The 551,633-nt window shown below is 46.2% G+C and overlaps 161 protein-coding genes across 176 annotated transcripts in view; 86 read left to right on the top strand and 75 right to left on the bottom strand.

The window, feature by feature from the left end:
* Positions 1-528, bottom strand: part of GL218_05687 (uncharacterized protein) — a gene marked incomplete at both ends in the record, with an annotated part of 718 nt that extends 190 nt beyond the window's left edge. Inside the window, 2 exons of the mRNA XM_033582367.1 lie at positions 1-281; positions 355-528. The exon at positions 1-281 is cut by the window's left edge and continues 190 nt beyond it. Coding sequence (XP_033434412.1) covers positions 1-281; positions 355-528 — 455 coding nt within the window. The remainder of the gene's footprint in view (positions 282-354) is intronic.
* Positions 529-7,785: 7,257 nt separating this feature from the next.
* GL218_05686 (uncharacterized protein) lies at positions 7,786-9,166 on the bottom strand (the record flags this gene model as incomplete). The annotated part of the gene is made up of 2 exons (XM_033582366.1): positions 7,786-8,580; positions 8,642-9,166. 2 exons carry the CDS (start codon positions 9,164-9,166, stop codon positions 7,786-7,788), a joined length of 1,320 nt encoding a protein of 439 aa, XP_033434414.1.
* A 2,566-nt stretch (positions 9,167-11,732) lies between these two features.
* On the bottom strand, positions 11,733-12,826 carry GL218_05685 (putative CDP-alcohol phosphatidyltransferase class-I family protein C22A12.08c; the record flags this gene model as incomplete). The annotated part of the gene is made up of 2 exons (XM_033582365.1): positions 11,733-12,298; positions 12,373-12,826. 2 exons carry the CDS (start codon positions 12,824-12,826, stop codon positions 11,733-11,735), a joined length of 1,020 nt encoding a protein of 339 aa, XP_033434410.1.
* Positions 12,827-14,835: 2,009 nt separating this feature from the next.
* Positions 14,836-16,230, bottom strand: GL218_05684 (orp1 like protein; the record flags this gene model as incomplete). The annotated part of the gene is made up of 1 exon (XM_033582364.1): positions 14,836-16,230. One exon carries the CDS (start codon positions 16,228-16,230, stop codon positions 14,836-14,838), a length of 1,395 nt encoding a protein of 464 aa, XP_033434411.1.
* Positions 16,231-23,274: 7,044 nt separating this feature from the next.
* Positions 23,275-26,022, top strand: GL218_05683 (uncharacterized protein; the record flags this gene model as incomplete). The annotated part of the gene is made up of 6 exons (XM_033582363.1): positions 23,275-23,365; positions 23,430-24,240; positions 24,444-24,450; positions 24,507-24,861; positions 24,985-25,125; positions 25,214-26,022. The coding sequence occupies 6 exons, from the start codon at positions 23,275-23,277 to the stop codon at positions 26,020-26,022; spliced, it is 2,214 nt and encodes a 737-aa protein (XP_033434408.1).
* A 185-nt stretch (positions 26,023-26,207) lies between these two features.
* Positions 26,208-29,108, bottom strand: GL218_05682 (Cellobiose dehydrogenase; the record flags this gene model as incomplete). Its single annotated transcript, XM_033582362.1, has 10 exons — positions 26,208-26,464; positions 26,517-26,792; positions 26,846-26,936; positions 26,996-27,045; positions 27,098-27,191; positions 27,247-27,371; positions 27,424-27,919; positions 27,970-28,788; positions 28,847-29,001; positions 29,060-29,108. The coding sequence occupies 10 exons, from the start codon at positions 29,106-29,108 to the stop codon at positions 26,208-26,210; spliced, it is 2,412 nt and encodes an 803-aa protein (XP_033434409.1).
* Positions 29,109-32,343: 3,235 nt separating this feature from the next.
* On the top strand, positions 32,344-33,189 carry GL218_05681 (putative endo-beta-1,4-glucanase D; the record flags this gene model as incomplete). Its single annotated transcript, XM_033582361.1, has 4 exons — positions 32,344-32,459; positions 32,555-32,805; positions 32,859-33,059; positions 33,122-33,189. The coding sequence occupies 4 exons, from the start codon at positions 32,344-32,346 to the stop codon at positions 33,187-33,189; spliced, it is 636 nt and encodes a 211-aa protein (XP_033434406.1).
* A 482-nt stretch (positions 33,190-33,671) lies between these two features.
* Positions 33,672-34,725, bottom strand: GL218_05680 (uncharacterized protein; the record flags this gene model as incomplete). The annotated part of the gene is made up of 2 exons (XM_033582360.1): positions 33,672-34,168; positions 34,221-34,725. 2 exons carry the CDS (start codon positions 34,723-34,725, stop codon positions 33,672-33,674), a joined length of 1,002 nt encoding a protein of 333 aa, XP_033434407.1.
* A 704-nt stretch (positions 34,726-35,429) lies between these two features.
* GL218_05679 (60S ribosomal protein L18-B) lies at positions 35,430-36,313 on the bottom strand (the record flags this gene model as incomplete). The annotated part of the gene is made up of 4 exons (XM_033582359.1): positions 35,430-35,507; positions 35,563-35,930; positions 36,028-36,132; positions 36,310-36,313. The coding sequence occupies 4 exons, from the start codon at positions 36,311-36,313 to the stop codon at positions 35,430-35,432; spliced, it is 555 nt and encodes a 184-aa protein (XP_033434236.1).
* Positions 36,314-37,130: 817 nt separating this feature from the next.
* GL218_05678 (uncharacterized protein) lies at positions 37,131-38,419 on the bottom strand (the record flags this gene model as incomplete). Its single annotated transcript, XM_033582358.1, has 5 exons — positions 37,131-37,365; positions 37,416-37,552; positions 37,623-37,901; positions 37,999-38,331; positions 38,411-38,419. The coding sequence occupies 5 exons, from the start codon at positions 38,417-38,419 to the stop codon at positions 37,131-37,133; spliced, it is 993 nt and encodes a 330-aa protein (XP_033434235.1).
* Positions 38,420-40,514: 2,095 nt separating this feature from the next.
* Positions 40,515-41,680, bottom strand: GL218_05677 (Pre-mRNA-splicing factor srp1; the record flags this gene model as incomplete). The annotated part of the gene is made up of 5 exons (XM_033582357.1): positions 40,515-40,564; positions 40,615-40,978; positions 41,041-41,140; positions 41,194-41,250; positions 41,598-41,680. The coding sequence occupies 5 exons, from the start codon at positions 41,678-41,680 to the stop codon at positions 40,515-40,517; spliced, it is 654 nt and encodes a 217-aa protein (XP_033434322.1).
* Positions 41,681-43,003: 1,323 nt separating this feature from the next.
* GL218_05676 (Sterol O-acyltransferase 2) lies at positions 43,004-45,473 on the bottom strand (the record flags this gene model as incomplete). The annotated part of the gene is made up of 8 exons (XM_033582356.1): positions 43,004-43,341; positions 43,409-43,505; positions 43,573-44,184; positions 44,262-44,362; positions 44,421-44,487; positions 44,544-44,665; positions 44,733-44,979; positions 45,042-45,473. 8 exons carry the CDS (start codon positions 45,471-45,473, stop codon positions 43,004-43,006), a joined length of 2,016 nt encoding a protein of 671 aa, XP_033434321.1.
* Positions 45,474-46,564: 1,091 nt separating this feature from the next.
* Positions 46,565-48,699, bottom strand: GL218_05675 (Fimbrin; the record flags this gene model as incomplete). The annotated part of the gene is made up of 4 exons (XM_033582355.1): positions 46,565-46,599; positions 46,662-48,345; positions 48,408-48,618; positions 48,677-48,699. 4 exons carry the CDS (start codon positions 48,697-48,699, stop codon positions 46,565-46,567), a joined length of 1,953 nt encoding a protein of 650 aa, XP_033434319.1.
* A 1,206-nt stretch (positions 48,700-49,905) lies between these two features.
* GL218_05674 (uncharacterized protein) lies at positions 49,906-50,448 on the bottom strand (the record flags this gene model as incomplete). The annotated part of the gene is made up of 2 exons (XM_033582354.1): positions 49,906-50,249; positions 50,307-50,448. The coding sequence occupies 2 exons, from the start codon at positions 50,446-50,448 to the stop codon at positions 49,906-49,908; spliced, it is 486 nt and encodes a 161-aa protein (XP_033434370.1).
* A 2,210-nt stretch (positions 50,449-52,658) lies between these two features.
* Positions 52,659-53,233, bottom strand: GL218_05673 (uncharacterized protein; the record flags this gene model as incomplete). Its single annotated transcript, XM_033582353.1, has 3 exons — positions 52,659-52,726; positions 52,780-52,872; positions 52,936-53,233. 3 exons carry the CDS (start codon positions 53,231-53,233, stop codon positions 52,659-52,661), a joined length of 459 nt encoding a protein of 152 aa, XP_033434326.1.
* Positions 53,234-55,102: 1,869 nt separating this feature from the next.
* GL218_05672 (Conidiation-specific protein 6) lies at positions 55,103-55,501 on the top strand (the record flags this gene model as incomplete). The annotated part of the gene is made up of 3 exons (XM_033582352.1): positions 55,103-55,223; positions 55,282-55,351; positions 55,402-55,501. 3 exons carry the CDS (start codon positions 55,103-55,105, stop codon positions 55,499-55,501), a joined length of 291 nt encoding a protein of 96 aa, XP_033434325.1.
* Positions 55,502-60,692: 5,191 nt separating this feature from the next.
* GL218_05671 (U3 small nucleolar RNA-associated protein 15) lies at positions 60,693-62,302 on the bottom strand (the record flags this gene model as incomplete). The annotated part of the gene is made up of 2 exons (XM_033582351.1): positions 60,693-61,201; positions 61,261-62,302. 2 exons carry the CDS (start codon positions 62,300-62,302, stop codon positions 60,693-60,695), a joined length of 1,551 nt encoding a protein of 516 aa, XP_033434372.1.
* Positions 62,303-62,505: 203 nt separating this feature from the next.
* Positions 62,506-63,745, top strand: GL218_05670 (Delta(3,5)-Delta(2,4)-dienoyl-CoA isomerase, mitochondrial; the record flags this gene model as incomplete). Its single annotated transcript, XM_033582350.1, has 4 exons — positions 62,506-62,535; positions 62,814-63,141; positions 63,203-63,586; positions 63,636-63,745. 4 exons carry the CDS (start codon positions 62,506-62,508, stop codon positions 63,743-63,745), a joined length of 852 nt encoding a protein of 283 aa, XP_033434371.1.
* Positions 63,746-63,935: 190 nt separating this feature from the next.
* GL218_05669 (RNA polymerase II transcription factor B subunit 5) lies at positions 63,936-64,279 on the bottom strand (the record flags this gene model as incomplete). Its single annotated transcript, XM_033582349.1, has 3 exons — positions 63,936-63,998; positions 64,053-64,201; positions 64,261-64,279. The coding sequence occupies 3 exons, from the start codon at positions 64,277-64,279 to the stop codon at positions 63,936-63,938; spliced, it is 231 nt and encodes a 76-aa protein (XP_033434780.1).
* Positions 64,280-65,605: 1,326 nt separating this feature from the next.
* On the top strand, positions 65,606-66,130 carry GL218_05668 (uncharacterized protein; the record flags this gene model as incomplete). Its single annotated transcript, XM_033582348.1, has 1 exon — positions 65,606-66,130. One exon carries the CDS (start codon positions 65,606-65,608, stop codon positions 66,128-66,130), a length of 525 nt encoding a protein of 174 aa, XP_033434999.1.
* A 461-nt stretch (positions 66,131-66,591) lies between these two features.
* On the bottom strand, positions 66,592-67,810 carry GL218_05667 (putative voltage-gated potassium channel subunit beta; the record flags this gene model as incomplete). The annotated part of the gene is made up of 4 exons (XM_033582347.1): positions 66,592-67,359; positions 67,418-67,497; positions 67,563-67,637; positions 67,693-67,810. The coding sequence occupies 4 exons, from the start codon at positions 67,808-67,810 to the stop codon at positions 66,592-66,594; spliced, it is 1,041 nt and encodes a 346-aa protein (XP_033435017.1).
* Positions 67,811-72,253: 4,443 nt separating this feature from the next.
* On the bottom strand, positions 72,254-73,782 carry GL218_05666 (Anhydrotetracycline monooxygenase; the record flags this gene model as incomplete). The annotated part of the gene is made up of 2 exons (XM_033582346.1): positions 72,254-72,368; positions 72,419-73,782. The coding sequence occupies 2 exons, from the start codon at positions 73,780-73,782 to the stop codon at positions 72,254-72,256; spliced, it is 1,479 nt and encodes a 492-aa protein (XP_033435018.1).
* Positions 73,783-75,098: 1,316 nt separating this feature from the next.
* Positions 75,099-76,782, top strand: GL218_05665 (Demethylsterigmatocystin 6-O-methyltransferase; the record flags this gene model as incomplete). Its single annotated transcript, XM_033582345.1, has 5 exons — positions 75,099-75,480; positions 75,556-75,682; positions 75,747-76,117; positions 76,210-76,396; positions 76,452-76,782. 5 exons carry the CDS (start codon positions 75,099-75,101, stop codon positions 76,780-76,782), a joined length of 1,398 nt encoding a protein of 465 aa, XP_033434784.1.
* Positions 76,783-77,900: 1,118 nt separating this feature from the next.
* Positions 77,901-78,293, top strand: GL218_05664 (putative 5-hydroxyisourate hydrolase; the record flags this gene model as incomplete). Its single annotated transcript, XM_033582344.1, has 1 exon — positions 77,901-78,293. One exon carries the CDS (start codon positions 77,901-77,903, stop codon positions 78,291-78,293), a length of 393 nt encoding a protein of 130 aa, XP_033434785.1.
* Positions 78,294-79,022: 729 nt separating this feature from the next.
* GL218_05663 (Acyltransferase LovD) lies at positions 79,023-84,444 on the bottom strand (the record flags this gene model as incomplete). Its single annotated transcript, XM_033582343.1, has 6 exons — positions 79,023-79,453; positions 79,535-79,684; positions 79,902-80,393; positions 81,325-81,662; positions 81,732-81,994; positions 82,045-84,444. The coding sequence occupies 6 exons, from the start codon at positions 84,442-84,444 to the stop codon at positions 79,023-79,025; spliced, it is 4,074 nt and encodes a 1,357-aa protein (XP_033435013.1).
* A 1,353-nt stretch (positions 84,445-85,797) lies between these two features.
* GL218_05662 (Alcohol dehydrogenase class-3) lies at positions 85,798-86,375 on the top strand (the record flags this gene model as incomplete). Its single annotated transcript, XM_033582342.1, has 3 exons — positions 85,798-85,818; positions 86,047-86,176; positions 86,239-86,375. The coding sequence occupies 3 exons, from the start codon at positions 85,798-85,800 to the stop codon at positions 86,373-86,375; spliced, it is 288 nt and encodes a 95-aa protein (XP_033435014.1).
* A 201-nt stretch (positions 86,376-86,576) lies between these two features.
* On the top strand, positions 86,577-87,356 carry GL218_05661 (S-(hydroxymethyl)glutathione dehydrogenase; the record flags this gene model as incomplete). Its single annotated transcript, XM_033582341.1, has 2 exons — positions 86,577-87,072; positions 87,139-87,356. 2 exons carry the CDS (start codon positions 86,577-86,579, stop codon positions 87,354-87,356), a joined length of 714 nt encoding a protein of 237 aa, XP_033435015.1.
* Positions 87,357-90,739: 3,383 nt separating this feature from the next.
* GL218_05660 (AN1-type zinc finger protein TMC1) lies at positions 90,740-91,273 on the top strand (the record flags this gene model as incomplete). The annotated part of the gene is made up of 1 exon (XM_033582340.1): positions 90,740-91,273. One exon carries the CDS (start codon positions 90,740-90,742, stop codon positions 91,271-91,273), a length of 534 nt encoding a protein of 177 aa, XP_033435016.1.
* A 556-nt stretch (positions 91,274-91,829) lies between these two features.
* On the bottom strand, positions 91,830-92,960 carry GL218_05659 (Endonuclease III like protein; the record flags this gene model as incomplete). Its single annotated transcript, XM_033582339.1, has 1 exon — positions 91,830-92,960. The coding sequence occupies one exon, from the start codon at positions 92,958-92,960 to the stop codon at positions 91,830-91,832; it is 1,131 nt and encodes a 376-aa protein (XP_033434997.1).
* A 519-nt stretch (positions 92,961-93,479) lies between these two features.
* GL218_05658 (Mitochondrial peroxiredoxin PRX1) lies at positions 93,480-94,283 on the top strand (the record flags this gene model as incomplete). Its single annotated transcript, XM_033582338.1, has 1 exon — positions 93,480-94,283. The coding sequence occupies one exon, from the start codon at positions 93,480-93,482 to the stop codon at positions 94,281-94,283; it is 804 nt and encodes a 267-aa protein (XP_033434996.1).
* Positions 94,284-94,711: 428 nt separating this feature from the next.
* GL218_05657 (uncharacterized protein) lies at positions 94,712-96,213 on the bottom strand (the record flags this gene model as incomplete). Its single annotated transcript, XM_033582337.1, has 3 exons — positions 94,712-95,674; positions 95,734-96,033; positions 96,157-96,213. 3 exons carry the CDS (start codon positions 96,211-96,213, stop codon positions 94,712-94,714), a joined length of 1,320 nt encoding a protein of 439 aa, XP_033434989.1.
* Positions 96,214-99,666: 3,453 nt separating this feature from the next.
* GL218_05656 (Prohibitin-1) lies at positions 99,667-100,619 on the bottom strand (the record flags this gene model as incomplete). Its single annotated transcript, XM_033582336.1, has 2 exons — positions 99,667-100,185; positions 100,299-100,619. 2 exons carry the CDS (start codon positions 100,617-100,619, stop codon positions 99,667-99,669), a joined length of 840 nt encoding a protein of 279 aa, XP_033434988.1.
* Positions 100,620-101,024: 405 nt separating this feature from the next.
* GL218_05655 (Cytochrome b-c1 complex subunit 8) lies at positions 101,025-101,721 on the top strand (the record flags this gene model as incomplete). Its single annotated transcript, XM_033582335.1, has 4 exons — positions 101,025-101,083; positions 101,215-101,240; positions 101,426-101,603; positions 101,670-101,721. The coding sequence occupies 4 exons, from the start codon at positions 101,025-101,027 to the stop codon at positions 101,719-101,721; spliced, it is 315 nt and encodes a 104-aa protein (XP_033434991.1).
* Positions 101,722-102,291: 570 nt separating this feature from the next.
* GL218_05654 (NADH-ubiquinone oxidoreductase 21.3 kDa subunit) lies at positions 102,292-103,031 on the top strand (the record flags this gene model as incomplete). Its single annotated transcript, XM_033582334.1, has 3 exons — positions 102,292-102,318; positions 102,430-102,935; positions 103,007-103,031. The coding sequence occupies 3 exons, from the start codon at positions 102,292-102,294 to the stop codon at positions 103,029-103,031; spliced, it is 558 nt and encodes a 185-aa protein (XP_033434990.1).
* Positions 103,032-103,285: 254 nt separating this feature from the next.
* GL218_05653 (uncharacterized protein) lies at positions 103,286-103,882 on the bottom strand (the record flags this gene model as incomplete). Its single annotated transcript, XM_033582333.1, has 1 exon — positions 103,286-103,882. One exon carries the CDS (start codon positions 103,880-103,882, stop codon positions 103,286-103,288), a length of 597 nt encoding a protein of 198 aa, XP_033434993.1.
* A 479-nt stretch (positions 103,883-104,361) lies between these two features.
* Positions 104,362-105,202, top strand: GL218_05652 (N-terminal acetyltransferase A complex catalytic subunit ard1; the record flags this gene model as incomplete). The annotated part of the gene is made up of 2 exons (XM_033582332.1): positions 104,362-104,675; positions 104,836-105,202. 2 exons carry the CDS (start codon positions 104,362-104,364, stop codon positions 105,200-105,202), a joined length of 681 nt encoding a protein of 226 aa, XP_033434992.1.
* A 560-nt stretch (positions 105,203-105,762) lies between these two features.
* Positions 105,763-108,097, bottom strand: GL218_05651 (uncharacterized protein; the record flags this gene model as incomplete). The annotated part of the gene is made up of 3 exons (XM_033582331.1): positions 105,763-106,458; positions 106,585-107,136; positions 107,267-108,097. 3 exons carry the CDS (start codon positions 108,095-108,097, stop codon positions 105,763-105,765), a joined length of 2,079 nt encoding a protein of 692 aa, XP_033434995.1.
* A 742-nt stretch (positions 108,098-108,839) lies between these two features.
* GL218_05650 (putative translation initiation factor eIF-2B subunit beta) lies at positions 108,840-110,245 on the bottom strand (the record flags this gene model as incomplete). Its single annotated transcript, XM_033582330.1, has 3 exons — positions 108,840-108,936; positions 109,000-109,827; positions 110,148-110,245. The coding sequence occupies 3 exons, from the start codon at positions 110,243-110,245 to the stop codon at positions 108,840-108,842; spliced, it is 1,023 nt and encodes a 340-aa protein (XP_033434994.1).
* A 1,294-nt stretch (positions 110,246-111,539) lies between these two features.
* On the top strand, positions 111,540-113,242 carry GL218_05649 (Nuclear envelope morphology protein 1; the record flags this gene model as incomplete). The annotated part of the gene is made up of 3 exons (XM_033582329.1): positions 111,540-112,724; positions 112,783-113,011; positions 113,088-113,242. The coding sequence occupies 3 exons, from the start codon at positions 111,540-111,542 to the stop codon at positions 113,240-113,242; spliced, it is 1,569 nt and encodes a 522-aa protein (XP_033434622.1).
* A 1,401-nt stretch (positions 113,243-114,643) lies between these two features.
* On the top strand, positions 114,644-115,302 carry GL218_05648 (UPF0591 membrane protein C15E1.02c; the record flags this gene model as incomplete). Its single annotated transcript, XM_033582328.1, has 3 exons — positions 114,644-114,656; positions 114,809-115,113; positions 115,168-115,302. The coding sequence occupies 3 exons, from the start codon at positions 114,644-114,646 to the stop codon at positions 115,300-115,302; spliced, it is 453 nt and encodes a 150-aa protein (XP_033434623.1).
* A 525-nt stretch (positions 115,303-115,827) lies between these two features.
* Positions 115,828-116,647, bottom strand: GL218_05647 (H/ACA ribonucleoprotein complex subunit 2; the record flags this gene model as incomplete). Its single annotated transcript, XM_033582327.1, has 2 exons — positions 115,828-116,219; positions 116,335-116,647. 2 exons carry the CDS (start codon positions 116,645-116,647, stop codon positions 115,828-115,830), a joined length of 705 nt encoding a protein of 234 aa, XP_033434616.1.
* A 1,152-nt stretch (positions 116,648-117,799) lies between these two features.
* GL218_05646 (uncharacterized protein) lies at positions 117,800-120,327 on the top strand (the record flags this gene model as incomplete). The annotated part of the gene is made up of 3 exons (XM_033582326.1): positions 117,800-117,941; positions 117,999-118,031; positions 118,097-120,327. 3 exons carry the CDS (start codon positions 117,800-117,802, stop codon positions 120,325-120,327), a joined length of 2,406 nt encoding a protein of 801 aa, XP_033434617.1.
* Positions 120,328-128,185: 7,858 nt separating this feature from the next.
* GL218_05645 (uncharacterized protein) lies at positions 128,186-128,674 on the top strand (the record flags this gene model as incomplete). The annotated part of the gene is made up of 1 exon (XM_033582325.1): positions 128,186-128,674. One exon carries the CDS (start codon positions 128,186-128,188, stop codon positions 128,672-128,674), a length of 489 nt encoding a protein of 162 aa, XP_033434614.1.
* A 515-nt stretch (positions 128,675-129,189) lies between these two features.
* GL218_05644 (uncharacterized protein) lies at positions 129,190-130,065 on the top strand (the record flags this gene model as incomplete). The annotated part of the gene is made up of 1 exon (XM_033582324.1): positions 129,190-130,065. The coding sequence occupies one exon, from the start codon at positions 129,190-129,192 to the stop codon at positions 130,063-130,065; it is 876 nt and encodes a 291-aa protein (XP_033434615.1).
* Positions 130,066-130,546: 481 nt separating this feature from the next.
* On the bottom strand, positions 130,547-131,043 carry GL218_05643 (uncharacterized protein; the record flags this gene model as incomplete). The annotated part of the gene is made up of 2 exons (XM_033582323.1): positions 130,547-130,774; positions 130,909-131,043. The coding sequence occupies 2 exons, from the start codon at positions 131,041-131,043 to the stop codon at positions 130,547-130,549; spliced, it is 363 nt and encodes a 120-aa protein (XP_033434620.1).
* Positions 131,044-131,918: 875 nt separating this feature from the next.
* GL218_05642 (putative isochorismatase hydrolase protein) lies at positions 131,919-132,560 on the top strand (the record flags this gene model as incomplete). Its single annotated transcript, XM_033582322.1, has 1 exon — positions 131,919-132,560. One exon carries the CDS (start codon positions 131,919-131,921, stop codon positions 132,558-132,560), a length of 642 nt encoding a protein of 213 aa, XP_033434621.1.
* Positions 132,561-133,048: 488 nt separating this feature from the next.
* Positions 133,049-134,835, bottom strand: GL218_05641 (putative transporter C3H1.06c; the record flags this gene model as incomplete). The annotated part of the gene is made up of 2 exons (XM_033582321.1): positions 133,049-134,485; positions 134,539-134,835. The coding sequence occupies 2 exons, from the start codon at positions 134,833-134,835 to the stop codon at positions 133,049-133,051; spliced, it is 1,734 nt and encodes a 577-aa protein (XP_033434618.1).
* A 7,745-nt stretch (positions 134,836-142,580) lies between these two features.
* GL218_05640 (Translin-1) lies at positions 142,581-143,488 on the top strand (the record flags this gene model as incomplete). The annotated part of the gene is made up of 4 exons (XM_033582320.1): positions 142,581-142,761; positions 142,825-142,924; positions 142,977-143,122; positions 143,178-143,488. The coding sequence occupies 4 exons, from the start codon at positions 142,581-142,583 to the stop codon at positions 143,486-143,488; spliced, it is 738 nt and encodes a 245-aa protein (XP_033434619.1).
* Positions 143,489-143,971: 483 nt separating this feature from the next.
* GL218_05639 (Glycosylphosphatidylinositol anchor biosynthesis protein 11) lies at positions 143,972-144,790 on the top strand (the record flags this gene model as incomplete). Its single annotated transcript, XM_033582319.1, has 2 exons — positions 143,972-144,347; positions 144,396-144,790. The coding sequence occupies 2 exons, from the start codon at positions 143,972-143,974 to the stop codon at positions 144,788-144,790; spliced, it is 771 nt and encodes a 256-aa protein (XP_033434975.1).
* Positions 144,791-145,451: 661 nt separating this feature from the next.
* On the top strand, positions 145,452-146,131 carry GL218_05638 (uncharacterized protein; the record flags this gene model as incomplete). Its single annotated transcript, XM_033582318.1, has 2 exons — positions 145,452-145,621; positions 145,741-146,131. 2 exons carry the CDS (start codon positions 145,452-145,454, stop codon positions 146,129-146,131), a joined length of 561 nt encoding a protein of 186 aa, XP_033434974.1.
* A 957-nt stretch (positions 146,132-147,088) lies between these two features.
* GL218_05637 (Phosphatidylglycerol phospholipase C) lies at positions 147,089-148,421 on the bottom strand (the record flags this gene model as incomplete). Its single annotated transcript, XM_033582317.1, has 4 exons — positions 147,089-147,583; positions 147,661-147,765; positions 147,845-147,964; positions 148,041-148,421. The coding sequence occupies 4 exons, from the start codon at positions 148,419-148,421 to the stop codon at positions 147,089-147,091; spliced, it is 1,101 nt and encodes a 366-aa protein (XP_033434973.1).
* A 1,320-nt stretch (positions 148,422-149,741) lies between these two features.
* On the bottom strand, positions 149,742-152,653 carry GL218_05636 (Transcriptional activator protein acu-15; the record flags this gene model as incomplete). Its single annotated transcript, XM_033582316.1, has 5 exons — positions 149,742-150,992; positions 151,046-151,403; positions 151,450-152,050; positions 152,108-152,514; positions 152,577-152,653. The coding sequence occupies 5 exons, from the start codon at positions 152,651-152,653 to the stop codon at positions 149,742-149,744; spliced, it is 2,694 nt and encodes an 897-aa protein (XP_033434972.1).
* Positions 152,654-156,056: 3,403 nt separating this feature from the next.
* GL218_05635 (SET domain-containing protein 8) lies at positions 156,057-157,916 on the bottom strand (the record flags this gene model as incomplete). Of its 2 annotated transcripts, XM_033582314.1 has the most annotated exons (5): positions 156,057-156,167; positions 156,317-156,636; positions 156,782-157,334; positions 157,410-157,595; positions 157,650-157,916. In XM_033582314.1, 5 exons carry the CDS (start codon positions 157,914-157,916, stop codon positions 156,057-156,059), a joined length of 1,437 nt encoding a protein of 478 aa, XP_033434970.1. The 2 variants fall into 2 exon arrangements, with proteins under 2 accessions (XP_033434970.1, XP_033434971.1); XM_033582315.1 differs by lacking the exon at positions 157,410-157,595.
* Positions 157,917-158,333: 417 nt separating this feature from the next.
* GL218_05634 (uncharacterized protein) lies at positions 158,334-159,835 on the top strand (the record flags this gene model as incomplete). The annotated part of the gene is made up of 5 exons (XM_033582313.1): positions 158,334-158,427; positions 158,516-158,525; positions 158,640-159,004; positions 159,060-159,754; positions 159,806-159,835. The coding sequence occupies 5 exons, from the start codon at positions 158,334-158,336 to the stop codon at positions 159,833-159,835; spliced, it is 1,194 nt and encodes a 397-aa protein (XP_033434969.1).
* Positions 159,836-164,278: 4,443 nt separating this feature from the next.
* On the bottom strand, positions 164,279-165,497 carry GL218_05633 (37S ribosomal protein S24, mitochondrial; the record flags this gene model as incomplete). Of its 2 annotated transcripts, XM_033582312.1 has the most annotated exons (4): positions 164,279-164,584; positions 164,646-164,932; positions 164,991-165,427; positions 165,481-165,497. In XM_033582312.1, 4 exons carry the CDS (start codon positions 165,495-165,497, stop codon positions 164,279-164,281), a joined length of 1,047 nt encoding a protein of 348 aa, XP_033434967.1. The 2 variants fall into 2 exon arrangements, with proteins under 2 accessions (XP_033434967.1, XP_033434968.1); XM_033582311.1 differs by lacking the exon at positions 165,481-165,497 and having other exon boundaries at positions 164,991-165,288.
* Positions 165,498-166,624: 1,127 nt separating this feature from the next.
* Positions 166,625-166,984, top strand: GL218_05632 (uncharacterized protein; the record flags this gene model as incomplete). Its single annotated transcript, XM_033582310.1, has 1 exon — positions 166,625-166,984. One exon carries the CDS (start codon positions 166,625-166,627, stop codon positions 166,982-166,984), a length of 360 nt encoding a protein of 119 aa, XP_033434966.1.
* A 603-nt stretch (positions 166,985-167,587) lies between these two features.
* On the top strand, positions 167,588-168,349 carry GL218_05631 (UDP-N-acetylglucosamine transferase subunit alg13; the record flags this gene model as incomplete). The annotated part of the gene is made up of 3 exons (XM_033582309.1): positions 167,588-167,918; positions 167,985-168,123; positions 168,217-168,349. The coding sequence occupies 3 exons, from the start codon at positions 167,588-167,590 to the stop codon at positions 168,347-168,349; spliced, it is 603 nt and encodes a 200-aa protein (XP_033434965.1).
* A 436-nt stretch (positions 168,350-168,785) lies between these two features.
* Positions 168,786-170,730, bottom strand: GL218_05630 (putative WD repeat-containing protein C9G1.05; the record flags this gene model as incomplete). The annotated part of the gene is made up of 3 exons (XM_033582308.1): positions 168,786-170,317; positions 170,386-170,563; positions 170,626-170,730. The coding sequence occupies 3 exons, from the start codon at positions 170,728-170,730 to the stop codon at positions 168,786-168,788; spliced, it is 1,815 nt and encodes a 604-aa protein (XP_033434964.1).
* Positions 170,731-171,409: 679 nt separating this feature from the next.
* On the bottom strand, positions 171,410-173,160 carry GL218_05629 (Zinc finger protein GIS2; the record flags this gene model as incomplete). The annotated part of the gene is made up of 9 exons (XM_033582307.1): positions 171,410-171,618; positions 171,698-171,871; positions 171,931-171,984; positions 172,035-172,060; positions 172,127-172,169; positions 172,219-172,236; positions 172,319-172,765; positions 172,824-173,023; positions 173,072-173,160. The coding sequence occupies 9 exons, from the start codon at positions 173,158-173,160 to the stop codon at positions 171,410-171,412; spliced, it is 1,260 nt and encodes a 419-aa protein (XP_033434588.1).
* A 6,230-nt stretch (positions 173,161-179,390) lies between these two features.
* Positions 179,391-179,717, top strand: GL218_05628 (uncharacterized protein; the record flags this gene model as incomplete). Its single annotated transcript, XM_033582306.1, has 2 exons — positions 179,391-179,492; positions 179,559-179,717. The coding sequence occupies 2 exons, from the start codon at positions 179,391-179,393 to the stop codon at positions 179,715-179,717; spliced, it is 261 nt and encodes an 86-aa protein (XP_033434589.1).
* A 596-nt stretch (positions 179,718-180,313) lies between these two features.
* Positions 180,314-181,383, top strand: GL218_05627 (ATPase get3; the record flags this gene model as incomplete). The annotated part of the gene is made up of 3 exons (XM_033582305.1): positions 180,314-180,416; positions 180,466-180,692; positions 180,751-181,383. 3 exons carry the CDS (start codon positions 180,314-180,316, stop codon positions 181,381-181,383), a joined length of 963 nt encoding a protein of 320 aa, XP_033434590.1.
* A 934-nt stretch (positions 181,384-182,317) lies between these two features.
* On the top strand, positions 182,318-183,185 carry GL218_05626 (Protein URE2; the record flags this gene model as incomplete). Its single annotated transcript, XM_033582304.1, has 2 exons — positions 182,318-182,672; positions 182,755-183,185. The coding sequence occupies 2 exons, from the start codon at positions 182,318-182,320 to the stop codon at positions 183,183-183,185; spliced, it is 786 nt and encodes a 261-aa protein (XP_033434591.1).
* Positions 183,186-183,924: 739 nt separating this feature from the next.
* On the top strand, positions 183,925-185,027 carry GL218_05625 (L-rhamnono-gamma-lactonase; the record flags this gene model as incomplete). Its single annotated transcript, XM_033582303.1, has 2 exons — positions 183,925-184,552; positions 184,627-185,027. The coding sequence occupies 2 exons, from the start codon at positions 183,925-183,927 to the stop codon at positions 185,025-185,027; spliced, it is 1,029 nt and encodes a 342-aa protein (XP_033434592.1).
* A 1,255-nt stretch (positions 185,028-186,282) lies between these two features.
* GL218_05624 (putative tat pathway signal sequence protein) lies at positions 186,283-186,966 on the bottom strand (the record flags this gene model as incomplete). The annotated part of the gene is made up of 1 exon (XM_033582302.1): positions 186,283-186,966. The coding sequence occupies one exon, from the start codon at positions 186,964-186,966 to the stop codon at positions 186,283-186,285; it is 684 nt and encodes a 227-aa protein (XP_033434593.1).
* A 1,297-nt stretch (positions 186,967-188,263) lies between these two features.
* Positions 188,264-189,412, top strand: GL218_05623 (SUR7 family protein pun1; the record flags this gene model as incomplete). The annotated part of the gene is made up of 4 exons (XM_033582301.1): positions 188,264-188,275; positions 188,396-188,557; positions 188,616-188,806; positions 188,857-189,412. 4 exons carry the CDS (start codon positions 188,264-188,266, stop codon positions 189,410-189,412), a joined length of 921 nt encoding a protein of 306 aa, XP_033434594.1.
* A 1,410-nt stretch (positions 189,413-190,822) lies between these two features.
* Positions 190,823-192,782, top strand: GL218_05622 (putative RING finger protein P8B7.15c; the record flags this gene model as incomplete). The annotated part of the gene is made up of 5 exons (XM_033582300.1): positions 190,823-190,994; positions 191,044-191,326; positions 191,379-191,786; positions 192,384-192,589; positions 192,649-192,782. The coding sequence occupies 5 exons, from the start codon at positions 190,823-190,825 to the stop codon at positions 192,780-192,782; spliced, it is 1,203 nt and encodes a 400-aa protein (XP_033434595.1).
* A 1,765-nt stretch (positions 192,783-194,547) lies between these two features.
* Positions 194,548-195,933, bottom strand: GL218_05621 (putative gtp-binding protein; the record flags this gene model as incomplete). Its single annotated transcript, XM_033582299.1, has 2 exons — positions 194,548-195,432; positions 195,808-195,933. 2 exons carry the CDS (start codon positions 195,931-195,933, stop codon positions 194,548-194,550), a joined length of 1,011 nt encoding a protein of 336 aa, XP_033434596.1.
* A 1,847-nt stretch (positions 195,934-197,780) lies between these two features.
* GL218_05620 (uncharacterized protein) lies at positions 197,781-198,440 on the top strand (the record flags this gene model as incomplete). The annotated part of the gene is made up of 1 exon (XM_033582298.1): positions 197,781-198,440. The coding sequence occupies one exon, from the start codon at positions 197,781-197,783 to the stop codon at positions 198,438-198,440; it is 660 nt and encodes a 219-aa protein (XP_033434597.1).
* Positions 198,441-198,641: 201 nt separating this feature from the next.
* Positions 198,642-201,102, bottom strand: GL218_05619 (uncharacterized protein; the record flags this gene model as incomplete). The annotated part of the gene is made up of 9 exons (XM_033582297.1): positions 198,642-198,835; positions 198,884-198,974; positions 199,030-199,115; positions 199,355-199,438; positions 199,496-199,570; positions 199,631-199,638; positions 199,687-199,762; positions 199,816-199,829; positions 201,089-201,102. 9 exons carry the CDS (start codon positions 201,100-201,102, stop codon positions 198,642-198,644), a joined length of 642 nt encoding a protein of 213 aa, XP_033434929.1.
* A 427-nt stretch (positions 201,103-201,529) lies between these two features.
* On the top strand, positions 201,530-202,762 carry GL218_05618 (uncharacterized protein; the record flags this gene model as incomplete). Its single annotated transcript, XM_033582296.1, has 7 exons — positions 201,530-201,691; positions 201,790-201,808; positions 201,868-201,935; positions 201,998-202,088; positions 202,149-202,245; positions 202,310-202,573; positions 202,675-202,762. 7 exons carry the CDS (start codon positions 201,530-201,532, stop codon positions 202,760-202,762), a joined length of 789 nt encoding a protein of 262 aa, XP_033434928.1.
* Positions 202,763-204,028: 1,266 nt separating this feature from the next.
* On the top strand, positions 204,029-205,495 carry GL218_05617 (uncharacterized protein; the record flags this gene model as incomplete). The annotated part of the gene is made up of 1 exon (XM_033582295.1): positions 204,029-205,495. One exon carries the CDS (start codon positions 204,029-204,031, stop codon positions 205,493-205,495), a length of 1,467 nt encoding a protein of 488 aa, XP_033434935.1.
* Positions 205,496-205,859: 364 nt separating this feature from the next.
* GL218_05616 (putative cell division control protein 14 protein) lies at positions 205,860-206,828 on the bottom strand (the record flags this gene model as incomplete). Its single annotated transcript, XM_033582294.1, has 2 exons — positions 205,860-206,278; positions 206,414-206,828. 2 exons carry the CDS (start codon positions 206,826-206,828, stop codon positions 205,860-205,862), a joined length of 834 nt encoding a protein of 277 aa, XP_033434934.1.
* A 1,572-nt stretch (positions 206,829-208,400) lies between these two features.
* On the top strand, positions 208,401-209,566 carry GL218_05615 (Geranylgeranyl pyrophosphate synthase; the record flags this gene model as incomplete). The annotated part of the gene is made up of 3 exons (XM_033582293.1): positions 208,401-208,554; positions 208,612-209,009; positions 209,099-209,566. The coding sequence occupies 3 exons, from the start codon at positions 208,401-208,403 to the stop codon at positions 209,564-209,566; spliced, it is 1,020 nt and encodes a 339-aa protein (XP_033434937.1).
* Positions 209,567-210,523: 957 nt separating this feature from the next.
* On the top strand, positions 210,524-211,186 carry GL218_05614 (uncharacterized protein; the record flags this gene model as incomplete). Its single annotated transcript, XM_033582292.1, has 1 exon — positions 210,524-211,186. One exon carries the CDS (start codon positions 210,524-210,526, stop codon positions 211,184-211,186), a length of 663 nt encoding a protein of 220 aa, XP_033434936.1.
* A 380-nt stretch (positions 211,187-211,566) lies between these two features.
* On the bottom strand, positions 211,567-213,043 carry GL218_05613 (the record flags this gene model as incomplete). Of its 2 annotated transcripts, XM_033582291.1 has the most annotated exons (2): positions 211,567-212,046; positions 212,663-213,043. In XM_033582291.1, 2 exons carry the CDS (start codon positions 213,041-213,043, stop codon positions 211,567-211,569), a joined length of 861 nt encoding a protein of 286 aa, XP_033434932.1. The 2 variants fall into 2 exon arrangements, with proteins under 2 accessions (XP_033434932.1, XP_033434931.1); XM_033582290.1 differs by having other exon boundaries at positions 211,925-213,043.
* A 532-nt stretch (positions 213,044-213,575) lies between these two features.
* GL218_05612 (Exosome complex component rrp4) lies at positions 213,576-214,739 on the top strand (the record flags this gene model as incomplete). The annotated part of the gene is made up of 2 exons (XM_033582289.1): positions 213,576-213,781; positions 213,944-214,739. The coding sequence occupies 2 exons, from the start codon at positions 213,576-213,578 to the stop codon at positions 214,737-214,739; spliced, it is 1,002 nt and encodes a 333-aa protein (XP_033434930.1).
* A 751-nt stretch (positions 214,740-215,490) lies between these two features.
* On the bottom strand, positions 215,491-217,077 carry GL218_05611 (Beta-apo-4'-carotenal oxygenase; the record flags this gene model as incomplete). Its single annotated transcript, XM_033582288.1, has 2 exons — positions 215,491-215,843; positions 215,898-217,077. 2 exons carry the CDS (start codon positions 217,075-217,077, stop codon positions 215,491-215,493), a joined length of 1,533 nt encoding a protein of 510 aa, XP_033434933.1.
* Positions 217,078-217,701: 624 nt separating this feature from the next.
* Positions 217,702-218,312, top strand: GL218_05610 (60S ribosomal protein L22; the record flags this gene model as incomplete). Its single annotated transcript, XM_033582287.1, has 4 exons — positions 217,702-217,716; positions 217,820-217,855; positions 217,920-218,116; positions 218,186-218,312. The coding sequence occupies 4 exons, from the start codon at positions 217,702-217,704 to the stop codon at positions 218,310-218,312; spliced, it is 375 nt and encodes a 124-aa protein (XP_033434624.1).
* A 215-nt stretch (positions 218,313-218,527) lies between these two features.
* On the bottom strand, positions 218,528-219,592 carry GL218_05609 (Mitochondrial substrate carrier family protein L; the record flags this gene model as incomplete). The annotated part of the gene is made up of 2 exons (XM_033582286.1): positions 218,528-219,423; positions 219,499-219,592. 2 exons carry the CDS (start codon positions 219,590-219,592, stop codon positions 218,528-218,530), a joined length of 990 nt encoding a protein of 329 aa, XP_033434547.1.
* A 1,557-nt stretch (positions 219,593-221,149) lies between these two features.
* GL218_05608 (Lovastatin diketide synthase LovF) lies at positions 221,150-229,450 on the bottom strand (the record flags this gene model as incomplete). 3 transcript variants are annotated; one of them, XM_033582283.1, is made up of 11 exons in its annotated part: positions 221,150-221,352; positions 221,422-222,073; positions 222,135-222,500; positions 222,553-224,243; positions 224,301-224,392; positions 224,447-225,008; positions 225,057-227,315; positions 227,385-228,575; positions 228,629-228,679; positions 228,803-229,075; positions 229,132-229,450. In XM_033582283.1, 11 exons carry the CDS (start codon positions 229,448-229,450, stop codon positions 221,150-221,152), a joined length of 7,659 nt encoding a protein of 2,552 aa, XP_033434548.1. The 3 variants fall into 3 exon arrangements, with proteins under 3 accessions (XP_033434548.1, XP_033434550.1, XP_033434549.1); XM_033582284.1 differs by adding an exon at positions 228,689-228,756 and having other exon boundaries at positions 224,447-227,315; positions 228,629-228,636; positions 228,807-229,075; XM_033582285.1 differs by having other exon boundaries at positions 224,447-227,315; positions 228,893-229,075.
* Positions 229,451-231,156: 1,706 nt separating this feature from the next.
* On the top strand, positions 231,157-231,858 carry GL218_05607 (putative uncharacterized protein YbcY; the record flags this gene model as incomplete). Its single annotated transcript, XM_033582282.1, has 1 exon — positions 231,157-231,858. The coding sequence occupies one exon, from the start codon at positions 231,157-231,159 to the stop codon at positions 231,856-231,858; it is 702 nt and encodes a 233-aa protein (XP_033434558.1).
* Positions 231,859-234,765: 2,907 nt separating this feature from the next.
* On the top strand, positions 234,766-235,924 carry GL218_05606 (41 kDa peptidyl-prolyl cis-trans isomerase; the record flags this gene model as incomplete). Its single annotated transcript, XM_033582281.1, has 3 exons — positions 234,766-235,090; positions 235,167-235,398; positions 235,477-235,924. 3 exons carry the CDS (start codon positions 234,766-234,768, stop codon positions 235,922-235,924), a joined length of 1,005 nt encoding a protein of 334 aa, XP_033434559.1.
* A 1,322-nt stretch (positions 235,925-237,246) lies between these two features.
* On the bottom strand, positions 237,247-241,029 carry GL218_05605 (Inhibitory regulator protein BUD2/CLA2; the record flags this gene model as incomplete). Its single annotated transcript, XM_033582280.1, has 1 exon — positions 237,247-241,029. The coding sequence occupies one exon, from the start codon at positions 241,027-241,029 to the stop codon at positions 237,247-237,249; it is 3,783 nt and encodes a 1,260-aa protein (XP_033434556.1).
* Positions 241,030-245,860: 4,831 nt separating this feature from the next.
* Positions 245,861-246,965, bottom strand: GL218_05604 (uncharacterized protein; the record flags this gene model as incomplete). Its single annotated transcript, XM_033582279.1, has 2 exons — positions 245,861-246,895; positions 246,948-246,965. 2 exons carry the CDS (start codon positions 246,963-246,965, stop codon positions 245,861-245,863), a joined length of 1,053 nt encoding a protein of 350 aa, XP_033434557.1.
* A 2,308-nt stretch (positions 246,966-249,273) lies between these two features.
* Positions 249,274-250,407, top strand: GL218_05603 (putative ribosomal protein; the record flags this gene model as incomplete). The annotated part of the gene is made up of 2 exons (XM_033582278.1): positions 249,274-249,301; positions 249,794-250,407. The coding sequence occupies 2 exons, from the start codon at positions 249,274-249,276 to the stop codon at positions 250,405-250,407; spliced, it is 642 nt and encodes a 213-aa protein (XP_033434553.1).
* Positions 250,408-251,190: 783 nt separating this feature from the next.
* Positions 251,191-252,681, bottom strand: GL218_05602 (the record flags this gene model as incomplete). 2 transcript variants are annotated; one of them, XM_033582277.1, is made up of 4 exons in its annotated part: positions 251,191-251,710; positions 251,781-252,013; positions 252,074-252,437; positions 252,479-252,681. In XM_033582277.1, 4 exons carry the CDS (start codon positions 252,679-252,681, stop codon positions 251,191-251,193), a joined length of 1,320 nt encoding a protein of 439 aa, XP_033434554.1. The 2 variants fall into 2 exon arrangements, with proteins under 2 accessions (XP_033434554.1, XP_033434555.1); XM_033582276.1 differs by having other exon boundaries at positions 252,074-252,371.
* Positions 252,682-254,288: 1,607 nt separating this feature from the next.
* On the bottom strand, positions 254,289-256,919 carry GL218_05601 (uncharacterized protein; the record flags this gene model as incomplete). Its single annotated transcript, XM_033582275.1, has 5 exons — positions 254,289-254,647; positions 254,714-254,857; positions 255,148-255,359; positions 255,414-256,696; positions 256,749-256,919. 5 exons carry the CDS (start codon positions 256,917-256,919, stop codon positions 254,289-254,291), a joined length of 2,169 nt encoding a protein of 722 aa, XP_033434551.1.
* A 4,301-nt stretch (positions 256,920-261,220) lies between these two features.
* Positions 261,221-263,706, top strand: GL218_05600 (Neutral trehalase; the record flags this gene model as incomplete). The annotated part of the gene is made up of 5 exons (XM_033582274.1): positions 261,221-261,385; positions 261,455-261,518; positions 261,574-261,698; positions 261,756-263,494; positions 263,559-263,706. The coding sequence occupies 5 exons, from the start codon at positions 261,221-261,223 to the stop codon at positions 263,704-263,706; spliced, it is 2,241 nt and encodes a 746-aa protein (XP_033434552.1).
* Positions 263,707-265,534: 1,828 nt separating this feature from the next.
* On the top strand, positions 265,535-267,355 carry GL218_05599 (Isocitrate lyase; the record flags this gene model as incomplete). Its single annotated transcript, XM_033582273.1, has 3 exons — positions 265,535-265,921; positions 265,987-266,885; positions 266,998-267,355. The coding sequence occupies 3 exons, from the start codon at positions 265,535-265,537 to the stop codon at positions 267,353-267,355; spliced, it is 1,644 nt and encodes a 547-aa protein (XP_033434575.1).
* A 3,558-nt stretch (positions 267,356-270,913) lies between these two features.
* GL218_05598 (putative dipeptidyl-peptidase 5) lies at positions 270,914-273,251 on the top strand (the record flags this gene model as incomplete). The annotated part of the gene is made up of 5 exons (XM_033582272.1): positions 270,914-271,033; positions 271,089-271,410; positions 271,472-271,515; positions 271,581-272,758; positions 272,825-273,251. 5 exons carry the CDS (start codon positions 270,914-270,916, stop codon positions 273,249-273,251), a joined length of 2,091 nt encoding a protein of 696 aa, XP_033434576.1.
* Positions 273,252-274,811: 1,560 nt separating this feature from the next.
* On the top strand, positions 274,812-276,389 carry GL218_05597 (uncharacterized protein; the record flags this gene model as incomplete). Its single annotated transcript, XM_033582271.1, has 1 exon — positions 274,812-276,389. The coding sequence occupies one exon, from the start codon at positions 274,812-274,814 to the stop codon at positions 276,387-276,389; it is 1,578 nt and encodes a 525-aa protein (XP_033434585.1).
* Positions 276,390-277,871: 1,482 nt separating this feature from the next.
* Positions 277,872-278,660, bottom strand: GL218_05596 (uncharacterized protein; the record flags this gene model as incomplete). The annotated part of the gene is made up of 1 exon (XM_033582270.1): positions 277,872-278,660. The coding sequence occupies one exon, from the start codon at positions 278,658-278,660 to the stop codon at positions 277,872-277,874; it is 789 nt and encodes a 262-aa protein (XP_033434586.1).
* A 1,577-nt stretch (positions 278,661-280,237) lies between these two features.
* On the top strand, positions 280,238-283,835 carry GL218_05595 (ISWI chromatin-remodeling complex ATPase ISW2; the record flags this gene model as incomplete). The annotated part of the gene is made up of 4 exons (XM_033582269.1): positions 280,238-280,330; positions 280,429-280,596; positions 280,670-283,633; positions 283,701-283,835. 4 exons carry the CDS (start codon positions 280,238-280,240, stop codon positions 283,833-283,835), a joined length of 3,360 nt encoding a protein of 1,119 aa, XP_033434583.1.
* A 935-nt stretch (positions 283,836-284,770) lies between these two features.
* Positions 284,771-286,060, bottom strand: GL218_05594 (Eukaryotic translation initiation factor 3 subunit I; the record flags this gene model as incomplete). Its single annotated transcript, XM_033582268.1, has 5 exons — positions 284,771-284,908; positions 284,969-285,310; positions 285,381-285,861; positions 285,953-285,975; positions 286,034-286,060. The coding sequence occupies 5 exons, from the start codon at positions 286,058-286,060 to the stop codon at positions 284,771-284,773; spliced, it is 1,011 nt and encodes a 336-aa protein (XP_033434584.1).
* Positions 286,061-287,337: 1,277 nt separating this feature from the next.
* Positions 287,338-290,444, top strand: GL218_05593 (C-1-tetrahydrofolate synthase, cytoplasmic; the record flags this gene model as incomplete). 2 transcript variants are annotated; one of them, XM_033582266.1, is made up of 8 exons in its annotated part: positions 287,338-287,461; positions 287,551-287,571; positions 287,643-287,680; positions 287,753-288,100; positions 288,169-289,636; positions 289,674-289,965; positions 290,004-290,282; positions 290,336-290,444. In XM_033582266.1, the coding sequence occupies 8 exons, from the start codon at positions 287,338-287,340 to the stop codon at positions 290,442-290,444; spliced, it is 2,679 nt and encodes an 892-aa protein (XP_033434581.1). The 2 variants fall into 2 exon arrangements, with proteins under 2 accessions (XP_033434581.1, XP_033434580.1); XM_033582267.1 differs by lacking the exon at positions 287,551-287,571.
* Positions 290,445-291,845: 1,401 nt separating this feature from the next.
* On the bottom strand, positions 291,846-295,880 carry GL218_05592 (putative forkhead domain-containing protein; the record flags this gene model as incomplete). Its single annotated transcript, XM_033582265.1, has 1 exon — positions 291,846-295,880. The coding sequence occupies one exon, from the start codon at positions 295,878-295,880 to the stop codon at positions 291,846-291,848; it is 4,035 nt and encodes a 1,344-aa protein (XP_033434582.1).
* Positions 295,881-297,323: 1,443 nt separating this feature from the next.
* On the bottom strand, positions 297,324-298,436 carry GL218_05591 (Molybdate transporter 1; the record flags this gene model as incomplete). Of its 2 annotated transcripts, none has more annotated exons than XM_033582263.1 (1): positions 297,324-298,436. In XM_033582263.1, one exon carries the CDS (start codon positions 298,434-298,436, stop codon positions 297,324-297,326), a length of 1,113 nt encoding a protein of 370 aa, XP_033434577.1. The 2 variants fall into 2 exon arrangements, with proteins under 2 accessions (XP_033434577.1, XP_033434578.1); XM_033582264.1 differs by having other exon boundaries at positions 297,324-298,319.
* A 1,425-nt stretch (positions 298,437-299,861) lies between these two features.
* Positions 299,862-300,179, top strand: GL218_05590 (putative cytochrome p450 protein; the record flags this gene model as incomplete). Its single annotated transcript, XM_033582262.1, has 2 exons — positions 299,862-299,985; positions 300,079-300,179. The coding sequence occupies 2 exons, from the start codon at positions 299,862-299,864 to the stop codon at positions 300,177-300,179; spliced, it is 225 nt and encodes a 74-aa protein (XP_033434579.1).
* A 446-nt stretch (positions 300,180-300,625) lies between these two features.
* Positions 300,626-301,933, top strand: GL218_05589 (Cytochrome P450 3A5; the record flags this gene model as incomplete). The annotated part of the gene is made up of 1 exon (XM_033582261.1): positions 300,626-301,933. One exon carries the CDS (start codon positions 300,626-300,628, stop codon positions 301,931-301,933), a length of 1,308 nt encoding a protein of 435 aa, XP_033434953.1.
* A 948-nt stretch (positions 301,934-302,881) lies between these two features.
* On the top strand, positions 302,882-304,258 carry GL218_05588 (uncharacterized protein; the record flags this gene model as incomplete). Its single annotated transcript, XM_033582260.1, has 3 exons — positions 302,882-302,961; positions 303,236-303,460; positions 303,541-304,258. 3 exons carry the CDS (start codon positions 302,882-302,884, stop codon positions 304,256-304,258), a joined length of 1,023 nt encoding a protein of 340 aa, XP_033434952.1.
* Positions 304,259-306,404: 2,146 nt separating this feature from the next.
* On the bottom strand, positions 306,405-308,503 carry GL218_05587 (uncharacterized protein; the record flags this gene model as incomplete). The annotated part of the gene is made up of 3 exons (XM_033582259.1): positions 306,405-307,112; positions 307,162-308,293; positions 308,358-308,503. 3 exons carry the CDS (start codon positions 308,501-308,503, stop codon positions 306,405-306,407), a joined length of 1,986 nt encoding a protein of 661 aa, XP_033434959.1.
* A 4,422-nt stretch (positions 308,504-312,925) lies between these two features.
* On the bottom strand, positions 312,926-314,792 carry GL218_05586 (Dityrosine transporter 1; the record flags this gene model as incomplete). Its single annotated transcript, XM_033582258.1, has 3 exons — positions 312,926-314,009; positions 314,079-314,221; positions 314,316-314,792. The coding sequence occupies 3 exons, from the start codon at positions 314,790-314,792 to the stop codon at positions 312,926-312,928; spliced, it is 1,704 nt and encodes a 567-aa protein (XP_033434958.1).
* A 1,677-nt stretch (positions 314,793-316,469) lies between these two features.
* GL218_05585 (60S ribosomal protein L44) lies at positions 316,470-317,254 on the top strand (the record flags this gene model as incomplete). Its single annotated transcript, XM_033582257.1, has 4 exons — positions 316,470-316,472; positions 316,792-316,884; positions 316,977-317,161; positions 317,215-317,254. 4 exons carry the CDS (start codon positions 316,470-316,472, stop codon positions 317,252-317,254), a joined length of 321 nt encoding a protein of 106 aa, XP_033434963.1.
* Positions 317,255-318,023: 769 nt separating this feature from the next.
* Positions 318,024-319,556, bottom strand: GL218_05584 (the record flags this gene model as incomplete). Of its 3 annotated transcripts, none has more annotated exons than XM_033582256.1 (4): positions 318,024-318,631; positions 318,775-318,870; positions 319,091-319,235; positions 319,437-319,556. In XM_033582256.1, 4 exons carry the CDS (start codon positions 319,554-319,556, stop codon positions 318,024-318,026), a joined length of 969 nt encoding a protein of 322 aa, XP_033434961.1. The 3 variants fall into 3 exon arrangements, with proteins under 3 accessions (XP_033434961.1, XP_033434962.1, XP_033434960.1); XM_033582254.1 differs by having other exon boundaries at positions 319,500-319,556; XM_033582255.1 differs by lacking the exons at positions 319,091-319,235; positions 319,437-319,556 and having other exon boundaries at positions 318,775-318,856.
* A 3,057-nt stretch (positions 319,557-322,613) lies between these two features.
* GL218_05583 (putative dna repair protein rad8 protein) lies at positions 322,614-325,011 on the top strand (the record flags this gene model as incomplete). Its single annotated transcript, XM_033582253.1, has 2 exons — positions 322,614-323,215; positions 323,271-325,011. The coding sequence occupies 2 exons, from the start codon at positions 322,614-322,616 to the stop codon at positions 325,009-325,011; spliced, it is 2,343 nt and encodes a 780-aa protein (XP_033434955.1).
* Positions 325,012-325,259: 248 nt separating this feature from the next.
* GL218_05582 (putative dna repair protein rad8 protein) lies at positions 325,260-329,903 on the top strand (the record flags this gene model as incomplete). The annotated part of the gene is made up of 1 exon (XM_033582252.1): positions 325,260-329,903. The coding sequence occupies one exon, from the start codon at positions 325,260-325,262 to the stop codon at positions 329,901-329,903; it is 4,644 nt and encodes a 1,547-aa protein (XP_033434954.1).
* An 883-nt stretch (positions 329,904-330,786) lies between these two features.
* On the bottom strand, positions 330,787-331,605 carry GL218_05581 (Ureidoglycolate lyase; the record flags this gene model as incomplete). The annotated part of the gene is made up of 1 exon (XM_033582251.1): positions 330,787-331,605. The coding sequence occupies one exon, from the start codon at positions 331,603-331,605 to the stop codon at positions 330,787-330,789; it is 819 nt and encodes a 272-aa protein (XP_033434957.1).
* Positions 331,606-333,492: 1,887 nt separating this feature from the next.
* Positions 333,493-334,531, top strand: GL218_05580 (uncharacterized protein; the record flags this gene model as incomplete). Its single annotated transcript, XM_033582250.1, has 2 exons — positions 333,493-333,973; positions 334,140-334,531. 2 exons carry the CDS (start codon positions 333,493-333,495, stop codon positions 334,529-334,531), a joined length of 873 nt encoding a protein of 290 aa, XP_033434956.1.
* Positions 334,532-335,841: 1,310 nt separating this feature from the next.
* On the bottom strand, positions 335,842-337,202 carry GL218_05579 (uncharacterized protein; the record flags this gene model as incomplete). The annotated part of the gene is made up of 2 exons (XM_033582249.1): positions 335,842-336,841; positions 336,889-337,202. The coding sequence occupies 2 exons, from the start codon at positions 337,200-337,202 to the stop codon at positions 335,842-335,844; spliced, it is 1,314 nt and encodes a 437-aa protein (XP_033434251.1).
* A 1,793-nt stretch (positions 337,203-338,995) lies between these two features.
* On the top strand, positions 338,996-342,851 carry GL218_05578 (uncharacterized protein; the record flags this gene model as incomplete). The annotated part of the gene is made up of 2 exons (XM_033582248.1): positions 338,996-339,671; positions 341,842-342,851. 2 exons carry the CDS (start codon positions 338,996-338,998, stop codon positions 342,849-342,851), a joined length of 1,686 nt encoding a protein of 561 aa, XP_033434252.1.
* Positions 342,852-343,219: 368 nt separating this feature from the next.
* GL218_05577 (uncharacterized protein) lies at positions 343,220-344,699 on the bottom strand (the record flags this gene model as incomplete). Its single annotated transcript, XM_033582247.1, has 2 exons — positions 343,220-343,572; positions 343,640-344,699. 2 exons carry the CDS (start codon positions 344,697-344,699, stop codon positions 343,220-343,222), a joined length of 1,413 nt encoding a protein of 470 aa, XP_033434255.1.
* A 2,151-nt stretch (positions 344,700-346,850) lies between these two features.
* GL218_05576 (uncharacterized protein) lies at positions 346,851-348,892 on the bottom strand (the record flags this gene model as incomplete). 2 transcript variants are annotated; one of them, XM_033582245.1, is made up of 4 exons in its annotated part: positions 346,851-347,098; positions 347,161-348,125; positions 348,177-348,744; positions 348,823-348,892. In XM_033582245.1, 4 exons carry the CDS (start codon positions 348,890-348,892, stop codon positions 346,851-346,853), a joined length of 1,851 nt encoding a protein of 616 aa, XP_033434257.1. The 2 variants fall into 2 exon arrangements, with proteins under 2 accessions (XP_033434257.1, XP_033434256.1); XM_033582246.1 differs by lacking the exon at positions 346,851-347,098 and having other exon boundaries at positions 347,150-348,125; positions 348,177-348,570.
* A 5,012-nt stretch (positions 348,893-353,904) lies between these two features.
* Positions 353,905-355,528, top strand: GL218_05575 (High-affinity glucose transporter; the record flags this gene model as incomplete). The annotated part of the gene is made up of 5 exons (XM_033582244.1): positions 353,905-353,955; positions 354,010-354,173; positions 354,235-354,870; positions 354,921-355,278; positions 355,343-355,528. The coding sequence occupies 5 exons, from the start codon at positions 353,905-353,907 to the stop codon at positions 355,526-355,528; spliced, it is 1,395 nt and encodes a 464-aa protein (XP_033434239.1).
* A 1,083-nt stretch (positions 355,529-356,611) lies between these two features.
* GL218_05574 (uncharacterized protein) lies at positions 356,612-358,642 on the top strand (the record flags this gene model as incomplete). The annotated part of the gene is made up of 4 exons (XM_033582243.1): positions 356,612-356,704; positions 356,755-357,148; positions 357,980-358,560; positions 358,628-358,642. The coding sequence occupies 4 exons, from the start codon at positions 356,612-356,614 to the stop codon at positions 358,640-358,642; spliced, it is 1,083 nt and encodes a 360-aa protein (XP_033434258.1).
* A 2,351-nt stretch (positions 358,643-360,993) lies between these two features.
* Positions 360,994-363,874, top strand: GL218_05573 (putative alpha/beta-glucosidase agdC; the record flags this gene model as incomplete). Its single annotated transcript, XM_033582242.1, has 3 exons — positions 360,994-361,225; positions 361,285-362,021; positions 362,075-363,874. The coding sequence occupies 3 exons, from the start codon at positions 360,994-360,996 to the stop codon at positions 363,872-363,874; spliced, it is 2,769 nt and encodes a 922-aa protein (XP_033434237.1).
* Positions 363,875-365,459: 1,585 nt separating this feature from the next.
* GL218_05572 (uncharacterized protein) lies at positions 365,460-366,773 on the top strand (the record flags this gene model as incomplete). The annotated part of the gene is made up of 2 exons (XM_033582241.1): positions 365,460-365,631; positions 365,722-366,773. The coding sequence occupies 2 exons, from the start codon at positions 365,460-365,462 to the stop codon at positions 366,771-366,773; spliced, it is 1,224 nt and encodes a 407-aa protein (XP_033434238.1).
* Positions 366,774-367,209: 436 nt separating this feature from the next.
* GL218_05571 (uncharacterized protein) lies at positions 367,210-368,395 on the top strand (the record flags this gene model as incomplete). The annotated part of the gene is made up of 2 exons (XM_033582240.1): positions 367,210-367,416; positions 367,493-368,395. The coding sequence occupies 2 exons, from the start codon at positions 367,210-367,212 to the stop codon at positions 368,393-368,395; spliced, it is 1,110 nt and encodes a 369-aa protein (XP_033434253.1).
* A 3,965-nt stretch (positions 368,396-372,360) lies between these two features.
* GL218_05570 (Oligopeptide transporter 8) lies at positions 372,361-375,105 on the top strand (the record flags this gene model as incomplete). The annotated part of the gene is made up of 2 exons (XM_033582239.1): positions 372,361-373,282; positions 374,693-375,105. The coding sequence occupies 2 exons, from the start codon at positions 372,361-372,363 to the stop codon at positions 375,103-375,105; spliced, it is 1,335 nt and encodes a 444-aa protein (XP_033434254.1).
* Positions 375,106-381,896: 6,791 nt separating this feature from the next.
* GL218_05569 (Mitosis inhibitor protein kinase wee1) lies at positions 381,897-385,024 on the top strand (the record flags this gene model as incomplete). Its single annotated transcript, XM_033582238.1, has 3 exons — positions 381,897-383,027; positions 383,126-384,235; positions 384,284-385,024. The coding sequence occupies 3 exons, from the start codon at positions 381,897-381,899 to the stop codon at positions 385,022-385,024; spliced, it is 2,982 nt and encodes a 993-aa protein (XP_033434405.1).
* Positions 385,025-386,690: 1,666 nt separating this feature from the next.
* On the bottom strand, positions 386,691-389,566 carry GL218_05568 (Spindle pole body component alp6; the record flags this gene model as incomplete). The annotated part of the gene is made up of 2 exons (XM_033582237.1): positions 386,691-389,355; positions 389,412-389,566. The coding sequence occupies 2 exons, from the start codon at positions 389,564-389,566 to the stop codon at positions 386,691-386,693; spliced, it is 2,820 nt and encodes a 939-aa protein (XP_033434404.1).
* Positions 389,567-390,472: 906 nt separating this feature from the next.
* On the top strand, positions 390,473-391,983 carry GL218_05567 (Transcriptional coactivator HFI1/ADA1; the record flags this gene model as incomplete). Its single annotated transcript, XM_033582236.1, has 4 exons — positions 390,473-390,698; positions 390,752-391,035; positions 391,095-391,206; positions 391,265-391,983. 4 exons carry the CDS (start codon positions 390,473-390,475, stop codon positions 391,981-391,983), a joined length of 1,341 nt encoding a protein of 446 aa, XP_033434649.1.
* Positions 391,984-392,847: 864 nt separating this feature from the next.
* GL218_05566 (Mediator of replication checkpoint protein 1) lies at positions 392,848-397,017 on the top strand (the record flags this gene model as incomplete). Its single annotated transcript, XM_033582235.1, has 5 exons — positions 392,848-393,267; positions 393,323-394,117; positions 394,382-394,801; positions 394,873-395,891; positions 395,943-397,017. 5 exons carry the CDS (start codon positions 392,848-392,850, stop codon positions 397,015-397,017), a joined length of 3,729 nt encoding a protein of 1,242 aa, XP_033434354.1.
* Positions 397,018-397,680: 663 nt separating this feature from the next.
* Positions 397,681-398,954, top strand: GL218_05565 (uncharacterized protein; the record flags this gene model as incomplete). Its single annotated transcript, XM_033582234.1, has 2 exons — positions 397,681-397,698; positions 397,752-398,954. 2 exons carry the CDS (start codon positions 397,681-397,683, stop codon positions 398,952-398,954), a joined length of 1,221 nt encoding a protein of 406 aa, XP_033434353.1.
* A 795-nt stretch (positions 398,955-399,749) lies between these two features.
* On the top strand, positions 399,750-400,667 carry GL218_05564 (uncharacterized protein; the record flags this gene model as incomplete). Its single annotated transcript, XM_033582233.1, has 1 exon — positions 399,750-400,667. The coding sequence occupies one exon, from the start codon at positions 399,750-399,752 to the stop codon at positions 400,665-400,667; it is 918 nt and encodes a 305-aa protein (XP_033434352.1).
* Positions 400,668-406,157: 5,490 nt separating this feature from the next.
* On the bottom strand, positions 406,158-408,670 carry GL218_05563 (Autophagy-related protein 2; the record flags this gene model as incomplete). Its single annotated transcript, XM_033582232.1, has 3 exons — positions 406,158-406,172; positions 406,230-407,476; positions 407,599-408,670. The coding sequence occupies 3 exons, from the start codon at positions 408,668-408,670 to the stop codon at positions 406,158-406,160; spliced, it is 2,334 nt and encodes a 777-aa protein (XP_033434359.1).
* A 173-nt stretch (positions 408,671-408,843) lies between these two features.
* On the bottom strand, positions 408,844-412,487 carry GL218_05562 (Autophagy-related protein 2; the record flags this gene model as incomplete). The annotated part of the gene is made up of 3 exons (XM_033582231.1): positions 408,844-410,146; positions 411,248-412,190; positions 412,274-412,487. The coding sequence occupies 3 exons, from the start codon at positions 412,485-412,487 to the stop codon at positions 408,844-408,846; spliced, it is 2,460 nt and encodes an 819-aa protein (XP_033434358.1).
* Positions 412,488-413,865: 1,378 nt separating this feature from the next.
* GL218_05561 (Dolichyl-diphosphooligosaccharide-protein glycosyltransferase subunit 3) lies at positions 413,866-415,018 on the bottom strand (the record flags this gene model as incomplete). Its single annotated transcript, XM_033582230.1, has 5 exons — positions 413,866-414,050; positions 414,108-414,341; positions 414,397-414,461; positions 414,511-414,608; positions 414,668-415,018. The coding sequence occupies 5 exons, from the start codon at positions 415,016-415,018 to the stop codon at positions 413,866-413,868; spliced, it is 933 nt and encodes a 310-aa protein (XP_033434357.1).
* A 670-nt stretch (positions 415,019-415,688) lies between these two features.
* Positions 415,689-417,804, top strand: GL218_05560 (putative rossmann-fold nad (+)-binding protein; the record flags this gene model as incomplete). Of its 2 annotated transcripts, XM_033582229.1 has the most annotated exons (3): positions 415,689-415,703; positions 415,803-416,087; positions 416,146-417,804. In XM_033582229.1, 3 exons carry the CDS (start codon positions 415,689-415,691, stop codon positions 417,802-417,804), a joined length of 1,959 nt encoding a protein of 652 aa, XP_033434356.1. The 2 variants fall into 2 exon arrangements, with proteins under 2 accessions (XP_033434356.1, XP_033434355.1); XM_033582228.1 differs by lacking the exons at positions 415,689-415,703; positions 415,803-416,087 and having other exon boundaries at positions 416,161-417,804.
* Positions 417,805-418,298: 494 nt separating this feature from the next.
* On the bottom strand, positions 418,299-419,405 carry GL218_05559 (uncharacterized protein; the record flags this gene model as incomplete). Its single annotated transcript, XM_033582227.1, has 2 exons — positions 418,299-418,886; positions 419,070-419,405. 2 exons carry the CDS (start codon positions 419,403-419,405, stop codon positions 418,299-418,301), a joined length of 924 nt encoding a protein of 307 aa, XP_033434753.1.
* Positions 419,406-420,143: 738 nt separating this feature from the next.
* Positions 420,144-425,129, top strand: GL218_05558 (rRNA methyltransferase 2, mitochondrial; the record flags this gene model as incomplete). 3 transcript variants are annotated; one of them, XM_033582226.1, is made up of 11 exons in its annotated part: positions 420,144-420,368; positions 420,428-420,478; positions 420,534-420,560; positions 420,612-420,911; positions 420,988-421,113; positions 421,185-421,346; positions 421,401-421,458; positions 422,808-423,060; positions 423,115-423,850; positions 423,916-424,248; positions 424,308-425,129. In XM_033582226.1, 11 exons carry the CDS (start codon positions 420,144-420,146, stop codon positions 425,127-425,129), a joined length of 3,093 nt encoding a protein of 1,030 aa, XP_033434756.1. The 3 variants fall into 3 exon arrangements, with proteins under 3 accessions (XP_033434756.1, XP_033434754.1, XP_033434755.1); XM_033582225.1 differs by lacking the exons at positions 420,428-420,478; positions 420,534-420,560; XM_033582224.1 differs by lacking the exons at positions 423,916-424,248; positions 424,308-425,129 and having other exon boundaries at positions 423,115-423,874.
* A 580-nt stretch (positions 425,130-425,709) lies between these two features.
* Positions 425,710-427,363, bottom strand: GL218_05557 (Very long-chain specific acyl-CoA dehydrogenase, mitochondrial; the record flags this gene model as incomplete). The annotated part of the gene is made up of 4 exons (XM_033582223.1): positions 425,710-426,011; positions 426,074-426,217; positions 426,279-427,041; positions 427,118-427,363. 4 exons carry the CDS (start codon positions 427,361-427,363, stop codon positions 425,710-425,712), a joined length of 1,455 nt encoding a protein of 484 aa, XP_033434759.1.
* Positions 427,364-428,587: 1,224 nt separating this feature from the next.
* On the top strand, positions 428,588-430,237 carry GL218_05556 (Aldehyde dehydrogenase; the record flags this gene model as incomplete). Its single annotated transcript, XM_033582222.1, has 4 exons — positions 428,588-429,146; positions 429,266-429,754; positions 429,823-429,959; positions 430,031-430,237. The coding sequence occupies 4 exons, from the start codon at positions 428,588-428,590 to the stop codon at positions 430,235-430,237; spliced, it is 1,392 nt and encodes a 463-aa protein (XP_033434760.1).
* A 1,391-nt stretch (positions 430,238-431,628) lies between these two features.
* GL218_05555 (Protein FLOWERING LOCUS D) lies at positions 431,629-433,542 on the top strand (the record flags this gene model as incomplete). Its single annotated transcript, XM_033582221.1, has 4 exons — positions 431,629-431,778; positions 431,944-432,529; positions 432,591-432,883; positions 432,937-433,542. 4 exons carry the CDS (start codon positions 431,629-431,631, stop codon positions 433,540-433,542), a joined length of 1,635 nt encoding a protein of 544 aa, XP_033434757.1.
* Positions 433,543-436,562: 3,020 nt separating this feature from the next.
* On the top strand, positions 436,563-437,866 carry GL218_05554 (Glucanase; the record flags this gene model as incomplete). Its single annotated transcript, XM_033582220.1, has 4 exons — positions 436,563-436,697; positions 436,745-436,833; positions 436,889-437,061; positions 437,118-437,866. The coding sequence occupies 4 exons, from the start codon at positions 436,563-436,565 to the stop codon at positions 437,864-437,866; spliced, it is 1,146 nt and encodes a 381-aa protein (XP_033434758.1).
* Positions 437,867-438,845: 979 nt separating this feature from the next.
* Positions 438,846-440,274, top strand: GL218_05553 (Malic acid transport protein; the record flags this gene model as incomplete). The annotated part of the gene is made up of 2 exons (XM_033582219.1): positions 438,846-439,519; positions 439,689-440,274. The coding sequence occupies 2 exons, from the start codon at positions 438,846-438,848 to the stop codon at positions 440,272-440,274; spliced, it is 1,260 nt and encodes a 419-aa protein (XP_033434763.1).
* A 988-nt stretch (positions 440,275-441,262) lies between these two features.
* GL218_05552 (uncharacterized protein) lies at positions 441,263-441,718 on the top strand (the record flags this gene model as incomplete). Its single annotated transcript, XM_033582218.1, has 1 exon — positions 441,263-441,718. The coding sequence occupies one exon, from the start codon at positions 441,263-441,265 to the stop codon at positions 441,716-441,718; it is 456 nt and encodes a 151-aa protein (XP_033434764.1).
* A 723-nt stretch (positions 441,719-442,441) lies between these two features.
* On the top strand, positions 442,442-442,891 carry GL218_05551 (uncharacterized protein; the record flags this gene model as incomplete). Its single annotated transcript, XM_033582217.1, has 1 exon — positions 442,442-442,891. The coding sequence occupies one exon, from the start codon at positions 442,442-442,444 to the stop codon at positions 442,889-442,891; it is 450 nt and encodes a 149-aa protein (XP_033434761.1).
* Positions 442,892-443,647: 756 nt separating this feature from the next.
* GL218_05550 (putative kinesin-ii 85 kda subunit protein) lies at positions 443,648-444,811 on the bottom strand (the record flags this gene model as incomplete). The annotated part of the gene is made up of 1 exon (XM_033582216.1): positions 443,648-444,811. The coding sequence occupies one exon, from the start codon at positions 444,809-444,811 to the stop codon at positions 443,648-443,650; it is 1,164 nt and encodes a 387-aa protein (XP_033434762.1).
* Positions 444,812-445,151: 340 nt separating this feature from the next.
* GL218_05549 (uncharacterized protein) lies at positions 445,152-448,937 on the bottom strand (the record flags this gene model as incomplete). The annotated part of the gene is made up of 4 exons (XM_033582215.1): positions 445,152-445,667; positions 445,998-447,560; positions 447,620-448,782; positions 448,874-448,937. The coding sequence occupies 4 exons, from the start codon at positions 448,935-448,937 to the stop codon at positions 445,152-445,154; spliced, it is 3,306 nt and encodes a 1,101-aa protein (XP_033434949.1).
* A 1,048-nt stretch (positions 448,938-449,985) lies between these two features.
* On the bottom strand, positions 449,986-452,160 carry GL218_05548 (Leukotriene A-4 hydrolase like protein; the record flags this gene model as incomplete). The annotated part of the gene is made up of 5 exons (XM_033582214.1): positions 449,986-450,369; positions 450,439-450,833; positions 450,886-450,992; positions 451,046-451,181; positions 451,245-452,160. The coding sequence occupies 5 exons, from the start codon at positions 452,158-452,160 to the stop codon at positions 449,986-449,988; spliced, it is 1,938 nt and encodes a 645-aa protein (XP_033434948.1).
* A 6,692-nt stretch (positions 452,161-458,852) lies between these two features.
* On the top strand, positions 458,853-461,131 carry GL218_05547 (uncharacterized protein; the record flags this gene model as incomplete). Its single annotated transcript, XM_033582213.1, has 5 exons — positions 458,853-458,884; positions 458,970-459,250; positions 459,301-459,851; positions 459,900-460,202; positions 460,253-461,131. The coding sequence occupies 5 exons, from the start codon at positions 458,853-458,855 to the stop codon at positions 461,129-461,131; spliced, it is 2,046 nt and encodes a 681-aa protein (XP_033434951.1).
* Positions 461,132-464,462: 3,331 nt separating this feature from the next.
* On the bottom strand, positions 464,463-465,245 carry GL218_05546 (putative ring finger-like protein; the record flags this gene model as incomplete). Its single annotated transcript, XM_033582212.1, has 1 exon — positions 464,463-465,245. One exon carries the CDS (start codon positions 465,243-465,245, stop codon positions 464,463-464,465), a length of 783 nt encoding a protein of 260 aa, XP_033434950.1.
* A 1,895-nt stretch (positions 465,246-467,140) lies between these two features.
* On the bottom strand, positions 467,141-470,972 carry GL218_05545 (Proteasome subunit alpha type-6; the record flags this gene model as incomplete). The annotated part of the gene is made up of 8 exons (XM_033582211.1): positions 467,141-467,278; positions 467,394-467,559; positions 467,642-467,879; positions 469,908-470,226; positions 470,287-470,499; positions 470,575-470,669; positions 470,820-470,882; positions 470,963-470,972. The coding sequence occupies 8 exons, from the start codon at positions 470,970-470,972 to the stop codon at positions 467,141-467,143; spliced, it is 1,242 nt and encodes a 413-aa protein (XP_033434374.1).
* Positions 470,973-471,822: 850 nt separating this feature from the next.
* Positions 471,823-473,088, top strand: GL218_05544 (putative proteasome subunit alpha type 6 protein; the record flags this gene model as incomplete). The annotated part of the gene is made up of 1 exon (XM_033582210.1): positions 471,823-473,088. The coding sequence occupies one exon, from the start codon at positions 471,823-471,825 to the stop codon at positions 473,086-473,088; it is 1,266 nt and encodes a 421-aa protein (XP_033434373.1).
* A 477-nt stretch (positions 473,089-473,565) lies between these two features.
* Positions 473,566-474,496, bottom strand: GL218_05543 (putative lysine-sensitive aspartokinase 3 protein; the record flags this gene model as incomplete). Its single annotated transcript, XM_033582209.1, has 3 exons — positions 473,566-473,748; positions 473,823-474,184; positions 474,448-474,496. 3 exons carry the CDS (start codon positions 474,494-474,496, stop codon positions 473,566-473,568), a joined length of 594 nt encoding a protein of 197 aa, XP_033434376.1.
* Positions 474,497-476,828: 2,332 nt separating this feature from the next.
* On the top strand, positions 476,829-478,142 carry GL218_05542 (Arabinose 5-phosphate isomerase KdsD; the record flags this gene model as incomplete). Its single annotated transcript, XM_033582208.1, has 1 exon — positions 476,829-478,142. One exon carries the CDS (start codon positions 476,829-476,831, stop codon positions 478,140-478,142), a length of 1,314 nt encoding a protein of 437 aa, XP_033434375.1.
* A 10,067-nt stretch (positions 478,143-488,209) lies between these two features.
* On the bottom strand, positions 488,210-490,350 carry GL218_05541 (uncharacterized protein; the record flags this gene model as incomplete). The annotated part of the gene is made up of 2 exons (XM_033582207.1): positions 488,210-489,336; positions 489,477-490,350. The coding sequence occupies 2 exons, from the start codon at positions 490,348-490,350 to the stop codon at positions 488,210-488,212; spliced, it is 2,001 nt and encodes a 666-aa protein (XP_033434378.1).
* Positions 490,351-491,766: 1,416 nt separating this feature from the next.
* GL218_05540 (uncharacterized protein) lies at positions 491,767-492,414 on the top strand (the record flags this gene model as incomplete). The annotated part of the gene is made up of 2 exons (XM_033582206.1): positions 491,767-491,952; positions 492,001-492,414. The coding sequence occupies 2 exons, from the start codon at positions 491,767-491,769 to the stop codon at positions 492,412-492,414; spliced, it is 600 nt and encodes a 199-aa protein (XP_033434377.1).
* A 2,945-nt stretch (positions 492,415-495,359) lies between these two features.
* On the top strand, positions 495,360-497,654 carry GL218_05539 (Flavin carrier protein 2; the record flags this gene model as incomplete). The annotated part of the gene is made up of 3 exons (XM_033582205.1): positions 495,360-497,231; positions 497,278-497,570; positions 497,621-497,654. The coding sequence occupies 3 exons, from the start codon at positions 495,360-495,362 to the stop codon at positions 497,652-497,654; spliced, it is 2,199 nt and encodes a 732-aa protein (XP_033434350.1).
* Positions 497,655-508,193: 10,539 nt separating this feature from the next.
* GL218_05538 (putative oxidoreductase YusZ) lies at positions 508,194-509,191 on the top strand (the record flags this gene model as incomplete). The annotated part of the gene is made up of 2 exons (XM_033582204.1): positions 508,194-508,597; positions 508,747-509,191. The coding sequence occupies 2 exons, from the start codon at positions 508,194-508,196 to the stop codon at positions 509,189-509,191; spliced, it is 849 nt and encodes a 282-aa protein (XP_033434351.1).
* Positions 509,192-509,649: 458 nt separating this feature from the next.
* Positions 509,650-512,095, top strand: GL218_05537 (putative vacuolar fusion protein ccz1 protein; the record flags this gene model as incomplete). Its single annotated transcript, XM_033582203.1, has 2 exons — positions 509,650-510,000; positions 510,050-512,095. 2 exons carry the CDS (start codon positions 509,650-509,652, stop codon positions 512,093-512,095), a joined length of 2,397 nt encoding a protein of 798 aa, XP_033434732.1.
* A 2,921-nt stretch (positions 512,096-515,016) lies between these two features.
* Positions 515,017-515,862, bottom strand: GL218_05536 (putative allergen asp f7 protein; the record flags this gene model as incomplete). Its single annotated transcript, XM_033582202.1, has 1 exon — positions 515,017-515,862. The coding sequence occupies one exon, from the start codon at positions 515,860-515,862 to the stop codon at positions 515,017-515,019; it is 846 nt and encodes a 281-aa protein (XP_033434733.1).
* A 3,024-nt stretch (positions 515,863-518,886) lies between these two features.
* On the bottom strand, positions 518,887-519,810 carry GL218_05535 (putative protein N-methyltransferase YNL024C; the record flags this gene model as incomplete). The annotated part of the gene is made up of 3 exons (XM_033582201.1): positions 518,887-519,175; positions 519,296-519,463; positions 519,563-519,810. The coding sequence occupies 3 exons, from the start codon at positions 519,808-519,810 to the stop codon at positions 518,887-518,889; spliced, it is 705 nt and encodes a 234-aa protein (XP_033434734.1).
* A 7,305-nt stretch (positions 519,811-527,115) lies between these two features.
* Positions 527,116-529,040, top strand: GL218_05534 (Protein phosphatase 2C like protein 2; the record flags this gene model as incomplete). Its single annotated transcript, XM_033582200.1, has 7 exons — positions 527,116-527,151; positions 527,378-527,690; positions 527,743-527,816; positions 527,871-527,955; positions 528,019-528,225; positions 528,286-528,546; positions 528,607-529,040. The coding sequence occupies 7 exons, from the start codon at positions 527,116-527,118 to the stop codon at positions 529,038-529,040; spliced, it is 1,410 nt and encodes a 469-aa protein (XP_033434735.1).
* A 3,975-nt stretch (positions 529,041-533,015) lies between these two features.
* GL218_05533 (Cys-Gly metallodipeptidase dug1) lies at positions 533,016-534,561 on the top strand (the record flags this gene model as incomplete). The annotated part of the gene is made up of 2 exons (XM_033582199.1): positions 533,016-534,265; positions 534,381-534,561. 2 exons carry the CDS (start codon positions 533,016-533,018, stop codon positions 534,559-534,561), a joined length of 1,431 nt encoding a protein of 476 aa, XP_033434736.1.
* Positions 534,562-537,072: 2,511 nt separating this feature from the next.
* On the bottom strand, positions 537,073-538,449 carry GL218_05531 (Meiotically up-regulated gene 65 protein; the record flags this gene model as incomplete). The annotated part of the gene is made up of 1 exon (XM_033582198.1): positions 537,073-538,449. The coding sequence occupies one exon, from the start codon at positions 538,447-538,449 to the stop codon at positions 537,073-537,075; it is 1,377 nt and encodes a 458-aa protein (XP_033434737.1).
* Positions 538,450-539,547: 1,098 nt separating this feature from the next.
* GL218_05530 (uncharacterized protein) lies at positions 539,548-540,111 on the top strand (the record flags this gene model as incomplete). Its single annotated transcript, XM_033582197.1, has 3 exons — positions 539,548-539,659; positions 539,764-539,879; positions 539,944-540,111. The coding sequence occupies 3 exons, from the start codon at positions 539,548-539,550 to the stop codon at positions 540,109-540,111; spliced, it is 396 nt and encodes a 131-aa protein (XP_033434337.1).
* Positions 540,112-540,393: 282 nt separating this feature from the next.
* Positions 540,394-541,681, bottom strand: GL218_05529 (Dimethyladenosine transferase; the record flags this gene model as incomplete). Its single annotated transcript, XM_033582196.1, has 3 exons — positions 540,394-540,995; positions 541,046-541,352; positions 541,430-541,681. 3 exons carry the CDS (start codon positions 541,679-541,681, stop codon positions 540,394-540,396), a joined length of 1,161 nt encoding a protein of 386 aa, XP_033434339.1.
* A 786-nt stretch (positions 541,682-542,467) lies between these two features.
* Positions 542,468-545,031, top strand: GL218_05528 (Pre-mRNA-splicing factor prp1; the record flags this gene model as incomplete). The annotated part of the gene is made up of 3 exons (XM_033582195.1): positions 542,468-542,493; positions 542,596-544,373; positions 544,463-545,031. The coding sequence occupies 3 exons, from the start codon at positions 542,468-542,470 to the stop codon at positions 545,029-545,031; spliced, it is 2,373 nt and encodes a 790-aa protein (XP_033434338.1).
* A 339-nt stretch (positions 545,032-545,370) lies between these two features.
* On the bottom strand, positions 545,371-547,032 carry GL218_05527 (uncharacterized protein; the record flags this gene model as incomplete). 2 transcript variants are annotated; one of them, XM_033582193.1, is made up of 2 exons in its annotated part: positions 545,371-546,284; positions 546,387-547,032. In XM_033582193.1, 2 exons carry the CDS (start codon positions 547,030-547,032, stop codon positions 545,371-545,373), a joined length of 1,560 nt encoding a protein of 519 aa, XP_033434348.1. The 2 variants fall into 2 exon arrangements, with proteins under 2 accessions (XP_033434348.1, XP_033434347.1); XM_033582194.1 differs by lacking the exon at positions 545,371-546,284 and having other exon boundaries at positions 546,560-546,588; positions 546,657-547,032.
* A 1,526-nt stretch (positions 547,033-548,558) lies between these two features.
* Positions 548,559-551,330, bottom strand: GL218_05526 (Vacuolar segregation protein 7; the record flags this gene model as incomplete). The annotated part of the gene is made up of 2 exons (XM_033582192.1): positions 548,559-549,991; positions 550,184-551,330. The coding sequence occupies 2 exons, from the start codon at positions 551,328-551,330 to the stop codon at positions 548,559-548,561; spliced, it is 2,580 nt and encodes an 859-aa protein (XP_033434346.1).
* Between the last annotated feature and the right edge of the window lie 303 nt (positions 551,331-551,633).

The raw sequence follows: 551,633 nt of genomic DNA, 5'->3' as shown, positions 1-551,633 counted from the left end.
GCAACGATGCTGATTTGGGCGGGAGCAATAGGACCGTCTGTTGCCTCAGGGGTGTGGTGAGTGACGAAGTTGTCGGGGAGTAAAGGGACACGGAGGTGGGCGAATGGGTCGTTAGACGATCCCTGGAGGGCAGCTGAGCCCGGGAAGAAGATATGGTCCATCGTGGTGGCATCGGCCTGAGTAGCCTGAGGAGCACTCGAGGTGAAGCTTTGCATTAAGCGCATTGTGCGAGGTGGAGGGTGAGGACGGTTTGACGATCGTGTGTATAGGTGACGGGAATGCTGATTGGTTGTTAGTCACTTACAAGCTCTTCTCTCTTAAGCTAGCAAACAAGGTGCATAGTTCTATACTTACATCCGGATCTATATTCCTCTCCTTAAGAAGGTCTGCATATTTCCTCGATAGAGGAGCTGCATTTTTGGAGCCCGTAAGTAATGTGTTGGACTTGGGCACAGAGGCCGTAGCTGTGGTGCTGATTGAGCGGATGAGCTTTGAAGCCGGAGCTGTAAGGCGAGGACCAGCAGTCATGATGGTTGGAGCTCTAATGTGCACGGACCAGTGGTTGTCAAAGATGTTAAGTTTAGAGAAACTGGGACGAGGATTTGAATTGTGGGAAAGTTCAATGGGTTGATACAAAAGGTAGAAAAGAGAACAAAGGAGGTAAGGAAGGGGGGGAGTATGGGATGATTATGAGTAAATAGGTACGATAGAGATACGATAGAGGTACGATGAGTGGCCCTTATTGTTGAGAGGATCGGAGGTCCGGGGTAGATAGGGTGAATAGGGTGAATAGGCGGTAGGCCCGTAGGGGTGAGCTGACAAGGACCTGGTTGTCAGGTTGTCTGATGTTGTAGTGTACTATGGTTATATGGGTAAGTTTAAGAAGTGGGCTAGGTATTGTGGCCTGTGCTGCACCCATTACAGTATAGCGCCGCTCTATATAAATATAATGGTATAAAATTAGTCTTTAGCTTATTTAATTTAATCTAATAGAATATTTAAATTTTAAACTATTAGAAGATAATTTTAATATTTTTTATTATTAAAAAAGCTGTTGTTTTGGTTGAAAAAATGGTAATATTTAATGTAAGTATTTTGATGTACCTGCTTGTCCTGTCTTTGTCCGCCACAGCCACAAATACTAAGCCCACTCGTTAAACTTTGGCCTATAACCATAGTACCATACCATGTTTGGTGGATCGAATAAACCGTTATTTTACCGTTATTTTACCATTTATATATTTAAACGTTTAAAAATTAAGATTTAAGTAAACGATAAATAAAATTTTATATTTATTAAAATTATTTTTAACGTTTAAAAATGATTAAAATATTTATATATAGTTATTTATATTTTTAAACGTTTTATTTATTTTTAAACGTTATAACGTTTATAAAAAAGCTATAAAATTTACGGGAAGGTTATAGGAAAACTACGAAAGCCGGAAGTTACGGGAAGGTTAAATTAAGTACGTATATTATAAATATAAGGGTAGGTAGGTAAGTAAGTAAGTAAATAAATAAACAATTAATAAATTATAATAATTATAAATATAAAATTAGTTAAAAGATTGGTTATATATATAATTATTTAAAAAACTATTTAAAAAACTATTTAAAAAATTATGTAAAAAACTAATTAAAAAATTAACTAAGAAATTAGTTACTTATATATAATTAACTAAAATATTAAAAAGCTAAAAGATTAACTAATTAATTAATTGGTTGACTAGTTGGTTAATTGGTTAAAAAGTTGAAAATTTAAAAAAAAAAAAAGATAAATAAAAAAAAAAAAAGGGTTTTTTATATAAACCTATATATTTATATTACTTTAAATTTACTTATATAACTTTAATTTAAATTAAATTTTATTTTATATAGCTTTAATAAAAGTATAAAGTTATAATAAAAGTTTTTAAACCGATAAAAATAATAAAAATAATAAAAATAAATATAAATGTTTAAATATTTAAAAAAATATTAAATATTTAAAAAGTTAAATATTTAAAAAATTAAACGTTAAAAAAAATTTAAACATTTAAATATTATTTAATATTAAAATAATAATAAACGTTAAAAACGGCTAACGTTTTTAATCTTAAATATTAAAATAAAAATGAATAAAATAGTATAAATAGGTAAAAAAAATAAACAGTTATTAAACTATTTATTCAATCCACCAAAACCTGGTATGGTATATAGGAGGTGTACATTATGGGTTACCTATGGCATGGCTTGTTATATCTATGCACGAACGGCGGGGGACGGGATGATCGTGTTACCTATTCGACAGTCTTGATTCGTTCGAGGTGATAGTACCTATAGTACCTATAACACCTCGACTAAACGAATTAGTCGGATATAAAGAGCCAAGGGCGGCAGATGGAGCTTTGCCTTGCTTCTAACTTAGAAAGCTTGCATGGTCCTAGTGTATTGTATGTATTAACCATGCTGCTTTTGATACTAGAAGCAGTGAAGCTGATGGTCAGGCGGCCTCATTACCACTAATTCTCTTCTTAATACCTACGCTAGAAGCTACTAATATTAGACCCGCGGATCATCTGCCAAGATCTATAGTGATAAAACCTATTAATTGTTCTAATATTTAAAACGGCCAAGATATAATTCCCAGTTGACTATGTATGTACTAGTTAATTGTAAGTTGTAACATGTTTAACATCAGAATAGCGGTGGCATGATGGTGTTGTAACTGATATTCAAACTCGCCTATGAGCGTATGCTTGAACATCTTGCAAATCCTGCACATCTCTGAAAAAAAAAAAAAAAAAAAAAAAAAAAGAAAGATAAGTGTACATAATAGAAATGCCAAGGCTATGACCAGCATTTAGAAGATCTCTAATGGGGTCGTATTCTTCGTCGGAGGAACCGATGGGAGGCCAATAGGGATTCATAAAATAGGAGCTTCACTGGAGCTTTACTGGAAACTTCACTGGAAACTTCACTGACAGCTCTCCCCTTGTTCTCCCACCCGTTGAGAAGCGGAGCTTTCTTTTCAAGGAACACTACCGAACCAAATTACCCCGGATAGGTACCTAGTGATCCGTATCATCCCCGGAGACCCTATAACCCTAATAAGTTTAGCGTCATAGTCAACAAAACTCCAAGTCGAATCATTTTTTTTAGTCTCGTCTCCCATTTCAAGTAAAGTTTACATGGCTATTTTCTTGGCGTCTGTTCTAGAAGAAGCTTGCTAATATTTCCCCCTGAACAGAAAAAGGAGGTTTATCGTTATCTACAAATTCCCAAAAACGAAAACGGAATTATGACATGCTAATTAATATAAATGCGATAAGGCCAGTTTGTAAAGAGCTCTTGATGGTATCTTGACTTTAAAAAAAGAAAAAAAGAAAAGAAGATTACGGTCTTAAGTGTCGGCGATAAGGCATCTATGAGATACTCCGGCTACCGACATAAATGGTGTATATCGTCTAGATGCCAATCGGAGTCCAATTGAATTCCCCAAGGCCTTATCTAAAACATTAGTAGTTTGAGTTGGTATTTAAGTAAAGTCAATTGGTTTAGTTCAAGTCGCCAACAAAATAAACCATAATATATATAGATGGCGAGGGGACCAAAGTACGGATGAACCCTATTTTAAACCGCGTGGGTGTCCGTCTAATTTAGAAGACTGCATCAAGCGTGTCTAGATGTATACTCTAAACACACGACCAGCAGAGCTGCAGCAGAAGATGATAAAAATATACTTTAAATCCTTCGGTTGCCGTAGTACGTCAGCGCAACCACCACATCAGTCTACTAATGAACGCCATTCAAGCCATGAACAAGGGCTAGATCATTCTACGACGCCCCAAACCTTTGTACGAAATTTAATGGTCTCATTGTAAATTCCCACCTGATAAGATCAGGTTGAAGGTTTACTCACCGGTTCCCTTCCTCAAGCTTTATTAATTGATAGGGAAGCAAAACTCTTAGTTCGAGGGCTATTTAAGAGTAGAATAGACTAGTAGATGTCAGCGGATTTAAAACCCAGGTTGAACAGATATCTATTATAAGTAAAGTCCAGCAGCAGTAGTAGTAGGTAAGCCGAAATCCTATCCACAACATATATTCCGCGACCTAAAATCCGTAGTCGAGGCACTACCTAGTATCCAGTATCTGTAAGCCTCATTACGTCGACAGAGATTACGTCCGTAGGTTGCCAAAATCTTACCCGAGAGCTCCAAAGATGACGCCGTTCGGATGTAGCCTACTGGGAGCGTTTTCTGTCGCGGCATTTCTCTACGTATCTAAAACGATGTTATCTCCACTAGCATAGTTACGATATAACCAGGCAGCTCGGTGGTAACTCGAAGCGAGTCATGCAAGAGTTCTGTGATTCTTAGGATTCTTAGCCTATTCGCTATACGATTCGAGCCTTAGACTTCCCAACACATCTTATCCAACTACAGATATGAAACAACTTTTCCTTATTATACTACCATACTTAATGCATATAGACTTGGTTGGCTTCTGACCCTTGGTTCAGTTGGTTGAGTTGATAGCAACGCAATCACGCGCGAGTCTGGCAAAAGATTATGAAATATAGTATACTCACATGTATAACCAGCCCAACCTTTCTAGCAGAGTCAAAGAGATAATGCTATGCTATCTATCACTATTCCCATAGTTATCGTAACTCATAAGTTTCCACATAATGCTTCCTATCCAGAGACCCATCAAAGTATCCAAATCGGCCCTTCACCCACCTATGTATATACCTTTCCCAGAAGTCTAACCGGATATCATAACATAGCAATAAAATTTTCCTAACCCAAACTTCTACTCCTCAAGCTACTTTACTTCTTGGCGCTTAAGATTCGGATTTCTAAGCTTCTCTTTTGCCTCCTTCGTCCGATCATAAACGCCTTGCAAGTTGTTCGTCCAATTCTTATCAACTATCAGGTAAACCAGTAGACTGACGGGGATTGCGACGCAGAAGTAGACCCAGATCGTCCCGGTGAGTTCCGAAACGTTGGTCGACATGCTGAAAAAACTGGAGACGAAACTGAGAGGCGCGAATATCACGGCGAGATAGGTTAACCGACCCAATGTTTTATTTGCTCAACGGCGCGCCGGCTCTCTTCGATTGCCGCTACAGCCGTGGCGACTGCAGCGATACGCTCCGCGCGAGACAAAAGGTCTTGTATATAGTCGGCGACGATGGTAAAGTCCTTATTTAGGTCGTCAATGCAGTCTTGGTAGCCGGAGCCAGTCTGGGAGTCTGGGAAAAGCTTTGTACGTGTATCGGCAACCATGGCTCTATATATCGGAAGTCGCCGTCGCCACGTATGAAGTTTTTAAGCGACATGTTGAAGTTCATGGACTCGCGTTGGAGTTCTTGTCTGTATATCGAACCATTTAGGGCTCTCGATTTCCCATTCAATCTGACCCAGCCGCGCAGTAAGTAATAACGGCTCAAGGTCAGCCACTTACAGTATCTGAAGTTAGCAAGTCTTTTTTACTAAATAGTTTACCACATCGTAGTCTTGGGTGGTTTTATATAAGCACGAAGTTCCTGTGGCATAGGAAGTGCGTAGGAAACCCGCGATTACGGAAATTAAATTATTTTATAGGGTACACTCACCTCAGCACATATGATCTCCAGAATGCGGAAAGCCATCGCCCTTGGGTTATTTTCGATAGCATCGATATCCTGCTGAGATGTCTGTCGAATCCAGAAAATTAAGTCTTCGAAGAGATTGGGGGGGCACCTCGTAACGCGTCTGATTTTTGGGCGTTGGTGAATTCTTGAAAGGCCGATACCCTCTCCAGAGAGGAAATCCTTCTGTTATCGAAGGATCGATAAGTAGAACCCCTATACGTACTTGGGTATAAGCCAAGCATACGCAATACTCATATCAACTACAATAGGTATTATAACTCACCAACGGCTTGTTGGCCAGCTTTAGCCGGCCTAATCCATAGAGACGCCTTACTCCTAACAAGGGCAACTATGGCCGACTTCTCATCAAATTGAGATTCATGCTCGTCATCAGCATCAAGCCGTCGAAGCACATTGAACATCCCGGCCTGCTCTTGTGCTTTATTGAAGCTTTCTGGTGTTCTGAAGTACCGTGGTTGATTATAGGTTAAGCGGAAGTATGGCCGATCCCGCGAAACTATATCAAGGTCGGGAAGCTCAACCCACGGATCACGAGTATTATACCATGTGAAATCATTGATGTGTTCTCGAAAGAAGAGAGGATCGATATCAAGCTTGAAACCGAGATATTCAATGACATCTCGTGAAAGGTCTTCCACAATATATAATCGGCTAGCACCCGGCACGGCCTGCTGGTCTAGACATTGGGCTAGATTTTCAGGAGTATTGATATAATTGATAATCGGAGCTGGTTGTCCCGAAATGAAGTCAATCGTCGCAATATTAGTCCGCCTAGCCCTCTCTCTCCGAAGGCTACTCAGCTGGGCGGGCGGTAAGTTTTTGATAAGCTGCCATTTATTAGGCGATGTCGTCACTTCCATCCATCCAGGTGCGCAGGTACAGATGAGGCCAGGCTGTGGACAATGACTTGACGTGCTGGAGATATGGCAATGTAGCGCTTATATTTTTATTAGCCTTTAGTCCGTTCAGCCCGCGTATACTTGGGACTTGGTGGAGGGGGACAAACGTATCAATCTCCCAATCCTGCTCATAACGAAAAGGTGGTCCATCGTATACATCTCCATTGAAATATTCTTCGAATTTTCTTTGCCAAGCCTTCCATCCGGAATGAGATAATTAGGATCCGGCTCGTCCTCGTCGTAATTATTAGGCATATGCGCACTCCCGTTACCTACCGCTCTACCCCTTGTTCGATGCTGCATAACTTGAGTCTTAGAAAATAATACAAACAAAAATTTTATAAACCCAAGTCTCCTATGTGTACATAACCGAGACAAATATATAGAAAAAATTCAAACAAAGACAGAAGGGAAGCCCCCCTCAAATTAGAAAAAGATGAGAAATGACTTAAACATCTCGGTAGCGAACTTGCTGTTTTATGTTTGTCAAGCGGGTCTTAATCTGCAAGACCGACAGCCAGCCTGCGCCACACCTGAGACGAGGCTCTCCATGTTACATCGCATCTAATAAGCCCATTCTGCAAATCATCGAGGCTGAGTTCTTATATGCAGCAGTACTTATGTAAAGAGAGCTGTAGGCTTTGAGGCGTATTAGTTGGAGGAACCAATTCCACGAGGTATATTTAATGATCATGATGGAAGAACAGCAGAGTCGTCGAATGGAATTCGTACACGATGTGATGTATCTTGAGAGAATTATTCTCGCCATAAGACATGTCATACCACTTATACCACTTATACCACTCATACCATTCATACCACCACACCTCTTTTAAAATGTTTGCTTCCTGTGATAAGTCGTTTATCTTTACTCCATAAAGGTAGGGAAGTACCTGGAATGGATTAAAACTCCCCGCAGATGCAAAATGTGCCCGGTTTACGAATTAGGTCCAAGTGCTGTTTCGTTGCAACAAATAAAACATGGTCGAATTCAATGGAATGGTATACTGTCCCTAATGCCCCCAACGCCAAGTGCTGTGAACCTACATTTCCCAAGCCGACGACCTGCCCTGCCCAATGCTTGCTGCCAAATATCGATCGCAACCATGATCGACTAAGGTTAAAACACATATGCCACTTTCCTGCTAATGACGTTTCTGCGACCTGTCTTTCGGATCTGCTTCATACCACAGGCCAAAATATTTCAACCTTACTAACTTCGGAATTAATAGACAACCTTGTCTAGTCCGTCTTCCAATGGTTAACTAGACCGCTGTCCGAATCATCACTACCTAGATATAACTCGATAGCATAGAGACTCATTGTAGCGGCAACATTAACCCAACGCCAATTATTGCCTCCCGAATCCCCATGTCGGAGTGTCCAGCCTTCTTCACCACCGCTGGCAGAAAAATGTTGAAGTAGTAGACTTGTATAGACGGAGATAAGGATAGAAGGCGAGAACCACGAGAGGAAGCCTAAAATGCGATTCGCCTCATCTGAATCATCCAAAGAAGGCTCCTGTAGAAGGGCACGTGCGCCTGATTCTCGTACTGCTGGAATAATACGAGTCGCACAGTAAAATACGATTAGTCGGTAAATCAGGGAGATCATGACCGAAGGTGCAATGGTTTGAAATGCGGCGTGGAGGAAGCTTAGGGAGGAGTATACAGCTTCAGGTAACAAATTAAAGAGATGACGACGAGTCGAGTAGCTTGCCATAATGATAGGTGGCAGGGGTGGAAACTCTGGTTGATTTGCAGCTTGCTCTGCAGCGGCAGCCTGGGCTTCCGGTGACTGAACATAATCGGTGAATATCTGATAGACGCATAGAACAATGTAGGCGAATAGTAAAGACGACTCAACGGGATTACCGCGGCCGGAAAGAATTCCTATCGCACATAGGAAAACTGCAGAGGTAACAGTTACGCCGATGAGGGTCGCATCGATATTGCTAATAGATGGGAATAAAGCGACCCGCCATAGGAAGTAGACAGCACTGGCAATGATAGAAGCCGATAGGATCAGGAGAATAAGCTAATATAAGTTAGCAGCCAGAGCTAGGGAAAGAGTAAATATAAGAAAAGAGACTACTCACAACCCAAGTATCACTTCTTCCACGATTGACAAGCCATCTTGAAATTTGACCTGCAGCTTGGATAACCAGCAGCGTACAGAAGCCTTCGGCAAGTTGGAATACAGGACTTGAATAACACAACGTCTTATCCCAAGTACCAAGAGTGACCGATTCTACAAACCCGCCGTTGCCGAAGATCCAATCGGTCCAGGTTGCAGAGGGTTTTTGACCACCAAATCCACCGATTGTTCTCGATACCCAGTCGGTGCTGTTAGCATCAACAGCAAAATTGTGCAGAGACCATATCAAGAGGGTCGGAATGACAATCCACTGAGAAGATTGAAGAAACCTAGAAACAACCCAACCTATGCGCGAGTTTTCGGGGGTGGCGAGCTTAACAGCGCTGTATACCAGGTAGAAACCGAAAAGCGACAGGCTATAGGCCAAGCCGCTATCACGTCCACCTACATCGAAGGAGATAGGTATAGATAATACGATGGTCAACAGGAAGACGGAGCTGGAGACGATGCGAAAAAACCACCACATGGGCGCGATGGTAGTGGCTGCTGCCGCGCCGAGGTAGCGAGGCTTTCAGCCAGGGTTGTTGTAATGTGTTCGGTTCGTCTTTTCGGAGGATGCCGTGAACGTCCGTGAAGGAGGATGTTGATTGAATCTATCGCCCAAGCGCGTCAATATCGAAATGTTTAGATTTTGGAGGTCATTGGCGATATGATTATGTATGGCTAATAGAGAGTCGTCGCGTCTAGAAGAGGGGCTCAGCTTGTCTTGTTCTTCCCTAGGCCGGGCAAGTTTCCAAACCAAGGTTTTTTTTTTCTTTTGAATTTTGATCAAGGTGGCCCTAATCGAGCTAGGTACCAAACCGTTCTTACCCCCGAAGTTTTTGCACTTGACAAAACTATACCTGCCAGCTGGTTTATCGTTTATCGCTTATCTGCACGTGGCTGAATCGTTCGCAAATACTAACCCTGCATGTAACTTTGTTTCACCCCGACTGTTTCTTCTTACACGTTGCGAAGAAAAAGAAAAAATACCTAGGTTTAGAGACAGTTCATCTGAAGAAACCAAGACTAAAATGTTTAAATATAAATCGTTAAAAGCCCATATTGTCCCATCTTGGTTAAAAATTCATCAAAATTTTACTGAGTGCGTTGGACAGATGATGACCCTATAATCTCATTTTCTTAATCGGTCTTCTTAATCGGACAGTAAACGGCATGTGCTATGTACTAAAAAAGGTCGCGTGTACATCATGCATGTACATCCCATCACTCATCGATTCGGGCAATGGCGCAAGGCACAGTTGGGTTAAGTTCAGTAAAATCCCCCATAATTATCTGCAAGCTTAATCATTCACCGCCCTTGTCACATCAGCCTAGCCTAGTCCACCCCCTGTCAAGCCCCTTTGCCCCTCTTTGAGCTTCAACGCACATATCGTCATATCCTTAACTTATGTACGTCCTCTTCCGTCACATGGTTTGATTACCTATCTTATCAATCTATAACTAGTATATACATATCACTACATATGAACTAGATATAACTACTGACGTGATATCCATTCATGATGGTACATTGTGTAGTAGTTCTATAACAATGATAACTATAACTACCTAAATGTTCAACTTACCTCTTTGGCTTAAGAAATAACTTAATTGTAAGGGTTAACTTGCTTGAATCATTATCTTTATTAGTCCGAGGATTTTTTGGGTCGAAATAATTAGGTAATTATCATGAAAGGTTTCGTAGTTAACAACTTAATCATATCGTGCAGTAAAGCTAATAATTATTGAAAGAGTATGATACCACATGGGTAACTTCAAGATACAACTTACAATTACTATGTTTTCCAGAATTATTATTTAGAGTCCACCTCGTGATACTTTAAAAACACATAAGCCGTCCCAGTTTATACCATGAGCTCTCGGATCGGCAATTTGACCGCTTTTTCAATTGCTACTTACATTATGTGGCCACCTACACGTCGTACGAAAATATCTAGGAAGTTGAGTTAGAAATATTTATCAGTATTATTGTCTCCCAGCAAGTCATTGGTACAGCATACTTACATTTATGGCACATTTGGGGATATATCATGCCTGGTAATTTTCGTTTAAGGGGCTGCTACGGTATCTACCTGTACATTCCTTTAACCATAGCCCAGAGCAATTCTCTACAAAGTTGTTAAGAATGTATATGGGTGTCCAATAACGTCTACCAAGGGGCTTACCTCGATACCACCCCAGGACATCTTGTACAAAGGAAAAACACGTAGATAGGTCCGTGGCGTTGGGTGGTTAGGCTTGCAGTTTTTCACGTTGATATATTGTTAGGTATCATTGTGACACCGAACTTCTATTTTCGAACCTCTCCCAGGTCCCCCCGGCTTATACATACATAACATCGTACCATCAAGCATACATGTTCACGGCACTAGCCGACGACTTGTAGTTCTATTTCGATTACACATGGATATCGAAATGTGGATCCTGTTGAAAAATGCCACACATTCATGAACCATCGTACTTGATTCTCCCGTGGGGTTTCCATAGCTTGAAGTCGCTAGAGATTGCTATCCAAAGTAAATGAAGCCCCTATTTATCCACTAGAGATACTGATAATGGCTCTTTGTTAATAGTTAAGCTCTTCCCTTATACCTATTAACTTTCAAGCTCCAGTCAACACCAAGATATTCATAGCAATATGATCTAGATCCAAAGACCGACTGCACTCTCGTATACATGAGAACAAGACAAAAAATCAATTCTCAAAAAAAAAAAAAACTATCTCATTACATTGTGTACAAAAATCGCTAGTATCGAAGACCGCGAAGTGCAAGTTCGCGTCTTTCGCCTATGCAACAAACAGAAAAAATGGGATCTAGTCTAGATAGTATCGCCTACTCTACTCCTATCAGAGTCCCAAACGAAAGCATTCACACACGGGAGAAACATCAAGTAGCCCCCCCTTTTGTCCTGCCCTCTCATATGCCTAGGGTAAATGCCGCTCGGTTCTGAAAAGAAGCCGCAAATGCTAGGACCATAACTCCGGCAATAACTCCAGACCACCGCCCCGAAATGCCATGCCAATATCCCTACTCAGCTCCATTAGCAAGCTTCTCCTTCCGCAGTACCCACTGCACCGCTTCCTTGACATCCTTTGCCGTGTGATCGGGCTGATACGCGGGCACCGAGCCAGGGACATAGATGCCCGTCTCAACAAGCACGCTCTTCCACTTATACCCGCACCGGGACTCGAAGTCGTTCGCGCCGGCGATATCGCTCCGCGGGTTATCGCCGATCATGTACACGGTGCCGATCTCGAGGGAGGGATGCAACTTCTTGCCGTACTCCTGCAGCACCTTCTCCGCATAGACGTATGTGGGCTCCGTCGGCTTGCCGATGATCGAGTACAGCAGGTCGCCTTTCCCGCCCGTTATCTCGTCCCAGAGGCCCTTGAGCGCCGCCAGCGCGGCGCCTTGCGCGAGCCGCGGGTCGGGGTACTCGGTGCTCCATTGGAAATCCGGATTGCAGAAGAAGAGCTTGGGCTGGTCGTCCTGCTGGTACCCGTTGTTAGGGAGAGAAGTATCACCGTTTTTAGGCGATTTCGTGCCGATGAAGCCGCCGCGCGATAGCAGAAGATCGGTGATGATCTGTAAGTCTAGGATTAAGTCACGCGACGAAGACCAGAACATGATGGCTGATATCGGCGTGGTGTCCAGTATGTGTTGTTACGCCCGTACTTTTCGTGATGATCTTTAGTCATCTCCGGGAACGGGTGGATGAGTGGACGTTCGGCCATGATATCAGATGACGTGAGGACCTTTTTGAAGCCGTATTTGTGGGCTAGATCCCGAATCTGATCGCCCTGGGCTCCAAGGACCAGAACTGTCTTGTCGCCATACTCAGGCACGAGATCGTAGTAAGGAGTATGCGACTGTACGAACTGTTCCACATCGAGAGTGAGGCCCAGCCGTTGGCCCAATTTCTCAACTCGGCTTTGTTCCGTATGTCCGCCGCCATTCGTTAGGAAGATGAAAGGATCTTTGCGTCTCTGCAGTAACCGAATAGTTTCGCGAGCTCCTGGGATCAACTTCTCGCCCCTTATAAACACACCGTCGATATCGAATACAAACGCGGGTAGTGAGTCTGTGGGTTCAGCCCCGTTTGCTATATGCAATCCGGGCATGTCTTCGACACAAAGCAACTGGGTTTTTCCTATGTTGTTGCTATGTCCCAAAATTTGAGTTGCTCAAACGGTGTAGAAGTAGCACTGATGCGATGTCGAGTTTTTAAGTAACCCGCCGAACCTGTGGCCGTGCGATAAACACTAGAGACTGATCTGAAACCTGCGTCAAGCCGTTAAACGAGACAATGCACCCGAGGTAAGGACAAATGCTTATCAATTTTGTGAATTACCAGCGGAGAAGATATTTGTAGAGCTATTATGTAGGCACCCACCTCAAAGTGTTTGTTGGTCAATTCCCAGTTGTGCTTATACAGTTCCTGAGAGAAAGAACACAGTCGTGTTTACCTATGTTCGTGACATGTATGGAAATATTCCATTCGTTCCTTCATTTTTATGTGAAATTGGCTGTGCACGTAGTCATAGTTTGACTTCGTTGGCCTGGATACAGCAACTTAGCCTCGTCCCTTAGCAACTATGGATGGAAACGGGGATATATAATCCTTTAAAGAATAACAGTAGGTCATAATTTTAACGTAGCCTGGAACTCAAGAATCTTTACGGTTTCAACGATAGAATTAGTTCAGACGTTCAACGTTTATCATCTGCCACTCAGACAAATCCAAACGCGTTGCAGCCCTCCTCTTTATAAAGGGGGGGAGGGGGGGAGGAGCGAGAGAATGAAATCCCTTTATTCTTTCGCATCATTCTGCTACTAAAGGACTGGTAACGTGGGGGATCATGATATATTGTAGATATATGAATACGTTTCCATACATAGGTACTTTACTGAAGCAAACGTGTTGATGTGGGCGATTAATATCAGGCTCCGAATATAATTAATTTATATTTTCATATAACTTTATATATAATATTAATGTTTTCTGGATAGGTTTTTTTGTGTGATTGCATGTTGCGACCATATAATTTTTTGAGGCTTTCCTGATTGGAGAAGATTTTGCAAAAATGGACCAATCAGAGGAGCCATAGGTTCGCAGCATCAAACAGGTACCTAGCACAAGTAACATACATTCCCAAAAGAGCTCCGGTTTAAACTATCATTTGTTATTTTTCAACTGGCTTATTGAAGCACACCGATGCTTTAATGGTGACAAGATGCTTTTTACGAATGGGCAACGGAATATCCATTTCTTATTTCTACTACTACTGTCGAATACGACGTCTTAAGAAATTCATCGCATTCATAAACGAAGGCTCAACTATCTAAGCACACCTTCAGTGTCTGCCCGTCTATGGGTACGAAGACAACTTCATCGCTGTTAGCTGCTGATTATAGGGACAAACGGCATAGCTAAACAGGGACACCCAGCCTGAGACGCCTGGGCATAATATTTTACCGAGCCGATCCCGAGTAGTTCCTATGATACGCTACTACCTATGGTTCAACACCATAAATAGAGATTTATTTTGTCTCCCGCAATACAATTGTGCTTTTCAGAAGCAAACCTGAGGAAACGATATCGCTGTAATTCATAGGCTTTATACGCCTTGAGGGGGGAGGGGGGCACCTAGCCCACTTCGTGTTGTTTGGTTCCATGCCTCCAGTCGTAATCTGTGAAATGATCGAAAGAGGGGGTATCCAGTCTAATATTCCAGGCCGCTTCTTCTATAACGTAGATGTTTTTGGTTCCTTTTGGTCGAGTAAATGGATATCATCCGCAAGGGCAAAGTGAAAACGCAAGGCGCGGAAAATGCAGTGAAAGACGCTGACCCGGGACTGGGCTTTTGGGTATTATTAGTACATGATAAAAGTGTAAAGCATTGGCTAGCGACTCTCGTCGAGTTTTTCTCTATCCCGGTCAGATTCTTGGACTACAGGGCGAGGAGGATTCTGGTGAGGTTGCGCGTAGGAAGGTTGGCGGTGATGATGTGGAGGTAATTGATCGTGTGGGGCTTGCGGACGGATACTAGTGGAATGCTCGTATCCACCAGTAGGCCCCTGGGGAGTGTTGGTAGAGCTAACTGATGGTGTGCTCTGGTGACGTATATGTCTATAGCCGAGGTCGAGGGGAGGACGACCCGGCCCCGAAGTTGGCGGAGGGGGTGGGTGTAGAGACCAGGGCCTCGCTGATTCGGTACTGGCCGACCATCATAATAGTTAGGGTTGGTAGAGGTTGGTTAGGTTGATATTGTGGTTGATATTGTGATTGATATTGAGGTGGGTATTGAGGTTGATATTGAGGTTGATATTGAGGTGGGTATTGAGGTGGGTATTGAGGCGGATATTGAGGCGGATATTGCGCCGGAGGTATTGTGCCTCTACCATAAGATGACGGATCTGATGGATAGCTAGCCGACATTGGAGCATTACCAAAAGGAGGCGGGAAAGGAATGTTAGGATGAACGTTGCCGGCTTCGGAAAAAGACCGCTGGTGGCCGCTAATTCCTGGTGCTGCACCCATTGGTTGAACTTGATTCCGCTGAGGACCTAAATTAGGCCAACGATTGAAGCCGTATTCTGGGGCTCTGGAGGGATCGTGATGGTAATATAGCTCTTCAGCACGGCTCTCTGGGATATTGCCAAAGCCTTGGCGATGAGGAAGAGGATGGATGGGTCGTGACGAGGCAAGGGTAGGATGCTCGGGTGGCCTCGAATTCATGAATGTATGAGAAGCACCGTACGGGAGCGTGCCGGATATACGCTGACGCTTCTCACCAGGATGTAGGTGCACATCTTCGTGTCGGACATACGCGGGTTGGCTTACGCGACGCATCATCGGGCGTGGCTCGGGCCGAAGAGCGACGCCAACTGACTGAGAGCGTTTGTGGATTTGACTACTAGGGCTACTTTTCTGCCTAGTCATCGTCTTGGGTTTCGTGTCATCCGGGATTTCCATGGAGATGTTTGGGAGAATCTCTATGTCAGGAATCTGAGTGCTCTGCGCCTCTTTTATCTCATTTCGCATGCGAGTTACAATTTCCTCGATTTCGGCCGTGGTATAACCACTACCACACCTGGTACGTAGCCAATCAGGCACGGCAGTGCCGTTCAAGACAGCACTGTCAGGTAAATCGTCTTCTTCGTCATCACTATCTTCGCGATGAGAACGCTTTTTGGCGGACTTTTCCTGGATACGAGTCTTCTCCCTCTTCCTCATAGACAATGACCAGTCCTTTATTATTCCCGGTTGTCCAGTTCGCCTATTTTCGTCACTCCATTCCTGGACACGACGGATCTGCCTCTGTACCAACTCACACTGGGTGTCGGCCCATTCCGGTCCATTACGATATCGACTTCGTTGATAATGCTTGCGACAGTAGTGAACCCAAACCTTTGGAGGTATGTTTCTAGTGCATGTCTTGTTCCGCCCGAAGATATGCGAAATGGCCTTGCGGAGTGAAGATCCCGTGTCGCAATCCTGCTGATACATACAGGCCACGTCCATCCTGGGAAAGATGATTAGCGAATGCTGGTGGAGGAGGGGAAACCGGCTCCATAGCGCGGGCCGATTGATTGCAAGGGCGAAGGTCAATACGATGCGGAGGCGATAGAGGACGCTGGATCGCCACAGAGATTGGAGGAAAGGATCGATCAATCCCTTCTGTGATATTGAAATCAGGCGCCGAGATAGCCCTTTTATGTGCTTTGGCAGAATCAGAAGGGTCGAGATGATCAAGATCAGGCTTAGTATCTTTGGTGCTAAGGTAGTGTTAGCAGATAGAAAATACTATAAGTGACCGAAGCTGGACAATAAGCCCTTGGCTTATATATAAATTTGAAGGAGATGTGATCAACAAGACCTTAGGAAAAGAGAACATGTGGTATCTCGACAGATGTTCAAACAGCATCATGTTGAGATTAAATGATAGTATGAACAAAGGTAGTTTTAAGTTGAGAAACTTAGTACTTGAGATGAACTGAAGGACATAATAGGTCTAACTGGGCATGATAATGAGGATTTTGAAGGTAGATAAGCCTGTATGTGTAGGACTAAGTGCAGGTCCAGCAAATCGTTGCACAAACTAAAAGTGACTGTTGATTGACCCCCTAAATTCGACCCATGACACTTAACTCGGGTATCGGTTTGACGATTTCCGTCTGATCAATAGACCAATAAAGAGTAACTTAAACTTAAAGTAACTTGTCTTGAATGGCTATTGAATTATAAAAAAAAAAAAAGAAAAAAAAAAAAAACCAAGAATGTCTACTCACATGGTTGCGTCTTGTTTATGAGTCCGATTTACGGTCACCCAGCCTCTCGACATTAACATGGTATCGGATGGTGAGCTAGATCGTATTGGAGCTAAGACTGGTGCTTCTGTACGAATTGAAGGCGGGGAAATGATTTCTTCATTTGCTGGTTTCTGGTTCGTACCTGGAGACCATATCTTGGGAATCGTAAGCTCGGCGCGGTCGGATTGAGTGTGTTGGACTCCACCAACCGTAGACATAGATGAAATTCTCGAGTGGGATGATTGAGTCGACGAAGAGGAGAGGCTACTACTACTCTCGGAAAACTTGTGTCGTGGCGATCTGGGGCTACCGGATCCTGCAGGCGACGTAGTATTTGATGTTGAATGTACTGTCGGCCGAGTCGATTTAGTGTCTAGTGTCAGTGGGAGTGCGTATCCATCGGCGTTCCATGGTGTCCTGCTTCGACATGGTAATCTCGTTCCGTGTATAGGGGCCTTCTCCTGGGATGAAGTGCGCGGAGAGGATGGATGGACTGCCGTCTTCTCTGTCGCCTCCGTCGTTTCTGGCACTGAGCTGGCGCCATGGTCCACGGTGTCCTGCACATCCTCCTTTGCGGCTGTTTCTCCTTTACCGATGAGGATGAAGACGAGGATGAGGATGAGTTTAGCAATGAGGTAACATCCATACTGCAAGCAGCCAGGAATGCCAGCTCAAAATATATCCTTCTCTGATGTTCTGGCTCCAGTCCACGAGGTTGAGCTGTATATAACGTTATACTGAGAAGTTATAGAGGGACTTGTTGCCAGCCCTGCTGGTAATTATAGAGTGAACCACAAGAACCTTGACAACAATTCCCAGTCCGTTTGGATAATCGTCCAGCAATTTTAATTAACACGAGGCCAGCTCTTGGTTGAAGCCGTGCGTATGTTAATTGAGTTTCGGCTCAAAACCACATATGAAATATATTGTTCGTGTAGTTGGAATTCGTAACTTGTCGTCATCCGCCATTCCCACGAAAATATTGTATACCCAATAAGGGATTTTAGTGTCCAGGAATCGAATACCCCATTTACAAGGTGATGAATAACTTTCCTCACGCCCTATAAGTTGCTAAAATAGCAGCCTAACCTATGTGCAAGCTTGGTAGGAAGGTGCCTGATATGCCTGATATGCCTGACTGTGTTGGTCCCGTACAACAACACGGTAGTGATTTCCTTTCCTCTAGCGTAAAGAGGAGATGATGTCACGAAAATGTTATTAGCAGGTTGCTCCTTCTTCCGATATAATTGTAGGAAGGTAAGAGCAAGTGACCTGGTCAAATTTAGATAAACTGTGTACGATGTGTGTACGATATGTACGATGTGGGGGATCCTAAGCTTTTGTTGTCCGGGGAAGGTGTAACCAGGGTTCAGTAGGAGTAATAGAGTTATCGACACAGATCGACGCTAAAAGAAACTGATGAGCTGTAATTGATTGAAACGATGGATGTAACTTTGCGTTCGAAGAAATAAGAAAGGGTGGTGTGCTTTGCTTGCGTGGCCACTAAGACGAAGATTTTCCTAGTAAAGGGATTCCAGTCGGATTATGGGGGAACCGAAGGAAAAAAAAAAAAGAAAAAAAAAAAAAAAGCGACAAGAGTACTATTAGGCCCCCTGTTATCTGATGGAGCTTGCCTGAAACGTCAAACTAGTTGCAGGCCCGATTTACTCTCAGTAATATTTATTCTCGGTACTTGAGAGTCAGTAATAGATATCAGTAATAGATAAGTTGAGAGCCTCTTTTCTCGGCCGGTCTAGAAACTCTCAAGGTCAAATATGGATAAGAAGTGTGGTCACTTTGGAGGTGTCAGAAACGAGACAGGAACAGGTGCTGCCGCTGAGGGGGGGACGCAGGGGAGTCGGATAGAGATACCAGAGCAAAGATAGGACGATATACACGGGTGGTATGTCCACGGGTGATATGGCCGTTCTAGTAAGAGAGGAGCAAGGCTGTGCCACTGCTGTGTGGGACATAGGGGAGTAGCTGAATATGACAACCTCTTGGGGGTGGTGTAACTTGGGGTATCCGAAAAAGAAACAGATGCTTGTCTCCGAGTTTGGGCTCAAATCGTTAGGAGGCTAGAACGAAAGCTTGTACTGAGTCCGAGGCGGAGGCCGATCAGAAGCTGTTGATATGTTAATGGACGAATAAGCTAGACAAGAAGATGCCTGTCACAGTTAACATGGCTAACAGACGATCACTATAGGATGAAAGGGTATTATTTTAGAGCAAAGTTACTAACTCTATGAGCTTACGTGGATATCTTGATATATGCAATGCGCCGTCAGTTGGTGAAGTTGTTCCGCATACCCTATAGTAAAATCACGAATTAGTTCTCGAAATCTCTATGGTCGTCAAGGGTCTCGTCTGCATCTCTTTTTTTTTTTCGAAAGCCGTATAGTAATGTGGGGCTTACAGGACGGGATAAGCCAGATGGTAGTTCTCTAGGGTTTAGGAACGACGTGTAAATCGTTTTGGAGGCCACTCATGTGTCAGATCGACGTGTTGTAGATCATGGCGTCAAACGTTCCATTTGAAATCGCTTCTCCGTGATCTTCACAGGGTCTAGCCTGACTGGGGTACCCTTGAATGAAATGCTGAAGATAATCAAGTTCGCTGAAGATTAACCATATAGTGGTGTAGAATAAATGAAGACGATATTATATGCGAGATGAATAGACGAAACGATGTAATATTGTCAAATATATATATACCTATATATAGATGAAAGAAAATCCGAGCGAAATCTAGCAAAGCATAAACTACCTAGATAACCATTTCCAGAATATCTAGAACGATCCTCCGTCTAAGTTGCTCTATCAGTCAACTTTGTTTACAGCTTTGATGAGTCTACGTAGGAATATATTTTAGAAATGCAGTTTTCTTTCAGTGCGTCCGTTACAAGGGGTTGCTACATTCACCCCGTATTCTTATTTAAGGCCTCTAAGCCACAACCAAGGTGAAGCTATAAACGTATAAAACCTGTGATTATCATGAAGTCGTCGAGGCGGGGCTTTCCTAGAATGGCCTTTGTGTGGATGCGCTAATACTTTTAACAAATAGATCTGATCGAGCTGACAAACGAATCTGTGCGGTGTGTGTGCGTGTGCGTATGTATATTATTGTACATAGAAGTCGGAATATAAATGAGAATATAGATATATTATAGGCTTATTGTGAGTAAAAATATAAAAAGTTGATATGATCAGTACCCAAATTAGTATTGCGATATGATCGACGAACTGAGACTCTCCCTAATGGGCCTGAAACCATTATGCGGTGTTTGACGCTGGAAGGTTGCTGGCCGCTAAGATCTTCGAGCCGCATTCCAAGACCGGATTATGGCTTGGCCGACAACAGGGTATTATATATGTAGGTATGTATGCACTCAGCCCTCGACCCCGTCGGTATGTACCGAGCATCATAAGGCGAAACCGCTGCTCACCGATAGCGTTTGAGGGTTTTATGTTATTCACCGATGAGGCTTTGGTTATTACTTTAGAATAGAACATAACACGATGGTCTTCCTAAGCGGGGTGAAAAAAATCTAAGCCACTTACCCAGGTAGTTACTTGATATAAAACGTGGATGAGCGTATGCTACATATCCATACCTATTCTATTGATTGTACGGACTAAGGTGTTTATAAGTCAAGCACTGCAAAAAGGTACCTACCTAGGTACCTAGCATGTAGATATGTAGGGGTTGTTAGTGCTCCATTAGTTCATCTGATACGAACGACATGGACAAGCGCTGAGATCGTTGCGGTGGGAACTAACTGAACTAAAAGTACTACTATTAAAAATATACGTCATCGGACTGTCAAAAAAATCATATTTCTTTAAACTCAGGTAGTTTGATTGATCGAAACTCGAATTTGAGACTACATGTTTGGGGGACTTTTGAGTTTTTAATTGAGTTTAAAGGACTGTGTCATATTAAGAATTACTGAGACGCTTAGTGGAGAGACCTTTTGGTTGTTTCAGTGCAAGTTCAGCGGTTCTAACAGGGTCCAGCAGCTAGGTACCTAAACCTCCTAGGATCTAGCATGTGATATAAGATAACAGCCGTATTAAAAGAAAATGTGAGCTTTCGTCTTATCTGGTATCTTATTAATACCCTTTGTAAATCCATCAAACTTACATCCACCACTTACACCTAAGACCCAAGTCTTTTTTTTTCTATTTATTAACTACATAATGCAAATGCTGGCCTCGTGATCCGGTTAACCAAAACCCCTTGTGCGGATCTGAAGCCTTCTCCACTACTGCAAATACCCGCTGCTTGCGAAGCGAACAGCCGAATCGAGATGCTATCAGTTTCATATGGGACCATGGGCTGCTGTTGCATCTACGTTTTGAATTCGTCTTCGCTACCAGCTTTTTTCAGTTGTGACTAAACTCTACCGTTTAGTTGCTTGCGTAAGAAAGCATCAATCAGATGCTCAGAGATAAATCCGAAGTCCGTATTTAAAGAGCAGCCTCATGTCATATGCAGACCGGGGGAGTCAACGTTGAATGAATGAGCTTACATAGTATGCTCGAAAACAAGTTTTCTTGGCGGTTTCGGTCATTTACCATCAACCATCAAAATATACATAGTACGGGTGTTGACATCGAACTTGAGTTCCGGCTAAACAAATGTTCTAGTCTCAAGTGAAGGGTGTCAGACTCCGTCTACGAATCAATAATGCCAATTCTCGTAGCAGAAGATAGGAAAAAGAAATCGGCACGAGATCGACATAGAATATTAAAATCATTGCGGTAGGTAGCCTCGTCTACGAACTAAGGAGTCCCCTAAACACCCGTCAAATGCGGCTGTCCTGGTACCTAACACAAGGGAATTTCTCCGAAGCATGTGCGATTGGACGGACCGTCTGACAACAACCGATTCTATAACTCTGTGTGACCCGGGAGACGACCAAAGCCCCAGCCACGTCATCTGATGTTCGATCCCGCCGAGCTAAAGCACATTCAATGCTCATCGCCGGAGGGCTAGAATTCGTTTTGTCGCACATGCTGAGTTTCCATTGACCAAACTGGACCTGCTATTTTCAATCATCATCCTCGGCATCAATATTTTGTATATTCGTATACGCTGATAGATATGACGGTTAGATGCTTTCATGTGCTATGTTGCGTGCCTAGTTGCAGCAACTTGGGACGGATCGGGCGGCGGGGACGTGTTATGTCACGAGTGAAGACTTATCGAATAGACCTCTCTTATAAGTCATACCGAGGAAGAGAGTGTTTAAAGGCTTGGAATCGTGCCTTGCTCTGCAACTACCCTCAACGGAGATTTCGTGGTCCATAAACCGGTAGCTTACAGGAGGACCTTTTGGCCGGTTGTCAAGCCGGGTGCCACCAACGCTTGGCCGCTATAGTTTCACGCAAACAATCATATCAGGCTTCGGTCAATAGATAGTATGTAGGTCGAAGTGCCTGATTTCGGAGAGATCTGGTCATAGAAGCAAGTATCCGACAGATGACAGATCAAAAATTGGTCTCGTCTCTTGCGGTCGAGAGACAACTTGCATCACTAAGGTACAGATGCTGCTTCCCGTATTCACAAGTAACATTCCTCATTCCTCATTCCTCATTCCTCTCCGGACTTAGTTTTCTACCATGGTGTGATTTCTCATAGTCTTGTCTATTCAGCGCAATATGCTGCGCTGTGCTGCGTTCCGTAAATGTACTTAAACTTGTGTAAGGAGAAGTAGAGAGATATACTAACAAAGTGGTGAGAAAAAGGCAAGATAACGTTAGGTAAGTATTTTATCTACTCAAAAGAGTAATTAATTCACGTGCTATACCCATTTGTGCCATGTCTATTCCTATCTTGGAACTGCGCCTCCTCCTAGAGCCACTCGTCGTAAATAACTTAGCAATCAATTACATCTATATGACTAGCTGACAAATTTGTCCGTAGATTCGGATTCGGCCGAATCCTCTTGGCATCAAGTTCAGGGTCAGGTAGACGTCTCTTCCTATCGAGCAAAAGGAAGAATACATGTCTTTCAAGAATTAAACTAGTATTTTCTCTATAGTATGCTACTCTAAGTGTATGCGTGTAAACCAACTTTTCCCTTTACTTGATTGCAATCCTTGTGGGGTTGTTACGGAACTTCTCGGGCATAGATACCTTAGGTGTCTGGGTAGAGTGCTATATCCACGACTCGAATTCACGAGGAACAAAAAAATACTACAAAAAAAGCGGCTAATCTTAGGCCTTCATCTACTCTCAAAATCAAATACAAATGGTTCATCCTGCGACGCGAAGCTCGGGTGGGGGCGAATCCAGTGCGAAAAGAAGAAAGATTCGGAAGGGAACGCATAGTTGTTGGGAATGTAAGTTTCTCTCCCTGGGTACACAAAGTTACCAGATGATGCTAAACATACTCCCACCGGAAAGGTAGAAGAAGGAAGACTCGTTGCCAATATTCGTCGGCTACAGCTGCTATATGCACTGGTTGTGAGGTCCGAGGGACGGCCTGCTTAAGCCAGGAGTTTCCGGACGAGCAGCCCCCAGCTTCAGATAAGGGGCTATCACAGCGACTAAGTAGGGTAGAGGGTTTATTAGAGAGACTCGTGGAGCATACTGCGTCTCATTCTTATACTCCTAGCCAAGCGGGCGAACCCTTTACCTCCTCCGTCTCGGTCGAAGATGAACCAGATTCGTCACCCGTTATGCTTCGTCCGTCTGCGGCCGAGCATCCCCCCGTAATAGGTATCTTCGACGCTCTGCGAGAAGACAATAGATCCAGCGCTTCCATCCAGACGTCTTTTGTGCCGGCCCCAACATCGACGCAGGTCGAACTAGTATCCACCCTCCCTGCCAAATATGCCCATATATCGGAGACCCTCTATGCGACGTTCCCATGCCAGCACGACATCGATGCTATACTAGCGGTAGGCCCCGGTGCGGCATTCGTCGTAGCATATTTCAACGGCTACCAGGGTCTATATGAGCCTCCATCTATCGTCTCGGAAGTACCGCCTGTGTCGAGCCACCCGGCCTTGTTGGCGAAGCGCTTGATGCAGCTTACCCTCTGCGTACAGAGAATATCTACCCACAACTTTCCGAAAAATCTCATCTCGAGAGAGCCGATCCGGGCTCAGATAGGCAGATACGTCAACGCAGTTTCGGACCTTGTTGCTTCTAATGATGACCTTGTCGGCTCTGTTGAAGGTCTCGAGATTCTCGCTCTGATTTCATTATATCAGTAAGTTACCTACTACATATGCCATGTTTTCTCTCCCTGTGGGTTATCTGGTGCGCCAAAACTTCGTCTACCAAGTCCAGCTGTAAGTTCTCCCTCTTCCTCTTGGGAGCACTTATTAATCTTTCAGTAGATTCCCCGACATGTCTTGTTATCTTATAGGATGAGAATAAGCCCCTGATTATTAACAATGCTAATCTTTGTAGTGCCAACGTGGGTAATTTACGTAAATCCTGGCTATCCCTCCGGCGCCCATCGCTGTCGCCCAGCTCATGGGTGCGGCTAGATGGCCAGATGATAAGCCACTGAAGTCGATCGACCCGCGATCGAACCCAGCAACTCGCTCCCGAGGTAGTGCGTTATGGCATCGCATGAACTTCTCTGATCGCTACTTGTCTCTACTCCTCGGCCTTCCCGCCGCCAGCGAAGACGATTCCTTTGCTATTCCTGGGCGAATAGATGACGACCTTCCATCAGATAAGCTTAGCAAACTGCACTGCGTCATCAGCGGCGCCATCATTAAGCGGAATGCGAGCTATAATGGAAAAGGGGCTGCAGCTACGGAGGCTAGCTTTCGCACAACACAAGCTATCGACCGCAGCCTTGAGGCTGCTGCTAATTCCAGTATGGAGTTTTTACCCTTGATCTCCCACCTCCCCAACCCCCTTTTCCCTTTTTATTATTCTTGAGATATCCATGAGCCCCCTACCTCCCCTAAAGGAATAATAGCTAACTCCTTGTTACTAGTCAGCGCAGACTGGTGGTTGCCGGTACAACCTCCCGATACAGCCACCGCATCATCAAAAGATCTGGTAAATGCCCACATGCATGTAATGATGCAGATGAATCATCACCACCACCTGCTCACTCTACTTCACTACCGTACTTGTACGTAACTATAAGAATTTCTTTCCCTTACTATTCTACGCCAGGAGTTGTTATTGCTTCATTGGACCGACTGGATCCCTTACTAGAGTAATCATTAACTCATTAAACAGCATCCGCGATCCCAAAGAACGCCGCTGGGACTACAGCAAGAAAACATGCCTCCATGCCTCGCGCAAGGTTCTTGAAGCCTACCTCGTATTCCGCCATCTCACCGACGCATCCGGAGCCTGTCGACACACAGACTACGGCGCGTTAACGGCCTCCATGACGCTACTCCTAGGCTACCTGGATCCGAAGCTGCGATCACGCGACCCCGAAACAAGCTACCAACGCAATGCCGACCGCAAACTAGTCCTCGCGGTCCGAGATGTCTTGCAGGAGGTAGCAGAGCGAGATGACGACAAGCTATCGCGCGAGACCTCCGACATAATCACACGCTTATTACCCCTAACGAATGTCGATGTGATAGCCGATAGCTCTAGTAGCCTCGACGCTCCTGTGCGCCTTGAAATCCCGTATCTGGGAACCATTAATATCAACCCAGTCAGTAGGCGGATACAACAGGAACGGCCTCAGTTCCAGCAGAATGGTCCCGATACCACACCAGCACCAATCGGCTACAGTAACAAGGGATATATAGAACGGAATCGTCTTCGGGACTCAACCATATCCGGAAATATATATGCGAATAACAACCTTAATAACACCCTAATAGACCCCAGTTTACAGCAACTCCCGGAAGCCTCTCCGAGCTTTTTGGCCTCTCTCGGAGAAGATGCTAATTTCTCCTTGATGCAATTTGAGCCTCCAGATCAATTACCTGGCCTTACGGCAGACATGGATGAATGGACATTCCAGGGCTTTGACGCTAACTTCTTCGAGAGCCTGTTTTCATAATAACATTATATAATTCAGGTTCACTTTATACACGTCAAGGCCAAGGGCTTTCTATAGGGAATTCGCACGTATATGTATGTATATATAATTTTAGGATTGCCTCGGAGACATTCCGGGAAGTAGAAATATATGTACAAGAATTTTGTCCTAGCGTATATAGCTGTCAATCCTAAGATTACTTAAGTCTATGGCAGGGTAATGATCTGTCCTCCGGTGTTCTGGGGCGCTTTTGTAGGGCCCTTCGGCGACAGAGCCGAGATCTTCTCGGCGGCGAATTCTGCCGCGGTCACGATCATAGCTGAAGGGTTTCCGGTCACCATACCGGGGAAGATTGATCCATCAACGACGAAGAGGTTGTCGGTACCGTAGACCTTGGTGTTAAGATCAACGACAGACGTGCCACTCGCCTCGCGGCCATCGTCCGGTCCTAACTTAGCAGTACCTATTAAATATTAGCAGGAATGTCAATATGGAAACAGCTTGGCGATACTAACCCATCCAATGGTTTGAGCGACGCTTAGCGGACGTCACCTCAATGGCGTCAACATAGGACGTTGTGGTTTGGTTTGTGGCCGGGAGTCGGAATTCGAGATCCTTCACGGTGCTTAGAGCGTTTCGTAGGTTCTCAATACCCTTGATAACAGCTGCCTTGTCATTCGGGTCTCGGAGATAGGGCGGGGTTGAGACAACCGTGCTCAGGCCGGCGTTGATTGTCATGCGACCGCGAGAAGTCTGACCTCTTCCGAGATATTGACTCATAATCATCGTGTCTGTGCAACATTAGTGACGTTTTCTTACGGGTTTCCATTGCGTGGAGACATACTGGTGGTGTTCGTCAGCTCGGAACCTTCGACACGAGCCGTCCATTGGAGTTGACGGACTACGCCATCCTCGCCTTCGATTTCGTCCCAAAACTAGCGGTTCAATTAGAAACACTGCTAAAAAATAGAGTTATTAACCTAGGTATACATACCACAGGCCCGATGTTAGGAGCAGCTTGTGCTAGAATACCGGTACGGTTGGCTATAAAAGGTAAATAGATGTCCAAGGCCATATCATAGACTATCATGCTTACCGAGATACTTCTGCTTGTCCGCGGGAATCGGTGTGTCCCATGCCTCGTAGAAGTCATAGAATACGACATCTGGGTGGGTGAAGTAGGTATCGGTCTGTTTTTGACTGAATTAGAGAGAAGCTCATCCATTCCTTCCGATGCTCACTTACGTTGACATGGTCCATTAGGTTATGACCGACTGGCAGATCAATCCAATCCTCTTTTCCAATGAACGATTTACCATCTGAAGCTGAAGCAGCAACGATATCAAGTTGATCGGCCGGACCAATACCACCTAACAAGATTAGCACGTTATTCTAAGTATGAATAAATGCCATATCACTTACTCCTAAGAAGGAACTTAGCCGAGCCGAACGTCCCAGCCGAAACGATAACGCGCCCAGTATTCGCGGTAACGTTGACGGTACCGTACCCGCCTCCTTCTACAGTGCAGTCTAGCTCAACTCCGGTAATATGGCCGCCTGTCCTAAGAGCTCTCCTAACAGGAGTGTTCATCCAAAGCGCGAAGTTATCACGCTTGGCGGCGGTAACCAGGTAAGTAGCCATGGGGCCACCTCTCTCACCGTTAGAGAACATATATGTTGTAGCACCAAAAGTATGGTTCTTCTGAGTCGGGGCGTCGTTAGGGACGGGCACATTCTTCCATCCCGCCTTCTCTAACCCGCTAGAGATAACGTCGACTCCCTGGTGCATATATAGTTCACCATCCTGAGAGGGCCTTGTGGTTCCAGGAATGCGCTGGAATGCTCGGTCTGTGGCAGCCTTGAGATCCGAGTTATGCCACCCAGCAGGGAAGTTCTCGTCCCAATCCTTCGGGTTTGCCTAAAGAGTGTCAGCATATAGGCTTCAAAGCCACGACCAAAGTAACTTACCCTCCACCATAAGCCAGCGTTAACAGCTGTGCCTCCACCGAGGACACATCCAGCCATTTGATCGGTATCTAAGCAAGCGACACCATCTGAATCAACCCAAATTTGGTTGCAAAGACCCGGAACGTCGAATCGCGTAAGATCCGTCTTCTCGAGCCAGAGAGGCTTCATATTTCCGCCCCATCTTCCTGCGGACGGCGGCCCCTTCTCAACCAACAGAACACTGTAACCCTTCTCGCTTAATCGGTCGGCTATGGGGATACCGCCGGCTCCAGCACCGACCACGATGTAGTCGAACGATTGACCGGCCATCTCCTTAGCACAGACACGACCCGTCGGTGGTGGGCTGCCGGGATCACTAGGAGCGCATTCGCCGGGGACGTCCTTCGTTGCCAATGCAGCCCATTCGGGGTACTTCGCATTCGCAATACCATCCAAGGGAGCACCAAACTGTCCGAAGGCTTCATGTTGCACAAATTTGATGTTGGCAGGGCACTCGGGGTTAGTAGGAACAGTCTTTGCCGAGGCTCGTCCTACGACGAGTAGTCCACCACTGGTTTCAACGTGACCGCTGGAACCTTCCTGATCCCAAGCGAAGCAGTTCTGGCATCGATAAATAACCTCGAAGCCAGTTTCGGTCACCTTCGATGAGATCTGAGTCAGGGTTGCGTTTCCGGTATAAACTCCTGGGAGGTTGTACCCAGTTGCGAATCGGAAAGATGTGAGGACTTGGTCTTTATACGGCCAAGCAATGAGCAGCAAGGCCTGCGTCATCTGTCCCGACTCTCCATGGGAGATACCACACCAACCCGTAGAGCATTGCTAAAGAAAATGAAAGGTTAGTATAGTGTTGCCAAGGTACCTAGTTATATCTACATACCAGTATACCAATGTACTCATCGGCGTTCTTGGTTAATGCATCCTCGGGTAGTGCAAGACCAAACGTCTGGTCACCCTGAGCCCATGTGCCAAACTCGATCCCCGTGTCTGGGTCTGTGTATTTAACTAGGTCTTGAGCAAGAGTAGTCCCGAAAGCTGGGAATATTTAGCATATATTCTCACATGTCGAGGGAGGTAGATGGCTTGGACTTACTGACAGCGGCTGCTAGAACAGCAGTCGCAATACGTGAGAAGGATGGCATATTGAGGTCGCTGGCCAAGCATCCAAGACCTGGGGAGACGTGGCTAGTGAACTATAGAAAAGAGGATTTGAGGCGACTAATAAATGGCATCACGTCGTGGGATCTGTGAAGCCAAGACACAAATCGCTCGCCCGGTTTTCCGGGAAGAAGACGTGATAGGACATGATCTGCAAGACAAAACATACTGTAACTGCTGGTAAAGTCGAAAGACCTGGCTAAAGCACCGACAGGATTACGGAGGACGGTGCCGGAGAGGGTTCGTATAGAAAAGGGTATAGCACAGATTATGCCAGCGGCCTATAATGAAGGCTCATATATTATTTCAAAGCCGGGAAGAGGAGTGAAACGCAAGCCGACTGGTTAGAATAGGCGATAAACGCCTAGGGTTGCAAGCCAGAAGCGCCCAGGAATAATCCTGGCGATATTGAATTCACGGAGGTAAAGTGAAAAAGAAATGAAAAAGAAGATACGCGACTTGACAACTCATTGAGCCTGAGATTGGGATACTTGGTATACGTACTACTTGGTATATTTGGTACACACGTAGGTAGGTAGGTAGAGAAGGATATGAAAAACACAATCTCGAGTAAACAAGGTACCCAAGCTAGCTCGGCCAAGAAAAGTGAAATAAAGCAAGTTCAACAAATATCAAGTAGGCCAAGTCGGATGTGTAACGGGATGAGAGATCGACGGCAGCTAAACAAGACCGGGATAAGCTTCTGTCAGGGACAGATGAACAATCTGAATAAACATCTGGAACGTGTAGCCGTGGTCCAATAACATGACGGGGAATTGTCATGGAATGGGTCAAGCATTAGAGTGGGCGCACCAGTGAAGTTGGAGATAAAAAAGGAAGGTTATTAGGTAGTTTTATTAGTTTTACGGTTACAACGTTATTATCCTTCCCTCCCCCAATTTGAGCAGATTTTTACATAGTTGATGATTTAGGTGCTATGTACATTGTAGAACCCCCCCGTCTTGGCGGCGCTACGGAGTAATTCGATGCGAAAAGGGCTGATGGTTCCCCCACATTTGGAGGTAACTGCTCTGCTGCTTAGGCCCGTGATTCCAGCGTAGCCCCATTGATTTTAGAGGATATTAGAGGATTATTAGGCCCGCTTAGCCCGTTAAGGTTATTCCCCCACAGTCCACAGTGTTCACCTTTAAAACCCCGCTCCCTTCTCCGCCTCCCGAATTTCGAGCTTGGACATCTAAGGTTCTTGTAAGTGCTGTAGGTACAGTACCTAGGTACATTATATACCTCTAATACAGGTACTAGGTTAGTACGTACCTACACCAAATAATGTTCCAAACTTCTTCACTTCTTCACGGCTCTTCTGTCTTTAGCGCCACGAGTCTACAGGGGTTCGGTTAGTGACCCGTCCCTAGCCAAGTATAAGGTTAATTGGATATTGATTTGGATAAATATACGTAGACGAGATACTTTCCCGGTTTGTCATCGGCGATTTTATTGTTTACTACTTGCCCCTTCTCAGCCTATATTCCGCCTCTGATTCCAAAAATCCTTCTCATAATCTCGTAAGCATCGAACCCAGCATGTCCCATCGCTTTTCCGCCCCGAAATCACCCAGATTCGGCCAACTCTCCCGGAACTAACTAACCTACATGAGTTTCACTCCGGTTGTAAGGGCCGATTGAGGCTACCGTCACGAGACTGCACTTCATCTAAGAATGTGTTGACTTTGTTGGTATATTCCTGGCTCATTCTTGCTGCTGCATGTTTACATACAGATGACCAGGCCGAGAAAAGGGGGCCACATGGGCTCAAGACATCCCGAGCATGCTCCTAGCGGCCTAGTCCTCCCTTTGGACAAGATAGGCTCGGCGTTTGAGCCCCGTCTCTACAAATTTCCATTCTGGGAAACTTTCTAGAAAGAAGCGTTAGGAATACCCTCAACACCATTGGTAAAGACACTTCTTGAGTAACGTCCCAATACAATTAGTTAGTCTTATCTGTGTAATCTTGGTGGTATTCGGCAATAGGGAGCCAAGTATACCAATATATTTTCTAAGGCCTGCATAGGAATATAAGTATACGCTGCCTTCCTCATATACATACGTGCCATCAAAACCTTGCCACATCTTCTGCGGTGTCTGTATTAGTTATCATATCTTCGATATTACGAGAACGGAGTTTCACGATCCTTTGGTCATGATGACTGATACCACCCACGCTTTCGTCAAACACCTTGAGCATTGCGACAATTCCCAGCTGACTGTGGATGTATTATATCGCTCACAGAGCAGAGTCAGAAAAGAATGTGATCCATACCTTCCGCCCGCCAGGAGCGTGAGAGCGGTTTAAAGATATCTGTCTCTGAAAGTGATTGGATTGGAGATATCTGGACGTATAATAGAGCCTCCCAGGGGTGTAGTCTTGGTATTTGGAATGCTAAACGCCGAGGACGATCAATGAACCATCACGCAGGTGAAGTTCCTACTCATCTAGATATAGAACCAGATTATGTCCTATCCTTAGAGATAGATTAATATTGACCTATGGAATCCCTAATGCCAATCTCAACTTCCCTTACTTATTACCTATAAGGCAAGTATATAAGGCAAGTAAGTCACCACTTAGAGTGTGAGCAAATAGGGGCAAAATCAAGAACCCCCTCCCCCCTTTTTCCCTTCTTCCACAGTCGTAGGTTCAGATCACAAGACTCAATCCAAAAATTAAGCATCGACTACAACCCCTGCTAGCCAGATCTCGCATCCGCTTCTCCGGGGGTCCCAGTGCCGAACCATACTGCTTTCCGTGACCACATCGTGCATATAAACAACCTATTTAGGGCGTAAATTGCTCGGCGCCGGAATAAGCCACGACGACCAACCATGGAAGCTCTCGCGCCAGGTCGTTTAATCTATCTTATTAACGACTTGCTCCTATGACGCCCCCCTAGCTTGCAGCCCAGACACGGGCCCATCGCCCTGGCCAGGCCTCGCTGAGGTGCTTAGCCATTATCCCGTGCCGACCACTGGAGCCGCGGCCCGCTTCATATCGAAGAATCTGGGGTTGGCCCTAGACGGAGGGCGAGCGAACTGCCGAAGGGGGGGAGATCGTGTGGATTTTTCGTTTTTAAGGACGGCCTAGGGCGCCTACGCAGCAGGCTCCGCCAGCTGCTCTGTTCTGCTCTACTTACACCCCCGGACGCTTTCAGCCTCGAGAAAAGAAAAAAAAAAAAGATAGTCGGATCAGCTCTCCTAAACCATAATGAAGAACGTTGTCGCTCTTATCGCCACCGCCGCTCTGGCTGCTCAGGGCGCGTCGGCCCACTACATTTTCCACCAGACATTGGCGAAGGGAACTGCCAAGGGTGTCCCGTACGAGTACGTTCGGCGAAACACTAACTACAACTCTCCCGTTACCGGTTAGTAACTCCCATCAAATTCAGCAGTAACTTTGTGCTGAGATATAACAATAGACCTGTCTTCCCCGACCTCCGATGCAACGTCGGCGGTGCCACCGGCGGTAACACTAGCACTCTCGAGTTGAACGCCGGTGACCCGTTCACCTTCACGCTTGACACGGCTGTTTACCACCAGGGTCCCATCTCCCTATACTTATCGAAGGCCCCAGGCACTGCCGCGGAATACGATGGCAGCGGAGACTGGTTCAAGATCAACGATTGGGCACCTGTCTTTAATGGTGGTCAGGCCAGCTGGACCATGAAGGGTACGAACAGGTTTAGCTTGTTGCTCAGGATGACTCGGCTAATCTTAGAACAGACACCTACTCTTACACGGTTCCTAAGTGTATCGCGAACGGAGAGTATCTCCTCCGAATCCAGTCCCTCGCTATCCACAACCCCGGCTCCACCCCGCAATGGTACGTCGGTTGTGGCCAGATCAAGGTCAGCGGCGGCGGAAGCGGCTCGCCCAGCCCTACCGTCAAGATCCCCGGTGCATTCAAGGCTACCGACCCTGGATGTAAGTTGTCCCTATGCTTCAAATAATATATGTCTTGGTGGCTGACATTATTTCGTATGTAGACACTGCCAATATCTACAACAACTTCCACTCATATACCGTACCCGGCCCCTCCGTATTTACCTGCTAAATGTATTTGGATATGACCCTCTCTGGGGCTGTGGTGGTGTCGTAAGAGATTTTACGCAGATGAAGCAGAAAGTATGGATGTCGTTTCGCACGATGTACCTCTAAGGATAGGTCGTAGCGAGGTACGCTCGTTTTGTCATCATTGTACACCGTACGGTTGATGTACCCCTTATCTAGTAATTGAAATTGAAATTCTTGCACATATAGATACATACCAAGGCACTGACGGCCGGTATATCGTCAATGTAGGGCATGTTTGATGCACTGAGACGTATATCACAAGCCAGTTTATGACGCTAATACATAGACCACCACTAGCCAGTCTCGAATATCTTAAGCTGCTTTATCAAGAGCTATTCGCAAAGAATTTCGTAATCTTTTGCGTACCAGGTTGTTTCGCCTTACTCGGGCTCTTGGTTCCATTACTGGTGGCGCTAATCTTTTGTTTCGCCCCCTTTCGTGGCGATGGTGTCTTATTTGGTGTTAGGACGACATAGTCATAGCCACTTTCTTCGGAGGCTCCCTGCCAGCTGATTCATCTTCAGCTTCTCTTTTGAAGCCAGTCGTAGGCCGGTTTTCCTCTTTTATTTTAGTTGAGTTTTCGGTGACGAACCCCTCTTCCTTCTTAACTGTGACCTGTGGCTGCTGTTTCGCTGCATTCTTCTTTGCGGCACCCTTGGCGAAGAAGTTCGCGATATTAGACTTATTCTCCTTGCTGTCGATAGGTATGACAAAGTTAGGTGAGTTGTTACTAACTTTACCCACGTCCTTGCTAACGGGATAGACTTCTAACTCTCCTTCGAAAGGTTTCAACAGAGCCTGCAGCTCTTTCGACCACTCGGACCGCTTAGGATCTAACCAGGTTCGGATATCTTGAGACCCATTATCTAGAATAACCGGCATGCGGTCATGAAGGAAGTTGAGTTGCTTGTTTGAATCTGTAGTGATGATTGTATAGGTGTAAAGCTTCTGCTCGTTATCTAAATACCAGTTAGCGCCATTTATTCTATTATTACAAACTTGAACACTCACTTTCGTATTGCACCACATCCCATAACCCAGCGAAACACATTAGCTTACCGTCCTTCCGCTTAACAAAATGCGGAATCTTGTCTTTACTACCATCCTTCTTCAGCCATTCGTAGAAGCCTTCCGCAACAACTATACATCGCTTTCGAGCTTTCATTGTGCTCCACATACCACCGCTTTGTGCGAGAGAATCGTCTCGGCAGTTGATTGTCTTCATCATGGAACCATAATCCGGATTGCGCTTGGTCCAGAAAGGGATCAATCCCCATTTCATGCTTTGTAACTTATAGCTAATAGTCTTGGGGCTTGAAACAATGTCATTATCCCCAACTTCGGTATGCTGCTCTCTTACGGCCTCATCAGAGGCATTGGCATGCTGCCTTCGAGAACCGGCACCCCAATCTGGTACATCGGCGCGGTAAACGACGCCATGGTAGCCGGGGGCAAAATTGTAACTTTGCCTTGGCGCTGCATCATCTTCATCATCTGGCGCATCATCCACGGGCATACCATCATGTTGAAATAGCTCGCGAATCTGTGCTGGCCTCTACGTTGTTGGTTGCAATTAGTGTCTAGTATTAAAACAAGTATAAAATGAGGTTATTGCCATACCAATACCAGTGAATAGCGCCCACACATTTCATACACCTGAAGCGCTTCAAAAGGAAGATCAAGGAACTAATATTAGCCGACACTTTAATTAAGATAAATAAAGATGATGAAGTATTAGATTGATATTAACTTTTAATGTGTATAGTAAGAAGTAGGTTGGAATTGACTATGACGAAACACAGTATGAAGATATCGAATTATTAGCATCACGCCTCGAACACGCGGTCAGGTGATGCCTGTCTTTCACAATTCCCCATGATTGTTTTTTTAAGCATTCTGTGAACATAATGAGAATATAATGCTCTGGAATCTACGCAGTTACTCGATATTTAATAATATTCTCCGCAGTAGCAATGTTTTAGTCTCATTAAAATATCATGGATTCGTCAGTCACAATAATTGGTTAGAAAAAGCGTACGATTGTTATCAGAAAAGTGGCAAAGCATCTCAATTCTGTATGAATTGATTCTGAAATCCCGTATCACGCCGAGCCATGCATAAACCACTCTTGAAGTAGCGTAACCCTCTTCCAGTTGAGAACTGTATTCATGGTATATCGGAAGAGACGCAACACAAGACCTAACCCACACCAATTTTTTCTTAGACCTTGAAACCCCTTGACCGTCTGCGACCACGGGCCTTCTCGAACTTGCGGCCCTTGGACTCGAGGTACGGCTTCTGTAAAATTTGTGAGCATGCTAAAAATGATTATGATTAAATCTAGGCCACCTACCTTGTGCTTGTGGGGGCCGAAGCCGAAATGCTTAACTGCCTCACGGGCGTTCTTGGGGCCGCGGAGCAGCAGGGTGTTGCTGCCGGTAGGGGCACGGAGAGCCAGCTGGTCGAGGGTCAATGCCTCACCACCGGCGGCAAGAATGCGGGCACGGGCAGTGGCGGTAAATCGCAGAGCGGCGATGGAAACCTTGGGGACCGTGAGGAGACGGTTGTCGTCGGTGACGGTGCCAACAACAACGACGATCTTGCCCTCATCTTCCTTAGGGATCTGGCTCTTGACGCGAGAAAGGGAGACGGGGGGTCGGTTGATGCGGGACATGAAAAGGCGGCGAAGGACGACCTTGTTGAAGTCCGAGTCCGTTCGGCCTATATGATCGAATAATGTCAGTCTCGTAATTGCAGAAATTAAGATGCATTGGTAGTTCATTGCAAAAGTTATTAAGAATTGGAAGAGATAACTTACGGGCTAGGAAGCGGTACAGCTTCACCAAGAGCTTAAGGTAGACATTGTCGCTCTTGGGCGCCTTTCGGTGGGTGCTGCGCACGTGGTGGCGGTCGAGATCAATACCTATTTAGAGAAAAAAAAGCCATCGTCAGCTTTTGGGTTCAAATATGCTCTATTGGGTGCATCCCAGAGGATGATTTCCCGTTTGTTCGCAGAAAGTATGAGAGAAGGGCACAATGCTGTAACCAATCTCTCACACTCCCACTCGCATAGAGATCTCCAAATAAATATTTAACGTACCCATCTTGACGGTGACTCTTTTGTAATTGAAAAGAGAGTCGATGGGGAAGAAAAAAGCTGTGGTGCTGTGGGTTAGTAGTGACTGAAGAAGGGAAATAATTTCAGGTGGGCCGCAGAAAAGTTCGAAATCGCAAAGATGGAGTGGATTGTGTGGGTGGGCGGTAACGAGCGGCAGTTAGGGTTGGTAGGGGAGTATGGATACGAGCCAAAGAGGTACGTACCTAGCTAATAGCCAGCATTATGTAGTTAAACAGTGTTATCATGAAATATTTATTTTATGAAGGTTCTTGATAAGAAATACAAATCTTATCAGCTCAGATGCACTGAGATCCTTACCTAAGATACCTCAAGAGGTAACTATTGTATTCTTCATACCTACATGTAGGTATTCCACGACAGTGAGATCATAACACAAGACCAGTTTCTAATTAATTCCAGAATTTTATTTCTTCTATGAAACTATCACCCTAAAGCTATGTCTTCAAAAGAGGCTCATCTCGCTTTCCTCCTATAGGTAATTATTTTTTTAATACATATACAACATGAGGCTGCTCGGGGTCTATCCTGTCAGAGTTCATAGCCTTCTCTACTAACTAAACGGGGTCTTTGTGCTCTCTATATCTGTTTATCTACCTTTCCCTGTTTAACGCGTCCGGTCCACTGACCTGCATGCTGCAGCTCTTCTTTACCGTGGTGCATCAATGGCATCCCACTAGAAATCCCGCACGCATAAATGGTGCACATCTGGAAGTAGTCAAGTACAACCTGGATATAATCCAGTACGGGTGAAAGGAATCGGCTACTGCCATGCGTCTTCTCGGTTATAGATCCGCTGGTTCTGGCTTTAAGCCGACCAAAAAGTCTCGAGTGACTTCAAAGCTAAGCCAGTTGGCGGCCATACTAGGGGCGACCTTGAGTAAGTTTGGAATGAGACCCTTATATAGGCCCTTTGGTCCTTCCTGGGATATTATTACCCTAACAGCGTCTCCTATCGACTTGTATTTGTAGCCCATTCCAGACATGGTGTTGATTTGAAATCTTCGCCGCAAGACATCACTATGCACATGTTAGACAACCAGAACTCGAAAGATGGAAGACATACTCACAATGGATAAGTGCATGTTTGAGCAACGGCGCCTGATACGGCGCCGGCCAGCAGCTTCCGTGCTGCGCTGGGGTTTTCATCACCCTCGGGTGTTAGATACTTGCGGACGAATTCATATGTCATGAAATTCAGCCCTACCTAAGAAACCATTAGTCTTATCGTGCCATATTGAACAGATCACACCTGTAAGACGCATATTAAAACTTACATATGGCGCTACTCCTGCGACTGTAGGTATTATACCGCGGTATAAAGCAGCCACGCCGCCTTCTTGCTTATACATCACAGCCATTGTAGACCACATACCCGGGAGCTTGTCTTTTGGGGTATTGCTGAGCGCGGCAAACGACGCCGATTGGATTGATAATCGAGTCCGTACGATATCGAGCGGATATGTAAAGAAAACTGAGGTGATGCCCGCTATGCCGCCACACACAAGCCTCTCGAGAGGAGCTAAAGGAGCGTTTGGGTACTTCTCGAAGAAGTGCTATAGCAAGTGTTAGCCAGACTATCCTACAATTGTTTTGATGTATGAAGCCTCGACTGGGTTGTAATAAACCAATTTGCTCTGGTAGCTAACGTACCCTTTTGTAAAGGTTATAGCTGCCGAATTGCACTGCGGAATAAGGGACGATGCGAACGCAATTGGTTCCGTTACCAGCCATAAAACCTCTCCAGCCCTCTTCCTTCCACATCTTAGCAAGCGCCTTGCCTACCGATAGCTTGTATTCATTGTGGCCGGCGCTTTGCACCTGAAAGAGGATCTTCAGGCGCTCGAGAGGAGATACGACGGTTCGCGATACGGCACCAGCAACACCACCGGCGCAGAAAGCAGCGGTCACCGGTTGAGAGAAGAAGTCCTTAAATTGGGAGTTTCTGTTCTCTCTGGCATCATTGGCCTTGATATCTTCCGAGCTCTAGAGGATTTGAGTCAGCTACCGGATGAGACTCATCCCAGCGCAAAGGTGGGTCGTTGTAAAAGTAAGATAGACGTACAGCGACCATGTTGGAACTTCGACCAAACGAACGCGGGAGAAGTCGAGCGACGTAATAACGAGAGACAGGCGGCGGAGGGTTCGCACGGGGCTGAGGTAGGAGGCCGAAAAGTTTGCGCGCAGCTGATGCTTGGGCATGTATACCGGGAACTAAAGATACCTAGGTAGTCTTTGAACACGACTACACCAACAACAATGCAAGTTTTATCGAAAGGCTCTTGACGATTCGGGCGACATAGTCGAGCTTGTAGGACGGGCTATCGCGGGCATAGGTAACGTTGGTAACTGCGCGGAATTTCGAAGTACCCTTCGCTTTGCGCAAGGATATCGCTGTACGTATCGTCGGGTCAGATCATCGAATTGACCAAAGTACATAGAGTACTCATGATCGTTTGCCTCCTAGATATATGCTCAAGTTTGATATTACTTTATAAAGGGGAGTGGGCTAAATATGAGTATGCAACGTGTTACTTGAAGAGTGAGGTTTAAAAGAGGACCAAAAGAGAGGAGAAGTGAAAAATAAGAATAGAGCTAGAAAATTTAGCTATGAGGGATGAATGGTAGAACGTAGCTACTACCTAGGTAGGTAGGTAGAGTACGTAGATGCATAAGTTTTAAGGTAAGATGGGACCTTATAATAGGTTCGATAGGTTCAAAAGTAATAAAATCGGCTAGTCGGAGCTTTGAGAAAATTAGTTTTAGGGGGGGAGCCGGTCACCCGCCGGGCTCACCTGAGATTACCTAACTACTAAGCTTCAAGTGACCTATGAGTTAAGTGACCTATAAGTTGTCATTTGTTACCTATAGATATTTCGATATTTATCATTTATTCGAATCTAGGTACATGTTTAAAAATAGTAGGTATCTCACTTGAGTAAAAATGTGCTAGGTACGTAAAAATATTCTCAAGACTTAGAGCATAATAAGGCTGTCTGATCTACATACGTGCTAAGATGTACCTAATAGGTATTTATTATAGAGGAGCGGTAAAGAAAAAGAGGAGTATTCAGAAAGGAGCAGTAGGTACAGAATACAAATTGATTTTTTTTTTTTTTTTTTTTTTTTCAAAAAGGGTACTGGCATTAACTTGGATGCTTCGTGCATTAGTTCTGTATATTACAGACATACTAAAGTGAGCCCCCTTTCTTCCCGTTCCCTTCCTTTGTTTGTACCTCGAGAGGGCTTCCCCACAAAGCCTAGATAAAGCCGAAGACAATCCAATACATACCTACGTATCAATCAAGTCCATGCCAGCTTTGGAGATTTTCTGCGCGGGATACTACACTGTATCATATATGACGTGACTCGGCATAACCAAGATGCAGCCCGTAGCCATTCCATGTCGAAGAACTAAAATCCATAGGATCTTCATCTAAATACTCATCACTTGGTTGGCTATTGTTCCCCGACATCTACCTATAACACGAAGCAACGTTCAAATTAATGAACTCCTTAAATAGCGTGCATTAGGTAAATATCACAGGTACGAATATTGAAAGCTTCTTTCTGATTGATGAAACTCAACTCTACCACAGCTATCCCGTATACATTAGGTGGACAAAATTAAAAGCAATCATTTTTTATTATAATCATTTGTCGTGATAGAAGCATGTTCTCTCAAAGTATCTAATTCTTCTAGCATCAAACACGGCCAATTGACCTGCAAAACTGCTGGAACAAAGTCTGATGACCTTCCAACATACGTAGATTACCATTAACAACACAAATCTGTAAAAATTAACGAAACTCATTTTTCACTAATGATGCACAGGAAATAAGTGAATTTGCTCTAAACTAATTGATTAGGAACACGTCCCTCTAGGCGCATCCTTTGCTACCTAACAACTGCCTTGACCATACGATTATCGCTCCTCTCGAGGGAACCTAAATCTTCTCGGTAGTATCAAATGCATCATCTCGGAATTCAGCCTCTCCGCCAGTTGTACACAGGATCATGGGCCAGTCGATTGAATCGGAACTAGAATATGAGCGAAAGCCAGTGTAAAAACGCAAAGCCAAACACCCGTGCAACAAAGGAGAGTTTTTATTTCACACGTTGCAGATGCAACCCACTGCTGAAGAGGTAAGATGACCAGGTATACTTATCACTCCGCAACGTCCAAGTCGTCGTGTTGAGGAGGAGGACTGTCGACAGCTAGATTCAATGTTAGCTATAAGTTTCTTACAGGTGCGGTCATGAAATACCTTTACGATCATCACCGTTTGTGCCGTTATCACGGCGGTCGCGGTCGTCTCGGTCATCACGATCGCGGTCACTAGGTAAGGGTGTAAGCTCCGACTTCGCAGGGACCTTAGGTGAGCTAGACGGGGATTTGTACCGAGGATCCGGGGAACGAGAACGGTCGCGGGTATCACGGCGTTCACGATCATAGTCGCGATCACGGTCTCGGTCACGGCGGTCGTCCTTCCTGGGAGAATAGTCGCGTGTGCTGCGGCGAGGGGAAGGCGAACGGCCGCGACGAGGAGATCGGCCTCCACGGTCACGTCTGCTGTCGCGGTCACGACCACTGTCGAAACGCCAAGATGCGGACGGAGGAGTGCGGGCCCACTATATACTCGTTAGCTGACCGCGTCTAAAGGAATTGGGCCATAGCCGTAAGGATAGCTTACCTCAATCTTTAGAAGATCATCACGGCCGATACGCTTATTATGCATCTCGTGATACGCATCATCAGCGTCACGACGATCCTCATACTCCACAAAGGCGAACCTGTTATTCCGGATTAGGTCATGCGACAATTACCAATTAGGAGCTCAACTTACAATCTGCTGCTAGCAGATCTAGGGGCTGGAATGTCACAACGGACAAGACGGCCATAGCTAGATAGATTTGATGTCAGCAATCCCCGCAACAAAGTGAAGACTTTCCCAAAATGATTAATGATTTGCATCGATTGCATGAAGCTTCGAAATCCCATCGCGATGGTCAAGAGACGTGGAACGATGCATCTCAAGATGATGCTATACGACCGCTCGATCGAGGGAGATGGGAGGCTGAGATGGACACGGAGGGTAGAAGCGTAGGTTAAGAAGACGAATCGAGGACTCGAACGAAGCCGAGAACGACGAAGCGAGGTCGGGGTGAGGACGAGGAGAAGGCAGGTGACATCGGACACCGCATCCGTAGGACGGTCGATCGATTCACCGACGAGGATAATGGGACATACCGTTCGAATTCGTAGGCGAGGTCGCGAGCACGCGTGCCATGGCTAAAGCCAGTCACGTAGAGAGTAGTACCTCCTCGAGACATTATAAAGGCTTGATGAAGAGTAAATAATTAACGAGAAAGAAAACTGAGAGAAGCTCTGGAGAGGATTAGATGTGTAGAGATAAAAAATCAACCTTGATGGTAGAAGGTAGAAATTTGATTTGAAGAAATATCGCGTGTTGGGGGGTGTTGAAGTAGCTCCCCAGCAACCCTGTGATGAATGGAGTTCGTCAGATAGTTGAGGTTGTTAGTGGTTGGCCGACAAATAAAATTTGTTTTTCAAAGGAGACGGATCATTCTCGGAAGAACAGCTTGTTAGGTATGCTTTGACCACAGTGTGGAGAAAATGGAGAAATGCATACTGTACATACCTACCCTAGTGTACATACCTAGTGATACAATGACGTAATTTGCTACCTGTCAATGAAATTGTACGGTAAGTACTTCCGTGAACGTTCTTACTGTTTAAGTTCGTATCACATTGAAAGAACACCACCCAACTCGCAGTTACCTCCAGATGGGTATTTACATGCATCTCATCTTCTAATCCCAACTTTTGTTTCTATTTGCTGCGAAACATTAGGTATATTTACAGGTTCGATTGGCTACGAATTATCCAAACCACCAAGCCGGTTTAAAGCAAGCACCCAGATTGAGGAACACTACTGCGTCTACCACTGCATCTACATTGCATGGTGTTGCTCATCATACGTAGATTCGGTTTACTCTTACGTAGCCCACGTTGACCACGCTGTTCTTCCAACAAACTTGTAACACAATGAACACATTGCTTACCATCTGGTCAGGAATGATCTGTGGCGTATTCTTACCACCAAAATTGCAAAACTTGCCGTGTGTTGCATAAGAGCTGCATGGGACTATAGAATATAAGACCACAAATGGTCGTATGCATGCAGACATGAAAGCTGGGGTCTCTCGATATCTCTCCTATAGGTCAAACTTAGTGTTCGCCCTGCAATACCTCCCATCATTAAACCCAAGTGACTAGGTTAGCTACTTTTTGGAGAGCTTCCGGTTGGTCCACCATAAATGTCATTTGCAAGTTGGGACTAGTGAATGATCTACTAGTTAATCATTGAATAATACAAGCAGTACAAGGCAAATATTGAAATATCAGTTACAATAGAACTCTAGTAATTTACAAGATAACCAATGTTTTACACACTATTTATCACCTACTTTACCATAATCGTGACCTCGATCCAACACGCTGTCTTTGGTATGTAACGCTCTAAACTCCAAAAGCCCTAAAATTCCTCTTCAGAACAGCTCACCCTCCCATTCGCTTGTTTGCCTCTCTCCTCTACCCATATCCCCCAAAGCGCCAAGCACCCAATCATTCATTCAAAGAATCAGATACAAACTACATAGCAAACTCGGTCCTGTAAAAATACCAACCCAGAATATGATATTTCCAACTGTTGGCTGGCCGCGAAGCCACTTTGTCCGGCTGAGCCGCACAAGCGGGAGCTGGGACATCTGGAGGATGAGCAGGTACCCGCGTAGTTTCTTGAAGATACACCACATGACGAGCTCGTGAACGCAAGCCGAGAGGAAGAAGGTAATGAGCGTCGCAGTGTGTTTATTTACACGCATAGATGATATCGAGCTGTGATACACGTGTCGCAAGAGAAAGTTGTGGACCGGTCGGTTCCAGTCGCGAGCATACTGATCCCATGAGACTATTTCCATGTTAGTATTACAGATATATACTAATTATAACCGAATGAAGAATAAATGGCAACATACCACTGTTCCACCATGTATCGTAGAAGCTTCGGTCCGCAAAAAACGTGAGTTCTGCAAGGATGTTAAGAACCGTCTCCCAGATGAGATACCAAGCTAACTAATAGCAAAGAGTCAGCGGAAGCACAACAAGGTAATATAAAGTCAACCATAGCCATAGGACTTACCATATACTCCATCATGAAGGGAAAGGCAAGGTCGCTCAGTATCCATGGAAATTCGCGGAATCTTTGCGTAGTTGTCAAGCCAATTTCCTTCATATGGATCGTTCTCATTACAACAGGATAAATAAACGCTTGAGAAATCATGATCATGACGAATATGACACCGAAAAGAGCACAAGTTTTTTCAGCCACGTAATACCAGTTGATCCTCTCGGACCTGGGGTACTGCAATTCGTAAACGACAGTGGGTAATACGATATATTCGTAGTGGTTTAAGAAGGTAAGGTTATTTGGATAATAATGTGTAGGATGCTTCGCTTTGCCCCTGAGTTCGTCTGCGAGAGCGTCAACTTCCCACTTAATGAGTCTTTCGAACACATGAATCTGCTCTATGTCGAGCGGCTCTGCCGCTTCAATAGCGCAGGAGATGCTCTCCATATTATTCTGGTCAGTAGATCCAGTCTTTGATAACGAAACCCGCCTCTCACGGTACTCATCCGCCGATGGTGGATGAGCGAGATGCGATGTAGAGAGAGCTGAAACTCTTGGCCTCGTTTGCGAAGGCGATGTCACGGGTGATATATTCTCCAGCTGTTTCAATTTAAGGAGTAGACTCTAAATAAATCGAGGAGTTAGTAGCTTGGTCATTCTTGCTGGATCACTTAGACGAATATTAGATTATAAGCACCAACCTGTCGTTTCTTGTAAAGGGATGAAAGGTGACCATTATAGAACGCATATGAATGTTGTTTCATCAACATGACAAGACCATGAAGAACAAAGAATACGGTATCTTTAGTAATAAAAATAATTAGTATATGCGCTCCATCCTGAGTAGGAAGCTTACTTACGTGTCCAAGGCCAATCTCTCACAAGAGTCAGGCCAACCGCACTCGCGATAAACAGGGTTTGCCAGATCTAGAGGACTATGGGTTAGAGGAAGTTCATTTGTAAAAGCCGCAACAAGAACTTACGTTTTGCAATATCCAACCAGACCTTTTCCAATCAATATAGTCGAGGAAGACTAGGCGTTGGATTACCCAGCTCACTCCCGTCAGAGCACACATGATGCCGTCGGAGAATAAAAGTACGATAACTATATTGGTTAGTTAGGTATTCAATCGTTTTATATTCCGAAGTATCAAGGATCAAAGCTAACTCACCATCTCTTTTAAACATGGCCTTCATAATCTCATTGGTACCGAGGGGGTTCCCGGTCTTCCTCCAGTTATCAGCAGCCATCTTCACTATCAAGAAAAATACTGAAATCCAGAAGAGAACATAAAAGCCATGAAACGGGCTGTTTGCTGCATCCTGATTTTGCCTGTCGAAGGCCGAGAATTGCCTCGTGAAGACCATATCTCGTAGCTTTTCGCGTCGTCCCGGCAATTCCTTTTCTTTCTCCTGTAACTATCCAATGTTAGTGCTGTTCATAAGCAAAGTGTATTAGTACTGGAAATGTGTCGACTTGCTCTTTCTAAACCCCGTCTTAATATCTCACGAAGTTCCGCATCGTCGCTGGCTACCACGTAGGCTTTCTTCCCCTTGCTTGTAGAAGTATATTTAGGTAAGCCATGAAGAAGCTGTTCAGAACTCGACTTGTCCTTTAGTCCTGGGCTCTCTAAGTGTAAGATTTCAGGAGTTTCCGAGGCTGAATTATCATAGGAATCAGATTCTGGTTTGCGTCGTAATAACACTGATTGTGGATGTGTGTCCGTAGCTTCAATGCCCGAATCGCTGTTACTATCTGATGGGGTATCTGGGATGCGATGTACAGCTTTTAGTGCCTCGGCTAAGGCAACTGGATGCTGTGTCTCGCGCCTTGAATGTACGCTATGGATATCTGTATCCGTTGCAAGATGATCCCGGCTCTGTGAAGTCGCATGTAGCTCTTCAGTGGACATATTTGAAAGAAGGCAATGGGATTGAACCACAATATCTAGCCTCCTTTTTTTAATGACGAAATGGAGTTGACTAATATCAATCGACCATAAGCCTTAATAACCCAACACAGCCAATAGGAGGAGTACGCTGATAGGTGGGAGGCTGAAAGAAATTGACAGATTTTATATTAGGTATCAATTGAAGCTCGGAGTGAGATGATTTATTTATAAGGTTAGATAGGTTAGATTCCCATTATCTCGTACGCTCGGATCAATCGTATCGAGAATCGCCACCTAGCTTAAAGCACGGCCGGTACAACCGGACGAATCCACTAAGATTTGAGCAACGAAAGATTCCGTCGAACCCGGTTGGAGTCTGATGACATTGAAATTGGTACGGTCGCTGCCGTTCGGTGTCGATCTCACTCTTCCAGATTGATCCTTTAATACGCCGAGGTATAATATTTTCTACAAGATGCGGTTCCATATAAGATAATGGAGAAGGCTCAGTTGTCAACAATTATTGCGGGAATTCGACATAAAAATGGAGTCTTTATCTTCATTCCTCCATTCTTAAAGGGAAAGGGAGAACAAGGCTGAAAGAGCATCGGATAATAGGAATCGTGAACATTCGACGTAATGAGATTGTAAATCTTCCCATACCGATGAGTTCTTATGGACAAAATGGCGGGGTGTTGTTGCACCGTTACAATGTTACAATGTTACACTACATACCTTAGGTACATCTTGCGCTACATCATTACCTGCCTCCTGGAAAAGGTGTAACAACTATAAATTAATCTAACGTAAGAATGTGCATGTGCCCTCCTCCTCCTTCAAAGTCCTACGAACTAGTGACTTATTATAGGTACCTTCTTCTCAAGCTTACCAATTCCGAATCCCGAAAGAAATCACTCATAATGCGATATATTCATTTTTCTGGTTGATACGAGATAATTGGGTGAAAACTGTATTCGGAATTTAGGCAAGGCTAACAAGCCATTCAATAAGCTAACTAACACATATCGTCGTCAAATCCTCCAACTTTTTGTATCCGAAGTAACCTAGGCCCCTTGCACACTTCTTTCGCAGGAGAATTAAAAAGCCTCAATCTACTGCATCTTCTCGTGAGTCGCCATAAGTGAGCCTGTAATTATTAGTTAGTCACTGCTACTACACTTAAAAGGTTTATAAACTGGGTAGTCTTACCAATGAAAGTAGTAACCAATCTGCTCCGGACCTGGCAGATGTCTTCGGGGACTAGCCAGATTGTTGCTCCCATCTTTCTGGCAATGCTAATGCTAAGCTTAGCATTTAAGTATGCTTCTTCATCGGTTCGTCCGGGTGTGACAAGATCGTAGTCAACATAACTGCTCTTCATACCGTTTAGAACGTCTAAGAAGAAGATACCACTGCCAATAGCGGGGTCTTTGAATGACCGAACTGCTGAATTCCGGCCGCCTTTTCGGGACATGTCATTCGCCCATCTTACCATCTCTGCATCGGTCATCTCCCGTTTCCCAAGACGTTGCGCTAGAGCCGAAAGTGTAAGAGTAATATCCTTTCGCATGAGTTGCCAGACAAGGCCCAGTGTGAGCATTTTATTTCCATCTGTGATGTCCGCTCCTTGAATACCAACTAGCGAGAAGCCATTCTGCTTGCCGAGTTCAACGGCGTAATTAGTGTTCTCGACGGCTTTGAACCTCATCAACTCGGCGCCGCTTGCCGCCCTCTTGTTCACATGTCTCCAATTCACCGAGCCCTTGATAACCTTGTCGTAGGCCTGAAGTAGAACGGTGCCGTCACAAAGGTCATCGAAGAAGGAGACCACAGCGGGTTGCACATCTAGACTGTTCAACCACAATGTGAATACTCTGGCTTCTCGTTCACCTTCGGCATCAAAGTCTTCCACCTGCTGCTTTTCTTCCTCGGTAATCGGGTCTAGGGCGGGATGAGTGTTGAACAAATTGGCAACAAAAGCTAGGTTGAGCTTAGGGTTTCCTGCTACGAGGGAGCTCGGTGTCAAGAACTTTCTGCATCTCAGCTTGTCGGCGTCGACTAGTACCTCCTCTGCTCGTTGTAATAGATCACGCGTTTGAAGAGGAGCTCTGCTACAACCGCAATCTTTTCCAATTTGCGCCAGAAGAACTGCATAGTTCTCTCCATCCTTTACGTCGCTCGAGAAATTGTTAACTCGGCGATGCCAGCCAGCTGCGTTAAGATGATAGTTGAACCATCGTAGGAGGATTTGCTCGGGAGGTAAGCGTAGAAACTGCTCCAGCGTCTCGTCTTCTTCAAGCAGTCTATAGAGCTCAGGGTGAAGTTTAATATCAATCTTGCCTAAGAGACCTCTCCGGATAACCTGCCAGATTAGACCTAGAATGAGATGTTCTCGAACTTCGATGATATCACCGCTACCAATATTGACGACTGAGCAGCCGATACCTTTCGCAGACTCTATGACAATATTGTTGTTCTCTGTCATATGGAACGTGTTCAACTTTTTGACCTTCCTACCAGGGACATTTAGTACACGCTCGTCGATGGTGTCGGGAACGCTGTCATTGATAAGCTTGGCCAGCACCAAACCGTCTTTGCACTCGTCGAACATCTCAAAAGTGTCGGTCGGGAAGGGCAATCGACTCCCTATGTCAGGGTCGCCGGCTAAGACAGCATTGATGTGGCGGGTAAATTCGGTTCGTTCATCTTCGTTGATGGTATGAGTGACATTAGCACTGGAGCCTTGAACGTGAATCTTGCCGATGCTTCCTTTGGAGGAATGCCCTTGTCCGCCTGTTCTTTGAGATACAATGCCAGCAGGAGCAACCGGCGCAGCACCCCCAGTGTTCATACGCCGTTGCGCAGGGGAGGATTCGCGTAGTTTAGCGATTAACTAGATATATACATATTAGAACTGGAGGCTTAGAATCGTCCGTGTAACCGAGTGTGACTTACGCCGACATAGTCTTCGAGTTCAACTCTTCGGGAAGCGTCGAGCTCAACTTCTCTTAAAGCCTGTCTAACGACATCGTAAGGCTGTCGTTCGCTTTGCTGGGTGGCCTTGATAGCGGTAGCCTCGTCAATATAGCCCTTATCGTCGACGTCTAGCCTGCGGAAGGCATCGGTAAGGCCGAATATGTCGCCTTGTTCAAATTGAGGAAATTTCCTAGCCACCGTCAGTTTCGCAAGCTCTAAAGTAGGGATTATTGTGTGTGATGGTTTACCTCTGAAGCTTAAGAACGTTCATGACTAATAGAACTGATCTTCAAAGGCTAGCGAAAATTGCTGTTGATTGGACTAGAAGATTTATCGACAGAACACGATGGTGAAGCGTTGACTTTAAGGGGGTTCTAATATATGAATATGTAATTTCGAATAAGTCGGTTAGGAGCTCTTAGTTCGAAGGTTGGTAAGGTTGGTAAGGTAGGCAGCTATAGATAATAACCGAGGACCTCCCAGAGGCTCAAATTATGTTTCTGAAGTTAGGCTACCTCTTAGATGTAAATTGTTAGGATGGGAGTTGAGTGGAAAGCTTGGAAACGCGGGCTAAAGCTGCGTATAGATGGAAGTTCGGTGGGGGAGGGGAAAAACGCCGACTGGTACACACTGATGTAATTTCATGTTCCTTAGACTTGGCATCCTTGGCAAAGCCACCGCCACAGTCACTTGCGTAACGTTTAACGTAAGTAAGATTACGTAAAGGCGATTGTCCATGGGTCACATTTAAGGCAGCATTCAATTTTTAAGGCTTTGTGAATTTTTATCAGGCTGCCTAACTGAGGTATCATCATTGCAATGTTATATGCCCAACGAAACAATTACATTCAATCTAGGACTCGGTATGTCCGGAAATTACAAAGACAGACCATTGCACAAATGCCTTTACGTAAAACTGGCTAGTTATTTGAAGAACATAAGGTTTTATAATTATTAATGATTAGTATTATAAGTTGATATGTCTAGTCAATCAAGTTATCATGACATAGGCAATCAACATACGTCTTGTCTAACCTATGTATAAGAATAACTATAGTCTAGGAGTATGACCTCACTCTCGCGAGACATACAAGCCGAAAGGGCTAAGTATAGATCACCAATTGATGGTCCCTCCCCAATCTCATCTTGTGATCGACGTTCAAGATGATCCTTTTAGTAAGGCATATGTGGGTTTGATCCAACGTTCAGGTTCGGGTAGTTGAGTTCTATTAAGGGCGTATTTCTTGACTCATTTTAGCATAGGAAACTGAATAAACCGGACCACTATGCGAGGGTGATTCGCGACCGACCATCGAGATCATCTCGGTCAATAGGTTATCCGCCGTTATCGCCAATGAATCGTTCACGTTCGCGACACAAGTGTTTGCTTCCTGGACCACGTCGATGACCCGATATCAAGTATGCCAAGATGTCGTACCTGACACATCACCATGCACTACCCTAAAACTCCCCGCTGTTACGCTACACCGTAAATGGTATCGGGAGTGATCGTGAAGTTCATAAGCGGCGCTACGAATTGGTTGTACGACGCCACGGCCTTTCCAGTGTAGTTCCACCACGTCGATGAGACATCCAGGTCGGTGAACTTTACGCTCACTTGGATCTGAGGCTTGTGCGATGTTCCGTTGGCAGTACCGTTACTCGGGAGAAGTTTCGCAAGGACAAGGTAGTCGGTCTCAGTTTCCTCGAGTGCTGTGCAGGCCCTATAGTTGGCACCCTCGCCTTCTCCGCTACAGTACGCCTTAAACGAAGGTCTTGCTGGCCTCGACGAAGAACTTGCGGTGCCGGTCACGTTGAAGTCTAAACAAACGAGTAAGTAAGGAATATAAGGTTATCGAGGGCAACAGGGGTCTTTACCATAATGACATTCTCTCGCGCAACCAGCACTCCATCCTGTTACAGTCCATCTCCAGGGTGCGGCGGTGGCAGCAATTTGCATCACAGCCGCGGACGCAGAAGTAGCGCCGGCTACCGTTGTTAAGAGGGAAGAAATACGCATTCTAACGACTATAAGGTAAATAGACTAGGTAAAGTTGAGTCTATAAGGTAATTAAGTTATTAATTAAGTCGAGTTAACGTAGATGGGAAGAAGTTGATTTTACGAAGTCTTCTTAACGTGGGAAAGGTACCTTCTAAAATTGAATACCTAAGAGGAGGTCCCTGAGTTTTTAAAGAATAAATATCCTAAATTGACTTAAACTAACGTGATAACCAGGCTTTGTCGAAACGTGATAAGACATTCTTAGTTCCCCTATGGGATTGTTCTTTACAAGGACCATTATGAACCACTATTGAACCATTATGGACCTGACTAACTCGTGCAAGGTTGCAAGTAATATGGAGAATGTCTGTCAACATCCCTGTGGTTTCTAGTCGATCAAAGAGATTTTAACGTGCGTCATTGGAGAAGGACAAAAAGCCAAGCGCGATCGCGCTAGGTTATTATTATCCCCTTACTGCCGATCTGTTCGTATGTGTTCGTATGGTAGGATTGGCCCCGAAAAGGCGAGATAAAAGGGGAAGATTTTGAACTCCTTCAAGAGATAGGAGGTACTTTTGAAATACAAAAGGGGTAAGTTGCACAAGGGTATTTCTTCTCGCTAGAGTCAACTACCGCTGGCCCCCGGAGTTACAAATTAAATACTTCTGCCGTGTACATTTCCTAAATCGTTCGGCCTCGGGACAGCGCAGGTTAATTCCGTTTATTGCTCTTGAATTCATGCAGCCATCGAGCATTAATGGTTCCTATTATTACATACCTGCATATGTTGTGGCTTCGATATGTCTCGTGCCTCGATATTTATATGCACGATCCGAGATGGTTCAACATTAATCTTCCTAAAGGAAACATACATACTATTCTTACTGCCTAGAAGTATGATGGACATGTGAGAAGTCAGATTGCTTATATCTCACTTCTTTTGCGCCAGACTAGGCATTGCTAACATTCTGTTAAAGGCCGGTCGCTCTACATTGATGTGTTAAGCCTTGCTTAATGTTACCCTGCCATCATGAATACAAGCGCCAGCTGAGCTTATTGTCACAGTTTCACTGCTTCTAATATATTATATTCACTTTACTTGCATCATCGCCTTGGGTCTGACGTAGTCAATGATACGACTCAAGCACGGTGACTTAAACCTCATTCAAGAAAGCTAAACTTCCATAGGTGGTTTATATTGACCAATTGTCTATACTGTCTTAATCACATAGGTAGGTTCTAGGATCATACATATGGATTTTTGTTTCTTATTCCTATAAATTACCATCAATTCGACTTGAAGACTTGAGAATGTGGGTACTATGGGGGTTGACTCGAGTAAAAGCGGGCGGTTGCACGACTGTCCTTTAGTAAAGATATTTCTTTATCACTTAGGTCTTCATAGTGATTATAGCTCGCGTGAAGCTCCTGAAAGGTTGAAAGGAACTCTGTCATTCTCCCCCTCTACATTATAGCGAAACAGGCCGGAAGAAATGAAGACCTAACACGTACATCCTGACTTGAAGGTCTATTTAATCTCATATTGCACTTAAGTAGCCTTGAGTTTATATGCTGAAAGAGGTCAGTATGTTAATAGAATATTTCCGGCTTGTATAGAGATTTTTGCACGATTTGACATACTGTGGTGCTTGACTTATGAGTCTTTGGTATGTGGATAGCTTTAAATTTATTGACTGAGGTAGTTACGGTATTTCCTTCGCACCACTCTCTTCATTTAGGCTTATTTATAGCAAGAGATGACTTAGGACCCTATACGCCTTATCTGTGAGTATGCTCTACATGAGACGCCATGCTGAAAACCATTGCGACCTTTCGACTAGTGATCGTTTCACCAGAATCAATATTGATAACGTGCGATGCGCTCTTCCCGTAGCACAACATACGCATCTAAGGCTTGCATGAAACATGTATGAGCGCGAGCTGACTCATTGCAGAAGAAAGCCGGCGTTTATTCTTGGCATAGAGTTGAGGGTCATCATGAGTTCGTTTGTATGATAGTGACACCTGTACCCATACCAAGGTTCGTAGACGTACAATACGTTCGAACCCCCACGATAGGTCATATCAATAATCTGTATTTCGATCTGATTTCATCTTGTTATTTTAAGTCCGATTCTTACTAGAACCCGAAAACTTTTCTGATGCTCCGATATCATCGTTTTTAGGGAGCTATCAATAGCGTCTGATCTAAATGTGAGCAAAAACTATCAGCTAGTTTTACTCCGGACGCATAACGCAATGCCACATAAAGACAAGATCATTCCGATCCACGTATCTAATGTATAGTCAGTAAATAAGTCTCTCAATGTTATGATAATAATGACCTACCTCTGCTTATAACCTTCCTGTCAACCCACCAATCGCCAAGTACTGTGAATAAGAAGGCCAATGTGTTTACGATTGGGACCGTCAAACTCAATTCTGAGGCGAGATGTTAGTATATCAAAACGCCAGCAGCGTTAAGATGGAATCAGTCGAACTTACCTGCTTGGCCGATGAGGAGGAAGAACCAAACACTCCCGGTCAAGTTGATCAATAGTGGAACAGCATATCTCGGGTTCTTTAGTAGGTCAAGGACGGCAAAAAAAGCCCCGTAAAGTTTACTCTTGACCCGGCTTGCTTTTACGTCGTCCCTTGCTAATGTCGGATGAGCCGGTGGGTTATGATCTTTGGCCGCACGGCGAATGAAGGGCGTCGTAAATCCCCAAGCAAGCCCGACGAGTAGGAAACCAGCCACGTAGTTAATAGTCGGTGGCTGAGATAAAGGTTGGTTAGATGACATCTTGGGATATCGGTATGGAGTATCGATAATGGCGAACTAATTACTGGGTTTAGTAAATGGTCAGTTATGTAGTTGGTTGTATGTAGTGTATGAATGGATGCTTAGAAGTTACCTGGTAGGTAGATGCATTGCCAATCAGATGAGCGATTCTCCAAAGCTAAAAGCGGGACATGTCCCGCATTAAGTAATCGTATCCTATCAAGCCACACCGTAACTCCTAGAACTTAAGGTAGGTTGTACATTTCGAAGGCTTGAGTGTAACGACTAGAGATTATGTTCAACAAGAGTCTTACAAACATATCCGCGCCACCGTTATACCATACACCGTCAATTAATATCTACAAGATGGATAAAGCCTATAAATTTAAAGGATAGTACTGGAACGAAGAATCACAATACTCTATCTTAATATCTATGGATCACTGTGATCCTTACATTTATTGATTCCCCGTCAACGTTGACCATTCAATAATGCTTTACGAGTCGGTATATGCATATTGGTCTAGACCGCCGTCTCGACAACTGGGTCGTTACGGCAGCCGGCAGCCGGCAGCATAACCGGTCTGGAGTTCATGCATACCTCTCTCAGGGTTGATATCGGGTCGCCCCAGTTGATTTTACATTTTGTCCACTCAATAGCATATACTGCATAGTAACTCGGAACCCCTATCTTGGTCCAATCGTAAATCGCAGTTGACGAGTGTACTTTCGCAAAAAAAGGGGGCACGGTTTAACGACATGGAACTAGCCGTAACAACGATTGGGTATTAATCGACTGCGTTCACGGTACATTGCGTTAGGTGCCTGTAATCTTGATGGTTTGCAGTCCACATCTTCTCAGGGGTCGTTTGGCATCGTATCTAGATAGTGGGGTCTGAATTGACCTTAAGGGGATCTGTGGTTGTTTGGGCTCTTCAAGGCTTCACAAAATCTGGTGTATGTCGACACCGCTGAAATATTGTCGATGCTTAACAAGGTATTTTTTCGAGCAATTATATTGTTCATATTAAGCAGGGGGTATCCCCTACATAATCCTTGAAGATGTGAGAGTCTAGAGATGGTTCCAAAGATAATTACCTGGTGTCGTCAATAACTACTCTTTCCTCCTGTGACCTAGCATCGATGTAGCGCCTCATATGGTATTGGGTAGTAGTTAATATAATCGTCAGGCGACGGATAGCGTTATCGTTACTAGCATTTGAGGCTGAATCGTGATTTAAGCTGCACTGTGGAGGTTCATGTGGATCTAACCTGGGATTTAACGGTAGATAGTAAGGCTTGCTCACGACAATTCATAGTCCAATCGTTTAGTTTTTGAACCCGTGACGGAGCAGACTTTCCGCGGTCCCTGACGATCACCTCTTGGGGTACATAGATAAATCTTATGTCGTGATTGACTTCAATAATACTGACCGATACTTGACGTTTCTGATCGATGTCACAAATCCCGGGGTTTTCGATTTATACTGTTATGTACCTAACGTATGCCAGACCCTAGATTCAGCTCTGTAAATCTTCTGACCGATCATGTTTGAGTGCGGATTAGGATAATCTTTCCGACCTAGGCCTAAGTAACCTAAAGTGGCTTGACTGGTGATTATACGACTCTAAACTACACGTTGTCATTGTCGTCATGACTCAACCGTCTACGCTGTATAAGTGGTAATTAACTAGAGTATAAGCGTCAGCGGCTTGATATGTCATAAAGGATAGTTAACTATAGGAAGTAAGTCTAAGTAAGAGTTGAAGAAATGTGTATAAAGAGGAGTTGGATTCCTTTCTAAAAGAGTAGCAACACACACAACTTATTAGCTAGCAAGCATTGACTGTATTAGCATATAACGCGTCACCCATCTACAATTATCCATCATGCCTACTGAAGCGCAAATCGCCGGCGGTCACAAGGCCAACTTGAACAACCCTAACACCAGCCAGGATGCTAAGGAACATTCCAAGCAAGTTCTCGAAAATGAGTTTAATGGTGGGCACGGTATGGTTCCAGTCCGATATGCATCCTAGTTTGGGCCACTTTCTGATTATTCCTATAGTACCGAAGGCTGAGAATGGCGGTGATGACGGTAATAAGAACCCTGGGAATGTCGCCGGTGGTTTAAAGGCGTAAGTGGGTTTGTCTAAGATGGCGAGCCAACTACTAACTATCGTTGTAGAGCAATCAACAATCCAAAGGTCTCCGAAGAGGCTAAGCAAAACGCAAAGGACCGCCTCATATGTAAGGGATATAGGGGTATAATGTGGTTGTTCGTATAAGCGAGGAATATATAAGTGTGTATTGGTTTTAGCAGCTCGAATTAAAATATTGGGGTGAATTGGAATTATGTCGACATATCATTACAGTAAACATTTAAATAACACGTACCATGATATTCGAATGCATTAGCTCATGCATTAAAATTTGCAACTTCGAAGTTTGCATGTGGTGTAAGTTATGTCTTTGAAGATTCACTTTTCATTGCTGTTACTCTTCGAGTCTGATTGGTTTAACACAGCCCACAGCATTCCACATATACACAACATGTACTATTTGATATGCGCTTTAGTTTTTAACTAGCATTTTGACCATTACGCATTCTGACGTAGTCCCGATAGTTAGTTCGGAAGATAGTACCACTTGGCTGGGTTAAAGACATTAACTGAAAGCGTAGCAACATGTGAAGAATGATTATATTTCATGGGTAGGTACATACCTAAGTATAAATAAAACACTTCAATTAACTTGGCTAATCGATATGTATAATTCTCTCACCACATATATAACTTAATGAAATAGATTTGGGGTTTATGGTTATGTCTGTCGTATATGTGTAAGGCGTGTACGAAACGATCATTAAGATCAGCTCATATGATTCTCGACCGTCGATGCGGGATTGAATCTGAGCCGTCGGAAAATATTTATGGTCGCGTCATTTAGGCGCCTCGGCACAGTGCAGAGCCTCGTGGATTGCGCGTCTAGGCTGTGCAGGGTAGGCATCAATATTTCCTAAAAACGGAGAAACCCCCAACGTCGTACTCTGAGAAACAATTTAAAAAAAAGTCCTGTTTAAGAACCATAAGACATCTTTTATTTTCTTCAATAACTCGAAAAATAAGAAAGAGTCGACGAATAAGAGATAAGGCGATCGAACCAAGGAAATACTTCCCTGACACACACCTTACCCTAATCTAGCGTCTCTATTGGCTCCAGTTCCACTAAACAAGGCCCCTGTCATCTTGTACGCCCTGAAGTCTTTAAAGTCTTAAGTCTTAACCCAGGGTACAGGGGTATATCTTTTTAGGGAGGCGGGGTTTTTTTCTCAGCTGTGGAGTTCCCCGGCAGCACGAAAACTGCTAGAACTGCTACAGCAGGAACGGGTCAGACATTTTTGACCAACCAAAAGCCCCAACCTCATTATTTTCGTCACCAGCCACTCCAATTGCAGGCTGCAGGCCACTTGCCCACCCTCGACAAGGTATGGGTATCTTCTAGCCCGGCTGCAAACCTGCAAGTCATTATCCTCTTCTGCATTCTCCTGCTTCCGTTGTCATTGTCTAATTGGGTCTCTACTTCATAGTATTGAATGCTTATTTGGTTCTCTCGTTCATTGGTCTCAAAATTAATTTTTTTTACTCTTCTTCCGGTCGTTCAACACCGACTCTCGTTTTGATTTTGTTATTATCAGTTGAACGTACGGATTATACGAGGTCTACCTACTCGGAAGAATCAACAAAGGCACCCGCCGGGTAACCGAGACAACCGTAACTCGCAACCTTTTAAATCTAACCTTCGGTACTGTCGATTGTGTCAATTGGATCGGGATCGGGATTTTTAATTCGACTTCAGTCTTCCAATGAGAGTTGCTTAATAACTTCAACCTCTTGAAAGATGGCTACTAAACCGAAAATGCCTAACCCATTAAATGGCATGCATACAGCCGGTATCTTCTCCGACATGAGCGTCGATGGGCCTGAGATTGGAACTCTTGTACTCATTGTTGATCGTGCAAAGAATCTTCCAAACAGGAAGACCATTGGGAAACAAGATCCCTACTGCGCCGCGCGGCTGGCGAAAGAAGCTAAGAAGACAACCACAGATATTCGAGGTGGCCAGACTCCCAAATGGTGCGTATTTAACATGCTACTAATTACCTAAATTATACGTCCTGACTAACATCTTGGATTCGTTGTAGGGACCAGGAGCTTCGATTCGTAGTTCACGACTCGCCCGATTACTATCAGTTAAAGCTATCCGTATTCAACGACGATAGGAAGACGGAGTTAATAGGCGAAACGTGGATTGACCTACGCGATATAATTGTACGGGGAGGTGGACAGAGTGACCAGTGGCATAGCTTGAATTGTAGAGGCAAATATGCGGGTGAGGTCAGAATCGAGACCACTTTCTACGATAGCCGTCCAAAAGCTGAAAAGGCAATGGTAAAACCAAACGGCGTAACCCCGAATCTCGACGCAGAATCTGCCGGCGGATCCCAGAAGACGGTAGTGAAACGACGTCCGTTGCCCTCGGATCCTGTCACGGGTCAAGCACCTTCACCATCAGTGGTAGACCAAGTGCATACTCCATCCCGACCACAGCCAACCCCCCCATCTTTTATTCCAAGCCATGCGCCATTACAGGCTATCGAATATGGTACATCACCCTCAAGCAGACCCAGCACTCAGCCCGATCAGTACGCTTTAACACATCTCAGCAAGAGTCAGTACTCAATGCCACCCCACCGACCGCTGGATAAGAACTACAAGCTCCCTCCGCAAGATAATGAACAACCACGTTACTCGGACTCTGCTTATGGTCGGTCATATGAAGTAGAGACTAGGTCGTCTTTCGCCCATGGTCAGCAGACTTACGAGTCTTCGCCGCAAGTCCACCACCCTCGGCAATCGATTGAGCTCGATGATTGTCCTCCGCCCCCACCGGCCCACCGAGTTAGGAACTCAAGTGTAGGTTCACAAGAACTAGTTACCCGTGGCAGCTTCGACATGTTACAGCATAAAGCCGTCCCACATATGAGACACGATGTCCTACGGAATGAAGCTCACCGATATTCAGTGCCTTCAGCGGCGCCGTCGTCTTATCCTGGCCGACCTACGTACCGCCCGTACGAGTCGGCTCCGGATATGCAAAGCATGGTACCATACCGTGAGGCCGATGCCAACCGCCAGTCGCGCCATTACTCTTACGACCCAGCATACGAAGCTCACTACCGATCAATGCAACCGACGGTAGAGGATGTTCCGGAATCCTGGACACCACCAAGCGCAAGATCCCGAGGTGGCGGATCTAGAACGCACCAGTACGATGAGCAGGAGTACCACCAAGCTTCTAGTCCTGCGCCGTTGACGTTAAACGGGCGTGATAGTGCACCTTCTGGACATTATAGCCCTTCCCCTATCTCATCTCAAGAGCAATACGACCCTAGTAGCTACAACCAATCACCATCGCCCATACCTGCTGAGGATTATTCCCAAGCACTCGCTTTGGTGCCAAGGTATTCGAGGCAGATGGATCATACTCTGAATTATCCAAGTGAACTAGAAAATAGTCAAGTGCATGCGCCAAACGATTATGATATCCCCTCTGTACCTCCAACGCTAGTTCCGGGGGTTGATCCAGCTATGGCGCGCGAGATCTCGGATCGTGCCCAGCAAGAAAGAAAGCAAGCGCGTCGATATACCCAACCACCCCCTATGGCTACTCCAACCCGAGGTAGACAGCAGAGCGAACCTCCCTCGAATTACGCTATTCAGCATTCCTCTAATGCCCACCACCCAAGCAGCTCGAGGGTCTATGATAGAAGCCTAGTGAATTATGCTGGCGGACCTACCGCACCTTCGGGACCAACCTCAGGTTCGAGGTTCGAGGGGTCTCGAGTCTCTCCCCCCTGCTAACCACACGATCAAACGCAAGTCAGTTAGTCCGGCGCCTCCCCCATCTGATGGTCGCCGACTGTCAGGGGTTCCTTTCGGCCCAGACTCTTATGACGCCCTCAACCCTACCGTGGCGTCGACAAAAGACGGAGAATACACCAATGCAGATGGAAAGATAGTGACACCGGATGGACGGGAAGTTGATCCCTCAGATCACTTGCCTATGGACACTTGGGCGCCGGAACCAGAGCCAAAGAAACCTGTTGAGCCTGCGGAGGCACGTTCACGTCCAGTGCCTGCTGGCGCGCAGCCGATGCCACCCTCTGGTCGCCGGCCACCCCGTACTAGTACACGACCTCAGTCGGCAATAGCTGCGCCGCCGACATATATCCCTTCTGATCCTAGCCCTTCTCCTCCTGTGAGCACGGGGCGAAATCGCTTACAAAAGAAAGCGCAACGGGCATCAGCCTTACCGGCACCAATTTCCTCAGGGCCTAATCCACTTGGCCCTTCAACGCCTCACCAGCGGAACAGTACGCCTCCTCGAGCGCTTGTTCGTGCTAGCACTTTCGATTATGAGAACCATGGTTCAGGCGCCGCTCGCTCGGGATTCGGCACCGGCCCGCCAATTCCAGCCAAGGTACCGATGATGAGTGGCGGCTTGGGGCCAACTCCGGGGCGCGGGGGCAACGAAGAATGGGCACTCATGGAAGAAATGAGTAGGATTGATATCGGCACGGGCCGAGCACGACGGCATGGAAGATATTGATGATACGAAGATTTACGAATTCGAAAGAAGGCGTTGTATAATATGTATAATGTGTTTGAAGCAAAGGAGGCGGGTGCTGGTTACTTGCTTTTGCCGTTTTTACATTTCCCTTTCTAGTCTCTGTCCGGTATCTTGGGGGGTGTCTAATGTATTGGAGGGAGGATAATCGCGTTTGGTTGTGATCACATAGACAAGATGGACGTGCGGAAAGGGAGGGCTTCGGCGTGTGGAAAATATTGTGGAGGGCCGAATGGAAAATGGTCTAAATCTCATTTTAGACTCATACGCAACCTAGTTGACGTAGTTAGAAGCTAGGTTAGGAAGTTCAGAGGCAGCTTTACTTGGTAGGACCGATTTTGATAGGTACCACTGGAATATACGAATGATTCAAAAGATTTTTTACATCTTCTATGCGTTGCTTTGAGTTGCCGTGATATGACCAATTGTTCAGGCGGATCAGCTGGAATTCGACGATACGCAATTTGTTTTCAACTCGTGTTACTGGAACTCGCAATTCAATCGGTCTTAACCGTAGTATAAAATCCCCAATACAAAGCTATATTTCTTTTTGTTTATACTACCAACGCGAGTTTTACAACGCCCGACGGGCGAGCTTCCTTCGTTCGTACCAGATATCAAGTCCGATCCTGAAATGGCCTCAATCGAAAAATACCCTTAGTTTTCGGCCTGAAACGCCATCGCCATGCAAAAAAGAACCACCGTCTCGAGACTGTTTCTTTTCCTTTTCCCCAATACCGCTTTCTCACCCACCGATCCGTTTCTTTCTCTTCGATAGAACCGAGTGCATTAATCCAAGCTGCTCACCAGCAAGGTCCCCAGCATCCCGCTCGTCTGAGTCGCCACCTGCGCCCTCTCGACTTCAAGCCGCACCCTGCGGTGTAGCGTCTTGAAGCTGGCCTGGAGCTCGGCGCTGCCGCCGACGAATTCGGAGTACAAATCGAGTAGATGCATAGCGACGTCGGTACACATGCTGACGTAGCGTGGGTCGATGATGTGCGTTTGCACCCATTTTAGGACGGGCTGGACGGTGGCCTCGTCGCGGCCCTCAAGGGCTTCGCGTAGGGCGCTGCGATGGCGAAGCGCGATCAACAGCGTGAGCACCATTAGCGGGCTGTGGTCCTTAGCGCTTGGGTCGAGCACACGGTCTAGGGCCGCAGCGAACCGGCCGTGTCGTAGGTCTTTCTGCCAGGGCGTCTCGCGCTTGGGCCGCGAGAGATCATTGGCGATGACGACGTCGGCGCCCTCTCCGATCATGTCAAGATGCTTAGCTGGCCGTGGCGGCGCTTCCGCTTGTTCTTGACTTTGTCATGCGAGTCGATATTCCCGGAGAGCAGCGCAGCCATCTCCTTCTCACGCTCGCGCTCGCGGGTCGCTTCGGGTCCTGTGAGCCGTGTGCGCAGTGATAGAACACCGGACTGCATGCCGACTGCTAGATGTCGGTCATCGTCGTTGGCGCCGGAAGTAATGACCCTGACAGCCAAAATTGGAGAGGGGTACTTGGCGCCCGCGACGACGTTCCAGCCCGTTGTCTCGAAGATCTTGACATGGCCATCTAGACCTCCGGACACTAAACGACGGCCGTTTGAGGCAAGGGATAGAGAAGTAACGGTCTTCTGGTGATTGGATATTATGTGTTGCGGTTTCGCAGCCACGAGGTCGAGAACGGAGATCTGGTTCTCGGACGATGCGAGAACAGTAGTTCCCGAGGGAAGAGGTAACACGTCTTCTATAGGTGCAGCATGTTTAAATGTCATGACGGCTGTGCCCGGTGTTCGTGGATCCCATAGCTTCACTGTAGAATCGTAACTACCGGATACAAGCATGTTTGACATAGTCCCGGGCATGAAACTGCCGCTGCGCACGTAGTCGGCATGACCTACGAACGTTGATGTACTTTCTTGGCTAGGAAGATCCCATAATCTCACTGTTTTATCGTCGCTCGTACTCATGAGAGTTGTGAGATCGGCCGGGGAGAATTTCGTTGTCCATACTGGCTGTTTATGTTGAGCCCACGTCTTGAGAATAGCCCGCGACCCGACGTCAAAGACTTGAATCTTGCCCGTATCGTCTCCGGCCACCAATATACGACCATCCCGTCGTACATCTCCGCTTCGCGCAATGTCTCCAAAACGAGTAATCGTCTTAACCAGCTTCCTCGTTCTTATCGAGTAAATCTGGACGCGGGTTCCCGTTGTAACAGCGAAATAATCATTACTGGAAGTACCAATCGCAGCTGGATTAATCGCGGGAACGGTGATGTGGGTGATGGGGTATTGTGTCGGCGATGGAATCACAAGTTGGTTCTTAAATGATTTCCAATATCGCTGTTCTGCAGTAATTTGAGAAGGTCCCGAAGGAAGCTTCAGCTGCTGAAGTGGCGCGACCTCTGCCGCCATCGTCAACAAATGTGTCGTGTGCTTCTGTTAAGGAAGAAAAAACGTATAACTGAGTTGAGAAACCAATTAACTTTTTTTTTTTCCTTAGGAATCGGTCAATTAGACAATTTCCCACCGACAATCTAAACTAAGTTGTACCTTAGCTTGATGTGATAAGATGTGATAAGGATATATCGATAAGACTGAAATACAAACAAGGATCAATGAAATGTGGCTGGAAGACTTCGCGACAGGTGCATACTAACATGTAACGGTACATATGCAATTCAAAACAGGGTCCATAAGAGGTGCCTCGGCAAGTCGGGGCTGTAAGACAAGTAGGACAAGTCATAAAGCTGGGACGATTTACATAAGAGATATGTAGGTAGAAAAGAATCAGTTTCAACTCCTCACATTTCCAAAGATACCTATTTTATATCGCCCAAGCGTTTACTTATATCGACTCCCATTTCATAAACCCCAAGTTTTAAATCATGGCTCAATCAGAAAGGGAAAGTTATTCGGATTTTAGACCTTTATTATCTCGTCGCCATCCGAATATGTGGCTCACGTTAAGATCAATCGCCCATCCAAGCTAAATGCATTCACACCAGATATGTGGGTGGAGCTTGGAAGGATATTCGCAAAGTTATCTCGTGATCCAGGTGTACGCGCTATAATACTTTCTGCAGTCGGCGACCGAGCATTTACTGCTGGTCTAGATGTGCAAGCCGTGGATCAGGGAGGCCTCCTAGGGAATCGCGATCAACAACCAGATGCTGCTAGGCAGGCAACGAAACTTCGACGCCAGATTTCTGAGTTCCAAGACTGCATAAACCAGATAGAGAAATGCGAGAAGCGTATGTAAACATCATTTTTCGCCCACAAAATTAAGATCATCGCCAACTAACAATGTAATAGCTGTTATCTGTGTAATGAACGGTGTATCTATCGGCTTGGCTATCGATATAGCCTGCTGCGCAGACGTTAGAATCTGTTCGAGAGATACTAGATTTTCTGTCAAGGAAGTAGACATCGGTATGGCTGCAGACATAGGTACTCTCGCAAGGCTACCCAAGATCGTCTCAAGCTTCTCGTGGGTTAAGGATGTTTGCTTGACGGCTCGGGGTTTTGGTGCTGAAGAGGCTCTTGCTGTTGGATTCGTGAGTCAGGTGCTGGAAACTAAAGCAAAGGCTATCGAGGCAGCTAGCATGCTCGCATCATTCATAGCATCGAAGAGTCCGGTTGCTGTCCAGGGCACGAAAGAGCTGTTGAACCACGCAAGGGACAACACAGTTGCAGATAGTAAGTCCGCCTTCAATATATATAGTAGTGTGATAACTAACTGGAATAGACTTGAGATACACAAGCCTGTGGAACCAGGCGATGCTTCAGTCTAACGACTTCAAAACCGCGTTGCTGTCTGGACTAAGGAGGACTAGGCCGAGGTTTGAGAAGCTATAGATTGATATTGACAGGTGCTTCGGATGGTTTCAAAGCGCACCGAGTATAGACCCAATTACAACTGGCAGAAAGAGACTTGGCGTCTTTTAAATTGATAGACTGCTGTGTACGAAGCGAATTATATAAGATTTTACTTTTGTCGATGTTTTATAGGGGTGTCTACCTAAGTATGTAGCTATTGAATTCCCTTTTATTGAACATCCCGGTCCGAATCGGAGTCATCCTCTACATCGGGGACGTTCTCCTTCAATCGCTAAGATGTGTGTTAGTAGCCTAAGCTAAGAGTTTGAAGAAAATCTAACTATACCTTTTCGAGTTCCATCTTCAACTGAGCCACCATATTATCTTTGATTACAAGGTGAGATTCGTCAAGATCCTCGATTATGTACTCATTGTTCTTGCTATCGATACTGACAATGATAGATTTAATTGAGGGCTCGCACTCGACCAAAGTCCCTAAATACCTATATATTAGCAAGTAAAGAATATAATAAAATTAAAGGAAGGGAAAAGACCTTTAATAGCGCGGACCATCGTGTGTGTGCTTAGTCTTCCAAGTTCTCTTGTTCGTTGCGGTATAGTAAGAGTCGCGCTCCTCGGCCGAGATTCTTCTACTTTATTTTTATCGCAGCTTGAGAGCACTAGGCTAGGTTGCCAACTTGGTGTCTAGGTGATAATATAATTGCTTTATCACGTAATAATCAAGATTGATAGATTCCGAAAAGTGTTGTTTCTCGTGCTTACGGACACTAAAAGTCTAACCTAGATGGAATGGATGAAACTTCCGGCTGCGAATATAGACCCACACTAGACTTTAGAGCTGACATGAGTTCCTTAAATAAATAAAGTTTAGGGCGGTTCTGGGCAAGCATGTACGTCCTTACATAGCATTTAAGTACGTACGCTAATCAATCGTCAACTCAACCATTGATGTCAACGTTTAGATTGTTCTAATGTCTTTAACCGAACAGAATAAGTCTAACAAATCAAAGAACAGTTTGATCCCCTACCACGAAAATGACAATGACATACTTTTAATAATTAGAAAAATCCAAGTATAGTATGGATCTTAAGTATGCATACGGAGTATATGTTGGTACATAGGTACGACATAGGTGACATTAGGTACCTCATGTAGTAAGCTAGAGCTGCATGAGAGTAAAGGATTAGCGCAGGTTTTAGCTTGACGTTAACGTAGGGACAAAGCCTCCAAATCTTAGAAACATGGAAGCGCCGGTTGTCAGATCAATGATCCGAACTTACCGGATCACCTATCGGCGTATTTACGTCTTTACGTCTTTGAACATTCATTCCCTCGCAGTTTACACCTTGCGCCAACCTACATAACTTAGAATAATTGTAACCTCTTCGGAAGAAATTTGGTTGCATTAGGTATCTAAGGGGTTAACTGTTAACTAGCCGAAGAGGATTCATCCCTTCGTCACTCAAGCCGCCCGTCTCTTTATCGCACCCCGATTTACATCGTACTCACTAAACTATCAGATGAATTCGAGTCACCACCAACGGTACGAGGTACACTTTTGCGGATCTTCTCTCTCTCGTGTGATGTATTCTTAAGCATAGCGTTGCGAGGTCGACACTGTACGAAGCCAATCAATCCGATGGATCTTAGATGAAATCACCACCTTCCATCACCCCTCGGTGCTACAAAGAAACTCCGCTCTCTGCGCGTCGCACTTGGCATACGAATATTTCGTCAACAACATCTGATCATTTAAACATCGCTTTTAAATCTTCCCCCTACGTTACTACGCCTAATCCAACGTATAATTAATTCGAGCCACGAGCTAAAGTAGCTTCTGATCTAAGTCGCGCGATACACTCGAATAGGTCCCGAAAATGGATCAAGACGACAGCGGCTCAGGCAATATATTCGCAACATACCCGTTTTCTTGGGTACTTGTCCCAATCATCATATTCGTCGGTGTTGGGACGCTTCTCATGTGTTACCGATATCGCCGCCGAAGGAAGCTCCGCATGTTATACGGCACCAGCGCTTTAGAACGAGATCTAGAAGCCATGGGCAACCGTTCGAGATCGAGGGCACCTGCCGAGCGTCGGACAAGAGGAGGGAGACGTGGACTAGGATCGAACATTGGTAGTAGAGAGGAAGGTCTAAATGAGTTGGGTGAAGCGCCACCAGCCTACACCCCCGCACAAAAACGACCCGATAACACAGACGACGTAGAATTAAGTCCATTGCAACCATTACCGGGTGCTATAGCCACAGACGGGCCTGGTACCAGCAGACCACCAACATACGAAGAATTACAACAGGGAGCGGATCAGACGCAATCTACAACACCCGCTCCGACATCCAACATACCGGAGCCGCCCCCGAGAGCGGTCTTACCTCCGCATTAACTCTATGATTAAAGAATGGAAGGCTTAGAAGGATACTATTTCTGTGTAGGGCAACGGAGTTTTGGGCGGCATATGGGCCACCCAGGTTATCTAACGAAATTATTGTGGTTATTAAAAGAGATATATTAGACGGCGACTCATCACGTTGGTATGCCCGGTTGTATAGAATAGGGACAATCTGGGTGGTTCGTCCTCGTTGGGAAGGGTCGGGATCTGATTGATGTCTGCTTGGAACTGGTTATAGCCGTATTAGAGCGTTCTACATTTGCTCATAGTAAAGATTAATGTCTATCTACTCGGTCAAGTTATCGAAGACGACTTTTTCGATATCCATGATAAGCTTCTAGCAGCTAGCGAGGCCGGGGATAGTCGTTACGTTCCATAGAGATCGTCATCTCTATTTATTACTTTCTTAGACTACCTCCAATCTTGCCGATAGCTAGCAGCATACAAGCTACCGCCTAAAACCTTTCAATAATGGCAGGAGGCTTATTCTCTAAGATTTCGTCGATCTTCGCCATAATCTCTGGGGTTAGCTTGTCCACAACCTCGACGGCTTGCACGTTCTCGTATACTTGCTCAGCACTACTCGCGCCGGTGATGGCGGAGCTCACGTTCGGATTTTTGAGCACCCACGCCAAAGCTAACTGGCTTTGCTTAACGCCGAGTTGAGTCGCGATGGGCTCTAGTTTCTTCACCTGCTCGATGATACCCTCCCACTTCTCCTTGCCTGTCCGCTTCCAGAACCCCGCGATAAACTCGACCGACTCTTGAGCATATCTCGAATCAGGGGGGATTCCGTTCTTGTACTTGCCAGAGAGGATGCCCGTTTTCAGCGGCGAAAACACCGTCAGTCCAAGCCCAACCTCTCGGTACAGATGAGCATATTCTTTCTCCACCTTCTCGCGATCTAGCATGTTGTATAATGGCTGTTCCATAACAGGGCCTATGAGACCTAATTTGTCGGCATAGCGCCATGCCTGGGCGATCTCATCGGCGCTCCATTCCGAGGTGCCCCAGTAAAACGCTTTGCCGGTGTTGATCAAGTGGTTAAAGGCGCGTACCGTCTCCTCCATCGGCGTAAGTCTATCCGGACGATGCGCGTAGATTAGGTCTACGTATTCGAGACCTAGACGAGATAACGAGGCGTTCATACCCTCGATGATATGCTTCCGGCTAAGCCCCTTATTATTAACGGGATTGTCACCAAACGCGTTGCCCCAATATATCTTGGTAACGGTGTTAGTGGCCAGGTAGTCTTAGGGGGTCGGCATGTTACTTCAGTACCTTCGTCGATATCACGAGGTCGTTGCGTTTCCAGCCAAACTTCTTGATTGCTTCGCCCATCACCTCCTCCGACTTGCCCCCTATTTTGCTACGTCAGCCCACGGATCCGAATCGGACTGTCGAATTTTTAAGATTGTTTCCCTACCCGCGTAGCCCTCGGCGCAATCGAAGAAGTTAATACCGCTATCATAAGCAGCTTTCATGCAAGTGAAAGTATTTTCTACGGTTCTAGTTAGCACTATACTGTTCTATATATGCCTCTCCGAATAGCATACCGTTATCGACGTGTCCGCCATAGGTGAGCCAGCCGCCTAGGGAGATCGCTGAGACCTGGAGACCTGATCGGCCAAGGAACCGATAGGTCATCTTCGGAAGGTTAGGAGGGGCTGACATTTTGGTTGGATATCTTAGTAGCAGTTGGAACTTGGGGGGGAAGAGAAGAATAAGCGAGAGAAGTGTTTATTTTGACAGTTTGTTTTATTACTGGACGAGCTTTATACTCATTGTCCCCTCCTACATGAAATTTGCTTTTCTGGTATAGGTTTAAGTACACAAAGATCTTATAGTTATACCAAACATGTAATTAATAAAGTTACATATCGGAACATTAAGCTACCCCCCACTACGATCTTGGAGTTATCCCCCGCTCTGTTTTAGATGTATTACTAAGCTATAGTTCGTTCTGCACATCCTATTTGATATATTTGGATTTCATTCGGTGTGATTGGACCCGAGATTTTTTAAACATAAATTATTAATTATTATAACTCTAAAAAAATGATATAGATAAATCTGGAGACTTGGAACAAAAATGTGATATTTATTGTATGATCAAATACTTATTGAAGCCAGACTATTCAAGTTGAGTCAAAAGATAATAGAATTTCCTAAATACGAACTTCCTCGGAGGTTTTACAATAATAGTACAAACTCCGATTTTACATATTCCCAAAATAATAGGGGTATATCTAACTGAAAAAAAAGTTAACTACCTAGGTAGTTAGATACTTGCATATACGGATCAAGTAAATAACTTGGTCGAAACAGACCTTATCAATTTATGACCAGACGAAACGCAGATATATCACACAGCTTACGCGGGCAAGGGAGACTTGAAGCATATTAGTGACTAGCCACCGTAAAGCACTTATAGTCGGCTTTAGTTATTTACCTACACAACAGAAGCGTATGTTCGTATCTAAATAGTTATATCTACCCCATTGTTTACTATTGTTAGACCTATCATTACCAAAATTACACTGGGTGGCAATTTTCGGAAGTAGAAGTAAAATGTAAGTTTATAGGATTTATTTAAACGTTGTAATGACTAGAATATTTATCATTTATAACAAATTCTTTTAATGTCCCTAATGTATAGCGAAGATCTTTAGTAGGATTGCTTTGAGAAGCCAGTTTGATATAGCTAAAATATACTACAAGTTACCTAAGTTATATCACACAATATACATATTATAAAAATTTGGTGCTGTTAAGTTAACTTCAACATTCATAGTATCCTATTTAATTTCACCATGTAGATCGTGTCGGTAGACTCCACATGTAGTCGGCCCTACAGTTCGCACCATCTCTATAGTGGATAACTTACACCCGGAGTGAAAGCTTGATATGTCTCTTTGTCACGGAATTAGTTCATGCAAAGGGAAATATGACTAGTTCGACTAATTCGTGGATATCGACTTGACTTAGAGTTTAAGTAAGCCAAAATCCATGATTATAACTCGGTAGCTTTCTAGTTAAGTAAGTGTAAGTAGCGCTTTAATAAGTATAAAAGTATAACTTGCCATTACTCATTCATCTTAAATATTTTAATCCATAGTGTATAAGTGAAGGATCTAAGAGACACGTGGGGGTTGCCAAATAGCGTCAGAATTGATACTTGCATAGATGCGGCGAACACCATCGGGGATATTTCTATTCGCTAATTTTGACTTGATCTACTCACAAACCCGATTCCAAGGAGCTGGATATGCTAGGACCACGGAGATGTTACTACGCCGAGCCCTTAGCGGGTTAATAGGGTGAGGATTGGTTGGTAGTTTGTAGTTGTATTGACAAGCTTTGATCATATTCGTGATCAGAACCTATACATGACGTGCTCACGCTTTCCAAATCTACCCGAGAAACTTTCCTCATCTGTCTCCAAAAACTCCTGTACTGCGTCACAATTTTCAGCCGAGCCCAGCCAATGCGACGGCCAGTAATTCCTAAAAGAGGAAGAGGCGAATGGCGAGATCACGCCAAGGTCTCGTCCACGCGCCAGCTTCAAGCACCAGAAGTACTATAAGGATGGCCGTTATCCGAGACGTACTACAGAATTTCCGAATCTCTGGATTCGGTTCAGACGTGAAAACACTGGTCGTTGTCCAGCTATTCATATACCATGGCAGATTTAAAGGACGCAGTCGTTATCCGACCTGAGTCGCTGTCGGGTTCCGAAAAAAAGCATGGTGAAGATCCGACCGCCGTAAAGGAGCGGATTCTTATGCACCAAGAATTACAGAAGACGGAGCCTCCGGTACTCCCTATTATGACTCTATTTCGCAGGAAGAAGCAGCAGCAAAACTTGGACGAGATTGCGACGCAGCCTTCCGTTTTCGACGACCCGGAGAAAGCGAAGTACTTTCAGCCAACTGAAAAGTACGAGAACTTACACCGGTTCGACCCGAGCGCGAGGTGGACGTGGGCTGAGGAGTTGCCACTCATCAACAAACTTGACTGGAAAATCACGTTGTGGGCATGCATTGCATTCTTTGCGTTAGACCTTGATCGTGGAAACTTGTCACAAGCGAATACGGATAATTTCTTAGAAGACTTAGGCTTGTCTACGAATGGTAAGTACTGTGTCTATTATGTATGGGAGCTACGTCTTAATAACTGAATATCTATATAGACTATAACTTGGGAAATACTGTCTTTAGATTAGCATTCTTGTGCGCCGAACTTCCATCACAGTTGGTAAGCAAGAAAGTAGGTAAGTACAAGCATATACTCGTCTGGCTTAAAGCCTCTATTAATATACAGTATAGGTCCCGATCGATGGATACCTACAATCATGGTTTTGTGGTCTATTGTGGCAGCTTCTCAATTTTGGCTGAACAGCAGGGAGACTTTTCTTACATGTCGTGTCCTACTTGGTTTGTTACAAGGTGGCTTCATTCCAGACATTGTCTTATACCTGGTAAGTTGGTTCTTCTTACGTCTTAGAGGCAAGCCGTCGTAACAAAATCTAACATTGTTCGGATTTAGTCCTATTTCTTTAAGGGAAGCGAATTGCCTTTTCGCCTGGCCCTATTTTGGACAACTCTAAAGGTAGTCGATATTGTTGCGCCTATTCTAGCTTTTGGTATCCTTCGACTCCGTGGCCACCACGGACAAGAAGGGTGGAGATGGCTATTCCTGATTGAAGGCCTCTTCACCCTCTCCGTCGGAGTGTGGTCCTGGTTTATGATGGCACCATCGCCTACACAGACTAAAGCATGGTATCGACCGAAAGGCTGGTTCAATGAACGCGAAGAGGTTATAATGGTCAATCGTATATTGAGAGATGACCCTTCTAAAGGTGACATGCATAACCGTCAAGCGGTTGACTTAAAAAGATTATGGAGATCTCTATGCGATTATGACCTTTGGCCAATTTACATTGCCGGACTTGTGTTCGGAATTCCAGTCGGTCCCCCAGATCAATATCTAACCCTAACGCTCCGAGATCTTGGTTTCGATACGTTCAACTCAAATCTGCTTTCGATTCCTAGTCAAGTTATAGGAATCTTCACGGTGAGTTATCCCTCGCATATCATCCACCTCTTTAAAAGTCTCAATAGTCTAACAGAGGCTAATTTTCTATTAAGATGCTTACCTTAACATACCTCTCCGAGGTGTGGAATGAGAGATCGTTCATGGGTATGCTTGCGCAGATTTGGATTTTGCCTAACATCATCGCCCTGGCTGTGATACCGAGTAATACATCTCCGTGGGCGAGATATGCTATAGTGATAATTTTACTTTCATATCCATATCGTATGTATAAGCCCATATCGTTACATATTTGTACTTGCTAATAAGTAATACAGCCCACGCTATACAAGTCGGTTGGTGTAGCCGGAATTCGAATACTGTGAGAGCACGCACAGTCTCTGCCGCAGCCTACAAGTAAGTGCTATATCATACCTACCAGAAAATTAAGCTAATTACTATAACAGTATGTTTGTCCAGGTCTCTGGTATTGCATATTCAAACATCTACCGTGCCGATGATAAACCCGAATGTCTGTAATCCCACCCCCTTTAATATTCCGAGCCCAGGTCCCAACTAATGTGAATAATGACAGACCGCCGCGGAAACAAGCAGCTCGTCGCAATTTGCGCAGCAAACATAGTCATATATGCACTTATAAAGGTCTATTATGTATACCGTAACAAGCAAAGAGACAGAGACTGGAATGCAATGACTCGCGAGGTAAGAATTGCGCGTACGAAGATAATACGGTGAAGAAATTAACATAATTATAGGAGCAAATACATTATCTCGAAACTACTACGGACCAAGGAAGTAAAAGAAAGGATTTCAGGTTCGCCCATTGATCGAGGCTACTCACGAAGGCGACATTTCCGTAAATTCGGTACCTAAGACAAAAGATTAAGAGATATACTATGGAAATGATGGATGTATATTGTGTTAACAGACAACACGTTAAAGAAAATTAGAGCGTATTATCGTCCCGAGAACAAGAAAACATCCGTTATAAATTATATATAAGATTGATATTGATAAATAATACATTATATCTCCCCACGACTTCCCCCTTTATGTACCAAATCAGAACCAACGCGCCAAAGCAGCCTTAGCCCCCTCAATATCGAGACTCTCCTCGGTCACCCAAGCAACAATACCATCGGGTCGAACCAACAAGGCACTAAGACCCAACTGGTCCCTGGCACTAATAGCAACGTAATCGACACGTAATCGACCCTAGCTTTATACCCCCCAGCCAGCTTCTTGAGCCTTACATCATCACCAAAGTCGACAATAAGACCTCGCGCTCCCTCCAACTTAGGCCCCAGCCTTGACCCATCGCTAAACTCGAAATCCGGAGCGCTAGCACCAACTAAAGGATGCGGATCGCCGAGATCATGCCGCTGAGACAAGCCCCAGACCCGGCCGAGGAACAAGTTATGGCCATCATCCGTGTCGATTAGATCGCTCACGAGCTGGCGAAGAGCAGCGCCGTGCGGCCCAGGTTTCAGAACCGTCACCTGCGCGCGCGTCCATTCTAGCACCCACGCCGCAAATGGACGCCGCTCTTGCTCGTACGTATCGAGGAGACTGAGATCCACCGGTCCGTAACGGGACCTGGAAGCCCGGACTGTCGCGGCTAGCTTCCAGCCTAGGTTGACGGCATCTCCTAGACCTAGATTCAGGCCCTGTCCGCCGAGCGGCGAGTGAATGTGCGCGGCGTCGCCGGCTAGGAGAACGCGGCCGTTGCGGTATCTAGCTGCTTGCTTGCATCGGTCGGTGAAGGAGGAGGCGTGGTGGAGCTTTGCGATCTTGACGTCTGTGCCGGTTACGCGGCCGACAACGTCCTGGATATGTTCCTCCGTGACGTTTTGCGTGCGGTCGAAGAAGCCGCCGTCGAAGTCTAGCAGATGGAAGTTACCCGCTCTCATCATGACATACATGCCGTCTTCGGTCGGGTTGAAGCCTATCTTCAGTTTCTCGGGCTGGTCTAGGTCGGCTTGAACAGCGAAGCCGGTAAATGTTGGTTCTGTCCCGACGAACTCGAAGCCTGCGGCCTTACGTACCGTGCTTCGTCCCCCGTCGCATCCAACGAGCCATTTCGCGTAGAATTCCTGATCTCCTGCTTTCACTGTGACGGCATCCTCATCTTGTGAGACCCCCGTGACGTTCTTCCCTCTTAGTATAGTGACCCCGAGGCTCTCAGCCCGCGGTGCTAGTACAGCCTCGATCCCTGCTATCGACGCAGGATTAAGACTGAGATCAAGTGCTGGTCCCGGGATGCGGTATTTGAATCGTGTTAAGTCGAGTCTATTGGCGTTTAGCCATATGCCAGCAAAGTGGCCAGCGAACTGAAACCCGGGTTTCTTCTGGAAGTTTGGCGGTCGCTTGCTTGGAGGTGTGACTTTGTCTAGTAGTCCGCGTCGGTAGAACGCCTCCATAGATGCTGTGTTTAACGCTCGCATACCCGGTGGTCCAATCTTCGAAGGAGAGTTGGGTTCGGGCTCGCGTTCTAGCATCAGTACAGACACATCTGCCATCGCTAGCTCACAGGCTAAGAAGAGTCCAACTGGGCCTGCGCCCGCGATGATAACGTCGTAAAGATTGCTCATCTTGGATACTTATCTAGTGGAGATAAATTTAATACGATACAAATAAAAGAATGTTTCTAATGACATGACTAGTGTTTAGCTCATGGTATTTATATTCGACGAGAGCTCAGTGTATCCCCTTAACCACCTCTCAGGGGTAATGAGGCAGCCCAGTTTCACATAACAGAGACTGGGCTATGGGACACTGGAGAGCATTATAGATTTTCGTTACTATTGCTACTATTTCTTCGGAGAACGAATAATAACAATCATCCGATGTCCGCTATTTCTCCTTACGATAGGTAATATCTCGATCGCTTCATGACTTCAGTCTATAGCGTCGGCACCGAATAGCGTTAAGCGGTTCCGAAGGCTACCCGGGACCGAGCGGGACTGAATGATGATAATTGTCTCCGATTGACTGATTGAACTCATTGTAGTATACAACTACTCATTTTCTATCTGCCTCATAATTCTTATCTGGTATCAAAATTCACAGACAGATCTTAAAAATATATGTTGTTCATTCCGAAGAGTGTTACTTTGGGGTTCTTTAACCCCTTTATATTCCGACTTATGATACCATACGCTTGAATCCTACCTACATTAGTTGTTTGTTCTTGGCTTCTTTTTCTAGGTACCTATAGGAAGATAAGCGAAAATATATTAAGCTATTATATCTCAATGAGGTGTAAAATGGCACCGCCCAAATCACAGTATCGTCATAGTATCCCACGCTTCATCATAAAGTACACTTCTAGAACTGTAACATCTATCGTAGTCTACAGCAACACCCTATTCTATAATTGAACATGTTGAAGTTTATTCCCACTACTTACTACAATAATAATATGATAATATAAGAAATTGCTACGTAGTACTATGTGGTTCTGTGGGCTTATCCTCGGCATGGTCGAGATCTGAGAAAAGTATTACACTCGCATTCGTAAGCACGAAAGCATCTAATAGGCAAAAGTGTCCCCTCACGTACCTCATTATACTATCTCTCACTGACAGGGTTTCCCCACGTCCCATTTTCCTGAGGGGAGAAGGACAGCCCATTTAAAGCGGACACTACGACATAACCATCCAATATGGTTCTCGTCTTGGCCTCAATTAGGATGCCGGGGTATATAAATGATGCATGCCATAGATGCAGTCATATCAGATCTCCACCGGCAATTCGGAGGGTATCACCAAGCATTTTGGAGTAGCTGGTAGTTAATTGGGTTATGCCCACGCTTATGCCACGATACATAAGGACCTGCCATTCCATGGTGAGGTAAAGCCAAGAACGAAGCTCCTGATAAGAGAGCATTAGTAAATTTTCCTTCATAATGTCTTACAACGATGTATCATCACGGGCTACGGCTCTACGACAAGTAGTAAAGCTCATCCAAGACGCATCAGAAATACTAATCGCCGAATGGGAGAATCCAGCACCGGACGCTATACCGGCCTCGGAAACTACCTTCGCAATACCTGGGCGCGAGGCTTATGACGCGCAACGAACCGTCATTGCAGCACTGGGCTCGATCGAAGAGCTCGTAGCCGAGCCTCATCTGCGCTTAGTAGACTTTGCAGAGTTGTATTTCGAGGTTCGCGCACTTCACATAGCAGTTGAACACAATGTCGCAATCCTATTAGATAAGGGCGATGCGGACGGAGTATCTGTCGAGGACTTAGCTAAGTCAACTGGGCTCGAGAAGAACAAGCTCGGTGAGCTCCTACTGAATACACGCCCTTTCTGCTTTGATTTGCACCTTTGCAACAAGCTCCACTAACAGGACCAAGGTCGTATACTGCGAGCCCTGGCTACGCAGCATATTTTTCGCGAGGTTGCGCCGGGTAAGTTCGCAAATAATAGGATCTCGCAAGCTTTAGCCAACGACGAAAAGCTGCTAGGGCAAGTCAAATGCAGGTGAGCGGATCTTGACGGTCGGGCGACTAACGTATTCCGACGCAAAGCTGATAATAACACTCAGTTCCATGGGATACGCAGCTTCTTCCGCACTTCCAGAGGCACTTAAGGACCCTATCCGAGGACCGAGTCATGAGCCGGAACTCGCAGCCTGGCCATTAGCCGTAGGCACAGAACTTCCATTCTTCACGTGGATGAACGAGAAAGTTCCTCGTTCGCGAGCGGCACTGGATAAAGCAAGTCCTGGCGCTGCGAGAGGTCCGTATCAAAAAGTAGAAGCATTACCTGGTGAAGAGTTGGTCCCGAAGGATGACGCGCAAACCTACAACTTGTACTTAGCTGGCAACAGTAAGAGCTTAGGTAGTGCAACCTTATATGACTTCCCCTGGAAGGAATTGAGAAACGGTTTAGTTGTTGACGTTGGAGGCGGTGTCGGTAAGTTATCCCTGAAGGTTGACGGACTACACGAAGTCTCTTCTCACATAGGGTCGGCTAACACGGCATATCTAGTTTTGATCTTCAGCTAGCCCGCCTGTATCCAGAATTGCGTTTTGTCGTACAAGACCTTCCGACCGCGGTTGAGCAAGGTTCTTCAATATGGAAAAAGGAGTTCCCCGAAGCTCTAGAGTCGGGACGGGTACAGTTTGTGGCGCACGATTTTTTCAAGCCGAATCCCATCAAGGAAGCCGACATATACTGGATGCGCCATGTTCTGTAAGACAACCCGTAGACTCCACGTTAAAGATAGACAGGACTGACGCAGAAACAGACATGACTGGAATGACGAGGCTTGCGTCGAGATTCTTCTGAATACAGCCAAGTCCATGAGTCCAGACTCGCGGCTACTTGTTGCCGATATTACTTTGACTGAAACAATAGGAGACCCGTATATCAAGCCAGCCCCTAAGCCCCTATTAGCCAATTACGGTATCCATGTTCATCACGGGTTCGCCTTCGACATAGCCATGATGTCTTTGATGAACGGTAAAGAGAGAACGCCTTCGGAATTCCGAGAGCTGTTCGAGAAGGCAGGACTGAAAATGGTTAAAGTGTGGGAATGCCGTAGCAACTTGGGAATAATGGAATGCCGCTTAGCATAAGTGTAGTAGATAGATTTAGCGTGATGTAACTCTCACTTGCTACTCGGTTATCAACATCTGAAGAATCATAGAATGTTATACTCTTCACCGCTTAATCTATCTAATGTTATCGATGAATGCACTGCCCTCCTTAGACCACATTCCACAATGTTACTGGAGTATATGTATGTATGTAGATGCGAGTGAGGAGAATAGGAGAATGCCGTCATGTCTTACTTACATATGGTTTGTGCAGAAGCGTTACACTACTTAAATGTCTCGCTGGTCTATAATTAGATATCAAATCAAACCGACAGACGATATTCTCTAGTGTAGTCAAGCAAGCGTCGTCCCACCGATAATTTTGTTTAGGGATTATTTAGAGGCTGTGATGTCGCACTTGAGGCTTAAGCCCTCAACTTATTTCTTTCAAGCTGCAGCTAGTCATGTATCATGTGGGCTTGTCCTTGTAAGATACAAACCACAGTTGTGGCAAGATGAAATGAAAATAGGGGGGGGGAAATCTATAATGTGTGTAAAGTGTAAGTAACACTGTATTACGTTTTGCTTCTAAATAAAGAAACATTAGGAGTGCCTTAGGTAGATTTTACGGTACGTATCTCACCCCACGGTGGGGGCTATTACTAGCGGGGTATACCTGGCATACCTGGCAGCTGCCTGATACATCCTGAGCAATCAGGTCTAAAAACAAAGCTGCATTAGGAATTTTAGTTGTCAGTAGCGTTACAACCTCCCCTCACAACCTTTTACAACCCTGCCTTTACCTTACCTTAGGTCCAATTACCTCAGGTTTAATCTTCCTTATTCACATACCACATTCTCACATTCTCATATTCCCGGACACCATTTACCATTTACCATTCTGGGTATTATACATTTTCTCTTAAGTATTTTGTTCGGTTCAGAGGAAAGAGGCCGCATATCACAGCCCCGCCGAACCGCTTCGCCTCGTTTGTCCTACCCCCTATCTACTAGACTCACCGTCTAATAGGACCTCCTGAATTTCGTGGCTCTCGAGTACAAGTAGGGACATTTCACCTGCGGTCAAGTCGGAAGCAAACATCAGACTATCTCAGTCTAAACATTTTTAATATAAGTCTAAGTCATCACCACCCCCAATGGCAAACGACAAAGACATCATCACCTGCCATATTCTGGACACCTCCGTAGGCAAGCCAGCCAAGGGGGTCCGCGTCAAGTTGGAAGGCGGACATGCTCCTCTTAAGACTTTCGAATCTCAGACCGATGACGATGGCCGCATCAAGGCGTGGCTACCATATTCCAACATCCACTCATCAGGAGATGTACCTACTTACACTCTAGATGACGTGCTAGGCGAGGTGGAAACTAAGTCCACTTGGACTCTACGCTTCGATACCGGAAGCTACTTTGGCGAGGGGAACACTTTCTTCCCCGAAGTTCTGGTCTCGGTCACCGTCGAAAAAGGCCAGCATTATCACGTGCCACTGTTGCTGTCTCCTTATAGCTATACGACTTACAGAGGCAGTTAGGGCGCATATTAAAGGGGATTAGAGGGGGAAAGACCAAAGCCATTGGAGACGCTATGGAGAATGTCCCATAGTTTGGAGAAATCACAATATGGGCCATGACATTAATCCGGCTACAATCGATTCCTATCTCATCTACAGATATTAAGCATCTTTGGCATATCATCTACAGCAGTTAAGGCCTGACATGCTTTCCTAAGCATACATTGGGTGGAATACTGGCCAGAGAACCCTCAAATAAAGGGGAAACCTTCGTTAGGACTTCAGTTCAGACTTACAACACAATTAAAACTAAGCCACTTTTCTTATGAAGTTTTCACCGTTATTATTCTTGGTCCTAACGTGAACTGATAAATTTCTAGCCGTTTTAGTACTTAGTATGTGTCCTCGGAGTCATACATTAGAATCCGGGGACTATTCGCCGATTGCAAATTTAAATGTGCTCTATTTAGTATAGAAAAATTTCCACTTCAGCCAAGCTGGTTGACTTGGCCAACCCCTCGTCTAAATCATTTAGTTAGTTCGTTTGGAGATATCATTATATACAGTCTTTGTAAGCCAGCATCAAGACTCTTCAGACGAGACCTTGATACATAACATGAAGCGAGTTACATAGCCCTACTTTACGACCCCCCTATTCAAGCCCCTCCTTCGAGTAATTAGTTCATACTTAGACCTTATGAAACTTGAACCTCTAACCCTAACAATCCCGCCGCAGATGATTCTCATTCACTACGCTTTAGCAAGCTTCAAATGCTTGTACACAGCCGCCTCGAGCTGGAACCACAGCCCAAGCACGGCCGGGTCAAAAGCCGGCATAATCTGCGTGCACACCATGCCGGCAACGTCGTGCTCGCGGTCCGCCCACCAGTACAGATTCGGCAGCCCGGCCCAGAACCCAGTCTTGGCCGACCTGCCCGTCAGCGGGCTGGCGCCGCTCAGCATGAAGGTCAAGCCCCAGCCCTGCGGCGCGTTCCCGGGCACCGGGTACAAGTCCCCGGCCGCGTTCGTCAGGTGCGGCTTCGCGGCCACGATGCCCTGGCGCCCGAAGTCGGGGAACTCGGGGATCTGGTTCGTGAACATCTGCTCTACGGTGGCTTTCTCGAGGATCTTGGCGCCGGTCTTGGGGCAGGTGCCGTCGTTGAGGAGGACTGCTAGGACGCCTGTGGGGCGGGTTAGTTTCCCTGGTTTAAGGCATTGCGTGGTGGAGGGATTGGGTTAGGGGGGTTGAGGTTAGGGCTTACGGGTGTATTCCTGGGGCTTGGCGAAGAGACCGGCTCCGCCGCTGTTGAAGGTGTCGGCGATCTCTTGGGCGGTTGAGACGAGCAGGGGTCGCCGGAGCAGGTGGTCTCGAGGAATGAGCTTGCCGTCGTGTAGCCTTTGGTGCATATGAGCTAACTTGTCTCTCATGGATTGCGTCGGTATCATGTTAACGTTCTCCAGACCGAGTGGTTGGCATATGTTCTTTTGAATGTACTCATTCAGGGTTAACCCAGTCTTCCTTTGTAAGGACTATTCCAGCCCAGTCTATACCAATCTATTGAAATTAGTTTCGATACATTTATATAATCATATTGGGTAGGTAGACGGGTCTAATGGGGGTATACTTACTCCATATCCCCATTTTCTCGCCCGGTTGAAATCGCAAAGGGATCTTTAGGATATCCTTAATATCACCAGAGAACTCATCAATACCAACAGGAAGACTCCAATCCCTCAATGTCTCGTTGAAGAATGAGTACGAAAAACCCGAGGTATGAGTCAACAACATTTTCAGGGTAATTCCTCTTTTCTTCTCTTCGAAAGTTCCATCATCTTTAAGAACTTTGATATCTTTCAGCTCTGGGCATAGCTCCTCGACTTGCGCCGCGTCGTCTAGATTCAGCTCCCCCTTTTCGACAAGTTGCATACAGGCAAGCCCTGCAATTAGTTTGGTGCAGCTCGCTAGGTAGAATATATTATCCAGCGTCATGGCTTCGTTGGATATAATACCCCGCTTGCCAGCCGAGTGGGCAAATAGTTCGTTCCCGTCTCGGTCCACGACGACGGCGACTGTCCCGGGAACACGGTAGAGGCAGTTGACTCGCCGCCGCTGATAAGACTCTGCTCTATGATAGAGCGGAGCTCACTAATTGCTTCCTCTGAGAAACCCATTGTTTCTTACTGGTATATTAACCCTATAGTTTATTCAGGTTTGGTGTGTTTGTCAGCTGTCCGATCTCTTCGCTTCAACTAGAGCTTGAATATATTGTTTCTAACCAAACTTGATATAAGAAAGATGAAGAGGGTAATATATATCTATATAGATGTTGAACATCAAGTAGTAACGCCGAACAGCCAAAGGCCGAGGTCAAACCATTGAAACGCATAGTGATAACCCATTACTCCCCCTCTCTCTCTGATATAAGTGTGGAGTGGTATGCATAGACGAGGCGTCGTAAAACGAGGAGTGTCCAATTACGCACCAGTTCATCCTCCATTTCCCTCATCGAGCCTAATAGTTTGGGTATGCCAATTTCTACCCTGGGAAGTGAGGGGATGAAGGTTACATTCAAATTACCTATTAAGGATATATCGGACTGGCACCTGAGGTGCTTCAAAGCTGATGTAATAAGTTCTCAATAATATTCTGATAACTCATCATTCCTACTTTCTGCTCACCAGGCAGATTAGCATTTTCGTTGGTCATTTCTTCTAGGACAGTGCTACCCTATTCGCTAATCACCATATTCTCCTAACGCCTCCGTGCACCAACCTACATGCTTTGCCAATTATGACGATTCCTATTACGATCAAATCATCCTGCGAACTTTTTACAAGATGACACTATCCGCCTGTTCTAACCACAGGTTTGCTAGGTCTCTTGTTAAACCCAGTCTGACCTGTTTAAGTACATCTCCAGAACTGCTAGCCGAGAACACCCCTGTTCTCCAATCCCATGCCCGCTTGATAGGGCCCTTGATGACACCGCTTTTCATTACAGACTGATGAAGCTGGGATGCCATCATCGAACTGCCAGTCATCATAAAACTACCACCCAAGGAAGAAGTAGACTGCTTGAGAAGGTCTGCAGGTGTAGACCCTTTTCCATGACCCGATGCGAGGACCAGTTTAAAAAACTCTTCGGAAGCATCGTAAACCCGGGATCCAACGGTTTGAATGTCTTCGATCGCTTTAAGAAGTGTATCGATTTGATCAAGAGTAATCACGGGTGATGATTGGCCCACAAAGATGGATGCCTCTCCGAGTAGTGCCAACAAGAAATCTTCGCTGACAACTGCGTCGCGCGAGTCATCGTACAAGCCTCCTCGAATATTGTCATCAGCACTAGCAATGACAGCTACCAGGCAGTGGCGGCTTGTTGGCGACGCACTAAGGATTTGGGGGTTGTCTTGCTGTCTCCGTCACGAAGCCTCGTAGAACTTCCTGAGCGTGGCATACCCGCTGAGCATCTTACCAAGAAGTTCTGCTGCTTCGAGATCTTGCTTCGCAAAATTCTCTAATGTCGCTTTGCGCTCCTTTAGCAGCTGTTTCAGCGTACTGTCTAGCTCACTTTCCGGCGGATACGTTGTAGATTCCACCAGTGAAATGGACATTAATGTATTCAGGACATCGCGAACTTTGCCGGGCCGATGAGCTAAGGAGTAATACCATAGAGCTTCTCCAAAGCGGAAGGTATCTTTTGCTAAAATATCTCCGAAAGTCTAGCATGCGTTAGTATAATATTGTCGTTAGTATATTGGCGTGTACATACCTCAGCTGTGTCTTCTGCAAAGTTGATCATTCCAAGTTCGTTCAGCAGCCGCCATATCTTGTCGACGGTCTCACGAGAAAACTCGTTGATGGTACTAAGAACACTCTGGAGCAATTCCTGTACTAACTGCTCAGACCGCTCGGGGGAGTCCATTCGGCCAACAACCTGGACTCCCATTTCCCATCCATCCCGTGAGACCTTACCATGCAGACCAGTGCCCGCTATATACTTGCGATCTTTCAGGCTACGAGCATAGTGGACTAGAGTGGTATCTTTGATTCCGTCTTTCTCGTCGGGCCCTGTGCTCTGATTCATTCCTAAAACCTCCAATTCTTCCATATCAAAATCTTGCATGTTAATAAGATTTTGTGGCTCTTGAGGAGGGAGCCATCGGCCTAACGAGGCAACTTCGGCTACCGTCGACGCGATTGGGAGTGACCATAATCTTAGGAATCCGATAACCCCTTCAACGTTGCTCTCAAACGCAGAGGCAACTGCTACTTCAACGGGGTCGGCGGAATTGAAGTGGAAATCAGCCTCCATAGCAGTGTGAAGGGAAAGAGCAAGACGATCAAGGAAATCATCACCTGCCTCAGATTGGCTGGGTAATTGAAGTGATCTTGAATGAGATAGGCCAAGATTCCGCTTATTGTGGCCATTATCCCACCATCCGAATAGACCAATCGTGGCTTCGCACCAGTCTTCCGCGGCTGCAAGAATAGCCTCCGGTTCTCCTATGAGAATCGCATAAAGGGACTGAAGATTTTCATAGATATCCCAGGGGATTCTGCTTTCTGCCCTTCGAGCAAGCCCCGAGAGTGATTGTCGTCCGTCTACAGAATCGGCAAAGTCGGATTCACCAAATCGACTCGAGGAAAGAGCTCGTTCTTTGCCTTCAGTGAACCCAATGAGTGCTTCTTTAGCTGCCTTAGCCTTTAGACGGAACAAAGTCCAGTCACTACTTTGGATATCCCAACTATCATTGCTCATCGCAGGACATATTTCCATCACTACGCATAGATCTTCGACAACACGTTTGATATTCGATAAGACTTGGCCACTGTAAACTGCTTCACCGCGAGGGGATTTCTTAGGAGATTCCCAGCCGGCCTTTCTGAGAAGTTGCACTACCCCAGATATGTCACCACGCACGAGAGCGTTAAAAACGACTGGCCAGAAAACCCCATGGGCCGCGGGTGAAGGGCGATGTTGTAGGACGCTATTTACTTGATCCGGGTGGATATCGTGTTCTGCACGTTGCCAGTTGAAAAGAACAGCGGGCAAGGCTATATTTTTGATATCTCCAAAATCGTCTCTCCTTGCTGGTGTATGATGAATCTGAAAAACCAGTACAGCTAGGTAGAAGGCTTTCTCGAAATTCGGGGCGTAGGAACTCGGCCCTACCTTAGCCTCGTGTTCATCGTCGATTTTGGGGAGCTCTTCTACGTGAGGGGCCCATATCTCATTAACCAGTCTAACACAGGCTTGAGCTAAGGTATCGTCCAGTCTCTCCTCGTCGTCTTCAGGACCCACGCCTTCATCATAGAGACGATTGACGAGCTCTTCAGTTTGTATGATGACGTTGTCCGGCTCGGACACAACTGCAAATGGGGATTGGCTATAGAGATCCTTCGCAAGGGCCGCATACTTTAACTCCCGCTTTCGGGCGTTAATGGAGCGCATAGAAGAAGCGCGAAATATGTCTTCGGCTTCCTTGCTAATGCGTTCGTCCGCAGCGGCCGTTGTGAGCATCATCAGGTCCGGATCGCCATCAGATAGTAGATCGCCATACGGCCCAGTGCCGGCTATTTCCCTTAGTAGGTCTTGTTCCACATCATATTCATCTTCTCCCTCCTCCATAGCGTCCACTTCCGAACCCTCATCATCTTCTAAGGGATCCGTATTATCAGGCTCGGTATCTTCGCCATCAGTCGAATCGTCAAGTAACATGCCGTAAGTCCGCCCTCCTACCTTCCCTCGCTTAGTATCCTCTTCGTCATCTTCATCTTCATCTTCATCCTCCTCCAACCCCTCCCTGTGATATTCTCTGCTCAAGCCAGACGGCTGCCTTGAAGTAGAGCCCTGAATTGACCTTCCTAGGGGCGCATTGCTACGTTTTCTAGAGTGCGACTTGGATTGGGAAAGATTTGGTTTTCCAAAATTCGGGGCCCTGATGTTACTTGACGTACTTGAGGCGCCTGACATGGCCCCAATGGAACTTTGCAAGAATGATGGAGACGGGTCGCCGGCGGGGGTAAAGGATGCGGTAGATGAAGGTGGAGGGCCGATGGGAGTCGTTGATGGATGATCTGCAGAGAACCCGAAGCCAGATGAAGGTTTTCGAGAGCCTCTTTCCGGCGTAGAGGGCGATGAGTTTAAGCCTGCAAATCGGAACGCCATCTTGACGAATGTGAAGCTCGATAGCTACTTCGAAATGCCTTTAGAATAGCACCATAAACAAATATTAACATTAACTCTAGCGAAGATACCCCATGAGGCTATCAGCGCTATCAAATCGTAAATTGAATTGAAAATACTTATCGTTGGCGTATTGGGTGTTGGTATTCGGAGCTATGAGAGCTGGTATGGGAGAACGTGAGCCAAACAAAAATTTACGTCGCGACGCTCTGAAGCTTCAAGAACGCGGTACTTCGTACTTAGCGCATACAAACTCAAGCAAGAGCTGTCCTTGCCCGCTGTTACATAAGCACAGACCATATATATGTACCTTTGTACCTATCTCTTAGGAATGGATCCATGGATGGTTCTCTATTTTATGTACAGTGCGTGAATGATTTGATACTGTACAATCGGTACTCACTTACAGAGTCCTCCGGGTTCTCATCTGAGATATTGATATAAATCGCACTTCTCCATGCCATTCATTCCTATCTTCATCTGTACTGCATTTTATCAGCCTTGTTGATATTGAATTTTACAGCATTCAAGTTACTCCAAACTAGAATTGACTAGAAAGGGGACACTATTACGTACATCCATATTCAATATCTGACTTATCATATATAATACAATGACCAACCGGATATTACAGCAATGCACCGAACACCTTGATGCATTTTGATGAGATAGGCGCGCAACATGCAACATGCCAAAACGATTGACTCATTTATCTTCACCAAGATATGGTGCAAGAACGAGCTAACGTCTTTCTCTAAGGCTATGATGTACATGCCGAGTTTTGTCCATAATTCCCCCGTTTCCCGTTTTTCTTAAACATGCCGGTTGACGATATCGCATAATCTCTACGCAGAATGAGTTGGAGCATATCGAAAGTAGATATGTCGGGAATGCAGGTGTGCAGTGTTAGGAGTCGGTATCAATGTCGGTATCAATGCGATACTAATAGACTCATACCTCATACCTCATACATGGTGGTCATGATGATCGCAGGAGTGACATCAAGATGCAAGGTAATTGCAAGGTAATTGCAAGGTAACAAAACAGCCTAACCTAAAGTTTTTTATCTTTTCCTTTATCTGGGCATCTCGCCTAGTCTCACTCTCTCCTCACTGCCGTGCCGACTCCCCCACCTGAAGAATAACCAGTGGTGGGGTCAAAGAGGCTTCGAGCAAGAAAACTCCGCATCAAACAAGTAACCCAAGAGGTAGCTGAGCAATCCATTATAAAAGTTGATAGCTCAAGGACTTTTCTTTTTTCTTACAAATTCTTCAAAACCAAAAGATTCAATTACAATAATTCTTTGTTTTTCACCATATCCAACTTCACATCATTATGGCTGATACCGTTGGTAAGGTTCGTATCTTTCTCCCTTTCTCCCTTCTCCCCTATATCCGGTTCAAGTTCTTATTCTTATGACCGCGTCCCCTTTTACCCCGCGGCATACGCGTAGTATATCCTACGTATCCGTTTAGAATACACCAAACTGCTATATATATATATGCTGTATAGCATACATTATTGTCTACGTCATCCACTGTTAGCAGAGATATCTAAAGCTGACTGCTTCCTTCTATACGATAGACCATCAAGTGTAAGGCTGCCGTCGCCTGGGAAGCTGGCAAACCCCTCAGTATCGAGGAGATTGAAGTTGCGCCGCCCCAAGCCCACGAAGTCCGAATTCAGATCGTCTATACGGGAGTTTGTCATACAGGTATATCTTGCCAAGTCTTCATCCCGAATCAAGTCCGAATGTCCCGTTAAACAGTGGAGTAGATGCCTACACGTTATCTGGCAAGGACCCAGAAGGCGCATTCCCTATCGTTCTGGGACATGAGGGAGCCGGTATTGTCGAATCTGTCGGCGAGGGCGTCACTAACGTAAAGCCGGGTGACCATGTTGTCGCACTCTAGTAGGCTTAGCCCTACCCTCCTTGCGTCAGTCATCTCTTAGGCTAATATCGATCAAAAGCACTCCTGAATGTAAGGAATGTAAGTTCTGCAAGTCTGGCAAGACGAATCTTTGCGGCAAGATTCGGGCGACCCAGGGTAAAGGTGTCCTTCCGGACGGTACCTCACGCTTCACTTGCAAGGGACAAAAAACTTCTCCACTTCATGGGGACCTCGACTTTCTCTCAATACACCGTCGTAGCCGACATCTCCGTCGTTGCTGTTCAACAAGATGCTCCTATGGACCGGACTTGCCTGCTAGGCTGCGGTATCACTACCGGTTACGGTGCTGCGAGAATCACGGCAAACGTTGAAGAGGGTTCAAACATCGCGGTATTCGGAGCTGGTTGCGTCGGTCTTTCGGTTGTCCAGGGTGCTGTCGCCCAGAAGGCGGGTAAAATTATCGTCGTTGATGTGAACCCATCCAAGGAAGAATGGGCTAAGAAGTTCGGAGCTACCGACTTTGTTAACCCTACCAAGTTGGATGGACAAACGATTCAAGATAAGCTCATCGAGATGACCGATGGTGGTTGCGACTACACCTTTGACTGTACCGGCAACGTTGGCGTGATGCGAGCAGCATTAGAAGCTTGCCATAAGGGTTGGGGTCAGAGTATCATCATCGGCGTCGCTGCTGCCGGTCAAGAGATTTCAACTCGACGTAAGTTTCAATCCTTTTTTTTTTTTCTTACCAGAAGCTTCGCCTAGAAACTGACACTTTGCATAGCATTCCAGCTAGTCACCGGTCGTGTATGGAAAGGTTGCGCTTTTGGCGGTGTCAAGGGCCGATCTCAACTTCCCGGCCTTGTCAGTGATTATCTAGGAGGTAAGCTAAAGGTGGATGAGTTTATCACTCACCGCGAAGATTTAGACCACATTAACACCGCGTTTGAGACGATGAAGGCGGGCGACTGCATTCGTTGCGTCGTGACCATGAAGGAATAAAAAACGATACTTGAGTCAATATCTTTTTACCTTACCTATAGAGCCGACTTGGAATCTTATGAAAATGGGTCTGACGAGTCATGAAAAAATAAGTCGCAAAGTGTATCCCTAGCTTTTAGTCTAAGCAGTTTATGAATATTGTCCTTTGATAGTGAACAGTTTATTAATTTTCGCTCGATTGATAATGAGGCGTATTTTCCAGCGTGTAAAAGGCCTTACACCAGTTACATTGAAGTTCTGCTAAGCAAAAAGTCCCTGGTTCTATGTTAAACGTTATTGTAAGAGACTCTCCTAGCGAGTCCGTAGTTCAAGGCGATTGTGACATTGCTAATTAGCCAACCTAGGGTCTCTTTCATGAAACGGGCACTAACATGTAAATGGGCCACGAATATGCCATGCGCTTCTCGTCGACATTGGAAGGTCTCACACAAAAAGAGTACTGTTCCATATGAATACTCTATTTCAAGGAAATCGTTGGCGGACGACCGATAGCTCACAAATTCGGGAAGAGAGTCAAAAGAGACGGATACTAAAGAAGCCACTAGCCTAGTATATACGTATCTCGGATAGGTTTAGATAGGCGGTCTAGATCCTAGAGGCTAGAGCAGGTAAAAGAAGCCATCATGCATGGGGTCCAAGCCAAGTCAGGCATTTGATATTCATGGAGAGAGCCCCTAAAGTACCAATATGCACATGTGTATGTATGTATATGTAAAAAGAGACCCCTGCGCCGTCATCATTCGAGACCCTGCTTGCATCGCAGCGTGGCTCCAATTCTCCGCAAATATCCACCACATGATCGATGGGTTCCCGCAGAAAGCGCCTAAGCTGCAGAGATAAATATATACCTATGTACATACTATGGGGAACGAGAGTATAGGTAAGTAGGTAAGTAGGTAGGTACCTACCTAGGTATACATATAAAATACGCGGAAACGAATTTATTCAATCGTTACATAGCTCGATAGGGTTTGTCGATGTGTAGTGTGTAGGCGTCTTGGTGGCCAATTGTCTTACATCTTGGCCGGACCGGTTGGGTGATCTGGATCGGCATCATACATATACGGACGTAGTGTACACGAGATATGTAGGAGTCAGTTCAGTTTAGTTCAGTCAGTCAGCATAATACCTGAATACATACCTTAGATAGGTAGATAGATAGTCATTTCAACGTCTGTGTGGCGCGGAACACTTTATAATGATTACTATTAGTCTCACTATAGACGATAACGGTAGTCCGTAGCACGAAATCTAGCCTCGCGTGTTCGTATTTAGCTAGTAACATAGAGGTTAGATCCGGAGGCGGTTATCAGTATCCCAGCCTCACTCCCCTCTAATACGACTGACTGACTGACTGACTACCTTGTATGAATGTACGAGTCGATAGAGTTCAATTAACCAACGCCAGCGCCAACGTCGTTCGCGCTCCACTATGTAGACGAGTCGTTGTCAACATTTGAAAGATTTCGGGGTGCGCTCCCGCGAGCAATCCGTCTGGCTAGGTTTCAGTTGCCAAGTTGATCAAGCGGCATTGCATGTTCCACTCTGACACGACAACAACAACGCGACAACGAACAAACCCAACCACCTCGTACTGAATGAGGTATAACGAAATTAAAGTGAAAATAAAATAAAAATATTAAAAATAATAATATGTAGAATGGGCGGACATGTGGCAGTCTGAGAGGCGAGGTCTCGAGAAACAAGCCCGGCGAATGGAAACTGGTCTCTTTAACTAACCTACCTACATAGTAAGCATTGCGGTGGAAGGGATGCATATTTATCTATTTACTCGTCTGATCACGTAGATGAAGAAGGTCTCAGTTAGCGACACACGTTCTGTCTTCCCTGTCATGTATATAGTATGTAGTATGTAGATGCAATAGATCCGGAGGCGGCGTGCTACGCTAGATACAAAGTTGCCCGATATCCGGCGGGTTTCTCGGTGGGTTTTATCACCCGTATGGCGTGAGATACAATATAGGGAATTCCGGCAGTGCTTGTTTTCATTTTTTCATATCTAGGTATTTATTTATTTGTTCTCCCGTGGCTTTTTTTTTAAATAAAGGTTGTTGGTATGGTAAATGTATGTCAGGTCAGGCAACTTATTAATAAAAATTTAATATCGGTCATGGCCTAACGTGTATCCATCAGAGTTTCGAACTTATTAACTTATTAGTTGGAAAGGGTTAAGGTAGTCATCACCACTTATGTACGTAGGAGTTGTCATGGTCTATGTTTTTTTTTTTACGCCGAATTCCCGAATTAAGGTACTGTGATGACTTGTCTGTGTAATCCCGTAATCAAGATGGGGATGTATGCTTTCTCCATCTCCAAATGGATCCCCCCCGGTCCTTGTCAGTCCTCCTTGTCCTTGTCCGTAATCATCCCCCTCCTCCCCCTGCCCCCTATTTCGCTGATACGTGCATCCCTACGGCATATCCCACTTAGACTGTTAGATTTTATACCTAATCGGCTTGCCTCCCGTTTTCGGAGCCTTGCGCGGAATAGTCGTCATCAGAATTGATACCTGCAGACTTGTCCGCTAGTTGACTGGAGTCCCTGGAGTCCCTGGTTCGTTGGCTTATGACCAGGCAAACTGACGATCACAAATCCAACAAGGAACCCGTTCGCCTCATCCTTTTCGTCTTTCCACCTCACTAGCTCATTCCAAACGGTTCCATTCTCGCCGCCACAAGTAAGGAGTCATTCACTGTGTCAGAAGCAGAAGCGACTTTCTTCCCTTGTTGCTATTGCAATCATCAACTTCATCTTATCTTCCTCTCTTACATTTACATTTACATTTACATACATTCACTCACTTTTATCTTAACCTAATCACTCGGAAAATACTAATAGGGAACCTCCTTTGATAGGTGCCAAGCTTTACGATCTGAGCCCGACTCTGTAAGTGACCCATCACGGCCCGAGGTTCATTCACCTGTAATACACATAATACACACACAATACACACGCAATACATACACACTACCTTTAACCACACACTCGTGTACGTGCGAACCTATCCAATTCAGCCTCTATTTATTATTCCTCCTTTTCGCCTGGTCAAGGCGTCTTCTCCACCACATTTGCCATCATCCGAGTTCTTTTATTTAAAGGGGATCATCTTTCTGACATTCGACCGTTAGCCCGCTCTCGAGCCATTCTCCCTTGGTTCTCATTCCACCTATTCCCAACTCGGCAATCCCGCTGATCAGTAATACCAAAAAACAACAAAGACGAGGAAATAAACTTTTTATCTTTTCCGTCTCGTACCGGTTATAGACAAGCAATCATCCTCATTACCCCCAAACATCGTCGACTACAAACAACTAGAACAAGTTATCCCCACCGCCACCACAACCACCATCATTATCAACAATATGGCGCCCCAGAAGCCCCGCTGCAACTTCAAGGAATGCAGGTCCGCCGCCCAGCGAATCGTCGGCGACTGCGGTTTCTGCGATGGACACTTCTGCGCGAAGCACCGGTTACTAGAGGATCACAAGTGCAGCGGATTAGAAGACGTAAGCATGAGCCCAACTCCCTCAGAATCCAGCGACAGCGAAGACTGGGCCACAGAGTGGTGGCTGGTCGGGCTGGCCGAGTATCTCGTAGACTCTGGTCTTCTCGAGGAGGAATGCGGTGGTGGTTCATGTCCCCCTTCAGATTCACGTGTGCTAACTCCAAATGACAAATGCAGTGCAAGAAAGAATCGCACGAGCGAAACGCGGCTCAGCTCGAGTCCGAGCGGACGCAGGTCATCCGGGGAGTATAAGGACCGGTCCGCCCCTCGATCGTCTCGCATGACAGCTAGACGACGCCGTCGTTCCCCGCCGGGAGTCCGACCGCGAGCCCGCGCTCCCATCTTCTCTTCATCCAACCCCCGTCTCTCTACCACACACGACACCCGTTAGCTGCACGCGATAAGAAGCGGCCTACGATTCGGTTTGGTCAGCATCCTATTTTACTACTCTTCTATGAGCATGGCGTCCGGGCATTGGCTTAGGGCAGTTTGTATTTCATTTTAGGCCTGCGACGGCGCAGGCGGAACAAGCCGGACTCCCTAGAGTTCATTTCGAGTTTTCCAGAAGGAGTCGGCTTGTATGAATCCACGAGTCTCCTATGACGGAGCCTATTCTCAGTTTTCGGCAATATTTGTACATACATGATTAAGCAATTATGAGACTTTCTCCTATTTGGAGTCAAGACCTCCCTGACGAATATTTGATTTCCCACCCATTAATTACATTTTCCCTGAATGCCTCGTGATATCCTACATTGTGATTGACCTATACAATAACTCCACGTGCTATGCTTTATTTGATTTCTGTTGCCGTTTTAGTATGGTGCTTCTTTGTTCCGGACTGGGCTCCGGGCTGCCTTCGAGCTGATCTACGGACATTGTTTCCTTCTCTTCATCTTTTACAGCCTCGTTTACAACGATGTCCTTTTCTAGTACTTCTTCCTCTTTTAACTCTTCAATTTTACTACCGATCCATCATCTTCAAGCTTCTTAACCTGAGTACTTTCTCGGATCTTCCTCCCTTCAAGGACCTTCTTCTTTTCGGCAGCTTTACACAGGCCGCGTAGACCCAAGTCGCAGTCGCCGCATCGCCTTCCAACAGGCAGACAAACAGTCTGTCCAAACCCGACGAGTAACCAGTTTATTTCACGCCAGCGATCACGCGGTAACCAACTCTGCAGCGCAAGTCGCGTTTCTTCGGGGTTCTTAGTTGTATGCCATCCCCACATGTTTGTAATACGATGTACATGAACATCGACGCCGATTCCCTCGGTACGATCCCATGCCGCCGACAGGCAGAGATATCCCATCTTAGGGCCGACGCCCGGTAGCGCAACCAGGCCCTCGATCGTATTTGGGATATCGCCACCCCACTGATCGCGTAGGATCGGCGCGGTCTGTTTTATATACTTGGTCTTGTTATTGTGGAAGCCGACAGCCCAGATCAACTTGTTGATCAGATCCGGGTCTGCCGCAAGGACGTTCTCGAGATTAAGGCCTGGAGGAGCACCGGGAGCATGCGGGGGAAGCTCGGTCTGCAGTCGCTTCATGGCGACAGCGTTAGTTGTATCCTTAGTTTGTGATGATAGCATAAGCGCGATCAAGGTCTGGAAACGTTGGTCGCGTGGGCTGATTGTAGTATCCGCGAGTCGCTCACAGCCCATCGTATCGACTGCTGCATTGGCCGCTACGCCGCCCGGGGATCGCATCGCCTTGACAGCATCGTATATTTCTTCCCAATCTGAGGGCGCGCTGACTGTTGTCTCTCCGGTATCCGCGTTGACGGCTTTCCGAGCTGGCTTTCGTTGACGTTTACTTGCTGCGGGTGCTGTCACCTTTGTCTCGGTTTCTTCTTCTTTCTTGACCGTGCGTCGCGGCGAAGTCGACGAGGCTTCGAGGAGAGTAGTGGTTCGCTTTCGCTTCCGGATAGCCGCTGTATTTGGGACTATATCTTCGATATCCGCAGGGGTAGGAGTCAAGTTCTCTTTGCTACTGGGGCCGTTGTCGCCATACCTAAAGCGCGCGAGTGAGGATCTCGTAATCCGTCGCGGTGGCGATACTACCGGTCGAGGAGGCATTGAGTTAAAAATATAAGGGAAGTATCTTGACACACTCGATGAATTCCCATGCCTTTAGATGCTAGCCCTATGCTTTGATCGAGAACTATATCGCAGCCTTCAATCTAACAGGTACTTAATGTTTTAGGTGGGTCTTAGAATGCTGCGTAATTGCATTCAGCACATTGATGCATCAAATGCATCAAGGTATTGCAGTTCCAATGTTGTAGTTCCTGCAAAAGGTTCGGTAGCTCTGCCGGCTCGCAGGCTGGTCCCTGCATTTCAGCTTAATACTAGCCCTTATTAGGCAAGGGTTGGACCCATATAAGCTTGATGTCCTATGTAGTGCCCCGCTGCCCCTCCATTGCGCAAGGCGATTACCTCGTCTCAACATTAAGTCATCAAGACCTCTTTATGATTGCGAAATTTGAAATTTAATTATGGATATACTCTACATTACTTGACATTTGGAAACAGGAATTCTTACCTATCTCCCACAACAAGTGAGTCAGTTCCATCACTAAAATTTCCATTAGCATTATGGCAACTTTCCTAGCTCGAAGCGCATTCCGCGCTGTTTCGCAAACCCCACGTCTAGCTTTCCCTAAAGCTACGACATCTCCAGTCGTCCTGAGATCCTGGGCTCAACGACCAGTCTCACGCCGTTTCTTGGCCTCATCAACTATACCATCGGAGCAGCCTCGTCTACGGCTCGGCAGCGAGGCGCCCAATTTCCAAGCCAAGACAACACATGGAGATATTGACTTTCACCAATGGCTCGGTGGTTCTTGGGCCATCCTATTTTCACATCCAGCCGATTTTACACCAGTATGTACGACTGAGCTCGGCGCGTTCGCCCGACTCGCCCCCGACTTTGAACGCCGCGGTGTTAAAATGATCGGTTTAAGCGCCAACGACTTGTCATCTCACGAGCGCTGGATCGCCGACATCAATGAGTTGTCTTCCACCAACCTTCAGTTTCCCATTATCGCCGATGCCGACCGCCATGTCGCATTCCTGTACGACATGGTAGACGCTCAAGACCTAAGCAATATCGATGAGAAGGGCATCGCCTTCACGATTCGCTCCGTATTTGTCATTGACCCTCAGAAGAAAATTAGACTTACTATGATGTACCCCGCTAGCACGGGTCGTAATACCGCCGAAGTCCTGCGCGTCATCGACTCGCTGCAGACTGGTGATAAGAAGGGTGTTACGACACCTGTTGACTGGCATCTCGAGGACGACGTCATCGTACCACCTAGCGTGAGCACCGAGGATGCCAAGAAGAAGTTTGGTAATGTGAGGGAGGTTAAGCCGTATCTGAGATACACTAAGATCTGAGTAGGGGGAAGATTAGCACATTTAGTGTCTCGGTCGGTCGGTACTCACAGTATTATCACACCCACGACTCAAAGAAATTCGATGGAAAGAATTCTAGATGCAAGGCATAAACCCTCTACGGGGTATATTTTGAGGGCTTGTCTCAAAAAACCTAGTTGTTTGGTGATCTGTGTCTCGGTACACTCTAACAGAAGCGTCGGGAACACACCGAAACGATAATCAAGACTTCATTAGCTGAAAGGCTAAGTTGAGAATTCTACATAATCTATTCAAGAAATCAACGTAATTTAATTTGACGAACGCTTCCTTTATATCCGCCCAAAAGCCTATTCCATCACAATATACACCCACAACTCCACTCTCCATTGAACGCCTTATGTTAGTATAATCTAGTAGTCTAGGTACTTGAACAAATCATGAGCTACAAATTAGATCAGGAACTCCCCACTAAGCCAGTGTTGAAGTACGACAAGACCTTCCTTAAATCGAGGTGTGTCGGACCGTACGATAATAGCAGCATGACTATGCCGGTCTTGGTGAATCCAGACAGGATATTTGCGCCAGCCAACCTTGTCTAGCTCATCGATCATCAAAAACTGAGAAGGTGCTAGAGCTAAAGTTGGGAACTGCGGGTGTGATTTTTTCCGTTCCAGGGCTATGATCTCTGTCTCGGCCTTATTCAGTTGACCATCGTCGCGCTCGTCGTCCGATGCCCGTAGGTACGACTCCCCTTGCAAGTTATTAAGGCTTTCATAGACATCTTCCACGGTTCCACGGAGGTCCTTAATCCAAATTGGACTTCGGTAGTCCTTGATTTGAATACCTGCGAGCCCCGATTCGTGTAATCGAATGCGCTTCGAGCTACGGAACGTTTGTACGATCGAGTTGACTATTAACGCGACAATGCCGACTGGAAGAAAGACAACTAGCGCAGACATAAACAACATCCTCCGTAGATTCCCTGGGCTACCCGCGGTGATGTCGGCCATCGTTTTACCGGCGCTCTTGGAAACCAGAGGCGTTACTGGATTTAGAGGGTCTAGTATAATGTCTTCGTAGCCCTTAACAAAATTGGCCTTGACTTTACTCAGATCTGTATATGGGTCCGTCTTAGCTATGCATGTAGTGTAATACACCGCACTCCTGTCATTAACCACATTCGCATAAAGCGTTCGTCGCTTAAATCTCTTTAATCCTGATATGAAGATCGATTCGGGATCGGCAAGTACCTCGAGCAATGGTCGGCCGGTGTCACGGAAGTCGTCAATTATGAACAATTGTCTTCCAGACATACATAATATACGTGCGCCCAGGACGTTCCAAACGGTGTTAAGCCATCCCTTTAGAGGAGATCGGACACCGAGATGCGGCGAAGCGAATGTTACGAAGTTCTAGGCGTCAGAAGTAAGTAAAAGCGAGATCCTAACGCGACTAGGAAGACTGTGCGTACCACCGGCTCAATCTGTCGAAACACGTCTCTCATCTCGAGTAGTCCAACGGCATAGCGAGCAACGAGGCCTCCTAAAGAGTATCCAACAATACTAAGCTTTGTTATCTTGCCGCCCTTACTTTTAATCTTTTCCAGCTCTTCTTCAATCTCGAGGCATACGCGCTCGCCTCCAAGTTCGATGCCGTCGTAGGTAAAGCTGCCAGCATTTCGTTCAGCGACTAGGATGTAGAGTTTTTCTTCGGGATAGGCGTCTCTCAGCGCTTTCGCAACCGATCTCATATGGTTCGGGTTACCCCAGAGCTATAAGATTGGTAAGATTGTCAGTAATGACGTGCATATATAAATGCACTTTTTATATATTTTTGTATCGTACGACGTAGTACACAAGGAGTGTTTAGCAGGGATCCAATAATACCGACATACCCCATGAACAACCACGCAGAGGTGATCTGCTTCCAAACTACCACCAGTATATTCCATAGTTAGTTAATAAATGTATTTATTTATTGTCTAAACATTCGTTTTTGTGAAGCAATGGTGGACAAAGTTTCTAAAATTTAAAGATCTAGTTGTAAAGTAACAAGTAATTAAACCAGGAAACGCCTTCGGTCAGATGAAATTGTCCGTGTGTCCTAAAATAGTACCTAGCCATCGGTGGTCCTTGTATTCCGACTGCTAATCCGTTTCACTCGGACATTACCTATGTCCATATAACTATCTATGTACCAAGTACATAACATAGTGGAATCACGCAGGGCTTAGTGCTGGAACGTGTTGGTGTACGTGTAGAATCTAGGCTTCTAAAGGCTGACGTAAGGACTTCGGATTAGAGATATAATGATACGTACCGTAAGCTTCTAGCTTGAGATTGGGAAATAATTTCTAACATTTTAGAAAGTACGGGACAATAAAATTGGAATAAGACCGGTAAGCGATTATAGATACCTACCTGGTAATTTATTTTGACCTCAAACCTGTTTATGGAGAATATAGAAGCAATTGTCTTTTCCAACAGATTTTCGAGAAGATATATTCCGTATTATATAATGCATAAATGAAGGTCTTCATTAAGGTCGCAAATAAAGTTTGATTGGCACTAATTGACCGTGTAACCTTACATAAGATGCCCCATTTTTTTTTCAAAGGCAACGACGTTCTACTTTGTATTTCACTGCCTTGAATTTGAATGTTTAAGTTTCCAATTCTGATGAAAGTCCGAAAAATATCATTAGGTAGCTCTCTGCCTTCTAGATATGTAGAACTAAGAGATTTTGGATCGGTCATCCTAAATATCCTATTGTTAACGACAGAGATATTTATTTCATAACCGGCTACACGCGTATTAAGTCTTGTTCTCTGGAGGAGTTTCTCGCGTTTAACGTGTCAATCATTTGGAGAGAGACTCGGATAGAACAGCCGCAAGTGACAACTCACAGGTGTTGATTCCCCGTCTCAATCATATCGGGAATCACCACTTTGCTTTCATCCTTGACTCATCGACTTTATTGTCTTATCTCACCATCTCACCATCTCACTATCTCGTCTTTGATCTGTTCATCCGCCACCTGATCGTGTAGAATCCTGGCGTGTTTTCATAATGGCTGGCTCTCTCGCGGCACTTAAGAATTTACCTTGTCCGGCAGGGGATGCTTGTAATGCTTTTCAGTGCCTTTTTAAGCATACCAAAGATGCCAATATAGCTGCCACTATCAAAAGCTCAGAGCAGTCGCCCGTCCATGCAACCGCTACACCATCTTCAGATCAAGCCTTGCCGAGAAAAAGACTTAAATTGGACTCAACATCGTCATCATCGTCACATCTAGAAACAAAGGAGCGGTCACCTACAGCATCCGGGAAATCTACGTTGGCACAGTCTCAGATTAAGAGACCTCAAGGGGCTATGTCTCTTCAGAACGAACCCGCAGTTGATAAAATATCCAAACCTCTGCTTACTACAGACCGGCGCCATATATCAGCTGGAGAAGCCAACCAGGCCGATAGTAGACAAAATGAAGGCTTGGTTGGTAGCTATTCTTCTAAAGCTCAAGAATTTAAAAGTTCGTCAAACTCTACACGCGCGCACAACACCCTAACACCTTCCTCTACGGGGCAGTCATCCAAACCAGTACCTAACGCAACACTTAAGAAACCAGAAGCATTAAATCCCCGCCTCCTCAAGTCATCACCAGCTAAGCACGACACCCGCTTGAAACTCGTTAAGGCTCTACATGAACAATACGTCCGCTTAAACACTGGGTTGAAAAAGGATACCGACAAAGGAGCATTGAAGCTGGTTCTTTCCGACCAGGAATTAGTCGTGAAGACGCTTGATGACGAGCAAGAGATAGCGATCAAGCGATTCCAGATATATGCCAACGCCATCAGAAACAAAATTATGGCATATAAGCGCATGACCGTTGTCCAATGGAAAGAGGAAAGGATGTTAGCTACTAAAGATGATAACGCACAGGATGGAGTGAATACACCAGCTGCGCCTGAACCCATCGTTACTGGATTAACACCGACTCAGGAGGTTGATTTCTTGCATAGACTGGTCTGGCCTCTTGATGGCCTCGAGAAGTATGGGTATGTGGCTTCCATCCCGTCAGCCGAGGACATCGAAAAAGCCAAAGAGAGCGTCGAGACTTCCGGTAACGTGGAGGTGTGCGACAGATGCACACGACGGTTCCAAGTCTTTCCGGGTCGTAGGGGAGAAGCTTTGAAGCTTTGACATCCAACGGTTCTTGCACATATCATGGGTAAGATTTATTATACGGAGCGAGGAGCTGGCAAGTTGGCGAAAAGCCAGAAGAAATATCGTTGTTGCCACCAAAATGTCGATGATGACTCAGGAGGATGTACTACAGCACTTACTCACGTCTTCAAAACAACAAATCCCCACCGGCTTGCGAGTCTGCTTAACTTTGCCGTGACCCCCCCTAATCCGGATATCCCTTCGGACAGAGCCGTGTGCTTCGACTGCGAGATGGGTTACACCGTTTATGGGCTTGAGCTCATCCGACTGACGGCAGTGTCTTGGCCTAGCTACGAACTGTTGTTAGATATCCTTGTTCAGCCATTCGGGGAAGTTTTGGATCTGAATACTCGTTATTCTGGGGTGACTTCTGAGGATATGGTTTCTGCCGAACGATGGTCTCCAGGAGACGATCATAAACCGAATTTCACTACGTCTGAGCACAAGCCAAAACTTAAACTCGTGCCATCCCCTAAGGCGGCACGAGACCTCCTATTTTCGCTTATATCTCCTGAGACCCCTCTTGTAGGACATGGTCTCGAGAACGATTTAAATGCCTCTCGAATTATCCACCATACCTGTGTTGACTCAGTCCTGCTATTTCCGCATAAGCGGGGCTTACCACATAGAAACGGCCTCAGGATGTTGATGCAAACATTGTTAAACCAGAAGATCCAGAAGGAAGCGGATGAGACTACACCAGAGGGGCACGACAGCGCAGAAGATGCTAGAGCTGCGGGTGAGTGGTCAGACTAAAGGTGCGGGATGAGTGGAAGGATTTGAGAATGAAAGGTTGGTCTCTACAAGATGGAGAGATCGTTCCCCCAGATGAAGCATGGACGGTAGTAGGAGCAAAGAAGTAAGGCATCTAATAGAGGAACTAGCCCGTTCTACGTAATATTTTTAAGGGTTGCTTGATTACCTATACTCCGCGGCGCTGGTAGTTTTGTTTAGCTTGTGTTATTTGTTCAGGGCTTATTACGTTGCGTTAATAGATTCGTCTAGATAGGACAAGTAACGTAGACATGAATAAACATTTAATCAACAACAAACTGAGGGCTTTTACTAGTTGTAACACATTATTCGTATCCCGAAGTGGAGAATCGGGCAGTTCATTGCTAATATACATATGGCCTTGAATTTTTATTTTTATTTTTGATATCTTCTCCTAGCCCACCTCATGCCTTTCCCATCGAAAGTAGGAATTGCCCGCTGCTGCCCCCTTGCTTGCTGCTGCCCGGTAGATACGAAACATTCGGATTCGAAGCCAGGGTCTGAGCGATCTCGCGACTGGCCTCGATCTTACGGATCTGGATGAGACCGTCGCCGGACTTGGCGATGGCCCTGGAGATGGTCTCGGCACTCTCAGCCTCTCCCTCGGCGCGGATGACGTTGGCCTGGCGCTCCTGTTCGGCCTTCTCGACGATGAAGCGGGCGCGCTCGGCGTCCTGCTGGGCGATCTGCTTCTGCTCGACGGCCTTGGTGAATTCCTTGCCGAAGGTCATGTGGGTGATGGACACGTCCTCGAGCGCAATGTTGAACTCGGAAGCGCGCTTCATCAGGTCCGTCCGGATCCGCTGCGATACGGCTTCGCGCTGGGTGATTAGCTCTGCGGCGTCGAATTGTGCGACGATGGACTTGAGGACTTCGTTGCCGATGGAGGGGAGCACACGCTCGTCGTAGTCGGTGCCGAGGTTCTGGGGGGGAGTTGGGTTAGCTTTGGCTGTTGCTTCTATAATTCCTGTTGCACTGTCTCCGTCTTCCGTAGGGTCGTAGGGTAGGAGCTTTAGGTAGGCAAAGAAGAACGTACTTGGTATATTTTGGGTAGAGACTTGACATCAGGTCGATGCAACACTCTCAGCGTTAAGCTGACCATTTGCAGATCCTTGCTTCCGGTCGTAGTAGCGATATTCCTGGGCTTGGTGCGAACATCGAAGATAATACTGCGCTGTAGCCATGGTACTAGGAAGTGGGTGCCCTCGTTGATGACGGTCTCTTTGACTCCCTGTATTCTGTCGAAGATGACGGCCCTCGAGCCGCCGCGGACGTCATATATAGAGGCCTGAAGTAGGGCGGAGGCACCAATCGCGGGGATCGCAAACCGATATATCTGCCTGAGACCGTATTCCATTGCTGCGGATTTGGGTGCTTCGCGTTTCGTTTCGTTCGTGATACGCTGGTTTTCTTCTAAGCTTCCCCGAGGTCTGGAGGATATTGGATGGAGCTCCCGGCTTGAGAAATCGTTACGATGTTAGTGGGCGGATTGGACGGGAACAAAATGGTCTGTGCACTAGACTTTTTTTGGAGGGGCTTTGATTAACAGTTACTTACCTCTTAATCGGAGCTAAGGTTATCCGGGAAGTCAAGCCACATGAGGCGATGCATCTTAGCTTGATGGACCAGTGTGACTGCCAATAGAACTCGGCTCGGTAACATCTTCAATTTTGACGCCGCGAATTTCAACCGAAACTCTATTCCTCACCTTCTACCTCCCGCAATTGAACCACTCGCGTGTCAATTGAATCCGATATTCACGATGCGACCTACTCAAGCTCTTATGGCTGGTGGCGAGGGCCCTATCGGCAGGCATGGAAAGTGAGTTTTCTTCGAGACTGGGCTGCGTCTTTTTTGTTCCGTTCTGGATCCTAGCTTTCGCAACGAGCTAGCTGAACACGCTGTACTTATGGAATCTATTTCTCGCTGACATGCTGACTCTGATATTATAGGTTCCTAGGCGGCTGGGGCAGCTTCGGTGAGTGAACCATATTCGAATTTGAGCTGGGATCGGTATAAATGTTAGAAAGAGTTGGAATGGGTCTATAAAAAAGATGGATGGATGGGTGGTGCTACTAGGACAATGGACTATCTATCGAGAATCAACCGGATACTACGCAGATTACGGACGCTAGAACGATATACTAACGAGGAGGATTATAGGTGGCATGCCGCAAAAAGGTATCATCAGCTACACCCTAAGCGCAAACAGGCAAAACCCGTTCGCCGGTGCAGCGCACGCCGCCGTCTTCAACACCTGGCGACGATTCAGCGCACAGGTCCTCTACGTCGCTCCCCCATTGGTCTTCTTCTACTACGCCATGTCATGGGCCACCGACCGGTATGCTATTTTGAACCCTCATAGCACAAATAAATGGCTCTTCGAATAGACTAACACCATTTACAGAAACCACTACCTCAACTCTAAGGCCGGTCGCCAGGAGTTCGCCGACGAATAGATGGGTCTCGTGGATTATAGACAACGGAGGTTAATCTGTCGTGTGTAGACAAAACCTTGTATACCTACTATAAATAGACTGGAGCGCAAGAGCTACGAATATCCAAATTCTCTTTTATTTCTAAATCGATATCATACTAAAAGATGAGTTCGTATACATCTGGCTTATAATTTCTACGGAAGTATTCTATATCATACGCCAAGTGCTTAACAAAGTCAAGGACATGAGGCCGACATGCATGTGGTCTTATTAGGATGATAATAAAAGACGTAATAACTGTAATAATCCAAAACGATTATTCAACAATATTTATCAAGTATAGAACATAACTTACTCCTAAGCACTTTCGTTATAATTCCAAAGTCCCAATATGGGCTATTTCTTCTTAGGTAGGTACTCAGGTACAAGCGTGTTTACCGACTTGTCGACCAAGCAGAATTGACGTAAAAGTAATCCAACCGGTAATTCCTCGGCAAATCCCTAACCAGAACCATCTCGTCTCGAAATAAGCTCACTTCAACAACCAAGCGACAATACCCGAGTACATCTCTCCCCTCCTAAACAGCTACGATGGCCTCCAATGCAGTTGCGAAAGCTGTAGGTGTAGGAAGTGAGCATTAGCCAAGTATGTAAATGCCCCTTTGTCTGTCGAATTGACGGTAATTAGCAACTCCGGGGGGCATTATTTGTTAACGACCATGTCTCTAGAAACAAACCCTCCAGTCTACCGGTATATGGGAGCGCATCCGGCGCGCCTTTGCTGTCGACCCGAACCGCTCGAACGGTATCCCGCTTAACCCATACTACCGAAACCCGACGCCGGGTGGCCAGGACCCGTTAAACTACGATGATCCGGTGACGATACCGGCGGGTGACATCGCGGACAACCCGTACTGGAAGCGGGATTCGCGGCGCGCGTACCCGAAGCTGAGCTTCGTCACGCAGGGCGACGCCGTGGCCCTGCTTACCGTCGGCAGCGCCGCCGCCCCCAAGCAGGAACTCATCGGCGAGGCGGGCCAGAAGCAGCTCGTCGCCGCGAAGGAGGACGGCAAGACGGGCGGCCTTGCGGCGTACTTTGAGAAGAGCAAGGATGCGGCTAGGCAGACCTTGTTCGTGAACGGGCTGCCGCCGCTGCCGAGCGGTGAGAGGAAGCAGAGTGATGGTACCTGGAAGGTGCATGACTACGCGCTGAATGAGAACTCGTACCCTGAATCGTAAGTAACCCTGTTGATTGTAGATTGGTAGAGCATTATGAGATGAGAGAGATGGCTAATGTGCTGCGCAGATACCCTTGCCGGAGTTTCAAATAGACTTAGACATGTCTGCTATGTGTACGGTGGAGCAAGTTGTAAATATGAGAAGAGCCAGCTCCTAATATCAGATTCTTTCACGGTTTATAGACTCTTCAGCGATGATGATGCCTCTGAAATTAATGGTTCATCCGAGTTTATAGCCGGTCTAACTGTTTTGTTGGCGTGTGCCTAATTCTAGATGCCATGGTATAAGCTTCTTATACGAAGATACTAGTAGCTAATCCGCCCCTTTAATCACCGATTTAAGGCATTCATATATTGCCCATTACGACTTCCGTCCTCTGCGGTATCCTCCCGATGTCCTCGATATTCTCGTTCTTCTGGACCGGCTGGCGGTTCCTGGTGGCTGAGCCTTTATCACCGGCTCCTTCACCGATAGCTCGTTCGATCATCTTGACTCTGGACTGGGCGCCCTTCAGCCTGCTGTCAAAGTCATTGACTGACTCGTCATCATTCTTAGTTGACAACGTTCCAGGCTCCAGTATGCCATACAGCATAGTAATGTTCTTTTCTAGTCGCGGGTTGCTGGTGAGAGGTGGCAGCCTTTTTGGTTCGGGGTCTTTCTCATCTTGAGAACTAGATGATAGCCCAGTCTGCGCCGGTTCTTGCTGTGAACTGCTATTAAGTGTAGATGGCTCCTGTTGGTTGGGTAACCGGCTTTGCCAGACTATAGCTTTGCCTTGCAACCGGCCGGCTTCTAAGAATTTCTCAAAACCCGTCTTCAAACCAACAGAGCGGCCTTCGATCCGGCCGGCTTCAGCACCATCCTTGTAGCCCTCGTCGTAGCCTTCCTTGTAATACTGCTCTTCTAGGTTCAGAATATCATCAAACAGGTCGTCTGAAGGCATATTTGAAGATGTGATTTGGTGCTGATAAAAAAAAATTTTATACTCCTTAGGTACCTATATGCTTTACTTCTGCTGCCGATATATTCTGGTTTCGAGCATCTGGTATAAGTTTACTTCAAAGTAGAAATGGCCGAATCGAAATGGAGGGGCAGATGCGTGGAGCAAGATAAAGCTGTATATGCATTTAAGGATCTTATTCAATAGAAAGAAAATACCTGGTATTGTTAAGAATATTAGTACAAACGGAAGTAACCCCGCCAAACTCTATCACTATCGATAATATTAAAGCTTTACATGTAGTTGTGCGACTCTTAATCATAAGCTACCTCCTAGGTACAGCTCACTTTCATGCTTTCACCTTAATGTACGTACCAACTAAACTACACTACATATAGACGACCAACCGTCGATTACCGGAGCTATTTCTTTATAACAAGGGACAAGGGCACAAAACAATCAATTACTTCAACAGATACACAATGGATATTAGGCGCCTTGAGGCGCGGGACATCCCGCTAATCCAACATGCGAACTTGGAAAACTTACCCGAGAATTACTTCATGAAATATTACCTATACCACGCCCTATCATGGCCTCAGCTCAGCTACGTCGCCGTCGACGTCTCGCGACCTAAGAAGACCCCTTACGACTACCCCAAGATCGTAGGTTACGTCCTTGCTAAGATGGAGGAAGAGCCCTCCGACGGCGTCCAACACGGCCACATCACCTCTCGCTATCCGTCATGCGCACCCACCGCCGCCTGGGCATCGCCGAGAAGCTCAGAGGCAAAGCCGTAAGTCCCCTCCCTCGTCCCCTCCCCTCCCTTCCTATCCCATGCCTATGTTTTACCTACCTACCTACCTACCCACCCGGATATAAAAGACCAATATCCTAACAAACCCTCCCACACCAGAACTAGCCATGGTCGAAACCTTCGGCGCGCAATACGTAAGCCTACACGTGCGCGTCTCCAACAAAGCCGCCATCCACCTCTACACCAAGACCCTAGGCTTCGACCAAGAGAAGACGGAGCCCAAGTACTACGCCGACGGCGAGGACGCCCACTGCATGCGCCTCGACCTGTCCTCCATCCGCGAGCAGATCCGCGACGCCCAGCTCGACGACGACGACAACAACGACAAGGCCAGCGACGAGCCCCTCGACGAGGGCGATCCCGTCGGCGACGTCGGCAAGGCCGACGATAAGAAGACCGCCGCCGCCCCGTCGAATCGCCCCAAGGAGACTAAGCGCAAGGTCAAGGTTGGGCGCGCGCTGGGCGTCCAGGCGTTGGTGGAGAAGGACGAGAGTAAGCATTCTTAGAGGGAGTGTCCGTGTCCTTGTGTGTGAAGAAGTTGGGGCGGGTTAAGGAGGCTATGGCCGTACAGCAAGGAAATATGAACTTGGCTCTTTGAAGGAGTCGTAGAGGTTCTTTTGGGGTCTGGTTTTGCTTGTGACTTGGCATGGCATGGCATGGCATCAGTTGAAAAGCATTTGCTCCTGGTTCGGAAAAGGGCCAGTATAGGTTTCCCTTAAGAGTTATGTTGTTATCCTAGAGACACTTCATGTTTTTACGCATAAGACATGGGTACTGAAGCAGAAAATAAAACATTCTATGAGATTATATTTGTTTACTGGTGAAATCATCGTCTCTTGAAACTTGTTCTACATAAGTGTCGTTATTTGACCGAAATCTCGAGTCCCTAGGAAATTATACCATAACCATAGCTAGCAAACTCCCAACACCTTTCATCAATAGCTTGGCTCCGTATCCTCATGTCGATATACCCTTAATCCTGCCCATCCATACCTAGGGCGTATTGCAATATCTATTGAAAAGTTTAGCCCCTCTAGCCTATTTAACGCCCCATCTCTTGTTTCATCTATCCGCGTTGATGCTCTTCCTCCTGCAACCTCCTCGCAAGCTCTTCGTCGGCCTGTAACTGCAAGCCTTCAAACCGCAACCTCTCAACATCCTGTTGTAGCCTCTCAATGTCATCTTCCAGGACCGAGGCTTCTACCTCCTTACTCGTGCTCTTCTTGTCCTCGCCTCGTTCTTCTCCCCCACGTAGCGCCGCCTCTGTCTGTTCCCGCTCGATCGTCTCGCGTAGCGCCCTTAGCGAACGTACTTTGTCCATGATCTGTGCGTCTAGGGTGTCTGCTGCCCGGAGCTTATCGTTCGTCGGTGCTGATGCTGGCGGCGGAGGAGGAGGCGGCGGCGGCGCTGAACCCCAGGGAGAGTACCCCCTTGGAACAGACGCCCACATAGCGGCAGCCGCCGTGGCTGCAGCTTGGGCGCGAGCTGCACTCGCTGTCCTCTGCGCTTCAGCCCGTGCCATGTTCGCCTCTGCTTGTGCATGAGCTCTAGCTTGGTTTGCTTGCTGTTGTGCGTGAGCTTTAGCTTGATTAGCTTGTTGCTGCGCGAGATCTCTAGCTTGGTTTGCTTGTTGTTGCAAGATCTCTCGCTTGCTCGGCCTGCTGCTTTGCGTGTTGGACGTGCGCTTCCCAGGGGCGCGGATGGTGGCCACCGAAGGGTCCGCCTCGCCCTCTGCCGCCGCGACCGAAGGGGAAACCGGGACCTCCGAATGGAAAGCTTGGTACGTTCATTGGGTGATTACTAGGGACGTGGCTAGGCACGCTAGGCATAGCAGGAATAGGCATGTCACCGAGTACCGGTGGGAAAGGGTGGGAACAGCTAGCAGTACCAGGACCGCGTCTAGAACGTCCTTCCATCTCGCGCTCGGCGCTTCTGACGTCGCGCTGTAAATGTCTCCGCTCTCGCTTCTTGCCCTTCTTCGCTCCCTGCGCTCCCGCTCTGCTTCTGCTTTCTTCTGCTCCCTCTTCTCCTTACGCAGTGCTCTCGCGCGTCGCTTTTGCTCCCGCTTCAAGTTTTGAAATCGCGCGAGCAACGCTTGTACCTCTCGGCGCGTCGCCTGCTTATTAACCTCCCATGTCGGGTCGTCAGCTGGTGGAGGAGCATTCTTCGCGGCCTTGATTTCGGACCGCAACGCCTTGAGCATCCCCTTGGTCACGGGCTGCTCCGGGTGATCGAGCCATGTGCGGATCGATTGCTTGGCATAAGGAAGCTGAGAGTCGTTTAAATCGTCGCAATCAGGGAGGCTGCCGATACTAGACCCTGAATCTGAGTCAGACGAGGAAGAACCGCTAGAGCTTAAACTGGGTGAGCGATCGCGGCGATCCCTGGTGACCATGGTCAGGGCGATCTCGCCACCAGCGCCCTCGGCCACCGCCACGCCCTATGCCGTGTTCGCCAAAACCTCTTCCTTGCTGGAAACCACCAAAAGGACCGGGTCCGGCAGGAAAGTCACGGGTTCCTGAGCCATCAAAGGGGGAGCTGCCATCAGCAGGTTGACCGCCCCAACGAACGCCGTTGCGATCTACTTCGAACGAGTCGCCGAACGAGACGCGATCATTATCAATGGTAAGACGCCCCATACGGAGGCCCCGGCCATTTGCCTCGAGGGGTCGGAATGGGTTCCACCATGATCTGGAAGATTGCCCCTGGGGTTGGGGTTGAGGCTGAGGCTGGGGTTCGACAGGGGGAATTTGTTGGGTAGCGGGTGTCCGCGATGTGCTGGGGGGTTGAGGCGTAGTTCGTTCAATAGTCACACCTCTAGGGCCAAAAAAGCCATCATTCCATTCTCGGATCATGGCATCGACGTCATGCGAAGTTTGCGTCGCCAAATTAGTAGATGATTTAATTTGGCCTAGTTGCGCCTCGGCAATGCTTCTGCTGGTATTTGACGATTGCTTCTCATCCTCAGCCTGTAATTTACGCTCGATTACATTCGAGTTCGTCCGCGAGACATGATCAGGCAAGAGATAGTTAAGAAATGTCTGCCAGTCTTGCTCGGTAGTGTCATGTTCTCTTGCCCAGCCCGGGTATGGGAAATCATCTGGAGAGGCATCCTCTGTGATAGCTAATGAAATCACGAAGGGTTTGCCGGTCGCACCTCTGATAGTAGAGCGCGACTCGAAGTAAGAATGAGCAGAGGCTATTGTATGACGATCATCACTTCCAGGGAAGTTGAGGTGCGACTCTCGCGGAGTTTCCGGTGGGGTGTAGATTGTAGTACTATGGGATGATGTAGTAACAGAGACATTATCGTCGTTCGCCCCAGGTTGAGCGACAGGTGAACGACTTGAATGTGAATGAATGTCAGTTTCGGTATACGGAGGTGGCGGAACGTCGTCCATCGTGAGTTCGCTGATAGAGAAATATGGTGTTGTTGTAGAAGGGAAGATATCTATTATTGAAGCTTTGATGGGAGCTTAGGTATGTAAAGCTTATGTACCTACGGTTAGGTAGGTACTTTGAATAATAGGTAAGTGCTTAGGTAGGTTTAATAGTGTTACCTGCTAAGGACTCGGATGATGTATAAGTAGGTTAGGTACCTCGTAATATTTCTTATATGAGTATAAGTGTATAAGTGTAACGTATAAGCACTTTTAAAAGCAAACAAGGTAATCAAAGCCATCCGATGGTGGGCTTGAGGATACTTTTTATTTATCTACGAGACCGACCTAGGTATTCAAATCCTTCTAAGAGAGACAATTAGGTCCGGTCCGTGTTTTAATTGGCGGCTGAGCTGTTCAGCCCTGGAGACGAATCCTTGAATGAGATTCGCTCGATCCCGAGTGGAGGAGGGCCAAGCTTCTGTCAATCAACCCACCCCACGTTCTATTGAACTGTTCCGTCAGCGTTTGCTCGCTAAGAATCCCTGCACTCGCATCCGAAGCTACCTGTTATTGCGGTAAAGGTGACGCGGCCACCACGATTACACACGATTGCCTACACAAGGCTGCCTCAAAGATGAGTCAAACTACCGGGGTATTGGAATGAGCTTTGCATCTTAGAGATAGATGCCGATCTTACTCGGGGAAATATTTCCTGCTAGAAACATCCACCTCCACATCGCCTATATGACTATCATCTAAATCATCTCTGGATTCTTCCAAAGAGGTCAAAGTTGATGTCCTCCTCCTTATAATGGTCGGCTATAAGACCATGCAAGTGGTCTTTAGAGTGCGCACCCCTATGATGAAGAGTTAATAATTGCTGGGCTTGTAACTACTCATATTTTGAAGAAATCACTTACAAGTTCGTAATATACGTGTTGACAAGGTCGGTAGGAATGAACTCGGCGATAGCATTCCTAACTCTCACTTGACTAACCATTTCACCGTCTGCAAAGTTAACATACTTAGAAGGGCTCCCCCATTCAACAAGCCCTTCGTGATGGAAACGATTATCAGGACTGAGCTTATAGACGCCGCCTAGGACAATGACTGTCCGGCCTTGCTCTCGAGCAGCACGAGCGATGACTGCAGCGCCGGAGTCTACAATAACTCCGCCCTTCTTTGTAATCGCCCGAGCTCCGAGAATGACTTTGTTGACCTTCGACATGTAAGCCATAAGGCCGACATTCATGATATTAACTACAGTCGATCCAGAGGAGGACAGAGATTTTCGTAGGGAGGTATACGGGTCATCGTCGGTAGAGGCTGTGGATGGGTCGACAACGAGAAATACCGTAAACTTCCTTTTCGATGCGGCTCGTAGAAGAAATTTCTGAACTGTTCTTGAAGGTTGGTGAACTAAAATGTAATCTCCTGGGTGGATGATAATCTCGGCGTAGGCTTGGACCTGTTCATCAACCTGCCTTATCTCATCCATAATTTCTTCGATTCCGTCAATCACTTCAGACCTAAGTGCTTGTATGTTTGTAGATTGTGGAAATCCCTGTGGCGTCGAAGCCCCCGAACCCAGCTTCGGCGTGGAACCCGGCGAGGGGATAAAGTCTGGATCTGAGAGAAGATTGAACATCGACTGCGTGCGAGCAAAGGACCCAAGGGCGACTAGTGAGGGAAGTCGAGTTGATTTTGAGATGGGAATAGGCTCTATTGCGGGAGGTAAAGTAGGAGTTCTGTCAGTAGGCGAGTCGCTACCCCGCGTCGTTTCGATCTTCTGAGGCTTCATCTCGTATTAATCCCAGAACTCGCTTCACAACGTTGCCAATAACTAGCTCGTGAGGTTGCGCTGTAACAAGTTTCCTGCCAATTAACTGGATGCGCCCGATGAGCTGATCAACGTCGGACCATTTATCCTTAGCGACGACTTGAAGTAGTATATGTGCTGTAGCTATTGCGCAAGATTCGGAGCCTCGTATCTGCCGTCGCTTCAGAAGGCTACGCCGCATATATCAGTCCCAACCTCAGACGGCACGGCATAAAATTTCGCTCTTACGATATCAAAAATTCCACAGAAGCATCTACCGGTCGACTCTTTAACGTATCGAGAAACTTGTCCAAGTTGGGCGCATAGCCCCCCTTAGGAGGTGCCATTTCTCGTGGTCTAAGAGTTGTTTAGGAGGGGTATCTGGCTGTATGCGAAGCTTCAATAACTAGTGCGGCAATCTTGAGGATAGTATTGGTCGGCGCAAATAGAGCGCAATCGGCAACGTCTAAATCTTGTTGGGAAGTAAAAATTTAGAATTTAAAGGTTTTGGTAGGTAAATTAGATGAAGACACAATAACTGGTTTGTATCGAGTTGTCTGTAGTAGAAGATAATTGCAAATATTTGCTAAATTATCGATATGGAGTCTTTTACGAGAATTGTGAGTCAACGACGATCATAAAGAAGAAAGAAAAAAAAAGGTACGTACTAGAAGATGGACTAGATCTACATTCATACATCTCCAATACGTACAATTTGAACGTACCTCCCGTACGTGCAGGGCATTTACTAGGGTATCTTGTCGCATGGCGGGGTTGGTTGCATTGTGGACACGGATATTCAACACGTGATAGCTAATTTGCTCTTTAAAAATGTATCTAGGTAGGTACCTATAATGCTAAGAGGATGTACCTAGTAATGCGTTAGCGGGACAATGTCACTAATTTCCAGTGGTACGGTGGTGGTCCAGTGATGGTCTTGGCTCCAATAGAAAGGCTCCAATAGTTCTGTTCTGTTGGGTCCCTTCCCCCCCCGGCGCAGCTGTAATGCTCAAAGAGACTCTATCGCAATAAACTCCCTTAAGACTGGCCCTATCTTTTACCTCCCTAATCTTTTAGAGTGAGGCTTCTAGAGCTCTTTTTGGCTGAACAAAGACGACACTTTGTAATACTTGCAACATTTCGCGACTTGCATGTTTATTGAATCTGACCTACCACAGCGACAAAGCTTGATAATACGTATCATACCCTATTCTATTACCTAGCAGGAATGAAATATTTGGAAAACGCAGGTAGATTTCACCATTACTATTGCGCGTAGCTCTCTCTCTCTCAACCATCATATTCCAACCGAGGTTTGAAAAGGGAAAAGAGAAAAAAAATTTTAACCCCAATCACTCTCATCAGAATCCTTGGGACTTTTTTTTCTTCTTTTTTTTGTACAATACATCCACAGATTTTTAGAGCATACAGACAAATTCTCTCGTCTACCAGCCCCAACACGGGAGCAAACGCGACTCGGGCAATTCAGCCCGGCCGACCGACTTTGAATTATATTGTCCCTTTTTTTCCACATTCCGCCGTCGCCTTCACCAAATATTTAGCCGTTATAATAAACTGCGAATCTTGCTTGTTATTTAGCGGGCATAATCGGTTCTTCATGGCTTGCAGGTCAACCGGAAGATGAACTCCCTCAATATAATATCAGCGCGCGTCTCCCCGACCTCGAGTCCCGCCCCTTCGCGATCAAATTCCCTTAGCCACATCGGCTTAGCTGTCGCTCAGTCTGATGACAACCCAACGCCTTCAGATGAATCATCGCCCCAAGAGAAATGCGCAACCACTTCCGAACCGAACGATAATACATTCAGCAGAGAAAACCACCTAGGCAATTTTCTCGGCGCAGACGAGAAGACTCCCTTATTAGAAAAAAGCGATGCCAAGGAGGCAAATATCCGCTATTATTCGTGGCATGTTATCCCCGGGCGCATAGCAAGTAGTCTGATAAACTCTATCCGTTTGGTCCTGTCTACCATCGCCGCACCGGGAGTTTACCTCGTCGCTTGCTTTTATGATGAACGGGGGGAGTTTGCCCCCTTGCGACAATTCGGGAATCTTTTCGGTATCTACGGAGGCGATGCGCGCAAACTAGCAGCCAACTATCATGAGACCGTCGCGCTTAATGAAGAGAAGCAAGTCTCATCTAAGCGTGGTAGCCAAGGCTCTCGAGGAAAGTATGCTTTCGCAGCCTCCCGACCGGTACCTTCATCGGGAACTTCATCCTCGGGTCTATCGTCAGAGTCGGAATCGGATATGGTTAGCAGGAATCAAGGTGTCCGCCGCAGCTCCGGTTCTTCCGGTCGCCATATTCGGTCTAAGTCTCTTGATCCCGCCGAAGAGGGCTCACCAGCAAGGAGATCGATAAGGATTAAGTTAAATAACGATGATGCTATGCGGCAACGAAAACATAGGAAGGCCCAGTCTACAAGTGCCAGTGGTAGCACTAGCAGCGGCGACGCTTCAGCAGATTTATCTGCTCAACTGAAGTCTCCTACTTCGCCTATCGCGGCTTTGACGAGATATCCTAAGACTCCTGCCCCCCCTAGACCGTTAATACCCCGTCGGCAACCTTCATACGTACCCTACGAGCCCCTCGACCCGAAGCAACAGAAAACGTTGATATTAGATCTGGACGAGACGTTAATACACAGCATGTCGAAGGGAGGTAGAATGGGTTCAGGACACATGGTTGAAGTGCGGCTGAATACGACGTATGTTGGAAGTGGAGGCCAGCAGGCTCTTGGACCTCAGCATCCTATTCTATACTATGTTCATAAGCGGCCGCACTGCGACGAGTTTCTTCGAAAGGTGAGAATATTAATTTATCGATAACACTAGACTCTTATGCTAACCGTGGTCTGCGAAGGTTTGTAAATGGTTCAATCTCGTTGTCTTCACAGCATCGGTACAGGAATACGCAGACCCGGTCATCGACTGGTTGGAATCGGAGAGGAAGTTCTTTTCGGGGAGATACTACCGGCAGCATTGCACATTCAGGCACGGCGCATTTATCAAGGATCTGAGCTCGATAGAACCAGACCTGAGCAAGGTCATGATACTAGACAATAGCCCCTTAAGCTACATGTTCCACCAAGGTAGGATATCCCCTGAACACTCAATATCAAAGTTTGTTTGCTATTAGCCTACTAACTAGAGTATTTACATCTGCAGATAATGCGATTCCCATTCAAGGTTGGATCAGTGACCCTACGGATAATGATTTATTGCATCTGGTCCCTCTTCTAGAGGGATTGCAGTACGTTTCTGATGTTAGAGCATTACTTGCATTACGGGGTGGAGAAGACGGACAGCATATGATGACGTGAAGACAATGAAATGAAAAAAACCTTTGAAGGCAAAAGAACATAGCGGGTGTTAATTGGTATTGGGCGGAGAGGGGACTCGATATACCGAGCTAGCATTCCAAGGAACTTTCTACCATTACGTGCTTCGTTGTACAGGTCTACGTTACGTTATGGCGTTAATATAATAAGTGTACATTTTTTTTCTAAGGAAGCGAGAGACTGCGGGAGACTGCGGAAGAAGATGGTTCTGTAGCAAGGCAACATGAGAAGATTTGGGGACGTATCCTAGTCCGATGCGGTTACAACAGCGCGGAATGATGAATAGAGACTTAATTGGTTTGCAAAATGGGGTATTTGTTTAATTCACATCGTCATCATTTCGTGAACTTCGGAAGCTATGACGGTTAAGGCTGACAAAGAGATTCCATCTATTTGTTTCCGGTAACATTTAAGCCACAGCCGAGAAAGCGGGTCTTCTTGTTACCCACCAAGGAGATAGTACTCCGGTCTAGGTATCCATGGCCATGGAATGTAACCTCGTGGGTCGGGAATGTAGTTGTAACCTCCAATTAGGTTATGTGTATTTAGCACCTGGTTGAAGAGCAATGTACTAGTATTAGGTACATATGTACATAGCCTAGATGTGGAATACAACCGTACCTACCTACCCGTAACCCGCAAATTTGGAGACTTCGATTTGTTTAATTATTATGTACATACATGCATATATGTATTTATATCTCGGTACCATTGGAGATTTAGTAGGAGATATGCTTTTAGTTGTGGGAATAGTATACTGAGAATAACAGGTAAGAAAACACCAATTTGAGAAAGAAAAAAACTTCAATTTTTGTAACTAATACCTAGACCAGAAACTTACAACATTATAGTAAAGCTCCAGCCACAAATTAATGAGCTTAGATCGACCATTCTTAGGTTCACGACTCATGATCCATTTAAGCCCCACGACCCAATCAATAACCTGGTGGCATCAACGACATCAAAAAAATGTCTATTACGTCATGTTGAACGCCGAACCGAGACTTCGGTGCTTGAGAGGCTTACAGTACTTGGAGGAAGAGAGACTTTAGATTTCACTTTTGCGGTTACGAAACCGGGATCCATGTAGCCTTGGAAGTAGCGTAATGGTACATTACAACTAGAGCCTCGGATTATACCAAGTTCCTAGTTCCTAGTTATGTACGCCATCTGATGGAAAATGTTGTTTTCGTCATCAGTGCCGTAGCTTGACGTTATAAGAAGACCTTTTCTCAACGTCCCCCCTTCTTCTTTACTCATAAATCATTAAGAACTTTACCAGCGATATCTACTAGTCATCTACAGACGATAATTCGAATTTAAACATCATTTTACGATTACATCTAATTATCAAATAGTAATATCTATCTGAACACAACCATCATGTCTCTTCACTGTAAGTAACACGCACCTTATCGCATTGCTTTCTGAGGAAATACAGTTATTTGGTCTCATAGACGTCTCAAGAGCCTTCAGATCTCTTAAGGCGTGACCATCTATCAGCTATTAGTTATGGGTTTATAAAGGCTAACAAACACCAACATTCAGACCTTCCTCCTGTCAAGCCTTCGGCCATCGCCCTCGGCACCGTCTTCAACCACGGCATTGAACTAGCAGTTTTATCCCCGCTATTCGGCCAGACCTACCAGCGAGCCAAGGCTGCCAACACTAAAGAGGAGTTCATCCGATCAAAAGAAGCCGCGTCGACCGCTGCCGCCATAGGAACTTCTCTAGTCGGCTCCGCCCTGCAATCATATGGTATCGGTGCCCTCATCAACGCAACCGGCACTCTTAGCTACAAGGGCGCCGCTTACCTAGGTGCTCTTATCTTCGCGGCTACATCCGCCCCTACAGTATGTCTATCCTACTACTCAGATGTCAGAGGTCTTATACTAACATCATAACAGTACCTTGCACAGCTCTTGACTGAGAAGCGACCTATTGACACTGTCGCGGTCGGTGCTACATCAAAGATCCTCGAGACTGTTGGTTTGTCTCTATTCCTCACCTGGTGGGGCACCCGAACCAACCCTTTCGACTAAATTAGCAAAGTTGGAAGGACTTGTGTTTATTAGTTTCCTTACGGGTTGATAATATGCTAGGAAGCCGTATGGAGTCTGCGAGCTATCACTAGTTGTATAATAAATGAATCAATAAATGTTCACGAATAATCATCTTATATCACTCCCATCAGCCTTACTTGTGAATTGTAGATTTGAGTAACACGTAGATCCCTAGTTAGTCAAATATTGTAAACACTTTAATCACGACTCGGAAAGAGCCAATTTCATTTGAACCAATATTAATTGATCCGAACGCAAATATGAAGTGTTTTCCCCAACGCCAGAGGCTACGCCTATGTAGCCAACCGAAACAGTACGTACATTTTGATCCGAAGATGCCCTTGGATGCTTGAAAGGACAGCGAAGAACGCCCACGACTACGGACCACCAAAGCCGATATTCCTAGGCTGGCTAGCTAATAAAATGGCCACGTCGAATGGTGATCTCTCATACAAACAACCCCCGAGAGGCAGAGATAACAACCGCAGTAAAGTGAAGCCAAGCCTACGTGAGCTTGAGTTGCTTGCTCTCCTTCTCGACTAGCTTGACCAGGTCCTTGTACGCCTCGGCGAAGTCCTCAACATCCTCCTCGGCTATCTTCTCGTCGGCCTTGTCCTTCTTGCCTCCGGTCCGCTTCTCGGTGACCATGACAACACTGGTGGGTCGCTTGGTGCTGCCGGCGGCGCCTAGCTCGGCACGCGACGTGACGAAGATATACGGCACGTTGACGTCCTCACACAGCACGGGGATATGGCTAATAACATCCATAGGGCTGATGTCGCCGGCCAGGATAACGACGCCCGGGAATGAGGTGTTGCCTGGTCCGCTAGCAGGAGACTTGCGCAGCGACTTGACAACTTCCTTCACGCCACGCTTAAGGGTCTTGTGCTTCGCAGCTATATTTAAAATCGCGTTAGCGCTTAGTTGTTCATTAATCTGATAAGAAATGCATGGAGAAATATGCTACAGCTAGCAGCAGTAGCAAAAGACGAAGATTTAAGATAGACATACCTTTCCGCACGGTCTTCATAATCTTCTTGGTGCCTTTCTCGTCCGCCAATGGCTTCGCAAAGGGTACCAAAGCACCCACTACGGGAGCCAGGACCTTAGCAACCTTCTCCTCGCCATCCTTCACGACGGTGACAGACGCCGAGGTGTCAACTTCTGATTGGTCGTCGAGGGCAGCATTGACGACAGTCTTAAGCTTCTCTTTCTTATCTTTCTTGTCCTTCTTGTCTTTCTTAGACTTTGTCACGCCGTCAGCCTCGCTGCGCTTCTTGTCCTTCTTTTCCTTCTTCTCCTTCTCTGGCTTCGTCGACCCCATCTTGTCTCTTCGCGTTCTCGAGGAAACACGCGCAGTTATTTAATTAATTAAGCGACCGACTTGATCACGACGTACGAGGTCGTCAGGATGGGGGGATTTTTTTTTTGTAGTGGGTGGGCGTTGGATCTCAATGGATCAATTTTCAAATCGTATCAATTGACCGATTAAAAAATTAAAAAATCGAGCTGGAAATTTTTCTTGATCGATAGGAAGGAAATCTTAGCAGCTTTTCGCGGGGAGCAAATTTAACCAATTAGAAGCTTCGGTGGTTTGGAGTATTCCCGCTTTAGTCTCCAATCGACAGGGGTTAGTACATAATGTGGATCCGAGCATTAGTTGCAGCTCACTCTTTCATCTTTCACTCCTTCACCTTCAAATCACACAAACATTAATATATCCTATCTCCTTAGGTACCTATAGGTATGTAACCTGGGTATATACTACCTAGATTATCTCTACCTTAACGTTACAATTATTAAATAAATTATAAAATGTGAATTATAACATCACGAAACAAGCACAATGAATTATTATTTTTTAACTAATCTCTTCTATAGTTAGATATCATTTCAACTCTCAACATAGTACCTAAGACAATTGGAGCAGTACAATCCTAGACAAATGTCTCGCAAGCTCAATCCAAATTGATTCGAGCCGCATTGGTTACACTTTCTTCCAACTTAGACCCTTACCTCCTCGGGCCTTTCCTATTGTTGCAACCCAACGTCTTTTACGTGAGAGTAATGAAAGTTACCAAACCATGAAGGTAATTCGATAATATCAGACCGCCTCCAATATATTATCTTAGTAGGTACATTTCCTAGCTGCAACGGAAAAGGCTTAGTTCAATCGAAGGGATGGCGATCCTGAATGAGTTTGCCATGCTGCTGTGGCCAACGATGGAACTCTGGTCATAGCCGAGTATACGGGATGCTATTCTGAATCCGGGGTATTTACACCCCGCCTTGACATGCGATGTCACTCAGATCTACCATGTGACATGCTTTTTATGTATTATCGGCTGCTCTTCCTTTGTATTCCGAGCTTCTCTTTCCTCCCCATTTACATAGCTATCACAGCTATGAATACCTAGTATTCCAATAATTAATGTATGTTCAACTGGGCTCAGTGAGAATATAGCTGCCTCCCAAGATGAACATTCAATTACTTATACAGTCTTTCATTGTGGCTACATTATGCCAAACGACTTCTGCAAACCTATCTCGCCGGGATACTAATAGCTCTGTTAGTGGTTATGACTTCGTAGATCCTCTAATCGGCACTCGTAATGGAGGTGAGCTCGCTTATATTCTGTTGTCAATACAGACCACCTAGCTAATCATTACTATAGGTCATGTCTTTGCCGGAGCAACCTTGCCATTTGGTAAGCAGGATCAATAACCACGATGTCTATCTAATGTATACCCAGCATTTCTAATAGAATCCTAGGAATGGCGAAAGCAGTTGCGGATGTCACAAGCGATAACCAGGGAGGGTATGCCTCAAATGGAAGCCCAGTTACAGGCTTCTCTCATATGCACGACTCGGGCACTGGTGGTGCTTCATCACTTGGAAATTTCCCAGTCTTCGTTTATCCAGGCTGCGCGAATGACGACGTAAACGGATGCATTTTCCCTAAGACCCAGCGCAGTGTCCAAGTTGTTGATGGGAGTGTTTTAGCTCGTCCTGGCTATTTCACAATTGATCTCATCTCTGGTATAAGGGCCGAGATTACAGCTACAAACCACACGGCTCTTTACGATTTCACATTCTTCGGCAATGCTACAGGAAATGCTTCTGTAGACGCACCCTTAAGCCCTCTGTTCATTTTCGATCTGACAGATTTGCCCAATACTCGCCTCAATGGTAGTGTATCTGTCGATCCAGATACCGGTAGGATCTCTGGGAACGGAACCTTCCTGCCTAGCTTTGGAACCGGTACATATACGCTGCATTTCTGTGCCGACTTTCCTCAAGGAGTTTCTATACGCGATACGGGGGTGTTCATGAACACTAGGGCTGGTAGTGATCCCAAGAATATCGTATTGGGACAGGACAATAATTCCCCTCCCCTGCCAGCAGGAGCCTACACTTGGCTCAATGAGGTTGAAACAGGCACCACAATCACGGTTCGGGTCGGGCTTTCATTCAAGAGTGTTGAGCAAGCTTGCGGGTCCGCCGAGGCAGAGGTGCCAGACTTCAGCTTCTCAAAAACTTTAGCCGCCGCAGAAGATGTTTGGAAAGATAAACTCTCAGTCTTAAGTATCGACACCACTGGCTTTGAAGACACCTCTTTGCAGACAATCTTCTGGAGTGGTGTATACAGGGCAATGTTGAGTCCCCAGGATTATACCGGTGAAAACTACCTCTGGGAAAGCGACGAACCGTACTACGACTCATGGTACTGTATATGGGATAGTTTTCGATCTATTCACCCCTTCATTACCCTAGTGGACCCCTATTCCCAAACTCTGATGATTCGCTCTCTCATCGATATTTACCGTCACGAAGGGTGGTTACCGGACTGCCGAATGTCCCTCTGTAAAGGATGGACTCAAGGAGGGTCTAACGCTGATATCGTGCTGGTAGATGCGTTTCTCAAGAACATTACACAAGGTGTTGACTGGGACACTGGGTATGAGGCATTGGTAAAGGATGCAGAAGATGAACCGCCGGTGTGGGACTACGAAGGTCGTGGCGGGTTGTATAGTTGGAAGAAGTATGGTTACATTCCCGCAGATGACTTCGACCCGTACGGCAATGGCCTATTCACAAGAAGTATATCCAGAACTGTGGAGTATGCTTACAACGACTTTTGTATCGCAGAAATGGCGAAGGCGCTAGGCAAGCAAGATGATTACGAGAAGTATACCAAGCGGTCTGGGAATTGGGTCAACTTATACAATGCCGATCAGGCCTCGGATATAAACGGTACGGACACCGGCTTTACTGGTTATCTACAACCAAGGTATTTAAATGGTACCTTTGGATACCAGGACCCGACGCTTTGCTCTTCTGTTATGTCATTTGACTCTTGCTACCTCAACCCGGGTGGCCATGAGACATATGAGGGTAGCCCCTGGCTTTACACTTTCTTCGCCCCTCACGATATGGCAACCCTAATCACCACCCTTGGCGGACCCGATACATTTGTCAATCGTTTGGACTATCTTCACGAGAGCGGTATCCTTTATGTCGGTGACGAACAAGCATTTTTAACCATATTCCAATACCATTACGCTGGTCGCCCTGGTAAATCGACCGAGCGAGTCCACTACTATATACCCAGCCAGTTCAACACCACAACGGCAGGCATCCCCGGAAATGACGATTCAGGCGCCATGGGTTCATTCGTAGCCTTGGCGATGATGGGTATATTTCCAAATCCTGGACAGGACATTTATTTTATTACGGCCCCTTTCTTTCCGTCCGTCTCGATCACCAATCGCATAACAGGTAATACAGCAACGATCAAGACCAGTAACTTTGACATCGCGTACAAGAATATTTACATACAAAGCGCAAAGCTTGACGGGGAGGAATACACGAAGAATTACCTCACGCACAGCTTCTTCCTCGAGGGCGGTACATTGGAACTCACGTTGGGCGATAAGGAGAGCACGAGCTGGGGTACAGGAGACGACGATGTACCACCAAGCGTAAGTACGAGTAAAGACTAGAGTTACTTGTCTTAGAAATATACCTAGGTAAATATTCTATTCATGAAGACAGATGTTATTACGTATAAAATGAAACATATGTGGCTACCGGATTCTCTGAAGTATTGGTACGTAGGACTTAGTTAAGTGCCAAAAGTACCTAAGACAGGAGAATCAATCTGTTCGACGGTTTTCGTGTAAGTCCGTAAGTTACGGTTTAGAAGCACCAGACAAGCCCCCGGATACATAAACGGTTACGGGTTCACAACCCTGAGCGGCCCATACGTTCTGTGTGTATGAGCAGTGCCACTAGAGGAGGTCGACGATGGTTCCGACTCTGGTTTAGACGAGCTGTGATCTAAAATATCTATCTAATAATTACTAAACACGTCAAAACGTATTGCAAGTTAAGCAAACCTACTTGGTTCCAAATCATCATACGCCGTGTTACTTTGATCGTTATTAGAGCGACGATGTCTCTTAAAGGACTCCCATATATTCATTATTTTTCTCCTCATCTTTCTCTGGAACTTCAAGAGCACGACTACAAGGACTAAGAGAGCTATCGCTACGCCCATTATACTAAATCCAATTATGCGTCCCGTTTCCGCTGACGAATCACGCGGCGAAGGAAGAAATGGTGCTGCGATGTTTGGGTCGTCGTCGAGTTGTGCAGGAATTAGATCCCAATCCGGACAACCTTGATCGCATGGGTTCTGCAAACACTATAAAAAAGACGTTAGTAAGACTAATATAATTTTATGTAAAAGTGATGCCTGCACAGCTGAAAACATTCATTACTGGAGGCTTGGGTGTATTTTCCCTAAGTCTAGGATTCGAATCTAGAGCTACGACACTCAAAGAGGCTTGTAATATATTCAAGTGCGATTCGCATATTAGGCTTAGGCTATACTTTGCTAGTTGATCGGAAAATCGTCAAGTAGATGGTATATATAACAGGTAAACTTGCTAGGCTTTTAGGGTTTCAAGTTTCGATTTTTGCGTCCAATCTAAGTATGATAGGTCCTCAACTACCTGAAGCATGTGGACTTTGACCCCTAGGAGAGGGCAACGGGGTTAAGGAGAGGAAGAAAACTGTTCGTTACGTACGCAACCCATAAACCTAGGCGCTGCAAAATCGCATGTATACCACTCACGTTCGTCATAAGGGGCGACGCAATTCTGATGGTGGCCTGGATAGCTGACGTAGCTGGCTGGGCGGAGCTCACCAAGTAGACACTGGCCTCCATTGGAGCATGGATCCGTTTCACAACACCCAAGAAAGCGAGCCTGGCTAGATAGGCAGATATAAAAGGAACCCCCGAAGGGACAGGAGAGCCCATACTTCTCTTGCGGGCTTTGATTTTCAGGGGAAGCCATATATGATGTTGAGGGTGAAAATTGTGATTTATGTGATATTCTAAGAGTGAGACGTGAATAACAGGGGAAGTTTGAGGTTTTAAGAGTTTCCTACATCGAAGCAGTTGCATATCAGAAGCGACTGGCTTATGCAGGTGAGTTCTATATACACCTCTAGCAGAGGCTGTCTACCACTACTCCATTCGTTATATCTCGGGAAGATGCCTTCAACAAATGATAAGTTAAGTTTTGTTATCTATATGATTAGCTACTATTGAAAACTTGTAGCGGTATAGAGGCGTGCGATATTAAGTCATTATTACGAGGCGTAGTCGTCTTTGTCCTAGTAATATGACACCTCAGACATGTTCCACAACGAGGAAATGTTATCACTTTCCTTACTGACTCCACTGCACAGATTTGGCATTGAAATATTATAACAATGACTACCTAGATGATAAGTAGATTGTTTGATTTGAGGTAAGCTTTCAAAATACGAAACAATAGCAAAATTCAAGAAAGGACGGCAATATCATCATACGATAATATTGCTCGATACAAAGATCTATACCACGCCATCTTTCGTTCATCATCTACCGAATGCCCAGATCCTAAAATAGACTCAAAGCGTTATGTGTATCCCACCACTCATAGACTCGCAGTACAATTTGTATCTTCCCGTGGTAAGACTAGTTTAAAAAGAATATGTTAGCGATATCTTAGGAAAGGGGGACATTAGCACGTACCTCCAGCTGAGATTAGCTGTAACGGCGTATTTGCAGCCATCGATGAATTTACGGACATCTTCTTGGATTTCGGGCATAGACGAGTATCGCTGTAGGAGCTGTTCCTCTGCGGATTCAAATCGCTGGACCGATGAACGTATCATGTCTACAGCCTGGTTGACAGCTGCTTGTACAGACCCTAGTTGCAGATATAATAGAGGGATTAGCGAATCGACTTGTGATTGCTCCTATTGTGCATTTATACGTTAGAAATGTAAATAGCCTCAAGCCGGGTAGGTTCACTGACCACTTCCTTCCTCAAAGACAATAAGTCGTTCGTCCTTAAAATGTTAGTCTACGAAGGGAAAAAAATATTTGCGTAGATGGTGAGAATTATAACCGACATACGTGTATACAATAACATTTGTTTCATTCCAAAGTTGTCGCATAGCATCATCATCAAATAGTTCCGGAGGTAATGTCATCCCCCAAGCATATCTATAAGACTTGTTTAGCTTCCTTCCTAAGTTAAACGGATGTAGATGCATGTTACTCAATAATGGCGAGGCAAATCAGCACACCGCCTGTACCCGAACGATACCGTGCGTATTCTTCAATAGTAGGAAGACGGCGAGCTAGTTGAACTTTTTGTTCTTCTCCGCACATATTGATATAGTACAACATCTCGTTGAGAAACATGTTGATCTGGCCTAGACCTTGGTGAGATCATGATATAGTAGCAAGATGTAGTAGGGAAATATACGTACGGTCGTTACAGGACTTTAATATGGCTTGTCCGATTGGCCCACCACAGGTGATTAGGGGTTCGGTTTCAGTTGGCTTCGGCTTCGGAATCTTAGATAGACTGTGATGTACGTAGTCGATAGTTCTCTGTCGGAATGTAGAAGCCGTATTCCAGTCATTGATGATAGTCGAAAGCTCCTCGGAGTCCGTCTCTAGATAAGTCATTTAGTAAGAGACAAATTATAAGTCTGCAATTTGGGTGTCTGGTATACCATCGTCCCAAGCAAAGAGCTTTCAGAAATGTTAGTTAATCAGAATTAGTGTGATGGTAGTTCTGTGCCCCTTACCCAGATAGCCAAGCACGCACCAGTTTCCAACGCCTCATACGATGCGTACGGCCACCACGCAGCGGTGAAGGTGGTTATATCAGTTGCTCTCAATTTACGGAGCCGGGAATTATCACTTGAAGAGGACGAAATACTACGATAAGTGAATTAGTAAATGATTGAAGAGTAGGGTATACCAGGTAGTCACCTTGCAATTGTCTCTTGGACGTATTTATCTAGCTTTTCAATTTCTGGATGGTTTCTTTGGGGCCAGTGGCTGATTATTGATTGCAAATCGGGGATAGTCACTTGAGACCCTCGTATACTCGATAAGAGCCGTTCTCGTGGGTCGTCTGGGAATAATAGGGGTTGGGTATCCAGGTTTACTGGTTTTACCTCCTGAATAGTAGTCATTATGTTGATTTGGAGTAGGAGGAGTGCGTATAGAATTATATAACGAGGTATAGAGAGGGATGACCGATCGTATACAATAATCCACGGGGCAGTGTTATTATTTATATTCCATAGATTTAATAAAGGGGAGAAATTTAAGCGAGATATTGAAGCCTGATAGCTTTTCTTGAGATATGATCATTATAATATGCTGGAAATAGGCAGGTCATACCGAAGTTATATGCAAGTAATCTCGCAAACTCCTTCAACTGTTTGTTGTGGAACTGCTTATAGTATTACAAGGATATATACGGGAATTAGAGGCGTCCTCATTAAGATCTTAGATAGCTGTTAGAGGGTGCCATGATGCAAGCCTGGTGGTGAGATTACCCCGTGGTTACACGAAGAATTATATATCTTAGACGTCTATCTAAATCTACTCGCGATCTCAAATCTCAATAACCGACTCCGATGATTTATTAATTGAACGAAAAATGGCCCAGTATTGGTATTCTACCGAGGATATATAAATGTTCAGAATCTAGTTTATTTTTTTTTTCTCTGAGGGTTTCTTACGTTGGTTGGTTGGTTCGTATATTTAAGGTCGGGGCGAGGGGGAAAGACTACCCCCCGCTGACCTATTTAGGGGTATACGGTATGCAAGGCTATCTAAAGACTAATATACGCATTATCTATATGCATTACATTGGTTTCCTGACACCCTTCAAATCACACCTTAAACGGCACACATGATGATGTTCTAACTGTTCTCGTTGGTCCTTTAGGTGAGCTCGTGTTTGGTGCAACGTTGGTGTTCGGGGGTCGCCTGCTGAGGCGCCGCTGATTCGCTCTAAGCCGTTCCATATCACGCCTTTCTGTCTCCTACGTTGAGAGTGAGTATTGGATGATTAGGTTACATCAAACTAATGACTCTTTACGAGCTTAGATTACAGTATACCGTTACTACAAGTCTGATAAAAATTAATCCGACTTGGCATAGGCGCTATAATTATAGCCACCGTAGTCCTTTGCACTAAGTAGACTATGAACTGTGCAAGCTTTCGGGATAGCTTCTTTAAAATATATTATAGTTCTAGTCGCTGTTGGCTATCTTCAGGGGTCTATCTACTACACAAGGGGCGCACGGCGCCCTTGTGAGAGAGTAGAAGCCAGGCGTTACTAGATCAATACACTATTTACTTCGTCTACCTGCCTAACTTAGGCACTCAATCTGTATATGACACCAATTACCTGGGCATCACCATCTCCTGACACCAGCTCTAAGCATTAATATTAGTTTTAATGTAATTAACTGTAAAGGGAAGGCTGTTGATCTTGCTGGAACGGCCAAGTATACGATACTGAGGAAAAGTCAACTCGACGTTACTTAGCTCGGCCTATCCTCATTGGATCACTAGCTACTGGTCCCAAAGTCTATTCAACTTGAGAAAACGCCTAATCTATAGGAACTAGAATGGAATACTACCATGCTTATCCACACTGAAAGCCTTTATATTTCTCGTATAGTTCGCGTATGTAGAGATAGTCTTTAGAATCTCTACATGCATATTTAGTGAACCGTGACTAGATCATAGGGAAGACTATTTTGTTTGAGAAATAAAAGAGACACTACTTGGAACATGGTGAAAACATTCAATATCTGCGTAAAGAGGTATATTATGTGAGAAGATGTAAATCTTATAATAGAGTTATCATCCTAACACTTAACGTTGAAATTTACATGTTTATAGTGGTCAATATAATGCATACTATTCAACTTTTCTGTGTGAGAGTATTTCTTAAGCTTGGATTTGAAAGTAGGCACTTTTATGGCTTTGTAGCCCTAAATCAGGTAGTCTTATAGCCTCTATAGCCTCTATAGAATATAGCCTCTAACTATAGAAATATATTTTCAACTTTAGGAATGTTAGGAATGTGTACTGATCCTTAGTCCAACTTCCATTGGCCAAAGCGCTACTCTAACTGGTTGGCACTTTGAAAGATAAAAAATGCATCACATCTTTGGGTCAATCCCCAATTGTTATTGCATGCATTGTTGTCTTTGATGTCTAAGACCTAGCCAAGTAATTATCATTTAGATTTAGATTTTAGTTGCAATTTTACTACCCAGGTAAGTAGTCAATGAGGCTGCTAATAGGGGTTATTCAGAGTAGAATGTTGCCTCGGCCTTTATTAATCATAGACCCTCATTTTCCTAATTTCGGAGATTTATTTACTGGCCATATATTAAGCGACTGTTATGTTCGTGGATTAGTCAAATAGTATTCTTTTTTCTTTCTAGACTTGCGCTCGAACAATTCGGTCATAGGCGCCTTAGGTGGGTTGGGTGGTAGTACCATTTCTATTGTGGAACGCAATGGATTATCCCTGTCGTATCACGTGGATTTATTAGTCCAATAAACGATAACTAACCTAAATGAGGCTGTATGATTTGAACTCTGCCCCCATTAAACCCCATCAGTTGAATCGGATCCCGGCAGTCGCTCTTTCATAAACCCATTAATTACCTGTATTACCTATTATTAGACTTGACGTTTAGGAAAGCGCCCTTGAAGCGTTAAGGAGTTAAAGGTTAAAGATGCAAAAAGCAGTGGACCAGTCAATCGAGTCCTACCAACTCCAGCTTCTTACATTAATCCACTAACCCATTTCATCAACATGCTGAGACACGCAGAAAGGTTTCAATGATTTTTAATCGCGTGGGTGGTCCTGACAGGATAGGTTCTAGCCAGATCGTCAGACTATTCTTCTGTTCGTCTGTTTGCGTGGCCACCGCTAGGCTGCCGTGATTGCCGTGGCGATTGTTGGTCAATGTACATCTGGTCATCATCATCGTCACTTTGGTCAACTCATTGGTATTTAGGTATGTATACCTAGGTAGGTATGTATTGGCGTTCCGATTATCCGTACCACGGCATCGGATTCCCGTCTGCCCACATGCATTCCCTATTCCTTATATTTATGATCGCCACAAGGTTGGCGTAGTGGAATTCGTCATGGAAGTCTGTGTTTAAATACACACTTAAGTTACCACCTCAGCCTTTAGCAGATACCTAAGTCAAAACCCAAAAAAAACCTTAAAATCCGAGACAACTCTCACCCTCACCTATCGAACAAAAGAGAGACCTGCATTAAAGTTACCTGCAAGGACGCACCTAAACACATACACTATGTTTTAAGGTCAAAGCATACGCAAGTGGCTACATATACATACCTCTTACCTAATTTATGCCGTATTATCCACGATTACTTATTGCATTTAACTTCGATAATACCTAACCTACATTTTCCTACATACGTTTACCTACATTAACTTCCTCGGCGTGGCGTACTTATATCCGAACTCGCATATTCCGTCTTACATATTTCATATATATTTTTAACCCGAGTTCCTGTCCTCCCCCCCTTGTCCGATTCCTATATCTTTCTTACCGACTTTACAACTTTACAACTTTCTCCTAAATCGTACCGAATTCTATGTCTCGAGAAGTGTAACAATATTTCTCCTGACAACCCGAACGTGGACCGGATAACGGCACCAAATTAATAAGACCCCTACTGTCTCCATCTTCTGGAATTACTCAAGCGCGCGGTTGATTGCTTGCCAAGCAATTTCCAATACAAAGAGCCGAACCCTGTCATTCTTTCTTGGCATTGGTGTCAGCCCCGGCTGGAATCTCAGCATTGCTTTCAGGTTACCTCCTTTCAGGTGAGCAAGCATTTCTATCCATTTAATCATATTCGTCAGCTGGGGCGCAGTTCGGTAGGCTGCCAAAATATCATCAAGATACTACCAAAATACTAGAACAAAGCCGCCCGAAATCTTCAACTACGTCAAGTGACGCTGTCCAATTATATTTCCAAATGAGCCAATTCGCTTGTCTTCGCTTATCGACGTTATTCCGTCCGAACCTGTCTTGTCGAGGACATGGTATACAACTTGAACCCCATGCGATCCGAGAGTAGAGAGTAGCCAGGGGTAGGACGATGAAGCGGATTAGATATTTATTATGATGATATTCATCACCATCGCTCAAGGAGCTTGATTCCATTGTTATGCCACCTCGTACCACCCGATCTAACAAATCTACGATCTTGTCTTCTCCTGTTGTTTCTACTCTTTTCCTCGTGCCTCAATCCCTACCTATTGAAAGTCTTCGGCCTTCCCCACATCACGAAATAAAGCTTAAATCGGGGTGACCGTGTGCGTACATAAGACTCGGTCATAAAACTTACGTCTTTCATTGGATACAAGGTCTCGTTCTCTACGGTACATAGAACTAAGACAAAGCTATAGACTATTCTGTCACCATGTCGGACTCAAGCAGCAGTCGACGGACAAGTCGCAACTACGATACTGGCTTTCCGGATGCATTCGCTGAATATACCACTTCTCTGCGTCACCCAGACGCAAACGTTAGTCCAGGGGCTTGTATTTCAGCCGAGGATATTGATCCGTCGAAAACACTGAACCGGACGCATAGGTCCTTCCTAGCGAAGCATAAGCGTACCATCGCTCACGGTAGAATCGGTCAGAACACGAGCCAAAAACACTCGAATAGTTCGGTCGTGATCCTTCCTACAGCTGATAGTGCTGTTGACGTAGGTGACCTGAAACGTACAGGCACGAACGGAAGCATTGGACATTCGTCTAAGGATGGGGCCGAGAGCATCGACCGCATGGAGGTATCTACTAACGGGGACTGCTCTCCATCCTCCCCTACAGACGAAGATGACCTCGCTGACGATGGGCGGCAAAGAAACAAGCTCTTCCGAAAATGGCGCATTCAGAAGGACTGAGGGAATTAGGGCGGACGGTCGACGATAGACTGCGACAATTATTGAATCACGGGTAAAGAGCTGTTGGGAATCAGGAATATTAGGTAGGTAGCCAGTAATTTGCGACTTGGAAGACTTGGGAGACTTGGGGGCTCGACGCCGAAGGGCTTGGTTCAAAATTTTGGTTCTCAGCATGGAGTATGGCTCATGGCGGAGTTTGGAGGTTTTGATAAAATAATCAATTAGAGAAAAGAGTTTGGGAATAAGTATAACTTAACTACCTAGGCAACCTTAGCTGCATATCACTATGATCTACGGCCTTTCAGAAGGTACCATTAGAAGGTACCATCACTATGGTTACATGTTCCACTATACATGTTTAATCTCTCTTTTCTCTTTCCTTTTTTTTTTATTTTTTATTAAAAAAAAAAACACTACTGAATCTTATATTTATTTGCATCTCGACGTTCTCGTACAATCCTACGGTGCATTCAACAGCATCTCAATTTGTTTAACTGTATCTTAAGTATATCAGTATGACAGATTCCTCCACGATAGACAATGATACGTCAGAATGTCCTAGCGACGCGGTATCCTTCCCGCTTCAGGAATTTCCTGCTGAGATCCGAGAGATGGTCTGGATAATGGCCGCCGAGCAGGCTGCAGACGCGTTCAGACACAAATACCCCGACTTCAACCGCTTTTGGTATACTCAGCATAGGCCCCCCTATCTTTTTTTCACAGCGCACACGATAGATAATATAGGCGATCCCGATCCCGATCCTTCCATTGTACGAGACTTGCGAGATTTCTTCTGGCCGCTCTTCCTAGTGAATACGGAAAGTCACGCAATCGTCAGCCGATATATCATTCTGCTCCATCAACGAAAAAAAGCGCCCCGGCTCGCTCTCAATTTCGTTGATGTATTCCCTCTGAGAGGAGATCTGCTTGACTCCGTCATCCAGTTCTCAAGTCGATCAAGTGATGCACTAAGAAGCAAAGCTGGCATGGGATTTTGTGTTCGATATCCCTCGGTGCTACAAACCGCTTACGAAGACCAGTTGGAAGAAGTTACCTTGGCCATGAACGTGTCGATCCGCGCTCAGATATTCAAACAATCCGAGGCCGACCAAGCACGTCTATCAATGCTGCTTCGATTTAGAAACCTGAAGAGAGTGTACATTGATGTGAGTGACCTGTATCGTGGAGAATTGGGATACATCAAAGGCAGAGAAGTAGGCATCTTGGTAGAACTGAGCGAGTTCCGCAACGGCAAATTCAAGATGAAGTACAAGGACTTCGACAGCTTCTCCCAAGCGTACAAAGAGAGGTGCAATAGTCTCAGCGGAAATGGTGATGCTCGTGAGCCCACTCATCCAGTTGCGGAAGTATGGAATGACGTGCAGGCATAGGAGCAGCAGGTCTTACACAAGTTCCTCGACGTGCTAGACGCATTCACCAAGAAAGATATCGAGTGTATCGCTGTCTACCCCTGTATTACGAAGGATCCATCTCTCCTCTTCTACCCAAGTTGGTAGCTTTGGAGGAAACGCCTTCTTGATGAGGAGGCCTGTTTTAGGATTGCGTTAGGACACGTGGATTGTGTTACGCGGGGAAATTGTATAATACGCGACTAAATCTTCTCTCAGCGTTTGTGTCGTTGAGAATTCTGCTTGCCCTCGTTTGATTAGCATGCTCTCTTTGGACATGTCAACTTATGGTGGAATAGTGCCCGGAGCGTTGTAAATAGATGATATAGTCGCGATCCTTAATAGTAATTAGTATATTCTAGTATAACTCCTTGAGTCGTAATGTTATAACTACGATACTCGGTATTCTTGTCTTAACCTATATTCCGAGCATTGGTAGCCATGTGACTTGCAAGGGGGGGATTTAGACCAGCCAGCCACTCTCCTTCTTCAACGATTCCTTCCAGCTCTCACCATCTACTCGCGTGAGCTGTTTAACACTATCGACGTCCTCAACGCCAAAATTGCCGTAGAGATGCGGGCATCCTTCAATCTCCCACGTAGTCGCAGAGTGAAACTTGGGAGCAAACCGGAGCTTAAGAACCCAGATGGACGTTGTCTCTTTGAAGAAGAGGTCTGCCGTTATGGGAATCTGGTAAATGGTGTAAGCATGAAGTGCGGTACGGTTATTAAGGGTATACATAATATATTAAATATGGGTAGGTAGATGCGCAAGGAAGAGGAGGTAGGTAGTCTGCGATTTCATATACAGTTCTCAACACTTACTTGCGAACCAATACTCAAATGGACAAAACCATCTTTCTGGTCGAGCTCCGAAAGGGGATACTCGGATGGGATTGGCGATGGAGGTGCCGAAGGCACAATCTTGTATACGAATTCTGGTAGAGGTGATGGAGCCATTTCTGATATATCGAGCTCTGGATGATTTAGATGGGATGAGGTAAGAGTGAGACAAATCTCTAACTACATACTTCCATAATTGAGGCACATAATTGAAGCTGCTTACTGTGGGCTTTGACAGCTGTCGTATTTCTTACCACCTGGCAGAATTCGTGATTCGGTAAGTATCCACTGGTAATAGGGGGGATTATAAATATTGATTGCCAGTATAATATACAGAAGCTACGATTAAGAAGTATAAATTAAGAAGAAAATTAGAGTCATTAAAACCATTCCTTGCTATTTGATAGATATGTCAGTGAAGTTGGTTGATACTGGATGAATATGTTCATATAGTCAATATGAGGATGATGAAGTGTTAAGTCTTCTTATTGCTCTCAAGGAAGCCAACCCCTTTATTCTTATCTGCATGAAAAACTAATGTAGTACAACATTAGATCAACTTCTTATATTTAATATTATTACTAAATTAGGTAGCTTTAATTCAATATATAACATTGGACGAAGCAAGGGCAATGTGGCGCTAAGCTTAGGTATAAAACGGATGCAAACACGGCTCGCTTTGTTCTATACCCTCCCTTCCGAGCAAAGGTGTGTATGACGAGTTTAGGGACATCTGGGCATGCAGTATCTACCAATAAATATCCCGTTCCAGCTCGTAGAGATTCACCCTGTCCTACGATATTACTACCACGCCCCCTCCCAATCCCTCCATCTACTCATGAGACTTATTCCGCAATTTTGCCATGCGCAGCCTACATTATCCTCGGCGCCCTCTCCGCCTACTTAGGCGCGTCAGTGGTTGGGGCACACCATCATTCCCTTCCCACAACATCCCAAGTCTGTCTCCGTCACCACCCCTACCAAGGGAAAATATGCCAAGGAACGAGACGACCAGGCCGAACCAGCCAGCTTACTACGGGTCTTCCCAAACGGCGCTGCTGGTCATGGACTACCTGAATATGCTTGTCGACATGATGGCAAGTCCAGAAAGGCAGGCACTCATTGACTCTGTCAACCTACTTCTCGCGACGGCGCGCAAGAACAAAGTGCCCATCATACACTGCCTCATAGATACCAGCATCGACCCCCCGCCTACGAGCAAGATATACGAGCAGTGGTTCACAGTCAACAAGCCCGCAATCGAGGCCAATCCTGAACTGGTCGAGGAGTACGCCGACTTTGCTCCTCCGCCTGGAAATATCGCTGGCCCACTTGAGAGCGTATCTCACAGACTTCCTGGACCCAGGTCCGCCTTCATCAATAAAAGCCTTTTACCATTTTTACGAGAACATCTAGGCGTCAAGTCTCTTATTCTCGGTGGTATTGGAACTAGTGGCGTCGTATTGGGTACAGCCTTACAGGGAACTGATGAAGACTTCATCGTCACGGTGGTCGAGGATGCGGTCTGGGATCCCAACGCACAAGTGAATCGAGACCTTCTCGACGTTGTTCTCCCCGTATCGGCTTGGGTCGTGTCCACAGAAGAAGCAGTCGGCTACATGAAGAGGGATTGAGGGGAATGTATTGGTTATAACTAGGAACTTCTTGACATGAGCACATGTCACAGTAGTAATTTAGACTATCATTAGGTATTAGGTGTTAGGTATGCTGGTAAGTTAGATGGGATATGTTGAAGCAGGTCTCGGTACGACCCGCCCATCGAGAGACAAGTATACAAATGCTAGAATCTATATCAGGGAGCAATTGGCCATCAAGGTGTCTACTCCCCAACGAAAAATGGCTGGGGATGGTTTCTAGACAAGACAACGTAGGTTCTTCGCTATTCTTTTCCCAGGCCTTACGTAGTGTTAGGTGCCCTTTTGAAAATCCATCCCGAGTCAATCTTAGACACCAAGCCGCGTTGGTATGAAAACAATCTTGGAAATTGCCTCTATTATCTATTATTAAACCTGTATCATAATGACGTTTAGCTAGACTCGGGATATTCTACTCTGTTGGGTATTTTAATGCTGAATCATGTTCTGGTCTATCATTCTCTTGCTCAAGGAGCAGCCTTTTCTGTCTTGGCCGTTGATAGGATACCATCTTCAGCCTTTACAAGATCAGGCGTATTTGTGCTCTTTTTGAGACCAAACTCTGTCTCGTTGCTTTCACGTAGTTCAATATGTTTTTCAATAAAGGTAGCAAGAAAGCCCAAGCACGAGATACCAACAAATGCCAACCATACGACACTTAGGGACCTCTCGTACACCTCAATTACCTGACTTCTGCTTGGGTCAGGCAGATTTCTAACGCCGGAGTCGGCATCGCTGCTACCGGCGGCAAAAGTATATGCGGCACCGTCAGCTAGCAGTCTTCGTAGGTCGACATTATCGATAATGTCCAAATTATCATTAACCTGGCCGTTGAACACAATGGAAGACATGGTGACACCCCAGACAAAGCCCAGGGACCTCACGAATGCGTACGTGCCTGTCGCAGTCGCCACGTACGACTCCGGCAAGGCTGCAAGCGTAGAGGGCAGCGTTGCTGTGAAGATGAAGCCAGCACCTCCGGACACAAGCACCTGATATCCAATCCAGGCCCCCACGGTGGAGTCGGCGCGGAACGTGGAAAATAACCCAAGACCAATAGCACTCAGGGAAAAGCCAGCCCAGTGCAATATCTTGTATCTGCCGGTCTTCGAAAGGATAACCCCAGATATGATACCAAAAGGAATAATGGCGAGAGCGAATGGCAAGTAATTCACGCCAGACTGAAGGGCCGAGGTACCCTTGACACCCTGGAAATAGACGGGTAGAAAGTAGTTGACGGCCTGGAGGGTAATAGATGCTAAGAAGATGAGGAGAAAACTTGCAACCGATGTGCGGGATTTGAACAGATGCGGTGGCATAGTAGGCTCGCGACAGAATCGGGAAGCTTGGTGAAAATGAAAGGCAATCCAGCCAGCGATACCCAGAACGATAGGCATTATTATACGCCACGACGACCAAGGATAGCCCGTAGTGCCGCCCATGATGAGGCCGAAGTATAGCGAAACCAAGGAGGGGACAAAGATGGCTGTTCCAAAGAAGTCGACACGGGCGAGAGCGCTCTTCCAGGTCGGGCTTCGCGTATACTGTACGTTTAAGGCGAAGAATATCACAATGCAACTCACTGCTGAGATGGGGAGGTTGAGCCAGAAGATCCAGCGCCAGTTCCTCTCAGCAAGTGTTCCGCCGATAATGGGGCCAAGCGTAGTCCCAATAGCGGCTCCCGACATGGTGATGCTGAGCCACGGCCCGCGGGAGCGAGGAGGGATCAGGTCACAGATAATAATCTCCGGGAGGACAGCGATGCCACCAGTCCCGAAACCCTGTACGACACGGCCGGCGATCAGCATGGCCACGTTCGTCGCGCCGCCCCCGATACCACTTCCGAGGGCAAACAGAGCGATCGCTACGAATAAAGGGTTGCGTCGTCCAAAGATGTTGGCGATCTGGCCATAAAAAGGCAGAGGTATCGTGGTGGCGAAAGGTAGAATTGTGCTACCCAGACGTATTGTCTGGCGCCGCCAATATCGCGGGCGATGGTCGGCAAGGAGGTGGTGATAATTGTTGAATCAAGACCTGAGGTCAAGGACAGAACCATGATAACAATGATAATGACCCAAAGGCGCCACGAGGCCTTGAACTCTTCCTCTCCCGCCAATTCGTCGGTTTCGGGCTTTTGGATGACGACATGGATTTTGGGGGTGCTGTGCGCTCCTCTATACGGTCCGCCGGTGATGTTTTCCGGGTCGGCGTGAGAATTCACTGTAGATGGCCGGGTGGCTGGTGCCGCTTGCATGGCGGTGAGTATTGTAGCCAGGCCTCGGTTGTTTGGGGAATCCTAAAGAAAGAAAGATAGAAGTTTTAAGGCGATTCATATTTTGAAACAGACGAGAACCTGCCCACATAGGTTGGTGTTAGAGATTCACACATCACGCCTTCAATTTCTCCTATTGAAAGCCTATTGAAAGGGAGGTTTCTCTTGTTCAAAGGGAGCTTGGGTTCGTACCCAGGTGGCCTCCATCAACCGCTTTGACTGAAAGCCACATGCTGCATTACAAGGAAATAAGGGATATCCTGTATCTTGCCATCTATTCGACTTTTTGTGTGTCCACCATCCTCCCAGCGTTTACTGTACATTATGCTTGCAAAAGGGACTGTACGTGTACATTCGAAGTACCTAGCACTAAGGGATTTCCCTGCGGCCGCCCCTTTGATCCTTTTTCATCTGTGGCTTATGTACAATTTACGTGAAGCCATCCATTGGTGGGTAGTATGAAAGGGATGCGTATGGAAGGGAGGCTTGCTTAGTCCCTTGCAGCCTTGTTGGTCGCCTAGGACCTTGCACCCTGTGTGAATCCGGCAGCCCCCAAGGCAGCAAATACCGAAGAGCTCAGCAGGCGAAAAACCCCCATAGACCCAAGCCCTTCATTCCACAGGAGGTAACAGTCAGCGAGCCCCAGGTAACCGCCGCTAACGATTAAAAAGATATCCAGCACATCATAGCGGCGCTGGAAATAAAATATAAACATGAGAATTCCAAGGCAGGCAGTGCGCGCATTACCGACGTGCCAGACAACCCAAGTCTCGGGCACATCAGCAACACGGTGATCTAATCCGTAATGCAGCATAACGCTGCGGGTGCTGCCGCTAAGGATAGGCCAAATGGTGCCCCAGCACTGGGCGGCAGCTGTAAAGAGCGCAGGCAAATGTCGGAATTGAAAATGCTCAAACATGATGAATCGTAAAGAGGGTTTAATGGCGGATGCGAGACATGGGGTGGCGGATGCGTTTACCAGGTTGTGGAAAAGGAGGTGGAGGAGATGGAAGTTTTATAGTTTAAGTTGCAAGGCTTTTAAGCCTGGGTACCTAACCTAGGGAGGTTGCTATGTTGGGACTAAGTCACGTTATAGTCCTTACTATGTAATTAGGTAGGTACCTTTCGTACTTTTTACATGAACAATAAGAACCAATTCTCAACCTCAAAGTATAGGATCTAATACTAAAGCCCAACTAACAGTTTAAGCCTAGGGAGGTTGATGCAAGGCAATCTGCTGCCAAGATTAGGTACATATGCCATACATTAATACATTTACCTAGGTACCTACCTACCTACCTTTTATAAATATATTGATCTTTATTATTTATTAATAAAGTCTTTTATTTTTAGTAATTCCATAATTTGTTATAACACCCTCCCTGTGCAAAGCCGCCCCCACTATTTAACTTCGTTAAAAAGCTACCCCTATTCAGTGCATTCAGATATACTCTATACGTTGCAGCACGTATCTCCTAAGTGATACGTAAACTAATCACCTCCGGTGCCTCTATGTAGATTAGTTGCTGGATATTTTCAGGGCAAGATGTGGCATTTTAGCTCGGCATACCCTATCAGGTGTATCGAAGACGTCTGTCAAAATACGTACAACTTTGTTGTGGGCGGTGGCACGGCTAGGCGAAGACGCCCATGTGACTATTCTACTGTTGGATAGAGGACCTTACCCCTTATCAGGATCGTCTTTTATCACGAGTGCCTCTGGCAGCCGTGGCCAATGGCAACCGCGCTATCAACAAGAAATGCACGCCAGACTCCCAAACTAGGAATGACATGAGCTATACCCGTAGCACGCCAGCGTACTATCGACGATGGGGGGGAAGCATCCAACGTGGGACTGGCCTCACGTGGAGCCATATTTCGCGAAGGTCGAAGAAACGGTCTCGTTGCGGTAGATAGATAAAGTCCAGTGTGGCTTTTATTCACATGTCGAAAGGTCAGCCGAAAAATTAGGTCTACCAGTCGAGGGAGCGGGAAACCGACTAGGTGCGCCTTTAGCTAGGTGTTTTAACCTCGATCTCACCATCGATGGGAGCGGATATAGACACTCGGCGCTTCGAGCCTATTTGCCAGAGCAGCTGGTACATCGTCGCAAAGACTCGCTGCACATTTGCACCGAGGTAATTGTATCCGGTTGGACCTGAACAGCCCGCGGAATGTCGTCCTCGGCGTCTACGCTCAGCTCGCTGGGCAGAGTATGCCTCAAAAGCCACATCTCATAAAAGTCGTCGGGAGGTTATCCTCACAGCAGGTGCTATCTGTACTCCTCAGATATTATAACTTAGTGGTATCGGGCGACGACAACTTCTTGAGAGTCTGGAGATACCCGTGGCTAGGGATCTGCTAGATGTTGGGAGGCATCTGGCAGATCATTATTTGTTCCCAGTATTTCTCGAGGTGCCAGTCCATGATGGCTTACAACATCTCGTGGCCCCTCTCAGATGGGAGACACGGATACTAACACGGATATGCTGCAGGTTATGATTAAGAGGACCATTAACAAGATCATTGAAGATTTATAGAGTTGGAGAACAATAGCATGGCCATACTGCACATGCAAGCTGCTCACTGGTAACGGGGAGGAGGAGGAGCGCCGCAGCCCTCTTCAACACCTGCTGCAGCCTTGAGCCTATTTTTAAGGCCGCCACTCATACATTGTACAGCCATGCCGATTCAGCTGTAGAAACCCTCCCACTCCTATCGTTTCCTTGCTCAGACTCGCAATCTTGATCTAATGCTCCCATTGTCTTATTACGGATAGATCCACTCCCATAGGACGGCTCACCATAATGTCTATCTCCGCTTTCTTAATTAAGTTGAAGTCTCCTCTACCCCTTGTTACCAAACCCAGTCGATTTAGTGCCTCTCGAGCTACTAGTTATCATAGACATGCCTCTAGCTCCCAGGCCCGAGTGCCTTTGTAAGAATGCTATAATTTTCATAGCAGTATCATGGCTGTTTACAAGCTTTGCTACTGCCATCGTCACTCCTCGCGTGTACCTACAACAGAAATTGAGCCGCTCGATCGGGTGGGACGATTGGATCATGGTACTAGCCTTGCTGTGTCAGATCATATTCGAAGGCTTGACTGCCACACTAGCCTCGGACATCTAATGGCAACAATGACCATGGTTGACATAGTCAATTTGACTCAATGGTCTTAGTCCACGACACCTAACAGCATCCTGGCTGGTACAATCGCTAGAACCTCTATTGCCATGGTCTTCTCTAAATGTCTTTGGAAATTGCAATTAGTTTAAGCGCTTGATTATTTCCCACACCATGTCATTGACCGTGCCCGGGGCACTCAACTTCATTTTTGTATGGGTTCAAGCAAAGCCTGTTCAAGCGTTATGGGACCCCCGCATTCCTGCAGTATGCCACATAGAGCAGCTTCCACAAAAGATCATCACTTGTATTCGACGAAGACGTATTCTCATTTTCTATGTTTGTGGTGATCTGGCTAATTAGTATCTAGCCACCTTTACCCTCTTAGACTTCATTTACGCTATATTCCTTATAATCTTCATCTCAAAACTAAACATGACGCGCCAGAAGAAGGTCATACTCATTCTACTCATGTCCGAGTCCGCCATCACGATGACCATTGCTATAGGCCGGTGTGTAGTGGTCTATTTATCCGTGTTCTAGACGACCAACCCTAACACTGATGGAACCTTTGTTTTCTTCTTCGTTGGATCCCCCTTGGGTTCGCTGGAGCAATTCTTTGTCATCATAATTGGCAGCATACCCAAGCTCAAGTTACCGAGCCTTCAATTGTCCTTCAAAGACTTGGTCAACAGATTCCGTTACGGAAAATCAACAGTAGCGTCGGGTTCCTACACAAATACATTGAGAACACTCAGCGATGTATGAGTTGAGGAGTGAAAAAACCTTGAGCTCAAAGGTAGGATATATATCCCCTAGATACACTAAGACCGATTAGCGAACTTCAGGCTAGATGAAAAGGGCGGAATGGGATGACACGATCAGGTAAATAGTGAGATACTTGGTATATACCTACTGCGCAAAATTTCCACTAGTCAATCTGTAATTAATAAAACTAACATATTAAATGCCATCGTAATAGCTATCTTAATTACTAATAGCTTTACTAATTTGAATTTTAAAACAAAACTTTTTTTCAATATATTTAATATATTTTCTTTCAAAATTATGGTTCGAGAAATGGCGACCTACCTTGGTAATTCCGCGAGGATCGCTCTATGGATGCAGACGGTGTGTATCACGACAGGAGGCACGTAAGTACCTACAAGACATCTTCGGGCCAACTCCGGTGTGGTGGCGCTTATAGATGCATTTCATTCGTTGCCTCACGAGGGGATCAGAAAGCGGCTATATGCCACTTCCTTTCCAAGATGATATTGCGTACAATACTTACTTGGGATAAAACGGGAGCTAAGGGGGTAAGGGGGTAGTAGGAAGCTTGTATAGCAGAAGCGAAGAGGGAACGAAGCGAGCACTCAAAGGCGTATGCAAGTAAGCAACTGCTATTAGAGATCGACGGTTGCCAGAAATATTAATTTCCACAATCCATCTTCTTTCAGCCATTTTGTTGTCTTGGGTATTCGGAAACCCCTCATATGGAGTCACCCTAGCTATTGCCGGTATCGCTCTAGCATTGATATTTCTTCCGTCTTGGAGTCCCTACCCGACGTCAGTAATTAACTAAAAAAAAAAAAAGAAAGACTGTATCCAGTAGATCATGGACAATGCTCTTCAAGCATAGCCGGGGCTAATCCGCATTGGCAAACCGCGTGGTTCGCAATTCTAGGCGTGTGTAATCATGCAGAGTACACGCAACTACTGCGAGATGAGAGTAGAAATAAGGGGTGGCAAGCTTTTGATAGGTTCGGCAACTCTTCCCACTCATGGATACCTAGCTTTATCGAGGAATCAGCCCGACTGAAACCTGTTGAATGCAGTTCGTCCGACTTCACTGACCTATCAGGTATACCAAGGATTGGCCGCTTCATAGGCCCCTCGTCCTCTTATCGCCGCCACCTTTGCAATGGCTAAAATCCTTTAATAGAGAATACCGTACAGAGTGAGACTTGGCGTGCTTAATATGGCTCGAAAATCCACGCAGAAAGATAAACCAGCTAGCTTGTCACATTAGCTTCCTCCTTAAGGCCAGAGTCGCAGCCAGTCATAGAAGAAGTACGATGGCAGAGGTAGAAAACCCCAGAAGCTGTCCTAAGTGCCATTTCCAATTATCATATATCTATTCATCTTTCATTAAACTCAACTACCCTTCAACCTCATTTGTGTGTATTATCGTATTTTCCTTGTACTCTTCGCCATTATAACTATTTATTCTGGGTAGACGGGAATAATCAGTGAATATTTCGTGTAGCAATGGGATAGTCCCGGCGCCATGAGGTCTATCAACTCAGTCGTCTTTTACATAACGGCAAACTCAATTATGGAGTATTGGCGGAAACCAGTGAGTTTCAAACATGCTATAGAATCGACGGTGCTGTTCTTCCGAATGCCGTCGATGTGAAAATAGCACGACGGGTCACTCAGCTTTGCTGCGACGCGGAGAAATCTGTTGGTCCAACGGAGTTTGTCAAGGCGGAAGTGAAACCCTTGTGGATTTCTACGAGAAGGGTGTATGACTACTTGTGGAGTGATACCGCATGTTTTCAGGTCTGTCCGTGGTGTAAGTGTTGATACGACTTTTCATACGGGTTATCCGAATAACATGGTGTTAGACGTAGGTGACATAGCGGTGGGAGTGAGTGAGGCCTTGTGGCGGTATTAGTGAAAGTGATTCAACTGCTGTGATGATGGGTCGACTGGTATTGGATCATTCGCTTGTTGTAAGGATGAGTCCGCTATATTCACATACGACAATATTACTACACTACCGACCATTCTTGCTACGATTCCCCTCCGAGATGTATTAACTACTACAATCGACTCGATGCCGTCTTCTACACTAGTCATTAGTACGGACAGCGACACATCAACAAGGCTTCTGACAATCGAAGCGACAAATACTGAGTCAACGCCAATACAACCTACGAATGGCAGCGCAGGTCCTACAGAGAGCGGGAGTTCATCTGCCAATGCCAATATATCGACCGCACTAGGTGCAGGCTTAGGCGTGGGGTTGCCTGTAGCTGCTGCTATAATCGGAGGGGTGTGGTTCATGATCTGGCGCTCTAAACGAAAGCATACGCTGGAGACGGAACGGGAAGAAGAACCGCAACAGAGCGTTCCGAGTGGTTTTATAGTTTCCGACGACAACACACCGAAACCAGCAACTACCCCCAGTTCTTTAGGATTATACGGCGTAACCAATACTCGTGAAGCAAACGCCCATGAGTTACCATCGGCGTACCATGGTAGGGAACTTCCTGCTTAAACTGATAGGTGGAGGCAGTGGTTGGAATCAATCGTCGTTTCAAGTCACACTGCTTCGTGAAGGTACCTATCCTTTTAGGCCTGATACCTCTATGAGTTGACCCTGGAGTTTTGGAAATATAATATTTTGGAAAGATAATACGATACAAATGATTTACGGATCGACCAGGAATCGATTTTATTGGTATATATAATGGGCATCTACGCGACTCGATTGTCCAGTACGGACAAGTTGTTCTCAGGGGCTGTACATCAATTAGGTACTTCACAAGGTTGTAATGCAGGGAGAGGGCAAGGGAGAAATGAAGATCCCTGTAATAAAAATGTAAGAGTGAGTGTTTGACAGAGACTACCTACTTTGTAATGGCCAGTGTGAGTCAAAAAAGGCTGACTTCAATGCTATCATGAGCATGTTGCTGCTTCCCGTTTTACCCTAAGAGGGACACGCACAGTGGATTTGGCAGCTGCTCGTCACTGCCTGCTTAAGTGGGGCTGATGACTGGGCGGTCATTGCTTTTCTGCCTAGGAATTCTGCCGCTTCTGACCGCCTTCTAGCACATATAAATATCTGGCCTCCCCTCCTCGCTTTAGAAATTTTCTTCTTTTCTTCTTTAGCTCTCTTTGCCTTTTGGCTTAGATCAAGTGTAGTATCTGTTCTTTTCAGTTTAATCTCTGAAAGAGTTCTACTTGAACTCAATCGTGATTATTCTAATTTTTGCCTCGAGGGAGCGCATCCTCTGGGCTTGCCCATGATCGCACCCACCGTGTCCCTGGTATTACACTGCCTCCAGGCGACGCGAACACTTTTCATTGCAGTCTCTAGCTTGCCTAGGGACGCGAGGAAGAGTTTTATTCAGTAGTTTATATATTACGTGCTCAGTAAGATAATAATGTTCGGATAACCTGTAGTATCGTAGAATTGATTATTTCGAGCGCGATGAAGCTTAGTACTGTTACGGCAGAAGTGTTTTCTAGTCTTGTAATTTTTCGTAGCACCAACAGTCAAATTTGAATTACGTGTGGATGTTTGCTGTAATCCGTAAATTATAACGGTATCTCAATATCTCGATTATTGAAATCACAGCAGTCTACGTGCTGTGTACATGTTTTCTCTATTAAGAAGTGAATACGCGATTTCAACAGCAACATAGATAATTTCACGCCGTTCGGCGATAATCAAGGACGATTGATTGAATTGTAAAGCAAGCACGGCAAGCATCATTGGGCCTTCCCGTTTTTTACCCCTGCCCCTCATCGTCATAATAGTTAAATTGAAAAAACTTTGACTCTTCACGTTTTACCCAACGAACCTCAAAATGGCTGACAACGGTCCCTCCAATTTGATCGATCCGTCCATTTTCGATTACCTCAAGGCTCATGGCGAGGAGGAGATCGAAGTCGGTGACAAGCTTCACCACATCACCTCTGCTCTCAATCGTCACATCTCAACCTGCCAAGGCTTTCTCAGCCGTATCCATTCGACTCCCAGCTCTAAGCGTGAGTACATATTAACATGATATACTTATAATTGGTTTCGTGCGTCGCTGATACCTATTGTAGTGCTGCCTCTGCTGAAGCAAGTTGAGGAGGATGGTATCAAGCCCGAAATCGAAAATGTTGGCGAGCTAGCCCAGTTTGCGTCTAACTATCCTTACTACAAGTACTTCACCAGCCTTCTCCTTACATTGCTCAAATAGCTAATAAGAGAAAAGGTACAACCACAGATGGTCCCGAAGTATCCAGAACGTTGTTGGCACCATCTTATTGACCGGCTGGTTGGGTGGTTTGGGGACCGAGTCGCGCCCAGGCGAGCTTGGCCGTCTTCTGACTATCGGAGAGGTCGGGGAGCTTTTGAAAGGTACGTTTACTTCCTAGTTGTCACATTGTAACCAGTACTCATTCTTCATATTCAGTACCCGTCAATCTCAAGGATAGAGATGCATTTCACATTACTATCGAGGAATACATCCTAGCCCTGACAGATATCACCGAGGAGCTCAGCCGGCTAGCTATGAACTCGGTAACGATGGGTGATATCGATCTGACGGTTAGAATCAGCAGCTTCATCAAGGACCTATTTGCCGGCTTCCAGCTGCTCAACTTGAAGAACGACATCGTTCGGAAGCGAGTCGATGCCGTCAAGTACCACGTTAAGAAAGTTGAGGATGTCATCTACGATCTGTCGCTTCGTAACTTGATCCCCAAGCATGAGACTAGCTCCTGATTTGACAGCATGTCAACTTGAACTTCAACTTAAAGTAGTAGTCAAATAATTGGCTATCTAGGTAGGCATATTCATTAGTAATATGAACCTTGAAATAAGCATGCATTGATGTTTGATAATGGCTAGAGTTACATGATACTTGATAATAATTACCAAGTAGCACAATTCCCCTTATTTTATGAATGCTAATATTGATCATAGCCTCCATACTTACACCTGTAGCATTTTAAAAACACACTAGTTAACTAATTGCTCTAATAGTTGCGATAAGCAACGTTATCCGTAACACGTGACTGTAACAAAGTCCGTGCGTCAGACGTTTGGAATAGGTAGCATTAATTTAGAAGCGCGACTTGACTAAAGTTAACTTCGCCGTTTAATTGTATATAAATGCTTTCGGCAACAAACACTCATTCATCATAATAATTAGTAAACATCACATTTCCTTCATCCAATGACTTATTACACCTGACTAAATTCATAATGCCTTCATCAGATTTAGCTGCAATCTCACTACCTGCTCAAAAAGCTAAGGTTGGTGAGATCTCTAAGGACAAGGATAAAGATGTCCAAACGCAACCCGTTCAGATCATAGCATCCTCGCAGGCACAGGTTGCTAGACACCTCCAGCCAGCTCTACTTATATCCTTGTTCTTCGCCCGGTTCGGAGCTCTAGTGGCAGATCCGGTATCAGCCATGTCGAGTTCTCTTCCCGTAGTCGTAGCCATACAAGTCACATACGCCGTCGTATGTCTGCCCCCTGTGGGCTCTCATGCTGCAAAGCCAATTAAGAAGGCTCGACCTGGAGAGAAGAAGAAGGTTGGATTAGAGAGCATGGGACCAAATATAGCAGTTGTATGTTCTCCTTATTCGTGAATGCTTCGTTCATAACTAACAATGTTCTTAGACAACACTTGTCGCCCTCATACTGTCAGCCATAGCAAGTCGGCGTTGCATGTCGTCCTTGTTCTCTTTGGTGCTCCTTTCTTAACTCACATCGAGAATACATTCTTATGCTCGACGCATCTGTCCGTCTTAGGCCTGTTCCCGTTGTTCTACACTCGTGGTGTGTCGAGCAACGACTGGCATGAGATCCTGAGTGCCAGTGCCCCGTTCGACGAGGCATTTGGGGGCCTCGTCGGCGCCTGCGTAGGAGCTTGGCTAGGCGCTGTTCCTATCCCCTTGGACTGGGACCGGGAGTGGCAGAAGTGGCCTGTGACCATAGTCTGTGGGATTTATGCGGGCTACTTGGTTGGGAAGCTACTAGGAGGTACTGTGGCCCTGGCGAGGAGGTTTTCTTAACATCGACTGCCAGAGGTGGTACGCCGACTGCAAGCTCCACGAAAAATATACATGGTCACCTGTATCATAGCTTCTAAGAGCTCAGCATCAATTTTCATTGGGCTTAGCTTTCCACCCAATCAACCAAATACTGATCCTGAGGTTTTACTCTGTTCATCTCTATTTTGGTACCCTCAGTCAATACCACCTTCACTTTTTAAACTTGGGGATTACCTTCTCTTCTGTCCCACTTTCCAAATTTCTTCCACTGTCCTTGTGCTCGTCACTCGTTGACATTCTACTTCGTCTGTTTCTGTGTTTCTAGATGTTGGCATCTTACTTCCTCTGCATCGCATAGGTTGTTCAACGCCTTCGTTTTCGCAGCCACAGCAACCACATCACCCATGCGTGTTCTCGGATCTTGCGAAACTAAACATCCATCTCTAAAAGGTAAGTTTTTGGTCTATAACTTTCTTATATTAATCTACGTCTCTTTTATTTGGTCTTACTATAACTTACCCTTACTCTACTAATCCCATATACTGTATCCCTTTAATGTCTTCCTCAACTAACATCACCCCCAATGTAATGTTATATACCCCGAACCCTATACTCTAATATGAATGCACCAAGTGTAGTACCTCCACTGACTGCTTTATAGACCGTACCGAAGCAGTTCAAGATGGTTGAATCCTGGGACGCCGACAAGGAGCTTCATACCGCATTGGCCGTTATTACGGCCTTGGTGATTAAGAATCACGATAATAGGAACGCACTCATATTCGAATGGCAGAAGGTGGCGGACATGGTGAACAAGGTCAATAACTGTGGCCTCACCGGGGAAAACGTCCGGTAAGTCTTCCCCGGCCTGTTCTCATTCCCTATCAACATCCATACATCTATACCAGTACCAATTCGTATTTACTTTCTCTATCTTCAACGGACTCCGTTGCTAATTCATTTTTTTGTAGCACGCATGTCTTGCATCGCATGCTCCGCGGTTTCTTGAAGGACGCTGAACCTGAAACTCCCACCTCGCTGAACCGTTCTAGCCTACACATGCCTTATGAGCCGTGCTACTTGTCTTTGGGACCTGCTCAAGATGGCCTTCTTCCCGTGCGTCTCGTTACCACCAGAGTTAACCACGACCCCCAAGAAGATCAGCCTCAGCCTCAAGCTGCAGTTTCGACTGCGAAGGACGCTGACGAAGAAGGGATGCTCGAGCCTAGTATTCCGTCCAAGGCCATGGAGAAACGCAAGGCCGCTGACGAGTTTTCCAGCCCTGTCGCCAAGAAAATCAAAATCGTGCTTAGTGACGACGATGACGCTGCTGATGGTGGCGTAGAGAGCTCACCTTATTAGACTTGGTCCGGATTAAGAACGTCGACTAATACTGCACTCGACTTCGGAGGAAACCGGGTTGGTTAGGTTTCGCGTTCTTGTCGTTAGACTTGGTGGATTAGAGAGAATGTTAGTTGCGGTAGTGGATGTTGCGGTTCTGGTGGGAGGAAGGGTTTGTCGTCATAACTTGTTTTCCTTCGCATTCACGGTCAAGATACCCAGATACGTATGCAGATAGTAGGCTAATTCAAGGCTTACATTCCCCCGCGAACTTGATGTTTTCTCACGTATGTTCCCATGTCTGTCTAAGTATAATGCGTAGACTATTCCCGAGTCGTTCATCTAGCCCGTTACACACCCAGGGCCGAGTGTAGGAAACCACTTTATCTTCCAAAAGACAGGGCGTGAAAGGTCATCGCTATAAGGCTAAGAGGTACACAACTTTAGCTTAAGGGTAATGCTGACTATACGATGTGGTCGTGCTCAATAGAGACTACGTAGCAATATCAACCATATCACCAGTATGCCTCTCAGTCCATAAGTATTGAACTTACTATTATCCTAAGTTATTATACGACGCGTCAATATTTCATCGTCGAAAGTATTCGTATACATCCCGCCTAGGATATGCTCTTCAGTTGACATATTAACAATAAACTTCTTTGAGAAGGGGGTAAATAGGCGACTCTATTATACATATTGTTAATGAGATAAGAACATTATATTCATCACGAACACACTTCCCCTCTCCCTTCATATCTCTCATCTCCAATCCCCACGTCTTACGCAACTCTCGACTATTAACCCAAGAGACAAGATTCGTCCCCCATTGCCATATCGAAACATAACGACGTATATCGCTAATCCCATCTCAAATATCTATCTATCTTGCATTCCCTCTTTCCGTCATTACCGTCTACACATAACCCAACGAAGCGACTCCTGAATACGAACGCATAGCAGTAGGGCCGATTACCATTACTTCCCCAACACCTTCGGCACCTGCGTCCACGGCAGCCCGTATTTGAATAGATAAATATTCACGACGATGAACATGCCGAGTATATACCGCGTCCACTCGAAAACGCGCCACGCGTGCGTAGACAGGGACACGCTAGATAATTTCCTACGAACCGCCGTACCCTCGTTCTTCGCCTCGTCCTCCGCGACGCGTTTAGACACCTCAAGGAATAACTTAGGATCATCCGTGACGACGCCGTCGAGCCCGTTGCGCACACACCACTCCATACGGTCCTCATCGTTCACAGTCCAGGAATGTAGCGGGTGTCCCGCCTTTTTCACGTCCCGGATGAAGCGCGTGCCGACAATAGGTAGCGCTAGGGAATAGTATAGCATACTGATCGACAGGCTAGGCTCGTGCTTCGCTAGAGCCCGCGCATATGTGGTTGAGAAGCCTACATGTGCGACTGAATATTTGGGCAGGAATTCCTTGCTTAGCTTTACGTATTCCGCCTGTCTACGATTTAGCACCAGAGCTACAAAGATCAGGAGTGCGACTCGAGGAATCAAGGAAATATATATATGCTTACAGTCCAACAACAAGGAAGCACTCTCTCGTGCCACGGCCGAATCCCCGGCACCGAATCTAGTGTTTCCGCTGTTCGTCGGATGATCATGGCTGGGTCGTCGTCCCTCTACAAGTTCTATATCAGACAAGCACTCTACATTTGCACCACGGTTCTAGTAATTCTACATAAGAACCGAGGTATTTACCTTGATGTCAAGCATGATCCAAATGTGCTGTAGCTCAGGCTGATTCAGATACTCCAGCAGCTGACGAGCTGCGGCATAGGCTGCGGGGGCTCGCGCACCGTACGCAGTTTGCTTAAGTAACTCCAGTCGTGGTCCTTGACTTAGAGTCGTCGCCATAGCAGCGCTTGAGCTTCGGATCATGCATCAAGACGACGACGCCGTCCTTGGATAAGTGCAGGTCGGTCTCGATAGCATGCGCGCCGGCCTCGACAGCGGCCCGGAACGCCAGCATCGTGTTTTCGGGAAACAGAGCCTTGTAGCCTCGATGGGCTATAGCCTGCGGCGGACGCCGTGGTCGGAGGTAGGTAGCATCGCGGGACCGGGGCGCGGGAATACCTGCTGCTCGTCGGACACGGGAACGGTTAGCAAAGACTTGGTTACGGGGTCGGTGTTCTTGGCGAACTCGGGGTATATTCGGTATCCTCTCTTCAGGATAAAACATACCCAACGTCCCGTTCCCGATGATATCGCCATCGTTTTTTAACAACGGTGTCTGCTCATTAGACATGGCAGCTGGCTTGACGTTCTTTCTAGCCATTGGTTGTTCGGAGACTAGTTGGGGGTAAAGATGGCAATATCTATGTCTAGGTCTAAAGGGATTTGCTCGTTTGCCGAGGAAGGGAAAGCAAAGAAACACAGTGAAGAATATCCAATTTTACATTACAAAAACGGCATAGGTAGAGGGAAGTATGCAATCAACATTGCCGGCGTCTACTATGTAAGTCTAGTTAGCTTACCTTACCGAAAGACTTGTAAGAAGCGAAACGCGGCCGATGGTCTACCTAAGTGGTCTTTCTCTTAGGTGGGTTACAGCGTCGGAGGGCGGGGCAAAACTTCCGCTCAATCCGCTCAATCCGCTCAATCCGAGCAAACGCCAGTATGCGGCGCGGATGTAATGTAAGGGATTGTACATATTATTTAATACGCCTGATTAGGTACGCCTAAGACGCACTTCGTAGGCAGGTAGCCGCAGATTACGGGATTAGCTTATCTAAAGAGCTTCTAAATCCCGAATCCCCGTTTCTAAAGTCGGTAGGTAATCCGTATCTCCTACCGTACCGTAACAACGGCTTTTACGTACTTCTACATATGTAGGTACCGGTATACCCGTACCTACATCAAACCAGCCCTACTATATTAATTAATATATGCACATGTACACCTTCATAATCTCCAATTCCACGAGGGCTTCAATTTATTCGAGGCGTCTTCGTCATCATTCAGCCTGAATCTACTGTATACTAAGTATATTGCTCGACACGTGCTTTACCTACATTCTCATTTATTTCCTTATTAGCCACTCCGGAACCTGTATACCTTAGGTTAGGTATATACACCTGTATGATACGAACATTATAATCACATGCAAGAGACGCGCAAATACTTCACATCTTTCTTTTTTCTCTTCTTCCTAATCAACTTAACCCGTAGGATCGACCTGCTTCGTCGCACCCCCTATATATAAATAACTAGCTTTTACAACAAGCGTGGAAAGGTACATAGAAAAAGAAGGTAACGTAGGTATGTAGACAGTTAAGTAGATCAACAGACCAAATATAGATCAATATAGACCAATATACCCCATAGGCACAAGCTCCAACCATAGATAACCCAAATGCCGCATATAAAACAACGCCAAAAGCGTTCTGGTCGCCATGAACACCTAGAAGCCATTGTCCCGCCGTCGCGTGGTTCTCACGACCACGCAACTCGTAATCAATCCCGCGATATAAATATATCCCTTCTCTATATCGACGCCCCGTACCAAGGAAAAGGATCTTACAGATCGCGGATAACAGAGTATTCGCCGGCTACCCTCCTTTCGGTGTTTGAAATGCCCATGTCATCTCGCAAGAAATTAGATCCCTAAATTCAACTCAAGACCATCCAAAACAAGGTTATTGTCATGACTCGTCCGCGGCGGCGCCATCAACCCGCTTTGGTAGTCCTCGCTCCCCATCCTAAGGTACATCTCGCTCGATGTGAGATCATCCCCGGAGCTGAGACTATCATCACTGATGCTGAGTACGCTCTGAGGTGCCCCCGGATTGGTCGTTATTTCGTTGATATTGAAGCTAGAAAGGTCCCATGACTCTGGAGACCATTCACCCATAGTACCTGCACTCGTTGGTGTCTCTGTAAGTGACAAGGCTGGTCCTCCGTATATCGCGTCATATACATTAATCTGGCCTCCGTCCATTGCGCCAAGCAATGCTTCCCATTCTGATATCGATACACCACCGCTTGAGCCGCCCTTATTAACTACTTGATTTGGATTGTATGGCTGGGGACGTTGATGTTGGCTATGAGCCAACGGCTGTGAGGGGTTTCGAGTTTGATTCGGCGGCGAAGGTTGTGTCTCAGTCTGCGCATCATTAAGTGAAAGATAATCTAGATTTCGCTGTTTGGATCTGTGACTCGGCGACATCCGCATCATCGTTTGCTGAATTTGGGATATCGAGAATCGGTGATCGCGCCGGGGCATTGCCTGTTCTGCACTCATATCGAGTGATGCACGTGATTGCGCGCGATGTATTTCTTGTCGGGTAGTTTGAGTATTGGGTATGGCCATACGACGTAATTTCTCTTGCTGGGATAACAGGTCTGTCTCACTCATAGTTGCACCGGCATGTCGGCCAGCACTATAAGGTGATTTCTTCCTCGAGACATTCAATAACGGGGATGTCCTTGATGGGGGAGCAGCCATGGCCGTATCAGGACTAGTCCGCATTGACGTGGATTGAGATGGTACATCGATAGTAACAAGCGTCGATGCGACTCGTTTCAAGTCGTAAGAGCCGGGAGCTTTCGTTTTTAATAGCATCTTGAGAACGCTATTGACTAGTCGTTCGACATCTTTCATAATCTTACTCTCGTGTTTCAATTCCAAGCTTTGGTAAAGTAAGCTCGTCCCACATAGAACAAGAACATCTGTCTTATTTAGGCAAAATGTGAATGACATACTTCGCTCCTCTAAGAGTTCAATGATCTGCACGATGTGCTTGCTGGACTCTCCAACCGTAATAAGAGCTGACGCAGCTTTGACTCCCAAGGTAGAGCCCACTGCAGGGCGATGAATAAGTCCCCGGACATAGTAGTATGCCAATGCCTATTAAGGTCAGCCTTTACTTCATTAACTAGTAAAAATTTTCATCTACATACCAGAATCGGGGATCTGCTCCCAGTGATATCCGTTGATGGTTTGTCTTGGGCAAAGTTTAGCCTGAGGTGAGTAGGTAGATTCTCATACCAATCTGAGAGATCTGCATCCAGCGCTGAAATTTGTTGCAACGATAATTCGTAAGATGTAGCGGCCGGATATATCTTTTCAAGCACGTTTGCAAGAATTCGAGAAACTCTGAACAACGCTAAAGCACTCGATAATCTCGTATACTCTCCTGGCAGAGTGGGTTGGAATCCTTTCTCCGTAACGTATTCATCGTCAGTATCCGACGGATACTCGGCGTGGATGTCATCTTCCTTCAGCAATTTAGGAAGGCCAAGCATGGCAGCAGAAAAGCTAGGGCTATTAGTCAACTGCCAAGCGACATCGGGTAGATAACGACTTACCAATCGAGTGTATACAACGTCCAGAAGACCTTCTTTCGTGTCTCGATCGTAAGAGCACCGAATGAGAATCTTTCTGGCTTTGATGTAACCCTAATCTATGGGATAGACCAACCGCCACACCTTTGTAGTGCTGCAACCGCTTGTAATCGGCTCTGATAGTGCAATAGATCAGAGCCAATACTAAGCACTGCAGTGTAATCATGGTATTGTCCATGATGATTGCGTCAAGGGCCTTTTGCCACTGGGCTTCACAGGCGGTTATCTGCTCTACATCTGGTGCGTCACTTGAAAGAGCGGCGATACTGAAGACGAGGTAAAGTTGCGCGAGCTTATGGTTGTTTTTCACCTTCTCCGAATCGGCAACAAATTCTTCGTATAACCGGAGAAATGTCGGTTTGTGAAGCACGGGAAAGAGTGGCGCCCATTCCTGGAAATAAACATTTACACATCTATCCGAAAATAGGCGAGGTGGTACTCTCATGGACTGAGGGGGCGGTTTAGCAACCAGAGGGTAGCATCCTTGGATATGAAGGAAAGCCTCAGGGTTGAAGTCAGAACATGGCTTTCCGTTTTCCTGCAATTTACGCTTAAAAGATTCTAGAAATATAGTTAGATAGATATTTCTCATTAGCATGAGGTAGTTGATATACTTACCAATAAAACCACGTCCACTCGATGGCCCCATGAAATATGAGTCTGAATTCTCGACGCCAAGTAATAATGGAGAGGCCTGCACACGGAAAGTATCTTCTTTTGGTGGCGAGTTAGGGTCCCTTCTCTGTTCCGTCGCCCTCGGGCTTCCGGCGGCCCCCATAGATGGTTGGCGATGATCATGCATTCTTGACAACATATCGATCTTTTCGTCTTTCTCATCTAACAAATCCTTCAGTTCCCTTACTTCGGATTCCAACTGCCTCACTCGTTCTTCAAGCGATTCTGTATAACCTCGAGGAAATGCACGCCGACTAAGTTTATCGCTAGTGCGACATTCGAATCCGACGTTGGCGCATTGTGAGCAACAGGGACGGATGCCATCGCAGCGGATCTTCTTACTTCGGCACCTACTATAGTCTTAGTAAGAGATATCAGAGAATATCAGAATATACTCATCCGCTTCACATACCTATCACAGGCTTGGGCGATGCGGCTCTGTGAGCTGGTGCCCACCTTAATAACTTTCATAGGTAGAATTCCAGGCATTTTGGCGGTGAATATATTTTTTGTTACAAGGCGATCCCGTCGATAGAATGTGTTCGCGTCAAATCCAACACCCAGTTCCCCATCCCATAGGTATCGGTATCGGTCGGTCTCTCGTTAACGCCGATTGCGTATGTCAGCAATTTACCAGGTATCGCGAAAATTGCTCATCTCTTGCTGCCTAGTCGCGTGCAAGTCCAGGGGAGGCCGTATCCTAATGAAACCCGCTCGGACGCAAATTCGGTATAACCTAGTATTCGTCGGTAGTATAGGCTGGCGCGTAGTAGATTTATTTGTTGGTGGGAGGAATAGGCGGAAAGATATGGAAAAGTAGGAAAAGCAAAAGGTGAGAGAGGATTAAGGATGCGTGGGGACAGAAAGATTAGTGGAGGAAAAGGCGAGAAACGGAAGCACCAATGCCCGCTACTCCAGATGGATTTCAGAGATCAGCGGGGTATGGTACTAAATTGGCGTGCGCTAATGAATCTGGGGGGACAAGGGGAAAGACTTTTTCAGGGTAAAGAAGGGCAGGAAGGGCAAGGAAAGTACAAGTTGAATAGGTGTTACAACATCCAATAACTAAAAACTATTACATCAAGTTTTATGCCCGATAACCTTTAGCTTGAGAGGCTAGAACAGTATAGTAGGGAAATGATGTATAAAAGGGAAAGAACCGGGGGTATAATTATTGTCCCGACAGGAGATTAAGTAATGTCGTAATTAAGGAGAATATTTGACGGAGTTACCTAAATAAATATGTTAATAGTTAAGTTAAAAGTGGCAACTTGGGAAGTTCTTATATTATATCTATATATGTTAAGGGTAGGTAGGTATATTTACATAATGAGTATATGCTACCATGTATATACCTATGTACCTAGGTATATATGTACTTAATAACTACCTGTTATGTCAAGATTGAACACGAGTTATTGTTGCGTTCCGCTTAGAACAAAAAAGAGTCGTCTGAATGCCGACTCGAAAAGAACCGGGGTGCATAGATGCGTAAGCTAGAAGTACCTAACTAAGTCATCCCGGGCTTACTGACATGGAGGTATGTAGAGACAAAACGTTGAGAGACTCAACCTACAACCTACATCATCCTTCACTCCACACGCTTTTCCTATCTTGGTATTGGTGCACTAGCTATGCAAGAAAGGTCCATCACGCACGTAACTATGAAAGGGATAGAGTAATGAGGCATCAATGGTTGGCTAGAGATGCCAATATTGGTGTGGATACTACAAACTGCATGCATTAGACACTAAAGGCTCGTGAGCTTTTTCTATTCTTTAGTTCCTAATTCCCTAAAAAAAAACCGCTAAGATAATCTAGTCCATGATATTCAAATCTAAAGCTTGGCACGCCATGACCAAATAACGAAAGAATGACACCACTTGTGCCACCATCGTAGTTAGTTCCCCGAGTTTTAAGAGGCACAGCAAGGCCAATGCTTCTGGAATTCCGAAATATCTGCCATCTCCATTCCCTTTTATCTGGGGAAATTACCCCAGGTTTTCCATGTTTCGCAGATACGCGAAGCCATTTCACACATGGCGACGATCCACATGTTTCTTAGCCTATGTATATAATAAGTCTATATAATAAATGTGTATAACTATATCAAGAAGTAGACAGTTTAGATGTGTTATCATAACTAAAATACGAAAATACTTAATTATGGAGGGTCGCAAATCATCTACTTATCTTTAGGTAGTTACTCCAAAATACAAATGCAAAATACTTCCTTATTCAACTAGTTAATACATATGTACCTAAGTAGAAAATGGTAGGCTTTGTTGTGGGCTGTTCACGAGCGAGGTATAGCTTTCTATAGAACCCGCATAATTCCGTAACTATAGGCCGGCGCCGTTCAGTACCGAGGTACTTATATAGATATAAACCACGTTTTTAAGTCCTACCACGCCATCCCCGTCGCACTGCTCGATCGCTGCAGCTCTCGGAATGGTCGTGACCGCCGCCAAGACACCTTCCCTGCGTCGGCCGGCCAGTTCCTATATCCTACCTATATGCAGTGCGACGCTTGAAGTAGACGCCAATGTACTAGGGCTACGCTGCAAATGTTAATAACCCGGTTAGGTAGTTAGCAACTCTTAGTATTATATCTGGAAGTCAAAACAATGTAAGTAGTGTAACACTAGAAGCTGGATGGTACTTGGAGGCTACATACTAGAATATAATAGAAAAATCTTTAGTCATCTACTATATGTTAAAGACATCGCACTAGCCTCTATCTGCCATAGTAACATTTGATCTCTACCGGCTTGCTAAATCAACTTCGAAATTCTCGATCCGTTACTCTAAAACAGGACAGTAGAATTAGGGAACTTGATGATTCGTCTTAATGCCTAATAGCCGTGATCTCCTATTAACACCTTGGTAGATCAACCCTTCTATCTAGAATGCGCGGCTCGGTCTATACTTATCCCCTATACCTAATCCCCCGGAAGAAACGATCGGCAAATATGTATATAATAAGCCAAAGATCTTGTTTTTTCTACAGTAACTTCATCTATCAGGATTTGTGATACAGTTACAATCTAAATGGCTTCTGTGAAAGGGCCTGCATTCTGTCGATCTAAAGCCGCTCTGAGATGAGTGAAATTCGATCCCGGCCGTTAAAGGAACTAACAAGACATCCCAACCCCATGCTCATGATCAATTTGAACACGGTAATAGGCATAGGAGGGTCAGGCGATAAAATTTCGCCCAAACAATATCAGAACATACGGCCCGTTTTAGGGGTTCATCTTAAAGGGAACAATTCTTTTCCACATGGGGATGCGATGTGGAGGGGGTATCTCGTGCGGCTGTAGCAAAGTCACCACCGGTTAAAAGCACCTACGTCCTGGATAAATCGGCGAGGGAGATCATGGTACAGAGTGCTGGGCCACTTCATGTAAGGAACAAGACTCGTACGCGGTTAGAATTGCTTGTATAAAGGGAGTACCGACCGTACGCAACTTGGGATTGGTTCAGGGTTCTCGGTCCGAATTGTAAGCCCAAAGGGCTTTCCACGTCCGCTAGTGACACTTCATAGATTGCTCCTTATCATTATACAGTTGATCGACGGTAAGTAAGTTTAGCTTTGAGCTTCTCCTGATGCCCAACGGCCCTTAGATATGAACGGGCTGATCACGTCAATGATATTGCTCTTGATTCTCCAAGGAGGTAGCTAGCCCATCAAAAGTACTATCACCATGATGTCATGCCACATCTGCAAGAAGCTGACTAGGTCTATAGCAATCAAGCTGCATCCCAATCTTACCATGCAAATACATTAAATGCGCTACCAGTGTGGGCCATACCCTGCCTGCAAGAACAATATATTGACTGTCATAGAACCCGAAGTGGCAGATATGGGGACGGTATTCGGAGACGTACATTAGCTGAAGTCCTCTTCGTCAGTGGCGGCTTCGGCGCCAGGGTCATTTTGATCAGATCCCATCATCGTCAAGTATTCGACCACAGTGTCATCCCGGAGGAGCTGGTCTCTCTGGGAACAGATTAGCAAATTATCATAACCATTGTGGGTTAGGTAACTCTTATCTCCTAAGGGCTAGGTTGATAAAATTTGGAAATACATATAGAGTCTCAGATTACCCCTGAGTAGGCACCTTGGCAAATTGTAGAATTTAGTCTTACCTGCTCATCCAAAGCCTGTATACTCTTTTGGAGGATGCTAGTCTCGAGTGACCTCAATTGCGAAATGGCTTGGTAGACTTTTGTGCTTGCCCGTCCTGCGACGGAGTCTCCGTTTTGAGCGCTGATGAGTTGTTCGAGTTGCTGCTGAATAATACCCATGATAACGGTCACAGCCCGTAGCTCAAATATCTGGCGTAATTCGTGGTCTTGAATGAGGTCTTTCATAGTATTTGAAACGTCCGTAACATCGATGTTTTGCCAGAATATTTTTAAATGGCGAGAGCCGTCTGTTTCCTGCAAGACCCTGAACCGCAGGCCATCTGCGTGTTTGGTAGTTAATGTTAACATATTGAGATCATCCTAAAGGAGAAGAATCTTTAAATAGCTTAATTATGCCAATAATAATAGTAATCTCGCCCGCTAGAATAGCAATAGATAGGATATTAGAAGACTGGACACCCTCACCTTCTTCATTCAAGCACATCAGATACACAAACGGGGCAGTCCAGTGCGGAACACCGCTTTCGTCTTCTTCTAACTTCAGTTTCGGTGGTGTACCGAAAGCATGAAGCTTAGGTATCGCAAGCGGGTCATCCTCTAATGGTTCCAATGGTAGCGTTATGCTTCTAGCGGCCGAATTTGGGTCGATGAAGCCGTAGCTGAATAGCATTTCTGCTGGTGACTTTTCTTGACCATAATCGATAGTAATTTCACTACCAGCAGGCACTAAACCGCCCTTACGTAGATAAAGAACTACTTCATCCTCACTGTTCTCATCAAAATAAGCAGTGGCCTGACTAGAATGGTTGACTAAATCGAGGCAAGGCACCATCGATTCTCCAGACTTAGGTAACCCTAGCGAGCGAGACCGATATAGGGCATCAAGAAGGATCCAGTCTCGGATGGTGATCGATTCGTCGATCGAGAGAATGTCATTCCAATATGGCAGGGTGGCCATATTTTCTCGAAGGTCATCGAACTCCTTAGTTAGCACGGTCAGTTTGGCCGCTACCGCTGACTATCCAAACGTGTCAACTTATACTTAAGTATTAGATACTTTTAGGTGAGTTATAAAGTCTCATTAGCAGCTTACATCTAGCGAAGTGCCTTTCAAGTAGGAAAGCTCTAACTCAGACCACATTGTAGGAGTCGACACATGTGACGGTAAGAGACTGAAATATTGAGTCCAGGGTGTTGATGGTCCCAGCCCAGCTTGATAGTCAGGGGAAGATAACACCAGTTGATATAAGAGAAATAGTAATATATCTCCTCTAGCTGACTGCATTATATTCAGTATAAATCACGCTGTATTCAAAGCTAGGTGTATACTAACTTGGCGACCTGCTGTATCCAGAAGTTGTCGGAAATATTTATTCTCTTTAGCATACTCCTCTACACCTTCAGCTGAAAGAACAAGCTCCTTTGGGATTGTCAGAAGGGTTAAGGGTTCCGAGTCACTCTCCTGACTGATTAGGTCTTTCTTAGCTACAAGGCCATTGCCCCGGCCATTGATACTAGCAACTATAACATCTAGAAAATTAACGCCGTTTAAAGTAGACCAGGCAGGGAGTTCATTTAACGAAAAGTGACCTCGTCGCATTTTGAATGTTGAGGGCGCAAATATCTAAAAAAGGATTAACGTAGTGTATTTTTGTTTACATTTTGTAGCGACTAAAACTTGCGATGAGTGAAAAAGAAGTAGACGGTCCAGGAAATCAAGCTAATGATGCAATGTAACTCCTACTATCTTAACATTTATAGGTACAAGTATTGACTCATTTATAGCGCGTATTTAGGTACCTAAAGCAGGTACCTAAGGCGGATACCTAAAATAACTATAGCAGTACCTAAGCTACGGCGCCATTGCGGCGGGTCTTACCCTCCGAAACTCTATCTGAATTTTCTCAGAGACTCGGGCAACGGGCGCAAATCACCCCACATCTTGACCTCGACCTCGTCCTTGCATCCCCCCCTAAGTGCCATAATCCGTCTTATTGAGAACTCTAAGAAGCGCGAAATGCCGCGGGATCCCTTAATCGGCCTTGTAGGCAAGCCTTCTGCTGGCAAGAGCACGACTCTAAACAGCTTAACCGATGCGACGTCTAAAGTTGGTGGGTCGAACCTATCCAACAAATATATTGTGTTGTTTTATACATTATCGACCCAAATTTCGGCGCTGATATTTGCGATGCCACATAGGAAACTATCCGTATGCCTATCCCTTGTGTATAGCATCTACCTATGCATCAGCCTAGAAGACGATAGATATATGTATCCGCAGTAATGCTCCTTTATTCTTTAACTAACAATGCGCTTTCTTTAGTTTCACAACGATTGACCCGCAACGAGCCATCGGTTATCTCCAAATAGCATGCGCCTGCGAACGCTTCGGTGTACAAGATAAATGCAAGCCTAACTATGGATCGTGTGTTGATGGCCGCCGTTCCGTGCCAATAGAGCTTCTCGACGTAGCTGGACTTGTTCCCGGCGCACATCAGGGCAGAGGTCTAGGTAATAAGTTTCTAGACGACCTCCGACATGCGGATGCTCTAATTCATGTTGTGGATGCTAGCGGGAGGACGAATGCTGAGGGCGAAAATACACGAGGATATGACCCCTCCCAGGATATAGCCTGGTTACGTGGTGAGATCGTCGCCTGGATTAAAGGAAATCTGTGGGAGAAATGGGGTTCTATTAAGAGGACATGTCGCTATCAAGGCTACTGCTGTCGAGACTCTTCAAGGACAGTTCTCAGGCTATGGAAGTACGGCAGCAGTAGTGGCACGCACTCTAGACCGTCTTAACCTAAAAGAGCCGCTGGAGCACTGGACCGAGGAGACGGTAGATCGTGTTGTCAGCACATTCACTGATGAGAAATTCCCCACGGTGATCGCGCTAAACAAAATCGACGATGCTGATGCTTACACAAATCTCATGAAGATCACTAAGATGCAGGATCCCAATATGGTGGTCGCATGTTCGGCGAAGGCCGAGCTGTTCTTACGAAAAATGGCTAAGCAAGGTTATATAAGGTATACGGAGGGAACTGAGTTTGTGGATACACGCGAAGATCTGATAGCAGACGGCGATCCAGACGGTGGGGGATTGAAGGAACTGGATGAAAAGAATAAGAACACTATCGAGGAATATAGAGATATGATCTTGTTCCGATATGGGTCTACTGGCGTCGTCCAGGTTCTTTCGAAGGCGGCCGAAATACTCGGTCTTGTGCCCGTCTTCCCCGTACGAAACGTATCGACTTTCAGCTCCGGTTCAGACACAAAGGTCGCGTTCAGGGATTGCGTCCTGGTAAAAAAGAACTCAACTGTGGGCGACGTCGCGAGGAAAGTTATGGGTGATGCGCCGATTGCCTACGTAGAAGGAGTGGGAGGCGTTCGAGTTTCGGAAGACGCCGTCGTGACCGCAGGCAAAAACGACGTAAGTATCCGTCCAATCATACAATAGAATCATGCTTACAATGGCTTTTAGGTTTTATCGTTTAAGATAGGTCGAGGGTAATAAACAAAGTCACTTGATCAAATAATCTACTTCTTCTGATATAGTGCTTATACGGAAGTCTCAGACTCAGAATTTGACTTATTGAGTGAGGTTATTTATGCGCTATATTATTACATGATGCTGTCATCATTTATAATTTTGTTAAGTTTCCGGCTCAAAAAGGCTATATTCAAATAATACTTAGTAAGTCTTTATTATTGCTGACATATTGAGCAAGAAGTATTTCATAGACCTAGAATTCTCATTGTCGTCCCATATCTGGGGATGATATAATCTATGCTTATTATCATCTTCGACTGTAGCGATTTAGTTTTAACTTTCATCTTACGACGTTCAATAATAAATGCCTACGGTACGATATGAAGCACGTGCATTCTGGTTGGGGTACCTCAACGCAAAATGGACAGATTGTTAGGGGGTATCGAGATTCATAATCATTAATGCTGATAAGAGTCTAAAAATCATCATGAATACATAAAGCAAGCAAGCAACTCAATGCTCAGTTGAGCCGTAACCTCAGCCCATCCCCCCTAAACCGTCCTTCCTGCAAACCATCGCGGTTTTGATTAAGAGTAAAAGAAACAGAAATATTCGAGTCGTCGAAATTATGAGGCGAGCTGAAATGCTGGAACGTAATTGCATAGACGAGAAGTCGAGTGACGTCTGTCAAAGCCAAGATCCGGTATCATGTCATGCGATGCAACCCCCGCCACTAGCCTGGAAAGACAGAGAGCAATAGCTGGATCCACGCAAACGCCTCCGGGAAATCACGAACCCCTGCGCTACCACGCGATTGGTCCAACCTTCAGATATCCGTCTATGGTTGAAATCCGTGCTATGCTGTCGCTGCATTACGAAAAATTAAGGAAAGTCTCAGGCCACTTGAGCGTCTTAATATTTCAGAATAATGTACCTGCAGGAAGAATATGTTAGTTTACCCGTCCAATCTATCGTCTACCCGAGAAAAAAAGAGGTGTATCGGGAACTTACAGCGCGTGTAGGATACCCGGGATGTAACCTAGAATGGTGAGCAGAACGTTGATACAGAAGTCGGCACCACATCCTCGCTCTAAGAAGACACCTAGAGGCGGTAGGAGAATGGCAAGAATAATCTTGCAGATATCGCTAAAACTAGGTTAGCAGGTGGAATTCAAAAATACCGATGATTGTAAAACGTCGGTTGGGAATTGCTTCTTACCTTGCGGTGAAAGGCATGATGTGTGATTTCGGTCGACTTGAACGCGTGTATATGGGATGTTTCGTGGTATGTGATGGAATATCGATAGCTTGTGCTTCGTAACTTTTCGATTTGGACTTTGTTTTTAGACTTGAGCTAGTTGGATTTAAAAGTGAAAACTGGAAAGGGATATCGAGATGGCGAGGGGAATACAGTTTAAATAAGTAATATCCACAAGGTCTCGTAATGGATTGGGATTGGGATCGGTATCGGTATTGATCCAATGCAGAAATGTGTATGGGTTGTTTTGGGCTTGGTTTGCCTTTGTACACGGGAAAGAGGTGCCGTTCCTTGAATTCCTTGGCCGCAGGCCCCGGAACTATGATGCATATCCAACGAAACAAGAACCGAATTTGCTTTCAACTGCTGCGTCATACATTCTGGACCCGAACAAACACATTCTAGTGCAACGGGAAGGTACGCAAGGATACGTACCTCCTCTGTTCCTAGGTACCTCCTAACGAATTGCAATTGCAACAATTCCACAGTTTCCACTTTATTGCATAGCCTTAGGTACATACGATATGGCAGTCACCTATGAGCACACATCATAAAGTCTCATTAGATCAATTATGTAGGTATCTAAGTCGTTAGGTAGCCACAAGTAGCCTCTTCGAATAATTTACTGGTAGTTATACCCAAAACTATTTTAAGTATCTAATTTTCTAAAATCCAGCAGTCTGTAATAGGTCACTTCTCGATTCAAAAATATCTGACACGTTTTAATATGTATGCATTATGATAAGCAGAATAGGTACACGTTCTAATTTGAGATTCTACTCACCTGTTGCTTGTGACCTCACCATTAGAGGATAGCCTTGATTAACATGACGTCATGATATGTGGCGCGACTCGTCGGTGGTTTGGTGTGTTTGCACTATGATTGTGGCTTGACACACTCAATCTTATCGATTTTAAAAAATTTCGACCACCAGTTCCACTCTCCTACCTGAATAGTCGATGCTAGTGTCTACATCTGTTCTAAGAGAAATACCTATAATATTTAGCTTCTTGAATTTCAGATGAGAAAACAAGACTTGAAAAGTTCCCGTACGAATTTACTTACTAACATCCACGCCAAGTTAGTCGACGCGTGGCTAATGCCTTCTAGACCACACCTTCATATGAAAGTTGTGGCGCACGATCACACAAAGGCAAAAATCGTCAACAGCCCCACGACTTTGACACCGCCACCATGAAGCTGCTGAACCCTCAATAGCCGTGAGCCTCAAAGTAACGTAATTTGGTAGGTACCTAGCAATGCCAAACCACGCGAGTCAGCTTTGGTACCGCCACATCATTCAATTCGTAGTACATTTTATAGAAAACGACGACATCATTATATTCCTTCAACAAGATAAAAATATTAATACTTGAAATTTTCTTACAAAAAAAAAAGCAAGGTGTCATTGCAGAACGTCGTTCGCAGCCGATCTTCCGCGCGGGACTTATACATATAGGTCACCAGGATGTTAATCACTATTTAGTGGAGATGTTACTTGAAAAAGCGAAGTATCAGAACACTCAAAATATTATGGGAAAATACACATCTCATGTTTTTGGGGAGACTTTAATTATCCACAATTACCTGTTTAGGTAAAAATTATACTAGAATATTCGAACGGGTTTGTATACTGCCATATAAATAAAGCAATACGATACTTATTAACTGCTTCAAGTAACATCTCCACTAAATAGTGATTAACATCCTGGTGACCTGTACATAACTGCAAGCCCTGCATGATTGCCGAAATGCCGTCTTGGCAAGCCTTCTCACACATTCCGTGGAGCTGTCAGCTAACAGCTAACTTTATTTAAACAAATGGTGCAAGCAACATGGAAGACAGTCGCACCAAAATACCAGCCATTGGTTTACACAATCTACTAATAGCGCCGAAATTGTACCCATATTCGTTAGTAATTGGCTTAGACGGTCTGGCCTACTAACCTCTCGATTTTTACTAATTAATGTACAGGTTTGGACAAGGAATCCATAATGATATTAGTCAAGTGATATTCGAGATACTCGACATAGACCCCTAGGAATTTTCTAGATTGCAATGAAAGGAGTACAATATGATTGGTCCGATGGATCCGGTAAATGTGATGTGGTACGAACTCATCAGATCTATCCGCATAATTCTTAATAAGGAGACTATCGATGAATATCTACATAGGTATCTTACGACATTAGACTCTTAGAAAATGGTGATTGTGTGACACCAGCCGCAGTTGGTAGATTTCACTTGTTATACATTTTGGATAAGAATATGGTAGACACAGGATTGGGGAATGCCCTCAAAAATTATCAGACGTTAGCCTAGCCGAGTATTCCAGCTTATAACGAGGTTGGCATTCTTCACATGAAACAGTACGCATAACTACCCTTAGTAGATGAACTCTGTAGTAACAAGATTATCTCGATCTCGTCTAACATGATACACCATCTCTAAAGAACTCGAAATTACTCCATGTTCATCCATACTTGAGAAGTAGTTTGGATAATGGCTCGCTCCCTTACCAAGTCGCCTGTTATGCAGCTCGCCTTGCAAGTCCCGAAATGACGGGACCCCATGCTCCTATCTCCTGATTGCTCTTGTCCTCTAACAGTATTATATAGACGAGCTACGTTACGCGCAGTAACACATATTCGGTGAATGCACCGCCTCCCGTAAGATTTCAGACCGTACCTGCAGCTAACCACTACTGCCCAAATATCCTTACCGAGTCGCTTGTCTTGTTCGGTTCCCGGAAGCCGAGGATTCCGGAAGCTGCGTCTCCCGATCTTGTAGAAAAGAGGCTCCGAGACTGGGGGTGTACATATACTGGACAATATGTTACCGCAGCCGCGATGCTGAGATAATAACTGTTGATGTGAAGAAAAGACGAGATACTTTCGCCATTAGTATTATTCTCAATCTAGATCAACTCCCTGGCGCTTATAAGAGGGTTGTTAACATAATAAGTTCTAATTGTAACGAACTGTATTTTAGGACCCAGGGGGTATCGAAAGACTTGTCTCTCCTATAATTATTGTTTTCACTTTTACTAGTGAAGTAGATCCCCAACATAATAGGTGACTGATTGACGAGGCTCGTCATCTTAAAATCAGATAACTTGCCTTAGCAGTATCCTAGCTTGTTTTGTATTTTATATTCTTACAGCGAACTCCTCAGAGCTAGCATTTATCTACATGATATTATATATCAAACTCGCCTAGTTGGCGCTATTCTGCCCCGTGGCGAGAGTTCATTTAGCTGCGCCTTGGCATATTCAGGGACTCTAACTTCAGGTTCAGGGACATTGAAGAACCGCGTGATCTTCTCTTTGCCATCAATCAAGGCGCCGGCTTCCTCTTTCGTCTGATCGAGCAATAGCGACTTCTGCCTCGCGTCTTCGAGAAATTTCATCCGCTCATCAGTCATCCTCCATTCCTTTGGAAATTTGGGCTTGATCTTAATTGGGTGATGTCTCGTATCGAGAGGAACGTCCTCAAACATATCGGAGGGGTCCTTAAGGATATGGTAAGCAATGTTCGGTGTTAGTTGGGATTAAGTACAATAAATTATATACCTTTGCTCGCGCGATTAAACCCTCGACTAAGTCACCAAGATAGCGCTTATTCTGCGCTTGGTGTTCGAATTGCTCACAGCTCATCTTAGCTACATCCGTTTCTGGATTGTAGCGGGGGCCCAGTAACTTCTTCAGCTTTAGTTGCTGGGCCTCGTCCAGTGGCATATCTTTGGGCGAGAATTCAAGAACCACTTTATTCTCCGCGGGGTGGAATTCACCCATATAACTCGTGTATCGGAATCGCAAAGGTTCCTGAGCTGTGGGTGGTTCGAAGGGCCGTGCCAGCTCTGATTTTGCGGGTTAATAGATTACTTCTTAGTCGAGACGCAACATGGTAGCACTCACTGGACAGAAGAGGCATCTCCCAAGCAGCAATGCGAGCATATTCTCTATGCTCGCGGTACTCCTCCAACTTGCCATGTGCCATGCTCATAATATCATCCTCGTCGAATTCGTCCTCATTTCGCTCGTCCGTAATCAAGTCGGTATCTTCTTCATCGTCATGCCAGAAAGGATTTTTGAGTTTAGGTACTTTTTGTGCGTTTGACATGATAGAATTGGCACTATTTAACATTTGTTCCTGGATCCGCGTCGACGCTTCAAATTGGGGGTCTCTTAATGCAGCGCGAAGAGATCTTTCCATTTCAGCGACGTCTACGCTACCGTCATCTTCCTCGTCTACATCTTCCTCATCCTCTTCCTTCTTAGATGCGCGACTCCATTGTATAGGTGTTGAAGACAATGCTCGTCTCGGAGCGTATATTCGTGGTATTCGCGGGCAACTTTGCGAGGAGTCGGAGGGTGTCGGAAAGCCCGTAGGCACAATCTCACCGACTGTACTCCAGAGGCCATGACGATCAATGGCTACGTCCCAGCATCCGCTCGAACTGCGAGGGTTGAGTAAAGGAAAGGGCTTCTTTCTAAGCTGAAGTTAATTGTAGTCGATTGCATGCGCAAAAGATAAAAATTCGGTGGATCTCGAATTAACTTAAACGCTTTTTTTGATTGGCTCTCAAGTCTTCAATTCCATGTGCGTAGTACCAGGTACGTACCTAACCTTAGCACATTTACATATGTACTTCGTACCTCGGAGTTAAATGAATGTCCACGTGATCGTGATCGGTATTGCTCCTTATTGTTAGACAAAACATCTAGAACAAGGGACATGTAGTAATGTTGCTAACGCAAAATAAAAGATTTATGCGCAGTGCTATTTGGCTATATTAAGTATACAAGACGGCAAGATGAGGAGCATTTAGTGTTTATCTACGCCTTACAAGAAACCTCCCCGCCGTTTACCGCTGCCTTAAAAATATTTCTTTGCCTACGATTGCGCAATATATGTGAAGCGTTGGATAAACTGACCATTGCCTCTCATAGAAGACTTGTAAGGATAAATACAATAATAGGTCTAGATTCGGTGTAAAAAACAAAAGAAAGAAAGAAAGAGCCCATGAGGTATTTCCCAGGGAGATTAAAAATTGTTTCTTACTATATAATGAGCTAAGGGGATTTTATTAATATTTGAGTTCATCCTTGCACTATATCTTCGTCTTAACTTTAACACGATGTCCCCCCTACCCTCAATTCCAGCTGCTGCCTGTGCGAGGCACTATACCCACCCGCCACATCTATCACGAGGTGGAACTGTAACATAACGACGGGGGCCTATGTCTATACATGCGGAACATGTCCTTTGTTCTAGATACCTCATCCAGAATCCTAATAACATTACCTCGCTCTACTCTTGTCTCCTACGTACGATACCTTTATATTCAGCTTGATCACTACGCAACTCACGATTACTATGTCATTGTTTCCATTATCTAAAGCCTTTACTAATATAGCTAGGTACTCTCGGAACTTTACGTAAGATGTATACCGGCAATATAGAAACCACTCTCTAGGAGATAATCTGCAAGTTCACTAGAGAGCGGATCCAAGCGCACAATCAGTTGATACTCGCCAACAGGGCCAAGATGAAAGCTAGGAGACCCCGTCGCAGCAACAGCAGAGCCGATGAGCAACTCTCTCCAAGTACCAGAGGTGTCCAGAATGTGAACGATAAGTACAACAGACTAGTAGAGGTCAATAAGGACCTCGCGGAAAGCCTAGTGTCCGGAGACAGAGCCGCCAAGCGGGCCATCACCAAGCTGGAGACGAAGATCCTTAAGCTAGAAGGGGATTTCGAGTGCCTCTCCAAGGAGAACTACTGTCTTGCCAAGGAGATCAGGGATCTTAAGGAGAAGAACGAAGCCCTCAATGAGCAGAACCAAGGCTTCCTTGAGCAACTTGAGGGGCTCTGCGATCTGATTCAAATTCGTCCTAAGAAGAAATAAACCCCGAGTGTGCAGCCGCATATCACCAATTAAGAGACCTGTACGAGGTGGATATGGGGGGAATAATTTGCTAAATCTGTTGTTTTGGCCTGATACATCTGCATGGTAGATCTATTAGTCACGCCATAGAATAAATTGTTGAGTTTACTTCAACACCTTTATGATTTCTCTCGATCTATATAATATGCCGTGATGAAACGATGCACCTTGGCATTATATAAAATAATATTTATGGTTAAAGCTGTCATAATTTGGAAATTAGATAATATGTTAGAGTTGAGATACCTATTGCGTAGAAAATAGGGGTCACTCCTGAGTACCTAGCCACAGTTGTCGTTGCCACACTGCTTACATGTGCGCCATGAAATTACCTAAGCATGTCTGACTAAACATTGCTAGCTGGTGGTGAAAAGCGCTTAATCTGGTAAAGAACTCTACCTGTAGCCAATCACTTTCTGTCCCTTCCCTGCAACTTTCGAGATATTTAGCCTTAGGAGGTACCTACCTAATTGTCAAATCTCGATTATGTAACATTTCCATGCTCTAACACTCAATTAAGTCTTCTTGTCTCCCCTACCCTCCAGCCAAATCAAACACATCATCATGGTACCCCAAAACAGACGCAAGTACGCCTTCGTCACCATCGGCGCCAGCGCCAGTTTCAAGCTACTCATCGAGGAAGTGCTCTCGGAAGCCTTCATCGCCAAGCTCAAGTCCCTCAGATTCACTCATCTCACTATCCAATGCGGGCCTGACTATGACTACTTCCTGTCTGTCGAGCCCGAGTCCGAGTCTGACCCCGACGACCCCGACGAACTGCTGATTACGGGCTTTCCTTACCATGACGACATTCGGAGATACATGGAGCTCACTTCTTCTAGCCACGTTAATCCTACGCTTAAGCGAGAACGCGGATTGATTATTACCCATGCGGGTATGTTGTGATAACAACCGTATTACCAAGTTAAATACTTCTTATACTGATACTCCTACCCATTAGGCTCCGGAAGTATCCTGGAAGCGCTCGATTTCGACTCAGTGCTGATCGCAGTGCCTAACCCCACGCTTATGGACAACCATCAATTGGAGATTGCCGAGGAGATGGATAGTCAGGGGCACCTGATACAGGGCAAAATCGGGTATGTTAATTTTCATTTTAATTCTTTTCGTACTCGCAAAGAACTCTTCTCACCTCTCCCCATGGCGCACGGATGTACTAACGGGTCAAATAGTTCGCTCGTTGATATCATCAACGAAGACATTTTCACGGCTCCCAAGAAGCAGTGGCCCCCGGACCCCGATCCAGAGTCGGAGTGGCCCGGCGGTCTATGGGACGTCATTAGCGCTTTGATGCCGGAGCGTTAGTTCTGCATTTAACCACCAACGGATGGTTAGGGTTATTTAGTTACGGCGTTTACTAGGAAAGGGAGATACCCCAATTGCGACTGTTTTAGTTTCCGCTAGGTAACTCGAATTGCATTTACGAATAGACTCTGGTTCTAATGATAGGTATCTTATAACGTATCCAACACTATGCTGTGCTTAAACTTAACTATAATAGTGCGTCTATTGCTTGCTTATTGCGTGTAGTTGTATTCTGAAGGTAATTTTTCTCAAAACGTATACAGTTCAAGGGCTACACGTTCAACCGTCTATCAAGAAACACTTCGGAGAAATCATTATCTACGAGAAGTAAGCTGGATAAACAATCCCAAGCCTCGTTCAATATCTACCTGTTCATATAGGCTATCATGATCATGATCAATACTTCATAAGGTCATCCCATCTCTTATTGCAGCCCCTAACATTCCAATCTTAATCGCCGCATCTCGCCCGTACTTGCGACCTTCGTCCCGCCATGCACCCAAGCGACGCCATTAACGCCGTCCTTGTGCGCGTTCAGCGCCTTGACGCGTGATCCGGGCTTCGCGAGGCTCCATACGAACACATTAGTATCCAGCGCGCCGCTGGCCGCGTGCGTGCCCGCCTCATTCCATGCGATGCTTGTTACACGACCCGTGTGCGCCGACCACCGATCCGTCGCCAACTCCAGTCCGGACGTGCGATATGCGTATATCTTGCCTGCCGTGTTGCCCGCGGCAAGCAACGAGCCGTCCTTCGAAAAGGCTAGAGTCGAAATTTGCGCTGTTGAGTTTTTCACCTCATGTGATTGCGTAAGTTTGTTGCCTGAGTCCGCCTTATATAGACGCACCGCGTTATTGCTTAGGCCTACTGCTACCAGTGATCCCTGGGCGGCGATGGCTGTTGGCTGCGCTTCGGAGATTTCTAGCTTGTCTGCAAGTTGATCCTTGACATAGATCTCGACGCCGGCGATGGTTGCCACGTACACTCGTCCATCCGCAGAAGCAACTCCCTTGGGCTGTGCAGACAGTTTTAACGACTCGCCGGCAAAGGTGTTGGCGGACTCATCGACTATGCGCAGAGTATCGTCCCACCCGACACTGTATGCTCGCCCAGTACTAGATGTGAATTCTGTTACCTGATTTGTGTGAGTCTGTCCGTCGACAACGGTGGCGGCTCCAGAGCCGAGATCCCAGCTGCAGACCCGACCATCGAAGCTTCCAGTCCATAGTGTTTGACCTTTGCCATCCGAGCCAACTCCCAGGGCTGTGATGCTCTTGTTATGTCCCTGAATAACTTTGATCGGTTTCGGGTTACCTTCTACCAGATAGTTTAGATCTCCGCCAAGGCTGAGGCTGATAATCAAGCCATCGCTACGACCATGTGGCCATACCACACCGACCTGTTGGTCTGAAATATTGACACCATCTCCTCCGAATTTCCACGTTTGTGTGACTTGACCGGCCTCCACATCCCATAATTTGACCGTCTGATCGGCGCTGGCTGTGACGAAACTCTTCGAATCTTTTGACCAGCTAACTGCAAAGATGCTTCCCGTATGTTCGTTTTCGCCAATGGACTTTATAGGTTCTCCAGTTTTCCCATCGTACAGTTGAATTCGCTTATCTGCACCCACCGTAACAAGGGTGTTCCCGTCTGGTGAGAAGGCCGTGCCCAATACGAATCCTTTATGAAGACCAGTTGACTTTGAGTTAAACTTGAACGGGGCACCGTGCAAGAAACACATAGCCATGTCGTCACTCGCGGTAGCGGCTCTGAGGGGCCTCATCTGCCTTACGGCAACCGAGTTGATGACTTTAGAATGACCGGATACCTCGCCTACGCTGTTACCACTGTCCGCAGTGATGCAGTGTCCGAACCGCTCACGCCCGTCGCCGACCGCAATGATACGCTGCGAATCGCCATCCCACGCTATATCATTGATGCGACCCGAGATAATATGATATTCGCCTAAGTTGGAATGTTATGTTAGTTGAACATGGATACCACCAGCACACTTTTGATCTAGTAGCTGGTACCTTTGGTATTCACAGCCTCTATCGAGTCCCATACTCGAACCGAGCCCGATACATCGCCGCTGGCAATGTAGAATCCACTTGGCGAAAACTTGGCAACGGTCGTTTGGGCCGTGTGACCAGTGTATTGTTTACTAGTAGAAGGGTCGTCGATAGATCGAACAAATATTGATTTCCCGGACTAATATAATGTTAGATATAACTCCCATACTATGAATACTAACTCGGCTTTAGGGTACCTACAGCATAAGCTATCCTTTCCCCTTTGGCATCAGTCGATAGCTGCGTCGGCTGCCCTCGAGCTGTCACGGGAGAAGCAGCGAGTATCTTCTCGATTGTTATCGACATTCCGGCGCTTGATAATACGATTTTCAGAATATTTCTAATATTCCCATATAATTATTAGTTTGTCAAAATAATGTTCGTCATGAGAATATTGTAAAGAGAGCAGATTCGATTCGACCAGCTTTATGTTAGGAGCTTCTGACGACGCATTGTTTATGGAGGGGCAGAGGGGCAGAGGGGCAGTTTACCCTCTACCTAATAGCTGCGGGGCACCCTAAGTCTATAAAGACCAAGCTTCCAAGCTTCTAATAGGCTGCTTCGCTGTGGCTGAAACGCCACGCGTTACAAAGTACTTACCTAGGTAGGCACCTTAGATTTAAAATAGGGGAGGGGGGCAGGTTCCTGTTTGAATTTCACACCGAATTTTATGATGTATTGACTATCTGAGCTCTGAATATAAAGCAAATCATCCTATCCGTGTGCAAGAGGGCTCAGGAGATGCTAGACAGCTCAAATACCACCACCCATTATGGTACTAACTTAGTAGTGACCTCGCGATTCATCCCTGTGTCAAACTCATTCGCAATAATTACCTGATGTACATGACTGCTAATTGGCTATCATGCGAAACCGACCTCTCAGACTCATCGTCAACAAACATCCGCAAAATATTAAGAGTAAACTGAAGAGTCGAAGAAGCCAAGATCCTGAAACTCAATGAGTCTAGATCATCGCGTAGCATTTACCAGTTAACATTGTCGTTAGAGCCCCAGTTGTCACCAGCACCAGTCTCAGGTGCAGCTGGGGCTGGCGGGAAGCTATTTCCGCCAGGGTAACCAACGCTACCGTCAACCGCGTCGAAGGTGGGCTCGTCGATAGGGGCAGACTCCATCTTGCATCGAACTTGAGTGTGGCCCATCTCACCGCACTTTGTGCATTTAACCCGGCTGTCTTTTAGGATGTTAGCACGTAGTTCCATAGAGTATGCCTACCTAGGTAGATAGTAAGCAAAATATCCGGCTTCACTTACAATCGCGGGGCTTGGGGCATTCCTTGGACATGTGTCCGAACTCATCACAGTTGCGGCACTGGATTTTCTTGGGGTTCGGGCAGTCTCGAGAACCGTGGCCTTCCTCGCCACAGTTAAAGCACGCGCGGCTACGACCTCCACCTTCCTGAGGACAATCTTTGGCAAAGTGACCGGCTGAAGCATCTAGTTAGTAACACTCATAGGTATTTAAGTAATCATGATTTACAACTTACTTCCGCCACATTTGCGACACTCAACGTCATCTCTAGCTCGGCGAGGCTCGGGGCCTATGAAATTTGTCAACGAAAAGTAGGAGGTTAGCAACGTAATCACTCACAGTCCGATGCCATGTGACCTCCTTGGCTATAGTAACAGGTATGGTTAGTGATTCAGGACTAATAAGATATGGATAACTAGGCATATACATACCCGCAGTTTCTACAGCCATACTTGTTTTTGCGCGGCTCCGGGCCTTATCCGTGTTAGAAAGCGACAAACAGAATACACTTAGCCAGACTCACAGTCGCGGATGCGATGACCTGACTGGTCGCAATTGAAGCACTTAATGACAGTGTGTTCCTTCTCAAATCTTTTCCTGGGGGCATCTCTTCGAAATGTGACCAATCTCGCCGCAGTTGGTGCACTTGGGTATGCCGCGTTCAACGGTTTCGCCAGCATCTTTGAGACGCTCGAGGTTCTCCGCAGCCGACTGAGGCCACTGCTGGACCTCTCGAGGACGGAGAGGCTTGTCACTCCAGCGATAGTGAACACGGTACTTCTTGTCAAGGTTTCCTTGAAGGTCCATGTGAGTGTGAGTCGCGAGCAGTGCGGGGTCCTCCAACGCGATCAGGTGCAATTCAATGAACTGAGAGCGGAACGCCTGCTCGAGGTTGACGTAGGTGATGCCTGGGGTAGCGTTGAGATACTCCTGGATGCCCTCCTTGACCTTGTCCAGGTCCTTCTCCTTGGCTCCTGCCATGATTTTTGCCCAAGCTACTTCAGCGGGGATCTCACCAAGAGACGAGCGGTCAATCTTGCGCGGATTCTTGCATAGAGCAGCCGTATGTCCTAGTAGAATCAATATGCTTAGTTTTCTGTATTTAGGGTTGCTATTTAGTTGTCTTACCTTCTTGAAGGCAGTTTTTGCAGACCATGGGGGGCTTGTCCGGACAATCCTTGGCCATATGGCCCTCCTTCTTGCAGAATCGGCATTCTCCAGTGAACTCCTGGGGAGGAGCGGTGGGGCAGCCACGGATCGTATGACCGTCCTCATTGCAATGTCGGCACTTCAAGACACGAGGATTGGGGCATTCAGCCTTGTTGTGGCTAGATCTAGTGTTAGCTATGCATATTCAGTACGATAATTCAACTTACCCCTCCTGGCCGCAGTTGAAGCAGGCTCGACCGCCTCCGCCATCTTGGGGACCAGAGTGGTCGATAGTCGCGTTGTGCCAGCCAGACATTTCGGCTGTTCGAGGAAGTCCTAGGGGGTTTATTAGCGTGACTTCATAAAATAAAAGAGTGAGAACGTGGTTGGGTATAAGTAGGTATAACTGCTGACAAAAACAAAATTTTGGCCGAACAGCTTTAGTTAGGTAGCATATGATACGGAATAAGCGAAATATGAAGTTAGATAAATGACGAAACATGAATGTGCAACACGTACGTTCACCTACGTCCCAGAGCACCAATAAGTGGTGGCTGAACAGTAGAATGTGATGACACGACTGTAAGATTAAGGAGGAGAGGATGTTAGAGTGATGTAAATTCAAGATGATCAAAGGTTTCTCTAGCTTTACTAGCTTCGACCAGAGTATGGCTGGCGTAGTAGTAAGCGTAGGCGCTTCCTGTTGGATAATGACAGGGCAGAGGAAAGGTTGGTGAAGAGGATAGAGGAGTAAGAGGCAATATAGCTAAACCGGAGTGACGGAAGTTTGGAAGGGTTAAAGATTGTGTTAAGGGAAGTAGAAGGGTAGAAAGGTAGAAAGATAGAAGGATGATGGTAAAGTGCGATGCGTCTTGATGCAAACATTTCAAGTCGGAGGAAACAAGTAGCCGCACCGCCCAAACGAAACATCGTGACTTACCTTTACGTGCCTTAGGCAAGTAGGTGTAGTAGCAGGGCCTAAGCGAGGGGAATTAAATAGGATTGACTTGGTTGATTCGCGTTGTCTCTTTGTCAGAGACTGGTGACCTCCTGTGGTGAGGATGTCGAAGTTATTGATATTGTAAAGAAAGTAAAGAATAAAACTGGGAGGTGAGATGAAACTTAAGTAGATGGAGGTGGATATAATGGAAGGCACCTACTATTTGGAAAGTGTAAAAGAGAAAGAGAAAGAGAGCAAGGCCTTCTAGGTTGAAACTGAAGAGACCTTATGGGGATTCGAGTGGAGTTACGTGCTGGGATGGCTGATTTCAAGCCCTAAGGAGAGAAGCTGCACTGCATTGACAGTCCAGGCAGTGTGTTGAAAAGGTAATGTCAAATAAAGCAGGTGCTATTATTGCCTAGGTAACATCCATACACAAGAAGGTGCATGCGAGTAGCCTTAGACGGGGTAGGTGCTAAGATTACCCAGGTACCTCATGTACAGGCACTTGTACAGGAACTTGCATTCCTCATACCAGAGGTAGAATTATATTGAGAGGTACCTTCAGGTATTATTAGGGCATTTAGATCTAGTAGAGGGAATGGGGACGGTATAGGAGGATTATATAACTACTATGATACCTAAGTCTTCTATCTAGGGAGGGAGCTTGCAAGAAAGGGTCCTACGGGTATACCGAATGCTACGACCTACCAACGAATTTCCATAACAAACTTTCAATTCTCTTAGTTCTGTCAAAGTTACTGACTCTGGTTCATGTGAGATACTTCGAAAGGAACTTGAAAGGGATACGAAAGGCTGGTATGTCCTAGTCCTTTCTCTCCTTTATTATTTTAGACTACATAGATTCATAGATACGAATCAGTCTTAATGTTATTTCATCCTTCAAACGAGAGTAAATTCTTAGCTCGATATGTATTGTTGGTGGTATCTCGTGTCCTATTCGTCTACGTCTTGTAATAGGGGATTTGCACCCCTTAGATGATTCCAAAAGACTACCTATGGGTGACAGTTTGTCTAGCAACGAATGCCTCATCGAAATTCTTTTGCACAAACGACACCATCTGTGAGCTAATCTTACTGATCATACACAGCATCTTTACGGCAATCCTTGGGCGTTATGCTTCATAGATGTGAGCTCGTAGTCCGACTATATCTAGTTAAATACCTAAGTGTGCGATGGTTAACCATGCATTTCAGATTTAGCCAAGTATTAAATGTTCAAAATCTTCCTTCACCTCCCATATGGTAACAGGTACCTTTCGTACTAATATGAAATGCCAATTCTATCGAGTGTCATATAAGTACGGTTAGGTTATTTGGAGCTAACATATAATCATAAGCGGAAAGATTCCCTTTGATAGATTCACATTTATTGACCATCGTTTCCAAGAACTTCCACATAACAAGGCTTTTTTTATCATACTAAACTTCTCGTCGACAACCAAAGACAAGTCGGTTCTATTATTTACCAAATCTTAGTGTGCCTAGATAAGCAATTAGGCAGCGTTGAAGTCTCATTCCGAGATATTTATTCTGTGAGTAATGAATTCGACTCCATATTACTCGGTGTAGACAATTGATAAATTATATACCAGCAACCAGTTCACACCTTTAGGTGTTTCTTTAGCAATCTTTTCCACGTTCTTATAGATATTTATAAAATTGTTACATCCGGTGAAGCCGTATAAGACATTGTAAGACATACCTATGCATCGCATTGACATGGTGTGTAGCACCAATGAGGCTATGCTTACACGGCTTAACTTTGTACTAGTTTAAGGCTCTGCACCGTGGTAATATCAAATTATCATTACTATATATCTAGGCTCTAATTACCATACCCCAACCTTTTCTATCAATTTAATCAAATGATATACACGATAGACTATCGTGTTAGGTAACTCTTATAAGCAAACCTAAATGCGGTTGAGGCTATGACTCGAAAATCCGTCGTGAATTGTCATGTTAGTACTCCTCGCCCAGCATTCGTAATTAACCTTCAGTGGTCCTCCTAGCTCCGTATCATGTATGGGGGCCAGATGAGCGGGGGCTAGTTGGTTGACAACGACAATATCTGTCTCCCTAAGTATGCGTCCGTCCACTATATTAATAGGCTCTCGGCTCTCAGTGTTCGTTAGACGTTTATCATTGTCATTCTCTGTATCGAATAAGTCGTCCTCGGAGGTGTGATTCCTAGCAATATTACAAGAGTGCGTTGTAATGTTCGGTGTTGTAGTATTCCCCCACGTCGACTCGGATGTTTCCTTATTATAGCTGTTACGTCTCTGCTTGAAAAGAGGCGAAAGGACCGGTATGCATGCAATTATTACACCTAGGTTTGCTTCGACTGTTGACCATAGTACGACAGGTCCAGAATTAAGGGGGTCTCTGAGGTCTTTCAAGAATTGGATTCTGATAATCTGGATCCCGGTGATAAAGAAGCCAAGGGCGAAAAGTCCCAGCAACATGACCTTCTTCCGTGTCTGGATCTTCGTTTTAATGAGTACTGGGAATGGAAGAAACATGCTTATAACTGGTCAGAGCCTTCCCCGTATTTCTTGAATAAAATTCAAGGTACTTACACAGCGAAATCGAAAACGATAGCCAACGCCGAAGAAGCCATGTAGTAAGGAATCTGGTTAATACATCTCCCTGGGACATTTGGATCCCATTTCTTTGCGATCTACCCAAGTCAGCCACATTGCAGATTTGAGTGAGCCCGCTAACATACCGGATGACATTGGTTGAGTTGAACTATCAGACACGATAGGTGGAATAGCGTGCAAGAAACTAATACGCTGGTGACTCCATACTTGCACATCCCCTGGGGAACAAATCGAAAGTAAGATACTAGCAGGCTAAGCTTAAACCCAAGAATGCTAAGAATATATCTAAATATCTAGATTAGGGGTCGAAAATACCAACGACTACCTCTTAGTTTAATGCTTACAAGGAAAAGCCCGCAAGTTCTAACTGTTTAGTGTTAGATATAACCGCTATGTGATAGGAGCTTCTATCTTACTTGTCCGAAGGGATATATGTTTTGGGTAGGTATATCGTCGACATGTTTCATCCCTAAGCCCCATGTTGTTTCTACCAAGTTCATGTCAACTGCAAATAGTACTCAATTTGAAGGAGAGTGATACATACGGATTGCTGTAACCACGGTGAAACCGCACGTTAGAAGCTAGGTAGGTAGTTATATCTTTAGTTAGGAATTACCGAGAGCAGATACGTTTGGAGGACCCCTACCCAAGTTATGAAGATGATCCAGTCATCTAGATGCATACAAGTTCAGTATGCTAGTTCAGTCTAGCTTTACTATGAGCAACATACCTATTCCCAAGGCATGTATAAGCCGACCTCGAACATAACCCCTAAGGCATATAAAGCATAAAGAAACTCCTGATAGAACGCTTGCGACGGCCACTATTGTCGGTCCATTGGTGGCAGTGTTATTTGGAGCGTTATGTATCCACCCCATGTTTTTTAGTCGATTTTAAAATGCTCTCCGTATAGTATTAAAAAGTGTGTCGGCATTCGCTTATACCCGTCTCGGTTCGATATAAGTCAACAGATTAATGATTTGAAACAATATGAAAATAAATACATAAATTATTGCGTGATATGCCAGAGGCTTTAATAGCAAGCTTTCTACTTCTGTGGGCGTTTATTATTTTATTTTTTGACCTTCTTAGTGATAGACTGATGCGATGGAAGATGAATTGTAGAAGCTGATTGTAGATAATAAGAAAAGGAAACACGAATATGCCCCAATCATTCATAGTAGGGCTAGCCTACCTTATTAATTGAGTCGACAGCGGTGACAGTTGATCATTCACCGGCAATACATCGTAGATGTGTTGCACAAACGGCCTGCAATGAAACTTGGGGGTAGCTTCTTCATTCATGTAGGTTCCTACTATACTGGCCATGTACGTCAAATGATCTAAGATTTTAGCTTGGGGTCTGTAATTTCTGACAGTTACTTTCATGCCTTTGTAGTGTAATTATTCAATCTGAATCAAATCGGTTTTAGGGTCGTATCATTGGTATGTAACCGTGGGCCACCTGTCATACAAGAGGACTCCAACTCTAACATTATATACGGACGCGCTTACGAATAACCCATGAGGCGGATGCTATTCGCAGCTAGCGAACTGCCGTGCAACATTCTCGCTGTATGAGAGTCCTCTGATTCGCTCAACAAATTTTCGATGTCCTCTATGAGGGTTGCTTTAGGGAGTTTTGGGGAGTTTATAATTAGAAATGTCTGGTTGCTTCGGTCTCATGAAGGATTATCATTTTCATTTAAAGTAGCATCGCCTCTACTACTATTAGTCATTTGAAAGAAGGATTATTTCAGCCCAAATGCGCAGGTGAAATAACTGATAGAATGCAACGCTGGATATGGCATAACCTTTACGAGAGTAAATTAGTAGGTGTCTTAAAAAATATACCCATATAAGAGAAATCAATGATGATAGAGTAATCTCACTTAAATTTCCTTAATATAGACCTGGTGAAGCTCAAAATATCATAAAGCCTCGCACCTGAGAGTATAGTAAATCGAATAAACAGATCCAATGTTGAACTCATCGAGGATATCAAATATGAAAATGCTAATCATAAAAATTATGCACGGTTTTCACTAGATTGCTCGTGGTGGGAGCCCCTGATATTTTTTCAAATAAAATTTATGAGAGGTGGACAAAATGCTACACCACTGTACTGTGCAAATGAGGGTTAATAATATCTGGATATTGTCAAAATAGTTTAAGGAGTGGCATTGATTGTTAGCCGGATTATTCTATTATGTTTAATGAAATAGTTTAGTTAGTCGTAGCCAGGACAGCGGTTTCTTCCGTGCTAGCAAGTTTACCAAGTTTGTAGACTGTCCTAGATTAGGTTACTAATTATGACTTGATGTACTTGATTTCGCCTTCAGTATGTTTTCCTAATATACCGAAAGTATATAGGAAAGTATTTTAACCTACTTAATCGCCCTATAAGGTCGTATAGTATACATGACGTGATAAAGAGTTCATAGAAGTTTTAGAATCATATGACGCGCGGAAGATAATTGATGTGCAAGAAGCCCTGCCCGTCTCGGTGTTAAGTGACTATTTATTCATCAAAATTGATATCTTACATGAATCTACATATTATCTAGGTTATGGGCTCACGGATGTTCCACTGTAAAGAGCTCATATGGGTGAAATTCCGGCTTAGCAAAGCTTAAGCTCAACCCATCCACTAAAATCTAGGTGTATATGCTCCTAGGATGTTCGTAGCACCACGTCTATGACTACAACCCGTCATAGAAACTCGTCATAGTAGCATATGTAATGGTATGGTCATCATGCACGTTAGAGTATTAATACTGGTGATTCATCAGGAAAATAAACTCTCCTGTCTGCATCTGTTGTTTAGGAACGGATTATAAGTACGACAAACATCTCTCCAAAATATTTATCAGAAGCTTTTGATAAACAATGTTCTCGCAATCGATTCGACTACGTACATTCACCGGGTTAAGACAGTTTCCATTCAGAACCAGATCTATTTCTATTACTTCCGCAAGAATGTCCAGCGCAGACAAGTCGCACGCCACAGGCCAGTCCAAAGTGCCCGGAAAGATTCAAGAAAAAGTACCCAAGGATGTAGAACAGTCACTTCCCGACAGCGTGAGTCCAATTGCCTAACCTCTTAAAATATTTATTCATAGTTAGTTCCGCTGACCGTCTCGAAAGATCCATCCCACGGGCAAGGGCGCTGGGGATTCCACTAGCAAGACTCACGCAAAGGGCGGAGGAGAGGAATCAATTCTACCTAAGAAGGTTCAGGAGAAGGTCCCCGAGAGCATTGAACGAGCCGTTCCTAACGCCCTTCACAATACTGGAGATAAATGAGACTGCTAGCATCATAGAATGTATGACGGTGTCATTTACAGTAGAAGACGAATGATTGACATGGTTAAGGGAGGATTAAGTAGTATAATATTTGAGAATAGTTCTTAAAATATAATAATCTTGGGCTACGATATGTTAAATTATTACAAACATCTATAAGTTCTAATTCCGATGTCTGCGAATAATGTTGATAGTAAGAGTGCTAAGAATGTTTGGTAAAGTTACAATTACAATGTCAAGATATACGTAACCTGATGTATTTGCCCCTTTATATACATGTATGTATGTGGCGTACCTATGACCGCTGTAAATAGTACTTAGGTACTTCATCCCACCAAATATACGTACCTACCAGGTACCTACCCTCAGGGATTAATCGCGGGGCAATTTTGATTTGCCCAGAAGCTCGACGCGATTCCATTTGATCTTCCAGAATCTACCTCCAAATTTATGCCACGACAATTAGTTACACTTCTTTAATCTACACTAGTAATTTATACTCGCACAGCCAGGTACTACTCACCATCTTCTCATACTCTCCTCGAATCCTCTTCGTCACACACAGTTCCCCTCCAACTTTTACAACCTCGGCCAACATGTCCACTGCTGTGGTCTCCGCTGATGATGGCCTTGAGCCAACCCTGCAGTCTATCCTAGACCAGAAGACGCTGCGATGGATTTTTCGGCGGAAAGGGAGGTGTAGGCAAGACAACAACTTCGTGCTCTCTCGCTATACAACTTGCTAAAGTCCGCCGCTCGGTTCTGCTCATCTCGACTGATCCTGCTCACAACTTGTCCGACGCCTTCTCCCAGAAATTCGGCAAGGAAGCGCGATTAATAGAGGGTTTCTCTAATTTGAGCGCTATGGAGATCGACCCTAATGGAAGCATTCAGGACTTAATAGCCGGACAGGGTGAAGAAAACAGTGATCCGCTTAGTGGCGTAGGGGGCATGATGCAAGATTTAGCATTTGCAGTAAGTACTACTATATGACATGACGTTGCATGTTACTCAAGCTAACATGACGTTTTAGATTCCTGGTATAGATGAGGCTATGTCCTTTGCAGAGGTCCTCAAACAAGTCAAATCTCTCTCGTACGAAGTCATCATCTTCGACACCGCGCCCACAGGTCACACACTCCGTTTCCTCCAGTTCCCGTCCGTTCTCGAGAAAGCTCTCGCTAAGATTTCCCAACTATCTTCCCAATATGGGCCCTTACTTAACGGCTTCCTTGGAAACCAAGGTACACTACCGAATGGACAGAACTTGAACGAGATGATGGAGAAGCTGGAGAGTCTTCGCCAGACGATTTCCGAGGTCAATACACAATTCAAAGACGAGAACCTGACTACATTTGTCTGCGTCTGTATAGCTGAATTCTTGAGTCTGTACGAGACGGAACGTATGATTCAGGAGCTAGCTAGCTACAATATTGACACGCATTGTATTGTGGTGAACCAGCTATTATTTCCCAAACAAGGTAGCAACTGCGAGCAATGCAATGCCCGACGGAAAATGCAGAAAAAATATCTGGATCAAATCGAGGAGTTATACGACGAATTCAACGTGGTCAGAATGCCGCTTCTAGTGGAGGAAGTCCGGGGCAAGGAGAAGCTAGAACGCTTCAGCGAAATGCTGGTCCACCCGTATGTGCCCCCTGAGTAAGGTATGTGCGGACTCCATTGGGTCGTCTGGGGTTAGGTAGCGTGGCGTTACGATGCCTTTGGGCCGTGATAAAGGTGTCATTCAAAGGAAATAGAGGCTCAAATGAGACCAGGGTGCTATTGGCATATGTACTCTAGTGGGAAGATATTACATCGGTACTGAGCGTATTGTGATCGTCCTATTTATAGCTCTAGCATTGGAAGAAGACATGTAATACAGTTAATATCAATCATAAGATGTCCACACATGCCATTACAACGTAAGGATACATGGTTAAGCCATTGAATCGTTACATTTACATGATCGCGGTTGTATCGTGCAAGAAACCCCTGGTTCTTGAAGCTGACACAGTCCTGACTATTTGTTCTATTTACCTTAGTAGGTAACCGATATTTATCTCTGTATACTAACTTCCTTGCACTCTCCACATAACTTTCGATTGGCTAAGAAGTCATCATTATTCTCTATCGGCCAATTTGGCCGTAGGATCGCTATGAGATGACAAATGTCATAATCACTAAATATCGGATTTACGATAGAACGTGCTTCCTCGCCAAATTTCAATGCTCATAGGACAGCATATATAGGCGAAAGCTCTCAAAGATGCCTGTTCTGCATAGCATGAGAGTGAATCTCCGACGATCATCGCCATCATCGCCGGTTCTCGGAAGTCTCCTTACTTCTTTGAGTCATCGCTAGACATGAGTATAGTGTGAGATCTTATATACTCAACTGCACGTTCACGGGCTTTGCGGGTTTATTAGTTTCGGCGCCGATGTTAAGTTCGAAAGTTAGAAGATACCTAGATTTGATGTTGGTTGAGATTTACTATATAAGGCTGTGAGAAGCTACATGTATAAGATGAGGACAAGCTAGCTTCCGTTATAAATCTGTGAAGCTATTAAGCTATTCTAGTTCGACATTGACATTCACCATGCAGCCTATCAAGATCTACAATGGACCTCACGGTCAAGGGCCTAACCCTTGGAAACCCATCATTGTAGCTGAAGAGCTCGGTATACCATATGATATCGTCTGGATTCCGTACAGCGAGATCAAATCAGAGCCGTACACTTCTCTGAATCCTAATGGACGGCTTCCCGCCATGATCGACCCGAATAAGAACGTGACACTCTGGGAGTCTGGCGCCATCATCAACTATCTCATCGCTACCTACGACAAGGACCTCAAGCTCACGTATGGAGACGACAGGCTTCAGGAGAAGTGGCAGCTTCAGAGTTGGCTCATGTTCCAGATGAGCGGCCAAGGCCCTATGTTTGGCCAAAAAGGTACGTATTTTAAGACTCCAAGAATCCTTACTATCCTCATAGGAAACATTCATCTAACTCGACTTACTGACTCGCGGAATAGTATGGTTCACGCACATCCACATAGAGCAGAACGTACAGACGGCAATAGACCGCTACGCGGCTGAGGCCAGGCGCATCATGGGTGTGGTAAACGATTCGCTGCGCAAGCAGAGGCAGAAACTGGGCCTATCTGCCGACGAACCCGTCTGGCTCGTCGGCGACAAGTGTACATACGCGGACCTCTCGTTTGTGTCATGGAATACTCTCCTCGGCACCGCATTCCCCGGAGGTAGCTTAGATCTAGAGAAGGAATTTCCCGAATATTACCGCTGGAACGCCAACATGACGAAACGGCCTGCTACGAAGAAGGTCCTAGAGTTTAGGGAAGAGGGTATACGAACGATGAAAGATACCGCTAGCCAGGTTGTTGAACGGCAGAAGGATGCTAGGAAACTGCCGACTTATGAGAAATCCCTGGGGGTTGACAATTAGTTTCTTGATAAATTGTCTATGAAATAGATCCTTAAGCCACTTTTGTCTTTAGAATCAGAAACAACGAGCGATAGTAATTTTCCTAATTGAGTAATCTTTTGAAGCTCGTCTAACGCTTTAGGATTAAGGCAACACAGTGTATTATAATGATGCAACATATAGTTGAATATTATATCCACGGTGCTATACCGCCTTTTCCCCATGCTTATCACTTACATTACACCTGTGATAAACCACCAGTTATAATTGATACAACATAGCTTAACCTAACTTCGTAACGGACCACCACATCAGTCGGTACCCATCCGCCAATATAGTAGGTATATACTTCCAAGTATGTGAAGTATCGGGTTTTAGAGCGAATGACGGACGATATTTGAAGTGGTATGTGGGGCGACTATGCAATACATACAATGTACATCCATTAAATAGCCAGACCAGACCATTTCAGGGGAAATAGTGGGCTTCCAGTAGGGGGGTCATGGCGGGGTAAGGTACAACAATAGGTAAGGCAAGGAGTAGCTTGGGAGAAATAGAGAATAGAGAGAGGCAGTCGCGTGAAGCTTTAGATGAAGCTTGTTTAGTTAGTTACACTACAATTAACTATTTTTAAACTTTACCCTTCTAATCTCTATTTTCTCCTGTTCGAAAGTTAACTCGAATAGATCAATCTAGGTTAAAGAGAAGATCAAATAAATAAATAAATATACACACAAGGAAATACTCAAAATTTTCAAATATGGCTGCCGATATTCCTATCATCGACGCACACATTCACCTCTATCCCGAATCAGAGCTCTCAACTTTAGCATGGCCTACACCTGAGCATCCGCTGAATAAACAGCACTCGCTAGAAGAATACAGAGCTGCTACCGAAGGCTCTACACCCCAGGGCTTCATCTTCCTAGAGACGGATCGGAAGAATGACCTAGAAGCTGGGGAGAAAGGCTGGGAGTACCCACTCCAAGAGGTCTCCTGGCTGAAACGCATCATTACCGGCCAACCAAAGCCGGGCGAGGGCCATACTGCGGAAGATGCCTCGCTATGTACCGCCTACATCCCCTGGGCACCATTACCCAGCGGCGTTGCTGCCATGGAGAAGTATCTCGACCTAGTGAAGCAGGAAGCTGGCGAGAGCTGGCCCAAGGTCAGGGGCTTCAGATACCTGCTACAAGACAAGCCCAACGGGACCATGCTTCAAGATAACTTCATCGAAAGCTTGAAGTTGCTCGGCCGCCGAGGCTTCGTGTTCGATCTAGGTGTCGACCAGCATAACCGCGGCAGGGCCCAACTTGAGGAAGTCGTCGAGATGATCGATCGCGCACACGATGGCGTTCCCGAGGACCAGAGAGTCACGTTTATAATCAGTCCGTGCCCACTCCCCCCCTTTTCTCATCCACACCTCATAGTGTAAGCCCTAAGCAAACTAACACCCCCACAGACCACCTCTGCAAGCCCGACCTCGGCATCTACAACGTGCAAACCAGCCCGTCCTTCATCGCCTGGCGCACCGCCATCTTCACCCTGAGCAAGTGCAGCCGGACTTACATGAAGCTATCAGGCGGCTTTGCCGAGATGCCCGAAGCCCTGCGCCAGCGCTCCCCCGAAGACATCTTCGACGCGATCAGCCCCTGGCTAAGCGTTGTGCTCGCTGCCTTCAGCGCCTCCCGCATCATGTTCGCGAGCGATTGGCCCGTGTGCACGGTTGGTGTAGGTGACGACGCTTGGCAAAAGTGGAAGAAGATTGTCGATCGCCTGTGCTGGATGGCCTCGTTTGAAGACGACGAGAAGCGCATGATTTGGGGCGGCACGGCGCTCAAGGCGTATGGTATTGAAGCATGATGATGCGGTGTCAGTAAGCTGTTAGTAAGGATGAATGGAGAGGTGAGGAATATTGACGCTATAACCCCCATGCGTTATCGTATTGCGCACTTGGTCTACACATGTTTAGATCTGATGGGAAATTGTTGAGACGGGTTTTAGGCATTTATTTATACGGTTTACTAACGTATATGACTACCTCGTAATAGGTTAAGCTAAAAATGGTATGTAGGAGACACTGTCTTAAATGATTTATTATAAGACATACTATGCTTATCGTTAAAATATGATGCCTCTAAGCCTTAGTACAAGTACGAGCGACATCCCAAGTATAGGAATCTATATTCGTAACCTAAAACTCCCAAAGCAACCTCTCTTTACGCAAATAGCAACAGTGAACCTGATAAACGGTACGGAAAGAGGGCTTCTATTAAATTATAGATTAAATTCCAAAAAGACAAATCGTGTCAGTTTCCAATGCCATTGGCCCGAGTTGCATGCTTGAACGCAGCATATGCTCCCTCTATAAAATATGCCGCCCACGCGATGACTCCATGAATGCAAACTTTATTTAACATAGTAACGCCCAAAATGCCATCAGCATTGCCAATGGATATATGACTTCGCCGCTAAGTAGACTTCCCGCCCCGTTCGTATTCATCCCGCAGCACTGGCGGTTGTAAGTGACGTTGTTCATCTGAGCAGCCACTTCGAAGACGGACCCTGCAAAACCTCCCATATTGTAGTAATCCACGTTCAAGAAGTTTGGCGCTCGCCCCCAGTCAGTGCGGCAGTTGTTAGCCGAAAGACCAAGGCTACCATCTCCTGTCACGTTGTTCGTTACGTTTAGCTCCGTCCGGGCGGGCACTAACATATCAGCGCCGAGGATGGAAAGCTCAATGTTTAGGTTGTGGTTGATCATGTATAGCCGGTTCTTGGCATCTTTCTCGGCCAAAATTCGGTGGCCGTTGTACAGTACAGGGGAATTTCTGGTCGATCGGGTCGAACGGCGTCTCCCACAGTTGCGAGAACTCGTCTAGGAGCCACGGATATTGTGTTTGGTTTGCCATGTAGTCCATGAACATCACGACTCTTTGTCCTTTTAGAACCATTTCGCTTAGAGTTGGCCAATCATCCAAGGCCATAGGAGCGAAGGGCGGAGTGTAAATGTACCGTAGTATACCGGTTTGCTCGATATATGGCACGTATAAACTGGGAACCGAACTATAATGCGTGTCAGCTGCTGTCTCGGCAAATGAGTTTAAGGTTATATTTACTAATTTCCATTGCCTAGGAGTATGGTAACTACATCGTAAGGATGGGCTGCAACCCAGTTCTTCACTTGGGTGAGCCAGTCGGTGATCGGACCAGCGTCAAGGATATCGCAGCTCGTATGACAGAAATGAGGCACGTTTCCTCCAGTGGGCCATTGTATTTGGCCCTGGATAAACCGTACACCGTCGTTGAGCTGAGACGTAACATCGTACTGCTGGTTCGCTGCTAAATTGTTTGGCGTGATAAAGGGGGAGTTGTGGCAAGCGACGTGGGTAATATTGCTATATTTTCGGCTGCAAAACTCGGGATAATTATTGCAGGGTTGCGTATTGGTGACTTCTGGCGTAGGTGACGAAGTAGAAGAAGTGGCATTCTCACCGGACAATGCCGTTGTCGTTACAATAGATCCAGTCAGGAACGTTACCGTCTCGCTCTTCGAGGACCTTATTGTAGACTTTGTTGTGCTGTTGGAAGCTATAGAAGTACCATCGGTCTCGATCGAGCCAAGGCCAGTACCCAAAGTAATCTGGGTGGAAAAAGATTGATATGCATCGGTAGGAGTTGTAACTTTAGTTAACGAGACTGTCGAGCCGGTCATGGTAGTTCTATCGTCACTGATAGTAGTTTGTCCAAGCACTCCGGCGACCGTGGCTAACAGCGCCAGGCCTCCGAACGGTAGTGCCATAGCTTCCTAAGGATTGTAGGGAAAGGATTAAGTGTAGTTAGACATGAAGAAAGTTACTTGAGGGTATTGGTGATGAGGCAAGAATTGAATTTTGTTCTAATTACCCTTAGTAAGAAAAAAAAAAAAAAAGACTTGAAAAGTTGAGATGACAATGTCTCTACTTTGGCAACGGGTTCTAGCAACGTGCCCGCCCCTGGTGACTTAGGTCATTTGGTGGTATGGAACATTGAAGTCACTTGGTGGGCTGTAGGTACTTTTAGATACATCAGAGCTAACTTTTATGTGGTATTACAAGCAAAAAGTTGGAAGGCTGAGCTACATGTACCTTACTTGATAAAGGCTATTGCATACGATACCGCTTAAGCGGAACTGTCGAGTGGTGGATAACGAGCTGTCCTGAAGCAGATTGCAGGGAAAGTGGCAGGGTTTACACGCGTCTGTGGCTGGCTTCTACTTCCGCTGGCGCTAGGGAGTGATGTCAGTGGTAGCTGAGAAATACGGGGCGGAACCTATAAACCTGGTCTAAAGCTTGTAAGTCCCGATTTTCATTATCAAGTCGATCAGTATCAAATCATTTTTAGTGTCTGCTTTTAGCATATATTTAGCGAGATACTTCAGAAAAAGTGCCTCGAACACATCTCTATTTGAATAGGCAGCAAGAATACGATATATTCGAAATTAAGCGCGATCGCACGGATATGACAGGGATAGTTGAATTAAAATAAAGCGCTTATTACATATTCGTATACTCATACAAATAAGTACCTAAACTTCACAATTGGTGGAATAAGCTCAGGCATGTTTCAAAATTTTGATAGGTACCCAAAATCTGGTTCACTGCTACAGAGCCCACAAAGTGTCTTGGCAAATGGCAGCAAGATCCGTTACCCGGCAGTCGACATAAGATGTGCAAGGATCCTTTGAGTTCCTTGAGTGGGGCTAACCTTACCTTGGAAAGCTTCCAAACTCTAAGCCTCAAAAAAGGAGTAAATGTACTGGAGTTGTACTTACTTGGTACTTCTCTGACATCAATTATGTTGACCAATCAATAATTACATATGCGATGATCGCCTGTTCAGATCAGGCTTTCCCCCCCCCATTGCCCTTGCTGACTAGTTGACTAGCTGACGATCTCAACGACAACTCAAAAGTGTTTTTTATTTTTATGTTACCTTGTTTTCCTTCCTATGTACGGATCCGTACTCACGTGCATTGGGATCTCGTGCGGTTTACCCGTCAGTTGTTTTCAACAACCATTCTCCGCAAACCAATCTGACTTAAATCTTCTGACCAGTTTATGAAATCTGTGGTAAACTACATCTACATAAGCTGTTAAGAACTAAGTTCTGGGAGATTGGAGAAACCCGGCGCACATTGAACTATAGGATTTATCGAATATGCCCTTAGGATCTCTCTCTAATTTTCGAAGCGACCGGCGACAGCGACGTCTTCTTCTCACGATGGCCAAAAGGAAAGCCCCCAACCTAGCATTGAAAACCCGGCCGTCTTAAAGAGAGAAACTAGAGCACGCCGTGTTGCTATTGGGATATCATGCTTCTGCTATATAATGGCCGTCATCTTCTTAATTCTGGTAGGACCCGATTCTTCGTTTGCACTTGGATAATACTAACTGCCTCCTCATATTCTAGGTTGAGATAGGAAATACGAGAAATTCCCCGGTCCTACGTGACATCTACTTCTTCAAACTTGATCTTTCCGACATTCTTCCCCAATCAGCACCGACAAGTTTGACTTTGCAAAACTCGATCGCGCGGACTCTAGGTCTGCACGATTTCTATCAGGTTGGCCTCTGGAATTTTTGCGAAGGATATAATACCGAGTATGTGGAAACCCATATCTATAAGAACACTTAGCTAACATAAGTATTAGTGGAATCACATATTGTTCAACTCCGACCACTCTCTATTGGTTCAACCCAGTAGAGATCCTACTTGGCGAGTTATTTGCTGGAGCTTCCATCGCGTTACCAGCCGAAGTGAACGAAATCTTGAATATCTTACGCATCGCCTCAAATATCATGTTCGGGTTTTTCCTTACGGGGTTGCTTCTGAACTTTGCTTTGATGTGCCTGGCCCCAGTTGTCGTGTTCTCGAGATGGTGGAGCGGTCCTTTGGGTTTCCTCGCCTTACTTTCTACACTGCTGGTCCTGATCGCTAGCGCCCTTGGCACAGCTATGTCCCTTATTTTTAAATACGCCTTAACATCACAGACCGACCTAAACGTCAATGCTGATGTTGGATTAAAGATGCTTGCATTTATGTGGATAGCGACTGGATTTACATTGATTTCCTTTATTATCCATGCTGGCCTATGCTGCTGCTGTACATCGCGCCGGGACATCCGGACCGGACGAAGGACCGCAAGGCATGCCAACGAGGTCACCTCGAACGAGAAGAAAGGTAGAACGGCGACTGCTTCGGATTAATGGTAGAGGCCTTCGAGCCACTGGTTAGAGTAGACATTTCTAGGGAAATTCTTACCGGAAAACTAAAATATTTCATGTGTTTAATCTTTACTAGGATAGTTCATGGGGTATAGACTACATAGGTACCGGGGGTTGGAAGGACATTCCAGGAAAAATCATTAGTAGCATACATACTTTTATCAATTAAATCACCAATAATACCTTATGACGCGAGTAATATGTCTGATTGGCCTATACACGTAATGTACCTGGTGATTTGTATAATTTGACTTGGATATATGTACGTGCACGTACATACTTCTATTGATGTAGGTGTATATGTAGGTACCTTAGGTATGTAATAGATTAAGTAGATTTAATGCTAGAAAGGTTCGGTTGGTGCTCGGGATCCTCAATCGAGATGAGAAAAGGACGGAATAGCGGAAGTGGGGCTAAAAAGGCCATATTTTGTCACGTGCAGAAATTTCATATCCCTCAGTTTCTACAAGCACGGCTACCGCACGGAAGAATCTGACTAATATATCTGCATCTAAGGCCACCTCCTCTTCCGCGCTAGTTCTCTTCATTCACAATCACCTAACCTAAACGCTTCCTTCCTCTTCTTACACTACTTTTTAAACTGCTCTTTCCCACCCAAAACCCCATCATTTCCATCACTTCATCACCTTTTTCTTTTAGATTATCATTTCTGCATCAAGCTATTAGTTTTGTTGCTACGATTTTCTAGTATCGCGACAAGCCATAGTCCTCGCTGCTGTCTCCGCCTTCTGCGACCGTGCACCCGAGATCCTGACCAAGATCAACTAACCATTATTATCTCGTCTCTTCGATCGCCTTCTTCCAGCAACGACAATATACAACCTAAAGGACAAGCAATGGTTCGCTGATCTGTCGTGAACTAACTTGTAATCAGTGAAATTCTGGTAGGATAGGCTGGTGGTCTCGGGCTAACGAGATTATTTTTGACGGTACTTTGGGGTTCGTGGTGTGGACTTCTGGTGGCATTTCTGCCTTTTCATCACAGGAGCTGATTTGGTGGTCAAGTCCGCCTTTGGCTTTGTACATCTCCATTTTTTCTTTTACTGGAGCACGAGCATTCGTTGTTCTTCCAGGTACAAACTGAATTGATACCCATCTACTTTTTTTTTCTTGCCAGTTGGTCATTGAGAAGAAGAAAACAGGAAAGAAAGCGAGAGTTACAATAGTCACGCAAAGTTCCTCAACAACCAACAAAAATACAAAAACTCTCACTAAGTTTGCGAACAACCCACAACAGATTTGCATCAATTGCATCATATATTTCATCCAACTCTTTAGGATTGTCCGTTGCCCAACGTTTCGCGATCTATCGCGATATTCTTCCCCTTTCTACACATCTTGTGACACGCTTTAGGCGTACTATATTTCATCATGACTTCCTCCGTGTTTTTCAAGTTCAAGTCCCAAAAGGAGCCGTCACGTGTCGAATTTGATGGCACTGGTATTTCAGTTTTCGAACTCAAACGTGACATAATCGTAAAGAGTGGCCTAGGTGATGGAACGGACTTCGATCTAGCTATCTATTCTGAAGACGGAAGTGAAGGTATGTTCTCGTTCCAGATTATGTGACCACGGTGCTAATTAGCTTATAGAATACGACGATGACACAACTATTATACCTCGATCTACTACAGTTGTTGCTCGCCGACTTCCGCCTCAGAAACCCGGCGCAGGTCGAGCTGCTCGTTATGTTTCGGGAAAGATGCCAGCGAGCGCAAAGAACTCGTCACGACGCGAGAACGCGACTAAGGTGGCCAAGCCCGCCACCATTGGACTTTCACAGATGAGCGCAGCAATGACCGAAGAAGAGAAGATGATGGCCATGTTCCAAGCTCAATCAGACCAGTGGACTGCCCAACAAGAGGAGATGTCTCAGTAAGTTAGCTAGCAAAACTCGCTTTTTTATATGTATGCTAATAAATGATAGTCAAACTGCAGTATACAAACCAGGCGCAAAGAAGCCTGCCAATGTCCCTGATCATGAACCCCCAAATGGCTACATCTGCTATCGATGCGGACAGAAGGGACATTGGATTCAAGTCTGTCCTACTAACGACAACCCTGAATTTGACAACCGTCCTCGTGTTAAACGAACTACAGGAATCCCTCGTTCGTTCCTAAAGACTGTAGACAAGTCAGCACTCCAGCAGACTGGTACAGACGGCGAGGAGGTTAAGCCACCGGCTGGTGTCATGGTTAATGCAGATGGTGAATTCGTGATCGCAGAGCCTGACAAGGCTTCATGGGAGCAGTACCAGGCAAAGACAAAGTCGTCGTCAGCTGCTCAGAAAGCAGCATCTGCTGGGGATAAGGATCTTGAAGAGAAAGGCCTATTGTGCGCCATCGACAAAAGGATGTTCATAGACCCAATGAAGACTCCATGTTGTGAGAAGACGTATTGCAATGATTGCATCACGAATGCTCTCATTGAGAGCGACTTCATTTGCCCAGGTTGCCAGACGGAGGGGGTGCTAATTGATGACCTCAAACTAGATGATGAGACATCTAATAAGATTCAAAGCTATCTTAAAGAAAAGGAATCACTTAGAACTAAGGAGCGATCAAACAGCCCCACCGCGGTAAACTCTCCATCCCAGGCATCGGATAAGAAGGGGACGCCTGAGGTAGATTCGCCTAAGGACCAACAATCAGTTCCAGAGAAGACTGCTCCAGAGAAGACTAAGTCACCTACCCCCCCGTCACAGCTGTTAAGTCCCCTTCTGCGGAGGCACCAAAGAAGTCGTCTACCCCTACCCCCACTCACCTAGTTCTAGTGAGACTCCCAAGCCCCAGGAGGTAGCCTCTAGAAAACGGCCGGCAGATGATTTATTAGAGAACCCCAGATTCCGAAGGGACCTAAGGCTATGCAAAGAGCAAAAGAGGCTAAGGATATGCAAAACACGATTCAGCCAGGCATGAACAACATGCCTAGTATGGTGCCTAATATGATGCAATACCCAATGAACTCTATGAATGGCTTTGGCCAGCCTAATATGAACAATATGAATATGGCTATGATGATGGGCATGAACCCCATGATGAACCCCATGATGGGTATGAATGGAATGATGAACCCGGCAGCTTTCCAAGGCATGAATGGCAACGGCATGTTTGGAGGAAACTTTGGAGGCATGAACGGTGCTGGCATGGGTGGTAATATGAATGGCATGGGTATGAATGGTGGCTATAACAACCAGAGCCATCAACCACACAGGCCCACTTTACGACGCCGAACAATGACAACGATGCCTACTTCCGTAAGCCTGTGAACCCAGGACGACACCAAAACAAACAACGCCGAGTTCGTCCCAGTGACTATAGGGAGTTATAAAAGCCTCTTCCCATACGAATACATATTTCATCCGTTTGCACGACGAATATGACCACACATTTTACAGCCACACCGATACTTTCTCTCCTACGACTGTATATTACACAACCACATCTCATTGCATCTTGATTGATAGGGGTCAGTCATGGGCGTTAGGTCGATAGGGGTCCACGGTTGGACACAAGGAGAAGGGACTGGCCATAAGGGAGTTCGGCGTTTTCATCATCATCATCATCATGTTTATTCTCAAACTGCGCAAGCAGCATCGGCGAGAGTAAAGGGGTAGGGGGTAGGAATTAGTGCAGATTTTTTGGGGGGGTTCTTTCAGGGCCGGGTTTGCATGAGCCTTAGGCGATACGATCATGACAAATGTCTCATTTGGGTGCGGTTTGATATTGGCCACTCCCCTTCGGCCCTTCGGGTTAGAGAAGAAGGGAAGAGGAAAATAAGAAAAAGAAAGGTTACAGTAGAGAAGACTCCAGATGTAGGATTCTCAACTAGAAAATTCGAATCAAAGATGGTCTTGCTCAAGTTTGATGCCCGTCCCCCGCCCGATGTGCCGTAGTTTAAATTGCAGACAATTACACGGATGTGATTCGTTCCCTACCTCCTTAAGTATTGGGAGACCATAAAGAGGCCCTCTACCTTGAATAGCATTGTTCCAGACTATGTGTTGCATCCACCCCTTATTTGCCTTCCTATACAAAGTGAATTGTTCCCGTTTATCATACCTTTATGTGCGTTCAGTTGCTCATTCTCATTATCCACGAGCTAGCTTGACCTTGCCACCCCTTCCGCGAAGTAACGACTCTTTGATCGTACTAGTGTATGTATCATTCTGACGTCAGCTGAGGTTGTACTGTAGGGAGAAAGGAGTACGGATATTCTTCACGCCGCCACGGACCTCATGCTGTGCATTCAGAACACTTAGTCCGGAGTTCGTTTAATTAATATACCATTATTTAATTACTACTAATTTGCATGCTATGAGTGATACATAGAGTAAATTAACCACTACCACATTGCTTCATGAAATGTCACTTGAAATTTTACTATTTTACTACCTTTATATAAGCTCATTGATCAAGGCACTCAATACTGTCAGTCACAGAGTTGCAGTCACAGTATTCGCAGTTCGTGAAGAGTAGTTTCAAGTTTGATGAATAGATTCAATAGTCCTCTATCCACCTTGCGGTGGCAGCTATGATTGACAAAATTCTGCCTTCCCAATCCATCCTTCGGTCTCTCCTTTTTAAAAGGTAGAGGAATGATTATTTACAGTGTGGCTTGCCCAGACCTTCATAGTAGGCCGAATCCGAGACCACTCCATTTAATTCTTCTTTTTAACATCCCCAAAAGCCGTCGCCGTTCAGCTCCCCGGCGGACGGTCTCGCTGTGTTTCGCTAGAGCAGGCTAGTCTCGGGGAGAAACTACTGCTTCAGATATGTTATCGGAAACATACGAAACGATCGCACAATCGGATTTCGTCTCTCGACAATCTCAATCGTGGGGGCCGTAGCATCGACCCTGATGGGTGGGCGCATCGGGTGCGGCAGGACTTGATCAATAAGAACCAGCTTATGACCGGGTCTGCCGCAAAAAAAAACCCGTGCTGATGCAATGGAACAACTGGACGAGCAGAGCGAATAGAAAATTTGCCGCTCTATGCTCGTTAATGAACGAACAGCCTCGATATCTCGTATCTTCGGCCTTCTGACGTATTATTATATGCTGCTTGGTGGGACCCCCCAAGGGGTGCAAGTCTTCACGCGCGTACCACAATGCCGTTTCGGCGGGAGTTGCGCGGGACGTAGTTTTCTTCATCACCGCTGGAGCAAGAGGAGGAATCGTCGTCACTGAAGCCACATCGGGTACCGCCACAGTCAATCTTGACGCGGTCGCCCTTGCGAGTAATTCCGTATCGCTCGCAAGTGCAGTTGCTGCAGTCTGAGGCGGGTGTGCTGTAACCGGAAAGCGATGAGCTTGGTGATGAGCTGTCCGAGCGGTAGGATAGGCTGGAACCGGATGAGGAGACGGGAGAGCTGGAGAAGTCTGTGACGATGTCCTCCTCGTCGAAACCGGCGCTACCGAAGCGTGCGGTAAGTTCCTCGATGGTCTCGTCGTCGCAGTAGTCAGCATCTAGGATGTGACGGGTTGCGTGGGGAGACATGGGCTTGGGAGCCACGATCTGCGAGACGGAGAGAGGTCGACCCTTGGGAACGTCAATGGAAGAAGGGCGCTTGGAAGACCGGTGCTTGTCCTTGGATGATGACGAAGATGATGTGTGCTTAGACGAGCTCTTGCTGGAGCTGTGGGACTTTGATGAAGACTTGCCGGACTTGTCCTTGGGCACGTCAAGGATGTTTAATTCTCGGCCGGTAGTGGGCTCGACGGTCGACGGCTCACTGGGGTTGTGCGAGACATGGTATCCATCAATGATGTAGTAGTACCAGTATCGCTGGCCAGCCTCGAGATTGCCCTGAAATCGGAAAGTGCCCTTCCACGAACCTGATTTGCTGGAGGTCTTGTCTTTGGAAAGGGGGATCTGGCCAACGTAGTTATCCCAAGAACCGAGCAGATGGACGGACTTGATGCCAGAAGAAACGCGAAGAAGAATGACAGTTGGATGGTCGACATTGTGATTAATATGCTATTGCAAAAATTGTCGTTTCTTAAATAATTTTCAAGGGGCTTTTTGAGCAAGGAAAAGCTAGTTTTTCGTTCTATTAGGGGGGTTTAGCGGTAGTGAATTAGGGGTATAGTTGACCGGCAACTACTGTTGTGTATAGATTTTCTCGTTTTTGGGTATGTATTAAGTGGTAAGAGCACAGCTCTTGTGTATTAGAAAGGCAAAAAAAGAAGGAAAAAAAAGGGATTAGAAGAAACTAGAAACTAGCTTTTGGTGTTTGAGTGCTTGCTGAAGAAGAAAGAGAGGAAAAGGAAAAAACGACAGAGGCAGGCTGTGTCGTATTATATGAGTGGCGGCCATGTAGAGAAAGCCAAGGGTGCGACCTAATATCGAGACCAGCACGTTTGGTTTGTTTCCCAGCCTGCGGTGCGGACAAGATGCCGCCACGGCAGCTGGATGTGCGGGGCCGTCCATCAGCATCAGGGATGGGATCGTAGGCTCTGTTTGGACGGTAGCACACATCTAATTCGACATAATGTCACTTGAGCACTCATCTCCCGCCCTAAACCATTCCAGTCTTCGGTGCAACGAAGATGATGTGTGCCGGACTGCATGCCTGGCGGTTAATCCAGAGTGGAGGGACTGATAGAAGCGTAAGTACAAGGGTACCAATTTTGAAGAATAAATAGAAACTGGACGGGAAACAGGGCCAAGCTAGTCGGGAAAAGGCGACTGGGCGTCTAAACCCCTGTAATGATTGGACGATAGCCACATGCCGGCAGCCAATACCAGTTTTCGCCAGTCACATATCACACATCGAGGTATTGCAGCAGACGAATCAGAGAGGAAGAAAGCTCTTCTCCATCGACATATTCTTCCTGTTTGTTCAATAAGCCAACTTCGGACTCAACAAACCAGCATGGTTAGATCCATGTGGTCTGTGGTCTATGTAGACGAATGCGTGGATTTTCCTGCACTCTCATCTGCAGGCCATCATGAAGGCCTCATTGGTGAGATGATGCAATTCCACCTACTCAGCTTAGGTTAGCTTCGCCAATTGACGGCGTCCACTCAAAGAGGTGGTTGTTAATCTAGAAATTCGACAAGATGATATTCGAATTGGCAATATAATATCAAATATAACATGAAGTAAGCCGTATCACAATTAGATAGAGGCCACTACTAGAATGATTAATCATCCACTAGGGAAAAGAAAATGGATTCCGTCATCTCTATTACCTCTATCACATCTATCACCTCCAAAGCGATTGACGGATGTGCAAGAAGGATCGGGTAGGTAAGTACACTTCCCCACCATTCCCTACCTTTCGGGAAGGATTTAGTAAGTCTAGAACCTTCAACAAGCTCTAGCGGATATCAAATAGTTCGGTTAGCTATAGCTACGTTGCTGCTTAGCCGGGCGACGGCGACGGAGTCTAGGTTGAACTTCATGCAGGTCATGTCACTACTAGCTCCGGCGGGTAGGCGGGATAAATGACAAGGAAAATCCACCGTGCGGCCGTGAAAGTCCGAAGTAATGGTCCATCTCGGGCTTGTTTATCAATATTGTTATCTTGGTGGGATGGTGGGCTCCATGTATGCTGGCAGCCCTACTGCAGAAGAAAGAAAGAGGGGGAAAATTAGAAATAGGAACTTTGAATTGAACCTGGTCAAAGTGCAGTAAAGTGGAGGAGGAAAAAAGTTGGATCCGCGGCCGGGAAAATCCCGGATAGCGCTTAATACCATAGTGGGTGCATTAGCGTTATGCATAACCTACCTAGGTATGCAATAATCGACATGGGACGTCCAGGATGTCCTAACCATGTCCTAACCTCTGAATGGTCCGGAGGATCAGCCTTAATCACATGACTCTCCTTGGCACAGCGCGTCGATGCAAAGCAACAAAATGGCAGATGCAAGTTTGGTGATCACGCACTAAAAAAACCATGAAGAACCTGGAATAATTTCTTGATTCCTCTCTGGAACCCACCATCATACCCACGTCCACGTCCATGTCCACACGAGCCGACTCTCCACCAAGATGGTCCCTAGATTGGAACTTTCCACTACCCATCGGTTCCCACCCTTCCTTTCAAAGCAAGGATAAACAACTAATGGTAGTTTATTCCTCTCTTAGGAAGTTCGTTAACTCGGCTAACAAGTCTTTTGCGGGTCTTGTTGCAGTCTCTAGCGCGATTCTGGCGCTTATTAGTCCTTGTAAATCCGACAAAATATTATGAGCAGACGATCTCAACTATAGTAAACTGTCCCGTGGATGAAGAATATGTACGTAGGGTATCAACAAGCGCGTATCGACATGGGCTAACAAGTCGAAGCGCATTAACCGGGCGTCCCGATAGAACGTAATCATGACTACAACGGGTCATTCCGTAGAAGAAAGCCTCGTCACCTCGGTCACTGAGTACGTCAGGTCCTACATGTCGAATTACGACGGCTCTCATGATTTCAACCACATCGAACGTGTTGTAGGACTTGCCAAATACATACATGATCGCTCGCCCGGCATAACTACGCGAGACCTGCAAGTTGTCATCTTAAGCGCCCTTCTGCACGATGTAGGAGACAAGAAATATCTAAAGCCGGGTGAAGATGCTTCAACCCTAGTATACGAGCTCCTTCTATCTCTAGGTGCAGCGGAGCAATTTGCGAACCGGGTTCAGACAGTCTGTCTAGGCGTTAGCTATTCGAGCGAGATCAAGGATCCAGCTCGGGTCCAGGATCTCATCAAATCTCACCCTGAACTAGCAGTTGTTCAGGACGCTGATCGGCTCGATGCTATTGGAGCTATTGGGATCGGAAGAGTCTTCACATTTACAGGTGCTCGGACTAAAGCGTCTATGGCAGATTCTATCCAGCATTTCCACGACAAGTTACTAAAACTTGAGAGCATGATGAAGACGGACGTCGGACGAGAACTTGCTAAAGCAAAAACCGAGAAGATGCAAGAATTCCTCAAGTGGTGGGATGAAGAAGCAGCATTTTCTAGTGGATTGCCGGCTGCAGTCTAAGAACAGCTCGACCGCTCAACTATCATCTATCTGGTTTGCACGTACGCCGACCATATATTAGATTACAATTTGGAACTTCAAATCAGAAACATCTTTACCAACCAAATTTTTTTTTCTTCACCTACATGAGAACTCCGCTTATTCACGAGTTAATCGTGAACCGTTCTCTTCCTCTTATTCCAGACCATTAACTTTTCATGTTTACGAGTATTCAAGACAGAATGGGCTATCCTGTACGTCCATAACTTCGCGAATATTCACCATCCCTCCTATGTCGCCAAAATTCATTGCGAAGTCCAGGGTGACGTTCGTATAAGGCTTTTCGCCAAAATAGTTGTACGGGTATGCCCACTGTGTATCAGGACCCCCTATATCCGATCTCCTGGATTCCCAGTCTACTCCTCAAATTAGCAACAAGGATGCTCAATTCAGGTGATACATACCTTTTCGCTGCCAGATATCCCATAGACGATCGATGGCACAATGATGAACCCAGAAGATCGGGTCGACCGTCGAGGACCAAGTGTTCGCCATCTAAGTGATATACGATAAGTCATATGAAGGGAGATATCGATTGTGGCTTTCTTACGTCGCCAAGCATGCCCCCGATACCTAGGTGTCCACCACCGTGGACTGACACCCCCAGAACGCCAAGGGCGAGACCCTCCGTCGGTGCTCGAATTCGAAATAGCTACTTGCGTCCAAGACGAAATTGACCGCATCAGCGTTTAGTGTTCGCAACATCAACCAAAGGCTGAAGTCTCGTCGAATACAAGAGGAGTATACTCAGTATGCCTCCCAGGCCCCATCGACGCGTTGGTTTCGGCAAATGGCCCATTCGTAAGGCACCCTTGTATTGATATATTAAATCAACCGCTTTGAAGATGTGTATGCTCAATGGCGAAATAACTCACCGCCTCCTGACCTGCCAGGTATATCTATGTCTGTTACCCATTCGTCCGGAAAACCACTAATGTCCTCTATGTAATCGCCGTTGCCTTATGTTCGCTCAGCATATCTTCTCTAAGGGATCTTGAGGCCTTATTTTCTTTTACCTCCAAACCCATATTCAGGGTCGAAAATCGGCGAGCCTAAGAGTGAGGCCTCGTCAACGGCATCTTGTGTCCAGTCTGTTGCTCTTATTTATCAGCCATCTCCCTCCCTCTACGGTGAAGATTTATGGCACTCACCCCAGTATCTTCACAAGTTAACAAGCCCGTATTCAGTCTATCTGATAGGGGAATACCTACGGTACAGAGCCCTCGTATGAACATTCGTTTTGAAGAGCTTGTTCAAATAGCCATAAGAAGTATCGGTGCCATCTGATCACATTAATGATACATAGGAGCCGCCATGGGAAGGCAGTAAGTCTTACGGTAAGAAATGACCCTTAAGAGTCTATTAATTCCCGACTTTAAACATAATAATTGAGACGAGGACTTACGACCCAATGGATGTAGTCTCCCTGGCTAATATGCAATGCTACGAAGTCATCGTATCGAGATTTAACCCCAGCGAACGTGCCTGATGTCTCCCCTGATTTAGACTGAAGGCATCTTATAGCCGATATGAAGTCCAATCTCCGATCTTGTGATAGTGTTCTCCTTTTAGATTACTACTTAGTTAGCCAGTGTCCTTCTAGTATATCTGTCTTGTCACAATTAGCAAAGACAATGGACGGCTAGACGGACCAGTTGTTCCTAACATAAGATGTCCCGCACGATTCTTCGGATCGTCTCGATCGTATTTGGCCTAAAACTATATTTATGGTCATAAAAATGATAGAGACGAATGAAGTAAGGGTCAACATGGTGATATGATCTCCGAGTAGACAATTTGGGAATAACAAGAATCCGGCATCTTGGGAATTAGAAAAAAAGCCACCCTATATAAACTATCACACCTGAACTAGACCATATAAGTCACATCACGGGTGTGCGATGCTCTGCACTGACCTACTTAAGATGTGCTTATACTGGATTCTAGACTAAGATAAAATTTATACAATAACGCAAGGGATATCTGAGCGCACAATCCCAAACACTACCTAAGCTAGAATGACCAACTAGCGACGAATAAGTAAAATAGGCATACACAACTCTATGGACAAGGCTTAAAACGGAACTCGTGTTTTCGTAGCGTGTATCGACATATGAGTGCCTGTGCGGGGATGTGTATCTAATATATCTCTTCCAACTAGTAGCCCTTGACCCATCGCCCACTCTAGGTTTACGAGAATAACATGTTATACGTCTGTAACCAAGGTAACGAGCCCGATAGGCTGTTCTCTACAACGACTAGTTATAGTAATCTCCACCTGCGGACGCGGCACAATACATATTAATCCTCACACCAGAAACTCTGATACCCGAACTTATACCAATGTTTCAATCTGGAAACTAATAAGTCAAAGACCTACAATACGAGATGGCAGCATCAAAATATAGATAGTTACACTTCAAGGCTTACCAAGTCCGAGGTTTCGGATCCTTAAAACCCCGAAAGACAGAGCGCCACGAAATTCTCCGTGATAGCGATAGCTTGAAGGGTCCCCTTTGTGATAGACGGACTAGCTTCGACTAACACACATCGCCCTTTGAAAAAAGCAAATTCTCCCTTCTAAATGCTAGGACCCTCAATCCACCTACCACGAGGGCACCATGTCGATTCGAACCTAGCACGCCTCATGGTGTTCCACCCACAGACACCCAGACCAAGGCCGCGGGCCGGTTTTCACGGACATAATGACAGCGGGTCAGACGGCAGAGCTCCCGTGCACCTTATCACCAACAAACAAAATGCAACGAGCAAACGGAATTAGTCGACCCTTTTGGGATGATGGCTCTCGTCTAGGGCGACGAGGGGGGCGAGCCGTAGCCGTATTTAGACGTAACGCAAGCCCCGTTCAACAGATCAGGAGAGATGGGATCGCCTTTGCATCCTAGCTACTTTACATACATACATACATACACCCAGGTAACAAAGCTGCTTTTCTCCCTAGGCTTCGGATTGAAGCCTCACTTTTTATGTAGTCTCTTTTAGGCGGCTCTGGGCAAAGGACACTCGCTCGCTACATTCTAAGGCCCGAGATGGAGTCTAGAGGCATTCCGGACCCTCACGGCAAGGCGGAGATCGGCGTCAACGGATGGCTAATTGGATTTTCGAGTATTTTATACGCGATTAGACTATTCGTTCGCATATCGATCACGAAATCCCCCGGCCTCGACGACGCGCTCGCAGGGGTCGCCTATGTAAGCCCTACTACTACTGTCCTACTAACGACTACCGGTTGAGCGGCTTTAAGGAACATCTACTGATTAAGAGAGTTAGAGATGCTACTTGTGTGCAGTCTGGGATGGATATTAATGGTATGTCCCTTACGCGTGATGGCACGGCGCTAGATTGAGATGCTAATGGTACTCGGAAGCTGAGCTCCTTGGTAGAGACATGCAAATAGGCACTGCGACAGAGGAAACTAAGGCTGATTTCTTCGCGGTACGTCTTTCTGTTCATATAGGGTTGCAATATAATGTTCCTTAATACTCATCGGTTTCTAGTCGTTGACGTATCAGACACTCGTCTACTTTTGGACAGTTGCTATGGTGAGGTTTGCAATTCTTGCTTTCTTGCCTCGAATTATCCGAGATAGTAAGTATTCGAACCATGGTTAATGGATATATTGCTCGGTACTAAAACTATGGTGTCTAGGGAATATTAGCATAATCTCATGGGTTGTTGCGTTAGTAATTCTCGCTCAGACAGTCGGCTCGTTTACATACAGAATCCTCGAGTGTGACCCGATTTCGTAGGTCGCATGTTTAAATTATTAAGACTTATTTAGCTAGCTAAATATTAACGTGTCAATATAGGGATATCCTCAAGTCTCCGACGACAAAAGGACTTAATTGTGTCGATCCCAATGTCCATAACACAATGATGGTAGGACACGGCATAGTGGGCGTTGTTTTGGACGCAATTCTTCTTATATTGCCTATCTGGATTATATGTGCCAACATGTTGTGGTCCAAGAAGATGATTCAGATTATATTAGTTTTTAGTGTCGGACTGTCCGCGGTAGTTATAGGAGCTGTGCGTGTGGTCATAATATCGAAGCTGGACTTCGCTAAGGCCTCGTGCGTTATACCCTTTCCCGAACTACACTCCCTAACCCATAGCCTCGCTTCTTAAAGCTAATACCGCCTGGCATACAGAACTTATAATATTCCCTCCCTAGGAATTTGGACAAACCTCGAGAGCCATATCGGCTTATGGTGCGGCTGTTTCCCTGCTTTGCAAGCAGTCTTGCGGATTGGGCGTCTTAAGTCTAACAGATTTAATGTTGGCAGTACGACAAGCAGTAACGGTAACCAGAACGGAAAGGTAACAGGAAGTAATGGGGTGAATAAGGTCTATGGAAGAGAGGGGGAGAGTCGTACGGCGGTGAACAGTGAAAGCCAATGTGCGATCGTATTATTAGAAATGGAAAAGATTAAGGTGCCAACACGGGATGGAGATGCATCTATTGTATGAGATATCTTTTGGTATGTTGGGACGTCAAGGTGTAGGGGCGTAAGGAGAGGCAGAAAACGTTACTGTCATTATATTTATTCTTCTATCCTTTCAACCGGATATTCCCTTTGTAATAACACCTAAGATCCAATAGACCTGAGTGTCTAAGCTAACTTTCCAGATTGAAAATTTGATCTTAGGATTCTTTAATTTGAGTTGCTGCGTGGGTTATATCGTACCCGTTGTCGTACATAGTACGGGACCTAATTCTTAAAGATGGAATAGTTATAGGTACCTAATGTAATATATAAGCTGAATAATGCCCAGCTAGTAAATACCTAACGCTCCCATGCATTTTAATTGATTACCTAGATGTCGCAATGCCAACGAGACGGTACCTTGCATTAGATCATCCCAAGACAATTTTCTTTTATCCATCACGGCCACTAGTAATTATATAGCTACCTACCCTTAACCACTCAAGTGACATCAACTCGGGAACTGATCGTTTTCGCTGTTCGCCAAGACCATATTCGCCATATTCTTTCGACGCTATCATCATCACAGCTCGTTGGCTAACCCGATTGTGATACGATGTAACCATATCCTGCAGGCTATCTCACTCGTCTGGTTACCTCTAACTCTTATATGACGGGACTATCTGTCGGTGCCACCAACCCCCAAAATCTCACTCTGCATCTAGCCCAATGGGCTTCCGCACAGATGAGAAGAAATCTGCAAAGCCTGTGTGGGCAGGTCGCCGATAGGTAGGCCAGCTTCGATTTTCGTATTGTTCAGTCCAGCTCGGATTGATCCAAATGCTGTGATCGCTGGCTGACTTTTCTCTTTGTCCGTCGTGTTTGCTATACATATTGCCATGAAAGGTATTGAAATAAACTTCTTCTTCTTCTTACTCTTGACCATTAAATTCTCTAGACTGTAGTTTTTTCCAATCTTTTTGGTACACGTGCGTGTGTAATCGGTACAATTATCTACATACATGCCAAATTCGTTATATGTGTACTCGATCATAGGTCTACAAGGCTGGCTGTCGCTCTGACAGCCGTCTATCTTACACAATGAAGCGCCATTATCATCCTACCATCACCGCCGCCGCCATGCTTCTCATCGCAACCCTTGTTACTACCGTCGGCGCAGCCGCATACGAGAACTTAGCTATACTAGACAATGCGGCTCTATTCCCACAATCCACCGGGATCTACAGCCCCGGCCTCGGGCCCCGCCAATTCGTAGACGGCATGCCCGCGATCCCCGCGTTACCGCTATTTCCCGGCAAGGCAAAGCGTCAGGATCAGGTAGCGCAATGCTCGGCAGGCAAACACAACTGTCTAGAACTCGGCCCTATAGGTGCGGTGTGGTGTTGCGACAACGACCAGTACTGTTTTCTGAATCAGAACTGGGAGCCGAAATGCTGCAGCTTGGGAGTGTCGTGCGGTTCGCCGTGCGCTGAAGACTTGTTATTTTGCAACGGCACCGCAACCGTAACTACGACCGTCGCAACATCGCCCAGAACGACGGTCCTAGAGCAGACTAACGTAACCCCTGCGTGCTGCGGACGAGCATGCAGCAGTACTTCCTTTCTCTGCCAAGGGGGCTTTGGTGGCCAGTGTTGCCCGTTCGGGGCGAGTTGCGGCTCTAATAGTCAATGCTTATATCCTCCTACATCATCTAAATCTCAAATTACTCCCGTCTCATCAGGATGTATCGCCTGTTCTACGGGCGGCGGATGTTGTGATGTTGGCAGCACCTGTACATCAAGCTTAGTCTCCGCGACGTCGACGGCGCAACTCTGCGCAGCGAACCTGACCGTTGTTAACAACAACGAGGGGCTCTCGGAGGGTGCCAGAGTTGGTATAGGGGTCGGTGTCGCCGTAGGCGCATCGCTTATCATCGGCGGCGTGACATGGTTCTGGATCCACCGCCGGCGTGTGGCCAAATCGCGCCGCGGCGGTGGGACGCTGGTGGGGTCCGGGCACGACGAGCCGGATCTTACGGGACCTTTTATCCCTCCCGGTGCTGCCATGTCAGATATAACGAGCCCGTCAAGTAGGACGGGCATGAGGCCACGGCTGCACGAAGACGGGCTTGCGTACCCCTATTTTGGAGCTGATGCCGTCCCCGGGCCTTATACGGACCGCGAGGATAACAGCACCCCCAGCAGGGTTCAAGGCATCGAGTCTAGATCAAGTCCCGGGTTCACTAACCAAACCGCAAGGGCTGCTAATCGTTACCCGGATGCTCCAGGGGATATCGTCCGACCGGTTGAGATTGGTACGCCGGGGGAAACGCGGAGGGAAACGCAGGCGGAACTAGGTAATAACGGATCTAGTATTTCGGAAAATGCTTCCACTGCGAGTGGTGCTGCGGCTGTCAAAGAGGAGAAACAGGAGGCGTATGAGCTTTATGGGAGCCCTGTAACTTCACCAGTACCGATGACTTTTGATGAAGCAGAGCGGCACAGAGCTCAGGAATTCTCTCCGCCGGATCCAAATCAGAAAGTAAGAAGAGTGGGCATGAATGAGTAATTGATGAAATATGATGGAGGTTTGGTATATTACCCTTAATTCCAACTGTAACGAGTACCTAAAATATGAATTTAATCTGAATGAATACGACTTGATACCCTTCAGTCTGCAGACAAACGCCTCACCTTGCCTCCCTTGCCTTTACCCCTAACGCCGAGCGTAAACATTGTGCGATTGCACTAGACATTACTATCGTCTGCCTTTCACGTATTCCATTGTCCTAACCAAATCTACCTGGCAAAAATAGAACCGGGTAAAGGACCTCCCAACTTAGTTTAGTAGATTGCACCTTAACTCCCTAAAAACGAAGTATTTTGCAACGTAATAGCAGTTTGATAGCTTGAAACGAGGACTGAGTTTCGCGCTACATCACAACGCCCCCAAAAGGTGTGTTCTGTCGCAAGTCCTCCACGAGTTCTTGTACGCTGCTCAGATGGCGACCGAGCAGCGCCTGCTTCTCCTCTTGAGTCCTAGTCTCTCCATCCTCTGCAGACTTCGGGCGCGCACCATCCGCTGCCCCCTTTCCCGCACCAGTAAATGCAAAGGCCTTTGCAAGCTTACTAGGGCTGCGTTGGAGCAAAGGTGGGACGCCGAGTTCCTGAGCGGCGCGTGCGCTAGGGATGGAGGGGACCTCGGGCATGAGGTAAAAGTACAAGAACTCGACGAGCTTGAGCTTGACGTCGCGGCTCGTGCATCGGTTGCGAAAGAGGGAGGTTATGGTTAGCAAGCCGTCGAGGGCTTCGAAGGTACGCGTGTTGCGTGGCGCGTCGACAAGGGCGGTGACTAGGGTTACGACAGTGGCGGATTGAATTGCTGGACAGAAGTCTGGCTCGAGGAGGTCAAGGAGGAGCTATCGGGGAAGATTATAGGTTAGGGTTGAGGTTACTGAGTAGAATAAGAGTACCTAAGTAGACATACGTTCATGTGCATCTCGCGCGAGAAGATGGCTTTGCTCGGCGGGTGTCAACATGACACCTTGAACTAAATCTAGTGCGCTTAGTATTAGGAGGTCGTTGGAACCGTCGCTACCCCTGGCTAAGAGGCGGTCGAGAGTATTAACCAGGCGCATAGCGACGTTCCATTCGAATCCCTCCTGGAGTTTGAAGAATTCGTAAAAAGCCGGGTCGTCGGTAATTTCATCGAGGGTCTTTGGGGGAAGAGGTTCCTGCTCATCTTGCTGCTGCGCAATGACAGAACCGCGGCGTTCTTTACCCTGCGATCGCGACAGGCAAATATTAGCTAGTAGACCCTCGACCTGACGTAGACCCTTGCGGATCTTAAGGCTATCGTAAGATGAGAGATTATCGAACGCGAGGGATAGGAGGTTCTCCATTTTTTAGGGTTGCTTGTGCTTCTAGTGGCGGTAGGTGGCTTTCGGTAAGATAAAATGACGAGGCTAAATCGACTGGGTATGATATGATGAATGCGATGCGACAAGATGCGAAATAAGAGATAAGAATCGAGGTCAAAGAGGAAGAATAAAAAATACGCCAAAGTTGAGGTTTTCAGTTACGACGGTAGACTGTTAATACAAAAGGACGAAAAGAATTATTGGGGGCATCACATTGGAATGATCTTCTAACCTCAAAAAAATCAAAAAAGAGGAAAAAGAACCAACATGTAAAAGGTTGGTCACTCATTTTTGGATCAGTGATTCTTCATACCGTATGATAAGTGCTAGTTACCAAGGGTTTATCAAGTGTTTAAGTGGGGAGCTATCGTTAACACAGCAACGGCGGTAGTTTTCGGCAGCCCGTCCTGTCATCCAGCTATGAAAATCCAGCTAACGGGCAACTATCCCTGCCCTAGTATATTTGGGTTGCTCTTCCTTAGGGCTACATATGGTAACTACCACCTATCAACATGCATGTAACCTGCCTTACAGAGAGGCCAACTACATACATGTATGTAACGGCATTGAAGTAATAAGAGTCCTTTTATAACAACATCAAAGAGGGATAAAATTTGGCTGCATTCAAATCATACATCACATGCATTGAAAGCTGTTCATTTCCTGGCAAGATATCCATGATGTAAGTCTAAGACAGTTAGAGACGTACATATGGATATAGGAGCTCCGTATGTACCTTAGGTAATGTAATGTACCTAACGTATGTCAACTGATAAGGTACAATATTGATACCAGAGTATTGGGGATAGCAGGTGATGCGGGGTAAATATGACTGACATATTCGACATTCGTAATTATGGTTGAGTACCTTATCCGTACCTTTTTTCTCATCACACTAATTGTTACAATTGTTACCTTATAGGTATCTTACCACATGTAAAAATTGTAACAGTGAGCTTCAACCTCGAATGACCACGGTACCTAAAGAAGTTAATACAAATTTCTTTTTTGTCCTCTTTCCTCTTTATTGGCATTCTTTCCGCAAATATCCCTGAACGTCTCATTTATGAATCCTACTTAAAGGTCACATATCTGCCGTGTGTCAATCTGTTTCGGCTAGCCGCGCAATCCGTCACTGCGCCTCAACTCTGCTGATCGCTGTTTGTGATCACCGTCGTCTGAATCTAGGATTATCGATAATCAATGATCAATAACCTAATACCTCCAGACCAGACAGCCTATCGCAAATTTCTACTCATTTTTAATATTTCAATACTACCCACATTCACATGATAATTATTTTTTAAAAGTCAACCAATCAAGACAAACTACCTAACCTAATTGGTTTGATTTGCATTGCGCCGCGTTCCACTCGGCACGTCCCCATATAATCCCCGTTAGCCTCGTCTACTTATAGTTTTGCGCCGGCAAAGAGCTAACCTAGGCAACTATAAATTCAGTCACATTTTACGCATCTGCTTCACCATTATAAAACTTAATAAACTTATAGGAACTTTCTCCTCTTAAGAAGAGGGGAACCTCTAACTTGAAACTATGGTTCCTAACGCCAACAGTAGCAGTCCTATATCTAACAACTCTACGTCATTGCAATCGCCTAATGCTATACCTCCTAGGACTTCCTCTACAGGATATATTACTCCCCTCCCCCCCGTCAAATCTGTTCTACGTCCTGTTCCAGACTGGTTAGGTCAGAATAGCAATCGACATCAAAGAGGCTTCTCCAATTTTGCTGTCCCTATTACAGGCATGCATGCTACTGGCCCTCAAGACCCTGCGCGCTATGAGACGGAGGACTTAAACTACACTTCGCGGAAAACGTGGACCGAACAAAAAGAAAAGGTACTAATGGGTCCCTTCGACTACCTGTTTGCCCATCCCGGGAAAGACTTCCGTACTCTCATGGTCAACTCCTTCAATGCGTTGCTAGAGGTACCACAAGAAAGTCTCGATGTCATTACTAAAGTTGTCGGTATGCTACATACCGCATCCCTCCTTGTCGATGATGTCGAGGACAGTTCGCTATTGCGAAGGGGTCTTCCCGTTGCCCACAGCATTTTCGGCACGGCGCAAACCATAAACTCGGCCAATTATGTCTACTTCTGCGCCTTACAAGAATTACAGAAACTGAAGAATCCGAAGGCGGTTAGTGTGTATACGGAAGAATTGCTGAACCTCCACCGCGGTCAAGGGTTGGATCTCTTCGGCGTGATACACTTACTTGCCCGACTGAGGAAGAGTATCTCGAGATGGTCGGAAACAAGACTGGAGGACTCTTCCGTTTGGCTATCAAGCTCATGCAAGCCGAATCAGCTACCCCCATCGACTGTGTACCCTCGTCAATCTACTCGGCATTCTCTCAGATCCAAGATGACTACAGGAACCTGTCGAGCCCTGAATATGGGCAGAACAAGGGGCTCTGTGAAGATCTGACCGAGGGAAAGTTCTCGTTTCTGATCATCCATAGTATACGCACAAACCCGTCGAACCTCCAGCTCCTAAACATCCTTAAGCAGAGGACAACAGACGAAGAAGTGAAGCGGTATGCCATGAAGTATATGGAGAGCACGGGAAGCTTCGAGTACACTCAAAAAGTGATAACAATCCTAATTGAGAGGGCGAGAAAGATGACAGACCATCTTGACGACGGTAGAGGGAAGAACATTGGGATCCATAAGATCCTAGATAAGCTGATAATATGAACGGGCAGCACGATTTAACGAGAAGATGAAAAGACGAATTGTCTACGGGAATTTTAGTGGGGGCTGTAAAGGGGATCTTTAATTCATACCCTCCTATTGGGGTAGGGGTTTGCGGGAGCGAGCTCGGTGTGGCTTAGGATACCCTCATTTCCTATTTTTCAAATTTATAAGAATTGTGAAAATATGCTTATGTTTGCATTGTTGTGACTCTACACTTATGCTACTACTGACCTTTGAGATCGTAAAATTCTAGATAGATTCTTCCGAGTTTTCGAGTTATAAGTGATAAATAATTTAGTGCGAACGCAAGTGAAAATAGTGCAACAAAGGTAATACTAGTCCTTATTACCATATTATAAAGAACGGGCTACAGCCATAGTACATTCATATATGGATCAATATCAGGAAATATGACAAGGGGCTAAATAACGAGGCAACTTAGCAGTCACTATAAGTAGGCTCCCCTATCAAGAAAGTCATCATTGTAAAACAACTCCTTTTAAGCTAGGAGGAAATATATACCAGTACTCGAACCCAAACATATCGTCAAGACCACATCATTCCTTTTACTATATCCTTTCCCTTACGATATACCTCGAAGATACGGTATATAGACATTCCATTGTTTAATACGTAACAATCCATACCGGCAATAGGAGAAAATATCTAGCTCCCCTTAAATTTCCTAGAAATGCTAATATACAATAGTTTTATCAAAACACCCTCTTAGTTAACATGAGCACTATCTTATAAGACAATATTACCATACCAGAACAATAGCTATGACAAAGAACAATGTCATCACATCGAGTCATATTTAATCGTCCAAATTCCAGCTTATCCTAGCGCGCCAAAAACCATTGTCCTCTAAACATACCTTCAATATCAATAACCAAAGAAGCACCAAAAATAGTCCATTAAGTAACTATCTACTAACCCAAACCGAATCTACCAGCCATGTCAGGAAACCCAGGCTCGCTCCTCCGCCTCCCCAACGAGGTCCTCGATATAGTCATCGAGTACATAACTAAGCCACGCGATTACTTCCATCTAGCGCGAACCTGCCACCGCCTGTGGGAGCACAACGACCCGATATACACGTGCGTGAAGCTAGACGCAGGCATCCTCTGGCGCAACATAGTCGGCTGGCCCGGATCCGGCATCCGGCGATGGCCCAGCGGCTACGAGCCGCTGCTGTACTGGAGTCTGCGCACGCGACAGCCCGTGCACGTCGTAATGCGCTTCGTCGACAGCTACTACCGGGTGTACCCAGAGGTGCTCCGGGGATCGCGAACGTCGGCTCTTAGGCCGGCCGCCGCGTATGCTATTGCCGCCGACCACCTCGACGCGCTGCAGGTCATGCTCGACATGCGCGTGGTACCGTCGCTGAAGAAGATGGGCGAGCAGTATATGAGCTGGGCCGTCGAGCTGGGCCATAATCTCGCCATCCCGCGCTGGCTTGTTGAGAACGGGGTCCGGGTTACTATGCCGCATATGCTTGCTCTTGATAGGAGGGAGCTTGCGCCGAGTCCTGACGCTGACTGGCAGTGGTTTTGGAGCCATTATAGCTCGTCCATCGCGGGCAACGCGGGAAATGTGAGTAATATAGGTGGGCCGTAAGTTCGGATACGTAAGTAATAGTCTCTTCCCTTGGCGTGGTTATATCTTCGCTAGAACTTGAGAAGAGATAATGTGCTTCTAATTGAACTTGGATACGACGCGCTCTTTGCTTAGGTATACGCTTGGTGAGTACATTGGAACATTGTAATTGGAAATTATCCCTAAATGGCGTTATTTGATTAGTGTTTTATCTCTGGCGTATGAATATGATTCTTTATCTGTTTCCCAATGTTTAATGCCTATGTGAAATCTTGTTGTCACTCTTTAATGGCTAGAGAAATCGTGAGAGTAGTCGTAAGAACTCCCTTAATTACACTTCGCTGCTGGAATAATATACTTTCTGGTCGACTTCATTCTAAATTCGAAATATAATAAAACAATCATATAGAGGTTTCAGTAAGGTTTTTTCTCTTTACCAATCGTACCCATCTTCTCCGCCTCCACTCGCCTCTCCTGCCGTCGCTATCCTCCCCTTCTTCCCAACTAGGCTTTTGTGGGATCTTCGCTTTCTCCTTGCCCTTGGCCGGTGTAGGCTGTTCGATCACTCCAACCTTTTCACCCGCCTGCTCGTCGTATATATCGTAGACCCACCTCTCGCCCTCGGTCTCGACTTCGACGCCTGTAATAATGCGCTCCTCTACCCACTCGCGGCTCCATAGATCCAGAGCCCATTTCTTTTCGCTCCACTCCCATCCCTTGGGCGGAAGTACATCTTCGAAGAAACGTGTGCCAACTGGCCTATCCCCGGCAGATGCGTCGTGGTGATAGCGGATCGTAGGGCGCCGCACTGAACAACCATGGCTCCCATTCGCCCGCGTTCGAGAGGCGCTGTAACTCAAATATTTCCACTTCCCTGACTTCTGGCGCGTTGTCGAGTATGACATCGCGTTCAACCCACTGCTCTATCCAGCCTCTAGCTTTCTCCTCTTGTGGATGTATATGCTTCTCATGTGCAGCTTGAACCTGCCGCTGAACAACAGGATGACCAACACATATAACCACCCAACCGATAGATAAGAAAATCAATCGCCATGGTAGTATATTCGACGCAATACTCATGAAAATGCAGACGATGAATAGGGATACAAACAAGGCGCTACTTAAAGCTTCGTCGCTGAAATTTGTCCGTGGTACTACTAGCCTTATGATATTGTCGTGGAGCTGGCTGAAGTCCTCCATACTATTTTGTAAGTCCCTCATATTGCGGAAAAAGTCCCGACTCAACTCCTTGACAGGCTTGACAGTAATTGCAGGGGCTAACGGAGGTCCATGAGGTGAATATCCTATCGCCTGTTCACTTGACAAGCTAAATTCGGCTGCGGGATGGCGGGCTACAAAGCTCGGGACCAGGACACAGATGAGGAGAGCTGTCAAAGGAAGAATTGGTAAGAGATAGGGGTCCAGACAGATGAATGTGAATATGGCGAGAAAGGAGATGGTGTGTGTAGGTTGCCTCCAAGACAGTAAACGGATTACACGGGCTTGAAAGACAAAAACAACTCCGATGCGAGCATTGAAGCGGCGGAAGTTGTTAGACATGGTAGTCAGATTAAAATTAGGACGGTCCGCGCCCGGGGTGTTAGGCTCTTGAGAGGCATCATCCTGGGGAAGCTGGGTATCGTCGAGGGGTACCACCTGAGATAACAGCTTCTCGACTAGCTGGTCCTGAATCTTGGTTTTCTCCTTGAAAGCCGAGAGGTGACCGCGGAAACCCTTACGCCGGGACGGAGTCTCACTATCGGAGTGATCTCCCGAAGTTGAAGGTGTACGCGGTCCAGGTGGCGAAGAACCGTCAAGGACGATGGTCGGGATGGGGTCGTCACGGTTGACGAAGACATCCGAACTAAAGTCATCCATTTTAATTCTAGAACGTGATACTATTATAATATTTGCTGAAACAGCCCGTCTGTTTGCGTTATGGTGTAATCGAAGATCGAGGGAGCTTCGTAAAAGCTTCAACCTTAGCCAGTATGGCTACGAGAGCTTGGATAATGCTCTAACATTATATATAGAGATGCGGTAATGCTACGACGTATAGCTTGATGAATAATTGTGTTATGAAGATAAAAAGCTGAAATTATGGAATACGTGAGATGAACTACGATGAGTTGAAACGAATCACATGCCAAAGTTGCCTAATAATGGCCTTACCTAAGAAATACGTAGCCGGTAGCTGTGCCGACAATACCGCATGTTAGTGGTTTTAATTAACGTATCGATAGCAGGGTACGACAGGGCTAAAGGCGCTAAGAGGATAGCGGGGCATGCATGCATTTTTGGGAATTACAGGGGTCCATGAAGCTCTAGACAAAAATGTTTCCAACAACTTAACGAAACAGCACCACATCGTCAACCTTAAACCTGTCTGTCACATACCACTTCCGGGAAAATGCCAATCACAATCCTCCAACCGGCATTACTACCGGCGCACAACTCTCGAGATGCAAACTACGATTCCGAGTCAGATTCAGAGGGCGGTGTCGACCTGGAAGGCGACATCTCCATGACACGCCCAACCAAACGAGCTCGACGGACAGGCGACGACTCGATCGTAACTCCCGGTGAGGTGATTACGGAAGATCCCCAATGGATGCGGTAAGATGGTTCAACAATACCTATCCTCCTATACCAGTATTAAGGGCAGACAAAAAGCTAATACTATATCTTCCTCTTCACAGCGGCCACGGCACATACACAACCGCAGACCCCCCCGCGATAATATCCTCCGTAGCAGGCACCCTCTCCAAAACGAACAAGCTCCTCTCCGTGCGCCCTCTGCGCGCACGCTACACCCCCCGAGATAGGCGACCTAGTCGTCGGCCGCATCGTAGAAGTGCAAGCGAAGCGCTGGCGCGTCGACGTCGGCGCCTCGCTGCTCGCACAGCTGCCCCTCAGCGCCGTCAACCTGCCCGGCGGCATCCAGCGCCGCCGCACCGAGACCGACGAGCTGCAGATCCGCACCTTTTTCAGCGAGGGCGATTTGCTGGTCGCCGAGGTCCAGCAGCTGTACTCGGACGGCGGCGCGGTCCTGCACACGCGCAGTCTGCGCTTTGGCAAGCTGCGCAATGGCGTGTTCATGGCTGTTAGCGGCACCGGCGGCGGCGGCGGCGTCATCCGCGCGAAACGGCAGACTTTCGTGTTGGATGTGGGGCGTGCGGTGGGCGGTGGGGGTGCCGCGGCGGATGATGCGGAGAAGATTGATATTGTGCTGGGTGTGAACGGGTATATCTGGGTCAGCAAGCATGTTGAGGGCGAAGGAGCAGCGGCCGAGGGTACGGGACCGGGGATTACGCGGATTGAAGAGAGCGTGGGACTGAATGTGTACTCGAGTCAGAACGATGCGATACCACCTGGAACGATGCGCGAGATTGCGCGTGTTAGGGGCGTTATCAATGCTCTTATCGAGCATGGTCTGCGTGTGGACGAAGAAATGGTAGTTACGGGTTACCATGAAGCGGTCGAGATAGCAAGGGCTGATGGCGATGGCGAAGAGACACTATATCTTGGAGGTGAACGAGGTCGACGACTAGCTGATACCCTTGTGGGACGGTAGGGACGCTCCAAGGCTAGCAAGTCAATAAGGGAAAACGATCAATAATGGTTTACTTGAGTGAATCTATCACGTCGGCATATTTTGATGCAAGATATGTCGTTATAAGAGAGTACCTGTCACTAAGATAGCTATCCCGAAAAATTACAAATATTAAAGAGTGAGATACCATCAATTACACACTAAAGGAAGTTACAGTACGTTTAATGCTGTAGGATATCTAGGTATTGTAGGCTAATGCTATGTGCAAATGCAGTCGAACTGGTTATCAGGACACGAATTTGTTATATTAGGTACTCTTCAGAAACGCTCATTGGCCATCTTTATTACAATTAGACCCTTTCAGTCCCAGTTCCTCCTTCTAGGCACTTTTGTTTGATAGTGCCGCAGATTCAAGTTTAATAGAAATACTACTATACACATATGAAACGCAGTACAACTCAATACTCGAGATAGACTCGTCATATGCGGAACTATCTTACACGTATAAATAAAATTCGATCCCAGCACATCGGAGCGCAAATCAGAGCTTCGCTCGTGGATCATCCCCTAGTCTTACCAGTTAGCTAAATCAAGATCAACCAGATTCGACAACAACGAGGAGAGTTTGGAAGTGATCTTCCTTACATCTGGACGCCTCTTGCATGAAAGGAGTCGCAAACCCCAACATCATATCATTTCCAAAATTCAAGACCGCGCCCAGGTCGATACCGGGAAAATATGGCATACGCCGAGGTAAGGAGAACAATCCACCTCAGTAACGCACCTTTGGCAGTAGGGCCGCCGGGCCGAAGATGAGCCAGAGCCAGTAGCCGGGACCGGAAAGGGGCTTGCCATCGCGGTCGAAATTAGGCTTGGTGCTAGTCAACCAGATATGGCGCTTGAAGTTAGTCGCCGAGAAGGGTGGATACCGTGTGCGTAGCAGCTTGTCCATCCAGCTAGGTACCTCGACTATCGTACGCCGGTGCGTGAAGCAATCGAACCCTGCTCGTCCGTGGTACGAACCCGTACCGGATTCGCCGACACCCCCGAAAGGTAGCGTGGATATCGCGCCGTGCATCCATGCGTCGTTGATAGTTGCACCACCGGAAGTAACTTGGCTGAGGACTGCCGGGTATGATTAGCATAGTTTTAGCTCATAGCAAAGGTCTAGACACTCACTCTTTTCGTTCTCGGCTTTGGACCCGAAAGTTGTAACCGTTAGAGGTGTAGGGTCAACCGTATTCATGATCTTAATAGCATCCTCAACAGTATCGTAAGGAATAATAGACCAGACGGGACCGAAAGATTCGTCCTTCATCACTGGGTCATCGGTAGAGTCTACGAGAACGACGGTTGGTGAGATGTAAAGATCAGATCTATCCGTCTCTCCGCCTAAGACAATCTTGCCGTTGGTGGTGTCGATCATCTTCTTGATGCGGTCGAATTGCTGCTCATTAACGATCCGGGCATAATCTATGCTCGCTTTAGCACCGTTGGGGTAAAACTCCTTGTAGGTTGCGTTGAGATGCTTGATAAAGTCATCGACTAAGTCTTTCTGGACGGTCACATAATTCTGCGATAAACAAACTTGGCCGGCGTTGATCGTTTTCCCCCACATGAGACGTCTTGCAGCTAGTGCTAAGTTGGTAGATCTGGAGATGAAGGAAGGGTTTCGACCTCCAAGCTCGAGAGCAACTGGCGTAAGGGTCTCAGCAGCCTTCTTTGAGATGATTCTCGCAACAGTCGGGCCGCCGGTATAGAAAATCTTATCCCACTTCTCATTAAGCAAGGCAGTGCTCTCCGGGATTGCTCCATTGACAACGAAGAATGACTCGGGGTCGAGGTACTTCTCAATCATCTCCTTCATTACCATGGCAGTCGCAGGAGCGTTCTCGGAAGGCTTAATGACAGCGGTGCAGCCAGCCGCAATAGCACCAATGAGCGGAGCGACATTAAGCATCAAAGGAAAGTTATAGGGGCCAATAATTAGAACCGTGCCTAGAGGCTCCTTTCTGATACGTGGTTTCATAGCTGAAAAGGTCCAGGCATATTCGATATCCTTATCATCCTTTACCCAGTCCTTCAACTTTTTGAGAACCAGGTTAAGTTCCTGAATCAAATGGTGGATTTCGGACAAGATAGCATCGTGAGGGGCCTTGTTCAAATCCTTCTTCAAGGCGGCCTGGAAATTCTCAGAGTAGTCCGTGATACCCCAGTATAGCTTTCGAAGTTGTACAAGTCGCCACTCGACATCTTTGGTCTTTTGAGATCGATATGATTGGCGAGCTGTAGCAGCAATCTTAGCAATGCTGTCGACGGGAGTTGCCTCAAAGGCGGGGATTTTGATATCAGATGTCATGATAGTAGTAGAAGTCGAGGATATAGGAATAATAAAGAAGCTGATAGACAAGAGGCACGGTTAGAGAAACTAGAATTATTCACTCTTCTGGGAGCTACAGATGACAAATTAACACAATAAAAAAATAAATGTGAAAAGTTTATTGGCAATTTTGTATTTATAAAAGTATCCCCAGTTTCACCCTTTGTTACATGGAATTCGTTGAAGCTGCCAAGTAAATAAACTTGGCCGAGGCACTTACCCTGGTCTGTTTTAGATACCCAGATACCTCAGTTGCGGCCTGCATCTGCAAGACAAGACGCATTGCGCGGGGTCCGGATTAGGAATATCGTGGACCGTATAGATGTAATTAACACTGTACTTTATTATACTGTGAGATACGAAAGATTAGGTACTTATGTAAAAGCACAGACCATCTTAGCTTGCCCTATCGACCTACCGAGCCCCCACTTCGTTTTCGATACACCAAAAGGTCCCTATCAAAATTCAACGAACTTTTTTTTTCTCCCTCTTTTTTCAGCAGCATCAATCGCAACGCTTCGTCGGCAACATTCAACCCTTAACTACCTCAATAGACAGACGCAGGATTTGACTTCTTTGCGTTCATAACCACGCTCAATAACAATGGCTCCCCAAACAGTATGTATCACATGACACCGCTTTGCTGTTGGCCCAGTCTCTCTGGCAATCAGCGAGATGATGGCGTGAAGCAGTAGGCTAAGGTCAAATTTTCATCATGTAGAAGAAGTCCGGCAAGCAGGCCAAGACGACGAAGAAGGTAAGCTCTCCTATAATATCCGATCCTATCGCAAAACACAGAAGTTTCTTACAATGCGCCTCAGTTCGTCATCAACGCCCAGCAGCCCGCTAGCGACAAGATCTTCGACACCGCTGCCTTCGAGAAGTTCCTCCAGGACAAGATCAAGGTTGACGGCCGCACTGGCAACCTCGGCGATGCCATCGTTATCCAGCAGGCTGGCGAGGGAAAGATCGAGATCATCGCCCACAACGAGCTCTCCGGTAGATACCTCAAGTACCTGTGAGTTCCTCCCGATTTGCTACGGCACACATGGTCAAATATAAAGTTACTAATACTCGTCGCATTCAGGACCAAGAAGTTCCTCAAGAAGATGCAGCTCCGTGACTGGCTCCGCGTCGTGTCTACCTCCAAGGGTGTCTACGAGCTCAAGTTCTTCAACGTCGTTAACGACGAGGCTGATGAGGATGAGGATTAAATGGACATGGAATTATGACAAATGGGGAAAATTGGCGATTGTGCATGGACTCTGCGTAGGACAGGCACTTCGATGCTATGACACATAGACTTGAATTCTCAGGAATAAAATCGCCATTGCCAACCAATATTTGGACTCTTTATTGTGATTTAGTCTATATGCACTTTCTAAACCTTTAGGCTTCGTAGCTCCATGGATGCATGGTATCTCGTCTATTATGGCAATGCTCTCATAACGCCTTCGAAAGCTACTAAAGCCATAGCGTTGGCAGGAAACGCTCTCAGGAAACACGGCAAGAATCCTCGCCAATACCCCTTAGCACCACCCTCTCTATAAACAGCCTGCGCCGCCTGTACCCAAGTTTTAAATCTCGGCGTCCCATCATTAAGTTTCCCACCCATCGGATCTGTCATGACCCGCTGCTTAACGACGTCGCTAGGATAGCTCGTAAGCCAGAAGACCTGAGCGCTCAGTCCACCTGCCCAGAAATTGATAGCCGGAGCGCTAAGACTCGTCCGATCTCTTAGAAGACGGGAGAAAATATCGTAGGACCCCCACCAAAAGAAGAAAAAGGACCGGAATATCAGCGTCGCAAACAACCCCTTGTAGATGCCGCGCATGCCGTGAGCCCCGTAGATCTTGCGTACGCAGTCCACAGGCCCCAAATACAACCGTTCCGTCTTCTTAGCCGAGTACTGGATCTGCAGACGCGCCTTGACGTGCTCGACAGGCGCCGCGATGAAGCTCACCGTGCCGCCCGCGAGAACGCCCGCGAGCCCGTGGCCGTAGGACGGCAGGTGCGCTGCGGCGTGCGAGGTCGCGGCGATAGGCCCCTCTTTCTCGGGCCGGGTGTTCGGCGGCGTGGAGGGGAGGTGCGGCGTCAGGTGTCGGTAGAAGACGTGCTCGGCCAGCAGGCGACGGTACACGGTCAGCGACCCCAGCATGATGGAGTCCATGAACATCCAGCCGACGAGCGGGGGCGTGGCGCCTTTATATAGGCCGCGCACGCCCTCGTTGCGGATCGTTTGTACTACGCATTGGAGCGGTCCGCTGAAGCGTGTTGGGTCGGTGGTCTGGAGGCGTACTTTGATCGTGTCGAAGGGGTGGCCGACTGTGGGTTATATCATATGCATTAATATTGGTTTTATTTATTTATTGATAGGTTATATGAAGAAGAGAAACCTACCCGATAGCTTGGCAATGCCGGAGAAGACGCCGGCTACGAAACCCTTGTAATTCTTGTTGGTCTCTGCCGGCTTTCGCTTGTGGTCGGCCGTCATCGTACGGGCTTGAGCTACATTGGAAGGGGGGAAGGAAAGTTAAATTTATTTCTGAGAAGCGGTGACGTATATTATTATAAATCTTTTTTTTTTTTTTTTTTTTTTTTTTCAATTAGAATTCGAATTCGAATCTAGGTTAGTAAGTAAAGTTCCGGAGCCGAGATCGGGCGCCGGGTTTTAAGATGCAAGTTCTCGATCCGCGTTGTAGACTTAAAGTTGTAGATCATGACTAATTAGAAATTGAACGTTATTAATAAGGTATATATGAAAATTATGAAATAGATTTAAGCATTAATATTAAATCCATAAGTGTATTGTTGATCGTCTCGTCGTTAGTCCAATAAGGTATCCATCCCCCTTTCCTATCTTTGTAAACGCTGGGAAAGGTGTAAATAGCTTGTAAGCTCATGTCACAACTTGATAATCTAGCCTATCCCAATGTATTATCTCAACTCCGAAATAAGCAGCACCGTTATCTCTCAGGAAGTTAACAATGTCCTTGCATGCCTCGCTCCATAACTGCTCATCCTCGGCATTGTATCCACGGTCGTTCTCATCCCAGGCTACTACCATGATAGTCGGCACGGAAGCTATGTTAGATCCTTCCATCCGTCTATTAGCGGCCTCGAACTTGATAGACCACTTCTCTCGTAGACTTTCTCTAGACCCTAGAAAGCTATCCCTTGTTCTTAGCTCTTTGATGGTGTCCTCTAACTCGCTAGACAGATTCCGTTGTCCATCTCGCGGTGTCCACGGTTCTAGGTTTGGATAGCACACTCGTTTCTGTTTCGCGTTAGAGGATGGGCATATTTCAGCTATTGTCCATGTCTTGTTCCTGTTCCCAGTTGCTGGCTTGTCGATATTGAGAGGGAATGTCTGTGCTCTTTGAAGCATCCTAGTATAGATGTGAAATCGGTTTAACTACTATCTGATGTGTGTGATAAAAGCAGGTATTGAATTTTAGAATGACGATGAATGCAATCGTTATGGCAGATTTTCGTTTAACAGGATTCGAGCAGATAAGTTTTGGAACAAGTTATGAGAGTTGTGCTGATGCTGACGCAACCGGGAATAATCACCAATGTTAGTAAGAACATTTTCCTTAAACGTGTCTTACCATAAGGTAGGTTTGGCAGTTCTCAGGGCATAATAACTATTACCTAGTGATCACAACGACTTACTTCATAATGGACCACCACTCCAAATCCCTCATCCACCGTGAAGATTTGGAGATACCCCTGAATTAGATTCTGACAATCTGCTACTCTGTTAGAACAGCCTTTAGCTATTATTTATAACAGAGCCCGAATGGTGAAATGAGCATCGTTTCTAGCTCAGTGTAACAAGTCTAAGAGCAAGATAAAGGAGAACCTGACTTCCATGTGTCGAGTACTAAATACCCCTGAACCAAAATTCACCAAAAAGGGGTAAAATTTCCAAATGCATCAATATGACAATCAGTTTACTCATTCCTCCCAATTTCTATTATTTCCCATCCAACCAACAATATTGGAAAGAAGTTACCCAATAGTCAGACTTACACCATCACCCACCCTTTTACTCCTCAGCCCTCACCGTATCCGGTATCGCCTTCGAGCCCGAGGCTATCTTCGTCGCAAGCGACGTGAGCGCCGTCTTGCTCAGCAGGTCGAACACGGATATATCCGACTGCAACTCGGAGTAGATCCATGCCCGTAGCTCGACGGCAAGTAAGCTATCGACGCCGTAGCTGCTCACCGGCCTCGTGACTTCAATGTCCTCTATTTAATCCATTTATTAGCTTCGTTCGCTTATTTTTCACGACAGTGCTGCTACTTAGCATTACTTACCAGCCGCTATCATCATAGACTTAGCGAGCTTCTTCACTAGAGCGTTTGTGACGACATCTGTCGCCTGCTCGAGGCTGCTTGCCTGCGTGAGCTGCACGCGCAGCTGCACCGTGTCCTCATGCGTTACCTTCGCGAGTTGGTGTATATCGACCTCTCCGAGGTGCGCAAACTTGGCGTCCTTGTAATAATACGGCTCTTCCTTTGCGCCGTGTAGTAGTATGCCGCCCGTTCCGAGGCCTGTTATGACCTGTGGGGGCATACGTGCGCCGTTGAAGCTCTCGCCCGTGATGGCGGCTTGTAGGATGCTGAGGAACTCCTTCTCTAAGATACCGATGACGATCCAGCTCTGCATGTTTTCGAAGACGCGGTCATCTGTCGTCTCCTCGGCTAGGAAGCCGACACCTAGCACCATACCGACGTCTATGGCGCACGCGTTGAGGCCGAGCTTACGTCGGTGGTGGGCTAGAGCGTCTTGGTATGTGTTACCGGCTGCGTAGTTGCCTTGGCCACGGGAACCGCCGACGCCAGCGATAGACGAAAGCATTACAAAGAAGTCGAGGTCGTTGGGTAGGTAACTGTGTAAGTTCCAACTTCCTTGGACCTTACTTCGGGTTGCAGCAAGGAATTGCTCTGACGACATGGTCTGAGAGATCTATTTCATGGCATATTAGTTAGCCGAAACTCACGATATGCAAATAGGATGAGTGACTTACACCATCCCTGAGCACCATGGCACCTTGTATGACACCGCGAATAGCAGGCCAATTCTCTATCCTACATCTATCTAAACATCCCAATAGTTGGCTTTCATCTGCTATATCGCACGCCCATGCGTCTGCTTTAACCCCTTGACCAGTGAGTCGAGTTAATAAGCTTGGGACAGATGCCTTATTGGCCCCTGAACGAGACAGAAGGAGGATATTCTTTGCGCCGGATTCTGCCATCCAGTTGGCGATGGAGCCACCCAGACCACCTGTACCGCCTACGATCACGTATGTTGCATCAGGGTGGAAACACACTGGAGCCGTACCTGGTGGGATGGCTTGAATGATATCGCCATCCACAGCTTCTATAACGAGCTTACCGACGTGCTTACCGGTCTGCATGAGTCTAAAAGCTTCTTCCACCCACCCTCGAGAAGGGCATAGTGGTGATCGGCGTGGCAGGCTTTACGATACCAGCACGGATCAGTCCCATGACCTCGCGGAACACCCTTGCCGTGGTGAGGATGTCATGGTCCATAAGGTCGATCATGTTAACAGAGTGAAAGGACATGTTCTTGATAAACGGCGCCATGTCCAGTCCAGTATTTCCAACAATATCTTTTTGGCCTAGCTCAATGAATCGGCCAAATCGTGCAACGCAATGCCATGATTCTCTTAACGCGTCGCCGGCGAGAGAGTTCAATAAGACATCCACGCCGCGCCCACCGGTATGTCGCTTAACTGCCTGTGCGAAACTCGCGTCACGGCTGTTGAAAATGTGGTCTTCAGGCACATTATACGTATTTATCAACAGCTGCTTTTTCTCGCGCGACGAGACCGTGGCAAAGACCTCGGCGCCGAAGTGCTGGGCAAGCGCAATAGAAGCTTGTCCGAACCCGCCGGCTGCGCTGTGGATTAAGATCGTTTCACCCTTCTGGACATTTCCAACATTGACCAGGGCGTAGTATGCAGTGCTATACACGAGCGGAATCGACGCTGCCACATTGAAGTCGAAGTTTGGGGGGATTAATTGGACCATGGACTCGTCTGTCCTGATGTAATTTCTGAACGTTCCTTTCTTCCAGGTCATCACCTTGTCCCCGGGTCGGAATGACTTGACTTTGTAGCCAACCCGGCTCACAATACCACTGGCATCGAGACCGAGTTCATGCTGTGAAAGTTGATCCATTGCAATCATGACGTCCTTGAAATTAAGACCTGCGCTCTTAATTTCGATTTCAACTTCGTAATCAGATAGCGGCGCTGATGCAGTAGGATCGTCTACAAATCGCAAAGTATCAAGTCTTCCTGGTGACTCGATCTGAAGCGTTAACGGGCGGCCCTCTTGCTTGAAAGGGACTGGTTCGGATCGAGCAGCGACATGTAGCGTCTTGATTAAATCATTGACACCCTTCTCGAGGACGATCCTCTGAATCATTGGAACCCCATCCCTTATAGCAACTTCCCAATCCGGGCGCTCTAGGTCCTTAGAATTCATAAACGTTGTAAATACTTTAATAACTGTAGCGATTGTCTCGTCAGTATTCATTGCAACATTAGGGTCCAGGTCCAATGTAGAAAGAGAAATGGTAGAATTCTCGGAGCGAATCACTCTTGATAAGCCGGTCATAAGGTTAGACTGAGGGTTCTCACTGTCGACGGTACCGCCCCGTGTTACGTAGGTAGCGCTTCGGGAAGAAAAGAGAAGGTGTTTAAGGGCATTCCAGTCCTCCGTGGATACATTTAGGAGGAAACCTTCATGTTTCTTAACATCGACCAAAATAAGGCACGATTTGTTCTTCACATTGATTCCGATCGTATTTTGTAATTTCACCGTAATTACGTCGCGTCTGGCATCTCTCAGTTGCGATGCGATATTCTCTGCAAAGTTAGATGTCTCCTGTTCGGGAGTAGTTGGTAAAACGATCATGACTTCTTGTGATGTATCCAAGGGTTTAGGTGCAGAGGCAGTAGTGACCATGACTGAATTTGTTAAATCTATCTTCTCTTCAAAATCTGGGAAGTTAATCTCCACGCCGGAAAATCCTACGTCGAGCATGAGGTAATTCCATTTATCTACGGTTAGATATGGTCCTTCGTGACGTCCGTCGCCCTCGCCTACATAGAGCATTAATATCTTTGGCAAGCCTTGATAAGACTTACTATTGAACTCACCATACCACCAGCCTTCAAGTGAGCCCACAATCATGTGCGTTCTCATTTTCCCAGCTGGTTCCGTGATTTCTCTGAGAATTAGTTTCCCATTTCTATAATCATAAGTTAGCAGTTCTACTCAAGAGGTTGTTACGATATATACCTACGGCTTCAATAATTTATGGACATGTTTTAAAGTTTGCGAGAGAGATCTTGTTGCATGTAGCACGTTCGACGCGACGATTAGATCGTAAGAGTACTCCTTGAATCCTTGTGAAGCAGGGTCCTGTTCAATGTTAAGATTTCTAAACTCCATAAACGGAGTCCATGGTGCCAGCTTCTCGATGGCTTTTTCGAAATAGCCGGTGGTTATGTCAGTGAAGGTATACTTGGTGAAGTGTGGTGAGGTATCGTGGGAACCACCAAGTGATTCAAGTATAGGGAAGCTCACACCACCGGTACCCCCGCCTACTTCGAGAATATTCATGTTAGGATTCTTATGCGCTAGCAACTGAATATAAGCTGTCATCTGGCAGTTGTGCCGCTCTGTACCCAGAGAATATTTGTACCAGTTGTGGAGAAGGTCATTGTTCATCAGAACTTGCAAAGGCGGTATTTGCCCGCGGAAAATCAGTGGGAGGTGCTCGCCGTGTGCACACAGGATAGCACCATCCGAAGATGACTTTGACACGCGGTCCAACAGCTCAGACTCAGCCTTCTCTCCCAAGTCTAACCAGTTGGAATCTGAAGTTTGGTAGCAGAGTTGGCGCTTCTTACCCATATCATAGCGTTTATGCATATAATTGTAAAACAGCTTGAGATTCCACCCGAGGCCCTCGACTTCAGGTAAAGAGAGCTCATTCACAATGCGCTTGATATAGATTAAACTAGCAATTTCAAGTTCTTCTAGAATTTTGCGGTGGGGGTTAACGACTTGCTTAGCAGCATTAATACTGATATTTTCGATTTGTTGACGATCCAGAAGAGATATATCCGGTTTCCATTCGAAAACCGTCGCGAGCTTTCGTAGGTACTGGGCGGAAGCAATATCGCCCTCGTTATCATCATGGACGACAGCGCATTTTATACCTTCAAAAGTGACAAGTGATTTGTCCCACTGTGTGTCAGCCACGAAAATAGACCATTCATCATCTCCAGAATCCAACTTATTCCGTTGGGAGTAGCCGGACAGGACTACACCGGGTCGATTCGGGACATCCGCTGACACTATTAATCGACAGATACCTGTCGGTACCATGGCCGAAGTAATATCCTCGTTCATCTTGGTGTATGACGGTAAAGCCATGTGGATCATGCTATCTAGAGTAGCGGGGTGGATAATGTGAGGATACTCGAAGTTATGAGGCATGAGGCTCTTCGTGTCAGGAATCTTTAGCTTGCAGACACTCCAGAAGTTGCCTTTCTTTATCTCAATTAAGTTCCGGAAAATAGGACCGTATTGAAGACCGATAGAATCAAGATGCTCGTAGAATTGCCGCGAATTTTTGGTCCGAGAATGGTTTTCTTGGATACGATGATATTGTTCCGCATGGTCCGCTGCAAGAAGTACAGCCTCATCATGGAAAAATGCGTTGGAAGCCTCTTTATAGTTGATGCGAATCAAACCTGAGCAGTTTAGCTCCCATGCTTCTTGGCGTGAATAAACTTGAAATTCCTGCCAGGTTGAAGTGAGAGCTCGCGATCCAGTGCGATGAGGTTTGATTGAGAGCATAGTCTCGACACCATTTTCGTCATTAGGGATTACAATAGCCTTGCTAATGATGATATCTCGAAGCTCGTAGTTATCAATTTCACGATCTTTGGTGGCGTTATGAAACACAGCCTCGATAACCATAACCATCATACCAGCAGGGTAGAGTATAGAACCTTGGACCTTATGTTGCTCTATCCAAGGCACCTCCGTCACCCGAAGAATATTACGGAACCGTGGTTCATTAACCAAATGCTCGAGAGTTGCCAGGCCAAGGAGATCCTTCCTAGGGCTATCTCGGAACCTATGTGCTTTGGATAATAACGATTCTGTCCAATACTTGGCACTGTGGTTCCAGCTGAAAGGTGGTAGATCAACCAAAAAGTCGTCGGATGGGTTTTGCTCATTGACAGCGTTAATATCCACAGGGTACCCGGACTGGTATAATTTGCCCGCGACGGTAAATGCAGTTTCGCATGCGTTTGAGCCTCTTATAATTACTGATTGGTATGTGTAGCCCGTCGAGTACGATTTGAGTGTATCATGGCTTAGAATCTGATTCAACGGACCTTTAAGGGCGGAATGAGGGCCAAGCTCGATGAAGTTCCTGACAAACCCCTTTTCTGCCCGCCTCCTACTTTTTTCTCCTGAATAAGTAAGCATGCTTTCAACCGCTCCGGTAAAATTGACTTGGCCGACCATATTAGCTACCCAATACGAAGGTCCAAGTTCAGAATTCTTGGCTAGATTTCCGGTCAAAGATGAAAACATCTTCACCGTGCTCTGGCCTTCGGGAAGGAGTGTGATTTTACTGATAGCTCGATAGTACCTGTCCGCAATGACTTGCATGTGTGGCGAGTGGTAAGCAACGTCCACTTTTAGCTTCCTTGCGAAATGACCATCATCCTTCAGTACCTTCTCTAGCTGGGTTATGGCTACGGAGTCTCCTGATAGGGTCACACTCGAGGGACTGTTGATACAGGCAATAGTGGCCTCGCCTTCAGTGACACGGGCGATATATTCTCGTGCATCTTTATATCCGAGCCCAACAGCTAGCATAGAGCCCTGTAGTTGTGGGGCGAAACCCTGAATGCAGTTCGAGAGATGGCCGCGATGGTAGGCGATTGCCCAAGCATCGTCGCGTGTGAGTGCCCCTTTAGCATAAGCTGCTGCAATCTCACCGCTTGAGTGCCCAACTACGGCTGTAGGGAAGATATTCCACATTCTTAGCAAGTCTACTAGTGCCACTTGAAGCGCGGTACATATAGGCTGGCTAAGATCTGGTGAGTCTAACCTCGACGTACTCTCGTCTTTCCAGATCTCAGCTGCACGTATATGTTAACTCAAATCTTCACAGGATCAAGAAAGTAATGAATAAAACTGAGTTGACTTACTCATAAGCGACCATGGTGCTCCTAATTGTACAAAGTATCTCCCTGCTCCCTCAAGACTTTCTCTGAACACAGGAAGCGCTAGAAGCTCACGACCCATGGCGTACCATTGTGCACCTTGACCAGTGAATACGAACGCCAAAGATAGTACGGTCTTGGTATTATTAGATCGGACACTTCTAAGAGGTTTTCTTAATTCTGTAGAAGCTTCTTTACACGATGTTGCGATAATAAATGACTTCCAGGGAAGGATGCTGCGTCGTCCAGCGAGGGTACGTGCAAGTCTACAAAGGAGATTTTTATCATGATTCTCCTCGATTGCTTCAGTAGAGGCCCCCTTAAGTTTAGCATCGAGGTATGCACCATACTCGTTTGTAATTCGCGAAATACCGGCCTGTTCATGTGAACTCCAGACGAGAAGTTTTGGAATTGGGGATAGGCTCGACTCAAACCGACCTCCCAATAGTCCTTCCAGAGATCTCCACTGTTTAGTCCTGTCGCTAAGCTGGCTCATCATGTCAACATCATGGGCTGTGTCAATGCCAGAATCGGGGCTTGAAGCCGGTGATGATCCATTGAGAACCTGGACATTGTGATTTCCAGATAAACCCCGGGTTTTCAAGTAATGGTATGCATCGTCAATTATACAGTGGCCATTGGTTCCACCATAACCGAACGAATTAATACTAATACGACGCAGTCCATCTTTCGGCCAAGGCATAAGCTCTGTTGGAATCGCGAGATTCCAGTCTTCCATCGGAATTCTTGGATTGGGCTTTTCATACCAGATAGTCGGTACAATCTCCCCCTTTTCCAACATCATTATACCCTTTATTACCTGCACAAGACCAGAACCGCCTTCCAAGTGTCCAATATTTGATTTTATAGACCCTATCAAAAGGGGTTCCCCAGGGGGTCGAGCTTTTCCAAAAGTAGCAGAAAGCGCGGATGCCTCAACCGGGTCGCCGGCTGCTGTTCCAGTACCATGAGCTTCGACGTATGTTGTATCCACTAAACTCAGGCCGGCATCCGCATACACCTTTCGAATTAATGTTTCCTGCGCCTCTTCTGACGGCAACGTAATTCCAGGGGTGTTTCCGTCTTGGTTAATCCCCGAGTTACGGATAACGCCTCGAATTACATCATTATCCCTAATTGCCAGGTGAAGTGGCTTTAAGATACAGAATCCAGCTCCTAGTTATCCTATTAGTATGCTGATATGTTGTTATGTCAAACTATAGAGATACCTTCGCCTCTAGAATAGCCATCGGCTTTATGATCGAAAGAATGTGATTTCCCTTTTGGACTCAAGAAATGTAGTCGAGTCAGTCATGATATCTGGCATTATCATTAAATTGGTTCCGCCGACAATAGACTGGGAAGACGCATTAGCTATAATCTATTTCCGTCTTCTATATGACGTACTAGTTTCGATTCGCCTGTACGAAGGCTTTGGCAGCCAAGGTGAAGGGCTGCCATTGACGATGAGCAGGCAGTGTCGACACTAATACTAGGTCCCCTCATATCGAAAAACCAGGAGACTCTGTTTGACATCATAGCAAGGCCTGTTCCAGTAGCCTGGTACGTGGGGACGTTGTCACGATCATGCGATAACATATCGTTATAGTCCTTCGTGAATGTACCAACATAGACCGACGTGTCAGATCCTGCTACATCTTCCATGCGAATTCCGGCTAAATGATATAATTTTAGATTTTGTTTTCAAGTTATATTAGATACGTTGACATACCATTCTCCAGAGCTTCATATGTGCATTCGAGAGCCATACGCTGTTGAGGGTCCATCGCTTTAGCCTCTGAAACGGGGATTTTAAAAAAGGGGGCGTCAAACGCTGATATATCTCTCTTCATGAAATGGGCTTCTTTGAAATTCATTGTCCCATGGCGTTCCGTGCTTGGATGATAGAATGCGTCGATGTTGAATCGGTCCGGTGGAATCCTGGAAGCAGCACTTCTGCCCTGGGATATCATATCCCAGAGTTTCTGAGGGTTTTCTGCATCACAGGAAAGCGCCCGATATCCCAACGATAGCCACTGGCATGATAGCATCTTCGTACGGAGCAGCAGATAACATGCTACTCCTCTGGTTGTGGCTAAGAGAAGGCATAGCTCGACTAAGCTAACAAGGTGGTTTATTTAAACCATTAGGTATTAGGCTTCCAGGTTGATGGGGAAAACCTATTGCAAGCACGATTCCTGATATTCAGTCTTCGATATGATAGTACAATAGGAGTGTGAAACAACCATCAAATTAAGCTAAAAGACTACCTAACTTTATACGCCTAAAATAAATGATGTCTTTTGGTACATACCTAAGTAGACATGGCCACAGCAGCTAATGTGTCTTTCCGACATCGTTCGATCGTCCCTCGTGTTTTAATTACATTTATCCCGTGTGTAATTTAGCTATGGTGCAACTATCTTTGTATTTCATCGATGAGAATTACATATAACTACTACCTCCTAATAGCATGCACTAAGTCTTTGTGGGTTCTTATTATTGTTGGGCTAGGGTAGAAATGTACGGCACTTCGGTTTGCACTTACAAAACTCGACGACTTCATCGCATGTGGCGTTCTTTTCCCGTGCTTGCATTATCATGACCTGTACCTAAGAGGTAGTTAATGTATATGCAAATCCATAACCATATTTGGAGTTTTCTACAGCATATGTATAACTAACGGGTTTTGAGCTATCAATAGCTATGACTAGCTCAGCCTTTACTTTAACTCCAGAGTCTACGCTTGATAAAGCTTTAGAGCTTTTTACTATGTAGGTTAGGTAAATAACTATGCAGAAACACAGTTTGTTAATAGAAAATGATACAAGAGCCAATCAGAAGTTAGAGCTAAAGACTAATTTGAGTGTTACACGAAGTTTTCCTGATAGGGTAAGACACTTAGATTTGATTGGCTTATTACCTCTAAGTACTCAACTCTAAAAAGGTGGTACCTAAAGACCTGCACTTAAATGGAGTTCGGCTATACTTGCGTTTTCATATAACTATCAATTATCTTATTGTTTGCAACTTGATAAGAAATATTCTGGATAATTATATAAAAAAAAAAAAAATCAGATCAATTGTAGACCGCGAAGGTTCTTTCATATGGATCTACCCCACATCAATTCTGCAGTGAGAACTGATCCCTCCATCTCTCAATGCCGGCTTAGAGAATCTCACGGCCGAAACTTCGCGGCCGAGTTTGTAGTGCTGACTACGCGAGAGGTGGGGTTACAGCAAGGGAATCGCATACATCAAAAGTCATGATTGGTCGACGTGGTGGCGAAGCCTGATTGCTAACGCATCCTCCAATCCCGGCGGTCGCATCTCTGGACGGCTTCCGTTGTTGACTATTAGATAGGGTCCTAAGATAGGTCTTAATTTAATCAAGAAATGTTACTAGTCAGACGCTATATCCCGGGAGCTGAGACTATGTTGGCATCCTCATGCGAGTAGGAATAAATAGGAGTAAAATGAGGTAAGCATCTAGACCAACTGAAGTCACCGATTGGCTTGCCTACTACAGTTGCGTACCATTTCTCATGGGGACCCTTATCAGATATGGTCCTAACAGTTAATAAAGTCGTAATCCTATACATATCCATGTTAGATCCGCAGCAGGATGCTCAGAGATACTCCGATATAATATAAGGTGGTAATACACTTGTGCTTTCTTCCAAAGAATCTACGGACTTTGTTTTTCAACTAACCCACCGTTCAACACTTACACGGAGAAAAGAAAATGAGTACTACAATGGTCACAGAAACTAGCACGAAGGGCTTGGGCTCGGGGATTTACACGCAGTCTATCCTAAACTACCTATACCAGCGCTTGGTTCTGGAATTCAACGTCCCTTACGTATGGGGCTGCCCATGCGATGTATTGCTCAACCTCTTTGCCGAACACTTCTCTCAGAACCATCTAGACTGTGGTGTCGCCACAGGTTACTTTCCCGCAACCGTCCTGCAACGCACTAGCCAAGCCAATACGCAACGCCAAGTTACCTTGTTAGATCTCAACCCCAACTGTCTGGAGGCAGCCAAGGCAGCTATACAGGCAGAGGCGCCTCAAGTTCCCGTTCACACTGTTGAGGCAGACATAACAGCACCCGTACCAGCTGCGTTAAAGGGCAAGAAGTTTGATACGATATCCATGTTCAACTTATTCCATTGCGTACCCGGGGGTGCGAGCAAGTTCCAAGCACTTGCCACCTACAAGGACGTCCTTGCGGATGACGGCGTGTTCATCGGGTGTACGGTACTAGGCGAAAAACATACTACCGGCTGGTTTTCTCGGAATTACCTCAGCCTCTACAACTGGGTGGGCGTGTTCAATAACTGGGATGACAAGGCGGAGGACATTGAGAGCGTGCTTCGATCAGCGTACAAGGAGGTTGATACCTGGAAGGTTGGAATGATACTCATGTGGAGGGTAAAGGGCCCCAAGAAGGCCTAAGTACCTACCTGATACTAACAACACCGCATTTATGGAGACATGGGCTGTTCATGGGGATGGGTCTGCTAGGAGTTTGGTTGGCTATCTTTTGTACCACAGCAAGCAGTTTTTTTCTTCATGGGTTAAGTACAGGATAGAATTGGATAAATTCGGAGAAAAGAAATACCTCAATACATCTGATTAAATTACAATTCATGTTAAGCCTATACTATCCGTCTGACTAGAAAGTAACCCTATCAGTCCTGTTGGGTTAGAAGTGATGTATCATACACTTGAGGGCGGACAAGTCTTTTTCACTAGCAATATCGCGTCTAGTTGCCTATCAATACGCTAATCCATGGCGATTCGGCTCTCTGATATATATATTGAGGCGCTTTATTGTGGAAAGGATCGTTAAGTAAGGGTGAATGTATATAATCATTAGTTATACATATAGATGTATGGATACATCCGATGTCCACCATCTCTAGAATGACCAATTAAACAATTACAGTGACAATCTTATTAATTAGGCGAATCGTGATCCCGGAGTTCCTAACGGCGTTCTCCGCATCACCGAGTCAGATTGTAACTTTCGTTGTATAAGTTAGCACCGGGCCGAGGACGTTGCTGTCGATCACAAAGACAAATCACCCATCAAAATGCCACACGTGCAGGTGGCGCTTTCCGCAATGACTCCTCAATGTCAGCCACCAATATATACCAACAATTCAACGATCAAGACCGACTCAAGTCTCCGTATTTCTACTTAAAGTTTTACAATCTCATCATCGTACATGCTTCTAAGGAGATCGATCGGAGGACGAAGGATAAACTACGCTGATATAAAGAACCATCTAACGTCAGATAAATACTCTTGATTGATGCCATACATAGAGTGAATGACAGTATAGCCGAATTGAACTATTACCGCCTGTTCCTCTATTCTCTTTCGTCTCTTATATACCTAATCCTAGCAGGTCTACCCCTAAATTAACCCCCGGTCCACTTATTCCTAGCTTCAAGAGAGGGTTCATAAGAATACGACAGGCAAATGATATTATTTCCATGTAGAAATTCTTAAGTTGACTAGCTAATTTTGATATTATGAAGGATAGCACTACTTAAAGTGTGATCTAAGAAGTAGTTCCAAATTTAGAAGGCGTATTAACGTATGTCATATCTGCAAGATGAGTAGCGCAAAACACGACCCAGCCGATGAATAATCTATGCGGCTTTACATATGGCGTTATCATACGTTAAAGGTACCCGATGCTTATAAAGTAATGTACTCCAAAATCATTGCTAGCCATTAATATAGAAACAATTAAAATAAGAACTGGAGTTATTAGCAAAAAGGAACTTAGGAGACATAGGTATGTAAATTAGACATTGAGCAACATTATTTGTTCCTAGAATATTCCCCGGCTACACCATGTTTAGATACGTTATAGCTTGATCATGGAGGCGGTAAGGGTAAGGGGTGATGTTGGAGCTGAATAGCACAAGCATTTCTCAAAGAGATTCACCCTTAAGATTGTACCTAGGTGTGTTGTTACTTCTTCTTTCTTTATTTCTCTTCGGGCTATACGATTGTTAGATTGTGACTAGTAATAGTTCTTACTAACAATGCACAATTGCGTCTATTCTTACAGGCATACAATCAATAAAGGAACTTTACAATGAGTTCAACCTCATTTTTCAAGATTTTTTGTATGTTACTTATAGGTATCTGGTGGTAATAATAAAAACTGTTCTAGAACATATTGATTATTACTAGTATGTTGATGTTTATCGTTATTGTTATCTGCCACAACACACTCTTTGCTTGCACCATTCTAAAAGCCATTGATGTATGAAACCTCGTTTAAACGGCTAAGGGAAATTATATAAATTATGTACCTAGATCCCATGAGAAACTTTCACATTCTATTCAAGCCATCACATCACATTCAACATTACCTTTACTCTCCAGTAAAAATACTTCATATTTGCCAACATTTTACACATCAAACGCTACATCCATTCCGAAAATGTGTTCTACTACTCAACGTAACCAGCAGCCTGTCCAATACCAGGTTACTGCTGCTAGTTCTATCACTGACAGCCTGCGTCCAGGTTGGACTTGCTGCGTAGACAAGTATAAAAATAACCTTGATGCAAGGACCTGTGGCCAGTGCAGCCACGTGAAATGTTGCGATTGTGCTATTCATAGTATTGAGTAAAGAAGTTGTAAGAATAAGAACGCAAAGCAACAATAGTTATGTAATAGTTAGATAAATGTTTAGTTACTAGTTAACTCTTTTGAATTTATAATAATTACTTTGTTTTAAAATTAACAGGTACCTAACCTAAACTAATTACCTTGTATTTGCTAAGATAGTCATATTTATTAACTAAAGTTTATTCATATTCAGGTAAACTTTGTCCCTAACCGTATTAAGTGAGTAACTGTGATGTTATTGGCTAGAAGAATATGTTTAAATCCTCTAGTGTCAAGTACCTCTTAATGGAATGATGGAACCCCACCTAGCCCCGCGATTGTGGTTCACCTAGAAGCTTCTACTGCACGAAAAGCTTCACCTTCCAGTTGCTTCGGGCTGGAATAAGTGCAGGTGCGCTGCATTCCAATTGCTCCTTCAGCTGCAAACAGTTTCACACTTGCAATATTACATTAATTAAAATTCCAGGCAATCACCTTCTCTCCAATTTTCTCCATCTTTTCATAAATTCTCATACCATCTCGATATCTGGCATCACATTCTCTTTCCCCACTACGACCTCTACCACCGTCAACGACATAGATCCAATTAATTCTATCACCACCTACCACCTACCACCTACCTTAGGCATATAGTAGCCTAATTCGATTGAACGAATCCACAATCACAAATATGGCGACCTCGGAACAACCTAAGAAGCGCAGCTATGTCTTCTTCGACATCACCATTGGCACTAAACCCGCCGGTTCGTGTCACCTTCGAGCTATACGACGATGTTGTGCCCAAGACTGCCGAGAACTTCCGCGCGCTATGCACGGGCGAGAAGGGCCTCGGAAAGTCAGGCAAGCCCCTTCACTACAAGGGTAGCATGTTCCACCGTGTCATCAAGCAATTCATGATCCAGGGTGGTGACTTTACTGCTGGCGACGGAACCGGCGGCGAGAGCATCTACGGCGAAAAATTTGAGGACGAGAACTTTGAGCTCAAACACGAACGTCCTTTCTTGCTTAGCATGGCTAACGCTGGACCTGGTAAGTTATTATGATCGTTTATCTATATACACGCTACTTCAGGACATTTTAGACTTACAATTGCTCTTCCTTATAGGCACCAACGGCTCTCAATTCTTTGTTACGACCGTCCCCACACCGCACCTTGACGGGAAGCACGTTGTCTTCGGCGAAGTTAAGTCAGGAAAATCTATAATAAGGCAGATCGAGAACCTGCGTACCAACAACGACAAGCCTGCGAAGGACGCCATCATCACGGACTGTGGCGAGCTTTCAGGCGCCGCCGCACAGGTATCTGACGTTAAGGCCCCGGATACCTACGGTGATCAGTACGAGGACTTTCCTGAAGATGAGGCTGACCAGCCACTCTCTGCGTCGCTGTGCTCCAAGTAGCTAGCGATTGTAAGACTTCGGCAACAAGGCTTTCAAGGCCGGCGATGTGCTTGGCGGCCTGAGAAGTATCAGAAGGGTCTGCGATACCTAAATGAGGAGCCGGAGGTTAAAGATGATGAGAAGGATCTGCGCCAGAAGCTCGATTCTCTGCGCTTTACACTCAACTGTAACTCAGCGCTGCTTAACCTTAAGCTCGAGGCCTGGGATGACGCCCAGCGCACCGCTGTGGCCGCCCTCGCTGTCTCCGGCGTCTCTGATAAAGAGCGTGCCAAGGCGCTGTACCGCCAAGGTCTCGCGCTCATCAAGTTAAGGGATGAAGATGCAGCCGTTGCAGCCCTAGAGCAGGCTAAGAAACTAGTTCCTAACGATGCTGCCATCACTAAGGAACTCGAAGCAGTCAAGAAGCAGGCTGCAGCTCGCCTGGCCAAAGAGAAGGCTGCGTACAAGAAGTTCTTCTCGTGATCCCGCTAGCTGTTCTTCGAGATGGTGAGGGGCAATTAAAAGAGTTATTCGCAAGGGTCAGGGTAGGTTAGGCACTAAGAAAACAGTGGATAGGAAGAAATGAGAGAATGATAACGTCATACGAGAGAAGCCCTGGTTAATGCGCTTTGACAATCAAGTCCTCGATAATGGTTCCTAGCCTAACGCGGGACAAGGGCTAAGAGTGAGCAAAATGGGAAAAAGCCAAAACCTACCTAGGTATATAATATAGAGGAAAAAGGGGGTTGGTCAGGTGTCAGGTTGGACAATGATCTCTTCCCGCCCTTTGGAGTCTGCATGTTCATAGATAAAGGAACACGGCTGCTAATACGTAAGGTAGGGTTAGATTCTAGGAAGGGTATTTATTTATAAACTAGGAATCCGAATGAATGAATGATAAAATCCATGATATCACATTTCAAATATCACAATCCCAACTACATATTTGGGAACCTAGCGTACTGAATATCTGCATAGGTGCCTACCTAAGCTTGGAGTAATCTTCGATATATTGTATATCCATGTTTTAGCTGGAGAGCTAGACATCGTAGATTTTCTAAAAGCATAAACCACCCCCTTCCCTCCTTTTCTAAATATCGTCTCCCTCTCATCCATGTCGTCTTGTTTGCTTTGGAACAATAATCTTCACGCATTAACATATCTGATGTAGCATGTACGGACACGGTATAATATGGTATGATATGATAAACTATTGTATGATATGGTATAATATGGTATGATGCGATATACGATCCATCCGGATGCTCTGCTTCTCTTCTCACGTAATGTAAAAGCAACACCTAGGTATAGGTATGTAATGTAATATAAAAACAACAAAGTGAAGAGGGGTCTAAAACCAACCCCCGATCAAGAATAGGCCTCTCCTTAAAAGTCTTTTTTTCTTCTACCAAGCCTCCCAAGCCCGCTTGAAAATGCAGAAACATAACTCTTTTCCTGAGGAGCGAGGGAATATAAAACGTCCAAGTCCGAACAAATCCACGCTAGGTAATTTTCTTCGTGACGGAGCTACTCCTTTGGAGCTCCTGCAATCTATTTTTCTAGTAAAAAATCACCCATGCAGCAGCGCGGCAATACTTCCCGGCTGGCTTGCTTTATCTTAATCCCAACACGTCGGCAAGTCCCTTCGCTCCTGGAGGGGATGGCCGCTTCATTAATCGGGTTCGAGAACGTTCCAGCCCCTCCTGCATTCGGTCCCACGATTTGGGATATGGGTATCGTTTTGGGAGTTAAAGCATAACTAGTGCCTTGAGCTCACGTCGCTCTGCCAAGATTCTGAGAAGGTACTAAGAATGCCTTACTACTTCTCTCTCCTCCTTATCTTTACTCTTCTCCTGTGATGTCGATGAACCGGCTAGCTCCCTTTCCCTTTCCCTTTCTCTTTCCTTCTCCTTCCTCTTTTCTCTATCCTTCTTACCACTTATTAGACTGTGTAGAAAGCCGCGAGGATTCTTCCCATGCTTCGCCCGTATGGTATTTGAAGTCGACATCTCTATATTATCAGACACGTGACGAAGCGCTCTACCTTCTCTTCCAAAGTTTCGGAAACCTGAACGGTCACTACCATCCGGCTCGCTTCCAGACGAACCTGGGGGGTTGTACGAGTCATTGTCGAACCATGGTGTCGTATTTCCGTATGCCACGTTGACTGCATCCAATAGAGTTGTCTTTTCCAAAGTCTCGGCCAGTTCGTCCGTAGCTACCGATTCATTCTCAGACGAGCGAAGTGCTTCGACTCTAGCGAGGCACTCATCAGAGCGTCTTTGAAGGTCCAAGCATATTATGTGGAATTCTGCTAGTTCAGCATCGAAATCCGCAGGATCTGTAAATGTAGATTTGTGGCTAGACTCGAGCCAGAGTTTGACTAAAGCTGCAAAATTCCTAGGGTGGTCGATGAGGTACGGTAAAGAGGGGAAGCCCTCTCGAGATGTCGGAGATAGGCGACCGAGGATTGTGACAGGGGTAGAATACGAGGCAGGGACGGTGAATATACTACGCTCGGTCGGTATCGAACACGTTTGGTCAATGTAATCCTTGAAAGGTTGCCTATGAATACCTAAGAATCTGTTCATAGGCTCCATCCAGCTCTCTTTCTTGCCGAACGTGGATAGGTTCGCCAGAGCTTGAAGTCCTTTCGCTATAAGCGTTAGTGTTCGTTGGGCTCGACTTCGTGGATTGTCTCGTAAAAGCCCGAAGAGCTTAGGGTTTAAGATTGCTGGGCAGATAAACCGAAGAAACAAGAATCCCGATACACTTGTGTAGGTAACAGTGCGAAGAAAGTCGCCGTATCGATCTTCCGCGACAGCTCGGACATACTTAAGAATTTGTCGGAGCTCAAAGGGTAGTTTTATTGCGGAATCAGCGATACACTCCCACACCTCAGTCGTCAGTTGCACTAACAAACCCCAGTGTTGTTGCATCTCATCGTTATGATGGATTCTGCTCGGATCCACCTCGCAATCCGGATTTAGCTCATTAATCTCAAAAATCTTGTCCGCCAAGATCTCCTCTAGGAATTCCTTTCCTAGCCGGCGCATATGGAACTCCAAAGCTTGAGTGAGAAGAGAGTTGCCCCGAAAGAGGAGATTGGCCTCCCCAGCTAAAGTTTTCATATCGCGGACAAGCAGGTCCCTGTCACCCGCAGAGTTTGAAGAATCGGTTGACTTGAGTCGTCGGCTGAAGCGTAGTCTCTTCATATTGTTCTGGCTTCCAATTCCGTCTATCTCTTCTTCGACGAGAGCCATAAGCCATTCGGCGGTACTTCCTGTTACCTGGTAAATATTTAAGAGTAGCTCTGCGAGCCGACGCATGGAGGACGGTATAGCTAGGGCAATTTGGCTTGTTAGCCCAACGCTGAACTTGTGGAGAAGTTCAGCTAACGGCTCATAATCTTTCGTTCCAAGGACAACCAGTTCATCATGATTAACTTTGACAAACATGCTCCCAATAGACTCCTGCTTCTCATCATAAACTTGAAACCATTGCTCATGATCCTTTGCACGTTCCAATTTTTCCAAGGGTATATCCACCGCTCCACATATAACTTCTGTCAAATTGCCAGTCTTAGGAAGACCTAAAGACGCTTGTAGCTGATGACTCAAACTTTCCAAATTCCCATCAAGTCGTTTTAGAATAATAGATAAATACGGTAATGTCGTAGGTAATTCGGTAAATTGGGCGAACTCCCGCCAGAATGGGTTCTTTGTATCGGTCTGTGTTGTCGTGCGGGATCGAATTTCGCCGTCTAATATCACCTCGGCGAGATAGTTCCCAGTTAAAGGATCTCGTTCTTTAGAATGGCGGTCGTAATGCTCTGGACTCGGGGTAGCTTTTCTTATTTTTGCTTCGGTAACTCTGATTTGAACGGTTTTCTCTAAGCGGAATAGCTGTCCTTCAAATTCTTTCTCGAAGTCTCGTATTTCAACTACCTGTTCTGTAGATGCCTCAAGACCGTATAGATCAGGCACTGCAAACGCTCGTAAGAGTACAAACCAGACCTCGAAGAGAACCCTAGAATCTAAAGCGAGATATACGGGTCGGAATATCGAAAGCTGCTTGGAAGTAGATGAGTAGATCGGGAAGATTGCTATGCAATATTCTTCGTCTAAGACAGACCTATCAAGTTGCTGTATAGCACAACGGGAAAGCTGTGGCAGCTCAATAATAGAAAGTACTGCCACATCATTCTCTGTCATCAATTTGAATTCGCCATTATCTTGTAGGATGCAAGACACTCTCCTCCACGACGTCGAACCTGAACGGAGATCTCGGGTAGATGGCCGTTTCACGATTGCACGCGGTGACGTTGCGGTGCCTTTGTCCCACAGCATCACCTTACCGACTTTGATAATGGCCGCATCTTTCGAGGACGAGCCACCTACGGCTAGAGATCCTCGCCTCTTCATATCCGGTCGAACGGACCCGGGTGAACTAGCGCTTCTGCCGTTGGCGAATCTTACTGTGGTGGGGCGAAGTTGTTGCCAGCAGAGTAGACTAGCGAGCCATAAGTCGAATTCCGCGGGTGGAAGAGGCCGCAAGAAAAGTTCGACACCCATCTTATTGTTTAAAATTTCCAGGCTCTTTCCTTTGTCATCCAGACCGTCAACGGGCACAACCCTGCACCCTCGAAGGTCAGTAACTAAAGGAATAGGAAACTGTCCGTTCTGGCCCGAATCAAAATATAAGCTGCCTCTATCTTCATCAACCCAAGCCGTTCCACCGTACCAGGGGCCGTTTGTCTCGGCCTGATACTCGATTTCACCTCTCATACGACCGGCCAGAGTTTTCATTAGTAAGAGAATTTTGTTCGCATCGTTCGTAGGGATCGGGAGTGACAGTGAATCAACGGAGGGCGGCGGTGATACTAGAGGAGATGTAGGACGAGAAGAACCACGTTTTATTAGGCGTCGGTTAGAAGGTTTTTTCTCCTTGCTTGATGACAAGGTAATTTTTAGATCCGGGGGCCTAGTTGGTGCGACTGACGGATAGCCAACAGATTCAAGCACGGTCGGCGGGGGACGAACTTCGATATCTACAACTGCTTGAGAGCCTGATGACGAGAAAGATCCTGGCCGATGCCTGCTATCGATTGTGGAAGGAGATGCGGTTTCTTGTCGCAGTGCTACCGCACCATCCATAGTATGCGTGCGTGGTCTGACGGGTGCCTTTTGATTTTGCGACGGCAGGCTAGAGGAGGTACTATCCAAAGAATCATCATATGTATCGTTAAACACAACACCCCGTCTTCTCCTTTCTCCACCGGGTATAGATCTGGGTGAAGCGCTGCCAGATTCCTGGGTCGCCTGTGCAATGCTCCTCGTGTCCGCAGCCTCGTCATTCTCGCATAACTCAGGCGTAGCCGTCCGAATACTATTGCCCTGCATATTGGCATTGGATTCTAAACTTGTACGCACATTACTACTGGTAGTCCATTCCGCACTTGGTGGTAACGTATCTCCCACGGTAGCCAGCGCCCAGTCTGCAAGGTTGTCGATGTGGTGGTCGCTTTGAGTATCTCCCCTTGTCTCTAGCGGTGGGGGGATACCGCGAAGGTGTTGTTTCGAAGGCATAAAGATTGAAAAATAGTAGCATTGAGCGCCGGACAGGTGCCGCGCAGGTGGAAAGGATTAATGTCGCGCTTTGCAGTTACATGTATGATTGTCGCAGCCATCCACCTCTTTCAACAGCAGAATGACGCGAGCCTGATTTGCATAGAAATTTCGTCTGTCATAAATCGATAACGGATGGTATTTCGTTCACAAGCTGCCATCGGGGGATGGACATTCTAGATTGGTAATGTGGTTTTCGAAAAGCTATGTAGGTCGGTAGGTGGATCGGCGCATGGTAAGGCAAATTACGCAAATTCGAGTCGAGTATCTGTGACGTGGATTTTGGAAGAAATTCGCTAGGTAAATGTTTTCCTGCAGATATTATCATAATATCGTGTGCCTATTTTCAGACTTTCCGTCCGGTGGTACCTCTATACGGCACGTGGAGCATTAACCATCAGGGATTGTAGCAACCGGTAAGCTTTCAGAATTTGCTAGTTGAGGTGTGGGCGAGAAGTCGAGTGGTTCAAAGCTGACCGTCTGCCGGGCTCGGCTCGCATTAGAGAACGGTCAGGAGGGCACAGCAGAGTGTGCTGTGTGCTGTTCTACTCGCTCGTTAGGTGGCCAGGGCTATGCAGGAAGAGCAGGCCGGCTTTGGGGTTCTATGGATTCTATGGGTTCTGGAGCTTCTGGATTCGCACAGCGAAGGTCGGAGTATTATCTGCAGGACCACTGCTTGTCCTGAACCATTGGGGCTCGACGATTGGATCCCCGGTCTAGGTTCAGGGTCGAGAGAGGGTCGAGACGGCAAGCTACCAGCCAGGTAATTTGGTGGGGAGAAAGGGTGCGACGACAAATAAGGAAGAGGTGTTGCCGTTAAGGAATAGCTCTAATTAAACCACGTAGAAATGATTGTCTCAGATGCAAACTGCGGGCGAAAGGCTCGTTAAGGTGCGTTGTGCATCGATCACTTGTTGACTTGTTGTGCCCTGTGTGCCTAGCTGGTCCCTCAGTAGGACGGAGATAGAAAAGAAATAAATGGGGCTGAAGAGGATCCGATTTATTATTTGAGCAAAAAAGAAGAGGTCATAGCAGATAACTTGAGATGGAAAAGTCAATTCCAGTCCAGCTTCCATGCTCCTTCCTTCGCCTGATTTGGTGCTAGGGATGCCTGTAAAGATGGTGGGAAGGAAACGGCTTCTACTTAAGGTTACTGCCATTTACCGCTATTACCTTAGACAGCTAGAGATAGCTAGACCACCTAGGCTACCTAGGCTACCTAGACTTACAGAGGTAGAACACAGCTAAAAAGTTAATTGCGCTTACAAGGACCCTAGTTACGCCTAGTCGCCCTAGTTATCCCCCTTGTCAAGACCAGTAACGGCCGCTATAATTGATCTTATTAGGTACCTAGAGTTGACCTGGTTTAACTCCAACATCTATCACGCTATTTTGAAGTTAAGAGATTTCATCTTTACTCAATTGTGACTTGTTACTATTGATTAAGACAAGGGACCATAACGCCAATATTACGCCAACGAAGTAATATGGAACTCGTACATGGGTAACGGGACATTTCTAACCGATCCCCGTTCGAACATTCGCACCTAATCTGTAACCTGGTTGTCCTACCGATTATTTTCGGTCATGATAGGGACAATCAAGGGGGCGACAGTCCTTGAATTAAGTACCTAGTTTACCTAATGTATACATATATGCTGGGTACTTAGCTCCTAAGTAGGTATTATAGTTTATATGTAAGGATAGAAAAAGAATTTATCATACAAATTCATCATAATACCTAGTAATCTAAGCAAGCTATTAGAAATAAGAACGATAGCGAGCGCGGTGATGATAGAATCTGCGACAAGCTACCAAGCGCCCTGGTAGTATACTACTACTAACACGGCCTGGCTATTGCTAATAACAGGGCACCTGTAATAGGTAATACGGAGTTACGGACTAAAATGTCCTGAAAATCTATTTGATATTTGATAAGCAAAGACGCCTGCAAATAGTAGGCGAAGCTTCCCCGTCAACCACTAAGCTAGCTCATCATCCTGTTCGCTTACATGCTTCAATTCTTCTTATTTTTCTCATCTTCCTACGGCATCCAAGTGTGGGGGTCGACTGCTCTGAACGAATAGTGTCCAAGGACATTCCAATTATCGAACCTTCTTGTCCTAAATCTCGATTCTCGGTTGGGTTCCGAATGGTCATGAATCCTATCTCGCTTGGGAGAGAGAGAACATCTTAGTCAGTGACGGAAATCAGTGACGGGAATCAGTGAACAAGGTTTACCATAGTATTGGTTACAAACAATGCTACACAACATGCCCGTCGATATGAGTTAACTACAAGTCTCTCAAGGTCAAATTTGAGAAGAAATGCATGTTTCTCGTGGCTCATCTCGGCAAAGCCTATCACGGAGCCGAAGCCTCGCGTTTGGGGTATGACTGAATACCACCGAATTCTCTTTGCGTCTTGAGGCGTTCATAGCCTGCCCGTCTTGTGTCGCCCTATCCAGATTCCCGGATCACCTACGTTGGTTCCATGAAACCTAAATGCACACAACATGCATACAATTCCATATCAAGGCTTGTGATGTACGTACGACGAATTCCCAATTGGCCCTGTCTAGATTACCTAGGCAAATTTTCAGGAACATTTACGTATAAGTGGGTTACATATCATGCATTCTCATGCATACAATATACTCAATAATATAAGTCGACATCCGACATTTAATCCTATGTAGGGGAGGGATTCGCGGGAATTGGTTTATCACTAAAACGGAAATTCCTCTGAATATTCTCGAACGATTGTGACGAACATATCGGTGAAGTCTGGGTGGAAAGTTACGAATCGGTCAGGAAAATACGAAATCCACTTCAATAATTACCTGGACCCTACCAGAACAAAGTTAAAATGGTCCGTTCCGCAATGATCAGCCGAAGCCACATATTTCTAATTACATACCTACATGTATATAAGTATGTATGTATGTATGTATGTACGTACGTATATAAGTAATCAGATAATATGAGATATATGCACAAGCCTGTTCCAAGGATAATTATCCAATGTAACATGTTTTGTTGTTGATTCCCCCCCGTGGCGTCTTTCGATTCCGCATATTCTCGAAAGAGACGAAAATCGAGCATCGCTGAGGTCTTACGAGTAATTCGAATTGCAGACACGTCCATGTATGTTGTTTGGTATGTAGGTACCTACACTACCTACACTTCTGCCAAGTCAGCGAAACAGAGGTCCGTGTCTTGCATCTCTGGCGTCCTTTTCCCCGCTGTCCCATGTCTCTCTATTCTTCGCTTAGCCCGACTCAGCAAAGCTGGAAAGCCAAGTGCCTAGGCAACCACTAAGCTGCCGTCCAGCTCAAAAGCAACGGTAGCGATGAAGAACGAACAACAGCAACAGAGAAAAAGAAAAATTGGGGCTGGGAGGATCAGAAGATCCGGGGACGACCCATTCTTAAAACGTTCGATTTGTTTTCTTCATATCCTTCTACCAGCAGGGAACAAAAGTCATGAAACAAGATTATGTTGATTACGAGACGGGGGGCCTCTCGGCTTCTGCAAATGATCCCCACAAGATTATAGTGTGCATATGTACACTAAAGCGCTCAAAGGAACGAGAGCCTTGCCGGCAGCTTACATACGGCAGTCCCAGAGCTAGGTCTAGCAAATACCTATAATACCTGCCTAGGTATATACATGTGTACAATAAGACCGGACAGGTGGTTTGGACGGGCTCCTATTCGACAACCAAACCAGGTAATATCTCGTACAAATGCGCCCTGGCCGTGACGTATTTTGACAGCTCAGCTCGCTGCGGTTCGCACACGTATCCCACGAATCAGCCCTATCCAAAGGATGGAACACGCGGGTAAAGAAATACTGTAAAGGGGCAGTCTCTCCGACCCAGCAGTACGGGACGTGGACACCCTCAGCTTCACTTCATAAGATTACTATTGATGGGATAGGCATTACTAAAATGTGCTAAGAGCGACATATAGGATAGATTTTCAGGGTCTTGCAGCTGTACGTTATACCCGCCCAATTATCCGGTCTCCCTATGTAGTCTCGGCAGTATACACATGTATGATTGGGTACCTTAGGTAGTTCTATATATATACACTGTGACTCGATGGCTGAGTTTCCGAGCTTCTGACCGACAAAGAAAATCATGCAAGGACGCCACGGCCTGTAAGGTCCTATGCACGTAGAACCGGTACAACATGACAAAAATCATCTCGAGAATATTAAAGCGGCGGTAGAGTTGGTTTGATGACAAGGGTTGCATAAAACAATCCGGAGCAGGTATTCTACTATGTACAACTTTCGTCCCATCTCTTGTTGTTTTTGCGAAATGCTCAATAGGGGGAATATAACTCGGGATATCAAAGGCGAACAAACCCCTACTACCAGCTCCCTCATTTACCCGGAATCGATAATCCGTGACTATTCACATCACCATCCTGCCCCCCTAAAAACCTAGCGAGCTTTGCTGGCCTAGTAACGAGAAACGACTTATCGAGGATGGTATCACCTTCTCCTATGCGGCTCGTAAGAAAATAAGATAAACGTCCTTGCCCTAAACCACATATCTGCCAACTCCATTTGCCCAAACTCTGCCTCCCCCCTCTCTGTCGTCCCAAAAAGTATCAAACGGTATCCATGAGTTGCAGTTCCAAAAAATCGAGGTATAAGTAAACGCGTCCAAAAATTGAAGTCTGCCCAGAAGAGGCGCGACCTTTTAAATATCGAAGTCTCATAATGTGTTATCTTCCAATCAGGAGAGATAGGCGTGTGCGTAGATGTGTTCTCTTACTCGTTTAGCGAGAAAGGCCCTCAATCGGGCTAATGGGGAGACTCCGAGCAATGCTGAGGTCGGTGCTACCAGTACGTCTCAGGGCTTGCGACATGGTCTCTATGTTGAGATCTCCATTTACCGAAAGACTGTGCTCTGCGGAGGTAGGACTTCCAAGAGGTTTCCGGACAGGTGACATGCTTAGCCCCTTAATAGATCCTGAGATGCTGTTCGGTGGCGAGGTCTCCGGTCCCTGCGAGGAGACAGGTGATCTTATTGGGGAGGGAGAACGATTGACTCCTCTCGATCCAATAGAGGTCAAACCAGCAAGATGCATAGAATCTCGGCTGCTATTCGGAGGTACCTGCTCTGCCTGGACCACATCCGCAAATGAAATGAAGCTCAGACGTCTAACATCAGCCGAGTCGAGTGATCCGTAGTTCGAGGCTGCCTCCTCCTTGTCGGAGAAAGCAGCAAGATCCTCAGCCCATGAACTTGACGCGGTTTCAAATTGGGAAGCACCAGTCACCGTCACACTAGCAGGTTGGTGCGCGTTATGAGTTACGATCTCGACGGAGTCGGGGTTGAGGCGATCATCGGTAATAGCTTCGGAGGATGCGTCGAGGACAGGTGGGATATAGTTTTCAGTCTGGATATGGGACGGGATAGCCGGCGAATTAGGTATAACGGTGGTACTTTCTTGAACGTCTCGCTCGAAGATTTGCGAACCTGCAGGAGAACTTAATCGTGGAGACGACGAATATAATCCGCGACTAGGTGAGGACGGTGTCATATTGGGACTACCAGCTGGAATTGGCGAACTAGTCACCGAACGTTTCGTTGATGTATGAGGGACATCTTTCGCAGATGGCGAATTCGGGAGTCCCGAAGAGGATTGAGGGGAAGGTTTAGCACCAGGTTTAGAGTCGCCCTTCTTCTTCCCAAACCCAAACAAACTTCGCTTCTTCGACTTTGGATCGGTTTTAGTTGAATCACTCTCCATCTCCTTCTCGTTGTTATCTGTGATAGTTGAAGTTGAATCACCTTTAGTGTTACGGTTCTTTTCTCTCGATTCTGGAGCTAAATCCTTTTCCGTTGGGTTTTATAGAAACTGCCGGTGCAAGACTCATAGTGGATCGGTACCGCGGTTTTAGAATGGGGTGATTAACGGGTAACCTTCAATGAGTGATATTTAATTCTGGAAGATGCCAAGACAACCGTTAGCACGAGACCAAAAAAAATGACGGGACCAAAAGCGACGGAGCGTATAAGCCAAATAGGAATCCCCGTCTTGTATGTAGTAGAATTAGTGCAAACGTTGTTGTTGCTACTATTGTTGCAAAGGGGGGAAACCTAGTGTTTGGTAAATTGATGGGGAGGCCTTATGACTCGAGTAGAGAGAGAAGAAGAAAAGGTAGCCCAGATCTGTCATTCTCGCGTATAATAAATTATCGGGGTATTTTAATATAGATTTAAGTAAACTGCCACTTACCCTCCGTTAGTGCACCTGCGAGTAAGTGGAAATTGACCAAGTTCGACCAGGCAGATTTCAGTTATTCTTTCTTATTTTCTCACTATTATGATAGGAGAATGTCTTGCGTCTGCCTGCCCTATAGCTTGTTCCTGCTAAGTGTTATGTAAGTGTTGTTGGTACGGCTACAACTATGCAGATGCGGTTGCAGATGTAGGTATAAGTGGTATAAGTGGAAGGGTAAAAATCCGGTACAGCACGATGCAAAAGGATGCAAGTGTGCAGTTTGGGGTAGGAAGCCTTGGGAGAGACCCTGTTGACGATCGCTTCTTGTCCTAATACGTAACAAGTCTAAACAAGGTCTAAACCAGGAAGACCAGGGAGAGGATGAAGCAGGTGACAGGCAGCGACGATCAGCAATTTGCTCGTGTGGATTAATGACGCTGATGGATCGTGGCTAATAAGTTAAGTAGCCTTGGAAACCATGTCTTTATAGAATAGTGAAGATGACGACGATAGAGAAGGGATGGATTTCGTGTAAGTGCCTTAAGTGCCTTAAGTGCCTGGCGTGCCTTGAGTATATTAGCTATGCTGGCCAACTAGTGTTATTTAGGTACAGTCATCCAGGATCATGGGACGGGTCGCCGGTCATTAATTGAGCCCGAAAATATCAGCCTTGAGGCGAAGGGCAAGGGCAAGGGGATAGTTATGCGAAGACGGAAAAGTAGAAGAAAAATAAAGAATAATGTGCTAAAGGTGGGATGTTAATTAATAAAAATAGAGGTAGACCTATGCAGGGTTTTTTATTTTTGCTTGTCACGATCAAGGTTCATAGATGGAAGCGATCAAATTATTATGCTTGCTTGCTTCAGCTTGCTTTTTCACTTTTTTTTTTTTTCTTTTCTTCTTACAAGCAAGCTTTGCATTGATATGCTATGAGCCCACTTGGCGTTCCCAAAAAGTTCATGAGTACGCGTTTGTGTATGTAATGTCAGACATAAGATCAATACAGCTAATAGATAAGAGAGATGACAAGAAGAAATTTCTTGCTTCGACACCGGAAACTTGGGTGTGATACGGTATCACGTAAACATAGTTGATATCAGAAACACGAGGGGATATTGGAGACTCTTGGGTATTCTGCTCATCAGGTTCTAAAAAAGGGGGCCGCAATAGGCGACGTCACTCGTGGTGACAGAATCCAATGATCGTCAAGGATGCGAACAGGCCAGGATGAGGGAATGCCCCCTCCATCAGAGGCACGGCTTTCGATCGTTTTTTTCCCAGGCCCGATTTCCCAACCTTGTTAAAGTTCTTACATAGTACTCCAGGTACAATATATTGTTATTTATGTAACGATCACGGTCATGACCGATAGTGAACCCCTCGAGACGAAACTGGTGATGAACCAGGACAAGTCTCGAAGGAGGGACATCGAAGGCCATCTATTGGGCCTTTTACAGTCCCGCAGTTTGTCGCATTAACATCAATGCAATCCCACGAGCTGAAAATAGGCGAGAGGACCAGTTGAGACGACCATGGCCCAACAACCACAATGCTGGCTGACACAGCCTGCCTACGACTTGCAGCACGCCACTGGAGACCAATTCTCATAACCTGGAAAAATTACTGTAGAACATACCACCACGTCCCGTTGTCCTGAGCCTAGGTCGCCCTGAGCCTAGATCGGGAAATACCATCTATCTATGTGTCTTGGGTGGTTTAGAGTAGTACCATCGAAGCCATGTCTTGTAACACCCAAGCAGCCAAGTAGGGCAAAACCCCCCTCCCTTAAGAAATTGATACGCAATGATAGTTATTTTCGTCGCAATCTCCAATATTTGCCTCCCCGTCTCTCTCGTAGCTCGTGGGGGGGCAAGGGCATTACCGTTGAGGGTACCAGTCAAGCATGTAGGCTGAATCGATTGGATGAACCTAGAGATACCAAGGCCTGGGCCGTCTGGCACATGAAACCTCGAATTCGACCTAACGTAGGTACGTCACTTATCATGAGGGGTTGTCGTCTCGATTGGCCCGAAGAGTGGGTTTAATTGATTAGAGGGTGTTGAATCGACGGAGTTCAAAGAGAAACCTGTCCGCGTGAAGGTCAGATAAGTGCATAAATATTTACGTACCTGCATATTCGATTCAACACACGGACCACTTATACTAGAAGCGATCACCTGCAGCTCCATTGCCTTAGGTAATAGTACTTTATTACACCTCCAATAAAATGTCACATGACTTACTCTATCCCACTCGGCCCGCGGGATCCTCCGACAAAATTTCACTTGCACTTGGCCTAGGGAAGTAATCGATTAAATTCATAGAAGAATTCGAGGGCTACTCCCGGAGGAGAGGGAACGAGACAGCATTCTCCCAATTAAGCAGTCTTCCCTCTCTCAGGCGCGATATACTTCTTTATACTCACTCAAAGTCTTCAACACTCTCCCACAAGCTAGAATGGAGGCTCGACCCCTCCTGCAGCCTCTGCTGCGCTCCATCAGCACATCTACCTCGACGAATACAAGAGTAGCAGTAACAATAGCCTCCATCCCACGACACACCAATCCTCGACATCCCGCACAAAGCGCGCCTTGAAAATCGCCCCTCACCCCTCCTTCTTCCCCACCTCGGCCTCCTCCTCGGGCGAATCCACGCAGGTAATCTACAACCCGCCGTCCTCTACGCCCTCCGTCTACCACACACGCCCTTCAAGTTCCTGCCTCCGAGACGACCCCCGGCGGAAAGCCAATCTAGCCCAGCTCTTCCGGACCTCCGCCGACGTGTCTTCTTCCAAGTCGGTCCTCCCCCCCGAGCTCAAGGACCCCGAGCGCAAGTACAACGTGACGCGGGAGCAGGTGGAGGAGATGCGGTCGCTGCGGGCCACGGACCCGGAACGTTGGAGCGTGCTGAAGCTAGCGGAACGCTTTGGTTGCGCCCCGTATTTCGTCATGATGTGCTGCCGCTCACCGACCGAGCATCGCGAGCGCGAACGCGCGCGTCTGGGCGCTGTTAAGGACCGGTGGGGTGCGATTCGCACGGCCGCTCGCGAGGAGCGGAAGAAGCGCAAGGACTTGCTGCATAAGGGTCTATTATAGGCGTGCTAAGCTATCTATCTATGCGTCTACCTATTCACCTATACATATCCCTCCCTAGTATCCAGTTGCCTCAACCTGCCATAATGCAAGGGAGTTAGTGGGGTATCTTAGCTTTCTATCCTCTGTGAGAAGTGGAACGGAACGGGAAGGGTGGTCAATTCTCGCCTGCTAAGATGAGATAGAGGCCGGGATCTGGTTACGTAGGAAATCTGCTATATACCATCGGTCCCAAGTGAGGTGTCTTGTGTATCTACACGCATGTATATAGTAAGAGGGGATTGGGGACGAGGCGGACGACTAACGAGTGAAACCGGATGGATACAAAGATCAGATCACAGCTCTAGGCTAGGAAGCAGACCTACATGTATCACCAGACCTTAAAAAAACAATAAAGTTGTACATCACCAACGATCCAATGTAAGATATGTCATCATCAACTTTGAATTGACGCATCTCATAAACACCCAATAAGAACCAATAACTTATATCCGAGAGCTACTTTCTCTTTTTCTTGAGCGCATAAATCTTATTTATACCTCTATTTTTCGTGATAATATTCATAAGACGCGTCTTATACAGGTATATTTAGAGCATTCGTCAATTAAGCTTCAATTATTCCGTTCATATTCCTCTATTTGCTATTTACACCCAAGGAACCCTTTTATATTTCCCATTTACGTAGCTCATTTAACCCTGGAATATGCAAAATTTAGCATGATCTAAGTATATCGGTAGCTCACTACCGTATTTACTAAATACGTAGTGTTTGCCCGGGTGGGAGCCTTATTGCTTCCCGTTTGTACTGGCGTTTGTGCTATGAGCTTTTGCGGTCTCCCAGTCTTTCTTCCCCGGAATCACTCTCCAGCACCAGCCGCACCAACTACGACTGCGTCCCGAGACCTCTCGGCCCAGGATCTCACCCTTGTTCTTTTCATCTTCCCACTCGGGGACGCAGGCGCCAACGCGCACGATCCGCACGAGCTTCGTCTTGACTACGCCGCCGATACCCTCAATTTCGTGACGGGCGTATCCGGGCCTCAACTGCGGGCTCGGCGTCCGGCGTTCGGACGGTGGCGAGCCGGAGATAGAAGATGCCGGCGACGGCGTAGTCCAGGGCGACAGGGTACCATTATTCTCATCCTGTTCTCGGGCATCCGCGGCGTCGCAGTCAGTTTCCTGTTCCCGCTCCTTGGAGCCGCAACACGCTGCCTCTCGGCCGCAAATCACCCCCCGGTCACCTTCGCCGATACCGGTGCCGAGACCCCCGAGAACCTCGCCGTATTGGTTACGCCATTTCCAGATGCTACATCCGGTTAGCTTAGATGAATAGACGAAAAAAGGTGGTGATCAAATGATGATCAGGAGACACGTACGACTTATAGTCGTGATCCGCTCCGCGAATACTCCTCCCGCAAGGTTGGCATAGCCAAACTCCCTTTGTGACACAAGTGCAGATTGCTTGCTGCATTTCCTCAGCGTCTGCGAGAGTGTCTGGTGATAATGACGGTTTAACAAGACTTCCGAGAGGAGCCTTACTACATGGAAAGCATAGTCGGCGATGCCTGTCGCGAAGCACAACGGGGGCTGGCGGCTTGATGGCGCAGTTCTAGCACGTATCTCGTTAGATGCACTGCTAGAATGATTCATTGAGCAGTAAAATGCTTACCCGGCATACAGCCGTTGCGCATCGCCTGCATTCGGCTACCATATCTCTCGCGCAATTCCCGCTTTTACCATTATAGTCCCCAGTTCGACCGTCTTCCATATAATACCAATTCCCTGCTCGGGCACGGTAACGGAAAGTGTCTTCAGGGTCGACGGGTACATCTTCGTTGACACAATGGAGGGTATGCGCAAGAAGGGCGCTTCGATACTGCAGGAGGGCCTGATGGACCTGGCGACAGGTACGAGACAGGTTGTCGAGTGTGTTCAGGTCGATAGACGACGCAATCGCCATAACGATACTGGTGGTCGAGTCAGCCTTATCTCCCCCGGCTTCACACGATGAGTATGACAACCAAGGGGAGGTTCTGCTAATAGAAATGCCATAAGTGAGGTTGCGTCTGCCTACGGATAACATCCGAGAGCCTCCGCCATCCCATTATGCTCGTTGAGGTTCTCTGGTTCTCGATCTATCGTAGTCTCTTGGCTCTCTCCTCCATGTAACCCATTCAGCTGCTGCTTGACGCGCTCGCCATTCCACTCGGGCTTTAAGCCATAATATTGTGTCTGCGGTGGCTCGGCCTCCTCGTCGAGGTCTACGAAAAGTGCCATCTTTGGTGATGCTGAGGGAAGGCCAGCGTGGCGGGTAAAGGGGGGGGGAGATAAGAAAATAAGACGGAAGGTCAGGGACCCGAGTTGAATGTTAGAGGTTAGAGGTTAGAGTGAAGAAGAATGACGAATAAGAAAAAAATCGGAGACTTTGAAGTTAAATATATAAAAATGTTCCCGGAAGGTCTCAACGACATGGGAACAACTCCCGAGTCGGTAAACCCCAACCGTTGCGATTCGTGTTTAAATGAAGTATATGTGATGTATGTAGAATGTAATTATATTCTATAATTGACATATTGTAGGTACGAATATAGACATGTATGAATACTTACATGTACATCATATGTAGGATTGATTCATCAATACCGCAAACTGCCACATCACAATCCACGATATAATAATAATAACAGGTAACTATTGAATAAAAAGTATAGCCAGTTTTTAGGTACCTAATGCACCTAATAGCGTCCCCATCTTTACTCGAGTAAATATTACGTGTGCGAATGTACGCGAATGTACCTTCTTCGTATTGTCTTTATCAGATCCGTCACCGCGCACCGGTACGCATATTTGCACGTCTTTAGCAGGTTTAACAGAGTTACCAGCTTGCCTATAGTAGGCAGGTGGGGTCGGAATTGGGACAAATAATTCGCTACGGCTCCGCGCATTGATCAGCGCTACGAGACACTAGCATCGCAACGGGGGGAGGCTATGATCCGCCCTTTACCTAACAACCCTAACTGTATTTGCAGCACGCCATCTACAAACTCAGCGCTGTCATCAGGGGCAGAAACTGTAATTCCTTACCCTTTAGGTCTAGATCGCTCCTTAAGTCGCGTTCAAAGACCCTCTACTTCATATTATACGTTCACGTGTCCTGCAGCTATCGTGAGACCTCAACGGCGTACATATTTTAGTTTTTTCACCGATGCTAATATTTTGTAGTATATGTATACTGCAGTACCTGTCTAGGTACCTAACATATATATAATGTTGCACACCGCTCATGAATACAAAGATAGAACGGACGAATAGCTACCGCTTATCTTAAACGTGTCCGGATCTTCCGTTACGTTCCCCCCCTTTTTTTATAGGAGCTCACACTTACACCGACATAATTCCCCCCTTATTACAATCCTCGATTTTCGTTGTTCGTCATCTGTTATTCATATGCTGGATGGGCGGAATACCGTCAAAATAATGGCCCATATTATGGTAGCTAGGTAGTATTAGATATCTTTTTTTGACGCTATTCTAATAAAACAGTAGTCTTAGAGAAAAGTATCATGGTTGTTGCGTAAGTTCCATGTTTTCTATTTTCAATGCCAAGCCGGTCTCAGCTCCCCAAGAATATCATTAGTAATAATTATGTATGAGCGCTGCCCCTGTTCGCGCGAGGCGCGTGACGATAGAATCTAGGGGAGTTTTACCCAATGTTACCACCAAGAAGGGAATTCAGGTCGTCCATCTCAATCCTCCTCAAACTAACGATAATATCCGTTTCCCTCCACTCTATCCAGTAAGCTAGGAATTCCCTATACCTACTTATTACCTTAGTTATATATACCATACGCTCGTTTCCACATTATTAAACCACCATATACAATTCACCATGAAAATACCATGAGTGCTGGATTCAGTACGACGGGTAGCAAAAAGTGGCAGCCGACGGTCCAAGCGAGCGGCCAGATAGACGCCAAGTGCACGATTCTCCACTGGCTAGGGAATGCGAAATAGCCACATATGATAAGTGCAGTCATGAGGATGCACCAGACAAAGGTGCCCTTGAAACGCCGGAGCAATCGCGGTATCTCTTCGAGAAAATTGACGTCTTCGATTTCTTTGGCTGTTGCACCCCAGACCATGTCGATACTAAAGAAATGGCATAGCAGCGCCTGCGAGACGTGTAGAGATAAGCCACCCAAGAAGATAGTCATCAGCGGGATCCATTTGATGTTGTTCCAGACTAAACATATATGTTAAAAATCAGCCTCTCATCTTTAGATAATCATGCGTGTAGTATAAAACTCACAGGCCCCCAGGAGCGACATCTCGCTCAGGCGATACCTCAAGATAGCCAGTGAGAAGTTCCCAAGCCCCGTAAAGACTACGATGACCGAGATGTATATGGCAAAAGAGTCAATATAAAACTTGTCGTAAAACCCAAAGAACCATCCTGACAGAAGATAGTTCATAAGGGTTAGTATCCAGCAAGCTCCAATAGCATAGTACGTGCCGATGTAGGCGCAAATAGTCATTTTCTTGGGCAAGTGTATACCGGAGAATATAAATTTTCGAAATAGAGGCGTAATGGGACCTTGCGTGAACCAAAATCTTAAGGGGTGAAATAACAATTCATTGCAACCGTATGCGTATTTCTCCCATCGTGCTAATTCGTCATATACCGTCAGGGAGACACCCTCCTGAAAACCATCTCCGGTATAAGACGCGAACCTGAGCTCATACCCGGCACACTGGAGCTTAGAGACATTTCAAAGTCTTCCGACACATGAGTCTCAGACCAGTACTTTTCATAGCCGTCTTCGTCTTGGTACGCGGTGGCATCCTGGATGGCAGACCATCGTAGAATAGCGTTGTGGCCTACAAAGGGGCAAGCATCGCCATTTGCCACTACAAAAGTGATAGCTGAATAGATAAGGTTCGTGAACCATTTGACCCTGTGGCGGTGTTAGTGCGTATATATATATTTGTGTATGTGTAGCCGAACTTACCCTCCCTCGAAAAAAGACGGCGATACTTGCATAACTCCAGATGTGAATTGAAGTATTGCTACCTGAGGAGACTGCTCCATTTCGCTAACAGCATCTAACAAGCAGTCCATTGGCACACGGGTATCTGAGTCGACTATTAGGATGTAGTCGCCCATGCGGACATTGCCCTCGGCCCAAGTGCGGCCCTGATCTTCCCGCAAGACTTCGGAGAGACAATGATTATACACAGCTTGTTCATCGGTCTCGGTCCAATCCGGGGATCTGGGTATTTGAACTAGCTTATCTTCCACGCGATTACTTACCATCAAAGCGTAGTTCATATTTGATGCCTTTTTGAATTTGCCCCGCCTAAGAAAGGGTTGGCTACCATCATCTGGCTTCGGATCGTGCTTTGGTCGAGCGACCCAGCCGATGTTATTCTCCTCATAAAACTCCTGCCGAGCATAGGCATCTTCTTCGGAAATTAGCTGCATCCCGTCATCGTTTATGAAAATATTGGCGGAACCGCCTTGTAACGCGTATGTCGAGATGCATTTCTTGAGCGATTGGATTGAGGGACCGATAACTGCCTTCAGGCCTTCTTTGTACACAGGCATTTGAATAGTTACATGAGGCAGACGGTTGACCTCCCGTCTAAGTCGCATCGGGGGCTTTCCGGAGTAGAACCTCGAGTTTTTGTCAACAGCAGATATCGGTCCTATTATTTGGAAAAGGTTCGTGATCAGCGACTGAAAAAAGAAGAAGGCCACCCACATTTCGACCGGAATGGCGGCAATAAGTGCCAGTCGAGTATACGAGCCATCGGTTTGAATTTCGAATGCTAAAGCCCTTAGTCCAAGGCCCATGCAGCTTACGCAAAGAGCCACCGTCACGGCTACGATGCCCGAACTGCTAAGCTTGGTTGGTCTCGGTTCCTCCTTGCCTTCGTCCTCTAAGTCTACCGCTGTTATATTCACTTCAGCAGCTTGGCTCTTTTCGCCCTTCTCTTCTTTCCCTTCGTCTTGTTCGTCATCATTTACTCCAGAACCCCAAATAACTTTCATTAATTCTCCTTCTAAGGCCTCTGCCCTAGCCAAAAGTTTCTTCGGGTTATCGTCCCAGATGACGAGAATCTTGAGATCATCGATGAATGCAGCGAAATGATGCTTCTGACATTGTGGCAGGTCACGCATGGAGGAGAGAACCTGCAAGCGGAGACCATCGGAAAGTGGGATATAGTCATGCGTCGTCCGCCTCGAGTTAAGCATAACGGTGATGACCCTGGTATTGACTGTCATGGCACACTATAGACATATTAGTTTCTTATATATTTCAACATTTAAGAGACTTACTGACTCGGACATTCAGCTCCATCGCCATTTGATACAATCCGTAGGGTACTTCTCGAAGATCTGGCGGATAGCATGCAAAATTTTTCTTGCTTCTCTTTATAACGACGCCTTCCCCGGGCATCAGGCCGGTAGCATATTGCTTTTCCAATTGTTGCTGATATAACCAACTGCACATAACATCTAGTTTTAAACCATGACCGTTTTCCAGATTGTTTTGTGAATCTGTAGAATCAATAGCAGGACTTTCGAATATAGATAGCGACAGTGGTGTTTGTGATGTTTGATAAGGGGGTTTAGGTATCGCTATCGCTGGATCTAAATCGGTAAACAAATTTGCTACCGGGATATTGGATCTTGAGTTGCTTGGGCCAGCATCGTTCCCCCTGACGGCTGACCTCTCGCTATAATCATCTTCCCATCTTTCCCCCCTATTATGACCAGGAGTGGTATACGTCCTGAGGGGGTTCATCTCGCATGCCTCAGTAGTAAAAGGCGAGAGCTACCATCCTCAGCGGCGAAAGACTACCAGACATAAAATAATTATAGCATGAATTATTATTTTCTTTTTACTTCCTAAAAGTATAAGAAGGGCTCCAAAATCCGAAAGGAGCGACGCATCCAAGAGAAAACGATAAGCGACAAGGTACCCTTTAATTCTATTGTGCGTTGGGCACAAGGCTATTTCTAGTAAAACACGGATTCTATTAAGACGTAATGGACGTTACTTCCAGTCCAACAGTGCGGCCAGAGTTTGCTAGGTATTACTTGAAGCCAGTTGATGGTAACGTCAGGACTGACATACATATTGGAGAGCTGAGCCAAGCCCGAAGCCACCAGACGCACTATATGATAAAACGGGCAAGGCTATTGGTGTTTGAACTTGTCGGGAAATTCTCCACTTGGGAGGTCGATGTGTAACCCCGTATCGATGTTGATACGGGTTTCTATGCGCATGCGATGGTTGGAAAACATATAGTGGGTAGCAATAAGGACGGAGCTGTGTGCAAGGGCGTTATATTCGTTGGAGCCTAGACTCGATAGTTTGAAGCTTCGAGACCGGCCGACCAATCCTTATGCCACTAATGATGGAAGAAGGCGCGAGAAACTGAAAGTAAGCCTGCATCATGTCAAGCAGGGGCGATAAGCACGAACGGTTGAGAGAAACTCTAGGCGCTCGAAGACCGGGCATGATTGCCCGGGTGTATGTACAGATTTGGGAGCGAACTTCTTTCCTCGGCTCGGTTGCTTAGTTGATAGCTTTCGAGTTCCCAGCTTATTGGCTACCTCTTGGGAATTATCGACGCAGGGCTGAGGGCCTTATCGTCCACAGCATTATCTATTGCGTGCCACAAACGGGCCAAGGACAAAGGAGGAATATCCAGGTATCACGAACCGAGAAGCTGAAGACTTAACTATTGCTTCGTGTATCGGCCAGGGCTGGCGGAAAGATATTATAAAAGTAATATTGAACCTACTAGGATACTGTGGCTGGATTCAAGATTAAATCTATTGATGTTTTAGCACATAGGTCTTTTAAAGCAGCTGTTGAAGGAATGAAAGTGCGAGTAATCCATGACTTGAGATGGGACTGATGGGCATTCAATCAAAATCCGAACGTAAGATATCTAGCCGTGAATAGTGACTATTGACTATTGAGTATTGGTTATTGGTTATTGGCTAGATAACCGCTCTGTGGGTTGACCCGTGAAATTTAACCTCATATGCAGCTCTCGGCCCTTCAACAAAGTTTTGGGGTGTAAGAGTCGCAATCAAAATGTTGGATCGGAAGGAAGTTATCTGATAAGTCACAGTATCATATTAGTATTTCATACTGTTAAACTGATACGAGTTGTTGGCCAAATTCTTACTTACATCCGAATAGCTACCCTCTCTCGGAGCCATATAGCCATATGGCCATCCCAAGCATTTGCCACATCAGCCGCATATACTACCTTTCATGCATGCAGCTATGTAGGCATCATGAGGAAGACCGGTTTGGCATCCAACTCTGGGCATGTCAAGCTAGGGTCGGGAATGACCCTCTGTTCTTATTTTAGCAAAGTAGCACCAATAGTGCCTCTTCAGAAACTGATCCGAATCTTGACATTACTAAATATACCTGAGTAGAAGAGATAATAAGGATATATGTATCCGTAAACTCGAGGTTGAGTGAATCTACCTTGGGCTGTTCAATAGATATGGTATATCTACCTAGGTGATGTATTAGTTCAACTAATCAGAGGGTTAGGTATAATCAAGCGAAAGAATATAGATTATATACTAAATTGTACGCCCCACATATCTCATAAGAGTCTAAAGTTAAGGTTAAGGTTAGGTACTATCCGTGAAACATTACCGGTCTGTCTGTTGATAATTTCTAGTATTTAATGAGAGGCGCCCCCAAGTTGCCGACTCAATATTTACCTACCTAGTAATTTAGGTATTGGCACCCCAATGCTTACCAATCCTTACATATTTATATAGTTGTATATTTTAGCAACCTCTAAAAGGCAACGATACCGGTTCATACTTCTGTTTGTGAAACACTCTATCATGACCATTGTCAGTCTATCATTAACCAAAGTTACCATCTCACTCCTCCTCACATCCTTTGCTTTTGTACCACGTATGCCGGTATGTGGTAAATAAACATGAAAGCAATTGCTAATAAATTAAGATAACGAGAAACGTTTCAATTCGTGTAATTAGGTAACTTGAATATTGTATGGTATGTGGTGGGTTTCAGTTGCATGAACAACTGTCAAAGACAACGAGGTTTTCTGCCCTACCTAAACGGTAGTAATTTAAGCGTGAGCTGAGCTACGCTTAGGCATCACAACTCAGCTCCACAAGGTGAGCCGCGAAAAGCTGCAAAAACTTTAAGGGCGGTAAATGTGGGAATATCTGCAAGGGCGCTAATGATAAAAAATGATATGGCGTCATATAGTGGCGATGTTCTGATAAATTCTGATAAATTCTAAGATTTTTGCTTAAAGAATAAAAGATAAGTGCGGTGTCGGATGCAGGTAGAATTCTATATGATGGGTCTTACAGAGATAATGCTGGGTATTCGCAATCATTTTTTGGGTAACTGATTTCATACACCTCATTGTTATTTCATGTGACATCATGCGTGCGTGCCCCAGTGTTTGTCGGGCCTTCTCAACTGAATTTTTTTTTTGAAGTCGCTACATCTTGTAATTCATTATCTGTGGAAAACTAGAAGAAGTTCCTTGGGATGGGATTAGGCGTGTGAAACATACCATCCCAACATCCAATAGCCATATCGTGACTCTACTCGTCGTACAAATGGGGTATTCCTTAGAAAACAATCGGAACACTACCGACGTGAAAGATTTAATAACTACCCCATTGGATACTGGGGAAGTTAATATATTTCGACTTGGTGGGGTTGTAATCCAAGCGGGGCTGATGCTTTCATTGTGCAGCTGGTTGAGCCTAGTCAAAAGACCCTGATATTCGATAGGTGAATGGAAAATGGAAAATGGAAAATAGAAAATGCCAGAAATAATATTGAATTCTAAAGGCCGGTAAACGGGATCGAAATATAGGTATTTGTGTTATGAAATAACAGGTAGTTTCTATTAATTCCATTTAGAATATAGGTAGGTAGGCCACCTATATTATATAATATCAATAAGCTCATTCAAATGCAAGCTTATATAATACTTGAATTGGTCAATTGAATGAAGCAGGTCCGACTATTATTTTACTGTTCCCGCAACCTTACATATATTGGCAATAACGTCTAAGGTACAGGTACCTAACTAAGTTGGCTACTCTAACACCTCTCATCTGACATCATACCCCTTTGCCAACTGTTCTCGTCAACATTTCTTATCTAAGAGAATAAACTTACCTTACCCTACTAACCACTTTGCACTTTGCACTTTGCCCGCACTTCTAACATAAGAGTTATTTCTAGGTATTTACCTTCTTACAACTCCAATCAAAACCAAGATCAATTCCGGCTTGGCCTTGACCATTGAGTTGTTTTCCCTCCCGGTCCTGGTCGATTGTTTTATGTTCTTTTTCCTTGTGACGTGCGCAAGGACCTGTGATTGATCCGATCGTGGTAGCTACCAAACAACGCTTTACCTAGAATCGTCCCACGATCCCCTCGCCCCTCCCCCGTGCGCCGTAATACGTACAAGTATATAATCCCACGATTTCGACCCTTTCGTCTCGCCAAATCTTACTTTGGTTAAACGGCTGGTCACGGGGACATATAGTTAGGGAATTCTAGCCTATTTAAGAGAAGAGAAGGCCGTTGATTCCGACGAGATAAAAAAGAAAACCTCCGGAATACCCCCACCGGCCACATTTAAAGCACCCTCGTCAATTGAACGAGTGTCCTGTCATTTAAGACTCCGTACCGCTTTTAGTTGTACTCCTTTCTCCTTGACCCCTTTTTTACTTCCCACAACGCCTGCGAATTGCTATTACCAACTCGCCATGGCCGATTTACTGACTCCGGGTTTTGCGAAAGCCCGACGCGATGCCAGAGACGGAATTCGCGCGAGTGACGATTGGGGCGTCTACGATGACGCGAGAACGTATTACACCTCCGACGCTCGGCACGGTGATCGATCACACAAACGCAATCGTACATATTCTCAAGTATGACATACCGTATTTTATCGCATTTCCACATAAGATTGGTTCGGAACACTAGCTAAGATCATTTAGAATGGCATCATCCAAGAGATTGAGCGTATGGGACTTCACGAACCACACAGACGAGGTAGTCATGGTACGATAACACCTCTACGGAACAAAATAGAAGAAAACTAATTCCTATTATCTAGATGAAGCAAGCAGACCACACTCCCGCCAATTCCTCGTCGATGTCGACCATACCCTAGAAAGTTTACAGGCGCAAGAAGATACAGATGGTAACAAGCAAATTACGATTGAGGACGCTGGTCCGAAGGTAAGTCTTTTACTAAGAATTATTCGATGATGATAGGTTCTAAGGCGTCATACCTAGGTCATGGCTCTTCGAACTGCTGCATCTGGTGGCCACAATCGATTCGATATCCGGGGCACATACATGCTTTCGAATCTCTTGCAAGAATTATACATGGCAAAAGAGTTTGGGCGAAAGCGGATCATCCTTGATATCGGACGTCTTAACGAAAACCCGGTCAGCAGACTGTCGAGGCTTATCAAAAATCAATTCTGGGAGGGGTTGACCCGTCGTATCGACGCTTCAAGTATCGAAATTGCGGCAAAAGATCCTAAGGATTGGACAGCCGATCCGCGACCCCTCTATGTCCCGCCAGGGGCCCCAGAGCAATATGAGTATTATCAAAAATTGGCTGCTGAGCGGCCGGAGATGCGACTGGATGTTCTATACCTTCCCGAGAAGATTACCCCCGAAGTGCTCCGAGACATGACCGATAAGCCCGGCCTTCTCGCTGTTGCTATGGAGGAAGTCAATGATCCTAAAACCGGAGAGAAGACATTACGCGGGCTTCCGTTTGTTGTCCCAGGAGGAAGATTCAATGAATTATATGGGTGGGATAGCTATATGGAATCCCTCGGGCTTTTAGTCAATGATAAGGTGTACCTAGCAAAGTCGATGGTACAGAACTTCTGCTTCTGTATTAAACACTACGGCAAGATCCTCAACGCAACCAGATCATACTACCTATTACGATCACAGCCACCTTTCTTGACAGATATGGCCCTTCGGGTCTACGAAAAAATTCAGCACGAACCTGGCGCAGTTGATTTTCTTCGGACGGCTTTCCTTGCCGCAATTAAAGAGTACTACTGTGTATGGACGGCGGAACCGCGTTTGGATCCAAAATCTGGTTTGTCGAGATACCGGCCGGAAGGGTTAGGTGTGCCACCGGAGACGGAGGCTTCCCACTTTGTTCATATCCTTGAGCCTTATGCCAAGAAACATAACATGACTTTCGAACAATTCGTGAAAGCTTATAACCACCAAGAGGTTCACGAGCCAGAACTAGACGAGTATTTCCTTCACGACAGGGCAGTACGAGAGTCGGGTCACGATACCTCGTACAGACTTGAAAAAGTCTGCGCTAATCTCGCGACCATTGATCTTAACTCATTGATATACAAGTACGAAATGGATATCGCCCGCACCATCCGGAACGTCTTTGGCGATAAGCTAGAAATTCCGGCCGAGTGGTGTGCTGGCGACATGGTACCCGGCCAGATTGAAACGTCGGCTACCTGGGACCGCCGCTGGAAGAGACGACGTGCGGCTATTCACAAGTACTGCTGGAACGAGGAGAAAGGTATGTACTTCGACTACGACACGGTGAAACAGGAGCAATGTACCTACGAGTCGTGCACGACGTTCTGGCCTCTCTGGGCAGGCGTTCCGGATCCCGAGCGCGCGGCCAAAGTGGTCAAGTGTGCCGTGCCCAAATTCGAAGCCTATGGCGGTCTCCTGTCTGGAACGGAAGAGTCTCGTGGTGTAGTTAGCCTCGAGCGTCCGAATCGGCAATGGGATTATCCTTACGGCTGGGCGCCCCAGCAGATGCTGGCCTGGACGGGGCTGTACCGCTATGGGTATGCGGATCTCGCACAGAAGTTGGCATACAAGTGGCTATTTATGGTTACTAAAGCGTTCTTTGACTTCAACGGCGTTGTCGTGGAGAAGTACGACGTCACGAGGCCAGTCGATCCGCACCGTGTGGATGCCGAATATGGAAATCAGGGGCTCGATTTCAAGGGTGTCGCTAAAGAAGGGTAAGTTGAAGATATAAATCATATCTAAAGTTGGAAATCGTGCTTACATTATTGCGCTATCTAGGTTCGGCTGGGTCAACGCCAGCTACGTCTACGGCTTACAGTTCATTAACACGGAGATGAAGAGAGCGTTAGGCACGCTTACACCCTACGAGACATACGAGAGGGCCCAGCAGATTAAGGAGGAGAAGCTACTCCAAGAGTTAGCATGAGATATAACTGCTGCACGAAATGAAAATAGGTGATGGCGGTGCCAATTTCTTTCGTTCGGTACTTGGGCATTGCATCGGCATCTTTATTCGTCGATAATATTGTCGACATACCGGTCACAGATAGGCATGCATCTTGTTTTTGCATTGGTTTGGCTGGGTTAGAGGAACTCAAGTTACATTGCGCATACTGATCTAACGTTAGTATCTTTAAGGCAGGCAAGTTCTATTTAGTAACGCTGTGCGAAGTTGACGATAAATTTATCGCTGATAAAGTTTGACCAAGCTTCTGTTTTTTAAGGGACTAGTCCATCAAGTTAGGTAAATCACAAATAAGGAAATATAATGTTAGCTTTATTCTTACCTAGGTACTTTTACCCATTAAGGGGGCATGTGATTAGACTTTTTTTTTTTTAATAAATAATAGGCCTGACGAACGATCTATAGAGGTATGTAAGCTTACTCGAGTTATAGAATTCGGACAGAAGTTTCAAGAGGTTAAGTATAGTAGATGGAGATAAATATTATCCTTGAAGGAATAAAATCATAAATAGTTAATCTTTCACGTGTAACTATTATAAAGTTTAAGAGTCATAGGAGAATATAGTTGGATGATGCGAGGTCTTAATTAAGCTTCCGCAGCCGAGGTCCGGGGCAAGGTGAGGCTAGAGATATGGTGTCGGGTGTAAACGGGGCATGGGATGTCTTCCCTTTATCTAGGGAGTGTGTTGTACAGTGTAAGTTTAATTCTTCATTATTGCTTGTTACCCATCCCAGTCTCCATCCTAGTTTTGTCTTAATTGGGGCGATTAGATAGATCTTCACATGCTAGTGTTTTGTTCAGACGTGCAAGTATTATATTCCAGAACAGATTATTAGTATATATAAACATATTTTAAATTTATCTAGTCTATTTTATAAGATTCCATTCCATATAGCTGGACTAAAAAAAAAAATAGAAACTATAATTACTCCTGTATTGAACATTTATTAGTCCCGTCTGATGCTATTTCACATCTTTCATCTTTCATCAAGACGACTCCTACATAAACTACCTAAGACAACGTCATTATCAAATGCTAAATACCAAACTTAAATCCCCAAACCCGGGGCTGGCTCTCCAATTGCGGGGGACTAGGGGTTCGTGTCTCGATGGATCGACCTGGATCGTTCTCCATCTTCGGCAATTCGACCAATCACGGCAAACCAAACTCACATCCACATGTCTTGGAGACACTCTCGTCCCTTAAACCGAGAAGCCGTAGCGTCTTCCTTTCAGACGTCCAAGATAGCTCTAACTGCTGGTCGCCCATATGCTTTGTCTCGTTCCGAGGCGCCCCGGTCAAAGAATGCTGAGTAGCGGCCAATGGCCTGGCGTCGCCGGTACATTGACTGGTGGGAGTCACCCTATGACGGAATCATCCATAGCCGCTTGACCGATTGCTGCCGAGAATGCGTATCCGTGGGAGTCATGGTTCTAAGCCGGTTACTCCCCTTTTGTAGCTCAGATCAGATGAGTTTCTTGCGTTAGGTTATGTACTATTACTATAGGTTCGCTTACTTGTAACCGTAGCTTGGAATCTTCTTCTTCCTTTAATAGTAGCCCTACCCCCTAATCATTCGTTGTTAGTTTATTACAACTTTCTCTTTGCTTTAGTTCTTGTATCAACGAGTCCACGTGCTTCGATAGCAAGTATATACGTATATTAACTCTTTGAAGAGAAGCTCTTTGTACCGAGGCCCCCCGCACATCACATTGGAGAGTCTTAACAACATCGAATATCACCACTAGATCCTGTTGCCGTAGTATAGTTAACCTGTTTTGCCCATTATGGCGTCAAACAACATGATCAACCCGGCCGTGGACCCGAACATCGAGGACGAGCTGTTCCTACAAGAAATTGAGGCTGTCAAGAAGTGGTGGAGCGATCCGAGATGGAGATACACGAGGCGACCTTTCACAGCCGAGCAAATTGTTTCCAAGAGAGGTCACCTTAAGATTGACTACCCAAGCAATGCACAGTCTAAGAAGTTATGGAAGATCCTCGAGGGTCGCTTCCAGAATCATGATGCCAGTTACACATACGGCTGCTTAGAGCCTACAATGGTCACGCAAATGGCCAAATATCTAGATACCGTCTACGTCTCGGGTTGGCAATCATCATCAACAGCCTCGTCATCCGACGAGCCTGGACCTGATCTAGCAGATTACCCTTACGTGAGTCAAGACATTCCTTGCCCCTTTATATCTATTCCAGGTCTATATACTAATACAAGGGAAAGACCACCGTCCCGAACAAAGTCAAGCACCTCTTCATGGCACAGCTATTTCACGACCGCAAGCAGCGACAAGAACGCTTAAGCGCACCTAAAGCCGAGCGCGCGAAGCTAGCAAATATCGACTACCTACGACCCATCATTGCTGATGCTGACACAGGTCATGGTGGACTAACAGCCGTCATGAAGTTGACGAAGCTGTTCATCGAGCAGGGCGCCGCCGGCATTCATATCGAAGACCAGGCGCCCGGTACCAAGAAGTGTGGGCATATGGCAGGCAAAGTCCTTGTGCCCATCAGCGAACACATCAACCGTCTAGTCGCGATCCGCGCGCAAGCCGATATTATGGGTACAGATTTAGTAGCCATCGCGCGTACAGATGCCGAAGCCGCAACGCTCATCACCACGAGCATCGACCCACGGGACCACCCGTTCATCCTCGGGAGCACAAATCCGCAGCTAAAGCCCCTAAACGATCTAATGATCGCCGCGGAGCGCGAGGGTAAGACGGGCGAGCAACTACAGGCCATCGAGGACGCATGGCTAAAGCAAGCCAACCTGCGACGCTTCGACGAAGCCGTTGCCGACACGATTAACTCAGCACCCTCGCTATCGAACAAAAACGATCTGGTAAAAAAGTATCTGGAACAGGTCAAGGGCAAGAGCCTGTTGGAGGCGCGCGCCATTGCGCATGGAATCACAGGCGTAGATATCTACTTCGATTGGGACGCGCCGCGCACGAGGGAAGGTTTCTATCGGCTCAAGGGCGGATGTGATTGTGCGATCAACCGTGCGATTGCGTATGCACCGTACTGCGATGCTATTTGGATGGAGAGCAAGTTGCCCGATTACAAACAGGCCGAAGAGTTTGCCGCTGGCGTACACGCCGTATGGCCGGAACAGAAGTATGTCTGTTCCTCTTACATCTATCTATTACCCCCTAACTCCCCTCCCCCCTTTTCCAATTTCCTGTGTAAGAAAAAAAAAAAAAAAAAAAAAGCTAACAGCCCTGCACAGACTCGCATATAACCTCTCCCCGTCCTTCAACTGGAAAACCGCGATGCCGCGCGACGATCAAGAAACATACATCCGACGGCTGGCGAAGCTCGGGTACTGCTGGCAGTTCATCACGCTGGCGGGTCTACACACGACGGCGCTCATCAGCGACCGGTTCGCGCGGGCGTACGCGGCCAACGGCATGCGGGCCTACGGCGAGCTAGTCCAGGAGCCGGAGATGGAGGGCGGCGTCGACGTCGTCAAGCATCAGAAGTGGAGCGGCGCGTCGTACGTCGACGAGCTGCAGAAGATGGTGACCGGGGGCGTGAGCAGCACTGCTGCGATGGGTAAGGGGGTTACGGAGGATCAGTTCCATTAGGTGGTAGTGGAGGCTTAAGCGAAGGGTAGGTAGATAGACAGAAGAGTCTGTGGGGAGTTCAATGAAGGTGGAGAGGCTTGTTGTTGAAAATCACGGCATTATACATAAGTATAGCATAGTTTGCCGCGATGGGATGTCGGCGGCTTGGTTTAGGCTGTTTAATCGAATTGGATATAAATATCGTTTTGCCTGTCCTCTTCTTTGGATAAGTCGTTTGCCTCGAGACCTAAATTGTATTCTTCCGGAAGGGAGTCAACTAATATTTGTAAATCGTTCCTCTTTTATATAGGTGGACGGTCGTTGTGTCGTGATTTGAATGAGTGGTATTGACGTAAAAGAGCTAGCATCCCTACTCCTTACGTCGGAAAGGCTATGCCGGATTCTCAGTTCTAGCAGAAGTAATGGTAATTAAGAAGGAGAAATAAAATTGGGCAGTATACCACATTTCTCATTGGCTTTTTAAGTTCCAGTGGTAGATGTCAATGCCTCCTTAATCGGCATACAACTGCACCCTATTAGAGTAATTACCGGCGGGATTTCTAGACATGTTTCCTAATTCTATTATTACACACTTATACCATTATTTCGTAGGTGGCATGGTGATAAATTCTGTAACTGTCTACCTCAGGTACATAATAAGACATCAAGATCCACTAGCTAGACAAGTTTAACCCACGGTATACTCAAAGGCATCAAGTAGGTAGGTATCATGTAAACCATAATACGATTATTACACCATTACCTCCATAGCAATTCCAACATATTTTAAGCGTCCAATAAAGGACCTTGAATAGACGCAGTAGAGCGTTTAAAGATGCGCCGGTAGAGGGGACCATAGACTACAACAGAAGTCGCGATAAACCCCGTCATACATTCGACGGTAGAGAGGTAATTAGGGTACATACGATCCCCTATGGCGATGAGTAAAGATAATCAATGTTTAGTTTATTAGATTGGACGATTTGTAGACTCACAGCTACCATCTATTATTACCGCACTGGAACCGCCGAAATACTTGATCTGAACGAGACATACTATACAAGTGCTGTGATATATAAGCAAAGTGACGCAAAAACAAAGTGTTTAACTAACCAGCCACCTATGGTAAATGGGAAGAGTAATCCCCATTTCTTCCGCTTGCTCATTTGTAGCCTCCGTATTAGTGGAAGAGGCATACTTAGGATCATGACATCAGTGACGATATTTACAACATATCCCGCCACCCCCGCGATGCTTGAGTTTATACATGTCGCAGGCAATGTTGGGTCCCATAAATGGGCAAGTGGTATGCAATCGAGGAAGATCGTCAGGGTGTTTTGGATCGCGAAAGCAGCTACCAGTGCCGCTACTACCCATATCATGCGACTAAACCAACGCGAGGCTCCAAAAATATTACTGTATAAGCTGAGGATGCTGAGCTTGAGGAAAGTTACGACCGGGACGTAAAAGAAACGAAAAAGGAGGTCCATCTACCAAGAGACATGCACAATTAGCTACTGTTCACTCGGCAATTGATATTCCATGATACTTCAACGTATTGTAGTGCTTTTACCCTTGCATATAAAATCGTAAGATAGATAGAATGTAAAGATATAACTCACAATAGCATAGAGACGATGATCGGAAATAAATAACATGACGTCCTGCTCCGTATCTGGTTGCGAGGCAGCCGCAGACAGCATATCCCATTAACGACACCTTGGAAGATTAGTCGTATAACATCAGGATCAGGAAGAGACACACACCCACGCAGCCACTGCGAACCAGTCGCTTGCCATAAGATGCATGCGACCGTGCTGAATATGTCGTGACCAGAGACGCAATGCAACGCAGAGGGTACCTATGACCGCAGCGACGGTAGCACAAGCAATAAACTAGGACCGCGATTATCATCAGCATGCTCAAGCATCCATTTTATCTCCTCAGCATTGGGAGGTCGTGGTCCGGCCATCTTCTTCAAGATCGAGAGATAAATCAAGACACGTATAAACGAATAAGATAACTACGACTAGTATCGGTGTAATTAGGTTTATTATTATACCTGGCCATGAACAGCATACTTCTAAAGCTAGAGGATTGCAGATAATCAAGAGTTAAATATTGAAGCTATGAAGCTTCTATTCTATCAGGCGCAATACACGGATCAATCGGTATACTCTGTTCCTTAAGACATTGAATCAGTTGAGTGGCTTTGTTTCCCCCTCATAGCATGGCTGGACCTGTTTTTGGTTTAGCATAATTGGTGATAAAGAGTTGAATAAGGATCCCCTCGGAGGAGGAAACTGCAAGATTTGAGACAACGACGACGGATAAGTATATAATGTAGATCGCTCTCAAGAAAGTAATTATAAACGATCACTTATATAAGGGACTCCAATCGGATTTAAGAAATATCAGCTAGTTATCGATTCGCATTGATTCGTTTTTCGCTTGTCTATCATTTTTACCAAATTTCTATTTACGAAATAAACCTTATGGTCCGTGAGATATCACGGAAGAAGAAAGACTTCTCTATTACTTAGTCATTAGAATAGAAAAATGTGTAGTCGAAAAACTTCCTCCGGGTATAATACAACACTATCTTAGTGTAGGTATACGGGCTTCTCGGATCATATCTAGGTAAGGTAGGTTATCTACTAGACTCCAAGATTTGCAGGTGGCCTCGCTTAATCCAAGTCTTGTTTCTAAGCCTCATTCTTATCTATACCGAGTCAAATGTTGACGATGCTATATATTAGTAATAATAAAGACATAATGGCAAGTAGAAAAAAAAAACAAAAAACAAAAAAAAGAAGCTCGACTTATCGGATAGTTATGCATAATCTTTATTAGTCTATGTCCTGATTAAGAAGTATCCCGAACGAACGGTCAAGCACGCGATTTCGCGGTGAATGTGCGATGGGCCATGGTTACCGTCCCTTGCATAGGCCCGCGCTCAGCACCAATCATATCCCATTTAGGTCATAGATTTATCTCGCGAGAGTGGAGAATAATCATTAAGAATTTGGAGTCGACAAGGGTCTTTGATATTGGTCCAACGTCAGCAATCCAGGTCCTAGGCGAGATCTCCGCATCATTCCACCTATTCCAACCACGAATCAAAATTATCCAAGCTCGGGAGCTATCTGCCTATTAGAGACTGATTAAGACCCAAATGACGGATTGCGAGCCTAGCCGGTCAAATAGACACGAGAACGCCAAGTTCTCACCTGCCTTTTTCATATAGAAAGCTCTTAGTGCTGAGCTCTTTTTCCGCCGCGTCGTTCGGTTCATGCGATAGAAGATAGAAGATGGCAGGATTCTAGCTCTTAGACATGGTCCAGGTCTATGGAAATTACGGAATGGTGCAATCCCAAGAGATACCGATGTAATCTGTATGCGTGATGTTGATGTTGATGTTTTCCCCTGGTAATACCCCGCCTCGCTTTCCAGCCCTAGCTTCTTCTTTGTTCGTAGCTATTTGATGGTGACCTGGGCCTTCTCTTTCGTAGAGCTTCTTGTTCAACCTTACCCACCTGCCTCGGTCAAGCTACCATAAGGTTATAGGTCAACGTGAAGATGAGGTTTCAATCGCCAGCAGTGGTAGCATTAGCTGCCCTGCCTACCGTCTTCGGCATCACGCCCGAGTCTATGCTCGCTGCGAATCGTTATGGCGCTGCTGCACCAAACCCCAGCGGTGTACGTATCGAATGTTTCACAACGACCTTCACGTAAACACTGACCACTTGTATAGGACTTCGCTCTCTACACCGTATCGAATTACACATTCGAGACTAAGAAGAGGTCATCGCACTGGAATAAACTTGACCTGAAGACCGGCGAAATCTCCGTTTGGTATGAGGGTTCTGATATTTCAGAAGTTGTCTTTGTCGGGTCCAAACCCACAAGTATTATCTACGTCAATGGCACGAACGCGGAAGACGACGGCGGCATAAGTTTGTACTCTGCCGATGCCGACTCCCTAGAAGATGCCAAATTGATTACTTCTCTACCCACCCGCACCATACTCGGGTCTCAAGGCTGTCCAGACCGCATCCGGCGATATTCACTTCCTCGTATATACTAAGGCGTATCCTAACGGCACCGCATACAATGAGGCATATGCAAGCACACCAGCCAGCACGGCTAGGATCTACACAGAGACTTACGTTCGACATTGGGTGAGTACTTTATCAGAAATATTTATCAGTGTAGGTAACCTTAGGTAACTAACAATGATCCTTAGGACACATGGCTTGATGATAAGAAAAACGCTGTTTTTGGCGGTGTGCTGAAGGGAGGCAATGGCTCCTACTCATTCTCCGGGGATCTCACGAACTACGTCTCCGGCATTGCTAATGTCACCCGTGCCGAGAGCCCCTACGATCAGAGTGACGAGAGCGATTACGATATTTCGCCTGACGGCTGCGGTGTTGTCTTCCTGACCAAGGATCCCTCGCTCCCATTGGCTAACAATACCGCCGACGTGATTTACTACGTGCCGTTCGATGGCACTTCGAAGGACGCCGTTCCGATCAATGCTAGAGGTACGACGAAGTATCTTGAAGCCCAAGGCGCAGCCACGAGCCCCAGATTCTCGCCTTCTGGAAAGAAAATCGCGTACTTCCAGATGAACGATATTTCCTACGAGTCAGACCGTAATATCGTCTACGTTGCCAACGCGGACTCGGAAGATTTTAACGTGACTGCCCTTGCACTAGACTGGGACAGGTCGCCAGACAGCTTAGCATGGTCCAAGGACTCAGAGACCCTCTTTGTCGCCGCTCCAGACCTAGGCCGGGAACGTATCTTCCCTCTCCCTCTTACCGCCGGTGATTCGTATGTACCCAAGAACATCACCAACGAAGGAGTGCCTTCTGCATTCTACGTCCTGCCTGACGATTCTATCCTCGTATCCGATTCCAAGATCTGGACGAGTCGGGATATCTACACCGTTTCGCCGGAAGGTGATGTTATCAAGACATATTTCCAAGCTAATCTGGTCGACCCTGCTCTTGCCGGCCTTGGACCGGAGGATGTATCCGAGTTCTATTATTCGACCAACACTTCTGAAATCGAGCAGCAAGCCTGGATTGTCTACCCAGAAGGCTTCGATGAAAGCAAAACTTACCCGTTAGCTTTCATTACGCACGGCGGTCCCCAGGGTGCCCACTTCAACTCGTGGAGTACACGATGGAACTTCAAGGTTTGGGCAGACCAGGGCTACGTCGTCATTGCACCAAACCCGACGGCGAGTTCAGGTTGGGGTCAGAACTTGACAGATGCCATCCAAGGCCGATGGGGGCTATACCCTTACTGGGACCTCGTACACGTCTGGGATTACGTCAATAGCACTCTGAAGTATGTCGATACGGAGAATGGTATCGAAGCCGGTGCATCCTTTGGCGGATATATGACAAACTGGTAAGCTTTTAACTTTCAAAAAGTTAAATGGGCCGCATAAATACTAACGAGAACCCCCCCTTTTAGGATTCAAGGACATGAGCTTGGAAGGCGATTTAAGGCTCTCGTGACGCATGATGGCAGCACATCAACACTGAACCAGTACGCTAGCGAGGAGCTGTGGTTCATGAACCACGATTTTAGCGGTCAATTCAACTCGACCAGTTTCGTTCAGGGCTCGCCGTACTATGAATGGAACCCCTTGTTGTATGTGGATAATTGGGCGACGCCTCACTTCGTGGTCCACAACTCGCTAGACTACCGACTACCTGTTAGTGAAGGCATCCTCCTCTTCAACCTACTTCAAACGAAGGGCGTGCCGAGCAAGCTACTCAACTTCCCAGACGAGAACCATTGGGTTTTGAACCAAGAGAACAGTTTGGTCTGGCACACCGAAATATTCAAATGGATTAATCACTATAGTGGTATCAGTAATTCATCGAGTCCTTATTAGGGCGAGATGTGATTCATCTGGGGTTGAGACAATTTCAAAAATCCCGTAATACCTAATTAAATTAGACATTATTGTTTGATGAAGCGACATTGTGTGTGTGTATGTGTGTGTGTATGTGTATGTGACTCGTTACAAAAGTACCTAACTCATATAAAATGTCCAGTATGTCTCCAGTAGCACATCATGTCTAGAGCAGAGCTCATCTAAAATGTGTTGTTACATATACGGACAACGGAATAGAGTTTAATGTTTTTGTATTAGTTATAATTTTAAAGTTTGCTATCATAACACCAGGTGCGAATCACATGGTTCCAATGTAGTATAAGTACAAGTACATGTACCTATTAGTGAAGGTAAGAGTGCCCGAAATAAATAGAAATAGTAAACTTTTAGTTGCTGTTTCGTAGTCACTGCCAACTTTCATTTCTCACCAACAATTCATTTGTCGTAGACATTAGCTGTTTCAACTGCTACAAACGAACCTTAGAGTTCCCCCCACGTTCGCCAACACTCCTTGTAAATTAGCGGGTCCCCCAATCGCCAAGGGAAAGGATCACCAAGCTTTTGTCCCTGTAAATATCCCCTGTAGATCAAACGACGGAATACTCCACGACTCCACTTCACCCAGAACTTCCAGAGCACAATCTCATCGCCAAGACGAAACTGGTAAAGCATGGCTAAGGGGAAAGATGGCGTTCGTCTAAACCTCAGCTGTCGCATTCTACAATGCACGGTAATGATCTTCAATCCACTTAGAACCAACAACCCGTAATCAGAAGAGAATGACGACTTTCTTCCCTGTTGGACCACTAAAATATCCCCTTATGTTTGTCCATTGGCCGGGGAGTAACGGAGCCGATACAACACACCTGGGCAGTCTCTTGGATTCCTGTTCATTCACACACGTTACTTCGACTTCTGAACCGTACTCGAATATTTTCACTGTGACTGACTTCGTTCCACGCGTGGTCCTACGTACGATCCAACATAGCCCCCTCCATCCTACCTTGGCTTTTATTCAAGCTGACCAAGTAGATCATAGAATACGATGGGATAGGCTCTTAGTTGCGATCGAGTATTACCGTACACTTCTTCGGCTTCGCCGTCATCAGAATCATGTCTAGATTATTCACTCCACATTCGACGCTATGGATCGAGCGAGCGCCAGCAATAATCTTATATGTAACAAAGCCAACCGCATATCTTTCTTTCTACGTCAAGTGACATTACGGAGGAACTGTTTCGGATGCTCGTAATCTGCATGACTAGTCATGAAAGTAAAGAATAACAGGATTAGATCACATATGTACATATGTCAGCCGCTTTCCCTCGACGATCGGTATCCTTCGAGGCCGGGGTACGCAACATGATCTTCATCACAAGTGGTCCGTGACAGCTACGGCTTGAGGTGGACAAACAGAAACGACTCGGTGTAATGATTTCTTATTTTCGTTGCTGTATACTCAGGGGCTTGGTGACTTGTCGAAAATCCCTACTTCGTAACTGCGAGCGGTACTCCCACCTAAAACTTCTTCACTTCTTTTACTACATTGCCGGACAATGAATGGTTATGCGGTATCGAGGGCCTCGCTCTCCCACGAGGAGAAGCTGTCTCTCATCGACGATAGAGCTCTCTCAGATGTAGACAGTGAAAGTGCTCGCGCGGATCTCGACGGTCGTTTCTCGGGTATACAATGGGCTGCCACAGCAAAGGCCTACTGCAACGGCCTACGCTTATCATCATGGAGCTCGTCGATACTTCGAACAGGCATATTTCTACTACCTAGCTTTGTTCACCACCGGTGTGCTCGCGAGCGGTTTCGAATAGAGAAGCTTCACCCAACCGCGTACCTCGACGGAATGCGAGGCCTAGCCGCCTTATTTGTCTTTTTTTGCCATTACTTTTACACTGCTTTCAGGATAGCAGAAGGCTGGGGCCATGGCGACGCCAACTACGAAATATGGCGACTACCGTTCATCAGACTCCTCTACAGCGGACCGTCCATGGTCTGCATATTTTTTGTCATTTCAGGATACGCCCTTTCATTAAAACCTCTTAAACAAATCCGAAGTCGCTCTTTCGATGGGTTCTCACAAACTATGACCTCATTCGTCTTCCGTCGCTTCTTTCGTTTGTACCTCCCGCCGATGATCTCGACCTTCGGCGTGTTGATCCTACTTCGCTTTGGCTTCTACGAGATCACTAGAGGCTATTCCGGTGATCGGAAATACATACACAATGTGATAGAGCATCATCCCATTTTGGAAGAGACTACCCGGAAACAACTACAACATTGGATGAAGGAGATGTACAATTTCGTTCACATCTGGGGTTGGGAAAAATTTGGTGGCGCCACCGGGTACGATGTCCACCTTTGGACGATTCCAGTGGAGTTCCGGTGTTCAATGATGCTCTTCCTAATAATATTTGGCGTAGCTAGACTACGGACTGGCGTACGATTTCTCTGCCTTTCCTTCCTTATGTGGTTTATGCTTCGTAGCGATCGATGGGAAATGGTTCTATTCCTCTCGGGGACGGTGATCGCCGAATTAGACCTAATCCGCGGAGCCCACGATCCGAACACTCAATCGTCTTCTCCTCCCTTGACGTTACTCCCACTCGAAAAGACACCAGACACTGTCCCTGAAAAACGGGGCCCGTGTAATTACCTATGGATTTTACTTTCCATACCGGCTCTCTATCTGATGTCGGGTCCGGATGCTGGACCCGCCGGCGTCCCCGGGTGGAAATACCTCGGGACGCACATTCCGGAGTGGTTCTCGGATAAGTACCGGTACTACCAGATGATCGGATCGATCGCTTTCGTGTTTTGCACAGCGCGATCAATCTCTTGGCAGCGCTTCTTCAACTCGCCCGCCGTACAGTACTTCGGGCGCATCAGCTATGCGCTCTATCTCATGCACGGTCCTGTCACACATACTATCGGCTTCATGATACAGAAGCGCGCCTGGGATTTCACGGGCACAGACGGTTCCATGTATAACTGGGGCTGCGTGCTCGCGGCTACTTTCAACATCCCGCTCGTTATCTGGGCTGCGGATGTCTTCTGGCGCGCTGTAGACGCGCCGACGGTTAGATTTACGAAGTGGCTCGAGACTAAGCTATCTATCGAGTAAAGGAGGGTTATATGTGACACGTGGGAGTGCCGCGGGTACGGTTTGCTTTGGGTTTATGTGTAAATAGGTCATTGGGCATTTAATAAATCTTGTAGTAATAGAGCCTTGCTACTTTTTATGTGCTGTGGTCTTGTTATTCGTTCCATAGTTAGACTGCCTACAGATATTCTGGTAACGGCTAGCTATTGGATTACATCGTAGACTAACCTATTTGATATGTTTATTTTTTTGGGGCCTGCAGCTGAGTATGTATTAGAAGATGTGAAGACTGAACGTGCTATCCCCGGCCAGGATAAATGGGAGGGGGGGGGTAGAGTACTTGCAGTTATGTTATGCGCTGTGTATTCTGGTCACATTATTGAGCTAGTATTGATTATTATGAGTTGAGATACACATCCTACCAAAGCAGCAACGTTGATCAATTACACGTCTCGTCATAGCTATTTTCTATCTTAAGGTATTCGTATTTATTAAAGGGTATTGAAACATCGGTATCATTACTAGTCTGTAACTAAAAAATGTAGGGTGAATGAGTAATGAGTAGCAAAAGAGAGTATATAAATTAGGTGCCTAAACCAAGTGAGTACTCGTATAAGCTGATAGAGGCTAGACAGAACGATGGCAACAATATGCTAGAAATTTACCGTTGTAGTGACTACTAACAACACAATGTTTGAGCTAGAGCTAAGCCACTGAGTTCAAACGATCTAATTATGGTTAGATCTTCCGGGTAAGGCGGCTTCCATTTCTACGCACAGAAGTGTCTGAGAGTACCATCGGTAATACTTTTAACTACGCTTAAGGACGCCGGTTTTCGAGGTTAGACTCCCGGGACGGATCGGGGAGTATACTTGTATTATTGAGCTTAATTAGACTTAATTTCCCGCCACTTTCCGTTAAATAAGTAGAAGAAAACTACCAGCTGCCAGTGATAATCTCGGACTGAACGAGCGTGTTATTATCATTAACTAGTGATTGTCATATCAAACATGAATGCCGGAGAAATAGGGACTCTTGATTACACGTGAATGCTTCTAGTGTTTACCACATTGGACAAATAATCTAGTTATCTATATATATAAACCCCATCGCACTGCTATTGCTCATCCAAGTGACTAGAAATACATTGGACTTGACCTAAAGCCCATTGATTATCCACGAGGAGAAATTATCGCGGATACGACGGAATCGTGAGATTCGAACAATGGGTTTTATATTGATTGACCTTGGTCTATAGGAAAGCAAGTAGCAAAAGTTCCAGGACGCCCTCTCAGGACAACAACGAACCGGTGTCATAGTACTCAACGCCTCAAAATGCTTGCCAGTGCTACCATGCAATGCCCCCCTCCCTTCCAATCCTAATTTGAACCCCATTAACTTCGTCAAGCGTCGTAGCTGCTGTGCTGCGTATCTCGTATCCCTATCCGAGGAGTAAGAGGAGTGAAGTAGGCATATCAAGAAATGTGTGGTGGATGTTCTTGATTAATTATGCCGACTCCTCTTCCCTTCCCTTCCGAACATGTCTTTTCCGAATGGTATGTCGCCCACGTTGAATAGCTCGGCGAAGTTGATCGTTCGCTTCTGACCAGCTCCCTTTCCGAGGTGATTCGTAGGCCTCGGCCTGGGACCTCGCTTGTTGGTGCGCGAGCGAGTCGGGTGAGCGATGGGGACGGCGGAAGATCCCGGGCTAGCGCCGTCATTCGTCCGGGTAGAATCTGAGAGGTCTAGGTTCTCCAAATTTAGGTATGGTTCTTGAGGATATGGGTGTGACGCCCGAAAGGTGAAACTGTCCTGAGTCGGAACGGAAATCATTTGCTGTTCCCCCGCAGGAGAATTGACGGTTGACTGATGGGCAGACGCGGGGATGGACTCTGGTTGCAGGTGGGGTTCGTTCCGCATCGCGGACAGATGCGTTTGGTTACCGGAATGGTGGATTTCGGGCGATGATGCTGGTTCGGGCTTTTCTACTTCGTCTTCGCTCTCCACCGTTTGGGGCGATATGTCTCGTCCGTCCAGGCGCTCAGTTGCCCACTTCCGGATTAACCACCCTTCGCCGTCGCTGACACCAATGTTCGATTTATCGAGAAAGGCTAGGAGGTCATCCAAGCAATCTTGGTATCCATCGGCCCGGGCTTTTGTCTGAGCGGCGACCGAGGTTTTATAGAGCTTTGTAACGGATAATGCTGCGGCTTTGAAGGAATCGAGTAGTTGTTCGGGTGACTCGCAACCCGCCCCGTTCTTGGCTGGCGAAGACCCCCTCAATGCGTCCATTATAGAATTATGATGTATGGCTGATCGGCCGGTCGGACGGTTTGATGTAGATGTGCTCGAGCAAAAGGAAGTCGGCGTTGATTCTAGCAAAAGTATAGCGGTGGAATGGGATAGTAGTCAAAAGGACTCAAGTTAGATCTTGCTTGGTCTTGGTCTTTTTCTTCGTTGGGTTTGGTGGGGGTGTGGATTAGTTTGTGGGTCGAAGCCGGCAACAAATGAAAGATGCAGGTTACGTCGTATTGCCTGGACTGACTTTGACGACTTGACGACTTGTGATGACCTTATTAGAGCAATAAAACAATGAAATAGACGAGTAGAATATTTGTAGCAAAGATGATAGGCGTATATTGGTATATTAAAGACAGCAAGTTTGTGAAATTTGAGATGCTACGTGTTACGGTTATCATGTGCAGTTCGTTGTTGTTGTTGTTGGGTCCTTATTCCTTAAGCCTTAGAGCCTTAGAACCTTTGTGTCAGATGATTCCGGATTGATGACGAACAGGCTAAGTTAATAAAAGCATGGATCTTAGGACTGGCTGACTCCCTCCTAGACATTTAAAAGAACTACATGACCTAATTTACGTAAGGTTACCTACATTAGATACATATGTGACCTAAGATGTTAGGTAGGTCATGTAGTTTTGTAACACCTACATGTATGTACTCTAATTAAGTACGTAGTGGACCTACCTATCACGTACATGTAGGTACGAGCTTACCTTGTATGTGATCTTATATAAGCATGTCCGGAGGTGGATTGGAAAAATGTACCTACTAACATACTGATATTTTTTGCAGGCAAACCCCCGGGTACTGCACCAGTTGCTGTCTGAAAATGGCACCGGCCCGTCAGGAACCCAACCAATCAATATTACGAAAATATTTAACTAGAGGATAGGTAAGATAGGTTATTACATCCTATGTTTAAGTACATAATAGCATATAAGTGCATAGATGATATTACATATTGAAAAGTTGTGGGGTGAAGTATCCGTGGGGTTGGAGGAATACTTTCATGTAGATTCCATATTGTCCTCAAGGTAAGTTTGATACTTATGTCCCTAAGCTACTCCTTATGAATTGCAAACTCTTTTCGTAATCGTTCCTACTACAATTGATACTACATAATAGGAAATTTACTACAAAAAGATCCGGGAAAAGATTGTAAATTTACCCAAGAAGTTGTCCCTACAAAGAGTACCTACCTAAGTTCATCCTTGTCCGTTGCGGCTACCTTAAAAATCAATTTGTCGAAGCTTAGGTATCGTCGCCCCACTATTGACCCACTTTTAACAAGAAGATACTCTTGCCTGTGATCTAATTTCTATTTGACGGCTCTTTTCAAACCTTCACTACATTCACACAATCTTTTCAACTCCAATCCAGCCTCAAGTATATTTGGCCTTGTCTCTGGCTGCTTTATCGCCGAGGCTATACTTTGAAAGCCCACATATCAAAGGATTTAGCAGACTTGAGCTACGCTGCTTTATAACATTAGTTTCACTTTAACACCAGGCGTCATCTTAATTTGTCGCGTCGCAGTCGCGTAGAGCACTTATCGCGACACATCTCCCAATATGGCTCCGCCTCGCCCTCGGGCCAGTGCTGCCGATACAGACGCGTCAATGTCTGATGCGCAAGAGCCTGTGTCTAATCATGCTGGGGAAATGGTGAGTTTCAAGTCTATAAAATTCCAATAATATTCCAGCTACTCTATTAGGCTGCTACTTATCATCCGTCGTCAGCGCCGATACTAACTAGCCTATAGGATGTTGATGAAACACCAGATCAGACTGACACAGATACCAATCCCAACACCACTGCAAGTAGTGTTGCCGGTGATCAGATTGCCGACGGGCGTAAGAAGCGCTCAGAAGTCAATCAGCTTCGAAGAAGCATATTTGGCAAGAAACATGACTTGTTAGGCGAGTCTAAGGTATGAATCAATCTGAACGTATTAATTAAGATAGTAGTAATTCCTAATCACTTCGCTAATTACAACACAATAGGAGGATGACAGCATCCGAAGATTTCGTTACTTGTTAGGATTGACCGACCTCTTCCGACATTTCATCGAAACAAACCCTAACCCCAAAATCCGCGACATTATTCACGAGATCGATCGTCAGAACGAAGAAGCCGATAAAATAAAGAAGAAAGGTATTCGTCAGGGTGGTGCAGAGACCGGTCGAGCCCGTCGTACAGAAGCTGAGGAAGATGAAGAGCTACTGAAAGATGAAAGACAAGGTGGATCGGCAGAAACTGTGTTCCGTGAATCGCCAGCTTTCATTCAGGGCCTAATGAGAGACTATCAAATTGCTGGGTTGAATTGGCTCATTTCTCTGCATGAGAACGGAATCTCGGGTATTCTTGCGGACGAGATGGGTTTGGGCAAGACACTCCAAACCATTTCCTTCCTAGGATACCTTCGTCATATCATGGATACCAAAGGTCCTCACCTGGTCATAGTACCCAAGTCTACTCTCGATAACTGGAAGCGCGAGTTCGCCAAATGGACACCCGAAGTCAATGTCCTGGTCTTACAAGGTGCTAAAGAAGAGCGACATAACCTGATTAACGAACGCTTAATTGACGAGAAGTTTGATGTCTGTATCACGAGTTACGAGATGATTCTTCGTGAGAAAGCGCATTTGAAGAAATTCGCCTGGGAGTACATTATCATCGACGAAGCCCATCGCATCAAGAACGAAGAGTCGTCTCTTTCCCAAGTCATCCGTTTATTCAACTCTCGAAACCGACTTCTTATTACTGGAACGCCCCTTCAAAACAACCTTCACGAGCTTTGGGCGCTTCTAAACTTCTTGTTACCTGACGTCTTTGGTGACAGTGAAGCTTTTGACCAATGGTTCTCCGGACAAGATGCAGATTCGGAAGTGGTAGTTGAGCAACTTCACAAGGTCCTACGGCCCTTCCTCCTACGTCGAGTTAAGGCGGATGTCGAGAAAAGCTTGTTGCCGAAGAAGGAGATCAATCTCTATCTCGGCATGTCGGAAATGCAAGTGAAATGGTACCAGAAAATCTTAGAAAAGGATATCGATGCTGTCAATGGCGCCGGTGGCAAGCGGGAATCTAAGACTCGACTACTTAATATTGTCATGCAGCTAAGAAAGTGTTGCAATCATCCCTATCTTTTTGAGGGAGCTGAGCCTGGCCCGCCTTATACGACCGACGAGCATCTAGTATACAATTCGGGCAAGATGGCTCTACTCGACAGGCTCTTGCGAAGACTACAGAAACAGGGCAGTCGCGTTCTTATCTTCTCACAGATGAGTCGTCTTTTAGATATTCTTGAGGACTACTGTGTATTCCGTGATTACAAGTACTGCCGAATCGATGGAGGTACTGCTCACGAAGATCGTATTGCAGCAATCGATGACTACAACAAACCGGACTCAGAGAAGTTCATTTTCCTCCTCACGACTCGAGCTGGCGGTCTTGGAATCAATCTGACGAGTGCCGATATCGTTATTCTCTATGATAGCGATTGGAACCCCCAGGCTGATCTGCAAGCTATGGATCGTGCCCACAGAATTGGACAAACAAAGCAAGTAGTTGTTTACAGGTTTGTCACGGAGAACGCTATTGAAGAGAAAGTTCTCGAGCGAGCAGCGCAGAAGCTCCGCCTTGACCAATTGGTTATTCAGCAAGGACGTGCTCATCCTGGAGCCAAGGGTCCAGCAGCTAAAGATGAGCTCCTCGATATGATTCAGCATGGTGCAGAGAAAGTTTTCCAGCAAAAGGGAGCTACGGGAATAGCTGCTAAGGGTACAGAGCTTAACGACGAGGATATTGATGAGATCTTGACCAAGGGCGAGAACCGCACCAAAGAACTCAATGCCAAGTATGAGAAGCTTGGTATTGATGACCTACAGAAATTCTCTTCGGAGTCAGCCTATGAATGGAATGGCGAAGTGTTCGGGAAGAAGAAGGACATTGGCGTGAATTGGATCAACCCCGCAAAGCGGGAACGCAAGGAGCAATCCTATTCCGTCGATAAGTTCTACAGGCAGGCCATCTATGGTACTAGCAAGGCAGAAGCTAAGCCTAAAGCTCCCCGAGCGCCAAAGCAGGTCGCAGTCCATGATTACCAGTTCTACCCCCCACGACTCCGTGACCTCCAGGATCGAGAAACCGCGTTTTATCGTAAAGAAATTGGGTACAAGGTCCCCTTACCTGACGGCGACGAAGATAATCTATCGGAACGAGAAGCTGAACGTGCCTTGGATCAACAGGAGATTGATAACGCTACTGCCCTCACTGAGGAGGAACAGGAAGAGAAGCAGACACTATCGCTTCAAGGTTTCGGCGAATGGAACAAGCGTGACTTCCAACAGTTTATCAATGGCTCTGGCCGCTACGGACGCCATGACTATGAACGAATTGCGGAAGAAGTTGACAGCAAGACTGCCCCTGAAGTTAAGGCTTACGCCAAGGTCTTCTGGCAACGATATACCGAAATCGCGGATTATAACAAGTACTTGCAGGTGATCGAATCTGGAGAGGAGCGTATGCGCAAGACGGAGCATCAGCGCAAGATGCTTAGGAAGAAGATGCAATTATATCGAGTTCCACTCCAGCAGATGAAGATTAATTATTCCGTGTCTACGACGAACAAGAAGGTCTACACCGAGGAAGAGGACAGATTCCTTCTAGTGATGCTGGATCGATATGGTATCGATTCTGAGGGTATCTATGAGCGAATTCGAGATGAGATTAGAGAAAGTCCTCTGTTCCGATTCGATTGGTTCTTTCTTAGCAGGACGCCTATCGAGATCAGCCGCCGTTGTACTACACTGCTCACTACGATTGTGAAGGAGTTCGAGGATGCACACCCGATCAAGACAAATGGGGCCAACGGCAAGGGAAAGAGAGAGCCCGATGACGAGGAGAATGATGAGGACAGCATCCTTGGAATGGCCCCCGCCAAGAAGAAGTCAAAGACCGGTGTCAAGGTATGTTGTTAATCAATTATCAATTGTTAACCAACTTAATTTGAACCAGCTACTAACACAGAAGCAGAACAAAGCCCTCGACAACGTTAAAGGCGGCGGCAGTAAGACTACTTCTGCTACGCCATCCACTCGCGCGTCCAGTGTGGCTTCTACCAACTCAACACCCGCGGCCAAGTCCAAGGCCAAGGGAAAGAAGAAGTAAGCGGCTGTCGCTGATTAATAAAGGAGCGGACAAGATGTTTTTTGGTCCGCACTAAATTTCCCTTCGGTCTGAGTTGGCACTTCTTGCGTAGACCTTGTTCTCACAATGGCATCATCGGACTATGGAATTGGCAGGAGGAGTAAGTGTACAGGCGTTTTTATTGGTTGCTTTTGCCACAGGACGATAGAGTCCACAAAGTTGAGCTGTCTCGATAGATAGTCTAAATGCCGTCTAGTTCCCGATATAGGGTCTGGCAAAAATGAGAGTCTAGGGGGTATTTTTACCAAAGCTTAACAGCGGCGGTCAAGCATGGACAGAGATAGCATCATGTTGCACTTCCAATGTAAAGAACGAGCTACGACATAGCTATGAATGTGCTTTTCGAGAAGTTTGCCTTGTGCACCTACGTAGCTAGTCCTTATGTGATATTGCGAACCGCTTGCAGTGTTGTTACTGACAAGTTGCCCCATTCCTACACATAATTCAATTTTGTCATTTTAGGATGGTGACCACCTCGCTACGCTAGACTAATAATCAAAAGCAATATTGTGTCTTAATCAAGTATATTGATTAGAAGCCTCGAGCTACTTCCCTGCCTCCCTATACCTAATCCGGAGCTCTCATTTATTTTTCTCTTTCCTACCTAAGTGACGAACAAAAATTGTCGGATAAAACCCTCAAACGCCGAAGCCTTTCCCGGATGGATGGATGGGTGGATAGATGCAAGTTCTGGCTAGGAGAACGCGGAATAATAAAAACGAGGACACAACGCCGGATATCTTCCATCCCTCCCTTCCTCCCGCTTTCTACCGCTTTCTACCTCGTAGCGACGACCAACGCGTGTACGTATATACGCCACGATGGAATGGCGGGATGATTCGGGGAGGAAGAATAGGCGGGGGCTAGAAGAGTTATACGCTACGCGCGTGTTCTTATTATAGCCTGTTGTCACGCTCGCGCTCGACCTCGTACCGGAAGTCGAAGTATCCCTTATCGAAGTGGTGGATACGCACATAACCGTCTTCTCCGCCGCTGGCATAGCCCTTGCCTGTGGGGTCCGCTGCCACGGTGTTCTGTTGCGTTGTTAGACGTGGGTTATGAGTACTCTAGGCTGGGGAAAATTTTAAACGTACCAAAGGTCCGAAATGGCCCCTTACACGACCGATCTCATCCTCGAAAACTTTGTGGTAGAAGCGCGCTTCGAACTTTCCTTGGCGAGCTGCGGTCGTGGTGACGTCCATAGCGGCCTGCCCACCACCCAGGATAACGTAGTCCTTATTCGGAGTAATGCATGCGCTGTTAAGGGGGGTGTCCGTCACGTAGGTCTTCAGGGGTTCGAGGTCGCGCGCGGCTATCAGTCGGGCGGTCTTGTCCTTGGAGGCTGTGATGAAGTAGGTGCGGTCGGGCGACCATTGGAGGTCTGTTACTTGCATATTGAGCTCGTGGATGGGGACATTATCGAGTAGCTCTCCAGTCTGTCAAGATAGCATTTGTTAGATCTCATCATCCATCTCTTTACATATAATAGCTGGCTTCGCGGCTTACCTTAGCGTCGTACTGCGATACGGAACCATCCTCATGTCCTGCGATGATGTACTTGTTCAGGTAACTCCAGCCGGCAACGGTAGCTTTGCTCTCATCGCACACGATGGTCAAGACGCGCTCGTCGCTCTGCTCGGCATCAACTTCCAACACGACATCTAGAACCACAATAGTTCCGAGATGACCCATGCGCTTCTCAGTGACACCCAGCAGCTGGCGGCCATCATCGCTGAACTCAACGCGCTTGACAGCAGTGGGGAATTCCCAAGTCTTTAGGCAACGGCCGGTCTTAATTTCCCACAGGCGGATGGTGTTGTCGGCGCTACCGCTTGCGATGAAGGTCGATGTTGGGTCTACATCTACGGTCCAGATAGCACCCTGGTGACCCTTATATGTACCTAACCGCTCGCCATTATGCGAAAACCACACGCAGATCTGCTGGTCCTTTGATACGGAGAATAGTAGGTCGCCATCGGGATTATATCTGTAGAGGGGAAAAATGATTTAGTTAGTCTAACGAACTTGTCGCGGGGCAAGGTTCTTTTTATGCTGAGAGAAACATATGAGAAGCATACCTAATTTGGGTCAAGGCCCTTTCCTATAAAAAACTGTTAGATTATATTATCTATGATATCAGGAAAAGTGTTCTCTCTTACGTGGCCTGACAACAGAATAGGTCTCATATTGGCGGTGTTCTGGTCTATATCTCGTCACCAATCTTGAGGTTGGTTGTATGGAGTTTTTGAATGATTTGTGCGTGGGGCAAGATTTCGCGGATTTTCTGATAACCTATCAGCATCTGGACCCCACCAACGTTACTCATCATCACGTGAAAGGCTATACAAAGGCTTGAGGTTTATGGTAGCCAATCATAATTTATAACACAGTACTATCCTAGTAAGTACCTCGCCTAACCCTGACAAGTCTATCATGTACCTAAATTTAATCTCATCTATGCATATAGATGTACCTGTCTACCAAGCACCTTCCCATGTTGCAATAAGAATTAGATGAGCAGAATATCAGGTTCAGTGGATTGCTGCTTCCGTATGAGAAACAGGTTAGACTACGCGATCAGGACAACGTTTGAGTCATCTCAGATAAAGAAATATTTTTTAAGTTTTGGAGCTTGGAAGAGGGAAAATGAACTTCTCGCTAAACAAGAAAATTTCTGATGAGCCATAAAAATAACCTATCATACATATTTACGCAACATGAACATGAATTTATAGAAGATGGAAGCTTTATCCTACTACTTCTATTTTATTTCGAATATATCATATTATCTATTTTATAGATAATCTTCGTTTTATTTCTATTATGGTTTATTTACCTGACTGTATTTTTTTTTTTTTTCAAACTCGATGTTGCGGACATTAACAATATTCGATTCTATGACTGTTCCTTCAAATCCTTCTAGATTACTGACACTGGCATTGTAGTAATTGTATAATACAATACCTAGCAGCAAACCTTATCGTATAGCGTGCTAGCTTTGGAACTAGCAGCTATGACTCTAGCCATTGCAAGCATCAGTCGATGCCACCACAATTTTCATCCTCTTTCAAATCCATCCGTACAATTCATACTTCGGCCGGTCACACGCGTTACCACTAGATTCGTTGTAACCTGGCCGACTAATACTCCGCTTTGCGGGTCTCGAAAAGCCTGCAGCTTGTCAAATTGCTTGTCTAATAACAGTTGCGAGCTTCCGTTTGCGATCCCGGTCCAAGCGAATCGTTCATATTTCGCTCCCCGGATTTCAGCTTACTCTCAACAACGTGCCCGACTCACCACGTCTGCAAATACCCGTCGAGGGTTGTATCAGCTGTGTTGCACAAGAACAGGCTCATCTACCTATTATCCCTCAATAGAAACGGTGCAACGGCATTGGTCACTTGTCTCATTGTCGCATTTGTCGCGTGCCTCTAATAGACATTTTTCAACGAGCTACCCCACTATGACTGCTATTAGGTTAGATGGCACTGCCATCGCGAAGAAGATCCGCGAGAGACTGGCTGCTGAGATAGTCGAAAAGCAAAAGTCCAACCCTAAATATCAGCCATGTCTCAAGATCATCCAAGGTTTGTAATTATTATAACCCCATAATACTCCATACTCCGTACTTCTATAATTCGGATATAATAGGTACTAACTTTGTTACCTCGTATAGTCGGTGATCGATCTGATTCTTGTATGTCTTAATTCGGGTTCTCTGACTCAACCACCGTAAGCAACCTGTGCCGCAGCTAATTCTCTCACCAGCAACTTATGTTCGTATGAAGCTTAAGGCCGCTCGAGAGGTAGGAATTCGAATTTTTAGCATAATGTCCCACATCTAATACCCCTAACCTAACTATTGTGACTCATAAAAGGCCAATATTACCTGCGATCTCCTGCATTTCCCTGAGGATATTACCGAGGCCGAGCTCTTGGCGCAGCTACACGTCCTAAATAATGACTCTACCGTGTCCGGCGTCCTTGTTCAGCTGCCCCTGCCCAAGCATGTCGATGAGTACACCATTACTTCCGCCGTCGCAGATGAAAAAGATGTCGATGGTTTCGGTACCACAAACATTGGCGAGCTCGCCAAGAAAGGTGGCCACCCATTCTTTATCCCCTGCACTCCAAAGGGAGTCATGGTCCTCTTAGAGGAAGCTGGTGTAGACCTGAAAGGAAAGGATGCTGTGGTTCTTGGCCGAAGCGATATTGTCGGTAGCCCGGTCAGTTACTTGTTGAGAACGCCGACGCAACCGTCACTGTCTGCCATTCCAAAACTAAAGGCATCGAGGAGAAATTAAAGAAGGCAGATATCGTCGTTGCCGCTATTGGCCAGCCGGCCTTCGTAAAGGGAGAATGGCTCAAACAAGGTGCCGTGGTTATCGATGTAGGAACCAACTACATCCCTGACGCATCTAAGAAGTCAGGCCAACGGCTGGTAGGTGATGTAGAATTTGAGTCGGCTTCCCAGGTTGCTTCCTATATCACACCAGTTCCGGGTGGTGTAGGGCCTATGACGGTTGCTATGCTATTGCAAAATGTTGTTAATGCAACCACCATGTATTTCGATCGACAAAAGCAGAGGCGTATCGTCCCGCTTCCTCTCAACCTGCGTACTCCAGTCCCCTCTGATATCGAGGTTTCAAGGTCACAACCACCGAAACCCATCACGCGAGTCGCAGAAGAGATTGGTATTGCGCATCATGAGTTGGAACCCTATGGCGCATATAAGGCCAAGGTGGACCTCACCCTTTTAAAGCGTCTGGAACACCGTCAAAATGGTCGATACGTCGTAGTTACAGGTATCACTCCCACGCCGTTAGGTGAAGGGAAGTCCACCACGACTATGGGCTTGGCCCAAGCACTAGGTGCGCATTTAGGTCGAATTACCTTTGCCAATGTCCGACAGCCAAGTCAAGGTCCTACCTTTGGTATCAAGGGCGGTGCAGCTGGCGGTGGGTACAGTCAAGTCATACCCATGGATGAATTTAACTTGCACTTAACTGGTGATATCCACGCCATCACCGCAGCGAACAACCTTCTTGCCGCTGCTATCGAGACTCGTATATTCCACGAGAACACGCAGAAGGATGGCCCCCTTTATCGAAGATTGACACCGGCAAAGAACGGAAAGAGGACTTTTGCACCCGTCATGTTCCGCCGATTGAAGAAGCTAGGAATTGACAAGACTGACCCTGAGGAGCTCACCGAAGATGAGATCCACCGGTTCGCTAGACTAGACATCGACCCGGAGACTATCACCTGGAGACGTGTACTAGATGTAAATGATCGCCACTTGCGTGGTGTCACTGTTGGCACTGCGCCGACTGAAAAGGGGCAGAAACGAGATACCGGGTTTGATATTTCTGTTGCCAGCGAGTGTATGGCTATTCTAGCAATGAGCACGAGTCTTGGCGATATGCGAGAAAGACTAGGTCGAATGGTCGTCGCTACGTCGAGGTCAGGAGATCCGGTCACTTGTGATGACATAGGAGCCGGCGGTGCATTGACGGCCCTCATGAAGGACGCTATCAAGCCAAACTTGATGCAAACATTAGAGGGAACTCCCGTATTTGTGCATGCCGGTCCTTTTGCCAATATTAGTATTGGGAATAGCTCTATCCTTGCCGACAAGATGGCGCTCAAGTTAGCAGGTACAGAGCCCGATGAGGATCACAACGCCAAGGCAGGATTCGCTGTCACTGAAGCTGGTTTTGACTTCACTATGGGAGGCGAGCGATTTTTCAACATCAAGTGCCGTGGCCTCTGGCCTAGTACCTGACGTAGTTGTCATAGTTGCTACGGTTCGCGCCTTGAAGGTGCATGGTGGTGGCCCACCCATTGCTCCCGGTGCGCCGTTAGACCCTGTGTACAAGCAGGAGAATGTCGAGATCCTCCGAAATGGTTGCGTGAATCTCAAGAAGCATATCGAAAATGCCAAGGCCTATGGTTGCCCCGTTGTGGTTGCTATAAATAAGTTTGCTACTGACACCGATGCTGAGATTGCTGCCCTACGAGAGGAAGCTATTGCTGCTGGTGCCGAGGACGCCATCTTAGCAAACCATTGGGCCGAAGGAGGTAAGGGCGAGTAGATCTTGCCAAGGGAGTTATTGCCGCTTCTGAAAGGCCAAAGGACTTCAAGCTACTGTATGATGTGGATGAGGGTACTATCGAGCAACGCATGGAGAGTATCTGCCAGAAAATGTACGGCGCATCCGCTGTTGAATTTAGCGAGCTTGCCCAAAAGAAGATCGACACATACACGAAACAGGGCTTTGGAAACCTCCCAATCTGCATCGCTAAGACGCAATATTCACTCTCCCATGACCCGAATCTTAAGGGCGCACCGACTGGCTTCACCGTTCCAATTAGGGATGTGAGGATGGCCGCAGGTGCAGGATATCTGTAAGTACCTTATTGGCATGTCTCTGTATAAATCATGAACTAAGTGTGAATAGGTATGCGCTTGCTGCTGACATCCAGACAATTCCTGGTTTACCCACTGCCCCAGGATACCTCAATGTCGATGTTGATACCGAGACAGGCGAGATTGATGGACTCTTTTAGATGCTAGACAGCCATCAGTGTATTCTTATACACATTCGTTATAAACAAGAACTAGCGTATATGCGGTGCGAATAGATATCAACTAGCTAGACAGGGAACTCTATGCATTTAGGTAGCTTCAACGGATTCAACCACGTAGGAGCATCGGGACAGGGGGAATATACTAGATACGGCGGCTCGAGGGCCGGCGTTTATTATACATGATACCTTCAACAGTAGTGTATGCCGCAGGACTATCTACTACGGTCATACGCGCCCAAAATAGGTGTGTAGGATACTTATAAATAAATGCGATGAATTAGGTACCTCTCATCGAACTTGATTTGCATGTTGATTGTAGACACTACGAGCTAATATTAGCTCTGTTGCTCCGTTATAACTTGTCTTTAGGCATAACATATATATACACTAAGACTTTCCAAACATCCTCCCTCACATATCCTAGGTTCCTCGCTGACGAATATTAGGTATAGTATTCACCCTAAGTTAGACAGGTTAGGAGTAATAAAGATCATTGATTCGCTATCCTCGGCTGACTACCTTCCTAGTGATTAGCATTATTATGCCTCCTACTCTATTCGACTCACTTCGCATTCGCACTCCATCCAAATGCTTTCCCACTTCCTCATCCCACTTCTTGCATCCATATTTCTCTTCCTAATCCTACGTCGTCGCCGTAGTTCTGTGGATTATACATACATCAAGTATGGTATCGCCTATCTCTCTCTCTCTCTCTCTACCCTGCGCCCTTTTCTTCTCCTTCCTAGGAGGTATCTTTCCAATATCGAAAACTCGACTTTCCGACAGTTTTTTTTCTACATAAGTAGATAGAATAGATATAACAGGTAGCAATGATGTTGGTAACTTAGTAGTCCCCGCTAAAAACAAGGGAAGAAAAAATATGCTTGCTTGCTTGTAGATAGAAGCCTCCTCCATGCAGGGTATTGGCACGCTTGCCGACCTGTCTGTTCCATTTTGCAACATCGAATTCTCGCCAGTATTAAATAAATAGGTAAGTATGAACGCCTTATCCCGTATTGGTGCCCATCCATCTATACTGCGCTTCCTAGAAGAAGAAGAAAGAGAATATGACAATGATATTGATAGTCGAGTTCGTATCTCATGAATCATTCGAGACTTCATCTGCCTAGTATAGACTGGTTTTTATCTTCTCTGCCTGCTGTCCATGCCGCTGCGAGTTTTGGGTCCGAGTATGCCAAAAATCGAGCAAAGGGGTCGAGTAGTTTCAGAAGAAGTGGTGTGTAAGGGTAGAGAAATGGGGAAGCTAAAGCCAAAGAGATCTAGCTTTCCAACAGGTATCCATTTCCATCGTACAACCATCGCTCTAAGTCAATAGTAAGGGACCGTATAACGGTCACACCTAGTTGTCTACTTTGTATATCAGGTTGACACCGACGAGATGGCTGGCTTCTTAGCATCGGGTTGCTCTGAGCCCGTGCTCCCAGGCCCTTCGTCCAAGTTCCTCTTTTGACCAGCGATTTGGTCGACTACACCTGCACTGGGTGGTGCAGGACTACATATATCGGGTACTGGCGCAGGAGTGGATACAGGAGCGACGACTTTACTATGTTGCTCGTGTTGCCCGATACCTCCGTTGCTATTAATAGGCCCGTCCTCTCGCAATCTCTTCTGTCCGATTTGATCAACGACACCTGCGCTAGGTGGTGCTGGAGTAGACATGTTAGGTGTGGGGGCTTTAACCGGCTCCGGTCTGTCGGCAGTTCCTTGACTATGGCTGAACGCATCGTCGTGTGGTCGCTTTTGCCCCACGATTTGATCAACAACGCCTGCGCTTGGTAGCGCTGGACTAGAAACATTGTGCATTGGCGCTGCCGGTGCGCTTGGACTTGGCAAACTCGGTGTGCCTATTGACTCCTTGCGGATAATAGAAGGTCGACTTATTGAGTTTACCCCTGGGCGCGAGATACCCATTGGGGTTGGACGCTGGATTGAAACACCAGGGCGGGTAACTGATGGGGTTGGCCTTGTACTGTTTGCCGGGATAGTTTGTGAAGGTATATTTGGTGCTATTCCTTGACTACCTGTTTGAATGGTCCCCGTTGTGGGAGTAGGGGGCTGAGTTGGAGCCGGTGATGCGGATGGAGCTTGTCGCGGAACTTGTTGCGGAGCTTGAATTACCCCTGAAGGCGGGGGTTGTACCTGGAGGCTATGCGCCCTGCGCGCATCTGCAATTATCTGCGTGACAGACTTAACCATTAATCTGTCTGCCTCCTCCCAGCCTTGAATCGGTCCAGTATTTGGCAAACCTTGGGCTCGGTTAATAGCCAAGTCCACGATAGCCTCTGCTTGGTCTGTCTTCTTCCTAAGAGCGACAACCATAGTGCCCCTAAAGTTCCTGATTCTGCGCTGTATTTCGGCTTCGAGCGTGGCCGCGGGTGCTGGACTTGGCGTTGGCGCGCTCGGGGTCGGCGTTGACTTCGTAGCATTCGCTAAGGCTGAGGCGGGAGCGGGAGAAGCAGAAGTTGTCTGCTGTTGTCGCTTCGCTTGCATTTCGGTAATCATATTTTGTACCGCGTTAAAAAGTGTTTTTTCAACTGATTCAAACCCAGGAGGCACACTGGTCTGGACTGATAACCCCCGCGCACGACATATAGCCGAGTCAATAATTTGTGCAGCATGGGGTGTCTGCTTCGAAATAACGTTTAACATATTTCCCCTAAACTGAGCAATGGCTCTCTCGATTTCTGGTGATAGCGGTGATCGGACTGTGTTCTCAGGAATACTCGACACCTGTTGCGGTTGCTGGTGCTGTGAGGGAGGTTGCGCTAGGGGTTGTTGCACTGGAGCTGCAGGTAGTGCCTGAGGGGTTTGTACTGCAGGAGCTTCTGATTTGACGGGAATATTAGTTTGGGGGGCCGGTTTCGCGTAAGGCGAGCTGTAAGTACTTTGCTGGGCGTTATGAGATTGCCTAGCCAGATATCCGGGGGGCAATTGTGCAGGTGCAGGGGATTGCGTCGAGTAAACTGGCTGGACGACTGGTTGGGAAGATTGTGCTGAAAGGGGCTGAGGAGGTGGGTTTGTAGGAGGGTGGTATCCCGTTGGTATCTGCTTTGTGTCATTGGTATAGTGTGATACATTATGGCCGTAATTGTAGTTGCCCGCGGGTAAGTAAGAACCGTTTTGGTAATACTGTGCTGATAGCTGCGAGTGAAGGTGAGCTGATCCAAGCTGTCGGTCTGGTGAGCTTGCTTTGCGCTTCTTTCCAGCATCAAGCTCAACGCCGGGGACACGAGACCAAAGTCCGGTTTCCTCGGCCTTCTTGAAGGCTTCATTCCCAATTAGATTATGCCGAACACTACTTTCCCATCCTTTTGTCTCAGCAGAGAAGTAGAACCATGGATATTTTGACATGATTCTCTTGTAGATCTGTTTCAAAGTTAGACCATCTGGAGGTCCATTTGTTAAGGCCTCATCAATCAGAACACCATAATTCTTTGTAGGTTTCTGTAGCTGCTCTTCGGTGAAGTCCTCCTTTCGGAGCTCCAAAGGCGGCGACTTCGGTCGGACCTTCTTCTCTTTCTTTTCCCTTGCCCGTCTCTCAGCATCGGAACCTTCTTCGCCTTCTTCCTTTGGCCTTCGTTTGTTATACTTTCTCTTCTCCGGCTTATCCCCATCCTCGGTAGCAGGATTCTTCCTAGGTCGCCCTACCGGCCGTTTAATCTTCTCGTTTTGTTCTTGCTGGTCTTGGGGAATAGTCTTCTTAGAGGTTTCTTGCATCTGCTTCTTAAGCAGTCGCCGTTCCCTCTTTGACATTATCCCATCTTTAGGCGGTCGCCCTGGACCACGCCGCTTCGGCATATCAGAATTCATAAATTGAGACTGATGCATGTCCTGAAGTTCAGTAGAGTTGATCATGCCAATATTCGACTCGTCTACTTCGTCAGATTGTAGCTCCGTAACTCCTTGATCGTCACCTTCTTCGTCTTCGCCGTCATTTTCGCCTTCGCCCTCCCCATCGCCATCGCCGTCGCCGTCGCCGTCACCCTCGGCATCTCTTTCCACATCACCTTCGTCAGACCCAACGACAGGGGTTGGTACATTCTCAATCTCTGATAGCTCTTCGCTTGTGTCCCGGAAGTTCTCATGGTCGGAATGTTCAAAGTCAAAGCTCATCTCTTTTCCTCCAATAGACATACGTTTACTCGAAGTTTCTTCCTCATGATACTCCTCGCCACCTGTCTTACCCAGTTGAACACCGTTGAGGACAAATGTGAACTCCACGTCTTTGATTTGAAGTCGATCTCCGCTCCTGAGAGTAACTGGATCGTCAAGACCGTAATGTGTGTCATCGCAGAAAAAGCCATTCTTGTGTAGGGCAACAGCCTCAAATACGCCTCTTTTCTCATTAAATTCGATCTTAAGATGTTGTCTCGATATACCGCGAGTTTTACTTGCGATATCCGGCCCGGGAGAATGAATACCCACGAATGGAATATGAGAGGGCGACGGTTGTAAGGTGCCTAAATCTACAGCGGCGGCTCCGGGGGTGTGGGAAACATATTGCCTGTTGGACTTGACATGGTCACTTTGAGCGTCTTCGTCACCGTTATGAGACCTATTCGCAGAACTTGGGCGACGCTTCTTCACAGGTCGTACATTATCTTCACCATCCGACTCAGGGCCTAGCATGCCACCTTCTTCGCTCACATAGGATTTACTAAACTTCCCGCGGTCGACATTGAGGGGCGTCGGGGGAGGCAATCCATTTCTCGCATTCTCTTCCACTTTGCGTCTGTAGCTCAATTCCCTCTTCTCATCCCTCCTGGCTTGATCCATAGCCCGTTGATCGCGACCAATAATGACAGCGTAAGTAGTCATCTGAAAAACACTATCGGCAAATTCTATCCTGGCAAAAGATTCTAACTTTTGGCTGGCGCTAGTCGATGTGCGGTCGCCGCTTGTCGTCACAGCATCGCTTTCCTGAGGAGTAAACGAGGCCTGCAAGGAGACCTCAGAGGGGGCTACAATGGAGGGCCCCTGATTCTGGAAGAGAGCGGAACTAGCCTGGGCGATATTCATAATGTAGGCATTGGGTTGTACAGTACCCTGAGTGTGTCGCAAGCTGGAAGACATATTTCGAGACGAGAAGTCTATGCCTGCAGGTTCGGGGTCAGTAGTCGCGACAGCTTCTACCTGGTTGCGCGATCGTTGTGTATTTTCTAGTATTTGAGTTCGATCGAGTTTCATAGAAAAGGTATCTGTAGCTTTGCCCAAGTTGGCAGAAGCTAGATGGACGGCCGAGGTGAGTTCAGAGGCTCCATTCGTAGCTGATAGAGGCCCGGTAGAGAGGTCGGGAACATCATCATTATCGCCAATGTTCACTTGAGTCGCCGCCGGTGTAAAAGGGGGAGACGGTAGGGGGCGAGGGCATTGAATGCATCTCTTGAATATCATCGCGGTAGGTATCTTGTTGAGCCGAAAAAGGTATCGGCGCATTCGCATCGGCAGTGGCAGTGGCAGTGGCAGTGGCAATAGATGCGGGATCTGGATCGGATGCGGGCGGCACGCTTGGCGGCGGAGAGGCATGATGTACTACTGGTTGGCGACCAGGATAGGTCGCGGCAGCTATGGACGAAGTCATCGCTGTTGAATTGAATACAGCTCCTTCGTCTACGGCGTGCCGGTTTGGGGTTTGTTAAGGAAAATAGTATGGAGAGTTGAAGGTGGGTGTACTGCCAGTAGAAAGGAACGGGATTGTTGTGACCGCCTTCCCGCAACGTAAAAAAAATACAGCAAATGCTAATGGCTTCCAATGGCTCTAATGGCTCTAATGGCTCTAATGGTCTGACAGTGCCAAATTTCTGATTTGATTTCCCCGCCAAGGCACTTTTTACAGCCACTAAAAGCCACTAATCTATAAAGGTACTGGTGCTTTTTCTGTGCATGTTCGGGTAGAGCTTGTTGGCTAACTGTGATTGGTTGTAATTGGTTGGTAGGGGGTGAACTAATCGGCGCTTTAAAGCTGCTAACTTGGTTAGGCTGTTTAGCTTCTGCAGCAGTGAAGCAATGGAGCTTCTCCTCGAACTCTATGGTCAACTGCGCTTTATTTTTTACAGCTGTTTCCAGTCTCACACCTATACGTGTGTAACAGATAGATTATGATAAGAAAGTTTCCCATCAATCATCGCGGACATCTTTCCGAAAGATTGCCAAATATATCCATACTTATACCATCCTTGGTCAATTGACACGAGACTAATGCAGATGCCCAATATGTGCTGCTTGAATGTACATATCGGGCTTCAAGGCACATCGAGTCAGTTTATATGCATAGACAGATGAGATCAAACTTGGGCAGTCGTAAGACTAAGTTCATATTCACATTACATGCTCCTAGTAATTTGAGTAAGTAGATTCGAAATATAGACATTGCTAGTAAATTTGTATGAACCTTGTAGTATCTTACAAAGGTATAACATTAGTATTTACCATAGTATTGAATACACGTATAATACTCATTCAGCTTTCCTTTATGAATCACATACTATGGGGATATTTATCACAAAGGTTGAGCATAGGTAAATCATACTTAGAGTAGTACAACGAAAAGGAACCTCTACGCTATAAGTCGTATAGCGGTCTTAAGTTATATATTTGTTAAACAAGCTTTCATATTCTTAATAATAAAATCATACATATTCCTCAAGCGTGTAAGAGTGGTCTTCTTTCACTTGACCGGTGATTGCTCTCTTCTCTATCCAATTCGCAAACTTGTAGGCCCAGTGGCAGAGCATCCCAGCTACAAAACCAACAGCGTCGTTCTTGAAAGCCAAGATGCCTGCCGTAGTCATGAGCATAACAGTCCACCTCTCTGACCTTTCCTGATCCGAGATGTCTTTATGCCTCTTCTGTTGACCCTGATCTACTGATGACTCCCATAGATCCGAGGCGCCGTGGTTTAGGCTCTGGCCCACCTTTGCCAGTTCTAGACCGGCAGCGATGACCATGATACCCAGAAGGCTCTTCGGAAACCCCTTTAGAAGATCCCAGTAACGTCTCGCCGAAGACAATACCGAGTATCATCTTAAATAGACCCAGCAAGATGATGCTTGCACCGCTCCGCGCACCAAATCTGTACTGTGCCGCAAGCCCCCCGGCCCCATGACAGACAGGCATAGCACCAAACCAACATCCCAAAAGGTTCATAACGGCAACGCTAATGCCGAGAGCAGTGACGCTGGGCGCCGGCAGATCAGGTAGCAGATCCGTTGCGAGGGCACTCGCGGCAATGATCGAATTTAACGTCGTCAGTGGCAGCTGCGCGATGCCCATGCCGATAGCATCAGCACTCCACCGCGGAAGTGTAAACCAGGGGCGCCAGACATGGAAATGCGGTAGGTGGTAGGAGCTCGTAGCAACAAATATTATAGCGAGGACTAGGCCGGTAACGAATATAATTAGGGCGTACGGAAACCGAGATGCTCTCTGGGTCAATATGAGCAGCAAGAAGGCGGCTAAGGACCAGACGAGGTTGTCGAGAGCGAAAGCCCAATTATGGATAAAGGGCTGGAGCAAAGAAGTACCCGCGGAGATGACGAGGGAGAGACCAGCGCCGAATTGAATTCCTTTAACTACAGGAATGGGTATTATACGCGTGACCCAGTGCAATAAACCTGTGATGCTCAGGAGCAACACGATAATAGCTACCACGCTTCCCGCTGCTACGGTTTCGCGTTCCGAGGCGCGAGAGGCTATGGCTGCCGCTGCGATAGCCTTCATAGGCTGTACCGGTAAGGGAATACCGAATACGACACCGGTTACGAGGTTGAAGAAGCCGGAAAATACAAGCGTCGTCGATAGCGAGATTGAGCCGTTGACCGCGAGGGTGATCATAAGAGGCAGAAGGGTACCAAGATCGCCGAGCGCGCCCGAGATCTCAGCAAGCGACGAGTTACGTACAGTTGCGACATTGTTGCGATGGAATCGCTTAATGTTTGAAATGAAAGTCATGATCCTTGTAGGCTTTGGCCATATGTATATATTGGCGACTTCAAGATCATGTTATGGAAGCTATACACTTTACATAATCTGACTTTACAATCATCAGGATGTGAGATCGGAAAGGTTTCAGCGCCAACTACGTCAGCGCGGAGATACCTTGCAATTCCGCAGCCTCTTCGGAGCTACCCGAGACACGAGCCCCATGATTTTTTTTTTTGCTTCTCGCAGTTACACATCATATCGCTATTTTCGACATGTACTACTTTAAGTAATTAATTGCATACATTTGTGTAAGACAAACTCAGGAGGTATAAATAACATTAGAGTTGATGAGCAGGTAACTTTAAACGTTACTACCTAGTTATGTATACATGGGAGTACCTAAACATCGATAAATTATACACTTGTGCAAGCCTTAAACGGTATTAACGGATCTATCCACTAGAGGTAACACTACCGTACGTAACAAAATAATTGTTAAATAAAGGACTTTGGAATATTTTTCTTTCAACCTCGGTAACATAGCTACCTAATTATGCACGTAACGATCCAGTCTTGATGCGGAGTTAGCTCTGTAAGAGGCGAACAGGTAAAAGTTCTAGAATGGGTGTAACAACGGAAGCTGAGTAGGTATTTCACGGGTCACATTCCAAATCCAGCAAACAGCTGTTGACTCGAGACTTATAACGTCCACACCTAGTTACATCGCTACCAAGGATTTAGCCCACCATATGTTTTCCTAAAGACGAATGGGGTTCGCTTGATTAATTTAGTTCGTATAGATATACTCATACTACTTTTACACTTAACTAATGGAATTTTTCTCTCTCATAGTTTAGGTAGGTACCTAACTTACCCAAGTATAATAGTTAATTGTATAAGTCGTTCACGCAGAATGTTGTCATAGTACTTGAAACATAAACCTTGAAACAAGGGAAATTGCGGGGTTCCAACGACATGAAGGCTATTAATAATGAGACCAAAAAGATAGCCGTTTTCCGAGCCTCTAAGAATGGAAGTCAACCGGGGAACTCGCCATCGGACGGAAACGCAGTTGGAAGGATCTTGGAATAGCGCTCGGGATGTCAGGGTCCCGAAACGTTAGGGCCGAACAATCAATCGCGTATATCCATCACTCGCCCCCTAAATCTAGATACTTATTCCAGTTATAATATTCAAGTAGACTGCGCGAAATATTTTTCTTGTCTTATTTTGTTAAATTGTTTCTTTTATTCATTTAACATTTTTAACAGCTTGTTTTTTTTGTCAACCCCTGTTTGACAAAGTCCTCTTTAATCTTAAGTATAACTAGGTATTCTTCTATTTAGGTATAGGTCGAATACTTTATTATAGTGTATATACATATACTTGCATAGTCTTGCCCCGGCGGGCAGAACGCTCGAAAGTATTGGCGGGGGTCAATAAGTCGTTATCATGGTTTCAACAATATTATTGCTGCTAGGTGCAGCGGTTATATACTTCATATTCAATACCGTATCGGGGCTTAGAGCCAACATTGCTGCTGCCAAACGATCCGGCTTCCCTTACTTCGTTGTTCGTAAGTTGATTCAATTTCAACTCTTTCAACCCTTAGTTACTCTTTTACATACTCCTAAATATTTTTAAACCGCAAAGCTAACCTTTATCATAGCTATTAGCCCATGGAACCGATTAGGTCAAATATTTCATAAATTTTGGTCCCGTTTGTTCAGACTTCTTCCACGCAAATATTGGGAAGACATTGAACCGTGAGCAATCTAACCAACTCCTAGTGTTATTACTCAGTAATCTAATGCATGTAATATTAGTGTTTTGAATCCTAACTGGCAGTATGTGGAAAACCATAAACTATTTGCTAAACTCGGAGATACCTTTTTGGTTGTTTCCCCAGGGAGAATCATATGCTTTACGGAAAATGCAGAGGCTATTCACCAGATAACATCAAAGCGAGAGGCGTTCCCAAAGCCGACAAAGTCCTATGCTATTCTTGCTCAATATGGCCAGAATGTAGTGACGCTTGAGGGCGCTGCTTGGCGCATGCACCGCAAGATTACCTCGGCTTCCTTCAACGAGAGGAATGCCGCGTTGGTCTTCAGGGAGTGTATTAGCCAGACCCAGGGGTTATTAACATCTGGCTCGGCTCCGATGGTTTAGGAAACAAGACATTTAAGACTCTTGAGCACGATACGGCATCTCTCATGTTAAATATCATCGCAAACATCGGATTCGGCCTCAAGATCCTCTGGCCCGGCCAAGAGTTCCCACCTGATGCCGATCCAAGATTAACCAAGTACGGAACTCACGAACCTCCTCCAGGACATACGTTGAGTTTCGTAGAAGCATTGGCTCGCACCCTGAAATATCTCATCCTCCTTCTGATCGCGCCGAAATGGATACTCAGAATTATCCCTAACAAGCACGCAAAACAGGCTCTGGAAGGAGAAGCGAACTTTTTAGGCTACATGAACGAGTTCCTGCAGGAAAAGATTGAAGACGTGCAGAAAGGAAATAACGCGGAACAGGGTCTTGATATAATGGGCTCGTTAGTCCGCACAAGCTACGGAGATGTGCCAGCCAATGGATCAACTAAAAAAGGAGCCCAAGTTGCACGATTATCGGACTCGGAAATCATAGGCAACGCATTTGTGAATATAGTAGCAGGACATGAGACTACAGCTAACGTTCTCCATTTCACACTCGCCTACCTAGCATCCAGTCCGGCTTCTCAAAGGAGATTGCAACGGGATATCGATAATCTTCTAGGAAATACGGACGCAGAAACATGGGATTATGAGGCGTGTCTGAATCCTCTCCTCGGTTCGATGGTTGGTGCTGTTATTAACGAAACACTCCGTTTACTACCGCCTGTAGTGGATATACCGAAGATGGTAACCCCGGCGCAAGACCAATCCGTTACGATACAAGGAGTGGGACACGTACTTCCTCGGGACTCGTCTATTGGCGTGGTGATCGCAGCCGCACAACGCAATCCGAGATACTGGCCGACTAAGCCAAGTAAGATCACCAGTGCTGAGACGGACATTGATGAGTTCGTTCCTGAGCGATGGTTCCAAACGGATTCAACGAAGGGTAGTAGCACCACAATCGAGAGCGGGGACACGGAAGACTTTGGTGGTTATACTGGATCCGATACCAGCGCACAGCTGTACCGTCCGCCACGGGGTTCGTTCATCCCTTTCTCAGATGGCGCACGAGCGTGCTTGGGCCGCCGCGTAGCAATCGTGGAGCTAGTCGCGGCATTAGCCGTCATCTTCCAGAAGTATAGCATTGAACTCGCAGTAGACGAGTGGGCGAGCGATGAAAAGGTCGCCAATATGAGCCAAGACGAGAAGACGAACTTATACAAGCTAGCGCAAGGGAAATCGAGGGATACAGTGAAAGAAGCTAGAAGCTATATTACATTAAAGTTACACGGAGATAAGTATATCCCTATAAGATTGGTTAAGAGAGGCAACGAGAGGTTTGTCAATTGTATCGATTTATGAATCGTGTAAGAGGGAAGAGCTCTATATTCGACATTGGTTGGATGCCTACCTATTGTATATGAGAACATCTCGTCTCTAGAAAGCATAAGTCATACATCAGGGACATTACATAGCAGAGACCCTGTAGCATATAGATTAGGATACACGAACAAACATAAAATAAAAAGAATTATCTTCAAGAATTCGAGGATCCTTATTGACACGTCCGACGCCCCAATTTTTGAAAAATTCAAACTTCTTTAAGACGTGGCAGCGCGTTTTTCATTGATGAGAGCTCCGTCTCCACAGTGAGTAAACAAGTAAAATGGGACGATGACACCTCGATATAGCAAATCACAACGTTGGATTTCCCAATCGGTGCACCGTGCATTGATATCCCGTTTTCCTATTATTGACGTATTAGCTAACCTACCTGCTAGGTACCTAAGGTACATGTACCTACCGGGTTAGGTACTAAAAATACTAGTGAGAAATACCGTATTCTGGGGGGTCAAGAACGAACCACAGCGGATCCTAGTAGCCCGCTGCCCCCAAAGCAAGGTCAGGCAGGAAAGCGGCAGCTTGATTAGCAGGTAGACCTTGGGCGCTCCCGCACCTGCACCTGCACGTCAATAGACAAGACAGAATAAGAAAACATAAACAACTCAAGCGCACCACCGCGGGAAATCCTCCCTATCTTTTTTCCCACCCATCACACTACCGCTACCGCTACCGCTACGTACACACGCACGCGCCCCTGCGCAACACGGCGCAATCTCATATCTCTCATATCTCATTATCATCACACACCATCAATACAAGCCTCGTCTCAGCAACTTAAAACCCCCCCTTAGCTACGTCACGGACCACCAGCTACTAATTTCTTCAAAAATTATTGCATCTTAATCGCCTACCCTGCGCGACACCGCTTATACCAATTCAAGCAAACCTATAAGCTCGTACCCAACAATGTCCGGCGCAAACAGTTGGCTGCAGAGGCAGCGAAAGACTGATTTGGCTGAGCTTGCCCAGTACACAGGTCTCAGGAAGTATGTATTATTTTATTAGAATACCAATCCCTTAATAATGTCCACAATTCGAAGCTTGTTGTATTTGTGTTATCATGAAGTTTGTTCGCAACTCGGCGTTAGTACGTCCTAAGACAGCACTTATATAGGTAGATTATTACATCACCATCTCCGTCCCGTCTGGAATGCGGAATGCGGAATGCGGAATGATGAGATTACATTCTTCGGCCCCACGTGCCGATCCGAGACAAGAATAACATGGCTAACACGTTTTCCCTTTGTTTGCGAAAAATAGTTACGAATCGTTCAAGAAATCTGAGCTCGAACTTGCCCTTGACGAGTATTTGGCCGAGAACTCGTCTACCTTTTCGTCCGACCCCAAACTCGCCAACTACTTCTCCAGCCGCGCCCGAACTACTGGGTCACCAGTCAAAAGGGATGCTCCCGAGGGCGCTGTAGAGAGGCTAAAGGCTACTAAACGACGAGTAACCAAGGCTGCCGAAGAGATTCTTGCTCCAGAGTAAGTTACGTCGTGGTTCGCAATAACCGTGTGCCGTCCGTCTCAGACATCTCGATCGGTCTACTAACATTAACTTATAGATCTGATGATGATGATGAGCCTACAAGCACTGCCACCGCTCTTGCGCGTACTCCTGGCCGTGCTCTGTCTCTTGCAAGCCGTATCCCGCTTCCTGCCACTCCCGCGGATGTTGCCGAAGCCGTCGACCGCTCTACCGTTGCTGTTAGGACGCACGTCGTGTCTCTATACAGGGAGTCAGGAATTACAGAAGCCACCCAAGCAACGCGTGAAAGCTTATCGACCGTAGCCTCGGTGCTCTTCGCTATATCCGCGTTTGAGCTCTATTTCTTGCGTCCCGAAATACTAGCTGACCGATATGCGTTTACCGTCCCCGCCATCACCTTTCTCGGCACAAGGGACTTCCCAGTCTTCGTTCCCGACATGTTCCTGCTCTTGACCTCGTCCTTCTGGTCTCCTGCACTTCTCTGGGGTTTCACGAGCGCTGTCCTGCCTAGCATTGCCGGCTACTTTTTCAATTTAACTGTCAACTCCAACCACGGTCGCCCGGGTCGCCGCTCGCACGCGTCGGACTCGGTTGTAGACCCATTGACCTTTAGCATCGCCAAGGCTCTGATTTCTTATGTGGTCTACGGCCAGGGGATTACATTTGGTGGCTGGATAGACGAGACGTCTATTGCTCGCATCAACACGGCCATATATGGCGGCTATAGGGGTATCCTGACCGGCACTGCCATCACTGGCGTCTTGAGCATCTACGACGCGGTCCTCAAGAAGTAAGGGAGAGCGTATTCGAATTCAACTGCTGGCGGCTGTGACAGCTGAAGATTTCCAATCATAGCCTCACTTTCTATATATCACTCCCAGTCTTACTGTTAAAACGTCGCTTTCATCCGGTTGATCACTTTAATTTTCTGTTTAGGAGTCCCGGAGGCTGGTGGCTGGTGGCGTTCTACGGCGTTGACGGGTTCTATAGCGTTCGGCTCCCTTATTTACGCCCCGATACCAGCCGATTTCCGGCCCCATCACATACCTTAACTACCCCCTTATATACCTACCCCTACCCCTATCCATCCCATCTCAAGATCCCGCTCTTCCCGAGGTCGGAGTGCTTCCGACTGGCCCCCAGATCGGGCTAGGTCGGGACCAACCTATCTGGCAATTCTGGGCAACTAACTACCCCGGATGTCCCGGTTAGGCGTCTTTATTTTGATATAGACTCCTGGATTTCATCATCTCATCATCTCGCAATAGGGGTGTTTGCTTGCTTGTTTATATGAAGTATTTGACGTTGGCTACTCGTCTTTTTTTCTCTCCCTGCGGCGCGTGCGCTGCTTTGGAAACCCTTTTCAAGGGTCTCGCATCGAGGGATTGAGTTGAGTAGCTATTTCCCACGTTTCTTGTTTATATATTCCGTTCTGGTTATTCTCGAGGGGGAGGAAGGATTTCGGATGGTCGGATTGATATATTGATATTCTCTTCCATGCGTGTATGCCGGAGACCGGTCTCTTCTCTTTGTCTCGCTGTGTCCTCCGTGAACTACCGAAGAGACGGCGGGGCGGGAATTCGAGAAGCTGTAGGCGGACGTTGGGTATCCGTCATGTCATGTCATGAGTCGATGAGGCGTCGGAACGAGGAATGGAGGGTAGGGATAGGTCGATATGTTACGATAGAAATATATTGCAACTGCTTTTTTTCCATTGTTCAAACTATGTATAAGTTTCCAAGTCTTTGTTAAGATGTTACGTAATTGTGCTTAACTAAGCATTATTACTTGATAATTCGTAAAAAATGCTCTCCAGTGCTGTCTTATCTAGAGTAACTCGAGATGAGGAAAACAAGATGGACATCTAAAGATGATGATAATAGTAAGTTGCTATGTTAGGTACTTGGTCTAACACCCATCATATGGTTTTAACGACTCGAGACAGTATAGTACGCTCTATTACTAGAAGCCAGACTACTTCTGTTTACCATATACTAGTTTCCATTAACATCCTCTCTAGTTTAGTAGCTAGGTATCAACCCATTCGCTCAACCTTCATGTCTAAAAACACTCCATATACATGAGTATATATTGAAGTGTCTGTCATACAATCTTCCAAGCTAGTCCTTAGCACTAATACTGTGACGAGAAGTAGTATCTACGGAGGGGAAGCGACTCTATACTTGGATATATAAGCACAATGTTGGTTTCGATAGAAACATGCATATATCGTAATGTAGACCACTTCATCGTTTATTCTTATTGAATTTCCTTTATTATTCTTGGGCAAATCAGGAATGTAGCAGCATATTATGGACTGGCTTCCTACTTGATAATCTCATATCTTAATTTCATTTGAATAACTGCGTCATCGGCACTATCCCTCAGGCAATCTGATACATGCAATCACGAGAAGCTAGTTACATAGCAAAAGCTCTTTTCTGATATTACATTATATACATACATTGAGCAACTTCACATCTCCGCCATGTTAGACACTTAACTCTGCGCCGTGTAGGTTCCTCCTAGCTTCTGGCCTCGACTATAATAGGTTCGCGCAAATGGGCCATGCTTAGTACCAGTGTCGTATGAATGTACAAAATGGGCTATACGCCGAACCCAAAAAACAACATGGCAGGTGTCTTGCTCAAACGGGGTCGAGTTCTATTCTCGGGCAAGCCTAGTAACACCGACTAAATGACGATGGAAGCAGTGAAATTGAAAAACCGGACTCCTCATATGCGAACGCCCGTAAAATGCCGTTGCTCGTGGTACCCTGTACCAGGCATGATGAATGGTTCTTCGTAGGTCTTTACTCCTCTGATGTCCTAATTCCGGTTGCCTCATTCTATATTTCCGTTCGGTTGACAGTTGTCGTACATCGACAAGTTCCTCTACTCGCACAAAAGAAACCGGGTTCCTCTCACATTATTATTAGTTTTACTCCTGCTCGGCAGGGTTTTCCCACTTGATGGGATGTACGAGCATGCTCCGTAGGCATAGTCGGCCAGAGTTCTTTGGGTTCTCTTCCTCCTTCCGTCCGCCTCTCTTGGTACCTTCGCCGGCACGACCACCATTATTGCCTCTGCCATCCATCTGAGCATAACCAAGCCAGCGACGCCACAACAAACCGGCGAATTCACTATTGTAGTACCAGCTCGTCCCCTTATGGTTATGCTCGTTTGTTAGATCGAATGGGGAGCCATGGCCGCCTGAAGTGTGGTCTTGGCCACCATTGAAAGCCTTTTCAATTTCCTCCTGAGGCCACTTTCGGTCCAAGTAAACCGGGTGAGGGGCATATACAGCTTTGAGACCATGGTGCAATGCCATCGAAGGCGGGAACATCTCGCTAAACATACTATGGTGTAGGCGCCATGTTTCCTCATGCATCACTCTCAACAGGCGACGCGACAATCGAGAAGCAGTTACAATAGCGCACCTTCGCGGAGGCTTCTCATACTGCGTGTCGTAGCCGGTCACATCCCCAGCGAACACCCAACCAGAGTTGTCGGTATCAAAAAGCGGGTTAAGTGTGATGAGGTCCGCGTCCTCGCCAACTCCGCATTTGCGACATATCTGATCCACTCGCACAGCTTGATGGTAAGAATACTTCTCCTTGTTCGAGGCCGGATTTACCAGTGAAAACGACTGGACCTAAGATTGGTCGTTTTCCAGATTGCTTAGTTTCATGATGGACGAGCTCCGTGAAGTTGTCCCAGTTGCCGTGCAATCCGGGAATATAATACTTGCTTGCCCGTTCCCACATACCTTCTCGGCTTTGGTCCGCACCCCACTTGCCAAGCCTATCGAATAACTCGTAATACGATCCGGTCCAGCGCATATCCATCTCCCAGTTCCAAAAGTGGGCATACTCAGGATGCATCATCGCAAAATGCTGAAGCGGCATGTGTGCAGATCTGTAAACCCCATGGATATCACCGTTGGATGGGTTTTCAAAGGTATCGCCAAAGTTACCCGGATAGTACAGTTTCATCTGAGCTTCAGACCAAAGAGTACAGAGTCCGTGGAACTCGGGAGGAACGTTGATATCGAGGATGTTCTGGACCGTGGTCGGATCCGCCCAGATAGGTGCGTTGTTGTCACGAACATGTAAAAGAAAGTGAATATCATACTCACCACCAGATCGTAGGCTAAGCTCATTGATCATGGCACGGAAATTGAGTAAAGCATGACTTGTCCACTGGAATCCGACGTAAGTTCGCACAACTATCGCAATGCGATCGAGTCTCTTACGGCCAGCCTGAGCCAGTTCGAAATCTCTAGTTTCGTTACCAGTGAAAAATCGGTCTTCATTCGCCGCGTAGCAACGCTCTTGTGCTGATCCCCAGTCGACGCCTTCATAGTTGATCTGTCCGGTCTTCTCCCAGACCGCCTCGCTACCCTCGTGCTCGGTGTCGAGGGCTTCACCCGTCCCGCCAGCCTCCAAGTCATATCCAAGGCCATATGGTCCGTACCGGCCAAAGCGATCGAAGCAGACATCTTCTCGCAAGCCTAGGAGATCGTAAGACCCAATAGCTGCTTTAGGCTGACCTTGAGGGACACCGCTGTATGCGTATAAGTCCGGAGCGGGAACTTTATCATCCTCGTCAATGTAGCATCGCTTCACAGGAACATATGTCTTCTGATACTCGTCGGAATCATAGTCTGGATGAGGACGATATACACTGGGCTTGGGTTGTTTAGAATGGTGAACAGTAGGTGTAGGTGAAGGTTCAGATGCTCTGCCTGTAGATGATACTTCAGGGTACTCTGGCTTGTAGTCCGAGAATGACACAAGCGACCTCAGACCATTGTAATAACCATCGAGACTATAGATTCATTATTAGTAATCCAGTTCTTCAATTCCCTTAGACAAGTCCGCCCATAACTTACTGTTTGTATCTGAGCCAATGCGGACTGTTGGAGTTATCCTCGGTTTCCTCTTCCTTTTCATCCTCTGGCTTCTCTTCTTCCTTCTCTTCTTCTTGCTCCTGCACCTCCTCGACTGGCACCTTTTCCTCCTCTACTGGGTCCTGCATATGGACATCATCTTGACTATCCTGTGTTTGCAAGACTATGTTTTCGGTGGCTTGAGGCGCTTCGTTAACCCCATTTCTACTCCCATGTACTAAGTCAAGTACGTCCCGTGGCCTTCCAGCTAATCCAGGGTTAAAGAGGGTATATGATAACAGGACAATGACGATGAAAGTCCATATAACTACTCTCCGATAAAGACAATTACCGAGTAAAGCTTTGACCCTGAATTTGGACTTTGGCTTCGTGGACATTGGTAGGTAGGCCTCGCTTTTTCGGGCCATGAAGTTGGGAAATGAACCCGATTTCCGGGACACATAGTCAGATACCCTACCCATATTCCGTAGGCGAGGTTTGAGAAGAGATCTCAGAAAATATCAATGCTCAGCATCGAAAATATTAAGCTTCCAACTTAGCACATTAATGGAATCTCCGGGGCTCTTGTCTTGCGCGCCGTCCGCTCAACTATTAGTGTTAAACGGCGAGAATGGCGAGGTCGCAAATTACCGATGCTATCGTGAATTGAGGGCACTGGAGACCTAATAAATTTGACTTAATTCTTCTTTTTCTTTGCGACCGAGACGTCGTACTCCAAAGTAGGAGTGTTAAAAACCAGCTAGGTGCAAACGCAGAGGCTGCAGGAGTAATAAGGTTGCACACAGCTGGAGGTAACAAGTTACGGCTGGATTGAGGAAAAAAGAGGATTCTGTGTGAATTATCAAGTGAGTGAATGAATGGAAAGGAACAGTGTACTATAATAGGATGGGAGAAAAAGAGTGATCTTCCCAAACAGAGAGTGTATCGCGATCAGTAGGTTGTTAGGAATGATGAAGTTGGCGTGAGAGAGCGATGTTGCGGTTGTCGAAGTTGTGATGAAACACGCCGCTTAGAGAGTGATTGGATGGATGGAGGAAAAAGTCTGCAGTAGGCAATAAAGCAGAAAGAAGTCAAAAAATAAAAAATTGGAAAGAAAATAAAAATGGCGGTCGTTCTTGAGTAGGAGGTTTGCTTTGACTTGTTTGGCAGCTGCCAGCTGGATAGGTAAGGAGAAAAACAGGGAAACTACGGATTGTAAGAACAAGTACTTTCTACCGTACCGCCGCACTTTCGCACCTTGTAAAGAAAAAGGGGAAGGCAAGACTTGGGATGTCGATCTTCTTAGGATTATCTTTTGCTCTTTTGCTCTGATTGAATTTTAGAAAACGTGGATCGAATGTGGGCACAGCTGAATAGAATACAAATACAGTATAACTAATAGAGTACATGTGTGATACATATGATACATAGTGTATGATTCCGCATATGATTCCGGTTGTGTTTAGACAACGATTATTACCTAGGGTCTCAGCAAGATTCCGGGACTCCTAATGCACTGCATCTACATACGTAGAAACTTTTTCGGCTTCACCAAGGATCCTACATACATACATACTGCACATCTAAGCCTTTTTCTTTGAGAAATGATGTGCAGCTTGGTGGTATGACGAGTCCACAAACGTGTAGCCTTGTACCCTTAGTACGCATATAAGTCTTACCAAATATAATCATCTTCAAGAGTGAGCAGGGCCCGGGATACCGTTAATGGAGAAGATAGAAACTTTAATGATTACTGCCTTCGTAATCCTGATAAAAGTGTGGTAATTAATGTATGTACATTCTTGCCTTGAATACTTACCTAACCTAATCTAAGGTAAGTAGTAATAACTCACTCGAAATATGTATGTTCTGATATTTCATTCCAACTAAAAAATGAATGTAGATTTAATGTACCTAGGTGTTATTATAGAAATGAGATGATTGAATATGATGATGATTGATGAGGCTCCATTACCGAGAATAGGAACTGTACAGGGGTATAGGGGAATAGGGGGTTACCGCTATCAAGGCTGTCAAGGGCTCTTATGCGGGTTAGTGGGTCCAGCTCATGTCTCCCATGTCCCCCCATGTTTTATCATCGCGGCTAGCGTTACAGGCGGTGGATTCTCATCAAATAACCTTCGCCAAATTCATCATTGAACTCTTAGGGTAGGTCATCGGAAACGCGTATTGAAAGAAGAAAGGCTGCACTGCCCCAGCCAGTCCTTTCCGTTCTTCTACCGAATTCCCTAGAAACACCCACTAGAGAAATAGCTCTTAGTTTTTCGTTTCAAAAAAGCTAAGATCTACGTCATTGCCATTAAAGCAATCTCTCTCTTTTTTTTTTCTTCACATGCTATCTCCCTGTCTCTTAGCTAACTAGCGGCCAGATTTTTATTGTGTCACAAGTCGGTGAGACATGGAGGTACATGTGCTACCTTTGCTACCTTTGATTGCATCATATCTTTAATTGTGCAACTATTGTGTGAGCCTCAATTTTGATCATATTGTTACACTACTTTCTTCCCCGCCTGGGGCAACAAACCGGATTGTTTTTTTTATATTGTAGAATTGTCAAACATTACCAGATAACTATGTTATACCAGAAGAGCAGAGGTTCTACATAACAAAGACTTTCCGAAGCATACGGTGTTGCGAAGGAATAAAACCCCCAACTACAGAAGCAGGGTCTAGGCATGTAACGATCGACATTATCGTGGGATTTGGTGAAATTGCACGATAACCAGTCGAGTACCGACGATCTTTTTAGTTGGAGATGTTCCCGCAATTGCCAAGCAATAAAACAATCGCCAGGGGAAATCAATCGCCAAGGACGCACAACGTGAGATCCGACTTGAAACGCGCATAACGGTTCGGCCGCTTAAACTACATCACAACCCACCATAACCTAACTTGGATTAGGCCTGTACGACGACATCACCTTTTAAGGTGTTAAGACCTGCGTATAGATAATGGTATGTACGGTTTAGGGCAGTAAGGCCCCTTTTTTGGGCCAATCTAGAAGAATCACTTCTAGAAGTGGCTTTACGCTAATGACGCCGCACACCCGTTCCTCTGTCTTACACTTTCAACGTTGTGTAAGTCAGCAGCCATAATTGATGGTGCCATTCTTCAGCTAGTTATCATATACAATTAACATATCGAATGCGACACGTGGGCTACTTTACCGCAAGTTGCCATAGAATTTGCTTTCGTCACGCACTCCATAATCGAACCAAGCATAAACCTATAGAACTTTAAGGATAAATCCTGAAAGATCTCTGTTGCTGCGTAAACAAGGCGTCTTGGCGCTTACTGTAGTGTCTGCGGCCTCGTTGGTTGCTGATGAATTACTCGTAAATCTGTTAACTATCGTATTTTGAAGACGGAATAACCAGCCACAAATAATTAATTTTATCGTCGGACCCAACGCGCGGATGGCGGATCAAAAGATGATCGGCGGCCGCGGTCAGACCGAACGTCAAACGGCCATGTCTGAACAGCCTATTTCATCATGGTCGTCAATCTATCCGATGTGATTTCCACAGGGAAATGATAATACATACATACATATCCGTCTCACAGATCAGACCAACGGCTACAAGGCGACTGTGCGCCGATCTTGGAAAAGGTATGCAGCGCTTCCGTACCGTCTGATCATGTTAGTGGACCGTAGAATCCGGACCGGTCCAAGGTGAAACGATGGGTGTGCCGCATCCCGGGGTGTTTCATGCAAACGTCGGGATGGTGTAGAGCTAGATATGCTGTCATCATTCTTTTTTTATTTCCTTTGCGTTACAATCCAATCATCTCCCGTGTAAAGTCGAATCACAAAGAGTAGTCGGAAGCGTTACTTACACAGAACTAACAAATAATGCTCAATTGATAGGAAGAGGGGGGGTTACTATAGCGAAAGGTTTATGACTCTATTCGCGTCTTGCTACCAAAAGCAGACATACAACTTGAGTATATTACTGTATAACTAAGGTTTATAACTCTCTTTGTTCGCTTACATTTACCAGTCAAACATGAGTAGTACAGCCGGCTGTACGATCGCAACAAACTACTACTGCTCTCTTATTATCGCTCATTGGTCTGTAGAACTTTACAATAATATTTGATATATCTGTGTATAACAATTAGAACCGAGAGCCTAAGATATCTAACCTAGTGGGTTCCCGAGAGCTATCAGAAACCTATAGGAATCCTGCTGTGGCTGTTGGATGGTGCCGCGAGATTATGTAGGGATCCGGCAAACCCGCGAGACATAAGCATCTCGCAATAATAACCTAAATCGGGAGAATATTAGATAGATACCTCCTACGAAACCTACTTACTATCGGAGCAGCGGAGATAATTAAGAATCGTGAGTTGCTTATAACGTGAGGAGATCATCATCAACTAGCCCAAATGAGAACCAGCACACGCCATCTTATTCCTGTGTGTATTCCTAATTACTTTAACCTACCTAGATTGGAAGCCAGGTAAAAGAACTCACTCGGTAAACTCTATTTTCGTAACTTCGTTGCTATGTCTACGTATACTCATGCTGAGAAGAGCACACCTTTGCATTATACCTCTTCTTTGTTCTGCTCCGCCCCGCGTGTCGTCGTCAGCGGTTTTTGACGGGTACCAGTAGCCGGGCCACCCTTGATCTTCCCGGCCTTTTCCCGCATATTACCATTATTCTCATCTGGCATCTTCCCTCTAGCCCTTCTCCTCCTTCTAGCGTCTACACTCAGCCTCCATTCATTGCCCCATTTGATAGACACGTACACGCAGACCGTGCCCATGAAGACGAACAACGCGCTGATGGTTGAGAACCACCCAACTCCAATGCCTTCGATAGCTGGGAGAACCACTGCCATACCGGCACAGCCGAATAGATAGCGAATCGCGTAGTTACCCGCTGTCACCTCTGCCCCACGTCCTGGCATCACGTCTAAGCAATATGTGTTTAAGCTGGGAAAACAAAACAGTTGTGCCACGCCTTGCAAGAATAACACTATCACCGTCAAGGGAATTCCACCGACGTCTTTCTCCACGCTCCAGCCGTAGATCAGGACGCAGCCAGGGATAACGATGCCCATAAATGGTAAAGCCGAATACAGGCGGTCTTCTGGAATGCGCATGCCCCGTTTCCTAATGTACTTCTTCACGACGTAGTCCGCATACCGTCCTCCGATGAACGTGCCGAGGAGATAGCCACAGCCGGGCGCGAGATAGAACAGGCCGCCCTGCATTGGCGTCGTAAGGTTGTATCTTGGGTTCAATACGTACCGGATGGGCGTAAGTAGAGAATACATATTCCAAACCAGAGAGGCACTAGCTATACCAGTGAGGAATAGATTCGGATACTCCCATAGTCGTATAACCCGCCACGGATTGATCATGGTGAGCAAGACCTTGACCTTCGCCGAACCGCTGTACCCTACTAGGTCGTCGATCTTCTTGTGGTAGATAGTCTCCGGGAGTAGGAAGTAAGATCCGACGGCTGCGATGCCCGCCAGACCTGTTTGGAGCCAGAATATCACGCGCCACGACGTGTATGTGACGATGATGCCGCCTATGAAGGGTCCTAGGGCCGGTCCTACTAGTGTCCCGGTAAGGAACCAGCCTAGAGCCGTTGCACGCTCTGTCGGTCGGTACATGTCACTACGTATTCAGTAAGTGATCTAGTCCATAGCCCATTGTGTGGTTTAAGGATAAAGGGATGATGCTAACCCAATGACAGATGCGCCGACCAAAATGAAGGAAGTGCCTTCAAATGCCGTCAAGAGACGGAACACAAAGAAAGCCCCTAGATTCGGCGCCAATGCCGTACCAATGCTACACCCAAGGAATCCTATAGCCGTTGTGATGGTGATCTATAATAGAAATAATGTTAGTTATTATAGATTACTACTATATCCATCTACTCTCCCAATGGTTTCAGTTATAGTGTCAATGAAAGGTCCTTACTATTTTCCTGCCATAGACCTGGCTTAGCGGTCCCCAGAAAATAGGCGACAAGCCCATGAACAGCATGTATAGAGCGTTGATCATGTTGATAATGGATCCCGTTGTGCCATACTCTGCCGCTACTTCGGGCGTAGCTGCCAACACCGACGTACTGGATATAGGTGCTAGGAATGAGCAGAACGATAAGAGGAACACGATGACTAGCTTCCGGTGAGGTGGTAGACGGTCGTATACCTCATCAGGGACCTCGATCACCGAGTTCATTGGCTCAATGGGCATATCCGGGCCGAGAGAATGGTGCGTCGAGCACCGGTCGAGCACCCCGTCGTCGGCATTAGAGTGGGCCGCCGGCCGGATAGATTCTATCGTGTCATCGGAGCGGGTCGAGGAGTTACTAGACGGCGGACGGGAGGGAGTATCCGGGACCTGGCCATTATGGCCAATGGTCTTCGAACTAGAGTCATTAGATTCGAACATTAGGAGGAGTTTCGGTTTTAAATTTATTATATCCGTTCGATAATTTGCGTGTCATCGTAGGCAAAAGGACTAATATTAGAGAGAGTTGTGGGCTTCACAACCAACTAATAATAACAGAGTGACTGAGTAAAGGTACATTCGTCTTTATTATAGATTATCTTATGTGAAATTAAGCAAGACTCATCGAGCTATGAAGAGTAGCAGACACGGAGAGTATATGAATGACTCTATTCCAAGCTGGTAAGGGGGAAGCACCTCCTATTTACACGGAGCCGAACCAATGGCCTGGAGGATAATAGTGGCATAACCTGTTGGATTCTTGATATCTTTTCCCTTTGCTGACATTGGCCCTCTTTGTCCAGGAACCACATAGCTGCCATGCCGAGTATCGGTGGGAACTTGGACCGAACTTGTCTCGTTAGGGCATACCAATACGAGGCTAAATGGCGGTTGGAGGTGGATACTAAACCGGCTACAATGCCGAATGCGTTCCCTTATTGGTGCATTATCGGGAGTTGTCTGCAGGTTTCTCAATTTAAAAATTCGAAGCTTTTGCCAAGGAATCCGTAGATACGCCAACAGTATACGACCTTCGAAATAGGGAAGTAGGAATGTGTTGGCGCGATTATTTTTTCTTCTTCTTCGCCTTCGAGAAGTCAGCGGCTTTCTATAGCGGTGAGAGCCTGATCCGAACATTGCTGATAGGTAGCCCCGTAATGATGCCGTGGACTCCCGATGGAAACCAATGACGACGCTAGGAAGTTAGTTTGCTAGAAATTGTGCGATAAGAAATCTTGAGAATATCCCTGCACGATATCGACGCTGATCTATTATTGCAACTCCAAATCGGTGCTTATTCCCGGCGTTGCATTAACTTATCCGACGCGGGATCGGCACACAAGTGCATAGACGAGGTTCGTGAGCTCCGACTGCCGCTGCGATAGTCGCTCCGAATGGAGTCATTGCGGCTTGCATTACGGCTTGATGACTGTTTGACATGTGCTATGTATTTTAGATGAGGACTTATGACAAATTGGTGGCTTTTAAGCAAACCTCATCTTTGATCTGACTGCATAAAGCTTATGGAGATCGCCATAGGTGTCGGGAAAGGCACCAGAGTTACTCTATCCGGTCCAGTAGATTTGAAGTGGAAGTCAGATGTTTGTAGTATCGAGGGACAAGCGGTGATCTTTCTCTCGGAGAGGAACTATTTTGGGTATATTGCCAAGATCTATTTCTACGTACGTTAGACATAATATAGGCTATTATTGCTGACTTGAGTAACTGTTAAAAATTTTTGTTCCTTGAATTTTGATGGCTACCTGGCTTGGTACATATGAACAGATTAATAGGAGGTTTTTGGAATCTTCACATTGGTGGTACGTACCGGACATAGGTTTTGAATTTGGACAATGATGTGGCTAGCTCAATAACTAGCCACAATCTTAGCCGAGGAAATGTGGCTGGCGTCTTAGACGAGAAATGGTGGGTACCTAGGTAGCTTACTTACCTAATCTTAACCCCCTCATGGAATTTAACCGTAGTTTACCCCAATCACGCACACATCTCTCAATTCAGCGCAAAAATCGATTTGACTAACTGGAGCTCTACGAAACATTCCGCAACATTCAACCACCGACAACTTTCGACAGCGTAATCTCTATACCCGCCGTCAAAATGGTACGTGATTTGAATATTTCATTTAATTCTTCATACGCAGGTATTGCATCGTTAAGTCGCTCTCCCGCTGGTCCGGACCGTTAAGCGACATTCGTGAGGAAGGAAATTCTCAATATCGATTTGGTGGAGAGGATACGACACGACGACACGACACGAATAGACCGACTATCATCACATTGATTTCTATCGACCGGCATTTCTAGCGCGAACGATCATGGAGGGCGACGATGCTTTAATACCTTGCGGCCGATGATATATTTCGGATCGAGAATAGTTACATTTTATACGCGATAGTGGGCTGACGGGAAACTTCATCTAGGTCAACATTCCCAAAACCCGTAAGACCTACTGCAAGGGCAAGGACTGCCGCAAGCACACCCAACATAAGGTCACTCAGTACAAGGCTGGCAAGGTACGTTCATCTTCGATTTCATGTCGTTGTCTCTTCTGGGTTGCGACGTCATAGACGATATCTTTCTCGACTAGTTTCTAATGTACACCTAGGCTTCTCTATTCGCGCAAGGAAAGAGACGTTACGACCGAAAGCAGTCCGGTTACGGTGGTCAGACCAAGCCTGTGTTCCACAAGAAGGCTAAGACAACGAAGAAGGTTGTGCTAAGATTGGAGTGCGTCGCCTGCAAGACCAAGCTACAATTGGCACTGAAGCGATGCAAGCACTTCGAACTTGGGTACGTTTCGATTAAGTGTCTCTATCGACAGAACCATACTAACAAGCTTCTAGTGGTGATAAGAAGACAAAGGGTGCCGCTCTGGTGTTCTAAACGCGTTTCCTACTCGAGTCATTGTGCACGTTCTTCATTCATGGCAATAGGGTGGTTCATTACGGCCGGGCATTCACTGGCGACGGGAGTCTTTGATACTCGGAATGGGAGCAGCACATAGGTCAGAATAGAACCGAATCTGCTCTTCTGAACTTCATTATGCCGTATGTGATAAAATGCTAGGAGTGGAGAGGTAGCGAGAAGTCAATGGGCTTGTTGCTCTTGACAGTAGGGATGCTGGCTTGATGCCTTCTCTACGATTACGATATTTGATGCCATCACGCGTGGGAATACCCGGTATCTGAGCTTAGAATCGTTAATCGATCGCATTCTGTGACCCGAATGTTCTTGTCCAACTTTGACTTTGATTATTCTCTGGGACATGTATCCAATCCTTCATCTTGGCTAAATCGTCTACAATTGCTACTGCCATCTCATCCTACCCATCTGCTTTCCTTGTGATATGCAAACCTATTTTTACTGTTCTGCCCCCTGGTATTTGCCGCTGGTATAACATTATGTGCCTAAGTTATATTTACTTTACCCCTTGAATATGGTCAGTATGAACGGCGCCCTTTGCTGCCCCTCCCATAGGCTTAAATGATATAATTTCCTGTCTTTAAACCCTGCTAAGTACTTTTAGACCCTGCATCGATGAATATTTGTTAAGTCCATGGAGGGATCTTTCGAGACTAATCCGCTATATTGATTCTAAAGACTAATTTCATGAAGAACGGGATCTTCCTTAATCTAATGTCTAATTGAATACCTAGAACCCCTCACCCATCTGGACCGTCCGACCGCCACCATACCACAGCGTCCCGACCCGCACGTCCAAGCCCTTCTCCTGACCGATGACCCATTCTCCAATCAGCTTCGAATCGGCATTATCCCACACCTCCGCCTCCAACCACGCATTGATCTCGTCAATTGCATCAACCCACTTCCGCCTCTGCTCAGGCGTCGCGTGGTCCGCTTCCGTTAGATATCGACCAAGCGTGATATGCGCGCTCGGCACCACATACCGCGAGCTGACCGTCACGCCGGCATCCTTGGCCTGCTCCCACACGTCCCGCCGCAGGTGGTGGTACGTGTATGAGTCGCCTTGCCGCAGCACCTCGACGCTGTCGGGTGCCATTGGGGCGGGCGAGAGTGGCGGCTCGCTGGCAGCTGGAAGGAACGATAGCGCGAATGCGGACAGGTCGTACGATATCATGGGCTTGACGAGCCGCGACCGGTGGCGGTGCGTGTAGCTCGCTATGTGTGGGATGGCCGGCTTTAGCGTCTCCTTGAGCGCTTCGATCTCGGCAGCTGTGCGGGAGAAAGCTACTTCTAGCGTGGTGATGTGCATGCGGTGGAGGGGCATAAGCCAGATTGCTAGGGTTTTTGTTAGTGTGATATTTGCGGTTTGGATAGAAAATAACGAGAGGGAGTAGGTAGTGTGATATGCTGGAGAATTTGCTCTTTTTATTATCGCCTATTATTGATAATTAATCGACTAAGGGAGAAATTTGAATTACCTGGCGCAACAGCTTTGAGTCTATTCTGAATTGCTTCTGCGAGTTCTAGTGCGTGGATTGGAGGTCGGCCCCAGAAGGTCATGCAGTATCTTGGGTCTTTCTACTATCTGTTAATAAACCGAGCGAGGAACTAATGTCCCGGTCTATTTTGAAGTCGCTCCGACTTGGCGAGAATATTGATCTGAATATGTTGACGCAAAAGGGAAGAGTGATAACATACTATCTACTTGTTAGCATTCATTGACTGAGTAAAAGAACCATACCAAACTCGAGTAATGAATACACTCAGTCTCGCTAGGCTTATTCTTGTACTCACCAAAGCCAGGCTCTATCTGGGGATTTTCCAATCGCAGCAGATACTGATCTATGATCAGCCCCGTGTAGTCAGAGGCGAGAAACTTGGCTCTCTGTTGTGCGTTACGCTTGACGCGGTGGGCGGCATATAGCTTCTGGATTTTCGCCTGGACTTGCTATTAGCTTCTAGTGCGAGTGATTTACGTGGTAAATATTCTTCATGCGAAGGTATATTCTAATTCATCAGGCAAGAACTTCTTTTACTAAGTTAAGCAAAGTTGCTTATGTTCAGGTACACAGGTAGGTGCGTATCCTCCTAAATAAGACCGGACAAGTATTAAACATAGTAACGAGAGGGCTCACTCAACTGGCTCATCATCGCAGGCTTCTATCAAGGCATTGTAAGGATTCTCTCCTGGCTTCAGAACTACCCCGGACAAGTCCACCAGCTTGTTTTCGATATCTGTAGACTGAAGAATCGACCCCATTTTGGAATGCTGGTTAAAATTAGAGATATGTTTCCTTTAGCGAGAATGAAATGAAGTATTCTCTAGAGTACCTCTTATATAGTGTCGAGTATCCGATAATCGGATGTTGGAAGTAGAGTAGCGTGCGGCTGAGAGGACACTGTACAAGTTCACCCTTCTGATTTGTTTTTATAAATGAAGGACAATAGAATTTATAGTACTCTTTACGAAAAACTTAACCGAATTTAGATTTATATATAGATAATTAATAATAATGTGTTGCTATTGCTCCTTCTGTTTGAGCTGCTCTCCCTCCTAGAATAAGGAATAAGGGGAATATTAATAAGCCAAGACTTCAGTGTATGAACAATTATGCTTACTAACCAATCACGTGCTATAAAGCATATCCTAACTTCACTTAAGCTCTTGAGCTTTCTTTCCTTCATTTTCCTCTTGAAATTCACCAATTCTAATATTCCTAAACAAATATTAATATGAATGTACAATGAGTATGATTAATTGCCCACTTAATTAGTTTGTATAAACTTCACTTCCCGATTAAATTAGTTGCCGGCCTATCTCAATAGCATAAACTCCCGTAATTTTGAGCTCGCGTTTCCGACTTAACCAAGGTGTGTTTTAATCAACATTAGGAATACTAGCACTAATATTTTATTTATTATATAGAAACTGTTATTATCGTAATAGATTTCGAGTTGGATTTATCCCTCAAATGAGGACATCTCATTTCTGGCTCATATACTACCACTACTCGGCAAGTTTCCGAGCATCTATGCGATGCTAGATTTCATAGAATCATCTCACTCTAAGTCTCGAGGAAAGTTGAACATTATTCAGAATGATCTTTATTTATGTGCGAGCTGCTTTCATTCCATCTTTTACTAGCAAGTTATTCTCCTTTCTTATGTCTTTAGGGTTTTGTAAGATAGCAAAGCAGTTTTTGGCACAAATCTTAACCTCTTCCATATTTATCTACGGCTATTGATTTTCTACCCTCATTCATAATACCTCCTTCTCGGCTAGTGCTACCATTACACTTCCTACATACCACCTCCTTGTGTTCGCAACAATGGACTGGCATATGTTACTCAAATATCATGACTAAATAACTAAAGTGTGTAAGCCTCTCAATACATCCTGCATTTCATGAAATATCTAAATTACCATATTCTCTTAATTATTTCATGGACCTAGCCTATATCGACCGGACAGGCATCCATAGCTCGTAGGCTTTTTAATACAGTCAGCAAGTATATCTTATTTAGTCAAACTATTCTCTAGCATTGCTCCAATCTTTCTTTAACTGCATCTTCTCCCTTCATTTTACTTGACCTCCTATTTCAGGCTACCCAGAAAGCTTATACGGCACACCGCCTGCACCGATGAAGCCCAGCCGGGGATCTGGTAATATTAATACGTCTGAGGGGAAAATCGTGTAATATCATTGTATGAATTCTGTTAATGAAACGCACTTTGACGATGACTACGGGGTCATCTCTGTTCAGTGTACAGGGATTCTGCGTGTTTCCAGTTGGCCTTTTGCACGGCCCTGTTAAAGAAAAGGCTCGAAAGCAGTAACTCACTGTTCAGCTATCATTCTCAACAGGCCATATATTTCACGAAGCCTAGGGGTCAACAAACTTAGTCTCTTTAGTTTTGCGATATCTCGGACTCTGACCTTGAGACAGCTACACCCCAAAGCGAACCACTGGAAGATGTGTGAGTGGCTAGTGTCAATATCTTTTCGATAGATGCTCGACTACTATCTACCGTCTTGATGTTCTTTGAAATTCTATGAAATACGTGGCTTTTATGTGAGGTCGATGATAAGTCTCAAGACCTTCCAGGCGCTTAGATATCTTCTTATGATATCCTAACAGACGTCGTCTTGTGTTTACCACCCTAATACGCTGTATAGTCGAATACTAACCATAGCTCTCGTCTCAAAGGGCCTCGTTATACGATTGATCCTTTTCTAGAAAGTGCTGCCTCTTGCGTCTTCGGGGGCTTGTTGGATACTGATGAACGTCTAGTCCTACTACTCTCCTGAGTAGGTCCTAGTCGATTGTAGTCTAGCATAGTCTCTGTCGAGTATTGGGTCCGTCCCTGTTTGATAATCTAACATAACCGTTAACCTCATAGCCTATGATGATCCTCTAATTCCTCCCCTATTTCTCAGCCAGACTCGGCCTCTTAGTTTACTGTCGTGCTATCCTCTATATTCTCCAAGGGGTCACAAGTGACCTTATTCATACACTTGGTACTACCCCTAGTGCTACTCCATGTCTAGTGGTGTATGGTGATGCCCATCTCCTTTACCCCTTAGCTGATCGCCGCCTGCATCCTCTTCCTTAGGTGGTCGCCGCTTGCACTCTCTTCTTTAGCTGATCGCCGCCTGCACCCCCGACATCCCCCGGCGACCCCCCGGCGACCCCCCGGCATCCCCCGGCACCCCCCCGGCATCCCCCCGGCATCCCCCTGCGCCCCTCCGACTGTCTGCCAGGCGAAGATACAAAGCTAGGACCGCCCAGCTAGGCCCTAGGGTTGTGAAGTAGGGCAAGTACGCAAAGCTGTAACCCTAGAGACCTAGGGTTTCTAGTCAAGTGTGCAACATTCTTTCCTTCCCTGCCCTAGTTCTGCCCTTAAATTCAGCCACTGTTGCTGTTTGTTTCCAAAACAAATTCATCCATCTTCCCACAATCACCAATCCTTCAAAACTTTTCCTCTTCCTCTTCCACTTCCACTCCCACTTCCACTTCCACTTCCACTTTTCTCACACTTGCACATCCAAGTTCAGATTTGCAACAGCACATTGGTTTCATCAAACCTCTTCTCAAATTGCGAATCGTGCTTTGCAAGTTCCAGAACATCATCACCTTTCCTTTCCCTCTCTATTCCCTCTCTATCCCCTCTCTACACGTTGCCTTCTCAAAACATCCGCCCGAGGCGAACTTTCCTTCTTACCGCGTTCGAACTGAACACTAGCATATCTTCTCTTTTCCTTTACTACACTTATAAGTATCGCGCTTTAATCAACGTTGATTTACACCCGTGGCTATGCCGCCGAAACGCTCTGGCGCGCCACGCAAAGTGGCTGCCAGCAGCTCTCGGGCGCGAAAACGCGCCAATGAAGACCCTCCTGAAGAAGAAGTAAGTCCTAACCAAGACCAAACTGGCGGTCGAGGTAAGCGACAGAAAGTTACTCCCAAGAAGCAAGCCAAGAAACAAGCTTCAAAAAAGCTTGCTCATCCCGAGGATCCTGACGATTTTGAGGATTCTGAAAATGACGAATATTATGACGATGAGGATAATTGTTCCGATCCCAGTAATGGGTTGGATCAAAGCTTACCTCCAGTTTCGAATGTCTATGCTGCTTTTCAAGAAATTGCACGCCGATCGCATGAGTTGCTCAAGGATGATAGCCAAATTCACCTTCGGGTCGCAACCATGTGTTCTGGCACGGAAGCTCCGATATTTTCATTGAAGATGATTCAAGAATCATTCGATCGAATGCAACTCGGAAGACAGTTCTTGAAGTTTTCTCATATCTTCAGCGTTGAAATCGACCCGGTCAAGCAAGCATATATCGCGCGAAACACAGAAGGGGCTATCATATTCAAAGATGTTCGAGATTTCATCGAACCTAAAGACCTCAAAGCGTAAGTCTATTTGTCCCTCATAAGTGGTTATCTACATAACTAATAGTATGCTTAGGCCTACTGCAATGGGTGCAATGGAAAAGATTCCCGGGGGCATCGATCTTCTTGTTGCCGGTTGTTCTTGTTTGGACTTTTCCACGCTTAACTCACAGAAACACAAGGACTACGCAGAGAATGTCATTGCGACTGGGAACAAGTTGGGGGACTACTTCAAGCAAAATTGTCAAGGAAGTGGCTACAACGAATCGCATTTTGAAGTTATCAATGATGGATTCAACAGCCTTCTCATGAACATAAATGACATGGGTACTTCAGGCCAGACATTCTTCTCGATGCTGAAGTACGTCAAGGATCGACGACCTAAGGTTGTTATCCTAGAGAATGTCATGGGAGCTCCCTGGAAGACCACCGCAGATATATGGTTCCCTTTTGTCGGATATAAAGCTGCCTTCGTTAGGGCAGATACAAAGAATTTCTACATCCCTCAAACCCGTAACCGCGGCTATCTTATTGCTGTCGATAAGACCATTTTTGAGGGCAAAGTTGCAGACAACATTATCGACCGATGGTCTAGTTTGATGACAAGAGATCTTGTGAGACGCGCATCTACCCCTATAAATTCGTGGCTACTTCCTTCAGCTCACCACCCATTGACCGAACGAGCCCGCCAGGATGATTCGGAGAAGGCATTAGCTCCAGTCGCGAAGGCCGCCGACTGGGAACGCAGCAAGGCTCGCCATCTACTAGTTCGCGAAAAGGAAGAACTAGGCGAATCTCATCCACTCACAAATTGGAGTCTGACTCAACCAGGGCAGCTTTATGATCGCATGGATCGACTTGTGACTCTCACACAACCGAAGCGTGTCTTAGACTGCATCGACATCAATCACTTGCGAGCGTTGAAAAAAGGTTATGACTCGAGGTTCAAGAACCGTATCCATGATCTCAGTCAGAACGTAGACCGAACCCATATCAACACTCCATTTGGAATAACTGGGTGCATCACTCCTAACGGTATACATTGGGTAACAGACCAGTGCAGGATTCTCTCTGGCTTTGAGATGCTAGGCTTACAAGGACTACCACTCAACCGACTCGAATTCGCAACTGAGAGTCAGGATGATCTTCGGAATCTCGCTGGCAATGCGATGAGCACGACAGTGGTTGGTGCCGCTATGGTGGCCGCCTTGAGAGCGATTCAAGAAAGTTCTCACAGTCTTAATGACTTTTTCGCGATGCCATTGAAGAAGGCCCAGGTGAAAATTGATCGGCAGGTCACAGATTCTAAATTGGAAGAATTTCCAAACTTCAGCACAACGACTGTTCAATCTTTTCAGATGTCATCTTTAACAGAACTTTTGAAAAGATGTCGAAGATATTGCTTTTGCAATGGATCAGCAAAATATAGTACTGATGATTTCTTGGAGTGTGTGATATGTTCCACCATTCGCTGCAAGTGGTGCGCTGGAAATCCACCACACAGATTCGTCTCAACAAGGCGGCCCTCGAACTTCTTACTCCTAGGAGAAGTAGAGCAAGAGGTCATGCAATTCTTACCGAGCGTAATTACGAATCTGGTCGCCTTGGAGTACCAGGTACCGACCAATCTTGCTCCAAGGACAGCTATCACAGCTTATCCTTCTATTATGAAGCATCTCGCACATACAACCTTTTACTACCAAAGCACCCGCGTCACAGAGGTAGTGGTCGTCTGTTACGCCAACCAAAAGGGATTCGAACTTCGAGCAGTGTTGTCGGAGAAAGGAATTACTTGGTACTTGTACCTCGATGCGTAGAGTGCATATGGGGGAGAGTTTCGAGAGCAGTTGGGTTTGGACCATATTCGACTAAGCCAACCAATCGCAAAGGCCACGATCTATGAAGGCGCGCTTAGTATTCTTCCTACGCCTGATTCTTGGAAGTTCTGGAGTTTCAAATCAGAACGGCTCCAAGTGGAAATCATGAAGACTGGTGGTACTCTGCAGGTCATGGCAATTAACGCAGAAACCCCTCTCGCACTTCCAGCGGACTTGCAGAAAGATTTATGCCAGCTTATGGAAAGTACTACCACCAACCTGACTGTGACGCTCCCGAGAATAGTCTTCATGTCCTTGGTGGGAGGAAGCTATTTCTCTTCAAGGAATCTACCCGAACTGGAACACCCGATCGAGATGGCTATGTCATTTCGGAAGAGTGTCGTTTATTGGAATCCCATGAATATCGGGAGGTCTTACTTAAGTTCAAGGCCTGTGTGGACCTCCAGAAGCTGGACCTAGGCAGAGGAATTCTCGATGCCCGAGTGGATGGGTTTTGGGTGAGCCCACAGGCCATATACTACGGGCTTTCTTCCACCGTTACAAGCCACAAGCGCCTGGAGTGTTTCAAGGTTCCTAATTCACAGATATTCATCGTTCACGAAGAAGACCCGGAACAGCAAGTTCTGGCTGAAGCGCTATTCGCGAAAGATAAGCATTGCGATCAATATGGGATCATCGGTAAATATGAGTCTCTAAGCGGGATTACAGGAAATTGGGTCACGATTGAAAAATTTGAGCTTCCTCAATTTCATGATTTTGTTTCCCATATTAATGTCAAGCTCGCGAGCCTTGGATCTCTCGAAGTTGTATTTCAGATAGCGGACATCAAGCCTTGGATTAAGAGACTTGAACATTGGAAGACTAGAGTTGATATCCAGGACTCTCCTTTCGGACAGCTACCGCGAGCCCAATGGCTCCAAGTCAGTTTTAACCCTGGTGGTAAACGCAAACCTGCTACCAGATGGATTCAACACCACCATTCTGATGCGATAGCGGCATTCGAAAGCCACGCGAAGAAACAGATCCCGCCCTTTGAAGTAAGGGTAAAGGTTCATCCAACCTTATTGGAAGACGTACAGTTGGGATATCAAGACAAGCTGGCATACGACGGCCAGTTCGTCGCCGTGGTACAATACTTAATCAATCATAAGACTCTTGCGCGTATGGCAACAGCATATTTGCCACCAACTAAAAACCCTTACGCCGAAGTAACTGCATATACCCGGGTCGAGCGCAATGCTATCCTATCCGAGAACATGCAAGTGAATTCTAGTTCTGGGAAGCACAGCTTCGTGCCCTTCCGGGAGTCGTTGAAAAGCTTGGCAGGGTCGCTTCATCCAGTGAGCAGGTTGTATATGGATTTGGAAATGAGATCGTTCCGAACGAAGCTGAGCAAGTCTCAGTTGCTATCTCTTGGTTGGACGCTTTGGCGTGAGCTGCTTCCGTCGCCATTCACGGAACGAGAGATCGAAGAGGAAATTGTGTCCGATCTTAAGCTTCGGCTTATTGGTTGTGCTGAACGCAAAGCTGGTCACAGTGGAGGTATACTTGCCGACGACGTCGGGTATGGTAAAACTATTATTATGTTGGCACTCATGCACTGCCTACGGGAGTGGGACGAAAAGTATTTACCGCTACGTACCGACAAGAACCCGTGCCGTATACATCTAAATGCCAGTCTTGTGTTGGTACCTTCACATCTAGTCGATCAATGGGCCGACGAAGCAAAGAAATTTCTCCCTATCGAGCCTGCAGAAATAGTCAAAATCAAGAATCTCGGAGACCTAAGGGATAATTCATCTTGGCGTATCCTTAAGAAGCTTCAACGGGCGAGGCTTATTATTGTGAATGTTCAATGCATTGCAAGCATTGGATATTACCAAAACCTTGCTAAGTTGGCAGGATCTCTTGATCCACCCTGTCATGGGGAGAATTTCAGAAAGGGTGCCAGCACTGTTCCATTCCAGTCTCGCGCCTTTGAAGATTGGTATAAGGATGCTACGTCTGTAGTTGGGGACTATGTCGGAAAGCTATTGAGAATGGGCATAGCAGACTACTTCGATGTTCAAGAACTCGTGGCCTTGTATAGTGAAATTGAGGACCGCCGAAATGCGCATAGAGAAGTGTATAAAGAATTCTCAAAGAACTATGAAAATTCGGTTATAAACTCGGCTACACCAGTGCAGCCAGAAGCATCTCAAAGATTCAACTCACCTTGGCAGATGATTCCGCAACTACGCTCCGAGCGTGCAGGTAAAAAGTTTTCGTTTATACCAAAAACTTTCAATCATGTGTTGGAAGCTTTTACCTTCTCTCGAGTAATATACGACGAATTCTCCTACGAAGGACTCACATCGACCCTGTTCGTAGCCAACTTGGAAGCTACTTCGAAGTGGGTTCTATCGGCAACGCCTCCTACGAGAGACTTAGCAGCTGTATGCTATACCGCGAAGCACTTTAATGTACACGTTGCACGCCCAATTCACCGCCGGCAGGGGATGCCTCGGATCACTTATGGGCCGGAGTTGGAGGATAGAAGTAGTGCGGAAGATCTACAGATTCTAAAGTTCTCATCGGACCAGGCCATTCGTGAGAGACATGAACAGGGAATGAAGTTCCTGGAGAAATTTGCGACTTCTAATCCCCTCGACCGAGATCTTGCTGGTGGAATTGAGGTGGAAGAAAAAGTTGTGGTATGCGAGATGAATCCTCACGAATTCGTCCACTATCACGACCTAGAGCAAGATCTACGTGCTCATAACTTTGACGCGAATATGCTGCCAAAGGAATCTCGTGTCTTCTTGGAGCCATTAGTTAGTAACGAATGGGGTGCGGACGGGAAGCAAGTCGGCACCAGGGCATTAATTCACCGCTCTTCTCAGGGAAACTGGCAGAGGGAAGGATATTCTATGTCATCTCTTATAGAACAGCGACGTTCTGTGTGCCTCAATGCCCTCCAAGTTTTCAAGATCACAGCCGAGAAAGCCATCTGGCTCTCCAAGCGTATCTGGGACAATGAGGAAGAGAAGAAGTTCGTTAATGGTAGAAATGCCACCACTGATATCTATATGCTTCTTAGAGATATCTGGAAGAAAAATCTCGTCGACTGTGGCGGACTTGATGCCTGGCGTGAGTTATCACGCGAAGTCGTCACCAAGGAGGGAATGCAATATGAAGAAATGGTGAGAGTTGTCGAAACCAGCCACCCTAACTTCTGCATGAACGAAGAGACATTTTTTGATGCTCTCAATACATTGACCGCAAACACCTGGGTTGACTATTACAACTTGGAATCCAAAAATCTCAAAGCCATAGGTGAACAGGAAGCTACTACTCTACTACAGGACCTAAGTCGCGTCAATGATGGCGAAGGTAAAGATCTGATAAGGGGCAATATGAAAACCTCTCTAAGCATACTTATCAAAAAAGGTCTAGAACAATATAGGAGACCTAAGGAGACTATAAAGTCCCTGGAGACGAAGATCACACATGAACAAGTGGAGGAAGCCGACAAGAAGAACAAGTCATGCCTTGAAAGCCTATGCCGTTCCACCGGTCTCTCTTTCGGAACCAGTGCTAAGAAGGGTGACCTCAAGAAACTCTTGATATCTCATGTGAATGGAGAGCTTGAAGAATCCAGTTATGTTGGATACCTCAAATGTGAGGCGATGAATACTTATAGGTATCCCCTACTCGGTGAAACGACCAAGATTCGAGGTGGGAAGTATACGCTCACTGGAAACGATGTAAGCAATACGTCGGTTGAATTGCGCCAGACTTTTGAGAAAGTCATTTATGCCATCAAACAAGAGCGAATTACCAAGAATCTTATGTCAGACAAGAGAGAAACGAACTGCGATCTTTGCGGACAAATGGTACCCAGAGAAGATCTACACATCGTTTGTCAATGTGGCCACCTACTTTGCAAAAAGCATCTCAACTCGGTTTACTGTGGCGGAGATGATAGTGAGCGTTGCTCATCTTTGCTGAAAGACGCAACTATGTCATTGAAGATGATCAACAACCCTCAACGGTGTCTCGACCTCGATTTTGGCACGCAGATGGATGCCCCGTGCCCTAAAATCAGCTCCAAGTTCCAGATGTTGGCCAACGTAGCCAAGGCAATTCCTGATGATGAGTTTGGTCTTGTATTCTTCCAATACAACAGCCAGCTCGAAGAACTCAAGTATACCCTGAGAAAAAATGGAATTGGATTTTACCATATCACTGATACCGAGCTCAAGAGTCTCAGTAAAGTTAACGACAAAATGAGACCTCTTGACAAATTGAACAGTTTGGGTCAATCCAGCCTTCGCGATCGATGCGACGAGCGTGGCCTTCAATGGTCGGAGAAAGAAAGTGTCGCAGAATTAAGAAGAAAGATCAGAGGCTGGATGGGGCGGTTTGGAAATGGTGTAAAGCATCCTAAGCTTCGACTCTTGCAGATCAACGACGTTACGTCCGCAGGCTCGAACTTTCAATATGCCAATCATGTCATGTTCATAAACCCGTTTGTAGTAGATCTACAGGAGACCTACGATTCCTGTATGAAACAAGCGGTTGGAAGATGCGTTCGTTACGGACAGAAGAAGAAGGTGAAGGTTTACCACTTCGTCACTGCCAATACCATAGAGGTCGACATCTTGGAGTTACGAACAAAGAGCCATGTTCTTGTTCGTCCCGGAAAAGCCATTGGTAGACTCCAACCCGCCCCGATCGGCGAGGATACCCTCATGCCAGACGCGCCCGGAATTTCTCAGCCTGGCAATGATGATTCTGAAGAGAGGATCAGATCAAACCTGACCACCCAAGATATTTGGAAAGCCATGAATGAGCAGAACTGGCTGACCACTGTGGGCATTGAGTACTGATTCTCAACTACGAAAGACACTTGACTACGAAGAGTATTTGACTACAAAGGGTACTTGACTACCCAGGAAAGGTATTCGACTACTAAAGGTAGTTAACTACGAAGAGTAAGCTCAATCTGTTCCTACACTCCCTACTAAACCTGTTTTAATAATGTCGGTCAAACTAACTAGTAACCTAGGGAAAGGAAAGAATGATTCATAGATAGCTAGTGAGGCTATCTTGCCTGTACGACTACGTACGGAGGACAAAAAGATTGCGATGGTTTATCCACTCGAGGCAGAAACGCGAGCAGAAAATGACCCAGAAATCAGAAAAAAGGAGTAAAACAAGAAAAATCTCAAAAAAAAAAAAAGCCAACAACCACTAATTTTGCAACTTTGAGCACGGATCGGTTTCCTATCTTCTGTTTCTTTAATACAGTCTCCACGCCACGAATCATACTGCGACGCCAAACAGACAAGAGGGACCTTATGATCGCATGTACAGGCAGTGGATGGACGGTTTTCTTTTTTGGACTTGAGGAGTAGCCTCCTTTTAATTACTTGTCAGACTGTTTTAGCTGTTTAGCTTGCTAATGAATTGCCGTTTCCTAAGAAATGACGACGCAGAGTGCGTATTTGAATTATCCCAATGTGACATGCTTCGTAGACGAGGAATCTCTCTGAAATAGGGGTGTCTAGATTCTTTGCCCCTGAGATGATTCTTTAAGTAACCATTAGAGCCTTAACAAAGACTAACAACTAATCTAGTAGCCCTCTTCTCCGTACTAATAGGGCGGTACTAACATACATACATAGGTATGTACCTTAGAGTCGCATACCCATACCCATACCCTCCCTCCCCCCCTTCAAACTCCCTAAACTTCCTAACCCTAAGCCCCCCCTACAGTTTCGAAACCTCCCCCTTCCGCCCTAGCACCCTCACCCTTATCCTCGCCCCACCCTCCCCTCCCCCCTCAAGAGCCACCTCCTGGCAATCCTCAACCGGCTCGTCGTTAGCGAACTGCACGACGACGAAATCAACCGCGGAGCCAGGCGGACCGAGCGCCACCATCGGCGCGTGCCACGTCCCCGCGCCGTAGGTCACGGCCTGCGAGCCCGTCGCTAGGAACGCGCGGATGCGGCTTAGGTCCGGCATGCCGCGGCCCGGGAGCGTGGCTTGCGCTCTGTCTTCGGGCACGGGGAAGTCGTTGTCTGCGCTGGTGGGGGGTAAGGTCGGCGCTACGATGACTAGGTATTGTACTGATGACGAAGAGGAATGGGAGGAGGAGGAGCTGAGAGGTATGAAGGTCTGCGTGGTGAAGGGGTGGCGCTCGAGGACTTGCACGGTAAATAGCCCCGCGCTGTTACTCCCGCCGGCACTAGCATTGCCATTGCCATTCTCCCTTCCCGACTCAGGCTCCAACTCCCGCGCGCCGCACACAAACATAGTAGTCCGCGGCGTGGCCCTCTTGCCGCTCGGAGCCTGGGCGTATAGGTCCCGCAGCGGCGGTGCCAAACCCCGGTACTGGATGGGGTGCCCTGGTTGGCGGACACGGCGCCGTGCCTTGAGGTAAGAGGGATGAAGATGATGCGGCTGCGGAGGGCCGGGGTCGGGGGCTGGGTTGGTTAAGACGGCGCCGAAGGGGGCGAAGGAGCTGGGGGTTAGGGGCTCGGTTGGGATTGTGAGGGGGGTGGGGAGGGGGAGGGTGCGGATGAGCATTTTTTCTATGGGTTATGAATGTTTTTATTAGTTACTAAGGTAGGTCGGTGGTTATTGATTATTATATTTTACTTATTTTCTCTTTAGTATTTTTATATCTGCGCAAGGGTTATTTGCTGAGATGTGTCTGGAGGTGAGAGGTGAGGTGAGGTGAATATACATAGGAGGTACCTTTCAAGATTGGGGGCGGTTGACATGGGTGTAGGTGTTGGTACTAGGATGGGTATAGGTTTAATGCGGAGAGGGAAATTGTTAGTATTTTGGTGATATAACAACTATGATTATATCAGCTACTAACAATTAAGAAAAATTATCTTGTCGGGTGGGTCTAAGTACCGTCCAATCAACAGCTATAGTTGTCTTTTAGGTTGGTGTTTGCCTACATTTGCGACATCTTTTTTTTCTTCTCTCCAATAAGTTTGCTTTACTTTTAACATCTTTTAACTAGTCCATTTCAATTTCATCCATCTTGTTTGTCTCTTGTTATTCGTGCTCGTGTAGCGTGTTTTTTTAGTTGAGCGCGTTGAGTCTGTTATTGATACCCTTGTACCTGTGAGTTTCTCAATTCTAGGTAGTAGGGCGCTAAGACTAACAAGGATTTAGGCTACTATTGTTGTATTGAATTGTGGAATTGAATTGGCACTGGGAATAAGTCAAAATGGCAAATGAGTCAAGGTCCTACCTTTGTGGTTTATTCCGCACCAGACCAAGGTCTGCTCCAAGGCCGACTGAGGATAATGGACTACGAGGAGTCGAATTCTCTCCGAGGTCCTCCACCGCAAGTTCCGTGGCTCCTGCTGCTGTCCTCGATAACCCGGAATTGGCTGGATATTACTCGCCTCCAGAACCTCGACCGATACCACCACCAAACCCGTCCCAGGAATTAAGGGGCTACTATGCCCCTGAGCCGGCTCTTGCTCCCACTATACAGCCAAGGGTTCTTCCTACGAAGGTGTCATATTCGTGAACTTATAGGCGTTCTTCTATCTCGCGGACATACGATCGTCATATCCCTATTTATCAGATCCTTATGCTTTCTTATTGAGAAGGAAGGTAGTGCCACATGTACTACACATATATCATATATATGGGACAAGAAACTGGTTTGGTAGTTTATTTAGCGTTGCAATTTACATCATAAGAAAGCCCCCCAGGGGATTGTTCGTCTCATTAATAGGCTAGGTACTCATGGCCTTACAATGTAGGTTAAGCTCTCCACAGTGACGAGCCACTTCAAATATTTACGCTAGGTATTCTGTATGGTTTAGGTTACGCAGCTAATGATTTATTAAATTCCCGAATTAAATATACCATGTAGGAACTACGGGGTTTATTACGATGAGATGAAAGATGTAAATTTTCAAGTAAATACGTGCAAGGACATAGGACAGGTGAGTAGATGTATTCTTCTCTTGTTTGCTTTACATATTACCTTAGTAAGAGGTACTATATCTACTCAGACCCTGATGGCAATAGATATTTGAAGCTACTTTAACTTGGTTAGTGGTTACACTGTTACCTCTCCTAATTTTCATTTCTTATAGGTTTATAACTTATTTGATGTAGCTGCGAAAACTATATGATCCAATTGCGGCCGATTTAATCCCATCTTCCTAGATCAGAGGAAACCAATCACCTCCAAACGAAGTTTATCTCAACCAGCTAGTATGCTACTCACTTACGCACTTGTTTATTTCCTCTAATAAAGTAACAGCTCTACGATTAGTCTAAAACATTTTCATTGTGGTGTGGAGATAGAGTATCTAGGGGTACTGTTATTGAATGATACATTATATCTCTAGCTTGGCTGTATCACGGGTCGTTGTCACAATTTTATTAATCAGATAGGTACCTACACCTATCTATCAGAACTGCTACGTCGACACAATGGACCCCATAGATGCGAATGAGGAATCTATACAAGACCTCGACAACGAAATTGATAATGCTGAAAACGAAACGGCTGCACAGGAGTTTAGCAGTACTAACGAGCTAGCCACTGACAACTTTACTTCTACACCTCTTAATCCGGGACATAGTGATACTATAACAGCCGAGAACGAGTCAAACCAATCAACCGAAAATATAACTGTTTCTCTTTCTTCTAGCATAGAGGTCAATGCCCCTGTATCCCCTGAACCAGAAGAGCTAGAAGATAGTGCTCAGGTAGTCGGGGAATCGCATCAAACGGAAATCAACACGTCTGTACTTACTTCTCCTAATTCGCCCAGTTCGCCGGCCAGCGATTCTTCGTCCAACACGCTAGTGAACAGTGATGACTTATATCAATCATCTGTCGACGCGTCTATTTTGACCCCTCCAAATTTTGCGTCGATTTCTGCTAGATCGGATGTCAATTCACTTGAATGTGCGCCAATATCTGCGCAATCTTCTTCTGATACCTCAGGTTCCACTGACACTTCCACAACATATACTGTGACCACGGAATCCTCCGCATCAGTATTTTTCTTGTTTCGAGAACCCTCACAGTATGAACAATTTTTCCGCGTCCGCGAACGCTACGACAAGAACAGGTTCAGTCAGATTTTCGAACATTGCCGCCGTCCAACATCCCGACGGCACCACGTCCCAACAACCTGCAAATCTTCCTCCGTTTTCTCCCCCTCAAGTCTCGATGTCAGATCCAACTCAACCGGAACCCGATCCTGAAGCCGATGCTGCTGCACCACCTCCTGGCGGACCGCCCCCGGCTCCTCCTGTGGTACCGGCTGCAGCTGCAGCACCAGATCCCAACCAGAATGTCGCTTTCCCCCCTTTTGTTCCCCCTTTTCCAGCTTCCGCGCAGCCCGCAGCTACCGCGTATCCCCCGTTTAATCCTCCTCGTGTCGTATCAAATATCGTCCCTCCGATCGGACCCAGCGCTAGTCCCGCCATACCGAATTTCAGCGGCCTATCATTATCCTGAACGGGTGAGTGCTTCCTTACAAGGCGAAACCCGTCTTCACAAAACAAGAAACAGGCCTAGCTAATTGAAGCACAGCACTCCTACTCCCGTCCCTATTCAGGCAGTCCCCTTTGGTAATAGGAATGTCAACCCCCAGCAACAGCAGCAGCAGCAACAACACAGCAACAACAGCCTTATCTCTGGATCAACCCACCGATGGTAGCTCCTTCAGTACCTGCCCCACAGCCTGGTACTCAAGGTTCGTGGAGTAAGTTCCTAGAAAGACAAAATCCTATTTTTGAGCCTATCTCCTAGTAGATATTCATATACCAATAGACGAACCAAGCTGACATTAATCCAGGCTACCCCAGTCAATCGCCCTTCTGGGCCGGTGCGATGGCCAACCAGACAAACCCTCCTCCGCAGTTCTACACGGCGGAGCAAGCATACGTCGCGGAACCTGCTTACATTGTGGGCGCACCGCCGCAGCCGCCGCCTGCCCCGAGCCCGCAAGTACAGTATTATGTTAATGGTACGACGGGGCCGTTTGTGTATTACATGCAGTAAATACAGCGGTATTTTTATAGCATAAATATGGTGCTGATGGAATTCTAAATAAGAGAGAAAGAAAGTCGAGGACATACCAAGCGCGAAAAATTAGGTAACTGTTACAATGGAGATGAAAGTAGCATGCGATGGTTTATTTTTCAGACGAGAGTGTATCTCTTAATGAGCGAAAATAGCGACATTCTACAGTTAATACGATGGATATAGCCAGATGGGAGAGGCAGAAATATACTGCCATTTTTACCCCAGATCGGACACATAATAAGTAATCGCCTATTCTACTTTCTACTCCCCCCTTTTTCAATGTTAGGGATAGAAAGTTATGCTTCGTTGTATTTGGTAATTTTAGAGTAAACAGTACTATTTAAATCGACTGAACTACCGCCATAAAAGCGGCGTTCGCTAGTTTATAATCGAATCACGTCGTTCCAGGTCGACTATAGTAGATAGGGGTATAAATAGGGGTAAGATATACAGTGTTGTATTACGAATAGCACTGTGGTATGATACTCAGCTGCCCCTTAACTCCGCGGCTGGAACACTCTTCCACGACAAGTATGTTGGCAAGATAGGCGGCGGATTCATCCCCACTAAATTACATGAGATCTCATCGTCCCTACGGTAGACATAGCAAGAGGTGTCATAGAATCTGCTGCCGGAACCTGTGAAGATAATTCTGTAATTTATTTTCAGCCATCAGACCCATGCTTTTTTTTTTTCGAAGGAAAACGAGAGTAAAAGGGGCAGGGCAAGAGAGATAAAACTTACGGATTCTCAGGGTCCTTGTCATCGCAGAACCACGTGTGGTTAATCGCAATATACCCCGTCGCGAGATCGAGCTGCCACTTGCAATCCAGGGACTGGCGCGCCCACGCACCAGACGACTGGTCCCCCGCAACATAATCCTTGCACTCGTACCAGCGCGCGGGATCGCTCGTAGGTAGATACGGGGTCGTCTCCAAACCCTCGTACTTGACGGATTGGTACCCGTCAATCGCTATGAACTGGATGCCGAACCGCACGGTCGTTTTTAACGAGTCCCCGAATGTAGGCGCCGCGTACAGCGCGTCCGAGGAAAACCCCATCTGCCATTGCGTCGAGAGCGCGGAGGCTATCGTGCAGCTGTACCCCGAGGGGGCGAGCTCGAAGAAGACGTCTGGAGCTAAGTTGGTGCGCTCGGTCACGGCACCGTGGACGGTTAGGGGGAGCTGGGTTTGGTGGCAGGTTCGGATGGAGGTGTTAGTTGCGGTGTTGTTGTTCCACGAGCACTCTAGGCTCGTGTCTACGTCTCCGACTGCGCGGAACTTGGCCGGGGGGCTGTCGTTGTTCCCGTTGCAGTACCATCTCTGGTCTATTGAGAAGACGCCTGTCAGCGGGTTTAGCTTGATCATGGAGATGATGCGGTAGTCGTCGAAGGGCGAACGTGATAGGGCGCAGCCCCACCAGCGCTCGTAGCCGTATCGTCCGTCGCGGTTGAGTTCTTCGCCGTCGCCGGTGCATGTTAGGTTGAAGCCTGTCGAGGGGTTGTGGAAGGTCGCCGTTAGGTCCCCGGCGTTGTATCCGTTGCGCCATCTCTCGTTCCATAGCCAAGAAGTCACTATCCAAGTAGGCGCCTCGGAAGTTTCGAGGCAGCCGGGGTGGTTTACGCCTTCGGGGGCGACGTTTGGACTTAGTTCGATTGGCTCGGTTAGTGACCCTTTAATGTAGGTTGGCTTGTCAGATTTGATGTCGATGGATGCAGTGCCAAATGCTCGAAATGTAACGCTGGAGCAGTTAGCTTAAGACCTTTCCCCGGGATCGGCTAGGCGTACTCTTTTGGATACTTTTCTCCTCCGTTGCAAATCCATGTTTGGTTAATCGAGAGCTGACTCGTCTCTTCAGTGAACCTTACTTCCGTTGAACTACCATCGCAGGTAGACCAATATCCCCCTTTAGTGATACACGCCACCGTCTGATTGTTAGCATGGTTGCTCAAGCTGAAACTCAAAATCGTCCCATCATCGCCCTTCTCATGAGTAACGTTCTGCACGTCCCAGTTAGGATAACTGAAAGACGTGCCAATACAGGGAGTGGGATTCCACGGCGTGCCTAAGGCTTCCTTCTCAGAAGGTGGGATTATATCCATAGTGTCAGAGTTCCAGACCGGGGTTACATAGTCCCCATCGAATGACGATATCTTGTTGTCTGCCGCTGTACATCTTGTCTGTGTAGGATCGTCAACGCAATCCAAAAGCCCGGTAAGGTCAGTCCTCGCCGATGAAAAGTAAGATAGGCTGCCAAATATATCAGCTCTCTGTCATATTAAACCCGCTTAAGGGGTACACTATGGGACCTACGGATGCGTCTTGTTTTCGACATCACATATCCACATCTGGTTAATCTCGACCTCGCTAGCGGACGCTGTATATTTGAATATGGTCTTCGGGGTTACCGCATCCTTATCACCAGCACATCTGTTCCACATCGGCTCGTTCGGATCCTGCAAGTAGGGCGTCGTACACGAAGTCGTCTCGTTATTCGCAATGTCGTGTAGGATGAAGTGTGCCATGCTCCTGTCACCTGCTTCTATACTCGTTCTGTTGAACTGGAAGGCGGAAAGTTTATAGGTGGGTTTCTTGAAGCCCCCTTTGCATGGGCTTGCGATTGCATGCGTGCCGTTTTGACTCTGCCAAGTGCTCCTCGCTCGGTTCAGATTTTCAAATGCTCGGAGTTGTGCATTTGAAAGATTGTTCAGTTTTGCTTTTCCTCTAAGATATGTTTAGCGAATCAAACCTAATTGGGATTTCCTTCGAGAATTTTACATACGGTTTAGTATTAGAGCCCCCATGGACACTACATAATACTGGTAGAACCAATTGCAGAACAATCAGGCCAACTAGATGTAAGAAATGCATGACTATCTCTCCTGAACAGCTTATGACTAGCGCTTCGTCTTGAGGGACGAGTTGATAGAATATTCACCAACTAGGTCCGCTATACTATTATCGAACTGGCATTGTGGAAGAACATGTTGGCTCCTAGTAAGAATATAGTATGCAGGTAGATAAGTAGGTATTTCTGGAACGCTACAATCATTTTCACATAAGCTATTAGCTATACGGAGTGTTTATCAGCTATTTTTATTGATACTACAGTAATATATAGCCGACATGCGAGAAGGTAGCATCCCAGGAAACCAATATGAGAGATGGATAAATCAAGCTAGGATCAGCAGGCTGAATCATAAGTGATCTGATTAAAATTCGTGTTCTAGATGCCGTGATACTAATTAATTAACCTAAGAGAAATATGGTTTATCCTATAATTAGTTAGACTAAGATCTACGTCTAAAAGTTGCTTGAGAAGATGTATTAGGTAGTTAGTTGAAAATTCCACATAGTTGAGGTGGGGCCATTTTCAAAGGGGTATAAAACTACCACAGACAAAAATAAATAGATTAATGTTGAACATCTTGTTGTTGATTATAGATAATCATAAATACCTGAAGATTATTAAATTGCTTGGTTAGCAATTAATATGGATTTTCGGTGATGTTGATGAAAGACTATGTACCTGGTACTTTACTATTGAAGTCCCACGATCTTAGAAGTTGAATGTCCAGTACAATACTTACAGCAACTTCTTCAATTATATACCTAATATATAACATGCAAATGTGCCTTATGCACTTCCCAGTATAGGTACCTACATGTATGTATGGTCGTTACCCCGCAGACGGGTTCGGAGCTGCCTCGTGGAACGTCCAGTACTTCATCGTTTGGAAACAGGCACCAAGCAACTGCTGTGTTGTCAGGTATCGCTAACAGCCATTTGGTCAAGTTAAAATTCCTTAAAAATCTTAATAAGTTCCCTCTCTAATCCCTTTTTTGAACCAACTTCTTCGCTCCCTCTACATCTCAAACCCACCTGTCTTCAGTCATGACTGATACTAAACCCACAATCTTGGTGTTCTGCTGCGGAGAGCTAGAAGGCGGCCTTAAGAAGATCAAGGAGAAAGCTAATATCTACCAAGCCTCCTACTCAAAGCACAATGCCCCGGCGAAGCTTCTAAGCGAACATCCGTCAGCTCGGGCCATCTGGATCGTTGACCCCGATATTGCAACCCCGAAATATAAAGATCTGTCCAGCAAAGTTGTCAACTATGTCCGAAATGGAGGGACCGTTATCTTAGGTGGCTTCTTCTCAACGGGCATTACACCTCCCGACTTCAACAAGTGGATGAAAGACGTGTGGGACTTGCCTTGGCGATATGGCCAATATGAGACAACTACAGTTGTCTTCCAAAGCTCTGCCGTTGGCCCTCGGACCTTCTGGCGGGACGGTCTAGCAGCTGCATATACTCAGAAAGGAGTTTTCCTCAAAAATGTATCTCCTGCCGACTCGTGGTATGCTTCGCCCCCGGGATCGACCAGCGAGTCTCGTGTTTTCGGTCCCGTTCCCATCGAGGCCCAGACATCTATCGCGTTTGGCAGGGTTGGCAAGGGTTGGCTGGGATGGACAGGCGATATCCATAACCGAGAGGAGACTGCTTCCGCTGTGCGAGCAATGATGGGACTGAATATGGGAGAGGAGGAAGACCACCTATATCTCCCTGGTATTTTACACCAAATGGTTTTGGAAGGATAGACTGATAGGGTGAGAATTGGTTTGACCCGAATGTATTATTGTCAGGGGTAAATTTTTGGACTTTCATGTATGCCAATGACACTAGGTAATTCACTATATATTTCTAGTGAAATCTAGTTCTTTGTTTTTGTTTCTTTTTAGTCCTGATATTCTCGAAGGTTTAAATGACGTAGGTGATGTCGTCGCGTCCATTACACGATGTACTACCGAATAGCCGCTGTAGTGTTACAGATGAAAGCATATCGACGGCTCAAGCTTCATAAAAGTATTACAAATTCTAATATTGCGTAGGGTGCGCCAGGTACTTGAATTTGATATCTGTCCAATCAAATACTTACACAACCGAAATGAATAGCTTATGTCCCGTTATTACATGCATGGAAACAGCAAAGAAGTACAATGCCGTTGCTCGAAAAATAGGTAAGGTAGCTTCGTACATTTGGAAGGTGTGTATGTACCTATGGAATTCACTACTTCCGCCAGGTAGCTGTGCTACCTACCTCATGTAAGACCTACATGTAAGCAGGTGCTAATGTTGGAACTTAGAACTGTTGTTCTTACCTGTACGTTCCATCAACATCTACTTTAGGATTTTCCAAACTAAGATTAGTTGAGATTCTATCAAATCAATGCCAATTCAAAAAAGAGGCAAGACTGTCATAATTCTGATACATCGTCTTTCGTTTCCACCTAGTTTTATGAAGAGCTGCCGGTATCCATGTCCACACTGTGAATATTGTGCCAATTTACCTGATGTAAGGGAGTACTCAGGGACAGAGGAAAATTTGGAGACAAACTACTAAAAATTCACTTACCAATAATCCAGGACAACACATCAAGAAGGGAAGTATCGTGGAAACAGAAAAAGAGTATTTAAAGGTTATGGTATCGAGCTATCCTGCTGCATGAATCGCGGCCTAGATCTACGATCTGATGGAGTAACCAAAGGTCACCAACGGTCGGATAACTTGATTAATGGTCCTGCTAACCCACTCTATCTTTATTCCATACCGAATCCCTACATCCTTTCAGAGCGAAAAAAGTAGTAGAAAATTCTATCCCAATATGCCACGTTCGGGGTTGGGTCCAGGAGATCTCATGGCAGTGAACCCGGAATATTCTCATGGAAACGCCAACGCGCAGCAAGGTGAGGGCACGCAATCACACCTTCCAGCAGCCGCTTTACATCCTAGAGACAGCCTACCAATTTGGAAATGGAGAGCATTGCTTGTGGCCAATGGTTTCCTAACCATAATGCATGGTAAGTTCCCGTTCCATTACTCTTCTCCATTCTGCCCCTATCACAGGTAGATACTTACCTACGAGATAATTAGGATACGATGTCAGCAATGTCGCCAATATCCAGTCATCTATTTACAAAGCTTTCGGGCATATCGAACTACTGTCTTGGGTTGCACTCAGCTATTCGGTTTGCAATATCGCCTTGATTCCCCTGGGTCGTAAACTTTTCAAGTTCGGAGACTTCAAGACGCTGTGTCTAGCATCTATGATGTTCGTCATTGGAGGCTCCGCCCTCTCCGGTGCTGCTCCTAATATCGAGTGTATCATCGCTGGACGTGCTGTGATGGCCTTGGGCTCAAGCATCATATACCAAGGGTATAGTCTAATCCTTTGATAGGTTTTAATTATAACTTTCTAACAACTATCATAGGATCCTGAGTTTTAATATCATCTTTACCTACCCTCATGAACTTGGCCTCGTACAGGGTTTTATCGGTGCTTGCTTTGCCATGGGTCTAGTACTAGGTCCGATTATCGGTTCGTCTCATTATAATTCTTAAAACTCCATGGTTCCTATCTTTCAGCATGCGATAACTGACACGTATTTTAGGGGGCGCCTTTGCCAACAATTACCATACTACATGGCGATGGGTAATTATGTCCCATACTCTATAATTAAGTGGAAAGGACTAACTAATACCACCAGGCATTTTATTTAGTAATACCACTCTGTGTCATTAGTTTGGTACTTCAAGTTCTCTTCTACCCTCGTTATAGTATGCCGACTACTAAAGCAACATGGACGCATATCAAGGAGGTCGACTGGATAGGGAATCTACTGCATATAGGATCCTGTCTCCTCTTTGCAATCAGCTGTACATTTATCGGGTCGACAGGGACCTGGGGCATTAACTCCGGCATCGCCACCTGGATCCTTTTCACCTTCTTTGTGATCACATATGTTCTGCAACAGGCATATAATCTTGGTACAACACCCGAGAATCGCTTGTTATCCCCTAGCTCACTCCTTCGCAACCGGACTATCCTTCTCACTTGGATCTGCACGTTCTGTGCCGCCGCGTCGTACGGCGCTACATTATATTATGTGCCCATATACTTCGCCTTTAGGCACGGGTTAGATCCGCTTGCGGCTGCAACCCGATTACTGCCTTTTATTGGCGTTTTCATATTTACTATCATGCTATGCGGCCGTCTACTCCCTACACTTCGATTTTATAAATCCTTCTTCGTCGTCGGATCTGCTCTTCTTCTAGTGGGCGGAGGTCTATTCCAGATGTTAAGCACCAATATGTCTGAGTCAGCTGTCATGGGCTTCGAAAGCGTTGTCGCCGCTGGGCTCGGCATCATCTGGCAGTTAGGAGTACCAGTATGCACAACCTTCCTACCCAGCACCGAGGACCGCCTGGATCTTGCTCTACTAAGCAACATGGCGCAATTAGGCGGCATTGCGGCCTCGCTTTCTATCGCAGGGATGGTCTATCAGAGTACGGGCTTCCAGTCACTAAAAGATTCCGTCGGAGGCATGGGGTTCTCCGATGGGAGTATCCGCGAGCTACTCTCGGGCGTTGAGTCACCAATTCTAAAGGATGCCGATCCGAGGGTGCTACGATTGGCTGTAAGAGCCATCGTCGACGCCATTAGGGCATGCTTCATCATTCCGCTCACTGCCGGTTGTATATCGTTCCTTGCAGCTTGGAGCATGAACTGGGAAGCTCTCGAGTTCAATCAGCCTACTAGGCAACGACATGTACGGCAATCAGGGGATACCCAGCTTCGCCATCAAAGATCTGATGCCGAATTTCTACTGGATGATCTGAATACTCGAGGCGAGGGTGCAGGTGGTGTGTTGAATTCGCTCGCCGCAGTGCATATTGATAAGAGATAAGTAGCAACCCGTCCCCAAGTCGAACTTCGATGGTGTTATAAACTAAAGTCTATACGTGAAGAAACGAAAGTTCTCACGAGCTATCATGTCTACTTCGAGATGTAGCATTCACTTATTGGAGAAGCTTTATAATTGGAAGAAGTTAAGCATTAAATGATAGCTTAGAGCTGCAGTTCTGTCTCTAACCAGAGCATTTTACTATACGCACACAGTTTACGACTTTTTCTTATTGTACACGCTGCATACGCTTAGTCCTCAAGCTAACTACTTCCATAGAGTTTACATAGCCTATCACCCCATTCCATGATATATGTCCGTCTTTAGATTACAGAATTACAATAATTAATGCGTCGTAAGATCTATCCGACCTATTCCATCGGAATAGCGGCACCATCCACCCAGCTAGAAGATGTAAGTCGCTTCTCGCGAATTAGGCCTTTATATTGGTAATAACAACGCCTCATATCAGTCTGGTCCGCCAGGTTTATCTGCGAAGGCTGATCGCCGGCCTGCTCGGTCAAGCACGCAATGTCCGTGCCGACGTCGGCGTCACCCACCTCTTGGGGACCCTGCCATTCATTATCGTCTCCCTGCCAGACCGATTGGATTTTGTTGCTTGCGTCTTGGTACAGGATCCACGTGTTCGTCGTGTTGCTATTCAGCCGCGCAATTGCGAATGCTGCGATAGACGTTCCCACGGGAATCATGACGCCGGGCGTCCCTACATGGTCGTTAATACACGAAGAAGCTAACATCGGGGTTAAAGACGTTGAAAGGGTTCTACATACCGAAATACCAAGCTACGCCCGTATCGAAGCCGCCGAATGGAAATAGAGAGAGAAGGCCCTTTGAATCGCGGTATGCAAGGCCTGCTGTATATGGGGTTTGAAAGCTATTCAGCATGGGCACTAGACCGATGCCAGAGTTGGCATCACCCAGCGGAATATCATCCGGGTTATCCCAGCCGTGCACAGTGTCGTTGAACCAGCCGCTGCCATGTCCGTCGTAAACTAGGCGATGGAACGAAGTGTTCGTGTTCTGATAAATCACGTACGGCCAATAGGCGGTCATCCGAGAGCCACTCGGGACGGTGAAAGGCGTCCGATCCGAATTAATGCTATCGATCTTGGGCACCGTCTCATCTTCAAAGAAGTTGACTCCTTGGAACGTCGATGATGGATCTAAGTAAAAGAACTCAAACTGTGGGAACTGCAGGTAAATTGTCGCAGCAATAGGCGTTCCGGGCTTTGCATCTAGGTCGTCGAAGACTAGCGGGGTTGACCATTGACTGCTGCTGCTGCTGTACCGCGATGTGCGAATTTTGTTATCGCCTCCTTGCCAGAATAGCCGCGAGGTGAAGCCGTTGCCTTGTATGCGCCGGCCCGTCACAGTGAGCCTTGTATTGGGCCGTACTGCTGTTGTGTTCACGCTTTGGCTGCTGCTGCCGCTTGATGTGGACGTTGGGTTTGGCGAAGATGAGCTTGAAGATGCCGGTTCTGAGGATATATCTGACTTATCGTTTGAAGTTGCTTTGCTTCCTAAGACACCGCCGACTACCGCACCCACGATCACAGCCAGAACAACTAAACCTCCGATTAATAAGTATAGCTTCCTCCGTTCACCATTTTCTCTCTGGACTGGCGGCTGCGGTGGTAGTTCTTTCGGACTATACGCTCCATAGACCTGGGGTTGGTTGTACGGACTGGGATTGCCCTTGAAAGGTATAATTCCCGGATCAGATACGAGAGCGGGATATGTCTCCCTCTGTGAATATACGACTTCCGGGTCACTGGGATAGACGATTTCGAGTCCGGGCTGCGAGACCCTATGGTCTAGAGGCTCATTCATGGCCCGCCTTCTTTATCCTTTTACGATTAATTTGTGGCAGCCTCAAATTTTGTGCCACTTCGCGATTGCTATCGAGTAGGACAAGAAGATATCGACAGTCGTCCCAGCATTATGACATAATGCGAACAAATAATTTCTAACAAACAAAAAAAAACGAAGATGAGGAAAGCAGTTGTACGACCTGATGTACCTATACACACCTAGCAAGCTAGTGAAGAGAATAGATGTGCAGCCCAATTAAGGATGATACAGGGGGATTAAACCAACGTAGGACTACCAGGGGTTTGCCAATGATGGCATCCGCATAGGGCTCAATCTCTCCCATTTAGGAAGTAAGGGAGCGGCGCAGCAAGCTTCTCCAATCAAGACTGCAGTCGACGCCAAGCTACCTCTATGTAAGAATTTAAAACATTCGGCTTTAGGCGAATCGTCTACGATGATTTGGCTCCACCTAGACAGATCGCGCTTATATTCGATCTTTTTCTGTTTAGAATTGCTTGGTTGAGTTTAGAAATCTGGCACAGCAATATTTCTCCATAGGGCTATACTAATTCCATAGCCACACGGACTTGACTACCTAATAACTCGGATGGTCTACGGTTAATCAGACCGGAATAGCCAAGATCAGCTGAATTAGCTGAAGGATATATTTGGTAAGCAGTGTTTCATATATGCAGCAGAGCCTCTTAACTTAAGAGTCTTAAGTAAAGCCACCACCACAGGAGAGAGTATTTAGACCGGTTGCTCGACCGATAGGAAATCGTTGCGACTGTAAAAAATCTTATGGACCTTGGTTTGATTCCATTTGGCTCGACGGCTATGGATAGATGAAAAAAAAAAACAAGGAGTGAAATGTTCTACATGTTTGGATTAGGTAGTTGAATCCTGCATGAAGACTTGGCAAATCCACCAAGTTATTATTACACTATGCCCGCTAGAATGAAGCCATAAACCTATGGCCTCTATTAACTCGAAAGTTAATACAGACAATAGAGATGTAAGTGTGTATACATTTAACTTCTTAAGGCCAGTGTACGTAAGTATGCATATCTGTAGATATACTCATACAAACGATATCAATTCTTACTAACTATGTGTATTCTACTAGGTAACCCCATTTCGGTAAACTTAGATACCTGTCAAGCTCAAGTAACCTTACATAGGTTGGGTACCCAAGGTGGTATTTTGGCAGGGGTCTACGAGCAAACATGGCAAGTAAATGCGAGATGATTGAAACCCACCCAAGAGAGACTTATCCTATCCATCATTGGCCTGTGGATTTATTCTAGAATAATTGGGGTTGGGTGGCGATGGGCATTTAAAACATAACCCAACCCATCGAGCGAGTTAGTTGACATTTAACATCAGCGGCAGGTAGGTACATCATGTTTTATAGTCGAAATCTGAGTTTTTAAGTCGTCTAAGAATTATCTGCGTCTCTGATATGTAGGCATACATAAGACAACTCCTTGAAGCTGCGATGCACAGTAAGTATGTGTTTTGAAGTATCCCATATCCCCTGTAGCTTGGAGCGAGTAGTCGGTCGGCCTTTGTGAACGACACAAAAGGGCTGTATCACATACCTAACGTAGTCCTGGAGGCAAGGGGGAAAGGGTAGGCTGGGTAGGAGCTTCACGTAACGAAAATGTTTAATGGATGCTGCAAGACATACAATCAGTCTGTCTAATGAATCTAACACTGACATAGTAAGAAAATTGGTATGAATCACTAATAGGAAATACAATGCAAGGCATATGCACAGAAGCACATTACAAATCAACAGCAGACCAAATTATCCACATGGTATTATCATAATATTTTCCAGCCAAATTGCAAATTGCAAGAGCATTAGCTAGCCTAAAGATCTAAAACATATACATAAAAAACAGCAAAAGGGGTATCCGTAGTCTTGATTCGCGGAATTCCAACGAACATCATCGTCATTATGCATAGGTAGGTATATAGCAGAACTCATCAACGTCAGCATCAACCTATAAGCGCGAATTGGTATCATCAATCATCAAAGCCAAGGTATCTTGCCTCCGTAGACGCCGGACCGTAAGAAAAGTTAGTTAGGCGGGTAGACCATACTTGGTCAAACCGCATCGTAGCTCCTGAACTCCAATTTTTGTATAGTTATCGGTAAGACCATCATCTACCCCTATAATCCGGTTTCCTCGCCATGTTTACAACTGGTGGGGGACCGTCTTCATCAGGGTATGGCGGCAGGGGACTCTCGGCTCTGGTAGGACGTCGGCTACCTGAAATCTGCTTTTCGGGCAGCGGAGTCTTGGGAGGTAGAGGGGGTGGCTCGATTCGGTGCGGCTGGTATGGTTTTATCATAGGCTGTGCAATATGATCTCTTTGTCTTCGTGGATACTCGTCAGCTCCCATAATCGCTATTTTATCGGTGCCAGCAGCATTCCGGTATTGTGCTGGCGTGGGGGCTGTCACCACAAACGATCCGGCTCGTCGTCTGGGGGAGGTCTGATCGCCGATAATGAGGCAGGAGGGGACGGCACCTTCTGCGGGCGGGCGGCTATTTGAGGTGGAGATGAATGGCTGGTTGCGGGCCGGAAGCGATCATCGGAACTACGAGGCGATGGCGGGTTGGCAGGACCGAGTGAAAGGTGGTCAAGGTTGTCTATGCCCGATTCGTATGATTGCCGACCCGACGGACTGTTTCGGATCGGTAATGATGTAGGGAAGTCTCCTGGAAGCTCAACCGCCAATGGCATACTTATTGATCCCATGGTCGGCTGAGACACGATGTTGGGTATGCGACCGAGCCTCTCATATCTCTGCTTTGCTTTGTGGATCTTTGCCAATTTTGTCGACGATTCCTGCACCATTTTCTGCTCGGCATCTCTAGACAGATACCTTTTCGTGCCTGTGCTGATATCGCCCAATCGATCCCACTCGTTCATAGCGAACTCTCCAACGCCGACTTCGACGTTAAATCGGTAGTAATTCTCGATATTGACACCCCTTTTCATCAATAATTCATTCTTCATACGCTCGTGAATCTTTTCGCAGCCTTCCACCTTGGAGATTAACTTTCTTCTAGCTTCTCCCCATTCGCCCATAAAGCCTTCATACCACAGGTGCTGATTTTGCTCGGTACCCTTTGGCCGTTTTCCGGTTCCTATGCTGATAAAGACGCCCACATCACGTCCCGGCCATTCGTTAACCGTAGCCTCTTCGAGAGCAACGGGGGATGGGTTAAAAGTCCCAGAACCGTCGTCATGAAATACCGTCTGCCCAATTTTAACCGGTTTGAACGCCAACCCAATCGCGCACGTTGCCCGACCGGCCTCCCAGATTCTGCAGTCGTATTCAGGGGCAGGCTCTTTTCTTGAGTCATATGAACGGAGGAGTGCAGGAGCACCGCCCCTAACTGTTCCTTTATACATAGCCGTTACAGCACTGCAAAACATTAGCGATTATACTGCAAAATTAAAAAAAAATAGTACCCACGTCTTTGTCCTATTTTCTCTCGTATCATATAATTGCGCATCGGGGTTACCCTGCCCACCGCGGAATGTTGATTTGGCCTGGCTCGCTGGACTACGTCCACTGAAACTGATGGTGCTCGCGTTGCTTTGGTGCCGTCGCGGGAAAGCACTCGAGGCCGCGCTTGTCCGCGACACGGCAGATATCGGACTGACAATATCTGCTCCAAAGTCGTTCCCCTCATCATCAGACCAAGTGTGTTCCCTTACAGCTTCCTTGATCGCGCGCTCAAGCATAGATGCCTTAAATAATGTCGAACGATATGGTATACCAGCAAAAGTCTTATCGCTCTCGAAAACCATTCTGGTCATCCGGACGTATAGTTCTTTGCACTGCTCCAGATTTAATCGGAGTCGCCCTAACATCAAAGCGATTAGGCCGCCAGTGCCGGTTCCAACTATTAAATCGAAATGATCGCATGGCTTCGGGATTTGATCTCGTTTTGGTGCTTTCCCTTCAATTTCGACGTAGGTTCGAAGCATTATTTCTTGTATGATAATAAACATAGAATAGCCGCGAACTCCTCCACCATCTGTAATCGCGCAAAGCGCCTGAGTTAGTCTTCATGTATGCCCGACATATAGTCAAGGTGGTGGGGTAAATAACTTACCCAAGCTAAGTATCCTCAACGGAGGACCTTTGGTGGTGTCTTTCCTCTTTAGATGTCCCTCCGAATCCATCTTCGTCGCGATGGAATAGAAAACTCGATCTTTAGATATGTTGACGATAAATGTGTAGATGTAGCGAAATTGTAAGTTTGACAGAAAAATATGTTGAGACCACCGCCCCGCTAAGTTCGCTACGCTCGTCTGGTGACGACGTCAGTTTACAAGGTAAATGAATTGAATGTGACTTGGGACGCCACAATCTTGTCGCAAAAGTACGTATTAATTGTCGCGTAGAAGTAATAGGAAGTGCGATAGTATAAAAAATCAATCTTTTCTTTTTAGTTAACGCTCAGTTAAATTGTATTAGAATAAGAGAGCTGAACAAGCGCTTACGATATTGACAATGTCTTTGAAGAGTGAATTGTTATTGATGGCTAAGATTCAGAGTTCTATCAAAGGCGCAAAACAGTACCTAATCTTTGTCCCGTGTGGCTGAGCATTTCAATTCATGGAAGTCCCGTCACTGTAAGGATTAGGTGCATACCTCACAAAAGACGTCACATGTACTTCGTTTAGCACAGCCAAGCCCGTAATATCCAGATATTGCTCAGAAGTGATCAGAGGTATCCACTACTTGTAGGTACCTACTAAAGATCCTCGGAAGATACGGAAGATACGGCATTGTACCTGAGTTTATGATTACATATGACTTGCTATCTGACGCTAGAGGGCTGAGTCTAAATCGAAGTTATAAACCACGTGCAGCTGCAAAAAAAAATCTTTGCATTTCCCTATATCTTGTCATCAGCTGGAGTTGTAAATTAGTTGCGATTGAGAGAAGCTATAAAAACAAATTAAATACTTATCCGTAAGTAAACGAGGATGCTCGACTTGGAAGTATCCATCTGAATCTATGCATGGATAGCATGGATACATAGCGGCAAAAGTGTATGACGTCCAATTCTTTAGCTGTTTAGCTTTTTGGCTCCCTCTTATTTAGTCACCAAATTAACGAGCTCATTGGTTGGTATCTCTTATTAGCCTACATGAATCGACGGATACATGTTGACGAAATACCCAAGATTCAAATATTGTGGCTCAGTCATAATGGTGTAATTTCATTGGCAGGAGTGAGCGAACTGAGGAGATATCATTGCCACCATGACTCTAGGTTGCATTTATTCATTAGTTTTTGGGAACTCAAGAGCTCCACTGACAAAAAAATCCTAAGAAGCTTTCTAGAAGACTTCTATGCAGGAGAATTTGATTATCCGCGCCGTAGATGAGATCGGGAAGATTATGACCTCCATCAAAAGTAGATCGCTGATATTTTCGCTAGTGATCATTCGAGGGGAACGATCTACTATATATCCCATCCAAAAGGTACGTTCCATAAAGAAGAAGGCTTTCGCATAAAAGACTAGGACTTTGCCACGTCCTATTATCGATCCTTGCATGTTTGTGTCCTAGATATCTAGAAGTTGATCATGGCTCTCCATCCCTTTTCCTTACGTGCCTATGTTTAATGTGTTCTCAAGTGGCGTTAGGTTTGTAAAGCCCGTTTGCTCAGTGCTATCCGATCACCCATTGTTAATGCGGTGAACCCAGAGGTTCCGAGAAAGGGATAGAATCTATCTTCGGCGTCTACCTAAGCATAGACATCTCATGATCACATTTTAGTTGATGTCTGTTCCTCTGTTTGATTCTGCCTGTGGGTATAAGCGTCAAACTTAAACTTCTGCTTTGTTTGCGAGGTATGCCGTAGGTAGGATTAATCTCATGTTGAACATGAGATGAGCAGATTCATGTTAACAATAGACACATACTCGACATTATCGTAGAATACTCGGTGTTGTAAATGTGAGCTATCGAAATGTTTAGCTTGACTTAGACAGTTTATAAACCGCTAAAATTGGTATAACGGCTTTCCGTAGTCTCGGGAAATACGAAATTAGTGACATTTCAATAGTGACACAGCATGGTTTGTCCCAACCAGAAACCAACAAATACCGCTAGCTCTAGGCGGCAATGCGCATTATCACCCGTTTTCGAACTTATTGGTGTGAGTGTGACTTCTAAGAGCAGGCGATACGTCGTTAGTTAGTGGATAGGATTTTGATGTTCGGCATGCACCGTTTTGACAAGACGAAGGACCTAAAAGTCCGGAAGGATTCGATAGCCCTTTTCCAGAAAGAAACGACTGGGCGGCTTTCGACAAAGTCGTCTGATATTTCTAAATTTTTGATCTCGAATCAAACGTTCACATGACTTGGATCCTATAGCATTTTCTTATTTTTCTTTCTTCTTTCCATGTATGTATTTCTCTCGCATCAACGAAATACTGTAGAAATCACCTGGAGTGTTGGCATACTTCGTATACCTGACCTAGGTAACTAAAGAGGTAAGGTGGTTCTCATTTCCAGCTTAATATTAAGGCCAGTACCTCATTAGTGATGCCGGACGAAACGTAGGGCTGCTACGTGGTTGTACAATGGTACCTTACCGCTCATTAAAGCTGAAGGAAGCGCGCTAACGTTGAGAAGGAAGGTCGTGCTCTGATTCTGGCGTGAGTAAAACCGGGAGGATTCAGGTTGTGCGACGTCGCGTCGCACTCCGCGTTGTCGAAGAACGAATCCAAATTCCTTCCCTTCACTTCCCACGTGGACAATAGATTTAGTTTGGTCTCGGCCATATCTCTGCAAGTACGGCTGAGCTATGAATAAGTTTGGTGGCGATACTTTCTTTCAACTGACTATGAAAGCGGTTACATACGGACTTGATAGAGATATCCTATCAAAGAACGGTAATCTTGCACTTCGTAAAACCTCTAGTTAATTAGCCTAGAAAGATGCAAACGTCCTAGTTTTACGGCCGGGTTAATTAAGACCGACTTGCGTGTCTTTACTCCTTTCCGGCTACGGCTACGGCTCGGTTCCGATCATATTGAATGCGTTATACCCAATTCAATGTTAGCTAAAATGTCAATCGAGTACCTAAGTGAACAAGATTTTTCTTAGCTTATGTTAGGTAGGTAGGTAAGGGACTAGCTGTCGGGATCCGTAGGCTAGTATTTCATTGACAGACCGCTAATACGTCGTGTAACTAAGTATTATCACGAACTGCTTAGGTGTATTACGGTGAGATAATTAAATTGGTTACGCAGAATCCGCTGAGTCACACTCGTAAAAAAAAAATGAATAAAAAAACATATGAATACGCGCAATAAAATCGTATCGGTATACGGAAGATCCGAGGCTTATATGAAAAGTAAGATACCTAGGTAAGCCGGGCTGGGCTCGTATGTAACGAGGATTGAAAACTGATGATTAATCTTTAGACTCATTGAGATTGAGAAGACCCGTGGACGGATTGAAACTTGAAAAAGCGGATTAAAAAGTTCGAATGGATTACCCCGAGCCTTTCCCCAGGGGGTTTGGGGAATAGCCAGGGTCCCTAGCTCTCCCCGAATTCTATTCGGCCCGTAGTGGAGATGCATAAATGGATTAGGAGGGAAGGGGCGTCACCATCAACTTCTCTTCATAGGACATTGACATCATTCCATAATCATGTACCTATCATAATTGTACATTATAGGTACTAATATCGGGTATTGTCTATTACCTAAGACACGTATTCTCTAATCTTGTATCTTACCGTCTTCATCGTTGTCGAAAAATTGACTAAGACAAGAATTCGACAGCAAGATGAATGCCATTGATATGTTCGAGACAACTACCTACATAAGCGGACCAATTTTAGATTCTTAAACTTTACCCCGGAATTCTAGATTTGGTTGCATCCAAAAAGATGGAATTAAGTCATCCCTTTCCCTCGACTTCTGCATACTATGTATGTACCTAGCGAGCTTGCATTTTATCTGGGTTCGTTGATCAGACGGGCGGTGACTATTCGCGTGTAGAAATGATTATCCAAAATTCTGGGATGCTGTTGGTTCAATGTTAAAATGCTAAAAGCCTAAGACAGCTGTACATCCATGCAACCCTCTTCCCGACTGAACATTCCAACAACCAATAAACGCTGCCACAAGAAAGTCCCTCTACCCGTGGATTAGTTTGTTACCCGCATATGGCACGACGGGGAGAGCTAGCACGCGTGTGACCTCCAGAATTTTGTGGGCAAGTCCCACTGCCCTGGGAAGACCACTGTCACCTCCTCCATTTTTTGGCCTCCCAGTTGGGAACACACATTACGAGCTCGGGCATTGTTGTAGTTGTGGGAAAAATCTAACGAGATCCGAACAAGGATAGAATTGCTTGCTTGCTCCATGCTTTTTTTTCTGGTATGCCTTGATTCATCCCATCCCGTGACGATCTCGTAGCTTAGCTTTAACAGGCTTGATAGGTCTGGACCAATTACCTCAAAACGTTAATTCACCGAAAAGCGAGAGAGCAAAAGATTGGGTGGGCCAATACAAATTCGTGGGATCAATGAATCTGGGGATCCGCATGCTATGTTAGGTACATAGAACCCGCCTATCCATCTGTAACGTCTCCCCGGCCGGGGCGCCACACAAGTAGACAACCTACCTAACCTAACCTAAACCTAGTAGGCAGGCTGACAGGGCAATAGAGTAGGTCCAGTGACCAAAAGCGCCTTTGTTGCCAGATCAAAGCAACTGGGGTCCTGGGGTCCTGGGGTCGTAACTATACCTTGCTACCACCTGTTTGTAAACCTTAGGTATCTGTTTGTATGCATGTACCAACCTTAAAAAACTTACACCACTCTAATCCTGGCCGCCCCAGCAACAACCCGTGGGCGCTCCTTCTGCATATAATAATGGATCGTCCCCTCTCATCTTTCAGTCTTACCTTTTTAACATCGCTCTTCTTGCACACTTCCGCACCTAAACAACCTAGCAAGCCATATGTGCCGCTAATAGACCACGCGGGGTCTTAGACAACCATGAAGAAGTTTGGCAATATTTATCTTATCGCGGCCACGTCCGTCATAGGTAAGCTTTTCACCGATATGCCGTCGCTGCCTCTTGTTACTTGAGGCTTTGCCATTATGGGATAACTAATAATCTGGTTAGGGGCGCGCTATTCGGTTTCGATATTTCGTCTATGAGTGCTATTATCTCAACTGCCCCCTACAAGTGCCAGTTTAATCAGCAAGTTAGTCTCGAGCTAGGAATCTCGTTTGTTATATAGTTAAGCTGACAATTGCAGGGCAACAAACCTGGAACGAATGAATGCCAGGGTCCAGATGCTGTCGTACAAGGTGGCATTACCGCCGCCATGCCCGGAGGTTCCTGGCTTGGCGCTCTCATCTCCGGTGTCCTTACGGATATGTTTGGTCGAAAGACGTCTATTCAGATTGGTGCTATTATTTGGTACGTTCTCCGTGATGTGATTCGCTCGCAAACGGATTTCTTCTAACAGTGAATCTTGCAGGATAATCGGTTCTATCATTATTTGCGCTGCCCAAAACATCCCAATGCTTATCGTCGGTCGTATCATCAACGGTATCAGCGTGGGTATCTGCTCGGCTCAGGTTCCGGTTTACATCTCCGAGTTGTCGCCGCCGTCTAAGCGAGGTCGATTCATTGGAATGCAACAATGGGCCATCACCTGGGGTATTGCGATCATGTTCTTCGTATGCTACGGTTCCAGCTTCATTGACGGAGCCGCCGCTTTCCGTCTCCCGTGGGGTCTGCAAATGATTCCAGCTATTCTACTCTTCTTCGGCTTAACAGTTCTCCCCGAATCGCCTCGTTGGTTAGCGAAGCACGATCGTTGGGAGGAGGCTAAAGAAGTGCTCATTCTAGTCCACGGCCAAGGAAACCCCGATTCTCAATTGGTCGCCAAGGAGATGGCTGAAATTAAGGAAGCAGTCGACTTTGAGCGCCAGAATGCAGATGTGTCTTACCTAGAGTTGTTCCGTCCCAAGATGATCAACCGAACTCACATTGGTATCTTCACTCAGATCTGGTCGCAGCTTACCGGCATGAACGTCATGATGTACTACATTTCCTACATCTTTACGATGACGGGCTCGGGTGATGATGTACTACTACCTAGCGGTATCCAGTTCATATCAACGTCGTCATGACCGTTCCGGCTCTTATCTGGCTTGATAGGTGGGGTCGTCGTCCGACTATGCTTATCGGTGCGTTCTTCATGTGCCTCTGGCTCTGCATCAACGCTGGTTTGTTTGCCGTGTATTCGCACGCACCTGCCCCTCACCAGTTCGATACTGCTGCCATCTCTATGGTCATTAGTGGAAGACCCGCCAAGGCTGTGATCGCCAGTACCTACCTATTCGTGGCATCCTACGCGCCGACATGGGGACCTTGCTCTTGGACTTACCCAGCTGAGCTTTACCCGCTTCGCGTGCGTGGCAAGGCTGTTGCTCTTGCTACGTCTGCTAACTGGGCCTTCAACTTTGCGCTCGCGTACTTCGTCCCCCCCGCGTTCGCTAACATCACCTTGGCAGACGTATGTTCTGTTTGCCGTATTCTGTTTCGCCATGTTTTTCCACACGTTCTTCCTGTTCCCCGAGACCTCCAACAAGACTCTTGAGGAAGTCGCCGCTACCTTTGAGGATGACGGCCCCGGTTCTATCAAATATATTGGTGTCCCGGCTTGGAAGACCCACAACGATCGTTCCATTCTCCGTATCGAACGCAACCTCGTCAGCTCCGAAGAAAAGATCGGCATTGAACATTCAACTTCGGCTAAGATCTAGAGTTGAGAAAGAGTTGTAACGGAACGCCGTTTACTTGGTTAGGAGGGAAGTGGACAGGAGCGTAGGGTGTCGTAGGACATCGTAATGGAAAGCATGTTTTTGTGAAAAGTTAAGAGGGGCGTGTTTGATAGGAAATATCAGGACATAGGTTGTTCCTTATAAGCTTTTAAACCCACGGGCTGATGAAAAGCTCAAGGCTATATACCCCAAAATGAATACAAGACATTGATTAGATCACATGGTTCATATTTGCGACTAGCTGCGATTAGCTATGTGCATTTGTATTGGAGCCAAGTAAAAATCTCAAGCTATAAGACATACATGTAGGTAGTTAGTTATCTATGCAACGTGAAAAGGTAAGTTCAATTGTTATATTTAATTTCACGAATTCTACTTCACATAATATAACTAATTGCTCAACTCTATTATTTTCACTTCTTCATCTTGGTCTTTGAATCATTCTATAACAACGCGTAACTGTTGAAGAGTACATCTCAACAATTGTACCAGCCAATGAAAGGCCTTGGAGCCAAATTGTTTATCTATCTAGGGCTCTTACCTAAAAAGTTCAAGTGGGAGGCAGCCCTGAAGCTTTCGTTGGAGCTAGTCCCCTGCATCTTCGGATCTTCAAAGATGAATAATATGTTTAGATGCATTATAGATATTAGTGCTTACTAGTATACGTGCTTACACGATAGCGAGGCTTTAAACTTCACAGCATTAATCTGTATAATCTGTATAGACAAATTCTTTAGTGGATATATACTTCTTTGGTAGATAAAAACTGCGGGGGCTTGGTTCAACAAAAATATGTATCTAAAGAAGACTTGGCATAGCAGGGGGTCTATAGAACATGGACTTAAACATCGAGGCCAAGCAACTCCCCCGAATCAGCCTCGCCCGTAGCCTGATCATTCCCAATTTCTTCCCATCTCGCCCTTCATGGTCTTTCTTTAATACCATCGGGGTTTTTATCGTAGTGTAGATGACTTCCAATATTTGAGGTGTTGCAATTTATATATATATATTTACAATTGCTGCTGAGAGCCCCCGTCGTCGTGTTACTCGTTCAATTGACATCCGATGGATCAGCCGGCGGCAAAGAAGAGAAGGCTGGCTCCTAAGACCGAGGTTCAAGCCAGTCCTCCGCATCCGCCTCCATTCCCCCACGAGCCTGTAGGTATAATTCAAGATGTACCCATCAACTCGTGGACTCACATCAATAGGCGCCGCCCGCACAGCTTTACCAGGTCCAAGAAGCGCCCCCACCGCCCCCAGAAAGACATGAGTTCGAGTCATTCGCGAGGCATCTGCAAGATGCCGCTATGCTTATATATCGTCAAACCCAAAAATCACCTTACACAAAGACTTCTGTCCTTATTCTACGATGGGAAGAAGATAATGCTGTCGAACACGACCTTGCCTCCCTCGATCAAGTCCTCTGCGATCGGTATAATTACCGCACCGAACGTTTCAACATACCTACAGGTTTAAATCCCAGTGTTAAACTCGGCGTCTGTATGGCATCATTTCTTGAAAATGCAGCACCCGATCATCTATTAATAATATACTACGCGGGCATGGCTATGTTGATGCGGATAATCAACTCTACTGGGCAAGGTAGGTCACTACACGGTAGCATGGAAGGCGCTCTAACATATGATCAGTAATCCGGAGGGGGGTTCGAAACTAAGATGGAGTGGAGTTCGTTGCCTCTTCGAAGATATTCAGTCTGATATGCTTCTGCTTCTTGATACATGTGCCGTCAAAGAAGAGCAGAAGGTAGCAGTGTCAAACAGATCATTGCAGCTAACTCACCAGAGCACTATTCCCGAGATCACGGCTTACGGTCGTTTACATCCTATGTATAGAAGCATTGTCTAAATTCAGCGGCGGGCGACCTTTTACTGTCGAGCATCTATATCAGGAAGTGGCTATTCAGAGACAGCAAGAATTAATACAGGCGTCTGGGTTAACTAACGGGGCCAGCAAAAGCATAGCGCTCACTGAAAAGCTACCGGTTCTATATACTCTAAGTTCTATCAAAGGTCAAGTTATCTCTATATCTCCTCTCCCATCTCACGCCGAAATGCAATTACGATCCCCGCAAGCTGGAATTGACGGAGATGCCCAACTGTTGAGGACGTCCCGGGAAGATCCAATTATTCATCCAAACGCGGTTGCAGACTTGACGTTTGATGAGCCGAGAGTATTAGTTTGTACAACTTTTGTCGGCGAAGCCAGTCCGGACATGTCTTCGTTCAACCACTGGCTTCACAACGCCCCTGCTATTGCCTCTAAAATTGCTGTTGAGGGCATGTTTCTAGGGCCGCCTACAATGCTACTCATTTCAATGCCGGTTCCTGTCTGGAATGTTGTCCAACACGATAAAGTCTGCTGCTTCTTAGGATGTGAATTCCCATAATATGACACATCTTTACAATCGATTAGTCGGATCCGTTTCCGTTAATAAGGCATCGGCGAAGGACGTGGAAGACGGCCGGATGCTCCTCGAAGCCCGAGAAGTGGCTGCAAGTACGCCGGTCGTCCGCCGGCATGAACTTCCTAGCCATTCTCAGCTACGACCGGAGACACCCATTCGTCTGGAGAGCATGGGCCGGCTTGATCCCATGACCCTACCGCAGCCATCTGGTACCCCTGGTATAGCATATGCTAGCTCTAGGCCGGGCACCGCCATATCCAAAAATGACGTCGAAGATTCAGCTGAGATGCAGGAAGCTGCTGAACAGTTGAAGGCTTTAAGCCATGTTCGGCCCTTGAGCAGCGATAACGTATCTTCAACTCACGTACAAGCTACGCCTACAGAAAATACGACGACCACTCGTCGTGATGAAGTCTCGCCCATGAGGCAAATGAATCTGGCGCAGATGAGACTCTATACAATCCCGAATTCACACCGCCATCCGCACGACCTAAACAGCAACGGCGATCGCTTCAAAAGCAAGCGCCAAAGCAGGAGACGCGCTGTAATCACTGTAGTCATCCCCCCTTTAAAGACTATTCATCGCTACGTAAGCACATTGCTGCGGCTCATACTCGACCATTCCCTTGTGCCTTTACCTTCGCTGGTTGTACTAGCACTTTTGGGTCTAAGAATGAATGGAAGAGACATATTGCTTCGCAACACTTGTGTCTCCAATATTATCGATGTTCATCTTGCCCACAGAGCACGGTTGAAGGCAAGGGAAATGAGTTCAACCGCAAAGATCTCTTTACACAACATCTTCGTCGTATGCACGCCCCTTTCGCAATCAAAAAGGCTCTCGCGAAGGGTGATAGTAAATTACAACTAGATTGGGAAACGCACGTGAAAGATATGCAGCAAACATGTCTCGTGACTCGGAGACAACCTCCACAGAGATCCTCTTGCCCCAAGTCGGATTGTGCGAGTGTTTTCGAGGGGCCTACTTCTTGGGATGAATGGACGGAGCACGTCGGTAGGCATATGGAGAAGGGTGAAGCGGGACGACTCGGTGTTGATCGCCTTTTAGCAAAATGGGCTTTGGAAGAAGGTATTATTGAACGTCGGGATGACGGCGAATATCGACTGTGTAGCGGATCTAACAATAACCCCGAACGGGAATCTGCCGGCAACAACCTCGAATATCAGTCCGACGGAAACAAACGAGACAGAGACAGAGATCGAGACAGAGATCGAGATCGAGATCGAGATCGTGACCAGGAACAGGACAGGGACCAAGAAGACCGCACCATAATAGCAGCGAGTACGATGGTGGACAAAATGGACGTGGACGAATAACGCTGAGCTATATATTATACAGAATGCTACCCAAAGCGAAGCATTCGGAGGGAAGTTTTTTTTTGTTTTTGAGGGCGTAGGGATCGGATGAAAATTACGTGCCTCGCGAGGTTTAACGGGGCAGGCTTACGAATTTCCTTTGCTCATTTTATCGGGTGTATCCCAACTAGATGTGGCACGATCACCTGACGTTTCTATTTTGTTCAGCGCAGACTACAGGGACGACTGTACGACTATATACCACTTTTGAGCATGCTCTTGCTAATGTCCATCGGGTCGGTTGTTTGAGATAGACATTAGGAGGGGGAGGGAGGCCTGCATAATTTGGTTCGGTATATTTTTCGGTATATTTTTTTTTATCTAGATCACTTTAAGCGTTGCACAGTTTAGCACGCATCTAGTGATCATATTGCGGCTCCGGATTGACTTGGGAGTCGGGTGTTTATATTTAACATGATGCGAATTCATCTTGGGCCGTTCTTGTAGAGTATCTAAGCTTCAGCTTATAGTTCGGTATTAGGAATCTTTTTTAGAATAGTTGCTGTGTTATTATGGCCGTGACGAGTGGTGATGACTAGATAATTTTTCCATGTTAGCATCTCTGTAAAGGTAGGGGTTATATTACATGATGTCTTCATAAGTATTACCAAGAGAACTAGTCCTCTTGGCGACTGACTTTTCAACATTCCATCTTTCTTTCATCGAATAGATACCTATGTATATACTGCTAGGACACCATTCTTTATTATGCGGTCACGCCTCATACTTACATTTGGGTATCTACTTCATAGCCTCGGTTTACTCGGCGAAATTACATGCTTGCCTAGGTCTTTTTGCTGTTCATAGTCTTGCGGAGAGTCGGAGACAAGCCCAACTCGGTGTTTTTCCCCACATGGTCATCTTAGACAGAACGAACAAGCTTATAAAAGGGGAACTTATATAGGATGAACCGGGTTCTAGCTCGCTCTCTCATTGGTGGTCAAGGCAAACTGATATGGAGCCCCTGCGGGGAAGCTCTTTGGTAGCTCTTTGGTAGCTCGGTGCGGAGATGAGAAGCTGCGGAGAACAGCGCTTGACCGCGCTTAGTCGCCTTGACCATTCTCTTGTCCTTACCAAAAAAAGGTCCGGGGAAGCTCCGTGAAAGCGCCGCCATCATAAGAAATAAGAGCCTCCGATTTGATTTCACTCCGCTCTCTTTAGCTAGGCATTCTAAAATACGTACAAATCAATGCTAAGAGAACTGCTTAGCCCGCCTTATAAAACATCACGTGGACCGAAGGAACGCCGAAGCCGGTATTAACATCCTCCACTGTTGTTGTATTTGATGTTTTTCATTAATTATGGCCTTATACACAAGCCTTAAGCCTTAGACCGCTAGACCGCTAGACCAGAACTATTACTCTTGCTAAGAGCTATGATGACATGGGACATCGTGGAGCGGAGTAGCAGTAGGAATGTTGGGGTATATGCGGGGGGCGGAGTCTAATTGATCACGATTCTACGTTATTACCATGGGACGACTCTTACGTAGTAGACTAGGTATTGTAAATATGGATGTATTATAAGTTCTAGGGTAACACCACGGTACATGGAAAATATGATCCTTTGTGTCGGGTCACTCAATATTCCACGTGAATATTGGCGTTTTAAGACAACCTCCTAATATCTGGCACATTCGATCAGAATGGCAAGCCTTCTGTCGCTTATTACGGTGGCGACAGCGGCCTCGGCTGCCGCTCTCGTACGACGAGACTATCCAACCGACGATCCTCTCACTTCCTGCCCGGGTTATACCGCTTCGAATGTTGTTAGCACGACATCAGGATTGACTGCGGATTTGAAGTTAGCCGGTGAGGCTTGCAATGTGTATGGGACGGATCTGAAAGACTTGACTCTCGAGGTCTCATATGACACTGGTATGACGAGTTACTGTAAATGATAATTAATATATGAGCATCTCACTAATGTTGCGTAGAGACGAGGCTTCACGTCAAGATCCAAGATGCTGCTAATAACGTCTATCAAATTCCCGAGTCCGTTTTCCCTCGGCCAGAAGCCAAGGGTTCCGAAGAAGCGCAGTCGGCATTGAAGTTCGACTATACAGAAAGCCCATTCTCCTTCTCCGTATCTCGTTCGGACTCGGGCGAGGTCCTCTTCGACACATCAGCTGCCAACATAGTGTTTGAGTCACAGTACCTGCGTTTAAGGACAAAGTTACCCGAAAACCCAAGTCTATATGGCCTCGGCGAGCATTCAGACCCTTTTATGTTAAACACGACTGACTACATCCGCACATTTTGGTCGCAGGATTCATTCGGCGTCCCCGAAGGTGCGAATCTATACGGAAACCATCCCGTGTATTACGAGCATCGAGAATCGGGTACTCATGGCGTGTTCTTCTTGAACTCCAACGGTATGGATATCTTGATCAACAACACGGCTGAATCCGGACAGTATCTCGAGTACAACACCCTCGGTGGAGTATTAGACTTCTACTTCGTCTCTGGCCCGAGCCCGGTCCAAGTTGCGCAACAGTATGCCGAAATCGTGGGCCTGCCCGTGATGCAGCCGTACTGGGGATTAGGGTTCCAGAACTGTCGGTACGGATACCAGGACATTTTCGAAGTAGCTGAGGTAGTCTACAATTATAGTCAAGCTAGCATCCCGCTCGAGACTATGTGGAATGATATCGACTACATGTACCGTCGAAGAGTGAGCTTACATTATCGTCTACGAATATTACCCGTCAAACTAACAGCCATTAGGTATTCTCCTTAGATCCGGAAAGATATCCTCTACACAAGACGCGCGAATTAGTTGACTACCTGCACGCGCACGACCAGCATTATATCGTTATGGTGGATCCAGCCTTGGCCTACCAGGACTTCCCAACTGCTTTCCAACGCGGTGTTGATGACAACATCTTCATGCTTCGTGAAAACGGAACTGCGTGGAAGGGTGTTGTCTGGCCCGGAGTCACGGCCTTCCCTGACTGGTTCTCTCCTAACATCTCCAAGTATTGGAACAACGAGTTTTCTCTCTTCTTCTCTCCTGAGAATGGAGTAGATATTGATGCTCTCTGGATTGATATGAACGAACCTTCTAACTTCCCGTGCTTCTTCCCTTGCGATAACCCTGACGCTTCTGCTGAGGGATACCCGCCAGACCCACCTCCTGTCCGAACTCCTCCTCGAGCTCTGCCCGGCTTTTCTTGCGACTTCCAGCCCGAAGGAACTGACTGTACGAAGACCGAAGTGACGTCCTTAGAAATCCGTGATGGTATACCCCCAGCACACTTTGACAGCCTCTTCCTCGCGCAGGTCCAGATAGAGGGTCAGCAACTTGGATTACCAGACCGTGATCTTCTCTTCCCGAAGTACGCGATCCACAACAAGGCCGCGAACACTGACAGCGCGAACGCAGCTGAGGGTGGTATCTCGAACAAGACGGTCAACACAGATCTGGTTCACCATAATGGCCTGACCATGTACGATACACATAATTTGTATGGCACCATGATGTCTATTGCATCTCAGGAAGCTATGCTCCATAGACGTCCTACCGTGAGGCCCATGATCATCACCCGCTCGACGTTTGCCGGAGCTGGCACCAAAGTTGGGCACTGGCTAGGAGACAACGCATCAACATGGCACCATTACCGTCTTGCTATCAGGAGCATGATGGCCTTTGCTTCCGTGTATCAGATCCCGATGGTAGGCGCCGATACATGCGGATTCGACGGCAACACCACCGAGCAGCTGTGTTCACGCTGGGCCGCCCTCGGCGCCTTTGCACCATTCTTCCGTGTGCACAACGGCCTCGAAGCCATCTCGCAGGAACTATACCGCTGGGAGACCGTAACGCAGTCTGCGCGCAAGTTCATCGACATCCGCTATCGTCTACTCGACTACATGTACACGGCGCTACATGTTCAGACCCTCGACGGCACGCCCATGATCAACCCGCTATTCTACCTCTACCCGCACGACAAGAACACATATCCCCTCGACCTTCAGTATTTCCTCGGCCCGGGCCTACTTGTCGCCCCCGTGACCGAGGAAAATAGCACGAGCGTCGACGTGTACCTCCCCGACGATATCTTTTACGACTTCTTCACGCACGAGCGCATCGTGGGCGAGGGCAAGGCTATTACCGTCACGGACCAGGAGTGGTCGGATCTACCGCTATACCTGCGCGGTGGTGTAATCATTCCCTTGCGCACCGAATCCGCCATGACGACCACCGAAGTGCGCACCAAGCCCTTCGAGATCATCGTCCCCGTAGGTAAGGACGGCAAGGCAAGCGGTCGCTTGTACCTCGACGACGGCGTGAGTATCGAACAACCTGCCACGAGTGATATCTTGTTCGAGTACGCAGACGGCGTGCTGACTGTCAACGGCACGTTTGGGTACAAGCCAGAGGAGCTCAGGATAAGCAAGGTTACATTCTTGGGTATCGGGGGTGGGAATAGCAAGTGCAAGAAGCGCGCTGCGAAAGACGTGGTTACGGTGGATGTAGATAGGACGCTTAAGGAGGCCTTTACTGTTGAGGTTGGGAAGGCTTAATAAAATGTAAAATGCCCAGCAAAAGGAAAAGGGGGGATAAAAGTATATTAGGAAATACATATAAAATCTATTTATGTATAATGTATATATAAATAATAATAAGTACATTGTCTAGGTAACTATGCCTGTTTATTTATCTGTGATAAAAAATAAAAATAAAAATAAAAAAAGCTCAGCCCCAGATTCGAATCCCCTCGGATAGGGGCAGAGGATTCGAACCCAAGACCTACGAAAAACCGGCTTCGTTAGGCATCTGCTGTCAAGTCACGTTCTTTGGGAAGAACGGTTCAGCATAAGACACCACAGTGGGGTTTTCTCTAACCTCAAGTCGCCCGGTCGAGGGGCGTCGGTTGAAGGTTGGTTTGCAATTAGGATATATAACCTTTATTTCATGGGCAGGTACTTTGGCAGATGTATCTCGTTGCCTGGGTATCTGCCAGCTGCAGGACGGTGACTTATAATATCTGTACATTCTACTCTCTATTCGGATTCTGACAGTAATATCAGTAGAGCGCTAATTTACCGGCGACATATTCTACGAGTCGTTATAAAACACCAAAGATAAAGGTCATCCGGAATGTCCTCCGAGATTTACGTATTAAATATACCGCTTAGACGGCGGCGTCTCGGTCGCTGAAACCGGACTAGACGGGACCGGCCTATCGGTGCTCGATGCTACAATCAGAAATTTACTCCCCATGGGGTGTTGCGCGCGATATTCCTGGGGAAGTCCTGCTTCGATACCGAGGCCGGTAGTACGTGGTCGCATGATCTTCCGCCACCGAGCATGTTTAGGGGTTTTCTAGTTCTGAGCTGGTTTTATGTTAGCCTATGGCGTTACACGCTGGGCGAGGCGCAATTATATACGGGAGTCTAGAGCGGGTTTGGATATGGGTCGTCAGAAATATCATAGGGAGAAACCGGGTAGGAGAATGGGGAGATGGATAGATATGGAATCAGGTCGTGTGCGTATAAGTTTAGGGAAATAGAGATAACGAATAAATGATAAAATAGATAAATTAATGAATAATAAAAATACGTAGAAATATTAGTAGAAGAAATAATCATCTAGCTTGTAGACTTGACACTTGACACTTGAAATAATAAAAACCGATGAGGTGTGATAAGTGAAACGAAGCTGTCGTACATTTTCACTAGTTATCTTCAAACTGAAAGACGATACATTAGGGGTACTAATATATCTTTTATCTTTTCTTCACCGACCCATAAAATTTTTATTGTCACAACGACACCATACAATAATCCAACCGGTGGATATGATTGGATCTAGCGTTGCCCATCTGTGGTTGACAAACAAACTTGACGGCTGTCTTCTGCAAGTACCCTAACTATTCGAACCCTTCCTCTTCTTCTTAAATACGCCAAACATTTTAGAAGAGCCCTCGAGTGTCACATTACAGAAAAAAAAGGCACTGACTATTTTTTTTTTTTTTTTTTTGCACTTTCCCACCACATCTTTCAAATCCGCTTTTTTAATTCCAATTTTCAAACATTCGTCCCTTGTTTTTTTTTTTTTTTACGTTGTACCGTCAACTTCCAACACCCACAATTACACTACGGCACCATGGAGACAGACGATCCCTTAGATATATCTAATGGCACCTGCTATTATGCCGTCAACACGGAAGCTAAGAAGGATTATATCCCTTGCGGCAATGTCGACGTCGGTTTGGACTGGCACTGCTGCGTTGCTGGCGATATCTGTCTAGAAGACAGTGCATGCTTTCATAGAAACTGTAAGTAGTTTATCTCAAACTACATCCCTTCATTCTTCGAGAGATAAAAAAAAACCCTATTGTTCTAACAAATATCCTCCGCATCGTTAGATGGTATCACCTACCTAGCAGGCTGCACCGACCAAAGATACAGTGCGCCTAGTTGCCCGTACAAGGGGAAGTACGGCAGCCAGCAGTGGACCGGACTTCAGCGCTGCGATGACAATCCCGATATTGATGATGGCGACGATATATGGGCAGCATGCAAAGAAGCTGGAGACGTGCCAGGTTCGAAGCCGCCTGCTCGCTGCAAATGCTCCAGCGACACCCAGGTCATCTCTGACAAGCCGAAACTCGACAATGTCGCGTCACTTCCAACAAGTCTAGGAGAGACTATATCCTGGTATGCCGGCAAGAAGCCATCTATAGATCCAACTACAGAGACCACTACAATAACAGTGCCCCCGACTAAGACATCATCATTGGCATCCTCAACATCATCCGCCACGTCGTCTTCAGACCCGTCAGACACCCCAACCCCGGTACCCCTAGGACCAGGTGACGGCAGTCCCGTCACGCCTCCCACCGACGTACCCAACGCGTCCACAAACACCGGCACAGGCCCAACCCTCTCCACAGCAGCACAAGCCGGCATCGGCGTCGGCGCAGGCGTCGGGGCCCTGCTAATCGGATGTCTCATATATCTAGCGCTCCTACTACGCAAGCGCCGCAAAGCGAAGGCCCACGGCTCCAGCCTCGACTCCGCGTCCACGGCGCGACAGGATCTCCCCAGCACCAACAACCCGCCGAGCTCCCTCGCACCACCACCGATCGGCCAGACGCATCCCAGCTTCCAGTCAGAGCTAGCAGCAGACGAGCCCAAGAGCGCAGTCACCGCAACCGCCACGACACCTGTCCCGTACTCCCCATCCGCAGCCTCGATCCCGTTCTCGTCCATCGCAGCTTCTTTCTCCTCCTCGCAGCACAGGCGATATACAGCGTACAACCCGACACTCCACGGGAACTACGCCGAGAAGAGCGAGGCGGCAGCATCAGCGGCGGCAGGCCAGATGCCCGTTTCGCCGATGAGTCCGGAGCCGCAGATGAGTTCTGCGAAGGAAGAAGACGTGCCTGGGGTGCATGTGCATGAGTTGGAGGGATAAGGGGGTAGATGCGAATGTGATTGTGATAAGGGGGCGGGATAGGGGAATGATGCCGGAAGCGTTATCTGGAGTTAGGGGTTACATACATCCATGGTACTAAATTTTTTTCTGATTGCTCTGCGTTTAACTGCGCGTCGGCTTGGTATCGAGGCTGTGTATCCTAGGACAGACGGTGTAGTTGTTGTCGTTGGAGGGCGCGCGCGTAATGAAAATGAATGATACCTATAATTTGATGATTGGTCGATGAGGGTAATGTGGTTTAATTATATACCTAGCTTAAATGAATAAGTGCCTCGGTTATTAGTATATGCGTCTAGTCGTCATTATGTCTCCGTCTCCGTCTCCTCATGGTCGCTGACTTGCATCCGATGTAAATACGCTGATGGCGGAGGATGTCTTATTGTAGTCTTTACATCCATACCTAGGTCGGATAGCTATGGAAAGTAATACTGAAGCAAATTTTTCCACTCTCCATCGACGAGAAGTCTTCTATGTGGGTGGCGAATATGTGCCAGATGATGCTGGAAACCATACGCGGCAAGGACAAATGTATGTTGAGAGACTTATTCCAGCAGAATCAGATAGTAGTCCAAGCAGACCTTTCCCTATAATTTTTATCCACGGCGCAACAAGATCCGGCGCGGTAAGCTTGTCTTAGCATCAACCCCTTTAATCATCCTGTTCAGTCATGCGTATATATATACGCTAACATTAACCAGGACTGGCTTACAAAACCCGACGGACAACCAGGCTGGGCCTCGTACTTCCTATCCCAAGGCTTCGAGTGCTACCTCGTCGACCTACCCTTCTGCGGCAGAAGCCCCTGGCATCCCAGTAACGGAGCCATGCTCGCCCACCCAGCCGAAGCTATCCAGACCATGTTCACAGCAAGCCGGGATCTCGGGACATGGCCCCAAGCCAAGCTTCATACGCAATGGCCTAGCACCGGTCGAATCGGCGATCCCATCTTCGACCAGTTCTTCGCCTCGGCACAGCCCATCCTAAGCGACCCCGTGGCGCGGGAAAAGGCATCGCAGAAAGCCTGCGCCGCGCTCCTGGACCGCATCGGTAAACCTGCTATTCTCATCGGACACTCGGCCGGGAGCTCCATGCTGTGGCTAGTCGCGGACGTCCGGCCGGCCGCGGTCAAGATGATCGTTGCGCTCGAGCCTACCGGCCCGCCGTTCTACAAAGTCGGTATTGCGTCCGGGTCTAGCGCCCCCTACGGCATCGCCAACGCGCCGTTAACTTACGCGCCGCCCGTCGCCGATCCAGATGCCGACTTCACGAGGGTTCTTGTCCCAGCGCCGGGTCCGGGGATGATGGATTGCATGGGACAGGCAGAGGGGGAAGGGGAGATGAGGCCTCGGCAGCTGGTTAATCTGACGCACGCGAGGGTCCTCGTTGTCACGGCGCAGGCGTCGTATCATGCGCAGTATGACTGGGGGACCGTGCGGTACTTGCGGCAGGCGGGAGTTGGGAGGGTGGAGCACTGGAGGTTGGAGGAGAGGGGGGTTTGTGGGAATGGGCATATGATGTTTATGGAGAGGAATAGCGATGCGGTGGCTGCGGAGGTGGTGAGGTGGATTGAGAAGGATCAGGCAGTGGAGGCAGTGGTGTGAAGGACATCGGTGTTGGTGCTTTCTGCCCAGGGCTCGGTCTATATTACGTAGTGAGAATTGTATACTCGATGAGCTTAAGAGGGGGCTTTTTTTCGATAGATGTGGTCTAGTTAGGAACGGTTTCCCTTGTCATAATATCTGGAGTTCCCTTTTTTCTTATTGATAAAGACTATGAAATAGGGGTAGCGTTGGTTTTCCTAACCGTTGAAGGAGGCAAAATACGTAGTGAGTTTTCATTTATTTTAGAAGATACTTATGCCGTGTAACTGCACCACGAAGTATTGTCTTAGATCTAGCCAGTATCTCGTAAGCTAGTTTACCCCGATGGCGCGGGAAGTATTAGAGCCGTTATCTAGTTGTCATCATGTAGATGAATGATCGGCGGTCTTAATTGGGGGGGTTTCCAATGGGATACTCTCAGTCTATTCAAAATAAGAGAAAAAAAAGGGGGGGGGGGAGTATGAGAACATATATATCTATGCAAGACGACCCAGATATCTATGTCCTACTTATCAAAACTCTCTGGGGCATTTGAAGTAACTCGACCGGGATGTGTTGAGGTGGTCGGACGTCGCGAGACTCTTTCCTCAGATGCTCATGATAATCTATATCGACTGATGCAATTTCTCTATAAGTAGAGATATCGTTTACTCGTCTGGACTGAGAAAGGTGCACCTTGCGTACCCAAGACCTTAACCCCGTCCATGAGCTTTTAGGTATTTGCGGCAGCTGCCCAAGTTGTGTCATCATCCCAGGATCGCTAGGATCATGTGGGGATTCCCTATTGTTGTGCTTTCGATAAGTCGAAATGAATTTGAGTAAGGAATTCCGCAGGGTGATTCGAGTCAATCTGCGAAATGGGACGAAGACCATCGGCATACAGCTACAGGCAATCCCTACGTTGAGCTCGGCCGCTCTAGAGAAATAGTGTTAGTTCGCCTGTAAAAATGCAAAGAACAAAACACCAGTGATGGTCATTGTAGCGCTTACGTGAACGCAGATATCAAGTGTCCAATCCAAGTGACATCAAGAGATCGTATCGCCTTCACGCGATACACCGCGCAAAGGAAAGAAAAGATACAGGCTCTACGACGGCGTTAGAAATAGGCGCGTAACTTTAGGAAATAGGAAAGCCTACATCAATCCCGTAAGGAAAATACAGCACACGCCAATCTTCCGTTTCGGTGGAAGCCGGATTCTAAGAGTAAGAGCTATGGGTATCGCAAGTAAATGCAAATCCGATACAGCGTTAAATACACTCGTGGCCATCCAAAGAGGCTCCTGTGGTACGGAACAATTGATTTCAGCATCGGTGTTGAATATCTGCGCTGTTGGAGTGTATCCGTTACAGGTGACCTGGATTGTTATGACGACGACCAAATAAAAGAGTATCACTACAGCTAGCGTTACCCAAATGAGAATCCTGGCACTCTTCACCGGGTTAAAAATGCGAAGATAAAATGCCAGAAGTGTCGCTTTGATAAAGACCGCAGCAGTCGAATAAACGTAGCTTGGTGCAAAGCTATACTAGGTAGCATTAAAATTAGTCAATGAAGACCACGATTGTCTTCTAATCTAGTGCTTGGAAAAGTCATCTATACTTTCAGAACAACTCTCTGATGAAATTCAGACACCGGTATGTCCCATTGATGGCGGCCCATAGTATTATCAAAAGCTATTGCTTATAGTAAGCCTCGAGGCGTGTGGGTATGGGTACATATATACTAGTTGTGACGAACCCTTAAGGATAAGACCAGAGTAACAAGTGGCACCTATCTAAAATAAAATCAGCTTCTTCTAATGGGTTACAGATATAGACACTACTGACCGCCGAGATGAGACAGAGATCTTATAGCTACCACATTAGCATGTTCCTCTAGAAAATATAAAGGGAGAAAAACTTACAGTCTTCTATCCCAAAGTTGCATGTTACCCGCGCTCGAGTATAAACCCGCAGGGTTAAAAAGCAGTACATGATTGCTAGCGTCAAGCCTGTGAGTATTCTAGAAGTCGGAGCTATCGTCGGCGGGTCGATAAAGTTGGGCGTCACCCCTGATGGAGGTGGCAAGCTAGGTATTTGAGAATCGTCAAGGTTAGGCATATTCGCTCCAAACATGATTTCATATGCATGCAATGCTTGGGTGTGACCCCTTTCTTGCTATAGAATGGCGAGATGTGTCAAATTACAAGATGCAACCATACTCAATAGATAGAAATATACTGAGGGTTAGCCAAGGCTTTATGGTACCTTATAAGTTTGAAAGCATAATGCGTAACCTTGCTGCCTACCGCTGCCTACCGCCTCGGTAACATGTAAGTATTCGGATAATTTAATAGTAGTCATTGCTGACATGCTCGCGAGTTCCGAGTCGAGACACATATAATGAGTTAACGTAATACTAGAGCCGAGGCTTTTTGGCGTATACGACGTATCCATATCCTGTTCATTGGGTATCTCCCTTCGAAGTCTTATTCGTACAGATCTGGGCTGAAGCATAGCCCGCTGAAATGATAAGACCTATGTAGTCCTAAGAAGGGAGGCTGTTTCTAAGACATCTTGTCTCTGGAAAAACGGCGAGACACGACGAAGGGCCATAGATTTTCCGAAGTTCTACAAGGCAAACGTCTTTAGTTCGTCTATAACATTTACTGATTATACTAGAGCGGCTTTTACGGACCACGCGGTGAGAAGATGTCCGGATTAGAATAATAAGACGAAAAGGCGTTAGAAAACGGGGCCCTCTTCTCGGGAGCACTGGCTGAATACCTGCCAAGAGATCAGTGTATCCCTAATGATTCCCATCGTAGGCCTACGGGGCGGAGCTGAGAGCATTAGGCTATGGATCCATGAAATGTGGCTTCGGTGAATTAGAAAGTACCTAATGCAGTGACGTTAGGAATTCGGTGAGTAAAAATAATTTCAACGTCGAAGATGTCCGGAGAGAAACCCGATGGCTTGCGCTTAAGTCCTAGATTGGTGGTCCAGGATATGATTATAAATTATTGCAAAGGTTAGATATAAAGAAACCTATTAGTCCTATGCGATAGACTTATTAGTCCAGCTACTCCTATCAAAGCTCCCCGAGTATGTAATTCTTTCGTTATTACTAAGCACCAATATCGGTAAAGCCTTTCAATTCTGTTATCAGATTCGGCTTTGTTTCTTATGCACCTATCAGAGGTCTTATCCTTTCCAGCAAAGGGCGCGTTTGCTATTTTCTATTATGTCATTCAACATTCCATTCAGTCTTCTATATTATGTACTTGGATCTAATCATACCGTATGTTCAATTACCTAATACTAACATGTCTGTGGTAACCCGTTTCTTAAACTTTTCGCCGCTAAGGACTTTTTCTTTGGTGTTAAAAAAAAAAATAAAATAAGAAAAGGTGCCATCGTATCTACCATGTCTGCCATGTCTACCCGAAGAACAGGGGTTTATCATTACAACCCTTGGTAAGAGGTAGGTAAATTTATACGACGAACCACTAATACCATCCTAAAATTATCAGCAGCACCATTTGATCCATGGCCGTGGTATTATCCGGCCTTGTCTAGACGCAATGCAGATGGCGAGATGCGCCGAGATATAACCCACACGCCGCGAAACGTTTATATTCGCTGCGATTGCGTGATTGGTGCTAACTCTTTTCGATGATCGGCTACATGGTTATAGACCATCAACACGAACTATGTCGCTATGTACATAAAACAATCGGCCCTGCGGTTGGATCTATATCTGTGTTGGTAATACCACCCTAAGATAAATAAAAAACTTAATATATGGTGTGTTCCTCACGATTTTCACTCATTCTACAGCGTGACCTTCGTTGATGCGTTGAGTCAACACGCCGTCAAGTTAAAGGGAAGTCTTGAAGCTTTACAATTAAAAGTGGTTTATAATCGCCAAGTATTCAAGTTTCTCCTTGGCGTCGATATATTCCAGGAAACTTAAGCCGCCGAGATGTCTTCCCGCCTTTCGGGCGATGCCAAGGACGAAGCCAAGTTCTCTAGTGCAACACCTGCAGCTGAGCCTCCAACTAACCAACGACCTCCTTCGATAAAGCATATAACTAAGGACAGCAGCCCAAGCAAAGAAAAGCTTCCTGTTGAAGACGCCGTCGAAGTTGATGCCGATCTTGAGGATGAAAATGACCCCGAGATCAGCCAGATCCCTCCAGAGGTGAGGCGAGTCGTCAGTCTTCACGATGATACGACTTTGCCCACCTTAACATTTCGTTATTTTGTCCTCTCCATTCTCTTCGTCATCCCGGGAGCTTTTCTATCTTCGATGAATAGCTACCGAACCACGTATGCGCCCTACTCAGTTTTCTTCGTCCAGATCGCCTCCAATTATGTCGGCCTCTGGCTTGCCCGCGTGCTTCCTAATCGCCAATTCCGCATTCCCTTCACCCGTTGGTCTTTCAACATGAACCCAGGTCCATGGTCGGTCAAGGAGCATGTCTTAATCACCTTAACAGCAGCCTCTGGTGCGACAGGCAATGGAGGCACTACGCCTATCGCGCTTGGCGACCTCTATTTTAACGAACGGCTTCATCCCGCAGCGGCCATCTTTTTCATGTGGTCCATCGATGCTACCGGGTACGCCTTTGCTGCTCTCGCACGTCAAATTCTGCTATACGAACCGGCATACCCTTGGTTCCAGGCCCTTTGCCAAGCTGCGCTTTTCGAAACCCAGAGTCGACAGAACAAGAATCCGACTCCGACCGCGCGCAAGCAGATGCGCGTGTTCTGGTGGGTGCTCCTCGGTATCACGCTCTGGCAGTTCTTACCAGAATACGCATTCCCAATGCTGAACTCGATGGCCTTTTTGTGCTGGGTTGCTCCTCATAATCCTGTTGCCAACTTTATCGGATCTGGTCTTGGTGGAATGGGATTTCTCAATTTATCCTTTGATTGGGCTAATATCGTGAGTCTTCTTATGAAATCCAACAAGGCATATAAATGAAATCATACTAATTGATTTTAAAGTCCAACTATCTCGCCGGAGTTCCGCTATTTTTGAGTCCTTGGTGGTCGCAGGTCGTACTTTTCTGTTCCTTCGTTATGTCGTGGGGTGTTACTGCCCGCTGCAAAATGGGGACACCTTGGAAGTTATCCTCATTGCTTGATGACGAACCGAGCTTGTACTGCTGATGGGAGCAGATATCCTGTCACCGATCTAGTCACGCCGCAAAACACCTTCAACCAAACGGCTTACGAAGAAAATGGCCCATTGTACCTTGGCGTTCATTACCTATGGTCCATTTTCTTTGATTACGCCTCTTACATTTCAGCTTACTCTTGGATCGTGTTCTTTGGGGCCGGCCAAATCAGAGACGGGTACAGGAAATTCCGCGCCCGCCAAAAAACCCGGGCCAAGGAATCAATCATCAATGGTATGTCTTAAGAATAATATATCCTGATGTATCCACTGAAACTAATATGTTCACAGTACGTTAATATACCTCGTCATATCACCGGCCTACCCAACCTCCATACATACTTCGTATGAACTAACAGAAGCAGATTCGGACAGGTTGAACGTCCTGATGAGATCTTATAAGGAGGTTCCTCTGTGGTGGTACCTAACGCTGTTCCTCGCCTCGTTTACTTGTGTCATGACGATGGTTGGAATGGACATCCTATTTATTCCTTGGTGGACTTACTTAGTAGCACTTGCGACAGGAGCTGCTATTGTCGTGCCTCTCGGCTGGCTTTATGCCATTAGCAACTTCCAGCTACCCATCGGAACGTTCAACGAATTGCTATACGGTACAATGGTTCAAAATCTAAGCACTAATCGCAATCCCATTGGAGCTAGTGTAAGTCTACCATCCTAATGAATATTTCGTATGCTAATGTTGCTCTTCAGGGTATGGTGCTCTGGCTGGTGGCGGTATGATACCCTCATCCTATCGATTACTCATTTCCAATCAACTTCCTCCTCGTAATGAATACTAACAATAATAATAGCCTGGTATAGGGCCCAGTATATGTTGCAAGATCAGAAAATAGGACATTACATGCACGTCCCCCAACGTACAGTTTTCTTCTCTCGAGATCTTTGGAATCACTATGGGTGTACCGATCAATTATGCAGCAATGCGCTGGATCATGGATTCTAAGCGCGACTATCTAACCGGAGCCGTTGATGATCCAGCCCATATCTGGACGGGTCAGAGTCTAGCCGGCTCTTTGACTATGGGGGTTCAATATGTTTTACTAGTAAGTTGGCTTGATTTCTAGTCTTCAAGTACCACACATGAACATTAGACACTGACGCTATTTAAAAGGGGCCAACCCGACTCTTCCAACAAGAACAGTTCCGTCCTCTCCCTATGCTTTCCTCGTCGGCGCGGCCTGTCCGGCTATCATATACACGCTCCACCGGCTATTCCCTCGAGCTAAATTCCACCTTTTCAACACCACCATCTTTTTCAGCGGCGCGTCTATCTTCTACGGCAACGTGTCGACAGGGTACTTCTCACGTTTCATAGGAGGATTCGTTGTTATGTTTTGGGCGTATAGGTACCGCTACCAGCTATGGGCCAAGTACAACTTCATCCTGGCGGCTGCGTTCGACGCAGGGTTCAACCTGAACATGCTCTTGATATTCTTAATATTCGGCAGCGCAAAGGTCATTGGCATGCCGAATTGGTGGGGGAATGATGCGGCCAGCGTGGAGAAATGCTATGCGCTTGAGTAGAGTTGCTGTCTTGCTAGGCATTTTGTTTTGAAGTATATATCTTACGGAGATACTAGTGCTAGATTTAAATTAAATAGGCGGATATTATTCGAATGAACAAATATTTAACCTAATCACTACCTAGGTACCTAATGTTTCGTAGACTTAGACGATTGGAGAGCCTTCGGTCGGACTAGGAATCCAAGGTATTAGCAGAATCAATTGATATCGATCGCCTAGTTTCAGCGAAGAATTTACTATCCTTCTTGACACATCGCTTCAAGTCACCAATATATACCTATATAATAAATACATTAGCCATATGGAGCTATCTCGCCCCGGGGGATAGCTAGGACATGAAAGTGTGTTTAAGAGATAGAAGCACAGGGGTCAAGCGGCTCGTTAAAACTGGTCGACGTGACCAGGCCTACGACTCCAATCCGTATGTTGAGCCAGGTTGAGCCAAGTTGTAACTAGATGGTGGTCTTGTTTCCTCATGGCTTACAAGAGCAGAGGAGCTCAATGTATTATAGATAGGACATCTACATATAATAAAGGATACTCTCAGCATGTCTTATCACGGGCTTCTATAGTTAAGTGCCTAAGGTTAGGTTCTTTGCGGAACATGGAAGACCTCTTTCATACTTTCTAGCTCCGCTTCATGATACGAGGTGAAGATTTAAATTCTTAGTTTCCTTTTTGGTTGCGTACGTCGAGTTAATTACGGGTTACATAGCACTAGCATAAAAGTAATAGATTTTAAGTTAAGCCAGTTGGTTCCATTGCCAAACTATGAAAAAGGTCTAGGTGTATGTTATCGAGTTTGGGTGTTAGAGCCAGTTGTCTTGTTAACTTACCATAATGCCGCAGGACCTACCAGATGTAGGTTTGTTTCTTGGATTACATTTAATCATTTACGAGGTTTTTTTTTAAAAAAAAAGAGAGAGCTAGGTGAGTTATATGAGACTTGGTACCTAATAACTCGGTCAACTCAGGTTTATGAGCGGTATAAGGCCCATTAATATATACATTGTCTATGAACCAACCTAAGTAGCTGTTAAATAGCGAGACCTATCACAGCCGGTCACTACGAGGCTAAAACGACGACACGTATATCAAAATTCTGATGAGTTTTGGTCTCTAGTATACCTCCCTATATTGTCACAGCCTTAGAATAAGCTAATCCATAATTAATGGCATTGCTTCTTTTTTATAGGGGCTTATATTTTCCAACGTTCTAGAACACCTCCTATACTATACCTATGAAGAGGTATATTTGGTGATTTCTTAAATGTTTCCCGCATGAGAAAAGCCTCTTGACTTAAAAATATGAAAAATGCTACGGCCTTCGTTTACCTACTGTAGACACCCGAGGGTTAATATTACCATAAAACACATACAGATTGTAAGGTTATATATAATACCAGGTAGTGCTCTGTTTTGACGCCGAGGGAAACAATGTTGAATCATATCTCGTTAACTCATCTGCTTCGTAAACTTACCTAGGCACCTTGGGAATATGATAACTTAGAAAACTACACATAAGACCACTGTGACTTTCAACTTATAGGGTACTACCTATGATGATGGTTTCTATACGTATAGGTAACGGGAATAGTTGTCATTAAATAAGCTACAAGGAGATTCTATCAGGTAATTATTTTTAGCGACGAGCTAGACAGTAAAAAGTATAACTTGAAGGAAATGGTGTTAGTGTCTAGCGCATATGGTACTTTCATGATGTCTCAAACCGGCGGGCTGTGCAAGCCGCTAAGCATGAAGGTAAACATAATACAACACACGATGCAAATATAGCAATATTGTGGATAGTGACAGACTGGGGGATAAATCTATTTAGTTAACACCGGCGTATTTTGGCCCACCATGTATAGAGGAGGTTATTATAGGCAACCCGCTGAATATGTACATTGAGTCCGTAGTCTTCATGTCTATTCGCTGCACCAACAGCAGCTATCCACTTAGTATACTACATATAGGCGCTACCGACTTCAGAATCCATCGTCACATATGTACTGTACATAGGAGCTTGTTGGCAGTCAGTATACTCGAAAACTATTTATTTGGGCCAAACCGTCGCTTTTCTAGGTGAGGAACCGGGGAGCTCATTGAGCTATCCTTTACCCCTCTTCTATGAAGCACTCTACTCTCCTCGAATTGTATCATTTTGTCTTACAAATAGTCTTCAAAAATGTATGACGTTGGTTCAAAGTCCGTGAGTTTTAGACGGGATCGTTGATCTACCGGCGGAGAATACGGGAGATCCCTGAGGAGTCCAATCTTTTCGTCTATCGGACACCGTGAAGATGGCGTCACTTAGCACCTAACTAGTTATAATGTCTCTATATTGCTTTTCACGTAAGGGTCAAACGCGATATGTGGGAAGCAACTCGATTCCTATTTTTGTGACTCAAGAGGACTACGAAGCGAAGATGCCCAAACAACACGATGCTTACCCACCTACGCACTTGGTAAGACGACATAAGCGAATGTCCGGAGATCGAATAATACTTTGGTCTCTAGACGTGACCCCTCAATTTATGGGAACGGACTCGAAGCGGCGTCGACGACAGAGGAGAAATGAAGGGTTGGAAGTTAGCGTGGCACCAGTCAATTGCGTCGCTAAAGATACTAATGCAGCTTAGAGAGTTGTTAAGACCAAAAACGCTTGAAGGTGCAGAATGGAGTCGGTGCTGTAGAACTGCCCGATTTCACGGCGGAGGAAACTCAATTTTGTATTAGGTACTTGCCGAAGTGATGCAAACGAAGGAAGGGAGTTTTCCATCTCCATTTGCACCTCCACAGATGTTGTACGTGGCACGTAAAGTTGAGACTTACGTGGAAGAAGCTTAAAGCTGAACGTTGCGGTTATAAAATAACGTTTCTTCATACGCTGGACCGACTTAAAAGAAATATTTTTTAAGTTACCTCACTACCTAACCTAACACATTAACACATATGCGCCCAATGAAGAATGTGGGTTCAACTTAGGGTATATGACCTTTTTTGGTAGTTCATATTGCGCAAAATGGGGTAACGGACTTTTAAATCATGTACGTATGTGGCGCATATTTCCTTATCGGTAGTTTGAAGCTATTTTAGAATAGAGGATTGGATGGTATGTTGGAATAGTCTTCTCTTAATGCTAGTGGACAACAATGGGGAATAGACGATTAAGCATAAGGTCCTTATCGTTAAGATTGCGAGGAGACTTATTGCACTATTATCAATCACTGACTATCAAATCTGTTCAATCAAATCTATGTAATCTCTACCTAATCTCTAATCTTGATGCCCCGCGATGGGGTACTGAAACGGAGAAAGACGATTAGATTCATGATAAGAAATAACTACATAAAAAGAAGGACGAATGTCGGATCTCGGAAAACGTTATCTTAACGAACGGGTAGATCCTCTTTTTATTAAGACACTCGGACTCCAATATGCTTGCCCACTCTCTGCCGCTGCCACGGACGGTTGTTAGTGTTACAGTGGAGGACCCCGAAACATTAATAGACAAAATAATGGTTAGGTTACCTATCTTAGGTATCTTAGGTACCTAACCTAACCTAAACCACAATTGACATAATACCCTGTTAACCATAATGCAATTGACAAACGCCCAACTGTCAAACCTGTCAAACTCGAGTAATACAATTCGCGCGAACTTGAGTCAAATCAACATTGACTGAGACTGCGGCGGCAGTGCCGAGACTTTTTGTTTGCAACCTGTCGCGGAAAGTCTAGAATGTTACCTAATTCGTAACACGGAAGCGATGCGACTTGGGAAAATCATGATTTACCCCGGACTCTCCTTGTGATGATTGAACGCTTATAGACACCGGTAATTTTGGGGGGGCTGATCCCATTGCGGCTTGGGGTTATCAGATATCAATTTAATCTTATTTTTAAAGTATTAACCTTAATGCTGCGAAAAAAGCAAGCTGCTTACATCTGTTATTGCGGTTGTGGTTCGCAGTTGCGGCACGTGTGGACTAGAGCAAAGATGCCGCATGTGCATGTGATGATGTGAGATGATCTTAAAAAAAGAAGCAAAAGGAATCACAACCATGTGGCCCAAGCTTTTTCAACAGGGGAACCTTGAAGTTGGGGGGAGTTGCAGGTTCCGAAAAAGGATGCCCATCCAACCCTCCACCCTCCCTCCACCCTCCAACTTTTCTAACGCCTCCAATGCCTCCAACTGTGCATGAATCTCAATAATGAGATCATAATAATTGATCCGTCGTATTAAGATTATTGTTTACTTTTTGACTATTTGTTTATTTCCCTTTCTGGCCAATATTATCTCTTGGACCGTATATCTCTTACAACCTAAAAAACGCTTGATAAGGGGAAATGTGACGGGTTTCGGTAGGGGCGATCAGTTCTAGAATTCTCCGACCCTAACTCGTAAGACAAGTGGGAGAAAAAATAAAAAGAGGAAAAAGGAGAAAATAGGAGAGGCTACAATTGATGGTCCCTATTTATGGCTGGCGCCGTGTCTGAACAATTCGACGATGCGGGCTGATAACTGGTGGGGGTTGTTTGAGGCTACGGCTAACGTCGCCCGCAGCTGGGGGGGCTGCAGATGGGCAAGGCGGGATGACATTGGTACCTAGCACGGGTACCTTTATAGGGTAGGATAGGGTAGGGTCCCGGATCAGCGCGCGCATCAGTTGACAGGATATCCATGTGGCCATGTATATTTTAGCTATTATTTTTTTGCCCACAAGATCAGTTGAACAGTGAATACAAAGTACACCAGCACACCAAATAATTATTATTGCATGAGCTGGGACCTCATGTTGAACAATGGAATTTAAGTCAATACAGGGCGAACACGAAGGAGGTAGCCCACCATCTTCATGTTGATTATTTCCAACGCGTGCATGATTCATGAGTGTAGAAGACTTGAGTAACCTCACAAGCAATATTGAAGAGAAAAAAAAACTTCCTTACCTTGGAAACTATTAATTAGAAAGGGGGAATGCATCTGTAGTTTTAGTATGTAGAAATTCCCGAGGTCAAAAGAAGGCGGTCAGCAAACAATGAATACCTTGAGTTAGGTAGGCGCGTGTGAGGTATTGAGAGAGTACATATTACGGAAGGTACCTAATTACTTATTGTACAAATACGACAATACATCGGTACTTCCATATTACTTTTAAGTCCAAAGTACTATGTATATAGTATTATCCCTGCAAAACGCACAGTCTCGATTGTGACAAGGATCAAGGACGTACCTGCTTAGTGGCGTCCCTGCCTCCACACGCGCGTCACGAAATAAACAAAACGCGCTTTTCACGACCCCGACTACCCCTGTTTAGTTTAGTCTCTGTCTTTCTGCTGCACGATTTAGTGAACTCTAGGGAACGACAAGTACTATACTTTCCGCTTGGCAACGTGCCGACCGCTCCTTTTCTAATAGTGTAAATCTCCAGATCCAACCTCCCGTTAACTCCTCCCCCATCTCCATCTTTTTCGTCGCATTCGCCACAATCAACCAGTTGATCTGTCAGGAGTTGCGCGCGCGCCTACTTACATACCTGCATACTTACATACTTACCGTGGGACTCATCTACTGCTGCTTGTCCTCTCCTTCTTGACGCTTCTTCTATATCCAATAACCTATGACCAATAGCTCAGTTCGACATTGCGCCGGACCAGACTGAATGGCGGTTTCCTGTATACTTTGTGCGTGTGACTGCTGGGAGAATTGAGAACCGAGAACTGAGAACTGAGAATTACGAACCGAGAACCTCAGTATTTGGCAAGAAAGCAAGAAAGCAAGAAAAGATATCAAGGGACGGAAGTGGTGAATCGATAGTCTCACCTCGAACCCCAAAAACTTTGTCCTAGAATGAAGCGTTGAAGAAACGTCTTCATAACCCCCCTTGCTTGGTCTAACATTCCACATGTCCTGGACTGATTAATAGTACTGCTCTTTTGCATTCCTGACCTACGAAGCATATATCCTAACTAGCGGGTTATACGATTATTGCCGTTGTCGCTAGTTGCAGTATCTAAATCGGAACCCCTGTCCCAGTTCCATTGACGCGCCTTTCCTTGACGGCATACCCTCAACTTCTTATCAGTTTCTCTCGTCTCGATCGCCAACCTACTTGTCGTCAACTATTTCGTCGCCGACGTCTACATAGACAAAATAATATTTTTTTTTAGACAGGTTTTGCCAGTGCACTGTCACATGATCTCGAACTGGCAAAATGTCAAATAGTGGTGGTACTCTGACTCTGCCTTCACCAACTCATCCACATCATCACCATGTGGATGTGCAAGCAGGTTTAAGGACATTCAGGCGCTCACTTTCACGCTCGCCCTCAAAATTTTCTCTTGTTCGAACTACATCCCAGAGCAGTTCTGACGCGAGCTCCCCTTCATCTCCGTGCATTAGACGCGTTCAGTCCCAATATTTTGGACAGAACACTTCCATTAATTCGCCTCCTGGAAACCAGCCGCATACCCAGTCGCCACTTGCAACACCTTTCCGGCCGAGTGTTAAATTATCGTTGCGATCCGCGAAATCGACGAAGAGCCCCGTTTCAGCTTCATCAAACAAACAATTTCTCGGCATCGCACATCACCAAGAAGGCCCCTCTCGAAGAGCATTATCCCAAGCTTCTGTCTCTGGCAATTCATATCCGCCTCTAACACCAACTCCATTACTTGAACCAATTCTCTCCGGACAGGAAAATACAAATATTTTCTACACTCGCAGCCCGGGACCGCGCAAAGCTGCCGAGAGAACCGCAAATCGGCATAGCGTGCATCTCGATATGACTGGCTCTTCGCAGTTTGGTACGTCGCGTTTTGGCGACGCAAACAATAATACCACTACGACTTCTGTTACAAGCCCGCTGAAGCGAAGCGACGCGACGATGAACCTTGACCAAACCCTCACGGGAAGCCCGAAACCCAAACGTCGCAGCTATGGTCCCACAAGTTTGGGTGTCGATTTCAATGTCTATGATCATGGTCCTGGCTCTCCAAACGCTGAAGTTCAAGATGACTCCCCTCGTGAATATGATTGGACAAGCACTGTCTCTCCTAATGTTTCTGAGCCGTTAGCATCTCTAGCATCTCATGCTGCGATGCGTAGGGCTGGGTCTCTTCGAAAGTCTACTCTTCAGCAGCGAGAGCGAACATCATGGGGCAAGCGCCATGCAGCTCAGCAATTATCTCAGAGCTCCGGCGAAGCTACTACCCCCCAACGAGAGCGAACCTCGTGGGGAAGACGAGGCGCACCGCAGTTAGCCCAGTCTCCTAACGAGACTACTACTCCTAATGGGAAGAACCGGCCACGATTGTCTCTTGATCATTTCATGCCCCCTCCTCCCCGAGAGAGTCCGTTCACCGCACCAGCTCCGCTGCCGAATCCTTCTATGCATATGCTTAACCAGCCGGCCCAGCAACCACAGCAGCCACATCCATTGTCACGTACTATGACGACATCGTCTTCTAACTCAAGTCTATCTAACGACTCTCCCGTGCATTTTCAAGTTCCGGTCGCTGAAAAGTCGAGGGCGCCTATGAACTTTTCCAAGAGCTTGCCAATTGGTACTGTTCGTCCGCAGCATTACAAGCCAAGCCATGGTATTGCAAGCATTTCTACTCCTGACTACAAGCACGAGAGGCCATATGAAGGAGCTTTCGCATCTACCGGCTTAGTATCGAAGATGGTTCGTGACCCGGAGCAAGCACCTTCTGGTAGTGCATATGGAGCTGTTCCCGACACGCCTTGTAAGAAGCCTCCTAGTGGTTTTGCCACCTATCCGCCGCTTCCTATGTCTGGCAATGTTAAAGCTAGAGGTCGACACATCAAACATACCTTCGGCCTTCCATCAAGTCCCTTTGATTCGGTAACACCGAACCGCCCTGCGAATCCCTTCAGCGAGCAGTCTCGACCCGTGCTCTTCGGCGGATTTTCTAACCATTCTCGAAAAGAAAGTTTACTCAGCTTATACAGCGATGATGGACGAAGCCCTTCTGGGAAACTTGGCGGTAGCGAGAGTCTAGTAACGATGGAGATTTACCGCCGACGCCCACGAAGCAGCAGACCGCGCCGCGAAGTTCGAGCGGATTGAGCCGGCTGTCTACCGAAAGCCCCACGGCTAGTCGCCGCCTTCCTGCGTTCGGAAACAGCGCAGCTTTGCAGCAAGACCCTGCCGCTAGCTGTAAGTATCACCTACCAAAGCGATCCTGCAATGGCGGAAAAGGCAGAGAGAATATCACCCCTATCAAAGGTGGCTTCAACCTGCCCACCCCTGCTGTTCAGGAGACGCAATCCAACATCTGTCTCCCTTTATCTTCATTTAGTCGATCTCGAGCTCAGCGTGGTTCGTTTTCTTCGCCTGCGCGGCTTGAGACCCACTCGATGATGACTCCTCTCGTGAAGTCCTCTACCCAAGTTCAATTTGCTAAGAGTAGCCCCGTGATTACAGCGAGTCCTTTGGAGCGACTAGAATTTGCGGAGAAAGCTTCCCCCCAGACCCCTCAGGGAAGCTTTGCGCCTCTTGATGCAAGTCGTCTATCGATCTCTAACGCGAACGACGGCTTCTTGTTCCCCGGAACTGGCGATAAAAACTCGCCTTTCCCGCCTGCAACTCCGACAACACGACACGATAATGTCCCGGCATTCTTTGAACGACGCGCTATTACCCCTATCAATGGTATGCCTTCTCACGACTTGGATGAAGGGCTCATGTCGCGTTTTGGAAAAGTTGAATTTATAGGCAAGGGTGAATTTTCGCAAGTGTACAAAGTCACCGAAGCCGCTCAGTCCGCAAGAACCGTTCAGCCTGGCTTCTTCAGTACCCCTACGCACCGGACAGCTTCCCCCTCGCCTACTAAGGTGTATGCAGTCAAGAAGCTCACCCTTCCGATCCAAGGTAATAAGGATCGAGCCCTTCGATTCCGCGAAGTATCTGTATTGGAAACCTTGAAAGGCTGCGACCATGTCTTGCAGCTCGTTAACAGCTGGGAAGACAGCAGCTGCCTCTATATTCAGACTGAATATTGCGAAGAGGGCAGCCTTCATGCATTCTTGTCTTTTGTCGGCTTGAAAGGACGACTTGATGATTTCAGAATCTGGAAGATTATGCTTGAGATTGGCAAGGTACGTATAGAACAGGTGGATGCATGGAATGCGACTAACATATTATAGGGTTTGAAACATATTCACGATGCTGGCTATATCCACCTGGATTTGAAACCTGCCAATATCTTTATCAACTTTGAAGGCACCTTGAAGATTGGTGATTTCGGTCTAACGACGGCTTTGCCGATAGAGAAGGGTCCCGATCTAGAGGGAGATCGCGAATACTTGGCGCCCGAGGCTCTTCGAGGAGAGATTGGCAAGCCTACCGATGTATTTTCCTTCGGTCTGATCATGCTAGAAATCGCGGCCAACGTCAAACTGCCTGAGAATGGAACAACTTGGGCTGGGTTGAGAGAGGGTGACTTCTCCGAGGTTCCCACCCTTACTCAAGACGCGGGCGCGATTGTGCGGGATGCTAATGGCATGCCGCTTGATGACAGTGATCGTAGCGTTGGTCTGTTTGGAGATGATCGTGCCACGCCTGCTGGGCGCCGCAACTACAACTTCCGAAATGTTACCCGTCAATCGGCAGACATTTTCGGCCTAGGCCGCAAGAGCGAACTACAGCATCCTCCCGATTTCATGAAGGACCCTGGTCACCCTAACTCCCTCGATATAGTTGTGAAGTTGATGCTCACGCCGGATCCCATGATGCGTCCTACAGTTTCCCAATTGCTTGATCTCGAAGCAGCAAATTGGGTCGCATCACGTCAACGAGCTGCCGCGACAGTCTTTGAAGGAAATTGGGGCCCTGCGGATGAAGTGTCGGCTCCCATCTCACTGGATACGGAGATGATTGATGTCTAAACGTCTTGCTCGAACCCTTCGACCGATTTCACAGGACTAGCCGAATCTTGCTCGACCTGGCATAGAACTGGATATGGAGTTGCATTTGCCATAGTGGTGGGCGTTGTTTTGCCTTACGTATATCGGCCGACTTGGCTGGATATGTAGAGGCTGTCATAAAGTTTCTGGCGTTTGACCCAGGGATATCCGAGCACAACTGGAGATGGATGGATGTGCCTGAGTTTTGCGTCTTGAACGATGCACAATTTGGTTCTATTTCGAGCCGCAATTGCGATACGATATTTATACTGTATTTGCTTTGGCGAATGCAGTAGTGTTTTTGACCATCGTTGGTCTTTGGTACAGGTGTTCCACGGTTGGGAGGCATGTGTCAACCTTGATATACCATCGGGGGATTTCTTTGGTCCTGGACTGTCATCCGTCGAATATTCCCCCCAACTCTTCATGTGACTAGGTCTCGAGGAGCGATATATCGTGGACATCATAGTCAGATCTTTCGGACCAAAGCTTTGGAACGGCGGCGTTTTCTTTTCGGCGGAGGCGAACAGTTTTTTCTTTCCTTTGTCATTTTTGATGAGTTGACTGTTTTCAACAAGTTATCCACTTCGACATAACGGTATGGAAAGGGAAAAAATGGACACGGCCGTAATGAACGGGCATTCGGAGGGGCGTCTTTTGCTAGACTCGGCTTCGCACCAGTGTAAATATAGAAACGGAAAAATTGTGCTTAGAGAGATCAGCTCACCCAGACTAACTGGATCGTCATCTCGAGAGGACAAGGAGGATTGGTCGGATACGTCCTCGGTTTTTACGAAACCCGTATGAATGACGATATGCTATGATTTGCTCATGAGCTTCTTGTTGATCGCGATTCGATTCTGTGGTGTGATAGTTTATGGTGGATGTGATTTGTTTCTTTTGTCGTCGGTAGTTGAAGTTAATAGGTTCGCGTAATACCTTCAATACCAATTAATACCTCGCTTGCCTTGCCAATAACTGGTCTGGGAATGGAGAGAGGAATGAGTAGAAGATGGGAGTGATGTTTATATGTTTTGATAAGTCCGAAGTAGGATGTTTGTTTGGAGCTATGAACTTCTCCGCCTGCCAGTCCATCGTAAGGTTACCAGTAGTAAGGTTACCCAGGCACACAGAAAAGTTTTTGGCACCTAGCCTACCTAGGAAGTCTCACAGTACGGGGTATATTTCTAACTGGTTGCTTCTTAGTCACTGACATCCATGCAGTCTTATTCATTGCCTAGCTACTTGTAACTATCAACTACCTATCTATAAGCATTATGCGGTAGACCCGCTTGCCAGCCGGATAAGCAATCTCTCTAGAATCATTGGGGGGAGGGGGGAGGGGAGAGGGGTCTTGTTGTTTGTCTCCCTACCATTGCAATGTCATACCCGGCCTAAGAAAATTCCCTTCTATCTTTGCGATACAGTGAATAACCTCTCGGCTGGTAGGGATATCCCTGGGACTGGCTTCGGACGCATGTGAAGTGCCCCCTGATGACACGAGAACGCACATACAACTATTTAGTAAAAGTTCTTTTTAAAGCCACGAGGTCAGACTGTTTTGCAAGGTATATAAGAGACACAGGCGCCTCATAGCTAAGTACAACATAAAATTCTTCGAGTCTCGTTACCAGACTCTAAACCCTATTCACCCCTTGGCCGCCTTCCTAGTTCCAACCCCAACTCCCATATCAACATCTTTCTCGACATCCTTCCCACCACCACCGCTGCTCTTACTCGACTGTGCCGTACCCGGAGCAGCAGGCGTGCCCTTGGGTTTGCGGCGCACGGGCTGGTAAACATCGTTGAAATTCATCGCGACACCAAGGAAGCGCAAGTCGACGTCGGCTTGATAGGCCAGGTCGCCAAGCAGGATTTGGAGCTTCGCACGGAAGCGGTCGCCTAGATGACGCAGACGTTCTCTCAGTGCCGGGAACTCGCTGTGCGGGCCCCCCGGGATGGGAGCGGATTCGTCAGGGGGGATCGTGTGCCGGAGATCGGCTTCCTGCCGTTGGGTGAAGTCTGACACGGACCACGAGTATAGCCCGTCGACACAATCACGATACGCGAGCATTGTGCGTAGCAGCTCGCCTAGCTGGATCATGTAGCTATTATCATCTTCTTCGACGGGGGCCGGGGCGGTGCCAGCCGCGGAAGTGGATGTAGAGGCGGCAGTACCGGCATTTGAACCAACGAAGCGTCGGCGACGGGCGCCTAGAAGACCTTTGTGAGTGATGGAATTAAGGTAATTAGAATGGGCGGTGATGACGTCGTCGAGGGTAGCGTCCTCCTTGTGTAGCTTATCCTGGAGCTCGGTCCAAGAGCTCTCGATAACCTCGAAGAGGATGTAGTACTGGAGCTGGCCGACGAAGTGGACCATCTCGGCGAGGAAGCCACGGGTAGTCTTCCAAGACTGGCGGACCGCTGGGTGGTCAGTCTGCAGGACGCCACGGGAGCCAGTGGTGACCTTGCGCCAGGTGGATGAGAGGGCGAACTCGACACGCTTGATACGCCATAGGAAGTTGAACACTTTGAGATATTGCCGGTTGCCCCAGTCGGACACGACCACGTCCACTGGCGCATCGATCTTGTACTCAAGCGTAAAGCAATCCCAGCCTATGTCACCATGGGAGAGCTGCAACATACGCGCGTCGAGGCGGCGCAAAACCTCAGGGGAGTCGTACTGCGCATTGGACCCGCGGATAGCGTGCTCGAGCTGTGCCGTTAGAGTGTGTCTGTATTGGGCCCCGGCTGGACGATCGAGGTTCGCAGCGAGCGATTCCATCAGCAGGGCGATAAAGTCACCCTGTCCGAGAAGAATATAGCTCTTCAGCGCTTGAAGATGCTCAAAGAGATGAAATTTGTTGGTCATGAGATGCAGTAGTCGGCGCATTGTAGTTTTGTATGCCTCATCGATCCAAGTTTCCAAGGTGGCCGTATCGCCGTATCGAAGCTCCCTAGAAGATTCCTTGGAGTATGACTCGACCCACTGGGCGTCACCGCAGCTGTTGTGGATGAAGTTAAGAGATTTGCCGATGAGAAAGACCTTCTCGGCGAACTCGCTCGTGATGATGGAAGGGACCATGTCTGCTGCTAATATGTATTTATCTTCCCAAACATTAGTAGATCCCGACTTTCCCTTGGGCATGGCCTCTACCGACTGCTCTTGCACGAAGAACTCGAGATACGGATCCGAGAGTTCTCCGTTGTATATCCATTGTCTTAATATACCATAGAAAGGACGAGTAATAGGCATTAAGAGTCGCTCGGCGAATGCGCCTACTATGGGATCGCCGTGCGATGAGGATAATGAATGGATCAGGGTGATAAGCTGACCTCCTTTTTTGCTTTTGGATTCTTCGGCAATCATACTCATAAGTCGTAGACCCATAGTTGCTTCACGAGTCCATATAACGCAACGCTTCAGTGTCACGCCGGCCTTTCCAATACCACTTCGTGGAGCATTTTCGTCAATAGTAGACAATGCACGTCGGATCTGGCCTTCCAGCGTTGCCACGAGTGTTAAGTACGAGCGCAACTCGTTGCTTATAGCTGCGCGGAGACTTTGGCCTAAGAGACCCTTTGCGGGTGTCTTGACGAATTCTTCGAGAGTGCGGTAGAGTAGTGAGGGTTCAGCGAGTGTATGAAGAAGTCCAATTAAGGGTGGTGGGAGAGTAGCAGGAAGTTTGAGGGAGTCATCTTTGCCGAATGGGAGAGTAGTCGAGGAAAGACCCTGGAGAGTATAGGGTAGATCTCGTAGGAGAGTAGGCTCTGAAGGATCGATATCGCAATAGTTATCAGCTAGTAGCTTAGATTTTATAGCAACATCTCTCTTGGCAGGGACTGGAGTCTCTTCTCTTGCACCCCTAGCACGTCTATAATCACTGGCGGTCGAGGGCCGCTGAGAATCGCTGTCGTGTGACTTCATATCTTTTGGATTCTTGAGTACGTCTCGAAGTTCGGTGGGATGGTACTCGTCCGAGCTCTGCTCGGGTCTATACAATTCAGAACTTTCTTGGTTGGAAGGGCCACCTAGACTTAATTCTTCTCTTTCCTCTCGTTTCCTCCTCCGCTTGGCTTGCTCCTGCTGAAATTCGGCAAAGGCGACGGGATCCGGTTCAGTTGGATCGGGCGAGTCAGCCAATTGATAGAGGAGATATAGTATAGCCCATTTTTGGGTTAGCACAGGCAGCGCCAGCAATCTCGAGTAAAGATTGGAGTAACGTAAAGCCTGGCTCGGGTTCGTTTGAACCAACCTTCGTCTAATAAGTTCGGATGCATGATTTTGGTCGGCTAAGGGAGGTGGTCGCGGTCTAGTTGAAGATAATGTAATTGTTTGCTCTTATAATGATTATAGGTTATTTCTTACTGATTTAATTGTTGTCTAATCTCATCGAAATATAAATCATGTCTCTGCTGTGCATCTTCGTCGCTCAAGCGTGGATCGTCTGGTATAAGTTGTGAAATTAAGCGGTTGATACTAAGATCAACACGCTTCGTCCGGTCCTGATTTGACCCGGACATTGTGTCATTTTGGAATATTGTTTGTTAAAAGAAACCGAGGTACAAGGGATACTAATTCATAAAATATTAAGTATGTTAGGTAGCTACATGTATGAGAGGTAATAAATACTAATGTATGGAAAACCTAAGATGATGTATTGTAGGATATTAATTATACTACATATGTGCATACCTCTTAAATGTCCATACGCGACGCGACGAAGACCTGATGAACTCTACCTAACATACCTAATCTAATGTACCTAAGGTATGCTACAATTAGTTGGTGGAGGGGCTTATTGAAGGTTGTGTCCTGGTAACACAGCTAAGTAACAGTTAGCTTAAACGCTAGTTATCCGCTTTCCGTTGTTTAATAAAGTTTAAGGTACTTATTCCGCACATGAATTCACGCCCAATTCTTCCCTACTACTAAGTAACTTATACGTCAAAGTTTCCCCCATGCGAATCCACCGTAACCCCGGAATCCCAATCAAAAGGCGTTCCCTCTGAGTGAGGGTAACTTAGCACCACTCGACGCTGCTTTCCAATCTAGACGACATCCCAAACCTCCCGCTTAATGGCTAACAGAAAGACGGCGCATCTTTCATCAAATACCGACGTTTCTTATACATTTTTTTATCATTTCAAAATTTGTATTCGGATCGCATTAATCTGTTGCACTCGATGAACGGGTTTTAAACCCTTTTTCGGGCTGTGCTGTGTTCATAGCTCGATCGCGACATCCCGCGCATAATCCGCCCAACATCGCGCTTTGTCGTATCACCAACTATCAACATTTCCGAATTGAGCCGTTAGAATCGATAATCATCGCGCTACCCGCACAACGCAACAACGCAACAACGCACGACGCCTAATTTCAACCCCATTCCATCCTCCCGACATCCCCGATCTCCCCGACCCTCCAATATGCCCGACATAGATCCCGCGGCTCTAAGCCGCCCATCTGTTAGCCTTTCCACCCCGACTCTTAAATCAATAACAGTTTCCGCGCCTTCTACTCAGAAAGTGACCAAAACTAGCCAAATTATCCCCGCCCGCATCGATCTCGAACCTCTATATACTGCTCTTAAGTCAGCAATTGGAAATGAACAATGGAACACCTACAAAGAATCAACCACCCAGTTTATACTAGGTAAGTCTTTGTTAGCTTTGCTTTGCCTGCATAAAATCTTACCCATATTATAGGACGCTTGAATCAGATAGAGTATTCCGAACGTATCGATCATATACTATCCAATGGCGACAAAACTCATCTCCACAACCAGCTTCTTGCTGCTATATACGGAAATCTTACAAGGGAAATGCCAGACCAAGGAGTTGCGCCCTGGGTTTCTGCAAATGACAAACCCACCGCTAATGTCGGCGCCAAGCCTGTGACCGGAGATGCTGCCGAACGAAGACTGAAAGGAGAAGTCATGCAACTTCCGAGTCGCGATCGAAGACGTATAAAGGAACTTGCTCAGAATGACGTGAGTAAAGTTGTTACGATGCGCTACAAGTTCACGTTGACTAATAAATTGCTATACAGTTTGACCCCTTCGAATCTTTGGCAGCCGTGTTTTCGGAACACCACCGAAGCAGAATAGCTCGCGTACCGGACATACCTCAAAGTGCCAATGCCAATGACTTGAACAAAATGAGTAAGCAGCACGCTTCCAATTGAAGCTGGACCCGATTTTTTTCTCATCACAAATACAGACTGGGACCTCGAGATTCGCAAACGATTTGCACAACCCTTGGCAGTGGAGTCGGGCGAATTTCCGGACATAACAAGCATTGAATCAAGGATGCTTCCTATCTGCTACGAAGCAGGACTTGTTAACGGCCATTCTTCAGATGCTACACAATTCATGACTGTTGCCGCCGAGACTTTTATCAAGGAATTTCTTTCGACAGTATTTACTAGGACGAGGAGCAATGGGCCTGGCGATTCTGGGAGTGCTGGATTCGGTTCCGGGGCCAACTGGATTCAAACACACAAGTATCGCCGCCAACTAAGACGAGAAGAAGTAGCCTTTTCTAGAGGGGAGTTGTCTAGAGATAAGAGCGGACTCCTACCCGTCGAAGCAAAAGCTGCTAGCGAACGATCCCCGCTAAGTATGGCCGATTTACGACTCGCTCTAGAAATAGGTGACTGTGGCATCAGTTCGTTTCCTATCATCAGGAAGTCAGTCATATACAACTATAGGGATGGCGAACTCGAAAATTACAACAACTATACCTGGCTCCACGACCAAAAACCCAGAGATTTTGAAGATGCAGCCATCAATGGTACCGGTCAACATGGTCCTATGAATGGCGGTGCCTACCCAGAACCAATGGACATAGACGAAGAGCCGATAGTATGGGAGGGTGCAAATAACGAGGATACGTCGATGCTAGACAATGTTTTGGATTCATGCCTCGCAGTCCCTTAGGAAGGGAGGAGGCTGCCGAAACATCGTCAGCGGAAAACATCTAGGATGCCGTTGGTCCCTTGTGTTTTCTACGTGCATCATAGGAAATACCTCATAATGGTCAGTCATATATACGGCGGCAAAAACAGCTTGTCTGCTCTCTTGGAGTTGGCACATTTACGTCACTTGAAATCATTCAACCCCTTAGGGCAAGGGGTTTTGCATCAGCATAGGGGTTAGGGGCGTTGATTTTGAATTGCATTTTCTGTTTGGCGTGTATGAACATTGAAAATGAGGGTGAGAAGCGTGGTCGGCTTTGGCGTTACTCTCTGGTGGATATGTACTCTATTGCAGCGATACCCCCTACGCCATGGCAGGAATACTGTCCGAGTTCTTGTAAGATCATTTCGCACGATGGATAGAGTCGAGAAGGTCTAATTGGAGGCAATAATGTGGCCTGTAATAATATATAGGTAGGTTAGGTAGGTAGGTACAATTGGCTCAAAACTCAGGAAGCCGAAAAAAATAAATTCAGCAATCCGAATATGTGAAAATGGTGTACCTATTAATGTTATAACTGAAGTTAAACATTTCGCGATTCGAGAGCCCCATATATGCACGGATTGTTGCACGGATTGTTGCATATGTACGTAAATGGGCCGCGAAATTCGACGCGAAAGACGCGTTTTATCAAAGCGCGTACAGGGGGGAAAGCTACAGTATGAAAGCAATTAAACTCTCCACCCCCCACTTACAACTTCCATCTAACATACAAACACAAGTTACATATTAAATTTACCATTATATTCTTAATTTTCGATATAATGTCTTCTTAAGATTGTTTTATCATCAATTGCATCTCATTGTTCAGGTATTGGTATTTCAATGGCATCTACTCGGTCACCATCGCCAGTCGAGGGCATATCTGCCCCTACGTCACCGCAATTATCACCTCGGTCTAAGATCAAGGCCTTATTAGCTACTGTGAATGATGCGGATTCAGATGACGAATCTAGCCCTACGATAGACGCAAAGACTTTATCCAAGTCTACTAATAAGGACATTATCACGAATACCGAAGTCCAAACCCTACCAGATGCGGAGGAAGATAGTGATAATGATGAAGAGGAGATCGTTCGACCCCGAGGACGCCTCGCTGCGCGGATGAGAGTGGAGGATGTAAATACAACAAAAACCACCACACTCAAGAGCTCAATTAAACCAATACTATCGCATACAGCCTCGGCGAATCCCAATGAGGAAACTAGGGAAGCGGCAAACGCAGATGATGATGACGATGAAGATGTCAGTACTCTACCGCGTAGGCGATTAGCTAGGCCCATTCGAAGCTCTACTCCAGAAGTTGCAAACAAATACCGAAATTCCTTCCTCACCAGGTCTCTTCGTTACACCAGCCCCGGAGACACCGATGGTACGCCGGCAACCTGGAGCCGGAGCAGAGTCCGACACAGACGATGAGTTGCCGGAAAACTTAGGGAAGAGCGAACGCTTCCTGGCTCTAGTAGCTAGGAAGCGGCAAGAGAGACTTGCCAGGGAGGCCGAAGAAGAGCGCAAGCGAAATGAGCGTGCCGAGCGAATAGGTCAACAAATACCTACCGAATCAGATATTGACGACGATGTATCTGATGTCACAGACGATGACGGCGGTCGCAAGCTCACTCAAGAGGTTTCCCGTCCGGCTCGCAAGGCTAGCAAGAAGGCTTTGGAAGAGATGAACCGCGAAACGCAACGATTAAGTCGAAGCATGCAACTTGCTCACGAAGCGAAGACGAAGAAAAAGATCACGAAAGCATCTCTATTCGAACGCTTCAATTTCAGGACTGAAGCAGTGTCTACTGAAACCAAGCCAGTAATCTCAAGCAGGCCAACAACACCTGGCTCGACACAACAGACGGACATTGATATGGCAGATGCTGGAACTCCACCTAGCTCTCCCCCTCTTGCTCTAAAGGTCATAGAAACCCACCTCGTCACACCTACAGCGCCGAATACTCGCAAAGATCCAGACGACGTATTCGGAGATGACGGCGAGTTGCCCAGCTTAGAAGATGCTTTAGCACAAACCAAAAAAGATAAGGGTAAAGGCAAGGCTGTTAACATCACAGACCAGCCCACTCAGATCGAGGGAGCCGTGGTGGGTAAACCAAAGCGTCAAATCCGAGTCAAGCTACCTCCAATGCAGGCAAACCTTGTCACGATAGATTCTGACGACGAGCTTGAAATTACCAAGCCGAAGAAGGGAAGAATGGATGCAATATTCGACAAGCTCCCGAGAAGAAAACCCAGGAATCTAGGTCTATGGATGTGTTGCGCCGCTTAAGCTCATCTCTCTTCTCCCCCGAAGGAAATATCAAGGGGTCGCAGGACTAAGCCTTCCATGACCCCTGCTGAACTCCAGATGTCTCTACAGCAGCGCGCTAGAGCACAAGCTAAGTTGGAACGCGAGCGACGTCTCGAGTTCCTCAAGTCCAAAGGCATCGCCGTACAAACTGAGGAAGAACGCCAAAGGGAAAGAGAGCAGGTCGAAGACATTGTTGCCCGAGCTCGACAAGAGGTCGAAGAAATCATGCAGAAAGAACGTGAGGATGCGAAGAAGGCACGTAAAGAGAGTAAGAAGAATGGTGAAAATGATCCTCTAGCTTGGGATGATAGTGACGACGATAGCTTTGAGGACAGTGGAGAGGAGGATCCTGCCGAGATTGAGCTTTCCGGATCGGAGGAAGAAAACGAAGGAGATGACGGGGGATGGACGATGACGATGATGAGAATGAGGATAAGCCCACAAATCTTATATTCGAGGATGAGGCAGAGGAGGATGGTGAGTCTGAGGTGGAGAGCACGCCAAAGCCTACTACAAATGTAGCTTCTGATGATGAAGCTGACGTCGAGCTCCCACCTGCAAGGTTCCGCCGGCCAAAGAAACATGTTCATATCGTCTCAGATGACGAAGAGGATGTTGAAGCAACTCCAAAGCCTAAGACTCGTCACCCCAAATCTCCATCAGCCACCAACTCCTCTCCTAAGATCCCTACGTCTGTCCTACGCTCAGCTAGGAAGACATTTATTCCCGGGCTCCCTGTTCCCGCGGCTGGGCCTGCAGGCCTTGGGCTTACCCAGATATTCGCAGGTACAATGGATGACAGTCAAGCCGAACCAGCCAGCGGATCTCCGCAGAAATTTATGCCCAGTCTTGATAGCTTTCCCGACTCTCAGTTTTCCGCCACAGCAGGCCAATCTCAGGATAACACAGTTCTCGACAGCCAGAAGTTACATAATATAGATACCCAAGCACGTGAAACACAGACACAAGGTGTCCAGTTACACTTCTCGCAGTCGCAAGTCCACGGCTTCGATACCTTGATGCAAATGGACGGGACGCAAATGTCGGAGCTCATTGAGCCAACCCAGGATGGGGGCTTCCAGGACTTATCTCCGCTCAAGCAGCGGTTTATTGACGCACCAGGATCTACAGTGGACACTGTATTATTAGGTGGGACCCCTGAATTCGAAAAAGTCCAAGAGTCACCTCTTGTCAGGAGGGGCAAGTTAAGACGAAGAGGCGAAAGTATAGCCTCAATCTCTACCTTGACGTCGACAATAAATATTCCTGAAAGTCCCAGCGCTGCTCCTAGCGCCCTACCTACAGACGCCAAGACAGATGCGAGTGCGTTCAGATTAATGGAAAAGGCAGCTAGGAGGAAGAGACTGCAAGAGAAATTTGATAGGAAAAAGAGCAAGGCCAACGAGATGGTTGAGGAGCAAGCTGAGGAATCTGAGGATGAGTACGCCGGACTTGGCGGAGCCGATGGTGAAGACTCGAGCGAAGAGGATGAGGAGCTCGTTAAAGAGATGATAGACGATGTTACTAGCAACGATGCTGACGCTACTAAGCTGGCTGGTTTCTTTGCGTAAGTAATGCCTTCCAATACACAATAGAAAAAATGCTAACGATACTATAGTGATCGAGAACGAGCAGCCGATGCAGCCCAAGTCGACAAACTGTTCCGGGATATCACAACTGGTATGCTACGCAAGCGGCGCCGTGGCGGTGACAATAACGACATCGATCTATCAGATTCTGATGATGGGGGCGAGGCTCGGCGTCGTATGAAGCGGCGACAGTTTGCCAAGATGCAGAAGGCCCTATTTGCAGACGAGCGTATCGGAAAGATCGCCGAAAACCCGCGCAACGCAGCGTTCCTCAAGAGTATAGAAGACAGGAACAGCGACGACGAGTGGGATTTCGCCGAGAATTTTGCAGATGGAACTCCCGACAGCGCGGACAGCGATAGTCAAAGTCAGAGCCAGGGGCAGGATATGTCAGCAGCAGAACAATCGATCCCGAACAGTCAACCTACGAACGGGGATCGCAAACGCACACACGCGGATGATCACGTAGCACGCCCGCCCCCGAACGCGCGGCGTACTAGAGGAGGCGTTCGTCCCTCATCAATCACCGATGTCCGCAGGGAATTATCTGACTTACTTGACGAACCCAACGGTTCTGCCATGTCGATCATCCCCGCCACAGAAATAGGATCTGATGGTGAGGACGAGGAGCGTCCGACCACTTCTTCATCTAACAAAGAGAACCGACGCTCAGAAGTCGCAGTCGTCGATCGCATCAAGCTCAAGCGTGATTCATCATCCCTATCTACAACTAGCAACGGTGGAGCGGGCTCATCACGGCTCGCATTCGCAGCTCCGTCAGCATCAGGTAGCAGTGGTCTATTCAAAGTGCCAGCGCTACTAAGACGAGCGACAACGAATTCGCTCATCTCAAATTCCTCGACTAGCACGACGAGCAGTAGCAGTGCCCCCACGGCTGCTGCCAGTCTAGCGGGAGGAGATGATGGTAAGCTCCTGAAGAAGACAGCAGGTAAGCGCTCTGGCATTAACTACTTTGCGCGAGAGAATGAGCGTCGGGCTGCAGTAGCAGAGGCTGAGAAGAGGCGTGAGGCGAAGAAATGGAAGGGTGTTGAGGGCAGGAGTAAAGTCGTTGGTGGATTGTTCGGTGGTGGAAAATTCGAGTAAGCAGAGTGGTTTTACATTCATGGGGCGTTACATGAGGAAGCTTTTTAGGGGATAGGGGATAGGTTGCATGGCGTTGGCGTCTAGGGTCGCTCGTTAGGTTAGGAGCGCGACCGGATTGATATGACGATGCGTACGTGCTTTCCTATATTGACTTAGGATGTCATGTTAGTGAAATATATCTAACACGATTAATCATGAGAATGTCCCTTTTTGTGCTTTATTCTTACGTCCACATTGTTCCCTATGTTTAAAACTTCTTTTAGTTACCTATACTACCTGTACTACTATACTAGGAATGAAATTATAAAAAGGGGGGAGACTTTAATATTTAGGAACCTTAGGTAAGCATAATTAGTATCGTTTGCCGAAGTTTGACCGTTACGTCATTACGGTAACCTCGCATTTCTTTACTTTATCATCGCAGTTGCCGTTGAAACAACTCTCAAGATTTCATATGAAATTCAACTGGACAATGTATAATAATATGACTTTCCCATGAATTATTTAACCTCGAATATCTAAGACAAATCTCTACCAATGATGGAAAGTCTACCGTCTAAAAATATTGAGTCCCTCATTCGTATAGAGGGGCTACGCTACGCCGATTTAATATTAATGAGGATGTCTCGAGGGTTTATCGACTAACTATTTGTCTGATTGATCATGGCACCACCGCCGGCTGTAAGTTCTGAGCTAGAAAGATGGTTATATGACAATTTACTAAAATACACTAGACCCCAACACCTCATCGATTCTTGGTGCCGAAGAGGTCGCAGCCTAGGAATGAGACACCTAAATCATATCAGAGTGGCGGACAGCAATTCCATGCCACGCCGCGGTTCTCACTTTATTCGACTCCTAGAGGACAAGGAACAGGAGGCGAAGGTTCATCGCTTCGCCCGTCTTCCAGTATTCCCACACCCGTTGCCGCTTCCGCTAGGACCGGAGCCGGGACTTATTATCGGCCTACTCCTCGCACTACTGATCCTATCAACGATATCTTTGATAGCTCACCACCTTTTCCTGGAGAGCAGCAACCAGGAGTCGGTAGTGGCGGTAATCATCGCGACCCCATTGAAGTCCTTGACGTAGACGTAGATGTAGACACAGACGTTGATGCTGTGCCGGAGTCCTCACCGGTACGAGAATTCAACGACACCCATGACGAAAGCAGTGAAGACGAGGATGATATACCAAGCCGGTCTCCCAAACGCCGGCGCATTTCCATATCCTCCAATTTCAGCAGTAATACCCACGACTCCGCACAGCACGATGACGATAATGATAACGATAGTAACTGCGACTATAATAACAACAACGACGACAACAACGAAAATGAAGACACCATCATGCTTGAGTATCCACCATCTTCTCCATCCGTTCACGACCCAGCAGATTCCGATGCTCTAGGACCCTCCCTTCCTAGACCTTCTACCTCCGCCCAACAACCCACCTTCCAGAAAGCACCACGCTTCAAACCCATCGAGGCACCGGAAGGCGGGCTCCGCTACGGGGACCCACTCCCCGATGCCTTCTCGCCGCCACGCCGCCGGGGCGCGAAGTACATACCCGGCGGCCTGGCGGCCTCGGTGCGCGACTGGTTCGTCGACGTATGGGCCGGCGCGGCGCAGAAGCGCGACGGAGAGGGAGAGTGGATTGCTCGGATCTTGGTGGATGGGGTACAGGGGTCGGCGGGCATGACGCTGGTCACCGGGCGGTATGTTGCGCGGGAAGATGGCGAGCCGAGTGTAGCTGACGAAAGGGATACGAGAAATGCGAGGGTTGTGCTGGCAGGGAGTCAGAAGCTGGTGGGGTTAGAAAGGGGGCTGGAGGCGCGGCCTGGCTCGGTGGTGGGTGTGGGAAGACCGAATTGGGAGATCGTGGTACCGGGACTGGGGCGCTGGGGTGTGGTTTGTGAATGGGCTGTTTTGAGGTGAGGTTTTGAAGACTTAGGTTAGGGCATGGCTTATGTGCTAGGGTTAGAATTTTCTGTGAACACGATCTAATGCTATTGAATCCGGCTAAGTACCATTTCATGGTGGCTGTCCTATGGTGACGGCGGGATGTTATAACTACTAAATCTACGATATAACCCCAACATATAATGAATCGGTAGGCATATTCCATCCCGTATATCGTAAAATAAGCTATTTAGAAAGGGTTAAGCTAGCACGTCTTTGTTCCACTAGAGACAATATGCCAAAGGAGAATGACTCCCTGTCGTTACACCAATAAACTACCTACTTACTCAGTGCCTGTTAGACTTGTAAAACGATGGAACACCGATAGGAGGTGGACAATTCCTTTATCAGTCAACAATATTCTATAGTATTATATAAATTAATGCATTATTCCTTTCAAGATACATTTAAATTTGATATATAAAGAGACCGTGCCATAACCTCGTTTTCAAAGGCAAAGTAATAATAGGTTGTTCATATGTTGTGGTCGAGACCATGTATTATGTGGTCAAACAATCGGATTGTTTTCAGTATAACTTTGTAGTAGCTGAATTACACATATAGTCATGATATATCATTTTGATATAAATATGCAGGTAATTATCTATGCTAAAGTATAATAGATATTTTATTTATAAATCAGCATCTCAACCGTAATTTACGTGCCTGGTCCTATCATTGCCGCATTCGCGAACACACCACTTAAGTATCAACTTGAATCTTGAACTGCTTAATTTATCACACTACGATTTATCACCGTCTCTATCGAAAATGTCTTCTCTCAGTATCCCCCAACTGCCGTATTTCGTCTCTGAGAAGCAGCTGCCTGCTCCTCTCCCCGACCCCGAATCCCTTCGGGAAGATCAACATCCACTCGATATTCTTAGAGGCGTTCGCATCGGTAATCATTACGTAGCCAGGTATGGGCTCGACCCAGTCGCCGGCCCCCTCGAGGCCATAAATATGCTCATTGTTAGCAAATATACAAAGGTCCCCATCCCGACTTTGTATGCAGCCTATTGGCACGAGCACCACGGCATCTGGAGCTTTGTTATGGTAACGGAATACGTTCCTGGACACACCATCAGGGAGCACGCCGGCAACGACGTAGACCTCCTGAAGATGCTAGTCCCTTCCATCACCGAGCAGCTTCGCCACGCCCTCTCGCAGCTGCGGGAGATCCCGCACGCGGGTTTCTTCGGCCCTGCAAGCGAAGATCCGGCGCTGCGTTCCAAGCAGTTCAAGTCTGTGATCGAGATGCGGAACTCGCGTTTCGACGAGTACATCCCGGAGTATCGTGGCGAGCCTGACGACCTGTCGAGGCAATACATGAAGACGCGGGCGGCTGCGAGAAAGCAGTTTTCCATGGGCCTGTCTACGGGCGACGAGCCGGTATTCACTCACGGTAGACTGGACATGTGGGCGATCAAGGTGCGGCCGGATGGCAACATCTGCATTACTAGGTGGGGCTCTGCTGGGTTCTATCCGCCAGAGTTTGAGTACATGCGAGCTGAGAGCATGGGCGAGGGTTGCGAGGTATGGAGAGACATCCTGGCTGCTTTCCCCGAGAACAGCTCTGACGAGCGGTACGACTTGATCGAGAATATATTCCATGAGTATGAGGAGATGATGGAGATTAAGCATGAGCTTCTGCTGGAGGATCTTGATGAAGAGGGGTTGGCTTGTTAAATTCAGCTATACCTTACGCGATGTGGTGATGATGATAACTTCGTTAACGTCTAGTGGGCGTATATATGCCACCTAGAATGCCTCCTTCGGTGGAGATAAACTTAGGGCTTCCCATAGCATAAAAAGCCCTCCGTTTCCTGCCCTCTGTCTTATTCAGGGGGACGAACGAGGCTACTCGGACGTCAGAAATTGTATGAACGCTATTAGACTAGCCTAGTGGCATTCTCTATGAACTTCGTACTGATTATTACGCGATAAATTAACCCAATATCGCAAAATAATGATGATAGGGGTGTGAGATAGATAAAAGAATATTAATAAATAGGTGGTTCATGCCCCAATCTTTTTTAATCCTCCCAACGAGATATTCTGATTTTACTTATATTCCCCCCTTTTCTTTTGCTTCCCCCCTTATCTCAGTTAACTGCCTAACCCTTTACGTGAAATTTCATGTACCTCTTTTGAATAATTAGGACTAACGAAAATATTTTAACTTTTGTTTATATCCAAACTATAATCATCTACTTCAGCGGTCAATTTATACCATCCACTTCAGGATTTATGTGAGACCCAGACAAATACTGTGTTTATAAATAAGGAAACAATTTATCGTGTCTTTTAATGCAGCTTTGATAAATTATTACATCCTGGAGGAATCAATGGTTAGGACCCTAAGATAGCTATGGTCTCAATAACTCACTCCAAAAACTGCCTAATATATGGTCTAATTACCTCTCTTAGGTATTATTGGTAGTACAACAAGGGCTTACCAAATGCTGCAAAGTTACAGCCTAGGACCGTAGCACCAAGCCCCAAACCTAATGCGTTAAACATGTATAGTGCAAATAGGGGAAGGAATGTAGCCCCCCGCTATAGTAATCCCACTAGGATAGGTCCTTCTCTTTGCGGGTGGCATTAACCTTTTGACTAATTCTTGCTTGACATAATCTGAATACTTTTAGGTAAGGACCTACCTTCCTCTGGCTATTATCTTGTACTCTTATTTCTCATGTCTTCTTGCTGAAACATCTAATTCCTTGCATACTTCCATTTCTTTCCACTTTTCGTCCGTTGAATCCGTTACAGGTATGTTGACGTTCTTTTCGACGCAGACGAATCCATTCGCTTCGTATAACGGTTGCTTATACGAAGTTGAATCTAGAAAGATGTCTACTCCCGTGTCATCTGCCTTCTTCATACTGCAATCCATAATCTGCTGCCCGATATCCTTACGACGATAGTTAGGGTGAGTGAATATTATAAAGAGATCTTATGTGAGCTATACCTGGCCAATGGCAGATATCAATACTTACAGACGTGAGATGCCTGTGCTCTCTGAGACCTAGGTCTATTATAGTTCACAAGTGCTTTCTCCGCGAAGGAACGGGTCCCGTCATTGGGGAACCAGGTGACTTCTGAAGCATCAAGACTAGCAAATGGGGTTTCCTTGTGGATATTCCAAAGAGCGCCTCCTGCTATCTTGCCAGTTTCAGCATCAACAATCCTATTCTAATAACTAGAGAGGTTATGAATATGCTAATATTTAAGTCTTGCTATAGCCTCCTCGATAACCTCCCGAGTTGCTGGTTGAAAAGGACACGGGTACTAAACTTGAAATAAAGAACAGCATGGAATGGAGAGAGGTGCAGCGAAAAATAATACGTTCATTAAAATATGGGCTCGGATTTGATACGTGGACTATGATGTGAGTTGATGATAGATATAATTGCTAACAGCTTTAATTAGGTATGGTACTTTTTGTGGTATTCCCCTATTTCTGAATAGAGATTTCCATGTGGAAAAGTACTGATACCAATCAGTCATTAGATATAAGCGCTCTGACCAGTTCATGCAGCCCAAAGCATTATATAGATATACCCAAGTACCTAGGTAGGCATATATATACCTAATATATACCTAATATATAAGGTATATAATTGCTACCCTACGAAGTCCATTGCTGCCCCTCATCGAATTCAATCGCATCTTTAAGGCCTCTACAGAACTTGGACAGAAACTTCCCCTTTCCTCTCGAACAAGCACTAAAACAACCTAAAATTTAAAGGAAATGGATCCTCTGAGCGCATTTTCTCTCGCCACCGGGGTCGTTCAATTCATCGACTTTACGAGCAGGCTTTTAGCTGATACTATCAAGGTCTACAAATCTGCAACAGGTCAATCATCGACGACTGTGGAGCTTTCACGAATCGCACAAGATTTACGGCATCACGTCAACCATATTACGAACAAAGCAAATATCCTAAGTTCTACTATCGAGGATGACACGAAAATTCGTGTAACACAGATCTGCACAGAGTGTAGTGATTTCTGCACTGAGCTTGAAAAGCTCTCGAGAAACTACGAGCTACTGGCCAGACTAGGCTAGAGATTGCCCAGTCTAGTCTCAAGGTTGTGCTAAGAGGGCTATGGACGAAGGATGAAGTTGATAACTTAATCCGCCGACTGTCATATATTCGGAGGAATATGATGGATATTATCACAATCGGTGTGTGGAAGGATGGGCAACGGGCCTCGGCTGATATCCGCCAGCTCATCGGGCAGCAAAATGAGATATTAACGATGCTCAGTCACATTGACAAGGCAACAATAGACTCCAGACAAGAGCTCATCGATATAAACGAAAGCGATAATATGGCAATGTCACAAATTAGCCATCAACAAGCCATTGCATGGGCTAAGATTTGGTTACCACGTTCGAGTTACCAAGCAGATGCTTCACTAGACAAGGAAGATGTAGACATATGTGAGAGCATACTCAACAGCCTCCTATTTAAGACTTTAACCTCCCGAGAAGGAGCGATTGTAAAGGCATATAAGAAGACATTTCGGTGGGTATTTGAGGATCCTAGAGCGGACACACAGGGCAAAGCCATGTGGTCTAACTTTAAAACTTGGCTTCAGGACGACTCTCATTCTATGTATTGGGTCGTTGGCAAGCCTGGTTCGGGGAAGTCAACACTTATGAAGTACATTCTCAACAACGGGTTGTTGAAAACGCACCTCAATACTTGGGCTGGTAAACGGAAGCTTCTGTTAGGAGGCTTTTATTTTTGGAATGCTGGAACGACGGAGCAGAAATCACACGAAGGGCTCCTTAAAACCCTCTTGTTTGAATGCTTATCGAAAAGTCCTGAACTTTTTAGTCGTGTTACCCCCAAGAGGTGGGCTTTCCAAAAAATATTCTACAACCCTCAGGAGTCTACCAACCCCCCTTGGTCCCTAGCCGAACTACAAGAAGCATTCACCATTCTCGCATCAGATGCGGGAGAATCCTACGTGGTAGCTCTATTTATTGATGGATTGGACGAATTTTCTGGAGACCACCAACAACTTCTCACCTTTCTTGATGCCATTCATCAGCATGGAAGAGGATGGGTGAAGATTTGCACCAGTGGCCGCCCTTGGAATGTCTTTCTAGACTACTTTAGGGATGCTCCTCAACTTAGGCTTCAAGATTTGACGAAAATGGATATCGAATGCTACATAAGAAGCAACTTTAAATCTCATATTGGCTTCGAAGAACTCAGAGTAGCATATGGGCTCGAATCGGAACGTCTAATGTACTCTATCGCTGAGAAGGCTCATGGTGTCTTCTTGTGGGTATCTATAGTAGTCCGATCGCTTCTCGAAACACTCACAGATGGTAGTTCTATAGCTGAGCTTCAGATAATCATCGATCAACTACCAGAAAACCTCTCTGATTTATATCTAAAAATATTTCAGAGCATCCCATCCAAGTATAAACAAGACTGTTCTTGTTTTTTGCAAATCAAAGAACGCTGTGTTGATACACTTACTGTGGATAAACTCTGGTTAGCTGACAATAAAGACGTGTTAACAAGTCAGCAAAATGAGCATATAAATCTTTTAATGCGCCGAAAAGTAAGCAGTCGAACGAAAGGCTTACTTGAGGTCTCAAGCGACGGTATTATTGATTATTTACATCGTACAACACATGACTGGGTAGTTAATAACTTAAGTGATATCACTGCTACTGGACCTGCGGATTTCGATGTCTACGCAACCCTACTCAAGGTTCAAGTTATGATGCTGAATAAGACATCCTTCGAAGGACTGGATGGTAAAATATTCAGCACTTTCTTGATTTACGGCTCTCGTATTAGCAAGTACAACCATAATCGGGAGCTTGTGCACAATGTCGTTGAGTGGCTAGTTGGTAACAAGAGGGCGATTTACCGTTTTCTAACCGATCGCTCACAGTCACCATATATGGCGATCAAAGAACATTTATATATCACTTTTTCATCGCCTAATATTGATGTTATTTTAGCAGCTCAGTTCTGCATTGTCGACTATGTACGAGAGAGGGTTGCACTAAACCCTTCAATATTGAATCATAAGAGCAAGGAGCTATCGATCCTGGAGGCTGTAATATTAGGATGTATACCTTATTTTTTGGATTTCGACATTCCTATAGCTGACTGCTGGGATGATATTGTCTTGCAACAAAGAGTGGAACTCGCCACTTTCTTCTCGATAGTGGTGCCGATCCTAAGCAACCTATGAGTATAGGCACCCGCATGATTGACGAGGTCAAGAATTTCGATATGCGGGTGGCACCCTTGGATGATGGACGGCTATATTCAGATACTATTCGAGTGCTCTTGGAGGATGTGAAATATTCTTCTCAGAAACGCAATGTATCGCAGTCGATTCAGCCTCAGCCAACCCCACCCAAAGAGGAATTGAGACATAGGTTCTTTGGGAGGATCAAAAGGCGGTTCAAGGCTCACGACTGACACAATATGGTCGCTAGGCACTGGCTAAAATACCTGTGCCACACTTGAAAGTCTCATCAATACTTCTCGACTTCGTTTTTGGTTTCAAGGACAACGCAAATAATAGAAAAGAAACATATCATCATCTCTTTGTTATACAATATAAACATTTCCAATATCTTTTCACATATATCAACATATAATTGTAGGGTTTAATTACCTACCTAGGTTTCAAAACTTACACCATAAACTCCGCTATTGCTGCTTAAGGCACACTTATTTTGGCCAGTGCTTGGTTGTGTAGCTATTGTCTTCATTCGGATTTAGAGTAGAAAACATATTTAGAGGTGATGTAGTATATTAACTCAACTCAAATTATCTATGCTGCCCAGTATCCTATACACTCAGCAGTAGTAATAGCCCATGCAGATTAATTCATAGGACAGGTAGATTACCAATGTAAATGTACTAATGCTATGCTAACTCCCAAAAAAAACCTATCAATCATAGCCCGGGCAATGAGTAATTTAACAACAGTCTAACCTAGCTAGGTGCCTGATCTCGTAGAGGTGCAACATCAATTTGGCCGACCGTCTATGATGCATTATTCGTAACATTTCCGTGCAGCATATGCGCGTAAGGAATGAGACAGAAGAAGAGGTCCGTGATATATCCGTACTCCGTGCCGAAAAAAAAAATGCTAGTTCTCAATTAACTAGAAAACCACTTATCACCGTTTGTATTTCTGTAATTTTGTTAGCATATAAAATAACGTAGGAATGACTAGGTGTTGTAGGCTTACCTCCTCTACCCTTCTCCTATTCTGAGGGTCCAATGCATTCGTAGCTCCCATAAGAGTCTGCCCGATTGCCTTACTTGAACCGATAAGGGGTCTAAAAACGATTGTTGGCGCTCGTCTGAGAATGGCCTTAGCCGCTCCTTGAGCGCTTTGGCTCTCCATCACCTCGGCGGGGACTGCTATAATTGCATCTCTCGTCATATTGAGATCGCGTCTTAGACTTGCATATGCGCCTCTCATTCCTTGGAGAACCCCTGTCGGTTGATCGGCATAGAGGCTAATCTGTTTGGGTTCTTCCGCATCTGCTTCTTCGTCATCCCATCCCGCGACTTGGTGAGGCTGTGGCTGCTTGACTAGCATACCCTCCGCACCTTGTAGAGCATACTGCGTACCAACAGCCAACTTGGCTCCGAGTTTAACTATCTCCGTACCTGTTGTCTTGGCGAATGCCATGGCCCCTTTGCTAATGCTGCGGACTATTCTGCCGTCTTTTTTGTACTCCCTGATTGGTACCTCGATGAGATCTTTAAATCCGCTCCCGACATTGACTAAAGAACGGACAGGCGCAAGTCCCGCGAGCACGCCGGGAAGCTGATTCCTTTTGACATCAGGCATCCATATGTCGTTCAGCGTCTTTCCGAGTCTATCGAACCCTAAAACGCCGTATATAATAGTATGTCTTAAGACCATCCGTGATTGATCTAAGACTAGGAAATTCATGAATTCAGTCGTATGACCCGATCGTAGGCCTGCGTAATCGACACGCTTTGGCTTAAAATCAAGATTTAACGGTATCGAGTTTATCTCGGCTCTTTGTACAAAGGGAACATCGCTAGGCGAGGCGTGAATTGGAGTAGAATCGTCCTTAAACTCGAAAAACCGTGTGATGAAATCTAAAGCATCCTGGTCAACATGGAGGCGAAGTGGTAGAACTGTAGCCTTCAACACAATCTCAGATGCCGCCAAATCCGCAACTGGTTTGACGTTCAATATTTCCAGGTGAACCATGCTAGTACCCATCTCCCGTTCTCCGGCATCTTGATCGTAAGTTGCGAACTTCTTCCAGGTAGACGTCGGCACGAGGTCAAAAACATCGAGATCTCGGATTCGAACATCAATTGAGCTCTGCGTCTCGCCAGAACTAGGGGGGAATGTGACTAGGTCTAAGTTAATACCCTTCAACTCGAAGGTGATCTTATGTCGTTTGCTGCGATTAAGTTTGAGCTTTCTTTTATTCGATAAGCGTTGCCCTGTCGGCTAGGTGTAGCAGTCATCAATGTCGTTGCAATTGACTCGGTCTCGGTGGCAGCGTCATTCAACTCTTGATTGATAGCATGCGTGAGATCCCGAGGATCTCGGTTTGCAGGAATACCTATGTATATCGAGTTGAACAGAAAGTCTCCGATCTCAGTTTCTTCTTCTATTAACTCCATATCGGTGTTCGCGCGAGCACGATCGTGACGCGATTGCCGCTCGATTGCTGTAGACTCGATATTATGCACAACCTTTGAAATGACTTCACGGGTACGGTTCCAATCATAGCCGTCAAAAAGGTTCCATATGACATGGACGTCACGTACACGGACGGATAGAGGGCTACGTTGAATCTTCTCATCGTTGGTTTCGTCGTATGCATTTTTTGCCGAGTTCCAACGATGAGCAGTACCTTGTATCACGGATCCTGAACCAAAATAGTTCTCATGTATGACCAGATCATCGTCATCATCCATCATATCTGGCTGGCTGCTGAAATTTGTGAGTAGAACACCGTCGGTTGTATCTTGTGTTCCCATCCCATCCGAGATCATGGAGCCTGTTGCCTCAAAAAGCTTGGCCTCAACTGAAGACTCATCATAAAAGCGCGAGTCGACAGCGAGAGGACTTGACTGGCCGGAATCTCCAAAGCCAAAATCGCTATCAGTTTCGTCAAGTTCTTGAGCTAATCCAAAGTCTTTGTCGAAATCATAGTCGCCTTCGGCCTTACCAAACGCATCGGCAGATATAGAAGCGAGTAAATCTTCGACGGGTACAACTTTTGTTTTATATTTCTCTTTGCTGGGGGGTGTCGGAGGGGCCAGTGCATTAGCAAGAGCAATCAGAGTTTGGGTAGAGTCTGCGCATGTCTCAAGGACAAGAAGATCATCTCGTAATTCAACGTCAACCCATTTATTTCCATCTTTCTGGTTGGCGCCGACTTGAATCGCGACCCTTGCCGAAGAAATATAGCAGATATCAACATATCCCCGTTGACATAACTCTACCACTTGCGGAGAGGGGGCGTTTGAGCTACGTCGTCGAGTAGACGATGTTGAATCCTTGGATTCCAGTATCGAAACGTCATCGATAAGAAGAATAGATGCCTTATTCAGATGGCCCAGAGCTTTTGCATCGTCCCCATTAGACAAAGCGATTTCAAAGTGAGCATCAGTTAATACAATTGTCATCTTCGACTTTAGTCCGAGCGGATTTAACCCTAGTAAACAATCTCTGAAGACAAAGTCTACTTTCGTCGGCTTTCCATCTTTACCCTTGCTCTCGCTTGAAGCTGGCAAGCGGTTTTGCGGCTTTCCGGTGATAGCTGCATGTGCGTGTTCACCTAGGTTTGCTACTGAGGCTGCTAGACTTGCCTCAAAATCCTGGGGGTGGTATCTTCAGCAAGGCCGAGGATATCCATAATGGTTGGTACACGATACTCGATATTGATATTCCGCATTCTGATCTTGACAACGGGCTCCATCTCATCCCCAATCACCCTCATGGTTAAGATAGGTCCGTGACCTACTTTGTCGAAAGAGGATGCGGTTGTGCCGACTAATTCCTCCGTGTGGTTCCGGATAATTGAAATAGAGCCTACCCCAAGAGCGATCAAAGAGGGAATAGTAATATGGCCCATTTCCGCGTCCTTTAGAGAAGCTTGTATGGAGCCGAATTTCCTATCAATATCCACTGTCACATCTAGGTTACGGACAAGAGCTAGAGTGAGTATACCTGGCCGGTCATCTTCGGGTAAGTACTTAGCGACAGTAGAGAGTCGCGCAATCTCTTCACCTAGTGTAGGTAATACTTCAAGTTGCTGGAGCTTGCTGACATTAACTTCAATGTCATCTACATTGACGCGTAATACAGCGCCTTTCCTCCTCTGTCGAAGTAGAGTGTCTACCATGATTTCATCGTCGTTTTGGTCGAATTTATACTTGGACGGTATGATGAGCTCTAAGAGTCTTTCTAGGTCATTGTCTTTTGGTGTCATGAGATACTCGAGGCGAGTATTCGTAACCACGGCATTGATAGGAGGGTCGCCCATGGAACGTCTCATGTATGGGCCTGCAAGGTGTATCTTGGAGATACCAATACCGATTCCTTCTTCTCGACTAACCAGCTTTATAGCGCTCGTGTCTAGGGCTACGCTACACTCCTTTCCGACGATATCTAAACGGAAACCGCCTAGTCTCATGTTCATTTTATTCTCGGAGCTTGCGGATATGTCGTCTGGACGTATAGGCGCATCAAATCTTACCCCGCGAGCTTTTGGTGGTGGCTTTACAGGAATCCGAGGAGTAGGAGGGGAACTTGAAGTCATCGATGAACTCATATTCAAGAAACCACTCAAGCCTCCGAACCAACTAAACGTCTCATCTAGTCGCTGAAGGTCTATTTTGACATGAAGTGGCAGGGTAGTGACCTCGCATTTTGTCGCTGTAGGCGATTGACTAAGTTTAACGGATATATCGGCACCAGCGGGAGGAAATGCATCATTCACGGAGGCCCGCATTTGTATGCGTTGATCGAAGGAGATGATATCGTCGTTTCCATATCCGAGCTTGAACTTACCTACATCTACTGAGGTCTTAACTGAGGTCGATGAGCCTGAAAGATCCACGTTCAAGTTCTCGATAGCCACAGTAAGAAGAGCGTCGGCGCTGAATGAAGCAGGGTCAGGGTTGAACAATCGATCAGGGGTATCTGTGACTCCGGCTAGATTCTCTAGGAAGTGGATAGTAATCTGTTCTGTGATAATTTTTATGTCAGGCCTGAGCGACGTCTCATTTTTGCCTTCAGCTTTTCCCTTCTGCTTAGAAGGGGGGGCTGGAGGCTGCTCTCTCAAAGCCGCAAGTATCCGCGATACTACCTTGGACAACAAGAACCCAGTTGAAAGGTCGGAACGTATGTCTAGGGATGATATTATCACCTCCAACGTTTTGTCTAAGGGTGCTTTAGGGGGCTGTACGCCAATGGTCGAGGCTATCGACGCCGTTGACTGATCACCTGAATAGATAGAGAAAGCTCCTGGGAGATTTGGAGAAATAGATCGGTCAAAGTGACGCCGGGTCGCCCCAGAAGCTAGTTCCTCGCCAGCATATGTTACCTGTACATGTTGATGACTTGAAGGAATGTAAAGTGAGATGGCACTCAATGAAACAAGCTCTTTGATTAATCTTGGCCCTTTCGGTGTTGCGACCTCCTCCGACTCTGGGTGGTGGTGTGGGTCGTCATATGATTGTTTTGCTTCCTCGAGATTGTCGACTACGGAGTTAGGATCCAGCTCAGTTTCTATAATGAATCTTTACTTGGCGGGAAAAATGCGACTGGTTGTGGGAGACTGTTGAAATGTGGGGATTGCGGGTTCTAGGGAATGTGAAGGCGGTGATCGGATCCTGCGCTTCGAGTTTGGCGAGTTTTCTACGCTTGAGGAATCCGAATCCCAACCACCAGGCATAGTCTGGACAGCCCGGCCCGGTTGAGAAGATGAAGCCTGGGAGAAGGCACTCATATACATGCTCTCAGCTTCCTCATGGCTGAATAGATGGGATTGGGCCAAGTCTTCACTTAAAGAAGCTATCCTATCGCTTTCACCTGAATAATGGGTACGGTCTTCAATGCTTCCTGACGATTCGATGGAATCTGGCCCATTTCCTGCATGCTCTAGGGCTGGTTCAGACTGTACAATGCGTGCCGAAGAAGACCAATGGTCTGGTGGCGCATTATGAGATGATCGAGCTGAATGTATAGAAGAAACCGACTTTGGCTCGTCCTCTTGTAAGATTTGGGGCGCAAGAGCTCGCGGTGTTGATGGCGCAGATGCTGATTCTTCATCATGCCCATCGTTTGATCCACTCAGGTCATACGGTATATTAAAAGCGTCTTCAGCATCCATCAGTGGATGCCGATGCCCACGTTGTTCAAGGTCGTCAGCGTCAGAGCGTAATTCCGGTGTAACCATCGGCCTCGAAATAGACTCCCCAGACACACTCTGTTGCTGAGTGACAGCCGGCGAATCAGTTGCGACAGAGGAGGGTATTGATGGTGATCGTGCCAGAGTTGAGAAGACGTTCGCTTCGGAGATCAAGCTCGCTCGAATCTTATTTAAACCCACGTATCGCTTTCCTTCCTTATAGGTAATTTTGGACTGCCCCTCCTTCGTGGTCTCATCTGCTGCTGTCGTGACCCCCTCTACATTAACTTCATCGACTGCTAGCTGGAAAGTAACTAATTCGGAAACGGGCGTATTGGGTTCAGGTGGAACTTCGATGTCTAGGTGAAAGGTGACACCTTTAATAGAGACCTGTAGCCAATCAAGTATACCTTGCAGGAAATCTGCGAGGAATGTGGGAAGGGAAAGAGGTTGACCAGTTCCGAGCGAGTAGTCCTCATCACTTCCATCCTCACTACTTAGTATGGAAGCACCAAGATCCTGAGTTTCGGCTTGGAGCGCAGCTTGAAGTTCTGCCTTATCTTTCGATGGCTGCGTCTCCAAAAACGACTGTGCAAGGTCGATAGCATGCGGGACAGGATCACCGTCCTCAGATGATGCTGAACCCTTTTTCCTATGCGCAGCACCTTTCGGCGCCTTTTTAAGGCTATCGTCTCGGGAAGTAAGCCTGAGCTTTATCTCGACACCGTCAATTTCGACAGTGATAGGATTCGCATATATAGCAGAGGTATGGTGATTCGGAGCAATAGGACCTTAGCTTTCTGTATCTCAAACGACGGTGGAAGCTGTAGTAACTGTTCTAATTTCTATATTCAGATATGTTAGCTCTACATACTAGAATATTTAAAAATGCTACGATATTGAACATTAGGACATGCCTGAAGCTTAATCTCGACATTTTGCAATGTGAAGACGTTGTTCTTCCCCATGGCAAGGTCTAAGTTGTCCATGTCCAAGGCATCGGTATCGAGGTAATCTAGCTTCGATAGCGTGTATCGGAGCAGCCGCTTGGGCATATTAGAGCTCAAGAAGGAGTTGAAGAACGCCATGTTAATAGGGTTGACGATGTCGGAACTACGAAAATTGAGCTAATACTAGAAGATGAGGCCGATGAGGCCTTCACCGACGCGTAGATCGCGTGTGGGGGTGTTGAAATGGAGTATCACGATATCCCACGACTTGGGATGCGGGGTGGTAGTTCATCGTTGGCGGGCACTGACGGCGTGGTCCAGTAACCATTAGATAGGAATATGCTTAGATAGAAGGATGAAGGTGTTGTATGTATTAGGATGAAGATGACTCTCGAGAAGCATGTCCTAACGACGATGCAGCTAAAAAGATATGCTGAGGATGTGACTGTTAATCTGGTTTGAGTCTGGGATGTAGAGTGAAAGTTGATGGGGAAGGGGGATGGGTGTATGTACTAGCAGCACTGACATAAGGTGCATGTGTTAGGTAGTGGACCTAATGTAGCAGAGGTAGGTACTAGGGGCAGTAGGTCTACTACCAGGCAGGTATGTACATGTACTACTACCTTAGGTAAGGTAATAGACTTATTTCAAGTCACTTTCAAGGATGAGGTGCAGCACGCAGCAGAGTGTGTCATTTGATCCGCTTTATTCAGTATACCTCTAATCAATTTCACTATCGATTACCACGATAACAGCACCATTGCGCTAAATCACGACGTATCAATGGCCCCCTGATATCCCCCAGCTGCAATGTGACTTACTAGAATGCTATCTAATGGATGTGGGGGTGTATTAGGCAGCTGACCCCGTCTTCAATATTCTAATACATGTCCTAAATAAATTCGTCATTTGTACCGTGCCTGTATCGTCTGTTTCGCCTCGTTTTAACTAGGATGTAGGCATCAATGACTTACACAATAGATACCGAATTATTCATTGTCCAACTATAATTCCATAAAATATTTAAAAATAGGTATACAAAATTTGTGTATTTTATTTTAATATAGGAATGAGCTATAACAATAACAGCTATGTGTATATACTTGACTAATTGCTTTGATAGCTAGGTACCTAACATTGAAGATAAGCTGAATAAAGCTGAGCCTTAAGGGTTCTCTTGGCAATTAAGTAGCTCAAGCCACCCCATTCCAATTTAAGTTGAGGAATCTACGAGTTCTAATTATTTAACGAGCACACTCCCATCAATTTAGAATGCGTAGTGGTTACGAAATTGTCTGATATTTTAGTTTGAAACGTAGCACAGTGATCGTATAAACGTTGGTTAGGTATTCATTCGTTTCATTTCTGTTCAGAACCTTTAACTTTTGATGATTCCCTATCGAATCCCATAATTTACACACACTAGGCGGGCAGATTCATAATGTATGGTAATGTTCATATCCTTTTCTGCCAGACAATCCTTGTTCATTCTTCGTAGGTATTGTTGCGTGGACCTTTACATGAATGGTGGAAGCTTGATGGGGTAACCGCCATTCTTAACCCGAAAGACAGAGAGCAGGAAGCTGTACATAAGGACCAGAATAACACCCCAGACAATAACCATAAGTTGCTGGATCTTCGGGTCTCGAGTTCTCGGTGCTTTGACAGCTAAGGAGATTGTAGCAAAAGACAATACACCATCTGGTTACGTTAGCAAGTCGACCGCAATGCCAAGTCAACATACTCCGCAATACTTACATATGAAAGCGACGATTTGTGTCTCGAGTCCAAATTGGCTTTGGAATCCAGCAGCGAAGTAGTTGATGCCACCACGTCCATCGCCGGCGACGTATGGTACTTTTCGAATCTGGTTGAACATGTGACCACTGGTGAACATAAGAATGCCAATCAAGCTTAGGCCCGCCCAGACGTTTCGATTTTGAATAACGGGTAATATATACGGCCAAGCCTTGAAAACAACGCCAATAACGCCTAGGCTACTGACGATTGTTACAATCCACCCAATGTAATTAATTGGCCGGCTCACCGGGGTGAGGGCGATCGGGGAGATGGCGGGCAAGCCATTCATGAACTTTCTCGGCAGTTTGAGGTCTATAAATATCTTAGAATGAAGTCGTCATATATTAGCGAAGTTACCTACCCAGTGAAATCGTAGCGAATAGCTTCGACAGTAGGGACAGCATGTGGACCAGTCGTAGGCTGGAAAAAGAGAAGCACAGGTGCTGATTGAAGGCCAAGCTATATTTGTGTAATGATTAGCCTCCGAAACTATATATGGTCGTTGCAAGGTCACATACAGATATAAAAGTATCCCTTCCGTTAGAGAAATCAAGAGTACCGAAAATCAGACGAGATTCGCCATCTTTATCACCCTTAGCCCAACTCTTTGCTAACACCTCCCATTCAGGTTGGAAGTCTGTGCAGAGCTGACAACCAAAGCGTGCATCTAAAGCAGTCAAAAGTACGGCAACCGAATAGTCCCGCGGAACCGATGTGAGCTTTTTGTAGGACGAGTCAGCAAGCTTCAATGGGGAGGAAGCTTGAGCTTTAGCATGAAAATCACTGAATCGATCGGCTGAGGATGATTGCTTGGCAGCAAGCGACCCGAAAGGAAGGGTGATCGAGAGGAGGAGAGATAGCCAGCGCATGTTGACGATATTCTGAAGAAGACCTCATAAAGGAGAGAGGGTCTGATTTTGAGAATGTCGTGCTCACAGACACTTAACGATAGAGAATAATGGCGACGTTATCAGATGCGCTAAGTCGCTAACAGCTTTGGAGTTCAAAAAGGTGTCCTCAATTGGAGTTTGAAGCTACTAAGATACGTACCTGATGTACATACACTCTGTTCCATCTAACAAATGCGAATCGATAAGGATGAGTTAGGTAATCAAATGCAGGGGCTGTGTATGTAAAACAGAAGCTGCATCGTTGAAGCTCAATATTGCTTTATTACGTACCTATGTACATGATTAGACGGGCTGTCAATAATTCATCCGGGCCGATGTAGACCCATACACTAAACCTATTTCAGCACTTTGTTGACTTCCGAAACTTTCCAGGTTGCCTACCAAACACGTTCGTTGCTCCTCTGCTCCTCCACTACGTAGTGCTGTCACCTCACCTCCTCTTTTGTATTCAAGATAGAACCCCCCCCTCATCAATGCTACATATATCCTCCAGGATATTAATGATTAGATCTTGCTAGGACATTGACTTAATCCTTTCTTCAAATTTGATTTTCTTTAAAGTCCAAAACGCGTCTACTTGAATGGGTAGACTCACCAAAGCTACAATGGGCCGCGAGGCAAAGTAAACATGGACGCTGACAAGGTATTCTAACACCCTAATTTCGAATATATCTCGGTCTTTGACTCTATTAATTATCCTACTTTGGTTCTAATTGTTGCTAACTTTAATTACTTCAATTAGGAGCGAGAACAACTTCACGACCTTGAGTTAAAGCACCAAATAAACAATGGCAATGCCGAACTCTTAGTCAAAGACGAGGATGTCCGTCGGTTGAGGGTCAGAATACTAATGCTACGGGACGAAAACACAACATTGCGTGATCAAATAGCCCATAACAACGATGCAAACACCAAACTCTCGGCCCAATGCAATGATCTAAGTGCTCAGATTGAAGCTAAAATGGACGTAATTCGCTCGCAGGAAAAGCAATTACGGAAACAAGAACGAGAGTACTTAAACTTGAAGGTAAAGAAATACACGAATTCCAATAATAAATTGATCCAGTACTAATCTTGCTCTGTAGGCCGAACTTCAAGCAATGAATAATGCAACACAAGATTCCGCCAATGTGCTCGCTGAGAAATTATCTCTAAGTCGCGAGTTAGCTGTTTTAAAACCCGAGATTGAACACCTCCGATCACAAGTAAATCACCAGCAAGCAACGCTGGCTGAAAAGTTGACGTTGGAGCGACAAGTTACTACTCTTGAGGTTGAACTTGCAAATGAAAAGAAGGCGACCAAGAGAGTAATGCAGAAACGCGAAAGCAACGACCGGGTTGAGGATGAGCTCCGCCAAAGGCTACGCGAAACAGAGAAAAAATTAACTGCTGAGAAGGCGGAGCGCGAGCGGCTTGAAGATCAGCTTGAGCAAGAAAAACGGACACATCAAATTTCCTTGCAGGAACAGGACAGTACTCGAGAGCTGGAAGCAGACCTTCGAAAGAAACTTCAGGAAGTCCAGAAACAACTAAGGCAAGAGAAAGATGATCGGGAAAGGCTAGAAGAAGAGCTGCAGGCTACTAAACATGCGGCAAAAAAGACACAGAAGAACAACTCAAAGAGCGATGTAGAGGATGAATTACGTTCCCGAGTTGAGGAACTTGAGGCAAATCTCGAGTCTCAACGGAAGGAGAGCGCCAGGATTCGCCGAGAGAGTCAGGAATTAGTGTCCGAAGCTAGTGCGCGAAGCGACCAGCTGGAAAAGAAGGTTGAAAAATTCAAGACGAAACTACGCGAGACTCAGGAACAACTCAAGCAATGCCAAGCGGACCTACGAAAGGCACAACAATCACGCCCTGTTCCTATAACCTCAGACGACACCACCAAAGTCAACGGGCGACCACAGGCTTTCCGTAAAAGGAAAGCCCAGGACATGGCTGCGGATGACTTCACCCAGATTGAAATTCAAACACCAGGAGCTGATGATACCACAAAAGGACGACGCGCACTCAAGAAGCGAGGCATAGAGCCAAGTCTTGTAGGCGAGAAGTCAATGTTCTCCATCACTCCCTTCTTAAACCGTACCAAGAGTATCATCGAAGATACTCCTAAAACTGACGAAGGAACGCCAAATGCTTCAGTTGCCGCCTCAACTGAACCTGAGGCTGCCGAACCTACGACAGTAGCATCTGAAGGTGCAGCGGCAGAGGAAACTCGGGAGGAGACGACCTCTCCAGCTCCTACTGAAAGCGAGAAGCCAAAACCAAGTGCTAAGTCTCGTGGTAGACCTAAAAAGGTTCTCGGTGAAGCCCCATCCGCAAAGAAAAATGCACAGCCTATTTCAAAGAGGTCTGTCAAGACCAAGAGCAGTCTTGAGAAAGTAGTGGAGGAACCTAATGAGAAGGTTCAAGAGAACCAGCGCGATGCCGTAGAGCCTGCAGAGAAGACAACAACTGCTAAGTTCAATTTTAGCTTCCCGCAGGACGAGAGCACGTCATCCAGCATGAATGGCGATCTACCGAAGAAGAAGAAGCGCAAGGTCCTGGGCTCAACCAAGACGTTATTTGATGAAGAGGAGGGAGAAGCACCACTGGCTAGGAAGCCGAGTAAAGTCCAGCTGGGTGGAAAGAGGGCACTAAACAAGGCAGTTCTCGGTGTGCAGAAAAGTGCATTTGCCAGTGCAACCTCATTCTCACCTCTGAAGAGGGATCGTAGAGGTGTCGGTGCTAGTTTCCTGGCATAACATACGGACCCCAGGTTTAGGGTAACGGAATTTCAAACTAACAACGGGAAGGAATCAAGTCTGCATTTGCCGGCGTTATAAATTGTTAGCATCATGGCTTGGTGTTTGGGAACGGTTATAGGGATAGGTTTACGGTTGCATCATTAGGTCAATATGAACATACCTGTTCTAAGAATAGATATTCTGCATTTCTCCGCGAGAAACATTATATTGAGAATAGTGACATCAATTTTCGTAAAACTCGATTACATATAGCGACATAAATCGTAGAATTAGGAAGCTACTTGATTTACAAATCCGACATCATGGTCGATATATTTTTCAGAAGACGTCAATGGATATAACCCCATATCTACGCGGCCTTTGGCTTCTTCCAAGTTCCCTGAATGCCGCTCTCGATCATGACGAGTCTATCCTCCCTCCAGTTCCAAACTGACACAATAGCAGTACCCGGGCCAGCTACAACCGTAACAAATACAATACTTAGTACTGTCTTAATTAAGTCTATCGCAGTAGGTTTCCCAAGTCATCCGCAGAACATCGTAAACGGCTAGCCAACACCAGAACAGCGTGGAACCGAATGCACCGAAGAAGTCGACCTGAAAGATGTAGTGCAGTCCCAAGCCCATGCTGTCTTTCCAGGTAGCTCTATTCGGCAGGAACACATAGCTAAGCGAAAGCCTCGGATCGTCCGATGTGAGACAGGCGTAAAGTGTGCCAACGTGCGCAACTGTCGTTACAAGCCCGGTGATCAGGTATACCCGCTTGAGGTGCTTAACATCACCATTCTTGGCGACCGAGGTTGGCGATGAAGGTACCAGGAAAGAGAAAATCGAGACTAGCACGCTGGCGAAAATAGGGGCGGGCTGCCAGAATGCCGTCAGGTACTGCGCCGTCTTGACGTCGCCCCATGGGTAGCACATTGCGATCGTTGGGATAAGGTATCCAATGATAAGAGCCGGGAGCAGCGACGCCGCATGGCCAGTGGATAACTCTCGGCCCTGGAAGTAGTATCCATCCTTCCGAGACGCCACCACGTATGCTAAGTAGTACAGGGGCGCGATTACGGCGGCGCCAATTAGCTGGTATAGAAACGCAGTAAACCCAATACTAATCCCGGCCTCTCCGTTAGTAAAGTCTAATATATCAATAAAAAAAAAAAGAAAAGAAAAAAAAAGCCATAGGTAACAACTCACAAGCTAACAGCCTTCCAAGCATTCCGTCTACGACTAGCTTCCACACCCCAGACACACACGACGGCAAACCATTCTAGCAAAATACGCCTGCTGGGCATGCACACCGACATCCCAGCCCGCGGTGCCCTCGAGGAACGCAATGACGAGGAACTTGGCGATCTCGTCGACAGCCTTGATGCCCGTGTAGCTAGTCTCGACGGGGATGCCATTGCCGAAACGGCCCTCCTCTAGGACGACGTGGAAGTCTACAGGTACGCCCTTTACGACGGTCTCCACGCGCATCAGCCACGTAGATAGGGCGAATAGGCCCGCGAAGGCGAGCACGAAGAGCCCGTTGAGCGGACGCTGGGTTTTAGGGACGACGGGCTTAGAGGGCCCGCGGGGAGGCTGTTTTGTTCGCACCATGATGAGGTTATGCTAGAGACACGAGATACGGGAACAGTATCATAAAAGGCTACCTGATGGATGTAGGCTTGCAATTATATATGAGGTATCCAGGAAGTCCGAAGTTTGAAACCTCGGTATTACCTAGAAGTAGACGACGGACAGCCAACTGCATATATTTGTGGACAACCCTGCTATATATGTATAGGAGTTCGGGTCCTTTTCGGAATCCTTCTTATTGTCCAGTGTCCGGTTTTTTTTTGTAAGCTGAAATGTTAGTGGTTCTCACCATTGGAGATTTCGGGATAGCGAGCTGAAAGCCGCGGGTTAATCTACGAATGTCCATGTATTCATTTTCCTCAGATATATATAATTCAAATCAGGTAACTTAGATTATATATGATTACCTAAGATACCTACCTCTAAGTAGAATTCGTAGAGCTTTATATATAATGAAGGGTTAAAATATCTGCTTTCAGCTCGTTCTATTATTCAATATCAATAAAAAGAAGCTTATATCTGTTAAAAGAATACATCTGTTAACTAGGTAACTGATGTCACATCAACACGTATACGCGTATTCGTTTTCGTATAATTGAATACCATAGATCGCGAATTTTCTAAATACCAAATTGACACTGTTATATCCTAGCACCAGCATCGATCCTTCGAGGTCATCCCTGACGTACGAATTAATTATCGTCGCCAACCAGACATGGGATAGCGCACTATCGCTGTTCCCTGAAACCTATAGCGTTAATGCAGGCGTTGGCAAGAATAGCGACGCCTCGCAATGGAAGGCTCCTAGCAGCCGTAGCTATTCGATCTTCTGGGGTGTCAAGTCTCCTTGCGCAATCCGTGTCTAAGTGTATACGATGGTCCTCGTCAAACTCAAGATGGTTACAGCGACAGGGGAAGGACCATTACCGACGACAAGCCCAAGTTCAGGCTTATAGGGGCCGTGCTGCGTTCAAACTACTTAGTGTGAGTTCGGGACTCAACTATCAAGGTGTATTGAACAAAACTCACATGAGTGTCCTCAGATGGACTCAAAATATAAGTTGTTCAAAAGAGGACAGACAGTAATCGACTTAGTAAGTACCTATACTCAGTTTGGTACCCGGTAGCTTATGATACTAAATAAAATAGGGATATGCACCAGGTAGCTGGTCTCAGGTATGAAAGCAATGAAATTTTATACTACTATTCGTTGCTCATTCGGTCCAGGTCGCCGTGGAACGCACAAAGCCAAAGGGGCGTGTGATTGGAATCGATATCATCCCAGCGCAGCCGCCTAAATACGTGTCAACCATACAAGGCGATTTTCTGTCTCCAAGTATTCAACAGCTTGTAAAGGACTATCTCGTCGAGTATGCACATCAGGCGAGACCATGCGATCCCGACGAGGAAGACTTCGAGGAGGAAGGTGTTTTTATAGATAGACCGAGCTATATCGATGTCGAGCGTGCCGAATCATTCGAATCGGACCACGAGCTATCCTCCGAGGATGGCGAGAGACTTGTTGATGTACGCATTGCTCCGTTTGCTCGAAGCGTACTCACTTCCGTGCATTTGAATCCTTAAGACTGACTGCAATTAATAGGTAGTTCTAAGCGACATGTCAGAACCTTGGACACAAACCACTGGATTTTCGATCAACACGTTAACCCACGCGTACAGGATGATGAACACGAGTGGTATGCGCTTCCGAGACCACGCAGGTAGCATGGTGAGTTTAGATTCTTCCCCGCGTCAGATATCACGGGCCTTTCGTGAGCGAATATTCACCGAGATCCCTAGGACCTCTGCCACGCAGCTCTACAATTCGCAAGCGATACGCTCAAGTCCGGCGGCCATTTCGTATGTAAATTCTACCAAGGTTCTGAAGACAAGGAGCTGGAGAAGAAGCTCAGGAAAATGTTCGACAAGGTCCATCGCGAGAAGCCGGATTCGTCGAGAAGTGTATGTTCTCTAAGGCTAAGATGTTCTTGCTCTCAATGCTAACAGGTTACGTAGGAATCACCTGAGATGTATTTTGTTGCCCTGCGCAGGAAAGGCGACGTTACGCTCTCTAGTATCGAAGTTCGTTAGACGGTCGAAACCGGGATCTCTATGTATAGTACATATATTATACGTGTATGCAGTTTAAGTTACTCATATACAGGCAGTATTCTAAGGACCTTCGTGTAAACACTGTTTTTCGGCGTTTATAGTTCACGGTGTTGTCTTTGAGACCTCTTATAGTGTTATCGTAAAGGGGGACTTAAATGTGGTATTTTGAATAACTAAAGAACAGTGATTCCAAGAAGACTAGAGGTCTTAATATAGGATGGCGAGTAACATTTATTGATCCCTTCACGAGAATGTCATCCTCACATTACAACACCCCTTATTCTTATTCCTCGAATCATGCTAGAGCTTACCCCTGTCTAGCAGCAGAACCCGGGGATGTTTCCCATATCCTGTCCATAAGTTACATTTCCCGGAGGCAAGCAGAGCGAAGAGCTTTCATTGGTTTGTATCACATTCACGCCGAAGAATGTCCCTTCTGACGTTAGTTAAGAAGTCAACTTCATAGTAGCTTCGAAACATACCGTTAATGCACTCGCAGACTGCCCTATCAACGCAGCAATGCGGATCTTCGAACGGAAAGCACTCAATACCGGCCGCGAAGGCGGCTGTGATATTAGGGAATGGCGACCTCGGGAATCTGACAGGTGGTCTCGCAAGCGCAACGCCAAAAGCTGAAGCTGTAACGATACTCAAAAGAGTGAATAGAACCATTTTTGATTCCTTGTGGTTTTTGAATCGGACGAATTATCGAAAAGAGGGGTTTTTTTTTTTCTTGCTGAAGTATGCGAGTGGAAGGTTCACTGATCCAAGGAATTTAGATCAACATATAACTTAGGTAGATACCTGTCTTTCTAAGTCTAGGAATATTTCTATGGGAAGCGAAAGTCTGTTAATGTCATACGTCACACAATAACATCCCCTCGATCTTTCTAGGATAAGATTGCGAAACTATAGGAAGCGGCTGTAACTAGGGAAGCTGCTTTATAACTAGCCATATCTTATCCCACCCTCGCTTACCAAAGTATTCACGGAAAGAGAGAAAGGTGAGATTACCTTACCTCTCTTGAAGTTTATCGAGGGCGGAAGTCATACCCAAGCTTCGATGTCTTACCTGCAAACATCTATTCTCATACGATTTCTTGAAGATGTCTTCTATTAATGACACTCTAACTTCATACTCCCCTGTACAATCACCCAACCTCAATTCTTTCGTTTTAAGCGTTTTCTTTCGTTGCCACTCTCTTTGGTTAAATTTCTTGCTCTCGCTGACCTTTTTGTTGGTTATACCCCCTGAAACTATTGGAAATGTCTCTCGAAAAACACTCCTGGGGGTTTGATCCCGAATCCCAGGCTGCATCCCCGATGACCTACACGAGATCTGTCTAGATGATGACAGCAAAGAAGCTCAGACCCCTTTACCGGCGGGAAGTCGGCCTGAATGTCTCAAGAATGCCGTCCACGAATGCGTGTTTGTTGCCCTTGTCGCCTTTGCTGCAGCTACACCCGTCTTCCTCCAACGGTCTGTCGTCGTTGTAGCAGGTCCTATATCCGGAGCCCTGCAAATGACACCTGCTCAGATCGCGTGGGCTACGGCAAGTTCGGGGTATTTCAATCCCTAGCCAATATTTCTTGCGGCATTTGACTTACTAGCTCGCAGTTTAACAACGGGCGCGTTCTTGCTTCCATTCGGCTACATTGCCGATACTTGCCCTATTTTACCCCGGAAGACTCTTCTAATACTCAGCTTGGTGGTGTTTTGTCTGCTTGTTTCGTGTACATCCTTCTCGCGAACAGGGGTTGTGCTTGATATCATATCTGGCTTGACTGGTATCGCTTGTGCGGCAAACGTTCCTATTGCCGTTGGCATATTAAGCCTTGTCTACCCAACGCCATCTCGCCGCAAGAATATCGTATTTTCCTCTTTCTTGATGGGCACACCTGCTGCGACGATCATCGGTGGTCTCGGCTCCGGCGCCTTAGCTCTTGAAATTAATTGGAAAGCCCCGTTCATAGCTTTGGCTGCTTTGTATGCGGTAGTCTCGGGTCTTGCTTGCGTATTCGTCCCGAATGTCTCGGAACCCGAAACCGAAAAGGAAACCGAGGTTCGTATCATTGCTGAGCCGGAAGCTTTTCCTATCTTGTCGATCGAAGCCCCTAAAGAGAAGTCCAAGCTCTTACAATTCGACTGGCTAGGGCTATTTACTACTCTTGTCACAGGTCTTCTCCTTTTCACCATCGCGTTGTCCATTGGCCCGCAAGGCCCGGAGCCATGGAAGACGCCGACAGTTATCCTACTTCTAACTTTGGGTGTACTGTCTCTTGGATGTTTCCTCCTTTGGGAAAATGTTACCAAAACACCTATGATACCCCCGTCAATTTGGGAAAACTTGACGGTAACTTTGGTAAAGTCAACTTGAATCTAGAGGTAGTTATAAGACATTACTAATGTGGTGTCAAGGTGATCATCTGCACTTTGGCTGCGGCTATGTCTTTCTACTCTCAGCTGTTTTGGGTTTCTTTATTCATGCAAGATCTCGGAGGTCTAAAGCCATTCGAGGTTGCTGTACGGTTGGTACCTCAGGCTCTTGTGGGCTTGGTACTCAGTCCTCTCGTTGGCCTGATTATGCATAAAGTTCCCGGGACAGTGTTATTGGCAATAGCCGCCACTTCACTCGTTATCAGCAATGTACTTCTCATATTTTTACGACAGGGGAGTAATTACTTGACCTGGATATTTCCGTCAGTCATGTTAAGTACTGTTGGAATGGATTGGATCATGAATGTTGGGTCGGTGAGTAGCCCCGTGTGCGGTCCCAAATCTACTAGGCGTAATATCTAACAGCATTACAGCTTTATATCTTATCGTCTCTTCCATTAAAACACCACTCTATTGGTGCTTCTCTACTCCAAACGACAAGCCGCCTCGGAGTTCCTCTTGGCATGGGAGTTACCACTGCAATATGGTCGTCGTATGATGGAGAATGGCAGGATGCCTACCCGGAACTGGCATATACCAATACTTTCATGGCCACCACGGCATTTGCGGGAATTTCTCTCGTCCTGGTACCATTTATCCGTATCGGAAGGCAGGGTCATTCAGAACACGAACCATTAGAAGATAATAATAATAATGAGCCAAAACCGAGTATCTCAATTCCTCCCCAACCACCTACTCCACCTCGAAACCCCCGAAATGAGGGCGGAAATCGTCCAAGCAAACGGTGGTCTCCTGTTGATACATTAGCTGCATCAGTCACTAGTGAAAGGCAACATACAACAGCTCCATCAGTGTCGTCGCAGTCGTCACGTAAAAGCGAGGACACCTCTAATACCAACAAAACGACCAGGACAACCATTCGACACGGGTGTAGCCCATCCGAAAGAGTTGTCTGGGTTGTCTGTGAGGAATGTGGCACTACCAAGCGCCACAACCAACCACGTACCACTGTGGGCGACCCAGCTCGTTACTTCAACGATCCTGCATTTGGCAGCACGACTAAAGATATTAATCAAACAAACCCTTACGGCGCCAATAGTAATAACAATAGCCAGACTCATCATCATCCTACCCAGCTTCAGCTTCCGAGGCCGTATGGCGGACGTCGTCGTCAACCACTCATGAACCGCCAGATCTTAACACACCAGATGCTGACTCAGGGCTTTCAGCCTTGAAAGCGTTAGAGTAGAAATGATTTAATTGTGTAGGGGCGGGTTTTGAATTTATTGCTGGAAATGGCTAAAGTGTCTACTGGGATAGAAGGGGCATTTTACTTTTCCAATTATCGAGCCGGGTGTGCTTAAGGACGATATTCATAATGGCGTTTTGGTCGGGGTTAAGGACCTCTTTGGACCTTTCTTGGGAGACATTGTTATACTCGAGGACTTATCCTTCACCTAGGTGAAGTAACTAACGCAGTATAGGAAAGAATATGAAGCACATTCTTAGATCCCTTGTATGTAAAATCAGAACATAGGTATATATGTAGTCTAGTGCCTCGCCATACTACCATAATAATTAATGTATTCTGAGGCCAGTGAGATAATATCCTAATTGTCTTGAAAATTATATTCACTAATTTAAATTTACCCTAACGCCGCGGCTTATGCTACAGCACTGTCCCATGTCTTTTCCACAGTAATATCACCTGTGTGCCCAGCTAGGTAATTATATATACAATTGTAGGATGCCGATGTCCAATGACACGGAATCAGAACTTAGATCTCCCGAACAAATCCACATATGCTCGTTAGCCTATAATTTGGCATTGGGCATTTGGCGCATAGCTTGGCGAACACCTAGGTCAGCAAGGACCTCCTCGGCGCCACCTAGAATAGCGTCGAACTTATAGGTGCGGTGGAACATCTCGACGACGCGACCCATGCCGGATTGGGTCAGACCACGACCACCGAAGATCTGGACGGACTCGTCGGCGATCTCGTGCGCGGCGCGGGTGATGCTCATCTTTAGCAGGCCGATGGGGCCGCCGAGGTGCTGCGATTGCTGCTTGTAGGGCATGTTGCACATTTGGTAGGTAATAGTTTCGAGCCAGGCCTCTGGAACGGGGTTAGTGAGGTGAGATGTGAGATGTGAGAGGGAGAGAGGGGAGAGTACGTACGGTTCGACTCGATGAGCGCAATCATCTTGGCGAGCTTTTGTCGGATCACGGGTTGCTCGATTAGTCGCTTGCCGAAGACGATGCGCTGGTGCGACCACTTGAGACATTCCTCTACGATGGTTCTGCACATTCGGATTCCGGCGCCTAGATGGGACTTGTTAGTATAGTACAGTTGGGGACGGCAGGATTTAAGGGGTGAACTCACAGGCCATGGTCCATCGCTCGTGGTTGAAGTTGCTGAGGATAACGTAGATACCCTTGTTCTCCTCGCCGAGGAGGTTCTCGGCAGGAACCTTGACGTTGTCGAAGGTGATATAGGCAGTGCCGGCAGCAGGCGAATACGAAGTCTTGATAGGCTTGGTCTCGACGCCGTCGCCGCGCTCGATCAGAAGGACGCTCAGGCCCTTGTCGGTCTTGACGCCGACGAGAAGTAGTCGCAGAAAACACCGTTGGTGATCCACTTCTTGGTGCCGTTGACGATGTAGTGCTTGCCGGGGGGTCTTGGTGGCGGTGGTGCGGAGGCCGGCGACGTCGGACCCGGCGAAGGCTTCGGTGATGGCGAGGCACATGTACTTCTTGCCGCTGAGCACCTCGTCCATGATAGCCTTGCGCCGCGGCGCGTCTCGCATGAAGTTCATGATGCAGGGGAGCCCGATGACCATGCCGGCTAGCTGTCCGTCTTGGAACCCGCGCGCGTTGGATCGCACGCCTTCTTGCGACATGATGAGGTCGTGGAAGTAGTCGAATTCTTCGCCCTTGACTGCCCCGTCCATCAGGTTTACGCCTTGCAGGTGCTTCCCCGGCCCTAGTCGCATGTGCAGGATGCCCTTCTCCGCCATGCGGTCGACTAGCTCCTGGCTGATGTACTTGCCGTCGGCCTCGCGGGCCTGAGCCTCGGGGGTGATGTAAGTGTCATTGAAGATACGCATAGCCTTGCGTAGGCGGTGTGGCTCTCGTTGTAATACGGGCTCTTAATTGGGGCGTGAGCCATAGGGGCTCGGCGTAGGGGACGGTGCTAATGTCGCCGGGCTTGGGTGTAACGACTTGGGGCTTCTCGCCCTGGATGGTGCCAATACATAGGTCTTCGTATTTGGTGAGGACCTCATGACGATGTAGGTTGTAAAAGGCAACGGTGGCGTCTTGGCCAGCAACCTGTCGGAGAACGGACTCGCCGCCGGGGTGGGCGTCGATGAAGTCGGATACGTCGTAGACTTTGCTGTCGATCACGAACCACACCGAGTCTTCGGTGTTGTGCTTAGCCACCTCATCTTTGGTGAATGTCTTGGACATGGTCGCGGTGTATATAGAAATGTCGTTTTTACGAAGGAAGGGAGAATACAACCTCAACAAGAATGAATTGGCATTTTGAAAAAAAAGGAAAAAGAAGGGCTCTTTCTCCCTTGTTTTGACGTCAACTGGGGAACGGCGCGGTGGATCCGGGGAAAGCGATGCCTCGGCTCGGACTCAGGTGAGGAACATGGGGTGCATAAGCGTATTCCTCGTAATACAGATTTAATCGCTTCTGATTGGTCATTTGGGCCGCGTCCCTACCGTTTACAGCTGCTGGACCGCGGGTAGCCTCTGATAAGGACATAGGTGTTGCATGTGCCTGAAGCGATAACGAAGTTTGTTTGAGGGGGAACTAGGGACTTCGGTTCATTGCGTGCGAATAGTAGCGATGCGATTAGTAACCATAGATAAAGAGAGTGTAGGACTTGTATTTAGAGACTTGGCTATATCATGTAAACTTTGCTATATTCCTAGTAGTTAGGTAGAGAAGGAAAAGGTAACTCATAACTGGGTTTAGGGGGAACTTTTATATATGCTCGAAAATTAAAGCTATTAAACTAGGTGAGCATTCTTACCCTAGCTTCTCATTTCCCTTTTACTTATACCTAATATATTTCCTCCTATGTAATATCTTAAAAGCTGTCAACTAGAGCAAATTATAGGTGGAAGACTCAACTCTATAAGAAAGACCCCTCTCTCCACTTAAACCAATCAGATTCTCCATAGTTAATCGAATACTTAACCGTGTCAAGTTCGCACCTCAGGAGATAGCAGAAGCCGAACCTCTATCGGCTCATTCTGAACAGGCGACATTTCGCTATATTATCGACTATAAGTGGCCATTAAGTCCGGTGTGTTGGTTTGGTTGATGCGAATATAGCCGTGCTCGGCTTTAGATAGACGTATCGTAGTTAAACCCGCCGCAGACAAGAGTTCGAAGTGACGAAACAGCTCGATGAGGCCGAATAATATTCCCACTAACTCCAGGGACCCAAATTCTCTAAAGAGAGGCACGCAGCTCTTTTACAGCAAGGGGGCGGAGATTACAACACGCGAGACGCGGAAGATGTTCAATATGTAACATATTTCATCGGATGGAAGAGGCAGTATGAAAGTCGTCGTGTATATACTCGACGTACAAAGAGAAAGATTATATTACATCTACAACTACATTGATTACATTGAAAGCACCTTTAGACACCGAGATACTAAGGCACTAAGACAATGGCGACACTAAAATTTCCTGAGCTTTCTGTATACCGCTACTCGAGCAATGATCCAAGCAGGCGCTTTACGGTTACGAATCCTGCCACAGGCAAGATACTCACCACAGTCCAAGGCGGGGACCCTGCCACCATCGACGCAGCCGTGCGCGCCTCGCAGGTAGCTTACGAAAAGCGCTGGCGGCCCTTAACTCACGCCCAGCGGTCGGTATATCTCCTCCGCTGTGCCGACGAGCTCGAGAAGCATCTCGACGAACTCTCCACTATAATATGCATGGAGAATGGGAAGCCATTCCTAGATGCCAAGCTATTCGACTGCGGCGTACTCGTACGAGCGTTCCGATTCTTCGGGAGCTTGGCAGACAAGTTGCCTTCCGCCTTCTACGATAGGGGCCCCCTATATACAACCGTAATCCATGAGCCATTCGGCGTGTGCGTTGGCATTCTGCCTTTCAATTGGCCGCCCATCTTCGCAGGCAGCAAGCCGGCTCCTGCGCTTGCGGCGGGCAATACGTTTATCCTAAAGCCAGGCGAGCAGGCGCTTGACGGTGCTTCGAATCGTTGAGATCCTAGAGCCTATCTTGCCGAAAGATGTACTGCTAGCCGTACCAGGGTTCGGGCCCGAGAATCCCGCAGGCCTTAGTGGCGCACCCACTTGTTAAAAGGGTTACCTTCACAGGGTCGACGGCCGCTGGAGCAGCGGTAGCACGAACTGCTGCTGATTCCATCACGCCAGTAGCGCTTGAGCTAGGGGGTAAGAACGCGATGACAATTTTCGAGGACGCAGATTTTGATGCTGCTGTACGCACGGCGCTTGAAGGAGCCTTCTTTAATAAGGGCGAGGCATGCACTGCCAGCTCGCGCATTCTTGTGCAGCGTGGTATCTACGACAAGTTTGTCGAGAAGTTAGCCGTCGGTGTGAAGAAGATCAAGATGGGTAATGGTCTCGATCCTACAACGCACGTTGGGCCGCAGATATCCAAGGTCGCACAGCAGCGTCTGTTAGATTATATCACCCTCGGAGTGAAAGAGGGTGCTAGGATCGCCGCACAGGCTGAGCTACCTTCTGATCCTGAGTGCAAAGACGGCTTCTTCATCCCTGCGACTCTCTTTGCAGATGTAACTGAGGATATGAGGATCGCCAACGAGGAGATGTTCGGTGCCATTGGTAAGTTAATACACAACCAGGTGCTCGGTAGGAGTTTCCTAGTTAGCTAACTAATATGCGTCAAATAGTGACCGTTACACCATTCGACACTTTCGACGATGCAGTTCGCATCGCAAACTCGGTAGAGTACGGCCTAACGGCTATCGTCTTTACCAAGGATCAGGTGAAGGCGAATCGATACGTCCGCGCGGTCGAAACCGGAATGGTAAGTTGCGGATAGCGCGATGCATTCTTAAAATATACAGCGGTGAGGACCTTAGACTAACCACTTCATAGGTTTGGGTAAACAACTATCATAGGAACGTGGTGGGCACACCGTTTGGTGGTGTGAAGCATTCCGGTTACGGCAGAGAACATTGCATAGAGACGTTGTACGAATTCACTCAACCCAAAGCCGTACATTCGCCTTCTGGTATAGTTGATATTCCGGAGTGGCGTGGTGTGGTTGACATTTTTGGACACAGTGGAAGTGAAGTTGTCTGATATTGTTTGTAAATTGAAAGATTGTTAATAAGGTGAAGTACATACCTGTTAAGGTTATCATTGGTAGAAATACTGGCTGATGTAACGAATAAAGCTGACCTATGATAATAAAAAACTTCCGATTGGCTCTTATTAACACTCCGATAAGTCCGGTCTTACTTTTATCAACTACATATATGGGATAAATACTTATCTTCATTTAGGTACCTATGAGGTAATGTCATAAGACTAATAGTTTGAATTAACCTAAACTTATATGTGCTTGCTTGCAATTAATTAATCTTACATCCCTCATTTACATCTACAAACTTGTAGAATATCACGAGCTTTAAGCATTTTTCGTTCGTCCCATATTAACCAAGCAACTGGATGATAACTACTAAGACTTCTCTTCCAATCCTATCACGGTATGTAGATTTTCATATCTCTTTCCAACAGGAGAATAACATCCTAAGGCTGTATGTAACCTCCTTCATCCCCACCCTACAAGCTTCCATTACCCATCTTTTTTTTGCTGTCCCTTTTTTCCGACAGTCCCGGCAGCGGCAGAGAAACTGTGAAGTTGGAACCTGAATGGACCCTTGATGGGAATCATATAGCCAATCAGATACACCAGTCTATCAGCGTGGCATTCTTAGCATTCTACTACGTTAAGAACATGTGCCAATCGATGATATGATATAATCTGGGCTGATACCATTAGACCGCAATACATTGTCCTACTTATATGCAATTAGTTATTACGGTCTCAACGGATGCGGCGCTAAGCTATACTTGAGCATCTATTGCATCTATTGCATCTATTGCATCTATTGCGTCTATTGCGTCTACTAACTCAAAACTGAGTGGTAGTGGCTTAGATAATCATGGTATAATCTTTGCATTCATTCCCTCCTTCCCTCCTATAGACTTTATCCTATCTTATGCCAAGCAAGTCTAGGTTTATTTAGTTTTATCGCTGTACCACCCTTATAATTTTATACAAAGATATCAAAGGCTAGGCAATTGCCGAGTCGTGCGAGGCACAGGCACCTTCCTACTACCTTAGTTATCCTCATCCAGTAATAGCCTCAGCTTTGCTTTAGTCGGAGTCACCCGCTTTCTAAACTGTTTGATTTTTGATCATTCATCATTCATGATTCACATACAGCTATCATATATACGTACCTACCTGTCTTGTATAACTTTATCCACAACTCCACTACATTCATGTTTCTGACCCATTCTTCTATATCTTAACTGGTGCTCGCTCACGTCTTTCAACCCCTTTTTTATCCTTTCATAGTAGACTTTACTCAATCACTTTACCTATATTAACTTACCCTATTTTTTTTACTTTGATACTCTATAGTGATTATCAAGCAAACAAATAAACCAAGACCTAAATAAGTATGGATGCTTACTCGATTTCTTTCACTAGCGTTTCCCAACGAAGCTTCTCACGAGTCTGGAGAGACCTCAAGTCCTGCCGCCAGTACAGCATCATGGAGATGACCGAAGATGTCTCGGAGACACCAAGCTTAGGGCAGAGGATAGGAGAGGTATAATCCGACCCTAGTGAAGCTCTTGGGTTTATCATGTGAGCGAGGCACCCATCGGTGGTAATTATGTATCAAATTGGCTAGATGCGGCCCAGTCTCCTCATAGTGCTAGTACTCAGATGAGTGTTCCCTAATCGCCTGACACTAGACTCACACGTTTAATAGCGTCGAGCGCGAAATGCCGGCCGCAAACCTCATGTCGCGGTTATTGGTGCGGGTTTGGCTGGGCTACGTTGCACTGATATCCTCCTCCAGCATGGCTTCGAAGTAACTTTGATCGAAGGCCGAAATCGACTAGGGGGTCGTGTACACCAGTCAACCTTGCCATCAGGACACAAAGTGGATGCCGGACCCAATTGGATCCATGGTAGTAATGAAAATCCCATCTTGGACCTCGCCAAAGAAACCAAGACTGTGGTTGGAAAATGGGAAGAGAAAAGCTCCGTCTTTGATGAGGATGGCAAACAGGTCCCTCTATCCGACGCCATGGTCTACTCGACGATTATGTGGGATGCCGTGGGAGATGCGTTTGCCTATAGCAATAAGAATTCTGCCACAATAAGTCCTGATGAAAGCCTCTGGGACTTCTTCCAGAGAGAGGTCCCCAAAAGGATACCAGAAAGCGATGCAAACTTCGAAAAGAAGAGAAATATTGTGTATCAGCTTGCGGGTCAGTGGGGAGCATTTGTGGGAAGCCACATTTTCACGCAGAGCTTGAAGTTCTTCTGGTTGGAAGAGTGTATAGATGGCGGTGAGCTGACAAAAGAAATATGACTTTATTACAGCGTTTCGCAAGCACTGACAAGTTGCAGAGAATCTGTTCGTCGCAGGTACCTATGAGAAGATTCTTCAGCTTGTCGCAAAGCCGGCTGTTGAAGGAGCAAAGATCAAATACGAGACGATCGTCAATAAAATACAGACTACCAACGACGACGGTGGAGTGTTAAAAGTCCACACCGAGAACGGGGAAAATCTGGAATTTGATGAAGTCGTTCTTACTGCACCACTCGGCTGGCTAAAACAGCATTCAGATGCCTTTGAGCCAGCTCTTCCGTCAAGATTGGCCAAAGCTATCAAAAGTATAGGATATGGCTGTCTTGAGAAGGTAATTCCTCATTTTAGACACAATTTATTTATCCGATTTTGACTTTTGTGCAGGCCTATATCAGCTTCCCGAAAGCATTCTGGGTTTCCGCTCAGCCTAAGGATAGTAAAGTTCAAGGGTTCTGCCAAATGCTTGCCCCAAACTATGCGACCGAGTCGAATCCGCACAAGTGGAATCAAGAATTCGTTGAATTGGCTTCTCTGGATCCCACTGCGGCCCATCCAACACTTCTTTATTATTTCTACGGTGATCAGTCAAAATTCATCACCAGCGAGCTGGCAAAACTTGCCTCAAAGGAGAAGCAGGACGCGTTCCTAATTGATTGGTTCAAGCCGTATTATTCACGTCTCCCGTATTATGACGAGAACTCTCCGGACTGCCAGCCGATAGGCTGCTACGCAACTGAGTGGCTCAACGACCACCTTGCAGGCAATGGCAGTTACAGCAACTTTCAGGTAGGTCTCGAGGAAGGTGATGCGGATATCGAAACCATGAGAAAGGGCATTCCAAGCCGAGGTCTCTGGCTGGCCGGTGAACACACGTCACCTTTTGTAGCCCTGGGAACAGCCACTGGTGCGTATTGGAGTGGCGAATCAGTTGGGAAGAGGATCGCCCAGGCTTACTCTAGAGGAGAAGGCGGCGTTACTATTTTCAACTAATCTAACAGGGGACTTCATGCCACAAGAAAAGGCAGGGGAACAGTAGAGGTATAGAAATCACCACTGGATTCAGCTTGGCGTGTTTGGCCTTTGTGGGTAGCATATAGATGCGTAGCCTAGGCAAGTAGAAGCATATTGATAGAGGGCCTAACAAATGGTGTTACTGGCAATATTATGTGACCTAGTAAATTTTGATGATATTCCGTTCGTCGCTTTTATCTGCTAGCGAATATGTAACTTAGAAACTATTAGGCAGTCTTAGGGATGATATGTAGTAGTAGTAAGGATGCTGAATGGCGTGTAGGGGATATGTTAGGGTTAGTGGTTAATTGTAGGCTTTTAAAGTACGTTGAAATTTAATTTAATTTGGGATAATCATGCTTTATAATAGTATAGTTCCCCTCCTAGAGAGATATAACAGGCGTGTAGGCAAGACAATCTATCTTCACTAACTTATTAATGATTACCTAAGCGTACTGCTTTCAGGGGATCTATCAGCATTCGTGTCGTGTTGTTATGCTTCTTTACTACTTTGCTGATAAAAAAAAATTTCGCGATAGCTAGTTGTCGCCTTTTTATATAATTCTTATCTTTTGTATAGCAAGCTTGGAGTTTATATACCCGCGTCACGTTTAAAAACTCAGCTCGAATTCATTGTATCGTATAATTATCGGTTTGAACTTGTATATATAGTCGAATAATCTTTAGTATACGAGGTAAGTATAGTCTCTGACGCCGTGCAAGTGAAATACTATTAAAACTATTCCCTCGTCCTCAGAGTTATTTATGATGTAGCCTAATCCAGATAGTTTTAACGACACAGAATAAAAAATAGCGTCGTGTAAGCATAAGATATACTTCCCAGAGGAAGTGTTTAGCATTTTTTTAAATCAGTAAAGTTCTATCTAGTTCATAAACCGAGGAAAGTGAAGATATTGGAACTCGAAGTATCGTCCACTTTGTCGGTCACACGTTGTTGGATGATACTATTTCGCCTCAATTTTTTAGGCCACGTTATCCTCTGACCCCCTTATAACTTGGCCAATCACGGCCTCTCCTTATATTGTCTTACCTGTACATAATTCCCCTTGCTCCGGCATACAAGACACTTCAAATTGCAATGTATCTAGTATATACCGATCGCCTCTTTCGACTTGGCTAGATCCCTTGATGTACCAATAGAGAACACGAAGTAGTGCGAGAGCGAACTTGGGGTACATAACCTATTTAAACTATGCATGGAAATACTATAGGCTTCAGTTTCCGTTTGTAATAAGCTGGCGGCTCAATTTCTGGGCAATATAGCTAATTCGTGCTTTTATAACTCCGGCTCAAAGTTCAATTCTAGAACTTATTGGCATTGCCTCATGACTACTGCGCCGGTATAAGAAACGGAAGAGGATTGGATAAGTATAATAAATTGATAGCATTGTTGTTGAGGAGTATATTCCAAAGACCTCGAGGAGTTCATAGTTCCGGTTGTTATTTAGGATTGCGGGGACCATGTTGGAATATTTGGATGCTGGCCGAACTATAGGTTTGAGAGCTTTTGCTGCGAGAATAACGCTTTAGATAGACAAATGGGCTCAAACCGCCTCGAATCGCGTCATATCTTAGGTCGTACTCGTGAGGACACTTAGGCATAGTATGAAGACTAACCGGCCGATGGGTTTACATATAAAACTACACTGGTGGGTTAGCCGCGAGATCGTCGTCTATCTTCAACGTATACGGGGTTTTGGATATAACAACATCTTGCGCGCGGTTGAGTGAACCGCGAGGACCGACACTCAGGGTTCTCCCATCGGGCAGATCCTACCAGGTGGCAAGCTTAATGGGTTGATTATGATATGTGCTCGACAATAAGTCTAGTCACATTTTCTGGTTACGAAATCCCATCGGAATCACGTTCCGGGACAGTTTACCAGATCAGAAATGCCCTTTCACGCGACAACACGCCGCCATCTTCGCATTTGCTAATTCCGTCGATGCAGCCAAGACCCTCGTCAATTGGGTGCCGAGATGTGACGTCTGTTCCCGGAGTTGGAGCAGGTTTGGGATGTTTAGCCGGGGCTTCTGATTCGCTGGATGGAAAACCGTTACCTCCTTTGCGGCTAAATGAGGAGGGACCCTATTCTGTTTCGCAGGGCAGACCTATCATAACGTGTGTTTCACCTAAGAAGGGCTTTAGCCAAACAGAGAGGTTTCTGCCTCTGTCGCTAGTAGGACGGTACCTTGCTTCTCTTGGCTTAACTTCCTAGGCATTGCCCGTTGCATATTATCTCCCATGGGGAAGTAATCTATCGTGCCGCAGATCGCTCCATATGGGGAAGTCTTGGCATTGTCCGTTTATACATGTCGCCGCGAACGAAGTTACTATAAGCCGCTAGGCTTGGTTCACTGTGACTTTGTGGACTACCTATCCCGGCGAGCTCTCTTGTAATGCTTGTAGTTTACCATTTTTGAGTAGCAAATGGGTCCATACACCAGCCCCCACGGATCTCGAGGTTGCCATGTAAAGTTGAATGGGCTGGAAAACAGTTGAGTAGCCAGCTGGGAACTAGCCAGGACTGCATGAACAAGAATCTATAGCATAGATTGAGGCTTCCAAGTCCCTTTCTCCACACAACCTCAATAGGCCCGAACGGGTGGTTATATAGATGATAAATTAAGATCACCGTAAGAAAAAAGATACCATAGGTATCCAGTCTGGCCATGTGGTATTCACGGTGGCCAACAGGACCCCGCAATTTTCCCCCGCGACGAAGGAGCTTACCGATAGAGTCTATATTCGGAGTAGAGATACCGAGATCTTTCGCGTTTGACGGGCCTAGTTCCTGATTGCCACTCCACGTACATTGAGTAAAGATGCATATGGATCTAAGGGCCTGGGGTAGCTACCTCCGCCACAACAGCTAGTATAAGAAGCTCGAAGTTCCCGTCCCGAATATGTTCTTAATTCCCTTCTTACCGCACTCGCTCATTACAATCCAAAAGGTTATATCCGGGTCGAATCGAATATGAAGGTCACCACTGCCAGTGTTGCGGCTTTGGCCGCCGGCGCTATTGCTGCGCCCTCAAACACCACCCCTCGCTCAGCTAACAAGGCTGCTGCTGCTTGCTCCTCAGCTGTCACCCTCGATGCGAGCACCAACGTGTTCAAGAAGTACAAGCTGCACGCTAACACCTTCTACACCGCGAGGAGGTCAAGAAGGCTGTTGAGCAGATGACCGATGCGACCTTGAAGTCTTCGGCCGAAAAGGTTGCCGACGTCGGTAGCTTCTTGTGGCTGTAAGTCTAAGAAAATGCTGGTTAGAGTAGCATTAGTAGCTAATAAGGAATATAGCGACAACATCGCCAACATTGCCAAGTTCGACCCCGCTGTCGCGGACCTTCCTTGCGAGGATATCCTTGGTCTTGTCATCTACGACTTGCCCGGCCGTGACTGTGCCGCCAAGGCCTCCAACGGTGAGCTCAAGTACAACGAGCTCGACCGATACAAGACTGAATACATCGACCGTGAGTTGATACCAACACCTATTTGAAGTGAGGACCCCAAACTAACCTTACTGTAGCCATCGTCGTCGCCAAGATCAAGGCCAACCCCAACTCGGCTTTCGCTCTTCTGATCGAGCCCGACTCTCTCCCCAATTTGGTCACCAACGCCGACCTCAGCACTTGCCAGGAGAGCAAGACCTCCTACGAGGAGGGTGTTGCTTACGCTCTTAAGAGCCTCAACCTTCCCAACGTCGTTATGTATATCGACGCTGGTCACGGTGGCTGGCTCGGCTGGGACGCCAACCTTAAGCCCGGTGCTGAGGGTCTTGCCAAGGTTTACAAGGCCGCCGGCAGCCCCAAGCAGGTTCGTGGTTACGCCACCAACATTGCTGGCTGGAACTCTTGGGACGAGGAGCCTGGTGAGTTCTCGGACGCGTCCGACGCCAAGTACAACTCGTGCCAGAACGAGAAGACATACGTCACCAAGTTCTCGGCTGCCCTTAAGACGGCTGGCTTCCCCGAGCACGCCATCGTCGACACTGGCCGTAACGCCGTTACTGGCCTCCGTGAGGAATGGGGTGACTGGTGCAACGTTAAGGGTGCCGGTTTCGGTGTCCGCCCGACTGCTGACACTGGCCTCGAGCTAGCTGATGCCTTCGTCTGGGGTAAGCCTGGTGGTGAGTCTGACGGTACTAGCGATGAGAGTGCTACCCGTTACGACTCTTTCTGCGGAAAGCCCGATGCCTACAAGCCCTCTCCCGAAGCCGGTGAGTGGAACCAGCCCTACTTCGAGGAGCTCCTTAAGAACGCCAAGCCCCAGTTCTAAGCGGTTAGCATGGAAAATCATGGCATTTGCGTCGGACTTGGTGGTGCAGCTGGTGGGACGATGTGAAGCTCAGCTCTGTTTGTTTGTCTATCTATCTAGACGGGCTAAGCGAGTTAAGTGACACTGGTCAATTGTAAATAAAGGAACCTGGCTGTTCAGACCGTAGACGCTCTTTTTTCCTCGATCAAAAACTCTTGTACTGAAGATTTAAACTGTATATAGCTTTTGGGCAGTACATACATAACTTTCCCCTATAATAAGGTCAAACTATTCGCAAGTGATGTTGATTGAATGCTGAATGATGTGATGCATTAAACCATATGCGGGTTGGTGAAGGTGTGAAGACGTTAGTACGACGGTTATACCCGTTTAGAATCCACTCGTAGGGGGACCGAAGCGAAAACCAACATTAGACCGTTACTAGCGTCTGTACCTAAATTATTAGCGCGTCGTTATTGCCCGCTCCTGCTAAACAAACGCAAATTGACAGGAAATTGCAAGTAAAAGCAACCGTTTCAGTATTATTTCTTTGAAAGATAAGGTTTGAAGAAGGAAAATAGTCTGGATCGAGACTTAACAACCAACGAATAGATTACATTATTCTTAGAGTAGGAGCGGCGAAAGCTTAAATCAAGCACATAAGGTACCTACATACCTCTAATTGGTTTTTACAAACGTGAGACCACAATGACTAATCTCACCTGTACAAACACTCCACGTATGAGAGATATGAGGTAGATATACCACCTTGTACATCGATCTGTACAATAATCTGTACATTAATCTGTACATCCTTGACCAACTTGGAAGCCCAACTTCCATTGCATACCCCCAAAATCCTGAACTCGTAAATCCAAACTTGTTCCGCATTACTTACTGACACCTACTAATCACACCACCTCACAACCTCACCGCCATACTTTGTAAAGTCCGTCGCGATAACCTCAATTCGCTCAAGGGGATATCCCTTTTAGGCGAAATGTTGGAGGAGCAGGGAAGCTCTTCATCTAGTAGCTATGAAGATGCTCAGGACAACGGAGGCTCGCGAAAGGGTCGACGTTATGGCCTTGTGAGCGATTTCCTCGCCAGGCTTGAGCACTTCACCTGGGCTAATTACACATTCCCCATGTCCACCGGAGGCCTTGCTTTACTATTAGCAGAACAAACCCAGGGTTTTACGTTCCCAGGTCTTCAGACAATCGGAAAAGTAGTTTATATATTTGACCTTATCGCTTTCACCCTTGTCACGGCCGCCATTACGTATCGCTTCGTCAAGTTCCCTGGTACTCTAAAGGCCTCAATTACCCATCCAACTGAGGCGCTGTTCCTCGGAACATCGACCCTTAGTGTAGCATCTATCATCGCCGGCATCGCTCGTTATGGAATTCCTTCCTGTGGACCGTGGCTTATCACGGCGTATAGAGTCTTATTCTGGATATACTTCTTGATCACATTTGCAATTGCGGTTGGCCAGTATTCTCTACTCTTCACCTCACCTCTCTTGAGAATTCAAGATATGACTCCGGCTTGGGATCTTCCTATATTCCCCTTTATGTTATCTGGTACCGTTGCCTCGTCAGGAGCCGCTTTGCAACCCCCAAATGAGGCCGTCCCTATGATAGTTGCCGGCCTAACTGCTCAAGGTCTTGGAATGTGCGTATCAATCATGATGTATGGTGTGTATTGTCTCCAACTTTATATTACTCACTATACGCAGATACTAATCAATTTACAGTATGTATTGACATCTCATTATTTTCATATAAGATTCTCTTCGTTCGGTTTAATTATGGAACATTCATAACAGGTTTGAGCTTCTTAGGGGAATTGCTAACGCAGAACAGGCCAGCTATGTACGACGGATGATACAGTGGGGATTTCCATCGCCTAACTCACGACCAGGCATGTTCATAGCCGTTGGACCACCTTCATTCACCGGCCTCGCTATCATCGGCCTTGCGAATGACTTCCCCCAGCACTACAATTACTTCGGCGCCGACTCTATCACTATCCAGATTCTGCGAGTGCTAGCAACTACCACGAGCATATTCCTCTGGTCACTCAGTTTATGGTTCTTCTGTATCTCCGTAGTGGCTAATCTTGCCATCAGAAAGCAGCTAACGTTCCACCTAAATTGGTACGCCTATGTATTCCCAAACGTTGGGTTTACGATTACGATTATTGCTATCGGCAAGAACCTACAAAGTCGAGGGATTATGGGAGTTGGCAGTGCAATGACTCTAATGTTAGTTGCGATGTGGATCTTCGTGTTTATCCACCACATGAAAGCTATCATCAACAAAGAAGTGATGTTTGAAGGTAAAGATGAGGACGTCTATGTTAATGAGAAGAATCACGCCCACGTCAAGCCCACGAAAAGCGGCAGCGACATAGAGAAGGAGGCATGATTGAGATTCTGGTTAGGTACCTAAGTATCCATCCTACTGAATATCGTCCTGTTCTCACAACGAGGCAGGATCCTAAGGATATTATGCTGAGGCATATATCTTACGAAACGAAACGAGCTTATGATTACTCAAACTTTGATATACTTAGAGGGATTCGACGTTACTAATGAGATATGAGTAAAATAGTTTTTTGCTAATAATAATGATAATAGACACTTTGGCAACGGATATTAGGAACTAGATGGATCCTAATGTGACATGTGTATGAGCCCCACGCTCATGGTATATACTACTAAACTACCTCCTAACTTAAAATAGCGAACTTTTTATGGCGGTATACTAAGCGTACATGGTTCGTACTACTACCTAATCCTCTAATAGTAACAACATGCGAGTATAAGCCGACGTGGGCAGCTCTCTCGTCATACTCTTCTGCGCCCCTCAACGACCAACCACACAAATACCAGAATTGAATAAGTGCGCAGAACTTTTACAATTGAATTTTAATATTTGCTTACGAAGTCCTGGAGCGCTAGGTGATTGAGTGATCAACACGAGAGCAAAAACAGCTCTAGCCTGACCCAGCTAAAGCGGCTAGGAAGCCAGGTTTGCCCCTAACGCCTTTCAAAAAACGAAATATGAGGCTGATTTAAATGATCTTCAAGCTGAAAGGTCCAGCCTAGTTGATTAGGCAAGAAGAATTGTTTCGCGACGGTCGAGCTCGTGATGCTAGGATTTAGCGTACCTACTACCTAAAATGAGACGCGGAAATATCATTATGTTACGAGGCGAACTCGTGTTAGAAATATCGTGACATGAGGGCCATAATATATAAAAAGAATCAGCGATCGATGGAAGTCGTAGATAACTCTCGTCGCTAGTATTATCTACAAGAAAGTCTCAGGGTCAACTTCTATCAGATCAGTCCTTACCTTGGCAATCGTATATATATATCATCATACACACCATTTGAAAACACCTATCTAAGATGCTATTCACCACATACCTCACCACCCTCCTCGCAGCGGCGGTAACATCCGTCTCCGGCACCTGCCTCAAGCAGCCCCCCTCCCCCATCTGGTCGCCCGGCGGGGACTATCCGATGCCGATCGCCATCACGGAGACACGGCCTAACCAGATGACATTCATCATCCCGGCCAACTCGACTGGCCCCTGCCAGCTCGTCGCCGACTTTCCCTACGGCTACCCGATGACGAGCACGGGGTCCGACCTCGTGTACGTGACCGCGCTCAACGGGCCGGCGGAGGGCTCGCTGGTCGGCGCGCTGCGGTTCCGTCCTGACTCGACTACCGTGTTTGTGAATAGCTTTGCTTGTCGCGAGATGATGGCGTATTCGCTGAGTATCGCGCAGGGCGTGGGCGAGGTCGAGTTTGAGCAGACGCGGGATGCGGGGATGTTTATGGAGGTGGGGGATTGTTATTAGGGGATTGTGCTGGTCTAGGTTTTTTGGGTTTGGGCTTGGGCTCGTATGGTGCTATGTGAATGGGTCGATTAGGCGTACTATATTGTTTGGAGTATGGTATTATGTGAGTTAGGTGATTAACTTCATATGGGGTTTTGATTATTGATGGGTTAGTTGAATGAACGGGAGCGACAAGCCCCTTGCGTATTATTTAATGAATTAGAAATTAGGGTAATCCGTACACTTAATTATGTTATACAAGAAGTTACACGGAATATAATTATAATTACTATAATTCGAGTCCAACTCATGAATGCGTAGATAGAAAGGAGTGACAGTAAAGAGGGTTGGTATCACTTAAGTTCTAATAGGTACCTCTATCGTAATATCATCCAACCTCAACTCTATATTACTGGAGGATATTTTAGTATAGTTTTAATAGTATTTGGTGGGTCTATCATTCACTGTTCCTATATATTGTGAGTTGGAGACTATCAGTTTACTACGAGTTAAGGACCTCAACCACTGTATCACTACATCAGACCAATATACCTACAAGTCATGAGAAAAATAGCAAATGATCGCTCACTCCACGGCACAATGTTCAAGTATATAACATCTCCTAGTTTTGCTCCCAGAATCCTCGGTTTCCCGTCCATCACCAAATTATCCTCCTTGCCCTCCAGAAACACCAACAAGAATAAAAGATATCTCCACATCATAGCAAAGACACAACAAACCAAAATGCCTTTGGAATCCTATGAAGATTATATCCCTACGGAGAACGACCTCTACAACAAATGGCTCGAAGTCGGGGCTCAATTTATTAACATGCTCCCTGGCTGCCACTGTACCTGCGAGCATCGCCTCATCAGTATCTGGCCCCGAGAGTACGTAGCCTACGCAGACACCCCTGAGGAATTAGACCGTCTCGAAAACCTAGACCTATTTATCACCGTTCTGAAGATCGTCGTATATACAAATCAGTTCGAGAATACCGCACGTCTCAAGGAAAGCATCAGAGCCGCTGCTCAGACATTGGGCAACTGGAGGAAATACATCCATTGCGAACTGTATTCGCAGGACGGCACCCTGATGGATAAGGCCGTCTGGAAGCCGACTATTCATCTTTCACATCCAGGCATGGTGAGCGGATCAAATATCGAGTTTCAGTTCAAGCCATTCGAAAGTTAGTTAAGATCATCGAAAGCAAGATGGAACCGTGCAGGAATCTCCGATAACTACTAGATACTTATGCATAGTGAATTTCAACTACGATAAGTCATCTACATAGCATCTATCAATACATTATCTACATTTTTATCAAACCTCACGACCCAGTTTTGCTATTCTTCGTAAATATATATGTATTAGCTATAAACGTGTCTATGCTCTCTAATATACTTTCGTATGCCAGTATTCTACCAGCCTTCAAGCTCTTTGTATCCTGATAGTTCTATATAGCAATGACTACTACTGGAAGAAAAAAAAGTTCGAAGCCTTCGAATTCTCTTTACTACAGCAGTCATACAGAGTATAGTATGACTTACTTCCGATCCAATTATGAACGGCCTGCCTTGATAGTATCAATACCGCGCCTCTCCTCTCGATTCCAGAATTGAAAATCGTTCCTACGATAAAAGGGAAAAAATCGCTTCGCTCCTATCACCCATCCTAACCCCCGCGCGCACGCTCACACCTGCATTTTGGCCCTTTCCCACGAATTCGAAAACTCTGAGGGTATAATCTAAGTAGTACAGAGTTCTCTCTCTGTCTGCTGATACGACAGAGGGTATTCTAAAACAAAAGGAAAGAGCAACGCCATCTGTTTTCAACTATCCCAACCAATATATGCTTTCATTATGCTAATCGAAGGCAGTCGTAACTCATAGCTTCCTAAACGGACCAGACTGGCTAACCGTTTTGATTTATGATAGGGTATTAGATGTCTTAATCGGCGCCGATGGTGTAGTTTCTCGGTTGCGGGCTCACCGCACCACTACCGCTCATGCTGACGCTCGTGCTACCAGAGAAGTAGCTCTGATCAATTCGAGAGATCCAGTCAAGCTTTTCGCGCTCGTTGCGAGCCGCAAACAGCCACGTGTTGTCTGTCCCATAAACAGCAAAAACGCCCGCCTGCAGACGTTCGTTCAAGCCGCCAAGACTAGGACCTGAAGACCTGGAATTCCCAGACCAAACGGTTGATACGGTCCGACCTGACGGTGTCCGATGATGGCCTGGCTGGAAGTTCTCGTGAGTATTACCATTCGTTGGAGTTAACCCATCTGGTTCGTCATCATGGCCATTGAACAGTGATAGAATCTCTGGCTGGCTATCAACCCTAGAATTGCGAAGACTGACGATTGCTACTTCGTCACCGTTACTGACGTTATGGATATGGAGATAAGGTCTTCGGAGCTCCACAAATCTCTTGACCCATTTGCTGTAATCATTGTTGGGGACTAAAAGATAGCCTCCTTTGAGGACTTTCGGGTTTTTCGGAACTCGGATGACGGTAGATATCAACCTGGGCGGTGTCACAGACTCAGGTGCGACGCCATCTGAGGGAGGTGTTGTATTTGCTGGGCCAAGGATCCGGGCTGTAGGGTCCGGATGTCGCAACCAGAGCTTTATGCATTTGTTGAGGATAAGGATTTCATGCTCGTTGTACTCTGGCTCTTGGGGCTGTACAGGTGGTTGCTCAGAAGATTGCTCGGGCTGCTCCGATGGCTGGTCTACCTTGTCGCCCTCGATCGACTCTGGCTGCTTCGGCGTGGACGGTCGCGATGTCTCTGGGGTATCGTTAAGGAGTGCGTTGATCGAATCCTGATCATCATCATGGGTCTGAAGCTCCGGGGAAATATCATCGTCGGAATTATCCTCATCTTCAGCAAGCTTTTTCTTTGGCTCAGGTAGGCCAATCTTTTTGAGGAATAACTGGGCGGCCGCGATTTCAGTAATACGTCTCTTTTTCTTCCGCGCAGTAATGTAATCGCCTATTAATGAAACTCCCCTTGGACCCCAGTTGCTCAAATTCTCTTCGCCCTTTACATAGCTATGCAAACTGTTCATCCTCCATAGATCGCCGACCCGCTTAATAGGTGCCGGTCGCATGGCTAAGGTAAAGATGGCTGTAGAGGAATGCACGATCCGAACATGCTGGAATAGAGCCGATAGCATTGACGTCTGCCGAACAAACGTCCTGCCCAAAATCTGGCAATAAACGTTCGTTGAGAACTTCATTGGCTCGGCAAGATTGTCGGCAGTTATATCCCAGGACAGGGTCATCTGCACTTTGTATTTGTCTGCTGTTGTGCGATCAAGCAAAAGAGAATTGTGTAAGCTGGAATCCCATTGCCCTGAAATAGCCATGCCTCGCGTGCCGTTTGCGTTTTGGCGGCGATAGGGTTTCGCGCTTAGTCTTAAGGGGATATCGGGCGCAGGTGATCCCATATCAGGGATTTTTGCCGGCGTGGTCGACAAGCTGGATCTTGCCAATGCGAACCGAAACGATATCCTCCCATGGCAATGTATCTCCCGAGCTATGTGTGAGGTTGATCGCCACCCGTCTTTGAAGTCCTTGGTGTAATTGAAAAGTGCCAGTGTCGAGCTCACTTGTTTGCGTGACCTCCACAGGAACATATTCTCCGTTCTCGTTAAGTTCGAGGATCTGAACCCGGGCAAGTAGATCGTGCTTCTCCTCAGTGTAGAACTGTGTTTCATTTATTCGAGCGCCCGGAGAATCATGCCCGGGGTTAGGAGTGGCATCACGCATCTCATCCCAACTCAACAATTTGTCGAGGTGCATTGTAGAAACTTTGGCGAAAATGGCAATCCTAAGGTTGACGTCTCGAGACCCAAACAACGGAACGCTCATGCTATGGACACTGTCGAATCTTATAGGGCCTTCGTCAAAATCCTTAATCATTTGAGTTGTAGTGACGCTATCTGAGACACCGGGGATGAACAACTGCGCATGTACGTCAGTTCCCTCTCGCTCAGCAAAGCCAATCATGTCGTGCATAACAACATTGTATTTTAAAGTACTCGACGGAGCTCGGGCGCTAGAAGGTTCCAAGGATACTTTGATAATACCAATAGCATGAGAAGTATGAGGCGATAGGACGTCCAAGGTGAAATCCTGGACTCTGCTATCGAAGACAGCTCGGAGAGGGACATCACCTCGCCAACGAGAGAATACTCGGGCATGCAATTCTCAACAAAGGGATTGTCTAGCTTGAAATGCTGAGAGTACTCTGGCTGGTCGAGATATATGATGCATTTGCCGCATCTGCCTCACGCGGTCATGAAGCTTTTCTAAACTCCAGAGATGGACGACGGTGTTCTTGTAGTCGACAACGCGAACTCCTACACACGGCTTTTGAGCTTCGTCAAGGGCTGGATCTTCACCCTCGCTTGGTACATCGTTCAGTACCATATCATAGGAAGAACAGCGCGCGTGACCGATATCCACGACCGTGAATTGGAAGACAACGTTCTCCCCCAGTTCCTCACTCATAATCTGTGCCTCCTTGAGGGCAGTCGCATGTTGTAGGACGGCTTCGGCCATCTGTACGTAATGCCGGCCCCTCCAGTGCGTGATGGTCTTTTTAGCCCTCTCAATCTCCTCTTCAGTTAACTTCGGCTTTGCCTTGGGTCTCTTCAGGGGGTCGAGCTTTTCAATCTTAGCCTCGAACTGCTGCTTTTGGGTTTCTAATTGCTTTTGCATGTCAGCTTTTAGCTGGACCAGAGTCTCTTCCATCCTAGCTTTCTCCTTTTTAATCTCCTCCACTTCAACGTTGGCCACGCCGGCGCTCTTGAGCTGCCCTTGGTATTCATCTTTTTGCCTCTCCAGCTGATCTTGCATACTATCTCGCATTTCTTTAAGCCGATCGTCCCCTTCGCCGGCCTTCGGAGTAGACGGCATCGTAAGCGCCGTATCCAACGAGAGGTTATCAATTGTGCCAGTCGACATATACTTCTCCCTAATAGGATAGGAAGTGTTAGATTCTGAATCGTCATCGCCTTCGCGATCATTGACGCGCTCAGCCCTAGCTCGCTGCACATCTTCGAACAGCGCATTAAGCTCCTCGTCTGTCAAACTTTGAAGGTTCTTATCTGTTCCGAGGATGGCACCCGCGGCTTCTCGTCGTGCAAAGGACCAATCTGTATCACGCTCGCTTCGATACGGAGCGGGTGAGTCTGGGCGACTGTCAGGAAGCTCGGAACCAGCTTTGCTGAATGATCGTTCGTGACCTGGCCGTGGGGATGGAGATGTACGTTCTAAATCTCGCAACTGGCTTGCAGTAACGGACTGCCGAAGTAGACTTTGCCGGTTCTCGTCCCTTTCTGCACGAGCCTCCATAGGATGATTGAATCTGAATATATGAAAGTCGCCCAAAATGACACGGAAGCCAGAATGCAATCGTGTCGTCTCTGCGATGCGCTTTCCGTTAACCATAATAGACGCACCTTCGCTTGGTGTTATTGTAACAATGCCGTCTGAAGAATTGTCAAAGCAACAATGCTCATGAAGAATTCGAGTACCGTTGAGACGGATATTTGCCTGATGCTCCGAATTCGATTCCACATTTCCTACCGTCGTCCTGCCCGGCTTGAGGTTATAGACCAGACATTCCGCGAGAAGAGGGTCATCAGACAAGTTGACCAAGTGAGGCATCTTCTTGGGAGTATGTAATCCCACGAACCCCTTTTCAATGCTGATACCGAGTTCTTCAAGAGCAGCTTCTCGCTCCTTGTGGATCTCTTCCGTCTTTAGGAGTTTCTCTTCCCAGGTTTGGTTGAGATCGGTCAACAATTTCTCACTTTGGCTTAGCTGTTCAGCAATTTCTGCCTTTGATACCTTCTTGACAGAACCATCGGACTGCGTAATGCTGACGATCTGTTTCTCTAGAGGTGTACCTTCAGCATAGACTTCTTCTGGGGGACGGCAGAGCCGCCGGAGCCACCGCCACCACCTCCTAATTTGCTTCGCAGTATTGATAATTCTTCCTTCAGTTCTCTAATCATGCGAGCATTCGCATCTTCGTTAACAACAGCATGGTTCTTAATTCGCTTAGCGGAGTCAGCATATCGTAGAGTACTTAAAGTTTCGTCGTAGTTGATATCAGCCGGACTGATTGCTGCAATCATAGCGGTCATACTGTTTCCACCGAGTGAGTCCTTTAGAAGCCACGTTAAAACACTATCTCGGTATGGAACGGTTCCTCCCGGTCCTTTCTTCTTTTTCCCCGTTGAGAGGTCGGCTAATGCTGCTATCACACGGCCAAGCGTCGAGAGGGACCTATTGATCTCAGCACCTTCCTTTAGTCGAGCACCAGTAGCACCAGTTGACGTTGCTCTCTCCGAACCAGCTAAATCGACCAAGCTAATTTTCGCTTGCTTCTCCATCTCCATTTTCGTCTCAGCATCGTACTTCTTTTGTGTAAGCATGAGCGTGAACACGGCGTGACTCCTACTGGATGTTTCATTCATATTTGTCGCAGCAACTGTTCTTGCCTTGTTGCCTTCGTCCATAAGGTGCTCGATCTCCTGAAAGCTGCTGACCACCAACTTGGCGAGATCCTCTACGTAAGGACCAGTTGAGGGATGTTCTCGGACCTTCAGGTTCCCTTTTGTAGACGGATTTAACAAATCCCGTACCCTTTCATTATAAATCTCGAGATACGACACTTCTACAGTACACCGTGTCGTCTTGTCTTTCTGCAATTCTTCGATTCTCCTAAACATATCCTGGCAGATGTGGGGTATAATACCGGCCTCTTTGCCATATCCCATCATAGAATATGACTTGCCAGAACCTGTCTGTCCGTAAGCAAAGATACAGTTGTTGTATCCTTGAAAAGCATTGTCCAAAAGTGGCTTTCCAAGATCGCCATGTAAGTTTTCTTGGCCGGCGTAGTTTGAGTCGCTTTTGTTAAAGGACCAATATGACTTATCAAAGGCGAACGACTTCAGCGAGTTGTCTTTTGATCCTTTGGGGCCATGAGCAGCTTCAGCGGGTGGTGTCAGAACCGTTTGGTTGCCTTTCATCTCAACAATACATTTTGCCCCACGGTCGATTTCTATAGTGAGTTAGCATCCAGCCAGTCCAAGCGTAAAAGCCCGACAGAGTTATCTAAGCCTTATTAACCTAGCAAATAATCATAACCGTACCTCTACTGTTAAAGGGCCGACATCTCACCACCACCTTAATATTTCCTCCACCGGCGGGCGCCATGATAGCTAGTTGAAGGAGATGCCCTCCTATCCACTACAGCTATTCACCAAGTATGAAGCAGAGTCGAGGCATCCGACAGACAGGGCGCGCAACGATAGCTTTTAGTGGGGACGTTTGGTGTAGACCTCGCGTCACAAAGACTCTTAAAGCCCCTCACTGATTTTTGAAAGATCGCAGTCGGATAACTAATTTGTCCAGCCCTATAATTTTTTGATAGATCCTAGCTTAATAACAATCCTAACTATTCATCCTCCCCTTTATTACACGGAGACGGCCGCGAAACTTAACCCGTAGCTCCCGTAAAAGCACTTAGTACCGGATGGCGACGGTGGAGTCGTGAATGCAGGGAGCAGATCGCCAAAAGCAGCCAAGCGGCTGCAGGTTGCCGTGGAATATGTATAGTGGGACGGCCAGATCGTGAGATGCAGAGGTGTGAGCGTAGTATGTAAGGCTTTCTTTTTCGCAGCAGGAGTCTATCGCAGAATGTCGGGCGTTGTCGCGGAGATGGTTATTGAATTTTGGTTGGTGGGATCAGTCAACAACTTGTTAACAAGTAAATGATTGTAAATGGTTGTAAATTGTTAATCGGGAACGCGATTCGCGACCAGGGGCTTCTCATTCGTCAAAGAAAGAGATAACTATGGGGTAAATGCCAAGAGATTCACGTGTCGGTATGATTAAACTCATTAGTTAAGATTAGGTGCTGCTGACCTAGTACAAAAGTTTGTGGTACTTGTCAGCTGCCTCGCCTTTGAACCAGTTGTGGTCAACTGATACCTGAGGATTTAAATTTAGTAATCTCCCCCCCTATTAGTCTACATTATGGCATAAAGCCACGAATAGGTATAAATGTCAATTAATACTCTATTAATAAGCCCCAATCAAGAATACGCAAATAGTGATACTGTTATACTAAACCAGACACTATAGATATAGTTGAGTCTACTATATCACCAATGTCCGAGAGAATTTTGACAATGCATACAGCTTTTTAATTATGACGCAGATGATCGGACTTCAAAGACCACATAAAACTATCGAGTTTTATCTATTTCAACCCTAAATCCTTCGCTAACTGACCCTTAGTAGTGGACGGGTAGAAGTCTTTGTTCTCCTCAAACGTCTTAACAGCCAAGTCCCTATCTAGCTCATTCAGTTTCCTATACAAAGGTCTCACGAACTTCATGCGTCCGACGGAACCGAGGAGGTCAACTATGCCAGATAATTCTTGTCTATCTCCGGCCTGGAGAGCGATTAGGTAATACGCCGATTTTAACTCGACATTCTTTGAGGAACTGATATTATAAGTAGTTCCTAAGAGATGCGACCTCTCAACAGTCAGAGGCTTCGAGAAGCTTTGTACTGCTTGCAAGAAGACAAGTGTCTGATTGGCCGTGAATGATTCGATGTCTTTACTGGTTGGTTGGTAATCCTGTAGATTGTGTGAGCTCTTAAGCAACAAAATTGTAAACCAAGTGTTAGGCAAGGCAAAGTCACTTACCTCAGTCTCCCATTTCTTAGCTAGCGCAAGGCAGCTGTCAACATAAGCCGTGTTGAAGTCAGGCTTTGGCGGCAGGCCTGGCTCGTAGAACTTCTCATCCCAAGGGATACTGGCAATCTTTTCCTTGATCTCCGAATTGCCATAACTCTCAAAGAAATCCAAGAAAGTCTTCTTGAACTCAAAAGAATCCAAGGACTTATTAGCCCACGTCTTGAAGTAATGAGGGATGAACTTGTCGAAATGTTCCCTTCCGACCAATCGGTCGAGGTAGTAGAGGAAATGAAAGCCTTTCTCGTATGGAATCGTACTGAAAGCATCCTCGGGATCCACCCCTTTATGGTTGATGATGAGTTTGGTAAACTCATGGCCAGACCCGAACAACGCGACAGAGTCCTCTATAAAATCGTTAGCGCTGAACAAAAAAAAAACATACGTCAAATTACATACCAAGTGCCTTCCAACCGATAATAGCTGAGAAGTCGAATTGAGGTTCGCCGTGAACGGCTGCGCCTATACGTCGCTCAAGGTAGGTTGTCCATCCCTCATTCAGCCAACTACAACCGTTTTAGCACCATATCACAAAATAGTCATCGACGGAGAAACATACAAGTGTTCCCAGGACGCACAGCCTACAAGGTTACCACTCCAACTATGACTCAGCTCGTGTGCGATTACATCAACATTCTGGCGGTCTCCACTGATGATAGTGGGCGTAGCAAAAGTGAAGATGGGATTCTCCATCCCTACAAGTGCATGTTAGCAGGATTCCAAGACGACCTAACCTAAGAAGTCTCTGGAAACCTTACCTCCGTAAGCGAAGCTCGGGGGCAGCACTAATACGTTATACTCTCCCCATTGGTATTCGAAGATCAGCTTCTCTGCTACTTCGAGGAACTTGTCCATATCCGCTTCGAGTTCCCATTTTGCACCCTCAAGCGCCTCGGGACCAGTCGTAACGACAGACCGTTTCCCAATGCGCGCGGTTGCGAGGTCGCCCGAGGCTAGGGCAAATAGATACGAAGGGATAGGCACCTTTTGCTCAAAGCGGAACAGCTTGTCGCCGTCTCCCTTGTTATCTGAAGGCACGGGCACCCCGCTAGCAACTACCGGTAGCGGCGAGGTGATGTTGAAAGTAAATGTTGACTTGACATCCGGAGTATCTTGACAAGGGAAAATAGATCGGGCTAGAATAGCTTGGCACTGGGAGTACACATACGGGTGCTTCTTGTTACCAGTCTGAGCTGGGGTCATCCATTGCAAACCAACGCAACTCTCAGTAGTCTCTAGGGCAATATCCAGCTTTACAACATCACCCTGAGACACACCATTTGGTACAGAGACATGAAGCGGTGCGCCATAAGGCTCGACTCGATCTTTGACAGCCCATTCTGAGTCGGCCGAGTCAAGCTTGACCGATGAAATAGATAGGTGATTTGTATCGAGAATGATCTCACGACTTGTTTTGTTGGTTAGAGACTCAAGCTCTAGGAGAACAGAGCCTTCTAGACGCTGCTTCTCAAAATTGACCTTGAAGTTTACGGTCGTGTGCTTGATACCCCATTCGCCATAATTGGCCAGAGTGTTAGGGTCACGAGGTGCCATGGTTCTTTTCGAGGCAAGGCTAAAGGATCGTAAATGGATGTGCACTGACAATTTGCTGTTTGTGAGCCGGATACTTCTCAACAGAAGACGCCCCCTCACAAAGCTATTCAGCTCTCTCATCGAACTGGAATATCAGCCACCTACCAGATTAAGCCAAGTACCTATGGGTTGGTACATGGAGTTTTTGCTTGTTGGTTCGTTCGGATAAAAGCCGTTGAACGCCAGCTTTGAGTACCTGACCTATGGAAGATACCTAAGAAAGATACTTAACCTAAGGAAGATGGCTAAGCGGGGCAATGATGCTTGTAGTTCCCGAGGTAAGCCGCCTCAAGCCTAAAAAAAAATATCTACGAAATTCATCTAAGAGAACGGAGTTAAGCCCCTCATTTATATATATATGTTTATTAACTAAATGTTTAATACTTGATAACTCCATAAAAAAAGTTATTCAACACGAAGCTTTAAAACCTCATATCTAATCGTCTTTCTTAGCCGTGATCCTTCCAAGACAACTTACATCATCATCATAGCAAATATAGAAATCAAAAATAAAGAAAAAAAAGTTGGCTTAAATATGAAAAGTTGAATAACTGGATTGGTAGGTAACCTGAAACGATGTTCCCTGATGGCTTACTTGCTAAGTTGTGACTAGCCTGTCACGAACTGTACCAGATCCTTCTACCCTGAAACAATCTTGCTTGAGAGCATCCTCGTTTTTTCTTGTTATCTATCGCCGGAAGCAGACCCGTCTCCACATCTAGGGTACTCAGTTTAAAGATGAGATGAAAATATTCCTAGAGGTCCAGAACGATTTACGTAACATGAAGAAAAACATCTAGGTTAAACGTCACTGACTTGGGTATGTGGAAATAGGTTGTCTAAACCCAACAACACCTTCTTAGGTTACGTATAAGCACTGAGGTTGTGACGGTTGGTTCAAACTTGCAGTATCAGGACTCTCTATGTAGGAAAAAGGGGGGGAGTAACAGAGCCAAGATGTTTTTGCTACTTAATCTGTCAGCTCAGGGGTAACATTCAAGTGTTTCTCACCGGCCGCTCTATTGAAGGATGACGGACAGCAAGGTTGGTGAGAATGACTACATACGGCCCTGCTTCGGCGATTGTGACTGCTTATCACTATGTAGTCGGCTGGCACTGTGACATGAGTGCTCCCATCCCGTTGGGTAAAGACTTGGTTATCCTAACGTCTTCGCGGTGCCCGTGCTCAAATCTTGGCATGCAGCTCGACTACTTAAGCACTTCTCTTCGCGATAGCTTCTTGGCAGAAGAAAACGCTGCACAGCACTGACCGTAAACAGAAAAGCGCTCCCGGACCTCATGGTGATATTTCTGCATGTCTGTAAGCTATGCCCTTTACATTTCCATATGTACATAGTTGCCGTCACTCGAAGCACGGAGATATCCAGGAAATTCGCTGTGATTATTTGAATGATAAGTATGATTTCACGCTTAATGTTGCATTAGTCTTGAGTAACTCTCCTTCCTACATTGGCAAGTTATCACTTGTAACTCGCAACTCTTCGATCACTGGGGTTCGAGAAACAGGATTCTCGAACCTGCATAATGCGAGGTTAAAAGCCTTTCCAGCATCTCAAGTGTATTATGCATTATGCATTGGGTCTAAGTACTAGTTATTTACTGCTGGTAAAGGTTGTTTCTTCCCCCAACCCAGCATGAATCCATACCGAATATTTCATTATGTACAAAATCATGTAAATACCTCTAAGGATAGGTATTTAGAATAAAAGGGGTTTGCAAACCCTTCAGATCATGGGTACGCGGGGAAGTCTAGGATCTACCCGGCACAGAGTACCAACTACGACTTAACTTAAACTTATCGTATCATTTATTATCGTCTCTGCTACTGTGACCTGTCAAAGCGAATACTTTCTCCATCGATATTTTAGTTTTCATGTGGAACTGCTAGGCTTAGCAATTGTCTTCTAGCTTCAGAAAACCTAACAAACCCGTTCTAGCCTCATTTTTGACGGCGCGGGAGCCTGGCCGTGAAGGCCAGGCACTGCTAAGTTTGGTACTGAAGTCGGAAATGAGGTCTGACTAGCAGCCCTGCCAAATTGCCATGTGCTGGGCTAGGCCGTGCAGTGGATTCATGCGTGGGGAATAAGACCACCTAAAAATTACTCTTCCTGTCTACGCGAAATTTATGAGAACCTTGTTGCTTAAAACTACTTTGATACGGATTAAGTCCTCGATTCGGCTAAGGCCGTTCTTTAATAAGCTAGTAAACTGGAAAGTTCCGTTAAACAGGTCTAGTATATGTTCAAGTAAACTGATATCGTGATATTGCGTTGGAGTTCGAAATTTGAAATGGTTTTTTGTACCGATAGAACCTGTTGGAGATGTGTTAGTGTCTAGTATTCTAGTATTATCTGAGTTAACTACCTAAGGTAGTCCAGAAGCTACATCTTCAGTATCCTTTAGAAGCCAATAAAATCCGGATTAGCATAATACTCCAACTGATTTGATATGGCTGGCGACGAAGTTCGTAATAATCCACGAGCGTCGGGTCCCATTTTTCAATAAGTGTCTACATAGCGCTCGGGCGCGTTAGATGAACCAAAGATCAGTTTTCATGCCAGTTTGGTTTCCACTATTTGACTTCACCCTTCCTACATATCTAGGTACATATGCGCTACTACCTCTGTTAAAATTAGCATTGGTTACCTATTTATGATCGTCTCAAGGGATCAAGTCACGTATTTATGTTGAGGCTTAAGCAACACGGCGCGCCAAAAGAAGAGCGTTGTCTGCGGGTGACATAATTGAGGCTGGCTAGAACTAGTTAACGGTAGTAGTTCAAGTTTTTCCCACTGTAAATCTAATATTAAATTGACTTGTAAATATTACAGTGGTCGCGGCGGATATGGAAGGCCTCCTAGAATTCCCTCGCGTTCCACAGCAGTGTGTGGACTTATGCCGATAGGTTCTGTACCTGAAAACCCCGCAGGACCCTGTCTCGTTGCCAGGAACAGGTAAGAGACTAATTCTGGGGGGCCTTGTCGATATCGTAATATTTTATCGGTTAGATTCCTTGGGGTGCTGATCTTTCTGATCCCTGACTAGGTATGTTACTCCCAGTTCCATGGCAGACGGGAAGGGTGATCATAAATTCTACGTTAAGTTCATAGAAACAAATTTGACAGTCTAACTATTGTTAAACTTCATAACCCAGACGTATCGATTGCTTACTTAAAACTGGGTAATACGAAAGATCCAATATTGGCCTTGTAATTTTATAATCAGTTGTAATAAGAATAGGTATTGTGCAATGCATTCGCGTTTCTTCATTAGTTGTATTTTGTGTTTGTGAGATTATAAGGATATGGAGGTTGTCAGGTTGTGAGGCCGTAAGATAGTGTTATTAGTTACATAACTATATCTTCCTTCTCGCGCTGTATGCTGCTTTAGGGTTGTCTACCTCATAGTAGTCCTACCATGCTTCTCTATTGCGTAAAAGCCAAGTCTTGGGGTCCTAGAGCTTCTGGTCGTTCATTGCGTTTTGTTATTCGGCAGTTGATTGTTTCGGGTTTGCCCATGACATGAGACTCCTGGTTTGAAACACCAGTAATAAATGATCATCCCGATCTTTAAACGTTCGGATGACGTTATGAATTGGTTTGAGCTGGAGCACGGGTTGTCTCAGCCTTGTCCATTCCGTAGGCGCCGACGGTCTGGTCGAAATCTACAGCATCTACGGCGTAAATCAAAAGTACAGATATCAATTTTTTTTTTTGTTTCCTTATACTAATGTCGAGCTATGCACTCTCTTAAGTTCTATCACAGATAACACTAAAAGATAATTTTCCGACCATGCAGTTGTCACCTACATGCCCAGCTCTGCCCCACGTCATTGGTGACAGCGGTATTATGTCTGAAAAGGGGGTGAAACGCAAGAGATGTACATATTATACCTGCATCCATACCTGTCTTAGTCCCACTAGCTACGATATCAGAATCTGTAAATAAGCATTAGAATTCTCACCAAGAGCAAGTCTTCTAACTTTAAGTTGACTCTACATAGATGGCTCTACCGTAGCCGCATAGGAATTAGTAGAGGCACTTCCTTAGAAAGATTGGGAATGATCAACCCTTTCAAATACCTGCTATGCAAGACAGAATACGAAAAATTTAGTCATAACCAGTTACGCCGCCACTACGCCACCGCTATGCACTAACATCTCGAGCACAGACAGTCCCGATTAGAACCTTGATATGTAAACTTACCGATCGAACATCCCGGAAGTTGAATTATTCGTATTTCGGGGGATTCTCATTTATCCAACTTTGAAGTAAAGGCATAGTTGCCCCCCTAAGATACCTGGAAACGAAGAACACAAATATTGATATCAAGAACTTTTCAATTGCTCTTTAAAAATTGACCACTATGTTAGTGATATGTAAATGCACTTCTATATTTCATAATATCTTAGGTACCTTTTAATAATCAATACATACTAGAGCATCGTTTCAACCGGACCACAAGTTGATACCAAGATTTTCATACCTCAGTTAACCTCTTGATCCGAAATGGATTTCCAACTCTATCGCTTACCCCATGAGCGAATAAGTGGAAAACTAGATATCTTGAAGGCTCATCTCCTAAAGAAAGTCACGCCATACCTTCCAAGGTTTTGGGTTCAAAGACTAACTAGCGGTTAATGAGGCAGCTTTTGTGGTCACGCATACCTCATCGGCAAAGGCGCGCGGTAACCCAGCACTTCCATCATATACAACTTCAAGATCGTGACCACCCACCTCTTCAACGACGGTGGGGCTAGCATGCACGTAGGGCGCTATAATTCCACAATTTCTGCCAGTAAAAGAGTCAAAAGATAGTAGCCCAAGATAATGTCATTACTACCTGATCCAGGTACTCGCTATGGGGTAGATAGTTTTAAATCCCGCATGGCCATCGTGATCAAATATGATTTAGGTATCTATGTTCGTCTAGATGAGGCATCCCGATGATGATCAGGGTCTGAGGGTAAGTTGGATTTTATCATGATTGGGAAGGGTATGTTGGCTAGATGAAGATCTAGTCAAGCAGGTTCATCCCATGGCGTAGTTATTTCCCGTGTTTAGATCTTTCAGTTGACGCCCGGTCCTAAGGCTTGCATCCCACTAACATTGTATTAGTATAAGATACTCGCCGAGAACTGTCATAGCGATAATAAAAGCTGCATAGGCGCCTGCACATATACCCCAGATACCCAGGTAACAGTTAAGCTAGCTAGAAAATATCAGAGCATTTCCTCCGGCTTTTGCGTTGCGATGTCACCATCTCCGCAGATCAATATCCAGACATATGCACGTACTGCCTCCGCGCGCTCGGGTATGTGATGAGAATCACGCCGGGTAACCTAAAATCAAACACTAAGGACTTAAAGTATACTAGCTGGTTATTAAAGGTAGTTATGTACTTAATGGTGTTTCTTAATGTTTTTTCTAAGCTTGTTTTGTTGCTCTTAACGTTATCCCCCTTCGGAAGTTTTTAAGAGATTAAGTTGCATGTATTTACTACCACCTATAGTATTACAACTCTTACTTATATGTATGTACGACCTAGATAAGGAGAATAGTTACAGCGATTTGAGGCTTTTTTAAGCGAATATACTTATCCTCGGTTAGTGGCTACCTGACTTATCCTTATGTAGGTATGTATGTATTCCCAGGGTCCAACCAGTCGGATCTATGTACACATCTATGTATACCAAGCGAATATGACGTCCTCTATTTCTCTCCATGATGTGGTGTATCGGTATGTAATCGGTATGTATACGCATAAACTTAGTACCCAATCCGGCAGGCAATTCAGTAATATGGTAGAAGTCGAGAACTGTTCGACGTATTCTGTAGTTCTGTAGCTCTGCAGCATGCGTCACAGAACAGTTCCCTCTGTTTCAATTAAGCAATATTGAAAAGCTTCACCTAACTTATTACAAGCATATCTATATTATAACAACCATATCCATGTTCCCGGCCCTGGGCTACCCCTGTATGTCCAGGGTCAAAGCTCTACCAACCTAGCTCTATTCAGTAACCCTGTCCAGGGCTTAAGCGGTTTCAGTACCCTGTCAAAAGGTAACATTTTTGGACCTCGACCAAACTGTTTCCCGATGTATCTAAACCCTTTTTCGTATCTTGCCCCGATCCTGAGTTCAACCAGCGTTGAAACGCAGCCTGGCCATCTTTGTTGAGGGGTGTAATCTACACTACATACAGCTACCTACATACTATGTACAGCTGCGAGTACAGTCTCATCGAAGCCGGGTCGTACATGTACCTATTATCCAACATCGGAATGCATTCGGTACGGTATCATGTCTCGCTCCTAAGTGGAGGTTGCATCCCAAGTTCCCTGATGCATTTGGCCTTACAATCCCCTTATCCGCTTCGCTATAGGATACAAATTCAGAGAGCATGGTACCAACTATAATTTGTGTATTAAGGACATGCATATCCTGTTTCCCTTGCCTCTCCGTTTTCTCCATACGCCTATTACACAACGTCTATCACCATGAAAGCTGGAGCTTGAGTGTGTGCATATTTTTGGTAATTTCATTGCTCGTTTGTCGCGCACATAATGACTTCAATCCGCCACCTTTTCCGCTTGCCGTCCGCATGAGAAAACCTTAATTCATTTCCTTGCTTATAATAATTCCTTAGTGTAATCTTCTAGGGACCCTGGTCATAGGTTCTAATGGCTCATATAGCTGCCTGTATGTTTGATAGTGATGGAGAGTTTAGTAGCCTCAGAAGTTATATAGCGAATGCTTTCTCAGCTCAAGCTTCTACTGAATCGGTATGATCCTTATCCTTATCCTTTTTTTAATTCTCGATGGCCGGTTCCAACTAATTGTCATTACCCTATAGCTATCATCTACAAGCTCGTGCGAGGAGAAGAAGCCATTTGTCTGGAGAATGCAGAACCCGGAGACTCGGAAATATCAGCTGTTCCCAAGAGAAAAACAGCTTCCATCAGCTACTAGTGGAAAGCAATTGGATCCGGAGCAGGCCTTCGCGATGGCTATGGGACAGACGGACAAGGCCTCCGTGGGCAACGGCCTCCGGATGCGTATCAAGGAACACAACTTAAATCGGAGGAGAAAGATCAGCGTACCCGAGTTAGGCCCTATGACGACGGTACAGGAGGTTGCGATGGATTCACGTAAGTAAAATAACTCTCAGGATGTACATCTAATATTAACTGGCTGGTAGCAACGATTCCGGGCCGGCCTGCGTTACATGAACGATCCATCAGTACTCCTGTCAACACTTGGCGCCAGCGTCATTTCTTTGAATTTACCACAACCTCCGTTAAAGAGTGTCCGGAGGAGAACCTAGAGGGTTTTACAGTCAGAGATGCACAGACGTCTACTTCAGTTCCAAAGCAACCGCTTTCTCCAAAGGACCTGGCGCCCTTAACGATACCAACGCAGAGCGGTCCGATTCCAAGGCTAGCCCGGCAGCTTTCGTTAAGCCGACTTAGATCTAGGGATTCACAACGGGATACGCAACAGGAGCCGACAATCCGATTAACACGGACTGAAGAATCACCCAAGATACGAACTCCATTCACACCTGCTTCGAGTTCGGTCTCAGCTACGACCCCTATGTCGGCGACTACTGCTACGACCAACTCGACGCTCCCGACACCTTTATCGGCACCTGCAGAATACCGGGGTTCTCCAAAGCCATGGGACAGGCTAGGTTCAACCACACCTGTAGCCACTATGCAGCAAACCATTGATACCATGGCGACACCAAAGGTAGAGCCCTGAAATACAATCACGAGCAAACCCAAGTCCGTCTCATAGACGTGGTCGATCCGACTCTGGGGTATTATGGATCGCGGACGTCCACGGAAGCGAAGTGATGGCACACCAATTGGTAGTATTGGTAATATTAATGGCAATGGTGGTGGTTTAAAGCGAAGCAACTCTAAGAGGAGCGTCAGCGCTGAACGCCGTGCTTTCGAGAACCTACCTCAGGGATGGAAACCCAGCGAAGCAGTCAAGAACATCGACTCATCTGAAATTGCTTATTTGCAAAAGCAAGCCCTAGGTCAAACTCTGAGGTTTGAAGTACTCAAGAAGGATGATGTCGAAAACCTCTCCAAGGTAGGCCCCAAATCTCTTAACATTACTGTCCATAATCTAATCATTCATAGGAACTACGCCACCTCGATGAGCGAACAGAGTATCTTCGTCGCACGTATACATCTCTTCGTGCCGGGCGCCGAAACCTTCACAGCCGCATTTGCCAGTACTTGAGGTCACCTCGCGTTGCTAAATTTAGCTACGAGTCCATGTTAAAGCAAGAGGAAACTCTTGCCGAGCTTGACGCTTCAATTGATGATTGGGTTACGAAACTTGAACAGGCTGAAAACAGACGAACTCGTGTTAGACAAAAACTCCTTGAGCATGTTGCCGCCGCCTCCACGCTTTCGGTAATTAAAGATATCGGCATCACAAGCGACGTTCTTCAACAGGTCATGGGTGTTCGGCTACCCAATGGCACTTCGGATATCTCAACGCCACCTCGGAGCCCAACCAAGAATAATGCTCCTATTCAGTCTCAGTCCCCGTCGCCATCTCCATCGTCATCGCCACAGCGTGTCGTCGCTCGAGTACCTTCAATGATCCCCGAGCTACCATCTGAAGAGGCTGAGGATGATGTAGCCAATGGTAACCGAAAGAGTTCGATGGAATCTACTCTACAGCGAATGGAAAGCATTCGCATTTATGCCGACAGCGATGTCTACGCTCTCCTAGCTGATGTCGAGAATGAATTCACTAAATTGAACGTCGGTATTGCAGACTCTGAACTTACTGGATCGCCGCGATCAGAAGAGCACCGTAGAATTTTACATCGCGCCCACAGCCATGATATTATCAGCAACCAGCATTCGAAATGTCTCAACAAGACGCCGCCTACTTCGCCCCCTGCACCTGCGCCACCGATGAAGAACTCCCCCACCAGGGAGCGAGCTGATGTTTTCTTATCCTCCGCCGTTTTCCAACCGGGTCGGACCCCTTCGCCCAATTAAACTATACTACTTTCTTCGATGCTTAGGCACACTTATTATTCGTATTACTTAGACTTACGAAGTTCATTCCTTGCTTTGCCTAACGACTTATTACGTTCATTTTTTTTTACATCATGACGATCGACGATTTACGGCCGGCCACAGCGCATTTGCATTCTTATATTACACTTCTAGTCATTCCTTTAGACATTAGCATTTACGACCCTAGACAACCAGGCGTTATCGCATTTTTACACACTTATTTCCTTTATTACTTATCAGGAACTTGTTCCTTCACATTCTCTCTACTATACTTTCCTTAATACTCATCTCAAGGCGTCAGGGTCATCCCCGGATTTGTTGTTACATGCCTCTGATATCGACGGACACCTCTATACCCAGTGCGTTAGGTACCGTTCAGTGCGTCATCGAGGCTGAAAAGGATTACTATTCAAGAGTCTGTATTTTACCCGTCTTATTTTGGCATAAAAGGGGTCGTTGGTTTGAGGTTGCATGGGCTAGTGTGTAGGATTCGTATGGGAAAGGAAGGGGGGAGGTATTATGGTGCTAAAAGAGTGTAACATAGTCCCAGAGACTGAAATACCAACACGATCTAGGCCGCTTAGGAGCTCGAGAGCCCAACGAGATAGATCCTCCGCCTGTAGGCGGCTCAACTTTTTAGCATAGATTTACACTATCGCTATAAGACTATTGTTAATCGAGAAGACTTCTGCCACAACCCTCATCTGCTCCATCAAGATGCATATGTCGTAACCGTCAGTGATACCTCAGTAGACTCGTCTAAGGTCGTCTCGTTTCATTTTTGCGATCTACATACTGAAGATCATCACTTATCGAACCGAGCAGCTGTCGAGATATCGTGCTAATATTCAACATCTCGTCGAGCTGAAGAAATATCGAATCCTTTCCGCCTACCGATCAAACAAAACTCCGCCGAGAACCAAGATCCTTCGAGACGACGTTAGTTAGAGTCCCATGATGCAGTGTTCCTAGGATTCGTTTCTGCTGCGCCGCCACGAGTTGCAAGCCCACTTATTACGCTTTATTACCTGCAGACGCCCCTCGGTACATCGCAGATCCTCCAGGCGTGGTATTCGTCCCATCTCAACCTATCCCCACATCGCTCGCCTGCCGTAACACGGACGCCCTCTTATGCCCCTCTGAGGGATCCTTTCGGCGATATGGGTACGCTGTGCTTAGATAGGTAGGTAGGTAGGTACTTAGACCTGAGAGCTATCGGCAATGCCATATACAGCAAGAGTCACAGGAAAGAGGAATATACAAGGTATGTAGTAAGCTACTGTTCTGGGAGATCTTTTCTATAATGACTATTCTGATGCTATCCCGCCGACGAACTGTAAGTCCGATGGCTATTTTCATACGGTATATGTAAGGGCGGCCGTGTCAGAAGTCGTCGGGCTAGACTAGCCTATTACACCTGTTCGATTTAGTAGGCTAGACGAACTCAGCTCGCACAAGAAACGCAACTTCTTTCAACGGAGCAGAGTTTGTTTGTTTGGGATGTCAGCTTGATGTGGTGCCCTGCGGAAGAGCGTAAGTTAGGCCGGATAGGTTGAAGGACGAAGAGTCCAACACCCATTTCCTAAGTAGGCAATCTATAGGAGACACGCCTCTAGTCCATCACGAGGTCTATCATTACTTCTACTAGAGCCAGAATAACTGCAAGCAATATTGTCTTCGCTAATATCATCCCCGTTGAGTGTGGGGGCTCCTACATGGGTTACACGTGCATCTATACACTACCAACACTCATATACAATGAATTACCTAGATAGTCACGCCGTAGGATATACTCAGAGCAAAGTGAACACGACATGCTAGAGACCACCCAAGATAAATAATACAGTAACTCAAATATAATCAAATCCCACCACCACCACTACATCCTCTCCCACCTCAACCCCACGCCGCCACCAATCACCGAGCCTCAACAGCTATAAGCTAACTGCGTCATTCCCCTCGAAAGGATTACTTACGGCCGCATACACCGGCCATCAGGAAGAGGCCATACCCAGATCGAGGCCGAGGTATCTTTTTTTTTTTTTTTTTCGTTTCGGCTGTGTGGCGTCATCAACGAAGAGATGCGGTCGGTTCCAACTGCGGTGCAACGTACAAAAGACCCGACATGCCTGCGGGAGGGTGCGGTGTGCCCTACATACCTACCTACCTACATAATGTCAAGCTTGGCTTGGCTCGATGTAGATGGGGATGCAGAGTTAATTTTAGCTGCTTGTGGTTACGAGATAGGCTTTCAAGTAGGGCAGGTAAAGCAAGATGCAAACTTGTGTAGGGTAGTATCATGTATGTAGGTAGGTGGGTATTGAAGATACATCTACATTTACATCTACATCTACATCTATATCTATATCTACCTATATCTTAGGTACATTCATGTGCGTAATGTAAAAGTCCCGACAGGCGTAAGGCGGTCTAAAAAGACCCCTGATGCAGGAGAGCGGCAAAGGGGGGGGAGAGGGGGGCAAACCCAACTGCAACTACTACTGGGCGCCAACGTTTTATAGTATGCATCTCGTACTTGGTGAAATATTCGTTTCGTTTCGTGTGGTGGGCCATTTCTTTCAAGGGGGGAGAATATTCATATACCCACAGATCGTTGATTTACATATCGATGTAACTTAAATATGTACCTAACCTACCCTTATCTAAGGTACATGTATCTATGCCATTTAATGTTGGTCCGGCACGTGTCGTGCACCCCCGGTCTTGGTGTTTGAATTTTGGGTTGCAGCTTTAACTTACATTGCAGAAATGCAGGCATAAAAGCAAGATATGCCGAATATCATGATCTGATTATCGTCATTGATGCATATAATATGAGGGGTTAGAATAAGAATATCTAGGTTGATATAATTGTCTATTAATTTATTATACGTAAAGAATATGTGGATATTCGCCTTAGGTATTCACGGATGGTAGCATCATAGGATTTGTTGGTCTTATTTGTTGGTCTTACAGCAGCTGGCGTAGAAACCGGCCTCGAGATACTTACTGTAACAATATTACACTGTTCTTGATACCAAACTGCGCAAGATCACGAGCCTGCAGCGTGACTAGTCACTTGACGATCACTGCAGATTTCTTTAATAAACCTGTTGGCGTTTTATCATGTACATCTGTACATCGCATGTAGGTTGGTGGAATTATACGTATGCATATGCAGATGACCGTTACCCCTAGTTCGTCTAAGACATCTGGTAATTCAGGATACTTCAGGATATATGGCGCAGGGCTTAATAGCTATGCAACAACCGAGGTCAGTTTGTATTCAGCAGAACTATCCTCAACATAATCAAGATGAGGTCTCAGCGTGTAAAGTACCAGAGTCTACTAGACTTGCCCAGTAACCACTCATCTCCTCTGCGAGCGTCTCAGCCGTTCGGCCTTGATTATCTGCAAGCGCTCGGATATCTTCCGAGGCCAACGTGCTCGGTCGCTGGATCCCCATTACTTGCGCTATTTGTACGGCCTCCCCGGGGAATGATCCTGTTGGAAGAGTTGATGCTATCCACAAAAGCAACCAGACAACTTCCTCTTGCCCCTTTTCCACCGCGATATGCAGGCCAGTCTGTGAGTCTGCTAACGGGTCTTGATAGCGAATAATGCTTGCAGCATTCATTGTAGGCTCGTCTCCTTGCGCTTGTTCCGCATCGCGGAGGAGCTCTACTATTCCGCCTACATCGCCCTCGCCGCACATGATGTGAAAGGCACGGGCAGGACGAGCCTCGGGGTTTGCCTCTAGATAAGCTTCCTCGGTGACTGCAGGGAGGATATCGTAATTCTCCTGAATGCCACCTTCGTTGGTATATCTTGTCAGGATAGCCGCGCCGGGCGCGGATTGCACTAACGAGCTACCAGAGGAAGGCCCTGCTGTGTTCGCGGCGAGCTCTGTATCACATGAAGGACACTTAAGCGATGCAGCCAACTCTGCAGCTTGGTCGAGAAGGCATTGCCAATGGTAGTGGCACCCGCAAATGAGTTCTAGATCGTCAGGCACCAACTGCGGCTCATCAGTGCCATCATCACCATCCAGTTCCAGCGTCAGGTCCTGCTCGCAAACCTTACAAGCAGCCATATTTGCAATGCGTGGTTTGATATCAATATGAATGTGGTCCAAACCCAGGTGTCTGTATCCATCACACGTGAGAGATGGTCCAGAAAAATGATTGGGTCGGAAGACATGATCCATCCATCTCTGCCATCCGAGTGAATCCACGCACTATGTTGGAAAAAGTTGCAGGATGCAAAGAAGATGGCAGCGTTGAAAAGCTGAAGACATCGCAAAAGACTTACCGTGATATTGTGTTATGTGTTATGTGTTATATGGCACAATTTACTTGCACTCTTGGTTGAAATGTGATAATGTTATTATAGAATGTAACATGTCAAAAATTGAAGATTTTCTTGCATCATTTCGAATATCAACAATGGCAAAAAAAAAAAAAGTAAATAAGGTGGGTCGCATATTTGATGGATTTATATGATCCCGGACCGAATATTAGGTGAGCTTAGAAATACATACCTAGGTAGGTACCTAACATAAGTGAATACATTTATCATTTATTTTTTTTATTTATTAATGGATCCCCCCCGTAACAAAAAAATCGGGGGCCTCGATCACATCTACGAAAACTCCGGAGCCAAGGGACTAACATCATTGGTAACTGTTATCCAATAGTTCCAAGTCAGTTCAGCTGCGCAAGGGGGTAAGAATCCATTACAAAGCAAAGCAATTGCGATCTGTGGTTTATAGGTACGATATCATGGAGCACAATAATTGCCTATTCTTCTTCAATAAGATAGATGTCCGTTCTGCCCCCCTTTAGTTACTAGGATGTTGTGTAAAAGTTTGGTTCTCCTTCGAACCGAGGATTCGGTCCAAGAACTAAACTTAGTCATGAGGGAGTACGATGTTATACCCATAGCTAGCTGAAATCTACGCTTGGATTTTTCATCTACCACGTAATAATTTGTGACTATTCTAGCTCCGAAGATAAGAAGAACCGTCGTTTAGTTTCGTGCGGGAACTTGTCGTTAAGCGGACCCCCTCTAGGAGAAATACTCCCGGGCAGTGTTAGATTTCTTCGGGTTTGTCCTCCATACGCTACATAACTAATTGCCATTGCTAATCCTTGAAGTGCCATGTGGCGGCGGATGAATCCGGTAGGTAGTAGAGTTGGCTTAAGCGCCTTTGTGGATAGTGGCTATCATCACCTTATTGATGGCGTTCAAGGCTAAAAACCCCCGACTACTAGTTAGAAGTTTTCTATTTAGACGTCTAGATTCACGATTAACACGTGTGTGCGTATGTAATCTAAGCTATTAAAGGTAGCTCGTCCGATATTTAGTATACTCGAGTCAGTCTAAGGATACGAAGCGCCGGTCTATAATGCTCCTATTTAACCCCGGAGTTGTCCTAATTCCTCGCTTAGCCTTCTTGGAACCGTTGCCGGTGTAGCCAAATAATAGTACGCAAGATAGTAAGCAGAATGCTATGGTATAGATGGAATATATTGAAACGATTGCTATTCTTGTGCCTCGGTAGCACTTTTGTTAGTCTAAGTCAACTCTATATACCGTGTCCAGTATCAGACAGTCTATCTATATTTGCCGATGCTGCGCCTGGCAGTCTCCATTCGACCTCGTTGGACCCCCCTTTTCGGAGGGCTCCTATCAACAGTTTTTTTCTTTTTTTAAAAAGTAATCCACAAGTCTATGACCCTGTATGTTTACCGTAACGACTGTGTTCCCCATGATACCCTTGTTAACGCCTTGGATGTCCTGATGTCGCCTGCTTGAGTCCTCCTCTTGGCCTTGATATTCGCAAAAAATTCTTTCATACTCTAAGAAATGATCCCATCGTACACCCTGTATCGTAGTCCCGCGTCGGAGTCGAAGCTAATAATGAGCCGCTAGCCTTCAAGTAGTACGATACGCCGTGTGCTCGTATACTTTACCTCGGTGCGGTGGTTAAGTCGTATGTGGGCGTGCCCGCACCCATCGCCGAACCGCCGATAGGCTTGGGTCTTCGCCCGTCCAATGTCCCATGCTTACGTCGCCACTCTGAAGCTGTTGATAAACGACTTCGTCTGTGACCTGTGAGAGTTCCTGAATTGTGTTGTTAGCTGAAAATATCATAGTAGTTCTCGGGGGTACGTTTATCGTAAGAGGGGGTAAATAAGGGGTTGGTGTCAGCTACTATGGAGGAAAACGCTCGTCTTACTTGTCGTAGTTGTTCGTCACAGGCTCTTAGTTGTTGTCGATTCGCAGAGGACGGCTGCTGACCTTGGAGGACTCCCTCTCTGTAGTCAATCCATCTCTGTGCCGCTGCCTGGCGGAGGTAGATCTTCTGGGCTTCGTGTCTGCGGGAGTAGGCATCTAAGAGGATCCTGTAGATGATTACTTCTGTTAGCGGCATTTCTTGGGTAATGAAATATTGATGTCGATCTCGAGGTAAAGGATTTAACGCACTGCTTCAACTCTGCCTTTCTTTGCTCCAACTCGCCGCCTCTGGCTCGGGGCACTGTTACGTCCGCCGCACAGTTGAGGATGTGTTGTCCGTCTAGAGCGCACTGGCGTAAAGCAGCCCAACCTTCGGTATGATAATCGGTTGCGTAAGGGGGGTCTACCGGAACGTTGGCGATGTAATATTGGAGAGTTCGAAACTCTTCGAGGAGTTCGGCCACCCGTGCCGTTCGGTAGTCGTTGACTAAGTTAATTATTAGGGGATGTCTTTAAGAGGCCGTCTCCTGTAATTTGACCTCGGGAGGCGTAGAATATTTTTTAGCGGCTTTTACTTACGTCCATCCATTATGCCCCTTTTAGTAAGTGTCCTCTGTAAGATGCTGCTCTTGCGATCGGATGCTCGACTTAAATACACAATGATGAATTACAATACGTAGGAGCTTAGATGATATCGTTCCGGAGACTTAATAGAAGCAACGCAATGGAAGGGGAGAATCTTGGCTTTTGGGGAGAAAAGGGAAATAGATAAGGCTGCAGGAGTGTAGAGACTGCTTTAGACTTGGTTGATGAAGAAGAAGCGGCATATTGAACATCTCAAGCAGCGACTTCCACTTGGCTTTTGTAGGATTAATCGACTTATTACGGATCAAGCAGAAAAGCATCTGAAGCGCTCACGATACAGTAGTTCCATAGGAGGAATATTTGCGCTGATACTCCCTCCCCTTTCGAAGTGTAAGTCACAGTACGCATCGTTATCAGCTCTATGTGCTCTGCTCACGTTGCCCGTTACCGAATCGGAGTTTATTATCGACTAACTAAGCGGAACATGACTGGCAGCTCAAACCTATGGCATCCTAACTGAGCTGGATATCGAAATCTCAGATCTTTTCCGTTAATCTGGTAAGAGACCCCTGATGCATCCGGGATGATACCTGCAGCCTCCTGGGCAACCGACGCCACGAACTGCCTTACCAATGCAGTAAATTCAACGCCCATCGTCACGGTAGGGCATAGAATGGATCTATTAGTGGGAAAGCTAGCCGTAAGGACAGGGAAGTTGTCTTTAGGGGAGGGGGGCTAATGCCAGGGGACATGATCGTAGGGTTAGGCGAGTAAGAGGCTCTTCATAGGGCATACGGGTTGGCTAGAGTAGGAAAGCCAGGGCAAGAATTCAGCGGCGCCACATATGACACCAAGATTCAAAAGCAGTATAGACTGTAAAGTTCTCAGGTGGAATAAAAACAAAGTAGTGGAACTATTCAGACTTAGGTGTAAGATATCCAACCAATAGAGAGTCACCGTTGACCCTCAGCCACCTTTTGGGCTGAGCTGAACGAATATTACCTACCTAAGGTAAGTATTTACCCAAAAATTTGTAGCTTAGTATTGCAGAGAGGGTTAGTAGGAAAGAGAAAAAAAAAAGAATAATTCACGACCCAGCTGCAGCGCGATGCCTACGATCTACACAGTACAGCTCCACATGTTCCATATTCTCCTATTAAATACGACAGTTGAAACAGCCAAAAACAGGGTGGAATTTAGAAAAAGAAACGTTCGTGCTCCCGGCTTCTCTACCGGTCATTGTCATCCCACGCTAGGTCATCTTATTTGGCTTCCATCCCTGAACTCCCACGAGGTACCATACCCATGGGTCGGGCATCTTGAGGTCAGTGTCACCCTGGTGGCTTACGTCTGCCACGTTCAAAGTCCCAGCCTTCCGGATGAGATAGATCAATATATGCCCGAGTTACCCGTATGTGGGTAATTGTTGATATGCTTAGTTGAGATGCTTATGGCTACTTACGCGCTGATGCGTCTATGTCGCATCCGCACTTGAAAGATGTGGTTCTTGATGACAATTATTCACCGGTATGGGTTTTATAACCCCCAGATCATCCTTCTCGCCACCACCTGAACATCCGGATCCCAAAACAAAATGCGCATCTTTGATACGCATCTTCAGCTATAACCACCCTAAGCTGGATTAAGATGGGGTTTCTGGATTTCTGGATTTCTGGATTCCCAAGACCGGTCCAGATTAGAATAATGATCAAAGGTCCTGTTGATGCAAGATCTAAACTAGTGACACACGGAGACAAGGATATAATGACGAACCCAGGCCTCCACAACATATTGTTGTAGTCAGCATACACGAATCAGCTGTGCTTAACCGAACCCAGCCTTACGCCACGACCGCCTTACCCGCTAATCTTTCTCGGCAATGGCCTGTAATCGTTCATCAATCTCGTCCTCCGTCAGGGTCCTGAAGAACGGATCTGACCCCTCCTTACCGTCCGCTCGGGGGCCTCCAACGATTCCGATCTCAATCTCACCTTCTTAAAATCCATGCTGAGGACCGTGCTTAACGTAGTAATTGCTAGCTCCACAACATCTTCCCATGTGCCATCTGCGTGATCCTTGTTCTTGAGCTTTTTCTCCAGGTGGTTAAGCGCTTCCTGCTGCTTGGGTCCCGCAGCCGTTCCTTTGTACCCCACGTAGTATCCTGCTGGATCGCACTTGTAGAGCTGCGGTCCGAATTCAGAATCGAGCGATATCAGCGTCGTCGCCACGCCGTAAGGGCGCATATAGGCCTGTCGGAAAGAGTCAGCTTCATAATGTCCCTAGCCTTACTATTGTTGATGGAGCCTTACTCTCTGTGTATACACTTGGCTGATATTGGCAAGCCTCTTGGCCAGGGCATCACATGGCATCTCGTATCCATAGTTGTACCTGAACTCGGCAGCTTCGCCCTGGGCGCGCTGTGCAAACGCCCGGGCATCCGCGATGGATCCGGTCATGACGCAACCAACGGAGGGCGAAATCTGGAAGATATGCGAGACGGAAGAAGGGTCAATTAGCTTGTCCTATTGATTATCATTAGCTTCAGCGCGGAATTCAACTATATTCACCGCAGCAAGGGTAAAGCTGAAAACACATACGGGAACTTTTTTCTGGGAAAGGACTACAGCACAATCCTTGCCTCGGACCCCAATCGACATTATATTTGCAGCGGTGATCGCTTTGAATGCATATTCTGAACGATTTATTGTCAGCTAACTTAAAGACCCCCCACATTGCACTCTCTTTAGTTTCAATATCTTTGGATCCTTTTGATACTCGTGACGGCTGAAGGTGACAAGATAACGACGTTCTTGGGACGCTTAGGACGCTAGAGACAACATACCGACTTGATAGAGTCTTCCTTGCTCAGAGAAGATTGTGATATGTCGGTCGAAACCGGCGCTGCCTATAAAAAGCGCAAATTATTAGCTCAGATAAAGTGGCTAGCTACAGAGGAGGGGAGGAGGGGAGGAGGGACGAACGCACCTCCAGACATGGTGAAGTCTTGTTAGGGATTAGAGCTGATGGTAGTAATTTTCGGTGAGTTTAGACGTAGAGTCGAAAACTGGTACTATTTATTCAAGGAGTAGAATATTGCTTTCTTTTTATTTCTTCCCTATGTGATGAGGGATGGTACGAAGAAGTGAGGTCGAATCGAGTGATGCAGCTCTATTATTAGCCCGAAGCTCTGACGCGCCAGGTTGGAGCCTTGGGATTCAATCAACGAGCTATGACCTTGTGGGAAAGCTCGTTTTAGCAGGCTTACCTAATATAAAGAAATGAAAGCTCGGACCTATTTTTTACGGAATATTATTAAGACCGGTATCCGAAAGATGACTTAAATCCACTTCCAAGGTTATCAACATTCTTATCAGATAGTTACCTCATGATAAGATATCAACCTATCCACTAAAAAGTTCCCAATAGCGATATCCATCCATCAATTCATGTTAATAACTGGATGAGTTCTCCACTGAAAAGATTCAATGTGAAGGCCTCATGAAATTTTTATTTGCAGCAATTCCACCTGTGGAATCTCATCACACATATATTCTTGACTTAGTACACATGTGTTGCTAGTCTCATACTTACGAAGGCAAATTCCTAAGTCCAGCCACACTCCGAGGCAAGACAAAAACAAGTTCAAACCCGAAGAACTGACAACGGCACGTGGATATCATACAGAAGTATATTGATTTACCTACTTCTCTCGTTCTTGCTTGGTTTCTGGTTCTCCTAGTGATAGCCGTCATACACCCGAGCAGCTAGTTACTGTATTGTTATCCCCCCACCCTTGTTGGTTACCTTTATTTATCTTGCCTTTACCTCTTCATTTCATCTCATCAATGTCTTCCGTCCCCCCAACTGGGAACGCGTCAGCCCAACGAGTTCCAGCATGGAAACGATTGGGTCTCAAGCTTAAACCTGCATCTGAAGAGAGCCATAACGCTACCCTAAATACGGATACCGTTGCTCCGCCGGTGCCCAACCATCATCGGGAAAATATTGCCGGCCCTATCAATATCAATGCAAAGAGGAAATCTTCTGGTGTTCCTGCATTAGATCATTCGGCAAAAAAGCCAAAACGAGACGCCTCTCAAAGCCAAATTGCTTCCACCCAGACACCATCAAAAAAGGCCAAATCCGTTTCGTTCGCTGCCGAGTCCACTCAACAAGCCGGGTCTGCAGCAACGGCAAGCAACATACAAATCAGAAACAAGCAAAAACAACCGTCTCCTAGGAAAGCCGTCACAGCTCCAGTCAAGAAGCAAGCTGCTGTTAATTTGGAGCCGGCACTTTCGTATTTACGTCAGTGGCACACATCCAAGGATACTTGGAAGTTTAACAAAAATCATCAGACCAAGCTACTAGAACAGGTCTTTGCTGACGAGACTACTATTCCGGCGGCTGATATTAACGTCTTTTACGAATATATCCAGGGTTTGAAGGGAGCTGTCAGAACGAGGCTCAGGGAACTCGCATCTGGCACCAAAGCACAGGACATGGAACTAGGATCACAAGGTTTCCCCACCTCGAGCAAGGAGGTGACTGAGAGGAGGCAGAGGGAATACGAGGAAGTTATTGCAGCTTTTCTACGTCAGCCAAGGATCACAGGGAAGCGACGTTTCGACGAAATAGACTACGTTCTACGGACTTCAGATATGGAGATGCAACGTCGAGTTGTTAAGCGGATGCGTTGTGAGAACGTATTGGACGAACTGTCAGGCAGCGAGACCGAAACAGTATCAACTACGACCACCGCCGAGGACTCAGAGGGCGCTACGAGCGAAGGGGCTACGGCTGCAGCTGAGGATGTTCAACGCCTAAGACTGAACGATGGCCCTCTACAAAGGGTCAAGCGAAAGAGGAAATCGCGGACTGTAGTCGTCGACGAAGATACGAGCTCAGAATCCGATTCCGGCTCCGATTCTGATTCGGACTCTAGCTCAGGTAGCAGCGACAGCAGCAGTTCTGATGGTGAATCTGATAACGAGGCAGCGCAGCCCCAATTGCGTACAGACGATGCCGATACATCATCCAGCAGCTCTTCCTCGGAGTCTGAATCCGCCTCCGATGATTCGGATGATGACGATTCCGAAAATGACAATTGATCAGTTAAATTTTTTTTACGTGTATTATCACTGATCATAATAATATATAGACCGCGCACGTTCTACGCAAAGGATACCCAACTTGTCTTACAATAGATCACCAAATTGTAATAGAACCAATTGCAAAATTTGATACGGATCAATATGTCATTTCTGCAATTACTCAGTCAACTATGCTATCCAAGCCTCCGTGATCGTGAACACTTGTTCGAGTATCAAATTCAATTTAGACAATGGCTATGCGTCTTATGCAGCCGAAACAAAACCCTTAATAAAACGCCACATGCCCTATATACTGCACGCCCGTATAATAAGAAACCTGCATTACTGTTTACTAACTGAGACCTTCACCAAGAATCGTAACCGATCTTCCGTTTTACTAATATAGGGGCTCTTATATAGAAACCCCTTAATGGAGCTCTGCTCTTGATCTTGCCATTTATAGGATATCTCGTTATATCTTAAACCGTTTTATTTTTAGGCGTCGATTGGATCCTCGAGATATTCGTAGTCGTCTTCGGGCGGCAGCAACCAAGAAGAGGCAGCCAGACTTATCGCAATCAGAACAGATACGGACCCGCTGATAGTGCACAGGATCCAAGACCAATCCAGAGACCAGCCAGGAATGATGAATTGGGAATCGGTATCGAAGAGATAGGCCTAGTTCACCATGTCAGAAATAACCCAACAATATTTAAGCATCTATGCAATAGTGCATTTAATCGAATACCTACCACGATGCCCATACTCGCGAACTCGACGGCGGCGTCAGCAAGTAAAAGGAAGCCGATCAGTTTCCAGCCCGTCTCGCGCTTGTACTTGCCGCCGGCCATCACGACGAGGAAAGTGATAAGGGTTGCGAGCTCAACGATTGTAGCAAATGAGATGAGGAATCCGCTGCTCCTCCACATGGAGCAGAAGAACTGATCGTCGCGGCAGTCATCGTCGTTAGGGAAGGGTCGACACGAGGGATCGTCGACGGAGGAGCAACTCTGATGAAGTCCAATGTATTTCTTAAACGTTGAGCCCGTGTCTGCGGTGACGGAATACGTGACCCAATGCGGCGTCAAGATAGACACTATGGTCATGACCGTTGCTGCGATAGGTAATTTGTGTCAGCCATGATGAAGCTGACGATCTCCAGAATGACCATACGATCCCCCACGGCTCAGCTATGAACAATCCACATCTTCTATCCCATTAAATTATTTTCATCAGATAGAAAATAAATTATATCCATTCTTACGATAAATACACTTCTCATAACGAAGAGTAAATGCGACAAGAATGACTCGGCCTGGGTGTTCTGAATAGATGTTTCTGCCTATGTGGGACGATAAGGAGATAATAATGACGTACTACACACAAAGACGCCGAGGGCGACGCTATAGACAATCGGGCGCGTCATGGCGATTGCTAACCCGAGGTAGAGAGGAAGAGAAAAAAGAAACAAAAAGAAGGAGAAGAAGATATTTCCAGTCCTTCAGCTATATGTATCCCTTTTAAGACGAATTCGAAGGTTCGTCTTCATATCAAGATCGTTTGAAACTGCGGTTCGGAAAGTTGCGTTGGGCTGGGGCTGGGGCTGTGGGAAAGACAGCGGATTTTGATTGTCGGAGAGTTGGTCGACCGTGGACGGCAGCTTGACGGTGCATGTTTCCACAATGCAGATCATGTGGCTGGCGTCACTGTCTAGTGGTTGCACTGGAATCCACAGAACCCACATAGCCTGTAAGATTTTAAGCTTTTGGACTATGGTCAGTGCTTCAGAGGGAGCTCTGTTAGCAGTTATTGGTAGATTTGTTTAATTTGTCGCTTATCTTATCTATTCCTTAAGTGTCCCCCCTCCTGCCCTCCAATACATTCTATGCATTCTGTTCAGCTACCTACTTGCTCTATCTTGTACTTCCAACCTTACTTTCAGCCGTCCGTTTCTTTCCCTATTCCTATTCTCATAAACCAAAAAAAATAACAAGTCGAATAAAACGCCGAATACTATAAAACCCAAAGCCTTGAGATAGTTATCTTATGATAATGGAACCATCGTGACATCTTCTACCGAGTGGTAGTATCGTGGGATGTCATCTGTTTCAAGAATAAGCTTCTGCAAAGCATTCACGAGTACGGCACACCGCGTTTTCGTGGGATCTGCATCACTCTATCTTGTCTGTGGTTGTATTTGGCTGGAGCGGTTGCTGCACATCAACATAGCATCCCACACCAACGTCAAAACTACCTACATTTTCCTCTCAAGGACTAACAGTATTACGAGATTCCACAAGCGCTTCGACGAGAATTGCTTTTCCGGGTTTGCCGCGGACACTACGTCTACTTGCGATTCCGAATAACCCCATATGTCCAGATGCAGAGATATTGCAGACGGGACTGTTCAACTCTAAAGTTACCATTTAGCGAGCTGCGCAAGTGCCACTGCTGCTGCTGCTGCTGCTGCTGCCATTTAGACATTCCGTCTTTTAAACTTGAAGCCGGGTGTTTGATTGGAGCTTTGCTTCTGATTTTACCTTTTAGGCATGGTATCAATCGTAGTCGAACAAGCAGTATCCTTCAATAGTTTAGCCCGATTCCGATTTTGAGGGCACCAATAGTGGCCCTTAAAAGGAAGACGTGGCTGGCTTGGAGATTGTAGATCTCTCCTCTTCAATTATACATCTACATATGTAGGGTTACTTTAGTTGTCTGAATCAGATATTCAACACTACCGTCCTTTTAGCTTGTGAAGAGAGTTAAAGGGCTACAAAAAAGGGGGGTCGATTCACGATGAATTCCCCATTGTCCGCACTAGAGCATCGATCGACTAACAGTTTAGTTTCGATGCTACCTACCTATCGTGGGTCGCAAGAATAGGTACTAAATATACTAAATGTGTGGCTCCTCTAGTACCCCTTGGTATACATCTAGTAAGGATCTATAAACCAAGATTAGATGAAGGAATCTTATGCGGGTCATTGCAGGAAGTGAAAATCACTGGATTTCATGCCGCTTCTATGCCGCAATCGGCATATTACCAACATACCCGTTGTATGTACTCAAGACCTCATATTGATAATCTAAATCTCAGTGCCGGAGATGTAGGTAAGGGGGTAAGAAGCACGCAAGATCCTATCCCCTACACGTCAACATTTAGCCCTCCCTTGGTGCATTATCTTGCTCCGTACCAATCCGCATTCGGTCAAATGATTCATCAGATAACTGAGACAATCGGCCCTCCTTGCAAGCGTCGGACTTTACTAAGTTCTCGGCGTTCGCGGACCGGCCGGACTATGCTATAGGTATCTTGTCTATTTGTAAATATATCCTTACCTACCTCTTTAAACTTCCATTCTTATAATGGTCTTTCAATACCTTCTTACCAGAAAATCTGGTCTACTCGAGAAACAACATTGACCCTGGAGGTCGCGGTGTCTCCTAGAGGTCATTCCAACCCGACAAATTCCACTAGTAACGCCATTCGATAATTTACCGTTCTAGATCTACCCATGTCTAGATAAGATCTAAAAGGGTCTCAAGTGTTTAAGCTATCCTCCTCAAAAATACCTGTCATATTCATTGATATGGACGGCTGAGCCTATATCCCGTGGCCATATGCTATGACCGCTCTGGAGTCATTGAACTGGGCGAATTCGTCTTGTATAGGTGTAGGGGCTAAAGTTATCATTTTCCGCGATCCCTAGCTTCTATCAGATCTACAGCTTATCAGCGTATGATATTGGTATATTACAATGGTCGAACACCAACCCGTTCACAACAGCGAAGTCTATCTGTTAGGATTAAGGCCGCGTCCTACCGTCCCCCCTCCTTCTCCGCCTTCACCTCTAACGCCGAGAGAAGCCGAGTCAAGTAGCACCGCTATCGAAGAGCTTTGCTTAGACGATACTGAGAGCTTCGAGGATATTTCAGAGACCACCTCGCTTACAAAGCAAAGGATTTCGGGTGCTGTTCATGTTTCTAAGCCGGAAGCGACCGCTCTCCGGAGTCTTACCCATTTATATAGGACTAATACGACTGCTATAGAGGGCTTCAGTGCTGCAGTAGGAGCTATAACGAAACATGAAGGCGAACGAGGAAAATTAGTCATAATAGGAGTTGGGAAGTCGGGGCATATTTCAAAAAAGCTGGTCGCAACCTTCAATAGTCTCGGAGTTCATGCAACTTTTCTTCATCCTACCGAAGCTCTTCATGGCGACCTTGGCAAGATCGGGAAGAATGATGTTGTTCTTTTCATTACATTCTCAGGGAAGACACCTGAGCTTCTAGCGTTGCTACCACACCTGGATGCGACGTTACCAGTAATCGTACTCACTTCGCATACTCGACTAGAGGAGTGCGAGCTTATCCGACAGCGGCAGGATGCAATACTTCTCCCAGCACCCATCCACGAGTCTGAGATAGTATCGTTCGGCGTTTCAGCCCCCACAACATCTACTACTGTGGCTCTCGCGCTAGGAGACGCGCTCGCGGTAGTGGCATCTCAGGAGTTACATTCAACGGTCATATCAGTTTTTGCGAAGAACCACCCTGGCGGGGCCATCGGCCAAGCGTTTAGCAGTAAACCCCATCAAATTCGCGATATTATAATCCCACTCTACGAAATACCAGAGTGGCCAAATTCAAGCGGCGAGGCTTGCGGCGCGGATATACTAAAGCTAGGCTATGATTCAAAATCTGGATGGGCTCGCGTTAATGACGTGATCGCCTCCCCGAGGCGTATTAGACGGCTCGAAACGGCACATATGGCATGGCGGATATCTGATATTCCCAACTTGGTAGTTGATAGGAGCGAGTGGATCAGCATCCGTGCTAGTACAAGGATATCGCAGGCCGCAGAATGGCTTAGAGAGCCCCTAATGTCGCCTGATTGTAGCGAGGCGGTTTTTAGCGAAGATTCTATTTTGGCGGCCGTGGAAAACGGAGAGATAATTGGTGTTCTGGCTGGAAGTCGGCCATCTTTTAAGCTTGCAGGAGTAAAGAGCGGAATATGTTTAGTACGAATATTCGTCAGGTATAAACCAGCAGACGATATGATATTTAGGTAATCCTAGGAAAGGCCCCCGTATACCATAGTCAGGATTGCTTCTTGAATAAGGTTATGAACGGGACGGATAAAGGACCTTCATTTTGGGCCTCCAGATACCAGCCATCTGATGGCCAGCTTATTTTTTTTGACCACTCAGTTTCTATCACTGCTTTATTCATAAGTGAATACTACGATATGCTGACTTCAAGGACATGGTAAGTCATCTTAGTACATACCAGTACTCGACTAGTTATTGTTTTAGTAATCATTCGAATATCTGAGTTCTAACCGGAAGTTAAAAGGGTGAGTAAGTACTTTATCTATAGGTTATATTTAAGAGGCAAGGGTTATTACTGCGTATATACTGACAGTTTCGCCTATGCCATCTAAACGACAAGTTGAGCAGGGATAATTTAAATCACGGAAGAATTCAATTTCCTTAAAGAACATCAAGTAACAGACCTCTCTGACTATCTAAATCGACATGTGAAGGTATCTAGTGCTAGAGAATAAGTATTTCGGAGTGCCTTGAAAGCTACACTACCGGAACTAATATTAATATAATGGGGCGGAAATTTTGGGGTGTCGACTGTAAAACTGAAAAGCGTCTACGAAGAAGGTACACAATCCGGTCTGTAACATCGCGAATACCCCGATATTGTAAGCGTTGTATCCTTGCCGAAGATGAATGAGAAAGCTATGAGAAAAATAACAGATCGTGCCTCAAACTCCATAGTAATAAATCATATTCCACTAAGAACACTGATAGGTAACATGATCTAGGTAAATTTCATGTAAAGCGTATAATAGCCGTAGTGCAAACTGGAGGAGAACCAATTTCCATTTCTAGATGACGACGCTATACGTTCGTATCCCAGATCTATAATCGGGCCTCTAAAAGGTTGGCGTCGATTCGGAGCTATACTAAAATAGTTGGTTAACATTGAAGACGGCAGGAAAAGGGGAATGCCTAGGGTAAAGATCTCCACATCATCTAGCCAAAATGGCCGCCTCCCTCTGCCTCTACCTAAGCGGTAACATCGGATCATTGGATGGGAATATCCTGTAGGCTCGATCTTGGTCCGTGGCTTATCTACTACGGGCATCGTGACTAGGAAGCCGCTAGCGGACCTAGCTAGTGGTGAGTTGGATAGCGGGTAGCTCGCTGGTCTATGTCACGGTGTATGGGATGAGTCACTCTGGACCGTCGTCGTCTGGGCTGTTAGGTTTTCGTATGGGGACCGGGGGTGGATGCTGGATATACTTGTTTTTACGGCAGAAGTGGTAAAAGTAGAAGTGGAGAGGGAGGAGGTGACGCTTCTGAGGCTCTTCCTGGAAGAGGATATGGTCGGGGGATCTGGTGGGAGTGGTTAGTGTGAGGAAGGCTGAGGCTGTTTAGGCGGCAGAGAGACAGGCTAGTAACATTGTGGGCGATGATGTGAGGGTTGAGTTATACTTGGTAAGTGGGTATGGAGCGGAGAGTAGCTGGAATTTATTTTCTATTCGGGGGGTTGGGGGTGACAATTGTATTTGTATCCCTCCAGGCTTTTCTTTGAGACAGTTATAGATGTAGATGTCGTGAAGACTTAGAAATAGATCTTGAGTGCCCATTCCAATCAGTTAATAGATAGGCAACTACCTGACATAAGATCTTGTGGCTGTAAGGGAGAAATTACATCGTAAGGATAGTAGCAAAATAAAAGGGCAAATTCTCACCGTTATATTTCGGCTCAGATGTAACAGCGCAATATGCTAATAAGAGCTGGATTCCAAGATGAACTTTTGGGATAGTCGTTGAGCATGTCGTTTGTGGAAAGTATGGTTTGATTCCACTAAACTGTCCTACATGTTTCCAAGTATGTAAGATGGCGCATTCGTTTGAGATGATGTAAACTCCCAGTGAAGGGGGAAACACTGTGAAGTAGGGAACATGGCTTGGACAGAATAGGGTCGATAGTGGTAAAATGTGTAATTTCGGAAGATATGATTTGTATACACTCCAGGTAGTACTCATGGCTCTGGATTCTACCGAATTATACCGCTCCTCTGATCTCAATAACTGGTGGTCTACTGAATTGGTTGTGAGTAAATGAAAATCACAGATAATATTTTGAGCTATATCGAGTATTGTTTTTAATCGATCGTTGTCGTGTAATCTTGTTCTTTATGCATTATTAGTCCTAGGAAAAGACTACTATGGATTACTTCAGTCACATTATGTTCTCTCAATTGCCATTTTCTTTCTTTTACGCCCTTCTACAGTGGTGATAGATAGCCCCTTATTTACTGATGATACTGGTTTGGTGTTTCTGGTAGACAGATATTTAGGTACACTTGATCTTGTCCTAATGGTTCATTAGAAGAAGTATTACTTAATGTACCTATACATATAAAGTATGTACAATGAATTTTTGAACAATGCAGCCTCCCATACCTGTGTATGCGTTTCCCTCTGTATGCTCCTTTATATGACAGTATAAACACGGCTGATATTCTTTGTGATATCAACTAAAATACAGTGTACACTTGAATTCCAGGTATAACGCTTATAATAACGATGAATACATTTCGAACAGACCCTATACAACTCCAGGGCCATAGCGTATGTGATAGTATGTCGACATTACTATCTGCTTTCCAAATTAGATTAGTGGGGAGGGGGATAATGCGATGATGAAGACGACGATGGCGGTACGGCCCTGGCTGCTGCTAGCCATGGTGTTGATAAGGATACTTTTACGTTCCGATCGAATTCCCCTTCTAATTCCATCCGTCTCCTCATGTCCTCTTCTGAATCGTGGTGGGGTGGCCCCATGAACCCTGTTCCTACCATACTGTCTATTTCTTGATATGGCATTTCTCCTATTTCTGTTATTGTCCTTTCGTTTATACGTTCGTACGGTGAGCCCTCCATCTCCCCGTGGGGTACTGTCCTGGCATGGTGTGTGTACTTGATGTTTGTGGCGGTGGCAAGCATGGCGTCGAGGCATCCCAAGCGTCTCTTTCGTATGGTGGGTATTGATATCCCTCGGATAGGCTGGGTGTTTCTCGATGGTCGGACGGATACGTTGGTATGATATGCGCGTTAGCTTCTGTACCCTTTCCACCACCGTTCGCGAATCGCGCGATATCGGTTGTCGAGGGTTTCCTTCGGGCTGCTTTCCGCGTTCTGTACATCATGAATAGACCGGCACCTAATGCTGCTAGTCCGGTAACACCTAAAGATACACCGATGCCGATTCCAGCTGCGGCACCTCCTGAAATCCCGCTTCCACCGGACGCCGAACAGCTAGAATTCCCTGTTGCTACATGGTTCGCTAATGCATCTGCCACGGAGGCATCGCAGTTGTTCGCACTATTTGTTGCAGATCCAGTTGGGGTGGCAAATATCCAGCCGTTTACAGGAATCCCCGATACTGCTGTATCTGCTGTGACGCTGGAGCTGGTAATTTTCCAATCGGGGTTCCTCTGAGCATAGGTAACTACAGCTCCCTTTTTAATCTCCGACGTACACTCGCCCGTATCTCCTGGGCCCTTGAATTTTGCGAAATCATATTCTCTACGGATAATTAATTAATACACCATTCCAAAATCGCGTATCGTTAAACGTACAATGGGCAACATGCCACATAAGTACTTGAAGCATCTTTAGCAGACACTGTGGCAGTATAGTAATCGCTCGGGCACGTAATCGGTCCTAGACTAAATATCGTCTCTCGAATGGGACCAAGTCGCTCTTGTAACCACCAGGTCGTCACTGGCTGGGGATGGCATGTGGTTACACCTCCAACTGATAGTCCATAGCCCGGGTCCCATGCAGCAAGAATGCTAGGTACAAATTTCCAAAGGGAGTTCTCGCAGCCGGGTTGATGAGGATGCGCCGTCGGAATAGGGATCCAGGAAGTTACAATACCTGTATTCGTCTCTGGGAGCCGATTCATTGTCGATCATGAAGCACAGAACAAGAACACCATAGAAGACTAACTAACTATGGAGGGGAAGAAAGAGAAAATGAACACGGTCCAGCTCTGAAAATATGCCGGCATGGGTGGGCCATCTCACTATTTTATGAGGATTCCCTGGAAGCTGACCCCTACAAGGTAGATTCAATATATGCTAGACATAGTAGTAGCGAAATTTAATTGGTGGCTTCTATTTCTGTCGAATTCTAGTACCATATTCGACAAGCCTGGCTAGCAATGGGTTTTGCATCACATAGTCTACCTATCGGGAATAGCGCTGGGGTTGCTGAGGCGCGAAGGATCCGAGCCCGAAGAATATATGGGATAGATAGGACTAGGCGTCTTTCTAGGATACCACGCGACGCGGAACTCATCAATAGTAAGAACCCGGCATGAGGAGAGGATAATAAAGTACGCCTTTTCCCTCTTAGGACATTGAGTGCTTGGAAGCAATGACTGGGGCGCATAGTCTCTTGTGTTTTGAGAGCCCCGTAAGCCCAACCACTTTTCTAGAGTTCAACCACAGATGATGTTCTTTGGGTTAGGTACCTTACTATAGTTATTTTCACCTTAGCATCTCGACCGTCTTTAGATTTATCCTAGTTTAGGTAGTGATCAAGAATTGCCTGTCTTGATCCCAAAACATATTATTCTCATAGATTAAGGATTGGTAGGACACTGTGTACTGGCAGTAAGATCAGCCAAGACTCTAAAACTGCAAAGGCAAATTAGTTTTGATTCAGCTCGAAAACTGCAGTCAGCAATTATGGGGCTGCCAGGGTGTCCCGCCAAGATCCAGCGCGGTAACGGTAGTGGAAGCGAAGTTGTGACTGGTAGAAACGCGATAGGGCTGAATCTGAGTCAGTCTTGCTTCAGTTGGACGAGAAGATATCTATAAGCTGTAGGTTACCGTCTTATAGCCATCTACGTATTATACCCCTTTTCCACCACATGTGCATATCTGCATATTATATAGCCTAATTTTATACTGCTAATAATTCTGCCATCATGTCAACATAAGCCTCCTTCATAGACCTCTTCTCTTCGATAAGTTTCACGAATCGAACTTCAATCGGCGCTTCATCTGTAGATAACGTCTCTAGCGCCTCTTTGATTACATTCCTTTCTGATTCATCTTTGCATCCACCAACTTCGATAACCTTTGGTCGAGTATTCCTCGGCTTTGCGTTAATGGCATCTACCAGTCTGTCTAAAACGGTGTTAACCAATCTACAACACCCCAAGCTGCAATAACACTCTTCAAGGCTTATATGGAGCCGATTTAAATTCATATTTCGTACATCCATTACACGTTCGGCCCACGAATAGAGCAACTCGTTCATTGCGGAGTCGTGAAATCGCCGCATATATGTTTCCGTGTCGATTTCCGCAGCTACAAACTCCTCTTCGTGTACGTCCTCCTCTCCGCCTAGCTGCATACGTACATCATGGCTGCGTTCGAAGTTGGTCCAAGTATCGTCTCGCATGTCGAAAGTGTGACTTATGTCGCGCATTTGATTAGAGACCCAGCAAGAAGGTGGAAGGCTCTCATGGCTGCGGAGCATGGCGAAGTTGATATCACCAGACGGGAAGACGAAACGGTTGCGCCCATAGAACATTGGCATCGTTTCCGCTTGAATTTCGTGGCTTACGCCGCAAATTAAGCCAATACTTCGCCCATACTTAATCCCCCAAGTATGCGGAAGGCCCTTGTACCGCGGGTATACCCGTCCATGAACATCACGAGTACGCTTGATATTATAGGTTACTCCGTAGCCCCTACCTGTCGTATTTGGCATGAATATTGTCCCTTTTAGTAGGTGGTACTCATAGACCATAGCACGAATCTCACGAGGTAGATGCACTACAATACTCTGCATTAGCATCATTCTATTTGGTCAGCCAGACGAGAGAAAGGTAAAAGAGTCATCTCTTCGATACATAGTCGTGAGAGTATTTATTTCTCTTTTTAAGTCTTGATAGGATGAGTGATTCCTGATGCTACTCACTGAAGCCGTGGAACTCGGGTTGGGTGTTTCTACGCGCGAGGCGGAAATACTCCAGAGTACCTTCATGGACATGCTGTATTTGCCCTTTTTCTGTGGATCTATTGGCCTGTCTCGCCCAATAGTCTTTCAGACGCGTCGCCCAGTCTTTCGTACGTTCTTCTGCGAAGACCTTTGCGTATTCGTAAGGGAGACTGCCCATTATCTCCCAGGCTAAGGCCTGCTCTATGGAGACGGGCATCGTGTATCGTGTATGCTGGCAAAATCAGAAGTGTATACTGAGAGGAAGTAAACTGAGAACCGACTACACCGCACGATTTAATCTTATACTCGAGACGTAATACCGCTTATTTGTTAGATGCTATCCAATCCCATAGGTAACGGTTACGTGGTTTCCCCACACGGATCTCATCCCGCACCAAGCTCAATAGATCTACACCGCCTTGGAGTATGTCACGAGATGGAATAAAATAGCATGGAAACAACTTCATTATTCCGTAAAGAACTCTAAACTAACTACATACGGGAGTCTATGTCTATACATATTGAACATGTCATTTGTTCCAGAATCCTAACAGTATAGGTTTATGAGCTTATACATACGAAGGAGCTAGCAGGCGTAAGGACATATAAATGCCGGTGCTTTGACCATAGGTTCGAAGATCTTGGCTGTAACTTAACCAAACCGCTCGATTTGTTTACGTTATTCGAAAACTACCTACTTGCTGTCGCCTCTAAGACTATTACTATAGCCAAGCAGTGTCGAAGAGCTATAATTAGGTCTCATATTTCCCCTTATTAGTATTCATACATTTCCAAATTTGAGACATTTGTTAATAGGCACCTAGAAATGAGATTTGCGGTTGTATAAGAGGTAGTGTTGCGTGCCGAAAAAGTTACTGTATAACACTCACCTCCCAAAAGGTTACACCCCTATTAAAGTCCTAAACAGAACCATCACCTATGTTATCTGCTAACAACTAAGCTCTTCTCGTGTTCAAAAGTCCACAATATCCTAAGTTTATAGTATTTGAAGTACAGGTAGCTACTATTACAATTTGCATTGGAAATAAACATTAGGAGCCCTCTATCATAGAGAGTACACTCACAAATATACCCCTAAACATACCTAGGTGTATGATACATACTTATAAAGACTTCAGCCCCGGTTTTATATCTCTCAAGGCTTCCTAAGCAATTCATATTCCACCACCCATACTTTAGCTTTACACTATGAGTATAGGTACATCAGTAATGTCTGGGCGACAATTTTGCGTCTTACCTCCCAAACACTTAGACCTAAGAGAGGCGAAAAGGGATTGGTGAGATCCGAGTCAATCGCTAATCTTGTAACTACTACCGCTCAGCCAGGATCAGCCCTCAAAGCTTCAGAAAGGCTACATAGCGCCGTCGACATGGATATCAGCCAATAACAGCAAAAGGAACCCCCGGAGGTACATAGCTATTATGTGTAACATGTCCATTCGACATCACATAGAATAGGCGATTTTGGTAGTAGATTTTGGTAGAGCTATACTTGGGAATAGTAATACTGGCTATCTAGTCCTACCAAGAAATTATGTAAGGAGAAAGGGACTTGCTGGTAAGATACGAGATTTGGTTCAGGGGAATACGGATGCAGTGAGATAGGCAGTGCAATTCCTTGGAAGTACTTATCACATCTGATATTGCGTGTGGTGAGAAAAAAAAGAAGCCAGCGCCTCTAACTGCCCGTTATGTAGAAACCCTGGTGCACGGACCAAGTGGGATGGATGTATCATCAAGCCGTTATATAGTGATTTATCAGTAATTGGCTTTCACAAAGCACGTGAAGGCCGCTTGGCCCAATGGTAAGGCGTCTGACTACGACCAAGCATGAGTAAAAATATGCTGGACAAGTTATCAGGAGATTCTGGGTTCGAGCCCCAGGGTGGTCATCTTTTTACCTATTTCAACAAGAACTTGTGCGAAGGGTTCGCTTAATATTTAGCTAGTTCTTCGGCCAGGTCCCTGCATATTTTTACCTAATTTTTCATTAATTATTTTAGTCAAGATTGGAATACGCCACGGTCGAGGTTTATCATGTTGAAGGAATAAAGCTAATAATATGCCTCTATTTAGTAGGTGTCTAAAATGTTGAATGACAAAGTAAAATCTAATAACAACTAAACCGTCTTTACTAATATATGGCCTTCTCTTGAGCACATATATAAACCTAAATTGCCAAATGTGATAGTTACTCCTAGTCCCCTATTTACTAAAGGGAATGTTATTCCAATGGTACTTGTACGGAATGCATCCAACGTAGCCGGTCAACACCGTTGTTTTCCAGAGCGTTCAACCCAAATTTGATGATGGAAATTTGAGAATATGAAAAGGGTTGGGGGAAGTAGGGGAATAATAACGATTACTTAACATCGACTTTAAGAACACCGACACCACCAGGACGACGTACATTTAGTCAGTCTGGCGATTTTAAATCTTAGCCAAGCGTTATCCTGTCTACTCGAAGACTCGGTAACGACATGCAACTTTTCTTGAGGCTCTTTAACATACTGCAATCAGGCAGTAAAAAAGTTCCTCTTTGGGACGACGAAAACTGTTCAGAAGAAGGACATGATTAGACAGATAGAGTCATACATTCCGAAGTATCGGGATATCGTCCTCGTGGATATGATATCATGGTTTTATATAACTTGGATTGGGCTTTTAAGAAATCTGTTATAGCTAGTGGTTGAGGGTGATCGTCTAGGAACTGTGTTTGGGGATAAAGGACAACTAGACTTGAGTATATTGGTAGAATCTTGTGTGGTAGATATTGAGAGGCGATTCATATTGAATATACCTATATTAAATTTTACTACTCGTAATGCGTCCGGTTTAAGTGACAGAATATCTGAGTACTTGTTCAATATTTCTAGACATCTAGTGCTTTGTTCATCTCTAGAAATAGAAGTAACTATCAAATTACGACTCAGATAATAAGTCGTATACACTATCACTAGTATAATTAATCGAATGGAAAAGGTATGAGGACTTGAGTAGATAATAGCAACGAGAAGTAAATATGTATTTATATCTTATTACTTGACTGAATAAGATAATTATAAAAAGGATGGAGAGGGAGAAAAAAAAAGCTCGTCCTTAGGAGGGAACCTATGCAATTGACCAGAACAAATTGGTCTTTTTGCCGCCATGACACAGGTTCGAACCTAAGAACTACGAAAAACCCCGAGAGATTTTTCTACGCCATCATTTCTTATGAACACCGGCCATGACCATTTGACCAGCGAGTCTCGGATCAGGAGTGATGAGAGGGGCTCTTAATGCGTATGATAAATCTAGTGCAGCACCTACCATGACGGCTGCCTAGCAACCCTCGAGTACATTAAGTACCCCCTACATCAGAAGGGACATAAATGTACTATTGTTATTATATCCGTCTACTAGAGCCCCTTTTAGGGGCAATATAAGCATACCTAACGTAGAATGCCTAGTCTACTAGAAGGAAAGGGGAAAGGAGTAGAAGGGTGAAGACAACTCCGAAGTCAAGACTAAGTAAAGCTGAAAATTAATATTCAAACGAGTTCTAAATACATCCAACCTAAAAGTGTTGCCAATCCGTAAGCCAAGGTTTATTACCCTGCGAGAAATCAACACCATGTTTATAATTCCCACTGAGCTCCTCTTCATCGACACCACAATGCACATATCCATCGCGGCCGGAGAACCAACCCAGGCCATACGTCTTACCCAAGCTCTCGAGCCGCGCACGCATTTGCGCATTAGTAAACTTGGCCGTCCCTACAAAATCATACAACATCTTACTTTGGTGTACAAACGCGAGTACGCTGGCGATCGTGCTCGGCTGCCGTGGGAGGAATGGGTGGCGTCGGCGGATAAATATCGCCGTAGCGACGACGAATAGGTATATCAGGATTAGGACGGTTAGTGCCAGGGACACTGTGAATGAGAGCACTGTTTCCGAGCCAGAGCCGACGCCCTTTTGTAAGAACCCGTCGTCTAGCTCGTCGTCGGGTCTTCTGCTCTGCTTAGTATCTCTATGAAGTCCCGGCCTTCAACAGTAGCTAGACTAGTGACGAAGATCGTGAGAGCCTCTACCATGATGGTGCCCCCCCAACCAGGAACACCATCCAGTGTCGGTTGAAGAGCGCACGCGCGGCGACTACTGCGAATGGCATGGCTGTGTAGTCGAGGGTCAGCGTCTTGGCTGGTGCGTGCCGCTTCGAGAGGATGTAGTACGGCTCCATCATGCGGATCGCTGTCTCCAGGCTGCCCCAGCTCAGTTTAATAATAACTGCGAGCAGGGTGACGACCCAGGGTGCTTTATTTGTTAGCACGCTAGCTGGCGTAAATAGAAACACTGGTATGAAACCCAGGAACATCAATATCCCGATTATGAAGGGTATACAGCCCTCAGCGCGCAGCATGAGCGGGTGCGGATTCTCGGGTAAATGCGCGTCCCTGTACCTATCGCTTTCCAGCGTGGACACCTGTTCGAAATCCTCGGGAACCAATGACGAGTTGCGCAAGGCGTACCGTCTATTCTTGAGCTTGTGGTGGATATCCTTTGGCTTGGCGACGTCCATGTCCTTGAAATCCATCATGATATGGCTGACGACAGCCATCGACGCCAGTCCTGCAATCCCCTTGACATCTGAGAGTAGGCCCGAGCGTCGCGTATTAAGCTGGTAGAATAGCACGCACCCCAGTACTGCGATGACGAAGAAAGTCATGGTTAGAAGACGGGATAGGATAGGGCTCATGGTGATGGTCTTCTCGACGTCTGGGTTTGAAAGCCGTACCTGCCGGTCCGGCCCCACGACCAATGCGGCTGCGCCAAGAGTAGGGACCAAGGATACGGCGAGAAGAGTTGCCAAAGATGAGGTGGCCACTGCATAGTGTCTCCGCTGCAGGGCGCGAAACGGCCGGGTGAAGTTGAACAAGGTGATATAGTCAACGTTGACCGACTCCGCTGCTAGGGCTCCCCCTTCTTTTGATAGCTGATAGAAGGCCTCGAGCCGCTTGACTTCGAAGTCTGTGTTCTGCCACAGCACGCCATACGTGACAGTAATTATTGTTGGGACAAATTTGAAGATAAAATAGTAGCCAGGTCCGAGATCAGTGGCGTTGTGGAATTTGATGAGAGGAGTCTCGGCAGACCTCTGGAATAGGATCTCCTGGGCGATGGCGAGACCGACGGATAGGAGAATTAAACCCGTTACTGTAATTAGGGTCAGTGATAGTTCTCGTCTGTTTCACCAGAATGACCAGATATTTTTTTAGGAATTATTCGATGACTCGGTGCTACGTCCTATGAAACATATAGCTAGAACGGTGCATATTTACTCGGGATTTACTCACTATATGGCCACCTCATAGAGAACGGTTTCCAATTAGGCTGTGGATAAAACACCTCGGTCTTCATCTCCTTGCTTGGGAGTTGCGAGTGGCGACGGTTTGGATCCGACCCAACTACGTTAGGCCCAACCATCGTACTCAAGTCTGCAGGTTCTTCCATGATAACTTCTATCACGTCTCCCCTCCTATTGGCCTCAATCTGTCCCAGCTCCTTCAATCCCGCCCTCGATCTTGAACTAGACACGCTCTTCATAGAAAAAGATCTGGTAAAGCTCCTTTTAAGAGACGGCGAGCTTGCTATAAGCTGTTCTCTCTTGATGGTTGCTATCGGACTCATCCCCTCCCCTATACCCCCGGTAAGGTGGCCTCTAGCTTCCTTCGCTTGTAACGATTTGGCGAAATTTTGGTCTTGAGGACCCATTGGCCCGGAGAAGGAAGATAGATCGACTGCTGGCTCATAACCCGCGACAGAGTCGTGCGGACTAGAGTGTCCGAGTGGCGCAGCTGCGCGGAGCAGGGACATATCGATACTCTCATCTTCATGAATTGTATCTTGGGGTCTGACACGGACGCTCTTGTAACGCCCGAAAGTTGAGTTAGAACGGCTGGGAGGCGCCACTGGTTGATATCTCCCACCTCCAGATCCTACGAAGGGCAGTGACCAAGATGGTCCTGGCCCATAGGAATTTCCATCTGACGTGCCGTCTAAGTGTGGAGATTCGTAGGCAGACTGAAGTGACACGAGGGACTCCCGGCCCCTAATTCCGGCAGGGGACGTCTCATCGTGGTACGGACTGTCCGACAGATCGGAGACTTTGTGGTTCAGGTAGTGTGCGGGTTGCCGGGGCGTAAATTGGAAATGGTTATTATAGGCCATGCCTATTGTCGCATTATCTTCAAGCGATGGTGGAGTCCTACTAGATTAGGTAGTTTACACCACACTACTTTCGACTGATGAAACGAGCGGCGATGCGGTGGTCGTGTGTTCCCGCTATACAGATCTGTAATTATCTCTAGGCTATAGATCGCAAGATATTTCCTCCAGTAGTAAGTAAACCCGCAAGTTACACTCATATAAGTCCAAATGAGGACTCTGTAATCACCGTATGTCTAGTTTAACTCTCCGCTTGTGAGTGCCGTTTGCTTAGCTTCCTGTTGCGGTCGTACCGCGTGGATTCGTAAGGTATAGTTGACTATTAATGGTCTAATTCTTTGGTAAAGGAAGGGCTAGTAGATTAGATACGTATTATAAGCATGGTGTACTGAACTATTGCAACATGTAGGAAGCTCTATTAAGTTCCGCTAGTATGTAGTCGCATATAGAAGAAGCGCGCTATAGATAGAAGAGAAAGAGATCATTCAGATAGAAGCGAGAAATATTCCCCCTCAATACCCATACTCTAACAAAAGGTATTCAATCATTTTCAGCCGTTGATAGCCAAACAGATAGGCAAGCCAGCAACAGGCCGCCAGCTTCAGCTGTGGACCAAGCTTCCCAGGCAACAGGAGGAAACATCAAGAAGCTAAGAAGTTGGGGTCAGACATGCTTGTGGCCATGGTCATGGATCCTTATCCTAGCAAGTCCCCGGTTTATGTCCAGCTTTCACAGCCGCACCGACTAGGAGCGGGACTAGTAAGTAAAGCTCAACGGCTGAGATTGGTCAGTGTGAACGCCATTACTGATAGTCTAGCCGCCCGAAAAAAAAAAAAAGAAAAGAAAAAAAAAGGAACAAGAGGTCTTAGCTTCATTTGCAAGTATAGGATAAAAATGTGAGACGTCGCGGCCAAGTCTAAGAACTTTGAGTAGACAATTATACATCATATAAACAAAATCCCGAAGATGACGTTACTGCGGAGAAGCTCAACAATATATCATCCAAATGAGATAGGTGCAGCTACGCAAGTAAGCAATGAAATGCACCATGTAATGCGCTTCGGGAATTACCCGTGAATAGATTGGTCTGCCATCGCCCGATAATAGGCAGTGACGCTTTCATCAAGATTTCGATACCGGATCATGCAGAGAAGATAGCAGTCGATTACCTTAAACGTTTTCGCTTCCCGGTCTTTGCGACTCCTCCGTCACACGGAGGGGATCTCTGTAACATTAGACAGAATTGAAGGGGCCTATTGCAAGGCATCACAGAATTTACCCATTCTCGTGGTTGTGTTATACCTTTCCGTAATATTGTAATTCATGAGCGCCTCCTCTTATATAATTAGCTGCTTTGAGCTTCCCATCTAAATATGGCGTTGTTTTTTTTATGCTTCCGTATACAATTTTGCCAATGCAATGTCCGAGTCTATGTGGACCGAAGACGAGATTCGATATTTCCGAGCCTTGCTTGCGTGGGTAGCGAGCGATGAGGATGATGACTGTGGCTATGATAAATTGCCTCCCCTGGAGCGGCATGCAGGGGAATTCATGTTCCTTGTTCTAGGAGACAAGGGTTGTGGGAAGACGTCGCTTCTAGAAAGGGTAATTATATCTAGAAGATCATGTCTTCTGTCTTCTAATGATGTGTAGTTCTGCTCCGGTACATTCGCCGAGGAGGATCGACCATCCGAACTTGACGAGCAAGAACGAGGCTATCGCCATATCCTAAGAATTGAGGACCAAACCTATGTCATTAACGCCTTAGAACTTCCATCTCGGCATCTGTCTAGCGAGGATCAGCTCACACAAGCGGTGCAGATTACGGAAGCTGTTGTCCTAGTATACGATGTCAAGTCGAGAGCGTCCTTCACTCTCATCCAAGACGTTTACAACCCATATTCGCGATATGATCGGGCAGACGCGCACGTATGGCCTCATGCTCGTAGGTACCAATTCCGACTGCGAGGACGAACAGCGAGTGGTATCCTGGGCCGAGGGCCGCAAGCTCGCAGCAAGCTTCGGGCTTGGATGCGCATTCCTCGAGACCTCGGCCAAATCAGGTGACAATATCGACAGAATTTTCCCACAGCTGGGGAGGGAGGTCCTCAAGTTAAGGTGGCTTAGCCATCAGCGGAGAGAAGAGGCCGAAAGACTCTCTATTGATGCGAGGCAGCGCTCTATTGATATTTCTTCTGCGAAAGGGATAACGAGATGGAGATCATGGACTCGACCTTGGTTTCAACGAAGAGCAGGAGATCGTAAAGTGTCAGCTCCCTGTTAAGTTTTAGTATCTCTTCTTTTCAAATGGAGGCTTTTATAATTCAGTTAGGTCTGTCTTATATCATTCTAGTCGATAGATAGTAAGATCAAATATCAACTTTTTCTGCTGATAATTAGCTACGCAGCTAATAATAGGCATCATTTCCGTAACTTGAGGGTCTGTATCCTGCGATAGGAAGATATGAGCAAGTCCCCGGAGTAGAGCTGCTCATAGCAATATGGTTGAGCCTTCATAATACGTATCTGTTAGCCTATTAATACAATGACCATCTAGACAAAATATCTCTAATACACATAAATAAAAATAGCAGATGCTTGATTTTCAATAATATTGATAACGCCTAAATACTTTCCTTAGGTAAGGGATATATGAAAAAAGCGTGGTACAATATTAGTAGTGAATGCATCAATTCAAGTTGTGCATCAACAATCATATTGACGATAATGAACACATGTACAGATTACGGATTACGTACATGTGAAGTTACTAATTCTTGAGGCTGAGTTATTATTTTTTTAAATGAAATCTAGACCGGCAGCCCGGAGATCTGTATCATTGATGACTGCTGCGGGAGGATTCGTAACCCAGTTAATTTGCACGGATCACTCGGTTGCGATGTTCCATAGTAAGGGCATTCGGTATACCACGCCGTAAAGATCTTAGATGCCAAGAAATATCGGTTTTCTGGAGTTTGGAATTATTATCGTCAAAAAAAGATGACCCAAGAAACTTTAGATAACTAACGACTTTTACATAAATTAGTTTTGTTGCGTGCATGTCTGCTGTTTGCAACGGGTACGCACAACATAAGGTCTTGAAAGTTTGGTTGCTATGAGACATAAGGAGGGGATGACGACACCTCGCAGGATTGGAAGATCTTGATAGAGACTATAATGAGATCAGCTGGATCAGCAATGCACGGCTCGCCCGGTCGCATATACAATGCAGCCAACACAGCCTATCTTTTTACACACGGGAAAGAGAGAAAAAAACAGACAAGACAGGACAAGACAAGAGACAAGACAAACTAATTGATGATAGTTAGCCACATAGTTCCCCGATTGGACTTCATTGGCGCTCGTGTCGGCAATACGGCAGACCGGTTTGGCCGGGGATGCAATTAATCCTAAGTTTTCAAAAAAGGTAATTAAATACGAGCGAGCGAGTACGAGAAAACGGTTCTGCTTAGCTTAGGTTAGCCTATTCTTTTTTACGCGTTTACATCTTTAGAATCTCATCTATATGAATTTCTTTGGATGAGTTGCTTACCTCCTTAGGTACCTTATGTACCATTTACCTACCAAGAAAGGCGAGACTTAATAAATTCACCTCGCCGAGCAACATGCCCAGCTGTTTAGTATGCTTAGCAGGAGTTGCGCATTCTCATGTATGTAGTTGCTAAGAGTTAAAAAGAGGGTCTGGTGGCAGTGCATGTAAGAGACGCTTACCCCTTGTTGGCTTACATTGGCGCCGCCAAAACCGGCCGTGTTTCGAACTTCGTCTCTGACTTGGGGATAACCGCTGGTCAATTATAGTTGATCAAAAGGACTGGTCACAGATCACCGGGTGGTCTAGTGTGGATCTGTTCTAAATTCTTCAAGCTCGTCTTCACCATTCAAGTGATGTCAGATGCGGGATGATGCAACCTAGATTTTGCCTCCTAAAAATCAATTCACAAGATTCACAAGCAAATCACAAAAAAGGTTGGAATAAATTCCAAGTTATTATGCAAGTTTCCATGTGGCCTTGATGGGCTAATCAAGTTGGAATTAAACCTAAATAGGAAATCTTAAATTTCTTAGTTCTGTCTTGGAACCAAGCGCCCACCCTTTTAGTCCAGTCTGGGCAAGCATCAGCAAGTAATCAGCAAGTATACGCAATACGTACATATTTGTGTCGTTAAACCCAGGCTATTCACATTAGGTACATATGTAGGTACCTTGTCATGCACGTACCATGTCAGTACCATGTCAGTAGACGCATTCTTGTGACAAGATATGCCACTAACAGGTAGGTAAATCAGGAAGGAGTAACTCAGATAATGGAATAATTAATCAATACGGAAATGACTAGCCCCCTTTGTGTATGTACGCGTTACCTCCCAATTTTATTCCACATTCCGGCAATCCTCCCCCCCTGCCAACCTCGAAACCGCTTGCTTTTCCTGTCCTTTACATCCACCACCTTGAAATGGGCGCACACAATTCTCCCATGCTTTAGGACCAGTCACTCGCTTCAACTCTTTCTTCTACACTAACTCTCCACTAATTACTTCTCTCCTACATCATCGACTACCTACCTAGTTGGTGTAAAATAATACCAGGAAGAGCCCATTCTGCGAACGGGTCGTAGTTATTCTTTCCTGGCTGTTTTTCAATTCCAACCCCCTTTTTTCAACGCCACTCGTTTTACGTAGGGAGGATAGGTAGAAAGTGTTCGGGACAGGCGACCGACCAAGTAGGAACACCCCCTCCAAACAACAAATTACTCTCGCTATCCCGATTTCCTCTACTCTTCTGGATTGCGTTCGAGACCCGCTCGTTTGTTTGAGAACAATCAACGAGCTTCTTTGTCGATAACCACCTAGACCCGCTCACGAATGTGGTTGAATAAATATCGACAAAGGAAAACATAACAGACATAGCAGGTACCGCGTCGCCGGACCTCTCCAGGACATAAGAGTCCAGAGACAACTTGAATTATACAATACTGTCACACATCAGCAACCATGTGGTTGTCAACAATAAGATCGGTCGCGCTCTTGTCAGGGCTTGCGGCTCTTGTCCCCGGCGCTATCGCAGCAGAGCCCATGCTCACCTCGAATTCGTTAAACAATTGTCAAGAAGATTCCCAATTTACCGCCAGTCTCTTCCAGGTTGTCTACACTCCAGTTAACAACACAGCTTTCCTAAACATCGTCGCGACATCATCTGTTGAAGGAAAAGTCAATTTCGATGTTGATATCTCAGCATATGGCTACAAGATCATTGAGACAACTATCGACCCTTGCAAGGTCGGGTTAGCTGGTCTCTGCCCCATGACTGCGGGTAAGATTCCATTGAAATTCAACTTACCTGTCGGCGAGGAAGCTGCTTCTCAGATTCCCAGTATTGCCTACAACTTCCCCGATCTAGACGCCACCGTCCGTGTTACCTTACGAATGGTCGATACGAAAAAGAGCGTCGCCTGTGTTGAGGCTGATATCTCTAACGGCAAGACTGTCAACTTGATTGCTGTTAAGTGGGTTCTTGCAATCATTGCTGGTTTGGTACTCTGTTCTTCAGCTATTATCAACGGCCTTGGTCACTCTAACGCTGCTGCTCACATCGCTTCCGGCGCGCTTTCGCTGTTCAGCTTCTTTCAAGCCCAGGCCATTCTTGGTCTAACCTCTATCCATCTGCCCCCCGTTGTCCAGTCGTGGACTCAGGATTTCCAGTGGTCGATGGGTATCATCAATGTCGATTTCATGCAGGATATCTTTACCTGGTATCAGCGAGCTACTGGCGGTACACCTTCCACCATTTTCGACTCGTTGACAACCGTTTCCGTGCAAGTAGAGAAGCGTGCTCTCTCTGTCCTTCCTGATGCTGCCGTTGACTTATACCGACGTTCGGCTGCGATCCTTCCTCGCGGCGCGTCATCGCTGATGAAGCGCGGTAACGTGATGACAGGCTCTGGCAGTTACCTCGTGTATGGTATCCAGCGTGTGGCTTTCAGGGCTGGTATCGAGACGACAAACCTTTTCATGACTGGATTGACGTTTTTCTGTCTATTCGTTGTCGTTACCATTGGTGCCGTGGCTGCGTTCAAGGGTCTCTGCGAATTGGCCGTGAAGCAAAAGTGGATGAAGGGTGACACTTTCCTCGAGTTCCGCAATGGATGGCTTACTGTCTTGAAGGGTATCCTGTTCCGACTTACCCTCATTGGTTACCCTCAGATGGCCATTTTGTGTCTCTGGGAGTTCACGCAGAATGACTCGCCCGCTGAAGTGGTTCTAGCGGTATTCTTCATTATTGGAATGACGGCCACTCTAGGCTGGGCTGCCTCTAAGGTCATCCGAATCGCTCGCCGCTCGTTGGCTATGCACCGGAACCCCGCCTACATCCTCTTCTCCGATCCCCAGGCGTTGAACAAGTGGGGATTCCTATACGTCCAGTTCCGTGCCTCCGCGTATTACTTCATTATTCCGGTTCTTGGATATTCTTTAGTCAAGGCCATGTTCATCGCCTTCTCGCAAGGCAACAGCACTGCCCAGGCCATCGGATTCCTCTTGATCGAAGCTGCTGCTCTGATTACCGCCAGTGTACTCCGACCGTGGATGGACAAGAGCACTAATTCGTTCAACATTGCCATTTTCTGCGTTAACTTTATCAACGCCATTTTCCTCTTAATTTTCTCGGATGTCTTCAACCAGCCTCCACTAGTCAATGGCGTTATCGGTCTTATTTTGTTCTTCCTTAATGCTATCTTTGCCACCATTCTCCTAATCATGGTCATTGTTTCGACCACCCTGGTCTTCTATCGCAAGAACCCCGATGGTCGTTACCAGTTCATGGCTGATGACCGAACGTCGTTCATGAAGTCGCAATCTCAACTCACAGTACTACCGAATTGGACGCCCTGCCGCCACCGCTCGCGGTGACAAGGCGGGTTATAAGCAAGGTTTAGACCTTGACGATGACAACGAATCGATATCATCTGCTGAACTGCGCCGCCGTACGGATTCGTCAAACTTGACCGTCCCTACATCAGCCCCAAGCAACCCATACGGCCGTAACAACACGAACTCGCCCCAATCCCCGGTAGATCCCTCGGTACCTCTATTCCCAGCTGCAGGTGGTCCACCAAGGGCTCAGAGCCCCTACGCTGGATCCAGCGCTCCCTTGCAACACCAGCACAGTGGCAGTCCTCCCTCATATCGAGCACAGAACAATGCTAGGTAAGCATGATTGAAAACTTAACAATTGATATAAACTAACCGTGGAATAGTCCGTGGCAACGAGGTGCAGGTTACGAACACTAGGTAACGGTTGTGATGCCGGAAGGAGGATTCTACTAGCAGGACGTAGTCCGAGTGTTAAATACTAGGATACAATCATGACAATGGGGTCGGAGTTAATACAGGAGGACAACTCTTTTTGAGAAAATTCTAACTTAAAATAAGGCGGTCGTCGAATACCCAATAGTACCGCTAATGAAAAGTAGCGGCTCGGCCGACAATCCTTTCCTATGTTCTCAATCCTTGTATTAAGGAATCCGCCTTATGACGCGGGGCGTTTAGCGCGTCAACAGCATTCAGGAGGCGTCGTTAGGGATGTGATGTTCATGCGATATTTTTTCGATCAGCTGTACCAAACCCGAACTTGCAAAGTGTAAATACCACCCAGAGAATCCTGCAAAAGGGATAAAGGATTTTTTTCAAGAAATTCCTGGGAACAGCTGGGCTGAGGAGTTATGGTTTTTTTTTGTACCAGGGTTATCACCAATTATAGACCGCCGTATGCGCGGCGGCAAGCTTGTCAATAGCTAATCAATAAATACGGCTTTTAACGAATGCATGTGTAATGAATGCTATTTGAGTGACTTGTCGGAACTACCAATCTTGAAGGTTATATATATTCTAGTCTCTGAAAATTGAGTATTAGTACTACTTTGCCATGGAAGATGAATCTACCTATTAAATCGGGTGTACATACCTTTTCCTTAGGCATTGTTGACGCCTGGAACTCGCGGCGGCTCTTCGATTTGTGTATAACCTCCTATTTACCCTTGCCTATAACGTTGCTTCAGGGAAAGAAATATTTTGATTATTCGATTTTATTCTAAGTCGAGTCCTTCAGCAAGAAGCTGTCGATGAATAAGTAACTCGTCAAGCGGATTCGGCAGACTGCCAACAGGTATATCCGAGGCGTTGGTAGCCCTTGGTCTCGTGGGTGTAACGCAACCACCAATTGATCAACGAATCCCCCTTTTTGGTAGCAAATGCTAGAATTGAAGAAGCCCAGACAACACCATCAAAACACCCGGAAATCAGCACCCCGAGCTCTAGGCGCTGACGAAGAAGAAGCGGACGAGGCGGACGAGGCGGACGAGGGCGAGACAAACCATCCCCAGACGACGACGATGACGTCGACCAACCTCACCACAAATCCATCATAATCCCAGATAACAACAGCGACGATAGAAATGTAGAAGAGATCATCACGAGTCCTCTCAATTGGTAGCCTCACTCCGTTGTAGGTCAGGGGTATATTGAGGGGCAGATCTACTAGGATTAGGCACTTATATAAGAGGCACACAGCGCCTTCGAAGATGGATAGAAGGGCAGGTGTTAATAGTTCAATTTACCTAAGTACCTATCCTGATATTATCTATAAAAATTGGGGGCTTTTTCTTTTTAACAATGAATGGATTTCAGTAATATCGGTACTATCCCGTGGGAAGCTTTTAAATGAGAGATTTAGAATAAAAATGCTTTCAGTACCTAGGTAGGTATGTATAATCATAAGCTCCTATTGGTAGCTCAGAGTTCCTCGCGGAACAACGAAGTTGTTTCCATGCTTTTTGCTTTACCTCGTGATGTCTCGACTCTTTAATAAGGCAGCTATCTACTTATCATAGCAGAAGGTGTTGGGTTTAGACACTTTCGTGAAGATTTGCCTTATTTTTCCTATACTCTTTGAGCCGTCGGTTGCTTCCCAGCGCTCTTGGGAGCGATAGGATATGTATCAATAAGTTGAATCGTAGGGAAGTTTTCTCTTCAATGATGACTTCAGAGGAAAACGGCATTAGCTATGTCATATAAAGGGTGTATTTTGCTGAGTTTACCTTCATGATCATGTTGCAGTTTCCTCGGAAACCCGCTAATAGGGAACAGTTTGTCCAGTTGCTGCTCATCCTTTCGGAGGATCATCAAGATCTCAGTTTCGGCAAGCTCACTAGAGATTGTGATAGTATGTGGCATACTAAACTCGCCCTTTTCAATCATCTTATCTAAGATCTGGTCCAAAATTACGGCTTTTTTGGGGTATTCGTACTTGCGATGAGTTTCTCTGACGAGAAACTGAGGCGAAAAATTTTCTTTTTGAAACTTTTTGAGCAAGGTCCCTAGCATCGAAAGGCTACTGCCCTCGCCGGGGAACAATCGACACTCAAAGGTGCCTGTATGGTTACATTAGTATTTACTTAACTATTTGCCAAGCACGGTTACTAGAAATACTTACCCACGCATTCAAATCTATCCCTTTCGTGGAGATTTCCTCTACCACCGTCACGGATTCTTTTGATACTCCCCTGGTTAAACCTGTAATAGAAGCAAGATGCTATTAACTGGTCCGCGATAACACGAACTTCGGAATCGCTGATGTGGCTATTGACAATGTCACGGCATATCTGTATATTAGCAGTGTCATCCATCTCAACCGGATTGTCGAATGTCACCGTCAATCGACGATACCGTCGTGCATTATACGCCTCAGGCGACCTGACTTGAAGCCATTCATGCCACTTTTGGTCGCAATTGAGGCCATTCAGGATATGGTCCACGCCGACATTCATCAACTCCTTAAAATAAGGTGGTCTCCTTTCGTCTTGTGGTGATTCCATATCTCCTGTAACTGAAGATAAATCAACAAAATGAGGGGCCTTTGGTCCCTTCTTGTCAGATCCTGTCCCAATAGATAGTAGCAGATCTGGATGGGCGGCCGGATAGTCGGGCCATATAGCCTTACTCTCAGAATGTGCAACTGTGATAGGGTTGTTATGGTAGAGACCGCCATCCATGTAGACTTGTTCGGATAATGTATGGGAGAAGGGGCTGAAATATAGTGGTGCTGCAGATGTTGCTCTGGCACTGAATTTGATGTAAGTATAAACCTGCATTGAATAAAAGAGACAAAAAACGTACGCTTGCCACAGCCTTAGCTCCTTGTCTGGTCCAGGTCGATGGAAATGATATAGTGCTAGAAAAATTATTAGCAGTGCATTGTGAAAGAGAGGGAAGCGTACATAAGAGATACTTACGGATTGCCGGGGATTTTCGGTTATAGTTGCTCAAAACTACTACCTGGCCTCGTTGAGTTGTTGTCGTAACGGCCACTTTGGTGGGGGCAATCTTATACTGGTTCACACCTCCGAATAGCATACGGTCGGTAGGAAAAACACTCCTGAACGCTTCCTCCAGCGGGCCACTCTGGTATTTACCATGGCTCCAACCCCAATAGACGTATTTTAGTAGGGGCCCAATTATAGGAAGTTTAGTAGACCCATGTGTTGAGAATGCTTCTTTAGAGAACATTTCAAACTTCTCATTGCACTCGTGCACATCCATCTCCCCGGGACCCAGTCCTAATGCAATGATACCACCAGCGCTAAGGCCATTAGAAGCGAATCCTGATACCATATATTAGATGAAGACCTACCTCGTGCCGATGATTAAATCAAAGAATTCACGTAGTGGAATCTCGCCCAAATATTTCTGAATCCTCATCAAAATCTCCAACTCCACGATGCCTCGTATTCCGCCCCTGAATTATTGTTAAATTAACTTCATCTTGCATAGTGAATGAAAGGGAAACGTAGTCTTACCCATCTAAAGTCATAACTCGGATCCCGGCTTGGGCTGGCTTTAAAGCTCCAATCCATGGTGTGGCCCAAATATCGTTGTGGTTGGCCAGTAGAGGACAAGCCTCTAAACGGAAAAACCCTCCTTCTCCTACAGGTTCCGCAACAGCTCTTAAGCATGGACTACAGATTACATGGCCACAAGGTAACGAATGCTCTGGTGTTTTATCTAAACACCAAAGGCACGTAGAATGGCTGACACACTTGCCAACGTCTTTCATTTTCTTAAACAGTTCGTTCACATTTGCTTGGTGAAGCTTCGAGACTTTGTCGATGTAGCGAGATTGCTCCATTTTGTCTCTCGGGTCGGTCATCGTTGCTATCTCTGACAGCTTGTTGCTGATCCTGGCCTTCAGATCCTCTAGCAATGCCTGCTCGGAGTGGCTTGCTCTATGTCCTCCTATTGTGACGTAACCCTTTTGCGTACCTGTTTTGGGGTAAAATTGATGGTGGCGATGGCCATCTGGGCCGTTTACGCAGGATCCATACCCGTCGCCGCCTTCTTCTTGGCAAGGCCAAAATTTGTGCCAGAAGCACCTAGCAGCCTTTTCACATTCATCCCAATGCTTAGACAACAATCTTCCAAGGTCAGCTATAGTATATTATTAATCACATTACCTCGTCGCGTTTAACCGGTGGGGGTTACAAGCTTACCTCTTTTAATATCCGCCCTACAACTGTTCAGATGGAAACATGAAGCAATGAAGCCCCCAATTTCGTTCCAAAGCTCAATGCCATTGACTTCGTAATTATCTTTAACGAGCTTGGCCAGGTTGAGGATTGCATCTCCAAATTCAAATGAAATGGGGTTGAGTTCAAACCAGGCTTCACCAAAGTCGAAGGGTTTGTCAAGACTGGAAGCAAATTGGTTTAGAGCCGTCCGTACGTAAAGAGGTAGAGTTGCAGCATTCAGTTTCATCCCAACTTTTGCTCTGCCTTCCTGTGACCTTTCACAAGCCTGACGCACTGCCATACGAAGGATATCCGTTTGAGTGCGTATTCTTGTCGGTTTATTTTCGTTTGGAAAGTGTACAACTTTGATGTCCGCATAGTAGCATTTCAAGAGGGCCTCACCGGAGTCAATAGTAGGCTTTTCCCGAGTTGGATGTCTGTCTTTTTGATCCCAGTAGCTAATATATTCTTTGAATTGGGGCATATTCCGAATATTTTTAAATGCTGACATTAACATATCTACGGCATAGTCGCTATCGTATAGTTCTGACTCAATTGGGTTGTGATTGTTGTTAAATGTCAGTATTGCGTGTGGTAGAATAGGTTTGTTGCATGATTGCTCCATTGCGTTATGTGCCCACGACACAAGGTCATAGAAGGCATCTTGGAAACCCCTATAATAAAACACCAACTAGTGATTAGCATAATTTTTAGATATTCTTTTATCAAGCGGAGTCCTACCTTCTTGATTCTAGGACGTATACAATTACATCCGAAAATATGTATAATATTCGGGGATAAAGGTTTGCCGCGATAGACTGTCGTCCTGACCTAGAATCTCGCCCGTAGTCCTGTTCCCACTCGACCTTGATGGGTTTGAACCAGGAAGGCCGTTGAAGTGGGCGGGAGGTAGATGGGTGTTCATTATCTATCGGTCCTTCTCTATCGGCCACTGGATTATCTGTACCTCTCATTCCTTCGCAGTCTGCATATAATGTTGGACTATTCGTATCAATTGTATCCGGGTCGGAATACAAGTGTACGTTTGCAGAGGTAGACAGGAAGCCCCCTCGCTCGCCAACAATCGGAGTTGCCTGGCTTCTTCGCTTATTCGATTGCGAGAACTATGTAGCACTGGGTATTAATACATGATATATAATATTATAAATTACAAACCATTGCTTACCCTGATGAGCAGGTTTATCAAAGTACTCTTGCCCGCGCCTAAGTAATGATTAGTCCGGGGAAGCTGCCTGTTGATGGGGGAAAAGTAGATTATACCCGTATTGCCCACAAATGATACCAAGCCAGGATAGGTATTGAAAGGGCTAGTATTAGAGTCTACAAGGACTAGTTCATTGTATGCCGCACCCTCGCCTAGTATATAATCTTTTGCGTCATCTTGGGTAACCCCAAACCACATATTATCCGCATCATTACCCCGGATAGTTACTGCTTCTGGTTGCCTACTTGATGCTAGTGGCACACCAACCCGGAGGATTTCGTGGACAATTGTGGCATCTAGCGGAACTGATTTCTCATGGTTCGGGTTTTTCCCTTTTTTGTGTGGACTATATTTGAACCAACAGTCTGAGCAGAGGGGTGTTTCGCATGGTACACACTTGTAGATTTTGGATTGCCTGCTATTGGTGTTACACTCCTCACATACCTGTTCTACTTCTACGCCCTCGTTATCCGCTTCGAGATGAGTAGAGTGGATGTATTCCTGCAGAGACACGAGGCTAATAGACCTTAGCTTTAAAGTAATATGATAGCGATATAAGAGCGTACCTTGGACTTCTCAATTCTGACATAATAATCTATACCCTAAGTATGCAATAGTATAAATACCTAAACTTAGTATATAATTGGCTTTGATGTCAAATAGTTGCTGGTGTACGTATATACCTGAGTAGGTATGGGGTAGCGTATAAGGGAAAGAGTTAGATGTTACACAAGCTTCTGAGTTCCTTAGGATGTGTAGTCCTTTTGGAACGACGGTGGGAAAACTATTTGAAAAGGAAGTGAAGAAGTGAAGAAGCGTTTGACTTGTGATATAAGATACCTAGTTTCACGTGCCAACTATAGTCCGGAATGGGGGTTAGTCGTTTAAAATCAAGAAGAGTTATCTTCACGTCACTATCTAATTTATATTAAATGGAATGCTGATGAACAAAAAAGAAGGAGAGATAATCAGACAGAGGGAAGCAAATCAGCTAAGCCTACATCGGGAGAACAGGGTCATGTTGCCATGGTAGTGATTTCAGCTGAGGACGTGGCGTTTATTTATCGATTCTGTGCATATAGAACTTATCAGGCTTGGAGAAGGATTGCCAATTTGGTTAAAGATACAGGTGGAATCTACATTGAGTAACATTAAGCGCAGCAGGCTGTGTTGGATCAGGCAAGAACTAGATAGGTAGGCACCTCTTATTGGCGATCATCTTCTATCTCTTCGTGCTTTGGCCACTCACACGCTTCTGTGATTGACGCTTTATCTTGACGAAATACGCCATACGAAACAAGGTCACATTATAATAAGAATTTTATGCAACAATCCTCGTAAAATGAGCATCGGGAGCCTCCTTTTCGCTCCGCCTTATCCTTCTTCCTTGTAACCCCCTCATATTTGGAGTTCTAATACCAATACCGAATTGTCGTGTTTCCCGACTAACTCCTGGCCCATTTCCTGGCCTTCTCCTATCTCAGGGTTTATCCCCATTGATTAATTTCATACACGGAGTGAGTGTCTAAGATAGATAGACCAAGTAGATAGACCCCTGTCATCTACCCCTACCCTGATACCCTATGGCCATCTTGCACTTCTTACCATCCCAGGACAAACCGCCGATTGTCAGCTCAAACTTGGCCATTCGTTCAATGCAGACTGATATATCATTTAACACTATTGCTATTGGAAAGGTTGCCACCGGAAAAAAGCGACGCTAGGCTCGTAATAGAAAACGGGCTCTGCAATTAGTCCTCTGAGGACTGTTATAGGTGCGATAATCTGAAAGGTTAGTTTCGATATGTAGTCAATTTTAAGTTCTAAGTAGGTAGCTTTAAACTAACTTTGCTTCAAAATAAATATTTTGAGTATTTAGTTTTATTTTATAAAAAGTTTAGTTATTTAGCAAAAAAAGAAATGAAAAACTATTAGTAAATAAGTAGGCTAGGGGTATATTTAAAGGTAGATCTATTAGGATTAGATAGGCGCTGTATGCCTTTGAAAGAGGATAGAAATGTAGATGATAATAGTTCAATTTATATATCCCGACATTTACTTTATGTGTGACACTAATCAACAGTTCAATCTGATAGTCTCCTCTGTTCTAGACGTCTTATCCAGAGTCCTATCCATCACCCATCTCTGCCTCTTTATTAATAGCATGAGAATCGTCCTCCACTTCGACTGCAGACTTATTTCTGTTACTATCCAGCTATCCTATAGCTAATATCCATGGTTCCTGTCTAGTGGACTTGTTTAGCTTCGTTGTCCGCTGAGACCGCTGGTGGTGGCGATGGTTCGTAAAATTCTTTGTAATCGGGGTGGATGCTGAAGACGTGTTTTCGTATCGTCAATGATGGGCTTCGCATGGTACTCGTCGATCCGACAATAGCACTTCTTACAGGCGTAGAAATCTTTGCAGATATTGCATGCGTATACATTTCCATAGATTTGGTAAATAAGTGTTTATGTATCAGCCAGGAAAGACATCCGAAAGAAAAAAAAAAGGGGGGGGGCTATAACTAAGGGGGGCTGAAGACCGGTTTTGATATCCAATGAGCCTGGCCGTCAACTCGAGTCAGTTTAGAAAGGCATTTAGGTTTGAGAACCCATACGCCGCGCCAAAGTGAACCGCTTTACTCCCTAGAGAGTCTCTTTCTTCGACAGACGCGTCGTTTTTTCGAAGGCTCTTGACTGTGATCGGATGGGTATAGAACGCGGCCACGGACATCGCATTTTGAAACTTGACCTTAGGGGTCCTGATGGTCACGTTGACTTTGGCTTCTGCCTGAACTAGTTCTTATATGACACCAAGGTGGGCGGCGGTTCTTGCGTTTTCTCTTGCCTAGGATAAGGCATTCTTTTCGTGGCCACTAACCGCTTTGATGTCGGCACCATGCTCTAGAAGCCACTTAACGAGTTCTAGCTTGCCACTACAAGATGCGTACATAAGGCCGTCATATTGTTTGACTCGTCAACACTATTGGCGTTGATAGAAATATCATTATCTACGAGGTTAAGGACTTTGATTATATGTTCTACCGGCTCGTCAACCCTCACAAGTTCAAGTATTGCTTCAGGCTTCTTAGGGTCCATAGCACTCAGTATGGTCAAACTTTTACGGAGGGTCTCTTCGTAGACGCCATTCGGGCAGAGCAAGAGCTGGCCGGTGAAACTCTCCGTTCCTGTAAGATCCTCTTCGGTAAGATGTCGTCAACATTTATTTCTAGCCAGCCTCGTAACTCATCGAGGAGGGCTACTGGTTTTTTTCGACGTTATCAGGAGTTTCGACCTTTCTTCGCACCCGTCTTGTCTTGATTTAAAGAAGTCCAGAAAACTACTACGACTCTCCTTATCACATTCATCGAAGTCCTGCAGCATAGCACTAGATAACCAGCTGTCACTCTTGATGAATGACCACAGGTCTTCTTATATCCATCCATACTGAAGATCGCCCCGGAAACGAATCCAGTTGTACCAACGACGCCCGTGACGATTTCTTATGGTAATTTGAGCAACGATTGTAGATAGCATAGGATAAATAGACACGCGAAGAGGGTCTTGAGAATGTTAGTGCTCCCAGCGCTTGAGTTTTATGAAGGCTACTGTATTAAATTTTTATCCTGAAAACATCCCACCTTGAAGGTGCAGAGATTCCTTCCGTCATCGAAAAAGAAATCAAGTACGAGGCTAGAAAACCGGAATTGGGTGCCTGAGTGGCCTTGTTCTTGCTGAGCAGTTTTTTAGTCCTTATAGTCTAGTCCCTGTTCTGATATTCCTCTGGACTACAATGGTGAAGTTAGCATACAATTCTACGCCTATGAATGGTTGATATCTGGAGCCCTTTTAGTCCATGTAATGTCTTGAAGAGGTAGTCTTAACCTCTCCTGCGTTGGTTAGTACCATGGATCGCTCCAAGTCGCCTGCCTGGATGCATACAAGTTACTATGGAATGAATTTGGAACTGATAAACATATGATTATTGAATCCCATCAAATTTACCTTGGTACGATTCTATTGCGTTGAGAGTAGTGAAGGTTTCGGACTTAGGAGTATCATCTCAGGACTTCATACTAATATACTATATAGCTGTCTGGTTTATATAATCGTCTGTCGGGATTACGACCTCCGCCTAGGCATATCAACTAGTTCCATGTTATCGCCGCTATTCTAGGGACACTGTCTAGCTTAAATAGCGAGGCTTATCGCCGTAATATTCTGGTAGGGGAAGAGGGTGAGCTCTTCCAGTTGAAGCATATCCCCGAGTGGTAGTGGTGGGGAAATCAAATTTGCCACTACAAACGTACTAGGACAAGGAGATGATAGGATAGAGGTATTGGTGTTATACGATTGTAGCTTTATAAGATACTTAAGTCATCTTAACCTGCCACGTCTACATGACTAGGTACCTAGATGAGACATATCAACCGTGTAAAACCATTGAATAGTAACATTGTATGGATTTCAATTGTTTTACGCTCCTAAAAGTGACCAGAAATAAAACAAATGTTTAATAATACTCAATATCAAGATTTAGTATCAAGAGTATAGGTGGAAGGATATTGTCATATTCAGACGATCTGGCTTCCTCCTCAGATAGATACCATATATCAACACCCCCAACATGCATATCCCTTAATGAAGGTAGTTATATAACACAACGCGTAATATTCTAGGTTACTAAGAATGGAAATTTTTTATAAATTCCGTAAGATCTAGCCATGACTACCTCATATCTGAGTACGGACGTATTGTATCCTTGTCGGCGATAGGTGATTAGCCTAGCTAAAGGCTAGATAACTACGAACTTTTGTGGCAACATACTAACAAGATCAACATCAACTATGGCATCGGTGATTAGATCAGGGGCGATACTAAGAGCAGATATGAGAGGGCGAGAATATAAGAAGAGCCAGCATTTCTCGGGATATCGAGTCTGTACTGCTCTGCATCGCCTCACTCGTCTAACCTATTCCTCTATCCACAAAGCCGATCAATATTCTTTAAAAGAAAAAAATCCCGCCGAATCAAACAAATAAAATGTCTCGTGTCTGGCTCATCACTGGCGCCTCATCTGGCTTCGGCTTAGAGTTGGCAAAGATCGCTGCAGCTCGCGGTGACCGCGTCCTCGCTGCTACCCGTAACCCTAGCAAAGTAGCTGCTCTGCCAGGCATCACCGTCGTTCGCTTAGATCATAACGAGCCGCTACCACAAATCCAAGCCGACATCAAGGAGATCTTGAAGATTTACGGTACTATCGATGTTGTTGTTAATAATGCCGCCTACGTACAAGCTGGCACGGTTGAGGAGGCAACGCCTGAAGAGACAAGCCGACAATTCCAAGCCAACGTGTTCGGCCCCATCAATGTCTACCGCGCCGTTCTTCCACACTTACGAGAGAAACGTTCCGGCACTCTTATTACTATCGGTTCCATGGCCGCCTGGTACGTTATACTCCTCTCTTGTCCCCCTTTTCCGTCTTAATAGTTAGTATCCCCTAATCGAGTTTATTATGTGTCTCTATCCAGACACACATACCTTTAAACCGGACACCAAAATACAATAGTTAGGTACCTAACTTCCATCATCACAGGTTCTCAATGGCAAGCTGCAACCTCTACAACGCATCTAAAGCCGCTCTCCGACGCCTATCCCTCGGCCTCGGCGATGAGATCCGACCGTTCGGGATTCAGCACTGTCTAATCGAACCAGGGTTCTTTCGGACAGCGCTACTAGACCCATCAAGCAATCTCGCGGGGACCAACGACAGCACCGCGCGCATTGCCGACTACGCGGATCTCGTAGCTAAGGCTAACGCCGATTTCGCGGGTTTTCACGGCAATCAGCTTGGCGATGCTGTTAAAGGGGCTAGTATTATATATGATCTCGTCACGTCAAGTGGTGTTGCGGCTGGTCGACCGTTGCCACCGTTTGTCCCACTGGGAAGCGATGCTAATGAGGCGATTGTTAAGAGCGCGCTGGGTACCGTTGATGAGGTTAGAGAGTGGACGGATATTGCGCGGCTGAGTGATTCCTAATTGGAATTAAAGGTATGAGGGTGATATTTTGTTAGGGGGTAAAAATGCGAAAGTGTGATGATGTTTGTAAGTCGTTGTTTGGACCTGATGCCATTACGTCAATGAGGTAGTAGCCACTTACCCAGGTACCGAATGCTAAAAGACCATATAAGATATGCATTAAAAGGTGTGAATTAAAGGGGATAAAGACAAATATATTTTTCGGGTATAACCCCACATGTACAGCGGAACCTAATGGAACGCTAAGCTAAAGTGTATCCACATGGTTGGTTCAATGTTCCGAGATCTAACCTCAACTTTAACACATCCAACTTTTAATTGGATTTTCTGACCCGCTCTCTATTTTCTATCCGTGCTGTCGTGTAATGTTAATCTGATATGGCCGTCTTCGTGGTACTGCACCTCGACAGACATCATTCATCTTCTAATGTTATGACATAACGCTACCACACTTCGCAATGGCGACCCCTACTTCTCCCCTTCTTGCGACCGTCGTACCAGCCCAGTTGGGCTTCCTGGCGATCTTCAATCCCTCCCTAGGCACTACCGATGAGACTATGGATGACCAGATAGTCTACTACGCATCCATGAATACCCAGTTTAAGAAACGACGGCACCGCTCGCGTGGTAAACCTACCGACAGTATCTCCCAAGATGAGCGAAACGAGCGGTTGAGGCAGATTGGATTGGCACAGGGTATGGTCGAATTCAGTCGCGGGTTTGCCGATGGTCAACCAGTCGATACGATAGAAACGGAGAAGAGTCGTGTCGTGTTGCATGAGCTAGAGCCAGGCTGGTGGATATTAGCTGTAGGGGAAGACACGCTCTTACTTGGGGTTCGAAGCTAATACATTCCAGTCTATTGATTTGACTAAATTACCACTACCACCGAGGCTCGGAGCCCCCTCTTCAAACCAGACAGGCGATCCTCCCGAAAATGTTGAATATTCGTCTCGGGAAGTCAAGCCAGCTATTCTACTAATGCAAGATCTCCTCCGCGCTCATTCCGTCTTCTTGCTTCACCATGCTGCATCTCTGAGCGCCTTATTCGTTCGGTTGAGACGGTCTAAATTTGTTAGCATATTAGGTCGATACTGGGATCTGTTTCTGTCTACTTGGGATGTTATGTTACATGGTAATCCCACTGCCAGCGTGTTTGGTGGGATTAAGATCGCTGCTTGTGGCGAGCTTGGCGTCGGCGTTGGAGAGGAGGAACGTGGAAGCGGTGAAAGAGAGGTCCTTGAGGGTTTTGTCGATAGAACCGAAGGCCTGATTGATCTAGTCGTATCCAAATTCGGCCCTTCTGAGTCTGGTATAGACGAGGATTCTAAGGGGGATGAACGAGCGGCTTCGAAATGGCTCGGTACCGGAGAAGAGCCAGGCGCGGAGGATGGTGCTATTTTCCTAGGCATAGGAGCTCTATCAAGGAAATCAGTGCGTGATGTCGCCTACTGGATGGAGGACCTCTACATGTGGGGTGAAGACGCGTATGGAGTTAGAGACAGCCCGTCCTCAACACGCCAAGCCAAGAAATCTAAGAAATCAACTCCGGCAAGTACTAAAAATGCCACTGGAAAATCTACAACTGCTTCAGAGCCGAATAACACAACCAGTTTAAACCCCCAAAGCGCGCAAAAGAAAACTACGGATGCAAAAGAACCAGAAACAACAGCGCCCCAAACCACCGAAGAAATAGGCGATGGGGGTGGGGTTAACCGATTTATGAATTACCTTAAGATGGGTTATGGTACTCACTGGACACTAGGCGGCTCTAGTGGAGGAGAGAACACAGAACATGATAGAGTGACACCCGAAGAAATGTCTAGGGATAAAAAGCTTAGTGATCCCAATCGTCCACCAAAAGTTCTCAATGTGAATTCGGGCCATTACCTCATAGGACTTCTCGGCAATATCGAGGAAGCAGGTAATATCGAGCATGACGAGAATATAGAGCAATCTGATAGTCCGTCCGAAGACGTTGAGTATAACTCTAGGATCTTGCTTCGAACCCTTACCGTGGAGTTGGAAAATGCAAAACGCCCCGAAGCTGAGATAACGCGAGATTTTGGAAACCAAGACCGTGAGCGATCGACAACAGCAGAACTCGACCGAGGATCTCAAGAAGCGACTTCCCTTTTTGATAATCAAGATCTTAACAAATCAGAAAAGGTTCGCATAGTGGTGTACGTAAATAAACCATTCATTTATACATTCCTATTTCGGAATAGGACGGACTCACTAGCCTGGGGCGAGCTGTATAGGTCATTACACTATCAGCTTGCGCCGCTTCGAAAACCTCTATCAACGTCTACAGCCTATCGCCCCGGTAGACCGGACATTGGACCAGTAGGCTCTCATATCTTTGACCTGATATGGGATCCAGAAGCCATGACGATCCATTCCACTATCCCTAACATACCCTCACCATTTCAGATGATGCAAAATACGCAACCAGTTTGGTCTCGGGTAGAAGCGGTAAACACTCATAATCAAATACTCAACACGTATATCGCAACGTCAACAGATCCGTCCGAATCAGAACGCACTTGTAAGACAAGCCGCGGTTGGTGGATTGTCTGGACGCGCATAATTGAAAAAGACGGTACCCAGACTCCGGTACAACCGCCAGACTCTTCAGATGCGAGCCAGATCACCAGCCTACAGCATAGCGAGTCAACGGAGAGTGTTGACTCTCAGGGTCAGCCTAAAAGCACCCGATCTAGAGGCAAGGTCAGCAAAGAGATCTTTCTCATCCGTCGAGCAGGCGAACATACGAGGCTTAGGGGGCTAAGCAGCTCGTACGCAGAAGGGGGTGGTTGGGCGGATGGAGCTAGTCGACTCGCCCAAGGCATTGGTGTCGACACGAAGAGATATATTGAGGGGCTACTAAGCCTAAGTCGATGAAATCTTTTAGTTTTATGGCGTTTGATTTTGGATTAGGTACTGGCGGAACGGCTATAGCTATAGATGGGACAGAAGCACTAGAGTCCCCGAGGATACCCAGCGAGTCGCTACAGAGCATTTTCAGGGGCGTCTCCTTCGGATACCATGTTCATCTGCCCGGCGTATAGAAATTGACGGTGGAGGTAGAATTGTTGGAGATACGAATATACGTAGGTACTGATAAGAGTAAGATCAGCTTTGGTTGTAGATAGATAGATGATAGGACCATAACTGAAAAGATATTTACCTAATTACCATTGTTTGCCACTGATCTCATGATGGTTAAGGTGTTGCTAAGTACCATGTTATGTACTGATTTCTTGTACCAGGCTTGCTTCCATAGAAGTCCATTACCTTAGGTAGGTACTCGTCTGCTAAGTTGCAGGATAACAGCTTAAATCAAATTAGACAGGTACCTACCTATTACTTTGGTGGTTAGTTTTAGGCACGTAGCGAGCATCACAGGTCCAAGTGGCCTGAACATATGCAGGCGTAGGGCAGTAGTGCTGTGAGGGCACCTAATTATTTACCTGTGCATGCCGGCCGCCCCTAACCTGAGGTACGTTGCTGTGATACATAAGGGGCGGTAGCGAGGTCACTTTCAACCTTTCCGGGGAGCCTGCCACGAGACCATTTGGTGTAGTGGTAATGCTTACGGGTTACAGCTGACAGATCCAAAACCACAAATATGACATCTAATACTCAACTTCTAAAGTTGATGCAGACGGCATGGTTCGAGATGTCACTGAAATTCCTAGCTGGCTCCTTATTTTTTTTTTCTTTTTTTTTTTTTTTTTTTTCTTCCGGATGATGCATCTACAGGTTTGCTTTTGTACCTAATTTATTTTTACCATAGGTAGTTTTTAATATTTGATTATTTTCCTCATTAGAAAGCTGTGGTTTTGTCTCGAGTTTATCATGGTGGCCCGTCCATCCCCAGCCATGTGATTTTGCGCAGTTCAACTTCCTAAGTTTTCTAGTTTATTTATTTTTTCAACTACCAAGTAATACCTTTCCATCTTGTAACGTGTAGTTTTATGCTGCGTTGCTTCTGGAAACCAAAATATATTTTATCAACAGTTTTCACAGGTACCTAAACGTGTCTTGAAAAATAATTTGTAGATAATATCCGCTACGTCCTCATTTAAGTAGCTTAGTTGTGACCTCAAGAATTGCTATTTACTACGATAGATATGAGACTTTCCAGGCCACTCCCTCAACCTCCCTTAATTGTGCACAAAAGGGTAGACTCCCTTATTACAACACAATCAATACACGCCCCTACTCACTATTAAAATCTTCGTCTTGAAAAGGCAGCTAGACCGTTCTGCTACAGTTCCATTTTAATACCGTTTATCATCACCGACCTCTAGATTTACAAATTATGTTACGATGTCGGAACCAAGTGATAGTTTAACGGAAAGACGTAAAATATCGATGTAATGATACTGTTTCCGACACCCCCTTTATTTTTATTTTTATTTAATTTTCTTTTAACTCCCCCTCCCCCTCCCTCTTTTTTTGGGAGCAGTGTCTAGTCTTTAATAGATAACATTTTCACCAATATGGTGCTTCTCTCTAGCCTAGAGAACAACTTGAGGTGTGTTCTATAATATATTCAGGGGTCGTAGTTATTCCCATTACATTGGTACCCTACCCATACCCTGTATACTTAAATACATCCTATTTTGATCTATCAAGGGTTATTTAATCGAAAGGGAACTTGCCTTAACTACCTGTTTTTAAAGTTCGGATATAAATGTTTGTTAATACCAATTAATTAACCTACAAACCACAGTAACTACTAAGTTAATATAATTTAAAGTATCATAAGACTTTATTTAGATTGGTTAGCGGACGAATAATACTACAAATTAGCAAGCATCTAAATACATAGGCTATTTCAAGCGGATGATCAAAGCCATTTATTTAATAAGGGTCAAAGCACCAGTTCGTATGCATAATGTAGATAGACAATCTCCGAGTGCTGCGCCACGAACACGAAATTTGATAATGAAGGGACCTGAGTATGGCAGTGCTCAGGCTAAGCAAGGGTGTGGTGTAAATCTGAACTCCTACCGGGGTGAATACTTGGTAATGGAGGTATATCATACCACGATGAATAATACTGGACGAACAAATGTCAAAAGGCCTAAATTTGTATATAAGGTGGGTATGAGATATATCTCAGGTGGATAGGTAGATACATATGAGTGGGTACAGCTATAATTACCTATATACGAGACACCAAGTCTCCCCACTGGCCAAATACTTGGCATGACCCAGCGACTTGGTACTATTGTACGCATCATCGTGGAGGCCTTACCGATCACAAGCCCAAGCTTTAATCGCAAATGGGGACATCTACGTATACGGGTACTTGTCATATCATAAATTTCAAGATGCTTCACACTGGAAAGGGACGTAGAACTAAAATTTAGATTGGTAAATTCTTTTCCATTCCTGATCGTATCAGATCATTTCTACCCAAATCTGTAAATATGTACAGAAGAACCAAAATCTATATCCGATCACAAGCTTCCGTCCTTAAGATGGATCGGAACTTAAAAAGAAGGTACCAAAATGGGTATAACTCCTCGAGGGTTGCTGACACCTGCCAACCGATCCTGGTTGTGCCGTAACAAGCGCCCAAAGCCTTTCCCCCTTGGTATAATTGTCAACGGCGTCAAAAAAGACGCCATAATTTTTAGAAAAGAATATCATCAAGGCCTTTTAGTGCCCGTTCATCGTGAAGAAACCTATCACTGTGCTCATCGCCGCGCGAGGAACCCAAACAGAAAAAAGCAGATTTGGCTGATACCTGGTATCTCCCGGGGCGTGGCAAATAAGGGCCAGGAAATGTGTAAACGAGTGTTCCATATTTACTCGTCAATAGTCCAGCTGCACTCAAGACGACCACCGTCCAGGGAGTCGAACAGGTCGAGGAAGGTGTGGGGGGTGACATCGATGGCCAGGTTAACACAGCCGTCGCAGCGGTCACGAATCTTAGCCTTGGTTGTCTTGCCGTCGGAGGTAGTGATTGTGATGGTCTTGTCACAGAGCGGGTGTGCCGGCTGGTTGATACCATAGCTGGTTGCCGTGCTGATGTTGTCCCAGAACTGTTTGGGAATAGCGACAATGTTTTCAGAATCGTCCTTTCCTACGTCTTCGTAACCACAGGCGCCTAAAGCAGCATTGTAATACGTAATTTCGCCGTCGAACTTCTCGCCGTACGGAATTCCGTCACTGCCTGTGCTGCCACCGGAGCTACCACCGGAGCTGCTTGAAGTTGCCGGAGGCGCAGCGACGTACGTACTAGTCGAGGGTGCTGCGGGAGTTTCCGTAGTCTGCTGAGAAGGAGCCGCCTCATACGTGCTTGTAGGGGCTGGAGGAGACGGTGCCTGGTAGGTAGACTGGGCAATGCTGATAATAGTAGTTGGTGTCGAAGGTTCAACCTTGGGAGTCTCAACCTTAGGGGTCTCGACAGCACTGCTAGAGGTAGTGGAAGGCGTCTCAAAGAACTGGATGGGAGTGTCCGAACTTGTCTCCTGAGGCGAGGGAGGAATTGTCTGAGTTGAGTCGTCATCAATTATGACGGTGGCCGTTTCCCAAACGGTCTCCCACTCGGTAACTAGTTCTCGCTTGTCATGGTGGTGACGGTTGTGGCCATGAGGCTGTGCAACAGCAACTGAGGCCAGAATGGCAGCGGCGATGGTTGTAGACTTCATATTGGACGGTATTGGCTACTGTGATATATGCTCAGAAATATAGAGCCGAAGTTGTGAGTTGTAAATCGAGGGGATCCAGCCGGAAGGATATATCTTTAAAAGATTTGTCAAGTTTGCTCGACAAGAACTTATTATCCTTGTATTGTTGTGAATTTCGTAGGTAATGATTGGGTAGTATTGGCTGGCTCTGAATCTCTTCCTTCAAGAATGAGTGTTACGAAGCAGCTATACCGGGAAGGAATGTATACAGTGAGCACTGCTCCTTGAAAATAATGAACGATATATAATTTCGTAGAGAAGCTGAAGAGAGAAGAGATCAGAAGTTATCAAGTTGAAGGAATGTAAGGGGAGTTATTTATCTAGCAGGGGAGAAGAAAAAAAACCTCTCGTGGAGGCCACGGCGAAAGACAAGGGGGGGAGCAGGAAACAACAAGGAACAAAAGCAAAATCCGAACAGGGTTCCTGCCTGATGTACACTAGTAGTACCTAACGAATTCATCAACTAAAGTTAATTGATTATGATTGGCCAGACCACGTTGAAACAACCCGCAACTGGGGGTTTCCCAGATGCCTCTTTCTCTTCCTTTGGAACAATCTATCCAATCAACAACTCCGGATCTAGACGGGTTCAACGTGGCTGCGTGGCTAATGGAGGGTATCAGCACGGGTAGCTAGGGCTGTTTACCGGGACGTACCTGACTGATACCTAACCATCATTAAGGGTACCGCTGAGTTAGATGCCATCGAGGAACTAACCAATGGGATGATGTGTACCCCTGAAAAAGACAGTTTTAGTGTGTTAATCACTCATTTTAGTCCCACTAGTAGACTAGGGGCCTTAGGGACGATCGCCTTTCTACTGCAGCAGTGTAGCCAGCTTTTGCCAATTGAATTTATTGATCCTTCAAAACCTGCAAGTGCCATTATATGTCTCCACGTCGGACCACGTCCACGTTGGCGTGCTTAAGAGGGCTGAAAAACTCCTCACGCCGGGCGTCTCTCCATGCTCCACACGATAGGCTTCTAGACAGCCTCTTCCCCTCCTTCCCCTCTGGCCTTCGCCTCCTGAGGTATCTGTTAGCTAACAACTTTTCCCGTCACAAGTTATTCGTCGGACAAGTGGGCCGATGCTTCTATTGTAGAAGACGTTTTCGTACCGACTAGTACATAAGTTAGGTACCTAGGTACATAAGTACACCCGTTCCCGCCGTGAAGCTCGGTCCGATGCTAATTAGCACGTGGAGAATCGAGATGCGGTTCTAGTTCACTTTTACTTGATGGAGGTGTGGATGCTAGTGGACAATGCCACGGCATCCGGCCTTTGTTCATCCCACATGTTCAGTCTTTGTAGAAGTTCCCTATTACTCGGGTCTCCGCATGGATATGTGTGTCGGTTTCACCGCTTTTAATCGTTGAATTTCTCCACGCTGCGGACGCCCGAATGTCGGCATTGACCCCCCTTTCTGCCGCTGCTGGTCGTGGTTTTCGGCCGCTTGCATCCACCATGCAAGCTATCTATCCTGCGGCTTTGTGAGTATAGAATCAAGAATTATCGAGTCTATACTCGAGACCACGTTACGGCAAGCCTGTAAAGGGTAAGGGATCCAGGCTTCTTTCACGTGGGCAGCCTTTGTGATACAGAACAACCAATTCCTCTCGGAGCCGAGGGAACTACTTGTTTGCGACTCGAGATCTATTCGCGTTGTCACAGACGAATTGTCATTGGCTTCATTGTTTACAATATAGAATGGATGGGCTGGGTTTCCCTATGCTCGCTTGTTATTAACGAGAACGTCAAGATGATACGGTGTTTGAGTTTCGGTACCAACCTTGAGTGTATCTTACAAATTTTACAGATGGAGTTGGGGTAAAGCGTCTAGACTGCCGTCTCTACCGTCTCTACTACCTTCTCGGTGCCATCGCTGCTTACTATTGGCTCATCAACCAGTCTTTCTTTTTCGTTACGCGTTCTCTGTCCGCTCATCCTTTTCCATTCCTACATAAACTTGGCAAGGTAAAGAATTGTTTAGACACTGCAGTATAAGTCGATAGTCTTGTTTTTCTGTGCCATCTCGGCTATCTAGATGTGGCGTGGCTTACTTCTTTACACGTCACCTTTGATACTTATTGGAGAGTAAATAATCGATCGAGGATCACGACCTTTGCATAGCATCCCGGGAATACCAAGATCGACCCGAATTGCATATCTGCTGCAAACAATATTGTGACTAACTTAAGAGTATTAAAACTAGATATTGTGGCCACCAAGTTGTGCCGCTAATGCACTCGCCACCATCAGTATAAGCGCACTATCGAAGCAAGAAAGCTAGTAGTCGCAAGTCCTTCTGATTCCCCTGCGTTAGCAACTTCAACCGACCCAATAAGAATCGGCCTAATATTTAGACACTAAAAACTCGAAATTTTCTAAACATCTATAGAATAATAGTGGTAGTTATCAACTTGCACTGTCGCCGAACTTCTCCGTCGGTAAATCCCGAGCCTATAGAAAAATGTTTTTTAGTTTAGACGTAGAACATAGCAAGATTTACGATAAGTTATACCTTACGTAAAATGGGAGCTGTGGGGAGCCTTTCTCTTTTCTCCGTTGGGCTACGCAATACTAGTCATGAGTAATGCAGACCATTAACTTGAGTCACTAGACTATAAAACCAAAGGCTTGTGCATAGGAATTACATAATGCCAAAGTTGTCTAAGTAGTTCTAATGATAATCTATGAATTTGGAGTAAGTCCGAACCCGGGTGATGGTAATTGGTTAATACGCTTTTCACTCCAATATTGACGTCTCTGTTAGAAGGGTTGCACGTCTGCAAGTTCCCGTCTTGACTCAGCCTAGGAACTGGCGTGATAGACGTAACACTATCTTCCACAACAGCAAACAAGACCTGATTTATGCTGACAGTCAGCCACATGCAGAAACATCTAGATGTGAAACTTGGATATACCGAAAATACCCGAACTCATTGGTGATGAGAAGGGCAATCGGACCCGAGAGCACATCTCCCTTACGCAGCCTGGAAAGTGTAGAGGAATAGCCCCTCTCTACTAAAGACGGGGCGGTCCTCATCCGGGACCTCGGTTACTCTGAATAGCTTCTGTGCTTTCTTGAGGAACTGCATGTCGGCGCGTCTCCTCTTCTTAAAACAGAAATAAATAGTGGCTGAGGGACACAGTTTCAGAAGATCTGACAACGTGGCTAGGAGCAGCGGGAAGGCAGGTTCGAAGTAGACGCAGTCAGCCGCGAGGATCACGTCTGGCTTAAAGACGGCGATATCCTGTGGAAGAGGCTCACCCCTGCAATATCGAAATGACGTGTATGTTAGTATAGATGCACGTATGCGCCTTTATGGTGCATAAGCCCCGTGGGGAAACACGGAGCAGAACTGAAGGAGGAGATATCGGGGACAGACTGACCAGTTTAGAATGGCAGCCTTAGCTTGGCCCTCGAGCTCGTTCAAACTGATGTTATGCTCCATTAAGGAGTGCATCTCCAACTGATCTGTAATGTAGAGCGGGTTCCCAATCGTGCACCCCTTAGCAACCGCCAAGCCTACCAATCCACCTCCAGCTCCGAGTTCTAATCTAGATGCCGAGAGCGTCTGTTAGGAACCGGCCTCCAAGTCCGCATTACTAAAAGCAATGATGAATATAAAGAGACGTTGAATTAAATCCCTCACTCACATCCGCGAGTCCTTCATGTCGTCCCGGTGGTACCGGAGCATATGCTTGGCGAGTACCATTCCCGCCGGCCAAGTTTGTCCGCCGCAGCCGGAGGCCAGGTCTTCGTGCAGCCGCAGGGGCTCGGCGAGGAGACCCGCAAAGTCGGTCGCGGTGGTGCCGGCGGCCTTGTACGCCGGGAGCGGCGAGAGGTCCTCGCCAATAGCCAAAGGCGAGAACTCAGGAGAAGGCGAGCGCTGAGGCGGCGACATTTTGAGGAGCTGTCGTTGTCACCGTTTCTCTATCTGAGAAGTCATTATGATTATTACTAAAGTTTAAGCTGAAAGAAGTGTGGTCTAGATAACGAATTATGGGTTTGGGCCCAACAAAAAAAACGGATAGGGGATGCCCCGGTTTGTATGCTGCCTTCCGGTGAATCTATCGGAATCTAGAACGTCAGGCACCGCTTGCTTATGCCACTATCACGAATTCAGCCTTCTAGTACCCCTGTAAATGAATCGGGCTGATATATCGCATCACAATAAGCCGGATTAAGGTGTAAAGCAGTTTCTATATCTTAGCAATTCATGCATTTGAGAGGTATTTACGCTTTGTACTACTTTAGGTATTAAAGGTATATAAGGTTTAAGATCCGAGCCACTTGAATAAATCGAGTTAGTGTACCTAAGGCACATGTATCACTTAAGACTTAGAAGGTAGGTAATTTCATAATTAGAGTCACTCTATAATTTACATGTGGCTGAAAGTGACTTTGAATGGCCAGTGCTGGCAGATGTCTCACTGTTATGCTTCCTATTCATGTAAGGAGCTCATTGTCATCCCCTAGCTTACTAGAGAGAACCAAGTTGAAGACTCGGGGGGTCAATAAATTTCATCCAAGGTATTTGATCCCTATAGATTCGTCCAATTCCATCTAATAGCTGATATCATATAAAGCCTTAACCACGCAGGGCTTTGGAGCCGAATATGTCATTGCATGTTCTTAAGACATCATGTCCATATTCACGAGTAGAAGATGGGACTGCTCTGGTTGAATTAAGTACCTGAGTCAAAGCGAGATTTCAATCGAAAAGTTCCGTTTGCTAAACTAGAATAGCCTCGAAAAAGACACACGTAGGTATTATCGCTTCTCATTTCATATATGAACAACTATTTTTAAATGAGAAGAAAGTTTCTCATCCCTCTCGTCAAAAAACTAGAGATCGGAAGGCTATACTTGAATTGTACAATTGGTCAGGGCTAAAGTGATGAGGCTGTAGTGTCAAGCCAGCCACCATTCTTTCTTCCTCGCCCGCTTTGTTCTTAAATCGCAATATTCCTAAGGGCTACGGGGACTCGAAGTCGGTGGCTTGATAACGCTTCAACCTCACAGAGCTAAGCATGTGTCCATCATGGAAAATAGTCTCTATCGTGCGCCACTACCCTCTTCTCTTTCTAGTAGAAGTAACCTACAAAGAGGAATATTGCCTAGCCATGCCATATTCTTCCTCAGAGGACCTCGCTTCTACATATGTATAAAATTAAACTTCAAATTTCAGCGGCGCTCCCTTCCAACCACCGGGTTCCCACCCCCGCGAGAATGCGATCGCCCACCAGCCTTAGGCGATCGTAGCCCGGCGCGTGGCTGAGACATTAGAATTCCACCAGCCTTACGTGATAGCCTGGTTAGACGCGCCAGAACATCTAATAGATCGAATGGATTACTTACGTGATGAGACCCCTCCAACCCCCCCTTCCGTCATTATCGAGTCTCGCGCGCTTCACAGCCTCTGCGATGGTAGTCGCCTTCCGGGCCGGGCAGGGCAGGGCGGGATGAGGCCAGGTGCAAGGGAGCATCGGCGTCATCGTTGAAGAATGGCCTCCTGGTATAGTGTCGGCTGTTGGCCGACATCGATGCTCTCGCAACTTCTCCTGTCTTTGTCCTGTTCAACCACAGCTTCAACCATAGCATAATGTTCGGTCATACGAACGACGACTACAGTATCTGATCCGATCTAACCTACATATCGTAAGCTCAATATAGCTTCTTCGACGTGGTCGTTCACTCTTATGCGAGCAGCTTTGGCAGCTGTTATATATCACGATGGTGGTGAAGTGTAAAGAGATTTTCGCGTTCGGCGCAGCAGCGGCGGCGACACTAGCTGGTGCCGCCCCTGTTGACTATTTCCCAATAAACTCACAACTACCACCCGTAGCTCGCATATCAGAAGCTTTCGATTTCACCTTCTCCCCCCTAACGTTCTTCTCTAAATCCGATATTACGTACCGACTCGGTAACGCGCCGAAATGGCTCTCAATCGATAGCTCTTCGCGGCGGCTTTTGGGACACCGAGCGATGACGATGTTCCGCCAGGAGAGGTTGTTGGGATCCCAATCGAGCTGATTGCTGAGGATGAGAGGGATCTACGACGACAAAGCCGACTTTGGTGATAAGGAACCGCCCGCCTATTATCGACGTGCCCATCTCGAAACAACTTCCTAAATTTGGGACATACATTACAGCTCCCTCTACACTACACCTTCACCCCTCAAAGCCTTTCTCCTTTTTCGACGAGCACACATTCCGCACTGATAGCGGAAACGGTGAGCTCAACTACTATGCAGTATCCGGCGACAACGCGCCTCTGCCCTCATGGATTACCTTCGATGCCGGAAAACTCTCCTTCTCCGGCAAGACACCCGTTTGAATCGCTTGTACAACCTCCGCAAATATTTACCTTCCAACTAGTTGCTTCCGATGTCGTGGGGTTCGCATCAGTCTCGGGTCCTTCTTTCAATAGCGGTAGGGAGCCACGAGCTAACAGCCGAACCACCGGTAGTTAAGCTCAATGCGACGCACAGAAAGCACTTCGAATACAAAGACCTGCTAGATGTGCTGAAGCTTGATAAGAAGCCTTTAAAGCGGGATGCTATAGTAATGGTCACTGCGCTCGACCTACCCCCTTGGTTGTCTTTCGACAACAAAACCTGGGAGTTAGATGGCACTCCTGACTCAAGTGCTGAATCATCTAATATAACTATAGCTGTCACTGACAAATACTCTGACGCTTTGAACCTAACTATCTCGATCCATTTTGGCTTGTTCATCTCAGACCTCCCCGACCTCAATGTCAAGGCAGGCGAGATGATTTTTCCATTCGACTTGAAGAAGTATTTATCAAACCCAGAAGATATACAGGTCACTGTAGAGGATGAGTCGGGGGCATCATGGGCAGAGTTCAACTCTTCCTCGATGCTCTTATCGGGGTCTGTCCCCAAGCACATGTCAGTAAAATCTCGAACAACGCCACATGTCGCCTTCAGTGCAACTTCAAAACACACGAACGAAACAGAGACTAAGACCATGAACATACACCTCGGCTCTTTGTCTTCTACCGCTTCACCGGAACCAAGTACCGAGCCTACAGATTCAGATAAGAATAATTCGAATAAAAATTTACTCTGGTTGCTTATAATACCTATATTCCTTATATTTGCCGGGATTATACTTCTCCTTTTCTATATTCGACGGCGGCGTCAGCAGCCAAGGAGAATAGGGGTCAGGGAGGTGTCAGGACCTATACCGGGAAGCTTCATGACCCATCGTCCCGACAGCCGCAAGGGTCCGGTCGTCAGAATAGTAGATATAGCACCGCCACGTGATTCTGAGAGCACGGCTGCACAGAGACATCGCGTGTCTGCCGGCGCCTCAAATCGGCGTTCCCAGACTGCATCAAGTCCGAGTTTAACTGGAAACATGCTCCCTCATGCTATGATGGCGATGTATTCCAGGGCAAAGTCACCCGAACACAGCGTAATTCTGGAAGCGAGTAGCTCTTTGTCTGCAGGACACGATAACCAACCATCTCCGCAGGCAGGAGGAACGGATGAAGTTAGCCTGCTTTCGGATACTAGCCTTGGTGAAGCTGATGCGTATATTGCGGAAGCACAGTCGTATATTATTTCAAGGGGACCTCGAGATGATGTATATCGTAGCCTTTCGGTCCCAGCGAATGCGGCGCCCTCTAGTATACAGAACACGCCAGAGATCGCCTACGCAGCGGGTGCTAGGCAAAACACCAGTCCAAACAATGCGGTTCCGCCAGCAGTGGGCTACGTTGTACGGCCCCGGTCAGGACAACAGCAGGATTCGAGCTTAGATCTGCGCAGCGTCGGGAAAAGGATATCTAATTTATGGAAGAGAGAGAGCGGAGGTCAGCTTGCTAATAACCAGAAACGAAATAGTATCCTGAGTGACTCTACAGGCCAAACTACTCGCACAAGTATTTTGACATCGGGGATCTCCGGAGTAGGAGAGGAAGAAGCCACGACGAGTACGAATGTGGTCGCAAGACCAACTATAATACATATACCCAGTAGACCGGGTGAGGTACGGCGATTGAGTAGGAGAGTAGAGGGACCGTCGTCGTTATTCAGCGGCCGGTCGATCACAAAATCGATAGGAAATTTGGGTTTAGGGAACCAATCACCGGCGACAGTTATACATCCAAGTCCAGAACTACCACCAAATATAGACGACGGCACAAATCCTCGTAATAGCGATAGTTCGTGGGACCGGCTCGCAAGAAATTCCTTAGGTATCGCATACAAGGACCTCATCACCGAGCCAGAAAGTGCCGTCTCACGCCAGGAATCACCGATTGATATAGGTCAAGAAGGCAATTGGATGACCTATGATATAAATCGGAATCTCTTGTCCCCCGGACAATGGCCACGGCAAAACGTATCTATCAATATGGTTGGCATAGCAAGAACCTCACCCGTTAATATTCCGAGCGAATTACCTCGACTGCCGCCTACGATGGCATTGGGGAAATCTATGGGAGAAGAAAAACGCAAAGTCTCGATAAGGAGGCGGCCATCACAAGCGTCCGAGACGACTGTTCGTCATACGCCATCTACGAGTACGAGATCTGACGTAACCTACTCATCCCGAGACGAGTATTCACAATTCAGTTACACCCGCAGACAAGAAGCACCTAGCAATAACATAGCTTTGACCCCATTGCTAGTAAACGGGCGTGCACCGCCACCGACGCGGCCTTTACCACAACCCCCCATACGAGCCGGTAGAATACCACTGGCGGACCGACCTAATCAATTGCATTATGCATCAGCGGGGGAGACGGACTGGGCCCCGACATTGAAAACAAGTCTTCCAAAAACTGGAAGCCGACGAGGAGCATGAAAAGTGCTAAGAGTCTGCGTAGTATCTGGGCCGACGAGGACGATGATGATGATGATGCTTGGGAGGATATACGTCCACCAACGACTATCGATGGATGGGACGATGGCGTTGATAGTGACGGGAGCTTTGCGATTTATATTTGATCTATGTGTGTGATATGTGGAAGAGGAGGATTGATACCTAGCATATTAATGATATTAATACACTACTTAATAAGTACTTGCTGGATATTATAATTGTGAAATCATCGTATTAGTAGAAACCCACCTGGACAATCATCGTGGTTCTAATACTCTTGCAATCATCTTGGCGGCGCTTGTTGACGTTTAGCTACGAAGTAAGATACCTGATCACCAATGTAAAGCAGAGTGATGATCTTGTTTAGGTGCTTAATGCAATTGCTGCCCTGTGTAGTATGCGGAAGGCAGCTTGTCCGCTAGGACAAATAAGATATAGTTATTCCTTTTGACAGGCCAAGGTGAGAGTCCTTGACCTAGGACAACGAATTGACGGCTGAAGCTGACAGCACCATGGCATTCACCTTATGCAAGCTGGTCAATATCTCACCTTCTACCTTTGTCCTGCGTAATGTGGAATTCCGGGATCAGTCCGAGGCTGGGTTGGGGGTCACGGTCAAGGGTTACAATCCACAATACCGGTCCGGGGAGTCCGAGTGGAGTCATTACATTACATATATAGCTTTTGTGATGTCTATTTCCTGGAAATATTGATAACATGCATTAGATATGTTAGGTATGTATGAGTAAGGCGCTTGAGAGGGGTTTCGATAATTAGTTCTTTCTTCGTAGTTACCTGAGTAGGTACTCAATTATTCAACGCTTTCTTTTGAGGTGGTATGTTAATTGTAGAATTAGTAGTTAGTATTGATAAGTGGCAAAAAATAAGACAATGGAGGACTCATGTAGCTAGCTCCTTTGTTCATGTCTCGAGAGCGAGGTGGTAGCGTTATCCCCTGCATGGTTTAAGGTAGTTTTAACTCTTTGTGGAATGCATTACATGTCGCTCCACGTAACCAATAATAACCGCAGGGGATGTTTTGAAGGGTAGTAGATGCCTATATTAGTATTCGGATTGAGAATATGTGATGGTTTGGGTAAAGCGAATTTGATACATGAAGGAGACGTTTATTGTGTGTTAGGTAAAAAGAAGTAGTGTATGTATGTAAAAGATATGTAAAAGATGCAAGCACACGGCTCACTCCGGGCGCATTTGTTAATTGTTGTGTCATCATGTCCACTTACTTTGTACCTATACTTATACTTTACGTTTCTACTTGCTTGCCCTACATGTACTGCCCCAAGTTTGGTGTAGTGACTAAAAGCTATTGCACTTTCCTTCCCTCCATTCTGCAGTGAAACACCGACCAATTGTTTTAGTTCTGTATCTTGTAAGAGCACACGCGACACCTACATGTATCTAATTCTGTAATACCTACCTAAAGAACCCTATCGTTTCTGGTGGTATGTAACTCCGCATCTTCTATAACTTACTTACCTTAGGGAGAGGAGTTCTAACGGGGCTGGGTTTAAATATCCGATAAATACCCGCTACCTATGGTTTGTAAAAGAAGAACTTAATGTCTGCATGTGCATAGGAATTTATGTTGGGCAGATGGAGGGAATCGGGCGTCATAGTCTCTTCTCTCAAGATCTCCGGGTTTCTTGGGGATTGTTCTTATCCCGATTTGTAAAATGTGATCTTCTTTAATAGATTACCTATACTAACGCCGAAAATGATGTCGTGACGCATGTTGTATTCTTACGACATCATAATGGCTTTCTAGTTCTTTTTAATGCACAGGTACAAACCTTAGGTAGTTGTTTGAGCGACATATTTAGATTATAAGTATCTATACTTATACTACATGTAAGTACCTAACTTAATTATTTTCAGATCTTTAGGTATTTTTGTTAATAGGACTGCCTAAAATAGTCAAGAGGGCTTTTTGATTAAGTCATCAAAGTTGCCAGCTGCTCACAGTCCAAAGTCGGAATTTTTTCTGCGAGAAACGAAAAACCCCGCCTTGGCCTTGCCTACTCTTCTCTACCTAACCTACCTAATTCTGCCTACCGTAACTGTCTCTACTTCTTCGGCACCATCTGATCACAATTCTTTCGCGCGACGCCTTTGTGCCATTTTTTTTTCCACACTACCTACCTACACCATCCCTCCCCAAGACACTACCCGCGGCTCCTACCGTATTCGTCTACATACACATTTTCTGTCTCGAGGCCATTGAAAATTTTGACGATCAACAAAGCAACCTACGATATTGCCCCTCCTTCAGTTATATGACCATTCGACCATACTAATCCTACGCGCTGCGGTATAATAAATTCTTTTCGCCATGGGTCAAACCCTTTCCGAGCCTGTCGTCGACAAGGTATGAATGATGATGATATTTTCCTGCTTGCTGCTTGGGGCTTTCAATTGCGCCGTCTTTCACTTTTAATCCCCCTCCCACGACCAGCCCACCCCTCCGTGACTCCGCGCCTCCCCGGCCTTATCAAACAATATCGCAACGATCTGGCTTCGATACTCTCACATAGAGAGTTATTCAGCACTTAATACTTGAGTAAATTTATGCTAACTTGGGGAATTCTTAATAGGCCTCTGACAAAGGAGAAGATGACCGATTACTGTACGGCGTATCTGCTATGCAGGGATGGCGTATTAGCATGGAGGATGCTCACTGCACTATCCTTGACCTCTTGACACCCAAAGCCGACGAGGAAAAGAAGGTTCACCCTTCGCGATTATCTTTCTTTGGCGTCTTCGACGGACATGGCGGAGACAAGGTTGCCCAATTTGCAGGCAAGAACATATATGATATCCTTAAGAAGCAAGACACATTTAAGACCGGAAATTACGAACAGTCTTTAAAGGATACATTTCTTGCGACTGACCGAGCGATACTGAGCGGTATGAGTTCTATCATCGATTATGAAATGTTTAAAGTCTAACGCATGCTTAGACCCTCAGTATGAGGAGGAGGTATCTGGTTGTACCGCGTGCTGTGGTTTGATTACCGGCGAGAAGATATATATTGTTCGTATTGCGATACCCTATTGGTCGGTGCTCATAGCTAATTCGTGTTACTAGGCAAACGCTGGTGATTCGAGAAGTGTCTTGGGTGTTAAGGGAAGAGCTAAGCCGCTATCCTTCGATCACAAGCCACAGAATGAAGGTCAGTAAAATAATCCAACATTATCATTTTATACAAACTCGCTAATGCGCCTTGGTTTCGTAGGCGAAAAGGCGCGAATTACTGCCGCAGGTGGCTTTGTCGACTTTGGTCGTGTCAACGGCAACCTTGCCCTATCTCGAGCCATCGGAGATTTTGAGTTCAAGAAGAGTGCCGAACTTGCGCCTGAGCAGCAGATAGTGACAGCGTTCCCAGACGTAGTTGCGCACGAGATTAGTGACGATGATGAGTTTTTGGTCATTGCATGTGATGGTATGTTTTTTTTTATCCTAGCTAGGACGTCTGAACGGATATGGCTAACTAGCGAATTAGGTATCTGGGATTGCCAGTCTTCACAAGCGGTCGTTGAGTTTGTTCGAAGGGGCATCGCCGCGAAGCAGGAGTTGGATAAGATTTGCGAGAACATGATGGACAACTGTCTGGCATCTAATTCGGAGACTGGTGGGGTTGGGTGTGACAACATGACAATGATCATTGTGGGCTTCTTAAGAGGCAGAAGTAAGGAGGAATGGTACGAAGAGGTTGCCAGCCGTGTGGCCAAAGGCGACGGTCCTTGTGCCCCTCCCGAATACGGTATGCCTTCTTAGAGCCCGGGGTCTCGACATAATTCATAGAACTGACATTGAGACTCAGCTGAATTCCGGGGACCTGGTGTGCATCACAATTTCGACGATAGTGACAGTGGCTATGATGTTGACATGGAAAACAAGTCCAAAACATTTGGGATCGGTGGGTACAAGGGCCGCATCATTTTTCTAGGCGATGGTACTGAAGTTCTCACCGACTCGGACGATACCGAGATGTTTGACAACTCAGAAGAAGATAAGGACCTGGCAAGTCAAGTGTCTAAGAGTTCGTCCGGCGAGTCAGAAAGTCGACTACCGCCCAGAGCGCCCTCGCCTCCTCCGCGTACGCCGAAGAAGCAAGAGGATAACCCTCAGGCAAAGCTTAGCGACTCAACCCCAAACAATACCTCGATTGCAACTGAAAAAGTCGCGGAAGCCGTGAAGGAGGAGCCCAAGGAGGCGAAACCCGAAGCCGCCGCCGCCGCCGCATCTAAAGACTGATTAAGGTATAAGTTTGTCAGGCAGGATAGTACTAGAACTGTGCCGTTGGGCCTTTCATCCCGCCGGCCTGCTAATCGTTAGGATTTACCCCGCACACCCGTGAAATTATTAGGGATGGTTACGACAGAGCAATGAATGAAGAGTTTTGTTTACTTGGCACATGATGGATTACCAGAAGGAAAGGGGAGAGCGGATGAGTGCCAGGGCGGATATTCTCCCTTAGAAGAGGGTATTAACATGGCCAGAGACACGACACGCGATATGACCACAGGGGCTACCACGTCTTGGCAACTTCAAGCACAATTAAGGCTTGAGAGTTTTCTTGACGAACTGCATTGCGGCTATTCAGAAACCTCTTTACAGCTGAGGTGTGCTCCGTATGCTATAAGAACCGCGAGAACACTCATATGCATCATCGATTCTATATGTTTTCTTAGGAGTGCGAAATCAGCACGTTCATAAAAATGCATTAATGCCATCTAGAAACCGAGTTGCCTGTGTCGTAGTGTTGAAGTGTTGTATTGTTGTTACGAATGTAAAATTCTCTTTTTTGGTTTTTTTTTTTCTTTAATGTAACTAATTACTTTTTCCTTAGCATAGCCGCATCCGGGCCATGCAGATATGAGATATGATATATGAGGTGAGGCACGTTCTATAATAAACCTACCTTACCTAAAAGTACCTAATTGAAACTGCAATTGGACCTCAACTTTTAAGAATAGGTAAAGGCTGAAAACGGATTAAGAAGAGCCGAATCGCCGGCAGGGTTCCACCTCGCGGGCAATCAACGTGCCCACTTGAAGATAAGCTCTAACAAAATTTGTTGCACGTCGCATGCGCATGTCATTACATCTACAATATCCCTCTTACAAAGGGACCAGGCCCAACATAGCAGAGAATGCTACATTTATAGCTCATGTCCCTGGGGATCAAATTACTATGGAGAGCTCGAAGTTACACAACTCGTGTCAGTGGGCTCTCCCTGATTCCCAGGGAGCAGCTCAATCCATTCCATCAAGAATCAAGCCTACCTCGATGGATCTCGACTACACATAATGATACGAAAACGGAGCCCACAAGCACGGATATCTTGAATAAACTTTTAAAGGGAAAATCACAGTCGTTCTTTCTTAGAGCGTTGCGTAGACAGGACATTAAGAAGAGGTCCGGCTTCGAACCGAAAGCATCCGAACTTGTGAAGAGGCCAATTCGATATCCCATCAAGGAAGAATCGCTCCGCAGCTTGCGCAAGCATCGACGTAGTGCTGCGAGACAACATCTATACGACAGTGCGCACGAAGCCTCTTCAAAACCTTCGAGCAGTTGGCATTGGACCTTTGATTTTATGCTACGACATACAATCAACATCAGAGAAATATTATATTTTCAACTTATTATAGGGAAGGGTGTAGCAGCCGAAGCTCGTGCAGTACTCTCAGAACCAGATACACATATTTCTCAGATCTGTCGCAGGAACGAAAGCCTCGTCCGAATCGAAGAAATAAATCCCGAAAATGGCGAACTTGTTCTTACTCTATCCGGTTCTGAAGACTCGGTCCGAAAGTCACTTCTGGATATATTAGGGGTAGTAGGCAAGATTACAGCTGTCAGGGTGTCCGATCCAACTCTAGAACCCTTACTGTTAGATGCATGGAAGGATGCAACAGGAAAGCGACCGGAAATTCGACTCTTGGGGGATGGGGAGGTTGCGGTCGACGACAAGACATTAACTGTGCAAACTTCCTTCTCGAATTTTGTGAAGTACAAGGATTACTGCCTGACCAGACGCGCTGACGAAATCAACCGTCCTACGGAGTGGACTCAAGATTCTTTTGAGAAATACGTTGCTGCTTTAGTCCATGGGCGGGTTCCATCGCATCTGGCCCGATCATTATACCCAAATTTCCCCGACCATCAGGAAACTGTTGTTTCTCTGCTCACCGAACTGTTCACCTCGGAACATACTAGATCAGCCGCCTCGTTGTCTGCTTTGAAAATGGCTATCAATTTTATCGAATCTAGAGGCAGCGGTTTTCGTCAAGCATCCCGGACTATCTTCAACCAAGCAGAAATGCTCAACTTCTCCATGGATGCTGAGATATTCAATATATTTCTCATTAGCGCATCCAAGGCCGGCGACCTTGATGGGTTTAATAGTATACTAAGGGCAATGGTCCGGAAAGGTTACGCCCCGCAAGGCCGTTCTTGGGTCGCCTTCGTGGAGATGATACAAAATCCAGCTCTCAAGCGTTTTGTTGTAGCGAAGTTGAGGACTAAAGGGCTTAACCGCAACCCGTCGATACTTCGCGCAATAGGTAGACATATGGCAATTATTGATCTTGAACGTCATATTTCGACTAAATTTGATGTACGGACGTTCGTACACGAACAAGATAAAAAGTACGGTTCTAGATGGTTAGACACTATTACCGTCAATAGGATTATAGACGTGCTCGGGGCTCATAGGAATTGGGAAGCTTGCAATGCCTTGTTGGATCTCATATATGCCACGGGCATCACATCACCCGATGCTGTCACACTAAACACAATGTTGACCCATACGAAGAGCTTCGCACAACAAATAACCATGTTCAAGTCGATATTAACACGCTGGCCAAGAGTAGCACTGCATGCAGATACTTATAATCTGCTATTTGGAGTAGCTTGGAAAAGACGGTACCCTAACATGCTTCGAGTGATATTAAGATATGCGGCTCTTGCTCGGCGTACAACACCTAAACTGAGGTACACCCTGACAAAACTTCTTACCCAAAGGCAGCATGTGAGCGCCCGGTGGGCTTTCTTGAAGACCTGGGAAGACGTAATCTTCGGTCAGACAGAATTAAGGGAGATGCGGGCGATTCATTCAGACAGCCTCAAGGTCGAGCACATGATATAAATATGTCGAGCAGGCACGAGGCATGAAATTAGAGGCTTCATTTTTAGATAAGCTCGAAGAAGCACTTGAGATGGATGTGAGAATTCATCAACTTCGAAAAAACGGGCTATTCACAACTCCGTCGACATCGATGAGAGAGTCACTCTCAGTCCCATTGCCATTATCAAAACTGAAGGCTCGACTTGGGCCTCCAGACTCTCGAAGTAATGTCCATAGTTCTTCGTGGAGAACGATTCACGCGGTACAAAAGGAGGAGGTACGGGAGGTACGAGGCTAATACTTACAAGAGCATTATAGCGTGGTTACTGGGTGTTGGTTTCTGTACCTGATACTGTAACACTACAAAAAGGAGACTGGGGAAAAAAGGACTGGATAGATAGGGGTTGGGTGTACTAACGATGACGATCTGTACGTATGTATGTATGTATAATATATATTATAGGCAAATCTAGCCTATATAAGAAGAATCAACTCAAGATATAAACTTGAACTGGTATACCAATTAGGTATATAAATTGGTATAATGCATTAGTGCTTGACCTGCCCTAATCTAACATGACAATATCTGCACGAGGTATGTACATAGATAGATAGGGAGGGTATAAGTGGACATCTGTACGGCAAGCGGTATCAAAGCCATGGATAACCGTTCTTTCTTTTATGTACTATGATAAGTACCTTCTACTTCTAGTACAGTCAAATTATTTTAGCTCTTAGCTCGAACTTTCTCATTGGAAATGTGCAGGTGTACATTAATTTACCTAAGCTGCTAATGTAATGTATGCAGTACTTACTTCACTTACACCCAACTGTAAATTCGCAATATCCCGTCTTCCATTTGCCCCTCCAATTCTCAAATGCCCCGCACTCTTCTCACGCGACTATCAAGTCCACTGACGCATCTGAGAACCCCAGCATCGTCTTCGTATATAAGACATATAAGACATATAAGACATATAAGACATATAAGACATATAAGACATATAAGACCAGCTGTTCCCTCCTCACTTACTTTCAAATACCCCATACGAAGAACATACCTGACCCCCGCCCTTCGAGCTCATCAATCCCGAAAGATGGCGCCCCAAATCGACGGCTTCTTTTCCCAGGTTGACACCCTGTCATCCCACTTCATTGAGCGCCTCAGAAAAGCCGTTGCCATCCCTTCCGTCTCTTCGGAGGCTGCCCGCCGACCTGATGTCGTCCGCATGGCCCACTTCCTAGCCGACGAGCTCAAGACTCTAGGTGCTAGTGTCGAGCTCCGACCCCTCGGCAAGCAGCCTGACAACCCGGCGCTCGACCTTCCCCCCGCAATTCTCGCCCGTTACGGGAGCGACAAGAACAAGCGTACTATCCTTGTATACGGACACTACGATGTGCAGCCCGCTGATAAGAGCGACGGTTGGGCCACCGAGCCCTTCACCCTAAGCGTCGGCGAGGACGGCCGCATGTTTGGACGTGGTAGCACGGATGACAAGGGCCCGGTCCTAGGTTGGCTAAACGCTATCGAAGCACACCAGAAGGCCGGCGTCGACTTCCCCGTCAACCTACTTATGTGCTTCGAGGGTATGGAGGAGTACGGATCTGAAGGCCTAGAGGAGCTTATCCAGAAGGAAGGCAAGGGTTACTTCGCCGATGCTGATGCTGTTTGTATCAGCGACAACTACTGGCTGGGTACCGAGAAGCCGTGCCTAACGTACGGTCTGCGGGGTTGCAACTACTACGGTATAGAGATCTCAGGTCCCGGTGCGGATCTACACAGCGGAGTGTTCGGTGGCACGGCACAGGAGCCCATGACAGACCTGGTGCGCGTGCTCGCCAGCCTGGTCGATACGCACGGTAAGATCTTAATCCCGGGCATTATGGATCAGGTAGCCCCTGTCACGAAGGAAGAGGAAACGTTATACGATGGTATCTCATTCACAATGGAAACGCTACAAGAGTCTCTAGGGTCCAAGACGACTATCTTTGAGGACACCAAGTCGACCCTGATGGCGCGGTGGCGATACCCATCGCTGTCGATCCACGGTGTTGAGGGCGCGTTCTCAGCTCCGGGAGCCAAGACTGTGATCCCCGCCAAGGTTATCGGCAAGTTCTCCATCCGTATCGTGCCCAACATGGAGATCGAGAAGGTGAACGAGTTGGTAGCCAAGCATGTCAAGGACACGTTCGCAACGCTCGGCAGCAAGAACACCCTGAAGGTGTACCCCATCCACACGGGTAACTGGTGGGCGGCTAGCCCTAATCACTGGAACTTCCGTGCCGCTAGCAAGGCCGTCGAGAGGGTGTGGGGTGTGGAGCCGGATTTCACGCGCGAGGGTGGAAGGTATGCCGTCAAGCCTCTTTCCCTCCCTTATTCTTTACATTCCGCCAATATCATATGAATAGCGAAATAAGTATATTCTTCCAAGCCCAGGTTAAGAGCTAACATGTCGACATAGTATCCCGATTACCCTAACATTCGAGCAATCCACAGGCAAGAACGTGCTATTATTACCTATGGGTAGCTCTACGGACGGTGCACACTCGATCAACGAGAAGCTGGACAAGAAGAATTACATCGAGGGCATCAAACTGCTAGGCGCGTACCTACACTACGTTGCTGAGGAGCCTCAGCAGTGAACATTGAGTTGTGAAGCAGGTAAGGTGCCTAGGTGTAGAGTAGTAGCTACGGCATAACGCGTAATAAGACGCGATGAATGATATATGATACCATGATACGAAAATATGAGATGGAAACAACTAAAGTGAAATGAAATGAAATAGGGGATAGAGCGTTAAGTGAATCGTGGCTTTACACGTGGGTCAGTGTCCTTCCCCTGAATTATCTTATTGTCTATAGTAAGTGATGAAATATCGTATAAAATCCTTAAAATGACATAAAAACAATATCTCACTATGGCTATACTCATCCTGAATATACATACCCATGTCTGACATATCCTTGTATAATAAATCTATAAATCTATATATAATCTATATCTATTCACATGCTTCCTACCTGATATATTCATAGAACGCACCCACCCCATCATTACATCCCCGCACGTACGTACGTACCGTCATCCTCTCTCCCACCCAGCAGCATTCAAGCCTCCTCCTCCCCCTCCCTTTCCCTAACCTCCTCACCCAGAAACTCAACGCCCGCGGCCGTCCCCACACGTCGCACGGCAGGAATCGCCAGGACCCGGCGTGTTTCGGAGACAGGCGGTCGGCGATGGCGTGTAGCGCGGGGACGGAGAGGCGCGGCCAGACGCCGCCGTCGTGGGTGCGGCCGTCGTATGTTATATCCCGCAGGCGGACAATCATAGGCAAAGCAGTGAACGGGTCTAGAGACGCGCTGAAGGATGTTGTGGTGGCGAGGTGGGTTTTGGTTAGGAGGGTGGTTTTCGTGGGGCCGGTGGGGGTGGGGGGTTTGGTGGAGTGGAGGGAGGAGGAGGAGGAGGATAGGGGGGTTGAGCGCTGGGATGATGACTGCGTTGTCGTCGTAGTGGTGGTGGATGTGGATGATGGCGGGGAGTCGAGGGTTAGGCAGAGGTCTTGCATTTGTTGGAGTAGGGGGATTTGGCTGTGGAGGTGCGGGACGAGGGGGCTGGCGAGTGTGGATAGGAGGGATAGGAGGGTTGAGGGAGAGTAGGAGGATGGGTTGGCGTGTGTTGTGGTGGTGTAGTCGAGGATGTTGTTGAAGCGCCGGTATGTTTCCTCTGGTTTATATTCCCCCCCCTTTCTCCTTCTTCTTCCTTACCCTTGCCTTTCCCATTGCCGTCCCCTATCCATTTCCCTTCACCCTCTCCCTCACCCTCACCTTCACCCCGAGTAAAAGGCAAAGCTACCCTCAACCCTCCCCTCCCCAACCCCAACGCGTCCTCAAATTTAGGTATCATAACGCCCTCCTTATGGCTATGATAATCCCTGACCCAAGCAGCCCACACGTGTACCAGAAAGCAGAAAGCCACATCCGCGGGGCTCTGTATAAACGGAGCTTGTAGATATAGTGCGTTGAGGCCACGCAGCATCGCATTGTGTGTGTGCGCTACCTCGTTTGCGATGTGTTGCGCCGGGTGTCCGGTCTGTATGTGTGTATATAGTCAGCATGGGTACTGGATTAGGTAGTATATAGAAAAGGCTTAGATGGGCATGGACGTATAAGGATGGACGTGAGAATGGAGGGAAGAAAAGAGAAAGCAAAACATACACGTCGAGTCCGAGACGGCGGCTCGATAAGCGGCCACGGCTCGTCTGCCCATTGTTTGCTAGCCACCATCTTGCCCTTTCCCGCTAGAACCCGAGAATCAAGTGTGGGTGTAATCCCAGCAGGAGAAGGAGGCCCGGTTCCATGGGGATGTATACCCATTGTTATTTGCGAGAGGGTCATCGTGTGTGTATTAAGAATAAGATAAGTCTTTTTTTTAGTGACTAACAGCTTATTTATCCAACCTTTAACAGTTCAACCACGAACAGAAGGGATATATATATAATCTCGTATAGACCGGTCATCTTACGAACTCCTTCCCTTCAAAATCCCCCCTACCCCCACCCCCTTTCGCTAGGATGCTTATCTCCGCAAGGAATCTAGATCGTAACATAAAGCACGCATATTCCCGCAGCTTCGGTCGTATCAGCCGGTATCAGCTACGAGGCGATGTCAGCCTAGCCCGAAATACGACGGTCTCGAACACCATCTGAAAATTCCCTGCGTCCCATTATTGAATCACTGCAGCCACAAGCTTAATATATGACGTGGTTGTGTGTAGGGTATCGGGTATTTATGTATTTATATTCGCCTCCTTATTTATGTATTTATATTATTTATATTATTTACTGACTGACTCGTGGTTCGGGGATATCACCGCATTGGCATTCTTCTCGAAGCATGTAAGCCAAGCCCCGTGCGGCCCCCTCCCCCCCGAGGCAAACAGCTAGCCCTTGAATTAATAAGCCACCAAAACCCTCAAATAATAGATAATAGACGATAGTTCGTCGGGGCTGATTTCGATATATTATGTAGTACAACATATTTATCAACTGGCTAACCGATAACACCTTACGAATAATATCCCAGATAAAAACCGTTTGCTCCCGAACCCCATGCATAACGCTGTGCTATGTTTATGATAAAGCAGATGAAGCCCATTAAGGAAGCTCGTCGTCCTTTTTAACGCCTCTTGGGCCACTCTTGTCGAGGCCTGTCCAGTCGCGATCCCATCCTTTCCCGCAGTCCACAGCACCTCTAGACTCCCCACTCTCTGCCATCCCCTTGATATCGCTCCAATATTCCAGCCTTCGGACTTCCTCGTCGGCGTGCTTAATAGCTGCGGCCAAGTTTTCGGCCTTTTGTTGCGTAGCGAGAGAAGATTTCCCTTTTTGTTCTGTATCCACTTGGTCGTCGTGAAGTTGTATGAGATGTGCTAAGAGAAGCTTCCGGTTTGCCTGGAACACAAACAAAGACATGATCTCGTGCATGTAGTCTTGCAATTTCTGCAAATCATCTGTGCAGTGCTCAATGTAGTTTTCTATCGCCTCGAGCTTCTCTCGGTCGATGCGGGACCTCCTCAAAATCAGCATTAGCTCGTCAGTTGTTGTTATGTCCACCATAGCTATTGCTCCATCTTCATCCTGCTTAGTATCTCTCGATTTCCGGGACGTTTCTTGGGAAATCCGAATTGCCATCTGATTGACGCTCGTTCGTCCTGATTCCATTCTCGCGGGAGTTATTGAGAAGTACTCATGGTTCATGTGCGGGTCGTTCATCTGATATCCGTGGCCCTTTCTTATTCGCCTTCTAATCCACGCTCTCCTCCGTACGAATGAATTGTACCACTTAGGGCCATGCCATGAGAATTTCTTAAAAAACATAAACGAGTACTCCCAGCCGTCACTGTCGGTCTGTATAGTCTCATCCCGATTTATGCGCCACTCAGGCCATGCCCATTCCCAGCTCGGATCCGGCACTTGGGCTGTATGTATGCCTGTCGGGCTCGGCTTGTGTGCAAAGTTGGTCCAAGGTGGGGGATCTAAGTTGCCCAACGCCGCGGAAGAAAATAGAGGAATGCCACAAAGGAACCCCCCACGCTGGTTCTCGTATAGTATATCAATTTCTGTTTCTGCCTCTTTAGATGGACGCGGACGAGGCTTGTTTTTGCTTAGAGTCTTCTTAAGACCATTCTCTTTCGAAATGGGCTGTTTACCGATCACCGAACCGTTGGCATCTTGTATAGAAGCTTGAGATGTACCACGTTCGCCCGAGGGACCTGCCTCGTCAGGGTCACTATTTTTCGGTTGGCCATCTCCTGCTTCGGGAGGCTGGGTAGACGGAGCTCTACTATCGGATGAAATTAGGGGTTGGTTTGAAATAGATACGTCGATATCATCGGCGGTTTCGGGAGTAGGAGACTGAGGCTCCTCGATCGGTGCCGAATGGTCGACCAGACTAATTTCATGATCAATATCGCCATCTTTCAGCGAAGGAGCACGACGAGAGCTGCGCAAACGCGCGTTGGTTTTGGGCATTGTTTAATACGAACAGATCCAGCATAATGGAACCCGTCGTCTAATTGATAATGACATAAGAGCGAAGTGGATAAGAAATCATCATTTGTATTGGGTCTTGATTAAGAAGCACAACTGACGTCTGCGTCTTACAAGAGCGTACCTGTGAGCTAGAAGATGACAATTATCGGTAGCGAGAGGGGAAATAGACGGTGCTATCCAAGGTTAGGGGCTAATAAGCTAGAAGCTAAAAATATTTGCGCCGGGTACGAAGTAGCTAACATCGATGACGAAGGAGGCTAAAAACAAGCTGCAAGTTGCAAGTTGCAAGTTGCAAGTCGCAAAGCCGGATGGGAATTTGTACGCTAAAGCCAATTAATAACAGTAGCTAGTTAGCGGTTAGTAAATTATAAGCTTATAGCTCTAAGCTCACTGAGCCTCAAGAATATAGATTAAGCAAATAGCCTTTTTTTTGAATGAGATACTGAGCTTCCAGACAGCGCATATATCCAAAATTGGATTTCACGATATTTAGGAATGTAAGGTAGTTGATGATGTAATTCGAGAATAACTAATCCAACTAGAATTTGAAGCAAGGTTAATCACGGTCGCGACTGAAACGGCTTCGAATGTGGGGTATCGAACTGCAGAACTAGACTTAAAGGGAACTTGAGTGTAACGCTATATTTAGAGCTTATACTAAGTCACTTTCAAGTCTCTCATCATTGTTACACCTTCCCACCCGCATTCGAGATGAGCTACGTCATATATCTTGTGACAATGGAGCAACTACCTAGGACCTAATAGAGGTAACCCTAATAGAGTAACAGTAACCCTTCTGAACGAATCGCTATGAGGTGGAATGTAGGGAAGCACCTAGAGCATAAGTCGTATGTTGTATATATTACACCAAATGTAGTGATTCGTCGTAATAAATTGACTCTTGTCCCTCCTTAAACTGTTTCAGTCCAATAACTTCCAATAACTTCAACTTTTATCAATAACTTTCATATCCTTAGAGAACTTATAAGATCCCGACATCTGGATAGTTCTTGATATCCGACTGATCGATTAATATAAACTTACCTAGGAGTTACATATCCAAAAAAAAAAACTATAATGTCGAGATCCAGACTGCCTCTCGCTCTCGGCCTGACGGCTGCAGGTGGTATTGGTTACTACCTGTATAGCGCCGGTGGCAACACCAAAGTCGCTAAGAAGAATGCTGAAGGTATGGCATGTTTAAGAGCTTTTCCCTAGATATCGTCATAGATTACGATAATTCCCGCAATATCTCAATATCATACATATGTAAACTAACATATATATATACAGCCGACGCTCACAGAGTTTCTGCCCAATTTAAATCAGAGCTACCCGGTCGAGGAGACCAGGCTAAGAAAGACGCCGAGAAATACGGTGCTGAAGCCGGTGCAAAGGTCGACAAGACTGTAAGTAAAAAGTCATACTTTGCAACATTCTGCTCGCGGTTTCTAATAATTCTTTAATAAATAGATCCACAAGACAGAATCCGAACTGCGAAAGGCTGCTGCTGATGCCGAAGCCTATGCAAAGGACGCCAAGGCCGCTGCTCTGAAGAAGGTAGATCAGTTCGATAAGAAGGTCGAAACCGAAGCGTCCAAGGCCAAGAGTGGGATCTCTGGCTGGTTTGGCGGAAAGTAAACGAGTCGGCGGGTACTCGTTGTTCTAGTTTAGGTGACATGGGATTAAGGTCAGGTTTGATGATGAAGGATCATCCAAAATGGCCAAACGGATTGTTCTGTACGATTGACGTCTATACGCATCATAATAATTATCCTTATTGCCGGCCCTCTAGTGGGCATCATATCAAGTCCCCATAAAGCCGTAACTCCTAATGACCTATGCGTATGAGTCGTAATCCCCGAAAACGCCTGACTATCGTAAATCATATGTTGTATATGCGTTGTCGCATAGTCTAACAGACTAGGAGAAATGAATTCCTTCCGCGTTGAAAGCCGCCAGAAGACGCAAGAAATCATTCTCGTCGCATTTTCCGCTTCTCTTATCAGCAAGCTCGGTCACATCTTCTAGGACCTTTCGAACCTTTTCCCTGACTAATAAGGCGACTCTCGTCTTCTTTCGCTTGCTTTTTGTCTTCGGTATCTCGGTCTTCATGGCCTCTTTAAAGAACGACGGCGTGTCGTCATCTGCTTCGTCAACATCCATGATGCCACCCCACTCGTCTTCGTCGCCGGCGCTCGGCGGCACGTTCTCGTCAACCTCCATTTCTTCGTTGTCGTCCTCTTCCTCGTCTGCAACGGTATCATCCACAGGGATATCATTTGTGGCACACCAGAGTCGGTAATTTCGCTCTAGCATGGAGAGAACTTCCTTGTTACCGAGCCACGAAGCTCTTAAGGTCTTATTTCTTCGGTTGAAACACACTCGCAACATGCCGTCCCACTCCTCGAAGCTGATATTCGGACGCTCTGAGCCGAGTTTAGGCTCGATTCGGACGACGCTAGAATCGACTTGTGGAGGAGGCCGAAAGTTATTCCTTCCGACTTTTAAAATGTGTGTTATACCTATGATAGCTAGAATTAGTATCGCTTCCTAGACGTAGACTAGAGACAACTTACGCGCCCAGAATTGCGCATTGACTGATAGACGACAGTAAAGGGGATCGTTTGGCCGGGCTGTAAGGCGTAGCGCAAATTCGCGCTGGAACATGAGAACACATGTTCTCGGTGGGTTCGGAAGAGAGAGAGTTTGAATACTAAAGGCGACGAGATCTGGTAGGGAGTATTCGAGATGCACACGTCGAAAGGGGGAAGTGTAGTCTTAATCACGTCTCCTAAGAGAACCTCAAGTCGTTTCTGCTCCGGTTTCCCTTGTACACGCTTCGTTGTTTCGGCAGCCATTCGAGGATCCATTTCCACTGCCTGTTCGCGATTGCGATTAGTTTCAATGACCTCTCTATGTAAATGATAGTAATAATCAACTGGTTATGTGAACTTACAATAACTTTCTTAGCCTGCTCGAGGATCTTGACTGTTAAATTTCCCGTGCCAGGACCAACTTCAAGAACCGTGTCTGTAGGCTTGAGATATGCCTTTGTAACTATGCTCTCTGCGATACCCGGATTCTTCAGAATATGCTGACCGAAGTCCTTGCTGAATTTGAAGACATTGTTCGTTGCTGCACTCTTGGCTGGTCTCTCGTACGGACTCGAGTTTGCGCCTCCGCGTTTGGATGTCTTTGCCTTGCCCATTTTTATCCCTCGACTAGTTAAATAAAGGAATTAGTGGTGAAATACCCCTTTCGTAGTAGAATGCGCCGAGTATCAATTAAGGGTAGAGGGGCAGAGGGGCAATGCGATCCGCGAGCTTTCGGAACTTTTTTTTTTGGTAGATTTTTGGTGTTGCGTGGCTAGGAGTGGCTTGTTATCGTTATCAAATTCCTTATCGATATGTACCTATATCCATGTAACCACGACTCACCCCTGTTAGCGCTATGCTAGGCCCGTTGCTTTCGTTCTTAGATACTTTTTCTTAGCAATTCTTATTGTAAAGCTTTCTTTCAACTGTATACAAATCAAATAACAACGACTTGGAAACGACATCTCTTCTGCCGCCAGTGTCGGCATACTTAGTCGCATAGCATCCTTCGTATTGATATTTAAATTATTTCAACGAGAACGGTATTCCCGTTAGTCTAATCTTGAGACCAGCCAATATGACGGGGCGACGCGATTTTTTAAGCCAACCAGCACCGGAGAACTATGTCGCAGGTTTAGGACGTGGTGCTACAGGTTTTACTACGCGTTCAGACTTGGGTCCAGCTAGAGAAGGTCCTTCTGAAGACCAAATCAAAGAAGCTCTTGCGAAACGTGCAGCGCAACTAGGATTTGGCGAGGCCGCCACAGGCAAAAGAAGAAGAAGATGACAATGACGACCGATATCAAGATCCTGACAACGAAGTCGGCCTCTTCGCCGGCGGGGTTTACGATAAAGATGACGACGAAGCAGACAGGATATATCGAGAGATAGATGAAAAGATGGACAAGCGCCGGAGGGCAAGAAGGTTAGTTATTCTCATTTAAATTCCCAATTTATCCCCAACTAGTTCACAATTCATCCCGAACTTAGCTTGAGCAGATTACCGACGATTTTTTTATGCGAATAGGGAAGCCCGCGAAAAGGCAGAACAAGAAGAGTACGAGCTCAAGAACCCCAAGATTCAACAGCAGTTCGCCGACCTGAAGAGAGGACTGGAAAGTGTTACCGAAGAAGAATGGGCAGCGCTACCCGAGGTTGGAGATCTTACTGGAAAGAATAGGCGAAGCAAACAAGCGAGACAGCAGCGCTTCTACGCTGTTCCGGATAGCGTATTGGCCGCCGCAGGGAGTTCCGGCGAACTTGGGAGCACTATAGTTGAAGACGGTGCGGCATCGACGGCCGGTGGCTCAAGTAATCAGGATGGGACAATGACAAATTTCGCCAAGATCGGACAGGCCAGAGACAAAGTTCTTCAAGTCAGGCTCGACCAAGCATCTCAGAGCGGAAGTACCACATCCGGAAGCGCCACGAGCGTTGATCCTAAGGGTTACCTAACGAGTCTAGCAAAAACCCAACTACCAGAAAGCGCGGCTCAGGTGGGTGATATCAACAGGGTCAGGGAACTACTCGAATCCGTTATCAAGACCAATCCGAACAATGGCCCCGGTTGGATCGCTGCGGCTCGTCTTGAGGAACTAGCTGGTAAGATCGTAGCAGCGCGAAACGTTATCGCGCGAGGCTGCGAACATTGTCCTAAGAATGAGGATGTCTGGCTCGAAAGCATCCGACTTAACGAAGGACGCAACGCCAAGGTTATTGCGGCACAAGCAATTCATAAGAATAATCGCTCAGTGCGGTTATGGGTTGAAGCTATGAAATTAGAAGATGACACTAGGTCGAAGAAACGAGTTATACGACACGCTCTGGACCATATTCCCGAATCAGAAGCCTTATGGAAGGAGGCTGTCAACCTAGAGGAAGATCCGGACGATGCTAGATTACTTTTAGCGAAGGCTACAGAGCTTATTCCCTTGTCCGTAGATCTGTGGCTAGCATTAGCTAGGCTTGAGAGTCCCGAGAATGCGCAGAAGGTGCTAAACAAAGCTCGTAAGCATTGTCCGACATCTTACGAGATTTGGATAGCTGCTGCGAGGTTGCAAGAGCAGCTAGGACAAGGAGAAAAGGTCAACGTCATGAAGCGTGCTGCACAAGTCCTCGTCAAGGAATCGGCGATGCCAAAACGGGAGGAATGGATAGCAGAAGCAGAAAAGTGCGAACAGGAGGGTGCCATAATCACATGCGGCGCGATCATTCGGGAAACCCTCGGTTATGGTCTCGACGAAGATGACGACCGTAAAGATACTTGGCTGGATGATGCCCGTGGGAGTATTAATCGGGGCATGTATGAAACGGCTCGAGCCATATTTGCATACGCGCTTCGAGTATTCCCCACGAGCAAAACAATTTGGTTAGCAGCTGCAGATCTCGAAAGGAATCACGGCTCGAAAGAGGATCTATGGCAAGTTCTTGAAAAGGCTGTTAATGCGGTGCCTCGGAGCGAAGTATTATGGATGATGCTTGCAAAGGAGAAATGGCAAGCTGGAGAGATTGATAATGCACGTCGCGTTTTAGCCAGAGCGTTCCAGCAGAATCCGAACAATGAGGATATTTGGTTAGCAGCAGTTAAGCTTGAGGCTGAGAATGGCCAGATCGATCAAGCACGAGGCTTGCTAAAGACAGCCCGGCAGGAGGCTCCGACCGATCGTGTCTGGATGAAGAGCGCCGTCTTTGAACGACAACTAGATGATCTCGATGCAGCACTAGATCTCGTCCAACAAGCGCTCAATCTCTTCCCCACCTCTGCCAAGCTTTGGATGATGAAGGGCCAAATTTACGAAGATCTAAGTAAACCACTACAAGCGCGCGAAGCTTATAGCACGGGGGTAAAGGCAGTACCGAAATCGGTCCCTCTTTGGTTACTCTACTCCCCCTAGAAGAGAAGCTCGGTCAGCTACCCAAGGCCCGTTCGGTCCTCGATCGCGCGCGCCTCGCCGTACCTAAATCCGCGGAGCTATGGTGCGAGTCGGTGCGTGTAGAGAGACGAGCACAAAACACAAAACAGGCTGAGTCGCTAATGGAGCGAGCGCTCCGCGATGTACCAAAAACGGACCAGGGTATCTTATGGAGTGAGAAGATATGGCATCTAACAACGCGGCCGCAGCGGAAGCCCCGCGCTCTTGAGGCGATCAAGGAGGTAGATAACGACCCAGCACTGCTAGTAGCTGTAGCGCGCATCTTCTGGGGCGAGCGACGACTCGAGAAGGCTCAGAACTGGTTCGAGAAAGCATTGGTGAGGGACTCGGACCTGGGCGATAGCTGGGCGTGGTACTACAAGTTCCTGCTCGAGCACGGGACGCAGGAGAAGCGCGAAGAAGTCGTTAGTAAATGTATTAGCGTGGAGCCCCGGCACGGCGAGGTCTGGCAGGCGATAGCGAAGAACCCAAAGAATGCGCGTAAGGGCGTCGAGGAAGTTTTGAAACTTGTTGCTGCTGAGCTGCACTAGAGGTATGCGGTTCCCTGCGCTGGGTATCTAGATCTAGTACATGTATTAAATAATTTATTATTAATGAAGTAGCCTGGACAGCTTTGAGTAAACTTCGTGAACCGCGATTTCATCCTTTGTGTTTACCTATTCTACTGAGGGTCTAGGTAAATAGTGAAAATTTGAACTTAATAGGAGGTATCTAGGTTAAGTACCTAAACATGTTCAACCCGTATAAAACATTCCGCATTCCATCATATTCGTCATTATGCATCCCCGTAACTTCATTAAGAGTTTCTAGAAGATAACAGGTAGCCAGCCAGCCATCAACGTCTAACCCATCTATCTTCTCGCAGATGCTTACCCAAAGTATAGAGATATCGGGAGGTGATGGTACAGCTGATAATCGAACTCCTGGCTCCATTCCAGCACGAAGAACTTGGTAAGTGCCACAACAGCTTCAGCATCTAGTTCTAGTTCCAGTTCCGAGGTCTCAGAAAACCCCGACTGTTTCCTTACCTGCCAGAAATTCACCTCGTCTAGCTTCTCCAGACTCCAGCTCTCGCCCGCATACACCGCCGCGACGTCGGTCACCACGCGCACCGAGTCCCCTGAGTTGCCGCCGCCTGAGAGCACCGCCGACGCCGCCATGGGCCCCATGCTGGTGCGCACGAACTCTAGGTCCCAGCCGCGGGAGCGGAATACTTCCGGGCGCTGGGTGACCGTCTCCTGCAGAAGTGAGGCGAGAGTCGTGCGGTAGTGGTCCATGGTCGATTTTCCGTAGGCTAGGAGGATGTCCCGGAGCCCACGGTGCATGCTCCAGGATAGACACGTCCAGGGCAGGCTGTCGAGAGCACGTTTTATGACATCTTGTTCGGCGGAAGGGATGATCATGGTGACGGTGTGGTCGCCGGTGTCTTTGCTCGGTAGGTCCAGCGCGATCTCGCCGTCTCCCGTGTGCACGGCGCTGGTGGGTCGCGCATAGATGAAATCGACGTCGAAGGCGCGGCCGCCGAGCATGTTGTACAAGTGCCGGCCGGAATGGGCGCCTTGGAACCCCTTGGGCGCGTGTTCGAGCCGGTAGGTGCCGCTGGGCTTCCGACCGCTAAAACCAACGGCGAAGTCGGACGTCGGTGATGATACGACGCCGCATACCATCTGTCCACAGCGGTCAACCCGTTGCGTAAAGCTTCGGGGGAGGACTTCTGTTGCGCCGATGGAGTCGTGTGCGGCGAATTTGACGATGGCTTCTTGGCCGATGGGCCAGGTTATGTCTGGAGGAGTTAGTTGAGTTGTAAGGCGTATAGAAGGGGTTTAAGGGGATATTATATAATATATATATAAACATATAAATAGAAAATTCGAGACCAACTTACACCACTGCCCACAGTACGAGGCATAACCAGCCCGAAACCCAGAAGCGTCGCTGTACTGGAATACCGGGCGACCATTGGTCACAACGAGCATAGTAACAAGGGTAGTTCGCGATATGACGATGCAAGCATGGGACTGATGCCTCTTAAGAGACTTCCGCGTAACATTCGACCAACTAGCACTTCGCACCGGCGCCCTCGTCAACTCTTTCGCATCAGCACCGCTCTCCAGCGTCACCGTCGAAGTCCTCACGCCCCCCTTCTCAGCCGTACCCACACCCACATCTCCCGCAGCGGCGAGCGCATACAGCGACGGCGGATCATGGTTAAACATGGCCAGAATCGTCGACCAGCCCGCTTTGCCGGGCGGCGCGACGGGGATGCGCGTCACGTACAGGACGTTGATGCCGCAGAAGCCGTCGGACATGCGGGCGGCGATGGCGGGGCCGAGGGGTGGCGGCTTGGTGATGCGCCACCACGGGAACCGCTGTTGCCGCTGGAACCATATCCCGAGGTACTCGGCGGTGCGGTTCGCGTGGAACGGGTCCAGCTGGTCGTTGATGGCGCTGGCTTGGGAGATCAGTCCGCCGAGCCCGACTGTCGTTACGGCGAACGAGAGCCATGCTGCGGTTAGGTTGGCCGTGTCCATGCTTCTTGGGAAGAAGGACTGGGGATGGAGGTGTTAGTTGTGTGTGTGTGTGTGTGTGTGTGTGTGTGTGTATGTGTGTGCTACCGTATCTATGAGGTATGTATATGTTTGTCTGCCTATCCAACTATAGTAAAACAAGTTGTTGCATAGCTATACTGCCTACATAGATGAACGAAAAGATAGATAGATAGAAAAATAGTATGGTCACAACTCAACACGAATAGGTAGAGATAACTACCTAGATATAACTATAAAATGTGTAAAGTAGACTGACCAATCTCAGCTGTTCTAACATACGCTGCATAAGCCCTATCGGGACCTTGAGTATAGAGAGGGCCATGTTACTAGACATGGTTCTTCCCAGTCTATACCCTCTGAGGTGCATTGTGCTTTCAGCTCGCCAGCTAGAGACGCACGATGTGACTGTTCGCGGCTATGCGGTCTAGCCCGAGCCAACCACAAGAGCGTTTATGGGCAGGGGGGCCCGCTGAAGGTTGTTGACAGCGGCAAGGACGGCTTCATGCGAGAGTCTCCCTAGCTTCTCGTCCGGGGTTTAGGGCAAGTTGTTCGGAGAGGTTGGTAATGAATACTATGGTATATGTAAAAGTACCTATAACTATAGGGTATTACATGGGACGTAGTTGTACCAGGTTACGTATGTCGTGAAACATGCAGCGATCCAGGCGAGTAAGGGAACAGGGGTCACCTTTACAAAAGCGGAATAGTGGCATGCAAAGAGGGGATGATCCGCCTATAGGGCTCATTATAGGGTTCGTTATAGGGCTTATCAGAAGACGTAACTTCATTAGTATAAGGAAGTAAAGAAAATACACCATATCACGTATAAAGCTTCTCAAGTTCTTCAAGTCTGATGTAGTTAACCATATATCTACTAGGTTAATAAGAACTCATTTGTTTCATCAAATTAAGTATTGTCTTCTCAAGTATCTTCATAAGCCATTACAAGTACAGATGCGGACCCCGTCTGTCTGGGTATCTGGTGTGGATAGTAGTAAGAGTAAAGTAAGTAGTCGCCGCCCTCCGTCTAATTCCCATACTCGTTTTGATGAAAGTCAAAAGTAAGAATAAAAGTAAAAATAAAAATAAAAATAGAGGGCTCTCCATACGATCCTCTCTTCATTTGGAAGAAAGGAGCGATAAAGGGGAGCCTCTAGACCGAAGGTCCCGTTTGGGGGGGGTATGCTTTTGTATGTCCATCCTATGCAATGTGTATTTTGTAACCAGCCCCATGGTTACCGCAATGCCCTTCTGTGTTGAAAACTCGAGAACCGTTCTTTCTGAACTGTAGAAAACAAATGTGCTGGATTATACCAGGGGAATAAATCAACAAGGTCGTGGGATCCACCACCTAAACTCTCTCTTCCCGTATGTCACCGTACGAAGAAAAGATCCAACGCCTAGAGCTCCGGTAATGCCTATGCCGTACCCGCTCAGTATACAGAATCAATCATTAGAAGTCACAAATAAAAGTGTTAGTGGGCAGGAGAGGCCCATGTCGTCGAGTATTATTGTATTGCAACCACAGTCTCATTAGGTCGTAAAGATGGGTTATTTGCAGAATTCGGTTTGACAACTGTCTTACCGGAGATCGCCACATTTCTAGTTCTCTGACTAAGAGGCAATGTGTACTTCAGAACTCCTTTGACAATTAGAGTGAACTCGTCTGCAATGATGCGTTCCCATCGCTCGGAGCCACTATCGGTACCATTACCAGGTCGAGTGAGGCGCAAGGAACCCGTAGAAGTAGAAATGCCAGATTGAAAAAATGACCCTTCGTAAGTTAACGGACTATCGAACACAACGATATTCCCGAGACGCATGTTTGGTGAAGCATCTTCAGGAGGCAGTTCGCCGTCATCGTCGTCGTCATCTTCGTCATCATCAGGTAATCTAATGACTGGTGGGTCATCCTTAGGGTCGTCTAGAGTACCAAGCTCGTCTCGGCCAGGATGACGCCACCATTCCGAGTCGGTACCAGCATGCGGTGACTTTGCGAATATTTCAAGGTCAGACGTATCGATCATTACAACGACGACGTTCGGATTGTGTGCTTTAACGGTAATGTCCATCATCAGCTCTTGTTCGCTAGCCAGGACGTTCCCAATCTTGACAAGTTCGATGTCAGTGAGTGGCTGAGATGTCGCAAACATGAATCCAAGTGCCCCGGAGAGAACAACCAATAACATTATGGTAAGGACAAGACAACTCGCAAAACGGTTGATAAATGAAGGATTTCGCTGGTATGTTTGTGCTTCGATATTTCTCCAGTGTGGGTTGCGCCGACTCCGATTAGATCTGATAGATCTGGCCGTGCCACTTAGGAGAAGAGGGGTCCTTTCATCATCGGCACCTGTGGTTGTGTCGTCGACATCGTAGCCGCCTGTGAGCGCCATTTGCCGTTTACTAGTAGCTGCCCAACCTCGACCTGTACCGAATCTAGGGCTCGGGGGATTAGAACCCTGTCTTGAATTGTTCCCGCTGAACTTCGACTTAGCTGCGTTAGGAAAGGGAGATTCATTATCGAATAACGAAAGATGGTTGTTGCTATTATTCCGACCCCAACGGCCAGGATGGTGATGATGACGGCCTGTCCCTCGTGCAGAGCCAATATTACTCCGGCCCGTGCCCCGACCATCGTCGTCTCCGAGAGGTCCGTCCGTTCCGCTGCTTGTGTAAGTATTAACAAACTTCATATTCTTTTTGACCGGCATAGTAGGTGCGCCGGTCTCTGTCATGCCTGTTATCGAGCGTACTCCGTTCCGATTGACCTGGCTAGCAATGGAGGTTGCGCTGGGTGTACGCGAGTGGTAACGGCGAGGGCGCTCGCCTACATCCGGCGGGTTCGAATCGTATACGAAAGTTTCGTCCGAGTCTGAAGAATTAGCTTCCTCCACAGCACTGGCAACTTTAGCCTCGAAAATATCTGCTTTCGAGGATGCTGGACGGTGTCCTCTAGTTAGCAAATTGGTCACTTGTGAGGTAAAACTTGAACTATTGGCCGAAAACTGTGTTATGCTGGATTCATCTCCATACGATCCTTGACCGTATATGGTTGAGTAATGAGATGAAGAAATGGACTGTATCGAGCAACTATGCCGAAGCTTAAGTGTCAGAGCAGTGGGTGGCTCACCATTGCCAGATGCAACAGATGCGGGCTTTCTCGTGTGCTTCTTCTTTTCCTTCTTCGGTTTTATGGTTTCCGAACTGGGTTTTGTTCTTAGACTTCCATTTGCTCCTTGGCCCCTCGTGTTCGTGGCTATTGAAAGCCCCGGAAGGTTGTTGATTTGTTCCGTCTCGACCGTCATATTTCTCGACGAGCTCTCGCCAGAGGTTGGCCCTTTGGCACCATACTTGAGGGTCGTGCTCGACTGTCTGCTGTGGAGTGAGGGCGCAGGACCAACAGTACTTGTCCTTCTCGAACTCTTAGCATTCCCACCATCGCTGCCGCTCTCGCTATTCGTCGCATTCTGACTGGAAGTTGTTCTCTTGATCGTACTCCCCGAACTTTTGGAGTGCGCCGGTGACTGCGCAGCGGCGGTCTCGGCAAGCTTTTCAATAGCAGCGTCGAGTCCTGCTCGTGGGGTATTGGGTTGGCTGACCTCCTGGACCGTCTCCAAAGTAGACGATCCATTACTTGGTCCACGAGCTGGGGTCCTCATACCAGACGACAGTTGCGACTCTTCCGTCTCGTTTTCAGAGGTAGACTGCGAAGCGGATTCCACGTGAGGCGAAGGCGTTGCTCGTTGAACATTTATAGCGGGTGCTTCTTGCTCGGCCTTTCGTAACGACGAACCGGGTACGGCTGGCCGGCCGATGTTAGGCGGCGGTGACTTTAACCGAGGTGACACGGGCCACCGGGGTGAATCTTTGGATAACTCGGGCACAACGGAAACCTTCTGCGGGACGGGAGTTCGCAGCACGGGCTCCGAATTTGACGGAGGAGGTAACGAGGGCGTTGTAGCGGAAGAAAGCTGTTGTCGCGGAGTCGAAGGTGCAGGAACGGTAGTTCTAGGTCTCGACGGACTAGGGTCTTGGATACTATTCTTGCGTGACCTAGCCGGGGTTGTGGATGTACGGCTTACTCTTCCTGTCTTAGCTGAGGGACGTATAGGTGATGTATCTCTAGACTCTGCCGGCGACGCGGTAAGTGAAGTGGAGGCTGATGTCCACTTTGAGGCTTGCGAGTCGATATGGGCGCTAGAAGTAACAGAAGTGTCGTTGTCGATAGAATTCAAGCTGGACAGACTTGCGTCCATAGCAATAGGATTATTTGCCATGCTGCTTGGCTATTTGGATTAAGTCGGCGCAAACAATGGAACCACGTCTACCAGGAATGGGATTAGCTGGGAAGGATGGCTGGTGTACGTCGATAGAGGTTGATCATCGTGATGTGGCAGCAAGTTCGCATGCGACTAGCTTTCACACTGGACGAACCGGGCGAATGTCGTACAATCAAACGAGTGCTGCAATGCGGTACGGCCCCTACCACCTTTCTCCCCCCACTGTCTTGTCTCTCTCTCTCTCTCCTGTCACGTAGCCTTGTCTATTGTATGTATTTCTGTATTTCGTGTGATAAAATG

This window comes from Daldinia childiae, assembly GCF_008694065.1.
Source record: "Daldinia childiae strain JS-1345 chromosome Unknown Scaffold5, whole genome shotgun sequence".
NCBI lineage: Eukaryota > Fungi > Ascomycota > Sordariomycetes > Xylariales > Hypoxylaceae > Daldinia > Daldinia childiae.
The sequence above is the reverse complement of the archived record's forward strand: the minus strand, read 5'-3'. Positions and strand labels throughout refer to the sequence as shown.